Source organism: Pristis pectinata, chromosome 11 (genome assembly GCF_009764475.1).
Source record: "Pristis pectinata isolate sPriPec2 chromosome 11, sPriPec2.1.pri, whole genome shotgun sequence".
Lineage (NCBI taxonomy): Eukaryota > Metazoa > Chordata > Chondrichthyes > Rhinopristiformes > Pristidae > Pristis > Pristis pectinata.
The window spans coordinates 3000675-3500906 of NC_067415.1; the positions used below are offsets into that span (position 1 = coordinate 3000675).

Sequence of the window (500232 nt, forward strand, 5' to 3'; positions counted from 1 at the left end):
TGGTGATATCTGACAGACAGACTGACTTTAAGTGAGCAGGCAAATTATAATGTTTTTGACCTGTGTCTCCTCTGGCAAGTTGTTGCCATGACTACCTGCAGCTGTTGCCATGGACACCAAAGCTGGATGCTACACTGAAGGAAAAAGATCAGGAATGTGATTAAGAGATGCAGAACTCTGACAGTTTGTGGCTCAGTTGTGGAAAGATCAACTTACTTGAAACCCCATGGCCTGAAGGCTTTGAGGTGGAGGGGAGGCCCATCCCGGGTGGGGAGCAGACTCTCCAGAGGACTACCAGCTCCTTGGGAACTAGCCCAGGTTGCCCATGTCACCACCAGGAGGGAGTCATACAGCATGGAAACAGGCCCTTCAGCCCAACTTGTCCATTGCCAACCATGTGCTGTCCTGAGCTAGTCTCATCTGGTAAATTTACCAGATTGGTTTATTATTGTCACATGTACTGAGGTACAGTGAAAAACTTCTTACATACAGTTCATACAGATCAATTCATTGCAGCAGTGCATTGAGGTAGTACAGGGTAAAGCAATAACAGAATGCAGAATAAAATGTTATAGTACAGAGAAAATCCCTGCATTTGGCACATATCCCTCTAAACCTCTCTTGTCCATGAACTTGTCCAAATGGCTTAAACATTTTAATTGTACCCACCTCTGCCACTTCCTCTGGCAACTCATTCCATATACCCACCACCCCATGTGAAAAAGTTGTCTCAGGTTCACTTTAAATCTTTCCCCTCTCACCTTAAACCTGTTGGTCACCTAGATAGCGAAGAGCTTTTTTGTTTGGGTGCCACCTATACAGGTCATTGAGGCAGTACAAAAGGAAAATAGAGGTAGTACCAAAAGAAATACAAACACTTACAGTTAGAGAAAGTGCAGCACAGGCAGACAGCAAGGGACACGATGCAGTAGATTAGGAGATCAAGAGTTCATTCTTTAGTATATGAGAGGTCTGTACAAGAGTCTGATAACAGTGGGATAGAAGCTGTGAGCCTGGTGGTTTGTGCTCTCAAGCTTTTGTATCTTCTGCCCAATTGAAGGGGCAGTGGTGGGGAAGAAGAGTATGACCAGGGTCATTGGCCAGGATGGGTCCTTACGTTGGCCACTTTCCCAAGGCAGCAAGTGTAGACAGAGTCCATGGAGGGGAGGCTGGTTTCTGATGCACTGGGCTGTGTCCACAACTCTGAAAATTCTTGTGGTCCTGGGCAGAGCAGTTGCTGTACCAAGCTGTGATGCATCCAGATAGGATGCTTTCTGTGGTGCATCTGTAAAAATTGGTGGATCATCAGGGATATGCTGAATTTCCTTAGCCTTCTGAGGAAGTAGAGGTGCTGGTGTCCTCTAGCTTTAGACTCCCCTACCCTGCGGAAAGGACTGTGACCTTATCTACACCCCTCGTGATTTTATAAACCTCCACAATGTCACCCCTAAGAAAAACCACCCAGGTCTTTAAAGGAGAAATTGTCTGTGACCTTTCCTCCTTATTTGTTGAATTAATTAAAAAACTGGCAAAGGATTTAAATTACTAATAAAAAGCTAATCTTTTGGTGTAGAGGTGGGCCTACCAGGGGTATGGCAAACCATGGATGGACAGGTGGAAAAGGTGAGCTAGGTTTACAATGTCCCAAAATATAGGGTGGGTAGTGAAAGTCAGCCATACCCAGGGTCAGGAGGGGAAAAGGTTGTCAGAGAGGGTGGGTACCTGTGGATGACAAAAGTTGCTTCCCCCTTCCTAGGGGTGAGGGGGAGCTACCCCTCCTGATCTTTTCTGGAGGTTCAGATGTTCCAAGTCCTGTTCAGAATCCACCAGCCTTCTGAAATCTCTCCAACCCTTTGTCCTCAAATGTAACTGCCCTCCAATGGCATCTGGGCCATATTTCCTTATTACATAGAGGAAGGCCATTTGGCCCATTAAGTCAATGCCAGCTCTCAGAACATTCCCTCTAATTTTCCTTGTAACCTTCATTTCTGTCAACTCCCCCCCCCCCCCCCCCCACACACACAGGGGGCAATTTACAGCAGCCAATTAACCTACCAACCTGCATGTCTTTGGGATGGGGGAAGGAACCCCACACACTCACAGGGAGAATGTGCAAACTCTTCCTGGGAAGTCGGTTTAAACCTGGGTCACTGGAGCTGAGGCAGCAGCTCTGCCCATTTGCTGACTTTTAGGTGTGGCCTTTTAACCTCCTCCACCCCATCCTCCCTCACCATGTCATTGGGACCAGGTGGTGCTGACTGTTCACTGAACCCTCTCAGATGGGTCCACAGTTGCTCCCAAAGATCCTGGACCTTGCTACCTGGGAAGCAATGTTCCATCCTGGGATCATGTATTTGGGCTTGCTCCATCATCATGGCTAACCTGTCTCAGCACTAACCCTGTGTCCATTGATTCCCTTTGCAGACGACACCAAGATTGGAGGAGTTGTGAATAGTGTAGAAGCCTGGCGACGGATACAGTGTGATATAGATCAGCCACAGATGTGGGCAGAGAAATGGCAGATGGAGTTTAACCTGGATAAATGTGAGATGTTGTACCTTGGTGGGACTAATGTCAAGAGGCTGTACACTCAAGGCCAAGACCCTTAACAGTGTTGAAGAGCAGAGAGACCTTGGGGTGCATTCATGACTCACTGAAAGTAGCTACACAGGTAGATAGGGTGGTTAAGGCAGCTTAATAAATACAAGCATTCTATAATCAGGGTATTGAGTACAGGAGTCAAGTTATGATGCATCTCTGTAGAACTCTGGTAAGGCTGCAGTTAGAGTATTGTGTGCAATTCTGGTCACCTCACTACAAGGAGGATGTCGAGGCTTTAGAGGGTACAGGAGGTTTACCAGGATGCTGTCTGGATTAGAGGGCATGAGCTATCAGGAGAGGCTGGACAAACTTGGGCTCTTCTTTCTGGAGCAGCAGAGGCTGAGGGGTGATCTGTTAGAAGTGTATAAAATCATGAGGAGCGTAGATAGGGTGGACAAGCAATATCTTTTTCCCATTGAGTGATCCAATACCAGAGGGCATGCTTTTAAGGTGAGGGGGTAGGTTCAGAATGGATGTGAGGGGTATGTGTTTTTTTTTTACTGAGAGAGTGGTGGATGCCTGGAATGTGTTGCCTGATAGGGTGGTGGAGGCAAATTTATTGGGGACTTAAGAGGGGCTTGGATGGGCACATGAGGGGAAAAGGGGGATATGGGCATTCTGTAGGTAGGAGGGATTAGCTATGTCAGCACATTGTGGGCTGAAGGGCCTGTTCTGTGCTGTATGGTTCTATATCCAAACATCTATTGATCTTAGCTTGAACATCCTCAATGACTGAACCTCTACAGCCTCAGAGATTCACTCTGCTCTTGGTGAAGAACTTTCTCCTCATCCATTTCCTTTTTAATTAGAAGCCATGAAATCTAACTCCTGATTAACATTGGAAAAGCTCAAGTGAAAGAACCAGCAGGAAATGAAAAGCTATATGCTGGAAATCTGAACTAAAATTAGAAAGTAATAGAAACACTCAGCAGGTCAGGCAGCATCTGTGGAGGGAGAAACAGTTAATGTTTCAGGTCAGTGGACCCTGATTGACAGCCATTGACTGTCCTCCTCTTCACAGATGCTGCCTGACCTGCTGAGTGTTTCCAATACTGTCTGTGGTAGTAACACAAGTAGGAGTTCAGGTTATGTAGGTCTGGCAGGTGTTAGCACAGATATCTTGCTGAGCAGAGGCCTGAATGTTTACTTCAGACATGTTGAACATAAAACACTAAAGATGGATACTGCAATCACTCAGTGCTTCATACCCTCATATCTATTGATACACTATCTGGAGTCAGAGTCACAGAAACAGGCCCTTCAGCCCAACAAGTCCATGTCAAGTGTTGCCCAGTGAGCTAGTCCCATCTGCCCCATAGCCCTCTAAACTTCTTATCCATGCATGTATTGAGATGCTTAAATATTCCTAACATGCCCTCCTCAACCACTTTCTGGCAGCTCATTCCAAATACACACCACCCTTTGTGTGAAGAAGCTGCCCCTAATGTCCCTTTTAAATCTCTCACCTCTGATCCTAAACCTATGCCATCTTTTGAAGCTCCCCCTCCCTGGGGGAAAGGCTACTTCACCTTGTCTGTGCCCCTCATGATCTTATACACCTGTCAGGTCACCCCTCAATCTCCTATGTTCCAGGGAATAAAGTCCTCGTCTACACAACCTCTCCTTGTAACTCAGGCCCCCAAGTCTAGGCAGCATCCTGGTAAAGATGGTCCTTGTGGTGTGTGGCACCATTAACATGGAGGATGGACTCAGCACTGAGTTAGAACTGGGTATCCACCATGTACTATGGACCATCAGCAGAAGTGTACCCACATCATAATGTGTGACATTGTGGCCCAGAACATCCCTCCCTGTACTGTTACTATCAAACCAGGGATTCAACACTGGTTCCAATGAGTGCAGAGGATATGCTGGGAGTGCATCCAGGTTTACCTAAACATATCAGTGAAGCCACATCACAGGACTACATGTGGGGTAAACAGCAAAAACAGGACACTAGGCAGAGCTGAGCATTCTCACAACCAACAGATCAGTTGAAAGTTCTGTAACCCTACCACAGTTGTGAATGGTGCTGCACGGTGAAACGACTGATAGGGAGGTTGGCCGGGTTCAGTCTATTGCTTGGAATGTAGGAGAATGAGGAGCAACCTTACTGAAGTGTTTAAAATTATACATGCACAGACAAGGTGGACAGTAACAGTCTTTTCTCCAGGGTAGGGGAGTCCAAAACTAGAGGGCATAGGTTTAGGGTGAGATGAGAAAGATTTAAAAGTGAACCGAGGAGCAACTCCCCCCCCACCCCCCGAGGGTGGTGAGTACATGGAACAAGCTGCAGGAGGAAGTGGGTGGGGCAGGTACAACTATCATTTAAGCAGCACTGATCAGTACATGGAGGGGTGGGGCTTGGAGGGATATGGGCTGAACATAGGAAATTGGGACAGCTGGGTGGGCACAGCAGTCAGCATGGACTGCTTGGGCTGAAGGGGCTGAAGGGCCTGTATCTGGGCTGTATTGCTCTATGACCATAAAGAGGAGTTTCTCAGTACATAGAACACAACAGCACAGTACAGGCCCTTCAGCCCACAATGTTGTGCTGACATTTTATCCTGTTCTAAGATTATCTAACCCTTCCTCCCACAGCCACATGAATGATGGAGAACTAAGTCACTTAAGTGTCCTTAATGTATCTGCCCCCCAAACCTCTGCCAGCAGTGCATTCTACAAACCCACCACTGTTAAAAAAACTTACCTCTGACATTTCCCCCCCCCCCCCCCATATGTTCCTCCAATCACCTTAAAATTATCCCCTCTCGTGTTAGCCATTTTCACCCTGGGAAAGTCAGTCTGTCTACTCAACCTATGCCTCTTATCATCTTGTACACCTCTATCAAGTCACCTCCCATCATCCTCCTCTCCAAAGAGAAGAGCCCTAGCTCGCTCAACCTATCCTCATAAGATATTCTCCAATCCAGGCAGCATCCTGGTAAATCTCCTCTGCACCCTCTCCAAAGCTTCCACATCCTTTCTATAAATGAGGTGACCAGAACTGAACACAATACTCCAAGTGTGGTCTGACCAGAGTTCCATAGAACCATACAGCACAAAACAGGCCCTTCAGCCCACCATGTTGTGCCAGCCATCAAACCACCCTCATAGTACCTAACCCCTTCCTCCTGCATATCCCCCCATCCCACACTCCTCCAAATGCCTATCCAACAAGCTCTTGAACCTTTCCAATATATCTGCCTCCACCACCACCCCAGGCAGTGCATTCCATGCACCAACCACTCTGGGTGGAAAACCTTCCCCGACATCTCCCCTGAACCTCCCACCCATAACCTTAAAGCCATGCCCTCTCATCTTGAGCATTGGTGCCCTGGGAAGGAGGCGCTAACTGTCTACCCTATCTATTCCTCTCAATATTTTATATACCTCTATCATGTCTCCTCTCATCCTCCTCCTTTCCAGTGAAAAAAGCCCCAGCACCTTAAGCCTCTCCTCATTCAATACTCTCCAATCCAGGCAGCATCCTGGTAAATCTCCTCTGCACCTTCTCCAACACCTCCTCATCCTTCCTATGAGGCGACCAGAACTGAACACGGTACTCCAAGTGTGGCCTAACTAGAGTTTTGTAAAGCTGCATCATCACCTCATGGCTCTTAAACTCAATCCCACGAGTTATGAAAGCCAACATCCCATTGGCCTTCTTAACTGCTCTTTCCACCTGAGGCAACTTTCAAGGAACTGTGAATATGAACCCCCAGATCCCTCTGCTCCTCCACACTGCCAAGTACCTTGCCGTTTACCCTGTACTCTGCCCTGGAGTTTGTCCTTCCAAAGTGTACCACCTCACACTTCTCCGGCTTGAACTCCATCTGCCACTTGTCAGCCCAGCTTTGCATCCTATCAATATCCCTCTGTAAGCTCCGACAGCCCTCCACACTATCCACAACACCCCGATCTTAGTGTCATCTGCAAACTTACTAACCCAGCCCTCCACCCCCTCATCCAAGTCATCTATAAATATCACAAAAAGTAGAGGTCCCAGAACCAATCCCTGCAGGACACCAGTAGTCACAGCCCTCCAATCCAAGGGCACTCCTTCCAGCATGACCCTCTGCTTTCTACATGCAAGCCAATTCCTAATCCACACAGCCAAGCTTCCTTGGATCCCTTGGCCTCTGACCTTCTGAAGCCTACCATGAGGAACCTTATCAAACACCTTACTAAAATCCATATAATGCAACATTACCTCAGCTCTTGAACTCAATACCCCAAGTAATGAAGGTCAACACACCATACACCTTCTATCCTCACAACCCTATCAACCTGCACAGCAATCTTGAGGGATCTATGGATCTAGACCCCAAGATTCCCCCTGTTCCTCCACACTGCTAAGAGTCCTGCCATTAACCTTGTATTCTGCCTTCAAATTCAATCTTCCAAAGTGTATCACTTCACACTTATCTGGGTTGAACTCCATCTGCCACTTCAGCCCAGCTCTGCATCCTATCAATGTCCTATTGTAACTTACAGCAACCTCCTACACTATCCCCAACACCAACCTTTGTGCCATCTGCAAACTTACTAACCCACTCTTACACATCCTCATCCAAGTCAGTTATTTTAAAAAAGTAAAGAGCAGGGATCCCAGAACAAATCCCTGCAGAACACCACTGGTCACTGACCTCCAGGCAGAATATGCTCCACCTACAACCACTGTCTTCCATGGGCAAGCCAATTCTGAATCCACACTGCCAAGTTTCCCTGCATCCTGACTTTCTGAATGAGCCTTCAATGAGGAACCTTATCAAACACCTTACTAAAATCCATGTATACACATACACTGCTCTACTTTCAATGTGCTTTGTCACATCCTCAGAATTCAATCAGGCTCGTGAACCACAACCTGCCCCTCACAAAGCTATGCTGACTGTCTCTAATCAGCCTACGCTTCTCCAAATGCCCATAAATCCTGTCTAAGATCTTCTCCAGTACTTTGCCCACCACTGAAGTAAGACTCACTGGACTGTAATTCCCAGGGTTATCCCTACTCCTTTTCTTAAAGATAGGAACAGGATTTGCCACCCTCCAATCATCTGGCATTACTCCTGTGGCCAGTGAGGATACAAAGATCATTGCTAAAGGTGCAGCAATCTCTTACCTCACTTCCCATAATAACCTTGGGGATATCCCATCTGGCCCTGGTTAATTTCCTAATGATTTCCAGAAGTTCCAGCACATCCTCCTTCCTCACATCGACATGTCCGAGCACATCAGCCTGTTGAACACCATCCTCAAACGTTGAGGTGTCTCTGGTGAATGCCAAAGAGAAGTATTCATTAAGGACCTCCCCTACCTGACTCCAGGCACATTTCCTCCTCTATCCCTGATTGGTCCTACCTTCACTCTAGTCATCCTCCTATTCTTCCATGTGTAGAATGCCTTGGGGTTTCCCTTAATCCGACTCTCATGCCCCCTTCCAGCTCTCCTAAATCCATTCTTGAACTCCCTCCTGGCTACTTTGTAACTCTTCAGAGCCCTGTCTGATCCAGGTTTTCTAAACCTCAGGTAAGCTTCTTTCTTCCTCATTAAGGAATGTTCTGCACATCTTGTCAACTACGGTTCCTTCACTCTACCATCCTTACCCTGCCTCAATGAGATAAACCTACCCAGAACCCCATGCAAGTATTCCCTAAACAACCTCCACATTTGTTGTGTACTGCCCCAAGAACATGTGTTCCAAATTTACACTCCCAAGTTCCTGCTTAATAGCAGGATAATTCCCCCTCCCACAATTAAACACTTCCCCATATCACCTACTCCCATCCCTCTAAGGCTACGGCAGAGGTCAAGGAATTATGGTCACCGTCTGCAAAATACTCTCCCACAGATATGAAGCCTGATCAGGCTTATTGCCTAGTACCAGGCCCAGTATGGTCTCTCCCCTAGTTGGCCTGTCCACATACTGTGTCAGGAATCCTTTCTGGACACACTTAGCAAACTGCCTCATCTATCCCCCTCACACTGAGGAGCTAATCAATATTAGGGAAGTTGAAATCACCCATGACAACAACCCTGTTATTTTTGCACCTCTGCAAAATCTGCCTCCCAATCTGCTCCTCAGCAACTCTGCTACTATTGGGGGTGGGGGGGGGGGGTGGTTCTGTCTATGGAATACTCTCAATAGTGATCGTTCCCTTCCTGTGACTTCCACCTACACTGACTCAGTGGACGATCCCTCCAGGACATCCTCCCTTTCGACAGCAGTGATACTGTCCCTGATCAACAAAGCCACTCCCCCACTTCTTACTTCCATCCTTGTCCTCTTCAAAACATCTAAACCCTGGAATATCCAGCAACCATTCCTGCCCTTGTGACAGCTGCATCTCTAATGGCCACCACGTCATAGTTCCATGTACTGACCCATGCTCCAAGTTCATCAGCCTTGTTCCTATACTTCTCACATTAAAGTAGACACTTCAGCCCATCCAACTGACTGCAATTTTGCCCTTTCAACTGCCTATCCTTCCTCACAGTCTCTCTACATCTACTTGTACAGTAAATGCACCAACCTCTGACCTATCACACTAGTTCCCATCCCTTTGGGAAACTAGTTTAAACCCTCCCCAACAGCACCAGCAAATCTGCCTGCAAGAATATTAGTCCCCCTCCAGTTCAGGTGTAACCTGTCCCTTTTGTACAGGTCATACCTTCCCCAGAAGAGATCCCAATGATCCAAAAATCTGAAACCCTGCCCCCTGCACTAACTCCTCAGGCACACATTCATCTGCCAAATCATCCTATTCTTACCCTCACTGGCACATGGCACAGGCAGCACTTCAGAGATTACTACCCTCAAGGTCCTACTTTTCAGCTTCCTACCTAGCTCCCTATATTCCCTCTTCAGGACCTCATCTCTTTTCATACTATGTCATTGGTACCAATATGTCCAACAACCTCTCACTGTTCACCCTCCCCCTTCAGAATGCATGGGCTCAATCTGAGATGTCCCTGACCCTGGCACCAGGGAGGCAACATACCATCTAGGAGTCTCTTTCACATCCACAGAATCTCCTGTCTGCCCCCCCTACTACAGAATCACCTGTCACTACCACTCTCCTCTTCTCCACCACACAACCAGGCTCAGAGACCTGGTCACTGCAGCTTTTCCCTGGAAGGTCATCCCTCCCCCACAGTATCCAAAGCAGTATACCTGTTATTTAGGGGGTATGGCCACAGGGGTACTCTGCACTATCTGCCTATTCTCTATCCTTCTCCTAGCACCCAGCTACCTGCCTCCTTGTAGCTCTTATCTATGAGCTCCTCAGTATCCCATAGGAGGGGAAGGTCATCCAGCTGCAGGTCCAGTTCCCTAACACAGTCTGTAAGGAGTTGCAGCTGGAGACACCTTGTGCAAGTGCAGTTATCAGGGAGACTGGATGTCTCCCAGAACCCCCACATCTCACAAGCTGAACACACCACTGACCCTGGAGACATTCTCACTACTCTGTCCTGGCACTGAAGGAAAAATCAAAGCAAGAAAGAAACTTACCTTCAGTCTTCACTCACCCCTCTCTTACAATAGTTGCTTCACTTAAACCTACCTTCCTTTTATTTGCTGCTTTAATTAGCCAATCAGCTATTAACAATTTGCAAATGTGCCTCATTTAGACTTCTGCAAGGTGAAACTCACAGCAGAGGCACAGAGACTTGCCTTTTTTCAAAGCTCCTGCTCCAACTCCTGACTCTGCAAGGTGAAACTCCCAACCTCAACAACGATGGGGGCCACCAGCAAAAGTGATGACGGTGTTGTCAACAATGCTTGAAAGTGGTACCTGATCACCGATAACCCGCTCACAGATGCCCAGTCTGGGTTTCACCAGGACCACTGGGCTCTAGTCCTCATCACGCCCTTGGTCCAAATGTGGTCTCAAGAGCTGAATCCTGGAGGTGAGGTGAGAGTGACTGGTCTCCACGCTGAGGCAGAATTTGTCCGAATGTGGCATCAAGGAGCAGTGGGAAACCTGGTCAACAAGCATCAAAGGGAAGCCACTCCGGTGGTTGGAGTCGAACCTCACGCAAGGGAAGATGGTTGTGGTTGTTGGCGGTCAACAACAGATCACTGGAACCAGCTGCCAGAGGAAGTGGTTGAGGTAGGTACAATGACAACATTTAAAAGACATTTGGACAGCTCCGTGGACAGGAAAGGTAGGGAGGGTAATGGGCAGAACGGGAGCACCTGGAGGGTGGGAGAGGGGAGCCCACGCGTTCACAGGGAGAACGTGCAAACTCCACACAGACAGCACCCAAGGTCAGAATCGAACTTGGGTCTCTGGAACTGTGAGGCAATGGCACTACCTGCTGCACCGGTTGAGCGTTGTCATCTGAAGAGCGCCTCGAGTCACAGAGCTGTACAGCACAGAAACAGGCCCTTCGGCCCAACTCATCCATGCCGACCGTGATGCCTACCTACTCTAATCCCACCTGCCTGCATTAGGCCCGTATCCCTCTGCTCCTTTCCTTTCCAAGGACTTCTCCAAATGCTTTTTAAACATTGTAATTGTGTCGGCATCCACCGTCTCATCTGGCAGCTCATTCTAGATACCCGCCACCCCCCGTTTGAGAAACCTACCCCTCAGATCTCCTTAACATTTCTCCCCTCTCACCTTAAACCTGTGTCCTCTGGTGAAAAGACTCTAACCATCTATCCTATCTCTGGCCCTCAATCTTATAAACCTCCATAAGGACACCCCTCAGCCTTGTACGTTCCAATGAGAACAATCCCAACCTATCCAATCTCTCCTTATAACTCCAGCCCTCCATTCCAGGCAACATCCTGGTGAATCTCCTCTGCACTCTCTCAATTCCTACCTCATCCTTCCTGTAATGTGGTGACCAGAACTGTGCACAGTGCTCCAAGTGCAGTCTATTCACTGGAGACACCAGAGAATGCAGATGCTGGAATTTGGAGCAACAAGCAATCTCAAGTCAAGTTTATTGTCAGATGCACAAGTCCATGTGTGCACAGGTGAAATGAAAAAACTTACTTGCAGCAGCATCACAGGCACACATCATCACGTAAGCAGCATTCACAAGAAAAACATAAATTATACACAATATTTACAAGAAAGAACACAATTAGAGAAAAAAAAGAGTCCATTTTAGTGCAAAGTGATCAAAGTGGTCCCAGTGTTACTAAACTGTAGTGATTAGGGTTTTGCTGGTTGATTCAAGAACCGAATGGTTGAAGGGAAGTAGCTGTTCCTGAACCTGGTGGTGTGGGACTTCAGGCTTCTGTACCTCCTGCCCGATGGGAGCTGTGAGAAGATGGCATGGCCCGGATGGTGGGGATATTTGAAGATGGATGTTGTCTTCTTGAGGCAGCGCCTCCTGTAGATAATCCCGATGGTGGGGAGGGATGTGCCTGAGATGTATTGGGCAGAGTCCACTACTCTCTGCAGCTTCTTACGTTCCTGTGCATTCGAATTGCCGTCCCAGACCGTGATGCAACCAGTCAGGATACTTTCAACAGTACATCTGAACATCTGTGGTACTCAGCGGGTCAGGCGGGGAAAGGAACTGTCAAGATTTCAGATTGAAACCCATCCTTATTGTTTTGTAGAGCTAAAACGTGACATCCCAACTTTCATACTCAATGCCTCAGCCTTTGAAGAAAAAAGTGCCGAATGCTTCCTTCACTGCCCTGTGCAGCTGTGTGTCCTTTGTCAGGGAGCTGTGGACTTGCACCCAAGGTCCCTCTGTACGTCAGCGCTCCTCAGCTCCCTGCCATTTGCTGCATAAACCGGACAGAATTTGATGTTCCAAAAATGCATTAACTCACACTTGTTTCCATTAAATTACATTTGCCACAGGCAGTGGTCTTGGTAAATTGGTTTATTATTGTCACATGTACCAAGGTACAGTGAAAAACTTTGTTTTGCATGCCATCTATACAGATCATTTCATCACATCAGTGCATTGAGGTAGTACAAGGGAAAACAATAACAGAGTGCAGAATAAAGTGTTACAGTTATTGAGAAAGTGCAATGCAGACAGACAATAAGGTGCAAGGTCATAACAAGGTAAGATATAAGATATTTATTTGTCACATGTACATCGAAACACACAGTGAAATACGTCTTTTTGCATTGCTAAGAATGTGCTGGGGGCAGCCCGCAGTTGTCGCCGTGCTTCTGGTGTGAAAGATAGCTGGGAACGCAAGGGTTAACGACTGGCAGTGTAAGTGTTAATAGTATGCTTCAGTATGGTTCTCACTGTGAAAGGATTCTCAAGGTAAAGAATGATCTCATTATGATGTGATTTAGTTAAGTCTAGTTTTACTAGCAGGTGCAAGTGGGAAGAAGTTTTTTTTAACTTATATCTTGTTATGTTCAAAACTTTATGTAAACAATTGCCTGTGTAAGAGTAGTTTCTCACCTAGCTTTCCCACGAAAAAGGGTATAAAAATACGCTGTAGCCAAGCCGCCTTTGAGTGGGTTTTGGTTTAGAGTTAGAGTTACATGGTTTACTCTGTCTCTTTGTTTTCCCACTCCCGCTAGCGAAAGCTAATAAAGCATTTATCGTAAGTTCTCTGGTTCTGCTGTTGTCTGATTCTTTCCAGAAGCGCGCGTCGGCTTTGACACTGGCGCCAATATAGCCTGCCCACAACTCCTAACCTGTACGTCTTTGGAATGTGGGAGGAAACCGGAGCACCCGGAGGAAAACCACGCAGACTCGGGGAGAATGTACAAACTCCTTACAGACAGCGGCCGGAATTGAACCGGGGTCGCAGAGAAAGTGCAGTGCAGGCAGGCAATAAGGTGCAAGGGCCATAATGAGGTAGATTGTGAGAGTCCGTCTTATTGTACCAGGGAACCATTCAATAGTCATATAACAGCGGGATAGAAGCTGTCCGTGAGCCTGGTGGTACGTGCTTTCAGGCTTTTGTATCTTCTGTCCGATGGGAGGGGGGAGAAGAGAGAATGGGGTGGGTGGGGTCTTTGATTATGCTGGCTGCTTTACCAAGGCAGTGAGAAGTGTAGACAGAGTCCATGGAGGGGAGGCTGGTTTCTGTGATGTGCTGAGCTGTGTCCACAACTCTCTGCAGTTTCTTGCCGTCATGGGTAGAGCAGTTACCATACCAAGCCGTGATGTATCCAGATAGGATGCTTTCTATGGTGTATCCAGAAAAATTGGTGAGGGTCCAAGGGGACGTGCCAAATTTCTTTAGGCTCCTGAGGAAGTAGCCCGCACTTGGCATCTGCTTTGGCGAACAAGCCTACAAAGGAATCTTTCAAGTCCTTTTCAGCACCCCTCAAGGGTACTGCAGAGAATTGAATGCTTCTCTAGAGCAGGGTCACTGTAATAATGCAGGAATTGTGGCAGCAAATGTGTGCACAGCAAGATCCCACCAGCAGTGAGGTGAGTTTTGATGTAATCGGTTTGGAGGTAACGTAGATTGAGGAAATGGCCATGATGCTGTGGAGCCGATCGCTGCGGGACATTTCCATAAGACCATAGGAGCAGAATTAGGCCATTCGGCCCATCAAGTCTTCTCCGCCATTCAATCATGGCTGATTTTTTTTCAACCCCATTCTCTCACCTTCTCCCCGTAACCCTTAACCCCCTTACCAATGAAGAACTTATCAATCTCTGTCTTAAATACATCCAGTGACACGGCCTTCACAGCCCTCTGTGGCAACAATTCCACAGATTCACCACCGTCTGGCTGGAGAAATTCCTCCTCATCTCAGTTCTAAAGGGACGTCCCTTTATTCTGAGGCTGTGACCTCGGATCCTGGACTCTCCCACTGATGGAAACATCCTCTCCACGTCCGCTCTGAAATCGGTTGAGTGGGGACCCGAACCGCCAACCTTTGGTGCCGCCTTGTGGGATGGAACCCCAGGGGCAGAAACCTCAGCAGGCCCACATGCCTTTGTGAGGAGTGGGTCACAGAATTCCAAAGACCCTGCACTGTCACATGTACACAAACACACGTACAAAACCTCACGTGCACATGTATGAACACACGCTTTCTCGCATGTAGAAAAACACAGACACCTGCTCAGAGACATGTTTGTAGCAGCTCTCTCTCACACACACACACACACACACACACACACACACACACACACACACACACACACACACACACACATATGTGTGTATACTTACATGCATGTGCATACACATGATAAAAACCACAGGCATAGTATACACATGCATAAGTATACACACACATTACACATATTGTACACACATCACACACACCATACACCTGATGGCTGGTCCCAGACCAGCCGTTGGTTCTGGCAGGGTTTACACGTTATAACGGGCTACAGAATGAAGTCGGACAGCATCACCAACAACAGCACATCCCTTCCTGATGAGCTCAACGCATCTATTCACGTTTAGAGTGGAAGGGAAGTGGTTTGTCACCACCCACCCAGACAGCATCCAATGCATCTGAACCCGTGGTCACCATTGAGGACATAAGATCAGTCTTCCGGAGATTGAACCTGAGGAAAGAATCTGGCCTGGATGGTGTCCTTGGCCGTGTCCTCAGATATTGTGCTGATCAGCTGGCGGAGGTATTTGCAGACATATTTAGCCTCTTTGTCCTTCAATCTGAGGTTCCCACCTGCTTTAAGAAGACCACTGTCATCCCGGTACCAAAGATAAACAAGGTAACGTGCCTTAAGGACTACCGACCGGTGACTCTGACATCCACCATCATGAAGTGCTTCGAGAGGCTGGTCATGGCACACATCAACTCCAGCCTCCCGGAAAACCTCGACCCGCTGCAATTTGCCGACTGCCAGAACAGATCTACAGTGGATGCCACCTCCCTGGCCCTGCACTCATCTCTGGAGCACCTGGACAGTAAAGACGCCTATGTTAGTATTGTTTATTGACTGCAGCTCCACCTTCGATACGATAATTCCAAGCAAACTCATCTCCGAGACCTGGGATTCAACACCTCCCTCTGCAACTGGATCCTTGACTTTCTGACCAACAGACCGCAATCAGTGAGGACAGGTAGCAACACCTCCAGCACGATTATTCTCAGCACTGGTGCCGCACAAGGTTGCGTCCTAGGCCCCCAACTCTTCTCCCTGTACACTTATGACTGTGTGCCCAGGTTCTGCTCTAACTCCATCTACAAGTTTGCAGATGATACCACTGTAGTGGGCCGTATCTCAAATAACGATGAGTCAGAGTACAGGAAGGAGATAGAGAGCTTAGTGGAATGGCGTCATGAGAACAACCTTTCCCTCAATGTCAGCAAAACAAGAGCTGGTCATTGACTTCAGGAAAGGGGGTGGTGTACATGCACCTGTCTACATCGATGGTGCTGAGGTCGAGAGGGTTGAGACCTTCAAGTTTTCTGGAGTGAACATCACCAATAGCCTGTCCTGGTCCAACCACGTAGACCCCACGGCCATGAAAGCTCACCAGCGCCTCTACTTTCTTAGGAGGCTAAAGAAATTTGGCATTTCCCCTTTGACACTCACCAACTTTTATCAATGCGCCATAGAAAGTATCGTATGGCTTGGTACGGCAACTGCTCTGCCCAGGACTGCAAGAAACTGCAGAGAGTTGTGGACACAGCCCAGCACATCAAGGACACCAGCCTCCCCTCCATGGACTCTGTCTATTACCTCTCGCTGCCTTGGTGAAGCAGCCAACATAATCAAAGACCCCACCCACCCAGGTCATTCTCTCTTCTCTCCTCTTCCATCAGGCAGAAGCTACAGAAGCCTGAGGGCACGTACCACCAGGCTCAAGGACAGCTTCTATCCCACGGTGATAGGACCATTGAACGCTTCCCTTATACAATGAGATGGACCCTCGACCTCACAATCTACCTTGTTTGACCTTGCACCTTATTGTCCACCTGCAATGCACTTCCCTGTAGCTGTGACACTTTACTCTGTATTCTGTTATTGTTTTTACCCTGTACTACCTCAATGCACTGTGTAATGAACTGATTTGTATGAACAGTATGCAAGACAAGTTTTTCACTGTACCTCGGTACAAGTGACAATAATAAACCAATTCCAATACATTTCACACACCACAGCCATGGTACACATACATGCACAATTATACACTCATGGAACATACACATGTACAAAAACATATTACACACACCTGTACCACACACACACACACACACACACACAATTACATACATAAACACACATCACAGACACTTACGTAGACATGCACATGCATACACAAACACACACAGAGACACACACAGACATACACAAACACATATATACACACACAAATGCACAACCACACACACCACACACACATACACAGACAGACAGACAGACAGACACACACACACACACACACACACACACACACACACAGGCAAACACACACAAACACCACAGACACAGAGAGAGACAGGCAGACATACACACGTATACACATACACACACCAACATCAGCCCTCCCCACCCCCCTGCCCCTGCGTGATCTCACTGATCTGAGTCTCTGAGGCAGCGTTGGGATTGATTGTTAATTGGAGCTGGAGGTGCCCAGCAGGGGTGGCTTCTTTCAGCGTTCACCAGCGAGGAGCAGACCTGCCTCTAACTCTGCCTGTTCCTCCCCCGAGCCGTGAATCGTCGAAGGAGCATGCCTCCTGGTAAGGTTCACACCCTCGGAGCCTACTGAAAGCATGATCCCCATCGGACCGGGATGGGGCAGGTAATCCGACACTCTCGCCTGTGCCGAGATTCTCAGATCCACCTTCTCCACAACGGGTAAGGCTTCCTCGTCCTCCCTTTACAGCCATGTTAACAATGCGGTCAAGAGGCAGAGTGGTTTAAAACTCAGAGTCGCAGAGATGGGCTCAGCAGTCCACGGGAGGAATTGAAAAGCATGCTCGAAATTAATCCTCTGGCTCCCATTAACGGGCTCTTTATTTAACCTGGGCAAACTTCTGATTTGTCCACAGATTAAATATCAGTTGTGCCAAGCACTGGAAGGACTGAGGGAGTCAGAGGAGATTTACGCTGCTTTGTAGCAGATTTCTTCACAACCAGAACCTGCCTCTTCTTAATTATTTCAAAGAAAATCCACCATTAATCACATTCCTGACTGTGTTTCATTGGACGTGCCGGTGAATGGGACACATTATAATCGTGAAATCTCCATTTCTGTACTAAATATCCTGTCTCTCAAGGGTCAAATCCACACGATGGGATTTCTCTGAGGGATAATCAGACCCTAGGAATGGTTCTGATGGAAGGTGTCACAACAGGAGCCCTGTCACAGTGGATGCACTTGGCAAAGAGAACAGCTGTTGTCAAACTCTTTTGTTTCTGAAATATTGATTTTATTTTCTGCCATGGATATTTCTGTTAATCTGTCTGAGAAATAGGACAGGCAGAGGCAGCATGGGTTAGATTAAATCTCCCTCCGTACTCACCCTTCACGAACTGCCAGGGTAGAAACTGTGGGTTAGAGGCAGAGCAAGTCTACCTCCGCACTGCCCCAACTCCCACTCTCAGGGTAGGGACAGCATGAATTAGTACAGAGTAAAGCTCCTACTAAACTGTCCTGTCACACACTCCCGAGATTAGACACAGAGTGAAGCTCCCTCTACACTGTCCTGTCACACACTCTCGGGGTCAGACCCAGAGTGAAACTCCCTCCACACTGTCCCATCACACACTCCCGGGGTCAGACACAGGGTGAAGCTCCCTCCACACTGTCCCATCACACACTCCCGGGGTCAGACACAGAGTGAAGCTCCCTCCGCACCGTCCCATCACACACTCCCGGGGTCAGACACAGAGTGAAGCTCCCTCCACACCGTCCCATCACACACTCCTGGGGTCGGACACAGGGTGAAGCTCCCTCCACACCGTCCCATCACACACTCCCGGGGTCAGACACAGAGTGAAGCTCCCTCTGCACCGTCCCGTCACACACTCCCAGAGTTAGTCACGGAGTTAAGTAACTCTCGCAAGTTGTAATATAAAGGGGCTAAGCTGTGAAGGGCAAGTCAGACTTTCTACGTTGGGCTGAGATCAGTTACAGGACGTGAGCAGGGTGGACTCTGGTGTTGTGAAACAGATTCTACGTCTCGAAGGACAAGGACTCTGAACACAGTCTCAGGAATAAATGATTTATTTACAAAGCTGAACGCAGGGAAAGGGTAATGGGAATGACATACACTCGCGCACCAGTTATAGCGAGCGTGGGTAAATCACAATAAGGGTAAAATACACACACCATAGAACCATAGAACCATACAGCACAAAACAGGCCCTTCAGCCCACCATGTTGTGCCGTCCATCAAACCACCCTCACACTATCTAACCCTTTCCTCCCACATGTCCCTCTATCTCACATTCTGCCATGTGCCTATCCAACAAGCTCTTGAACCTGTCCAATGTATCTGCCTCCACCACCACCCCAGGCAGTGCATTCCATGCACCAACCACTCTCTGGGTGAAAAACCTCCGTCTGACATCTCCCCTGAACCTCCCACCCATAACCTTAAAACCATGCCCTCTCGTCTTGAGCATTGGTGCCCTGGGAAGGAGGCGCTGACTGTCTACTCTATTCCTCTCAATATTTTATATACCTCTATCATGTCTCCCCTCATCCTCCTCCTTTCCAGTGAATAAAGCCCTAGCACCTTAAGCCTCTCCTCATATTCAATACTCTCCAATCCAGGCAGCATCCTGGTAAATCTCCTCTGCACCCTCTCCAACGCCTCCACATCCTTCCTATAATGAGGTGACCAGAACTGAACACAGTACTCTAAGTGTGGCCTAACTAGAGTTTTGTAAAGCTGCATCATAACCTCGCGGCTCTTAAACTCAATCCCGCGACTTATGAAAGCCAACATCCCATTGGCCTTCTTAACTGCTCTTTCCACCTGTGAGGCAACTTTCAGTGAACTGTGAATATGAACCCTCAGATCCCTCTGCTCCTCCACACTGCCAAGTACCTTGCCATTCACCCAGTACTCTGCCCTGGAGTTTGTCCTTCCAAAGTGTACCACCTCACACTTCTCCGGATTGAACTCCATCTGCCACTTGTCAGCCCAGATCTGCATCCTATCAATATCCCTCTGTAAGCTCCGACAGCCCCCCACACTATCCACAACACTGCCTATCTTAGTGTCATCCGCAAACTTACTAACCCAGCCCTCCACCCCCTCATCTAAGTCATCTATAAATATCACAAAAAGTAGAGGTCCCAGAACCGATCCCTGCGGGACACCACTAGTCACTGCCTTCCAATCCGAGGGCACACCTTCCACCACAACCCTCTGCTTTCTACATGCAAGCCAATTCCTAATCCTCACAGTCAAGCTTCCATGGATTCCTTGGCCTCTGACCTTCTGAAGAAGCCTACCATGAGGAACCTTATCAAATGCCTTACTAAAATCCATATAGACCACATCCACCGCACTACCCTCATCAATCTTCCTGGTCACCTCCTCAAAGAACTCTATCAGGCTTGTGAGGCAAGATCTTCCCTTCACAAAGCCATGCTGGCTGTCCCTAATCAGTCCATGATTCTCTAGGTGTTCATAGATCCTATCCCTTAGAATCCTTTCTAACAGCTTACCCACCACAGATGTAAGGCTCACCGGTCTGTAATTCCCTGGACTATCCCTACTACCTTTTTTGAACAAGGGGACAACATTCGCCACCCTCCAATCCTCCGGCACCATCCCTGTGGACAACGAGGACTCAAAGATCCTTATCAGCGGTTCAACAATCTCCTCTCTCACCTCTCGAAGCAGCCTGGGGAAAATCCCGTCAGGCCCCGGAGATTTATCTGTCTTGATATTATTTAACAACTTCAACACATCCTCTCTCTTGATATCAACAACCTCAAGAACATTACCCCTACCAGCACTCCCTTCCGCGTCATCAAGTCCCCTCTCCCTGGTGAATACCGAAGAGAAGTACTCATTGAGAACTTCTCCCACTTCCGCCGCCTCCAGGCACATTCTCCCACCTTTGTCTTTAATTGGCCCTACCTTTACCCTAGCCATCCTCCTACCCTTCATGTAGGTGAAAAAGGCCTTGGGATTTTCCTGAACCCTACTAGCCAAAGCCTTTTCATGTCCCCTTCTAGCTCTCCTCAGCCCTTTCTTCAGTTCCTTCCTCGCTACTCTATTCCTCACGGGCCCTGTCTGAACCTTGTTGCTTGTACCTTATGTATGCTACCTTCTTCTCCCTAACTAGTTGTTCCACCTCTCTCGTCACCCACGGTTCCTTCACCCTGCCATTCCTTCTCTGCCTCCCCGGGACATATTTATCCCTAACATCCTGCATAAGATCCCTGAATCACATCTCCATGGTACATTTCCTTTCAAAAAGGACATCCCACTTTACCCTCCCAAGTTCTCTCATAGTTCGCCCTTCCCCAATTAAATATCTTCTTGTCCTCTCTGCACCTGTCCCTGTCCATGACAATTTTAAAGGTTATGGAGCAATGGTCACTGTTCCCCAAATGCTCACCCACCAATAGATCCTTCACCTGTCCCGGTTCATTTCCTAAAACTAGATCTAACATGACATTCCCTCTAGTCGGCCTGTCGACATAACTGCGTCAGGAATCCCTCCTGGACACATTTAACAAATTCTGTCCCACCTAAACCTTTGGCACTAAGCAGGTTCCAGTCTATATTTGGGAAGTTAAAGTCTCCCATTATAACAACCCTGTTATTTCTGCTTCTCTCCAAACACTGCCTGCCAATCTGCTCCTCTCCATCTCTACTGCTACCGGGGGGCCTATAGATACTCCTAGTAGAGTAACTGCTCCTTTCTTGTTCCTTAATTCCACCCATACGGACTCTAGAGATGATCCTTCTACAACATCCATCCTCTCCACAGCCGTAACAGTGTCCCTGACCAGTATCGCCACCCCTCCTCCCCCCTTCCCAATCCCTCTTAAAAAAACGAAAACCAGGAATATTCAATATCCACTGCTCTCCTGACGTCAGCCACATCTCAGTAATAGCCACAATATCATAGTCCCCCATACTTATCCAAGCCCTCAGTTCATCTCCCTTATTCCTGACACTTCTTGCATTTAAGTAAACACACTTCAGTCCATCTACCTTACTACTTTTATAGCCTGTATTCTGCTTCTCCTTCCCCAAAGACTCTCTACCTGTTTGATCTAACTTTTCCCCATCCCCTTCTTCCTCTGACCTACTCCTCCGGTTCCCTTCCCCCTCACAAACTAGTTTAAACCCTCCCGAACCAGCCTAGCAAATCTCGCCGCAAGGATATTGGCCCCCTTCTGGTTCGGGTGTAACGTCCTCTCTGTACGCGTCCCACCTTCCCGAGAAGAGATCCCAATGATCCAGAAATCTAAAACCCTCCCTCCTGCACCGGCTTCTCAGCAACGCATTTATCTGCCACCTCCTCCTATTCCTACCTTCACTATCACGTGGCATCGGCAGCAATCCCGAGATTGCTACCCTTGAGGTCCTGTTCCTCAGTCTTCCGCCTAGCTCCCTGAACTCGCTCTTCAGGACCTCATCCCCCTTCCTACCTATGTCGTTGGTGCCAACATGGACCACAACTTCTGCCTGCTCTCCCTCCCGCTCGAGAATCCTGTGGACCCGATCAGTGACATCCCGGACCCTGGCACCTGGGAGGCAACATACCATCCGGGATTCATGCTCACTGCCACAGAACCTCCTGTCTGTTTCCCTGACTATCGAGTCCCCTATCACTACCGCATGTCTCTTTCCCACACTTCCCTTCTGAGCAGCAGTACCAGTCCCAGTGCCAGAGGCCTGGTAACTGCAGCTAGGCCCCTGCAGGTCATCCCCCTCAACAGCTTCCAAGGCAGAAAACCTGTTACTGAGGGGAACAGCCTCCGGGGCTCTCTGTCCTGTCTGCCTGCCTGACTTCTTCTTCCTCTTCCCTCCCCTGACAGTCACCATTCTATCTGCATCATGAACCTCAGATGTACCTGCTGTAAGGGGGGTGACTGTCACCTGATGGACCGTGTCTACATATCTCTCTCCCTCCCTTATGCTGCACAGTGTTTGTAGCTGCGACTCCAGTTCATCAACTCTGAGCTGAAGTTCGTCCAGCCTCAAGCACTTACTGCAGATGTGGCCATCGTGGACCGCAGCAAGGTCCACGAGTTCCCACATCAAACAGCTGCAGCACACCACCATGTCCTCCATCTGACTACCTTGTTTTTTTTTCTCCCCTGGTTAAACCCACCTACAAATCTACTATAGACAACAGGTAAACCTTACCTTTACCTACTTACCAGCTGCTTACCCTCCTTGCCCCTTCACGCCGAAGCCCCTTGAGCCAAAGCCTGACAACTCTGTTGCCTCTTACTCAGCTGCCCGCTCTATAGGCTGTTTGCTTTTTTAAGCTGCCCACGCCGAACCTGCACAGTCCAGCCCCCACTCGACTAGTTAGAAAAAACTTTTAAAACACTTGCTAAAGAAAGTTATAAAAATCTAACCCTTACACTTAAAACCCTAACAAAAACTAAACCTTACACTTAAAACCCTAATAAAAGTGATAAACAGAAAAAATTTAGCTGCTCCGAAGTCCTCCAAACTGAAGCCCTCAAGTCCTCCGAAGGGAACTACGCACACACAATGAACTGCGTACAGTCAATGAAGGAAAAGCAATACGATACCCGCCACCCCTTGACTCAGTGCAGGCATGGCTCTACGCTACCGGGAATACCAACTAGAACGCTCCTAAGCCTATTGACGGTGCACACCTTACCGATGATCTCCCCAGCGCCTTTCCACAGTTCCTTGGCCTGGGACAAAGCAGGGTGAATCCCTCGGAGCAATCAAAGAGAACCAACCAGGCACATGTGGCACTTTTTATAGTGTTGGAGGGCTGGGGGGTCCAGCCCAGTTAGTTCAAAAACGCCAATGGCCTGGCGCCAGCAGGGGCTGACTGATCACAAAGGCCAATGGCCCGAAGCTTAAAGGGACCAATGGTCAGGTGTGCACTGATGGGTGGAGTGGAGCCAAACCTTGATTGACAGTAGTGTGTCTTTCGACCAGGTAGTGCGCAGTGCTATCACGTGACAGCCGCAGCCCTCCACAATACACCTGGGAGTGTGGGACTGGGGAGCTGAGCCAGGATTGTGCAAGTTAATCTTTACTTCAGCTGTGTCAGTGACACTTACAAGGGACTTTGTACTGCACCAGGGGAGCTGTTCAGTCACTGCCCCAGAACTGAAGCCCTGCCCTGTCCCGTACACGTATCCAGCTTCGCCGCTATGTGCACCAGCTCAGTGCGGGCTACTTTCAAATTGTTCCCCTCCTCCCCATCCCTGGGGTAGATAAGTTCTCTTGTGATTTAGCTGACGGCGGGGTTCCTTCTATCAGCTTATTGTGTGCCCTCTGACGTGGAGGGGTGATGCACAATGGAAACTATCAGAAACCCGCCAGGAGCAAATATGATTCTCAAAGGTACTTGCGGTGATAGAACGGGCACAGAGAGACCCGGGTTCGATCCCGACCTCCCGGCGCTGTCCGCGTGTGGAGTTTGCACGTTCTCCCTGTGACCGCGTGGGTTTCCCCCAGGTGCTCCAGTTTCCTCCCACGTCCCAGAGACGTGCGGGGTTGGTGGTTTAATTGTCCGCTGTAAATTGCCCCCTAGTGTGTGGGTGAGGGGTAGAATCCGGTGGCAGTTGATGGGAAAGTGGGGAGAATAAAATGGGATTGGAGTAAATGGGGGTTGATGGACTCGATGGGCCAGTTTCTGTGTTCTATGGCTCTGACTCTCGAATATTGAACAGTACAGCACAGGAACAGGCCCTTCGGCCCACCATGTCTGTGCTGACCATGATGCCAATTTAAACTAATCCCATCTGCCTGCACATTGTCCATATCGCTCCACTCCCTGCCTGTTCATGTGTCTGTCTAACAGCCTCTTAAACACCTCTATCGTATCTGTTTCCTCCACCTCCCCCTCCATGGCAGGCTGTTCCAGGCACCCGCCACTCTCTGTGTAAAAAGACCTGACTCAAAGATCTCCTTTAAACTTTCCCCCTTCACCTTACATGCATGTCCTCTAGTACTTGACACTTCTACCCTGGGGAAAAGATTCTGTCTGCCCTATCTATGCCCCTCGTAATTTTATAAACTTCTATCAGGTCTCCCCTCAGCCTCCAACACTCCAGAGGAAGCAAGCCAAGTTTGTCCGACCTCTCCTCATAGCTAACAGCACCACGTTTGGGTTCGGGGGTCTCTGTGGAGGGAGGAAGTGGGTTAACCTTCCGACAAAATGTCATCGGCCAGCAATGTTAACCCTGTTTCTCTCTTCTCAGATGCTGCCTGACCTGTTGCGCAGTCTCCGTTTGTATTTCTAGACCCCGCAGGTCTTTAGGATGTGAGTGTCACCAGAATCCTCTGTTGTGACTGACCTGAATGTAGATCAGCTGTGAACTGATTGGGGGCAGGACAGGTTGGAGAGGGATAGAATCTCCTCCTGATCCTTACCTCCCCGAGAGGGGGAAAAGTTGTCACCCACGCAGAGCAGAGGCAGAAATAACCCTTGCATTTGGTTCTATTGCAGAGCTGCGCTGACAAGTGGCAGATGGAGTTCAATCCGGAGAAGTGTGAGGTGGTACACTTTGGAAGGACAAACTCCAGGGCAGAGTACAGGGTAAACGGCAAGGTACTTGGCAGTGTGGAGGAGCAGAGGGATCTGGGGGTTCATATTCGCAGTTCGTTGGAAGTTGCCTCACAGGTGGAAAGAGCAGTTAAGAAGGCCAATGGGATGTTGGCTTTCATAAGTCGCGGGATTGAGTTTAAAAGCCGCGAGGTGATGATGCAGCTTTACAAAACTCTAGTTAGGCCACACTTAGAGTACTGTGTTCAGTTCTGTTCACCTCATTATAGGAAGGATGTGGAGGCATTGGAGAGGGTGCAGAGGAGATTTTCCAGGATGCTGCCTGGATTGGAGGGTATTGAATATGAGGAGAGGCTTAAGGTGCTAGGGCTTTATTCACTGGAAAGAAGGAGGATGAGAGGAGACATGATAGAGGTATATAAAATATTGAGAGGAATAGATAGAGTAGACAGTCAGCGCCTCCTTCCCAGGGCACCAATGCTCAAGACGAGAGGTCATGGCTTTAAGGTTATGGTTGGGAGGTTCAGGGGAGATGTCAGAGGGAGGTTTTTCACCCAAAGAGTGGTTGGTGCATGGAATGCACTGCCTGGGGTGGTGGTGGAGGCAGATACATTGAACAGGTTCAAGAGCTTGTTGGATAGGCATATGGAGGAACGTGAGATAGAGGGATATGCGGGAGGAAGGGGTTAGGTAGTGTGAGGGTGGTCTGATGGATGGCACGACACGGTGGGCCGAAGGGCCTGTTTTGTGCTGTATGGTTCTATGGTAAAAGAATCTCAAAAAACATCATTACTGTTATTTTGTGCAGTCATAGTTACAACGGGCACACGGTGCAGTGCTTAAGGACCTGGACACACAGTCAAAGTCCTGAAGCACTTAGACCAAGACTTCAGTTCCACTCCCACCGTGACAAGACTATAGTTGGAAGTTCAGGAGTCTTTTGTAAATCAGCCTGGTCTGCAACGGTGAGTGTGGAGGCAGCAGAATTGTCACCCCACTACAGGAAGGATGTGGAGGCTTTGGAGAGGGTGCAGAAGAGATTCACCAAGACACTGCCTGGATCAGAGGGCATGAGCTATAAGGAGAGGTCGGACAAACTTGGGTTGTTTTAGATTAGATTTCTTTATGAGTCACATGTACATCGAAACACACAGTGAAATGCATCTTTTGCGTAGAGTGTTCTGGGGGCAGCCCGCAAGTGTCGCCACGCTTCCGGCGCCAACATAGCATGCCCACAACTTCCTTGGAATGTGGGAGGAAACCAGAGTACCCAGAGGAAACCCATGCGGGCACAGGGAGAGCGTACAAACGCAATACAGACAGTGGTTGGAATTGAACCCGGGTCGCTGGCACTGTAATAGTGTTACACGAACCGCTACACTATGACGGAGGCTGAGGGAAGACCTGATAGAGGTTTATAAAATTATGAGGGGCACAGGTAGGGTAGACATTCAGAGCCTTTTTCCCAGAGTAGAAATGTTAAGTACTAGAAGGCATGGATTTAAGGTGAGAGGGGGAAAGTTTTTTACACAGAGAGCGGTCAGTGCCTGGAACGGGCTGCCAGGGGTGGGGGTGGAGGCAGATATGATAAAGGGGTTTAAGAGGCTCTTAGATTAGCACATGGATGTGCAGATACTGGAGGGATATGGACATCGGGTGGGTAGAAGGGATTAGTTGAGTTAGGCATTCAATTACTAGTTTAATTAGTTTGGTACAACATCACTCCTGTGCGGTACTGTTCTATGTTCTTGGTTCTATATTCTATGTTGTTGGAATGCATCCATACCACGGAGGGAGATCCACTGTCCTTACCTGGCCTGTCCCTGACTCCAGACAAACACCAATGCAGTTTCCTCTTCCTCAGCCCAGGGGCAACTAAGCACAGGCAACAGATTGCCACCTCCCCGCAAACAAGTGGATTTTCCAAAAAGCAGCCAGCCTGCACACAGCAAGATCCCATAGTGTGATAGTGACCAGATATTCCAATGATATTGCTCTTTGAGCTGATTTCGCGGGACGTCAGAGAACTGGTGGTTTTACCCCACACCCTGTGAGCGGCATGTTCTGCCTTTCCCTCAGCACCGCAGGGGGGAGCTGGCTTCGAACTTTTGTGCTTGGGCCATGACGTGCTGGCTGGAAGGCCACAGAGTTGCAGAATGTTCCATATGGTGGCAGAGGTTATCCGGAATTGTGATTCTGGCTCAGTTTCCAGCATTGGAAACTGTCCACTTCCCTCCACAGATGCTGCCTGACCCGTTGAGTTCCTCCAGCACCTTTGTGTGTGGAGCAGTCTTCAGTTGAGCGTGTGGACGAGAATCCCTGGACAAGATAAACCTTTCCTGGAGCGACTGACTTTCCACATGTCTCATCTCCCTTTCCTTTAGCCGGAGAGCCCTTTATCTCCGGGCACTGGGACTGTTGAGGAATTGTATCCCAGAGTAAAAGAGGTGAGGTTAACTTCTCCCTCTCCCTCTCCCTCCTGACTGTGTCCTGCCCAATCCTGGGCAACCGTTCCAAAAGCTCAGAGCCTCCATTTCCAAGAGAGCTGGGGGTGGGGGGAATCCAAGGAAAATCCAGAGCCTTGGTGAACCTCGGAACGTTTGCGTTGGAAGTAGGAGAGGATGTGTGGGCCGGGCTGGGTGGTGGGTGACGCGGCTGTCTCACCGAGGTGGCTGGGCCTTGTTGTGACCTAATTGTGATGTCACACGGTGTCGTCTCAACCACCTGTTACTCTGTGCAGAAGATAGACAACCAGTGGAAGACGGCTGTGCCTGCTATGGCCAGGTAGGGCCTGATGCTTCTCCTTCCTATCCCGTCCTGTGCTCAAGGCCAGAGGTTCAATCCCCGGACCCAGAGCTTTGAGACAAGGGTTAGCCAGGAGGGGATGGGTTTTGTGGACCGACCCTCACCCCTCACGTCAGCTCCAGACCAAACCGACTGAGCCTTCTCTGCCTGTTGTCTGTTCTCTGCCTGTTGTCTGTTCTCTGCCTGTTGTCTGTTCTCTGCCTGTTGTCTGTTCTCTGCCTGTTGCTTGAAAGAATGGTGGTGGATTCGGATTTGGATTCGGATTTGAATTTGGATTCACATTCAGATTCTGAATCAGTTTCAGATTCAGATTATTGTCACATATACCAAAGTTCAATGCAATTCCTTGCTCGCGTGAAACCCACAAAGTAAACATAATAAGTGCTATCCATGGCAGTAATAATTACGTCTGTACTGGATCAGATAGACGAACCACCTTGCTGACAGCTGACAACAGAATCCTGAGAATCCAAAGATATCGCAGATGCGGGAAATCTGAAAAAAAACAGAACATGCTGGTAACACTCGGCAGGTCAGGTAGTGTCTGTAGGGAGAGAAGCAGTCAATGTGTCAGGTCCTGGGCCATTCATCCAGGACCTGACATGTGAATGGTTTCTCTTTCCACACATGTGGTCTGATCTGCTGTGTGTGACCACAGAGCCCGAACATGTTGTTGAGTACAGTGTGTTTGGTCCACTCTCTGATTCAGTAATTGGTTTATTATTGTTACATGTACCGAGATATTGTGGGGCAAAGGGTCTGTTCCTGTGCTTTACTGGTCTATGTGTCTGTATGTATCTCTGTAACCAACCCTCTCCTGCCCCTACACCCCTCCCTGTCTCTGTAACCCCCTCTGGCCCCTACACCCCTCCCTGTCTCTGTAAACCCCTCCAGCCCCTACACCCCTCCCTGTCTCTAACCCCCTCCGGCTCCTACACCCCTCCCTATCTCTGTAACCTCCTCTGGTGCCTGTGATCCTACAATTGGTATTGGTAATTGGTTTATTGTTGTCACATGTACCAAAGTACAGTGAAAAACTTTGTTCTGCATACCAGCCATACAGATTATTTCATCACATCAGTACATTGAGGTAGTACAAGGGTAAACAATAACAGAATGCAGAATAAAGTGTTACAGCTACAGAGGAAGTGCAGTGCAGGCAGACAATAAGGTGCAAGGTCATATCAAGGTAGATTGTGAGGTCAAGAGTCCATCCTATCGTACTAGGGACCCATTTAATAGTCTTATAACAGTGGGATAGAAGCTGTCCTTGAGCCTGGTGGTACATGCTTTCAGGCTTTTGTATCTTCTGCCTGATGGGAAGGGGGAGAAGAGAGAATGTCCAGGGTGGGTGGGGTCTTTGGTTACGTTGGCTGCTTTACCGAGGCAGTGAGAAGTGTAGACAGAGTTCATGGAGGGGAGGCTGGTTTCCGTAATGCGCTGAGCTGTGTCCACAACTCTCTGCAGTTTCTTGTGGCCTCGAGCAGAGCAGTTGCCATACCAAGCTGTGGTGCATCCGGATAGGATGATTTCTATGGTGCATCGATAAAAGTTGGTGGTACTGAGGGATCACTGCACTGTAAGGCATAACCTTTTCCAAGTCTTTACACAAGTCACCACCTCCCCACTGAGCTGGAAGTGAATCCAGATGCCCTCAGTCTTAAAGACTCATCTGAAAAACAGCACCTCTGGTTCTTGATTCCCCAACCCTGGGAAAAAGACTGCGCATTTACACTATCGAAGCCCCTCATGATTTTATACACCTCTGTAAGATCACCCCTCAGTCTCCAACGCTTCAGTGAATAAAGACCTAGCCCGATAACGCAGTCCCTCAAGTCCTGGCAACATCCTGGTAGATTTTTTCTGCACTCGTTGCAGCTCAATGGCATCTTTCCTATAGCCGGGCGACCAGAATTGAACACGATATTCCAAATGCAGTCTTGCAAACTGTCAGATAACATCCTAACTTCTGTACTTAGTGCCCTGACTGATGAAGGCCAGTGCGCCAAACATCTTCTCCTATCTGTCTGCTATCTTCACACTCCCCCCCCACATTCACCACACTCCATACGTTATTTTCCTTTTCGTCTCTGTCTGCCTCCATCTATCATCCATCTGCCACTGTCTCCCAACTCCACCCCTGCTCCCCTCCCCTCCCTGGCACTCCCTGCCTGTCACACTACAGCCCTCCTCAGTCCACCGAACACCTCCGAGTCCTTTCTCGCCTCTCTCTCTCTCCTCTTTATACCAGCCACCTCCCCTCTCCGCTCTCTGTCCTGACGCGGGATCTCGACCCGAAACGTCGACAATTCCTTCCCACCCCCCCCCCCCCCCCCGACCCCACAGATGCTGCTCGACCCACTGAGTTCCTCCAGCAGATGGTTTGTTGTGCAACTGTCATGCCGATTGTTTGGAGAAATCCATGAAAGGGTTCTGGAATAAGAGGTAATATCCAATGGGAGAATGGGGACTTGGTTGAAACATGTCAGACCCTGAGAGGTCTCGGTAGCCGGATGTGGAAGGGGTGGAAGAGTCTACAACGTGGTGCTCACTGTTGTCATGGTGTTGAAAGGTGCCTCCACCACCACCCCAGGCAGTGCTCTCTGGGTGAAAAACCTCCCTCTGACATCTCCCCTGAACCTCCCACCCATAACCTTAAAGCCATGACCTCTCGTCTTAAGCATTGGTGCCCTGGGAAGGAGGCGCTGACTGTCTACTCTATCTATTCATCTCAATATTTTATATACCTCTATCATGTCTCCTCTCATCCTCCTCCTTTCCAGTGAATAAAGCCCTAGCACCTTAAGCCTCTCCTCATATTCAATACCCTCCAATCCAGGCAGCATCCTGGTAAATCTCCTCTGCACCCTCTCCAATGCCTCCACATCCTTCCTATAATGAGGCGAACAGAACTGAACACAGTACTCTAAGTGTGGCCTAACTAGAGTTTTGTAAAGCTGCATCATAACCTCGCGGCTCTTAAACTCAATCCCGCGACTTATGAAAGCCAACATCCCATTGGCCTTCTTAACTGCTCTTTCCACCTGTGAGGCAACTTTCAATGAACTGTGAATATGAACCCCCAGATCCCTCTGCTCCTCCACACTGCCAAGTACCTTGCCGTTTACCCAGTACTCTGCCCTGGAGTTTGTCCTTCCAAAGTGTACCACCTCACACTTCTCCGGATTGAACTCCATCTGCCACTTGTCAGCCCAGCTCTGCATCCTCTCAATATCCCTCTGTAAGCTCCGACAGCCCTCCACACTATCCACAACACCGCCTATCTTAGTGTCGTCCGCAAACTTACTAACCCAGCCCTCCACCCCCTCATCTAAGTCATCTATAAATATCACAAAAAGTAGAGGTTCCAGAACCGATCCCTGCGGGACACCACTAGTCACTGCCCTCCAATCCGAGGGCACTCCTTCCACCACAACCCTCTGCTTTCTACATGCACGCCAATTCCTAATCCACACAGCCAAGCTTCCTTGGATCCCTCGGCCTCTGACCTTCTGAAGAAGCCTACCATGAGGAACCTTATCAAATGCCTTACTAAAATCCATGTAAACCACATCCACCACACTGCCCTCATCAATCTTCCTGGTCACCTCCTCAAAGAACTCTATCAGGCTTGTGAGGCAAGATCTTCCCTTCACAAAGCCATGCTGGCTGTCCCTAATCAGTCCATGATTCTCTAGGTGTTCATAAATCCTATCCCTTAGAATCCTTTCTAACAGCTTACCCACCACAGACGTGAGACTCACCGGTCTATAATTCCCTGGCCTATCCCTATTACCTTTTTTGAACAAGGGCACCACATTCGCAATCCTCCAATCCTCCGGCACCACCCCCGTAGACAACGAGGACTCAAAGATCCTTACCAGCGGTTCAGCAATCTCCTCCCTAGCCTCTCGAAGCAGCCTGGGGAAAATCCCGTCAGGCCCCGGAGATTTTTCTGTCTTAATATTATTTAACAACTTCAACACATCCTCTCTCTTGATATCAACAACCTCGAGAACATTACCCCTACCAGCACTCCCTTCCGCATCATCAAGACCCCTCTCCCTGGTGAATACCGAAGAGAAGTACTCATTGAGAACTTCTCCCACTTCCGCCGCCTCCAGGCAAATTCTCCCACCTTTGTCCTTAATCGGACCTACCTTCACCCTAGCCATCCTCCTACCCTTCACGTACTTGAAAAAGGCCTTGGGATTTTCCTGAACCCTACTTGCCAAAGCCTTTTCATGTCCCCTTCTAGCTCTCCTCAGCCCTTTCTTAAGTTCCTTCCTCGCTACCCTATATTCCTCACGGGCCCTGTCTGAACCTTGCTGCTTATACCTCACGTATGCTACCTTCTTCTCCCTAACAAGTCGTTCCACCTCTCTCGTCACCCACGGTTCCTTCACCCTGCCATTCCTTCTCTGCCTCACCAGCACATATTTATCCCTAACATCCTGCATAAGATCCCTGAACATCGACCACATCCCCATGGTACATTTTCCTTCAAAAAGGACATCCCAATTTACACTCCCAAGTTCTCTCCTTATAGCCTCGTAGTTAGCCCTTCCCCAATTGAAAAACCTCTTGTCCTCTCTGCACCTGTCCCTGTCCATGACAATTTTAAAGGTTATGGAGCAATGGTCACTGTCCCCCAAATGCTCACCCACTGATAGATCCTTCACCTGTCCCGGTTCAGTTCCTAAAACTAGATCTAACATGGCATTCCCTCTAGTTGGCCCATCAACATACTGCGTCAGGAATCCCTCCTGGACACATTTAACAAATTCTGTCCCATCTAAACCTTTGGCACTAAGCAGGTTCCAGTCTATATTTGGGAAGTTAAAGTCTCCCATTATAACAACCCTGTTATTTCTGCTTCTCTCCAAACACTGCCTGCCAATCTGCTCCTCTCCATCTCTACTGCTACCGGGGGGCCTATAGAATACTCCTAGTAGAGTAACTGCTCCTTTCTTGTTCCTTAATTCCACCCATACGGACTCTAGAGATGATCCTTCTACAACATCCATCTTTTCCACAGCCGTAACAGTGTCCCTGACCAGTATCGCCACCCCTCCTCCTCTTCTCCCCCCTTCCCAATCCCTCTTAAAACACCGAAAACCAGGAATATTCAATATCCACTCCTCTCCTGACGTCAGCCACATCTCAGTAATAGCCACGATATCAGAGTCCCCCATACTTATCCAAGCCCTCAGTTCATCTCCCTTATTCCTGACACTTCTTGCATTTAAGTAAACACACTTCAGTCCATCTACCTTACTACTTTTACAGCCTGTATTCTGCTTCTCCTTCCCCAAAGCCTCTCTACCTGTTTGATCTAACTTTTCCCCATCCCCTTCTTCCTCTGACCTACTCCTCCGGTTCCCTTCCCCCTCACAAACTAGTTTAAACCCTCCTGTACCACTCTAGCAAATCTCGCCGCAAGGATATTGGCCCCCTTCTGGTTCGGGTGTAACCCATCCTCTCTGTACAGGTCCCACCTTCCTGAGAAGAGATCCCAATGATCCAGAAATCTAAAACCCTCCCTCCTGCACCGGCTTCTCAGCAACGCATTTATCTGCCACCTCCTCCTATTCCTACCTTCACTATCACGTGGCACCGGCAGCAATCCCGAGATTGCTACCCTTGAGGTCCTGTTCCTCAATTTTCTGCCTAGCTCCCTGAACTCACTCTTCAGGACCTCATCCCCCTTCCTACCTATGTCGTTGGTGCCAACATGGACCACAACTTCTGGCTGCTCTCCCTCCCACTCAAGAATTCTGTGGACCCGATCAGTGACATCCCGGACCCTGGCACCTGGGAGGCAACATACCATCCGGGATTCATGCTCACTGCCACAGAACCTCCTGTCTGTTTCCCTGACTATCGAGTCCCCTATCACTACCGCATGTCTCTTTCCCACCCTTCCCTTCTGAGCAGCAGTACCAGTCCCAGTGCCAGAGACCTGGTAACTGCAGCTAGGCCCCTGCAGGTCATCCCCCTCAACAGCTTCCAAGGCAGAAAACTTGTTACTGAGGGGAACAGCCTCCGGGGCTCTCTGTCCTGTCTGCCTGCCTGACTTCTTCTTCCTCTTCCCTCCCCTGACAGTCACCATTATATCTGCCTCCTGAACCTCAGATGTACCTACCCTAAGGGGGGTGACTGTCACCTGATGCACCGTGTCTACATATCTCTCTCCCTCCCTTATGCTGCGCAGTGTTTGTAGCTGCGACTCCAGCTCATCAACTCTGAGCCGAAGTTCGTCCAGCCTCAAGCACTTACTGCAGATGTGGCCATCGTGGACCACAGCAAGGTCCACGAGTTCCCACATCAAACAGCTGCAGCACACCACCATGTCCTCCGTCTGACTACCTTTCTTTTTTCCCTAGTTAGTCCCACCTACAAATCTATAATGAACAAAAGATAAACCTTGCCTTTACCTACTTACCAGCTACTTACCCTCCTTGCCCCTTCACGCTGAAGCCCCTTGAGCCAAAGCCCAGAACACTCTGCTGCCACTCACTCCGCTGTCCGCTCCGACGCTGCCCGCTCTCTGGGCTGTTTCCTTTTTAAGCTGCCCGCGCCACGCCTGCGCAGTCCAGCCCCCACTCGACTACTTAAAAAACTTATTAAAAAATCTAAACCTTACACTAAAAACCCTAACAAAAACTAACCCTTACACCCAAAAACCCTAATAAAAGTGATAAACAGAGAAAACACTTAGCTGCTCCGAAGCCCTCCGAACCGAAGCCCGAGTCCTCCGAAGTTTTTTTTCTCTCCTTTTTAAGCTGCCCGCGCCGCGCCTGCGCAGTCCAGCCCCCGCTCGACTACTTAAAAAACTTATTAAAAAATCTAAACCTTATCCTGAGCCCTGAGTTATTTGGTCACTGGTGTGGGTCAAGGCTTGAGTTCGTGTCCCTCTGCATTCAAGTTAGTGCTGGCTCCCACCAAGCGGCCTCATTACTGAACACTGCCTTCCTGCAGCGTCACCTCTCGAAATGCGCGGCTAATCTCGAAAACCAACCGTTGTGAGGGTAAAGTTTGTTACCAGTGGAAAACTTGTGTCCCCCTTGCTGCAACGCTGGGACTTGGCATTCATCATTAACCCCAGCTATAGATGACTGGATGTTAACTGCCTCGCTTTGTTCGATATACTGAAGGTTGCGTTTGTATAATTAATGAGGAACTATGGGTATTCAGAGAATTAAATGTTGCCCGTAGCGCTGATCTTTAAACCCTCTCCCTCTGTGCTGTGACTGGGATATTTCACTCACCCCGCCGTACAGGGAGGGCATGAGTATCAGTTCTTGCTTCACACCGTTACTCAGGCACTTACTGCCGGTGGGGGACTGTAGGGGTGTCACACTCCCAGAGGTGCTGCTTTTCAGATGAGGCTTTAAGACTGAGGGCATCTGGGTTCACTTCCAGCTCAGTGGGGAGGTGGTGACTTGGTTAAAGACATGAAAAAGGTTATGTCTTATAGTGCAGTTCTCCTTCAGTACCACCCCTCCCACAGTGTGACCCCCCCTCAGTACTGCCCCCCACAGTGTGACCCTCCCTCAGTACTGCCCCTCCCACCCCCCACAGTGTGACCCTCCCTCAGTACCACCCTTCCCACAGTGTGGCCCTCCCTCAGCACCGTCCCTCCCACGTGTGACCTTCCCTCAGTACGACCCCTCCCACAGTGTGACCCTCCCTCAGTACTGCCCCTCCCACCCCCCACAGTGTGACCCTCCCTCAGTACCACCCTTCCCACAGTGTGGCCCTCCCTCAGCACCGTCCCTCCCACGTGTGACCTTCCCTCAGTACGACCCCTCCCACAGTGTGACCCTCCCTCAGTACTGCCCCTCCCACCCCCCACGGTGTGACCCTCCCTCAGTACCACCCTTCCCACAGTGTGGCCCTCCCTCAGCACCGTCCCTCCCACGTGTGACCTTCCCTCAGTACGACCCCTCCCACAGTGCAGCATTTAAGGTGAGAGGGGAAGAGTCCAAAGGAGATGCATGGGGCAAGTATTTCACACAGAGGGTGGTGGGTGCCTGGAACAGGCTGCCAGGGGTGGGGGTGGGGGCAGATACGAAGATATGCAGGGAATGGAGGAATGTGGATCACGTGCAGACAGAAGAGATTCGGCATCATGTACGGCACAGACACTGTGGGCTGAAGGGCCTGTTCCTGTGCTGTACTTGTGGAGGGAGAAACAGAATCTTGAGTCTGGGACCCTTTGGTCAAAACTGGGAAAGGGAGAAAATCAGTTAGTTTCCCCAGCAGAGAACGTTGGGGAGGGCTGGGCAGAAGAACGGGAATATCTGCGATAGGGTGAGACTAAGTGGGCTGATGAGGGAATTTAGAGACAGGTTATGCTTCTTTGAATATCTGTTGTTCCTGTTTGTTTTGTTTGTCACTCAGAATTCTCTCCTTCAGCCTCTCTGCTGCTCCATCACTCTTCCCACACGCCGCTCCTTCTAACCTCCCACTGGTCCCTTTCCTGAGCCCTGCAGTCTGAGATTAGTTGGTCTCGCTCCTGAGGTGGGCTTGTTCTGGTGAAGGAGGGAGTTTTGTGCTGCAGTATGCTGTCAGACCACAGGAGGGCAGCAAGACTCCAACCCCGGTCCCCAGGAATGACACTGGTGAAATAAACCTTCATTGTCAGACCCAGCTCTGTGTGTGTGCGTGTGCGCGTGTGTGTGTGCGTGCATTTGCGTGTGCGTGTGTGCGTGTGTGTGCATGCGTGTGTGCGTGTGTGTGTGTGCGTGTGTGTGTGTGCGTGCGTGTGTGTGTGTGCGTGTGTGTGTGCGTGCGCGTGTGTGTGCGTGTGTGTGTGCGTGTGTGTGTGTGCGTGCGTGTGTGTGTGTGCGTGTGTGTGTGCATGCGTGTGTGCGTGTGCGTGTGTGTGCGTGCGCGTGTGTGTGCGTGTGTGTGTGCGTGTGTGTGTGTGCGTGTGTGTGTTTTCATGTATGTGTGTATTTGTGCACGTTTATGTTTGTCTGAATGTCTGAATGTGTGAGTGTTTGTGTGTGTGTTGGTATGTATGTGTGTGTTTGTATGTGTGTGTGTGTTGTGTGTGTGTGTTTGTTTGCGTGCATGTCTGTGTCATGTGTGTGTTTGTATGTGTGTGTTTGTGTGTGTGTGTCTGTGTCATGTGTGTGTGTTTGTATGTGTGTATTTGTATGTGTGTGTGTGTGTGTGTGTGTGTGTGTGTTGTGTGTGTGTGTGTATCTGAGCTGTGAGTTAATCACCTTTGTCCATGCCCCTACACCCCGGGGTGTAAGAACTGAGCCAATTATTGACCAGTTCACACTCCCCTTGAACATCACTGATGAACCAACAGTGAGGCTTCACACTGAGACCAAGGTCCCAGTCGATGAACTTCTCGAGCCCACCTCTCTGTCTGTCTCCACCTATCACCTACAGCCTCTATCCCTCCCTGACCTACACACTACTATACACTGGCAATCTCTCCCCTCCCCTCTCAGTCCTGATGCAGAGTCTCAACCTGAAAAGTCAGCACACCTTTTGTCTCCACAGATGCTGCTTGCCCTGCTGAGTTCTTCCAGTGTTCTGTTTTTCTAGTTTTAGACTCCCCTACCCTGGGGAAAAGACCGTGACCATCCACCTTATCGATGCCCCTTGTGATTTTATAAACCTCTATAAGGTCACCCCTCAGCCTCCTTCACCGCAGGGAAAACAGTCCCAGCCTATCCAGCCTCTCCTTATAATTCAAGCCCTCCAGTCCCGGCAACATCCTTGTGAATCGTTTCTGCGCCTTCTCCAGCTTAATCACATCCTTCCTATCGCTGGGCGACCAGAACTTCACACGATATTCCACCGAGGTCTCACCAACGTCTTGTACAGTTGTAACATGACATTCCCAACTCCTGCACTCAATGCCCCATGTGATGAAGGTAAACTTCTCAAACATCTTCACCACCCTGTCTAATGTGCTGCCACTTTCAGGGAATCATGTACAAGAGCCTGGAAGCACGTACCACCAGGCTCAAGGACAGCTTCTAACCCACTGTTATAAGACTATTGAATGGTTCTCTAGTACGATAAGATGGACTCTTGACCTCACAATCTACCTCATCGTGGCCTTGCACCTTATTGTCTGCCTGCACTGCACTTTCTCTGTAACTGTAACACTTTATTCTGCATTCTGTTATTGTTTTCCCCTGTACTACCTCAATGCACTGATGTGATGAAATGATCTGTATGGATGGCGTGCAAAACAAAGTTTTTCACTGTTCCTGGGTACATGTGACAATAATAAACCAATTTACCATTTCGCACGCACAAAACCATGCTAACTACCAGCTTCTGACATCATTCCCACACTCCTCCTCTCTCCCGACCCATCGCCCCTCCTCACCTGGATCCACCTATCATCTGCCAGCTCTTGCTCCACCCCTTCCCCTCGGCCGCCTCCCCTCCACTCTTTCAGTCCTGATGAAGGGTCTCGACCCAAAATGTCGACTGTCCGTTTCCCTCCACAGATGCTGCCCGACCCGCTGAGTTCCTCCAGCATCTTGTGTGTGTGGCTCCAGATTTCCAACGTCTGCAGTCTCCTGTGTCTCCACGTCGCTGACCAGTCCTTGCCTGTCCATTAGTGCTGCTGGCATTTGTCAGCCCGTTGTCTGAATGTTGCTTTGCTTTTGCTGTGTGCTGAGCAGGTGCACTGTATCCAAGTGCGCCTGTTCCTCCCCAGCACATAGAACATAGAACAGTACAGCACAGAACAGGCCCTTCGGCCCACAATGTTGTGCCAACATAGCTAATCCCTCCTACCTACAGAATGCCCATGTCCCTCCATTTTCTTCTTATTCATGTGCCCATCCAAGCCCCCATTAAAAGCCCCCAATGAATTTGCCTCCACCACCCTGTCAGGCGATGCATTCCAGGCATCCACCATAGAACCATAGAACACTACAGCACAGAAAACAGGCCATTCGGCCTGTCTAGTCTGTGCCGAAACTTTATTCCGCTAGTCCCACTGACCTGCACCCAGTCCATAACCCTCCAGACCTCTCCCGTCCATGTACCTATCCAATTTATTCTTAGAACTTAAGAGTGAGCCCGCATTTACCACATCAGATGCAGCTTGTTCCACACTCCCACCACTCTTTGAGTAAAGAAGTTCCCCCTAATGTTCTCCCTAAACCTTTCCCTTTTCACCATAAAGCCATGTCCTCTCGTACTTATCTCTCCTAGGTGGAAAGAGCCTACTTGCGTTTGCTCTGTCTGTACCCCTCATAATTCTGTAAACCTCTATCAAATCTCCCCTCATTCTTCTACGCTCCAAGGAATAAAGTCCTAACCTGTTCAATCTTTCCCTGTAACTCAACTCCTGAAGACCCGGCAACATTCTAGTAAATCTCCTCTACACTCTTTCAATCTTACTGATATCCTTCCTATAGTTAGGTGACCAGAACTGCACACAATACTCCAAATCTGGCCTCACTGTTGTCTTATACAACCTCACCATAACATCCCAACTCCTATACTCAATACTTTGATTTAGGAATGCCAGGATGCCAAAAGCCTTCTTTACAACCCTGTCTACCTGTGACGCCACTTTCAGGGAATTTTGTATCTGAACTCCCAGATCCCTTTGTTCCTCTGCACTCCTCAGTGCCCTACCATTTACTGTGTATGTCCTACTTTGATTTGTCTCTGACCACTCTCTGAGCAAAAAACGTGCCCCTCTGTTCTGAACCTACCCCCTCTCACCTTAAATGCATGCCCTCTGGTATTGGATCTTTCAATACTGGGAAAAAGATATTGCTTGTCCACCCTATCTATGCCCCTCATCATTTTGTACACCTCCAACAGATCTCCCCTCAGCACATCCGTTATTGGCCATTCACCCTGTCCACCCAGGATATGTCCTCTTCTCGTTACTACTATCAGGGAGGTATTGGTATTGATCTTTATTTTCACTTGTACCAAAGTATAGTGAAAAACTTGTCTTGCATACCGATCGTACAGGTCAATTCATTACACAGTGCAGTTACATTGAGTTAGTACAGAGTGCATTGATGTAGTACAGGTAAAACAATAACAGTACAGAGTAAAGTGTCACAGCTACAGAGAAAGTGCAGTGCAATAAGGTGCAAGGTCACAACAAGGTAGATCGTGAGGTCAGAGTCCATCTCATCGTATAAGGGAACCATTCAATAGTCTTATCACAGTGGGGTAGAAGCTGTCCTTAAGTCTGGTGGTACGTGCCCTCAGGCTCCTGTATCTTCTACCTGATGGAAGAGGAGAGAAGAGAGGATGTCCCGGGTGGGTGGGGTCTTTGATTATGCTGGCTGCCTCACCAAGACAACGAGAGGTAAAGACAGAGTCCAAGGAGGGGAGACTGGTGTCTGTGATGCACTGGGGTGTGTCCACAACTCTCTGCAGTTTCTTGCGGTCCTGGGCAGAGCAGTTGCCGTACCAAGCCGTGATACATCCAAATAGGATGCTTTCTATGGTGCATCGGTAAAAGTTGGTGAGTGTCAAAGGGGACAAACCGAATTTCTTTAGCCTCCTGAGGAAGTAGAGGCGCTGGTGAGCTGGAGGCTGAAGACCCACACTCAACGATTCAGGAACAGCTTCTTCCCCTCCGCCATCAGATTTCTGAATGGTCCGTGAACCCATGGACACTCCCTCGTTATTCCTCTTTTGCACTATTTATTTATCTTTGTAGCTTAGAGTAATTTTATGTCCTGCACGGTACTGCTGCCACAAAACAACACACTTCACGACATGTCAATGATAATAAACCTGACTGATTTGTCATCACAAGGCCCTGCCTCTGCACTACTGTGATTGGTCACTTGTCACATCTTCAGCAGCAGCCTTTGGTAAACTGAAAGCTGATTGGATGATTCAAACACCCATTTTTCCCCCATTTCTGACAAATTTTCTAAGATTTAGGGAAACCTTTCATGGATCCTGTAACATTTTTCTCTTTTATTTTCTTTGCCTTATTAGTTGGTGGTAGCAGTTTCTAGGGTCAAGTGTTTATCTCCCTGGGACCAGACTGGAGAGGCGATGACCCTCCAGAGGCAGCAACGTCCAACACTGTGACTTTACACCTCATTCACACTTCCTCTTCCCTCTTCTTTAAGTAAAAACAATGATTTACACGCAGGTAAATTTATCAAATCAGTTCTACATAGAACACAGAACAGTACAGCACAGGAATAGGTCCCTCTGCCCACAATGTCTGTGCCAAACTCATTACACTAGTAATAAGATCTTTATCAGTCACATGTACATCGAAACACACAGTGAAATGCATCTTTTTGCGTAGAGTGTTCTGGGGGCAGCCCACAAGTGTCGCCACGCTTCCGGCACCAACATAGCATGCCCACAACTTCTTAACCTGTACATCTTTGGAATGTGGGAGGAAACCAGAGCACCCGGAGGAAACCCACGCAGACACGGGGAGAACGTACAACCTCCTTACAGACAGCGGCCGGAATTGAACCTGGGTCGCTGGTGCTGTAATAGCGTTATGCTAACCACTACACTACCGTGCCTGTTAAACACCTAACTAAGCTAATCCATTCTGCCTGCACAAGGTCCATACCCCTCTGTTCTCCGCACATTCATGTGCCTATTAAGAGCCTCCTAAACACCTCTATTGTATCTGCCTCCACCACCACCCCTGGCAGCGCATTCCAGGCACCCACCACTCTCTGTGTAAAAAAAAACTTGCCTCGCACATCTCCTTTGAACTTTCCGCCTCTCACCTTAACTGCATGCCCTCTGGTATTTGACATTTCAACCCTGGGAAAAAGATACCGACTGTCTACTCTATCTATGTCCCCCATAAACCTCTATCAGGTCTCCCCTCAGCCTCTGCCGCTCCAGAGAAAACAACCCAAGTTTATCCAACCTCTCCTTTTAGCTCATGCCCTCTAATGTCGATAAAATGTGGATGTCACAGAAAATGCCAGCGTTTATTGATCATCACTAATAACTTCTGAGCTGAGGAGGCAGTGAGGGATCAACCACATTAGTGGGTCTGGAGTCACGTACAGGTCAGACCATGTAAGGAGGGCAGATATCCTCCCTGTATAGGTCCTGTAATTAGTCATCACTGGGTAGACTGTTAAGAAAAGTTTGATACTTAATTATTAAGCGAAGGGTTAGCACAGTGGTGCAGCAGGTAGTGCTGCTGCCTCGCTGCTTCAGAGACCCAGGTTCGATCCTGACCTCGGGCACTGCCTGTGTGTGGAGCTTGCACGTTCTCCCTGTGACTGCGTGGATTTCCCCCGGGGTGCTACTGATTCCTCCCACATCCCAACGACGTGCAGGGTCGGTTGGTTAACTGTGCACTGTAAATTGCCCCCGGTGTGTGGGTGAGGGGTAGAATCAGGGGGGAGCTGATGGGAATCTGGGGAGAATAAGTTGCAGGGGAGTGTGAGTGGGACAGAGCGGATTGCTCTCGATCTTACAGAGGTGTATGAAATCCTGAGGGGCATCGATAGGGTTGGGGAATCAAGAACTAGAGGGCACAGGTTTAAGGTGAGAGGGAAGAGATTTAGTAGGAAGCTGAGGGGCAAATTTTTTACATAAAGTGTGGTATGTTTGTGGAACGAGCTGCCAGAGGAAGTGGTTGAGGCAGGTGCATTAACAACATTTAAAACACAGTTGGACAGGTCCATGGATAGGAAAGGTTTAGAGGGCATATGGGCCAAACGCAGGCAAATGGGACTAGCTTAGATGGGCATCTTGGTCGGCATGGACCAGTTGGGCCCTAGGGCCTGTTTCCGTGCTGTATGACTCTATGACTCTAACTATGACTGTGTCAGTATTTACAGGGGGTCCCGGGGAGTGTGTCAGTATTTACAGGCGGGTCCCAAGGAGCGTATCAGTATTTACAGGGGGATCCGGGGAGTGTGTCAGTATTTACAGGGGGTCCCGGGGAGTGTGTCAGTATTTACAGGGGGTCCTGGGGAGTGTGTCAGTATTTACAGGGGGTCCCGGGGAGTGTGTCAGTATTTACAGGGGGTCCCGGGGAGTGTGTCAGTATTTACAGGGGGTCCCGGGGAGTGTGTCAGTATTTACAGGGGTCCCGGGGAGTGTGTCAGTATTTACAGGGGGTCCCGGGGAGTGTGTCAGTATTTACAGGGGGTCCTGGGGAGTGTGTCGGTATTTACAGGAGGTCCCAGGGAGTGTGTCAGTGTTTCTGTCCGGGGAGTGTGTTTACCAGCAGTGTGACAACATTCACAGTAATATTGCACCAGATCCAACTTCCCCAAAGCCTGTCCCGACAGCTGCTGAGGCGTTTGGTGGAGGTGGGTCTGGTGTCCGTGCCACTAACGTTGCCCAACCACTTCCCTGTCACTGCAGCCTCAACGTCCACACTGACAGCCCCCCCACTCCTGGGAAAGAGCTGCCAGTTTTGTCTGGGTACAGCACTGAAGGACCCCTGTCACCTCCCATCCCTTGGGCAGGTTGGAGGGAGAGAGAACACTCGGGGTGCTCCGGTTTCCTCCCACATCCCAAGGATGCGCAAGGGTTAATTGGCTGGTGTAAATTGCCCCCGGTGTGTGGGTGAGGGATTTGGTGGGAATGTGGGGAGGATAAGTTGCAGGGGAGTGTGAGAGGGACAGAGGGGATTGCTCTTGATCTTACAGAGGGGTACGAAATCAGGAGGGGCATAGACTGCTATTGGGATTGGTTTATTATTGTCACTTGTACCGAGGAACAGTGAAAAACTTGTCTTACAAACCGATCGTACAGGTCAATTCATTACACAGTGCAGTTACGTTGAGTTAGTACAGAGTGTATTGAGGTAGTACAGGTAAAAACAATAACAGTACAGAGTAAAGTGTCACAGCTGCAGAGAAAGTGCAGTGCAATAAGGTGCAAGGTCACAACAAGGTAGATCGTGAGGTCAGAGTCCATCTCATCGTATAAGGGAACCGTTCAGTAGGCACGGTAGCGTAGCGGTTAGCGCGATGCTATTACAGCGCCAGTGATCGGGGTTCGATTCCCGTCGCTGTCTGTAAAGAGTTTGTATGTTCTCCCGTGTCTGCGTGGGTTTCCTCCGGGTGCTCCAGTTTCGTCCCACATTGCAAAGACGTCTGGGTAGGTTAATATAGGTTTAAAATGGGCAGCGCGGGCTCGTTGGGCCGGAAGGGCCTGTTACCACACTGTAAATAAAATTTTTTTTAAAATTTAATTTATTACAGTGGGGTAGAAGCTGTCCTTAAGTCTGGTGGTACATGCCCTCAGGCTCCTGTATCTCCTACCCCATGGGAGAGGAGAGAAAAGAGAATGTCCCGGGTGGGTGGGGTCTTTGATTATGCTGGCTGCTTCACCAAGACAACGAAAGGTAAAGACAAAGAGTCCAAGGAGGGGAGGCTGGTGTCTGTGATGCGCTGGGCTGTGTCCACAACTCTCTGCAGCTTCTTGCGGTCCTGGGCAGAGCAGTTGCCGTACCAAGCCGTGATGCATCCAGATAGGATAGGGTGAATGCACACAGTCTTTTTCCCAGGGTTGGGGAATCAAGAACTGGAGGGCACAGGTTTAAGGTGAGAGGGGAGAGATTTAATAGGAACCTGAGGGGTAGCATTTTTACACAAAGTGTGGTATGTATGCGGAGTGAGCTGGAAGTGGTTGAGGCAGGTACAGCAACAACTTTTTAAAAGACAGTTGGACAGGTGTGTGGATAGGGTCACACCAAACCTGGATAGTTTGGCAAGGAGCTTCTTGACAAATGTTCTGCTAACGTTGGTCACACAGGTGAGACTTGATCTCTGTATTTGCTTTTAAGGGAGGACAGACTGAGTCACTGTACAGGGGTTAATTGGGGTCAGATGGGCAAAGGTGAAAGGTCGTGCCCTGGGGTGTTTACCCCTGAGTTCACAATATCAGAGGGAACTGACCCGCACAGAGCAGATGTGGAGAGGATGTTTCCATCAGTGGGAGAGTCCAGGACCCAAGGGCACAGCCTCAGAATAAAGGGACGTCCCTTTAGAACTGAGGTGAGGAGGAATTTCTTCAGCCAGAGGGTGGTGAATCTGTGGAACTCGTTGCCTCAGAGAGCCGTGGAGGCCAAGTCATTGGGTGTATTTAAGGCAAAGATTGATAGGCTCTTGATTGGTAAGGGGATCAAGGGTTAATGGGGGAATGGGGTTGAAATAAGTAGCCATCACTGAATGGCAGAGCAGACTCGATGGGCCAACTGTCCTGCTCCTATATCTTATGGTCTTATGGAACCATAGAAAGCATCCTATCTGGATGCATCACGGCTTGGGATGGCAACTGCTCTGCCCAGGACCGCAAGGAACTGCAGAGAGTTGTGGCCACAACCCAGCACATCACGGACACCAGCCTCCTCTCCATGGACTCTGTCTACAGTTCCCACTACCTTGGTGAAGCATCAAAGACCCCACCCACCCTGGACATTCTCTCTTCTCCCCCCTCCCATTGGGCAGAAGATACAAAAGCTTGAAAGCACGTACCACCAGGCTCAAGGACAGCTTCTATCCCACTGTTGTAAGACACTTGAACAGACCTCTCCTACGCTAAAGATGAACTCTTGATCTCTCAATCAACTTCGTCGTGGCCCTTGCACCTTATTGTCTGCCTGCACTGCACTTTCTCTGTAACTGGAACACTCTATTCTGCATTCTGTTTTTATTTCCTTTTGTACGACCTCGATGTACTGATGTGTGGAATGATCTGTCTGGATGGCGCGCAGACAAAAGCTCTTCACCGTATCTCGGTACGTGTGACATTAATAAATCAGTTTCCAATTACCACCCTTACAGTCCTGCCCCATTCTACAAAATCACAGCTGGTCCTCAAACTGGACCCTACTCTCCTGACATCCCTCCATTCCCCAGAATACCAGGACACAGCCCCTTGACAGGAGAACATTCAAAGAAGTGTCTGGAAGCATGGTTTCATTGCTGGAGCGGTCAGTCTGTGGACAGGCCCCAACAGGGGTCAAGGAGGACTGGGAGTGTGGTGTTTAAATGGAAATTCAGAAAACAGAGCGAAGGCAATAATATTTTCAATCCTGTATGCAGATAATTTGAGGTGTGATGTCGGTTATGTGTAGTATCCTTCTACAGAGAGTAGGAGACATCCCAGAGCTCTGCCCATTGGTAGAACGCCTTGCCCTAGATTGGTAGAGACTTGTCAACAGTAACTGAGCAGTGGGAATCAACAACAATGCTCACTTCACTTAAGTTCATTTTCTGAACCTGGGTACCACTGGTAGGATCAGCATTTATTGCCCATCCCCAACTGCCCCTTGAGAAGATGGTGGTGAGCTGCCTGCTGGTACTACCACTGTTGCTCTGGTGGTTTCCCCATAAGAATTATTGTGTCGCCCCATTATAGGAAGGATGTGGAGGCTTTGGAGAGGGTGCAGAAGAGGTTCACCAGGATGCTGCCTGGATTAGAGGGCATGAGCTATAAGGAGAGGTTGGGCAAACTTGGGTTGTTTTCTCTGGAGCGTCGGAGGCTGAGGGGAGACTGGATAGAAGTTTACAAAATTATGAGAGGTAGCGATAGGGTAGACCGTCTGAGTCTGTTTCCCAGGGCAGAAAAGTCAATTACCAGAGGACGTTCTTTTAAGGTGAGAGGGGGAAAGTTTAAGAGATGCGTGGGGCAAGTTTTCACACAGAGAGTGGTGGGTGCCTGGAACGGGCTGCCAGGGGTGGTGGTGGAGGCAGATACAATAGTGGCATTTAAAAGGCTGTTAGACACATGAATATGCGGGGAATGGAAGCATGTGGATCTTGTGCAGGCAGAAGGGATTTAGTTTACACTGTCCACACTTTTCACTGCCTCGTTAAAGCAGCCAATATAATCAAAGACCCCTCCCACCCCGGTCATTCTCTCTTCTCCCCCCTCCCATCGGGCAGAAGATACAAAAGCCTGAAAGCACGTACCACCAGGCTCAAGGGCAGCTTCTATCCTGCTATTGTAAGACTCTTGAACAGTTCCCTGGTACGATAAGATGGACTCTTGACCTCACAATCTACCTTGTCATGGCCTTGCACCTTATTGTCTGCCTGCACTGCACTTTCTCTGTAACTGTAACACTTTATTCTGTATTCTGTTATAGTTTTCCCTTGTACTACCTCAATGCACTGATGTGCTGAAATGATCTGTCTGGATGGCATGCAAAACAAAGTTTTTCACTGTTCCTCGGTACATGTGACAATAATAAACCAATTACCAATTTGTGTTGGAGAGGGTCCAGAGGAGGTTTACAAGAATGATCCTGGGGGTGAAAGGGTTAATGTATGAGGAGTGTTTGATGGTTCTGGGCCTGTACTCACTGGAGTTTAGAAGGATGAGGCGGGGATCTCATTGAAACCTACAGAATATTGAAAGGCCTGGATAGAGTGGATGTGGAGAGGATGTTTCCAGTAGTGGGAGAGTCTAGGACCAGAGGGCACAGCCTCAGAATAAAAGGACGTCCCTTTAGAACAGAGATGAGGAGGAATTTCTTTAGCCAGAGGGTGGTGAATCTGTGGAATGTGTTGCCACAGACGGCTGTGGAGGCCAAGTCACTGGGTGCATTTAAAGTGCAGGTTGATAGGTTCTTGATTAGTGAGGGTGTCAAAGGTTACGGGGAGAAGGCAGGAGAATGAGGTTGAGAAGGAAAAATAAATCAGCCATGATCGAATGGCAGAGCAGACTCAAAGGGCCGAATGGCCTAATTCTGCTCCTATGCCTTATGGTCTTATGATCTTAGTTTAATTTGGCATCGTGTTCGGCACACACATGGTGGGTTGAAGGGCCTGTTCCTGTACTGTACTGTTCCATGTTCTACATTCTGATGATGTTGGTCCAACAATTTAATAACATCACATAACTCCACATGCCTGTCTACCTGCGGTAACCTTTCACCTTGTTGCTTAATAAGAATCTATCTGTCTGCTTCCAATGCTCTTCGAGGGAGTTCTGAAGACTCACCTCACTCTGGGAGAAAACATTTCACACATCCCTGTCTGAAATGAACAACCCTCTATCTTTGAACAGACTCCTTAGTTTGAGATTTTCCCATGAAGAGATACATCCTCAAAGTCAAAGTCGTTTATTGTCAGATGCACAAGTCCATGTGTGCACAGGTGCAATGAAAAACTTACTTGCAGCAGCATCACAGGCACAGAGCATCAGATAAGCAGCATTCACAGGGAAAGCATAAATTAAGCGCAAGTCCCTTTTAGTGCAAAGTGGTCATAGTGTTGTTAAACTGTTGTGATCAGGGTTGTGCCGGTTGGTTCAAGAACCGAATGGTTGAAGGGAAGTAGCTGTTCCTGAACTTGGTGGTGTGGGGACTTCAGGCTTCTGTACCTCCTGCCCGATGGGAGCTGCGAGAAGATGGCATGGCCCGGATGGTGGGGAATCTTTGCTGATAGATGTTGCCTTCTTGAGGCAGCACCTCCTGTAGATACTCCCGATGGTGGGGAGGGATGTGCCTGTGATGTATTGGGCAGAGTCCACTACTCTCTGCAGTTTCTTGCGTTCCTGCACATTTGAATTGCCGTACCAGACCGTGATGCAACCAGTCAGGTTACTTGCAACAGTACATCTGTAGAAGTTTGTTAGAGTGTTCGGTGAAAAGCTGAACCTCCTTAACCTTCTAAGAAAGTAAAGACGCTGGCACGCCTTCCTTGTGATTGCATCTGTGTGCTGGGATCAGGTCATCCCCCCGCAACGAACGTGTAAAGACCCCTTCACATCTTGTACTTTCTCAATCAAGTCCTATCTCCTATCTAGTGGATACAAGCCCAGTCTGTCTAACATTCTCTCAAACTCCCCTCATGGAAAGCTTGGGGAGAAATTGCTGTGGCCCTGACAGAGATTTTTGTATCTTTCTTCGCCACAGTTGTGGTGCTGGAAGACTGGAGGGTGGCTGATGTTGTGTCTTTATTTGGAAAGGGCTACAAGGACAAGCCAGGGAACTAGAGGCCAAAGAACCTGGCAGTGGTGGGAAAGCTGCTGGAGTGGATTCTGAGAGACAGGATCTATTTGCATTTTGAATGTACGAGGCTGAGGGGTGACCTTTTACTGGTTTGTAAAACCATGAGGGGCACAGATAAGGTGGATGGTCTCAGTTTTTTTCCCAGGGTAGGAGAGTCTAAGAGTAGAGGGCATGCATTTTAGATGAGAGGGGGTGAGTTCAAAGGAGATGTGTAGGGCAGGTTTCTTTACACAGAGGGTGGTGGGTGCCAGGAATGTGCTGCCAGGGGTGGGGGTGGAGGCAGATACGATAGAGGCAGTTATGAGACTCTTAGGCACGTGAATGTGCAGAGGATGGAGGGATATGGACATTGGGTGGGCAGAAGGGATTAGTTTAGTTGGCCACTTAATTACTAGTTTAATTAGTTCGGCACAACATTGTGGGCCGAAGGGCCTGTTCCTGTGCTGTTCTATGCTTTAAGTTCTCAATGGGACAAGCTCAAGTAGACAACTTGGCCGGCACAGATAAGTTGGGCTGAAGGGCCTGTTGCTGTGCTGTATAAGCTCCATGACTCTGAAAGACAACCCACCCATTCCAGATGTTTGTCTGGTGAACCTTCTCTGAACTGCTTCAGGCACACAGTGACCTGGCATCTGCGGCTTTGTCCACGATGTGTTGGAGCCACTCTCCTGTTTGGAATCTGGGTCTTTATTTACAAAGGACTTCCCGTCCTGGCTGAGTCTTTCCGTTCTCGAAGCTGGGGTGGAATCAGTGGGCATTAGGACCTATCAGACTCCCAGACACTCTGGAGCTGGCTTTTAGAATATTTATTCCATTTTTGTGGCTTTTTATAAATTTCCTTGACAGCCAAAAGCTGGTGGCTGCTTCCTCACACCCGCCCCACACCATCGCTGGGGGCCGAGCAGGTGTGGACTGATAGTTCTGCCCCCTCCCCCTGTCCTCACCCCTCCATCCTCCCATTAATATGTAAAGTGCAGTCTCACTGGGGAGCTGGGAAACTGTGTGTGTGTGTGTGTGTGTGTGTGTGTGTGAGTGTGTGTGTGTGTGTGTGTGTGTGTGTGTGTGCGTGCGCGTGTGTGTGTGAGAGAGAGAGGAAGAGAGAGAGAGAGGGAGAGAGAGGGAGAGAGAGAGCGCGGGTGTGTGTGTGTGTTGAGTTGCAGAACAAGGGGCAGGCAGAGGCTGAAGCAGTGCAGAGCAGCAGCAGTATGCAAGCATGGTTCTAATACTGCATCACATCCTCATTGCACTCTTTCAATCTTTCAGGCGAGGACAGCAAGGCACGGTGAAACCAGAGAGTGAGCCAGCTCAGTCTGTTGCTGTCCAGGTAAGCAGTGCGGTGGCTTCCAGTCTTATTGTGTACAGCCAGGATGGTTTCGAATTGGGTGTGTGTTTGAGTTGTGTGTGTGTTTTCAGGTCTGTGTGTGTGTGTGTGTGTGTTCGTGTGTGTGTGTGTTCGTGTGTGTGTGTGTTCGTGTGTGTGTGTGTGTGTGTTCAGGTCTGTGTGTGTGCGTGTGCCTGTCTGAGTGTCTCTGTGTATATGTCTTTGTGTGTGTGTGTCGATCTATTTATGTGTGTGTCATTATATTTGTGTGTGTGTGTCTGTATATGTATGTGTGTGTGTATGTACACATGTGTATGTGTAAATCTGTGTGTGTGTGTACGTGTGCCTGTGTGTGTGTCTCTGTGTGCCTGTGCGTGTATATCTGTGTGTGTGTGTGAGTCTCTGTGTGTGTGTGTGTCTATGATTATGTGTGTGTGTTTGTATGTCTGTGCATTCCTGTGTGTGTGTGTATGTATGTGTGTATCTGTTTCTGTGAGTGTATCTGTCTGTGTGCCTGTGTGTGTGTATCTGTGTCTGTGTGTGTATCTGTGTATGTGTGTATGTATCTGTGTGTGTCTGTGTGTGGGGGTTGTGTGTGTGCCTGTGTTTGTGGGGTGTGTGTGTCTGCTTCTGTGTGTGTGTCTATGTGTGTATATGTGTGTGTGTCTGTGTGTGTGTGTCTATGTGTGTTTGTACCTATGTGTATGCATGTGGGTGTCTGTGCCTATGTGTGTGTGTATGCACGTGTGTGTGTGTCTGTATGTGTGTGTATGCATGTGTGTGTATATCTGCGCTCGTGTGTGTGTCTATGTATGTGTGTGTTTGCGTCTGTGTGTGTGGATGTCTGTGTGTGAGTGAGTGTGTGTGTGTGTGTGTGTGTGAGAGTGTGTGTGTGTGTGAGTGAGTGTGTGTGTGTGTGTGTGTGTGTGTGTGTGTGTGTGTGTGTGTGCGTGCTGCACAGGGGAAGGCAGCAGGGGCCAGTGAAGCCCGGTTAGCGGTGTGGGAGACTCCCACCCACCCCTGTGTCTGCAGTCCTGGGGTGTGGGCTTTGGGACAGGAGACAACAGAGGGTAATTGAGGTTGAGGCAGTGCACACGGGGTTAACCCTTCGCTGGCCCAGAGTGCTGCCACTGCTGGCCTTGTATACCCTGCCCCTGCCACCCCCTCTCCCCTCGCCACAGCCCTCTGTTTATGGGGTCACTGTCTGTAACAATCCTTCAACCAACACCCCCCCCGTAGCCCCCCAGCCTCTCTCTCCCTCCCACCCTCACTCCCCATGCTCCTCTCACCCCTCCTCCACCTCATTTTCCACCTCCTTCCTCCCTCCTCTTCGTTCCCCCCCCCCCCCACCTCTCCTGACCCCTGTCCTCCCCGCTGGGTACGATCCCGTGAATCCGAGCTGGCTCCTGGGAATGCAGCCAGTTGGAATAAATTGGGTTGGGGGGGCGGTGGGGGTGTGGATGAGAGTTTGGAAGGGGGGGGTGAAGTCCCCCCACACCCCCATGACCCTCCCCACTCTGCAGCCAAGAGAGTGGTGAAGCCAGTGTTGGTGAGTCTCACACAGTCGATTGGCTGTCTCCTTGCTCTGTCTCTGTGGACGCTCCCTAACATGTAATGGCTCCCCTCCCCCCAAATGTTCCCATGGGGGTTTGGGTCACCAGTTTCCCCCAGAGTTGGAGGAGGCCAGGAAGTTCAGGTGTCTATTTGCCTCCAGTGGACATGTCCACCCCTGAGCCCGGACTTGGCAGGGCAGCTGATTGGACCAACTAACGAGAAGCCCCAGAGGCCTGTTTACCAAACTCAAACCACCTCCTCCCCCTCACTGTGGTTCCCCCGCTCTTGTGCCTCTGGGGCACATTGGGTCATAGAGTCATACAGCACGGAAACTGGCCCTTCGGCCCGACTGGTCCGTGCCGACCAAGATGCCCATCTAGGCCAGTCCCATTTGCCCACATTTGGCCCATAAACCTTTCCTGTCCATGTACCTGTCCAAGTACCTTTCATATGTTGTTAGTGTACCTGCCTCAACCACTTCCTCTGACAGCTCGTTCCATGCACTGACCACCCTCTGGGTGAAAAGTTGCCCCTCAGGTTCCTCTCCCCTCTCATCTTAAACCCGTGCCCTCTAGTTCGTGATTCCCCAACCCTGGGGAAAAACACTGTGCAGACTGACCCTGCCGATGCCCCTCATGATTTTATACACTGACAGACTGATCATAGTGTAACCTCACCCCAGCCCAGCTCTCTGGAGCTCCACACACTCCCTGACCTTCCCTAACAGCTCTGCAAGAGGATTGGAGAGTGAGTGCGTGGGTCAATTTCCCACCAGATGGAAGGGGTTAAAGTGAAGGGAGGGGGTCAGGTTAGTCAAGGGGCAAGAACCTAGATAGAATGAAGAAGCAGTGAAGCCTCCATCCAGTACAGATGGAGGCCAGAGCCCAGAGGTGGATGGAGAGGGATGGTGCCTTGGCCATGATGAACATATCCTACTGCCAAATGCTGCTGCACACTACTGTATTTAACTGTAGCTGCCACAGATTGGCCCACATCTGGGAGATATCTTCTGCTTTGGGAATCTGCCATAACCCTCTGTTCAATCTATGCGCTGTCCGTACCTACGTGTCTGTGATGCTGCTGCAAGCAAGTTTTTCATTGTACCTGCACCTCGCCATACTTGTGCATTTGACAATAAACTCATTTTGAAGCTCTCAGGGTTTCCTCTTCCTCTTCTTCCAGTTCAAGTGCCCTCAGCTCCATCTGCCGATCCCCCCTCCTCACCTGGATCCACCTATCACCTGCCAGCTCTTGCCCCAAACCTTCCCCCTCACCTCTTTATACCAGCTATCTCCCCTCTACCCTTTCGGTCCAGTTGAAGGGTCTCGACCCAAAACATCGACTGTCCATTTCGCCCGACCCGCTGAGTTCCTCCAGTAGTTTGGTTTTTGTTTTGCTTCAGGTTCCAGCATCTGCATTCTCTGATGCATCTGCCTTCATCAGAAATGGTTCTCTTGCACAGAGAGGCAGCTATAGGGAGGTCTCACTACCACTGTGCAGGCTTCTGGCGAGGTCTCAGCTGGAGAACTGCAGACAGTTTTGGCAAGGTTTCCACGGGAACGCTTGGGGATAATTCCATGCCCAGATGTGGACAGCCATAGCAGCTCCAGTTCGACTCTTGGGGAGCCTCCAGAGGCTCTTGGGGAACGGAGAGGAGGTCACAGTGTGAGGGACCCCGATGTGGGGAGACTGAATGACTAGAGTTCTTGCCTCTTGGCCACAGAGTAATCAAAGTCTGCTGAACTTACAGATGGGATATGAGTGGAAATTGTTTGCACTGTGTCTGTGTGAGGAGGAAGAGTAAGGATTGCTTGCTGATTGTTCAGTGGGGTAAGGGTTACTGTGTAATTCTATGCTATTGCTGTTTATTCAGGGTATGGATTACTTAATGTGTCATTGTACAGATTCACTGTCTATTCAGGATGAGGGTTACGCACTGTGTGACTGTGCAGTCACTGTTTAATCAGCAGGGTAAAAACTGCTTGCTGTGTAATTGTACAGAGTCACTGCTTATTCAAGCTATGAGTTATTGTGTAACAAAACAGAGCTGGTGCTTGGTTCAGTGGGGTAAGGGTTAACAGAGGATTGACAGCTTTATTGCAAGTTTTATCCATATCCACTAGCATACCATTGGCTCTGCGAAGACCATGTTACTGCGATCAGCAGTAAACGGATCGATTGCACATAGATTAAGGCCGTGATAAAGCAGAGATTGCATTGGATTCTGGGGAGATTTTATTCCTCTGAAGAAAATTATTTCTTGCTGATTGCTGCTGTTTGCTGCTATTTATTCTGTAATCATCCGATCCCATGCTAAAGAGATCAACTCCAACCAGCCAGCTTTGATTAATGTTCCATTTTGTTGTTTGACTGGGCCCTGACTGCTCCCTGTGCATCCTCTGCTGGGAAGACACGGTCTCCTGAATCACCAGTTAATCTGTCTCAGGATCTCATGCTCTGGAATATCAGAGTCATCAGAGTCATACAGCAAGAAAACAGGCCCTTCAGCCCAACTAGTCCATGCCGACCAAGGTTCTCACCTAAGCTAGTCCCATTTGCCCGCATTTGGCTCATATCCTGTTAAACCTTTCCTATCCATGTACCTGTCCAAGTGCCTTTTAAATGTTGTTAATGTACCTGCCTCAACCACTTCCTCTGGCAGCTCGTTCCATATACTGACCACTCTCAGGGTGAAAAAGTTACTCCTCAGTTTCCTACTAAATCTCTCCCCTCTCACCTGAAACCTGTGCCCTCTAGTTCTTGATTCCCCAACCCTGGGAAAAAGGCTGTGTGCATTCACCCTACCTATGCCCTACCCTATTCCGGCCACTGTCTGTAAGGAGTTTGTACGTTCTCCCCGTGTCTGTGTGGGTTTCCTCCGGGTGCTCCGGTTTCCTCCCACATTCCAAAGACGTACGGGTTAGGAAGTTGTGGGCACGCTATGTTGGCGTCGGAGGTGTGGCGACACTTGCGGGCTGCCCCCAGAACACTCTACGCAAAAGATGCATTTCACTGTGTGTTTCGATGTACATGTGACTAATAAAGAAATCTTATCTTATCTTATGCCCCTCATGATTTTATACACCTCTATAAGATCACCCCTCGTTCTCCCATGCTCCAACGGAAAAAGTCCCAACCTGCTCAACTTCTCTCCATAACTCAGTCCCTCGAGTCCCGGCAACATCCTCGTAAATCTCCTCTGCACTCTTTCCAGCTCAATGGCATCTTTCCTATAGCAACGCCTTGTACAACTACAACAGAACATTCCAACTTAGAAACTCAATGCCCTGACTGATGAAGGCCAGCGTGCCAAAATCCTTCTTCACCACAGTGTCTACCTGTGACGCCACTTTCAGGGAACGATGTACTTGTACTCCTAGGTCCCTCCGTTCTACAACACTCCCCAGTGCAGTATTCCACTCAGCCTGAAGTAGTTGGTAATCTGAGTCTTAACTGCCTCCTTAGTTCAGGGGCAGTTATGGATGGGCAATAAATGCTGTCATTGCTCATGACATCTATTTCTGGTGAAGGACTAAACTAAATATCTTGTGCCCAGGGTTTTGGTTTAGATCACAAGATCACAAGACAAAGGAGCAGAAGTAGGTCATTCGGCCTGTCGAGTCTGCTCTGCTACCTCACCATGAGCTAAACAATTCTCCCATCTAGCCCCAGTTCCCGGCCTTTTCCCCATATCCCTTGATACCTTGACTAATTAGGTACCTATCAATCCCCTCCTTAAACACCCCCAATGATCGGACCTCCACAGCTGTATGTGGCAACAAATTCCATAAATCCACGACCCTCTGGCTAAAGAAATTTCTCCTCATTTCTGTTCTAAACAGGTACCCTCTAATTCTAAGACTGTGCCCTCTAGTCCTGGACTCACCCACCAAGGGAAACAACTTAGCCACATCTACTCTGTCCAGTCCTTTCAATATTTGAAATGTTTCTATGAGGTCCCCTCTCATTCTTCTGTACTCCAATGAATACAATCTAATCGCGCATCGTACGTAAGCCCTTTCATTCTGGCAAATTAGATATTTGGTGGCAAATGTCAGAAAACATCCAATGACCCACACTGTCAGGGATGTGTTGTCCTATTAGTCCTGTTGGTTTTACAGCCCTGGAGTCTAAACATGTTCACAGTTAAGGGCTTGTGTCCAAGTGATGTTATACAAGGATCCTTAGGCAATGATTCCTGCTGATTTTTATAGATGCACCATAAAAAGCATCCAACCCAGCTGCATCATGGCTTGGTACTGCAACTGCTCTGCCCAAGAATGGAAGAAATTACAGAATTGTGAACACAGCCCAGTCCGTCACACAAACCAGCCTCCCCTCCATGGACTCTGTCTACGTTTCCCGTTGCCTCGGGAAAGTAGCCGACATAATCAAGGACCCCTCCCACCCCAGTCATTCTCTCTTCTCCCCCCTCCCATCGGGCAGAAGGCACAAAAGCTTGAGAGCACGTACCACCAGGCTCAAGGACAGCTTCTGTCCCGCTGTTATCAGACTCTTGAACGGACCTCTCATATGCTAGAAGATGAACTCTTGATCTCCCAATGGCCCTTGCACTTTATCTGTTAACCTGCACTGCACTTTCTCTGTAACTGTAACACTCTATTCTGCATTCTGTTTCCTTTCTACTACCTTGATGTAGTTATGTATGGCATGATCAGTCTGGATGCACACAAAAGCTTTTTACTGTACCTCAGTACATGTGACAATAATAAACCAAGACCAATACCAAGACCAAGTGGAAGAGTAGGCTGTGAGGAGGACACTACATTGGGGTATTGATGGATTAATTTAGTGGACAGGTGGAGTATAATTAAGGGAAATGTGGACTTCTCTACTCCGGCAGGAAGCAAAGGAAAACAGTATGTTGTTCAAGTGGCAAGAGACTGTGGAATGTACTGTACCTGGGGAAATGTGTGTCACGTACGTGGAGCACAGAGAGAGCTGGTATGAAGGTGTGGTACATAATTGGGAAGGCAGATGATATGTTGGCCCCAGCTGCAAGAGGGTGAAGTATGGACATAGGGAAGTCTTGCCAGAAATATACAGGGTACTGGGGAGACCATATCTAGATAGTGTGAGCATGTGGAGGGGAATACCTGTAGTGGGGGCAGTTGAGAGAAGGTTCACTGGATAGATTCCAGGATGGAGGGGCTTATATATGAGGAGCAAGTGAGGCTTATGATCATTGGAATTTAGAATGAAATGTGATCGTTGAAACGTATCAAAAAGCAAAGGATGCAATTGTAGAGCGTGGGGATGCAGAAGGGATTGATCAGAACGGAGACACAAGAGACTGCAGATGCTGGAATCTGGAGCAACACGCAATCTGCCGGGGGAGCTCAGCGGGTCAGGCAGCGTCTGTGGTGGGGAAAGGAATTATCGGCGTTTCCTTTCCTCCCACAGATGTTGCTCGACCCGCTGAGTTCCTCCAGCAGATGGTTTGTCACTTCATCAGAATGTTGCCTGGGATGTAACATATAAGTTATAAGGAAAGATTGTTTTCCTTGGAGCAGAGGAGGCTGAGTGGGGAACCAGATGGAGGTGTACGGAAGTACAAGAGGCCCAGATAGGGTAGATCGTGGGAAACGTTTCCCCCTGGCAGAGGTGTCTAAGACTAGACGGTACGACTTGAGGAGTAAGAGGGGTTCCGAGGAGGAATTTTTTCTCCCAGAGGGGGGGTTGGAATCTGGAAGGCACTCCCTGAGGGGGTGGTGGAGGCAGAGACTCCCACAACATTTAAGAAGCCTCAAGACAAACACTTGAATCACCAAGGCAGAGAAGTCTACGGACCAAATGCGGGTCACTAGGATTAGTATAGATGGGTACATGATGGCTGGCATGGACGTGGTGGGCCAAAGGGCCTGTTTCTGCGCTATGTGGCTCTATGACTATATATTGGTATTGGTTTATTATTGTCACTTGTACCGAGGTCCAGTGAAAAACTTGTCTTGCATACCGATCGTACAGGTCAATTCATTACACAGTGCAGTTACATTGAGTCAGTATAGAGTGCATTGAGGTAGTACAGGTAAAAACAATACGGTACAGAGTAAAGTGTCACAGCTACAGAGAAAGTGCAGTGCAATAAGATGCAAGGTCACAGCAAGGTAGGTCGTGAGGTCATAGTCCATCTCATTGTATAAGGAAACCGTTCAATAGTCTTATCACAGTGGGGTAGAAGCTGTCTGGTGGTACGTGCCCTCAGGCTCCTGTATCTTCTACCCGATGGAAGAGGAGGGGTTCTAAGGGGGGTTGATGAGAGAATGACTCCCCAGGGAGTATCTGGAACTAGGGGGCATAGTCTCAGAACGAGGAGATATTCATTTAAGATGGGGATGAGGAGGAATCTTTTCTCGGAGAAAAATAAATCTTTGGAATTATTCACCCTCGAGGAGGCTTTTGGCAGGCTGGCCTTCACCAGTCAGGGCATTGAATATAAATGTTTGGAGGTCATGGTGCAGTTGTACGGGACGCTGGTGAGGCCACACTTGGAGTACTGTGTTCAGTTTTGGTCGCCCTGCCGTAGAGAAGACGTGATTAAACTGGAAAGAGTGCAGAAAAGATTTATGAGGACGTTGCCAGGACGTGAGGGACTAAGTTACAGAGAGAGGTTGGACAGATTAGCACTTTACTCCTTGGAGTGTAGGAGACTGAGGGGTGACCTTATAGAGGTGTATAACATCATGAGGGGCATCGATAGGGTGAATGCAGAGTCTCTTTCCCAGAGCTGGGGAATCAAGAACTAGAGGGCATAGGTTTAAGGTGAGGGGGAAAGATTTAATAGGAACTTGAGGGGCAACATTTTTACACAAACGGTGGTATGTATGTGGAACGAGCTGCCAGAGGAAGTGGTTGAGGCAGGTATTATAACAACATTTACGACACTTGGACAGTTACATGGATAGGAAAGGTTCAGAGGGTTATGGGCCAAACACGGGAAAATGGGACTAGCTTGGATGGGGCATCTTGGTCAGCATGGACCACTTGGGCCGAAGGGCCTGTTTCCGTGCTGTATGACTCTATGAGAGCAGTTGGTGATTGATGATGCCAGCGATGGAGACTGAGAGGTGTTTGGTCTGAGAGGGAGCCGAGGGTCATGGGGAACAGGCAGGAAAGTGGACCTGAGGTCGAGATCGAATCACTCATGATCTGGTTGAATGGTGCTGCTATAAATTGCAAAATAAATAAACAATGCAAAAAAAAATGAATAATGAGATAGTGTTCATGGGTTCATGGGCAGTTCAGAAATCTGATGGCGGCAGGGAAGAAGTTGTTCCTGAATCATTGAGTGTGGGTCTTCAGGCTCCTGTATCTCGTCCCTGAGTAGTAACGAGAAGAGGACATGTCCCGGGTGGTGAGGGTCCTTAGTGACGGATGCCGCCTTCTTGAGGCACTGCCTCTTGAAGGCGTCCTCGATGGTGGGGAGGGTTGTGCCTGTGATGGAGCTGGCTGAGTCTACAACCCTCCGCAGCATCTTGCGATCCTGTGCATTGGAGCCTCCACATCAGGCGGTGATGCAACCAGTCAGAATGCTCTCCACTGTACATCTGTAGAAATTTGCAAAAGTCTTTGGCGACACACCGAATCTCCTCAAACTCCTAACGAAGTAGAGTTGCTGGCGTGTCTTCTTTGTGATTGCGTCAATGTGTGAGGTAGATTGGGAAATCAAGAATTCACCTTTTAGTGTATGAGAGGTCCGTTCAAGAGTCTGATAACAGTGGGATAGAAGCTGTCCTTGAGCCTGGTGGTACGTGCTCTCAAGCTTTTGTATCTTCTGCCTGATGGGAGGGGGGAGAAGAGAGAATGTCCAGGGTGGGTGGGGTCTTGATTATGTTAACTGCTTTACTGAGGCAGTGGGAAGTGAAGACAGAGTCCATGGAGGGGAGGCTGGTTTCCGTGATGGAGGCTGAGAGGCGATATGATGGAGATTATATATCAGAAGAGGTGTAGATGTAGTAGATAGCCAGAGTCTGTTTTCCATGGTGGGGGTGTCTAAAACTAGAGGTCATAGGTTTAAGGTGAGAGGGAGGAGGTTTAAAGAGGAGCTGAGGGGAAAATGTTTCACACACAGTAGCTGGTGTCTGGAATGAGCTGCCAGAGGAGATGGTGGAGGCAGGAACAGGAAAAACATTTAAGATGCATCTGGGATGAGCAGGGCACAGAGGGAGACGGAATTACTGTAGGCTTTGGATTTGTATGGATCGGCATGATAGTCAGCATAGATGCAGTGGGCCGAAGGGCCTGTTCCTGTGCTGTACAACTCTATGACTCTATATCGTCTCTCTCTTGCCTGAGACAGGAGGAATGTATGTTTGTCCCATTCCGGGAATTGGGACCAACAAATCCAGGATCAGGACGTCCTGTTCTGTTGGAGGAGCTGTATTGCAAGAACAATTAAACTAATGTGGTTGAAATCTCATGACCGCTCTTTTGATGTAAAGCAGATAAATTCACTCTGGTGAATTCTCTCAGTCAACGTCACCAACTCTGCTGTTTCCCACATTGCAGAATATGTGGCTGTGTTTCCTACATTACAACAGTGTCTATGGTTTAGAAAACACATCATGGAATTGTGAAAGGGGTGCTGTGCTCAGGAAGGGGCTCTGATCTGTGTCTAACCAACTTTCCCTGTTCTGGAAGTGTGTGTAACAGGAGTTCTTGATGGGACAGTGTAGAGGGAGCTTCACCCTGTGTCTGACGCCAGGAGTGTGTGATGGGATGGTGTAGAGGGAGCTTCACCCTGTGTCTGACGCCAGGAGTGTGTGATGGGATGGTGTAGAGGGAGCTTCACCCTGTGTCTGACGCCAGGAGTGTGTGATGGGACGGTGTAGAGGGAGCTTCACCCTGTGTCTGAAGCCAGGAGTGTGTGATGGGATGGTGTAGAGGGATCTTCACCCTGTGTCTGACGCCAGGAGTGTGTGATGGGATGGTGTAGAGGGAGCTTCACTCTGTGTCTGACCCCGGGAGTGTGTGATGGGATGGTGTAGAGGGATCTTCACCCTGTGTCTGACCTCGGGAGTGTGTGATGGGATAGTGTAGAGGGAGCTTCACCCTGTGTCTGACGCCAGGAGTGTGTGATGGGACGGTGTAGAGGGAGCTTCACCCTGTGTCTGACGCCAGGAGTGTGTGATGGGACGGTGTAGAGGGAGCTTCATCCTGTGTCTGACCCTGGGAGTGTGTGATGGGATGGTGTAGAGGGAGCTTTACCCTGTGTCTGACCCCGGGAGTGTGTGATGGGATGGTGTAGAGGGAGCTTCATCCTGTGTCTGACCCTGGGAGTGTGTGATGGGATGGTGTAGAGGGAGCTTTACCCTGTGTCTGACCCCGGGAGTGTGTGATGGGATGGTGTAGAGGGAGCTTCACCCTGTGTCTGACCCCGGGAGTGTGTGATGGGATGGTGTAGAGGGAGCTTCACCCTGTGTCTGACCCCGGGAGTGTGTGATGGGATGGTGTAGAGGGAGCTTTACCCTGTGTCTGACCCCGGGAGTGTGTGATGGGATGGTGTAGAGGGAGCTTCACCCTGTGTCTGACCCCGGGAGTGTGTGATGGGATGGTGTAGAGGGAGCTTCACCCTGTGTCTGACCTGTGCTGTCCCCAGCCTGGGAGAATCTGAGTATTTTGAAATGACTGGGTTGATGCGAATCCCCCTGGAAGCTGAGGGGGATGGGGAACAGCCGACAGTGTCCTACCGGTGACAGCACGTCTTGACGGGGTGTGACCTCTCTGCTGTGAGCAATTTGGAAAGTGCTGGTTTGGACAAGGACCTTGTTATTAACAACAGGTAACAAGTGCAATATTTACACATCCAAATGACAGGAAACAAAACATGCAATAAGGATATGAGAACAAACAGTGGTGTGGAGTGAAGTGTCTCTTCAAACTGCTTGAGTGAGATAAGGACACAAGGCTGTTCATTTCATCAAACTATCTGCAAGGCGTGTGTGCATCATGTTCAATGCTTCCTTACCCATTCACTCCCAGTGTCACCCATCTCCAATTGTCCTTGAGAAGGTGGGGGTGAGCCCCCTTCTTGACCCGCTGCAGTCCTTCTGGTGAAGGGGCTCCCACGGTGCTGTTGGGGAGGGAGTTCCAGGATTTAGACCCAGTGACGGTGAAGGAACGGCGAGATATTTCCAAGTCGGGACGGTGTGTGACTGGGAGGGGAACCTGCAGGTGGTGGTGTTCCCCTGTACCCACTGCCCTTGTCCTTCTGGGTGGGAGAGGAGGTGGGTTTGGGAGGTGCTGTCGGAGTAGCCTGGGTGAGTAACCGCAGTGCGTTGTGTAGACGGTGCACACTGCAGCCCCTGTGCGCCGGTGGTGGAGGGAGGGGGTGTTTAGGATGGTGGGTGGGGTGCTGATCGGGCGGGCTGCTTTGTCCTGGGTGGTGTCGATCTTCCTGGGACTTGTTGGATCCGCACTCACCCAGGCAGCTGACTTGTGCCTTCCAGATGGCGGAGAGGCTTCGAACGTCAGGAGATGAGTCACTGCTCTTTGTAATCAGGCCCAGAAATTGTCCATCTGGATCCAGATGTGCACCCTGAACCCACTGACCTCACTTCCTCCTGGTCAGGTGGTCCAGTTCCATCTTCATCTGAAAATTCCACCGTTGTATTGCCTCTCCCCGTCTCTGTAACCCCCTCAAGCCCCTACACCCCTCCCCGTCTCTGTAACCCCCTCAAGCCCCTACACCCCTCCCTGACTCTGTAACCTCCTCTGGCCCCTACACCCCTCCCTGACTCTGTAACCCCCTCTGGCCCCTACACCCCTCCCTGACTCTGTAACCCCCTCTGGCCCCTACACCCCTCCCCGTCTCTGTAACCCCCTCTGGCCCATACACCCCTCCCTGACTCTGTAACCCCCTCCGGCCCCTACACCCCTCCCCGTCTCTGTAACCCCCTCTGACCCCAACACCCCTCCCTGACTCTGTAACCCCCTCTGACCCCTACACCCCTCCCTGACTCTGTAACCCCCTCCGGCCCTTACACCCCTCCCTGACTCTGTAACCCCCTCAAGCCCCTACACCCCTCCCTGACTCTGTAACCCCCTCAAGCCCCTACACCCCTCCCTGACTCTGTAACCCCCTCCAGCCCCTGCACCCCACCCTATCTGTAACCCCTTCCAGCCACTACACCCCTCCCTATTTCTGTAACCCCCTCCGGCCCCTACACCCCTCCCTGTCTCTGTAACCCCCTCCGGCCCTTACACCCCTCCCTGTCTCTGTAACCCCCTCCGGCCCCTACACCCCTCCCTGTCTCTGTAACCCCCTCTGACCCCAACACCCCTCCCTGTCTCTGTAACCCCCTCTGGCCCCTACACCCCTCCCTGTCTCTGTAACCCCCTCCGGCCCGTACACCCCTCCCCATCTCTGTAACCCCCTCCGGCCCCTACACCCCTCCCCGTCTCTGTAACCCCCTCCGGCCCTTACACCCCTCCCTGTCTCTGTAACCCCCTCCGGCCCCTACACCCCTCCCTGTCTCTGTAACCCCCTCTGGCCCTTACACCCCTCCCTGACTCTGTAACCCCCTCCAGCCCCTGCACCCCACCCTATCTGTAACCCCTTCCAGCCACTACACCCCTCCCTATTTCTGTAACCCCCTCCGGCCTCTACACCCCTCCCTGTCTCTGTAACCCCCTCCGGCCCCTACACCCCTCCCCGTCTCTGTAACCCCCTCCGGCCCCTACATCCTTTCCCTACTGTGTATTCTCCCAGTCCCTACATCCCACGATCCCACTTTAACCTTCCCTGGACCCTACAGCCTTCACAACCACTGGAGAATTTTGAAGATTCACCACACTCATGGTGAAGAAATTTCTCCTCATCTCCGTCCTGACTGGCCTTCCCCTCAGTTTGAGACACCAGAGACTACAGAGGCTGGAATCTGGAGCAACACACAAAGCGCTGGATGAAGGCAGTGGGTCGAACAACATGTGTGGAGGTCGGCTATGCATTTCCCTCCACGGATGCTGACTGACCCGCTAAATTCCTCCAGCAGTTTGTGTGTTGCATCATTTTGAGATGCTGATCCCTGGTTCAGAGCACTCCAGTCAGGGGAAACGTCATCTCCACATCTCCCCAGTCAAGCCCCATAAGAAATTTGTACGTTTCAACAAAATCACCTCTGATTCTTCTGAACTTTGGAGAGTGCAGGTGCAGTCTGCATAATCTCTCTTCATAAGACAAACCCCCCAACCCAAGAATCCATCTGGTGAACCTTCACTGCACTTGCTTCACCACAAGTACGTGCTTCCTTCTGTAGGGTGACCAGACCTGTACACCTCCCCAGGGGTCGATAGAATTTCAGCAAAATGTCTCTTACACTCAAATCCTCTCACAATAGAACATAGATCAGTACAGGAACAGACCTTCCGGCCCACAGTCTCTATGTAAACCCAGATGATGCCAATTTAAACCGAACCTATCTGCCTACACATGGTCCACATCCCTCCATTTCCTGCCTGTTCATGTGCCTGACTAAAAGCCTCTCAAACGCCACTATCGTACCTGCCTCCACCCCCACTCCAGCCACCCATCACGCTCTGTGTAAAAAAACCTGCCCTGCACATCTCCTTTAAACTTCCTCTCTCTCACAAACCTACACCCTCTAGTATTTGACATTTCCACCTTTGGAAAAAGACTCTATCTACCCTGTCTATGCCTCAGTAGAGATTAATGTGTGGTTTCCCTTCTGAAACTGCCTGCAACATGTTAATTTTCAATGATTCATTTGGAAAGGACTCTCAGTTCCTCTGATCACCAACACTTTGCAAATTCCCAACTTCGCAATTACTCCACTTTTCTATCCTTCCGTCACAGTGGCTGACCGTTCCACATTGGTTTGGTCTTCCAAGTCGTCTTTCACTCGTTCAGTCTGAAGCCTCTCTGCATCTAATCACAGCCCCACAGCCACCCAGCATGTGTCTTCAGCAGACTTGGCTATATTACACTTGGTTCCCCCATCTGAATAATCAGAACAGAACTGATCTCCGTCACACCCCAGTGGTCACATCCAATGAGGGTGGCCCGTTTATTCCCACTCTCTATCTTCTGTCTGTTAATCAGTCCCATTGGTCCCTCCATAATTATTTCCTCAATAATCTGATCCCTTTCAACTTCTCACCCACCCCCACACCTGTTCTCCATTTCTGGAGGCTTTCTGCATCCTCTTCCATGAAGAGAAATGCAAAATACTTGTTTAATTTCTCTGCCATTTTTTGGGACTGGAGGGCTTGAGTTAAGAGGAGAGACTGGACAGGCCGGGACTGTTTCCCCTGGAGCGAAGGAGGCTGAGGGGTGACTAGAGGTTTATAAAATCATGAATGGTGTAGATAGTGGATGGTCACGGTCTTTTCCCCCAGGGTAGGGGAGTCCAAGACTAGAGGGCATGGATAAGGTGAATGGTCACTGCCTTTTCCCCAGGGTAGGGGACTCTAAAACTGGAGGGCATAGATGAGAGGGGAAAGACTTAAAGGGCATCTGAGGCGGAATGTTTCCCACCCAGAGGGTGGTGGGTACATGGAATGAGCTGCCAGAGGATGTGTCAGATGATTACAATGTTTAAAAGACAGGTACATGGATAGGAGAGGTTGAGGGGGATATGGGCCAAATGCAGGCAAATGGGACTGGCTCAGTTCGGCAACTTGGTCAGCATGGACGAGTTGGGCCGAAGGGCCTGTTTCTGTGCTGTATAACTCTATTTCCTCATCAGTGGGGCAAATCATGATACTCTACAGAATAAATAAGAGGTAACTGGAGATCGTTTACACATACATGGATATGGATCAGGTGCAGGCAGAAGGGATTATTTTAATTTGGCATCGTGCTCGGCACAGACATGGTGGGCCGAAAGGCCTGTGCTGTGCTGTGCTGTGCTGTTCTGTGTTCTATGTTCTATACAGCCGCTAATCTGGGACGTACTGTCCAAACAGGGTGGTGGAAACAGGAACTTCCCAAAGGGAACCAGAGGAATATTTGGAGGGGAAATTTGGCAGTGCCCTGGGACAGGAGCAGCAAGATTGGTATTGGTGTCGGTATTGGTTTATTATTGTCACTTGTACCGAGGTACAGTGAAAAACTTGTCTTGCGTACCGATTGTACAGGTCAATTCATTACATAGTGCAGTTACGGGACTAATGCAGTCCCTGTGTCAAATCTGGCCAAATTGTGTCGTATGTTCTGTGTGAGAACTTTACATTGGTAAATTGGTTTGTTATTGTCACATGTACCAAGGTATAGTGAAAAACTTAGTTTTGCATGCCATCCATACAGATCATTTCATCACATCAGTACATTGAGGTAGTACAAGGGAAAACAATGACAGAATGCAGAATAAAGTGTTACAGTTACAGAGAAAGTGCAGTGCAGGCAGACAATAAGGTGTAAGGTCATAATGAGGTAGATTGTGAGGTCAAGAGTCCATCTTATCGTACTGGGGAACTGTTCAATGCTCTTATAACAGCAGGATAGAAGCTGTCCTTGAGCCTGGTGGTACGTGCTCTCAGGCTTTTGTATCTTCTGCACAATGGGAGAGGGGAGAAGAGAGAATGTTCGATAATTAAAGGCATAGATAGGGTAGACAGTTAGAATCTTTTTCCCAGGGTAGAAATGTCAAGGACATGCATTTAAGGTGAGAGGGGGAAAGTTTAAAGGAGGTGTGTGGGGCAAGTTTCTACAGAGAGTGCCTGGAACAGGGTTGGTGGCATCTTTGATTATGTTGGGTGCTTTACCGAGGCAGCGGGACGTGGAGACAGAGTCCATGGAGCGGATGCTGGTTTTCGTGACGTGCAGAGCTGTGATGTGAAGGTTGCTTCACCTTGTAGTCAAGGAGTGTTCAGAGCTGTAGGCAGCGAGGAGGGTTACATATTCTCCAGCTGACTTCCCTGTTACTGTGGGGTGCCTACACTCAGGATTTCTCAGTAAAAACAGCCACTGCTACTGTTCGCCTCTCAGTCTCCCTCTCTCTTTACAGCACACTCTGCGCTGCTCCCTAATTAATAGCTTCCTCCTCCACATGCTTGTTGCAATGAATAAGTATCAGATAAAACAAGGCAATGTGCTGTAATTCAATCTCTCACCTACCATTGCAAGCACACACTGTGCTGGCACATTCGGTTTTCTTTCTCAGTAACAGGGAGGGAAAACTGAGGTTAATTCTCTTCCAAACCGCTAGCACATGCATAGTGGGCTGAAGGGCCTTCAGGGCTGGAATGCTGCACCCCTGTAAATCCTTCCCCTCTCATCTTAAACCCATGCCCTCTAGTTTCAGATGCCACTACCCTCGGGAAAAGATTGTGACCATCCACCTTATCGATGCTCCTCATGATTTAATAAGCCTCATAGCATCACCCCTCACCCTCTTACACTCCAGGGACAAACGTCTTAGCCTACGGAATATAAGAGCTGGGACATCATGCTGCCATTTTGCAAAACGCTGGTTGGACCACACATGGAGCACTGCGTGCAGTTCTGGTCACCACACTGTAGGAAGGTTGTGATTCCACTGGAGAAAGTGCAGAGGGGATTCACGAGGACGTTGCCTGGATTGGAGCGTTTGTCAGGAGAAATTGGGCAGCCTGGGCTTGTTTTCCCTGGAGCGAAGGAGGCTGAGGGGTGACCCGATAGAGGGGCACAAAATTATGAGGTGGTTAGAACCGTGACATGCCCTCTTCTCGTTCCTACCATTGGGGAGGAGGTACAGGAGCCTGAAGACCCACACTCAACGATTTAGGAACAGCTTCTTTCCTTCTGCCCTCTGAACAGTCCATGAACCCATGAACACTACCTCGTTATTCCTTTTTTATTGCACTATTTATTTATTTTTGTAATTTATGGTGATTTATGTCTTTGCACTGTACTGCTGCCACAAAACAAATTTCACGTCATCTAAGCCAGTGATAATAAATCTGATTCTGATAGGGTAGACGGTCAGAATCCTTTTCCTCTGGTGGAATCTAAAACCAGAGGACATTGGTAAAAGAGGCAAGAGATTTAGAAGTGATCTGAGGGGGGATTTTTCCCCCAGAGGGTGGTTAGTATCTAGAACACACTGCCTGAGGGGGTGGTGGAGGTAGAGAATCTCACAGCATGTAAGAAGTAACTAGACAAGTACTTGAATCACCAAGATATAGAAGACTACAGACCTAATACGGGTAAATGGGGCTAGTATAGATAATTACAACAGCTGGCATGAATAGTGTTGTGAAAGGTTGTTCTTGTAACAACATGGGGCTGAGTTCACTCCGGTTACACCACATTGTGGGGGTGGATTACAAATGAACAGGGTGTGAGGCTTGAGTATTTGCAGAGCTTGCCTGAACTTGAGTTCTCCTTCATGTTAAGACAAGTTATTGCAAGCTCCTTGAGTTAATGGCATCTTGTTTTGAATCCTTGAGAAGGTGGGGAAGGAGCCACCTTCTTGAACTGCTGCAGTCCTTCTGATGAAGGTGCTGTTGGGGAGGGAGTTCCAGGATTTTGACCCAGTGATGGTGAAGGAATGGCGAGATATTTCCAAGTCAGGGTGGTGTGGGGCTTGGAGGGCAACTTCCAGGGCGTGGTGATCCCTGTGCTTTTGCTGCCGCTGGCCCTGTAGCTTAACCACAAGGCTGCCATACCCCATGCAGCCTGAACATAGCAGAACATCTTCATGGGCTTCTCAGGATCTCCCAGGGACATAGCTCAGGTAACAAACACTTAGTCAGAGTAGTCGGTTTTAAGGATCATCTCAGAGGTGGGAATTCTCAGTTTAGGGACAGAATTCTGAACCTCGGGGTCCAGGCAGCTAAAGACATGGCGGCCAGGGGTGCAGGGATGATTGGGAGACCGGAATTGGAAGAGATCCGGGAAGGTTTTGTTGCCCATTAAACGACAGCACTGAGGTTTGGGTGAGGGAACCGTGTTTGGGGGAAGACGTTGTTGAAAGCCAATGTCTGTAAGGAGTCGTGAAGTTTTCTGTATAAGGTGCATCCTGCCCCCACCCAACCTTGGGAAGGAGGTGCACGGAATATTCGGCGAGATATGGTAATTGTATTTGCTGGCAGCTGCAATGAGTCATACTGCGGATCGCAGTGGTTTTATGTTTGAAGGAGCTGGAATGATGCACCAGGCAGCTGTCGAACAGGAGTAAATTATGTACAATAAACACCTTGTAAAGCAAATACAGAGATTGAGTCTCACGTGTGTGACCAACGTTATCGAAACATTTGTTGAGAAACTCTTTGCTTGAGGCAGCAAAATGCAGAGTTGGGGAGACAAGGAGGAGTGGGACATTCAGCTCCTTGAGGACCTTTTCCTATCCCATGGAGGGCAGATTTAACCGAGGAGTGTAAATCTGCAATCGGAATTGGAATTGGTTTATTATTGTCACTTGTACCGAGGTACAGTGAAAAACTTGTCTTGCACACCAATTGTATATTCATTACACAGTGCATTGAGGTAGTACAAGGTAAAACAAGAATGTAGAATATAGTGTCACAGCTACAGAGAAAGTGCAGTGCAGGCAGTCAATAAGGTGCAAGGTCATAACAAGGTAGATTGTGAGGTCAAGAGTCCATCTTATCGGACTAGGGGACCGTTCAATAGTCTTATAACAGCAGGATAGAAGCTGTCCTTGAGCCTGGTGGTACGTGCTTTCAGGCTTTTGTATCTTCTGCCCGATGGGAGGGGGGAGAAGAGAGAATGTCCGGGTTGGGTGGGGTCTTTGATTATGTTGGCTGCTGAGGCTGAAACAGGTGGTATTGCCCTAAGCAAGATCAACATGCAGAGGTCACTGACTTGGAGGGGGAGATGAGGAGGACCTTTGCTCCCAGGGTTGGTGTGACCCTGCTCCAGTTCTCTCTCCCTCCAACCTGCCCAAGGGATGGGAGGCGACGGGGGCCCCTCAGTGTGGTGCCCAGACAAAACTGGCAGCTCTTTCCCAGGACTGGGGCGGCTGTCAGTATGGACACTGAGGCTGCGGTAACAGGGAAGTGGTTGGGCAACGTTAGTGGCATGGACACCAGACCCACCTCCACCGAACGCCTCGGCAGCTGTCGGGACAGGCTTTGGGGAAGTTGGATCTGGTGCAATATTACTGGGAATGTTGTCACACTGCTGGTAAACACACTCCCCGGACAGAAACACTGACACACTCCCTGGGACCCCCTGTAAATACTGACACACTCCTTGGGACCCCTGTAAATACTGACACACTCCCTGGGACCGCCTTTATATACTGACACACTCCCCGGGACCCGCTGTAAATACTGACACACTCCCTGGGACCCCCTGTAAATACTGACACACTCCCTGGGACCCCCTGTAAATACTGACACACTCCCTGGGACCCCCTGTAAATACTGACACACTCCCCGGGACCCCCTGTAAACACTGACACACTCCCAGGGACCCCCTTTAAGTACTGACACCCTCCCTGCAGACTCTGACACACTTGCAGTGGGCTCTGGGAGTGCATGTCCACAGTTTCCTGTCTGCACAGGGTGTGTGGATAAGGTGGTGAAGGCAGCACGGGCAGACTTACCTTTATCAATCAAGACACGGAGCGCAGGGGCCAGGAGGCTGTGTGGGGACAGTGGAAGCCAGTTTCCAGACCACAGCTGGAGCACCAGGGATGGTTCTGTTCACCACACTGCAGGAGGGGAGTGACTGCACGGGAGGGAGAGTGAGGGTTACTTGTCAGGCCTACTTATCATGAGGAGGGACTGTCTGGGCTGCAGTTGTGTCCTGTGGAACAGAGAGACTGAGGGGGGATTTAATTTGTCCACATTTTGGGTCGATACCCTCGAGATTTGGGAGTTCCTTCAGAACACGGTCTGCAGCAACTGGGGCCCCGCTGGGTTTAAAGAGAGTGCAGGAACCAGGGCTAGAACATCAAAGCAAGGCAGCTTCTTCACACAAAGGGTGGTGCGTATTTGGAATGAGCTGCCAGAAATAGTGGTTGAGGTGGACACGTTAGCTACATCTAGATAAGTCCATGAGTTGGAGAGGTTTAAAGGGGAATAGGCCAAATGTAGGCGGATGGGACTAGCTCGCTGGGCAACAGTCGGTATGGATTAGTTGGGCTGAATGGCCTGTTTCCATGCTGTATGACCCTGACTCTACGTAAGGCTGAGGATTTATAAGGCATTGGTCAGACCACATTTGGAATATTGTGAGCGATTTTGGGCTCCGTATCTAAGGAAGGATGTGCTGGCCCTGGAGAGGGTCCAGAGGAGGTTCACAAGAACGATCCCAGGAATGAAAGGGTTAACGTATGAGGAGTGTTTGATGTCTCTGGGCCTGTACTTGATGTTCGGAAGGATGAGGGGGGATCTCATTGAAAGGCCTAGATAGAGTGGACATGGAGAGGATGTTTCCATCAGTGGGAGAGTCCAGGATCCGAGGGCACAGCCTTGGAATAAAGGAACATCTCTTTAGAACTGAGATGAGGAGGAATTTCTTCAGCCAGAGGGTGGTGAATCTGTGGAATTCATTACCACAGACGCCTGTGGAGGCCAAGTCATTGGGTGTATTTAAGGCAGAGATTAATAGATTCTTGATTGGTGAGGAGGTAAAGGGTTACGGGGAGAAGGCAGGAGAATGTGGTTAAAAATGATCAGCCAAGATCGATGGGCTGAATGGCCTAATTCTGCTCCTATATCTTATTGCCTTATGGCCCTGATAAGTCGAATAGGAGTGCCATCAGATTGCAGATGATTGGAGATTTAATCTGTACCTTCCCTAAAACATGGAGACCAAAATTGAACCCAGTGGTCCAAGTGCGGTCTCACCAGCGCCCTGTAAACTTGCATCAACACCTCCCTACTGTTATATGCATATCTTCCACTCACGTTCCTCGTTACCCATGGTATCTACAGGCCAACCCTTTGCATTTTATCTATGCTACAGTGGACCTCCTACGTTAGCTGTGTTCTAGAGTGTTTCACCATTCCTTTTCCAATACTTCTTGATTCCAGATCAACCTTCACTGATGTTTGTGAGGCGAGGCCACACTTCCCCAATTACAAATTCCTGCTCCCACTTGCAGCTCTGCTTCAGTCGGTCAGGGGTTCAGATCCCACCCCAGGCGCTGTAGGGTGGTACTGAGGCCGAATGCCCTCGGGTGGTGGGAGAGATCCCCACGGCCCCTGGTGCCCTGGCCACTATTTGTTCCCCACCCTGGTGTTAATAGAAAGCAGATCTCGTGGACGTGCATGCTTGCGGGATCTTGCCGTGCGAAAATTGGCTGCTGTGTTTCCTCCATCACAAGCCCCACAGCCACCCAGCAAGTGTCATCAGCAGACTTGGATATATTACACTTGGTTCCCACTATCTGAATAATCAATGGGGTGCGATATCGCCAGGGCGTTCCCTTGGTGGGATCTTGCTGTGCGCCATAGAGCTACGACGTCAGCAGATGTGGCCCACTGGGAGGGGCTGCAAGAGGTGAGGTAGAAGGTAAAGTCCCCACCACCCTCCTCAACCCCACCGCCCCCCATCATATTTGACTGCCATTCCTTCCTGGGGCAACTCAAACACCCATCCATGGGACCCCTTCATCCACCCTTGTAACACTGCAGGTGGGGAGGGGAAGGGAGAGGGACCAGACATGATTAGCTGTTGAAGGAGATGTAGAATGCAGTGTTTAACCAGAGGAGTGTGGCTGAAGCACAGTGTGACCAAGTGTTTAATCATGTCATTGGAGTGTTGCCATGGAAACTTTGGTCTCCTTCCAATAGCTTCACCGTCGCTCTTGCCTTCCTTTCCCAGAGGAACATGGAACAGCCCAGGAACAGGCCCTTCGGCCCACCATGCCTGTGCTGACCATGCTGCCAAATTAAACTAAACCCCACCTGCCTGCACGTGATCCACGTTCCTCCGTTCCCTGCCTGTTCATGTGCCTGCCCAGGGTGTGGTGGAGACCATCTATCTGCCTCCACCACCACCCCTGGCAGCCTGTTCCAGGCACCCACCACTCTCTGTGTAAACATTGCCACAAATCTCCTTTAAACGTCCCCCCTCTCACTTTAAAGCTATGCCCTCTAGTATTTGACATTTCTTCCCTGGGTAAAAGACACTGACGGTCTACCCTATCTATGCCGCTCATAATTTTATAGACTTCTATCAGGTCTCCCCTCAGCCTCCGATGCTCCAGAGGAAACAACCCAAGTTTGTCCAACCTCTCCTTATAGCTCATATCCTCTAATCCAGGCAGCATCCTGGTGAACCTCCTCTGCACCCTCTCCAAAGCCTCCACACCCTTCCTGTAATGGGGTGACCAGAACAGCGCACAATACTCCAGGTGCGGCTGAACCAAAGTTTTGTACAGAGACACAAGAGATTTTGCAGACGCTGGAATCTGGAGCAACGCACACAAAATACTGGAGGAACTCAGCAGGTCAGGCAGCATCTATGGAGGGAAATAAACAGACGACTGTCCTGAAACATCGACTGTTAATTTCCCTCCATAGATGCTGCCTGTCCTGATGAGTTCCTCCAGCATTTTACGTGTTGCGCCAAAGTTTTGTACAGACTTGCAGTTATATACTTCATGTCACTGCCACAGGACTTTCCAAAGCTAGTGAGGTGTTTCTTTCATTGAGCTGTCACTAATGCATTGAATGTGAAGCTGTGAACTTCCACACAGCAACAAGCCACAAGCAGCACCATGGGAGACACCAGATCATCTGTCTCAGGGAATGCTGGCTGGAGTATGTTATCACCCAGTTCCTCAAGGTAGTGCTGTGGGGTCTCTGAGAGACAAGTGGATTAGTGTCTCATCTGAAGGGCACCACTTCTGACAATGAGCACTCCTTCTGTCTGCTTCTTCCAGCACCCCAGGGTGACTTAAAGAGTCATACAGCACAGAAACAGGCCCTTCAGCCCAACTCGTCCATGCCGACCGTGTCGCCCAGCGAGCTAGTCCCGACCGCCTGCGTCTGGCCCAAAGACCTCGAAACCTCTCCTATCCAGATGGCTTTTAAATATGCCCACCTCAACCACAATTTCTGGCAGCTCATTCCAAATACGCACCACCCTTTGTGTGAAGAAGCTGCCCCTGATGTCCCTTTTAAATCTCTCGCCTCTGATCTTAAACCTATGCCCTCTTGTTTTTAACAGCCCCTCCCTGGGAAAAAGACTGTGTGCTTTCACCCTGTCTGTGCCCCTCATGATCTTATACACCTCTATCAGGTCACCCCTCAATCTCCTACGTCCCAGGGAATAAAGTCCTAGTCTACACAACCTCTCCTTGTAACTCAGGCCCCCAAGTCCAGGCAACATCCTGATAAATCTTTTCTGCACTTTTTCTAGTTTAATAACATCTTTCCTATAACAGGGTGACCAGAACTGTACACAATCCTCCAAGTTATATAACTGCAACATAACTTCTCCAACTCCTAGACTCAGTGCCCTGACTGATGAAGGCCAGTGTGCCAAATGCCTTCTTCACCACCTTATCTACTTGTGCCGCTTTCAGCGAACTGTGCACTTGCACTCCTAGGTCTCTCTGTTCCCTCTTGACTTGTTTCCTCTCTTGTTCAGTGGGGCTTTGATAAGTTCTGAGGTAGGTGGGACTGGCAGGTACCACAGATGGGGCAGGATGTCAAGTCAAGTCGAGTTTATTGTCACATGCACAAGTCCATGTGTGCACAGGTGCAGTGAAGGACTGGAACCATGTCTAGGACTCCCCCATTCCTTTGCAAGAGGGTTGGAGGTCTCCGTCATTGAGGATATTCAAGCGTGAAACTGAATGGGAATCAAGGAACTGGGGGATTGGACGGAAAGTGCTGATGTATCATCCGAACCTATTATTGGGGTAGGTCTGAGGGGCTGAATGGCCTACTAGAGGGTTGGAGAGTCAAGGGTATAGGTTTAAAGTGAGAGGGGAGAGATTTAATAGGGACCTGAGGGGTAATTTCTTCACCCGGGGGTGGTCCGTAAATGGAACGAGCTGCCAGAGGAAGTGGTTGAGGCAGGTACATTAACAACATTTAAAAGGCACTTGGACAGGTCCGTGGACAGGAAAGGTTTAGAGGGATATGGGCCAAACGTGGGCAAATGGGACTGGCTTGGATGGGAATCTTGGTCAACATGAATGAGTTGGGCTGAAGGGCCTGTTTCCATGCTGTATGACTCCATGACTTAAGATCCTGATGGGACATGACACAGTATATGTTGAGCTGTCTCCACCGGCAGGAGAGTCACGAATGAAGGGACGTAGTTACAAAATATTGAGAAGTGCACAGGAACAGCTTCTCGCAGAGGGTGTGAATCTCTGAAATTCTCTAACCCCGAGGGTGGTGGAGGTTAGGTCACTGGGGGGAGAAAAAAAGGAGGTAGAAAGGTTTTTGAAAGATCAGGAATTGAGGGAGGTAGGAGCAGGCACAAAAGGGGAGACAAGGCCTGGGGTCGATCAGCCATGATCATATTGAATGACAGGGCAGGCTTGAGGTGTGAGTGGCCTACTCCTGCTCCTACTGTCTTGTGTTCCTTATATTCTAAGAAGACCAGAGCAGAGAGAATTGAGGAAGATTTCAAATACACCCAGATAAAGTGGCAAAGGGAGTCAAATAAAGTTACGACTTTATAAACCACTGGTGAGACTGCACCTGGAGAACTGTATGCGGTTCTGGTCACCACACTACAGGAAGGAGGTGACTGCACTGGAGAGGGTGCAGAGGAGATTCCCCAGGAGGTTGCCTGGGGTAGAGTGTTTCAGTGACGAGGAGAGGCCAGAGAGGCTGGGTCTGTTCTCCCTGGAGCTGAGGAGGCTGAGGTGGCACCTGAGAGAGGTGTGCAAAGTTATGAGGGGGTTAGATAAGGTGGAAAGCAAGGTACTTCTCCCCATGACAAGAGACATATAAAATCAAAGGACATAAATGTAAGGTGGGGGGTGAAAGATTTAAAAGGGATCTGAGGAAGAGTTTTTTAACTGGGGGGGGGGGGGAGGAGGGGAGGGGTTGGACTCTGGATCGCACTGCCTGAGGGGATGGTGGAGGCAGAGACTCTCACAGCGTTTAAGAAGTATCTGGATGAGCACTTGAATCACCAGGGCAGGGAAGGCCACAGACCAAGTAAGTGCCGGCAAATGGGTTGAGTGTAGTTGATGTACCTTGATGCTCAGCATGGACATAGTGGGCTGAGGGGCCTGTTTCTGGGCTGCATGACCCTATAATTCTGTGAAGAGCAGTGACGGGGGTTCGAGGAATGGATATTTTACAGCAGTTGATTTTTGACCCATTTGTGCATGGCTCAGTGGTAGGGGAAAAGCTGCTGATTTACAAATGGAAGTTTCTTGGTAAATTGGTTTATTGTTGTCAGATGTACCGAGGTACAGTGAAAAACTTTGTTTTGCATGCCGTCCATACAGATCATTTCATCACATCAGTGCATTGAGGTAGTACAAGGGAAAATAATACAGGATGCAAAATAAAGTGTTACAGTTACAGAGAAAGTGCAGGCAGACAATAAGGTGCAAGGTCATATAATGAGGTAGTTTGTGAGGTCAAGAGTCCATCTTATCATACTAGGGGACTGTTCAATAGTCTTATAACAGCAGGATAGAAGCTGTCCTTGAGCCTGGTGGTACGTGCCTTCAGGCTTTTGTATCTTCTGCCCGATGGGAGGGGGGAGAAGAGAGAATGTCCGGGGTGGGTGGGGTCTTTGATTATGTTGGCTGCTTTACCGAGGCAGCGAGAAAAATAGACAGAGTCCATGGAGGGAAGGCTGGCTTCTGTGATGTGCTGAGCTGTCTCCACAACTCTCTGCAGTTTCTTGCACTCTCAGGCAGAGCAGTTGCTGTACCAAGCCGTGATGCATCCGGATAGGATGCTTTCTATGGTGCGTCTACAAAAGTTGGTGAGGGTCAAAATTGCTTTAGCCTCCTGAAAAAGTAGAGGCACTGGTGAGCTTTCTTGGCCATAAGGGGAACATCTGCACAATAGTGATCGCAACATAATGAGGCATGAGTTAGGTGACGAACCAAGTAAAAATTTGGGGATAAAATGGTTAATAGGAGCTTGGGAAAATAAAGCAGAAAACTCTGCTGATCTTTAAACTGATAATTACAACAGAAATCAATACAATCCTGAGGAGATTTATTCTACTGAAGAGTTTGAATAAAGTGGCCAGTAATGACACATCATGAATGAAAAGAGAAATAAGGGGCAAGCTGAAATTGGAAAAAAGCCAAAATCCTGGCACAGAGCCAGTTCTGAGGGTGCAGGAAGAATATGGAAAGATTAGGAAAGGTTTAAAAAAATTAACATAGCAAAAGAACTAAAAATTCAAGGAATCATTGAGCCATAGTGCGGTATAGCATGGAGTCAGGCTGTTCAGCCCATCAAGTCAGCACCAGCCATCAACCACCCATTTATACTAATCCTTCATAAAACCTAATTTTCATTCTCCCCACATTCTCATCGACTCCCCCCAGATTCCACCCCTCACCCACACACTTGGGGGTAATTTACAGCGGTCAATTAACCCACCGACCCTGCACGTCCTTGGGACGTGGAAGAAAAATGGAGCACCCTGGGGGGAAACCCACGCGGTCACAGGGAGAACATGCAAACTCCACACAGACAGCACCGGAGGTCGGGATCGAACCCAGGTCGCTGCAGCTGTGAGGCAGTGGGTCTAATAAATAACAAAATTAGAAAAAGAGGGCAGAGGTCACAAGTAATAAACTCGGTGCAATGACAGAAATCCATTTGGAATATTAAATGATGACTCTCCCTCATTATTTTTGAAGGAGATGAGCTTATTGCAGACTGGATCGCAAGAGGTGAAAGCAGACATAAAGAAGCAGTTATTTAAGGTAGAAAGAGGAGGGGTTAATTCAAAAATTAATTAAATTTGAGAAGAATGAAAGTGTTTCCAGCACAGTGAGTGATTGAGGTGCATTGTACACATATCATCAAGGGGAAGTTGGATTAATGCTCCAAGGAGATAGGAATGGAAGGTTTTCTTTAATTCATTCACTGCAGGCATCACGGTTTAGCATTTATTGCCCATCCCTAACCATCCCCCTGAGAAGGTGGGGGTGAGCCCCCTTCTTGACCCGCTGCAGTCCTTCTGGTGAAGGGGCTCCCACGGTGCTGTTGGAGAGGGAGTTCCAGGATTTAGACCCAGTGACGGTGAAGGAACGGCGAGATATTTCCAAGTCGGGATGGTGTGTGACTGGGAGGGGAACCTGCAGGTGGTGGTGTTCCCCTGCACCCGCTGCCCTTGTCCTTGTGGGTGGGAGAGGAGGTGGGTTTGGGAGGTGCTGTCGGAGTAGCCTGGGTGAGTAACCGCAGTGCGTTGTGTAGACGGTGCACACTGCAGCCCCTTTGCATCGGTGGTGGAGGGAGGGGGTGTTTGGGGGGGGGGGGGTGGATGGGGTGCCGATCGAGCGGGCTGCTTTGTCCTGGATGGGGTTGAGCTTCTTGGGACTTGTTGTAGCCGCACTCACCCAGGAAAGTGGGGCGTGTTCTGTCACACTCCTGACTTGTAGATGGGGGAAAGACCTTGGGGTGTCAGGAGGTGAGTTGCTCACGCAGGAACCCCAGCCTCTGACCTGTTCCTATAGCCACAGGATTTATGTGATTGGTCAAGTTGATGTTCGGATCAATGCTGACCCCCTGAATGTTGTGGGGTTTCAGCGGTTACAAGACTTTTGAGTATCATGGCGCTGTGGATGGACTCTCATTGGAGGTGGTCATTGCCTGGTACTTTGGTGGTACAACTGTTACTTGCCACCTCTCAGCCCATGCCCGAATGTTGCCCAGGTCTATGCTGCTACAGACAGGGGCTGCTTCACTTGCAGAAGGAGTCATGAATGGAGTTGAATGTCTTGTCATCATCGGTGAACATCCCCACCTCCTACCTTCTGACGAAGAGGGAGAAAGAGAGAGAGAGAGAGAGAAAGAGCAATAGACAGAGAGAGCTCAAGTGGTCCACAGGTACATGCTGCAACACTCTGGAAGGTTCCAGAAGGAGGCCCAGGCATCCAAAGGCAGACAGAGGGTGAAGCAGATAATGGAACCAGTGCAGTGGGGAGTAACACCTCTGTAACACCTCTCACTGCTTCAGGGTATCCCAAAGCTCCTCATACCCAATGACCTGGTTCTGAGGTGTGGTCTCGTTGTGGTGTTGACAATGCAGAAGACAATTTTACCAAGTATTACATTGCAGTGACAGCCAATGCACCTCCCTCTCACTCTCTCTATCTCTCCTACTCTCTCAACCAGTTTTATCAGCATCAATGTCTCCCAATCATTATTTCTCTTATCTCCAACTCTTTCTCTCTCTGTCTGTCTCTCTTTCTCTCTGTCTCTCACTTTCTATCTTTCTCTATATCTCTCTATCTCCCACCTTCTCTCTCTTTCTCTCTCTGTCTCTATCTCTCGGTCTTTCTCCCTCTGTCTGTCACGGCCTCGGTTTCTCACTGTCCATCTCTCCATACCTCTCACTCTCTATCCTCGTCCCTTCTCAATCTGCCTGCCTTGTAGCCTCTCTGTCTCTCACCTGCTGTCTGGCTGACTCTCTGTCTGCCCATCTTTCTGTCTGTCTACTTCCCTCTTTCGATGTTTCTCGGCACCACCTTCCCCCCCCCCCCCACTTTCTCACTCTCTCTTTTCCCTCTCTCTCTGTCACTCCCTCCATCTTCCCTCACTCCCCCCTCTCCCTGCCTCACCCTCTCTCTCTCAACTCTCCCTCCCTCCCTCCTTCTCTTCCTGCCCTCTCTGTCTCTGTCACAATCACGGCCCCAACCACCGACTCCCCCTTCTTCCCTACACCCCCATGTTAACGTATGTGGAACAAACATCTATAATTATGGACTATTGTAGGAGATATTGCAGATGTTGTTGCCAAGGGCAACGGCGTCTCCCACTGATCCAATGTGCGTGGGGAGGGGTCAGCCAAACCAGTCCATAGTTGCCGTCCCACAACGCCAACCCAGGCAGCAAGGTCTGGAATAAGGCTCTCTCCTCAGTTCCATCAGACCTACACAGGAAGGACAGGACCACAAAAGGTCAGGATACATGAAGCAGCGCAGTGGCACAGCAGGTCGAGCCGCTGCCTCACAGCTCCAGAGACCTGGGTTCGATCCCGACCTCCGGCGCTGTCTGTGTGAGGAGTCTGCACGCTCTCCCTGTGACCGCGTGGGTTTCCCCCGGGTGCTCCGGTTCCCTCCTGCGTCCCAAAGACGTGCGGGGTCGGTGGGTTAATTGGCCGCTGTAAATTGCCCCCTAGTGTGTGGGTGAGGGGTAGAATCTGGAGGGAGGGGGAGTTGCTGGGAACGTAGGGAGAATAAAATGGGATTAGCGTAAATGGGAGGTTAATAGTTGCCACTGGAGTATCTGAAGAGAGACACAAGAGACTGCAGACGCTGGAATCTGGAGCAACACACAAACAGCTGGAGGAACTTAGCGGGTCGGGCAGCATCTGGAGAGGGGGAAATGAACAGTCGACATTTCGGGTCGGGACCCTTTATCTGGACTGAAAGATAGAGGGGAGAGAGCCGGTATTCAAAGGTGAGGGAAGGGGTAGGGCAAGAGCTGGCAGGTGATGGGTGGATCCAGGTGAGGAGGGGTGACGGGCAGATGGAGGATGGGGGAGCGGGAGTAGCGACAGAGGCTGGGAGGTGAGGGGTGGAGGTGACGGAGGGCTGCAGATGGTGGGATCTGATAGGAGAGGAAGGTGGAGCTTGGAGCCAAATAAGGGAGGTGGGGAGGGCAGATGGGAACAGTGGGGGGGGGGGGACCCAGTGGGAGGGGTGTGTGGGTGGGGGAGGGGAAAAATCAGGGTGATGGGGCTGGGGTGGGTGTGGGAGGAACTGGGTAGATCAGGAGGAGAGAGAAAAGGGACAGAGGGGGAGCAGGTGACCTGAAATTGGAAATCTGTAAAGCTCTGAGAAAAGAGTGGGGAAGGGGACTGGTTGGAGACTCTTTCAAGGAGCTTGCATGAATACTATGGGCTGAATGGCCTGCCCTTGCTCCTGTCACATTGTCCTACTGCTAGAGCCGTGGACCAATGATAATGGGACTGAGCAAAGCAAGCTGGACATGGACAATGGACGTGGGCGGGGGGTGGGACTGGGTGGGGGTGGGCGAAGGGGTGGAACTGGGTGGGGGTGGGCAGGGATGAGTGGGGGTGGTGAAGAGGATTTCCCTGAAGGAGACAACTTTCTACTCCGGGAAAGGACATTGCCCTCACCTGCACCCAAGGGTGCCCCGACCTCCCACCACCTCCAACCCAGGCCATGTCTCATTGGCCAGAAACCACCTCAAGGCAGCCAGTAATGAGCCACTTATTGGAAATGGCAGACAATGTTTGCACAGCAAGATCCAACATTTAGGCTTGTGGCAAAAGTAAAGAGAAAACAGACTCTACTTAGGGAGGTTAGAAGAAGGAGATATGATCCTATTGAACCAAAATTCTGACAGAGTGGATGCAGGGAGATGTTACCCCTGGCCGGGCTGTCCAGAACCAGAGGTCACTGTCTCAGAATAAGGGGTTAGCTGTTCAACACTGAGATGAGGAAAAGTGTCTTCCCTCAGTGGGCGGTGGACCTCTGGAATTCTCTCCCCTGGAGGCTGTTGGGGTTCAGTCACTGAGGATGTTGAAGACAGGTTGATAGGGAATTGGATATGAAAGCAATCGAGAGATATGTTGTGAGGCAGAAAGGTGGCATGAGGGAGGGGATTTCATTGAACAAGCATTGAGGGCCAAATGGCCTACTTCTGCTCCCCTTTCCGATGTTCTTGTTGTCTGTTCTGATAAGGACCAAATCTGCTGGTGGAGGGAAAAGTTTCCCAGGATTCTGGAGAGAACTCTCCATCAGCCCATCACAATGGTGGCCAAGAGATCTTCAGCGCCCATTGTAGAGGTCAAAGGAGTCCTGAATGTAATATTTCATCGAAAGGTGGACCCTCCCGCAGTGCGGCGCTCCCTCACTACTGCCCCTCTCACAGTACGGTGCTTTCTCAGTATTACCCCTCCCACAGTGTGACCCTCCCTCAGTACTGACCCTCTCACAGTTCAGTGTTCTATCATACTGTATTAGCCAAGATTATCAGATTTTTTTTTTGCTTTTTGTTTTTTTTGTTTAATTTCACATTGAATATGCTGAATGTAATCATTTCTGGAGTCTCTGGAGCTGAAGTCAAACTTGGAGCAAATCTGATTGTTGACATTCAGACACAATGTTGGTGATATTTCACTGAACAAGCGGCTCCTCGGTTCACACCCTGTCCTGAGGCAGGACTGCAGTTGTCAGTCAGGACCTGCAGCTGAAGCCCTGGAGAGGGTCACATCAGCCCAGGACTGATCAGACCCACAAGTTCCGTGGCTGGATCACACTGTGCACAACAGACGAATGTACCCAGACCAGTGGCTCCGGAGCTGGGAGTGTCAGTGAGAGAGGGAGCGAGGGAGAGAGGGAAGAGAGGAAACGAGGACAATAGAGAGAGGGTGGGGTTGGAGGGGGTTACAGAGGCAGGAAGGAGTGTAGGGGCCGGAGGGGGTTACAGAGATGGGGAGGGGTGTAGGGGCCAGAGGGGGTTACAGAGATGGGGAGGGGTGTAGGGGCCGGAGGGGGTTACAGAGACGGGGAGGGGTGTAGGGGCCAGAGGGGGTTACAGAGACGGGGAGGGGTTTAGGGGCCAGAGGGGGTTACAGAGACGGGGAGGGGTGTAGGGGCCAGAGGAGGTTACACAAGGGTGTAGGGACTGGATGGGACACTTGTCCGATGGCTACCATTATCTCTGGATCGGGAATGACCTGTGTAATTTAGAATGCGCTAACCTTCAGCAGAGTTTGCCTCTGATCGGTGACATTTTCTCGATAATGCACAAGGAGAAAGTGATGGGTTTTGCCGTCTGCTTTCTCATCCCCTCTCTTCCTGTCATCTTCGATTGCTGGGCTCCGGCTTCAGCCAGACTGACGGACTGGACAGGTTGACAGAGCCCGCCAGGTTGTGCGAATAATCAAACTCATTTCCAGCAAGTATAAAATGTGTTGTTAAAAAAAACAAGTGCAAAAATAACCTTGATGACCAATCAGGGAGAAACTGTCTCAATTCTTACTTGTTCATTTTTGGGATAGAGTTGTCCAGCATGGAGACAGGCCCTTCGGCCCAACCGGTCCATGCTGACCAAGATTCCCATCTAAGCCAGTCCCATTTGCCTGTGTTTGGCCCATATCCCTCTAATCCGTTCCTATCCATGGACCTGTCCAAGTGTCTTTTAAAAGATGTTAATATACCTGCCTCACCCACTTCCTCTGGTATATGCACCACCCACTGGGTGAAGAAGTTGCCCCTCAGGTTCCCATTAATCCTCTCCCCTCGCAACTTAAACCTGTGCCCTCTTGATTGCCCAAGCCTGTGAAAAGGACTGGGGGCGTTCACCCCATCTGCGTTTCTCATGATTTTATACATTGTGTGGGACGTGGGCAATACTGGCTTCTGTGGCCCATCCCTGATTCTGGTGATCCCCGGTTCCAGAGACCCCCTCCTGATGCAGGGTCCTGACCTGAAACATTGAGCATCCCTTTCCCTCCACAGGTGCTGAGTTCTTCCAGCATTTTATGTTTTGTTCCATCCCAGTTTATTGGTCCTTGTCAATTGGAATTGAAAATTGCTCCAGCAAGTGTTTGCACTGTTAGTTGCTGGGGAGAGTTGGCAGCTGGGGCATCTTCATGGCTTCCAGAGGTCCAATGGCTGCAGTGGACTGGCTAACAGCAAGCCCTGGTGTCAATCACTGTCACCATGGTGACAGTTCTCCATTAACTGGAGAAACCGCCTACTCCGATACAAATTTCATCCAAAATGGTGATGGTCATTGGATCTTCCTTTGCAAGGTATTCAAGAGGCTGTTAGATAGGCACATGAATATGCAGGGAATGGAGGGATATGAGACAGTGTAGAGGGAGCTTCACTCTGTGTCTGACCCTGGGAGAGTGTGATGGGACAGTGTAGAGGGAGCTTCACTCTGTATTTGACCCCGGGAGTGTGTGACGGGACGGTGTAGAGGGAGCTTCACTGTGTCTGACCCTGGGAGTGTGTGATGGGACAGTGTAGAGGGAACTTCACCCTGTGTCTGACCCCGGGAGTGTGTGATGGGACGGTGTAGAGGGAGCTTCACTGTGTCTGACCCCGGGAGTGTGTGTTGGGACGGTGTAGAGGGAGCTTCACCCTGTGTCTGACCCCAGGAGTGTGTGATGGGACGGTGTAGAGGGAGCTTCACTGTGTCTGACCCCGGGAGTGTGTGTTGGGACGGTGTAAAGGGAGCTTCACTCTGTGTCTGACCCCGGAAGTGTGTGATGGGACAGTGTAGAGGGAGCTTCACCCTGTGTCTGCCCCCATGGTAAGTGCCCACAGACCCCACAGATCCCCTCCCTCTCACTCACCGCTGCATGAAGTGCTGCATTGGGATCCGGGACTGGAAGCTTTCAGTTTCGATTTGCTTTTATGGGTTGAAGAAAATTGAAATAAGATGTTTATTTGTGAAATTCAATGCTGTTTCCAAGGCAACAGACCAGCTGTTACTCAGTGCTCTCTTCAATGTTCAGTGGGTTCTGACTCGGTAGCTGAGTTGGAGGTCTTTGTCGATGCTGGGTAGGGAAAGAGCCTTGTGTCCCTCTGGTTCCCAGTACCTCGGCTTGTGGGTCTGGGTCATCTGTCATCACCGACTCCCCCCACCCACTGAATCCCCTCCCACAGCCCACAGACACTCTCCCCCATCACCGACTCCCCCCACCCACTGAATCCCCTCCCACAGCCCACGGACACTCTCCCCCATCACCGACTCCCCCCACCCACTGAATCCCCTCCCACAGCCCACAGACATTCTTCCCCCATCACTGACTCCCCCCACCCCCTGAATCTCCTCCCACAGCCCACGGAACACTCTCCCCCATCACCGACTCTACAACAACAGTCTTGGGAAATGTAACCAAACTCACAATGTATTGATAATTGGTTTATTATTGTCACAAGTACCAAGACACAGTGAAAGACTATTGTCTGCGTGCCATCCAGACAGATCATTCCATACATCAGTACACTGAGATAGTATAAAAGGAAAAAGAAAACAGAATGCAGAATATAGTGTGACCGTTACAGAGAAAGTGCAGTGCAGGCAGACAATAAGGTGGAAGGTCATAACAAGGTAGATTGTGAGGTCAAGAGTCCATTGTATCGTACTAGGGAACCATTCAATTGTCTTATAACAGCGGGATAGAAGCTGTCCTTGAGCCTGGTGGTACGTGCTTTCAGGCTTTTGTATCTTCTGCCCAATGGGAGGGGGAAGAAGAGAGAATGTCCGGGGTGGGCGGGGTCTTCGGTTACGTTGGCTACTTTCCCAAGGCAACGGGAAGTGTAGACAGAGTCCATGGAGGGGAGGCTGGTTTCCGTGATGTGCTGAGCTGTGTCCACAACTCTCTGTAATTTCTTGTGGTCCCGGGCAGAGCAGTTGCCGTACCAAACCGTGATGCATCCGGACAGGATTCTTTCTCTGGTGCATTGATAAAAACTGGGAAGAATCATTGGGGAGGTAGAGAGGTTAGTGTGCTTCCTTGGCCATAGTGCCCACGTGGCAGTTCCTCCTTCAAGAGTTATTGGAGGTCTTTTAGAGGCTGTTAGTTGCCCAGTGCAGGGAGAGTCTGTGGGCAATTAATGCTTCAGTGTCAGTGGCCACAGGAAAGGAGGATGGGTGTCAGGCACATGGAGCCCAATATCCCCAGGACATGGCTCACCTAACTGCTGAAATGCCTCCCCTCTACCATGCCTTCGGGCAGCTCCTTGCGGAGCACCCTCTTGTCTCAACATCTCTGGCCAGCTGGAGAGTGACTTCCAGAGACAGTTGTGTGGCAGAGAGGTAGTTGATAGAGGCTGGTATCTAGAAGGTGTCCCTTGGACTGCTGGTGTCTAGCACAAGTCCATTGGAATGCTGGAATCTAGAACGTGTTTCTTGGAATGATGTTATCTAGAATCTGTCCCTTGGCATACTAGTAGCCAGAACATGTCTCCTGGAATGTTGGTATCTGGAACATGTCTCTTGGAATGCTGGTATCTAAAACGTGTCTCTTGGAATGCTGGTATCTAGAACCTGCCCCTTAGAATTATGTTGTCTAGAACCCGTTCCTTGGAATGCTGATATCTGGAACCTGTCACTTGGAATGCTGGTACCTTGAACATATCCCATGGAATGCTGGTATCTAGAATGTGTCCTTTGGAATGCTGATATCTAAGATAAGATCAGATATTTATTTATTAGTCACATGTACATCGAAACACAGTGAAATGCGTCTTTTTGCGTCACTGAGAATGTGCTGGGGGGCAGCCTGCAAGTGTCGCCACACTTCCGGCGCCAACACAGCATGCCTGCAGCTCCTAACCCATACGTCTTTGGAATGTGGGAGGAAACTGGAGCACCCGGAGGAAACCCACGCAGACACGGGGAGAACATACAAACTTCTTACAGACAGCAGCGGCAATTGAACCCCGGTTGCTGGCACTGTCATCGCGTTATGCTAACCGCTACACTACCGTGTCCCCTAGAATGCTGGTATCTAGAATGTGTCCTATGGAATGTTGGTGCCTGGAACGTGTCCCTTGGAATGTTTTATTGAGCAAATAGTGATCAGATATCCACAGGAATAAAACGGGTTCAGGTTTAGGTTTGGGTTGTGGTAACCATTGCCCTGTGTATTCTGGGAATCAGTCCGGAACACTGTCACACATTTCCCTCCCTTGTCTCCAAAGAGTGCAGGAGACAGCCACTCAACCTCTCCTGCATTCATTAAACCCACAGCTGTCCACTTCCCTCACAATCCCACATCCTTCGGTTTCTATAGTGCAACCTTCCATCAGTCTCACCCCTGAGTACTCTTCATGGCTGTGCTATCCCAAGGGAGAATATTCCAAGGATTCACTCTCCTTCCTAAACGGCCAAACCTTATCCTAAATCCATACCCCTTTGTTCTACACCTCTGGTCTGGCCTCTGAATTTTATAGGCTGTGAGCCTTTGATTCTGTTCTAAGGAAGCAGCGTTGTCCAGCTGGGTTAATTATGAATCTGAGGATGAGTACCTTCCACTGGAAGTCGTCCTGCGATTTTGCTCTTACATAATCTCCAATTCGCACCACAACTGCCTCCAAAGGGTTAACCCAAGAGATTAAATAAGGGGAGACAGATTGTTCCCGGGGTATTGGCTCACAGGCAAGTTGAAAGGCAGCGTCAAATTAAAATGTCAGAACGCATTAAATGCTGGTTGTGTGGAGTGTCAGAGGCTGTGTCTCCTGGTGGGGACCAGCAGGGGATAGGACAGATTTTATGCAAAATCTCAGCTCATTAACACTCTTGATATTAACTTCCTGCGTAAAATCAGGGACGCTCCTGCCTAATCACTGACGAGATGCGATTGCTCCATACCCAGCCCCTCTTGTGGTTTCCTTCACCTGTGAGGTAATGTGCGGAGACCTCCATTGCCAAGAGACCACCTTGCATTTCTCTGACACCTGTCTCCTCCAACAAGCCTGACAGGCTTCACTGTCGGGACAGCAAGACCCAAATAAAACAGTGACCAAATAATCGGATTTAGTGAACTTTTCTTCAGAGTGACAGGTTCATACAGCATGGAAACAGGCCCTTCGGCCCAACTGGTCCATGCCGACCAAGATGCCCATCTAAGCTAGACCCATTTGCCCGCATTTGGCCCATATCCCTCTAAACCTGTCCTATCCATTAACCTATCCAAGTGTCTTTTAAATGTTGTTAATGTACCTGCCTCAACCACTTCCTCTGGCAGCTCGTTCCATATACCCACCACCCTCTGTGTAAAAACAAAGTTACCCCTCAGGTTCCGATTAAATCTCTCCCCTCTCACCTTAATCCTGTGCCCTCTAGTTCTTGATTCCCCAACCCTGGGGATAAGGTGAAGGGATTTCCCATTTGTCAGGACACTGGGGAGGATCCCTCTTCCTCTCCTTCCAGAAATACGTGCATGGGATTTTTCCCTGAGAGGGAAGTGTTGGTTTAATGTCTGTTCCCCAAAGACAAGGAACGTTTTGCAACCGCTGCCTCAGGACTGCAAGGCCAGTTTGGGTTGAGGCTCAACAGTGGGATTGGAACACACGGAGTAACGACACAGAGACTGGTGCCACCCACCCTAGCTCCTGATCACACAGCACCTTCCTTTCAAAATTCCTTTACTTGCTTCCTCATCCCTCGATAACGCTGGTGCTGGAGGAGTGCATCTCAATATTTACATAGATCCACGGCAGAGTGTTGGTATTTACAGAAGGCCCCAGGAGTGTGTCAGTATTTACAGGGGGTCCTGGGGAGTGTGTCAGTATTTACAGGGGGTCCTGGGGAATGTGTCAGTGTTTACAGGGGGTCCGAAGAGTGTGTCATATTTACAGAAGGTCGTGGGGAATGTGTCAGTGTTTACATGGGGTCCTGGGGAGTGTGTCAGTATTTACAGGCAGTTCTGGGGAGTGTGTCAGTATTTACAGGGGTCCCAGGGAGTGTGTCAGGATTTACAGGGGGTCCCAGGGAGTGTGTCAGGATTTACAGGGGTCCCAGGGAGTGTGTCAGGATTTACAGGGGTCCCAGGGAGTGTGTCAGGATTTACAGGGGGTCCTGGGGAATGTGTCAGTATTTACAGGGGGTCCTGGGGAGTGTGTCGGTATGTTCAAGTATCCAGGGCAGATGGTGAAGATGAGGGGGTGGAGGCTGGGAGCAGAATCTACTGCACAGAGCAGAGTGGACAAATGACCTTTTACTGGAGTCACAGAGTTGTACAGCACAGAAACAGGCTCTTCAGCCCTTCACACTCTGCTGACCTTTTTGCCCATCTACACTGAACACATTTGCCCTCATTAGGTCTGTGTGCTTCTATGCCTTGTCTATTTAAGTGTCTGTCTAAATGTCTCATAAACACTCCTTGGACTCTGTCTTTATCCCCTCGCTGTCTTGGTGAAGCAGCCAGCATAATCAAAGACCCCACCCACCCAGGTCATTCTCTCTTCTCTCCTCTTCCATCAGGTAGGAGATACAGGAGCCTGAGGGCACGTACCGCCAGATTTAAGGACAGCTTCTACCCCACTGTGATAAGACTATTGAACGGTTCCCTTATACAATGAGATGGACTCTGACCTCACGATCTACCTTGTTGTGACCTTGCACCTTATTGCACTGCACTTTCTCTGTAGCTGTGACACTTTACTCTGTACTGTTACTGTTTTTACCTGTACTACATCAATGCACTCTGTACTAACTCAATGTAACTGCACTGTGTAATGAATTGACCTGTACGATTGGTATGTAAGACAAGTTTTTCACTGTACCTCGGTACAATTGACAATAATAAACCAATACCAATACCAACATTGCGATTGTATTTGATTCCACCAGCTCCTCTGGCAGCAAGTTCCAGATATCAACCACTCGTTGTGGTAAATTGGTAAATTAAATTGGTAAATTGGTTTATTATTGTCACATGTACCGAGGTACAGTGAAAAACTTGTCTTGCATACTGATCGTACGGGTCAATTCATTACACAGTGCATTGAGGTAGTACAGGGTAAAGCAATAACAGAATGCAGAATAAAATGTTACAGAGAAAGTGCGGTGCAGACAGACTATAAGGTGCAAGGTCATAATGAGGTAGATTATAAAGCCAAGATCTATCTTATCGTACTAGGGGACTGTTCAATAGTCTTATAACAGCAGGATAGAAGCTGTCCTTGAGCCTGGTGGTACGTGCTTTCAAGCTTTTGTATCTTCTGCCCGATGGGAGGGGGGAGAAGAGAGAATGTCCGGGGTAGGTGGGGTCTTTGATTATTTTGGCTGCTTTACCGAGGCAGCAAGAAGTGTAGACTGTGTCCATGGAGGGGAGGCTGGTTTCCGTGATGTGCTGAGCTGTGTCCACAACTCTCTGCAGTTTCTTGCTGTCTTGGGCAGAGCAGTTGCCGTCCCAAGCCGTGATGCATCCGGATAGGATGCTTTCTATCAATAAAAATTGTTGAGTGTCAAAGGGGACATGTTAAATTTCTTTAGCCTCCTGAGGAAGTAGAGATGCTGGTGAGCTTTCTTGGCTGTGGCGCCTACGTGGTTGGGCCAGGACAGGCTATTAGTGTTTATAATTGGCTATTGTGTAAAAGGCTAACCCTTCAGATCCCCTTTAAAACTCCTTTCTCTCATCTTAAACATCTGCAATTGGAGATTTGAGGGGATAAAGTGCACCAGCAGTTTTGGAATTGGCTGGGGTTTTAACCCCTACAATGGGAAGGGGTTAACAAAGTGGAAGGTCCTGCGTTCCCTCCTGGGGGAGCCACAGGGCTAGCGTTCCCCCGGTGGGGACATGCTTTCTGATAGTGTGTGTTAATATTCTAGAACATTGAACAACATGCAGACTCAAGTGCAGGGAGAGAGGCAGAGATCACCACTGTAAAGAACGCGAAGACCTGCCCCAGCAAAGGGAAAGCGAGGAGAGGCAACAAGGACAGGCAGAGAGGCAAGCAGAGCTTCATGGAGAGCCAGTGCAGTTGTGAGCAGGGAAGAGGCCAGGAAGTACAGAAACAAGTGAAGAGCAAGAAGCAGCAGAACTTGCAAAGTACCTGTGCAATTTCCACACACTCCTATAATGCTCAAGAGGTGAGGTTCGAGGGTGGTTGGGTTGGGAGGGCAGGGGACTGGTGGGAGCTTTGGAGTAATTGAATGGACTAGCCACACAGGGAGTGATGAGTGGGACTGAGTCTGGTGACTTGTGGCATTGTTACAGTCCAGAAGCAGGCAATTCAGCCCATGCTGGCTCCTGATAGAACAATCCCTATCAGTCCTGTTCCCAGCTCTTTTGCCACAGCCTTGTAGGGAATTTTCCTTTCAGTTTAAGTGCTGATCCAAACCCTTACAGATGATATTCCCATCCTTAAACCCTACAGCAAATCCCTGCATAGGATTGTATCTTTTTCAAAAAATTTAACTGCAAGTCCTCTGGTCCTTGAACCACCCATGTTATGGGAACAGGTTCCTTTTTTGGTAAATTGGTAATTGGTTTATTATTGTCACATGTACTGAGGTACAGTGAACAACTTTGTTTTGCATGCCATCCACACAGATCATTTCATCACAACAGTGCGTTGAGGTAGTACAAGGTTAAACAATAAGTGAATCCTGATGCAAGTTTTTGACTCAAATTGTCGACAGTTCCTTACCTCCCCACAGATACTGCTCGACCCTCTGAGTTCCTCCAGCAGATTGTTTGTTGCCACACATTCCTCCCACCAGTTCCCCTCCCCACCTCCCTCCCTTTATTCCAGGCCCCACCTTCCTCTCCTATCAGATTGCATCATCTTCAGCCCTTTGTCACCTCCACCTGTCGCCTGGTCACCTCCCAGCTTCTGATGTCATTCTCACTCCCTCCCTCCCTCATCTGCCTTTCACCACCCCCCCCCCATCTGCTTATCACCCCCCCCTCACCTGGATCCACCTATCGCTTGCTCACTCTTATAGAGTCATAGAGTTGTACAGCACAGAAAAAGGCCCTTTGGCCCATACATGTCCATGCCGACGAAGTGTTCTTGTCTCACCCCTTCCCCTCTCCTCTTCATCCCGGCTATCTCCCCTCCATCTCATCCACATGAAGGGTCTCGACCCAAAATGTTGACTGTCCATTTCCATCCTAGATGCTGCCTGACCCGCTGAGTTCCTCCAGCGTTTTGTACGTTACTCCAAATTCCAGAACTGCAGTCTCTTGTGTCTCTGTCATTTGTTTTAGCTCAGTTACGTTTTTTAAAATTCCAACTGAAAACTTGCCTGGAGCAAAACCCGTCTCAGAGAAAACGTTCTGGAAAAAAAGATGCAAAAGGACAATACACAAAGGTGATCAGGGATCTGGGAGATTTAGTCAGCTCCGGCTGAAAAGCAATTTAAAGGAAAGCTTCGAAATTACAGAATGAGTTGATTTGGTAAAAAAAAGTTCTTTCATCCCTGGGGGGTGGAAGCCCTCAGTGTATGGTCGTCACAAGAAATCCGCTCTGGAATTCAGGAGAAGCTTATCCAAAGGGAATAAGTGTTCTTCCCACATGGGAGTTGAAGAAGTCGGAGGGAAGCTTAAATTACACAGGGTGGAGGTTGGGAGAGCAAGATATAGTGAAATACTTGACTGAAAATGAGCAAGAGGACTCTGCTTCTACATTACATATAATTCACTGGAACACAAGGCTTAACGTATAAGGAACATTTGATGTCTCTGGGCCTGTACTTGATGGAGTTCAAAAGAATGAGAGACTATCTCATTGTAACCTACCAGATACTGAAAGGTGTGGATGTGGAGAGGCTTGGTAAAATAGTAAATTTAAATTGGTGAATTGGTTTATTATTGTCACATGTACCGAGGTACAGTGAAAAACTTTGTTTTGCATGCCATCCATATAGATCATTTCATCGCATCAGTGCATTGAGGCAGTACAAGGGAAAACAATAACAGTGCAGAATGAAGTGTTGCAGTTACAGAGAAAGTGCAGTGCAGGCAGACAATAAGGTACAAGGTCATAATGAAGTAGTTTGTGAGGTCAAGAGTCCATTTTATCATACAAGGGAACCATTCAATCGTCTTATAACAGTGGGATAGAAGCTGTCCCTGACCCTGGTGGTACATCCTTTCAGGCTTTTGTATCTTCTGCCCGATGGGAGGGGGGAGAAGAGAGAATGTCCAGGGTGGGTGGGGTCTTTGATTATGTTGGCTGCTTTACCGAGGCAGTGAGAAGTGTAGACAGAGTCCATGGAGGGGAGGCTGGTTTCTGTGATGTGCTGAGCTGTGTCACAACTCTCTGCAGTTTCTTGTGGTCCAGGCGGAGCAGTTGCCATGCCAAGCCGTGATGCATCCAGATAGGATGCTTTCTATGGTGCATCGATAAAAATTGGTGAGTGTCAAAGGGGACATGCGAAATTTCTTTTACCTCCTGAGGAAGTAGAGGCACTGGTGAGCTTTCTTGGCTGTGGTGTCTACATGGTTGGACCAGGACAGGTTATCCATCTAATGGATATTTCCATCAGTAGGAAGGTCTGGGATCCAAGGGCACAGCCTCAGAATAAAGGGATGTCCCTTTAGAACTGAGATGAGGAGGAATTTCTTCAGCCAGAGAGTGGTGAATCTGTAGAATTCATTGCCACAGAGGGCTGTGGAGGCCAAGTCATTGGGCGTATTTAAAGCAGAGATTGACAGGTTTTGGATTGGTAAGGGGGATAAAGGTTACAGGGAGAGGGCAGGAGAATGGGGTTGAAAAAAATCAACCATGATTGAATGGTGGAGCAGACTCAATGGGCCGAATGGCCTAATTCTGCTCCTATATCTTATGGTCTTATAATAGGATCACTTGATCCCTTCAACCTGCCCCAGTCAACATTCAATGGTTGATCTGCCCCAGGCCTCATCTCTTCTGGGCCTGGTCAAAGTCAAAGTTGAGTTTATTGCCATATACACAAGTCCATGTGTGCACAGGTGCAATGAAAAACTTACTTGCAGCAGCATCACAGGCACAGAGCATCAGATAAGCAGCATGCACAAGTAAAACATAAATTACCATGAATTATACACAATTTTACAAGAAAGAACAAAAAATGACGTCCATTATATTGCAAAGTGGTTGAAGTGGTCATGGTGTTGCTGTACTGAGGCAGTGATTAGGGTTGTGCAGGTTGGTTCAAGAACCGAATGGTTGAAGGGAAGTAGCTGTTCCCGAACCTGGTGGTGTGGGACTTCAGGCTTCTGTACCTCCTGCCCGATGGGAGCTGCGAGAAGAGGACAAGGCCCGGTTGGATGGCATGGTCTGAACAAGGATCATTGACCCGAACTGTTTACTCTGTTTCTCTCTCCCCAGACACTGTCTGACCTGCTGTTCCCAGTGTTCCCAGCATTTTCTGTTTTTATTTCAGATTTCCAGTATCTGCGGTTTTGGTTTTTTATTTCCAGCAATCGGTCATTGTCGAAAATATTCAAACCCAGAAAAGTGTGAAGTGATACACTTTGGAAGATCGAATTTGAAGGCAGAATACAAGGTTAATGGCAGGACTCTTAGCAGTGTGGAGGAACAGAGGGATTTTGGGGTCCACATCCATAGATCCCTCAAAGTTGCCACACAGGTTGATAGGGTTGTTAAAAAGGCGTATGGAGTGTTGGCCTTCATTAGTTGGGGTATTGAGTTCAAGAGCTGTGATGTGATGTTGCAACTCTATAGAACTCTGGTTAGACCACACTTGGAATATTGTGTTCAGTTCTGGTCGCCTCATTATAGGAAGGATGTGGAAGCTTTAGAGAGGGTGCAGAGGAGATTTACCAGGATGCTGCCTGGATTGGAGAGCATGTCTTATGAGGATAGGTTGAGCAAGCTGGGGCTTTTCTCTTTGGAGAGGAGGATGAGAGGTGACTTGATAGAGGTGTACAAGATAGTAACAGACATAGATTGGGTGGACAGTCAGAGACTTTTTCCCAGGGTGAAAATGGCTAACAAGAGGGGACATAATTTAAGGTGTTTGGAGGAAGATATCAAGGGGATGTCAGGGGTAACTTTTTTACACAGAGAGTGGTGGGTGTGTGGAACGCACTGCCTGCAAAGGTTGTGGGGGCAGATACATTAGGGACATTTAAGAGACTCTTAGATAGACACATGAATGATAGAGAAATGGAGGGCTATGTGGGAGGGAAGGGCCTGTACTGTGCTGTAATTTTCTATGATCTATGTTCTATGTTGTTTTTTAATGGTGATAGGGTGATAATTGGAGCAGATGTCACTCAGTGTTGGAATGTTGTGTGTGAGGAAGGAAGGGTGGGGATTGGCCTTCAGACAAGGGTACCCAGTGTGGGATCAATGGGACATTGACATTTGTGGAGCCGATCGTTGGTTGACAGATAGAGTGCTCTCAGCAACATTGGCAGGCAGCCAGACTAACTCACAACACACACTGTGGATTGATTCCATCAGAGAGATGCTCAGTGCTCTGAAGCTGAGTGCACACATTAATGAAGGAGAGATCAGAGTTGCTTGGCAACCGTGAGGGTAGACTGCACCAGCCCAGGGCTAGAACCTCAGTGGAGAGCAAGGAAATATCCACCACGGTAAGGTCCTGGTTTGTGTTGCAGAACAGGGGGACCTAGGAGTACATGGTTCCCTGAAAGTGGCATCGCAGGTAGACAGGGTGGTGAAGACGGCTTTTGGCATGCTGGCCTTCAGCAGTCAGGGCACTCAGTATAGAAGTTGGGACGTTATGTTGCAGTTGTTCCAGACATTGGCAAGGCCTCATTTGGAATACTGTGTTCAGTTTTGGTCGTCCTGATGAGTGCAGAGGAGATTTATGAGGATGTTGCTGGAACTCGAAGGACTGAGTTATGGAGAGGTTGAGCAGGTTGGGACTTCACTCATTGGAACGTAGGAGAATGAGGGTTGAGCTTACAGAGGTGTATAAAATCATGAGGGGCATAGATAGGGTGGATTCGCACAGTCTTTTTCCCAGGGTTGGGGAATCAGGAATTAGAAGGCATAGATTTAAGGTGAGAGGGGAGAGATTTAATAGGAACCTGAGGGGCAACATTTTCACGCAGAGGGTGGTCCGTACATGGAACGAGCTGCCACAGGAAGTGGTTGAGGCAGGTACTTTAACATTTAAAAGGCACTTGGACAGGTACATGGATAGAAAAGGTTTAGAGGGACATGGGCCAAATGCAGACAAATGTGATGAGCTTGGATGGGAATCTTGGTTGGCATGGACCATTTGGGACGAAGGGCCTGTTTCCATGCTGTATGACTCTATGACACTCGGAATGAGTTTGGGACATGGTTGCTTGCAGTTGAGGAGCGGGGAATGGTGTAAGGAGGGTGAGGTCTCAAGAACGAGCACCAAAGATTGGCCAAACCCCTTCCACCATCTACAAGGCACAAGTCAGGAGTGTGACGGAACACGCCCCACCTGCCTGGGTGAGTACAGGTTCAACAACCCTCAAGGAGTTCAACACCATCCAGGACAAAGTATTGGGACTCTAACCACTACTACAGGGGCTGCAGTGTGCACCGTCTACACAACGCACTGCAGTTACTCACCCAGGCTACTCTGACAGCACCTCCCAAACCCACTTCCTCTCCCACCCAGAAGGACAAGGGCAGCGGGTGCAGGGGAACACCACCACCTGCAGGTTCCCCTCCCAGTCACACACCGTCCCGACTTGGAAATATCTCGCCGTTCCTTCACCGTCACTGGGTCTGAATCCTGGAACTACCTCCCCAACAGCACCGTGGGAGCCCCTTCACCAGAAGGACTGCAGTGGGTCAAGAAGGGGGCTCACCCCCACCTTCTTGGGGGTGGTTAGGGATGGGCAATAAATGCTGGTCTTGCCTGTGATGCCAAGATCTCATATGTCACCACATGACTATCAACCTTCAGCACCTGACCTTAAACCTGCAGCTGCTGTCTTGCTGATGCCCCAGATGTTGAGTAGTGCTACGTTCAGTGATGCTCCAGCATTGGGTGGAGCTGGGGCCTTGTGGCCTGTCCCACCTCCTGGGTGAAACGAATTGATTGGAGATCTCCCATAAAAGCATAAGACATAGGAGCAGGATAAGGCCATTCAGCCCATCTGGTCTGCTCTGCCATTTAATCATGGCTGATTTTTTTCAACCCACATTCTCCTGCTTTCACCTGTAACCTTTAACCCCCTTACCAATCAAGGACCTATCAATCTCTGCCTTAAATACACCAATGACTTGGCCTCCACAGCCGTCTGTGGCAACGAATTCCACAGATTCACCACCCTCTGTCTGAAGAAATTCCTCCTCATCTCGGCTGTAAAGTGACATCCCTTTATTCTGAGGCTGTGCCCTCAGATCCCAGACTCTCCCACTGATGGAAACATCGTCTCCACAACCACTCTATCCAGGCCTTTCAATATTCGGTAGGTTTCAATGAGATCCCCCCTCATCCTTCTGAACTCCATCGAGTCCAGGCCCAGAACCATCAAATGCTCCTCATACGTTAACCCTTTCATTCCCGGATCATTCTTGAGAACCTCCTCTGGACCTCTCCAGGGCCAGCACATCCTTCCTTAGATACGGGGCCCAAAATTCCTCACAATATTCCAAATGTGGTCTGACTACCACCTTATAAAGCCTCAGCATGACATCCTTCCTTTTATATTCTAGTCCTCTCGAAATGAATGCTAACATTGCATTTGCCTTCCTTACCACCGACTACTCCCACCTGCTGTTGCCACCCATCGGATAGGCTACTGCCTCACCCAACTCCAAGGCCATCTCCCTGTTGCCTGACATTAGCGAGCTTGGCACAGGACCAGATACTCTGGGACCTCTCACTCACCAGCTGCTCGCTGTAGACAACTCTACTCATTGACCCGATCACCGCATCAAACAGAATCATATAGTCATAGAGAGGAATATAACACGTAGAACAGTGCAGCACAGGAACAGGCCCTTCGGCCCACAATCTCTGTGCCAACCACGATGCCAATTAAACTAGGCCTTTGCTGCACATGATCCATGTCCTTCCATTCCCTGCATGTTCATGTGTCTATTGAAATGTGTCTTAAACACCACTATCATGTCTGCATCTACCACCTGTGTTCCAGGCACCAACCACCGACGGCACAGAAACAGGACCTTCGGCCCATTGAGTCTGTGCCAACCCTCCACCATCCATTTATACCAATCCTACAATAATCCCATTTCATTCTCCCCATGTTCCCATCAACTCCCCCCAGGTTCTACACTCACCCACATACCGGGGGCAATTTACTGTGGACAATTAACCCACCGACCCGCAAGTCTTTGGGAGGTGGGAGGAAACCGGAGCATCCAGGGGGAAACCCATGCGGTTACAGGGAGAACTTGCAAACTCCACACAGACAGCGCCGGAGGTCGGGATCGAACCAGGGTCTCTGGAGCCGTGAGGCAGCGGCTCTGCCCGCTGCGCCACTGTGACAACAGTGGGAGCCTATTGATCAGCAGTCATATGGCTAACTGTCACCATTAGAAGTATCGATGTTACTAAGCACACTCCTGACGCCAGAACAACATTGTGTTGAAAATCCTTTGGATAATGGGAGATGAGACATCTTGTTAACGCTTCTCTCGCAGATGACCTGGACTGGCCTGGGTGTATTCTACAGTGCATGTGTCTCCAGTGTTACTTGGGAAACTGGGGATACAGCTCTGTTGGAATAACAACCAGTGCCAAAACCTACAGCTCACTCAACCTTGGAGTCCCTTGGCATGAAATCTGAAGGAAGGACTCGTCATTGGTGACCTTTGTCCACTGGGGAAATGGAGAGACAGGAAGCAGGAGTGTGTTTCTCACTACTTCAGGGTGTTCGAAAGGCATCACATGTTCTGATGTGTCCATTGTGCCTGTAAGGTTGATGGGAACAGGATCAATTATGGACCTTCAACAGGGATCTGCTCCTGAGGGAGTATGATTTACAGGGCTATGAGGACGGCGTGGGCATTGGGACCGATAGGATCTGTCTAGTAGGAGTTGGTGTTGACTTCATGGGTCAAACCTCCTCATGTACGGCAACCCTTTGATTCTGTGAAATTCAGTAAATTGATAGTGCAGTTCTGGTTGCCCCGTTACAGGAAGTATTGGAATTGATTTATTATTGTCACATGTACCGAGGTACAGTGAAAAACTTGTCTTGCAAACTGTTCATTCAGACCAATTTATCACGTCAATGCATTGAGGTAGCACAAGGTCAAACAATAACAGAATACAGAATAAAGTGTTACAGTTACAGAGAAAGTGCAGTGCAGGCAGACAATAAGGTGCAAGGTCATAACGAGGTAGATTGTGAGGTCAAGAGTCCATCTTATCATACTTGGGAACCGTTCAATAGTCTTATAACAGAAGCTGTGGAGGCTTTGGAGAGGGTGCAGAAGAGGTTTATCAGGATGTCATCTGGATTGGAGAGATTTAGCTATAAGGAGAAGTTGGACAAACTTGGGTTGCTTTCTCTGGAGCATCAGAGGCTGAGGGGAGACCTGATAGAGGTTTATAAAATTATGAGAGGCAGAGATAGGGTAGACAGAGTGTTTTTCCCAGGGTAGAAATGTCAAACACTAGCGGGCATAGATTAAGGTGAGAAGGGGAAAGTTTAAAGGAGATATACGAGATAAGTTTTGCGTGTCATCCAGACAGAGCATTCCGTAACATTAGTACATTGAGGTAGGAAAAAGAAAAACAGAATATAGTGTTACAGTTACAGAGAAAGTACAGTGCAGGCAGACAAATAAAGGTCAAGGGCCACGACAATGTATGTTGGGAGATCAAGAGTTAATCTTTTAGTGTACAAGATGTCCATTCAAGAGTCTAATAACAGTGGGATAGAAGTTGTCCTTGAGCCTGGCGGTACGATTTCTCAGGCTTTTGTATCTTCTGCCCGGTGGGAGAGGGGAGAAGAGAGAATGTCCAGGGTGGGTGGGGTCTTTGATTAGATTACGATAGTAGAACCCTACAAAATTCTAAGAGGGGTGGACAGACGATGCAGGAAAGATGTTCCCCTTAGCCCGGAAGTCCAGGATCAGGGGTCACACTCTAAGGATAAGATATGGGCCATTTGGCGTAGGGTAGATCGGAAGAAACGTTTCCCAGTGGCAGAGACTGTAAGCCTATAGAGCGTGGGTTCAAGGTAAGAGGCTCAGAGGGGATCTGAGGAAGAATTCTATCACCCAGAGGGCAGTTGGAATCTGGAACGCACTGCCTGAGAGGGTGGTGGAGGCAGAGATTTTCATAAGAAGCATCAGGCTGAGGACTGAAGATATGGCAGGCTATGGGCAAAGAGCTGGTAAGTGGGAATAGTACAGGTATTTGATGATCAGCATGGATATAATGGGTGTATGACTGTACACCACAAGTCTAAAACTGAGATGAGAAGAAATTTCTTCTCCCAGATGATAACCTGTGGAATTCTATACCACAGAATGATTACAAATATTCAGAAAGGACATTCTTCTCAGGACTAGAGGGATCAAGGGATATGGGGACTGGGAACCGAATTGGTATTGGTATTGGTTTATTATTGTCACGTACTGAGGTACAGTGAAAAACTTGTCTTGCATACCGTTCGTACAGATCAATTCATTACACAGTGCATCGAGGTAGTAAATTTAAAAGAGTAGAACAACTATAGGAAAGGTAATGAGTAGATCTGCAGAGAGCAGCTTGCAACGAGTTGCCACGCTCCGGAATTGGATGGTCACCCATGATCTTATTGAATGGCCTTCTCCTGCTCCTATTTTCCATGCTTCTATCTTTCGCCACATGTGCATGGCAAGGTCCCACCGACAGCGATGTGACAATGCTGTGGTGATGCAGTTAGTTGAGGGGTAAACATTGTCCCTGGGACAAGGGATTGAAGAATCAGCAGTGAGATGAGGGAGCAGAGAGGGGGCCCCCCAAACCTCAGAGGGGAGAATGTCGTCTATGGGACGGTCTGAGGCAGCTGTGCTCTGGTGGCCTGGCTGAGGAGGCGATGGCTGTGATTTACTCTGCAAGTGAAGCTATTATGCTTAATGAAGCCTGATTAACGCAAGCAAATAGCTTCACTCATCACAGCTCTGTGCACAGGCACGGTGGGCAGGCAGGCTATCAGTGATTGCGAAAGGTTAACGAGGTCTCTAAATGCTGCAATTTGTCACGCACAAGGCTGGTACATTGCAGTCTCACACTGAGTTAGCCGGGGCTGCATTAGTAAAGGTAGGCATGGTAACCGCTAGCTACTGTCCCAAGGGGAGGGATATTGCAGAGGGTTTTGTTTGACGGAAAAGAAGGAAGATTACTTATCTTGCTCTGTACAGAACCACAGAGTGGTTCAGGCAGTTCAGCCCTTCAATCCATGCTAGGTCTTTGGAAAAGCTCTCTTCTCCCCTGCACACTTCCCTTCCAAGAATTTATTTCGTTTTGTTGGTTCTCCGAGGCATCCTGGATCGCAGCCCAGTGAAACGTTCTCCTCCTCACCCCTCTGGGAGATCCTCTTCACTCCGTGTTCTCGGGGCAGCCTGCCTACTCCCACTGGGAACCACTCTCCACGGATTTACTCCCTCAAGACCCTCCACTTTAAACACCTCTTTTTTTCCTTGGAGCGACAGAGGATGAGGGGTGACCATAAGATGATGAGAGGCATTGATCGTGTGGATAGTCAGGGGCTTTTTCCCAGGGCTGAAATGGTTGCCACAAGAGGACACAGGTTTAAGGTGCTGGGGAGTAGGTACAGAGGAGATGTCTGGGGTAAGTTTTTTACTCAGAGAGTGGTGAGTGTGTGGAATGGGCTGCCGGCAACGGTGGTGGAGGAGGATACGATAGGGTCTTTTAAGAAACTTTTGGACAGGTACATGGAGCTGAGAAAATTAGAGGGCTATGGGTAAGCCTAGTAATTTCTAAGGTAGGGACATGTTCGTGACAACTTTGTGGGCCGAAGGGTCTGTATTGTGCTGTAGGTTTTCTATGTTTCTATGTCTCCCCTCAACCGTCTTAGTCCAGCACCTCCCACAAATGGCACCCTTCTTCCCTGGGACGCTCTCTTGTAGACACACCCCTTCCATGCTTGGACCTCTGATGTTGTGTCAGAGAGTTGTACAGCTGAGAAACAGGCCCTCCAGCCCAACTCGTCCATGCCGACCAAGATGTCAATCTGAGTTCATCCCATATGTCCATGTTTGACCAATATCCCTCTGAACTTCTCCTATCCATAAGACCATAAAATATAGAAGCAGAATTAGGCCATTCAGCCCATCGAGTCTGCTCCATCATTCAATCATGGCTGATTTTTTTTCAACCCCATTCTCCTGCCTTCTCCCTGTAATCCTTAACCTCCTTACTGATCAAGAGCCCATCAATCTCTGCCTTAAACACACCCAGTGACTTGGCCTCCACAGCCGTCTGTGGCAATGAATTCCACAGATTCACCGCCCTCTGGCTGAAGAAATTCCTCCTCATCTCAGTTCTAAAGGGACGTCCCTTTATTCTGAGGCTGTGCCCTCGGATCCCGGACTCTCCCACTGATGGAAACATACTCTCCATGTCCACTCTATGCAGGTCTTTCAGTATCCTGCAGGTTTCAATGAGATCCCCCCTCATCCTTCTGAACTCCATCGAGTACAGGCCCAGAGGTATCAAACGCTCCTCGTATGTTAATCCTTTCATTCCCGGGATCATTCTTGTGAACCTCCTCTGGACCCTCTCCAGGGCCAGCACATCCTTCCTTAGATACAGGGCCCAAAATTGCTCACAATATTCCAAATGCGGTCTGACCAACGTCTTATGAAGCCGATCCATGTACCTGTCTAAATATCTTTCAAACGTTGTAATTGTACCCGCCTCTACCACTTCCTCTGGCAGCTCATTCCACACACCCACCACCCCCTGTGCGAAGACTTGCCCCTCAGATCCCTTTTAAATCTGTCTGCTTTCACCTAAAACCTGTGCCCTCTAGTTTTGGACTCAGGGTAGTGACTGTTAGGTGGGAAGGGAGAGACCCCGGTTACCAACCCCTCCACCACACCCCCTCCCCTCTCCCTCTCCCTGCATCCTCTTACAAACCATCCCCAAATTTCTCTGCCATTGGCTGTGTTTCCTAGTCTCACTCTCCAAGCCTCTCTTTTCTTTGGAGACCCAGGAGACTGCAGATGCTGGAATCTGGAGCAACACACAATCTGCAGGAGGAACTCAGCGGGTCGAGCAGCATCTGTGGGGGGGAAAGTAATTGTCGACGTTTCGGGTTGAAACCCTGCATCAGGGCAGCGTTTCCCTTCTGCCTTCAGGTGGTTCACATCCCTCCATTCCCTGCATGTCACGTGTCTTGATGCAGGGTCTCGACCTGAAATGTCGACAGTTCCTCTCCCCCCACAGACGCTGCTCGACCCGCTGAGTTCCTCCAGCAGATTGTTTGTTTGCTGCAGCTTCCAACATCCTGCGTCTCCAGGTCTCCCCACACCTCTTCGCCTGTCTCTCTTCCCCTTTGATCTCCTCCTCTAATATGTCCCAGCGAGGCTTAAGTCTCGGATTTTGTTTGAAAACCCACTGTGAAATGCCTTGGGCTGATTTCAGGTACCAATTGACATTACAGTAATTTACAGTGCTTTCTCCGCACTCTGATTCCCTGGACAATTATTAGAGAAGTTTAACGTGGTAATGTTGCTGTGGCAACGGCCTCGTGATTGCTGTAGCTTTAATATATTTTTATCTGCACAGCATGCATCACCCGCTCTGCTGCTTCTCCCTCGTGTTTATCCCTGCTTCCACTGAAAGCAACCTCAGCTGCTTGCTTGAACCTAGAACGTAGAACATAGAACAGTACAGCACGGGAACAGGGCCTTCGGCCCACAATGTCTGCACTGAACACAATGCCGAATTAAACTAAATCCCTTCTGCCTGCACATGATCCATATCCCTCCAATCCCTGCATATTCATGTGTCTGTCTAAAAGCCACGATCGTATCTGCCTCCACCACCACCCCCAGCAGCCCTTCCAGGCACCCACCGCGCTCTGTGTAAAAAAACTTGCCCCGCACATCTCCTTTAAACTTTCTCCTCTCTGACCTTAAATGCATGCCCTCCAGTATTTGATATTTCTACCCTGGGGACATGATTCTGACTGTCTATATATATGCCTCTAATAAGCAGACATTCTCTCTTCTCCCCCCCTCCCATCGGACAGAAGATACAAAAGGCCTAAAAGCACGTACCACCAGGCTCAAGGACAGCTTCTATCCCGCTGCTATAAGACTATTGAACGGTCCTCTAGTACGATAAGATGGAGTCTTGACTTCACAATCTACCTCGTTATGATCTTGCACCTTATTGTCTGCCTGCACTGCACTTTCTCTGTAACTGTGACACTACATTCTACATTCCGTTACTGTTTTCCCTTGTACTACCTCGATGTGCCAATGTGGTGAAATGATTTTGTATGGATTGGCATGCAGAACAAAGTTTTTCACTGTACCTCGGTACATGTGAAAAAATAATAAACCAATTTACCAATTTTATAGCCTCCCCCTGAATCCTGGTTCTCCCCACCTTACTCCATGAGTATAAATCCCTGTTGGATTTCTTGCAGAAATCCCACAACACTCCCACAACTGCTCCCACAACAGCAATGTGCATTGATGTAGCACCATATATCTCATGAAATATCCCAGTAAAATTTACAGGGATGTTACCAAACCCTCCTTGTTAAGTAGCTCAGTGGCAAAGCTCCGAGAAACACTGCCTCACAGCTCCAGTGACTCAAGTTTGATGCCAACCTCGAGTGCTGTCTGTGTGGAGTTTGCACGTTCCCACTGTGATCACGTGGGTTCTCTCTGGGTGCTCCCACATCCTAACGAGGTGCTGTTTGGTTGGGGAATTGATCCTAATGTTGGCATGTGTTGGAAGGGTTGGGGGTAGAGGGAAGGGAGTTGATGATATAAATCTTTTATTAGTCACATGTACATTGAAACACAGTGAAATGCACCTTTTGCGTAGTGTTCTAGGGGCAGCCTGCTAGTGTCGCCACACTTCCGGTGCCAACATAGCATGCCCACAACTTCCTAACCTGTATGTCTTTGGAATGTGGGGGGAAACCGGAGCACCCGGAGGAAACCCACACAGACACGGGAGAATGTACAAAACTCCTTACAGACAGCAGCGGGAATTGAAGGCGGGTTGCTGGGCGCTGTAATAGCGTTACGCTAACCACTACACTACCATGCCTGCCCTAGCATGTGAGAGAGAATGAGTTGCAGAGAAATGTAGGGGGATGGGATTAATGAGAGCTGGAAAAGATGGGCTGAAGGGCCTCATTCTACATTCAATGAGAATTTAAGTTTTGAGAAGTTAAATCAGGGCAGGACTTACACAGTAAATGTTAGGGCCCTGGGGAGTGTTGTAGAACAGAGAGACCTCGGGGTGCAGATACATAGTTCCCTGAAAGTGGCGACACAGGTAGACAGGGTGGTGAAGAAGGCGTTCGGCACACTGGCCTTCATCGGTCAGGGCACTGAGTACAGGAGTTGGGACGTCATGTCACAGCTGTACAAGATGTTGGTGAGACCACACTTGGAGTACTGCATGCAGTTCTGGTCACCCAGCTATAGGGAGGGTATCAATGAGCTGGAAAGGGTGAAAAAGCATTCACAGTGACATTGCCAGGACTGGAGGGTTTGAGTTATAAGGAGAGACTGGACAGGCTGGGAATGTTTTCCCTGGAGCGAAGGAGGCTGAGGGGTGACCTTACAGAGGTTTATAAAACCATGAGGGGCATTGATAAGGTGGATGGTCAAGGTCTTTTCCCCAGGGTAGGGGAGTCTAAAACTAGAGGGTATAGGTTTAAGGTGAGAGGGGAAAGATTTGAAGGGAACACGAGGGGCAACCTTTTCATACAAGAGGGTGGTCAGTATAAGGAACGAGCTGCCAGAGGAAGTGGCAGAAGTGGGTACAATTACAGTAAAAAGATATTTGGACAGGTACATGGATAGGAAACCATGTTTAGAACCAAATGTACGCAAATCTCGGGTAGGCAACTTGCTCAGCATGCTCAAGTTGGGCTGAAGGGCCTGTTTCCATGCTGTCTAACTCTCTAAGTGTCAGGGGAACAGGGAAGCAATGAGCTGGGAATGGGACTCATAGGATGGCAGGCTGAAAGCCAGTATGTGCCCCTTCTGCATGGTTTCCTTCTGCATCATAAATTCCCAGTGGAGAAGAGAGATTACGTCAGAGTGGACGGGCTGTGGACTGTTTCACTTGTCATGGAAAGCCCCAGAGTGCTTAGTTCTTGATGTTAATCTCTCCCGGTGGAGGTGAGTGGTAGCACCTGCTGAAATGAGCTCAGGTATCATCAGCTTCGAAGTAGTTCTTGGAAGAGGGAGAGGCAAAAACTGGTTCCTCAGGTTCCTCTGAATGGTTGGGGACTAATCAAACCTGAACTGTTGTTCTCTCTGTCATTTAGTGACACACTAATCCTTTTAGCAAGAACTCAGAGGTGTTTCCTGTGTCACTTTTCTGGGCTCCTGGCACCAGACAGCAGCCAAAACCTTTCACAGCGAGTGCGCATTGATGTAACGTGGGAACCTGGGGAGCCATTTTAAGCACAGCAAGATCCCAAAAGTAGCCATAAGACCATAAGATAGAGCAGCAGAATTAGGCCAGTCTGCCCACCATTCAATCATGGCTGATTTTTTTCTCAACCCCATTCTCCTGCTTCCTCCCCATAACCCTTGGCTCCATTACCAATGAAGAACCTATCAATCTCTTCCTTAATGACTTGGGGTCCACAGCCCTCCGTGGAAACAAATTCCACAGATCTACCACCCTCTGGTTGAAGAAATTCCTCCTCATCTCTGTTTTAATGGGACGTCCCTTTATTCTGAGCCTGTGCCTTCTGATCCTGGACTCTCCCACTGATGGAAACATCCTCTCCACGTCCACTCTATTCAGATCTTTCAGTATTCGGTAGGTTTCAATAAGATCCCCCCTCATCTTGCTGAACTCCAGTGAGTACAGACCCAGAGACACCAAATGCTCCTCATCTGTTAACCCTTTCATTCCCGGGATCCCTCTCAGCTGAGCCAGACACCAATGATGAAATATCTGGTGTGTTGGAGCAGAAATCTCTGGTGTGTTGGGCCAACCTTCAGCTGCCTGGCTGTTTAAAAACCGAGGCCTCCTGCACATTATGGAGGTATGGACTGCTTACAGTCGCCACTCAACGCACCCAGCCACAAACATCCCCCAAATCCACTGGTAGGATGAACAAAGCAAAGCCAGTGCACTTTCCCAGCCCAATGTCATGGAGTTATACAGCACAGAAACAGGCCCTTCGGCCCATCTCATTCATGCCGACCAAGGTGCTAGGCCCGTTTGTCTGCGTTTGGCCCAAATCACTGGAAATCTTTCCTATCCATCTACCTGTCCAAATGTCTTTTCATCACTGTAATTGTCCCCACCTCTACCACTTCCTCTGGCAGCTCGTTCCATGTACCCACCACCCTCTGCGTGAAAAAATTGCCCCTCAGGTCTCCTTTAAAAGTTCCCCTCTCACCTTAAAGCTGTGCCCTCCAGTTTTAGACTCCCTACCCTGGGAAAAAGTCTGTGACCATCCACGTCATCTATGCCCCTCATGATTTTATAAACCCCTATAAGGTCACCCCTCAGCCTCCTTCGCTCCAGGGAAAACATTCCCAGCCTGTCCAGTCTCTCCTTATAACTCGAGCACTCCAGTCCTGGTAAACATCCGCGTGAATCTGTTCTGCACCCTCTCCAGCTTAATGACACCCTTCTATAGCTGGGCGACCAGAACCGCATGCAGTACTCCAGGTGTGGTCTAACCAATGTCTTGTACAGCTGCAACTTCACGTCCCAACTCTTGGACTCAGTGTCGCAGTATTTGTGGCCCTAATAACACTCAGGGGCTACCCTGGGTGGGCCACATCAACCCCAAGCTCTCTCACAGCAAGCAATAATTACCAGAGGAAAAAATTATCATTTTTACCTGTACTACCTCAATTCACTCTGTACTAACCCAATGTAACTGCACTGTGTAATGAATTGACCTGTACGATCGGTATGCAAGACAACTTTTTCACTGTACCTCGGTACAAGTGACAATAATGAGCCAATATCAATACCAATATCTCCTGCAGCCTCATAGAGATACAGCACGGACACTTTGGCCCATCAAGTCCATGCTGACCATCAACCACCTATTTGCTCTAATACTATTCAAATCCCATTTTACTTTCATCAACCCCCCCTCCCCTCAGATTCTACCCCTCACCCACTCACTAGGGGGGCTATATACAACAGCCAATTAACCCACTGACCCTGCACATCTTTGGAATGTGGGAGGAAACTGGAGCACCTGGGGGAAACCCACATGGTCACAGGGAGAACATGCAAACTCCACACACACACACACACACACACACACACCACACACACACACCACACACACACACACACACAGAGACAGCGCCCGAGGTCGGGATCGAACCCGGGTCACTGGAGCTGGGAGGCAGCAGCTCTACAAGCTGCTGCGCTGACTCCTTGGAAGATATGTGATATCTCCACTGATTTGTTGAAACCCCTGGCCTGTGAATGCTCAAAGAGGCGCAGAGGCTGCTGGAAGGCGCTGAGCTCCTCGGGAGCTTGTGGAGACCAACCATTCACTGTGGGAGGAGCTCACAGCAATGTGGTCAATTTGGGAAACAAGCAAACTGCTGGAGCAACTCGGCAGGTCGAGCAGCGTCTGTGGGGAGAGAAGAATTGTCGACGTTTCAGGTCGAGACCCTGCATCAGGATTGAGAGTGGATAGAGGAGATGGCAGTGGATAGTGGGCAGGCACAGTAGTGTAGCGGTTAGCGTAACGCTGCTACAGCGCCAGCGACCTGGATTCAATTCTGGTCTGTAAGGAGTTTGTATGTTCTCCCCGTGTCTGTGTGGGTTTCCTCTGGGTGCTCCGGTTTCCTCCCACAGTCCAAAGACGTACGGGTTAGGAAGTTGTGGGCATGCTATGTTGGTGCTGGAAGCGTGGCGACACTTGCGGGCTGCCCCCAGAACACTCTACGCAAAAGATGCATTTCACTGTGTGTTTCGATATACATGTGACTAATAAAGATATCTTATCTTGGAGGAGAGGGGAGCGGTGAGACAGGGGACGGAGAAAGGGTGAAGGATTATGGGCAGATCGAGCCAAGTAATTGGTAATTGGTTTATTATTGTCACAAGTACCGAGATACAGTGAGAAGCTTTTGTTTTGCATGCCATCCAGACTGATCCTTCCCTACAGAAATACATGGAGGTAGTACAAAAGGAAATATAGTGTTGCAGTTACAGAGAAAGTACAGTACAGGCAGACAAATAAAGTGCAAGGGCCATGACGAGGTAGATTGGGAGATCAAGAGTTCATCTTTATCATGATATCTCTGATAATCTCTGATGTCTCTGATCAGGTCCACAGGATTCTTGGGCAGGAGGGAGAATAGCCAGAAGTCGTGGTTCATGTTGGTAGCAATGACATAGGTTGAAAGAGGAATGAGGTCCTGAAAAGTGAGTTTAGGGAGCTAGGCAGAAGGCTGAAGAAAAGGACCTCAAGGGTAGCAATCTCGGGATTGCTGCCAGTGTCACGCGATAGGGTCTTAGATTTTTGGATCATTAGGATCTCTTGTGGGGAAGGTGGGACCTGTACAGAGAGGACGGGTTACACCCGAACCTGAGGGGGGCCAATATCCTTGCAGCCAGGTTTGCTGGGGTGGTTCAGGAGGGTTTAAATTAGTTTGCGAGGGGGATGGGAACTGGAGGAGTAGGTCAGAGGAAGAAGGGGATGGGGAAAAGTCAGATCTGACAGGTAGAGAGGCTTTGAGGAAGAGAAGCTGAGTACAGGCTATAAAAGTAGGAAGGCAGATGGGCTAAAGTGCATTTACTTAAATGCAAGAAGCATCAGGAATAAGGGAGATGAACTGAGAGCTTGGATAAATACTTGGGGCTACAATATTGTGGCTATCACAGAGACATGGCTGACATCAGGGCAGGAATGGATATTGAATATTCCCAGTTTTCAGTGTTTTAAAAGGGATAGGGAGGGGGGAGAAGAGGAGGAGGGGTGGTGATACTGGTCAGGGACACTGTTACAGCTGCAGAAAGGGTGGATAATGTAGAAGGATCCTCTCTAGAGTCAATATGGGTGGAAGTTAGGAACAAGAAAGGAGTAGTTACTCTACTAGCAGTATTCTATAGGCCCCCTGGTAGCAGTAGGGATACTGAGAAGAAGATTGGGAGGCAGAATTTGGAAAGATGTGAAAGTAACAGGGTTCAACTTCCAAATATTGGGAAATAGTGGGAGACTTCAACTTCCCAAATATTGATTGGCACCTGCTTAGTGCCAAAGGTTAGATGGGGCGGAGTTTGTTAAGTGTGTCCAGGACGGATTCCTGACACAGTATGTTGACAGGCCAACTAGAGGGAATGCCATATTAGATCTAGTTTTAGGTAATGAACTGAGTCAGGTGACAGATCTATCGGTGGGTGAGCATTTAGGGGACAGTGACCACTGCTCCATAACCTTTAGCATTGTCATGGACAGGGATAGGAGCAAAGAGGACGGGAAGATATTTAATTGGGGAAAGGCGAATTATGAGGCTATAAGGAGAGAACTTAGGAGTGTAAATTGGGGTGACATTTTTGAGCGGAAATGTACTATAGAGATGTGGTCGATGATCAGGGATCTCTTGCAGGATGTTAGAGATAAATTTGTCCCAGTGAGGCAGAGAAGGAATGGCAGGGTGAAGGAACCGTGGGTGACGAGAGAGGTGGAACAACTAGTTAGGAAGAAGGCAGCATACATAAGGTGTAAGCAGCAAGGATCAGACAGGGCTTGTGAGGAATATAAAGGAGGGAACTTAAGAAGGGGCTGAGGAGAGAGCGAGAAGGGGACATGAAAAGGCTTTGGCAAGTAGGGTTAAGGAGAATCCAAAGGCTCTTTACTCTTATGTGAAGGGCAGAAGGATGGCTAGAGTAAAGGTAGGTCCGATTAAAGACAAAGGTGGGAGGATGTGCCTGGAAGCTGTGGAAGTGGGTGAGGTTCTCAATGAATACTTCTCTTCAGTATTCACCAAGGAGAGGGGTCTTGATGGCGCTGAGGACAGTGTAGGTGAGGGTAATGTTCTAGAGTATGTAGATATTAAGAGAGAGGATGTGTTGGAGCTGTTAGAAAATATTAGGACAGATATGTCCCCGGGGCCTGACGGAATATTCCCCAGGCTGCTTCGTGAGGCGAGGGAAGAGGTTGCTGAACCATTGGTTAGGATCTTTGAGTCCTCGTTGTCCACGGGGATGGTATCAGAAGATTGAAGGGTGGCGAATGTTGTCCCCTTACTCAAAAAAGGTAGTAGGGATAGTCCAGGGAATTACAGACCAGTGAGACTTACGTCTGTGGTGGTCAAGCTGTTGGAAAGGATTCTTAGAGATAGGATCTATGATCATTTAGAGAATCATGGACTAATCAGGGACAGCCAGTGCGGATTTGTGAAGGGAAGATCTTGCCTCACAAGCCTGATAGGGTCCTTTGAGGAGGTGACCAGGAAGATTGATGAGGGTAGTGCAGTAGATGTGGTCTACATGGATTTTAGTAAGGCGTTTGACAATGTTCCGCATGGTAGGCTTTTCAGAAGGTCAGAGGCCAATGGATCCAGGGAGGCTTGGCTGTGTGGATTCAGAATTGGCTTGCCTGTAGAAAGCAGAGGGTTGTGGTGGAGGGAGTGCATTCGGATTGGAGGGCTGTGACTAGTGGTGTCCCACAGGGATCAGTTCTGGGACCTCTACTTTTTGTGATATTTATTAATGACTTAGAGGGGGTGGAAGGGTGGGTTAGCAAGTTTGCAGATGACACAAAGATTGGTGGTGCTGTGGATAGTGTGGAGGGCTGTCAAAACTTGCAGAGGGATATTGATAGGATGCAGAGCTGGGCTGAGAAGTGGCAGATGGAGTTCAATCCGGAGAAGTGTGAGGTGGTACACTTTGGAAGGATAAACTCCAAGGCAGAGTACAAGGTAAATGGCAGGATTCTGGGCACTGTAGAGGAGCAGAGGGATCGGGGGGTTCAGCTCCACAGATCACTGAAAGTTGCCACACAAGTGGATAGGGTAGTTAGGAAAGCTTATGGGATGTTAGCTTTCATAAGTCGTGGGATCGAGTTTAAGAGCTACGAAGTAATGATGTAGCTTTACAAAACTCTGGTTAGGCCACACTTAGAGTACCGTGTCCAGTTCTGGTCGCCTCATTATAGGAAGGATGTGGAGGTGTTGGAAAGGGTGCAGAGGAGATTTACCAGGATGCTGCCTGGATTAGAGAGTATGGATTATGAGGAGAGACTAAAGGAGCCAGGGCTTTACTCATTGGAGAGGAGGATGAGGGGAGACATGATAGAGGTGTACAAAATATTGAGAGGAATAGATAGAGTGGACAGCCAGCGCCTCTTTCCCAGGGCGCCAATGCTCAATACAAGAGGACACAGCTTTAAGGTAATGGGTGGGAAGTTCAAGGGAGACATCAGAGGGAGGTTTTTCACCAACCCAGAGAGTGGTTGGTGCATGGAATGTGCTGCCTGGGGTGGTGGTGGAGGCTGATACGTTGGGCAAGTTCAAGAGATTGTTAGATAAGCATATGGAGGAATTTAAGATAGAGGGATATGTGGGAGGAAGGGGTTAGATAGTCTTAGGAGTGGTTTGAAGGTCGGCACAACATGGTGGGCCGAAGGGCCTGTATTGTGCCGTATTGTTCTATGGTTCTATGGTTCCATACAAAAGATCGGTTCAAGAGTCTTATAACAGCGGGATAGAAGCTGTCCTTGAGCCTGGTGGTACGTGTTCTCAAGCTTTTGTAAATTAAATTGATAAATTGGTTTATTATTGTCACATGTACCGAGGTACAGTGAAAAACTTTGTTTTGCATGCCATCCATACAGATCATTTCATCACATCTGTGCATTGAGGTAGTGCAAGGGAAAACAATAACAGAATGCAGAATAAAGTGTTACAGTTACAGAGAAAGTGCAGTGCAGGCAGACAATAAGGTGCAAGGTCATAATGAGGTAGATTGTGAGGTCAAGGGTCCATTTTATCGTACCAGGGGACTGTTCGGTACACGGTAGTGTAGCGGTTAGCATAACACTATTACAGCGCCAGCGACCCCGGTTCAATTCCGGCCGCTGTCTGTAAGGAGTCTGTACGTTCTCCCCGAGTCTGCGTGGTTTTCCTCCGGGTGCTCTGGTTTCCTCCCACATTCCAAAGACGTACGGGTTAGGAAGTTGTGGGCGTGCTATGTTGGTGCCGGAAGCGTGGCGACACTTGCGGGCTGCCCCCAGAACACTCTACGCAAAAAGATGCATTTCACTGTGTGTTTCGATGTACATGTGACTAATAAAGAAATCTTATCTTATCAATAGTCTTATAACAGCGGGATGGAAGCTGTGCTTGATCTTCTGCCTGATGTTGTTGGGGTGGAGTTGGGGGACAGAGGCAGGTGGGAGATGGGTCGAAGGAAAAGAAAAGGTGAATGGGGTCAGATGGAGGGGCGGAGGTGAGGGTGGAGACAGAGGGTGGAGGGAGATGAGCAGGAACACAAAGGCTGCCTGTGCTGGCACCTGATGTGGAAGGAAGGAAACAATGTGAAGCAGGAGGAAGAGGTGAAGGGCAGGTGGGGGCAGGGATACAGCGGGTGAAGTGTGTGGGGTAGGTGAATGGAACGGGGGGAGGGTGGGGGGAGTGGGTGATGGGGGGAGTTGGAGGAGCTTTCGGGGAAATGGAAGGACTGGAACTGAATCAGAAGGTGAGAGAGAGAGAGGGAGACACAGGACCTAAGTGTTGACTGGAAGCGGAAAATTCAATGTAAACAACTTACCTGCCCAGTCAAGCTCTTCCTGGCCCAGTGGAGGCCAGCCGTCCCCCGTCCCCACGGGCTACTGAGAAGACAATAACACTTTAATGATCATTGAGTTAAGGCAACATTTCAGCTCCAAGACTCCAGCAAAAAAACTCCTGCTATTAAAAGTCCCGCTCCACAGTTCCAGTCCTGACCTCCGGCGCTGTCTGTGTGGAGTTTGCACGTTCTCCCTGTGACCGCGTGGGCTTCCCCCAGGTCCTCCAGTTTCAGACAACATAGAACATAGAACATTACAGCACAGTACAGGCCCTTCGGCCCACTATGTTGTGCCGACATTTTATCCTGCTCGAAGATCTATCTAACCCTTCCCTCCCACATAGCCCTCCATTTCTCTATCATTCATGTGTCTATCTAAGAGTCTCTTAAATGTCCCTAATGTATCTGCCCCCACAACCTCTGCCGGCAGTGTGTTCCACGCACCCACCACTCTCTGTGTAAAAAAAACTTACCCCTGATATCCCCCTTATACCTTCCTCCAATCACCTTAAAAATATGCCCTCTCGTGTTAGTCATTGTTGCCCCAGGAAAAAGTCTCTGACTGTCCACTCGATCTATGCCTCTTATCATCTTGTACACCTCTATCAGGTCACCTCTCATCCTCCTCCTCTCCAAAGAGAAAAGCCCCAGCTCGCTCAACCTATCCTCATAAGACACGGTCTCCAATCCAGGCAGCATCCTGGTAAATCTCCTCTGCACCCTCTCTAAAGCTTCGACATCCTTCCTATAATGAGGTGACCAGAACTGAACACAATACTCCAAGTGTGGTCTGACCAGAGTTGTATAGAGCTGCAACATTGCCTCGTGGCTCTTGAACTCAATACCCTGACTAATGAAGGCCAACACACCACAGGCCTTCTTAACAACCGTATCGACCTGCGCAGCAACCTTGAGGGATCTATGGACGTGGGCTCCAAGGTCCCTCTGTTCCTCCACACTGCTAAGAGTCCTGCCATTAACCTTGTATTCTGCCTTCAAATTCGATCTTCCAAAGTGTATCACTTCACACTATTCCGGGGTGAAATCCATCTGCCACTTCTCCGCCCAGGTGTGCATCCTATCAATCACGTGAGGGGTGGGTGGGTTAATTGGCTGCTGTAAATTGCCCCCAGGTGTGTGGGTGAGGGGTAGAATCTGGGGTGACTTGAAGGGAATATAGGTTACAGGGAAAGTAGTGGGTGAGAGGGATAGGATTGTAAGTCAGGCTGAATGGTCTCCTTTGTGATGAAATTCGTTCTACAGGGCAGGCAAGAGCAAATGACATAGAACATAGAACAGTACAGCACAGTACAGGCCCTTCGGCCCACAATGTTATGCTGACCCATGTAAACCTACTCCATGATCAGTCTAACCCTTCCCTCCTACACAGCCCATAACCCTCCATTTTTCTTGCATCCATATACCTATCTAAGAGTTTTTAAATGTCCCTGTTGTATCAGCCTCCACCAGCACCCCTGGCAGTGTGTTCCAGACACCCACCACTTGTTCCAGATTGCAGGGACCCACCACTGACAATGTGGCACACCCTCATCACTGTCTGGTTATTGTTGTCACGTTCAGGCGCAGTCGATCTCAGCCTTATAGGGTGAGACTGTCCTGGAATATTGTGCACAACACCAGTACAGCACACCATGGAGACACAAGGAGGTGCAGATGCTGGAATCTGGAGCAACAAACAATCTGCTGGAGATGCACAAGATGTAACATATTCCCCCTGGGTCCACAACCCAACGGCATAAACGTTGAATTCTCCAACTCCCCGTAACCTGCTCTCCCTCTATTCCTTATCTCTCTCCTCCTGATCTGCCCAGTTCCTCCTACACTCACCCCAGCCCCCATCACCCACACACCCCTCCCACTGGGTCTCCTCCCCCCCCCCACTGCTCCCACCTGCCCTCCCCACCTCCTTTGTTTGGTTCCAAGCTCTACCCTCCTCCCCTTTCAGATCCCACCATCTGCAGCCCTGTGTCACCTCCACCTCTCACCTCCCAGCCTCTGTCACTACCTCCACTCCCCCCCTCCTCCAGCTACCACCCCTCTCACCTGAATCCATCTATCACCTACCACCCCTTCCCCTCACCTCCTTATACTGGCTACCTCCCCTGTATCTTTCAGTTCAGATGAAGGGCCTCGACCCGAAATGTCGACAGTCCATTTCTCTCCACTGACCTGCTGAGTTCTTCCAGCATCTTGTGTGTTGCTACAACAAAGAAGGAGGCCATTCAGCCCACTAAATCTGTGCCAGCTCTGAGTATTCCCATCAATCCCATTTCCCTGTGACCTACTCTCTCTTACGTGCCCACCAACTTCCCTCTCATTCTCCTCCCACTGGCTTATGCTGGGTTTAACATATGGTAACTAATTAACCTATCGACCTGCACGTCTTTGGGATGTGGGAGGAAACCGGAGCACCCGGGGGGAACCCACGCGGTCACAGGGAGAAGGTGCAAACTGAGGATTGGACATGACTCCTTGCACAATGTGCCCAGAGGGAGTGTGACAGATGTCCTGCAGACTGATTCCTAGCTTGGGACGTTTACTCCATGGGGAGAGGTTAAGCAGACAGGACCTGTACCCTTCATAGTTTAGAAGAATGAGAGGTGACCTCACTAAACCATACAAAATTCTTCCATCCCTCGTCAGGGTGGATGCAGAGATAGTGTTTCCCCTAGCTGTGGTGTCAGTCTCAAACTGAAGGGGCTGTCTGTTCAGGACAGAGGTGAGAAAAAGTGTCTTCAACCCAGAGGGTGGTGGATTTCTGGATCTCTCCACTCCAGAGACTGTGGAGACTCGGCCACTGAGTACATTCAAGACAGAAGTCAAGAGATTTTTGGACATTAAGAGAAGCTAGAAATGTGGGGTTAGTGCAGGGAAGTGTTACTGAGGGAGAACAGCAAACATAGAACATAAAACAGTACAGTACAGGAACAGGCCCTTCGGCCCACCATGTCTGTGCCGACCATGATGCTGAATTAAACTTAATCCCTTCTGCCTGCACATGATCCATCTCCCTCCATTCCCTGGATGTTCGTGTGTCTATCAAACAGCTTCTTAAACACCCCTATCATATCTGCCTTCACCACCACCCCTGGCAGCGCATTCCAGGCACCCACCACTCTGTAAAAACTTGCCCCGCACATCTCCTTTAAACTTTCCCCCTCTCACCTTAAATGCATGCCCTCTAGTATTTGACGTTTCGACCCTGGGTAAAAGACTAACTGTCCACCCTATTGATGCCTCTCATAATTTTATAAACTTCTATCAGGTCTCCCTTCAGCCTCTGATGCAAGTTTGTCCAACCTCTCCTTGTAGCTCATGCCCTCTAATCCAGGCAGCATCCTGGTGAACCTCTTCTGCACCCTCTCCGAAGCATCCACATCCTTCCTGTAATGGGGACGACCAGGACCATACACAGTACTCCAAGTGCGGTCTAACCAAAGTTTTATACAAGCTGCAACATGGCTTCCTGACTCTTATACTCAATGCCCCAACCAATGAAGGCAAGCATGCTATACGCCTTTTTTACCAACCGATCTACTTGCGTTGCTACTTTCAGGGAGCTATGGACTTGGACCCCCAGATCCCTCTGTACGATAAATGCTGTGAAGGGTCCTGCCATTACCTGTATACTTTCCCCTTACATTTGACCTCCCAAAGTGCAACACCTCACATTCGTCCGGACTATACTCCGTCTGCCACTTCTCCTCCCATATCTATAACTGATCTATATCCTGCTGTATCCTCCGACAGCCCTCTACACTGTCCACAGCTCCACCAACCTTTGTGTCGTCTGCAAAATTACTAACCCAGCCAAGGGTCAGCCATGATCTTATTGAACGGTACAGCAGACAAGAGGGGCCAAATGGCCTACTCCTTCTTATGTTGTGACTGGGATTTGAATCAATCACCTTTTTGGTTTAGTGGGAAGTGTTTGGCCAAAAGATAACTCCGAGATGAAAATGATGACGATCCTTGGCAGTTTTGGCAGTTTCCCGCAGGAAGTCACAGCCCTGAAACACTAAATCCAGATTCCTCTCCACTTCAGAGGCTACCTGACCTGCTGATCGTTTCCAGAAACCCCTGACTTTATTCTGGATTCCCAACATCTGCAATATTTTGCCTTCGGAAGCTTAACAGGTGATTGTGTCGTCTGCAGAATTGGCAATAACGACCTCGACTTACGTGGTGTCTTCAACGTAAAAAAGACGTTTCGCAGGAGTGCTGCCAAACTGCGCGTGATTGGAGCCATACACCTGGGCAGGGGGATGGGCAGTGGATACAGCAGTCTGCTTTAAGGAGGTTTTGACGGGAAGGGAGGGAGGTTTGTGGAGGGAATTCTGGAGCTCGGGACCCAGGCATGGCCGCCAGTGTAGGAACAATGGAAATCAAGGAACATCCAGGGGCCGGAATTGGAGGTTCCTAAATCCCACTAGGATTGTAGCCAGCATTTGAGGCTGATGAAACTGGGAAATTGGGTGCACAGTGTGGGAAGGTGTAGGGATGGTCAGGAGCGGTCGGTGAGTTAATTGGTCAGGGTGTGAACACAGAGATAGAGCTACAGAATCATGCAGCATGGGAACAGGCCATTCGGCCCACCATATCCATGCTGATCAGTGGGCACCCATTCCCATTCATCCCATCATCCGGCATTTGGCCTGACGCCTTCTGTGCCTGGGCGATTCAAGTTCTCGTCCAGACACCTCTTGAACAATGCGAAGGTGTGTGATTCAGGAGGGATTTGAGGATGAGGAAGAGAAATTCAAAGGCTGGTAGTGTTTGATGAGAACAGGGTGTAGTTGGTGACTTGTTATATCTTCCTACAACATGGAAGGTGGACATTCAGCTCATCGAGTCCATGCTATTTGTCGGAGGAACCCCATCACTCACATTCCCCCACTTATTTCCCTCTAGATTATTCTCCCCACATGCTCATCAACTCCCCCCAGATTCAACCCCTCACCCACACACACTAGGGGGCAACTTACAGCGGCCAATTAACCCTCCGAGCCCGCACGCCGTTGGGATGTGGGACGAAACTGGAGCATCCGGGGGAAACGCATGCGGTCACGGGGAGAACGTGCAAACTCCATTTACATCCAAAGCCTCATGGAAATCTGGGATCGTTCTCCCAGATGCTTTACACTCCTGACTTGCGCTCACACTGACAGAGATCTCAGCTATTGTTCCAGTGATGGGAGTTCAAATCCCACCAGCGTATCTGGGAATTTAAATTTAAACAATTAAATAATAATATCATGAACCGTGACCATGAAAGGATTGTCATTAGAAGCTCATCTGGCTCATTAATGTCTTCAGGGAAGGCAATCTCTCATCCTTACCCTGTCTGGTGTGTCTGTGATTCCAAACCTGCTTGTCACAGAGAGGTACAGCATGGAAACAGGCCCTTCAGCCCACTGAGTCTATTCCGACCATCCACCACACACTTACACCAATCCTACACCAATCCCACTTTACTCTCCCCACAATCCCATCAACACCCCCAGATTCTATACCTCACCCATACACTGGGGGCAATTTACAGCAGCCAATTAACCCACCAACCCCATGCGTCGTTGGGATGTGATAGGAAACCGGAGCACCCAGGGGAAACCCATGCAGACACGGGGAGAACGTGCAAACTCCACACACGGACAGCGCCGGATGTCGGGCTCGAACCCGGGTCTTTGGACCTGTGAGGCAGTGTCACTACCTGCTGTACCACTGCGTCCTCTGAAATTTTCTCGCATACCAGCTGGATAAAGGAACCATCAGGGGTGAACAATAAATCTGGGCTCTGCCAGTGACAGTCCGTCTCAAATAGACTGATTACCAAACCTCAGCATCATTGGGAACTCCAATTTCCACTTCTATAAGGTTGGTAGACCCCAACCCTACCTCAGCAGTCTGGATAAAATTGTCTCCCTCATTGAAAGAGGTCCCCGATGTCGAGATGGAGTCCCTCATTCAGATAAGTCCACGATGAAGAGAAATCTGATGGTGGAGGGGAAGAAGCTGTTCCTGAATCGTTGAGTGTGGGTCTTCAGGCTCCTGTACCTCCTCCCCGATGGTAGTAACGAGAAGAGGGCATGTCCCAGGTGGTGAGGGTCCTCAGTGATAGATGTCGCCTTCTTGATAAGCTAAGGTAACATAAGATTTCTTTATTAGTCACATGTACATCGAAACACACAGTGAAATAGGTCTTTTTGCGTAGTGTTCTGGGGGCAGCCCACAAGTGTCGCCACGCTTCCAGCGCCAACATAGCACGCCCACAACTTCCTAACCTACACGTCTTTGGAATGTGGGTGGAAACCAGAGCACCTGGAGGAAACCCACGCAGACACGGGGAGAACGTACAAACTCCTTACAGACAGTGGCCGGATTTGAACCCAGGTCACTGGCGCTGTAAAGCGTTACGCTAACCACTACACTACCATGCCTGCCTCTTGAAGGTGTCCTTGACAGTGGGGAGGGTTGTGCCCCTGCTGGAGCTGGCTGAGTCTACAACCCTCTGCAGCCTCTTGCGATCCTGTGCATTGGAGCCTCCATACCAGGTGGTGATGCAACCAGTCAGAATGGTCTCCACCGTACATCTGTAGAAATTTGTAAGATTCACCAAGATATTGCCTGGGATGGAGCAATTTAGTGATGAGGAGAGACTGGAGAGTCTGGGTCTGTTCTCCCTGGAGCGGAGGGGGTTAAGAGGGGACATGACTAAGGTGTATAAGATTATGAGAGCTACAGATAGGGTACACTGCAGGAAACTTTTTCCCATAGCTGAGGTAGAACATAGAACATAGAACAGCACAGGAACAGGCCCTTCAGCCCACAATGTTGTGCTAAACTAAACTAATATTGGTATTGGTTTATTATTGTCACTTGTACCGAGGTACAGTGAAAAACTTGTCTTGCATACCGATCGTACAGGTCAATTCATTACACAGTGCGGTTACATTGGGTTAGGAGAGAGTGCATTGAGGTAGTACAAGTAAAAACAATAACAGTACAGAATAAAGTGTCACAGCTACAGAGAAAGTGCAGTGCCTAACACCTATTAAACCCCTAACTAAACTAATCCTTTCTGCCTACACAATGTCCATAACCCTCCATTCTCTGCACATCTACGTGCCTATCTAAGAGCCTCTCAAACGCCTCCGTTGTATCTGCCTCCACCACCACCCCTGGCAGCACACTCCAGGCGCCCACCGCTCTCTGTAATTGATGCCCCTAGCAGTGCTTTTAGTTGAAGAGGGAGTTCATCAAGGTGAATGAGAGTCAGTCAGATGGGAAGTACAGGACTACAGGACAGGTGGATAAAACCAGAGGACACAGATTTAGGGTCAGGGGTAAGAGGTTTAGAGGGGAACTGAGGGGGACCTTTTCCACCCAGAGTGATGAGGACCTGGAACGCGCTGGCGGAGAGACCGGTGGAAGCAGAGTCACTGACAGCATTTAAGAAATGTCTCGATGCGCACTTGAACCGTCCAGGTATGGAAGGCCACGGGCCGAGTGCAGGAAGAGAGGATGAATACGGATGGGTGCCCACTGGTCAGCATGGATATAGTGGGCCAAATGGCCTGTGTAGATGGACTCTTGACCTCACTCGTCGTGGCCCTTTGCACCTTATTGTCTGCCGGCACTGCACTTTCTCTGAAACTGTGACACTTTATTCTGCATTCTGTTATTGTTTTTCCTTGTACTACCACGATGCACTGATGTGATGAAATGATCTGTATGGATGGCATGCAAAACAAAGTTTTTCACTGTACCTTGGTACATGTGACAAGAATAAACCAATTTACCAATTTACCAGGCTGTATGACTTGACGACTTGCTCTGCGGGGAGACTTGTCTTCATCAATCCACTCACTGCTGACAACTTCTCTCTGTCACTGAAGCAATCTCGAGAGTTATTCTCATCCTCCCGACCTCCAGCTCACTGATTTACTTCCCGCAGTGTAATTGGTTTTCGTGACCCTCCGACAGGGCATCCTGGGTGGAGACTGCAATGGCCAGAGACGTCGCTCACCATCGATTTCTCAGGGAAAATAATGGTCTGGCTTTAATCAACGGGAACGTTAAGGAAGGTCACCCCAGAGGCATGTGAAGGACACATTCCCTGATTAAAACCACATCACTGTTGAACCAGCTGTCCCAATCCAACAACACAACTCGTGTATTTATATAACACCGGTAGCAGGGTGAAGATTTGTACAGGGGGTTGGCCATTCAACCTGACACCAATACAGTTAAGAACGGCTGGATTTATTGTTCCACACAGAGTTAGTACACACTACTATTAGAGCTGGAGTTATCAACAGTGATATTTAGCCAGTCAAGTCCAGGCAGCCGAGATCGCTGAAGGCACAACTGTCAGTGGTAGACCGATGGCAATCAGCTATGCAGCAGAGACCAGAGTTACTGGCTGTAGGGGATTAGCGGGGATAGGCGGAGAATGACCGAGGAACTCCGTGTCTACGCCCTGTCCCTGCCCTGGGATGAGACAATGTAGAAGGAGGTTTACCCTGCGTCTAACATGCGCTCTCCCTGCTGTGGAGTGGTTAATGAGACCGTGTAGAGAGAGCTTTATCTTGTATCTAGCCCATTTTTTAATTTCAATATATATTCATAAAATGATCTATGAAGATAAAAAGTTCAGTTCAATATTTTCAAAACAAGTCATGTCATTTCATTACATCAACACATCATCAGTTATCACCCATTTACAATGTTAAGGCAAGTAGTCCATAGTTTTAACTATAACTAAGTTATCAAGCTCCATCATGGGCAAAACTCTCCCCGCCATCGAGGACATCTTCAAGAAGGAGGCATCCATCACTGAGGACCCTCACCATCCAGGACATGCCCTCTTCTCGTTCTTATGATCGGGGAGGGGGTACAGGAGCCTGTTTTGTCACTTAACATTCTGGCTAGTTGTATCTTCAAAGAATCATCCCTCAACACTGTAACAAAAGAAGTACTGTATATTTTGGGTGTCAGGAGTTTAGGCTCAGAATTCCTCTGACCAGCCCCCAGTATACGAATATTCAAAGTGGTTCTGCTAGCTGGGATGTGCCCCCATTGTAAATATATAATTCTGCAAGTCACCTGTCTACATTCAAAAAGTTAAAGTTAGGTAGGTAATTATACCCATTGAAACTGTAGTTAATGGTTTATTGCAGGGTCGACCAGAAACATTCATCATTTCTTTCCCCCCACAGATGCTGCCTGATTCGCTGAGTCCTTCCAGCACCTTGTTTTTTGCTCCTGATTCCAGCGTCTGCAATGTCTCATCTAGATTCTCCAGAATAGCTGCTGTGTTGCCCTTTTATATCTCCCAGCTACAGCTGCCGTGTGACTCAGTTCATCAGTCACAACAGACTGTTTCTCTCTCCACAGATGCTGCCTGACCTGATGAGTGTTTTCAGCATTTTCTTACTTTTATTGATGATTTTAACTAATTTGTCTGGCGGGACAGTGCAGAAGGAGCTTTAAGGTCAAAGTCGAGTTTATTGTCACATGCACAAGTACGTGTGTGCACAGGTGCAGTGAAAAACTTACTTGCAGCAGCAGACACACTGTTTCCTCTGGGTGCTTCGGTTTCCTCTCACATTCCAAAGACGTACGGGTTAGGAAGTTGTGGGCATGCTATGTTGGCGCCGGAAGCGTGGCAACACTTGCGGGCTGCCCCCAGAACAGTCTACGCAAAAGACGCATTTCACTGTGTGTTTCGATGTACACGTGACTAATAAAGATATCTTATCTTATCTCATCTCATCACAGGCACAGAGCATCAGATAAGCAGCATTCACAAGAAAAACATAAATTAAACATAAATTATACACAATGTTTACAAGTACAATTAGAACAAAAAAACAAAGTCCATTTTAGAGCAAAGTGATCAAAGTGGTCCCAGTGTTGCTGTCCTGAGGCAGTGATTAGGGTTGTGCAGGTTGGTTCAAGAACCAAATGGTTGAAGGGAAGTAGCTGTTCCTGAACCTGGTGGTGTGGGACTTCAGGCTCCTGTACCTCCTGCCTGATGGGAGCTGCGAAAAGATGGCACGGCCCGGGTGGTGGGGATCTTTGATGATGGATGTTGCCTTCTTGAGGCAGCACCTCCTGTAGATACTCCCGATGGTGGGGAGAGCATTTCTCAGTTTCTCGGTTGCTTGTGTGAACCATGAACACGCACACAACTTTCTCCTGTGCCATGACGTTAGTGTAAAATGTTGATTTATCTTCTCTTTCATTTTCCAGGAATCACTTCTCCATCTCGCCTCTGTTATCGATACTATCTCCCTACGAGCTGTCATCAGCGATGCGCTATCAACGGTCATCCCAAAAGTGGTAGGTTCCAAAGACGTTTCTCCCTCTGAACCCCACCTCTCTGTTATTCCCCACACCAACGTACATCACCGTTCTCTCACCGTCACTGGGTCTAAACCCTGGAACTCCCTCCCCAACAGCACCATGGGAGCACCTTCACCAGAAGGACTGCAGCGGGTCAAGAAGGGGGCTCACCCCCACCTTCTCAAGGGGGTAATTAAGGATGGGTGATAAATGCAGGTTTGCCAGTGACAGAACTTATAGACGAATAAGCTCGATCAAAGATTCTGTTTGGTTTCCTAAACTACTTCATGTAAGCAAAGAAAGCAGATAATATCCCTTGGCCATAGAACTTCTATGGACATCTGAAATCCATGAACTTCTAGATCTTGGTGACAAAAGCAATGGGCAGGACCAAAGTGACCAACCAATGCCTCACATGGAGGTCACTGGCAGTTTGTGAAGGGGAACTCTTAAAAATAGAGAAATTGTAGGATGGCATGGTGCAGGGTTGGAGAGCACTTTTGAATGGGCAGCACAGATGGGCTGAAAGGCCTCCTTCTGCACTGACAGGACCTAGAAAGCAATAAAATCTCTGGTGATGTTGGTGTGACGTCGGTGACCTCTTTTATTCTCTCCCTCCCTCGCAGGAGAGTATCTACATCTACCTTCTGGATGTCAAGTCGAGCAAGCTGCTGTGTGACAACCCCCCGCACGAGATGTCCAAGGAGGGGAGGCTGAGGTACATGCCCGTGGGGCAGAGGGGGATCCCAGAGCCTGCTGTCAGGGGACGGTGACGGTGTCAGGCTCAAGGTGTGTCGTTGGAGAGCAGGTTATGGGGAAATTCATTGGACACACTCAGAGGAGGAGATTCAGAGGGAATACGTGAGAAGTGGTTGCAGTGGTGGTAGGTCAGTAAGGGGCACACATTGAAAACACATGATAAAAAGACCAGAGGCACACACAGAGATACACACTCGTGTGCAGGCAGACACATGCATGTAAATGTGCACGCACACACACACACACACACACACGCACAAACACACACATGTATACACACAGGTGCACACAGAAATACGCACACAGCTGCATGCATACACGTGCAAATGCACAGGCAGACAAATGTACACACACAAACACAAACGCACAGAGATGCACACAGATGAAGGGTGGAAATGTCGACTGTCCATTTCCCTCACAGATGCTGCCCGACCCGCTGAGTTCCTCCAGCAGATTGTGTGTTGCTCCAGGTTCCAGCATCTGCCGTCTCTGGTGTCTCCAGATGCACACACAGACACACGTACACACACAGATGCACACATGCACTCAACACACCAATGCACACACAAACACATGTACACACAGACACAGACACACAGACACAGACACACAGACACACACAAACATACGCATACAGACACACACATACACACACACAGACACACACACATATATATACACACACAGACACACACAGACATAGAGACACAGACACACACACAGACACACACATACAGACATACACAGACACACACACACACTTACACACAGAGACACAAACAGACACACACACAGATTCACACACATACACACACATACACACAGACACACACATACACACGCAGACACACACACATACACACAGAGACACACACAGGCACACACACACACACATACACACGCAGGCACACACACATACACACACACAGACACACACAGATTCACACACAGACACATGCAGAGACACACACACACAAACACACAGACACAGACACACACATACAGACACACACAGTCACAGACACACACTTACACACAGAGACACACTTACACACAGAGACACACGCAGACACACACACAGATTCACACACAGACATACAGACAGACAGACAGACACACACACACACACACACACACACAGACTTGCAGACCCACAAACATGTCCGAATGCACACACATTGATATGTCACTTTTCACAAGGTGCAGGTCCAGCTATGGCTGGTGATTGCAGAGACGGGTTGAGGTGTCACTGAAATTTGCCTGTGATGAACTGGTGGTTCTGAAGCAGTGGAGTGGTGAGGGAGGGGAGAGGGAGAGGAGAGGTGAGGGAGGGGAGAGGTGAGGAACATTGTTGACAGATCTACAACGCCTGACATTTTACATCCAGCCTGTTCCGGTCTGTCCTCTCATACAGGTTCAATGCAATAAGCAACAACTTGTGGGAAGGGAGATTAGATCCTTCCTTTTAATTAAACAGAGACCTGCTCTTGTGATATATCTGCACCCAGCGATCTGTCTCAGCGAGAGACAGAGCAGGATGCCATTAAATTAAATAACTTTCCCAGCACTTTACGAGTTGGGGAAGTTGGCAACAATTTAACCTTCATTTTCAGTGAGTATGACATGAATTGATAAGCATCTCCTCCCCTTTGCTGGGAGAGAGGCGGCCATCCATCTTCCCCGACTTACTGCCTCCAGCTGGCTCCTGTCTCTTTCTCATTAACACTTGCCTCTGTCCTGGGGCTGAGATTGCCTCTCAGTGTCAAAGTGGACACCAGAGTTTCGCACTTTCACACCCACCAACGTACCCAACATTAACCTGAGGAGTGACCTAGTAAATTGGTAAATCGGTTTATTGTTGCCACGTGTTCTGAGGTACAGTGAAAAGCTTGTCTTGCATACTGTTCATACAGAAAACAATAACAGAATGTGGAATAAATTGTTGCAGTTACAGAGAAAGTGCAGCGCAGGCAGACAATAAGGTGCAAGGTCATAACGAGGTAGATTGTGAGGTCAAGAGTCCATTTTATTGTACTAGGGGACCGTTCAGTAGTCGTAGAAGCTTGTAAAATTATGCCAGGCATTGACAGTCTTTTTCCCAGGGTATAAACAAAATTTAAAAAGTACTTGGACAGGTACATGGATAGGAAAGGTCTAGAGGGATATGGGCCAAACACGGGCAAATGGGACTAGCTGAGATGGGCGTCTTGGTCGGCATGGACCAGCTGGGCCGAAGGGCCTGTTTCCGTGCTGTATGACACTATGGACCAGTAATTCAGACATCCTTGAGACATCTCACCACCAAAGCTGGGGCAATGTCAATAATTCCGAGCCACTTAAGTGTTGGAGGCACTGCCTGTTGTTGTTCAGGGAAGGAGATCTGCCTGGTCTGGAGTCCATGTGAGCTGACCCCAGTGTGAAGAGTTCTAACCAGAGGGACACAACTCAGTCCTGGGGCAGTGAACGCTGGCCTGGCCCCAGAGCTTGTGAAGCAACTAAGGACCTCTGTTGTTTGCAATGCAGAAGGAGGCCAATCAGCCCGTGGGGTCCATGCCAGCTCCTAACTCCACAGTCTTGTTGGATCCATTCTCCCTTACTTGCTTCCCTGTAGCGCTGAACCTTATATTCTGTTGGGATGGCTCAGCAAAAGGCCGAGGACTGATCTGAGTATAAAATGATGAGAGGCATAGAAAGGGTAGATAGAGTTGTTTTTTCCCACGGTAGGAGTATCAAAATGAAAAGGCCACAGGTTTAAGGTGAGAGAAAGGAGTTTCAAAGGCAGACACAGGAGACTGCAGATGTTGGAATCTGGAGCAACACGCAAAATGCTGGAGGAACTCAGCGGGTCGGGCAGCATCTGTGGAGGGAAATGGACAGTCGACGTTTCAAGTCGAGACCTTTCTTCAGGACTGAAAGAGTAGAGGGGAGGTAGCCGGTATAAAAAGACGAGGGGAAGGGGTAGGGCAAGAGCTGGCAGGTGATGGGTGGATCCAGGTGAGGAGGGGTGACGGGCAGATGGAGGAGGGGGGAGTGGAGATAGTGACAGAGGCTGGGAGGTGAGGGGTGGAGGTGACAGAGGGCTGCAGATGGTGGGATCTGATAGGAGAAGAAGGTGGAGCTTGGAACCAAATAAGGGAGGTGGGGTGGATCATCTGCACCCCTCCTCAACTGGATCCACCTACTGAGTGCCAGTTTTGAAGGGGATCTAAGGGGTACGTTTTTTACACAGAGAGTAGTTGTTATCTGGAACGCACTGCCAGAGGAATCAAGTACAATCACTGTATTTATGAGGCTTTTAGACAGCCACTTAAACAGGCAAGGCATAGAATTGGTAAATTGGTTTATTATTGTCACTTGTACTGAGGGACAGTGAAAAACTTGTCTTACATACTGATTGTACAGATCAATTCATTACGCAGTGCATTGAGGTAGTACAGGGTAAAGCAATAACAGAATGCAGAATAAAGTGTTACAGTTACAGAGAAAGTGCAGTGCAGGTAGACAATAAGGTGTAAGGTCATAACGAGGTAGATTGTGAGGTCAAGACTCCATCTTATCGTACTAGGGAACCATTCAATAGTTTTATAACAGCGGGATAGAAGCTGTCCTTGAGCCTGGTGGTACGTGCTTTCAGGCTTTTGTATCTTCTGCCCGATGGGAGGGGGGAGAAAAGAGAATGTCTGGGGTGGGTGGGGTCTTTGATTATGTTGGCTGTTTTACTGAGGCAGTGAGAAGTGTAGACAGAGTCCATGGAGGGGAGTCTGGTTTCTGTGATGTGCTGGGCTGTGTCCACAACTCTCTGCAGTTTCTTGCAGTCACAGGCAGAGCAGTTGCCGTGCCAAGCCGTGATGCATCCGGAGAGGATGCTTTCTATGATGCATCGGTAAAAATTGGTGAGTGTCAAAGGGGGCATGCCAAAGGACATAGAAGGATACGGTTGTAATGTGGGCAAATGAGATTAAGTGCAGATAGGCAAAATAGCGGGCATGGACATGGTGGGCCGAAGGGCCTGTTTCTGTGCTGTACAATTCTATGATATAAAATGAGGCCATTCAGCCCATCAAATCTATGCGGGATGTCAGAGCAACGCCATCCATCGTATTCCCCTACATATCCCTGTGAATGCCCTCTCACTCACACCCAGCAAACTTTCATTCTTTCCTGTCATTAGCTGACACTGAAGGGTAATCTTCAGTGGCTGCTGTGAATGGGGGTCACCGGGAGAACGTGCAAACTCCATGCAGACAGCACCGGAGGCCGGGATCGAACCCGGACCTTCGGTGCTGCCAGGCAGCAGCTCTACCTACCGTCAAGTCAAGTTTATTGTCATGTGCCCCAGTACGGTGAGGTACAAGTACAGTGAGAAACTTGCAGCAGCATCACAGGCACGTGGGTACAGACAGCACAGAATATAAACTGTACGTAGATTATACAAGACAGTGAAGAGAGAGAGTGTGTTAAAAACAAGACCTTAGTACAAATAAAAAGACACATTCAGAGGCAAGTCCATGGTAGAGCAAGAGGTAGTCTGTAGTGTTCCATTGCTGAGGTAGGGTTAGGGTTGTGCAGGTCGGTTCAAGAACCTGATGGTTGTAGGAAAGTAGCTGTTCCCGAACCTGGTGGTGTGGGAATTCAGGCTTCTGTACCTCCTGCTCAATGGTAGCAGCGAGAAGAAGGCATGACCGGGATGATGGGGGTCCTTGATGATAGATGCCACCTTCTCGAGGCAGCGCCTCCCGTAGATGCTGTCAATGCTGTACAGGTCTACAGTTCGCAGGGGAACGCAGTGAAGTGGAGTGAGTTAAAATGCAGCTGCAGCCAACCCCCATCGCTGGCGCAACTGAGACAGTGAAGATATCCGTGTTAAATGGAGTGTTAAATTGAGTTTATTTCTGATACAGAAGCTGATTCATTCTAGGCAAATACTTTTGTGTTCCAGCTGGACTAACTTACAAAGTCAATGTTTTAAGAATATAAATCTCCTTCCTTCCTACCAGCCAAGCCACAGAGACACAGCTTCCTGCTCACTGCTCCGCATCCAGACTCCTCTCAACTGGGTGGCTTCTGAGTTCCTCCAGCAGATCATGTGTTACTCCAGATTCCGGCGTCTGCAGTCTCTGGTGTCTCTCTGCAACAAAAAACAAGAGGCCCCTCACCGGGACTGGACCTACCTGATGCAGGGTCTCAACCTGAAACGTCAACTGTACGTTTCCTCCCACAGATGCTGCCTGACCCGCTGAGTTCCTCCAGTATCTTGTTTCTGCTCCAGGTTCCAGCATCTGCAGTCTCCTGTGTCTCTCTGGCTGCCTTACAGTTCAGTCCCCAATGGTGACCCTGAACTTCCAGTTGCCTGTCACTTTGTTGTACAGAGGGATCTTGCGTTCCAAGTCCATAGCTCACGGAAAGTGGCCGCACAAGTTGACAGGGTGGTAAAGAAGGCGTACGGCATGCTTGCCTTTATTAGTCGAGGCACTGAGTTCAAGAGTCAAGGAGTTATGTTGCAGCTTTATAAAACCCTGGTTAGGCCGTATCTGGAGTATTGCATTCACTTCTGGTCGCCCCATTATAGAAAGGATGTAGGGGCTTTGGAGAGGGTGCAGAAGAGGTTCACCAGGATGCTGCCTGGATTAAGAGGGCATAAGCTATAAGCAGAGGTTGGACAAACTTGGGTTGTTTTCTCTGGAGCGTCGGAGGCTGAGGGGAGACCTGATAGAAGTTTATAAGATTATGAGAGGCAGCGATAGACAGCTGGTAACTTTTTCCTAGGGTCGAAATGTCTAATACTAGGTTCTATGTTCTACGATAGGACATGAATTTAAGGTGAGAGGGGGTAAGTTCAAAGGAGATATGTGGGGCAAGTTTTAGTGGGTGCCTGGAATGTGCTGCCAGGGGTGGGGGTGGAGGCAGATACAATAGTGGCATTTGAGAGGCTCTTAGATAGGCACATGAATGTGCAGAGACTGGAGGGATATGGATGTGTAGGCAGAAGGGACTTAGGCTTTTAATTACTAGTTTATTTTATTTCAGCACAGCATCATAGGCTGAAGGGCCTGTTCCTGTCCTGTACTGTTCTGTATTCTATGTTCCATTTTAATGTTCTGTTCCCCATCCCTCTCTGACCCCACCCTGCAGAAGTGTTCTTGTGAGGTTCAGTGGAAGGGAATAGTACTGCAGATGCTGCAAAGCTGAAATAAAATCAGAGACCATTGGAAGGAGCACCAGGTCAAGCAGCGTCTGTGGAGAGGGAAACAGATTTCATGTTTCAGGTCCTTCATCAGAACTGCTCAATTCAGGGACATTCGGAGTAGGATGAGGCCATTCAGCCCTTCGAGCCTGCTCTATCACTCATCAAGATCTTGTACCTTAGTACCAGTTTCCTGCACATAACTCAGCTCCCTCGATCCCCTTCACTGGTTTTCTATTCAATCAAGGGGTGTGGGCTTCACAGGCTGAACCGGCATTTAATTGCCCATCCCTAGTTGCCCCTGAGAAAGTGGGGGTGAGCTGCCTTCTCGAACCACTGCAGTCCTTGAGGTGTGGGTGTACCCCCAGTGCTCTTGGGGAGGGAGTTCCAGGACTTTAACCCAGTGACGGTGAAGGAACAGTGAGATACTTCCAAGTCAGGATGGTGTGTGACTTGGGGGCAACTCCCAGGGGGTAGTGTTCCCCGTGCATTTGCCGCCCTTGTCCTTCTAGCCGGTAGAGGTGGTGGGTTTGGAAGGTGCTGTCTGAGGAGTCTTGGTGAGTTGCTGCAGTGCCTCCTGTAGATGGTACACACTGCTGGCCCTGTGTGTCGGTGGTGGAGTGAGTGAATGGTGTTGGATGGGGTGTTTATCGAGCGGGCTGCTATGTCCTGTATAGTGTCGAGCTTCTTGAGTGTTGTTGAAGCTGTGCTCACCCAGGCAAGTGGAGGGTGATCCACCACACTCCTGACTTGAGTCCTGTAGATGGTGGACAGGCTTTTGGGAGTGAGGAGGTGAGTTACTCATTGCAGGGTTCCCAGCCTCTGATCTGCCCTTGTGGCCACATTGTGTGTGTGGCTACTGCAGTTCAGTTTCTGGTCAATGGGAACCTCCAGGATATTGGTGGTGGGGGAGTCTGTGATGATAATGTTGTTGAATGTCAGGGGGTGAGGGCTGGATTTTCCCTTGTTGAATGTCATCATCGCCTAGCACGTGTGGCGTGAACGTTACTTACCAGCTATCAGCCCAGGCCCGGCTATTGTCTAAGTCTTGCTGCATTTGGATGTGGACTGCTTCATTATCTGAGGAGTCACGAATGGTGCTGAACATTGTGTGATCATCAGTGACCATCCCCACTTCTGACCTTATGGTCAAAGGCAGGTCATTGATGAAGCAGTCCAGAATCTATTGATTGCTGATTTGAATGATCTCAGTGACTGAGACTCCATAATTTTCCAGGATAAAGAATTCCAACACTGGATGGAGGAACTTCTCCCCATCTCAGTCCTAAATGGCCCACCACTGATGCTGAGACGATCACTCAGTTAGCCCCCACTCCCTATAGACACATGAGAAGGCACAGGGTCAATACTGCTTAATAATGTTTCCTGGATAATCTTGTAAACCAAGACTGAAGAGAATCTAAGGAAATATACAGGATGTGTTCTGCCTGTTTTGCGATCCTTTTATGATTACAGTCAGTTTTAGCTCATTAACAGCTAATAAATTATTTTTCCTGAAAGAAATTAATAAAATTATGAGAGGCATAGATAGACAGTCAGAGTCTTTTCCCAGGGTGGAAGGTGTCAAGTACTAGAGGACGTGTATTTAAGGTGAGAGGGAGAATGTTTAAAGGAGATGTGAGGGGCAAGTTTTTTTTTACACAACGCTTGTCCGTCAAATGGAGATTGACGTCAAAGGCAGATGCAGTTCAACCCAGATAAGTGTGAAGTGGTTCATTTTGGTAGGTCAAATATGATGGCAGATTATAGTATTAATGGTAAGACTCTTGGCAGTGCGGAGGATCAGAGGGATCTTGGGGTCCGAGTCCATAGGACGCTCAAAGTAGCTGCGCAGGTTGACTCTGTAGTTAAGAATGCATATGGTGTATTGTCCTTCATCAATCGGGGAATTGAATTTAGGAGCGAAGAGGTAATGTTGCAGCTATATAGGACCCTGGTCAGACCCCACTTGGAGTACTGTGCTCATTTCTGGTCACCTCATTACAGGAAGGATGTGGAAGCCATAGAGAGGGTGCAGAGGAGATTTACAAGGATGTTGCCTGGATTGGGGAGCATGCCTTATGAAAGCAGGTTGATGGAACTCGGCCTTTTCTCCTTGGAGCAACAGAGGATGAGGGGGGGACCTGATAGAGGTGTATAAGGTGATGAGAGGCATTGATCGTGTGGATAGTCAGAGGCTTTTCCCCAGGGCTGAAATGGTGGCCACAAGAGGACACAAGTTTAAGGTGCTGGGTAGTAGGTACAGAGGAGATGTCAGGGGTAAGTTTTTTACTCAGAGAGTGGTGAGTGTGTGGAACGGGCTGCCGGCAACTGTGGTGGAGGCGGATACGATAGGGTCTTTTAAGAAACTTTTGGATAGGTACATGGAGCTGAGAAAATTAGAGGGCTATGGGTAAGCCTAGTAATTTCTAAGGTAGGGACATGTTCAGCACAGCTTTGTGGGCCAAAGGGCCTGTATGTACTGTAGGTTTTCTATGTTTCTATGTCAATCAACGCATATAGAACAGTCATTGTCCTCTGAACGGTCATTACTTCACCTGAAAGTGGCAGCACAGGTCGATAGGGATGTGGCTTGCTGGTCTTCATAGGTTGGGACATAGAATGTCAAAGTTGGGACATTACGTTGCAACTTTACAAAACATTGGTTAGGCCGCACTTGGTGCACCGCGTGCTGTTCTGGTCGCCCCACTACAGGAAGAGTGTCGGTGCACTGGAGAGAGTGCAGAGGGGATTCACCAGGATGCTAAGCAACAAATAAAATGCTGGAGGAACTCAGTGGGTCAGGCAGCATCTGTGGAGGGAAATGGGCGTTTTGGGTCGAGACCCTTTATCTGGACTGAAAGGTAGAGGGGAGATAGCCGGTATAAAGAGGTGAGGAGGAGGGCTGAAGCAAGAGCTGGTAAATTGGTGAAGTAAATTGGTTTATTATTGTCACATGTACTGAGGTACAGTGAAAAACTTGTCTTGCATACCATTCATACAGATCATTTCATCACTGTGCATTGAGGAGGTACAAGGGAAAACAATAACAGAATGCAGAATAAAGTGTTACAGTTACAGAGAAAGTGCAGTGCAGGCAGACAATAAGGTGGAAGGTCATAACAAGGTAGATTGTGAGGTCAAGAGTCCATCTTATCATACCGGGGATCATTCAATAGTCTTGCAACAGCAGGATAGAAGCTGTCCTTGAGCCTGGTGGTACGTGCTTTCAGGCTTTTGTATCTTCTGCCCGATGGGAGGGGGGGAGAAGAGAGAATGTCCCGGGTGGGTGGGTGGATCCAGGTGAGGAGGGGTGATGGGCAGATGGAGGAGGGAAGAATGGAAAGGGTGACAGGGGAGGGGGGGAGATGGTTGTTGAGGCAAAGGTTGGATCAGTCATGTGACAGGGTGGAGAAGGCGTACGGCACGCTTGCCTTCATCGGTCAGGGCACTGCGTACAAGAGTTGGGACATCATGTGACAACTGTACAAGATGTTGCTGAGACCACAATTGGAGTATTGTGTGCAGTTCTGGTCGCCCAGCTATAGGAAGGATCTCGTTAAGCTAGAGGGGGTGCAGAGGAGTCACGAGGATGTTGCCGGGACTGGAGGGCTTGAGTTATCAGGAGAGACTGGACAGGCTGGGACTGTTTCTCCTGGAGTAAAGAAGGCTGAGGGGTGACCTTATAGAGGTTTATAAAATCATGAGGGGCACAGATAAGGTGGGTGTTCATAGTCTTTTTCCCAGGGTAGAGGAGTGTAAAACTAGAGGGTATAGGTTTAAGGTGAGAGGGGGAAGATTAAAAGGGGACCTGAGGGGTAAGTTTTTCACACAGAGGGTTGTGGGTGTGTGGAATGAGCTGCCAGAGGAAGTGGTAGAGGCGGGGACAGTTATAATGTTTTAAAGACACTTGGACAGGATGGATGGGAAAGGTTCAGAGGGATATGGGCCAAATGTGTTCAGTTCTGGTCGCCTCATTATAGGAAGGATGTGGAAGCTTTAGAGAGGGTGCAGAGGAGATTTACCAGGATGTTGCCTGGATTGGAGAGCATGTCTTATGAGGATAGGTTGAGTGAGCTCGGGCTTTTCTCTTTGGAGAGAAGGAGGATGAGAGGTGATTTGATAGAGGTGTACAAGATGATAAGAGGCATAGATCGAGTGGACAGTCAGTGACTTTTTCCCAGGGCGACAATGGCTAACACGAGGGGACATAATTTTAAGGTGATTGGAAGAAGGTATAAGGGGGATGTCAGGATTAAGTTTTTTACACAGAGAGTGGTGGGTGCGTGGAACGCACTGCTGGCAGAGGTTGTGGGGGCAGATACATTAGGGACATTTAAGAGACTCTTAGATAGACACATGAATGATAGAGAAATGGGGGGATCTGTGGGAGGGAAGGGTTAGATAGGTCTTAGAGCAGGATAAAATGTCAGCACAACATTGTGGGCTGAAGGGCCTGCACTGTTCTATGTTCCATGTAAGTGCAGGAAAATGGGACCAGCTCAGGTAGGCAACTTGGTCAGCATGGATGAGTTGGGCCGAAGGGCCTGTTCCGTGCTGTATGACTCTATGATCACTTTGAATGGTGGGGCAGGTTTGAGAAGTGAGTGGCACACTCCTGCCCCTGTATCTCACGTTGTTTTGTTCTGTCGATTTACTTTTGAAAAATAAGGAATAAAGTTCAATTGATTGAAGGAAATGCTTTTGACCCTTGCCTGAGAAACTCAAAGCTTTGCCTTTGTGTATCAGCGATGTGGAAGGATAATCTTGGTTTGTTTGACTGTCTCCCTCTTTAATTGCCTTTAAATTATATGGCTCAATTCACTCTGTCAACTCTTGCCCTGGATGCAATTAGCTTTCACTCCTCCGCCTTCACTTCTGTTGTTATATCTTTCAAACCCTGCTTTTATGTTGGAATATCATTGTTGTGGAACCATCAGTTTAGAGTGTCAGTTCACAGGCTTACAATGGTTTACGTTCCATTGAACTGTCTCACTGAAAGGAATACTTTCTTTCAATGGTTTTGGGAGTGAGAGTGTGTATCTGTGCAAATGTGTGTGTGCAGGAGTGCACAGGGAGTGTGCAAGTGTGTATAAAAATGTGCAAAATTTTGTGTGTGTGTGTCTGTATGCATGTTTTTAAATGTGCATTTGTATAAAATATGAGGTAAAAACAGAAAATGCTGGAAGTACTCAGCACGTCAGGCAGCGTCTGTGGAGAGAGAAACAGAATCAATGTTTCAGGTCGAAGGTCATTCATAAGAAGTGAACAAGGGAGAAATTGGTAAAGCAGCCAACATAATCAAAGACCCCATCCACCCCGGACATTCTCTCTTCTCCCCCCTCCCATCACTTTGTGTCTGACCCCGGAAGTGTGTGATGAGACGGTGCAGAGGGAGCTTCACTCTATGTCTGACCCTGGGAGTGTGTGACGGGACAGTGTAGAGGGAGCTTCATTCTGTGTCTGACCCTGGGAGTGTGTGATGATAAGATAAGATAAGATTTCTTTATTAGTCACATGTACATCGAAACACAAAGTGAAATGCATCTTTTGTGTAGAGTGTTCTGGGGGCAGCCCGCAAGTGTCGCCACGCTTCCAGCACCAACGTAGCATGCCCACAACTTCCTAACCCGTACGTCTTTGGAATGTGGGAGGAAACCAGAGCACCCGGAGGAAACCCACACAGACACAGGGAGAACACACAAACTCCAGGTGTAGAGGGAGCTTCACTCTGTGTCTGACCCTGGGAGTGTGTGATGGGACAGTGTAGAGGGAGCTTCACTCTGTGTCTGACCCTGAGAATGTGTGGTGGGACAGTGTAGAGGGAGCTTCATGTTGTCCTTAGCTGGGGACTGTTGGGGCTCAGTATGTATAATGAAAACAGTGCATTTTGAGAACTGATCTTTATGATGAACTAATTATTCCTGTCAGACAACAAACATTAGAACGGAGTTGACCTGTGACGAAGGAACTGACGACATTTTGTCAAGTTTGCAGACGATACCAAGATAGGTGGAGGGGGCAGGTAGCGTCACGGAGGCAGGGAGTCTGCAGAAGGACTTGGACAGGTTGGGAGAATGGGCAAAGTGGCAGATGGAACACAGTGTAGGGAAGTGTGGGGTGAGGCACTTTGGTAGAAAGAATAAAGGTTTAGACAATTTTTGAAATGGGGGGAGAATTCAGAAATCAGAGCTGCAAAGGGACTTGGGAGTCCTAGTGCAGGATTCCCTAAAGGTTAACTTGCAGGTTGAGTCGGTAGTAAAGAGGCAAATGCAATGTTAACATTCATTTTGAGAGGACTAGAATATAAAAGCAAGGATGTACTGCTGAAGCTTTATAAAGTGTTGGTCAGACTACACTATTATGAGCAATTATAGGCCTCGTATCCAAGGAAAGATGTGCTGGTCCTGGAGAGGGACAAGAGGAGGTTGACAATAATGATCCTGGGAATGAAAGGGTTAACGTATGAGGAGCGTTTGATGGCTCTGGGCCTGTACTCGATGGAGTTCAGAAGGATGAGGGGGGAATCTCATTGAAACCTACCGGATACCGAAAGGCCTGGATAGAGTGGATGTGGAGAGCATGTTTCCATCAGTAGGAGAGTCCGGGATCCGAGGGCACAGCCTCAGAATAAAGGGACGTCCCTTTAGAACTGAGATGAGGAGGAATTTCTTCATCCAGAGGGTGGTGAATCTGTGGAATTCCTTGTCACAGACGGCTGTGGAGGCCAAGTCATAGGGTGTATTTAAGGCAGGGATTGATAGGCTCTTGATTGGGAAGGGGGGTTAAAGGTTACAGGTGAAAGCGGGAGAATGAGGTTGAAAAAAAATCAGCCATGATTAAATGGCAAAGCAGACCAGACGGGCCAAATGGCGTAATTCTGCTGCTATATCTCACGGTCTTATAGTCAATAAGACTGTGGCGGATTCAGTCCCTGGTCTGAGCAGCCAATGAGTCAAAGTCAAAGTCGAGTTTATTGTCATATGCAGATGTACATGTGTGCACAGGCGCCATGAAAAACTTGCAGCAGCATCACAGGCACAGAGCATCAGATAAGCAGCATTCATGAGAAAAATATAAATTAAACATAAATTATACACAATTTTTACAAGAAAGAACACAATTGGAACCAAAAATTAAACAAAGTCCATTGTAGTGCAAAGTGGTCTGAGTGTTGATGCACTGAGGTAGTGATTAGGGTTGTACCGGTTAGTTCAAGAACCGAATGGTTGAAGGGAAGGAACTGTTCCTGAACCCGGTGGTGTGGGACTTCAGGCTTCTGTACCTCCTGTCTGATGGGAGCTGCGAGAAGATGGCACGGCCCGGATGGTGGGGGTCTCCGAAGATGGATGTTCAATGACCACCTGAGCAGAGAGGGTCGGAAAACGTTCACAGCCGCGACACAGAGAACCTTCTCCCTGTCTCTGTCCTGCATGGACAGACACTGTCCCAAGTTGGGATACCTCCCACCCCACACCCAGTCTGGTACTGCGGAGGTATTTCATCCTGCCTTCGTTATCTCCTGTTACCTGTGAGTGTTTGTAATGCAGTCGGTTGTCTGACCACGTCACGGGAGAAAGAACCTAGTTGTCACTACTGCACCAAAATCCATCAATGTATCGTCGCAGGTAGACAGGGTGGTGAAGAAGGCTTTTTGCATGCTGGCCTTCATCAGTCACGGCAGAGTACTGAAGTTGGGACGTTATGTTGCAGTTGGACAAGATGTTGGTGAGGCCACATTTGGAATATTGTGTTCAGTTTTGGTCGCCCCGCTATAAGAACGATGCCATTAAGCTGGAAAGAGCGCAGAGATTTACGAGGATCTACTGCCATGTTGAGGCCAGGTGCAGGTTGGAGGAACAACAACTCACATTCCGCCTTGGGGGTCTCCAACCTGACGGCCTCAACATCGATTTCTCGAACTTCCGGTAACCCCCCCCCCCTTGTTTTCCTTCTGTGCCCCCCCCCTCCTTTGTCTTCCCTTATTCCTGGGGCTCCCTTCCCCCACCTTGATGACCTGCCCATCTCCTCTCCTCCCCTCCCCCATCCTTTATTCCATGGCCCACTGCCGTCTCCTACCGGATTCCTCCTCCTTCAGCTCTTGGCCTCTTCTACCTATCACCTCTCAGCTTATTACATCTGCCCCCCCTCCCCCCCCACCCACCTACCTTCCCCCTCTCACCTGGACTCACCTGTCCCCTGCCTGCGTGCGCTCCTCCCCCTCCCCCCACCTTCTTATTCCGGCTTCTGCCCCCTTCCTCTCCAGTCCTGATGAAGGGTCTCGGCCTGAAACGTCGACTGTCTATTTCCCTCCACGGATGCTGCCCGACCTGCTGAGTCCCTCCAGCGTTCTGTGTGTGTTGCTCCGGATTCCAGCATCTGTAGAATCTCTTGTGTCTCAGATTTACGAGGATGTTGCTGGGACTCAAGGGACTGAGTCATGGGACTTGTTTCAGTGGAGCGTAGGAGAATGAGGGGTGACCTTATAGAGGTGTATAAAATCATGAGGGGCATAGAGAGGGTGAATGCACACAGTCTTTTTCCCAGGGTTGGGGAATCAAGAACTAGAGGGCACAGGTTTAAGGTGAGAGGGGAGAGATTTAATAGGAACCTGAGGGGCAACTTTTTCACCCAGAGAGAGGTCAGTATATGGAACGAGCTGCCAGAGGAAGTGGTTGAGGCAGGTACATTAACAACATTGGACAGGTACATGGATAGGAAAGTTTTAGAGGGATATGGGCCAAATGTGTGCAAATGAGACGAGCTTAGGTGGGAATCTTGGTTGGCATGAACCATCTGGGCCGAAGGGCCTGTTTCATGCTGTATGACTCTAAGACTCTAATGTCAGAGACCATAAGACCATGGAAAATAGGAGCTGGATGAGGCCATTCAGCCCCTTGAACTTGCACTGCTAGTCATCAACATCTACCTCAGAGACACAGGAGACTGCAGATGCTGGAATCTGGAGCAACAAACAATCTGCTGTAGGGACCCAGCGGGTCAGGCAGCATTGTGGGTGGGTGGGGGGGGGGCAAATGAATTGCCCACGCTTCAGGTCAAAACTCTGCATCGGGTCGATCCTGTCCTGATGCAAGGTTGTGACCTGAAACGTCAACAATTCCTTTTCCCCAACATCTGCCTCAGCACCAGTTTCCTGCATCCATACCCCTTGTATCGCTTAACATCCATCATTTGCTCAGTGACTGAGCCTCCACTGGAGCAGAGAATTCTAAAGATTCAGCACTCTCTGGAGGAGACATTCCTTCTGATCCCCGATCCTGGACACCTCAGCCAGGGGAAGCACCCAGCCTGTTGAGCCCCCTGAGAATTTTGCAAGTTCCGTTGAGATCTCTCATTTTCCGAAGCACGAGAGAGTGCAGTCGCAATCTACTCAATCTCTCTCGTACAGCCAACCCACCATCCCTGGAGCTATTCAGGTGAACGTTAGCTGCACTCTCTCTGTGGTAGGTACATCTTTATATAGAACATAGAAAACTTACAGCACAATACAGGCCCTTTGGCCCACAAAGCTGTGCTGAACATATCCCTACCTTAGGGATTACTAGGCTTACCCATAGCCCTCTATTTTTCTCAGCTCCATGTACCTATCCAAAAGTTTCTTAAAAGACCCTATCGTATCTGCCTTCACCACCGTTGCCGGCAGCCCATTCCACACACTCACCACTCTCTGAGTAAAAAACTTACCCCTGACATCTCCTCTGTACCTACTCCCCAGCACCTTAAACCTGTGTCCTCTTGTGGCAACCATTTCAGCCATGGGAAAAAGCCCCTGACTATCCACACGATCAACGCCTCTCATCATCTTATGGTCACCCCTCATCCTCTGTCGCTCCAAGGAGAAAAGGCCGAGTTCATAAGGCATGCTCCCCAATCCAGGCAACATCCTTGTAAATCTCCTCTGCACCCTCTCTATGGCTTCCACATCCTTCCTGTAGTGAGGCAACCAGAACTGAGCACAGTACTCCAAGTGGGGTCTGACCAAGGTCCTATACAGCTGCAACATTACCTCTCGGCTCCTAGATTCAATTCCACGATTGATGAAGGACGATGTACCATATGCCTTCTTAACCACAGGGTCAACCTGCGCAGCCGCTTTGAGCGTCCTGTGGACTCTGACCCCAAGATCCCTCAAGATTTCTTTAGAGAAGGAAACAAAAACTGTGAAGATACTGCAGGTGCCATCTCACCAAGATCCTAAGTAATTCCAAAAGACGTCTTGTACTTAAATCCTCTCATTAATAACAGAAATTTGCCTTCATAATTGCTTGCCACACCTGCATGTTTGCTTCTAGTGAGAGGTGTACAAGGGCTCCCAGGTCTCTGAACATTGACATCATCTGATGTCTCACCAGTTAGAAGATACTCTACCTTCTTGTTCTGTGAACTAGGGTGACCAGCTTCACGTCTTCCCACACCATATCCTATCTGCTACCGTCTTCACTCATCTGAAAGCAGTCGCAAAAAAATCCAAGAAACTTGAGGGAAAAAAAGGCATTTAGCACGCTGGCCTTCATCAGTCAGGGCACTGAGTATGGGAATTGGGACATTATGTTGCAGTTGTATAAGTCACTGGTGAGGCCACACTTGGAGAACTGTGTACAGTTTTGGTTGCCCTGTTATAGGAAAGACAAGGTTAAACTGGAAAGAGTGCAAAGAAGATTTACGAGGATGTTGCCAGGACTGGAGGGCCTGAGTTACAGGCAGAGGTTGGCCAGGCTGGGACTTTATTCCTTGGAACGTAGGAGAACGAGGGGTGATCTTGTAGAAGTGTTTAAAATTATGAGAGGCACAGATAAGGTGGACGGTAACAGTCTTTTCCCCAGGGTAGGGGAGCCCAAAACCAGGGGGCATAGGTTTAAGGTGAGAGGGGGAAGATTTAAAAGGGACCTGAGGGGCAACGTTTTCACACAGAGGGTGGTGAGTATATGGAACGGGCTGCCAGAGGAAGTGGCTGAGGCAGGTACAATGGTATCACTTAAGAAGCACTTGGATTGGTACATGCAGGGGTGGGGCCTGGACGGAAATTGGGACTAGCTAAGTGGGAACCGAGGTCGGCATGGACTGGTTGGGCCGAAGGGCCTGACTCTATGACTTCCCAGCTCTTCTTCCAACAAGGTCTGGGTCTGCACTTGACGTATCATCGGCGAGAAAGCATTTGCAGCTGTGTGGAACACCCTCAGCGCTGCTCTGGGAGTGTTCTTGTAGGCAGTTGGGTTTGAACCCGCTCTCAAAATACAGGGAGTGGGATAGAGATGGACAGAGGGAAGGAGAGAGTGAAGGAGAGGGAGAACTGAGAGAACAATAGAGAGAGAGAAGTCTAAGGGAGGGATAGGGAGAGGGTATTGGTGTTGGTTTATTATTGTCTCTAGTACTGAGGTCCAGTGAAAAACTTGACTTGCCTACCGATCGTACGGGTCAATTCATTACACAGTGCATTGAGGTAGTACAGGGTAAAACAACAACAAAATGCAGAGTAAAGTGTCACAGCTACAGGGAAGTGCAGTGCACGTAGACAATAAGGTGCGAGGTCATAACAAAGTAGATCGTTAGGTCAAGGGAAGGGAGGGACAGTGATGGAGAGAGGGAGAGACAGTGGGAGAGTCAGAGCGAGAGGGAGGAAGAGAGAGGGAGCTGAGAGACCATTAGGGGGAGAGGAGAGGAAGAGAGAGAGAAAGTGAGAGAGGGAGAGGGAGTGTGGGGAGCAATAGGGAGAAGGAGTGTGGGAGGGAGAGGGGCAGGGGGAAGGAGAGAGGGTGTCCTGCTCACGGATGGGCCTTGGGTTCAGGCTGGGAGGCTCTGGGCTGTGATCTCTGCTCCTTGCCCACACAGGGAGGCTGTCATCACCAAGCAACGCATCAAATGCAACGGGCTGCACAAGACGGACATTCAGGTGCCGAGGATGAGTCACCTGGTGGCTCCTCTACCAAACGACAAGCAAAGTGAGTGGTCGCAACATCCCAACCCCCGTCAGTGTCCCCCATCCACCCCCTTCCTACTCCCTGTCTCTGTAACCCCCTCCAGCCCCTACACCCCTCCCTGTCTCTCTAACCCCCTCCAGCCCCTACACCCCTCCCTGTCTCTGTAACCCCCTCCGGCCCCTACACCCGTCCCTGTCTCTGTAATCCCCTCCGGCCCCTACACCCCTCCCTGTCTCTCTAACCCCCTCCGGCCCCTACACCCCTCCCTATCTCTGTAACCCCCTCTGGCCCCTACACCCCTCCCTGTCTCCGTGACCCCCCTCTGGCCCCCTGCACCCTTCCCCATCTCTGCAACCCCCCCCCCGTAACTCCCTGCACCCCTCTTTCTCTCTATAACCCCTCCAGCTCTGTAACTCCTTCATTTGCAGCATCTTGATCATCCACAACTCCACACCTCCTGTCACCGGCAACCGTGTCCTCAACTGCCAGGGCTCAGGAATTCCCTCCCTAGACCTCTCCGCCCTTCGACCGAGCTTCTGTACATCTGTCCCATTGTGTCCTCATGTAGTCCATGACAACCAGTGTTCCTGTGAAACTCCTTGTGACGTGTTGCTAATTAGATGTGATGATCTATGGAAAACTTGTTGGTATTAATCAGGTATTGAGTGTGGGACCACTAAATTTCCTTTGAATTCTTCCCTTTCTTCCACAGTAATGATTCTCCCAGTTATAGACACTGACATGGGAAGAGTAATCGGCGTGATTTTGGTAAGAAAACATCTTCTTTTTCTTCTGCAGGTTCCTTGTCTCCAATAGTCTGAAAAGCCTCACAGAGAGAGAGGGAGAAGGGGGATGGAGGGAGGGGGAGAGTGGAGACTGGAAACTATTGACCAGGACGAGGGAAAATACTGGGAAATAGTAACAGAGCACTTGGAAAATACAAATGGGATTGGAAAGAGTTAACAGGGATTTCTGCAAGGCAAATCACATTTGACAAATCTGTTAGAGATTGGAGCTGGCAGAATTTGTAAGGGGGAACCGGAGGGTGTGGTGTCCTTGGACTTCAGGAAGGCCTTTGATAAGGTGCCACACAGGAGATAAGTAAACGTGGCATTGGGGGTGATATACTGGTGAGGACTGTGGGTTGTTAATGTGCAGGACACAGAGAGGAGGAATAAATGGATCATTCTCAGGTGTGGATACTGTGACTAGTGGGAGAGACGTCAATGAGTGTTGGGGGTCCAGTTGTTCATGATCCAGATCAATGAGTTGGAAGAGGGGAACAAGTGACGTGGTGATGGAGAGGGATACAAGCAGGAAAGGATGGCCCTGGGAGTCTCGGCATTGACCAGGTTTGGTCAGCACTGAGGTTTACCAAAGCACTGCCTGGATTAGAGGGCATGAGCTATAAGGAGTTACAACAGTACAAGATGTTGGTGAGACTGCACCTGGAGTACTGTGTGCAGTTCTGGTCTCATGCTATAGCAAGGATGTGATTAAGCTAGAGAGGGGGCAGGACAGATTCACAAGGATGTTGCTGGGACTGGAGGGCTGGAGTTTATCAGGGAAAGACTGGATAGGTAGGGACTGTTTCCCCTGGAGTGTAGGAATCTCCCTGGAGTGGATTAGATAGACCGACACTTGTCTTCCTTCCGCCAGGTTTACTGTGGGCTCCTGAACGATGTTGACGAACCATGCCTTCACATTCTGGAGAGACACGTGAGTGGAATGAAGGCATTTCTCAAATTCCCAAGTCTTGATTCCCGATCCAGCTCCTACTCCCCTACTTTGCAGGCTGGTTCACTGTGTTTCTTCGCTAGGGTCAACTTTAACTCTGGACTGACACAGTACTGTGGGAGGGGCAGTACTGAGGGAGTGTCTCACTGTGGGAGAGGCAGTACTGAGGGAGGGTCACACTGTGGGAGGGGCAGTACTGAGGGAGGGTCACACTGTGGGAGGGGCAGTACTGTCGGGGGGTACTGAGGGAGGGTCACACTGTGGGAGGTGGGGTACTGAGGGAGTGCCGCGCTGTAAGAGGGGTAGTACTGAAGACATCCTGAACCATCATAGATGCAGTCCTACTAGTAAAATATTAAGCTCAGTCTCTCACAGAATAAGAGACCCAACATTGATTGTTGCTGGCTAGACCAGGGGAATTCTTCCCAATGTCCCCTCAAATATTTTTCCCTTAATCCATGTCACTATAATACAGTAATTGTGACCATTTGTCATATTCCTCTTTGTGTGACCTCTCTGTGCACACATTGACTGCCATGATTCAGAAATCCAAACTGGGCCTGAAGGTCTTTGGGACGTTAGGGCCTATTGCTTCGAGGCTGTGGCGTCCACCTGGAGAGGAAGCTCGTGCCCCAGTCTGTATCCACGGTTTCCTCCCACATCCCAAATACGTGCAGGTTGGGGGGGGGGGGTTAATTAGCCGCTGTAAATTGCCCCCCTAGTGTGTGGGTGAGGGGCAGATGATGGGAATGTGGGGAGAATAATATCAGATTGGTATTAATGGGTAGTTGATAGTCAGCAGGGATTCGGTGGGCCAAAGAGCCTGTTTCAATGCTGTATGACTCGACAAGCAGACAAGACCTCAGTTCAGCATTCCCACAGTGCAGTTCTCCCACTGCCCTGCACTGGAATATCCACCAGTGTTGTCCCGACTGAAGATAATTCAACAAACGAGAGTCCCAACTACATAAGTCTTTGCATGAAGGGTTTTCAGTGGGGTTCACACCCACAGACTTGGTGTGCAGACCGGGGAGAGACACCCTGTCAGTTGTGGCTTGACACGTACCCTACAGACTGAAGGTTCTGACGGGGAGACGGGACTGTGAGAGGGGTCCCTGGTGTGTGTCGGGCTGCACACTCTGATCACTGACTTCCTCCATCTCCGTGGCAGATTTGTGCATCCTGCAAGCGAGTCCAGGCCCTCCTCAATCCCTTAAGTTGGAGTCGCTTCAATATAGACCAGGCCCCAGTGCAGAGACAGAGATCCCGGGAGTCTTCGACGAACTGGACCGTAAAGTTCTTCAGTTGTGTGTACGTTCTGTGTGGCCCAGAATCTTCTCTAGTTACCTGGTATCTGCCCTGGGACTGTAGCGGGAACTTCACCCTGTGTCTGACCCCGAGAGTGTGTGATGGGACAGTGTGGGAGGGAGCTTCATCCTGTGTCTGACCCTGGGAGTGTGTGATGGGACGGTGTAGAGCCTTGAAAGTGATTTTTTTATCTTTGCTATTCATAAGAGAAGTCCCAGAGCCCACATTGTTTCTCTATTTAAGGGGAATAGAGACAAACTAGAAAATTATTGGCCGGTGAGCCTTACATCAGATGTAGGGAAATTATTGGAGAAGATTCCTAGTGATACGATTTACTTGCATAGACTTATTAGAGATAGTCAGCATGGCTTTGTGCATGAGGTCATATCTTACAAACTCGATTGAGTTTTTTGAGGAGGTGACAAAGGTGATTGATGAGGGGAGGGCACTGGATGTCCACATGGACTTTAGTAAAGCTTTCGACAAGGTCCCGCATAGTAGGCTGATCTAGAAGATTAAGGCCCATGTGATCTACGGAGACTTGGAAATTGGATTCAGAATTGGCTTGACCATAGAAGTCAGAGGTTAGTGGTGGAAGGGTGTTATTCTGACTAGAGATCTGTGACCAGTGGTGTTACAAAGGGATTGGTTCTGGGACCTCTGTCTTTTGTGATGCATAGAGATAATTTTTAAGGAAGTGTATGTGGGCTATTTAGTAATTTGCAGGTGACAGGAGTGTTAGCAGAGTTGTGGAGGAAGGTTGTCAAAGGATACAGCAGGTTAAAGATCAGTTGGAAATATGGACCGAGAAATGGCCGATGGAGTTTAATCCGGACAAGTGTGAGAAGTTGTGATTTAGGATGTCAAATGTCAGAGGAAAATAAACAGTAAATGGCAGGACCCTGAGGAGCATTGATGTAAAGAAGGATCTTGGGGTCTTAGTCCATAGCTGCCTGAAAGTGGCAGCACAAGTAGATAGGGTGGTAAAGAAGACACATGGAATACTTGCCTTTATTGGTTGGGGCATCGAGTATAAAAGTTGGGAAGTCATGTTGCAGCAGTTTAAAACTTGGGTTGGACCACACTTGGAGTATTGCGTGCAGTTCTGGTCGCCCCATTACAGGAAGGATGTGAAGGCTTTGAAGAGGGTGCAGAAGAACTTCACCAGGATGCTGCCTAGATTAGAGGGTATGAGCTATAAGGAGAGGTTGGACAAACTTGGGCTGTTTTCTCTGGAGCGGTGGAGGCTGAGGGGAAACATGATAGAGGTTTATAAAATTATGAGAGAGTAGACAGTCAGAGTCTGTTCCCCAGGGTGGAAATGTCAAATACTAGAGGGCACAGCTTTAAAGTGAGAGGATGAAAGATTAAAGGAGATGTGCGGGGCAAGTTTTTTACACAGAGTGGTGGGTGCCTGGAACGGGCCGCCAGGGGTGGGTGGTGGAGGCAGGTGTGACGACAATGTGTAAGAAGCATTTAGACAGGCACATGGACAGGCAGGGAGTGGTGAGAAATGGACCACGTGCAGCCAGACAGAAATGGTTTAAATTGGCATCATGGTCAGCACAGACACGGTGGGCTGAAGGGCCTGTTCCTGTGCTGTCCTGTTCTACGCTGAGATTGCTAATGGGGAAACACTGTCAAACTGAAGGTGGAGTTGGATGGGGGAGAATGGAATCTTTACTCTGGTTGATGACGTATTAGCAATGAAATCTGATTCTCATGCATCTGGTCATGGCTTCACACGGCATGTCATGGTATTGGTATTGGTTTACTATTATCACTTGTACCGGGGTACAGTGAAAAACTTGTCTTGCATACTGATCATACAGGTCAATTCATTACACAGTGCAGTTACATTGGGTCAGTACAGAGTGCATTGAGGTAGTACAGGTAAAAACAATAACAGTACAGAGTAAAGTGTCACAGCTACAGAGAAAGTGCAGTGCAATAAGGTGCAAGGTCACAACGAGGTAGATCGTGAGATCAGAGTCCATCTCATCGTATAAGGGAACCATTCAATAGTCTTATCACAGTGGGGTAGAAGCTGTCCTTAAGTCTGGTGGTACGTGCCCTCAGGCTCCTGTATCTTGTACCCGATGGAAGAGGAGAGAAGAGAGAATGTCCCGGGTGGGTGGGGTCTTTGATTATGCTGGCTGCTTCACCAAGACAACCAGAGATAAAGAAAGAGTCCAAGGAGGGGAGGCTGGTTTCCGTGATGCGCTGGGCTGTGTCCACAACTCTCTGCAGTTTCTTGTGGTCCTGGGCAGAGCAGTTGCCGTACCAAGCCGTGATACATCCAGATAGGATGCTTTCTATGGTGCATCAGTAAAAGTTGGTGAGAGTCAAAGGGGACAAACTGAATTTCTTTAGCCTCCTGAGGAAGTAGAGGCGCTGGTGAGCTTTCTTGCCCGTGGCTTCTACGTGATTTGACCAGGACAGGCTGTTTGTGATCTTCACTCCCAGGAACTTGAAGCTCTCGACCCTCTCGACCTCAGCACCATTGATGTACACAGGTGCATGTACACCGCCCCCCTTTCCTGAAGTCAATGACCAGCTCTTTTGTTGACATTGAGGGAAAGGTTGTTGTCATGATACCATGTCACTAAGCTCTCTATCTCCTTCCTGTACTCCGACTCATCGCTGTTTGAGATACGGCCTACAACGGTGGGATCATCTGCAAACCTGTAGATGGAGTTAGAGCAGAATCGGCCACACAGTCCTGGGCAGGCAGCACCTTCGGTGGAAGGTTGAAGCGGAGAGGAATTAAGAACGTCCTGGAATAACTTCCTGTCATTTCACTTTCTGCAGGTGAACTGTACGATCTTGATGCCACTGCTCTTCAGCTGAAGATTGTTCAGTATGTAAGTCTTCTGTTTGCTCCTTTTGATCACAAACTATTCCATGTGGGTTTTTGTGTTTGCCGGTGATGTTACTGTTGGTGAATTGGAGGGGGGGTCCAAATTGGGGGACATGTCATATGATTCTGAACTACTTGTAGAACCCCCCCAGGGTTTGTCACACATGATGAAAAACACGACGATGCTGGAGGAACTCAGCAGGCCAGGCAGCATCCGTGGAGAAAAGCAGGCGGTCAACGTTTTGGGTCAGGACCAAAGATAGGAAAAGAGGAAGGCCATTTATAGGAGGGAAAAAACAGCAGTGATAGGTGGACAGGAGAGGGGAGGGCGGGGTGGGCACAGGGTGGTGATAGGTAGATGCAGGTAAGAGATGGTGATGGGCAGGTGCGGGGGAGGAGGGGAGAGCAGATCCACCGGGGGATGGGTCACAGGTAAGGAGAGAGGGGGAGAAAAAAGGGCTAGAAAGGGAAGAAGAGAAGAAGGATGGTGGGGGGGGGGGGGGGTGGGGATTACCCAAAGTGGGAGAATTCAGTGTTCATGCCGTTAGGCTGCAAGGTTCCCAGATGGAAAATGAGGGGCTGTTCCTCCAGTTTGTGCTTGGAATTCTCCTGGCAGTGGAGGAGGCTGAGGACTGACATATGAGTCACACTTGACTCTCTACCTCAGCACCACGTTATGCACTAAGCCGTATTCCTTGACTTCCTTAATTTCCAATATCTATCGATCTCTGTTTTGAATGGGTGACTGAGCTCCACTGCCTCTGCAGTAGAGAATTCTCGCTGCCTCGGGAAAGCAGCCGACATAATCAAAGACCCTGCACCCCCCCCCCCCCCACCCCCTTCAGGCAGAAGATACAAAAGCTTGAGAACACATACCACCAGGCTCAAGGACAGCTTCTATCTCGCTGATATCAGATTCTTGAATGGACCTCTTGTACGATAAAGATGAACTCTTGATCTCCCAATCTACCTCGTTATGACCTTGCACTTTATTGTCTGCCTGCACTGCACTTTCTCTGTAACTGTAACACTTTATTCTGAATTCTGCTACTTGCTTTTCCCTTGTACTATCTTGATGTACTTAGGTATGGAATGATCTGTCTGGATGGCACACAAACAGAAGCTTTTCACTGTATCTCGGTACATGTGACAATAATAAACCAATCACCAATGACCAGATTCAACACCCTCTGGTGAACAAATTATTCCCCATCTCCGTCCCAACCCCTTACTTTGAGACTGTGACCCCTGGTTCTAGACACCCAGCAAGGGGAAATATCATCTCCACATCCATCCCACTGTTATCAGGCTCTTGAATGGACCTCTTTTAGAATAAAGATGACCTCTTGATCTCTCAATCTACCTCGTCATGACCCTTGCACTTTATTTGTCTACCTGTACTGCAACTTTTGAGACAACTTTCAAACAACTAAGCAAAGGTACTTGGCAGTGTGGAGGAGCAGAGGGATCTGGGGGTTCATATTCACAGTTCATTGAAAGTTGCCTCACAGGTGGAAAGAGCAGTTAAGAAGGCCAATGGGATGTTGGCTTTCATAAATCGCAGGATTGAGTTTAAGAGCCGCGAGGTGATGATGCAGCTTTACAAAACTCTATTTGGGCCACACTTAGAGCACTGTGTTCAGTTCTGGTCGCCTCATTATAGGAAGGATGTGGAGGCGTTGGAGAGGGTGCAGAGGAGATTTACCAGGATGCTGCCTGGATTAGAGAGTATGGAATATGAGGAGAGGCTTAATGTGCTGGGGCTTTATTCACTGGAAAGGAGGAGGATGAGAGGAGACATGATAGAGGTATAATAAAATATTGAGAGGATAGATAAAGTAGACAGTCAGCGCCTCCTTCCCAGGGCACCAATGCTCAAGACGAGAGGTCATGGCTTTAAGGTTATGGGTGGGAGGTTCAGGGGAGATGTCAGGGGGAGGTTTTCACCCAGAGAGTAGTTGGTGCATGGAATGCACTGCCTGGGGTGGTGGTGGAGGCAGATACATTGGACAGGTTCAGAGTTTGTTGGATAGGCATATGGAGGAGTGTGGGATGGGGGGATATGCCGGAGGAAGGGGTTAGATAGTGTGAGGGTGGTTTGATGGACGGCACAACATGGTGGGCCGAAGGGCCTGTTTTGTGCTGTATGGTTCTATGGTTCTATGGTTCAAATAACAACATTTAAAAGACAGTTGTACAGGTACGTGGATTGGATAGGTTGAGAAGGTTGTGGGTCAAACATTGGCAAATGGGACTAGCTTGGATGCGGCGTCTTGGTTGGCATGGACCAGTTGGGCCGAAGGGCCTGTTTCTGTGCTGTGTGACTCTCTGACTCTATGACCTACCCTCTCAAGTTTAGTAAGACTTTTATATACTTCAATAAGATCACCTCTTAATCTTCTAAACTTCTCTGAGTCCCAGGCCCAGTCTCCTTGAACACACAAGAGACGACAGATGCTGGAAATTTGGAGCAAAACACAAGCTGCTGGAGGAACTCAGCGGGTCAGGCAGCGTCTGTGGAGGGAAATGGACAGTTGAAATTTTGGCTCAGGAACCTTCATCTTTTGGCCCGAAACGTCGATTGTCCATTTCCCTCCATAGGTGTTGCCTGACCCATTGAGTTCCTCCAGCGCTTTGTGTGTTGCTCCAGTCTGCTTGGCCTCTCGTCACTGGACAAACAACCCCCACACCCCACCTAAGAATCAGTTTGGTGAAGCTTCACTGCATTCCCTCTCTGGCCAGTCTATCCTTCCTGAGTTGGGGAGACCAGGCCTGTACACAATATTCCAGGTGCCTTCTCAACAGACCCTAAGTAACTGGTGCAAGATGTCTCCACACTTCCCAACACATCCTTCTGCATTAATGTGTTGTTCGTCCTGTAATTGCTTGTTGAATCCATGTGTTGACTTTCACGTAGAAAGGGTGTTTTCATCAGTGGGAGAGTCCAGGATCCAAGGGCACAGCCTCAGAATAAAGGGACGTCCCTTTAGAACTGAGATGAGGAGGAATTTCTTCAGCCAGAGGGTGGTGAATCTGTGGAATTCGTTGCCACAGACGGCTGTGGAGGCCAAGTCATTGGGTGTATTTAAGGCAGAGATTGATAGATTCTTGATCGGTAAGGAGGTTAAGGGTTACGGGGAGAAGGCAGGAGAATGGGGTTGAGAAAAATCAGCCATGATTGAATAGTGGAGCAGACTCGATGGGCTGAATGGCCTTAATCTGCTCCTATATCTTATGGTCTTATAGTGCAAGGAAACTCATCCCTCTGAACATCTTCGTCTTTCAATGTCTTCGAAAAACACTCCACCCGTCGATATTTTTTCCCATTTTTGAACTTCTCGGTGGTGAAAGTTCCAATAGGAATAAATAGAACATAGAACAGTACAGCACAGGAACAGGCCCTTCGGCCCACCATGTTGGTGATGAACATGATGCCAATCCAAACTATCCCCTCTGCTGCACATGGTCCACATCCTTCCACTCCCTGCCTGTTCATGTGCCTGTCTAAATGCTCTTAAATGCTGCAATTATTTCCCAAACAACACAGCGGGAGCACCTTCACCAGGAGGACTGCATAAGATAAGATAAGATATTGAATTTAGGAGCCAAGAGGTAATGTTGCAGCTGTATAGGACCCTGGTCAGACCCCACTTGGAGTACTGTGCTCAGTTCTGGTCACCTCACTACAGGAAGGATGTGGAAGCCATAGAGATGGTGCAGAGGAGATTTACAAGGATGTTGCCTGGATTGGGAGCATGTCTTATGAAAGCAGGTTGAGTGAACTCAGCCTTTTCTCCTTGGAGCGACGGAGGATGAGGGGGGACCTGATAGAGGTGTATAAGATGATGAGAGGCATTGATCGTGTGGATGGTCAGAGGCTTTTTCCCAGGGCTGAAATGGTGGCCACAAGAGGACACAGGTTTAAGGTGCTGGGGAGTAGGTACTGAGGAGATGTCAGACGTAAGTTTTTTACTCAGAGAGTGTGAGTGCGTGGAATGGGCTGGCCGGCAACGGTGGTCTTTTGGAGACTTTGAGACAGGTACATGGAGCTTAGAAAAATAGAAGGCTATGGGTAAGCCTAGTAATTTCTAAGGTAGGGACATGTTCAGCACAACTTTGTGGGCCAAAGGGCCTGTATTGTGCTGTAGGTTTTCTATGTTTCTATATCTTTATTAGTCACTACAGTGGTTTACTAGTTACTGCAGTGGGTCAAGAAGGCTGCTCACCCCCACCTTCTCAGGGGGCTGTTAGGGATGGGCAATAAATGCTGATCTTCCTAGTGATGTGCAGATCCAGGAAGTAAATTAAGGTGATTTAAGAAGGGCAGCCCAATGGCGCAGCTAGTAGAGCAGCTGCTTCACAGCTCCAGAGACCCGGGTTCGATCCCGACCTCGGGCGCGGTCTGTGTGGAGTTTGCACCTTCTCCCTGTAACTGCGTGGGTTCCCCTGGGTGCTCCGGTTTCCTCCCACATCCTAAAAACATGCGGGGTTGGTGGGTTAATCGGCCACTGTAAATTGCCCCCAGTGTGTGCGTGAGGGGTAGAATCTGGGAGGAGTTGATGGGAATGTGGGGAGAATTAAAAAAAATGGATTAACGTAGGATTAGTCTAAATGGGTGGTTGCTGGTCGGCACAGCCTTGGTGGGCCGAAGGGCCTGTTTCCTTGCTGTATCTCTCCATGGATCTATGATTTCGACGACAGGAAGCTTGAATTATTGGAGAAACAGGGGGTCTTTTCAATGGAATGAGCTGAAACCCTGTTCTGAAGCAGGGTTTAGGGAGGAAAGTTGTATCATTAAACTGGAAAGACTGCAGTAAAGGTTTACAATGTTGCCAGGACTCGAGGCCTGAACTATAGGGAGAGATTGGGCAGGCTAGGGACTTTATTTCTTGGAGTGTAGGAGACTGAGAGGTGACCTTATATAGGTGTATAAAATCATGAGGGGGCATCGATAGGGTGAATGCACTCAGTCTTTTTCCCAAGGTTGGGAAGTCAAGAACCAGAGGGCATAGGTTTAAGGTGAGAGGGAGAGACTTAATGGGAAACTTGAGTGCCAACTTTTTTACACAAAGGGTGGTCCTGTATGTGGAACGAGCTGCTAGAGGAATTGGTTGAGGCAGATTTTAGGGCAGTTGGACAGGTACATGGATAGGAAAGGTTTAGAACGTTACGGACCAAGACACTGCAAATAGGACTAGCTTGGATGGGCATCTTGGCCAGCAATGGGACCAGTTGGGCAGAAGGTCCTGTTTGCATGCTGTATGACTCTATGACCCTATGAACCAGTGGATTGCGGCACCAGGTATTAGGACACTAATCTATGACATTGCTGTGTTGGATGTTGTGTATATGGACTCACGTGTTTCTGCTTCCTTTCCAGTTACAACGGAGACCCAGTCAATGTGTTGTTGCATGCTGGTTGTAGCAGAAGGCGACACTCATCTCTTCTGCCAGGTCAGTGAGGATTTGGGAGCTCGGCATTGTCACCCAGCGCTCTCGATGGTTTCAAATCTGACGGACGTGAAAATACCGTTCACCTGTGTACCAGCTGTGCCTCAGAGGGCAGTGGGTTCTCACCTCTGGCTCAGACAGACCATCGGTTTGGATCTCACTTCAAGGGTACTGGGGACAACTTTGATTGGGCTTAAAACGGAGATGTCACTTGCTGAATGACATAAGAAAGTATTAGGACAACTGACCAAACTCTTGATCAATGATGTGTTGAGGAGCCACTGTACTGTTCTATGTTCTATGTTAAAGAACAGGTGCTCTCTGTGCAAAAAAAACTTGCCTCGTAAATCTTTCAACTTGCCCTCTCTCACCTGAAAAACTATGCCCTTAATTAAATTAAAACATGACCATCCCTGTCCAGATTAAAACATGACCATCCCTGTCCAGGACACACTTCAGCCCCTGTGGTCCCTACTGGTCCCAGAAGGTCTCCAAGGAGCCAGCGGACCATGTGCTCCCTCTCCACAGGGACACCCAGGTACGGATGTATCCTCAGAAGGGGGGCAGGCAGGCAGTTCTGTGGAGGCCCTGATGGTCCACTGCCTCGACCTGTGAATTGCCACCCTGGGCAAACTCAGGAACAAACCTAAACACAAGAAACTCTGCAGATGTTGGATGTATCTGGAACAATACGCAAAAAGTGTTGGAGGAACTCAGCAGGTCAGGCAGCATCTGTGGAGGGAAATAAACAGTCGACACTTATTGTTTACTTACAGGAGGTGCAGCCTCCTGTACATCGGTGAGAGCCGACGCAGATTGGGTGACCTCTTCGTCGAGCACCTTCGCTCCGTCCGCCGCGACAGCCGGGACTTCCCGGTGGCCACCCACTCCAATCCCACATCCCACTCCCACACTGACATGTCTATCCACGGCCTCCTCTACCGCCACGTCGAGGCCAGGCGCAGGTTGGAGGAACAACACCTCACATTCCGCCTTGGGACTCTCCAACCTGATGGTCTCAACATCGATTTCTCGAACTTCCAGTAACCCCTCCCCTTGTTTTCCTTCCCCCACCCCCTCCTTTGTCTTCCCTTATTCCTGGGGCTCCCTTCCCCTGCCTTGATGACCTGCCCATCTCCTCTCCTCCCCTCCCCCATCCTTTATTCCATGGTCCACTGCCCTCTCCAACCAGATTCCTCCTTCTTCAGCCCTTGGCCTCTTCTACCCATCACCTCTCAGCTTACTGCATCTTCTCAACCCCTCCTCCACCCACCTACCTTCCCCCTCTCACCTGGACTCACCTGTCCCCTGCCTGCGTGCGCTCCTCCCCCTCCCCCCACCTTCTTATTCTGGCTTCTGTCCTCTTCCTCTCCAGTCCTAATGAAGGGTCTCGGCCTGAAATGTCGACTGTTTATTTCCCTCCGTGGATGCTGCCTGACCTGCTGAGTTCCTCCAGCACTTTGTGTGTGTTGCTCAGGAACAAACTTAGAAGGAGGTCTCCTGACAAAGAGTGCAAAGAAGATTTATGGGAATGTTAGCAGGATTCCAGGGCCTGAGTTATAGGGAGAAGTTGGACAGGCTAGGACTTGGAGCGTAGGAGACTGAGGGGTGCCCTCTCAAAGGTGTATGAAATCAACAGGGGCATCGATAGGGTGAATGCACACAGTCTTTTCCCCAAAGAAACGGAATCAAGAAACTAGAGGGCATGAGGTGAGAGGGGAGAAATTTAAAAGGGACCTGAGGGTAACTTCTTCACACAGAGGGTGATAGGTAAATGAAACGAGCTGCCAGAGGAAGTGGTTAAGGCAGGTACAATTACAACTTTTAAGAGACAAGTTGGACAGGTACATGGATAGGAAGGGTTGACAGGGATATGAGCCAAACGCAGGCAAATGGACTAGCTTAGATGGGAATCTTGGTAAGCATGGACCAGTTGGGACCAAAGGGCCTGTTTCTGTGCTGTATGACTCTATGACTTGCTCCCTCCTCTGCATCAGGAGTGTGTGATGGGGCGGTATAGAAGGAGCTTCACTCTGTGTGTAATCTGTGTTCTCTCTGCCCTGGGAGTGTGTGATTAAATCTACAATCCTGGAAAGACCTGTTCTCCACAGCAACTGCTTCAGCTGTAGAAGTAACATGACCTCTGCTCAGTTGCTAAGGCAACGTCCATCCCAGTTACAAGGTTAATTCATAATGAATCCTTCGTGTCCTACTGAAGTACTCGTGAGGTTGATTAGAAAAAGTTCTAATCAGAGTTGACCGGAGTACTTTGTTAAATCCTTCGGAGGAAGGCACACTTCATTCACTCTGAGAGCTCTCCAGTAAATACAGTCAATAAAGCTCTTTGGATAAAGTGCTTCCTCATTCCACAGAGAGCCAATTCTTTCACTGGAAGCCATTATCTCAATGGAAACAAGCTATGTGGCGTCGAACAAGCCTTTGTTTTGTTTGAGATGAGGTCTCTGCTGTTAAGCTGCCATTGTTAACTGTACAGTAATGTAGCGGTTAGCATAATGCTATTACAGCGCCACGACCCGGGTTCAATTCCCGCCACTGTCTGTAAGGAGTTTGTACATTCTTCTCGTGTCTGCGTGGGTTTCCTCCGGTGCTCCGGTTTCCTCCCACATTCCAAAGACGTACGGGTTAGGAAGTTGTGGGCATGCTATGTTGGCACCGGAAGCGTGGCGACACTTGAGGGCTGCCCCCAGAACACCCTACGCAAAAGATGCATTTCACTGTGTGTTTTGATGTACATGTGACTATAAGATATCTTATCTTATCTTACTTAATATTACCCCTCCTGGCCTGGGTCCCACTGTCTGAAAGGACAGTGGCTGTAGATTCAAATGGCACCCTTGGTGGGAACTTGGCAAAGGGTGATCAGTGGGGGGTGGGGGAGAGACTAATTTGGGAATTCGTTCACAGAGCAAGCACAGGCATAGTCGGATGAACTGCCTCCTTCTGTGTTGTATGGTAGTGTCCTATCATAGAGTCATAAATGGCCCTTCGGCCCACTATGTCCCATGTTGTGGACACAGCCCAGCGCATCACAGACCCAGCCTCCCCTCTTTGGACTCTGTTCTTTACCTCTCGTTGTCTTGATGTAGCAGCCAGCATAATCAAGACCCCACCCACCTGGGACATTCTCTCTTCTCTCCTCTTCCATCAGGTAGAAGATAAAAGAGTCGGAGGGCACGTACCACCAGACTTAAGGACAGCTTCTACCCCACTGTGATAAGACTATTGAGACGGTTCCCTTATACAATGAGATGGACTATGACCTCACATCTACCTTGTTGTGACCTTGCACCTTATTGTACTGCACTTTCCTCTGTAGCTGTGACACTTTACTCTGTACTGTTACTGTTCTTACCTGTACTACCTCAATGCACCCTGTACTAACTCAATGTAACTGCACTGTGTAATGAATTGACCCGTACGATCGGTACACAAGACAAGTTTTTCACTGTACCTCGGTACAAGTGACAATAATAAAACCAATACCAATTCTCAATGCCAACCATTGTACTTATCAGTGCTAATCCCATTTAGCCACACTTGACCCATAACCTTCTATGCTTAACCATTCAAGTGCTCACCCGGGTACTTCCTAAACCTTGTGAGTCATATATAGAGGTTATAAAGAATGGAATCAGGCCCTTTGGCCCAACCTGTCCCTGCCAACCAAGATGTCTATCTGAGCTAGTCCCATTTGCCTGCATTTGGCCCATATCCCTCTGAACCATTCCTATCCATGGACCTGTCCAAGTGTCTTTCAAACCTTATAAGATTTCTTTATTAGTCACATGTATATCGAAACACACAGTGAAATACATCTTTTTGCGCAGTGTTCTGGGGGCAGCCCACAGTGTCCGCCACCTTCCGCTGCCACATAGCACACCCACAACTTCCCAACCCGCACATCTTTGAATGTGGGAGGAAACCAGATCACCCAGAGGAACCCACGCAGACACGGGGAAAACATACAAACTCCTTACAGACAGTGGACGTATTGAAACCGGGTCGCTGATGCTGTAAAGTGTTACGCTAACTGATACACTACCTTGCAATTGTACCCATCTCTACCACGTCCTCTGGCAGCTCGTTCCATATACACACCAGAGTCTCTGCCTCCACTACCCTCTCAGGTAGTGCATTCTAGACTCTGACTAACCACCCTCGGGGTCAAAAATTTATTCAAATCCTTTCTAAAGCCCTTACCCTAAACCTATGCCTTCTGGTTTTAGATGCATAGCTATGGGAACTTTAGAGAGGGTGCAGAGCAGATTTACCAGGATGTTGCCTGGATTGGAGAGCATGTCTTATGAGGATAGGTTGAGTGAGCTGGGGCTTTTGTCTTTGGAGACAAGGATGAGAGGTGTCTTGAAAGAGGTGTACAAGATGATAAGAGGCATAGATCGAGTGGATAGTCAGTGACTTTTTCCCAGTGCAACAATGGCTAACATGAGGGGACATAATTTTAAGGTGATTGGAAGAAGGTAAAAGGGGGATGTCAGAGATAAGTTTTTTACACAGAGAGTGGTGGGTGCGTGGAACGCACTGCCGCAGAGGTGGTGGGGGCGGATACATTAGAGACATTTAAGAGACTCTTAGATAGACAGATGAATGATAAAGAAATGGGGGGCTATGTGGGAGGGAAAGGTTGGGTAGATCTTAGAGCAGGATAAAATGCCGGTACAGCATTGTGGGCCAAAGGGCCTGTACTGTGCTGTCGTGTTCTATATTCCATGTTTCTAACAGGTTTCCAATTACCTACCCTCTCTGTCCTTCTCATAACTTCATATACCTCCATTATGTCCTCCCTCAACCTCCTCTGCTCCAGGGTAAACAGACCCAGCCCACCTCGTCTCTCCTTGAAACTGAACCCGCTCCATCCAGGCAATGTCCTGGTGAATCTCCAGTGCAACCACCTCTCTCCTATAGTGCGGTGACCAGACCTGCACACAGTGTTCCAGCTGTGGCCCGAACCAACATTTTATAAACTTCTATTTCCCTGCTCATTATATTCCGTGCCCAGCTAATGAAAGCAAGTATCCCGTACACCTCCACCTCATCTACCAGCGCTGCCACCTTCAGGGATCTCTGGAATTGTACACAGAGTTCTCTCTGTTCTTCAATATCCCAAGGCCCTACCATTCTTGTGTATGTCCTACTGTTACTAGTGCACTTAATCAGGATTAAATTCAATCTGTCATTACTTTGTCCAATTTACCAAACGATAAATGTCCCCCTGTAGTTTTCTGACACTCTCCTCACTATCAACAACACCACCCAATTTTCATATCATCTACAAACTAATCATATAACTTATGACATTTAAGATCATTGATGTTTTTTAACAACAGTAAAGGTCCCAGTGACCATTCCATGCACTGTGTAATGAATTGAATCTGTACAAACAGGTATGCAAGACAAGTTTTTCACTGTACCTCAGTACAGTGGAGCACCACTGGTCATGGGAGGCTTTCAATCACAGAAACAACCCCACCATCACCCTCTTGTCTCCTATTACCAAGCCAATTTTGGGTTCAACTCGCCCTGGATCCCATGGGCTCCAATCTTTTGGATCAGTGTCCCATGTGGGACCCTGTCAAAGGCCTTATGTAAGACTGCATGCATTATATCAACCACACTGTCCTCACCTATACGCAGTGTTATTTCTGAAAAAGTCAGTCAAGTTGGTCAGACAGGATCGCCCCAACAAAGCCATGCTATCTTTGATTGATCCCTGCCTTTCCAAATACAGATTAATCCTGTCCCTCAGAACTTTTTCCAATAACTTCCCCAGCGTTGACGTCAGACGCACGCCTGTAATTTCCACACTTATTCCTGCTGTCCTTGTTAAATAAAGGCAGCATGTTTGTTGTCCTCCAGTCATCTAGCACCTCACCTGTGGCCAGCGAAGGTTTAAATAAAATGCCCCCAGCACATTCTCAGTAACGCAAAAAGATGCATTTCACTGTGTATTTCGATGTACATGTGACCAATAAAGAAATACCTTCTCTTATATCTCAACCAGCCCTGGGGATATGTACATCTTTAGGCCCACTAAGACATCTAATATCTCCACCTTTTAATGATAACCTGTTCCAGAATTTCACCGCGCTTTCTGAATTCTCCAACAATGTCCTTTTCCTCAGTGAATACCGAAGAGAAATATTCGTTTGACACCTCACCAATGTCCTTTGACATCACACACAGATAACACTTGGTTCCTAATGGGTCATACACTTTCAAAGTCAAAGTTGAGTTTATTGTCAGATGCACAAGTCCATGTGTGCACAGGTGCAATGAAAAACTCACTTGCAGCAGCATCACAGGCACAGAGCATCAGATAAGCAGCATTCACAAGAAAAACATAAATTAAACATAAATTGTACACAATTTTTACAAGAAAGAACACAATTAGAACAAAAAAAAAGTCCATTGTAGTGCAAAGTGGTCCCAGTGTGGCTGCACTGAGGTAGTGATTAGGGTTGTGCCAGTGGGTTCAAGAACCGTATAGTTGAAGGGAAGCAGCTGTTCCTGAACCTGGTGGTGTGGGGACTTCAGGCTTCTGTACCTCCTGCTCGATGGGAGCTGTGAGAAGCTCTACAGGTCCACTCATAATCAAAGACCCCACCCACCCGGGACATTCTCTCTTCTCTCCTCTTCCATCGGGTACAAGATACAGGAGCCTGAGGGCACGTACCACCAGACATAAGGACAGCTTCTACCCCACTGTGATAAGACTATTAAATGGTTTCCTTATACGATAAGATGGACTCTGACCTCACGATCTACATTGTTGTGAGCTTGCACCTTATTGCACTGCACTTTCTCTGTAGCTGTGACACTTTATTCTGTACTGTTATTGTTTTTACCTGTACTACATCAATGCACTCTGTACTAACTCAATGTAACTGCACTGTGTAATGAATTGATCTGTACGATCGGTATGCAAGACAAGTTTTTCACTGTACCTCGGTACAAGTGACAATAATAAACCGATACCAATACTAATACCAAGATGGCATGGCCTGGATGGTGGGGATCTTTGATGATGGATGTTTGCTTTTTGAGGCAGTGCCTCATGTATGTACTACCGATGGTGAGGAGGTTACCCTGGTTACCCACCTGCCCTGAATACATTTATAAATGCATTGGTATTTTCCTTCACCCTATAAACCCGTGATATTTTGTGCCCCCTCTTTGCCCTCCTTGTTTCTTTTGTAGGTATCCCCCTACACTCTCTAGACTCCTGCAGTGTATCCAGAGGCTGACGCACAGCAGAAAAGCTGCAATTGATCCACGACTACCATTCACTTTTACAGTCTAGGTTCCCAGCATCAGTTGTGTCACTCCAGTGCCCTCACCTCTCAGTCTGAATGCCAGGAAATAGCAACAGGAGTATGCTGCTCGGCCCCTCCAACTGGCCCCACCATGCAATACGATCATGGCTGAATGGAGACCATGAGATATGGGAGAAGAATTAAGCCATTCAGTCCATCGAGTCATGACTGAACATGGAAACCCAAGAGACTGCAGATGTTGGCATCTGGAGCAACAAGCAGTCTGCTGGAGGAACTCAGTGGGTCGGGCAGCATCGGTGCGGGGAATTGGACAATTGATGTTCAGGGTTGAGGCTGATCTGTCCCAGGCCTCGGTTTGCTCTTCTGTGCCAGTTCTCCATTGCCCTCAGTTCCCTGTATCTCCCTCCTCTTTAAATACCTCCAGTGATCTAACCTCCACAACCCTCCAGGGCAGAGAATTCCAGATTCCCCACCCTCGGTGTGAAGAAATTTCGACACACCTCAGTTTGAAATGACCAGCCCCTTATCTTGCAATTATGTCCCCTCAGTCGAGAATCTCCCACTAGTGGAAACCTCTACCCTTTCAAGTTCCCTCAGGGTCTAAAACCTTTCAATAAGATCGCCCCCTCGTTCTTCTACTCTCCAAAGGCTATAGCTCCAACTACATTCACTGTCCATGATGGGACAACCTCTCAGCCTGAGAATTAGCCCAATGAATCTCTTTCAGATTGTCTCTAATGATAGTGTGTTCTTACTTAAGTAAGAGGACTGTTCTGAAGGAAAGTTTTAATTGTGCTCTGATTTGTTTTCACCCACAGGTGGTTGGAGACAAGGTCCTGGAGGAGGAGATTATCTTCCCGGTGAGTTCCCAAAGGACTAACACATGAACCATGAAATCTTCTGTTTGTGTCTCCTCTAAAACATAGATCGGCAGATCCAGGGAGGCAGGTGGTTCCATTCACACTGAGTCCAAGTGTTCTGGGATCAGTCTTGCTCCTGAGGCTTGAGTGCAAAATACAAGCTGGTGGTGCATGTTTAGTGGTGAGGGAGCACCGTACTGAGGGAGGGTCACTGTGGGGGGGGGTGGTACTGAGGGAGGGTCACACTGAGGGAGGGTCACACTGTGGGAGGGGCAGTACTGAGGGACCACGCACTGTGGGGGAGGCAGTACTGAGGGAGGGTCACACTGTGCGAAGGGTGGTACTGAATGCGGCAGCGGGCGGCCTAGGGTACTGACAGGTCGGCCTGCCTGCCCGTCTTCCGCGCTTACGTGTGCGCGCGGGTGTGTTTAGAGAGGGAGCACGCGGTTTCCGCGGGCACCCTAGCTGAGTTCCGCGCTCGGTGGGCCCCTCAGGGGATCGCGTGTGTCGTGGATGGTACGAACGCGATTCTTATTTGAAGTGTCGCGTTAACGGGTGTAGCGTCGCGTGTGTATTTCGTTAGTATTAGTTTGCATTCTCTACCGTAGTATGTCGTTGCATAGTTTCTTCTTTTCTGTATTAGATGTAGTGTATTGACACTGGTTGTCTTTTGTAGTGCTTTTAGTGAATAAATGTTTATTATTAAAAAAAAGGGGTAGTACTGAGGGAGGGTCACACTGTGGGGGGGACGGTAGTGAGGGAGAACTGCACTGTGGCAGGGGCAGTACACTGTCAGAGTTGCCTTTTTTTACCTGGGATTGTGAACCGTGGACCTGCATTCCTCCCACGTTGGAGTAAAATAACAGAGCAGGTGTACCCCAGTGCTGATGACAATGGTCTTCAGATATCATACTTATTCTGCACCTAATCTTGCAATTATTTTCACAGCCTGATATCACAGAAGTAAAGCTTCAGAGCCACATATGTACTTTGCTTGTAAAATCTGCAGATACATATCATGTAACACTTCCACAAAGTTGTCATTCACTGTACATGCTGGAACTTTCCTCTCAAGCACAAGGCTCACATTACGTCAGCATAACATCAATTTTACTTTTAAATAATCATGTACAGTTCTGGTCGCCCCATTACAGGAAGGATGTGGAGGCTTTGGAGAGGGTGCAGAAGAGGTTCACTAGGACGCTGCCTGGATTAGAGGGTATGAGCTATAAGGAGAGGTTGAACAGACTCGGGTTGTTTTCTCTGGAGCGTCGGAGGCTGAGGGGAGACCTGATAGAGGTTTATAAAATTATGAGAGGCATAGATAGGGTAGACAGTCAGAATCTGTTTCCCAGGGTAGAAATATCAAGTGGTAGAGGACATGCATTTAAGGTGAGAGGGGAAACAACACAAAACACTGGAGAACTCAATGGGTCAGGCAGCATCTGCAGAGGGAAATGGACAGTCGATGTTTCCACCACCACCCCTGTGTTGGTGGTGGAAGCAGATATGATAGTGGACTTTAAGAGGCTTTTAGATAGACACATGAATATCCAGGCAATGGAGGGATATGGATCATGTGCAGGCAGAAGGGATTTAGTTTAATTCGGCATTGTGTTCGGCATTGACACCGTGGGCCGAAGGGCCTGTTTCTGTGCTGTACTGTTCTATAACCTCTATAATTTGCAAGAAAATACAGTCCAAGACAGTCCACATGGGTCCCAGCCCTCAGTGTCCTGTAGCATGAGGACCCTACTCTCTGACCTTTCCCTATAGACCCTTTGTGGTGACCTCACTGTGTACTCCTGCACCTTGGAATGTGCCAGTCAGCAGCATTTGATGTGGACATCTTGCACCCATGAGTTCAGGCAGACCAAAGTTAGCCTTTCACTGAGTTGATGATCTTGCAGCAGCCGTCGATGTTTGTCTCAGTGTGTGTACACCCTGTGGAGTACAGAGTGCTGTGCTATGAGGACAAATCTCAATAAAGACCATTGCATCCCTTTCCAAACCTTGGCAAACACACAGTCCACAAATGGGATTGGTGACTGGTTTATTGTTGTCACATGTACTGAAATGCAGTGAAATGCTTTTGTCTGCGTGCCATCCAGACAGATCATTCCTTATGTAAGTTCATCGAGGTAGTAAAGGGGAAACAGAATGCAGAATCTAGTGTTACAGTTACAGAGAAAGTACAGTGCAGGCAGACAAATAAAATGCAAGGGCCACAACGAGGTAGATTGAGAGATCAAGAGTTCATCTTTATTGTAGAAGAGGTCCATTCGAGAGCCCGATAACAGCGGGATAGAAGCTGTCCTTCAGCCTGGTGGTACGTGTTCTCAGGGTTTTGTATCTTCTGCACGATGGGAGGAGGGAGAAGGGAGAATGACCGGGGTGGGAGGGGTGAAGAGAATTGAGAGCTTCAATTTCCTTGGAATGAACATCACCAATAGCTTGTCCTGGTTCAACCACATAGACACCAAGGGCAAGAAAGCTCACCAGCGCCTCTACTTCCTCAGGAGGCTAAAGAAATTTGGCACGTCCTCGTTGACCCTCACCAATTTTTATCAATGCACCATAGAAAGTATCCTATCCAGATACATCACAGCCAAGATCAAGGACAGCTTCTATCCCACTGTTAAAAGACTATTAAACGGTCCCCTTGAGCGATAAGATGGACTCTTGATCTCACAATCTACCTTGTCATGGCCTTGCACCTTATTGTCTGCCTGCACTGCACTTTCTCTGTAACTGTAACACTTTATTGTGCATTCTGTTATTGTTTTCCCCTGTACTACCTCAATGCACTGATGTGATGAAATGATCTGTATGGATGGCATGCGAAACAAAGGTTTTCACTGTTCCTTGGAACATGTGACAATAATAAACCAATTTACTTTACCAAGAGGTCTGTTCAAGAGGTTTTTGTATCTTCTGCCAAAGGGGAGGGGGGAGAAGAGAGAATGTCCGGGGTGGGTGGGGTCTTTGATTATACTGGCTGCTTTACCGAGGCAGCGAGAAGTGTGGACAGAGTCCATGGAGGGGAGGCTGGTGTCTGTGATGCGCTGAGCTGTGTCCACAACTCTCTGCAGTTTCTTGCAGTCCCAGGCAGAGCAGTTGCCGTACCAAGCCGTGATGCATCTGGAGAGGATGCTTTCTATGGTGCATTGATTTTATTCATATTTTAATCCTTTACTGCAACCAATCTAGACCCACCATTGATTGGCTGCATGGAACCACCCCACCCTTTATTCTTATGGCTTCTGATTTGCTGAAACAGCATTTTGATGCAGATGGTCAACCAATCAAATCTCACTTCCTCACACAAAGTGGAAGCAACAGAGCCAAAGGGGCTTGTATTTATACGGTATAGCACCCTGGTTTTGATAAACTGTCCAAAAAAAAGTGTCTCATAGAAAGCACTGTCAAATAAAATATGATCTCATGCCTCAGAAGGAGAATTTCTGACAGGCAATCAGACTCTTAGAAAAAAACCATAGATGGTGGAAATCTGAAATAAAAACAGATAATGCTGGAAACACTCAGCAAGTCAGGCAGCGTCTGTGGAGAGAGAAACTAAGGGTCAAGACCCTTCATCAGAAGTGGCAAAGAGAGCAAAGAGGTTAGTTTTCAGCAGCAGAGAAGCTGTTGGGGGTAATGGGTGGGCACAGGGAATATCTCTGGTAGGGGGAGACCAATTGACTTAATGAGGCTGCTCTGATGAAAGATCCCAGATCTGAAATGTTAATTGCGCCCGGGGGAAACCCACGCGATTGCAGGGAGAACATGCAAACTCCACATAGACAGCACCGGAGGTCTGGATCGGGCCTAGGTCGCTGGAGCTGTGAGGCAGTTGCTCTACCCATTGAGCCGCAGTGTTTGATGCTGCAGGTTCTTTAACTAACGTTGTGAAATACATCTTGCTGTTGGGGCTACAACAAACGGAATTAGACAGATAAAGAGATACAGCAGGGAAACTGGCCCTTCAGCCCGCTGAGTCTGTACTGACTATCAATTACCCATTTACACCGATCCTACATTAATCTAATTTTTTTATTCTTCCCCACATTCCTATCAACTCCCTCCAGATTCTACCCCTCACCCATGCACAAGGGACAATTTACAGCGGCCAATTAACCCACTGACCCCCGCATGTCTTTAGGATGTGGGAGGAAACCGGAGCACCCCGGGGGAAACCAAAAGGGAGATCGTGCAAACTCCATACAGACAGCACTGGAGGTCAGGTCTCATGAATTGTGAGGCAGCTGTGTCAGTCTGCCGCCAATTATTGAACTCAATGTTAAAGAGTGTCGATAAGGAGTGAGGCCCGGCACTACAGGGTGTGGGGGGAGGTCGGAGCTTCCATGGCCACTGTCTTCTCACTGTCTAATGTTGTCTCCCTCTCTTGATTCACAGCTGGAGTTTGCACATCTGGAGCAGTCTGAGGGCAACAATAAAGCCCTGACCTTGAACGACATCAGTGCGGTGAGTACTTGTCAGCCCTGCTCCCAGTAACAGTGCATCATAGGGCTCTTCAAGTTTATTGTCATCTGCACAAGTCCATGTGTGCACAGCTGCAATGAAAAACTTACTTGCAGCAGCATCACAGGCACAGAGCATCAGATACACAAGAAAAACACAGATTATACAAGAAAGAACACAATTGGGACAAAAAAAAATGTCCATTACAGTGCAAAGTGGTCCCGGTGTTGCTGTACTGAGGCAGTGATTAGGGTTGTGCCCGTTGGTTCAAGAACCGAATCGTTGAAGGGAATTAGCTGTTCCTGAACCTGGTGGTGTGGGAACTTCAGGCTTCTGTACCTCCTGCCCGACGGGAGCTGCAAGAAGATGGCACGGCCCGGATGGTGGGGATCTTTGATGATGGATGTTGCCTTCTTGAGGCAGCGCCTGCTGTGGATGCTCCCAATGGTGGGGAGGGATGTGCCCGTGATGTATTGGCCAGAGTCCACTACTCTCTGCAGCTTCTTGCGTTCTGGAGCATTTGAATTGCCGTCCCAGTTTGTGACGCAACGTTGAGTTTATTGCCACGTGCTCAAGTACGGTGAGGTACAGGTACAATGAGAAACTTGCTTGCAGCAGCATCACAGGCACAGGGGTACAGACAACACACAGAGTATAAATTATACATAAATCATACAAGACAGCGAAGAGAGAGAGAAAAAAAGACTGCAAATACAAGACATTACTGCAAAAACACAATCAGAGACAAGTCCACTGCAGTGCAAGAGGTGGTCAGTAGTGCTCTGTTGCTGAGGTAGGGTTAGAGGTGTGCAGGTCAGTTCAAGAACCTGATGGTTGTAGGAAATTAGCTGCTCCTGAACCAGGTTTCAAGCTTCTGTACCTCCTGCTCGATGGTAGCTGCGAGAAGAGGCATGACTTGGATGGTGGGGATCCTTGATGACAGATGCCGCCTTCTTGAGGCAGTCCCTCCAGTAGATGCCTTGGGCAGGTATTGTTCTTAAAATCTGTTCAGTCCTGGAAATTAGACATCACTGTCAAGACCAGCATTTATTGCCGATCTCTAACTGCCCTCTTGAGAAGGTGGGGTGAGCTGACTTCTTGACCCACTGCTGTCCTTCTGGTGAAGGGGCTCCCACGGTGCTGTTGGGGAGGGAGTTTCAGGATTTAGACCCAGTGATGGTGAAGGAATGATGATATTTTTCCAAGTCGGGATGGTGTGTGATTGGGAGGGGATCCTGCAGGTGGTGGTGTTCCCCTTGACCTTCTTGGTGGTAGATGCTGCAGGTTCAGGAAGTGTTCTTGGATGATTCTTTCCTATTAAAGGTTTGGGGATCAGAGCTGGCAAATGAAGTTAAGGTTCAAATCTGCAATGATCCAACTGAATGGCAAAACCAATTCTTAATGAGGCTAAATGACTTTCCCTATTTTGGCAAAGATGAAGGGACTTCTTACCCCTCCCTCGTGTCCTTGGCTCAATATTTATCCTGATAATGAATAACAAAACTAATTAAAAATTAGATCATCTGGGCTTTGCTTAATTTTTGTGGGATCTTGCTGTAGGCAACTTGGCTGTCCAACTTCCTTCAGTAGTTGCAACAAGCAAGATGCTGGAGGAACTCAACGGGTTAGGCAGCATCTGTGGAGGCAAATAGCCAGTCGAGACCCTTTATCTGATCTGGAAGAGTAGAGGGGAGATAGCTGGGATATAGAGGTGAACGAAGGGGGGGGGCAAGAACTGGCCAGCAATAGGTGGATCCAGGTGAGGGGGGTGATAGGGAGAGTGGGAGTAGCGACAGAGGCCGGGACGTGAGGGGCGGAGGTGACACAGGGCTGCAGATGGTGGGATCTGATAAGAGAGGAAGGTGGATCATGGAACCAAATTAAGGCTGGTCGGCCTCCAGCAGGTTAGGAGATGCCTCACTGGTTGAGAAAGGCACCAATTCTTTTTCTCACTGCAGCTACAGGTTTTGGGCTCCTTATCTAAGAAGGGAATCACTTGGGCATGAGGGAGTGTGGTGAATGTTCACCAGGCCGGTTCCTGAGATGGTGGGTTTACCGTATGATGAGGCACTGGGAAGACGAGACCTGTATTCTGTAGAGTTGAGAGAAATGAAAAGCTATCTCATTGAAACTTGCAAAATTCCTGCAGAGCTTGACAGGCCGGATGCTGGGAAGAATCTTCCCCTGGCTGAGGAATCTTGAGCCAGGGATCACAGTCTCAGACTTAGGGGTTGGACATGATGGCAAAGTTGAGGAGAAATATTTTCACTTGGAGGGGGATGATCCTTTAGATTCCTTTGGATTCAGTCACTGACTGAGTTTGATAAATTATTCAACGTTGAGGGGATCAGGGGTATGGTGATAGTGTTACAAAGTGGTGCTGAGGCGGCAGACCAGTCATTGGTCATTGGTTTATTATTGTCACATGTACCGAGATACAGTAAAAAGCTTTTGTGTGCGTGCCTTACAGACAGATTATTCCATACATAAGTACATCAAGGTAGTAAAAAGAAAATAGAGTGCAGAATAAAGTGTTACAGTTACAGAGAAAGTGCAGGGCAGGCAGACAATAAGGTGCAAGGTCATAACGAGGTAGACTGAGAGATCAAGAGTTCATCGTTTAGTGTATAAGAGGTCTGTTCAGAGTCTGATAACAACAGGATAGAAGCTGTCCTTGAGCCTGGTAGTACGTGCTTTCAGGCTTTTGTATCTTCCGTCTGATAGGAGGGGGAGAAGAGAGAATGTCTGGGTGGGTGGGGTCTTTGATTATGTCGGCTGCTTTACTGAGGCAGTGGGAAGTGTAGACAGAGTCCATGGTGGGGGGGGTGGGGCTGGTTTGCATGATGGACTGAGCTGCGTTGTGATCTTGCTGAGTGTTGGAGCAGGTTCGAGGGGCCGAATGGCCTGCTCCTGTCCCTTACGTTCTCATATTTGTTTCCTGTCGTGTTTCAGGAACAACACACGAAGCTGAACAGCATCCTGGGGTTTGAGGTTCGCACCATGTTATGTGTTCCTGTCATCTGTCGGGCCACAGATCAAGTCGTCGCCTTAGGATGTGCGTTTAACAAGCGAGCCGGCAACTAGTGAGTGCAGCATTGCAAACCGTACACATTGAATCGTTTATCAGGGCAGTGACCAATCAAAGTGCAGCGGTTGCTCTCTCAGGCAGTAGAGCTTAGAGTACGGAGATTATGTTCAAACCTTGGTGCATTCAATTGGGGCAATGAGCCTTGTGGTCTTCCAATCAGGCACTCAGAATCAGAATCAGAACCAGGTTTATTATCATTGACTTATATGTCGTGAAATTTATTGTTTTGCGGCAATAGTACAGTGCAAGACATAAAATTACTAAAATTACAAAATAAATAAATAGTGCGAAAAAAAAGGAACAATGAGGTAGTGTTCATGGGTTCATGGACCGTTCAGAAATCTGATGGCAGGGGGGAAGAAGCTGTTCCTGAATCATTGAGTGTGGGTCTTCAGGCTCCTGTACCACCCCCGATGGTAGTAACGAGAAGAGGGTATGTCCCGGATGGTGAGGGTCCTCAGTGATGGATGCTGTCTTCTTGAGATTGCCAAAAGGAGTTACTTAAGACTGTCCAAGAACTCACTCTCTGGCTGAGATTTTGGGCAGGGCGTTTTAAGGCGCTGTGTAGAGTTGAACTTTAGGTCACTGCCAGTCCCAGCCCTGCAGTCACTCGCTCCTCAGCCCTGAAGGTTGTTCCTAGTCCCAGCCAGGGTCATCAGTTCTCTGTGTCACTCCCCTGCCCAACCCTTGGTTATAGCACCATTGATTGCTCCCACTGGCCAGCCCTTCTTCCCTTGGCCAGAGATCTCTCATTTCCCAGCCCACAGTCAGTAGCTCTACAGAGTGAACTGGGGGTACAAGTCCATCGTTCTTTGAAAGTGGTGACACAAGTAGACAGGGTGGTGAAGAAGGCATTTGGCGCACAGGCCTTCATCGGTCAGGGCACTGAGAACAATAGTTGGGACTTCAAGTTACAGCTGTACGAGTCATTGGTAAGGCCACACTTGGAGTACTATGCGCAGTTCTGGTCACCCAGCTACAGGAAGGATCTCATTAAGCTAGAGAGGATGCAGGAAAGATTCACACGGATGTTACTGGGACTGGAGGGCTTGAATTATAAGGAGAGGCTAGATAGGCTGGGAGCACTTCTCCTGGAGTGAGGGAGGCTGAGGGGTGACCTTATAGAGGTTTATAAAATCATGAGGAGCATCGATAACGTGGATGGTCACAGTCTTTTTCCAGGAGTAGGGGAGTCTAAAACTGGAGGGCGTAGATTTAAGGTGAGAGGGGAAAAATATAAAGGGAGCTGTGGGGCAACATTTTCACACAGAGGATGGTGGGTGTGTGGAACAAGCTGCCAGAGGAAGTGGTTGAGGCAGGTACAATTACAGTGTTTAAAGGACACCTGGACAGGTACATGGATGGGAAAGGTTTAGAGGGATATGGGCCAAACGCGGGCAAATGGGACACGCCCAGGTAGGCAACTTGGTTGGCATGGATGAGTTGGGCTGAAGGGCCTGTTCCTCTGCTGTGTAACTCTGTGAGTCGATGACTTTTGGTCAGTTGTACTTAGTCTGTGGCTCTGCAGCTCACTCTTTCTCGAAGGGACATTGTGCTCCAGGTGGAGGAGGGGTTCTGCCTCCGCTCCCTCAGCATTCCTACCTCTCCCTCCCCCCACTCCTCCCCCATTCTTGGGGTGAAAGTCCTTCCCCTCAGCCCCCCCTTCTAATCTCCCCGGGTGTTTCAGATGTCCGACTCCTCTCACATGGAATTTGTCTGAGAGTAACAGAGGGACCCAGCTGGGAATGGGATGGTCAAGTTGTTCTCCAACCTTCCCTGCTCTGGTCAGCAGCTGGGGGTTAGTACTGGGAGGAAAGGACTGGGTGAAAGCTCACTGAAGGAGTTAAGGAAATACCCAATGTGAATTTGTTTCGGTGAGGGTCATATAGATAAATTGGTAAATTGATTTATTGTTGTCACATGTACCGAGGTACAGTGAAAAACTTGTTTTGCATGCCATCCATACAGATCATCACATCAGTGCATTGAGGTAGTTCAAGGGAAAACAATACAGGATGCAGAATAAAGTGTTACAGTTACAGAGGAAGTGCAGTGCAGGCAGACAATAAGGTGCAAGGTCATAACGAGGTAGATTGTGAGGTCAAGAGTCCATCATATCGTACAAGGGGACCGTTCAATAGTCTTATAACAGCAGGATAGAAGCTGTCCTTGAGCCTGGTGGTATGTGCTTTCAGGCTTTTCTATCTTCTGCCTGATGGGAGGGGAGAGAAGAGAGAATGTCAGGGGTGGGTGGGGTCTTTGATTATGTTGGCTGCTTTACCAAGGCAGGGGGAAGTGTAGACAGAGGGGAGGTTGGTTTCCGTGATGCGCTGAGCTGTGTCCACAACTCTCTGCAGTTTCTTGCAGTCACGGGCAGAGCAGTTGCCGTACCAAGCCGGGCTTGCTGTAGTACATGAATAAAAATTGGTGAGGGTGAAAGGGGACATAGAGGCTCTTTAACAGTCAAGAATCAACCAATCAGGTAATTAAGAGTCTTCTCCAATTGAAATTAGCCATTATAAGGATGAATGTGTTGGCATCCAATGGTGTGGGATTAGGGGCGGGATATTGTGTGGATGGATGGATTGACATCCAATGATGGGAGCTAAAGGTGGGAAATTTTGAGGACAAATGTGTTGGCATCCAATGTTGGGGTGTGTGGATGGGATATTATGAAGATAGATTTGTTGGCATCCAATGGTGGGAAAATAGGGTTGGGATATTCTGAGGATAGATGTGTTAGTATCCAATGGTGGGAGGATGGGGGCGGGATATTGTGAAGATGGATGTGTTGGCATCCAATGGTGGGAGAGTAGGGGCAGGGCTGTTCTTGGCTTTATCTGCTATCTATTGTATGTTTATTGGCGGGGCAGTTATCTTGTGATTACAACCTCTGGGGATCTCAGCTTCCATGGCAACAAGGAAACTGATTTATTTTTAAAAGGTTGGTTGAATTCCTGATGGCAATATTATTTCACATGGACTTTGAGTGGAATGTAATTGATTGAACTAAATGTCCCTGGGCTTTGCTGTATCGTTTCGCTGTACATAACCCACTCCCACTTCTACTGTGCAGTCTGTCTCACCGTGCAACACACAGGCATATACATACCTGCACACACATCACATACTGACATACACACACACAAGCACAGTCATGCGTGTGTGCACAGACACACACACACAAACACAAGCACAGTCACACGTGTGTGCACAGACACACACAAACAAAAATACAAGCACAGTCTCTCTCTCTCTCTCTCACACACACACCACACACACACACACCCACACCCACACCCACACCCACACCCATACACCAGACCATATTCCAACAATCCGTGGAGCTCTATCACCGTCGCCAATCGCCCGATCTGACACTGTAACTGAGTCGACTTTGGGAGGTTTCTGACGAGGCGTTTACCTTGCTGACTTCCCCCTGTGAGTTTAAGTGCTGGGCATATGGGGGGGTGTATGTGGGGGTTTGTTGGGTGAGGGCACAGCGTCACCAGCGACGAGTGTGGGGGAGGATGAGGCAGGTCCAATGTACGCCTTCCCTTACTCAGACTCTGATATTCACTCCATTCTGCTTGCTGCACAAGTCGAAAGATTTTCTTTTCTGAGTTTTCTCGGGATCAGGTGTGAACATTGAAAGTAAAAAAAAGACCTTGATTCCAGACAGCCGAGGCACATGGGAGGAGACGGGAAGGTCGTCAATCCGGTTTGTTTGGGCATCTCACTTTCACTTTTGTTTTTATTTGTTTTTATCCCAGAATCTGGGTATTGCTGGCAAGACCAGCATTTATGGCCCCTCCTTAATTACCCCCTGAGGAGGTGGGGGTGAGCCCCCTTCTTGACCTGCTGCAGTCCTTCTGGTGAAGGTGCTCCTGCGGTGCTGTTGGTATTGGTATTGGTTTATTATTGTCACTTGTACTGAGGTACAGTGAAAGACTTGTCTTGCATACTGATCGTACAGGTCAATTGATTACACAGTGCAGTTACATTGAGTTAGTACAGAGTGCATTGAGGTAGTACAGGTAAAAACAATAACAGTACAGAGTAAAGTGTCACAGCTACAGAAAAAGTGCAGTGCAATAAGGTGCAAGGTCACAACAAGGTAGATCGTGAGGTCATAGTCCATCTCCTTGTATAAGGGAACCGTTCAATAGTCTTATCACAGTGGGGTAGGAGCTGTCCTTAAGCCTGGTGGTACGTGCCCTCTTCTACCCGATGGAAGAGGAGAGAAGAGAGAATGTCCCAGGTGGGTGAAGTCTTTGATTATGCTGGCTGCTTCACCAAGACAGTGAGAGGTAAAGACAGAGTCCAAGGAGGGGAGGCTGGTGTCTGCGATGCGCCGGGCTGTGTCCACAACTCTCTGCAGTTTCTTGCGGTCCTTGGGGAGGGAATTCCAGGATTTAGACCCAGTGACGGTGAAGGAACGGCGAGATGTTTCCAAGTCAGGACAGTGTGTGACCGGGAGGGGAACCTGCAGGTGGTGGTGTTCCCCAAATCCCAAATCACATCCCAAAGACGTGCGGGTTGGTGGGTTAATTGGCCGCTGTGAATTTCTCCCATTGTGTAGGTGAGGGGTAGAATCTGGGGGAAGTTGATGGGAATGTGGGGAGACACAAAAAGTTCTGCAGATGCTGGAATCTGGAGCAATACACAAAAAGTGCTGGAGGAACTCAGCAGGTCAGGCAGCATCCGTGGAGGGAAGTAAACAGTCGACGTCTTGGGCCGAGACCCTTCATCAGGACTGGAAAGGAAGAGGGCAGAAGCCAGAATAAGAAGGGGGGGGAAGGGGAGGAGCACACGCAGGCAGGGGACAGGTGAGTCCAGGTGGGGGGGGAAGGTAGGTGGGGGGGGGGGGGAGAAGATGTAATAAGCTGAGAGGTGATGGGTAGATGAGGCCAAGGGCTGAAGGAGGAGGAATCTGGTTGGAGAGGGCAGTGGGCCATGCAATAAAGGATGGGGGAGGGGAGGAGAGGAGATGGGCAGGTCATCAAGGTGGGGGAAGGGAGCCACAGGAATAAGGGAAGACAGAGGGGGGAGAGACAAAGGGGAGGGGTTACCAGAAGTTAGAGAAATCAATGTTGAGGCCATCAGGTTGGAGACTCCCAAGGCGGAATATGAGGTGTTGTTCCTCCAACCTGTGTCGGGCCTCGATGTGGCAGCAGAGGAGGCCACGGATAGACATGTCAGTGTGGGAGGGGGATGTGGTGGCCACTGGGAGGTCCTGGCTGTCGTAGTTTACAGGGATAAGCTGTAAGCCAGCCTAGTCTGTGAGCCAGCATACACTCAATGGGTTGAATGGCCTCCATCTATGTTGCAAGGATGTGTGGATCTCTCCTTCTTACCCTTTTACCATTGACGCTCTTTTTGCTTACGTCTTGCTGCTGCTCAGGTTACCCTTAGAACTGGGGGCAGGTAGTCGAGGCAAGTCAAGTTTACTGTTATGTGCCCCAGTACGGTGAGGTACAGGGACAATGAAACACTTGCTTGCAGCAGCATCACAGACATGTAGGTACAGACAACACACAGAACATAAATTATACATAAGCTGTAGAAGACAGGGAAGAGAAAAAAGAGACTGTGTAAAACAAGATATTAGTTCAAAAGACACAATCAGAGACAGGTCATCCTGTTTTAGGAAAGACATGGTTACGCTGGAAAGGGTGCAGAGAAGGTTTACGAGGATGTTGCCAGGACTCGAGGGCCTGAGTTATAGGGAGAGGTTGAACAGGCTGGGTCTTTATTCCTTGGAATGTAGGAGACTGAGGGGCGACCTTATAGATGTGTTTAAAATTATGAGAAGCACAGATAAGGTGGATGGTAACAGTCTTTTCCCCAGGGTAGGGGAGTCCAAAACTAGAGGGCATAGGTTTAAGGTGAGAGCGGAAAGATTTAAAAGGGACCTGAGGGGCATCTTTTTCACACAGAGGGTGGTGAGTATATGGAATGAGCTGCCAGACGATGTGGTTGAGGCAGGTATAATATTGGTATTGGTTTATTATTGTCACTTGTACTGAGGTACAATGAAAACCTTGTCTTGCATACCGATCGTACAGGTCAATTCATTACACAGTGCATTGAGGTAGTACAGGGTAAAAACAATAGCAGAATATAGAGTGAAGTGTCACAGCTACAGGGAAGTGCAGTTAAGGTAGACAATAAGGTACAAGGTCACAACAAAGTAGATTGTGATGTCAAGAGTCCATCTCATCGTATAAGGGAACCGTTCAATAGTCTTATCACAGTGTGATAGAAGCTGTCCTTGAGCCTGGTGGTATATGCCCTCAGGCTCCCGTATCTTCTGCCTGATGGGAAAGAAGAGAGAATGACCCGGGTGGGTGGGGTCTTTGATTATGCTGGCTGCTTCACCAAGGCAGCAAGACGTAAAGACAGAGTCCATGAGAGAAGGCTGATTTCCATGATGTACTGGGCTGCGTCCACAACTCTTTGCAGTTTCTTGCGGTCCTGGGCAGAGCAGTTGCCATACCAAGCCGTGATGCATCCAGATAGGATGCTTTCTATGGTGCATTGATAAAAGTTGGTGAGTGTCAAAGGGGACATGCCAAATTTCTTTATCCTCCTGAGGAAGTAATGGCACTGGTGAGCTTTCTCGGCCATGGTGTCTACGTGGTTGAACCAGGACAGGCTATCGGTGATGTTCACTCCAGTAGTATCATTCAAGAAGCACTTGGATAGGTACATGCCGGGGAGGGGCTTTGAGGGATATGGGCCAAACGCAGGAAATTGGGGCTAGCTGGGTGGGCACCGTGGTCGGCTTGGACTAGTTGGGCCGAAGGGCCTGTATCCGTGTTGTATTGCTCTATGATCCTATGACTCTAGGTCCATGGTAGTGCAAGAGGTGGTCCGTAGTGTTCCATTGCTGAAGTAGGGTTAGGGTTGTTCAAGGACCTGATGGTTGTAGGAAAGTAGCTGTTCCTGAACCTGGTGGTGTGGGACTTCAGGCTTCTGTGCCTCCTGCCTGACAGTAGCAGCAAGAAGAGGGCACGGCCCAGATGGTGGGCATCCTTGATGGTAGATGCCACCTTCTTGAGGCAGCACCTCTGTGGACGCTGTTGCGTTCGTGGTGGGGAGGGCTGTTCCCGTGAGGGACTGGGCTGTGCGTACAGGGTTTAGCCAAGAATTAAATCCCATTGCAGAGGAACAGTCTCTCAGTGAAGGACGCGCTTGCTTTGTGACCACGATCTGGTGGCTGTCAACAGCTGATTGCTCAGAGGTGCTGTCTGTCGGGGGTGTTGTTTAATGAAGGCCCCGTCTGCTCTCACAGGTGGAGGTAAAAATTCCCTCATCATCCTTCCAAATTGGCAGAGGGGAACTGATGATGAAGTTCTCACACCGACATTCACACCTTACCATGCTGACGTCATCAATCCTACGCTGCAGTGCACCAGAGAGAGTGCAGGGGGATTCAGCAGGATGTTTCCTGGATCAGCGGATTTTAGTTACAGGGAGAGATTGGACAGGCTGGGCTTGTTTTCCCTGGAGCAAAGAGGGTTGAGGGGGTGACCTGATGGAGGTGTATAAAATTAAAAGAGGCATAGATGGGGTAGGTAATCAATTTTTTTCCCCATGATAGGGGTATCAAAAACAAGAGGGCATAGAGGTAAAAGTTCTAAGGGGATCTGAGGGGTAAGTTTTTTTACACAGAGAGGGGTTGATATCTGGAACGAGCTGCCGGAGGAAGCAATGGAATCAGATACAGTCACCGTGTTTGAGAGATGTTTAGACAAACACTTAAATAGGCAGGGCATAGAAGGTTATCGACCTAATATGGGTAAATGGGATTAGTAGATGGGCAAAAAGGTTGGCATGGACAAGGTGGGCCAAAGGGCCTGTTTCTGTGCTGTACAACTCTGTGACTCTACAGCACGGACTACTCTCCAGTAAGGGTGTCAGGGGCTTTGAGACGTTCAAAAAGGGATGTGGAAGACGCTATATAAAGGCAAGTCTTCCATTAACCCTTCCCGAACTCTGGATTCTGCACCATTAGATAAGATTTCTTTATTAGTCATACGTACATCAAAACACACAGTGAAATGCATCTTTTGCGTAGAGTGTTCTGGGGGCAGCCCGCAAGTGTCGCCGCGCTTCCAGTGCCAACATAGCACGCCCACAACTTCCTAACCCGTACGTCTTTGGAATGTGGGAGGAAACCGGGGCACCCAGAGGAAACCCACGCAGACACGGGGAGAACGTACAAACTCCTTACAGACAGTGGCTGGAATTGAACCCGGGTCGCTGGCGCTGTAATAGCGTTACGCTAACTGCTACACTACTCTGCCAGCCTTAGTTAACATGTTAACCAGCTGAACCAGTCAGTAATCATCACTGTGTGGTGGGAGTACTGAGGCCTGTTCCTGTTTGATCCCCTGAGTCCAGGATCAGTCAGGGGTGGGGAGGAGGGGTAAGGTGTTCTGGGACAATCAGTAGATGGTCTCACAGAGATGGAGGCTCATTGTTGCATGGCTGCTGGCTGGATGGGAGTTGGATGGGGGTGTGGTGTTCAAGGCCACCACGGGTGTGTGAAGATCACCGTAACCAGCACAGGACCGTGTTCTCTCTCTGCCCACAGTTACACGGAGGTGGACGAGCAGACGATTCGGCACTGCTTCCGTTACACGGCTACTGTCCTCACCAGCACCATGTCGGTGCAGAAGAGCAGAAGCTGAAGATCGAATGTCAGGTGATGTGTGGCGCATCTGGCTAAATCCAGACGATGCACCTCCCCTCGCCCAGAACGCCGCCAATTGCCCCAACACCCCAATCCAATCCACCCAACACTTCCCAATCCAATCCACCCAACCCTCCCCAATCCAATCCACCCAACCCTCCCCAATCCAATCCACCCAACACTCCCCAATTCCAATCACCCAACCCTCCCCAATCCAAACCAACCAAACCCAACCCTCCCCAATCCAATCCACCCCAACCCTCCCCAATCCAAACCAACCAAACCCAACCCTCCCCAATCCAAACCAACCAAACCCAACCCTCCCCAATCCAAACCAACCAAACCCAACCCTCCCCAATCCAGTCGCCCTGACATTCCCAATCCAATCATCCATCAACACCCCCAATCTCACATCCTATGACCCCCAACCCCCTCTCACCACTCCTAATCCCCCACCACCCCAATCCTCCATCTCACCACCCCAATCCCCATCCCATCACTCCCAACCACCCTTTCCACCACCCCAACCCCCTATCCCACCAACCCCAATCTTCATCCCACCACTCCCGATCCCCCGTTCCAATACCCCAGTCTCCCATCCCAACCAGCCCCAATCCCTCTCCCCAAACACACCAATCCCCATCTCTAACCCCTCCCTCCTTCACCCAAAACCATCCCAATGGCCCAATCCCAACACCGAACTCACAATCCCCATGCCTCAACATCCTTTACACCCGTCCCAATACCCCAAATCCCGTGCCCCAACACTCCCAATATCCCCCTCCCAACACCTGATCTCCCTCCTCCAACACCCCCATTCGAATACCCTCCCCTTCCTATACTCTGACATCCCAGAATCCTCCACACAAACAAACACCCAATCCCCTGTCACGGTGCGAAACTCCTTCAGCACCGTCCTGTCTCAGTAACCCACCCACCCACTCCTGACTGGGAGGGGGAGTGGGCAATGGGACAGGGGTAAACTGAGGGAGGGTTGGGAGGTGGGATTGGCTGGGGTGGTGTTGGGGGAGGTTATTGGGACAGGCATTGGCCATTGGGGGTAACTGGATGGGAGGTGGGTTGTGGAGGAGTTTGTTGGTGGGGGGATTGGCAGAGTGGGGTATGTTGGGATGGGGGAATCAGATGGATGGTATTTCAGTGAGGGGCTTGTGGTTGTGGGTTTAGGACTGGGATTTGCCTGAGGCAAAGTGAGGGGTGTTGGGATAGAGGATGGGGAGGGGTGTTGGGATGGTGGGACTGGGGAGTGTTGGGATGGTGGAGTGGGGAGCGTTGGCATTGGGAGACTGGAGGTGTTGGGATGGTGGGATTGGGGAACGTTGGGATGGTGGGAGTGGGGAGTGTTGGCACTGGGAGACTGGAGGTGTTGGGATGGTGGGATTGGGGAACATTGGGATGGTGGGACTGGGGAGTGTTGGGATGGTGGAGTGGGGACCGTTGGCATTGGGAGACTGGGGGTGTTGGGATAACAGACACAGTGTTGGTACAGGGTGATGGCACCAACATTTAAAAGTCACTCGGACAGGTACATGGACAAGAAAGGTTTAGCAGGAAATGGGCTAAACCCGTGCGAATGGGACTAGCTTAGATGGGCACTTTGGTCAGCATGGACCAGTTGGGCCGAAGGGCCTGTTTCCATGCTGTATAACTCTATGATTGGGACTCCAGTTGTTGGGATAAATGACCGGAAGTGTTGGGATAGGGAACTGGGGGTGTTGGGACAGTGTGATGGAGTGTTAGATAATGGGATTGGGAGGTGTTGGGATTGGGGATTGGGGGGCTTGTTGGGATAGGGGATGGGGATGTTGGGATAGGGGATTGAGAGGGTGTTGGGATAGGAATTTGGGGGTGTTGGAATAGACTGGGGAGTGTTGGGACAATGGGATGGAGTGTTGGTACAGTGGAGTTGGGGGGCATTTGATGGGGACTGTGGAGTGTGGCTCTCGGATAGGGGATTAGGCTGAGCCAACACCCCACCGGCTGAGGGTCACCTTTCGGACAAGAATATTCCCCATGCCCTTCATGCCCAGACAATGTTGCCGATTCTGTAGCTTGATGGTGCTGTGATCTCACTGTCCTCAGTACTGAAAACACTCCGCAGGGCAGGCAGCACCTGTGGAGAGAGGAACGTCAATGTTTCAGCTCAATGACCCTTCCCCAGAACCGTCAGAAGCTTCAGGTTCTGACGAAGGGCCTCAGATTGAAACGTTGACTGTTTGTCTCTCCACAGGCGCTGTCCGACCTGGTGAGTGTTTCCAGCATGTCCTGTTTCCATTGCCAGCAAGGCTCTGATTTTCATTGTCCTCTGTGGCTCTGGAGTAAAAATTGGGAACCTCACAGAGTTTGTAGTCACCATCCACTGTGTCCATCACTGGAATAGTTTCTGTGGGTTTGCGACGGAGTGTGTGAGAGATTCATGTCTGTGCATTGGCAGTGTGTGACTCAACTCACTCCCTATGGGCCAAACGCAGGCAAATGGGACTAGCTTGGATGGGCATCTTGGTCGGCATAGAGGGTCTGTGTCTGTGCTGTATGACTCTGTGACTCGTCCCCTATCACCCCCCTCGCAATCTCCCAAACCCACCCACCAACCCAAGCCTCCATCCCACCCACAGGCCCTTCGGCCCAACTGGTCCATACCAACCAAGATTACCATCTAAACTAGACCCATTTGCCCATGTTTATCCCTCTAAACCTTTCCTATCCATGTACCTGTCCAAGTACCTTTTAATGTACCTGCCTCAACCACTTCCTCTGGCAGCTCATTCCATATATACACCACCCTCTGTGTAAAAAGTTGCCCCTCAGGTTCCTATTAAATCTCTCCCCTCTCACCTCAAACCTGTGTCTTCTCGTTCTTGATTCCCCAACCCTGAGAAAAAGACTGTGTGCATTCACCCTATCTATGCCCCTCATGATTTTATACACCTCTATAAGGTCACCTCTCAGTCTCCTACGCTGTAAGGAATAAAGTCCCAGCCTCTCCCTATGACTCAGTCCCTGGCAGCAACCTCATAAATCTCCTCTGCACTCTTTCCAGTTTAATAACATCTTTCCCATGGCAGGGTGTCCAAAACTGAACACAGTCGTCCAAGTGCGGCCTTGTACAACTGCAACATAAATAGTTTTCTGCTTCTGAAACAGACACACTCTCTCTGAACCCCTCCTGTCCACTGCCCCCACTGCAGAATGACCTAGTGCAGACCCTTACAGTAACTTGTGTTTCCTTGGAGACGGACCCTTCCCCAGTGCCCCCTTCCTCACAGTGCAGTGTGCGGTAGGTCACCTTGAAGTCTGTGTTACGAGAGAGGGATGCACTTCCCTCTCTCACAGTTCAGAGGAGACGTCAGCAGGCGGTCTCACTGATGGAAGTGCCTCTTGCAGAACTGTCACGTCAGGGGGAGCAATTAACATCCGAGATGTCTAGGTTTTCCCCGCAGCTGTGTGCGTACAGCTGGATCCTGGACTGCTCAAATGAACCAGCATCACCGTGAATTTAAAGCCTCTTTCTCCCTTTCGAATCCATCCAGCCCTCTGCAACCACCTCCTTCCACTGCGATCTCTGCACTTCCACAATCCTGGTCTCTCTCGTTTTCCAGTATTTAATTGCCCCAGTCTTCCAACTGTCAGGGCCCCAGATGCCAGAATTCCCTACCGGAACTCCTCAGCCTTTTCCTCTGACCCTACTCCAGACCTTTGTTCAAGAGGTTTTGTTTTCTTGCTCTCATGTCACTGTCTGTAGCTCAGTCAAATTTCGGTAGCCAATGTTCCTATGAAGCAGCTTAGAATGTTTGATTACATTATGGCGCTATAGGCATAAAAGTTGTTGTGTCTATATCTAGATCTGTACCTATCTGCGCATGTCTGTGTGTGTGTCCGTGTCTGTGTGTCCGTCCCCATGTCTGTGTGTGTATGTGTGTCCCAGTGTCTGTGTCTGTGTGTGTGTCCCGTGTCTGTGTGTGTGTCCGTGTCTGTCCCCATGTCTGTGTGTGTATGTGTTGTCCCCGTGTCTGTGTGTGTGTGTCTGTGTGTGAGTGACTCTCGTGTGTGTATGTGTGTGTATGTTTGTTTGTGTGAATGCATATGGGTTTGTGTGTGCAAACAAGCATGCATTTGTGTGCATATGTGTGTGGGAGAGGAGTCTGTGTGTGTGTTTGTGCACGTCAAAGTCAAAGTCAAAGACGAGTTTATTGTCATCTGCACAAGTCCATGTGTGCACAGGTGCAAAGAAAAACTTACTTGCAGCAGCATCACAGGCACAGAGCATCAGATAAGCAGCATTCACAAGAAAAACAAATTAAACATAAATTATACACAATTTTTTTCAAGAAAGAATAGAATTAGAACAAAAAGAGTCCATTTTAGTGCAAAGTGGTCATAGTGTTGCTGTACTGTAGTGATTAGGGTTGTGCAGGTTGGTTCAAGAACCAAGTGGTTGAAGGGAAGTAGCTGTTCCTGAACCTGGTGGTGTGGGGACTTCAGGCTTTTTTGTGTGTTTATGTCTGCATATGTGTGTGAGTGCATGTATGTCTTCATGTGTGTATGGGCGCACGCACTTGTGTGTGTGCGTGTGTGTGAGTGTACGTGCCTGTGCGTTTGTGTGGAGACCACAAACAGTGATGTCACTCTGTGCCTGATCCTTGAGGAAGGGCCTTGCCTTGACCCAGGACTGGGAGAGTTGGGGGACAATGAGTGGACGTTGAGAAGAGAACTGGTGGTGACGTTACCCCATTAACTGCTGACCGATCGCCACTCCGGACACCCACCTTCAGTTACCATTTTAGGATGGAGCTAACCTCTCTCCCTCTCTCTCTCTCTCTCTCTTTCTGTCTACAGGCTCTACTTCAAGTTGCCAAGAACCTGTTCACACACTTAGGTAAGTAAATCTGTCCACTGTCCTTTCGAAGGAAACCCAAATTTGCCGCAGTGATCTCAAACAGCAGACAGAACATGCTGAGGAATGTGCTCCGCTCTGCAGAGACGGAGGCGGATTGGACGGGAGTGGGAGCTGGTTTGGAGGAGGGAGTCGTACACAGAATGGGTTGTGGCTCTGCAGTCCTTGCCCTGCTTGTGTCAAACCTGCTGCCTATATATCCATGTGGACAAACCCCCTCCCTTCAATCCCCAGCTCAGGGGGATGAATTCCACGGGTTAATTAGAGTCAAAGAGCAATACAGCACGGATACAGGCCCTTCGGCCCAACCAGTCCATGCCAACCATGGTGTCCTCCCAGCCAGTACCAATTTCCTGTGTTTGACCCATACCCCTCCATGCCCCTCCCTTCTCCCCTCCATGTACCTATCCAGGTGCTTCTTAAATGATACTATTGTACCTGCCTCACCCACATCCTCTGGCAGCTCGTTCCATATACTCACCACCCTCTGTGTGAAAAAGTTGTCCCTCAGGTCCCTTTTAAATCTTTCCCCTCTTACCCTAAACCCATGCCCCCTAGTTTTGGACTCCCCTACCCTGGGGAAAAGACTGTTACCATCCACCTTATCTGTGCCTCTCATAATTTTAAATCCTTCTCTAAGGTTGCCCCTCATTCTCCTACGTTCCAAGGAATAAAGACCTACCTGGTCCTGGCTGCAGGAGGGATTTAAGTAGACAGCACCTGTACTCCTTAGATGAGAGGTGATTTCACTGAAACACATAAAACTCTCAGGGGGCTTGGAATGGTAGATGTGGGAATGATGTTTTGCCTGATTGGGCTGTCTAAACTAGGGGTTCCAGTCTTAGAATAAGGGGCCAGCTGTTCAGAACTGAGATGGGAGAAATGTCCTCACCCAGAGGCAGGTGAATCTCTGGAATTCTCTGCCCAAGAGGCTGTGCAGGCTTGGTCACTGAGTACATTCAAGATAGAGAATCTAGATCTTTACACATCAAGGGATATAGGGTCATAGTTACAGAAATAGTTACATAGAACAGTACAGCACAGGAAAAGGCCCTTCGGCCCACAATGTCTGTGATGAACATGATGGCAAATTGAACTAGTCCCATCTGCCTGCACATGGTCCATCTCCCTCCACTCCCTGCCTGTTCATGTGTCTGTCTAAATGCCTCTTAAACGCCACAATCGTATCTGCCTCCACCACCGCCCCTGGCAGCCACCACTCTCTGTGTAAAAAAAAACTTGCTCTGCAGATCTCCTTTAAACTTTTCCCCTCTCACCGTAAAGCTGTGCCCTCTAGTATTTGACATTTCTACCCTGGGAAAAGACTCTGACGGTCTACCCTATCTATGCCTCTCATAATTTTATAAACTTCTATCCAATCTCCCCTCAGCCTCTGACACTCCAGAGAAAACAACCCAAGTTTGTCCAACCTCTCCTCATAGCTCGTACCCTCTAATCCAGGCAGCACCTTGGTGAACCTCTTCTGCACCCTCTCCAAAGCCTCCACATCCTTCCTGTAATGGGGCGACCAGAACTGCACACAATACTCCAAGCGCAGCCTAACCAAAGTTTTATACAGCTGCAACATGACTTCCTGACTTTTATACTCAATGCCCCGGCCGATGAAGGCACGCGTGCCGTACGCCTTCTTTACCACCCGATCTACTTGTGCAGGAAAAGACCAGTCGTGAACAGTAAATGATGGTGCAGGTACAAGGGGCTGAATGGTCAACTCTTGCTCCTATTTCTTATCTTCTTATTCATGACCATGTCACAGAGTCATACAGCATGGAAACAGGCCCTTCAGCCCAACTCATCCGTGCCGACCATTTGCTAGTCCCATTTGCCCGTGTTTGGCCCATATCCCTCTAAACCTTTCCTATCCATGTACCTATCCAAGTGTCTTTTAAATGTTGTTAATGTACCTGCCTCACCCACTTCCCCGGGAGCTCGTTCCATATACTCACCACCCTCTGGGTGAAAAGTTGCCCCTTGCATTCCTATTAAATATCTCCCCTCTCATCTTAAACTTGTGCCCTTTAGTTCTCGATTCCTCAACCCTGGGAAACAGACTGTGCGCATTGACCCTGTCAATGTCCCTCATGATTCCATAGACTGTCATTAGGAGATGTTCCAATATCTAGTTCAACAACAATCTGTTGGAGGAACAGCGGGTCGAGCAGCATCTATGGAGGGAAATGAACAGTCGACGTTTCAGGCCGAGACCCTTCATCAGGACTGGAAAGGAAGACGGCCGAAGCCAGAGCAGCAGAGATCACAGAGGGGGAGCAGTGACCGAGGGTTTCACAGAATTCCCATCGAAGAGGGGAGGAAAACATCTTCAGGGTAGGCATACCTCGAAGAGAACGCAGTAGAGCAGCAAAATGGAGACACAAGAGAGACTGCAGATGCTGGAAATCTGGAGCAAGGATAGAGGCTCTGAGATAGACAGATGAATGTGCAGAGAATGGACCATTTGCAGGCAGAGTGGATTAGGTGTCATTACCTTAATTAGTTTGACACAACATCTTGGGCCAAAGGGCCTGTTCCTGTGCTGTACTGTTCTGTGTTCTATGTTGTCTGCTCCTCTATTGATGGCACGCACGGCAGCCACAGAGCCCCCGTGGGGGTTTGGGCACTTGTGATCCACCCTTGGGTCCACCACCTCGCCCTCCCGGAGAGTGTGCTGGCCTCTGTTTTGGTGTCTATGGAATCGCTGGCTGCTTGTTGGTGCTGCAATGTATTGTGTTTGTCAGCTCCTTATTGTCTAGTTTGTACTGCTCCTGATATCCTGCACTGTAGCTGTCAAAAGACAGAGGAAATTGGATTTAGTATTCATGTTATGCTAATACCATACCATGCCAGCAGGAACGTTGCCTTCAACTGATTGTTATTGAATGCATTGCCTGTTCCTCGAATTACACATCAAACCAGCTGCAGGGAACCTTCCAAAGAATTGGCCTTAAAGGCACAGTCCAGGCGATCACCTGGAAGGGTATGAATCCAGAGGAGTGTTGCGGAACAGAGGGACCTAGGAGTATAAGTACATGGTACCCTGATAGTGGCGTCAGGGGTAGACAGGGTGGTGGAGAAAGTGTTTGGCATGCTGGCCTTCATCAGTCACGGCACTGAGTGTAGGAGACACAAGGGACTGCAGATGCTGGAGTCTGGATGATCACACACAAAGGCACAGGAGGAACTCAGCGGGTCAGGCAGCGTCTGTGGAGGGAGATGGACAGTTGACGTTTCGGGTCGGGACCCTTCATCTGTGTGTGCATCTCCAAAGCAGCCCAATCGATCGGCACCCCATCCACTCCCCTAAACACCCCCTCCCTCCACCACCGGCAAACAGGGGCTGCAGAATGGGTGAGTAGCTGCAGTACTACACAGGCTACTCCAACAGCACCTCCCAAACCCACCTCCTCTCCCACCCAAGCTCAGCAGTGCCTCTACTTCCTCAGAAGGCTAAAGAAATTCGGCATATTCTGAGACGTTGACCATCCATTTCCCTCCCTAGATGCTGCCTGATCCACTGGGTTCCTCCAGTGTTGCACTGGGTAAAGGAGTTGGGGTGTTGTGTTGCAGTTGTACGTTGGTGAGGCCGCACAAGGAGTAGTGTGTACAGTTTGGTCACCCCGTTGTAGGAAACACACAGTGAAATGCATCTTTTTGTGTAGAGTGTTCTGGGGGCAGCCCGCAATTGTCGCCATGTTTCTGGCGCCAATATATCGTGCCCACAACTTCCTAACCCGTACGTCTTTGGAATGTGGGATGAAACCGGAGCACCCGGAGGAAACCCACGCAGACACGGGGAGAACATACAAACTCCTTACAGACAGTGGCCGGAATTGAACCTGGGTCGCTGGCGCTGTAATAGTGTTACACTAACCGCTACACTACCGTGCCTGCCTTCTATACTACCATGCTTGAGGAAGTAGTTGAGGCAGGTACATTAACAACATTTAAAAGACACTTGGACAGGTACATGGATAGGAAAGGTTTTGAAGAATGTGGGTCAAACACGGGCAAATGGGACTAGCTTAGATGGGCATCTTGGTCAGTATGGATAAGTTGGGCCGAAGGGCCTGTTTCTATGACTCTCTGGTTCCAGCTTCAAGTATTGGATTCTGCTGGTCTCTTTGGACATGGCTGCAGAATTGTTTGTGAGATTAGCTGTGGGAGTTTTACGGGGTCACTGTCCATAGGATGTTGTCCTGGCTTACACAGGGAGGCAGGGAACCGCTTGTGGGACTGCTCAGTGCTCTGGCTGCAGGAAAAGCTCAGAGACGGTAACTACAGTGAGCGAGTTCATCTCTTCAAATCACTGCGTGGCATTGACAACTCGGTCACCTGCTCCAACCCAGCAATCTTTTCACAACTCAGGGTTGCCGCATCGATAGAGTCATAGAGGGATACACACAGCAACACCGAGTCCACACCGACCATCAACCCTCTCTCCTGATTCTCAGCAACAACCCCAGATTCTACCCCTCACCCACACACTTGGGGCAATTTACAGCATCCAATTAACCCCCCAATCCGCATGTCTTTGGGATGTGGGAGGAAACCGGAGCACCCGGGGGGAACCCACACGGTCACCGGTAGAACGTGCACAGAGAGTGCCGGAGGTCGGGATTGAATCTGGGTCACTGGAGCTGTGAGGTAGTGGCTCTACTAGTTTATAACCCTGGTCCACTTTGTGACTCTCAGCTCACTGCAGTCCTTTCCAACTTCAAGTCAGGAGTATAACGGAACACTCCCTACTTGCCTGGGTGAGTGTGGCTCCAAAACTCTCGAGACGTTCAACACCATCCAGGACAAAGCAGCCCGCTCGATCGGCACCCCATCCACCCCCCTAAACACACCCTCCCTCCACCACTGGCGCACAGGGGCTGCAGTGTGCACCGTTTACACAACGCACTGCAGTTACTCACCCAGGCTACTCCGACAGCACCTCCCAAACCCACCTCCTCTCCCACCCAGAAGGACAAGGGCAGTGGGTACAGGGGAACACCACCACCTGCAGGTTCCCCTCCCGGTCACACACCGTCCCGACTGGGAAATATCTCGCCGTTCCTTCACTGTCACTGGGTCTAAATCCTGGAACTCCCTCCCCAACAGCACTGTGGGAGCCCCTTCACCAGAAGGACTGCAGCGGGTCAATATATATCTAATACTAGAGGACATGCACTTAAGGTGAGAGGGGGGATGTTTAAAGGAGATGTGTGGGGCAAGTTTTTTTACACATAGAGCAGTGGGTGCCCGGAACAGGCTGCCAGGGGTGGGGGTGGAGGCAGATACAATAGTGGGGTTTAAGAGGCTGTTAGATCGGCAAATGAATATGCAGAAAATGGACAGATTGCAGGCAGAAGGGAATAGTTGAGTTTGTTGTCATGTGCACAAGTACACGTATGGACAAATGCAGTGAAAAACTTACTTGCAGCAGCATCACAGGCACAGAGCATCAGATAAGCAGCATTCACAAGAAAAACATAAGCATAATTTTTACAAGAAAGAACACAATTAGAACAAAAAAACATGTCTATTTTTCTGCAAAGTGATCAAAGTGGTCCCAGTGTTGCTGTCCTGAGGCAGTGATTAGGGTTGTGCCCGTTGGTTCAAGAACCGAATGGTTGAAGGGAAGTAGCTGTTCCTGAACCTGGTGGTGTGGGACTTCAGGCTTCTGTACCTCCTGCCCGATGGGAGCTGCGAGAAGATGGCATGGCCCGGGTGATGGGACCTTTGATGTTTCCGCAACTTGTTCCTGTGCTGTACTGTTCTATGTTCTATATTAAGAAGCCAGCTGACCTGCACCTTCTCAGGGGCAATGAAGGATGGGCAATAAATGCAGGTCTTTCCAATAATGCCCAGATTTTGTAAAATAGAAATTAACGTCTTCTGCATGTGGAGCTGCTTCTCCACATTCAAGTGGATTGGCAACACGGAGTGAATTGAGAACCATTGCAGTTTCCAAGTGACCAGCTGTTTTGACTTTTGCAGATAACGTTACAGTGCTCCTTCAAGAAATCATTCAGGAAGCACGGAACCTTACCAATGCGGAGAGGTGAGTCTCATGGATGTGTGGGTACTGGGGGGTTTGTGTGGTTCAGTGACACCTCTCTTGTCTCAGCAAGAAGACTTGGCAGCTTCAAGCTCCAATCCAGAGATCAGAGCACAGTCGTACAGAGGGAGTGCCACACTGTCAGAGGTGCCGTGTCTCAGGTCGGACATTAACAGACACAGATGTAAAGAAGTACAGGGGAGTCTCCCAGAGTCTCCACAATACAACATCACTGACAAAGGCTACTGAGAATTGGAATTGGAATCGGTTTATAATTGTCACATGCACTGAGGTACAGTGAAAAACTTATCTTGAATACCATTCATACAGATCAATTCATTGCATAGTACATCGAGGTAGTACAAGGTAAAACAAAACAGAATGCAGAATAAAGTGTCACAGCTACAGAGAAAGTGCAGTGCAGACAGACAATAAGGCCATGACAAGGTAGATTATGAGGTCGAGTCCATCTTATTGTACTAGGGGACCGTTCAATAGTCTTATAACAGCAGGATAGAAGCTGTCCTTGACCCTGGTGGTATGTGCTTTCAGGCTTTTGTATCTTCTGCCCAATGGGAGGAGGGAGAAGAGAGAATATCCGGGGTGGGTGGGGTCTTTGATTATGCTGGCTGCTTTACCGAGGCAGCAAGAAGTGTAGACAGAGTCCATGGAGGGGAGGCTGGTTTCCGTGACGTGCTGAGCTGTGTCCACAACTCTCTGCAGTTTCCTGCGGTCTTGGGCAAATCAGTTGCCGTACCAAGCCGTGATGCATCCGGATAGGATGCTTTCTATGGTGCATCAATAAAAATTGGTGAGTATCAAAGGGGGCATGCCAAATTTCTTTAGCCTCCTGAGGAAATAAGGTTTATGATGTTTGCTCTGTGCCACACACGGTGTCTTACAAACATTCCATTGGCTGTGAAGCAGTTGGGGATGTTAAAGGTGCTATAGAAATGCAGACTTTCTTTGGATACTGAAAGGCTTAACCCCTCATCTTGGGTCAAGTTTGATGTTAAAAGTTCTAATTTCTTAAACTTGTGTCCCGACTCTGCAACTTCTGAGTCTAACACGGGGTAGGATCTGGAGGCAGGCAGCCAATCCAAGCCCAGGAGGCAGGTTGGCAATTTCAATCTGTCAATGAGGCTGAGAGCCATTGGAAACCTCTGAGCCGAAGGGAAGCCACATCACCTTCGGGGTGAAGGTAAATGCCTTCACGATGCTGCTGTTGGGGAAGAGGAGCTAGAGTGCATCTCCACACCCCTCCCTCCACCCCAAACTCCCACCTGAGACCCCGACCCTTCCCACCTTTGAAAGGTTCCCGGGTTTGATGATTGGACCAGCCCAGGATGAGAGCTCTCTCTCTACCCCAGGTCGGGGATTTTATGGCCGGTAGGGATTGCAGTGCCTCTTCTTCTGAGCTTCAAGGTGCTTTGCATTCCAATGAAAAGTCAAAGTCAAAGTCAAGTTTATTGTCATGAGCACAAGTCCATGTGTGCACAGGTGCAATGAAAAACTTACTTGCAGCAGCATCACAGGCACACAGCATCAGATAAGCAGCCTGCACAAGAAAAACATTAATTAAACATAAATTATACACAATTTTACAAGAAAGAACACAATTAGAACAAAAAAAAGTTTGTTTTAGTGCAAAGACAGCTTCTACCCCACTGTGATAAGACTATTGAACGGTTCCCTTATACAATGAGATGGACTCTGACCTCACGATCTATCTTGTTTTGACCTCGCACCTTATTGCACTGCACTTTCTCTGTAGCTGTGACACTTTACTCTGTACTGTTACTGTTTTTACCTGCATTACCTCAATGCACTCTGTACTAACTCAATGTAACTGCACTGTGTAATGAATTGACCTGTACAATCGGTTTGTAAGACAAGCTTTTCACTGTACCTCGGTACAAGTGACAATAACAGACCAATACCAATACCAAGTGGTCATAGTGCTGCTAAACTGTAGTGATGAGTGTTGTGCCGGTTGGTTCAAGAGCAGAATGGTTGAAGGGGAAGCAGATGTCTCCCTCAGGCTTGCAGAACAGGGACCACCTCTGAGGATCTAAAACTCCATGGCAAGATCATGCTGTTGGTATTGGTATTGGTTTATTATTGTCACTTGTACCGAGGTACAGTGAAAAACTTGTCTTGCGTACCAATCGTACAGATCAATTCATTACACAGTGCAGTTACATTGAGTTAGTACAGAGTGCATTGAGGTAGTACAGGTAAAAACAATAACAGCCAGGAAAGAATTTAGCTTGTCTTTCTGTTACAACAGCTTCATCAAGCCCTTTTTCACAAGGGAGTCTGTTAGGAACCCCAAGTAGCGTAAAATCATCAGGCAATTCAGTCCAATTGCCACAAGAGTTTCAAAGTTTCACCGAACCGGATGTGATGAATGACGGTTACAGGCATTCCCAGCAGCCCGTGACCAGAGAAGCAAATAAGGGAGAAACAATTGACCAAGAAAGGACTATAATTAATGTTAGTCCTATTGTGGGGCTCCCACCTGCATCATCTGGACCTCCCCAAACAATAAATATTGAAAACTCAAAGCACTCTGAGGACGCTTGTGATTACGGGACCCCTGATACTACTGTCAGGACGTCAAATGGATTGCCAGGATATAAAAGGGTTCAAGCTTCAGTTATGGAGGAAGAGACAATAAAAGAAAACAAAATGAAAAGGAACTAAAAGATATAAACGTGGACCTGGCAGACCAAAAGGAAATAAAAACAACAGTACAGAGTAAAGTGTCACAGCTACAGAGAATGTATTGGGTTATCGAGCACTGCAGGCGAAGGGTGGACTTGTCTTGGTGTGGGTTACGACATCAGCATGTGGAGACTGTTGGGAAAACTTTCTTTGACAACATGAAGCTGAGAATATGGCGGAAGTTCTGGAGAGGAATTAGGGACAGAAGCTCAGACCACAGAAAATTCAAAAACTCCCGCCAGCCCACTCCCCCCCTCCAACCTACACAATCCACCCCATCAGCATCAGGTTCTGGGGTCTCTCCTCATGCAGTAAATCTTGTAACACCCCTAACCCCAGCCTACAAGGCTAAGAACTCACCCACCCAATTGAGGGAGCCCCTGGCGCACCCTTCGTTTCTTGACTTCTGCTTCCCTCCGTTCCTTGCTCACGTTGGTAAGATGGTTCGCTCTCTGACCTCGGGCCGAGTTTCTCAACCCCCACCAAGACACATCCACCCTTCGCCTGCAGTGCTTGTTAACTCTTTACTAGATCCCCCAACGCCACATCTGGAATCCCAGTCTTGCCTTCAGAGCAGTCTGTGGTTTGAGGTCTGGGTAACTTCCTCCAGCCACATAATCCCCCAACATCTCAAGGTCACCATAATTCCAGTTGCTTTGACTGGTGGCCGTACCTTCAGCGGTTGGCTCCAAGTTCAGGATGCACCCCCCAAACCTCTCTACCCCTCTCTCTCCTCCTTTACAATGCTCATTGAAGCCACCCCTTTGCTCACCTGTCCGGATAACTCCAAACATCTTACGGTCTCAGATTTAATTTGATAACAGCCACGAGAGGCAAATTGGGATGGTTTTACTCATATTGTAGGCATAAAATGGGTAAAACTTGTGATTCAAGGCGCCCATATGAAGACAAGTTGTGGTTACTGCAGTGTCCTCAACAGGGATCTTTTCTAAAGAGGGAGCCTCTCACCATACAGGACCTCTCTTAAAGAGAGGTGCTTCCCATCGTCTTATTAAAGAGGGAGACTTTCCCTGTACTCAAACCCTGTAAAGGAAGACTCTCTTTCCCCATCATGGACGTCTCCATCAGACCCCCTTTTTAAAAAGATCTCTTCCCTTAAAGAGGGAATCTCTCCCGATCAAATTATATTATAGGGAGTCTCTGCCCATCAGGGACCCATTTCAAAGGGAGTCTCTCCCCATGGCTACACCTTTTAAAAAGGCTCTCTCCCCATTGGTTACACCTTTTGAGTGAGTCTTTCCCCATTGGCTTATACCTTTCAAAGAGAGTCTCATCCCATTGGCTATACCTTTCAAAGAGACTTTTTTCTCATTGGCTACACCTTTTAAAGAGGGTTTCCCATTGGGTAGACATTTTAAAGAGAGTTTCTTCCCATTGGTTACACCTTTTAAAGAGGGTTTCCCATTGGGTAGACATTTTAAAGAGAGTTTCTTCCCATTGGCTACACCTTTTAAAGCGGGTTTCCCATTGGGTAGACATTTTAAAGAGAGTTTCTTCCCATTGGCTACACCTTTTAAAGCGGGTTTCCCATTGGGTAGACATTTTAAAGAGAGTTTCTTCCCATTGGCTACACCTTTTAAAGAGGGTTTCCCATTGGGTAGACATTTTAAAGAGAGTTTCTTCCCATTGGCTACACCTTTTAAAGCGGGTTTCCCATTGGGTAGACATTTCAAAGAGAGTTTCTTCCCATTGGCTACACCTTTTAAAGAAGGTTTCCCATTGGGTAGACATTTTAAAGAGAGTTTCTTCCCATTGGCTACACCTTTTAAAGCGGGTTTCCCATTGGGTAGACATTTTAAAGAGAGTTTCTTCCCATTGGCTACACCTTTTAAAGCGGGTTTCCCATTGGGTAGACATTTTAAAGAGAGTTTCTTCCCATTGGCTACACCTTTTAAAGAGGGTTTCCCATTGGGTAGACATTTTAAAGAGAGTTTCTTCCCATTGGCTACACCTTTTAAAGCGGGTTTCCCATTGGGTAGACATTTCAAAGAGAGTTTCTTCCCATTGGCTACACCTTTTAAAGAAGGTTTCCCATTGGGTAGACATTTTAAAGAGAGTTTCTTCCCATTGGCTACACCTTTTAAAGCGGGTTTCCCATTGGGTAGACATTTCAAAGAGAGTTTCTTCCCATTGGCTACACCTTTTAAAGAGGGTTTCCCATTGGATAGACATTTTAAAGAGAGTTTCTTCCCATTGGCTACACCTTTTAAAGAGGGTTTCCCATTGGGTAGACATTTTAAAGAGAGTTTCTTCCCATTGGCTACACCTTTTAAAGCGGGTTTCCCATTGGGTAGACATTTTAAAGAGAGTTTCTTCCCATTGCCTCCACCTGTTACATCAGGGAATCACTCCTCTGCATCTGTCAGTGATGGTAAGCTTGTTATCTCTTTCTCTCTGCTGCTCTCCCACAGCTGTTCTGTGTTTCTGTTGGAGCAGAACAACAAAGAACTGGTTGCAAAGGTGTTCGATGGAGGATTTGTAACTGATGAGGTGAGGGGTTTCTCTGCTGAAACTGATGATGTCTGTGCGGTGTGTGTAACTGGGGCTGGGGACACCGAGGCTGTGGGGGGGAGAGTCTGTCCACACCACGTGGTGCAGTTCCACGGTAATGAGGAGGGATGATGTAAATTGAATAGCACAGGAAGAGGGAGACCTCGGGGGTTAGTTGATGCCGCAATAGGTTAGTAAATTAAATTGGTTTATTGTTGTCACATGTACCGAGGTACAGTGAAAGACTTTGTTTTGCACGCCACCCATACATTTCACTACAACAGTGCATTGAGGCAGTACAAGGGAAAACGATAACAGAATGCAGAATAAAGTGTTACAGTTACAGAGAAAATGCAGTGCAGGCAGACAATAAGGTGCAAAGCCATAACGAGGTAGATTGTGAGGTCAAGAGTCCATCTTATTGTACTAGAGGACCATTCAATAGTCTTATAACAGCGGGGTAGAAGCTGTCCTTGAGCCTGGTGGTACGTGCTTTCAGGCTTTTGTATCTTCTGCCTGATGGGAGGGGGGAGAAGAGAGAATGTCCGGGGTGGGAGGGGTCTTTGCTTATGCTGGCTGCTTTACCGAGGCAGCGAGAAGTGTAGACAGAGTCCATGGAGGGGAGTCTGGTTTCCGTGACGTGCTGAGCTGTGTCCACAACTCTCTGCAGTTTCTTGCGTCACGGGTAGAGCAGTTGCCGTACCAAGCCAGGATGCATCCGGATCGGATACTTTCTATGGTACATCTGTAAAAATTGGTGAGGATCAAAGGGGACATGCCAAATTTCTTTAGCCAAATTAGTTGGGATCCTTACAATATTCACAGAGTTATACAGTACAGCAACAGGCCCTTCAGCCCAACTCATCCATGCCGACTAAGTTGCCCATCCAAGCTGGTCCCATTTGTCTGCGTTTGTCCCATATCCACCCTCTTTGTGAACCCGGGTCACTGGCGCTGTAGTAGCGTTACGCTAACCGCTACACTACCGTGCCTGCCTGCTATCCCTGCCATCTCTTCTATCCACACTCAATCCTGATGCAGGGTCTCGACTTGAAACGTCGACAATTCTTCTCCCCCCACAGATGCTGCCCGACCCGCTGAGTTGCTGCAGCAGTTTGCCTGTTTCCCCAAGTTGACCACATTACTGTGATCTCCTCCCACAGTGAATGGTCGGTCTCCACAAGCTCCAGAGGAGCTCAGCGCCTTCCAGTAGCTTCTGCGCCCCAGCTCCTGTGCTCAATATTCTGACTGATGAAGGCAAGTGATTCAAAAGCCTTCTTCACCATCACTTTGTCCATAGACTTCTCCACCTTGACAATTCAAGTGCTCATCCAGATACTTCTCTGCCTCCACCACCCCCTCAGGCACTGTGTTCCCTCCGGGGGGAAAATATTCCTCCTAAGATTCTATCCAAACCTTATCCTAAATCTAAGGCCTCTAGTGTTGGACATTTACGTTAAGGGAAGATAATGTATTTTTGGCCTCCAGTATCTCCGAATGAATGAGAGGAGACACTAAGTCACGGTTTCAGAGGTGGTGGCTGATGAAACATAGAACATTACAGCACAGTACAGGCCCTTCGGCCCACAGTGTTGTGCTGACATTTTATCCTGCTCTAATATCTTTTTAACTCTTCCCTCCCATACAGCCCTCCATTTCTCTATCATTCATGTGTCTATCTAAGCGTCTCTTAAATGTCCCTGATGTATCTGCCTCCACAACCTCTGCCGGCAGTGCGTTCCACGCACCCACTACTCTCTGTGTGTAAAACAAAAACAACTTACCTCTGACATCCCCCTTGTACCTTCCTCCAATCACCTTAAAATTATGTCCCCTCGTTTTAGCCATTGTCGCCCTGGGGAAAATGTCCCTGACTGTCCACTTGATCTATGTCTCTTATCATCTTGTACACCTCTATCCAGTCACCTCTCGTCCTCCTTGTCTCCAAAGAGAAAAGCCCTAGTTCACTCAACCTCTCCTCCTAAGACATGCTGTCCAATCCAGGCAGCATCCTGGTAAATCTCCTCTGCACCTTCTCTAAAGCTTCCACATCCTTCCTATAATGAGGCAACCTGAACTGAACACAATACTCCAAGTGTGGTCTGACCAGAGTTCTATAGAGCTGCAACATTACCTCACGGCTCTTGAACTCAATACCCCGACAAATGAAGGCCAACACACCATACACCTTCTTAACAACCCTATTGACCTGTGCGGCAACCTTGAGGGATCTATGGACGTGGACACCAAGATCCCTCTGTTCCTCCACACTGCTAAGAGTCCTGCCATTAACCTTGTATTCTGCCTTCAAATTCGATCTTCCATAATGAATCACTTCACACTTATCTGGGTTGAAATCCATTTGCCACTTCTCAGCCCAGCTCTGCATCCTATCAATGTCCTATTGTAATCTACATCAACCTTCTACACTATCCACAACACCACCGACCTTCGTGTCATCAGCAAACTTACTATGAAAGTTTCCGACTAACTAATCTCAGGTTGATGTAGGTGGACAGGATCAGTGAGGACTTTAGACAGGGTAAGCAGAGGGACTGATCCCACTAGCGAACGGTTCTGGGACAAGGAGTCATGGATTCAAAGTGAATGGGAAGAAAATCCGTTTGTGCAGAGAGGGTGGTTATCTGGGACTTGCTGTCTCTAGGGGTGGGAAAACAGTCAATCAGGGGTTACTGAATGGACACGTGAGGGAAAAATAACTTGCAGAGCTACGGGGAACGAGAGATGGAATGGGACTGTTCAATGAGGAGGCAGCAGGAATTCAATGAACAGAACGTTCTCCCTCTGCGCTGAAACAAGCGATAACTAACGATGTATCTATGAATATTGATATCAATGGTATGCTTGCCTTCATTGGCTGAGGCGTTGAGTATACAGGTTGTGGTGGTCGTGTTGCAGTTGTACAAAATGTTGGTGAGACCGCACTTGAAGCATTGTGTGCAAATCTGGTCACCACACTGTAGGAAGGATGTGATTAAGCTGGAGAGAGTACAGGAAAGATTCACCAGGATGTTGCCGGGACTGGAGGGCTGGGGTTATAGGGAGTGATTGGACAGGCTGCGTCTGTTTTGGGGAAGGGTCATTGGGGCTTCTGATTTACCTTGGGTTAGGGCCTTGCAGAGCATTTTCTGAGATGGCAGTACCCCCAATCTCATTGAAGGGTGGAACAGGCTCGAGGGGCTGAATGTACTCCCCCTGACTGAGTAATCTCTAAATTGATCAAGCTGGTAAGTTGAAGAAAAGTGATCACTAAATTCTGCCTGATACCAATAAAATCCAAGCGGTTGGCACGGGGCAGTGGGTTAGGTAGGTGTGGAAGATTATCCATCTCCCTCTCTCTCACCCTCCCCTTCCACCCCTGTTGTTCTCCCCCCCTTCCCTCTTGCCTCTGTCTGTCTGCCCTCCTTCCCGTCAGTTCTCCCATTTTGTCTCTCCCTCCTTGGACTCCCACGCGTCCCTCTTCTCTCTCCCTTCCTCTCCCCTCCCTCCCTATCTCTCCCTGCTACCGTCCCCTCTCTCTCTCCTTCTCCCTCCTGCCCCTTCCCTCACCCTCACCCTACTCCTTCCTATCCTCTTCTGTCTCTCCTCCCCCCTCCATCGCACATACCCTCCACTTTCTCACTCTTCCCCTTTCCCTCCTACCCTCCCTCGCTCTCTCTCCACCTCCCTCTGTCCCTCACCTCACCCTTCCTCTCTACCCTTCATCCTACTCACACCATCTCCCCCTGCCCTCCTCTCCCTCCAGCCCTCGCCCTCCTCTTCCCCCCTCCCTCCAGCCCTCCCCCCTCTGCCCTTCCATCTCATCCACCCCAGACTGACGCTGCTCTGTCCGTGCCACCACAGTCCGCAGAGTTCCGGATGCCGGCCGACCAAGGTATCGCTGGTCACGTGGCAACCACCGGCGAGATCCTCAACATCAAGGATGCCTACTCCCACCCGCTGTTCTACCGGGGCGTCGACGACACCACCGGCTTCCGCACCAGGAACATCCTTTGCTTCCCCATCATCGATGAGAACAACCGTGAGTATCGGCCGCGGACAATCCCCGGGCGTCATGTGGCGCGGTGGTCAGGGTACCAGACTGGTAATCCGGAGACCTGAGTTCCAATCCCACCACAGCAGATGTCGAATTAATTCATGGAGCTATACAGGGTAGAAACAGGCCCCTTTGGCCTATCGTGTCCATGCCGACCCTGATGCCTATCTACGCTAATCGTCACTCCCTTGATGAAGAAGGATCTCCTGATCTTAAGTGGCAAACCCCGTATCCCCAGGCCGTGAGTGGTGGTTCCGGACTCTCCAGCCATCGGGGATGTAGAGCCACACAGAACGGAAACAGGTCCTTTGGCCCAACTCGTCCATGCTGACCATTGAGCCCACGAAGCTAGTCCCATTTTCCCATGTTTGGCCCATATCTCTAAACCTTTCCTATTCATGTACCTGTTCAAATATCTTTTAAATGTTGTTAATGTACCTGCCTCAACCACTTTCTCTGGCAGCTCGTTCCATACACAGATCACCGTCTGGGTGAAGAAGGTGCCCCTCAGGTCCCCTTTTAAATCTTTTCCCTCTCACCGTAGACCTATGCCCTCTCGTTCTTGATTCCCAAGCTTGGGAAAGAGACTGTGTGCATTTACCCTGTCTATGCCCCTCATGATCTCACATACCTCTATAAGGTCACCCCTCGGTCTCCTACACTCTGAGGAATAAAGTCCTAGCCTGCCCAACCTCTCTCTGTAACTCAGGCTCTTGAGTCCTGGCAGAATCCTTGCATTTGCCTGAATTTGGCCCATATACCTTGAACCTTAGATGGTCATTTTCCCAGGGTGGAAATGTCAAATGCTGGAGGGCATAGATTTACGGCGGAAGTTGGGGGGGGATTTGCAAGGAAATCTATGAGGCAAGTTTTTCCACAGAGAGCGGTGGGTGCCTGGAACGGGCTGCTGGGGGTGGTGGTGGGGGCAGATACAACACCAATGTTTAAGAGGCATTTCAACGGGCACACAAACAGGTTGGAAGTGGAGGGATCATGTGCAGGCAGATGTGCAGTTTAAATTGGTATCATGGTCGGCACAGAGATTGTGGGCCAATGGGCCTGTCCCTGTGCTGTACTGTTCTGTGTTCTATGTTGTCCTGTTGTTGTTACCTAGGGTTCCCTCAGGAAAGGCATGTGGAGTCCAGATGAAGGGTCTCAGCCCAAAACATCAGCTGTCCATTCCCCCCCACAGATGCTGCCTGAACCTGCTGAGTTCCTCCAGCAGATTGTGTGTTGCTCCAGATTCCAGCATCTGTCGTCTCTGGGGTCTCCATAGGGTGGATACTGAGATCAGGAAGTTGACGTCTTAATGGAAGAGCTTTGAGGTTTCTCTGCCCCAGGGGCTCTCATCCGTTCAAAATAGAGATGGATAGATTTTTGGACATTAAGGGAATCAAAGGATTAAAGTCAAAGTTGAGTTTATTGTCATCTGCACGTCCATATGTGCACAGGTGCAGTGAAAAACTTACTTGCAGCAGCATCACAGGCACAAAGGATTAGAGACACAACATTCACAAGAAAAACATAAAATAAACATTAATTATACAAGAAAGAATACAATTAGAACAAAAGAAAAGTCCATTGTAGTGCAAAGTGGTCCTAGTGTTGCTGTACTGAGGTAGTGATTAGGGTTGTGCTGGTCGGTTCAAGAACCGAATGGTTGAAGGGAAGTAGCTGTTCCTGAACCTGGTGGTGTGGGACTTCAGGCTTCTGTACCTCCTGCCCGACGGTAGCTGCGAGAAGATGGCATGGCCCAGATACTCCTGGTGGTGGGGAGGGCTGTGCCTGCGAAGTATCGGGCAGAGTCCACTACTCTCGGCAGCTTCCTGTGCATTCGAATTGCCATCCCAGACTGTGATGCAACCAGTTGGGACACTTTCAACAGTACATCTGTAGAAGATGTTTAGAGTGTTTGGTGACAAGCCGAACCTCCTCAACCTCCTAAGCAAGTAGTGGGTACAGCAAGAAATGGGGCTGTGGTAGAAGATCCGTCATGATCTTGGTGAATGGTGGAGCAGGACTGAGGGGCCGAATGTCCTCCTTCCTGCAACCTCATTGTTTCCTCCCTTCGTCCTCCTCTCAGTCTGATTCTGCTCCCTCTCCCGCAGAGATCGTGGGTGTGGCCGAACTGTGTAACAAGGTGAACGGGCCGTGGTTCACCAAGTTCGACGAGGACTTGGCTCTGGCCTTCTCCATCTACTGCGGCATCAGTATTGCTCATGTGAGTACGTGGGGAGGGGTGTGGATGAGGGGAGGGGTGCGGTGGGCTCTTCCTACAGCCCCACCCCAGGTCAGCACTGAAGGACAGTTGGGCAGACAGTACTGGGAGGGGGAGGTCAGGCAGGGGTGTGTGGGATTCGGTTGGGGGGGGGGGTGGGGGGTGATGGGAAGAGTGGGGAGGAAGAGGGTGGTACCAGCGTGAGATATTGGACCGGGGGAGGAGGGGGTGGGGGGAGCGAATTTGGGCAGGGTTGGGCAGGGAGCTTAGATGGGGAAGGGAGGGAGTTGACGGGGGAGAGATGTTGGGGAAGGGGAGGGCTGTGGGGGGGGAGGTCAATGTTGTGCAGGGGAGGAGAGGGAGGGGGAGAGATTTGGATGCTGGAGGAGGAGGGAGAATGTGGGTGAGAGATGTTTGGTAGGGAAGGGAGTAGGTATGGGAGAGGAGGAGAGAGCGTTGGGGAGGGACTTTGGACGGAGGTGGGGGAAGAGAGTGTTGGGGAGAGCTGTTGTACCATCATAAGGACACACCGGATCAAACACTGCCCATGAAATGCCCCCAAGCTTACCCAGCTGTCAAACACTTAGAACTTGGAATGCTTCCAGAACATAGAACAGTACGGCACAAGAACAGGCCCCTCGGCCCATCACGTCTGTGTCGAACACGATGCCAAATGAAACTAATCCCATCTGCCCGCACATGGTCCATCTCCCTCCATTCCCTGCCTGTCCATGTGTCTGTCTAAATGCCTCTTAAACATTGCTATCGTATCTGCCTCCACCACCACCCCTGGCAGCCCGTTCCAGGCACCCACCACTCTCTGTGTTTCAAAAAAAAACCTTTGCCTTACAATTTCCTTTAGACTTTCCCCCGTCACCTTAAATGCATGTCCTCCAGTATTTGACATTTCCACCCTGGGAGAAATGATTCTATCTATGCCTAGGTTTTACAAACTTCTATCAGGTCTCCCATCAGCCTCTGCCGCTCCAGAGAAAACAACCCAAGTTTGTCCAACATAGCTCATGCCCTCTAATCCAGGCAGCATCCTGGCGAACCTCTTCTACACCCTCTCCAAAGCCTCCACATCCTTCCTGTAATGGGGCGACCAGAACTACACACAATACTTCAAATCCAGCCTAACCAAAGTTTTATACACCTGCAACATGACTTCCTGACTTTTATACTCGATGTCTGATTCATCAAAACCCAAATTTCAGGGGATGAACTCTGGTGACTACACTCGGTCTGGCCAGTATTTGACTCCAGACCCGCCCCGTGTGGTTAACTCCTAACTGCCTCCTCTGTTCAGGGGCAATTAGGGATGGGCCATAAATGCTGGCATTGCAGTGATGTCTGCTCCCATGAAGGAATGGAGGGAGCAGGACAGAGGGATCCATTGGAAAACGTTTCCAAAGAGCCGGCACAAGCGCTTCTTCTCGTGTATTAGAGTTGGGCATCACTGGTAAGGTCAGCATTTATTACCCATCCGCAAATGCCCCTTGAGAGCATAGAACCATAGAACCATAGAGCACAAGACAGGCCTTTCGGCCCACCATGTTGTGCCGTCCATCAAACCACCCTCACACTATCTAACCCTTTCCTCCCGCATGTCCCTCTATCTCACATTCTGCCATATGCCTATCCAACAAGCTCCTGAACTTGTCCAATGTATCTGCCTCCACCACCGCCCCAGGCAGCGCATTCCATGCACCAACCACTCTCTGGGTGAAAAACCTCCCCCTGACATCTCCCCTGACCCTCCCACCCATAACCTTAAAGCAATGCCCTCTTGTCTTGAGCATTGGTGCCCTGGGAAGGAGGCGCTGACTGTCTACTCTATCTATTCCTCTCAATATTTTATATACCTCTATCATGTCTCCTCTCGTCCTCCTCCTTTCCAGTGAATAAAGCCCTAGCACATTAAGCCTCTCCTCATATTCCATACTCTCTAATCCAGGCAGCATCCTGGTAAATCTCCTCTGCACCCTCTCCAACGCCTCCACATCCTTCCTATAATGAGGCGAACAGAACTGAACACAGTACTCTAAGTGTGGTCTAACTAGAGTTTTGTAAAGCTGCATTATCACTTCGCGGCTCTTAAACTCAATCCCATGATTTATGAAAGCTAACATCCCATAGGCCTTCTTAACTGCTCTTTCCACCTGTGAGGCAACTTTCAGTGAACTGTGAATATGAACCCCCAGATCCCTCTGCTCCTCTACACTGCCAAGTACCTTGCCACTTACTCTGTACTCTGCCCTGAAGTTTGTCCTTCACACTTCTCCGGATTGAACTCCATCTGCCACTTGTCAGCCCAGATCTGCATCCTATCAATATCCCTCTGTAAGCTCCGACAGCCCTCTACACTATCCACAACACTGCCAATCTTAGTGTCGTCCGCAAACTTACTAACCCAGCCCTCCACCCCCTCATCTAAGTCATCTATAAATATCACAAAAAGTAGAGGTCCCAGAACCGATCCCTGCGGAACACCACTAGTCACTGCCTTCCAATCCGAGGGCACTCCTTCCACCACAACCCTCTGCTTTCTACAGACAAGTGAATTCCTAATCCACACAGCCAAGCTTCCCTGGATCCCTTGGCCTCTGACCTTCTGAAGAAGCCTACCATGAGGAACCTTATCAAACGCCTTACTAAAATCCATGTAAACCACATCCACCGCACTACCCTCATCAATCTTCCTGGTCACCTCCTCAAAGAACTGTATCAGGCTTGTGAGGCAAGATCTTCCCTTCACAAAGCCATGCTGGCTGTCCCTAATCAGTCCATGATTCTCTAGGTGTTCATAGATCCTATCCCTTAGAATGCTTTCTAACAGCTTACCCACCACAGACTTGAGACTCATCGGTCTATAATTCCCTGGACTATCCCTCCTACCTTTTTTGAACAAGGGGACAACAGTCGCCACCCTCCAATCCTCCGGAACCACCCCCGTGGACAACGAGGACTCAAAGATCCTTATCAGCGGTTCAACAATCTCCTCCCTCGCCTCTCGAAGCAGCCTGGGGAAAATCCCGTCACGCCCTGGAGATTTATCTGTCTTGATATTATTTAGCAACTTCAACACATCCTCTCTCTTGATATCTACAACCTCAAGAACATTACCCCTACCAGCACTCCCTTCCGCGTCATCAAGACCCCTCTCCCTGGTGAATACCAAAGAGAAGTACTCATTGAGAACTTCTCCCACTTCTGCCGCCTCCAGGCAAATTCTCCCACCTTTGTCTTTAATCGGACCTACCTTGACCCTAGCCATCCTCCTACCCTTCACGTATGTGAGAAAGGCCTTGGGATTTTCCTTAACCCTACTAGCCAAAGCCTTTTCATGTCCCCTTCTAGCTCTCCTCAGCCCTTTCTTAAGTTCCTTCCTCGCTACTCAATTCCTCAAGGGCCCTGTCTGAACCTTGCTGCTTGTACCTTATGTATGCTACCTTCTTCTCCCTAACTAGTTGTTCCACCTCTCTCATCACCCATGGTTCCTTCACCCTGCCATTCCTTCTCTGCCTCACCGGGACATATTTATCCCTAACATCCTGCCTAAGATCCCTGAGCATCGACCACATCTCCATGGTACATTTCCCTTCAAAAAGGACATCCCAATTTACACTCCAAGTTCTCTCCTTATAGCCTCATAGTTCGCCCTTCCCCAATTAAATATCTTCTTGTCCTCTCTGCACCTGTCCCTGTCCATGACAATTTTAAAGGTTATGGAGCAATGGTCACTGTTCCCCAAATGCTCACCCACCAATAGATCCTTCACCTGTCCCGGTTCAGTTCCTAAAACTAGATCTAGCATGGCATTCCCTCTAGTCGGCCTGTCGACATACTGCATCAGGAAGTCCTCCTGGAATCATTTAACAAATTCCGTCCCATCTGAACCTTTGGCACTAAGCAGGTTCCAGTCTATATTTGGGAAGTTGAAGTCTCCCATTATAACAACCCTGTTATTTTTGCTTCTCTCCAAACACTGCCTGCCAATCTGCTCCTCTATATCTCTACTGCTACTGGGGGGCCTATAGAATACTCCTAGTAGAGTAACTGCTCCTTTCTTGTTCCTTAATTCCACCTATACGGACTCTAGAGATGATCCTTCTACAACATCCATCCTTTCCACAGCTGTAACAGTGTCCCTGACCAGTATCGCCACCCCTCCTCCTCTTCTCCCCCCCTTCCCAATCCCTTTTAAAACACTGAAAACCAGGAATATTCAATATCCACTCCTCTCCTGACGTCAGCCACATCTCAGTACTAGCCACGATATCAGAGTCCCCCATACTTATCCAAGCCCTCAGTTCATACCCCTTATTCCTGACACTTCTTGCATTTAAGTAAACACACTTCAGTCCATCTACCTTACTACTTTTATAGCCTGTATTCTGCTTCTCCTTCCCCAAAGCCTCTCTACCTGTTTGATCTGACTTTTCCCCATCCCCTTCTTCCTCTGACCTACTCCTCCGGTTCCCTTCCCCCTCACAAACTAGTTTAAACCCTCCCAAACCACCCTAGCAAATCTCGCCGCAAGGATATTGGCCCCCTTCTGGTTCGGGTGTAACCCATCCTCTCTGTACGGGTCCCACCTTCCCGAGAAGAGATCCCAATGATCCAGAAATCTAAAACCCTCCCTCCTGCACCAACTTCTCAGCCACACATTTATCTGCCACCACCTCCTGTTCCTACCTTCACTATCGCGTGGCACTGGCAGCAATCCCGAGATTGCTACCCTTGAGGTCCTGTTCCTCAGTCTTCTGCCTAGCTCCCTGAACTCGCTCTTCAGGACCTCATCCCCCTTCCTACCTATGTCGTTGGTGCCAACATGGACCACAACTTCTGGCTGCTCTCCCTCCCGCTCAAGAATCCCGTGGACCTGATCAGTGACATCCCGGACCTTGGCACCTGGGAGGCAACATACCATCCGGGATTCATGCTCACTGCCACAGAACCTCCTGTCTGTTTCCCTGACTATCGAGTCCCCTATCACTACAGCATGTCTCTTTCCCACCCTTCCCTTCTGAGCAGCAGTACCAGTCCCAATCTCTCATCTCATCAGGAATAGACCCTTCAGCCCACCATGTGGTGCCAAACTAATTAAGCTAATGATGCCTAATTAAACGAATCCCTTCTGCCTGCACATAAGATATCTTTATTAGTCACATGTACATCAAAACACACAGTGAAATGCATCTTTTGCGTACAGTGTTCTGGGGGCAGCCCGCAAGTGTTGCCACGCTTCCGGCGCCAACGTAGCACGCCCACAACTTCCTAACCTGTACGTCTTTGGAATATGGGAGGAAACCGGAGCACCCGGAGGAAACCCACGCAGACACGGGGAGAACGTACAAACTCCTTACAGACAGCGGCCGGAATCGAACCCGGGTCGCTGGCGCTGTAATGGCGTTACGCTAACCGCTACACCACTGTGCTGTATCCATGGTCCATATCCCTCCATTCTCTGCTTATCTCAGAGCCTCTTAGGTGCCTCTATCGTATCTGCTCCACCACCACCACACCTGGCAGCACATTCCAGGTACCCGTCACCCTGTGTAAAAAAAAACTTGCCCCGCACGTTTCCTTTTGAACTTTTCCCCCCCTCACCTTAAATTAAGGTGTGGAGAGAAGGTGGGGGTGAGCCCCCTTCTTGACCCGCTGCAGTCCTTCTGGTGAAGGGGCTCCCACGGTGCTGTTGGGGAGGGAGTTCCAGGATTTAGACCCAGTGACGGTGAAGGAACGGCGAGATATTTCCAAGTCGGGACGGTGTGTGACCAGGAGGGGAACCTGCAGGTGGTGGTGTTCCCCTGTACCCACTGCCCTTGTCCTACTGGGTGGGAGAGGAGGTGGGTTTGGGAGGTGCTGATGGAGTAGCCTGGGTGAGTAACTGCAGTGCGTTGTGTAGACGGTGAGTACAGAGGTTTGAATGGCTTCGTTGTACGTTATACGGGTCCACGCTTAGATGTGACAGAAGCTTGGTTAGTGTTGGACCATTTGGCAGTGAGTGAAGTAACAGAGGGTAAGAAATCAAAGAATAAATGGCCAACATTCAATTGCATTTAACTGGCAACCAGGACGATACTGTTGGATGTACTGACGTCTTTTTTCCTCTTCCCAGTCACTGCTGTACAAGAAGGTTCACGAAGCCCAGTACAGAAGTCACCTGGCCAATGAGATGATGATGTACCACATGAAGGTGAGACAATCAAAATCCTGCAGAAGCTGGAAATCTGAAATAAAATCAGAGAATGCCGATAATAACCCCCAGGTCAAGCAGCAGGTGTGAGGAGAGGTAGTACAAAAAGAAACAGAATGCAGAATAGAGTGTTGTAGCTACAGAGAAAGTGCAGTGCAGGTAGACAAAATAAAGTGCAAGGTCCACAACGAGGTAGACTGGGAGATCAAGAGTTCATCTTTAACGTATGAGAGGTCCGTTCAAGAGTCTGGTAACAGCGGGATAGAAGCTGTCCTTGAATCTGGTGGTATGTGCTCTCAAGCTTCTTCCCAATAGAAGGGAGAAGAGAGAATGTTCGGGGTGGGAGGGGTCTTTGATTATGCTGGCTGCTTTCCTGAGGCAGTGGGAAGTGTGGACAGTCGGTGGAGGGAAGGCTGGATTTCATGATAGACTGGGCTGTGTCCACAACTCCCTGCAGTTTCTTGCAGTCCCGGGCAAAGCAGTTGCCATACCAAGCCGTGATGCATCCAGATAGGATGCTTCCTGTGGTGCATATGTAAAAATTGGTGAGGGTCATCGAATTTCCTTAGCCTTCTGAGGAAGTAGAGGTGTCGGTGTGTTACCTTGGTTGTAACATCTATGTAGCTGGACCAGGACAAATTGTTGGTGATGTTTACACCTACAGCCATCTCCACCTCAGCACCACTGATACAGACAGGAGAGGGATGTAAAACAGCAGATGTTGCATCTCTATTGGTGAAATGGAAAGATATTGTGAGATGGGTGTGTTTGGTGGGGATGGGAGAGCGGACCAGGGAGCTGTAGATAGAAACGGTCCCTTTGGAATGGTGGAGGAAAGGAGGGGAGATGTGTTTGGCAGTGGCATCTTGTTGGAGGTGGTGGAATTTTGAGGGGTTGCCCGACATGGTGGACCACAGAGCTCAGGACGAATGGGTGAATGGGTTCCAAATAAAATCCTGCAGATGTTGGAACTCTGAAATAAAGTGTGGAAACACTCAGCAGATCAGACAGGTTCTGTGGAGAAGGTACAGTTTCAGGTCAATGACGTCTGAACAGAATGGGTTGTATAGAATTTGGGGTGGAGTTTTGGGGGTGTGATGAGACTGGCTAAGTTAGATTGGTGCTGGAGGTGGAAGGGACCCAGTAAATTGGGCAGAAAGGTTTGAGAGACTGGATGGGCTGTATAAAACTTTGGTTGGGCCACACTTGGGAGTACTGTGTGCAATTCTGGTTGCCCCATTACAGGAAGGATGTGGAGGCTTTGGAGAGGGTGCAGAAGAGGCTTACCAGATGCTGCCTGGACCATAGGGTATGAGATACAAGACAAAGTTGGACAAACTTGGGTTGTTTTCTCTGGAGTGTCAGAGACTGAGGGGAGACCTGATAGAAGTTCATTAGATTATGAGAGGCATAGATAGAGTAGACAGAGCCTTTTTCTCAGGGTAGAAATGTCAAGTACTAGAGGACATGCAGGTAAAGTGATAAGGGGAAAGTTTAAAGGAGATGTGCGAGGCAGGATTTTTACAGAGAGAGTGGTGGGTGCCTGGAGCGCTCTGCTGGGGGTGGGTTGTGGAAGCGGATACGATAGTGGCCTTTAAGAGATGGTTAGACACAGAAATATGGAGGGATATGGATCATGTGCAGGCAGAAGGGATTTAGTTTAATTCAGCATTGTGTTCAGTACAGACTTGGTGGGCCGAAGGGCCTGTTCCTGTGCTGTACTGTTCTATGTAACTGGGCTTTTCCTCTTTCTGTGGTTTGAATACAGGTCACAAACGACGAGGTTATGAAACTCTTGCGGTATGGCATTCAACCGGTGGTCGAAATCAGTCCTGACTTTGCCAAGTTCACCTTCACTCCACGCTCTGTCCCTGAGGAAAACACCACCATGGTAAGTCCTCTGTAAGGGGCTGAGTCCCGCTGTGGCACAGTGATTACATTACCTTACTGGTATTCCAGAGGCCTGGTACACAGGGTGGTGAAGAAGGCATTTGGCACACTTGCCTTCATTGGTCAGGGCACTGAGTATGGGGGTTGGGACATCGTGTTGCAGCTGTATAGGATGTTGGTGAGACCACACTTGCAGTGTTGTGAGCAGTTCTGGTCACCCCACTGTAGGAAGGACGTCATTAAGCTGGAGAGGGGCAGAAAACTTTCACGAGAATGTTACCTGGACTGGAGGGCGTGTGTTATAAGGAGAGGCTGGATAGGCTGGGACTGTTTTCCCTGGAGCGAAGGAGGCTGAGGGGTGACCTTATAGAGGTTTATAAAATCATGAGGGGCATCGATAAGGTGGATGGTCACAGTCTAGGGGTAGGGGAGTCTAAAACTAGAGGGCATAGGTTTAAGGAGAGAGGGGAAAGATTAAGGGGACCCGAGGGGCAAATTTTTCACACAGGGTAGTAGGGAAATGGAACAAGCTGTCAGAGAAAGTGGTAGCCGCGGGTACAATTTCAACGTTTAAAGGCCATGTGGATAGGAAAGGTTTAGAAGGATGTGGGCCAAACATGGGCAAATGGGACTCGCTCACGTAGGCACGTTGGTCGGCACGGACGAGTTGGGCCAAAGGGCCTGTTTCTGTGCTGTATAACTCTATGACTTTGTTACTAACAATTCAGAGACGTGAGTTCAAATCTCACCACAGCAACAGTAGTAATTACAAAAAAGAACCAGTGATTTGTAAGGAATACAAAATTAAAAATCTTTCGGCTTCATTATTATCCTTCAGTGGAGGGAATCTGCCATCTTTACCTAGTCTGGTCTGCATATAACCCTCCGAAACGGCCCAGCAAACCCCTCAGTCCAGGGGCAATTGGAGATGGTATTTGGTATTGGGTTATTATTGTCACTTGTACTGCGGTACAGTGAAAAACTTGTCTTGCATACCAATCGTACAGGTCAATTCATTACACAGTGCATTGAGGTAGTACAAGGGAAAACAATAACAGAATGCAGAATAAGGTGTTACAGTTAGAGAGAAAGTGCAGTGCAGGCAGACAATAAGGTGCAATGGCCATAACAAGGTAGATTGTGAGGTCAAGAGTCCATTTTATCGTACTAGGGGACCGTTCAATAGTCTTATAACAGCAGGATAGAAGCTGTCCTTGAGCCTGGTGGTACGTGCTTTCAGGCTTTTGTATCTTCTGCCCGATGGGAGGGGGGAGAAGATAGAATATCTTGGGTGGGTGGGTAAGATCCTAAGGGGGTTTGACAGGGTCAATATTGAGATGTTTCTACCAGTGAGAGTGTCTCAAACAAGGGATATAGCTGCAAAATAAGTGGCTGGCTGTGTAAAACTGAAGTGTGCTGAAATCTCTTCTCTCAGAGGATGGTGAATCTCTGGAATTTTCTGTCCCTGAGGGAGGTGGAGGCCGGATCCTTGGATATATTTAAGGTGGAGGTCGATGAAGATGAGATCTTTATTAGTCACATGTACATCGAAACACACAGTGAAGCGCATCTTTTGCGTAGAGTGTTCTGGGGGCAGCCCGCAAGTGTCACCACGCTTCCTGCGCCAACATAGCATGCCCACAACTTCCTAACCCGTACGTCTTTGCAATGTGAGAGGAAACCGGAGCACCCAGAGGAAACCCAGAGGTGTACAAGGTGATAAGAGGCATAGATCGAGTGGACGATCAGAGACTTTTTCCCAGGGCGACAACGGCTAACACGAGGGGACATAATTTTAAGGTGACTGGAGGAAGATATAAGGGGGATGTCAGGGGTAAGTTTTTTATACAGAGAGTGGTGGGTGCGTGGAACGCACTGCCTGCAAAGGTTGTGGGGGCAGATACATTAGGGACATTTAAGAGACTCTTAGATAGACACATGAATGATAGAGAAATGGGGGGCTATGTGGGAGGGAAGGGTTAGATAGATCTTAGAGCAGGATAAAATGACGGCACAACATTGTGGGCGGAAGGGCCTGTACTGTGCTGTAATGTTCTAACGTACAAACTCCTTACAAACAGTGACGTGAATTGAACCTGGGTCGCTGGTGCTGTAATGGCGTTACGCTAACCGTTATACTACCATGCCTTTGAAAGATTGAGGAACTGAGGGCTCTGGGGAACTGGCACAGAGAGGGGTTGAGGCCAGGGTAGATCAGCCATGATCATATTAATTAGCAGGGCATGCTCGAGGGGCCGAGTGGCCTCCTCCTGCTCCTGTCCTCCTGTGTTCCTGTGTTTTGGGGCCAAAAGTGCTTCAGCAAACGGGGAGATGATTTAGCTCAAAAGACTTCAGGTGGAGAAGATACAGAATGGAACTAGTGGAGGAAAAGCTGAGGCTGGTTAGGATGCTGTATGAATAATCCTCTCCATGTTTTGTAATGGATCTGATGGACCATTGCATGTTTTGCAATAAATCCATCCCAAATTTCCCAACATACCTACACAATGTTTTGTTAAAGATTCCACTCCAGTAAATGAGAATCAAAAAAGAGCTGCAGCTATCGGAAGCCTGAAATAAAACAGAAAATGCTGGAAACGCTCAGCAGGTCGGGCAGCATCTGTGAAAAGGAAAACCGAGTTAATGTTTCAGATTATTTGTCAGTTTCCAACACCTTCTGCTATAATCCACTCCATGTTTTGCAATAAATCTACCCCACATTTTAATGGAGTCATGCTATTAATCTATTACATGTTTTGTAATTAATTCACACTAAGTTTTAGAACCGTTCGATTCCACATGAAGCGCTGTAGATGTCCTGTTCCTGTGGACAACACCTCAACTCACGGGAGTTTAGCTGTGTGAAATGTGTCATGGGTTTATAGGTGCCCCCCAGATGTTGAGAAGATGTTTTCTCCAGCTGCAGGTCCTGGAGCCAGCGGACATGATCTCCGGTGGAGATGTGGAGGAATTCCTTTGGAATTCCCTATCTCAGAGGAAGCTTGGGTCACGGATGCATTCAGAGCAGAGAGTCTGGAGACCGAGTGAATCCAGGGATTGGGCAGGGAAGTGGGATCAGCCCTGAGTGGTCAAGGAGCCAATTGCCTTCCTGTTCCCTGTCCTTAACTCAACTGGGTGGTATAGAACGTGCACGGCACGCTTGCCTTCATTAGTTGAGGCACTGAGTTCAAGAGTCAGGAAGTCACGTTGCAGCTTTATGAAACTCTGGTTAGGCCGCATCTGGAGTATTGCATTCAGTTCTGGTCGCCCCATTACAGGAAGGACTTGGAGGCTTTGGAGAGGGTGCAGAAGAGGTTCACCAGGATGCTGCCTGGATTAGAGGGTATGAGCTATAAGGAGAGGTTGGGCAAACTTGGGTTGTTTTCTCTGGAGCGTCGGAGGCTGAGGGGAGACCTGATAGAGGTTTATAAGATTATGAGATGCATAGATAGAGGAGACAGACAGTATCTTTTCCCCAGGGTTGCAATGTCCAATACTAGAGGACATGCATTTAAGGTGAGAGGGGGTAAGTTCAAAGGAGATGTAAGGGGTTAGTTTTTTTACACAGAGTGGTGGGTGCCTGGAATGTGCTGCCGGGGTGGGGGTGGAGGCAGATACGACAGACGCGTTTAAGAGGTTCTTAAATGGACACATGAATGTGCAGAGACTGGAGGGATATGGACCATGTGCAGGCAGAAGGGATTAGGTGTCTTTCGCTTAATTCCTTCAGCACATGGGTGAAGGGGCCTGTTCCTGTCTTAGATCATAAGATATAGGAGCAGAATTAGGCCATTCGGCCCATCGGGCCTACTCTGCCATTCCATCATGGCTGATTTTTATTTTAACCCCAGTCTCCCACCTTCTCCCCGTGACCCTTCACCCCTTCATCAATCAAGAACCTACCAATCTCTGCCTTAAACACACCCAGTGACTTGGCCTCCACAGCCGCCTGTGGCAACGAATTCCACAGATTCACCACCCTCTGGCTGAAGAAATTCCACCCCATCTCAGTTCTAAAGGGACGTCCCTTTATTCTGAGGCTGTGCCCTCGGATCCTGGACTCTCCCACTGATGGAAACATCCTCTCCACGTCCACTCTATCCAGGCCTTTCAGTATCCAGTAGGTTTCAATGAGATTCCCCTCCCTCATCCTTTTGAACTACAGACCCAGAGACATCAAACGCGCCTCATACGTTAACCCTTTCATTCCCGGGATCATTCTTGTGAACCTCTTCTGGACCCTCTCCAATGCCAGCACATCCTTCCTTAGATACAGGGCCCAAAATTGTTCACAATATTCCAAATGCGGTCTGACTGATGCTTTATAAAGCCTCAGTCATACATCCTTGCTTTTATAATCTAGTCCTCTCGAAATGAATGCTAACATTGCATTTGCCTTCCTTACTACCAACTCAACCTGCAAGTTAACCATGAAGGAAGTCTGCACTCAGACTCCCAAGTCCCTTTGCACCTCTGATTTCTGAATTCACTCCCCATTTGGAAAACAGTATGCACCCTTACTGTTCTAGATGTACATTTTATGATCTAATGCTCCCTCCTGCAAATGTTCACAGCTAATAATTTGGACCCTTCCCTTCTCATTCCAGGCAGTCCTGAGTATGGCTCAAGATATGGGATTCACCACCAACTATAAGATTGACTTGAAGACGCTGGCGAGGTAGGTCTCTCTCTGAGCCACGGGACGCCAGTCAGGACACGTCTGGCTACTGGTTATCCTGGCTGGATTGTTCATTTGTTCCCTCTTGATAACTTGACCATCGCCAGCAGGAAGACTGCAGAATTTTCCCCTGGGAGGGGAACTGCGGTGCACATTCCGGTCACTGTTTAGTTTAAGAAGGCACGTGTGAATCTCCCTCTCACTAGCTCAGAATCTGGGCACAGGGAGGTTGTCCTCAACTTGGGGTTTGTGGATCAGGCACAGGAGGAGGACACACGGGTCTCGGCTCTGTCCTAATCACCCACCGAGCTGTGTGTTCACCCTCCACGGCGCTGGGGGAGGGAAGAGAATTCTGGAGATTCACCAGCCTCAGGAAGAAGATACTCCACTTCGTCTTAGTCCCTGATTCAGTGCCTTGGTTCCAATCTCCCAGCCTCCCAGTGTACCCCCTTCCCACCCTTCTCGGAATCTATCTCATAGAACGGTATAGGAACAGGCCCTTCAGCCCACAATGTCTGTGCCAACCATGGTGCCAATTCAAACTAATCTCATCTGCCTGCACATGGCCCATATCTCTCCATTCTCTGCCTGTTCATGTGCTTGTCTAAATGCCTCTTAATCGTTGCTATTGTATCTGTTTCCATCACCCGCCCTGGCAGCTTGTTCCAGGCACCCACCATTCACGGGGTATTGAGTTCAAGAGCCAAGAGGTAATGTTGCAGCTCTATAGAACTCTGGTTAGATCACACATGGAGTATTGTGTTCAGTTCTGGTCACCTCATTATAGGAAGGATGTGGAAGCTTTAGAGAGGGTGCAGAGGAGATTTACCAGGATGCTGCCTGGATTGGAGAGCATGTCTTATGAGGATAGGTTGAGTGAGCTGGGGCTTTTCTCTTTGGAGAGGAGGAGGATGAGAGGTGACTTGATAGAGGTGTACAAGATGATAAGAGGCATAGATCGAGTGGACAGTCAGAGACTTTTTCCCAGGGCGACAATGGCTAACACGAGGGGGCATAATTTTAAGGTGATTGGAGGAAGGTATAAGGGGGATGTCAGGGGTACGTCTTTTACACAGAGAGTGGTGGGTGCTTGGAACGCACTGCCGGCAGAGATTGTGGGGGCAGATACATTAGGGACATTTAAGAGACTCTCAGATAGCCACGTGAATGATAGAGAAATGGAGGGCTATGTGGGAGGGAAGGGTTAGATAGATCTTAGAGCAGGATAAAATGTCGGCACAACATTGTGGGCTGAAGGGCCTGTACTGTGTTGTAATGTTCTATGTTCTCTGTGTTGTAAAAAAAAACTTGCCTTGTAAATCTCTTTAAACTTTCTCCAGCTCACCTTAAAGCTATGTCCCCTAGTATTTCACGTTTTCACCCTGGGGAAAAATATTCCGGCACCTGCAGTCTCTTGTGTCTCCTGGGGGAAAAGGTCCTGACTGTCTACCCTATCTATGCCTCTCATGATTTTATAAACCTCTATCAGGTCTCCCCTCAGCCTCCGACGCTCCAGAGAAAACAACCCAAGTTTGTCCAACCTCTCCTTATAGGTAATACTCTGCAATCCAGGCAACATCCTGGTAAATCTCCTCTGCACCCTGTCCAAAGCCTCCACATCCTTCCTGTAAGGGGGCGATGAGAACTGCAGACAACACTCCAAGTGTGGCCCAACCAAAGTTCTCAATGGGATCACCTCCCATTCTGTAAACACCTGTGAGTGAACTCCTAGTTTGCCGAGCCAGTCCCCGGAAGACAACTGGTTCATCTTTGGAATCCACCTGTTCTCTGCTCCATATCCAACGCAGACACAACCTTCTGTCGAAATGCAGGCCAAAACTCTGCACAGCGCTCCAGCTATAGTCCAACCAATGGTCTGCTGACTTCCTGAAGAGAGCCATTGAGACAGCTTTTCATTGACTGTAAGCCCCTAATAATGTTCAGGTTCATTGTCATGGGCACACGTACCCAGGGTAGAAGTACCATGAAAATTAGCTTCTTTCAGCGCAGTATGTTACAAACATAAATTACATAAACTTAAATTAACATAAATTATACATGATTTAACACGACAAAATAAGTAAAACTAAACATAATCACATTAATGCAAGTTGAGGGAAATACAGTCCGAGGTAGAATTGGGGTTTTTCAGGTCAGTTCAGGAACCTGACGGTAGTGGGGAAGAAGCTGTTGTTGAACCTTGAGGTGTGGGTCTTCTCCTGTATCTCCTGCCTAATGGCAGCATCGAGAAGAGGGCACGGCCCAGATGGTGGGGGGTCCCCGATGATGGATGTCACCATCCTGAGACATCATCTGATGTAGGTGTCCTCTGGTGGGGAGAGCTGTACCTGTGATGGAACTGGCTGAGTCCACCGCTCTCTGTAGCCTCTTGCGTTCCTGTGCACTGGAGTCCCCACACCAGGCAGAATGCTTTCCGCCGTACATCTGGAGAAGTTTGTCAGAGTTTTCGATGATGTGACGAATCTCCTTAAACCTCTAAGAAAGTAGAACCGATGACGTGCCTTCTTCATGATTGCACCTATGTGCTGGGCCCAGGATGAGATGTTGACGCTCAGGAACTTGAAGCTGCTCACCCTCTCCAACGCAGACCCTTCAATGACGACTGGTGCTAGTTCACCTGCCTTCTCCTTCCGAAAGTCCACAATCAGTTCAAGCCCCTGAAAGTCAGGCATAAGATACAAATCCTCCTCTCCTTATGCAATAGACCCCTCACCCCAAGGACTGAATCCAGCTACATATTCCTTGACACCCACCTCCAACAAAGACCAGTCAACTCCAGTGTTGACTGTTTTAATTGATAACCCCTGTTCCTCGGCCAGCAATTCCAAATTTCCCCTGTGGCTCAGTGGGTTATGCTCTTGCCTCACAATCAGAAGATTGTGGGTTCACGACTTGCCCTGGAGATTTGGGTGTGATGCTTCAGTGCAGTCTGTGGACGCTGCCTCAAACCTGGGCCTTGTCTGGACATTGGCATGGTGTGGAGTCTGCACGCTCTCCCTGGGGGTTCACCCCACGTGCTCTCTGGTTTCCTCCTACATAGAGTAGACAGCCAGTATCTTTTTCCCAGGGTGGAAATGTCTAATACCAGAGGGCACGCATTTAAGGTGAGAGGGAGAAAGTTCAAAGGAGATGTGTGGGGCAAGTTTTTTTACACAGAGAGTGGTGGATGCCTGGAATGTGCAGCCAGGGGTGGGGGTGGAGGCAGATACGACAGAGGTGTTTGAGAGGCTCATAAACAGGCACATGGATGTGCAGAGAACGGAGGCATATGGACCATGTCCAGGCAGAAGTGATTAATTTAATCAGGTGCCATTAGGATTGGCCCTTGGTTTCTCAGAGAATTGGTTGGTGGGGGGTGGGTGGAAAGGGGAGAGTTAATGGGCATGTGAGAGAGAAATAAGTGGGAGAAAGTGATTGCCGGTATAGACTCAATGGGCGGAATGGCCTCCTGTGTTGTAAGGGGGATATGAAATTACAATGCAGGGGCCAGTATCAGAGTGTCTTTTGTGCATCTCTGTCAGTAAGTCCAGCTGTCCGTCACAGGGTGCGGCAGCTCTTGATTGGCTGCTCTGGGACGAGGGGGAGGAGGGCATTGGTCAGGGAGGGGGGTGGGGGGAGATCCGTAGACCCTCGCTGATGGCCGTGTCTCGACAGGTTCTGCATGATGGTGCGGAGGGGTTACCGAGACCCTCCCTACCACAACTGGATGCACGCCTTCTCCGTCACCCACTTCTGTTACCTCCTCTACAAGAACCTGCCGCTGCTAGACTATCTGCTGTAAGTAGCTTGAGGTAGGGAGGGTAACAGGGTGGGGGAGGCCGCAGCTGCAGGGACACAGCGAGGAGAGCTGCGGCGAGGGTTCGATCCCGGCCTCTGGTGCTGTCTGCGTGTGGAGTCTGCACGTTCTCCCTGTGACTGCGTGGGTTTCCCCCGGGTGCTCCGGTTTCCTCCCACATTCCAACGATGTGCTGGGTCGATGGGCCAATTAGCCACTGTAATTTGCCCCCCCTACTATGTAGGTGAGGGGTAGATTTCTGGGAATATGGGGAGAATAAAATGGGATTGGTAATTGGTTTATTATTGGCACATGTACGGAGATACAGTGAGCAGCTTTTGTTTGCGTGCCGTCCAGACAGATCAGTCCCTACAAAAGCACATAGAGGTAGTTAAAAGGAAAACAGAATGCAGAATAAGGTGTTCCAGTTACCGAGGAAGTGCAGTACAGGCAGACAATAAGGTGCAAGGGCCACGACAAGGTAGATTGTGAGGTCAAGTGTTCACCTTGTTGTACAAGAGGTCCATTCAAGAGTCTGACAACAGCGGGATAGAAGCTGTCCCTGAGCCTGGTGGTACGTGCTTTCAGGCTTTTGTATCTTCTGCCCGATGGGAGGGGGGAGAAGAGAGAATGACCGGGGTGGGAGGGGTCCTTGATTATGTTGGCTGCTTTCCCGAGGCATCGAGAAGTGTAGACAGTCCATGGAGGGATTGGTGTAGGATTGATGTAAATGGTTCAGCCCCGATTCTGTGGGCCGAAGGGCCTGATTACCTGCTCCTTGCCTCCGTGAGGCAGCAGGATGGAAGGGGAGGCTGGAATTGGGAGGAATCGTGGTGGGACGGGGCAGAGGAGAGAGGGTCAACTGGGATTGGGAGGGAGGGCAGCAAAGGCAAGAGTGGCCACTGGGAGTGTGGGTGAGGCAATGGAGAGTGAGGAGGACCTCTTGGAGGAAGGAATTGGGATGTTAGTGGGATGGGCAGGAAGAGGCAGTGACAACATCTGCCAAGGGTTGGGGAAGGAAAAGTCGGTCCCAATGAGTGAACGGGAAGGGGTGGGGTCCGCTGGAATGCTGTTGAGTGAGGATGGGATGGTCTGGATCACTGGTCCGGAACCTATGGTGAGGTGCGCCTGGTACAACATCTGGGATGTCCTGACAGGGAATGTTCTGAGACCCCCTTCTGCTGGTTCCTGCCGATCACACCCGCTGTCTTTCCTTTCCGTTCTCAGTGACCTTGAGATCCTCGCTTTGTTTGTCTCCTGTATGTGCCATGACCTGGATCACCGTGGGACCAACAACTCCTTTCAAGTGGCATCGGTGAGCACTGGCACAGGGTTGGTACCACGGTGGGGCTCACCCCAGCAGGAACCCCTGTCTCCCCCCCCCCCCCAGCCCGGGGAGGCACCGTCACAGGGAGGTTGCAGCACCCAGTGTCTTGAAGACATTACCAATGGCCTGGGTCCAATGGGTTCCCCGTGGCAACCGAGTCTCCCAGTAGATGCAGAGCAAGATCCCACAAACAGCAAGTGAGACAAAGGACTAGACAATTCACCTGGTGGTGGGTAAGGTCTCCTGTTGTGCTGCAGAACCTTTAGGGTGTATCTCCTTTTTCAAAGGAGGTCTCCTCGGTGATTACAACATTGCAATATTATGTAACTTCAGTATTCTGCAATTCCTACTATTTACAGTCAACAAATTACCACATGGTCAGCCTTATCCAGAACATACTTTGTGTTCTGAACACACCCTGTGGCGCCCACCGGTCCTGGAAAGCCCCCAGTGTATCCATGGATACTGCCTGCTCTTTCTCCAGGGACACAGGGATGTGGACGTAACCCCGGAACAGGGGCGGGCACTCGGCTCGGGCAGAAACCTCGAATGTACACCATGTGCACCGTCTACACAACGCACTGCGGTTACTCACCCAGGCTACTCTGACAGCACCTCCCAAACCCACTTCCTCTCCCACCCAGAAGGACAAGGGCAGTGGGTACAGGGGAACACCACCACCTGCAGGTTCCCCTCAAAGCCACACACCGACCCGACTTGGAAATATCTCGCCGTTCCTTCACCGTCACTGGGTCAAAATCCTGGAACACCCTCCCCAACAGCACCGTGGGAGCCCCTTCACCAGAAGGACTGCAGCGGGTCAAGAAGGGGACTCACCCCTACCTTCTCAGGGGGCAGCTAGGGATGGGCAATAAATGCTGAACCTTGCCAGCGATGCCCAGATAACTAATAATTGGACTTGTTTTATTACTGTCACTTGTACCGAGGTACAGTGAAAAACTTGTCTTGCATACCGATCGTACAGATCAATTCATTACACAGTGCATTGAGGTAATAGAATAGGAAAACAGAATGCAGAATAAAGTGTTACAGTTACAGAGAAAGTGCAGTGCAGGCAGACAATAAGGTGCAAGGCCATAACAAGGTAAATTGTGAGGTCAAGAGTCCATCTTATTGCACTTGGGAACCGTTCAATAGTCTAATAATGATGATCTAGTTATTAATCTCAAATAATGAATAATTTTTTAAAAACATGCAAGGGGTTTCCCAATCGAGTTAGTAAACAGTTCTGAGGATTGAATAGTTGGGATTTGTAGGAAGCTACCTCTTTAATCTGAATGTGTCTTATCTCACTCAACAGAAGTCGGTGTTGGCTGCATTGTACAGCTCGGAAGGATCAGTGATGGAGGTAATGAAAGGTGTTCTATCTCTCTGTTTCTACTCTCTCTAACTGGGACAGAATCGCCTTCCCCAGCTGGGAAGCCCGGGATTAGGCCGGGAATGGGAGAGAACCAGGTCAAGAGGTTAAGACTGAAACCATTGTGAACCCTTGGACATGATCTCAAATTCTCCAAAAGCAAACTGCTGGAGGAACTCAGTGGGTCAGGCAGCATTGTTGGTTGGAAAGGGATGATGGACATTTCGGGGCGAGACCCTGCATCAGGGCTGAGAGGGGAGATGGTCGGTATACAGAGGTGAGGGGGAGGGGTGAGGCAGGGGCTGGCAGGTGAGAGGTGGAACCAGGTGAGGTGGGGGATGATGGGCAGGTGGGACAGGGCTGGTGGGGGGAGGGATGTAAACAATGAACAGAGAGACAAACCCTGGGCGGACAGGTGGGAGTGGGAAGGGAACATGGGGGTGGGGAGGGTAAGGGGGGGGGTTGGTGAGTGGATCACCTGAAGTTGGAGAATTCACTGTTCATGCCATTGGGTTGTAGACTCCCCAGGGGTAATATGAGATGTAAGTTGGTTTATTATTGTCACTTGTACCGAGGTACAGTGAAAAACTTGTCTTGCATACTGATCGTACAGATCAATTAATTACAATGGTGCATCGAGGTAGTACAAGGGAAAACAATGACAGAATGCAGAATAAAGTGTTACAGTCACAGAGAAAGTGCAGTGCAGGCAGACAATAAGGTGCAAGGCCATAACGAGGTAGATTGTGAGGTCAAGAGTCCGTTTTATTGTACAAGGGAACTGTTCAATAGTCTTATAACAGCGGGATAGAAGCTGTCCTTGAGCCTGGTGGTACGTGCTTTCAGGCTTTTGTATCTTCTACCCGATGGGAGGGGGGAGAAGAGAGAATGTCCAGGGTGGGTGGGGTCTTCGATTATGTTTTTAAGATAAGATTTTTAAGATATCTTTAATTGTCGCATGTACATCGAAACACACAGTGAGATGCATCTTTTGCATAGTGTTCTGGGGGCAGCCCGCAAGTGTCGCCACGCTTCCGGCGCCAGCATAGCATGCCCACAACTTCCTAACCCGTACGTCTTTGGAATGTGGGAGGAAACCGGAGCACCCGGATGAAACCCACACAGACACGGGGAGAACGTACAAACTCCTGACAGACGGCGGCAGGAATTGAACCCAGGTCACTGGCGCTGTAATAGCATTACGCTAACCGCTACACTAGGGTACCTGTTGACTGCTTTCCTGAGGCAGCAGGAAGTGTAGACAGAGTCCATGGAGGAGAGGCTGGTGTCCGTGATGCGCTGAGCTGTGTCCACAACTCTCTGCAGTTTCTTACGGTCCTGAGCAGAGCAGTTGCTGTACCAAGCCGGGGTGCATCGGGATAGGATGCTTTCTATGGTACAAGGATAAAAATTGATGAGAGTCGACAGGGACGTGACAAATATTGTTCCCCTAGCTTGCCTTGGGCCTTACCCTGGCAGTGGGGAAAGCCGAGGATGGACGGGTTGGTGTGGGAATGGGAAGGGGAGCTGAGATGGCATGTGACCGGGAGCTCAGGACGGTCACTGCAGACGGAGCATCAGTGCTCTGCGGAACGGTCGCCCAGTCTGCACTTGGTCTCGCCCATGTAGAGGAGGCCACAGACCGGGGGCACCGGGTGCAGGAGGGGAGGTCGGAGGAGGATCTGCCGCACCTGGGAAGAGCTGTTGAGGTTCCTGGATGGTGGTGAGGGGGGGGGGGGGGGTGAAGGGGCAGGTGTCGCACCTCCTGCGGTTGCAGGGGCAAGCGCCAGGGGTCAGGGAGGAGTGGGTGGGAATGGACGAGCAAGTGAGGAGTCACGGAGGGAGTGGTCCCAGCGGAAAGGGGTGGGGAGGGGATTATGTGGCTGGTGGTGGAATCCCGTTAGAGATGGTGGAGGTGACCATCCCTCTCACCTCTTTATACTGGCTATTCCACACCAACCCCCCCCCCCCCACACACACACACTCTCAGTCCTGATGCAGGGTCTCAACCCGAAACGTCAACCAACCCCCTGCCTCCACAGGACTCGAGGGACTGAGTTATGGAGAGAGGTTGAGCAGGCTGGGAATGTGGGAGACTGAGGGGTGATCTTAGAGGCGTATAAAATCATGAGGGGCATAGATAGGGTGAATGGTCACAGTATTTTTCCCAGGGTTGGGAAATCAAGAACTAGAGGGCATGGGTTTAAGGTGAGAGGGGAGAGATTTAATAGGAACCTGAGGGGCAACTTTCTCACCCAGAGGGTGGTCAGTGTATGGAACAAGCTGCCAGAGGAAGTGGTTGAGGCAGGGACATTAACAACATTTAAAAGACATTTGGACAGGTACATGGATGGGAAACACAGGTAAATGGGACTGGCTTAGATGGGCATCTTGGTTGGCATGGACCAGTTGGGCTGAAGGGCCTGTTTCCGGGCTGTAGGACTCTGTGACCCTCTGAGTTGCCCCAGCAGTTCAATTTTTGCTCCAGCTTCCATCCTCTGGAGTCTCTTGTATCTCCAGCTCAGATTCTGCACACCGGCCCCTCCCACTCCACACTGTCACTTCCAAACGTCAGCCCACAGCGGGAGCAGCAGCTTAACCGCGCGGTGGGGGGGGGGGGGGGGGGGGGGGGGGGCGGGGGTGGGGGGAGGCTGTTGTATCCTGGCCAATACTGCCATCCTGTGACCTTGTTGGGAACTGCAGGAGTCTGGGACGTGAATGCGCTCATGGGTGCATCAGGCTCTGTAGTTGGATTTTCACTGGGCTGGGAGGGGGAGTATAGGGGACCATCCCTGTGTCAACCTAGCACTACCTTATGTTTGTTCTTCATCAAGAGACAAACTTTGCGTGGGTTTAACATCTGAACATTTTATTAACCAACACGGAGTGGCTTGCGTTCCCCCTCTTTTTACAGCCACTTCCTCTTCTCTCGTGTGACCCCTTGCATTGCCTACTGGGAACTGTAGTTCTTTATTATAACACACAATAACACATCTTTCCCCCTTTAAAGAAAAACAAACACAATACTTTGTCCTTATAAACCTGCCAAGAACCCTTGTCCACTCAGCAGCTTTCAATCAGTCTCTGAGGTGGTTTAATGGTCCTTTTTGGTCTGGGACTTGCTTTCGCAGGTGTGTTGCATTTGCTGCGTTACCGTTGGTGTTTTCCTGGGAACTCTCAGCCTCTCACCTGAATCTCTCTCGGCGAATCCGGTGACTGCTGCACTTCAGGAACAATGTGCTCCCTCGCCATGCCGGCCAGCCTTTTCTCCGTCTTTTTACAGCTTTTCTTTCGTACTCACTGAGTCTCTCGATTGCACTCAGTATTCATCTGCTCTCCCTGTTCAGACCTCACACCAACTTCTGACACCACGTTATGTTTGTTCTTCATCAAGAGACAAACTTCGTGTGGGTTTAACATCTGAACATTTTATTAACCAACACCAGCCTGGCTTGCTTTCCCTCCCTTTTTACAGCCACTTCCTCTTCTCTCGTGTGACCCCTTGCATTGCCTACTGGGAACTGTAGTTCTTTATTATAACTATATAATAACACATAGGGGACCATTCCTGTGTCAACCTAACACCCTCCACCCCCCGCCAACCCATAGATAATTCAATCCTTCCATTATTTGGGAGGTAAAACATAAGGGAAAAATACACAGTTAACGGCATTAATGCTCAAGAGCGTTGATGTACAGAAGACTGTCGGGGTCCGAGTCCATAGTGTGTGGAATGGGCTGCCAGAAACGGTGGTGGAGGCTGATACGATAGGGTCTTTCAAGAGACTGTTAGATAGGTACATGGAGCTGAGTAAAATAGAGGGCTATGGGTAAGCCTAGTAATTTCTAGGGACATGTTCGGCACAGCTTTGTGGGCCGAAGGGCCTGAATTGTGCTGTAGTTTTTCTATGTTCTATGAAAGTGGCTGCTCAAGTAGATAGGGTGGCCAAGAAGGGGTATGACATGCTTGCCTTCATCGGTCAGAGCACTGAGGTGTAAGGAAGTCACGTTGCAGCTGTATAAAACTTTGGTTAGGCCGCACTTGGACAATTGTGTGCAGTTCTGGTTGCCCCATTACAGGAAGGATGTGGAGGCTTTGGAGAGGGTGCAGAAGAGGTTCACCAGGATGCTGCCTGGATTAGAGGGTATGAGCTATAAGGAGAGGTTGGACAAACTTGGGTTGTTTTCTCTGCAGTGTCAGAGGCTGAGGGGAGACCTGATAGAAGTTTATAAAATTATCAGAGGCACAGATAGGGTAGACAGTCAGTCTTTTTCCCAGGGTAGAAATGTCAAGTACAAGAGGGCATGCAGTTAAGGTGAGAGGGGGAAAGTTTAAAGGAAATGTGCGGGGCAAGTTTTTTACTCAGAGAGTGGTGGGTGCCTGGAACGGGCTGCCAGGGGTGGTGGTGGAGGCAGATACGATAGAGGGGTTTTATGGGGCTGTTGGATAGACACATGAATATGGAGGGATGTGGATCACGTGCAGGTAGAAGCGATTTAGTTTAATCCAGCATCGTGTTTAGCACAGACATGGTGGGCCGAAGGGTCTCTTCCTGTGCTGTACTGATCTGTGTTGTGTTGCTGGACCTGTGTCCAGTCCTCCAGTGACCATCCAGCTCTCCAACCCTCGTAACACAATTACAGTTGGACTCTGCAACAGGATATCGACAGGTTGGGTCAGTTGGTGAAAAGTTGTCAAGTGGAGTTTAATGTGGGGAAGTGTGAGGTCATGATCTTCGGTGAGAGGAATCCAAAGGTGGGCTGTCATCTAAATGGAGAGAGACCGGGAGAGTGAAGTTCAGAAGGATCTGGGTGTTCTGGTGCACGAATCACACAACGTGCATTAACTTGCAGGTGCAGCAGGCATTTAGGAAGGGAAGTGATACTTGACCATTATTTCAGAAGGGTTGGAGCTTGGAAATAGGGAAGTGTTGTTGCGTTTGAGACCACACCTGGGGCACAGGGCATGGTTTTACAGCAGCAACAAAAATTTCTTCTGGCCAAACAGTTTGAAGGCTGGGTAAACGTAATGGGGCCCAAATCAACCCACCCACTGATAGAATGGGTGAACAGGATCCAAGGGCCGAATGGCCTCTCTGTTCCTTGGGAGCTGGAGACATCCGGAGCAGTGTCAGCCATAGGGGAATGGGACCGAGGGCTGGCATGGACTCGGTGGGCCGAAGGGCCTCCTTCGGTGTCGGAAAGGGGGAAAGCCAGTGTGGGAAGAGGGTGCGAGTTAGGACGTTGTGTCGACCAGTGGGGAGTGGTGCGGTGGGGGAGGTGGTTTGAGGGGTCCACTGAATGGTCCAGCTCATTCACGAGGTTCACCTTCTTTCTCCCCACAGAGGCACCACTTTGCTCAGGCCATTGCCATTCTAAACAGTGAGGGCTGCAACATCTTTGAGTCGTTCTCTCGGAAGGTGAGTGTAGTCGGTAACTGGTTTATTATTGTCAAATGTACCGAGGTACAGTGAAAAACTTCGTGTTGCCTGCCATCCATACAGATCATTTCATCGCATCGAGGGAGTACAAGTGAAGAGCAATAACAGAATGCAAGATATAAAAGATTTCTTTATTAGTCACATGTACATCGAAACACACAGTGAAATGCATCTTTTGCGGAGAGTGTTCTGGGGGCAGCCCTCAAGTGTCACCGCGCTTCCGGCGCCAACATAGCACGCCCACAACTTCCTAACCCGTATGTCTTTGGAATGTGGGAGGAAACCGGAGCACCCGGAGGAAACCCACGCAGTCACAGGGAGAACGTACAAACTCCTTACAGACAGCGGCCGGAATTGAACCCGGGTCGCTGGCGCTGTAATAGCGTTATGCTAACCGCTACACTACCATGCCTGCCCTATCGTGTTACAGTTACAAAGTACAATGCAGGCAGACAATAAGGTGCAAGGGCCATGATGAGGTAGACTGAGAGATCAAGAATTCAAGGTCGTAGAGTCATACAGCACGGAAACAGGCCCTTCGGCCCAACTCATCCATGCTGACCAAGATGCCCATCTAAGCTAGTCCCATTTGGCCCATATCCCTCTAAACCTTTCCTATCCATGTACCTGTCAAAGTGTCTTTTAAATATTGTTAATGTACCTGTCTCAACCACTTCCTCTGGCAGCTTGGTCCATACACCCACCACCCTCTGTGTGAAGAAGTTGCCCCTCAGGTTCCAATTAAATCTCCCCCCCCCCCCCCCCCCCCACCCTTAAACCTGTGCCCTCTAGTTCTTGATTCCCCAACCCTGGGAAAAAGACTGTGTGCGTTCACCCTATCTCTGCCGCTCATGATTTTATACACCTCTATAAGGTCACCCCTCGTTCTCCTACACTCCAATGAATGAAGTCCTAATGTGCTCAACTTCTCTCCATAACTCAGTCCCTCGAGTCCCGGCAACATCATCGTAAATCTCCTCTGCACTCTTTCCAGCTCAATGGCATCTTTCCTATAGCAGGGTGACCAAAACTGAACACAATATTCCAAATGCTGCCTCACCAGGGTCTGTACAACTGCACCATAACGTCCCAACTCCTGTACTCGATGATCTGACCGGTAAAGGCCACCCTGCCAAAATCTGCCTTCACTGGTCCGTGCTGACCATCAGACACCCAGTTACACCAGTCCCATTTTATTCTCCCCACGTTCCCATCAACTCCCCCCAGTCTCTACCCCTCACCCACACACTGGGGGCAATTTACAGCAGCCAATTAACCCACCGACCCACACGTCATTGGGATGTGGGAGGAAACTGGAGCACCCGGGGGGAATCCAACTGTCACAGGGAGAACATGCAAACTCCACACAATCAGCACCAGAGGTCTAACTCTCCTAGTGTCTGTCCCATCCTTATCCTACCCCTGTCTGTCCCATCCCAGTGTCCGTCCCTTTGGTATTGGTTTATTATTGTCACTTGTACCGAGGTACAGTGAAAAACTTGTCTTACAAACTGATCGTACAGATCAATTCATTACACAGTGCAGTTACATTGAGTTAGTACAGAGTGCATTGAGGTAGTACAGGTTAAAAACAATAACAGTACAGAGTAAAGTGTCACAGCTACAGAGAAAGTGCAGTGCAATAAGGTGCAAGGTCACAACAAGGTAGATCATGAAGTCAGAGTCCATCTCATTGTATAAGGGAACCGTTCAATAGTCTCATCACAGTGGGGTAGAAGCTGTCCTTAAGCCTACCCCTGTCCTATCCCAGGGTCCGTCCCATCCTTATCCTACCCCTGTCCATCCCATCCCATCCCATCCCAGTGTCCGTCCTATCCCAGCGACTTCGTGCTGAGAGCTCCTAATCGCTTCTGTTCCTCTGCACAGGACTACCAGAAAATGCTGGACTTGATACGGGAGATTATCCTGGCGACCGACATGGCTCACCACATCGAGATCTTTCCCGAACTGCAGGAAATGGTTAAAGGTACTGGGCTCGTCCACCTATCGCTGTATCCATCACCTCTCAGGCTAACGGAAGCTCACCCCAAGCCTGAGGTTCAGAAGGTCCTGGTTATAACCGGCCACTTCCACCCACTGCCCGGTCCAGGGATATTTTCCAATGGCCTGGACCTGTGCCCTTCAACATTGAAGGGAAATGGGTGTCAGGGGCAGGTCTGACACTTTTTTTTGTAATATAAACATTTATTAGCTAAAAGCACTACAAAAGAACAACCAGTGTAAAAAATACTACAACCAATACAGAAAAGAGAAGAAAACAAACTAAGCACCTACATAACTACCGCAATAACGCTAACACCCGTTGAACGCACACGCAACACTTCAGAGAAGAATCGCATTCTCACCGTCTACGACAGGCGCTATCCCCTAAGGGGCCCATCGAGTGCAGAACTCACCCAGGGTGCCTGCGGATACCGCATGCTCCCTTGCAGGTCTGACACTGACACCCTGCCCTCAGTGTCCTTGAACTGTCCCAATGAACCACCGAGTGGTTTGTTGGATTATGATGTGAGGCTGACTTGGCCAGTTTAATGGTAAACACTTTACTAGTGAGTCACCAGACAGCTAAGTCAGCAAACCCGACTCCCTAAAAGGATGTCTTTCTTTGTCCAACTTTCCAAACTTTCCACCCCAAGACTAGATTTTATTGCAGATTTATTGAATTAACTGAATCTTAATTCCCCAGTTGCTTTGGTGGGATTTGAACTCCTGTCTGTGGGTTAATAGAACATGGAACATAGGACACAGCACAGGAACAGGCCCTTCGGCCCACAATGTCTGCACTGAACATGATGCCAAATTAACCTAACAGCCTCTTAACACCACTATTGTATCTGCTTCCACCACCAGCCCTGGTAGCCTGTTCTAGGCACCCACCACTCTCTGTGCAAAAACACTTGCCCCACACATCTCCTTTAAACTTTCCCTCTCACCTTAAATGCATGTCCTCTAGTTTTTGATATTTCTATCCTGGGGAGAAAATTCTGACTGTCTACCCTATCTGTGCCTCTGATAATTTTATAAACCTCTATCAGGTCTCCCCTCAGCCTCCAACACTTCAGAGAAAACAACCCAAGTTTGTCCAACCTCCCCTTATCGCTCATGCCCTCTAATCCAGGCAGCATCCTGGTGAACCTCTTCTGCACCCTCTCCAAAGGCTCCACATCCCTCCTGTAACAGGGTGACCAGAACTGAACAGAACACTCCAAGTGCAGCTGCTAGTTCAGGCCTCTGAACCACTGGCCTGGTAGAGTAGCCACCAGTATATTCTCCTCCTTTGTAGAACAGCACAGCACAGAACAGGCCCTTCGGCCCACAATGTTGTGCCGACATAGCTAATCCCTCCTACCTACAGAATGCCCACATCCCTCCATTTTCCTCTCATTCATGTGCCCATCCAAGCCTCTCTTAAAAGCCCCCAATGAACTTGCCTCCCCACCCTATCAGGCAACGCATTCCAGGCATCCACCACTCTCTGAGTAAAAAAAAAAGTACCCCTCACGTCTGTTCTGAACCTACCCCCTCTCAACTTAAATGCATGCCCTCTGGTATTGGATCGCTCAATTATGGGAAAAAGACATTGCTTGTCCACCCTATCTATGCCCCTCATAATTTGATACACTTCCAACAGATCACCCCTCAGCCTCCACCGCTCCAGAGAAAAGAGCCCAAGTTTGTCCAGCCTCTCCTGATAGCACATGCCCTCTAATCCAGGCAGCGTCCTGGTAAACCTCCTCTGCACCCTCTCTAAAGCCTCGACATCCTTCCTAAAGTGAGGTGACCAGAATTGCATGCATTACTCTATATGTGGCCTAACCAGACTTCTATAGAGATGCATCGTAACTTCTTGACTCCTGTACTCAGTACCCCGATTAATAAATGCAAGCATTCCATAAGCCGCCTTAACCACCCTGTCTACCTGTGTAGCCACTTTCAATGAGCCATGGCCACACCCCAATGTCTCTCTGCTCTTCAACACTGTTAAGGGTCTTGCCCTTCAGAATGTACTGCCTCTTGACGTTAGTCCCACCAAGGTGAAACACCTCGCATTTATCCAGGTTAAACTCCATCTGCCATTTCTCTGCCCACATCTGCAGCTGATCTATATCACACTGTATCCGTCGCCAGTCTTCTACACTATTCACAACTCCACCATTGTCGTCTGTGTGTAGCATCTGGCCTTATGAGTATGGTACTGAGGGAGTGCTGCACCGCCAGAGATACTGTCCTTTGGTTGAGGTGTTAAACCCACAAATCAGTCTCCCCACTCAGTGAGGCAGAAAAGAAATGATCCTGCTTCAAAGAAGTGGCAAGTTCTGAGAGCCATACAGCATGGAAAGAGGCCCTTCAGCTCAACTCGTCTATACCCATCACATTACCTCTCTAAACTAGTCCCATTTGTTTGCATTTGGCCCATTGCCCTCTAAACCTTTCCTGTCCAAATGTTTCTCAAGCACTGTGATTGTACCTTGGCAGCTCGTTCCATACACCCAACACCCTCTGTGTGAAAACATTGCCCCTCAGATCCCCTTTAAATCTTCCCCCTCTCACCTTAAACCTATGCCCTCTAATTTTAGACTCCCCTACCCCGGGGAAAGGACAGTGACCATCCACCTTATCTACACACTTCTCATTTTATAAACCTCCATAAGGTTCACCCCTCAGCCTCTTTTGCTCCAGGAAAACAGTCCCAGCCTATCCAGTTTCTCCGTATCACTCAAGCCCTCCAGTCCCGGCAACATCCTTGTGAAACTTTTCTGCAATCTCCCTAGCTTAATGAAATCCCATTTGACCCCACCCAGACAGGATATTGGTCTTTGGTTTGCGGGATCTTGCTTTTTTTGGCTGTGTTTTTTTTCAATCAAAAAATAGATTGGCTGTTGCTTTTTCCACAACACACCAGTGTTCACGTCTCAAGGGCTGGAAAAAAACAGGAGTCTTTTCCTTTCGATGGAAATTAATGGAATTTTGGGAATCACCCACCCAAACGCTTCCCATCCCACTGGCCTGCCTGAAGTCAAAGTCAAAGTCGAGTTTATTGTCAGATGCACAAGTCCATGTGTGCACAGGTGCAATGAAAAACTCACTTGCAGCAGCATCACAGGCACAGAGCGTCAGATAAGCAGCGTTCACAAGAAAAACATAAACATAAATTATACACAATTTTTACAAGAAAGAACACAATTAGAACAAAAAAAGTCCATTTTAGTGCAAAGTGGTCACAGTGTTGTAAACTGTAGTGATTAGGGTTGTGCCGGTTGCTTCAAGAACCGAATGGTTGAAGGGAAGTAGCTGTTCCTGAACCTGGTGGTGTGGGACTTCAGGCTTCTGTACCTCCTGCCCAATGGGGGCTGCGAGAAGATGGCACGGCCCGGATGGTGGGGATCTTTGATGATGGATGTTGCCGCCTTGAGGCAGCGCCTCCTGTAGATACTCCCGATGGTGGGGAGGGATGTGCCCGTGATGTATTGGGCAGAGTCCACTACTCTCTGCAGCTTCTTACGTTCCTGCGCATTCAAATTGCCGTCCCAGACCGTGATGCAACCAGTCAGGATACTTCCAGCAGTACATCTGTAGGTCTGCCCCATTCCCACCCACTCCCTCCTGGTTTGAAGCAGGATATTTTTACAAACCTCTTGTGTTTCGCGGCAGCTTACGATAAAGAGAACTATAACCACCACAATCTCCTCCTGTACCTGATGATGACAACCTGTGACCTCAATGACCAGACCAAAGGATGGAAGACCACTATAAAAACAGCGGTGAGTGACCTCGGAGGTGAGTCTGGGGCAACACCGTCCATTCAGCAGCAACGGCATCACTGACTTGCATTTACATAGCACCTTCCATGAAGTACTGCATGGTAGGCTTCCATTGACAAGGTCCCACATGGTAGGCTGTTCCGGAAGATTAGATCACATGGGATCCAGGGCGAGCTAGCCAATTGGATACAAAACTCCACCCCTTATTTTTCTTCCCCTCCCCCCCCCTTTGTCTTCCCATATTCCTGTGGCTCCCTCCCCCGCCTCGATGACCTGCCCATCTCCTCTCCTCCCCTCCCCCATCCTTTATTCCCCTCTCCTACCGGATTCCTGCTCCTTCAGCCCTTGGCCTCTTCTACCCATCACCTCTCAGCTTATTACATCTTCTTCCCCCCCCCCCACCCACCTACCTTCCCCCTCTCACCTGGACTCACCTGTCCCCTGCCTGCGTGTGCTCCTCCCCCTCCCCCCACCTTCTTATTCTGGCTTCTGCCCTCTTCCTCTCCAGTCCTGATGAAGGATCTCGGCCCGAAATGTCGACTGTTTATTTCCCTCCACGGATGCTGCCTGACCTGCTGAGTCCCTCCAGCACTTAAGGTTGAAGATACATATACATCGAAACACACAGTGAAATGCATCTTTCTGCGCAGTGTTCTGGGGGGCAACCCGCAAGTGTCGCCACGCTTCCGGCGCCAACATAATATGCCCACAACTTCCTAACCCGTACGTCTTTTGGAATGTGGGAGGAAACCGGAGCACCTGGAAGAAACCCACACAGACACGGGGAGAACGTACAAACTCCTTACAGACAGCGGCCGGATTTGAACCCGGGTCGCTGGCGCTGTAAAGCGTTACGCTAACCGCTACACTACCGTGCCTGTCTTTTGTGTATTGCTCCAGATTCCAGCATCTGCAGAATCTCTTGTGTCTCTGGATACAAAATTGGCTTGGTGGTAGGAGTCCAAAGAGTAGAGGGTAGTTTTTCAGACTGGAGGCCTGTGACCAGTGGTGTGCCACAGGGATCGGTGCTGGGTCCCCTGTTGCTAGTAATAATTTGGATGAAAATGTAGGTGGCAGGGTTAGTAAGTCTGCAGAAGCCACCAAGATCGGTGGTATCATGAACAGTGAGGAAGGTGATCTTAGATTACAACGGGATCTTGATGAACTGGGTCAGTGGGCAGAGGAACGGCAGATGGTGTTCAATTCATGCGAGGTGTTGCAGTTTGGTAAGACAAACCAGGGCAGGACTTGCACAGTAAATGATGGGGCCCAGGGGAGTGTTGTAGAACAGAGGGAGCCAGGGGTGCAGGGACATGTTGCCTTGAAAGTGGTGACACAGGTAGACAGGGTGGTGAAGGTTTTTGGCCGACTGGCCTTTATTGGTCAGGATATTGAGTACAGGAGTTGGGACGTCATGTTACAACTGTACAAGATGTTGGTAAGGCCACATTGGTATTGGTATTGGTTTATTATTGTCACTTGTACTGAGGTACAGTGAAAAACTTGTCTTGCATACCGATCGTACAGATCAATTCATTACACCTTGCAGTTACATTGAGTTAGTACAGAGTGCATTGATATAGTACAGGTAAAAACAATAACAGTACAGAGTAAAGTGTCACAGCTACAGAGAAAGTGCAGTGCAATAAGGTGCAAGGTCACAACAAGGTAGATCGTGAGGTCAGAGTCCATCTCATTGTATAAGGGAACTGTTCAATAGTTTTATCACAGTGGGGTAGAAGCTGTCCTTAAGTCTGGTGCCTTCAGGCTCCTGTATCTTCTACCGGACGGAGTACAGTGTACAGTTCTGGTCACCCTGCTGTAGGAAGGATGTCATTAAACTGGAAAGGGTGCAAATAAGATTTATGAAGGTGTTACTGGGACTGGAGGGCTTGAGTTGTAAGGAGAGGCCGGATAGGCTGGGACTGTTTTCCCTGAAGCATAGGAGGCTGAGGGGCTTAAATGCTGCCTTCTAGTCCTTGAGAATCTAATGAAAATATCTTCTTTCTATTTCCCCTCTCTGAACCAATTCTGATCTCCCACACCTCTCTGCTCCAAGGAGAACAACCCCAGTTTCTCTAGTCCAAACTTGGAGCTGAATTCCTTTGTTTCTTGAACTATTTCCACGAAATGTCTCAGATGATGCAATTGCACCACTTCCTCTGGCAGCTTGTTCAATATACCCACCAGCCTCTGTGTGGAAAAAGTTGTCTCTCACGTCCTGTTCTCCCCTCTCACCTGAAACCTCTGCCCTCTAGTTTTAGAACCCCCCCCCCCACCCTGGGTAAAAGGACTGTGACCATCCACCTATCTATGCCCCTCATTTTCGAAACACCTGTGAGGTCACCTCTCAGCTTCCTTCGCTCCAGTATATCCAACTAACCCAACAACCTGCACGTCTTTGGGATGTGGGAGGAAACCGGAACACCCGGGGGAAACTCACGCGGTCACAAGGAGAAGGTGCAAACTCCACACAGACAGCGCCAGAGGCCAGGATCGAACCTGGGTCTCTGGAGCTGTGAGGCAGCGGCTCTACCTGCTGTACACTGTGCTGCTCAGATATACAATACGTGAGAAATGGCTCAGTGAACATATTGTGGTGTTGCTAACGCTCCAATATATACTCCAATAATACTTGTTGTTTACCCTCCTTCCTTGGAGTCCCCTCAAATTATCCTTTTCTTTTTCCCTAGGAGCTGATTTATAAGGAATTCTTTTCACAAGGAGATTTGGTGAGTCAACATTGGAAAATGTTAATTTTTCCTCTCAGGTTGGTTAATTGGTTTATTATTGTCACTTGTACCGAGGTACAGTGAAAAATACCCTTCATACAGATCATTTCATTACCCAGTGCATCGAGGTAGTACAAAGTAAAACAATAACAGAATGCAGAATAAAGTGTTACAGTTACAGAGAAAGTGCAGAGCAGGCAGACAATAAGGTGCAAGACCATAACGAGGTAGATTGTGAGGTCAAAAGTCCATCTCAACGTATAAGGGAACCTTTCAATAGTCTTATCACCGTGGGATAGAAGCTGTCCTTGAGCCTGGTGGTACGTGCCCTCAGGCTCCCGTATCTTCTGCCCAATGGGAGAGGGGAGAATAGAGAATGTCCGGGGTGGGTGGGGTCTTTGATTATGTTGGCTGCTTTACCGAGGCAGTGAGAAGTGTAGACAGAGTCCATGGAGGGGAGGCTGGTTTCTGTGATGCGCTGGGCTGTGTCCACAACTCTCTGCAGTTTCTTGTGGTCACAGGCAGAGCAGTTGCCGTACCAAGCCGCGATGCATCCAGATAGGATGCTTTCTATGGTGCATTGATAAAAATTGGTGAGGTCAAAGGGGTAATCAAGTGTTTAGTGTTTTTTTTGTAGTCCTGATGTTCAGATTGGGAAATGCTTTGTCAAGTCAGGTTTATTGTCATGTGCACAAGTACGGTGAGGTACAGGTACAATGAAAAACTTGTAGCAGCATCACAGGCACGTAGGTACAGACATAAATTGTATATAAACCAGGCAACTATTGAGACTCGTTCGAACTACACCGGGATATGGTGAGAATTATGAATCTTGAAGCAGGAATTTTCATTAAATCCAGCACTTATATGCAATTGTGTAGTCTTGTAAAACAGACCAAGAGTTATCTGGAGGTATTAGTCGGCAGGACGCATCAGTGCGGTTAGTCCAGGCAGCCAAAGCTCGGTTCAATAGTCTGACCTCAAGAATCATCTCAAAAAAACGGGAGAGGTGGAGAGGTTTCAGGAGACCTTGAGGGACTGAGTTATAGGGAGAGGTTGGGCAGGCTAGGACTTTATTCCTTGAAGTGTAGGAGACTGAGGGGTGACCTTATAGAGGTGTATAAAGTCATGAGGGGCATGGATAGGGTGAATGCGTTCAGTCTTTTTCCCAGGGTTGGGGAATCAAAAACTAGAGGGCACAGGTTTAAGGTGAGAGGGGAGAGATTTAATAGGAACTTGAGGGGCAACTTCTTCACACAGAGGGTGGTCCGTATGTGGAACGAGCTGCCAGAGGAAGTGGTTGAGGCAGGTACAATAGCAACATTTAAAAGGCACTTGGACAGGTACATGGATAGGAAAAGTTTTGAGGGATATGGGCCAAACGCAGGCAAATGGACTGGCTTAGATGGGAATCTTATTCAGCATGGACGAGTTGGACCGAAGGGCCTGTTTCTGTGCTGTATGACTCTATGACTCCAGATCTGAGGCCTGTGCATGTGGACAGATGTGGAACTGATGTCAGCCAAGCGCCACGGTGATGGGTGAACAGTGGGAGTTAAGGAACAGGGCAGCAGAGTTCGGGATGAGCTAGGTTTGTGGAGCACGGAGTGGCGGGATGCAGTTGACAGAGGCACGGATGAAGGTCTCTGCAGTGGATAAGCCAAGGATACCTTGGGTCAAACTTGGGTTGTTTTCCCTGGAGCGTCGGAGGCTGAGGGGAGACCTGATAGAGGTTTCTAAAATTACGAGCGGCACAGATAGAGTAGACAGTCAAGAGTCTTTTTCCCAGGGTGAAAATGTCAAATACTAAAGGGCATGCATTTAATATGAGAGGGGGGAAAGTTTAAAGATGTGCGGGGCACGTTTTTTCCACACAGGTGCCTGGAACGGGCTGCTGGGGATGGTGGTGGGAGCAGGTACGATAAGAGGCTTTAGATAGACACATGAATGTGCAGGGAGTGGAGGGATGTGGATCACGTGCAGGCAGAAGAGATTTAGTTTAATTCGGCATCATGTTCGGCACAGACATGGTGGGCGGAAGGGCCTGTTCCTGTGCTGTGCTGTTCTGTTCTATGGTGTCAACGCCATGGGAGGTGAAATAGGTGGGTGTGGGAAAGGCCTGACTCTGTGGTCAGTGCTTCCTCTCGCAGTCGAATAGCAACAAGAGCAGTCGGGCCAAGACTGTGCTCCTGATTCCACATGGACCTCTGACCTCTTCCTTTCATGTCCTGTTTGCAGGAGAAGGCAATGGGGAACCATCCCCTTGAGATGATGGATCGAGAGAAGGCGTATGTTCCCGATCTCCAGATCAACTTCATGGAACATATTTGCATGCCAACTTACAAGTAAGATCATCCATCCTCTCCCGCAGCAGGTCACCATTAACCAGCGTCAGCGGTTGGTCAACAGCGAGACTTCCGTGCCCCACCCCACCACCAATGGCAGAACTGAGGTCAAATGATGGGCACATTGGCTGCTTTTGGTCACTCTCCAAAGAGGAGACAGATGGGAGTCTAAGGCACCAGAACTCCTCAACCCATGTCCCTTGACAACCACTCCCTGAACACCAGATATAATTCAGGCAGAGGGATCTTGGCTCCCTGAAAGAGGCAACACAAGTGGTAAAGAAGTCGTATGGCATACAGTGGGCCGAACGCGGGCAACTGGGACTGGCAGGGAGTATGCTGTGGTCAGCATGGACCAGTAGGGCCGAAGGGCCTGCCTCCGTGCTGTATTACTCTATGACTTTATGACTTGCCTTCATCGGTCGGGGCATTGAGTATAAAGGTCGGGAAGTCACATTGCAGCTGTGCAAAACTGGTCAGGCCGCACTTGGAGTATTGTGTGTAGTTCTGGTCGCCTCATCACAGGAAGGATGTGGAGACTTTGGAGAGGGTGCAGAAGAGGTTCACCAGGACACTGCCTGGATTGGAGGGGCATGAGCTACAAGGAGAGGTTGGACAGACGGGTTGTTTTCTCTGGAGCGTCGGAGGCTGAGGGAAGACTTGATAGAAGTTTATAAAATTATGACAGGCAGAGATAGGGTAGACAATCAGAGTCTGTTTTTCCCCAGGGTGGGAATGTCAAATACTAGAGGGCATCACTTCAAGGTGAGAGGGGGGAAAAGTTTAAAGAAGAATTGTGGGGCAGAGAGTGGTGGTGCCTGGAACAGGAGCAGGTGGAAGCAGATACAACAGCAACACTTGAGAGGCACATGAAGAGGCAGGGAGTGGAGGGGTACAGACCATGTGCAGGCAGACGGCATTGGTTTAATTTGGCATCGTTCGGCACAGACATGGTGGGCCGAAGGGCCTGTTCCTGTGCTGTACCGTGTTCTAAATAAGGACAGACTTTAAAATGAATTGGAGCCGTAAGTCTGATCCCAGCTTCCCAGTTTGGTCTTCCGAGTGTGACTGCCTCTTCCTCAGCATCTTTCAAACAAATGGATCTTTTGCCTGGATGCTCTATTCAAAGGCAAAATGGGCTTGTACTGAAGGGATTGAGGCAGTGGGCCAGGTACAGATGGCAGTTAGCAGTGAGGCAGATAAACCCAGGTGAGGTGAAGAATAAACACAATTGGCCCGCTGCCCACAAACTGACACCCTGGGGAATGGGATGCCGAGGTTGGGAGAGATGGGAGTGAGGTGGGGTGGGGGGAGTGTGGTGGGAGATGGAGTTAGCAGAGTTGGAGGAGAGGTGGAAAATAGAAATGGAAGGAATCAAAAGAGAAAATCCTGATAATACCAAACAGGTCGGGCAGTACCTGCAGGAAGAGAAACAGGGTAAACATATCAGGTTGAGGACCCTGCTCCGGAACCCAGTTCTGACGAAAGGTTTCAGATTGAAACGTTAACTCTGCTCCTCTTCCCCAGACGCTGCCTGACCCGCTGAGTATTTCCAGCATTTTTTGGTTTTTTGTTTCAGATTTCCAGCAAAGATGTGTTTTTTTTTTAATTTTTCTTTAGGGATGAGAGGAATAAAAACTGTAAATGCTAGAAACACTCAGCAGGGGTCAGTCTGCATCTGTGGGGTGAGAAGCAGGTTGGAGATGTTTCGTCAGAACAGGGAAGGAGATCAGTTAGCTGCAGGGTGGGTGGGGAGGGGGATGTCTCTGATAGGGTAAAACCAGGGTGACCATGGGGATCATGGGGACCATGGCACCAGTGACCCGGGTTCAAATCCGGCCACTGTCTGTAAGGAGTTTGTACGTTCTCCCTGTGTCTGCGTGGGTTTCCTCCGGGTGCTCCGGTTTCCTCCCACATTCCAAAGACGTACGGGTTAGGAAGTTGTGGGCATGCTATGTTGGCGCCGGAAGCGTGGCGACACATGCGGGCTGCCCCCCAAAAACCACTACGCAAAAGATGTATTTCATTGTGTGTTTCGATGTACATGTGACTAATAAAGATCTGATCTTATCTTAAATACATGATCTGGTCAGTGAGTGAATGAGAGCAGGTAGAAAGTGAGAACGTGAACGAAAGAATCTAAAAGTTGTGAAATGCAGTGCAGGAGCACCTGCCCGACAGGTTAGGCTTATTTGGAGTATTGTGTACAGTTCTGGTTCGCCCATTACAGGAAGGATGTGGGGACGGTGCAGAAAAGGTTCACCAGGATGCTGCCTGGATTAGAGATCATGAGCTACAGTATAAGGAGAAGTTGGATAGAATTGGATTGATTTCTCTGGAGAGGCGGAGGCTGAGGGGAAATCTGATAGAAGTTTATAAAATTACGAGAGGCATGGATAGGGTAGACAGTCAGAGTCCATTTCCCAGGGTGGAAATGTCAAATGCTAGAGGTCATGGCTTTAAAGTGAGAGGGGGAAAGTTTAAAGGGGATTTATGAGGCAAGTATTTTTTACACAGAGAGGGGTGGGTGCCTGGAACGGGCTGCCAGGACTGGTGGAGGCAGATACAATAGTGGCGTTTAAGAGCCAATTAGACAGGCAGGGAATGGAGGGATATGGATCATGTGCAGGCAGATGGGATTAGTTTAAATTGGTATCATGGTTGGCACAGACAATGTGGGCTGACAGAATTAGTTTGGTTTATTATTGTCACATGAACTAATGTACAGTGAAAAACTTGTCTTGCATACCGTTCGTACAGATCGATTCATTATACGGTGCACTGAGGTAGTACAGGGTAAAACAATAACAGAATGCAGAATGAAGTGTTACAGTTACAGAGAGAGTGCAGTGCAGGTAGACAATAAGGTGCAAGGTCATAACGAAGTAGATTGTGAGGTCAAAAGTCCACTTTATCATAAAAGGCAACTGTTCAATAGTCTTATAACAGCAGGATGGAAGCTGTCCTTGAACCTGGTGGTACGTTCTTTCAGGCTTTTGTATCTTCTGCTCAATGGTATTGGTTTATTATTCTCACTTGTACCGAGGTACAGTGAAAAACATGTCTTGCATACCGTTCATACAGATCAATTCATTACACAGTGCATTGAGGTAGTACAGGGTAAAAACAATAACAGAGTACAGAGTAAAGTGTCACAGCTACAGGGAAGTGCATTGCAGATAGACAATAAGGTGTAAGATCATAACAAGGTAGATCGTGAGGTCAAGAGTCCATCTCATCGTATAAGGCAACCATTCAATAGTCTTATAACAGTGGGATAGAAGCTGTCCTTGAGCCTGGTGGTACGTGCTTTCAGGCTTTTGTATCTTCTGCTTGATGGGAGAGGGGAGGAGAGACAATGACCTGGGTGGGTGGGGTCTTTGATTATGTTGGCTGCTTCAGCAAGGCAGTGAGAAGTGTAGACAGAGTCCATGGAGGGGAGGCTGTTTTCTGTAATGTGCTGAGCTGTGTCCACAACTCTCTGCAGTTTCTTACGGTCCCAGGTAGAGCAGTTGCCGTACCAAGCCATGATGCATCCAGATAGGATGCTTTCTATGGCGCATTGATAAAAATTGGTGAATGTCAAAGGGGACATGCCAAATTTCTTTAGCCTCCTGAGGAAGTAGAGGCGCTGGTGAGCTTTCTTGGCTGTGGCGTCAACGTGGTTGGACCAGTACAGGCTATTGGTGATGTTCACTCCTAGGAACCTGAAGTTCTCAACCCTCTCAACCTCGGCACTGTTGATGTAGCCAGGAGTGGGGCTGAGGTTTATGCACCGAGATACAGTGAAAAGCTTTTGTCTGCATGCCATCCAGACAGATCATTCCAAACATAAGTACATCGAGGTAGTATAATAAGAAGAAAAGATAGGGTGCAGAATCAGATAAATCACTACGTTTAGGAGACAGTTAGACCCATGCTTACATCAACAAGGCACAGAAGGATATGTGGGCAAATGTGATTGGCATAGATGGGCAACAAGGTCAGCAGGGCTGTGATGGGCTGAAGGGCCTACTGTGCAGTACATCTCTGTGACTTTCTCTTCTCTCTCTAGGCTTCTGATGGATATCCTCCCGCAGGCGGAACCTCTTTACCAGCAAGTAAAAGAGAATCGAGATCAATGGATTAAAGTGTCCCCTAAATTCACCTTCACAGGGCTTCCAAGCAACAGTACTTTGGACTTTCTCAGTGAGAATGAAGACTCCCAATTGACCTCAGCAGACACATCCTCGACGACCAAGCTCCCAGTGGTCAGAGAAACCACTTCTAATCAATAATAATTATTTTTATTGCAGTTTAAACGAACAGAACAAAAAAATACAAAAAAAATTCATTGAAGCATCTGAAATCTGCAAACATTGGTATCCTTAAATGTGATTTTTATAGGGCCTGATTATTAATTGTCACTGGCATTCTCTCTCACACATTTTCCTTTTGCCGGACTTCTTTTGACTTTCTATTCGGCATAGTTCACAAGATATATCCCAGGCAATGCAGGGTTTTATCGAACAGAATTATCAGTGAGTTAAGTTTCGGCTTGGTGAGAAGGGGGATAAATTTGGAGAAGGGAACGACAGTGAGGCTGGAAGGTTTTGGGAGGGAGTTCGGAGATCAGGGACCGGGCTGCTGGTGGAGTGACGGGAGGCAAGGATTGGAGGAGTGCGGGGATTCTGGAGGGGAGGGAGGTGGGGGGTGACACCCAAACAGGAGGCCTCATTTTAAAATCAAGGTGTTTCTGGACACAGAAAGTATGGGATCACTGGAGCAAACTGGGAAGAAGACTCGTTGTGGGGGTAGGAGCCGGGGTTTGGGATGAGCTGGCGGTTACAGAGAGCTAACCAAATTGAGTTAAAATGGTCACCCAGGGGAAATTAGCCTGACCCACCTCCCCACCTTTGCCACTTCTCCCTCTCCACTGGGTCAAGGATATTCAGGAGCAGATTCCCATTGGGAATCCTGGGATGAGAGGGTTGTTCCACCAAGAGAGACTGAATAATTTGGACCTGTATTCTTTGGAGTTTGGAAGAGAGAAATGACCTTATTCAAACATATAAGATCCTAAGGGGGGTTTGACAGAGTAGATGTTGGTAGGGGTGTTAGTATAAGAGTAAGGAAATCATGCTGTAGCTGTATAAAACTTTAGTCAGACCGCACTTGGAGTATTGTGTGCGGTTCTGGTCGCCCCATTACAGGAAGGATGCGGAGGCTTTGAAAGAGTGTAGAAGAGGTTCACCAGGATGCTGCCTGGATTATAAGGAAAGGTTGGACAAACTTGAGTTGTTCTCCATACAGCGTTCAAGGTTGAGGGGAGACCTGATAGAGGTTTTTAAAATTATGAGAGGCATAGATAGGGTAGACAGTCAGAATCTTTTCCCCAGAGTAGAAATGTCAAACACCAAAGGACATGCTTTTAAGGTTAGAGGGGGGAAAGTTTAAAGACAATGTGACAGGCAAGTTTCTTTTACACAGAGAGTAGTGGATGCCTGGAAGGCCGTGCCAGGGGTAGCGGTGGAAGCAGGCAGTTTGGTGGAGTTTAAGAGGCTTTTAGACAGACACATGAATATGAAGGGAATGGAGGGATGTGGATGATACACAGGAGGAGGACATTTAGTATAAATTGGCATCAAGATCGGTACAACATCGTGGGCCGAATGGCCTGTGCAATGCTGTACTGTTCTATGTTCTCACTGGGGAAGAGCCTTGCATAAGGGGACATAACTACAAGATAAAGGGCAGTCATTTAAAACTGACGTATGTAGAAATATCTTCTTGCAGAAGGTGATGGATCTCTGGAATTCTTTGCCCCTGGGGGTGATGGAAGCTGGATCATTAGAAGTGTTTTAAGAGGAGGGGTAGATCGAGGAATTGAGTGTTATGGAGAAATGGCATAGAAGGGAGTTGAGGCCAGCATAGATGAGCTGTGATCATATGAAATGGTAGGGCAGGCTTGAGGGACCTGGGGACCTACTCCTACTCCTACTCCTATTTTCTTGTGTTCGTTGGTGATGGACATTTGGGTTTGCATGATAATTTGACAGCTCCTAGTCACTTGTTAATCAGGTGATATCCCAACCCTGGGTAATGGTGTGTACAGTCACATCCACAGGTGGGGTAGTCAAATTCGCCACAAGAAGGATGGGCAACCAGGGTGCTGAGGTAGACCAGGGCACCATGTGGGGGCTTTGGGGGTATTTAGGTTGAGATTGCTTTACCTCTACCGAGGTTGTGGCTGCTCCTTGTCTGTGTCTCCACAATTATTTATGAGGGGCATAGACAGGGTGAAAGGGCACAGTCTTTTTCCCAGCGAGGGGCTGCTAAAAACAAGGGGGCATAGGTTTAAGATCAGAGGCGAGAGATTTAAAAGGGACATCAGGGGTAGCTTCTTCTCACAGAGGGTAGTGCGTAATTGGATGAGCTGCCAGAAGTAGTGGTTGAGGCGGGCACATTAGCAACATTTAAAATTCATCTAGATAAGTCCATGGATAGGAGGGGTTTAGAGGGCCATGGGCCAAACGCAGGCAGATGGGACTAGCTCACTGGGCAAGACAGTCGGCATGGACGAGTTGGGCCGGAGGGCCTGTTTCCATGCTGTAAGACTACTCCAGGTCCTTGCCAACCTCCTCCAGCCTCTGATTCCTTGCCCCGGGTATGTATCACTGGGCGAGATTCTCCTCTCAGCATTCCCACTGACGTTATTGTCACTGTGTGGCACACAGCCCACCTCACCCAGTTCCCAGAGAGGCGGATCGCTCCTTCCCACTGAAACGCGGCGCACAGACACAATCACAGCATTTGTGATCTCGATGGAATGGTCTGCCCATCATCCAACCCTTGGCCGTGGTTACTGTGATGACGTAGAGTGTGTGTGCATCTTTCTGATTAGGATTAAAGACATCTGCGTCCTGATAAATTTCCATCTGCTCTTGTTAAACAGGAAATAAATTCCACTGAGTTGCTTCACAGTCCTGGAGAGGAAAAGGTTTGTTTTCCATTGGGCCTGGGTGTCATTGGGAAGGCCAGCATTTATTGCCTGTCCCTAATTGCCCCTTGAAGAGGTGGAGGTGAGCTGCCTTCTTGACCTGCTGCAGTCCTTCTGGTGAAGGGGCTCCCACGGTGCTGTTGGGGAGGGAGTTCCAGGATTTAGACCCAGTGACGGTGAAGGAACGGCGAGATATTTCCAAGTCGGGACGGTGTGTGACCGGGAGGGGAACCTGCAGGTGGTGGTGTTCCCCTGCACCCGCTGCCCTTGTCCTTCTGGGTGGGAGAGGAGGTGGGTTTGGGAGGTGCTGTCGGAGTAGCCTGGGTGAGTAACTGCAGTGCGTTGTGTAGACGGTGCACACTGCAGCCCCTGTGCGCCGGTGGTGGAGGGAGGGGGTGTTTGGGGGGGTGGATGGGGTGTCAAGTCAAGTGGGTTATTTTGTTCTGAGTGGTGCAGAGCTTCTTGAAAGCTGGAGCCGCATTCACCCAGGCAAGTGGAGAGGGTCCATCACACTCCCGACTTGTGCCTTGTAGACGGTAGAGAGACCTTGGGGTGTCAGGTGGTGAGTCATTCACTGCAGAATCTCCAGCTTCTCTTGTAACCACGGTATTTTTGTGGCCAGTTTTATAGAGACGGCACCTGTTCACGTGTCACACCAGCCTTCCTTCAGTGGGCTTTTGTGCTTTAGAAAGTCCAGTCGCGGTAAGAGCTTCCCTCTTGCTTTTCCATTGTCTGTGGCTGAGTAACATTGACAGGACGCGAGAGCTGTTCCAAACAAACTCTGTTCCCGGTACAGAAACAAGTGAAGCCACTCGCCCCTCCTAACCAGCGTCACCCACGCGGTAACAAAGGCACTGAGAGACAGCAAGCAGAGTGCTGGTGGCTTCCTGCAAGACATCCTGTAGAGTGCACATCACTGTGGAATAAGAGCCATTGCCATGGGACATGTCTAAGCTTATCTACATATCACTCGGCACAATCCGGGTAGTCTGATTATTGTAAATATTAAACATTTATGTTTCTCAATAAATTATGTTTTTGTGTTCTCTATCCTCTCGTTCGTGCTTCTGTTACTGAGAACCCCCAAATTATTGAAAATCAAAACGCTGCAGACGCTGGAAGTCTGAAATAAAAACAGAGTCGGAAACACTCAGTGGGTCAGGCAGCATCTGCGGAGAGAGAAACAGGATTAACGTCTGAGTCATGAGATGCTTCATCAGATGCTGATGACCTGCTGAATGTTTCCTACCTCAATGCTCTATTCCTGCTCGAACCCCGTATCTCTCAATTCCCTTAGTATCCAAACATCTATCTACTCTTGTCTTGGATACTCACTGACTGAGTCTTCATGGGATAGAGCATTCCAAAGATTCACCCCTCTCTGAGTAAAGGAATATCTCCTCATGCAACACACAAGATGCTGGAGGAACTTGGCGGGTCAGGCAGCATCTGTGGAGGGAAATGGATAAAGACAAGGTCAAGTTTATTGCCATCTGCACAAGTCCATGTGTGTACAGGTGCAAAGAAAAACTTACTTGCAGCAGCATCACAGGCACATAGGATCAGATAAGCAGCATTCACAAGAAAAGCATAAATTAGACATAAATTATACACATTTTTTTACAAGAAAGAACACAATTAGAACAAAAAAATGTTTATTTTAGTGGATAGTGTTGCCATACTGAGGTAGTGATTAGGGTTGTGCAGGTTGGTTCAAGAACTGAATGGTTGAAGGGAAGCAGCTGTTCCTGAACCAGGTGGTGTGGGACTTCAGGCTTCTGTACCTCCTGCCCGATGGGAACTGTGAGAAGATGGCAATGCACGCAGTCAATGTTTCGGGTCGAGACCCTTCACCTGGTCCAGAAGGTTAAGACACATAGGATCCAAGGCAAGCTGACTAATTGGATCCAAAATTGGCCTTGTGACAGGCAGCAGAGGCTGGTAGTGGAAGGATGCTTTTCTGAGAGGAAGCCTGTGACCAGTGATGTACCTCAGTGATCGGTGCTGGGACCTTTGCTGTTTGTGATATATACTTATGACTTGGATTTGAGTGCAGGAGATATGATCAGTAAGTTTGCAGATGACAGGAAAATTGGTGGTTTTGTGGACAATGAGAAACGTTGCCTCAGGCTAAAGCGGGATACAGATCAGATGGAAAGTTGGGCATTTTGGGAAGTCAAATAGGGGTAGGACATACACAGAATATGGTAAGGCACTAAGGAATGTTGGTGAACAGAGGGACCTTGGGGTTCAAGTCCATGGTTCCCTGAAAGTGGCAACACAGGTAGATTGGATGGTGAAGAAGGCATGAGGCATGCTTGTCTTCATAGATTGGAGCATAGAATGTAAAAGTTGGGACATTATGTTACAACTTCACAAAATACTGGTTAGGTAACACTTGCAAGACTGTGTGCAGTTCTGATTGTTGCATTATGGGAAAGATGTGGTTGCCCTGGAGAGGTTGCGGAGGAGGTTCACCAGGATGTTGCCTGGATCGGAGGGTTCAGTCATGGGGAGAGATTGGACAGGCCAGGCTTGTTTTCCCTGGATAAGACGAGACAAGATCTTTATTAGTCACATGTACATTGAAACGCACAGTGAAATGCATCTTTTGTGTAGTGTTCTGGGGGTAGCTTGCAAGTGTCACCACGCTTCCGGCACCAACATAGCATGCCCACAACTTCCTAACCCATACGTCTTTGGAATGTGGGAGGAAACCGGAGCACCCGGAGGAAACCCACACAGACACGGGGAGAACGTACAAACTCCTTACAGTGGCCGGAATTGAACCCGGGTCGCTGGCGCTGTAATAGCGTTATGCTAACTGCTACACTACCGTGCCTGCCCGATAAGATATCTTTATTAGTCACATTTACATCGAAACTCACAGTGAAATGGAGCTTTCTCGTCGAATGTTCTGGGGCAGCCCGCAAGTGTCGCCACGTTTCCGGCGCCAATAGAGCATGAGGGGGGACCTGATAGAGGTAGATAAAGTTCTAAGAGGCACAGATAGGGGAGATAGGCAGAATCTTTTTTATCATGGTAGGGGTATCAAAAACAAGAGGGCACAGGGTTAAGGTGAGAGGAGTTTTAAAGGGGATCTGAGGGGTTAGTGTTTTACACAGAGAGAGGTTGATATCTGGAACGCACTGCCAGAGGAGGTGGTGATATCAGATACACTTACTGTGTTAAGAAGCATTTAGGCAGACACTTAAATAGACAAGGTATAGAAGGATACGGTCCTAGTGCCAGCTCATGGGATTAGTGTAGATGGGCAAAAAGGTTGTCATGGATGTGGTGGGCTGAAGGGCCTGTTTCTGGGCTGTCCCACTATGACTCTAATCAGCCTTGAGTGGCAGGTAAGATTTGAGGGTTTGAATGTCCTCTTAGTCCAATTTAACTTTCATAATAACTTTACTAGCAACCAGCATGGATGTGATGAGCCAAATGGCCTCACGGTAGTGTAGCGGTTAGCATAACACTTCACAGCGCCAGCGACCCGGGTTCAATTCCAGCCACTGTCTGTCAGGAGTTTGCACGTTCTCCCCGTGTGTCTGCGCGGGTTTCCTCCGGGTGCTCCGGTTTCCTCCCACATTCCAAAGACGTACGGGTTAGGAAGTTGTGGGCATACCATGTTGGCGCCAGAAGTGTGGTGACACTTGCGGGCTGCCCCCAGAATACTCAACGCAAAGGATGCATTTCACTGTGTGTTTCGATGTACATGTGACTAATAAAGAAATCTTATCTTATCTTTTGTAATCTAACAATTGTATGATCCTATGAAATTAACCTCTGATGGAAGCAAACACCTCCTATTGTTAGTTCTGTATTTCAATCCCTCTGAATCATTTCTGATCCAGTTTCAAAAAACGTAGCACTCGTGCTTCTGAGCCGCAGGCCGGGGGTTCAGTTCCTGCTTCCGGAACCTCCACACTAAAAGCTAGGCTGACAGTGCAGTGCTGCAGGAGTGCTGCACTGCCAACAGTGCCCACCCATCTTTCAGAGGAGACACTTACCGTAGGCAGTTGACCTGAAACATTGACTGTCTCTCCACAGATGCTGCCTCACCTTCAGAGTATTTCCGTATCCATATATTTTCTTACTGTGTAGAAAGAGACCATTCAGCCCATCGGGTCTATGCCAGCTCACAGAGCAATTCCATTCCACAACTAATTTTCCCTGTAATCTATTTTCCCCACATTTCCATCAGTGGTGGGTGCCTGGAAGACACTGTTGGGGGGGAGGGGGGGAATGTTTAAGAGCACATGAACAGGTAGGGAATGGAGGGATAGTGACTACATGCAGGCAGATGGGATTAGTTGGGATTGGTCTCATGGGTTGCACATATATCAAAATCAGAATCACCAAACACTCTTACAACTTTCTACGGATGTACAGTGAAGAGCATCCTGACTGGTTGCATCACAGCCTGGTACGGAGGCTCCAATGCACAGGATCGCAAGAGGCTGCAGAGGGTTGTAGACTCAGCCAGCTCCATCACGGGCACAACCCTCCCCACCGTCGAGGAAATCTTCAAGAGGCGGTGCCTCAAGAAGGCGGCATCCATCACTGAGGACCCTCACCATCCGGGACATGCCCTCTTCTCATTACTACTACCAGGGAGGAGGTACAGGAGCCTGAAGACCCACACTCAACGATTCAGGAACAGCTTCTTCCCCTCCGCCATCAGATTTCTGAACGGTCCATGAACCCATGAACACTACCTTGTCATTCATTATTTATTTATTTTTGTAACTTATAGATTTTTATATCTTTGCACAGTACTGCTGCTGCAAAACAACAAACTTCATGTCATATTAAGTCAGTGATAATAAATCCGATTCTGATTCTGACAGCGCCCAAGGCCAGGATCAAACCCGTGTCGCTGGAGCTATGAGGCAGCAACTTGCAGTCCCAACCGGTTTTGATTACAACGCTCCTGCTCCTGTTTTCGGTGGTCACCCCCCCCCACCACCACCACCACCACCACCACCACCACCACCACCACCACCACCACCACCACCACCACCACCACCACCACCACCACCACCACCACCACCCCCCGCCCGCCTGCTGCTGGACAGGAGTCACTTGCAAATAAAGGGCTGGAGGAACACCAAGGGTTAACCGCCCGATTTTTTTTCAGGACGTCACTCCAGACCGAACCAACCTGCAGGTGAAGCGGGCACTCTGCAATGCAGTGTGCAGCACCTCCCCCCCACCCCGCACCACCGCCCCTCCAGACCCTGTTCATGATCTGCATTTAGCACGGTGCATGTGGTAAATTCGGTTCCTATCAGCGGTTAAGCTGCGTTGCATGGGTGCAGGGGAGAGGGGTATTCCCCCGGGCTCGGCGTGACGCGCTCGGGGATTCCCTCCCCCCCCGCGCCGTGACGTCAGCCGCACTGTAACAAACCCACTGTTGCCAATTCCGCCTGTCACTTGAAGCCATGGCGGTGGGAGCTCCCGGTTGCTGGCGAGCGAACATCTCCTGGCAGCTCCGGGAGAGGGACCGCAACCAGAAGCAGCGTTTCCAGGCCATCATCATCTCCTGTGAGGCTCTGCTCTTTGTTGACCCTGGGCGGGCGAGGGAGGGGAGAGAGTCCACACGTCAGTGTAGTTGTAGATTAAACTCATCAGACTACTTTCCACAGAGTTACCTTGGTGTGGGCAGGGCGGTGTTGTTTTTTAAACCTTTTATTCGTCTGTGCATTTTACCTTTGGCTTTGCGTTCACCAGTTGTGCAGAGCCACGAAGGGGATTTTTGCACAGACACGTCAGATGTCGTGTGCAGGGGCTGTGTGGAGTGAGTGTTGTTGGTCTTGGGTGGTTGGAAGTTTCGGTCGATGCTGCAGAGTTGTGCCGAGGGAGCGCCGCGGGGGTTGGGGAAGTGGTGGTGAGGGAGCGCCGCAGGGACAGGGAGGTCGTAGTGAGGGAGTCAAGTCAAGTTTATTGTCACAAGTACGGTGAGGTACAGGTACAATGAGAAACTTGCAGTAGCATCACAGGTAGGTACAGACAGCACACAGAATATAAATTACACAAGACAATAAAGAAAAAAGTGTGCAAAAACAAGACAATAGTGCAAAAGAAAATGACACGGGCAACACAGGTAGTGCAAGAGGTGGTCTGTAGTGTTCTGTTGCTGAGATAGGGTTGGGGTTGTGCAGGTCAGTTCAAGAACCTGATGGTTGTAGGAAAGTAGCTGTTCCTGAACCTGGTGGTGTGGGACTTCAGGCTTCTGTACCTCCTGTCCGATGGTAGCTGCGAGAAGATGGCATGGCCCGGATGGTGGGGATCTTTGCTGATAGATGCTGCCTTCTTGAGGCAGCACATCCTGTAGTTGCTGTCAGTGTCCCCAGCGAGGTGGTGCTGAGGGAGTGCCGCACTGTGGGAGGGGTGGTGCGCTGTTGACATGTTCTTTACATTGGATGTTAACCAGATCACCAGTCCCTGAACTAGCATCACTGCACCAGAAGATCCGGTCAGTGCCATGTCACTTCTGCAGGAGCTTGCTGTGCGCAAATCGGCTGCGGGTTTCGTGCAGCTGCAGCGGCAGGGTCCTGAGGTGGTGAATCGACTGGTGGAAGCTGCACAGTCCCCCGTTCAAGTCTGGAACCAGTAGAACTAATCCTGAGCAATGAGCTGTTGTACCCCAGTGCTCTGGTACTGGGTACCAGCTCAGCCCCTGCAGCCCAGGGCTGGTGCCCTGTCTGCTGTACACACGGAGAGGCCCAGCACGACTGTGGACCTGACATTCCTCACACGGAGCTGCTGATTGCAGTCACACCACGGTGGCTGCTGAGAACAGCAAGCCCGACTTTGACATGTCAAAGCTGTGTGCCAAATGCCAGAGCTGCTCTTTCAACCCCTCCTCTCCCACCGTCCAGGGTCCCACCCAGTCCAAGTGAGGCAGTCATTTATTCACGCCTCTTCCAATGTCGTGTCCCACTTGTATTCATCCTCTGTACTGGGGGCAGGTGAGGGAGAAGCAGGAGGTGGCCATTCAGCCCCTCTTTCCTGCTCTGCTATTCAATACAGTAGGACATAGAACAGTACAGCACAGGAACAGGCCCTTCGGCCCACAATGTTGTGCCAAACTAGTTAAGCTAGTAATTAAGTGCCTAACTAAACTAATCCCTTCTGCCTACACAATCTCCATATCCCTCCATTCTCTGCACATTCATGTGTCTATCTAAAAGCCTGTTAAAAGCCACTGTTGTACCTGCTTCCACTACTACCCTTGACAGCCCTTTCCAGGCACCCACCACTGTGTTTATAAATAAAAACTTGCCCTGCACATCTCCCTTAAACTTTCCCCCTCTCAACTTAAATGCACGTCCTCTAGTACTTGACATTTCTACCCTGGGAAAAAGATTCTGACTGCCTACCCATCTATGATCGAGGCTGATCTACCTCAGTACCACTTCCCTGCACAATCCCCATATTCCCAGATTCCCTTAGTGTCCAGAAATCCATGGATTCTGTCTTGAATATCCTCTCACTGAGCCTCCACAGCCCTCTTGAGACGTGGGCCAAATGCAGTCAAATGGGACCAGCTTAGATGAGCACCTTGGTCGGCATGGACCAATTGGGCTGAAGAGCTGCATGATTCCATGACTGGAATTCTAAAGGTTTACAACCCTCTGGGTAAAGAAATTTCTTCTCATCTCTGTCCCTTATACTAAGACTATGACCCCCAGGTAGGGGAATCATTCTCTCTGTCTAGTACCCAGTTAATCCTAGTGAAAATTTGTGTTTCAATGGGAATGCATTTTGCTCTTCTGAACTTTACATCAACTGCATATTGGAAGTTCTCGCTATGGGGCGTTCTGCTCCCTTTCCCAGGGTGATGCTGGGCCCTGTAGGCTCCATCTGTAATCCCTCTTGCCTTCCTCTGTTACTCAAACCTTTGTTCTTGCTTTTTCTCCCTCTGCATCTTGGCATGAAGTTCTGGAAACACCCAGCACATGGGACAGTATCCACAGAGAGGGAAGCAGTCAATGAGTCAGGCCAATGACCTTTCATTGGGACTGGGAGAAATTGGGGATAAAAGTCAATGGCCTGAAATATCGGCTTGATTGTCTCAGCACAGACACAGTATGACCTGCTGAGGATTTCCTGGAATTTCTAATTCTATTTCTCGTGTCAAATTACTTTCCAAAGAAATATCAACCTTTTTTTTTGACACTGGTAAATTGTTGGTATTTATTATTGTCACATGTACTGAGGTACAGTGAAAAAGTTTGTTTTGCATGCCATCCATACAGATCATTTCACCACGTCAGTGCATTGAGGTAGTACAAGGGAAAACAATAACAGAATGCAGAATAAAGTGTTACAGTTACAGAGAAAGTGCAGGCAGACAATAAGGTGCAAGGCCATGGCGAGGTAGATTGTGAGGTCAAGAGTCCGTCTTATCGTACTGGGGACCATTCAATACTCTTATAACAGTGGGATAGAAGCTGTCCTTGAACTGATTTTTGGAGGTTGTTGGTATTGAAGCTTGATGTGCATTACCATGGACTTGTTTCTAATTGCTGCATTAATGTCATGTTTTACACATTTTTTTTCACTCTTGTATAATTCATATTCCGTGTGTTGTCTGTACCTACGTGCCCGTGATGCTGCTGCAAGCAAGTTTTTCATTGTACCTGTACCTCACTGTACTGGGGCACATCCATCATCAAAGATCCCCACCATCCGGGCTGTGCCATCTTCTCACAGCTCCCATCGGGTAGGAGGTACAGAAGCCTGAAGTACCCACACCAGCAGGTTTAGGAACAGCTACTTCCCTTCAACCATTTGGTTCTTGAACCAATTGGCACAACCCTAATGTCACGAACCAGCAACAAAAGAAACACACTGAGCATGATTCAGTGTTAAAAACTATTTTATTAATTACTACTTATGATAATACGTAAAATAAAAGTAAAAATGTTAGTATGTTAGAATTCAAAAAATGTTAAACCTCGAACGTTAACCCCAAAACTAAACTCTTTGTGTGTGTGTGTGTGTGTGTGTGTGTGTGTGTGTGTGTGTGTGTGTGTGTGTGTGTGTGTGTGTGTGTGTGTGTGTGTGTGTGTGTGTGTGTGTGTGGCAAAGTCCAAAACTCCCAGTTCCGGAATGGTTCTTAAAGTTCAGTTCCGCAAGCCATAAGGTGAAACATGAGCAAGGGCTTCTTCAACAACCACCGTTGTCAGAAGATAAGACGTAGATGTAGAGAACATAAGAGTACATACGAAATCCAAATGTTCCACGATGGAACCCAAACGACACTCCAGTGTTTACTCGGTAGTGACTTCCTCACCCCGAAAAGCATCCGAATCGTGGTCGTCCACACACAAATACCTGTTTCCTTCTACAGGTCAGCAACAAAGTGAACTCCACCGGATTACTTCCAACTTCCATACATGGGTTTCAGTGGCAAACACAGTTATTGTTTCTCATCCATCGATAGCGAACACTAGCAGGCTGGTGTCTCTCTCCCTTCTCTCTCTCTCTCTCTCCTCCTCCTTCTTCTTCTTCTTACTTCTTCAACAACGTCATTATGTCCTTTATCTTCTATTGACGTAAGCACGCCCCACACACACATACACACACACTCTCTATCTTAAAGGGACTTTCACTGAGTCCATAACACTAACCACTAGAGTTTAGCAAAAGTCTGACCACTTTGTACTGAAATGGGCTTTTTTATTTCTTTCTTCCTTGTAAAAATTGTGTATAATTTACGTTTAATGCATGTTTTTCTTGTGAATGCTGCTTATCTGATGCTCTGTGCCTGTGATGCTGCTGCAAGTAAGTTTTTCATTGCACCTGTGCACACATGGACTTGTGCATCTGACAATAAACTCAACTTTGACTTTGACATGCCAATAAACTTGACTTCAACTTCATAATTAGTTTGACCATGTCTCCCTAATGAGAAGTACTAGGTTTGAGGACGGGGTCGGAATGAGACGGCATAAAGCAGTTTTGACTTGCCTCTCTGCTTTCGTTTCTACCCGGGTATGAAACCATATCATCTCAAACTGGTGGAATGTGGGCCAAACAAGTTAGACCGTGTTTTCTATCATTGCATCTCATCGCAAAATAGTTCAAGTGCTAAAATTCCACAACAGAAACAAAATTCAGTTAATGATCTGAGTTATTTAAGAAAACTAGTCATTATTAACAAAACTACCGGATTGTTATAAACCCATCTGATTCACCGATATGAAAAAAGAACAGGCACTGGAGGAACTCAGCGGGTCGGGCAGCACCTGCGGAGGGAAATGGACAGTTGACGTTCTGGGTTGAGACCCTTCACCTGGGCTGAAAGGTAGAGGGGAGATGGCCGGTATAAGAAGGTGAGGGGGAGCAAGAGCTGGCAGGTGACAGGTGGATCCAGGTGAGGAGGAGTGACGGGCAGATGGAGGAGGGGAGAGTGGAGATAGTGACAGAGGCCGGGAGGTGGAGGTGACACAGGGCTGCAGATGGTGGGATCTGATAGGAGAGGAGGGTGGAGTATGTAATAAAGTGAACGGGGTGGGGGGAGGGGACCCAGTGGGAGGGGTGTGTGGGCGATGGGCAGGGAGTGGGAGGAGGAGGAGGAGAAAGAAATGAGGGGACGGGGGCTGAGGTGGGTGTAGGAAGAACTGGGTAGATCAGGGGGAGAGAGGAAAAGGGGACAAACTAGATGACTGGTACCTCTTATTCCACTTGGGTTGTCTACAACCTGATGGCGTGAACACCTGGTAACCTGCTCCCCCTCTGTCCCCTTTCTCTCTCCTCCTGATCTACCCACGTTACAGGAGGGATGTGGAGGGTGCAGAAGAGGTTCACCAGGATGCTGCCTGGATCAGAGGGTATGAGCTACAATGAGAGGTTGGACAAACTTGGGTTGTTTTCTCTGGAGAGTTGGAGGTTGAGGGGAGACCTGATAGAAGTTTATAAAATTATGAGAGGCAGAGATAGGAGTCTTTTTCCCAGGATGGAAATGTCACATTCTAGGGGGGTATACATTTAAGGTGAGAGGGGTAAGCTTAAAGGGGATGTGCAGGGCAAGTTTTTTTCCCATGGATAGTGGTGGATGCCTGGAACGTTTCTGTTAGAGGTGGTAGTGGAAGCAGATACGATAGCGGCATTTACTACCACAGTGCACTGCATAATGAATTGATCTGTACAAATGGTATGCAAGACAAGTTTTTCACTGTACCTTGATAAATGTGAATAATAAACCAATTCCAATTAGTTTAAGTTGGCATAATGGTCAGCACAGACATGGTGGGCCGAAGGGCCTGTTCCTGTGCTGTACTGTTCCATGTTCTATTTTCTGCTTTGAATTTTACCACTCGCCCTGGGATGTCCTATTGGTCTCCCTGAAGCACAGCAGAACCAAATGATTCCATTAAATAGACCCACTGCATGTAATCAGACCACCTGGTCCATGTTGGAGTCTGTGCTCATTTCAACCCCCTTCCACCCCTCTCCAATTCACTCTGCTACAGTGGACCACTGTAGTGCAGTGGACAGAGCCGCTGCCTCACAGCACCAGAGACATGGGATCGATCCCGACCTCCGGCGCTGTCTGTGTGTGGAGTTTGCACGTTCTCCCTGTGACCGCGTGGCTTTTCTCCCACTTCTCAAAGGTTTGTGGGCTGGTGGGTTAATTGGCTGCTGTAAATTGCCCCCAGTGTGAGGGTGAGGGGTAGAATCTGGGGGGAGTTGATGGGAATGTGGGGAGAATGAAATGGAATTGATGACGCACGAAAATGCACACCTCCAGGATCAAGGACAGCTACGCTGCTGTTATCAGACTCTTGAACGGACCCCTTGTATGATAAGCTCTAGAACTCCCAATCTACCCCATCGTGGCCTTGCACCTTATTGTCTGCCTGCACTGGACTTTCTCTGTAACTGTAATCTGTACCGAGATAAATACAGATTACCGAGTAATGTAGGATTAGTGTAAATGGGTGGGTGTGGGCCAGCACAGACAGGGTGGGCTGAAGGGCCTGTTTCCTTGCTGTATCTATGACCAAATGCAAATTGGCCAACAGCTGAATTTCATGAGGCGACAGACTCTACAGGAGATGGTCACAAGCATGAGAAGTGCTTTGTTGTGTTGTTATTGTTTCCTGACATGTATTTTTAGATAATCTACAAATAACACTGAAAAATTGACTGATAATCAGATGGCTTCATCGACAGCTTATCTCCATGACAACCCTAGTCTTGCCCCATCAGATATATTCTCCTTGTTCCATCCGTCCTTTCCCCAATCCCTCTGCCACTTAATACTAAGTTTTTTTTTCTCTAGATCCCCAGGGCTCAAACAGTCGCAGAGCACGGAAACAGGCCCTTTGGCCCAACTAGCCCATGCTGACCAAGATGCCCATCTAAGCCAGTCCCATTTACCTGCATTTGGCCCATATCCCTCTAAACCTTTCCCATCTGTGTACCTGTCTGAGTGTTGTTGTTAATGTACCGTGGTGGGCCTCGGGGCATGTTTCTCTGCTGTATGACACTATGACTGTAACGTAGTGAAAGGAAGCTACCAGGTTTGCAATGCAAGCTCCCACGAACGCCAGGGTGATTCTGACCAGGTAATCTGTCCAGTGATTGGTAAATTGGTTTATTATTGTCACATGTACCAAGCTACATTTTAAAAAAAAACTTTGTTTTGTATGCCATCCATACAGATCATTTCATCACATCAATGCATTGAGGTAGAACAAGGGAAAACAATAACAGAATGCAGAATAAAGTGTCACAGTTACAGAGAAAGTGCAGTGCAGGCAGACAATAAGGTGCAAGGCCATAATGAGGTAGATTGTGAGGTCAAGAGTCTATCTTATTGCAATAGGGGACCGTTCAATAGTCTTATAACAGCGGGATAGAAGCTGTCCTTGAGCCTGGTGGTACGTGCTTTCAGGCTTTTGTATCTTCTGCCCGATGGGAGGGGGGAGAAGAGAGAATGTCCGGGGTGGGTGGGGTCTTTGATTGTGCTGGCTGCTTTACCGAGGCAGCAAGAAGTGCAGACAGAGTCTGTGGAGGGGAGGTTGGTTTCCGTGATGTGCTGATTCGAGGGATAAACATTGGCCCCGGAACTCGCCATAGCTGTGAGATGACTGATGTCCCAACTTCGGGGCTTTGAGCCTTGGCTGATGGTGTTTTTTTTTGTTCTATTTCATTAATAGACAACCAGCTCCTGGAGAAATCAGACTTCCTTCAACACTGGTGGGGCAAACGTAATCCCTATTTTCCCTATGTTTCCAGGTACATTGGCCGACCTATTTTTCTGTGTTGAAGATGTATGGTGACTAAAATGTAACATGAGGTGGGGTGCAGCACAGTGGTGCAGTGGGTAAAGCTGCTGCCTCACAGCTCCGGAGACCGAGGTTCAATCCTGACCTCCGGCGCTGTCTGTGTGTGGGGTTTGCACGCTCTCCCTGTGACCGTGTGGGTTTCCCCCCACATCCCAAAGATGTGTGGGGTCAGTGGGTTAATTGGCTGCTGTGAATTGCCCCCCAATGAGTGGGTGAGGGGTAGAATCTGGGGGAGTTGATAAGAATGTGGGGAGAATAAAATGGGTTTACTCTAGGATTGGTGTAAATTGCTGGTTGATGGTCAGCACGGACTCGGTGGGCCAAAGGGCCTGTTTCTGTGCTGTATCTCTCTGTGACCCTATGAGATGGTTTCACCCAGAGCCAGGTCAGTCTTGCTGACCTTGACAACAACAACTTGGATCTGTAGCAAAAAACAAACTGCTGGAGGAACTCAGCGGGTCAGGCAGCATCTGTGGAGGCAGAGGGATGGTTGGTGTTTCGGGGTCAAGACCCTGCATCAGGACTGAGAGGGGAGAGGGGCAGGTACAAAGAGGTGAGAGGGAGGGGTGAGACAAGGACTGGTACATGATGGGTGGAAGCAGGTGAGGTGGGGGATGATGGGCAGATGTAGCCAGGAGGAGATAGAGGCCGAGGTCACAGAAGGGTTTGAATTCTATAATCACGGTGTGGGTCCAGGGTTTGACAGTGAACACAAGTGTTGGAGACTTGGTTTGAGTTGGGGCATTCACAGGGGACCTTTCTCTGTGAATGGTATATTGGAGGAGAATGTGCAAGGGAAAGGACCTCCTATTTTTGTCTCTCTGCCTCTCTTTCCCAAGAAGTGTGAGGTGAAGCATATTGGGAAGTCAAGGAGGGGTAGGACGTATACACTAAAGGGAAGGGCACTAAGGAATGTTGGTGAACAGAGAGACCTTGGGATCCAAGTCCATGGTTCCCTGAAAGTTCAACACAGGTCAATAGGGTGGTGAAGAAGGCATCTGGCATTCTTTCCTTCATGGGTTAGGGCGCTGAATATAAGAGTTGGGACATTACGTTGCAACTTTTCAAAACACTGGTGAGACCACACTTGGAGGACTGTGTGCAGTTCTGGTCACCACGCTATAGGAAGGATGTGGTTGCACTGGAGAGAGTGCAGAGGAGATTCACCAGGACGTTGCCTGGATTGGAGGACCTTATTTATGGGAGAGGTTGTTTAGGCTGGGCTTGTTTTCCCTGGAGCGAAGGAGGTTGAGGGGTGACCTGATTGAAGTGTATAATTTCGTAAGAGGCATAGATAGGGTAGGTAGAATCTTCTTCCCATTGTCGGGGTGTCAAAAACAAGAGGACGCAGGTTTATGGTGAGAGGAAGGAATTGTAAAGGAGATCTGAGGGGTAAGTTTTTTTTAACACGGAGAGGGGTTGATATCTGGAATGTGCTGCCAGAGGAGGTATTGGAATTGGTTTATTATTGTCACTTGTACAGTGAAAAATTTGTCTTGCATACTGTTTGTACAGATCAATTCATTACACAGTGCATTGAGGTCGTACAGGGTAAAAACAATAACAGAATGCAGAGTAAAGTGTCACAGCTACAGGGAAGTGCATTGCAGGCAGACAATAAGGTGCAAGGTCACAATGAGGTAGGTTGTGAGGACAAGAGTCCATCTTATCGTACTAGGGGACCGTTCAACAGTCTTATAACAGCAGGATAGAAGCTGTCCTTGAGCCTGGTGGTACGTGCTTACATGCCTTGTATCTTCTGCCCGTTTGGAAGGGGGGAGAAGAGAGAATGTCCGGGGTGGGAGGGGTTTTTGATTATGTTGGCTGCTTTACCGAGGCAGCGAGAAGTATAGACAGAGGCTGGTTTCCGTGATGTGCTGGGCTGTGTCCACAACTCTGCAGTTTCTTGCGATCCCGAGCAGAGCAGTTGCCGTCCCAAGCCGTGATGTATCTGGATAGGATGCTTTCTATGGTGCATTGAGGGTCAAGGAGGACATGCTGAATTTCTTTAGCCTCCTGAGGAAGTAGAGGCTTCTTTCCCCCCATTCCTGTTATCCATGACAATGTGACTCTTGCCTTGGGTCAGAAGGTTACGGGTTTAAGACCTACACTGGAGACCGGAGCACCAAAATGCAGGCTGTTGCCTCCGGCACCCTCGGCAGGAGTGCCGCAGTGTTGGCGGTGCCAAGTGTTGATGAGGCATTACTCCAGGACCTCGTCTGCTCTGTCAGTGGGCATAAAGGATCTCGGGGCTGCTGTCTGAGTGTAGAATCGTGGAGGGGAGCGTCCTGGGGCCATGTTTATTACTGGGCCAATATCATTGAGGTTATCACCCTGATGTTTGTGGGATCTTGCTGTGCAAGTCGTCTCCTGCATTTGCTGCGTTGTGACAGACGGGCTGTCTGGGAGGAGCTCTGGGACCGCCCTGAGGTGGTGCGTGGTGCTACAGAAATGCAGGTTGGTCTCTGTTTCACTGCGGCACCATTTTGCATTGCTGCAGAGAATTGATGGGGGCAGGGGAGACGGGTGGGGGGGGGGGGGAGGGAAAACTGAGACCGGGGGGGGTAAATGTGTGGGGGGGACCTCAGATCCAGAGGGGAGGGAGCTGGAAGCTGGGAAGTGGGAGGGGAGGAGACAGGAGGGAGAGGAAGGCAGCCAGCGTTTGGTTTGTTGGGAGGTCGGATTCGGGTTGGGAATGCCTCGGATCTCATGCAGTTTCCCCGGTTTTTCTCTCAGTCCCTCTCCTGAACCCGAGACAAGAGAATCACAGCAGCAACGTTACCGGGAGGAAATCTCAAAGCTGCAGCTCATCAACGGCGAGGTGAGTCTGTGATGGAGGCTGGACCTTCCCTCATTTGTGCCCCCTCCCACTTCCCTCCTTCCTTCCTCCCCCTCATCCTTTCATTTCTCCCTCCATCCAGCTCTCTGCCGCCTCCATTTTCCCTGTTCATCCAAACTCTAATGCTCACTCGCTCTGTCAGCTTGTAATCCGATGTTCTTTATCCATTGATCCCACCATCCACACCCACCCCCCCCGTCTGCCCCCCTCCTCCTCTCCCCATCCACCTTTTCTTCGGCACCTGGAATCCTTTCCACACATGCCTACTCACCAATAGCGCACACACTCACAATTCCTGAGACCCATTCAGTGGAATCAGTTGTCACGTACAGTGTAAACCAGCCTGTCTTCAGAACGTTGCTTTGAGGAAAAGTTATTCAACACTTGCACCTTCTTTCCAGTTGCTTCTTTAAGGAGGAACTTCATGTGAAATTAAATCCAAGCTCTTAGAAACCATCAACTTATTTTAAATCCCTGGGCTTCAAGTAAATGTTTAGCTCATGGTAAAAACTATTAAAAGTTGATTAGAGCTGAAAGCTTAAATCTTTCTCAAGATTTCAATGAATCCTCTAACTGGTGGGAACAGCCTGCAGTTCCCACCTTCCAACTGAAATCCCAATTACAATAAATGAAGCTACAATTACCACCGTATTGCAGAGAGAGCAACTCCTGCATTGAAACATTGGCAGTTTGTCCAGTGACAACACAGGGTCCAAATTCTGAGATGCATTTGCAAAATAGGCTTCTGTGCACCCCTAACATTTGCTGTAATTGGTTTATTATTGTCACATATACCGAGATGCAGTGAAAAACATTGTTTTGCATGCCATCCATACAGATCATTCCATACATAAGTACATCAAGGTAGGACAAAAGGAAAACTGAATGCAGAATAAAGTGTTACAGAGAAAAGTGCAGTGCAGGTAGACAATAAGATGCAAGGGCCATGATGGAGTAGATTGACCGATCAAGAGTTCATCTTTATCGTATAAGACATCTGTTCTAGAGTCTGATTATAGCAGGAGAGGAGCTGTCCTTAAGCCTGGTGGTACGTGCTCTCAAACTTTTTCTATCTTCCTACCAATGGGAGATGGGAGAAGGGAGAATGTCTGGGGTGGGAGGGGTCTTATGTTGGCTGCTTTACCGAGACAGCGAGAAGTATAGACAGGGCGGTTTCCGTGATGGACTGAGCTGTGTATGCAGCTCTCTGCAATTCCTTGTGGTCCCGGGCAGAGCAGTTGCTGTACCAAGCCGTGATGCATTCGGATAGGATGCTTTCTATGGTGCATCTGTAAAAGTTGGTGAGGGTCATCAGGGGACATGCTGAATTTCCTTTGCCTTCTGAGGAAGTAGAGGCACTGGTGTGCTTTCTTGGCCATATCATCTACATGGTTGGACCAGGACAGGTTATTGGTGATGTTTACACCTAGGCCTCAGTTATACTGCCCCCGAATCCCTGACCCTTGCTGCCTGTCTCTCCTCTATGTCCAACTATTCCGAAGGTCTCCTAGGTTTGCCTCGCAAATTCTGAGGAGTGTGGAGAGAGTGTGAACTCTTGTGGGAGAATCTAGGACCAAGGGTCACTGTTCAAAACTAAGGGAGGTCATCTAATGCAGAGTTGAGGGGTGTGAGTCTTTGAACCTCTGAGGTCAGTGGAAGCAGAATCTGTGAATAGTTTTCAGGTGAGGGAGCTCAATTCCCGATCAGTGAGGGGTGAAAGGTCAACGGGTGGAGTTTGGCCATGAATGGTAGAACAGGTTTGAGGGGCGGAGAGGCCTACTCCTGCTCCTAATTAGTATGTTCGTATTTTTCTATCTCTGTAGACCTCAGGACATCTGGATCCCTGCTGCCAAGTCCCTCGTCCTGTGCCCTCTGACCTACACTGGTTCCTGGTCCAGAAATGTCTTGTGTTGTAAAACTCTCGTCCTGGTTTTCAAACCCCCTCCGTGTCTTGCTCTCTCTCACCGTTTGGCCCATTGAGTCAATGCAATCCCTTCAGTCCCATTCCCCCAGATTTACCAGGATGTTGCCAGGACTCGAAGGCCTGAGCTACGGGAGAGGTTGGACAGGCTGGGACTTTATTCTTTGGAATGTAGGAGACTGAGGGGTGACCATATAGAGGTGTATAAAATCATGAGAGGCATAGATAGGGTGGATGTCACGGTCTTTTTCCCCCAAGGTTGGGGAATCAAGAACTAGAGGGCATAGGTTCAATTAGATAAGTTAGATTTAGGGTGAGAGGGGAGAGATTTAACAGGGACCTGAGGGGCAACTTTTTCACCCAGAGGGTGGGCAGTGTGCGGAACGAGCTGCCAGAGGGAGTGGTTGAGGCAGGTACATTAACAACATTTGAAAGACAGTTGGGACAGGCAGATGGATGGGAAAGGTTTAGAGGGATATGGGCCAAATGCAGGTGAATGGGACTAGCTTAGATGGGCATCTTGGTCAGTATGGGTGAGTTGGGCTGAAGAGCTTGTTTCCGTGCTGTATGACACTATGGCTTCCTTCTCTGTAACCCATCAACTTTTCCCAGATTCTACCCCTCACCCACACACTAGGAGGAATTTACAGTGGCCAATTAACCCACCGACCTGCGTGTCATTGGGATGTGGGAGGAAACTGGAGCCCCTGGGGGGAAACCCACGCGGTCACAGGGAGAATGTGCAAACTCCATACAGAGAGTGCCGGAGGTCGGGATCCAACCAGGGTCTCTGGGGCTGTAAGGTAGTGGCTCTAACCACTGGATGTCCCACCACAAAGGACTTCTCTCCCCAAAGTGTTCCCGAGGCTGGGCATCATTTGGAAGGTTGGAGGTGGAGGCTGACCGATACCTGTGAATGTTGATGTCCTCTCCCAGGACACTAGCTCCCTGGTTGGCAAACATCATTAACACGTTGGACAAATTCCCATGTCTGACCTCGGACTCCCGAAACACGCTCAATTCCAAGCTTGATCATAGGAAGTACTAACTCAATGTAATTGAACTGTGTAATGAATTGACCTGTACGATCGGTTTGTAAGACGAGCTTTTCACTGTACCTCGGTACAAGTGACAATAATAAACCAATATCAATACCAATACCAAGTGATTATGAGCCAGAGAGAGAGAAGGTCTCGAGGATGGGCTGGGAACCTTGGTGGAAAATTGCAACAACCCAACTACTCCGTGGGATTTGAAGGTCCAAGGACCTGCAGATGCTGAAAAAACCTGAAATTAAAAAAAATAGGAAATGCTGGTCAGGCAGTATCCAGAGAGGGAGAGAAATGAGAGTTAGTCCTTTGGGTTGAACTGGAAATATGAAAAAACATTTGGGATGCTGGGAGAGGGATTGTTGGTGCCAAGGGAATGTTCCTGGTGGGATGAGGCCAGGATTTCCATGGAGATAAGTCATTTACAAAGCTGTTTAATGAGCACTGTTAGAGAAAGAGAAAAGAAAAAGAAATGTAAAGGCTGTGAAATGCAGGTAAATTGGTTTATTCTTGTCACATGTACCAAGGTACAGTCAAAAACTTGTCTTGCACACTATTCATACAGATCAATTCATTACATCAGTGCATTGAGGCAGTACAAGGGAAAACAATAACAGAATGCAGAATAAAGTTTTACAGTTCCAGAGAAAGTGCAGTGCAGGCAGACAGTAAGGTGCAAGGCCATAACAAGGTAGATTGTGAGGTCAAGAGTCCATCTCATCGTACTAGGGGACCATTCAATAGTCTTATAACAGCGGGATAGAAGCTGTCCTTGAGCCTGGATGAACGTGCTTTCAGGCTTTTGTATCTTCTGCCCGATGGGAGGGGAGGGAGAAGAGAGAATGTCCAGGGTGGGTGGGGTCTTTGATTATGCTGGCTGCTTTACCGAGGCAGCGAGAAGTGTAGACAGAGTCCATGGAGGGGAGGCTGGTTTCCGTGATGCGCTGAGCTGTGTCCACAACTCTCTGCAGTTGTTTGTGGTCTCGGGCAGAGCAGTTGCTATACCAATGCCCAGCAGGTCAGTCAGTGTCTGTGGAGAGAGAAACGAGTTAATATTTACAGATGCAGCAATCGACTCCTGGGAATCTCTGGCCCAGGGACTGCTCAAAGTGGAGAAGGAGCCTTGGGGCTGGGATTGAGAACCTCGAGTCCACGCATTGGGTGTCTGACGTGAATGGTGGAAGGAACACACCACCTTGCAAACTACCCAGCCACTTGTCCCATCGACTACCTTCTGGCCCATCTGCACTTCTCGCTGCCTTTGTAAAGCAGCCAGAATAATCAAAGACCCCACCCACCCCAGACATTCTCTCTTCTCCCCCCCTCCCATCGGGCAGAAGATACAAAAACCTGAAAGCAAGTATCACCAGGCTCAAGGACAGCTTCTATCCTACTGTTATAAGACTATTGAATGGTCCCCAGTTCGACAAGATGGACTCTTGACCTCACAATCTACCTTGGGAGAGTTTACCGTTATAGACTCGTAGAGCAATACAGCAATAGATACAGGCCCTTTGGCCCAACCAGTCCACGCCAACCACGGCGCCCACCCAGCTAGTCCCAATTTCCTGCGTTCGGCCCATATCCCTCCAAGCCCCGCCCCTCCATGTACCTATCCAAGTGCTTCTTCAATGATACCATTGTACCTGCCTCACCCACTTCCTCTGGCAGCTCGTTCCATATACCCACCACCCTCTGCGTGAAAAAGTTGCCCCTCAGGTCCCTTTTAAATCCTTCCCCTCTCACCCTAAACCTATGCCCCCTAGTTTTGGACTCCCCTACCCTGGGGAAAGACTGTTACTGCCCACCTTATCTGTGCCTCTCATAATTTTAAGACCATAAGACAGGGGAGCAGAATTAGGCCATTCTGCCCCTTGAGTCTGCTCCGTCATTCTATCATGGCTTATTTGTCTTTTCTCTCAACCCCATTCTCCTGCCTTCTCCCTGTAACCTTCGACACCCTTACTAATCAAGAACCTATCAATCTCTGCCTTAAATACACCCAGTGACTTGGCCTCCACAGCCGTCTGTGACAATGAATTCCACAGATTCATCGCCGTCTGGCTAAAGAAATTCCTCCTTATTTCTGTTCTAAAGGGACGCCCTTTTATTCTGAGGCCCTGCCCTCTGGTCCTAGACTCTCCCACTGATGGAAATGTCCTCTCCATGTCCACTCTATCCAGGCCTTTCAATATTCAGTAGGTTTCAATTCTTCTAAACTCCAGTGAGTACAGGCCCAGAACCATCAAACGCTCCTCGTATGTTAACCCTTTCATTCCTGGGATTGTAAACCTCCTCTGGACCCTCTGGAATTAAACATTTCTATAAGGTTGCTCTTCATTCTCCCAAGTTCCATTAGCCAATCTCCTTGCATTAGCCAGTTCCTTACCCACAAAACTATATTGGAAGAAAATCATCCTCGATCCCGAGGGACTGCCTGAGGAGGAGAATGTTGGCTGAGGGACAGCCAACAAACAAAGAACTCAGCGGGTCGGGCAACATCTGTGGAGGGAAATGGACAGTCGACGTTTTGGGTCGAGACCCTTCATCTAGACTAAAAGAATAGAAGGGAGATAACTGGGTGGGGTGGAGCAAGAGCTGGCAGGTGATGGGTGGATCCAGGTGAGGAGGGTTGATGGGCGGATGGAGGAGGGGAGGGTGGAGATAGTGACAGAGGCTGGGAGGTGAGGGGTGGAGGTGACACAGGGCTGCAGATGGTGGAGTCTGACAGGAGACGAAGGTGGGGCATGGAGCCAAATAAGGGAGACAGAGGCCATTACAGATCTGCTACATCGAACTGAAGAATAATCAAAGCTCCCCACATGTCCCCATTTAAAAACAAACCTGAGTCGCATTCCATCAGTGATATCAGGTACACAGGAACAACTTTTAAAAGACAAGTTTGGGCAGGTACATGGATAGGAAAGGTTCAGAGGGATATGGTCCAAATGCTGGCAAGTGGGACCAGCTAGGATGGGGCATCTTAGTCAGCATAGACCTGAAGGGCCTGTTTCCGTGCTGTATGACTCTCTGTCCTCTTTGTCCCATATATCCCTCCCTCACCATCTCTGCCTTTAAAAACTAATGTTTTCTTTTTTTCTCATAAATAGTCTTGGACCTGAAACATTAACTTTTTTTCTATCACCTCAGATGTTGCCTGACCTGCTGAGTATGTCCAGCATCTTCTGTTTGTTATTGTTTCAGTTTTCCATTCTTTGCAGGGATCCTCAATCTGAATTTAACAAAATCCAAATACTGCTTGGCACTTAGGAATTTGGGCCGGGTTGTCTTCAACCACATTTCATTTCCTTCCTTATTTAAGTATCTAGTTTCTCTGTAACCTCATCTCAGCTGCTTACCTTGTGACTTGCGGACAAGATCACTCATTCCCACTGAGCACCAACATCATTCCTCACCGCTAACAAAAAAAAACCCCAACATCTATTTTTTCTATCGAGATGGATGCCCTCAGCAGGCATCCAGCTATAGGAAAGATGTTATTAAACTAGAAAGAATGCAGAATGGACTTACGTGGATGTTGCCAGGACTCGAGGGACTGAGTTATAGGGAGGGGTTGGGCAGGCTAGGACTTATTTCCTTGGAGCGTAGGAGACTGAGGGGTGACCTTATAGAGGCGTATAAAATCAGGAGGGGCATAGATAGGGTGAATGCACACAGTCTTTCTCCCAGGGTTGGGGACTCCAGAACTAGAGGGCACAGGTTTAAGGTGAGAGGGGAGAGATTTAATCGGAACCTGAGGGGCAACTTTTTTTTACACACAAGTGTAGTCAGTGTATGTGGAACGAGCTGCCGGAGAAAGTGGTTGAGGCAGGTACAGTAACAACTTTCAAAAGACAGTTGGACAGGTACATGGATAGGAAAGGTTTGGAGGGATATAGGGCAAATTAGAATCAGGTTAATATGCTGTGAAATTTGCTGTTTTACAGCAGTACAGTGCAAGACATAAATTACAAAATAAATAAATAGTGCAAAAAAAATAATGAGGTAATGTTCATGGGTTCATGGACTGTTCAGAAATCTGATGGCGGAGGGGAAGAAGCTGATCCTGAATCATTGAGTGTGGGTCTTCAGGCTCCTGTACCTCCTCCCCGACGGTAGGGAATAGCTTGGATGGGCATCTTGGTCGGCATGAACCAGTTGGGCCAAAGGGCCAGTTTCCGTGCTGTATGACTCTGACACAGTTTATCCACAAAATATTTAATCTGCCTTGTCCCTTCCCATTCAACTCAAGTACATTGTCACAGGCACAAGTCTGGTGAGGCACAGGTACAATGAAAAACTCGCAGCAGCATCACAGGCACGTAGGTACAGACAACGCACAGAACGTAAATTATACAAGACAGTGAAGGAAAAAACTGCATACAGAACATCAGTGCAAAAAGCACAATTGGAAACAAAAAGGAGACACCAGAGACTGCAGATGCTGGAACCTGGAGCAACACATGAGATGCTGGAGGAACTCAGAGGGTCAGGCAGCATCTGGGGGAGGGGGGTGGAGGTGGGTGGACATTTGGGAAACAAGTCAGTGGTAGTGCAAGAGGTGGTCAGCAGTGATCTGTTGTTGATTTAGCCTAACTCTACGTCAAAAATCTTTTTGCACCCTGTGCTGTCAGTTTTGTTTCATTAGAAAACCTGGATATATTATCCTTGGTCCCTGATCCAGATCATTGATATAGACTGCACATTTCTCTGTGGCAACAGAATATGATCTGTTGCTTTTCATCCTCTCGTTTTCAGACCATTAACTGATCTTTAATCCACAGTAGTACGATGCACCCACCATGCAATGTACTCCTAGTCCTACAATATACCCTGTGCTCCAGTTTTGTTTAATAATCTCTTGTGTGACACTATATCGAAGGCCTCTGAAAGTTGACCACTTCCTCTGGTTCCCCTTCTCCATCTGCTGTTCGGAACCTCAAATGAAACCTTCATAAACCATGTCGATTCTGCCCAATCATATTACTAATTTCTAAGTTGGCACTTCCTTAATTATAGAAACATAGAAAGCCTACAGCACAATTCAGGCCCTTCAGCACACAAAGCTGTGCCGAACATGTCCCTACCCTAGAAATTACTAGGCTTACTGATAGCCCTCTATTTTCCTAAGCTCCATGTACCTATCCAAAAGTCTTTTAAAAGACCCTATCGTATCCGCCTCTACCACCGTTGCCGGCAGCCCATTCCATGCACCCACCACTCTCTGAGTAAAAAACTTATCCCTGACATCTCCTCTGTACCTACTCCCCAGCACCTTAAACCTGTGTCGTCTTGTGGTCCTTAATTATAGATTTCAGCATTTTCTGGTTTTCAGGTTAACCAGTCTGTAGTTTCCTGTTTGACTCTGTTAAGTAATTTGCTTCTTTCCAATCTGACTGTCAGAACATCCACTGCTTCCACAGCCACTTTGCTCTAATGTAGATACAAGATGTGTCTTGTAGAAGGACGGATGATGTCAGTATCTTGGTGAGCCTGGTGAGGTTTTGATCAGTCATTATCCACAATTCTCAACACTTCTGCCTGTCAAACCGGTGGAAGTAAGCGTTTGAACTTGAATGAGAAACACGATGATGCCGGAGGAACTCAGCAGGCCCGGCAGCATCCGTGGAGAAAAGCAGGCAGTCAACATTTCAGGTCAGGACCCTTGTTCAGGACTGAAGATAGGAAAAGGGGAAGCCTAATATATAGGAGGGAAAAGCAGAGCAGTGATAGGTGGACAAAAGAGGGGAGGCGGGGTGGGCACCATGTGATGATGTGATGCACCAGGTGATCTTGTGAGGTGGTGATGGGTAGATAGTGATGGGCAGGTGTGTGGGAGGAGGGGAGAGCAGATCCACTGGGGGATGGGTCAAAGGTAAGAAGAGAGGGGAAAAAAAGGGCTAGGAAAGGGAAGAAGGGAAGAAGCATGGTGGTGGGGGGGGGGTGTTCTGGGGAAGGGGGGTGGGGATTACTTAAAGTGGGAGAATTCAATGTTCATGCCGTTAGGCTGCAAGGTTCCAAGCCGGAAAATGAGGCGCTGTTCCTCCAGTTTGTGCTTGGAATTCTCCTGGCAATGGAGGAGGCCGAGGACTGACATATCAGTGTTAGTGTGGGAGGGGGAGCTGAAGTGACTGGCAATGGGGAGATGCAGGTCGCGGTTACGGACAGAGCGCAGGTGTTCTGCGAAACGGTCACCGAGTCTGCGTTTGGTCTCACCAATGTAGAGGTGGCCTTCAGTCCTGAAGAAGGGTCCTGACCCGAACCGTTGACCACCTGCTTCTCTCCATGGATGCTGCCTGGCCTGCTGAGTTCCTCCAGCATCATCGTGTTTTTCATCTTGATTCCAGCATCTGCAGTCCTTTGTTTCTCTAATCATTTGGACTTTCTCTTCCAATGTCGAGCTCTGAATTCTCCTTTGAGGCTTAAATATTAGAGTCATAAATTCATACAGCACAGAAACAGGCCCTTCGGCCCATCGAGTCTGTGCCAACCATCAACCACCCATTTACACTAATCCCACTTTATTCTCCCCACATTCCCATCAACTCTCCCCCAGATTCTACCCCTCACCCACACACGAGGGGCAATTAATCCACCAACCTGCACGTCTTTGCAGTGTGGGAGGAAACCCAGGCAATCAGAGGGCGAACATGCAAACTGTGGATCGAATCCATTCCCAGCAACTTTTCCAGGGCAAGAATTCCAGATTGCACTGAAGATGAGGAATGTGTCTGTATATTCAGCCTGAGATCCTGAACATTTGACTCCCGCTGAGAGCTCAGCAGAGGCAACGGGGTCTCAAGCCACTCATCAGATCAAAACATCACCATAGATTCACAGGATGCTTGCAGTGCAGAAGGAGGCCATTCAGCCCATTGAGTCTGTACGAGCTCTGTGCAAACTTTCCTTTCTGATACTTACCCAGCTCCTTTATGAAACCTTCCTCCTGTGTCATTTAGGTTCTTTGGCCAATGACCTTCATGCTACATCCCCTGGTCATTGACTCCTCCACCAATGGAAATATTTGAGTCACACAGCGCAAAAAAACAGGCATTTTGGCCCATTGAGTTCTGAACTGATCTTCGAACACCCATTTATGCCAATCCCATTTTGTTATCTCATTCCCATCAGCTCCCCCCTGATTCTACCCCTCACCCACACACTAGGGGCAATTTACAGTGGGCAATTAACTCCCACCGACCCTCACGTCTGTGTGGGAGGAAACTGGGGCACCGGGGGGGGAAACCCATGAGGTGACAGGGAGAACGTACAAACTCCACACAGACAGCACTGAAGGTCAGGATCGAACCTGGGTCACTGGAGCTGTGGGCAGCGGCTCTGCCAGCTGTGCTACCATCATGATCATAAATCCCTCTGTCAGCCCCCTTCACTACCTCCTTTGTTCCCAGGAGAACAACCCCCGCTTGTCAGATCCATCCACAGAACTAACGTCCCTCACCCCTGGAATCGTTTTGGGAAATCTCTACTGCACCCTCTCCAAAGTGTCACATCTTCCCCAAAGTGTGGCCCACAATGGATACGGTCCTCCCGCCGTGGTCCGCTCCGGACGCAGCCCCCCAGCCGTTGCGCAACCAGGGTTTACGAAGGTTCACCCTAACTTGTGTGCCTCTGTTGATGAAGCCCAGGGTCCTGTGTGCTGTTTAACCACAGTCTCAACCTGCCTGAGCACTTCCAACCAACTCTGCACAGATACTCCCAGATCTCCCTGTTCTCGCTCACCGTCCAGAACCACACCTCCTGGTTTACACTGCCTCCTGGTTCATCCTCCCTGCCAAAAGATACCACTTCTCTCTGCACTAAATTTCACCTGCCGCCTCTCTGCCCACTCCACCAGCCCCTCCACTTCTCCATGAAACCTGTTACAGACCACCACACCTCCAAGTTTTGGGATCACCTGCAGACGTGGAAATTGTGCCCAAGTCATTATGGTACATTAAGCAAAGTAGAGACCCCAGTACCAACCCTGGGGAGCTCCACTCTACACCTCCCTCAAGGGAAACAACCTCTCCCTGTACGTTTTGTTCCCGTCACCGAGCTCATTTTCTGTCTCTGCCCCTACAGCCCCTTTCACTGCAGGAGTTTCAGTTCTACGGCAACTTGTCAAATGCCTTCTGACACTAGGTCACCTTAAATTGGTAAGTTGGTTTATTATTGTCACATGTACTGAGGTACAGTGAAAAACTTTGTTTTACATGCCATCCATACAGATCATTTCATCACATCAATGCAATGAGGTAGTACAGGGGAAAACAATAACAGAATGCAGAATAAAGTGTTACAGTTACAGAGAAAGTGCAGTGCAGGCAGACAATATGGTGCAAGGTCATAACGAGGTAGATTGTGAGGTCAAGATTCCATCTTATCGTACTAGGGAACTGTTCAATAGTCTTATAACAGTGGGATAGAAGCTGTCCTTGAGCCTGGTGGTACGTGCTTTCCGGCTTTTGTATCTTCTGCCCGATGGGAGGGGGGGAGAAGGGAGAATGTCCGGGGTGGGTGGGGTCTTTGATTATGTTGGCTGCTTTACCGAGGCAGCAAGAAGTGTAGACAGAGTCCGTGGAGGGGAGACTGGTTTCTGTGATGTGCTGGGCTGTGTCCACAACTCTCTGTAGTTGCTTGCGGTCATGGGCAGAGCAGTTGCCGTGCCAAGCCGTGATTAGGTTAGGTTATCTAACCTCCTCCATTCCATAGGGGATCAATCAATGTTATCAATGTGTTTAATTACAAAGCTACTGAAGAGAAGTGCCCATATGCTTGGTTAAAGAAGGAGTCTTAGAGTCATGCAGCATGCAAACAGGCCCTTTGGCCCAACTTGTCCATTCCGACCACGTTGTCTACCTGAGCTAGTCCCATTTGCCTGCACTTGACCCTTATCCCTCTAAACCTTTCCTACCCATGTTCCTGTCTAAATGTCTTTTAAATATTGTAACAGTACCTGCCTTGATGACTTTCTCTGGTAGCTCGTTCCATATACCCACCATCCTCTGTGAGAAAGTTGCCCCTCAGGTTCTTTTTAAATCTTATAGATTCATACTGCACGGACACAGGCCCTTCGGCCCAACTGGTCCATGCTGATCAAGGTGCCCCGGGCAAGCTAGTCCCATTTGCCAGCGTTGGTCCCATAACCTTCTTTCTTTCTTTTTCAATCTTTTTATTATTTTCAGATTAATACAGAATAATACATACAACATCGGTAATTATACACGTGATACAGAGAGATCGGGAGGACAATCATGAGATATACAGTCATAAAGAATAAAAAAAGATATATTCTAAACCCCACGGTTTCTTAGTAAATGAATATATTACAAAAAAAATCAAAACGAGAAAGAAGAAGATTTATTATATTAAAAAAACCCAAATTGAAAAAAGTTATAAGTGATAAAACAAAACAAACTAGAAATAAATTTCAGAAGAACACAAAACTGGACTGATATTTCTCGATGGACAAAGAGCATCATTATGTCGTCAACTCCGATCCTCTACGTTCAAAGATTATTGAAAAGGGATCTATATCATATGAAAATATTGAATGAATGGACTCCAAACTTCCTCAAATTTAAGCGAGGAATCCACAGTGCCACTCCTAATTTTTTCTAAGTCTAAACATGATATAGTTTGAGAAAACCGTTGAAAAGTGGTGGGAGGCATTGGATCCTTCCATTTAAACAAAATGGATCGCTTGGCCATTAATGTAACAAAGGCAATCACACGACAAGCAGCAGCAGATAAGTGGCCAGATTCCATCATTGGTAGCACAAAGATTGCAGTGATTGGGTGAGGTTGTAAATCAGTATTCAGTACAGTTGAAATAATATTAAAAATATCTTTCCAATATTTTTCCAGAACAGGACAGGACCAAAACATATGTGTCAGGGAAGCCACCTCCGAATTACATCTATCACAGATAGGATTTATATGGTGCCCGTAACCTTCTAAACTTTTCCCATCCATGTACCTGGCCAACTGGCTTTTAAAAGCTGTTATTGTACCTGTAAAATAAAAATAAATCTTTATTTTTAACATAATTTTTAATAAACCGAGAAATAAATGGAGGGCTATGTGGGAGGGAAGGGTTAGATGGATATTAGAGCAGGATAAAATGTTGGCACAACATTGTGGGCTGAAGGGCCTGTACTGTGCTGTAATGTTCGATGTTCTGAATCTTTCCCCCTCACCTTAAATCTATGTCCTCTAGTTTTAGACTCCCCGACTGTTGGAAAAACACTGTGACCATCCATGTTATCTATGCCTCTCATTATTTTATAAACCTCTAAGGTCACTCTTCGGCCTCCTTTGCTCCAGGGATAACAGTCCCTCTCCTTATAACTCAAGCCCTCCAGTCTCGGTAACATCTGCGTGAAATCTTTTCTGCAACCCTCTCCAGCTTAATGACATCCTTCCTATAGCTGGGCGACCAGAACTGCACACAACACTCCAAGTGTGGTGTCACCAACGTCTTGTACAGTTGCTACGTGACGTCCCACATGCATGGCCAGTGATTGCAAGCACGCTGAATACCTTTATCACCAGGGAGAGAGGGGGGCCGGGGGGGGGGGTGGTGGGGTGGAGGGGAGAGAGAAGTTTTGGGAGGGAGCTCCAGAGCCTGGGGCCCAGGCAGATGAAGGCATCAGCAGTGGATCGATTAAACGTTGGGACAGGGTACACCAGAGGCCAGAGTTGGCGGAGAGAGAGATACAGGGTTAGAGGTGGTTTTGGAAGTAGGGACAGGGTCATAGAGTCATATAGCACAGGCCCTTTGGCCCACACTGTCCACCTATACTAATCACATTTACCCACATTAGGTCTGTAGCCTTCAAAGCCTTGGCAATTTATGTCCTTGTCCGGATAGTACTTGTGTTGTGAGAGTCTCTGCCTCCACCACCCCCTCAGGCAGTGCGTTCCAGATTCCAACCCCTCCACCCCATGGAAAAAAATCCCCCTCAGATCCCCTCCTCCCTCTCAACTTATACCTACCTATGCTTTTTTGTCTTAAATACCCAACCTTGGGAAGATGATTCTAACTATCTAACGAACGATCTATTCGTGACTGCAAGAAACTGCGGAGAGTTGTGGACACAGCTCAGCGCATCACGGAAACCAGCCTCCTCTCCATGGACTCTGTCTATACTTCTCGCTGCCTCGGTAAAGCAGCCAGCATAATCAAAGACCCCACCCACCCCGGGCATTCTCTCTTCTCCCCTCTCCCATCAGGCAGAAGACACACGTACCACCAGGCTCAAGGACAGCTTCTATCCCACTGTTATAAGACAATTGAACAGTCCCCTAGTACGATAAGATGGAACCTTGACCTCACAATCTACCTTGTTATGACGTTGCACCTTATTGTCTGCCTGCACTGCACTTTCTCTGCAGTTGTAACACTTTATTCTGCATTCGGTTATTGTTTTCCCCTGTACTACCTCAATGCACTGATGTGATGAAATGATCTGTATGGATGGCATGCAAAACAAAGTTTTTCACTGTACCTCGGTACAGGTGACAATAATAAACCAATTTATCTACCCTCTCATAATTTTGCAGTTCAAATTTTGTATTATAAATTTGAAAAGGATGATGAAAATTTTAAAATGGAGTTGTTTCTTACATGGAGTCCTTGTCGGTTGGTGTGGGAGGGAAGGAAGGGAAAGAATCTGATATATTACCACTGACTTATATAATGTGAAATTTGTTGTTTTGCAGCAGCAGTACAGTGCAGACATAAAAATGACTATAAATTACAAAGATAAATAAATCGTGCAAAAAAAAAAGGAATAACGAGGTAGTGTTCATGGGTTCACGGATCGTTCAGAAATCTGATGGCGGAGGGGAAGAAGCTGTTCCTGAATCATTGAGTGTGGGTCTTCAGGCTCCTGTACCTCCTCCCTGATGGTAGTAACGAGAAGAGGGCATGTCCCGGATGGTGAGGGTCTTAGTGATGGATGCCACCTTCCTGAGGCACCGCCTCTTAAAGATGTCCTCGATGGTGGGGAGAGTTGTGCCCGTGATGGAGCTGGCTGAGTCTACAACCCTCTGCAGCCTCTTGCGATCCTGTGCATTGGAGCCTCCATACCAGGCAGTGATGCCACCAGTCAGAATGCTCTCCACCGTACATCTATAGAAATTTGTAAGGATCTTTGGTGACATACCAAACCTCTTTAAGCTCCTAACAAAGCAGAGCCACTGGTGTGCTTTCTTTGCGAGTAAAGAACCAGATATCTCATTCTAGGGGAAAGAGGGGAGGGGAGGGGGGAGGGGGAATGCAAACTGGCAAACAAACGTAGGGCAGCTCAGTTGACGGTGAGGTGATGAGGGAGGTGATAGCTGCCGTGGGGAGATGGATTGGTTGATTCTGGAGGTAGCAGAGGGATAAGCGAGACTCTCGGCCTGATTCTTCCAACCCCTCCTCCTTGCCCGAGGAGGGTTCCTCATCAATGGGTCTAGACAGAGGTGGTCACTGACTGCAATTGGCCACAGGACGAGCCCATTCAATCTACTGAGCCTACTAACCCATGGAATTTGCCCATGACCAAATTCTCTCACACAAAGTGCAGTGGATGTTGACCCTAAATCAGCGATTAATAGACTTTTGCTACTGAGATATGGAACCAACGTTCCTTCGTTGAGGGACATTGGTTCTGTGGTTGGACGAGGGTTGTTCTCCTGGCAACAGAGGAGGTTGTGAGGGGGTCTGATAATTGATTTATTATTGTCACAGAGGTACAGTGAAAAGCTTTTGTTTGCGTGCCATCCAGACAGATCATTCCATACCCAAGTACATTGAAGTAGTACAAGGAAAAACAGTAACAGAATGCAGAATAAAGTGTTACAGTTACAGAGAAAGTGCAGCGCAGGCAGACAATAAGGTGCAAGGGCCATGACGAGGTAGACAGTGTGATCAGGAGTTCTTTATCGTACAAGAGGTCTGTTCAAGAGTCTGACAACAGTGGGATAGAAGCTGTCCTTGAGCCTGGTGGTACGTGCTTTCAGGCTTTTGTATCTTCTGCCTGATGGGAGGGGGGAGAAGAGAGAATGTCCGGGGTGGCAGGGGTCCTTGATTACGTTGGCTGCTTTCCTGAGGCAGCAGGAGGTGTAAACAGAGAGTGATTTAAAATCAGGAAGGGTACAGACAATAAGAACATAAGAAATAGGAGCAAGAGTCGGCCATCTGGCCCGGCGAGCCTGCTCCGCTATTCAATAAGATCATGGCTGATCTGGCCATGGACTCAGGTCCACCTACCTGCCTTTCCCCCATAACCCTTAATTCCCCAAATATGCAAAAATCTATCTAACTGTGTCTTAAATATATTTAATGAGGTAGCCTCTACTGCTTCCCTGGGCAGAGAATTCCACAGATTCACTACTCCCTGGGAAAAGCAGTTTCTCCTGGTCACCGTCCTAAATCTATTCGCCCAAATCTTGAGGCTATGTCCCCTAGTTCTAGTCTCACCTCCCAGTGGAAACAATCTTCCTGCCTCTGTCTTATCGATCCCTTTGGATGGAGAGATTGTTCCCATCGGTGGAGAGGTCCAGGACTAGGGGACAGAGAATGACAGATCAGAAGAACCCAAAGTGACAGGAGGAGAAGGGTCGGGGTGTGGAGTCCACAGCCAGGGGAGAAGAGGGTGCAGATTTAATTGTAGCATTCAAAAGAAACTTCAGTTGAAATTGGTTTATTATTGCCCACTTGGCCTCATCTGGTAATTGGTTTATTATTGTCACATGTACCAAGGTACAGTGAAAAACTTATCTTGCATACTGTCCATACAGATCAATTCATCACATCAGTACATCGAGGTAGTACAAGGAAAAACAATAACAGAATGCAGAATGTAGTGTTACAGTGAAAGTGCAGTACTGGGAGATAATTAGGTGCAAAGTCATAATGAGGTAGATTGAGAGGTCAAGAGTCCATTTTATCATACCAGAGAACTGTTCTTTTAACAGCGGGGTGGAAGCTGATTGAGCCTGGTGTATTGATTTATTATTGTCACTTGTACCGAGGTACAGTGAAAAACTTGTCTTGCATACTGGTCGTACAGGTCAATTCATTACACAGTGCAGTTACATTGAGTTAGTACAGAGTGCATTGATGGAGTACAGGTAAAAACAATAACAGTACAGAATAAAGTGTCACAGCTACAGAGAGAGTGCAGTGCAATAAGGTGCAAGGTCACAACAAGGTAGATTATGAGGTCAGAGTCCATCTCATTGTATAAGGGAACCGTTCAATAGTCTTACCACAGAGAGGTAGAAGCTGTCCTTGAGCCTGGTGATATGTGCCCTCAAACTCTTGTATCTTCTACCTGATGGGAGAGGAGAGAAGAGAGAATGACCCAGGTGGGTGGGGTCTTTGATTATGCTGGCGGCTTCACCAAGACAGTGAGAGGTAAAGACAGAGTCCAAGGAGGGGAGGCTGGTGTCTGTGATGTGCAGGGCTGTGTCCACAACTCTCTGCAGTTTCTTGTGGTCCTGGGCGGAGCAGTTGCCGTACCAAGCCGTGACGCATCCAGATAGTCCATGGAGGGGAGTTTGGTTTCATAGAACACTACAGCACAGTCCCTTCGGCCTACAATATTGTGCTGACATTTTATCCTGCTCCAAGATATATCTAACCCTTCCCTCCCACATAGTCCTTCATTTCTCTCTCATTCATGTGTCTATCTAAGAGTCTCTTAAATGTCCCTAATGTATCTGCCCCCACAACCTCTGCCGGCAGTGCGTTCCACACACCCACCACTCTGTGTAAAAAAACTTACCCCTGAAATCCCCCTTATACCTTCCTCCAATCAGCTTAAAATTATGTCCCCTCGTGTTAGCCATTGTCGCCCTGGGAAAAAGTCTCTGTCTGTCCACTCGATCTATGCCTCATCACCTTGTACACCTCTATCAAGTCACCTCTCATCCTCCTCCTCCTCCTCTCCAATGAGAAAAGCCCCAGCTCACTCAACCTATCCTCCTAAGACATGCTCTCTAATCCAGGCAGCATCTTGGTAAATCTCCTCTGCACCCTCGCTAAAGCTTCCACATCCTTCCTATACACATTCATCTGCCAAATCATCCTATTCTTACCCTCACTGGCACATGACACAGGCAGCAATCCAGAGATTACTACCCTTGAGGTCCTGCTTTTCAGCTTCCTACGTAGCTCCCTATATTCCCTCTTCAGGACCTCATCTCTTTTCCTACCTATGTCACTGGTACCAATGTGTACCACGACCTCTGGCTGTTCACCCTCCCCCTTCAGAATGCTGTGGACCCGATCCGAGACGTCCCTGACCCTGGCACCCGGGAGGCAACAACCCATCCGGGAGTCTCTTTCACATCCACAGAATCTCCTGTCTGCCCCCCCCCCCCCCCGATACTATGGAATCACCTGTCACTATTGCTCTCCTCTTCTCCCCCCTTCCCTTCTGCACCACCTGACCAGGCTCAGTGCCAGAGACTTGGTCACTGCAGCTTTCTCCTGGTAGGTCGTTCCCCCCAAAACAGTATCCAAAGCGGTATACCCGTTATTGAGGGGAACAGCCACAGGGGAACTCTGCACTACCTGCCTATTCTCCATCCTTCTCCTGACAGTCACGCAGCTACCTGCCTCCTGCAGCCTCGGAGTGACTGCCTCCCTCTAGCTCTTGTCTATGTATTCCTCAGTATCCCGTAGGAGCCAAAGGTCATCCAGCTGCAGCTCCAGTTCCCTAACTTGGTCTGTAAGGAGCTGCAGCTGGATGCATCTTGTGCAGATGTGGTTATCAGGGAAGACTGGAGGTCTCCCAGAACTCCCACATCTCACAGGTTGAACACACCACTGACCTGGAGCCATTCTCACTACTCTGGCCTGGCATTAAAGGGAACACCAAAGCAAAGAAGGGATCTTTCCTCCTGCCATCACACTTTCCACTCTAACACTGGCCACTCTGTTTATCCCAGCCTTCCCTTTATCTGCTGCTGTTAATAAGCCAATCAACTGGTAACAATTTGCAAATTGCAAGATAAAACTCACAAGCTCAGGCACAGAGACTCACCTCTTTTCAAAGGTCCCACTCCAAATCTGGCTCCAACTCCCGACTCTGCAAGGTGAGACTTGTGCTGGGCTGCGTCCACACCTCTCTGCAGTTTCTTGCAGTCCCGGGCAGAGCAGTTGCCGTACCAAGCCGTGACGCGTTGGGATAGGATGCTTTCTCTGGTGCAAATAAAGTGCAAGGGCCAAGAAGCCTGCCTCACTCCGTGTACTACAGGTGCCACTGTAACGTTCACTGTATTTCCCTCAGCTTGCCCAGGAGGTGTTTGAACTAAACAAAGATGACAGACGCAAGGAGGTGGAACTGCAAGCGACCCAGAACAGGTAGGCTCACATCCGGGGACACTTGGGCAATCTGGGAGCTGGCCGGAATCAGTGTACAAGGGACATAGGATAGCAGAGGTCTGGAAGCAACATGTGCTCCTAAGGTGAAATCTGGCCCCTGTGCATTTTATTTGCTTTTATTTTGGAAGACGGTCATTTACATATTGACAATATTCGCATCATTCTGAATTTATTTTTTCAGGATCAGGTTTATTATCACTGACTTAGATGACGTGAAATGTGTTGTTTTGTGGGAGCAGTACAGTGCAAAGACATAAAATTACTGTAAATTACAAAAATAGATAAATAGTGCAGAAATAAAAGCAATAAGGAGGTAGTGTTCATGGGTTCATGGACCGTTCAGACATCTGATGGTGGAGGAGAAGAAGGGTGGGTTAGTAAGTTTGCGGATGACACGAAGGTTGGGGGTGTTGTGGATAATTTGGAGGGCTGTCAGAGGTTACAGGGGGACATAGATAGGATGCAGAGTTGGGCTAAGAAGTGGCAGATGCCGTTCAACCCAGATAAGTGTGAAGTGGTTCATTTTGGTAGGTCAAATATGTTGGCGGAATATAGTCTTAATAGTAGGACTCTTGGCAGTGTGGAGGATCAGAGGGATCTTGGGGTCCGAGTCCGTAGGATGCTCAAAGAGGCTGCACAGGTTGACTCTGTGGTTAAGAAGGCATATGGTGTATTGTCCTTCATCAATCGGGGAATTGAATTTAGGAGCCGTGAGATATTGTTGCAGCTATATAGGTCCCTGGTCAGACCCCACTTAGAGTATTGTGCTCGATTCTGGTCGCCTCACTACAGGAAGGATGTGGAAGCCATAGAGAGGGTGCAGAGGAGATTTACAAGGATGCTGCCTGCGATGCGGAGCATGCCATATGAAAGCAGGTTGAGGGAACTCGGCCTTTTCTCCTGGGAGAGACGGAGGATGAGGGGGGACCTGATTGAGGTGTATAAGATGATGAGAGGTATTGATAGGGTAAGTAGTCAGAGGCTTTTCCTCAGGGCTGAATTGATGGCCACAAAATTGATGGCCACAAAATTGATGGCCACAAGAGGACATAGGTTTAAGGTGCTGGGGAGTAGGTACAGAGGAGATGTCAGGGGTAAGTTTTTTACTCAGAGAGTGGTGAGTGTGTGGAATGGGCTGCTGGCAACGGCGGTGGAGGCGGATACGTTAGGGTCTTTGAAGAGACTGTTAGATCGGTATATGGAGCTGAGTAAAATAGAGGGCTATGGGTAAGCCTAGTAATTACTAGGGTAGGGACATGTTCGGCACAGCTTTGTGGGCCGAAGGGCCTGAATTGTGCTGTACTTGTTCTAAGCTGTTCCTGAATTGTTGAGTGTGGGTCTTCAGTGCTGGGGAAGGGAGGCAGCCAGTGCAGAGGGGGTGGAGGGAAGGAGCCAGTGGCCTCTTGCGCCCCTCTGTTCTCCGGGACAGTCAGGTGCACTGGGTGGGGGTTGGGACTTGCCCAGGGTCGGTGTGGGAGTTTCAGTGGGTAGTGGGGAGCCGGTGAGCTGTCTTTGTCCCACCCCTGTCCCACCCAGGCTGGCTGAGCTGCTGGACAGACTGGGCGAGCTGGAGGCGGAGCGGCAGGAGCTGAGGACGCGAGTGGCGGACCTGGAGCAGGCGAACCGGACGGTGAAGGAGGAGTACGACGCCCTGCAGCTCCAGCACCAGGAGCAGTGGCAGCAGCTTCGCACGCGGGAGCTCGAGACGTCCGAGCTGATACACAACCTGCTGCACCTCAAGGCTCAGGAAGCCCAGGACCTGAACAACAGGATCGAGAAGCCACTGAGGTAATGATCAGCGCAACTCCCTCCACGGGTGGGTGGGGAGGGATGGGGCACAACCGGGGGAGAGGGTCTGATCCTCAAACAGCGGTCTCTGTGCTCAACTTCGAGCAGGGAATGGATGGCAGAGTGAAGCTCCCTCCGTACCGTCCCATCACACACTCCCGGGGTCAGACACAGAGTGAAGCTCCCTCTACACCGTCCCGTCACACACTCCCGGGGTCAGATGCAGAGTGAAGGTCCCTCCGTACCGTCCCATCACGCGCTCCTGGGGTCAGACACAGAGTGAAGCTCCCTCCGTACCGTCCCATCACACACTCCCGGGGTCAGACACAGGGTGAAGCTCCCTCCGTACTGTCCCATCACACACTCCCGGGGTCAGACACAGGGTGAAGCTCCCTCTACACTGTCCCATCACACACTCCCAGGGTCAGACACAGGGTGAAGCTCCCTCTACACTGTCCCATCATACAGCTGTGTTACTTTGGGGACATGTGATGGATCTTGCATTGAATCCCTGCTCCAGCGGTGAGCAGTGTTGATGACTTTGTGCATCTTCCTCCCAGGGCTGAGCAGAGGAGCCTACAGAAGGATCTGGCTATTGCTTCAAGCATGCCAATCTCGGCCAAGACGTGAGTGAGAAGTGTTTTCTGTTGGGGGGAGTGGGGATCGAGGAGCAGGGTGGGTTCTTGTGATATTGGACGAGGACATTCAGCCGAACTGGTCAACGCTGACCCTTTGTTTTAGTGTTTTCATTCAATACAGAAGGTAGTTCGGCCCATCAGTTGTATGCTCGCTCACAGAGCAATCCCATCCCCCACTAATTCTCCCTGAAAGATTCTACCTCTCTCCCACCCACCGTGAGCTTCTACAGATGTGCTACAGAAAGTACCCTGACAAGTTGCATCTCAGCCTGGTACAGCGACGGCTCTGGACCGACAGAGAGAGCGGCAAACACAGCCCAGTCCGTCACAGGCTCGTCACTTCCTTCCACCCAGTCCATCTTCACTGTGCGTTGCTTCAGGAAGGCTAACGGTATTGTCAGGGACACCTGCCCCCCCGGCTGTTCCCCTTCCTCTCTTCTACCTTCTGGGAGAAGATACAGGAGCTCGAAAGCCCGGACATCCAGAATCAAGAACAGCTTCTTCCCCGCTGCTGAACCCATCACCTCTCTCACGTCCCCTTCCCGGTGGAGCTGCCACGATCTCGGACCCTTAACTCCACCTCTTCCGTTATTGTCACTCTAGCATTTGTTTTTGCACTGCCTCAGTTTGTACGACGATACTTTGCACCATTCTGTTGTTTTGCACTTGTTGCTGTGTTCTTGTTGTACTTATAGTTTACTCTGTGGGCTTCACATGAGCAAGGAATTTTATTGCACCCTGGTGTATATGACAGTAAATTAATTTGAATCTGGGGGGCAATTCACAGCAACCAATTAACCCACTGATCCCCTGGGGTCTTTGATTATGCTGGCCGCTTCACCAAGGCAGCGAGAGGTAAAGACAGAGTCCATGAAGGGGAGGCTGGTTTCCGTGACACGCTGGGCTGTGTCCACTGCTCTCTGCGGTTTCTTGCGGTCCTGGGCAGAGCAGTTGCCGTACCAAGCCGTGATGCCATTTACTTTTCAGGAAATGTAGCACCCATTTGTGTAACCCCTTGTAGTTTAACCCTTTAAGTCCAGAGAACGTTCTTTGCGTTGTGTGGTCCTGAGTCTTCATGACATTAACTCTGAAATTCTGTTTTCAGGGAGACAGTTCACCAGGGACTTGTTGTCCCGCCGCAGGAAGTGGGGCAAAAAGGAGACAGGAGCTTCAAATTACGCTGGGGTACCAGGTAAACAACAGCCCACCGGTGTAGTTATGACAGAACTCGTTCTGGTTCCATCCTTGGGGAAGTCCTAATGGGGAATTATTCTGAAATTGCTCTGGGTTTGGGTCAGGGGACTGGAGTCGGGGGGGTGTGGTGGGGATCGAGGGGGAGCAGTTGACTTGGATGTCGTTTGGGATCGCGCATAGGTGAGATCGCCCCTGTCCCGTTGATGTCAACTGGTGTGAAAGGAGGGTCCTGCCTCAAGAAGGTTTGGGTACACCCACTGAAGGACATGGAGTCCCAGCATGAAACATTCTGCTTCTCAGACCTGCTCCTATTTGATTAGTCCTTGGCTGATCTTCCACCTCGGTGTCCCATTGCTGCACCACCCCCGTGTCCCTTGGACCCCTTATAAATCTATCGATCGCTGTCCTGAATGTACACGGTGACTGAGCCTCCTGGGCAGAGAACTCCAAAGATTCACCCCCATCTGGATGAAGAAACTTCTCCTTGTCTCTTTCCAGAACCGCTTACTGAGAGCATTCACCCTCTCTATGGCCCTCATGATCTTATACACCTCTTTAAGATCACCCTTCATTCCCCTAGGCTCCAAGGAAAGAAGTCCCAGCCTGGCCAACCTCTCCCTGTAACTCAGTCCCTCAAGTCCTGGCAACATCCTTGTGAATCATTTCTGCACTCGTTCCAGTTTAATGGCATCTTTCCTATAGCAGGGCGACCAGAACTGAACACAAGTGTGGCCTCACCAGCGTCCTGTACGACCGCGTCGTGACCTCCCAACTTTTATACTCAGTGCCCTGACTGATGAAGGCCAGTGTGCCAAAAGCCTTCTTCACCACTCTGTCTACCTTTGCCCAAGTCCTCTTTGACCAACTGACCCTTGCTCACCAAGACCACTAATATTTAGCCTCACACTTTGCCTTTAATTTCAGGTCGGGCTCCTTCGGTCTTCCAGACCAGCCCAAGTTTCTCCAGTCCTTCAAAGGCTTCTTTAGGTAAGTGATGTTTTGCCTGTAGGTTCTGGACAACACAATGGCCATTCATGGAAGTGTCTGTGTTACAGTGAGGTGGATCTGGTGGAGACCAGATCGCTCCTCTGCTGGTGGGAGGTCAAGAGGAGGTCCATTTGTGGCGTGCCTCAAGATATGATCTTGTCCAACCCGTAGGTAGCAGAGTGGCACAGTCAGCAGAGTCGCTGCCTCCCAGCTCCAGAGTCCCGTGTTCGATCTCGACCTCCTACACTGTCTGTGTGTGGAATTTGCACGTTCTCCTTGAGACCGCGTGGGTTTTCCCCTGGGTGCTCCACGTCCCAATGGCGTGCGGAGTCGGTGGGTTAATTGGCCGCTGTGAATTGCCCCTATTGTAGGTGAGGGGTGGAATCTGGGGTGGGGGGGGGGGGAACGGAGTTGATGGGGATGTGGGGAGAGTAAAATGGGATTAGAGCAAAATAAGAAGCTGCTGGAGGAACTCAGCTGGTCGAATGGCATCTGCGCAGTTGATGTTTCGGGCCGAGACCCTGCTTCAGGACTGAGGGGAGATGGCCGGTATAAAGAGGAGAGGGAGGTTTCAAGCAATAGGCGTGTCCAGGTGAGGAGGTGACGGGTAGCTGGACTGGGGAGGGAGAGGGTGGAGGTAGTGAATATAATGGGATTAGTGTAAGTGTGTGGTTGATGGCTGGCAGGAGCATGATGGGCCGAAGGGCCAATTTCTAACCTGCTGTATTTAATCTGAAAGCACCACACTTGACCCTCATCCCACCTTTCATGATTTCCCCTCCTTGGCTTTCTCCCGAAGCTTGGATTCACCTTGGGGTATTAAATGTGTTCCCCACACACCGCCAGGCCATTCTGTCCATCTGCCCTGTGCTCTTGTTTCTCCCCTGCACCATCATAATCAAAGACCCCACCCACCCGGGTCATTCTCTCTTCTCTCCTCTTCCATCGGGTAGAAGATACAGGAGCCTGAGGGCACGTACCACCAGACTTAAGGACAGCTTCTACCCCACTGTGATAAGACTATTGAATGGTTCCCCTATACAATGAGATGGACTATGACCTCACGATCTACCTTGTTGTGACCTTGTACTTTATTGCACTGCACTTTCTCTGTAGCTGTGACACTTTACTCTGTACTGTTATTGTTTTTACCTGTACTACCTCAATGCACTCTGTACTAACTCAATGTAACTGCACTGTGTAATAAATTGACCTGTACGATCAGTATGCAAGACAAGTTTTTCACTGTACCTCGGTACAAGTGACAATAATAAACCAATACCGATACCAATCCCTCTCCCACACCCCTCACTCTCCGGTAAAGGAGTTTCTCCAGAATTCCCAGCTGGATTTCTCCTGGATCTCCTGTATTTGTGAGCCAGTTAGAAATAGCTTCTGTGCCTGTCTACGAGCCAGGATTTGTGTTCTGCAGACCTCTCTTTGGTCACCCGTCAGCCTTATTGAGAGAGATCCAATCCCTTCAGTCTTTCTGACCTTTATTCTTACCTTCTTCAGCACTCAAGGACAGCTTCTTTCCTGCTGTTATCAGACCCTTGAACAGACATCTTACACGGTAAAGATGACAATCGACCTTGTCGTAACCCTTGCACCTTATTGTCTGCCTGCACTGCACTTTCTCTGTAACTGTAACACTATATTCTAGCATATCTAAGTTTGCTGATGACACTAAATTGAGTGGCAAAGCAAACTGTGCAGAGGATGCGCAGAGTCTGCAGAGAGATGTAGATCGGTTAAGTGAGTGGGCAAGGGTCTGGCAGACGGAGTACAATGTTGGTAAATGTGAGGTCATCCACTTTGGAAGGAAAAATAGAAGATCAGATTATTATTTAATGGTGAAAGATTGCAGCATGCTGTTGTGCAGAGGGACTTGGGAGTCCTTGTGCATGAATCGCAAAAGGTTGGTTTACATGTACAACAGGTTATCAAGAAGGCAAATGGAACGTTGGCCTTCATTGCTGGAGGGATTGAATTTAAGAGCAGGGAGGTTATGCTGCAACTGTACAGGGTACTGGTGAGGCCTCACCTGGAGTACTGCGTGCAGTTCTGGTCTCCTTACTTGAGGAAAGATGTACTGGCTTTGGGGGCGGTGCAGAGGAGGTTCACCAGGTTGATTGCGGAGATGAGGGGGTTAGCCTATGAGGAGAGATTGAGTTGCCTGGGACTATACTCGCTGGAGTTCAGAAGAATGAGAGGAGATCTTATAGAAATATATAAAATTATGAAAGGGATAGATAAGATAGAGGCAGGAAGGTTGTTTCCACTAGTAGGTGAGACTAGAACTAGGGGACATAGCCTCAATATTCGGGGGAATAGATTTAGGACGGAGATGAGGAGAAACTGCTTTTCCCACAGAGCAGTGAGTTTGTGGAATCCTCTGCCCAGGGAAGCAGTGGAGGCTACCCCATTAAATATATTTAAGACACAGTCAGATAGATTTTTGCATAGTAGGGGAATTAAGGGTTCTGGGGAAAAGGCAGGTAGGTGGATCTGAGTCCACGGCCAGATCAGCCATGATTTATTGAATGGCGGAGCAGGCTCGACGGGCCAGATGGCCGACTCCTGCTCCTATTTCTTATGTTCTTAGGTTCTTATTCTGCATTCGCTCTTTCTTTTTACTACCTCGATGGACTTATGTACAGAATGATCTGTCTGGATGCTATGCAAACAAAAGCTTTTCACTGCATCTCAGTACATGTGACAATAATAAACCAATACCAAGTATATCCTTCTCACCGTGATCTGGGTGTGATCTGACCAGGATTTGATACAAATTTAATTGATTTTTTTCTGCTCTTGAATTGCATCACTCCAGAAATTTAACTGCTACTTTCTCTCTTCTGACTTTGTGACTAGCTTCCTTTCCACTGGCAGGTTACGTGGTTCTACAAGGCACCGACCCACATCGTCTGTTTACTGTCTGGTAGCCTTTTGAAAATCCAAGTATATCTCTCCTTGAGTCTAAAACAAGAGAACACAGGTTCAAGGTGAGAGAGAGGAGGTTTAAGGGAGATCTGAGGGGTAAATTTTTCGCACAAAGAGTAGTTGGTGTCTGGAATGAGCTGCCAGAGGAGGTGGTGGAGGCAGGAACAGGAACAACATTTAAGAGGCACCTGGACAGGTGAGTGAGTAGGGCAGAGAGGGAGCAAGAAACCAACTACTGGACAAACTCAGCGGATCAGGCAGCATCTCTGGAGGGAAATGGACAGTTGACGTTTCGAGACAGAACCCTTCATTTGGACTAGTCCAGAGTCCTGTTATAGAGTCATACAGTCAGAGAGCAAGGAAGCAGGCCCTTCGGCTCAACTGGTCCATGCCGACCAAGGTGCCCATCAAGCTATAGTCCCATTTGCCTGTGTTTGGCCCATGTCCCTCCGAACCTTTCCTATCCATGTACCTGTCCAAATGTTGTTATTGTACCCTGCCTCAACCACTTCCTCTGGCAGCTTGCTCCATACACCCACCACCCTCTATGTGAAGAAGATGTCCCTCAGGTTCCTTTTAAATCTCTCCCCTCTCACCTTGAATCTATGCCCCCTATTTTTAGTTCCCCTTCCCTGGGGAAAAAGACTGTGTCTCCTTGACCCTCATGATTGTTTACACCTCTATAAGGTCCCCCCTCAGTCTCCTACGTTCCAAGGAATAAAGTCCTAGCCTGGCCAACCTCTCCCTATAACTCAGACCCTCGAGTCCTGGCAGCATCCTCGTAAATCTCCTCTGCGCTCTTTCCAGTTTAATGATGCCTTTCTGTGGTAGTCAGTCCACGCTGTAATAAAGTAGACAACAGCAGAACCAAGGAGCGTACAATAAGCGCTTTATTATTTAACACTAACGGGAGTGAGGGATACAGAGAAAGAGTAAACAGTGTAACCCGAGCTCTGTACTGATCCCCACTCAAAGATTTACACGTTTGTGTCCCTCCTTTTATACTTAATCTAAAGATGCCTACGTGCAGAGTTGCACGTACTTGGGCAGTTGCTTACAGCAAACTTTTAGCAAAACAAGATATGCCTTAAGCACTCCCAAGCACCTGCACATCTTGCAGTCATAACTATAGTCAGGCCATGGTTGAAGTAATAACAGCTGTACGTTATTAACCCTTACATATCCAGTTCCTATAACAGGGTGACCAAAACCATACACAATGCTCTGGGTGCGACCTCACCAATGTCTTGTACAGCTGTAACATGACATCCTAACTCCTGTACTCAATGCCCTGACTGATGAAGGCCAGCGTGCCAAATGCCTGCTTCACCACCCTGTCTACCTGTGATGCCACTTTCAGCGAACTATGTACTTGTACCCTGATGCAGCGTTTCAGCCCGAAACGTCGACCGTCCCTTTCTCCCCACAGATGCTGCCTGACCCGCTGAGTTCCTCCAGCAGTTTGTTTTTTGCTTTAGATTCCAGCATCTGCGGCCTCTTTTGTCTCCAGGACACAGAGGGTTATGGAATTAATGCAGACAAGTGGGATTAGAACAGGCAGGCATAGTGGTCGGCATAGACACGATGGGCTGAAGGGCCTGTTTCTATGCTGGATAACTCTATGACTTCGAACACATCACCTTTATCTGTTCTCTTTGTATCCTATCCAAGTTTGGTCAACCGGGACCTTCTCCTGAAAGCTGTGCTGACTAGCATTTAGAGTCATAGAATTATAGGGTCATACAGCTTGGAAGTAGGCCCTTTGACCCAACTTGTCCATGCCAACTGTGTTGCCCAGTGAGCTAGTCCCATCTGCCCGTGTTTGGCCCATGGCCCTCTAAACCTCTCCTATCCATGTACTTGTCTAGCTGGCTTTTAAACGTTGCTAATGTGCCCGCCTCAACCACTATTTCTGGCAGCTCATTCCAAATACGCACCACCCTTTGCGTGAAGAAGCTGCCCCTGATGTCCCTTTCAAATCTCTTGTCTCCGATTTTAAACCTACGCCCTCTTGTTTTCAGCTCACCCTCCCTGGGAAAAAGACTGTGTGCTTTCACCCCGTCAATGCCCCCTCATGATCTTATACACCTCTATCAGGTCACCCCTCAATCTCCTACGTTCCAGGGAATAAAGTCCTAGTCTACACAACCGCTCCTTGTAACTCAGGCCCCCAAGTCCAGGCAACATCCTGGTAACTTGTTTCTGCACTCTTTCTAGTTTAATAACATCTTTCCTTTCACAGGGTGACCAAAATTGTACACAACTTTGTGGCCTCACCAACGTCTTATATAACTGCAACATAACTTCCCGACTCCTAGACTCAGTTCCCTGACCGATTAAGGCCAGCGTGCCAAATGCCTTCTTCACCACCCTGTCTACCTGTAATGCCACTTTAAGCGAACTGTACACTTGGACTGCTACGTCCCCTTACAACACTCCACAGGGGCATACCATTCACTGTATAAGTCCTACCCTGGTTTGATCTCCCAAAATGGAGGGGAGGCTGGTTTTCATGATGTGCTGAGCTGTGTCCATAACTCTCTGCAGTTTCTTGTGGTTATGGGCAGAGCAGTTGCCGTACCAAGCTGTGATGCATCCAGATAGGATGCTTTCTATGGTGCATCAATAAAAATTGGTGAGGGTCAATAGGGACGTTCCAAATTTCTTTAACATCCTGAGGAAGTAGAAGCACTGGTGAGCTTTCTTGGCCATGGTGTCTATGTGATTGGATCAGGACAGGCTATTGGTGATGTTCACTCCTAGGAACTTGAAGCTCTCAACCATTGGTTGGAGATATTGTTCTTAAGGAGGTCGGAAAGGTGAAGGTAAGGTGGAGTGGTTTATAGATTCCCACAGAGGCTCCACACTGATCCTTCAGATTGCACTTAGGGTACAAGTCTATAGTCCCCTAAAAGTCATGACACAGATAGGGCAGTGAAGAAGATAGGGTGGTGAATTTGGCATGCTGGCCATCATTGGTCACTGTGGTCAGGGCAGTGAGTACAGGAGTTGGGACGTTATGTTACAACTGTACAAGGCATTGGTGAGGCCGCACTTAGAGTAGCGTGTGCAGTTCTGGTCGCCCAGCTATAGGAAGGATGTGATTAAGCTGGAAAGGGTGCAAAAAAGATTCACACGGATGTAACTGGGAGGGTTTTAGGAGAGCCTGGATAGGCTGGGACTGTATTCCCTGAGGCGTAGGAGGCTGAGGGGTGACCTTATGGAGGTTTATAAAATCATGAGGGGCATCGATAAGGTGGATGGTCACGGTCTTTTCCCCAGGGTAGGGGAGTCCAAAACAAGAGGCCACAGGTTTAAGGTGAGAGGGGAAAAATTTAAAAGGGACCTGAGTGGCAAGTTTTTTCACCCAGAGGGTGGTGGGTGTATGGAACGAGCTGCCAGAGGAAGTGGTAGAGGCGGGGACAATTATAACGTTTAATAGGTACTTGGACAGGTACATGGATAGGAAGGTTTAGAGGGATATGGGCCAAACGCGGGCAAACGGGACTGGTGTGGATGGGCATCTTTGTCAGCATGGACGAGTTAGGCCGAAGGGCCTGATTCCCTGCTGTGTGACCCTGTGACTCCAGGAATCAGTCAGTGTGAGAAGAATGGGTTCAGGAAGTGGCAAAGTAAGTCCACTTGCAGGGGAGCTTCAAACTGGCTGGATTTTGACTGACGCTGCCCCCTCCCAGTTCTGATTCACTGTGGGCATCTGAACCCCTCCATCCAGGTCACAGTGGGGACAGATAGACAGACAGTCTGGCCCGAGCACTGGACAGCTGGATCAGAGGCCCACCCTGTCCATAAGGGGTGCAGACTGTCGAACGGGGCTCCATCCCATGCAGACAGACCACAGGTGTCCCAGGTTTAGCCTGAGCATGGACAGACGGGCAGATGGGGCGCCGTCAGTGCTGACGACTCTCTTTCCCCACTCAGGATGCGCTCCAGTGCCTCCTGCAGTGAAATCGACTTTGGCTACTCCAGTGTCTTCTACATCTCCAGGGTTCCCGTCCGTGTCCGGCACAGTGTGGTGAGTGGGTGGGGCCAGAGGAAGGTGGGTGGGGCTAGTGGCAGGTGGGTGGGTCCATGGGGTTAGTGGGCTGGGCCAGTGTGGCGAGTAGGCGGGGCCATTGTGTGAGTGGGTGGGCGGGGCTATGGGGCGAGTGGCCGGGGCATTTGTGGCGGGTGGGTCCAGGTGAGTGGGCAGGGGTCAGTGTGGTGAGTGGCTGGGGCCAATGGGGTAAGTGGGCAGGACCAGAAGTGGGAGGAAGGGGCAGACGGTGAATGGGAGGGGCAATGGGGCGAGTGGGTGGGGCCAGGAGTGGACTGGGGTCAGTACGGCGACGGGTGATATGGTGGGAGGTACTGAGGGAAGGTCACACTGTGGGAGGTGCATTTTATTTCGTTAATTCCAAGTATTTCATTTTCTTTCTGCTCATTAAACCAGTCGGCACATGACGGGGAGGTTAACGCTGTCAAATTCTCCCCAAATTCCAAGTTCCTGGCCACGGGAGGCAGCGACACGAAGGTGAAGTTGTGGGACGTTGTCGGAGGTGAGGTTCAAGGGGTCTCTGATCACCCGGCACCCACGGCAGCTTCAAACCCACAATGGGAGAAGTAAATAAAACAGCAGGTTCCAGCAGCCCATGTCCGTGTCCGTGTGCATGCGTGCATGTTTGTGTGCGTGCATGCATTTCAGTCTGCGTGCGTGCGTGTGTGCGTGTGTGTGTGTGTGTGTGTGTGTGTGTTTGTCTGTGTGCATCTGTATGTTGTGGGCATGTCTGTGTGCATACGTTTTTGTGTGCGTGCGTGTTTGTGAGTTTTTGTCTGCATGCAGCCGTGTTTGTCCATGTGCATGTTTGTGTGCGTGTTTGTGTGTGTGTGCATGCGTGTTTGTATGCATGTGTGTGTTGTGCTTTCTGCTGGAATTAGGGAGGTTAGACGTTCTCTGATGGAGCAGCTGATGCCTGAGAGTGGGGCTGTGTTCAGGGGTCCCTCCCTGACTCCCTCTCCTCCTCCCACACTCCAAAAGCCCCGAGTCTTCGCTCCAAGGTGACCTGAAGTGGTGGTCACTGGCTGGTCTTCAGCAACCCTCCTGGGACGGGCTGTCAGGAGCTTTGGAGAGATGGCAAGTTGTGTTGGAATGGGGTCTGGTCAACACCAGAAGGGCTTTGTCTGCAGCTCATCCCACCCTCCCCTCTCCCCCATCAGGTACCCTTCAGAATAGGAAGACCCTGGAGGGAAGCAACGATGGGGTGACCAGCATCGACTTCGACTCATCGGTGAGTGAGGGGTTTCAATGGGGTGGATAAAGATCAGACTGGGGGGTAGAACTGTGGACAGGTAGCTCCCCAAGCTCCGAGCCAGCACATTGGCTCAGTTAAACGAGCAGCTTGGGTCTACAGGCAAGTACTCAAGTGAGTGTTGGGTGGGAGTTCACACAGTGACATCCCAGCACTGGACACTGCCAGGTTGTGAGGAGGAACGAGAACTGAAACTTTAAGGGGAGGACTCGGGGATGTTTTGGAGAAATGGATTACTTCTTTAGGAGGCTAAAGGAATTTGGCATTGTCCCATTAACCCTTGACAATTTTTATTGATGCACCACCTATCTGGATGCATCGCTGCTTGGTATGGTACCTGCTCTGCCCAGGACCGCAAGAAACTGCAGAGTTGTGGACACAGCCCAGCGCATCACGGAAACCAGCCTCCCCTCCATGGACTCTGTCTACACTTCTCGCTGCCTTGGGAAAGCAGCCAACCTAATCAAAGACCCCACCCACCCCGGACATTCTCCCTTCTCCCCTCTCCCATCGGGCAGAAGATACAAAAACCTGAAAGCACGTACCACCAGGCTCAAGGGCAGCTTCTATCCCGCTGTTATAAGACTATTGAATGGTCTCCTAGTACGATAAGATGGACTCTTGACCTCACAATCTACCTCATCATGGCCCTTGCACCTTATCGTCTGCCTGCGCTGCACTTTCTCTGTAACTGTAACACTTTATTCTGCATTCTGTTATTGTTTTCCCTTGTACTCCCTCAATGTACTGATGTGATGAAATGATCTGTATGGATGGCATGCAAAACAAAGCTCTTCACTGTACCTCAGTACATGTGGCAATGATAAACCAATTTACCAAGGCAAATTTACAGGATCTCTAAGGATTAAATGACCGAGGGCTCCACGGTGTGGCCCTGAGGCACAGCTGGTATAGTCGCTGCTTCACAGCTCCGGCAACCCAGGTTCAATCCTGACCTCCACTGCTGTCGCTGTGGAGTTTGCACGTTCTCCCTGTGACTGTGTGAGTTCCCCCGGGTGTTATACAGTCATACAGCATGGAAACAGGCCATTCAGCCCACTATATCCATGCCGACCAGTGGGCACCCATCCAAACTGATCCCACCTTCCAGCACTTGGTCTGTAGCCTTCTATACTGGGGCGAATCAAGTGCTTGCATAGGCACTCCTTAAATGATAATTGGTTTATCACTGTCACATGTACCAAGATACAGTGAAAAGCTTTTGTTTCCGTGCCATCCATAAAGATCATTCCATACAGAAGTAGTAAAAAGGAAAACATAATGCAGAATAAAGTGTTACAGTTACAGAAAAAGTGCAGTGCAGGCAGACAATAAGGTGCAAGGGCCACGACGAGGTAGATTGTGAGATCAAGAGTCCACCTTCATCGTACAAGAGGTCCATTCGAGAATCTTATAACAGCAGGATAGAAGCTGTCCTTGAGCCTGGTGGTACGTGCTTTCAGGCTTTTGTACCTTTTGCCTGATGGGAGGGGGGAGAAGAGAGAATGTCCCGGGTGCAAGGGGTCCTTAATTAGAACCATAGAACAATACAGCACAATACAGGCCCTTCGGCCCACCATGTTGTGCTGACCTTTAAACCTCGCTTAAGACTATCTAACCCCTTCCTCCCACATATCCCTCTATTTTAAATTCCTCCATGTGCTTATCTAACAATTTCTTGAACTTGACCAGTGTACCTGCCTCCACCACTACCTCAGGCAGCACATTCCATGCACCAACCACTCTCTGGGTAAAAAAACCTCCTTCTGACATCTCCCTTGAACTTCCCACCCATTACCTTAAAGCCATGCCCTCTTGTATTGAGCATTGGTGTCCTGGGAAAGAGGCGCTGGCTGTCCACTCTATCTATTCCTCTTAATATTTTGTATACCTCTATCATGTCTCCTCTCATCCTCCTCCTCTCCAATGAGTAAAGCCCTAGCACCCTTAGTCTCTCCTCATAATGCATACTCTCCAACCCAGGCAGCATCCTGGTAAATCTCCTCTGCACCCTTTCCAACGCCTCCATATCCTTCCTATAATGAGGTGACCAGAACTGGACACAGTACTCCAAGTGTGGTCTAACCAGAGTTTTGTAGAGCTGCATCATTACCTCGCGGCTTTTAAACTCGATCCCCCGACTTATGAAAGCTAACATCCCATAAGTTTTCTTAACTACCCTATCCACCTGTGAGGCAACTTTCAGTGATCTGTGGATATGAACCCCCAGATCCCTCTGCTCCTCCACACTGCCCAGAATCCTGCCATTAATCTTGTACTCCGCCCTGGAGTTTGTCCTTCCAAAGTGTACCACCTCACACTTCTCCGGATTGAACTCCATCTGCCATTTGTCAGCCCAGCTCTGCATCCTATCAATATCCCTCTGCAATCTCCTACAGTCCTCCACACTATCCACAACACCGCCGATCTTTGTGTCATCTCCAAAGTTGCTAACCCACCCTTCCACCCCCTCATCTATGTCATTAATAAATATCACGAAAAGTAGAGGTCCCAGAACTGATCCCTGTGGGACACCACTAGTCACAGCCCTCCAATCCGAATGCACTCCCTCCACCACAACCCTCTGCTTTCTACAGGCAAGCCAATTCTGAATCCACTCGTCCCTGGATCCCTTGGTCTCTGACCTTCTGAAGAAGCCTACCATGTGGAACCTTGTCAAATGCCTTACTAAAATCCATGTAGACCACATCCACTGCACTACCCTCATCAATCTTCCTGGTCACCTCCTCAAAGAATCCTATCAGGCTAGTGAAGCAAGATCTTCCCTTCACAAACCCATGCTGGCTGTCCCTCATCAGTCCATGATTCTCTAAATGCTCATAGATCCTATCTCTAAGAATCCTTTCCAACAGCTTGCCCACCACAGACGTAAGGCTCACTGGTCTGTAATTCCCTGGACTATCCCTACTACCTGTTTTGAATAAGGGGACAACATTTGCCACCCTCCAATCATCTGGTACCATCCCCATGGACAACGAGGACTCAAAGATCCTAACCAATGGTTCAGCAATCTCCTCCCTCACCTCGCGGAGCAGCCTGGGGAATATTCCGTCAGGCCCCGGGGACTCATCTGTCCTAATATTTTCTAACAGCTCCAACACGTCCTCGATACCTACATGCTCTAGAACATTCACCTTACCAACACTGTCCTCTGTGTCATCAAGGCCCCTCTCCTTGGTGAATACTGAAGAGAAGTATTCACTGAGAACCTCACCCACCACCACAGCTTCCAGGCACACCTTCCCACCTTTGTCTCTAATTGGTCCTACCTTCACTCTCGTCATCCTTCTGCTCTTCACGTACGTGAAAAAAGCCTTGGGATTTTCCTTAACCCTACTCGCCAAGGCCTTTTCATGTCCCCTTCCTGCTCTCCTCAGCCCCTTCTTAAGTTCCTTTCTTGCTACTCTTTATTCCTCACGAGCCCTTTCTGATCCTTGCTGCTTACACCTTATGTATGCTGCCTTCTTCCTCCTAACTAGTTGTTCCACCTCTCTCATCACCCACGGTTCCTTCACCCTGCCATTCCTTCCCTGCCTCACCGGGACAAATTTATCCCTAACATCCTGCAAGAGATCCCTGAACAACGACCATAGGACATTTCCCTTCAAAAGTGTCATCCCAATTTACACTCCCAAGTTCTAGCCTTATAGCCTCATAATTTGCCCTTTCCCAATTAAATATCTTCCCATCCTCTTTGCTCCTATCTTTGTCCATGACAATGCTAAAGGTTAGGGAGCAGTGGTCACTGTCCCCCAAATGCTCACCCACCGAGAGATCTGTCACCTGGCCCAATCAATTACCTAATACTAGATCTAATATGGCATTCCCTCTAGTCGGCCTGTCAACATACTGTGACAGGAATCCATCCTGTACACACTTAACAAACTCTGCCCTGTCCAAACCTTTGGCACTAAGCAGGTGCCAATCAATATTTGGGAAGTTGAAGTCTCCCATGATAACAACCCTGTTATTCTTGCACCTTTCCAAAATCTGCCTCCCAATCTGCTCGGTATCCCTGTTGCTACCTGCTGGTTATGTTGGCTGTTTCCCCAAGGCAGTGGGAGACGGTGTAGACGGAGTCAATGGAGGGCAGGCTGGTTTCTGTGGGGTGGACTCGGGTTTGGTTATAGTGCTGGAGGTGCTGTTTGTTAATGTCCTCACGATCGTCTCCTTCCTTGTAGGGTCAGCAACTCCTGGCGGGATCGTACGATAACTCAGCACGCCTGTGGAGCCTGAGGGACTGTGAGCTAAAGGTGAGAGGGATGCAGTCCAAATGAGATGTGTGCGAGGAAAGTTTACTTACACAGAGAGTGGTGGGTGCCTGGGGCAGTGGTGGAGGCAGATACAACAGCAACGTTTAAGAGGCATTTAGACAGACACATGAACAGGCAGGGACTGGAGAGAGATGGACCATGTGCAGGCAGAGGGGATTAGTTTGGATTGGCATCATGGTTGGCACAGACATGGTGGGCCGAAGGGCCTGTTCCTGTGCTGTACTGGTTACTGTACAAGCCATTGTGTCCGTTTAGTCCATACTAGCTCTATGTCAGAACAATCCAGCCAGTCCCACTCCCCCACCCTCTCCCTACAGCCCTGCACATTCTCTACTTTTAGGTACTGATCCGGCTCCCTTTTGAACGCTACCATTGAATCTGTCCCCACTGTGCATTCCCCACCCCAACCATTCCAGGGGGTGGGGAGGAGGGGTGCAGCGGAGGGAGCTTTCCTTGTCTCGTGTTTTCTCAAATTTACCTTGGACACTTGTCCACGTTTGGCCCATATCCCTCTAAACCTTTCCGCACAGTAGTGTAGCGGTTAGTGTAACGCTTTACAGCGCCAGTGACCCGGGTTCAATTCTGGCCGCTGTTTGTATGTTCTCCCCGTGTCTGTGTGGGTTTCCTCCGGGTGCTCCGGTTTCCTCCCACATTCCAAAGACGTACGGGTTAGGAAGTTGTGGGCATGCTGTGTTGGCACTGGAAGTGTGGTGACACTTGCGGGCTGCCCCCAGAACACTCTACACAAAGGATGCATTTCACTGTGTGTTTCGATGTACATGTGACTAATAAAGATATCTTGTCCAAGTATCTTTAAATGTTGTTAAATGCCTCACCCACTTCCTCTGGCAGCTCATTCCACATACACACCACTCTCTGTGTAAAAACATTACCCCTCAATTTCCTATTAAATCTCTCCCCTCTCACAAACCTGTGCCCTCTAGTTCTTGATTCCCTAACCCTGGGAAAAAGACTGAGTGCATTCACCCTATCAGTGCCCCTCACGATTTTATACACCTCTATAAAATCACCTCTCAGTCTCCTACGCTCCAAGGAATAAAGTCCTAGCCTGTCCAACCTCTCGCTGTAGCTCAGTCCCTCAAGTCCTGGCAACATCCTTGTAAATCTCTTCTGCGCTCTTTCTAGTTTAATAACATCTTTCGTGTAGCAGGGCGACCAAAACTGAACATAGTACTCCAAGTGCGGTCTCACCAGTGTCTTGTATAATCTCACCAAAACCTCCCAACTAATATATATTCAACACCCTGACCTGTGAAGGCCAGTGTGCCAAAAGCCTTCTTCACCACCCTGTCTCCCTGTGACCCCACTGTCAGTGAACCATGTACCTGAAGGGGTTTTTTGTTAGATCAGTGAGTCAATTCTCCAGACACTCCTGTGGGACCTTCAGTCCCAGACTTTGGAGGGTTTAGTTGTATTTTGGATTTTATTCTTTTTGTGTTAACAATTTACTTTTCTCTTGTGTGTCACACTCAGCACACGCTGTCAGGTCACAGTGCAAAGGTCACAGCTGCAAAGTTCAAGTTCTATTTCCAAGAGGTGGTGACGGGAAGCCACGATAGGATGATCAAAACCTGGGACCTCAACAAACTGGCCTGTGAGTGAGTCACGGAGTCGTACAGCACGGAAACAGGCCCTTCGGCCCAACTCATTCATGCCGAACAAGGTGCCTTCTTGGGACCCCACCCACCCCGGACATTCTCTCTTCTCCCCCCTTTCCCATCGGGCAGAAGATGCAAAAGCCTGAAAGCACGTACCACCAGGCTCAAGGACAGCTTCTATCCCGTTGTTATAAGACTATTGAATGGTTTCCTAGTATGTTAAGATGGATTCCTGACCTCGTTATGGCCTTGCACCTTCTTGTCTGCCTGCACTGCACTTTCTCTGTAACTGGAACCCTTTATTCTGCATTCTGTTATTGTTTTCCCTTGTACTACCTCAGCGCACTGTGTAATGAATTGATCTGTAAAGTGGGTATGTAAGACAAGTTTTTCACTGTACCTCAGTACAAGTGACAATAATAAACCAATTCAATTCAATTCAATTCAGACCGACCCCAGCTTCCATCGATCTAATACATGTGATAATAGGAAACCAATTTACCGATTTTTAGTCCCATTCGCCTGCATTTGACCAATATCCCTCTAAACCTTTCCTGTCCATGTACCTGTCTAAATGCCTATTAAACACTGTAATTGTACCTGCCTCTACCACTTCCTCTGGCAGCTTGTTCCATATACCACCACCCTCTGTGTGGAAAAAGTTGTCCCTCAAGTTCCCATTAAATTTCTCCCCTCTCACCTTAACCCTGTGCCCTCTAGTTTTAGACTCCCCTACCCTGGGGAAAGGACTGTGATCATTCACCTTATCGATGCTCCTCATGATTTTATAAACCTCCATAAGGCCTCGTTTGCTCCAGGGAAAACAGTCCCAGCCTATCCAGTCTCCTTATAACTCAAGGCAACATCCTTGTGAATCTCTAGTGCACCCTCTCTAGATTAAGGACGTCCTTCCTATAGCTGGTCGGCCAGAACTGCACACAGTGTTTGAAGTGCATTCTCACCAACATCTTGTACACTTGTAACATGACGGCCCAACTCTTATACTTGCTGCTGTGACAATAACAGAATGCAGAATATAGTGTTACAGTTACAGATAAAGTGCAGTGCAGGTAGACAAATAAGGTGTGAGGGGCATGACAAGGTAGATGTGAGATCAAGGGTTCATCCTTATCATATGAGAGGTCCATTCAAGAGTCTGAGCACTTTGGGATAGAAGCTGTCCTTGAGCCTCGTGGTACATGTTCTCAAGCTTTTGTACCTTCTGTCCGATGGGAGGAGGGAAAAGAGAGAATGTCCAGAGTCCAGAGGGGTCCTTGATTATGTCAGCTGTTTTTCCAAGGCAGAGGGAAGTGCTGACGGAGTCAGTGGAGGAGAGGCTGGTTTCCGTGTTGGACAGCGTAGAATCCTCGGATGGGGATGGGAATCCATGCAGAAAGACAGAGGGAAGCAAAGCAGAGGTCAGAGCAAAAGTTAGACAAGGGAAAAGTAAGAGTGGAGTACAGAAAAGTCAAATGCAAAGGACACAAAGGTTACTGGATTCTAAAAGGACAATGAGTGTAAGGGCACTTTATCTGAATGCCCATAGTATTCAAAACAAGCTCAGTGAACTTGTGGCACAAATCAGTACAAAGGGGTATGATTTAGTGGCCATTACAGAAACGTGGTTGTAGGGTGGAGATAATTGGGAATTAAATATCCAAGGGTATCAGGTGATACAGAAGGATAGGCAGGGAGGTAAGGGAGGTGGGGTAGCGCTCTTAATTAAGGATGAGATCAGGGTGATAGTGACAGACGATATAAAATCTAAGGGGCAGAATGTTGAGTCCATCTGGGTACAGATTAGGAATAGTAAAGGGAAAAAAAAATCACTGGTGGGAGTTGTCTATAGGCCACCGAATAATAACTTTACAGCGGCACAGGCAATAAACCAAGAAATATCTGATGCATGGAAGAATGGAACACCAGTTGTCACGGGGGACTTTAACTCCCACATAGATTGGGTTAATCAAGTTGGTCGAGGCAGTCTGAGGAGGACTTCGTCGAATGCATCTGTGATAGCTTTCTTGAACAGCATGTTAGTGAACCTACAAAAGAAAATGCTATCTTAGATCTGGTCCTGTGCAATGAGACGGGTAAAATTAACGACCTTGTAGTTAGGGATCCTCTTGGAAAGAGTGATCATAGTATGAGTGAATTTCTCATACAAATGGAGGGTGCAATAGTTTGATCTAAAACCGGTGTGTATTATGCCTAAACAGGGGAGACTACAACGGGATGAGGGAGGAGTTGGCTAATGTAGGCTGGGAACACAGACTCTATGGTGGGACAGCTGAGGAACAGTGGAAGACTTTCAAAGAGATTTTTCACAGTGCTCAACCAAAGTATATTCCAGTTAAAAGCAAGGCCAGTAAGGGTGGGGAGAGCCAGCCCTGGATAACTAAGGAAATAAAAGAAGGCATCAAGCTAAAAGCTCATGCATACAAAGTCACCAAGAGTAGTGGGAAACTGGAAGATTGGGAAAACTTTAAAAAGCAAAAAGAACCACCAAGCAAGTAATAAGGAAAGGGAAGATATATTATGAAAGTAAACTAGCACAAAATATAAAAACAGATAGTAAAAGATTTTATAATTATATAAAGCAGAAAAGGGCAGCTAAAGTGAATATAGGTGCGTTGGAAGATGAGAAGGAGGAATTAATATTGGGTAATGTGGAAATGGCTGAGGCCTTGAATGACTATTTTGTGTCGGTCTTCACGGTTGAGGACACGTCTAACATGCCAAAGAGAGATGTTTGGATGTGATGGGAGGTGAGGACCTTGATACAATCACTGTCACTAAAGAGGTAGTGATGAGCAAACTAGTGGGCCTAAAGGTAGACAAATCCCCTGGTCCCGATAGGATGCATCCCAGGGCACTGAAAGAAATGGCGGAAGTTATGGTGGAGGCGTTAGTGATAATTTAACAAAATTCTCTGGACTCTGGGCAGGTCCCGGACGATCGGAAGAAAGTGAATGTCCTGCCACTGTTTATAAAAGGATGTAGGCAAAAGGCAGGTAACCATAGGCCAGTTAGCTTAACGTCTGTAGTCGGGAAAATGCTTGAAGCTATCATTAAGGAGGAAATAGCGAGGCGTCTGGATAGAAGTGGTTCCATCAGGCAGACACAGCATGGATTCAGGAAGGACAGGTCCGGTTTGACAAACTTACTGGAGCTCCTTGAGGATACAATGAGCGCAGTGGATAGAGGGGAACAGGTGGATGTTGTATACTTGGATTTCCAGAAGACGTTCGATAAGGTGCCGCATAAAAGGCTTGTCCATAAGATAAGGATGCATGGAGTTGGGGGTAAGGTAATAGCATGGATAGAGGATTGGTTAACCAATAGAAGGCAGATAGTTGGGATAAATGGGTGTTTCTCTGGTTGGCAATCAGTGGTGAGCGGGGTGCCACAGGGGTTCGGTGCTGGGCCCACAACTGTTCATGATATACATTATCGTTTTGGAAGAGGGAACTGAGTGCAGCGGATCTAAGTTTGCTGATGACACTAAATTGAGTGGCAAAGCAAATTGTGCAGAGGATGCGCAGAGTCTGCAGAGAGATATAGATGGGTTAAGTGAGTGGGCAAGGGTCTGGCAGATGGAGTACAATGTTGGTAAATGCAAGGTCATCCACTTTGGAAGGAAAATTAGAAGATTAGATTATTATTTAAAAGGTGAAAGATTGCAGCATGCTGTTGTGCAGAGGGACTTAGGAGTCCTTGTGCATGAATCGCAAAAGGTTGGTTTGCAGATGCAACAGGTTAACAAGAAGGCAAATGGAACGTTGGCCTTCATTGCTGGAGGGATTGAATTTAAGAGCAGGGAGGTTGTGCTGCAACTGTACAGGGTACCGGTGAGGCCACACCTGGAGTACTGCGTGCAGTTCTGGTCCCCTTACTTGAGGAAAGATATACTGGCTTTTGAGGCGGTGCAGAGGAGGTTCACCAGGTTGATTCTGGAGATGAGGGGGTTAGCCTATGAGGAGAGATTGAGTCATCTGGGACTATACTCACTGGAATTCAGAAGAATGAGGGGGGGATCTTAGAGAAACATATAAAATTATGAAAGGGATAGATAAGATAGAGTCAGGAAGGTTGTTTCCACTGGGAGGTGAGACTAGAACTAGGGGACATAGCCTCAAGATTCGGGGGAGTAGATTTAGGACAGAGATGAGGAGAAACTGCTTTTCCCAGAGGGTAGTGAATCTGTGGAACTCTCTGCCCAGGGAAGCAGTAGAGGCTGCCTCATTAAATATATTTAAGGCACAGTTAGATTTTTGCATAGTAGGAGAATTAAGGGTTCTGGGGAAAAGGCAGGGAGGTGGATCTGAATCCATGGCCAGATCAGCCATGATCTTATTGAATGGCGGAGCAGGCTCGATGGGCCAGATGGCCTCCTCCTGCTCCTATTTCTTATGTTCTGATGTTAATTATGTTATGTATAGATCATCCAATCCAATTGATATCACTGCAGTGCTAATGAGTTCCAACCCTTGAAATGAGTTGATTGATTACTTCACCAGGTTATCTGTAACTCGGGGGAGGTTATCGCCTTGACCGAGGATTATCTAATGAGTGTACCTGTTTGCCTCTTTGTACCAGGTGTGAAATCTCTGCCTGTCCCATCTCGATGTAGTGACATCGTTTGTTCTGATTACTGCATCATCAGTGGCCACTTCGACAAGAAAGTCCGACTGTGGGACAGCAGGTAGGGGTTTTGTGGGAGACCCTCGGCAGGAGGAGGGGATATTCTGCTGGGTCAACGTTTGCCAAATCCCAATGTGGTTCAACGTCCAACAATGAGACACCAGCTTGAATTCCTGCGACATCTTTCACAACCTCACTGGGCCCCCAGAACGCTTTGTAGCCAATGAACTTGGACTTTCCCGAGTCTGGTCACTCCACGGTGTGCACAGCAAGATCCCACAGACATAATGTCCAGACCAGCAGCTTTCTGTGATTGATCAAGGGATGTGGTTGCAAGGCACAGGGAGAACTTCACTGCTCTTCCTGCAAACTTTGCTGTGGGATTTGTTGACCTGTTGTCTGGGAAGGTGCTGCTCTGCCTTGGAGGTGTTGGCAATTGTCTCAGAGGCAATAGGTGTTGGTCTTGCCTAAATAAGGTGTTTGCTTGAGATAAGGTGGATGGTTGCAGGGTCGGGGAGTCTAAAACTAGAGGGCTTAGATTTAAGGTGAGGGGGTAAAACTTAAGAGGGGACCTGAGGTGCAACCTTTTCACCCAGAGAGTGGTGGGTGTGTGGAACAAGCTGCCAGAGGAAGTGGTAGAGGCGAGTACAATTACAGCCTTTACAAGAGATTTGGACAGGTACATGGATAGGAAAGGTTTAGAGGGATATGGGCCAAACACAGGCAAATGGGACGAGCTTAGGTAGACATCTTGGTCAGCATGGACAAGTTGGGTGGAAGGGCCTGTTTCCATGCTATATAATTCTATGACTCTTATCCTCCTGCATAAAGGTATTCCTTAATGCCTTGGACTGAGCTTTTGACCACCTGCCCCAACATCTCCTGATCTGGTCTGGAGTCAAGTGCTTGTAACTGGGTGGGTCGTCCTCTGAGGAACGTTTAGACAGGCTGGGCTTGTATCTGGTGGGTTTAGAAGGGAGAGGAGGGTTGAAGCAAATAAGATCCTGAGTGGTCTGTGACAGGGTGGGTCTGGTGAGGATGTTCCCTCCTGTGGGAAAATCTAGAACACAGGGTCACGCATTAAGATGGGAAGTCGTTCATTTCAGACGGAGATGTGGAGAACTTTTTTTCTGAGGGTGATGAGCCTCAAATGGTGGTGGAAGCAGAGTCCTTGAATATTTTTAAACCAGAGGGAGATGGATTCTTGATAAGAGGAACAGTTACTGCAGGCAGGTAGGACTGCTGGAGATACAGATGCAGGAATCTGGAGCAAAACACAAACTGCTGGAGGAACTCCACACACAAAATGCTGGAGGAACTCAGCAGGCTGGGCAGCATCTGTGGAAGGAAGTAAAGAGTTGACGTTTCAGGTTGAGACTCTTCATCAGGATTCTAGCATCTGCAGAATCTCTTGTGTCTTCATTTTGCTGGAGGAACTCAGCGGGTCAGGCAGCATCTGTGAGGGGGAAAGAAAGTGGAACTGGTTTTTATTGTCACTCGTACCGAGGTACAGTGAAAAGCTTGTCCTGCATACCGATCGTACAGGTCAATTCATTATGAGTGCATCGAGGTAGTACAGGGGAAAACAATAACAGAATTCAGAATAAAGTGTTATAGTTACAGAGAAAGTGCAGTGCAGGCAGACAACAAGGTGCAAAGTCACAACGAGGTAGATTATGAGGTCAAGAGTCCATCTTATCGTACTAGGGTATTGTTCAATAGTCTGATAACAGCTGTGCTTGAGCCGGGTGGTACGTGCTTTCAGGCTTTTGTATCTTCTGCCCGATGGGAGGGGGGAGAAGAGAGAATGTCTGGGGTGGGTGGGACGGTTGACGTTTCAGGTCGAGACCCTGCATCAGGACCGGGAGTGTAGAGGGGAGGTAGCCGGTATAAAGAGGTGAGGGGGCGGGGTGAGGCAGCAGATGGCAAGCGATTGGTGGGTCCAGGTGAGGAGGGGTAGATTGGCAGATGGAGTCAGGTGGGGGAGGGAAGGGTGGAGAGCGCGACAGAGGCTGGGAGGTGATAGCTGGAGGCGGAAAGGGCTGCAGATGATGGAATCTGGTAGGAAAGGAAGGTGATGAGAGTGGAACCAGATAAGAGAGGGATGGTGGGCGGGTGGGAACAGTCGGGGGGTGGGGGGGGGTGGAGGGGATTGGGGACCCAGTGGGTTGAGTGTGTGGGTGATGGGCAGTCGGATCCAGGTTGGGGAGGGGAAAGAAATTGGGTAACGGGGCTAGTGGGGGTTGTGGAAAGAGCCCGGAAGCTTAGGAGACTGAGAGGTGATGTTATAGAGGAGTATAACCTCGCCTGGGGCTAGATAGGGTGACAGTCATAGAGTTGTACAGCATGGAGAAAGGCCCTTCAGCCCATCGTGTCCATGCCGACCAAGATGTCCATTCAAGCTAATCCCGTTTCCCAGCACTTGGCCCGTATCCTGCTAAACTCTTGTCATCCATGTACCTGTCCACATACTTCTTAAGTGTATCTGATGTACCTGCCTCACCCACTTCCTCTAGCAGCTGGTTCCATATATCTACCATCCACTGTGTTCAAAAAAAAAAGTTGCCCCTCAGATACTTATTAAACTTTTCACCTCTCACCTTAAAACTATTGTCCTCTAGTTTTTGATTCCCCAACCCTGTATAAAAGACCGCTCACCCTATCTATGCCCCTCATGATTTTACACAACTCCCTGAGATCACCCCTCAGTCTCCTACTCACGCTCCAGGGAGTAAAGGCCCAGCCCATCCAACCTCTCCCTATAACTCAGTCCCTCGAGTCCTGGCAACATCCTCATAAATCACGCAGTCTTTTTCCCAGGGTTGGGGAATCAAGAACTAGAGGACAAAGGTTTAAGGTGAGAGGGGGGAGATTTAATAGGAACCTGAGGGGCAACTTTTCACCCAGAGGGTGGTCAGTATTAGCTGCCAGAGGAAGGGGATGAGGCAAATACAGTACAACATTTAAAAGACAGTTGGACAGGTACATGGATAGGAAAGGTCCAGACCTCTCCCATCCATGTATCTATCCAATTTATTCTTAAAACTTAAGATGTGGTAAATGCGTGCTCACTCTTAAGTTTTAAGAATAAATTGGATAGATACATGGACGGGAGATGTCTGGAGGGTTATGGACTGGGTGCAGGTTAATGGGACTAGTGGAATAAAGTTTCAACACAGACTAGAAGGGCCGAATGGCCTGTTTTCTGTGCTGTAGTGTTCTATGGTTCTATGGATATGGGCCAAACACGGGCAAATGGGATTAGCTTGGATGGGCATCTGGGTAGGCATGGACCAGTTGGGCCAAAGGGCCTGTTTCCATGGTGTTTGACTCTATAAGAAGTGGAATCAGATCATCCATGTTCTTATTGAATGGGACAGCGGCAGACTCGAGGGACTGAGTGGCCTACTCCTGCTGGTACTAGGTATGTTCATGTTGTTGGTTGCTTCTCCTCAGGTCAGGAAGCCAGACTGATGTGATCGCTCTGCAGGAGAAGGTGACGTCCTTGGACATCAACCAGGACCGGACGCAGTTGCTTAGCTGCTCTCGGGATGACCTGCTGAGTGTGATGGACTTGCGGATGAACAAGGTCAGGAAGGAGCTCAGGTAGGAGAGTCCTGGGACCTCCCCGTAGGATCAGGGTCAGTCTGTGTCCGTGATTGGGTTGGGAGTTGACCAGGGTCTTGGAAAACGTGCGGAGGGAGTTAGCCAGAAAGGATGACATTTTCCTTTCTTTCAGTCGGTTTGGTTCCATGGTCAGGGAGGTCTGTCTCAATCCACCTGACAAGGGCAGACTGGCCTCTACCTTGCAGAGGCTCGGCAACAGCTCTTGGACACCTCCTCGTACCTACCCCTTGGACCAGGATCCCACCAATGATCATCAGGCCACTGTCTCCTACACCACCACCGACCTCATCATGTCTGGAGATCTCCCCTCCACAGCTCCAACCTGTTCATTCCCCAACCCCCCCACTGCCCGTTTCTATCTCCTACCCAAGATCCACAAACAGGACTGCCCCGGTAGGCCGATAGTTCCTGCCTGCTCCTGCCCCACTGATCTCCTCATACCCCGACCCTACCCTGTTCCCCTCTTGTCCAGTCCCCTCTCACCTACGTCCAGGACACCTCGCGCGCTCTCCACCATTTTAAGAACTTCCAATTCCCTGGCCCCCACCACGTCACCTTCACCATGGGCATCCAGTCCCTGTACACGTCCACTCCCCATCGGGAAGTTTCTGCGGCTCTCCATTTCTTTCTAGAACATAGATCCAACCATTTCACCTCTACTAACACTTCCCTCCGTCTAGTGGAACTTGTGCTTACCCTGAAAAACTTCACTTTTGATTCCAAATCGAAGGTGTTGCCACGGGCACTAGCGATGCCTGTCTTTTCGTTGGCTGTGTGGAGCAGTTTATCTTCCAAACCTACCCTGGCACCAATCCCCAAATCTTTCTCTACTGTGTTGACGACTGCATTGGTGCTGCTTCCTGCACCCGTGCAGAACTCATCAATTTCATTAACTTCGCTAGCAACTTACACCCCACCCTCAAGTTTTTCAAGGCCTAGATGAAGGGTCTCAACCCGAAACATCAAGTGTCCGTTCCCCTCCACAGAGGCTGCCTGACCCGCTGAGTTCATCCAGCAGCTCATTTCTTGATTGGGATACCAGCATCTGCAGTCTCTTCAGAATCAGATGTATTATCACTGACTTGCGTGACGTGAAATCTGTTGAAATTTGTTGCAAGACATAAAGTTACTATAAATTACCAAAATAAATAAACAGTGCAAAAAAAGGAGTAACGAGGTGGTGTCCATGGGTTCATGGACCGTTCAGAAATCTGATGGCGGAGGGGAAGAAGCTGTTCCTGAATCATTGAGTGCGGGTCTTTAGGCTCCTGTACCTCCTCCCCGATGGTAGTAACGAGAAGAGGGCATGTCCTGGATGGTGAGGGTCCTCAGTGATGGATGCCGCCTTCTTGAGGCACCGCCTCTTGAAGATGTCCTCGATGGTGGGGAGGGTTGTGCCCGTGATGGAGCTGGCTGAGTCTACAACCCTCTGCAGCCTCTTGTGATCCTGTGTATTGGAGCCTCCATATCAGGCAGTGATGCAACCAGTCAGAATGCTCTCCACTGTACATCTGTAGAAATTTGCAAGAGTCTTTGGTGACGTACTGAATCTCCTCAAACTCCTCCTGAAGTAGCCTTCTTCGTTATTGCATCAAGTAGCATGCCTTCTTCATTATTGCATCAATGTGTTGGGCCCAGGATAGCTCCTCCGAGATGTTGACGCCCAGGAACTTGAAGATACATGTGTCTCAACCTTGTGTCTCAATCTTTCTTTCCAGGTCAGAAGGGTTCAAGTGTGGAGCTGATTGGACCAAAGCGATCTTCAGGTGAGTGAATCTTGATGGCATACCACTAACAGCACTGGGAGGGTTGAGTGTGGCTGAATTTTAGAACAACCACACTAAACTTCAGTTGGATCCCAACCAGAGATGTTCCAACCTGAAGCACAGAATTCTTGCTGTTCCAAAGGGGCAGAGAAGTAGGACTGGGATGTTCCCAAATGTTAAATTATGAGGGAGACTAAAGAAAGTTTGGAAATAAAGGTTTTGGATCCGTGGAGCTACCCCTTTGAGACATTGCAAACCATTTTCCAACCAATTAAGAAGTCTTCCAAGTGACTCCTCTGTAGTGTTGGATGTATGGCAACTAACTTCTGCATTGGTTTATTATAGAACATAGAACATTACAACACAGTACAGGCCCTTCGGCCCACAGTGTTGTGCTGACATTTTATCCTGCTCGAAGATCTATCTAACCCTTCCCTCCCACATAGCCCCCCCCCATTTCTCTATCATTCATGTGGCTATCTAAGAGTCTCTTAAATGAACCTAATGTATCAGCCCCCACCACCTCTGCCAGTCAACTATTGCAATAATAATTGGTTTATATCGTCACATGTACGGAAATAAAGTGAAAAGCTTTTGTTTGCGTGCCATCCGGACAGATCATCCCACACATAAGTACATCAAGATAGTAAAAAGGAAAACAGAATGCAGAATAAAGTGTTACAGTTATAGAGAAAGTGCAGTGCAGGTAGACAATAAGGTGCAAGGGCCATGATGAGGTAGAGAGGGAGATCAAGAGTCCATCTTATCGTACTAGGGGACCGTTCAATAGTCTTATAACAGCGGGATAGAAGCTGTCCTTGAGCCTGGTGGTACGTGCTTTCAGGCTTTTGTATCTTCTGCCCGATGGGAGAGGGGAGAAGAGAGAACGTCTGGGGTGGGGGGGGCCTTTGGTTATGTTGGCAGTGAGAAGCGTAGACAGAGTCCATGAAAGGAAGGCTGGTTTGTGTGATGTGCTGGGCTGTGTCCACAGCTCTCTGCAGTTTCTTGCGGTCTTGGGCAGAGCAGTTGCACAGCAAGATCTCACAAGCAATAACTGATGATGAGCTGTTTATCTGCATTGCTGCTGATGGTTGTCCCTGAAATACTTGCCCTCAGCATTGGAGGGGAGTCCCTTGTCTTTTGGTATTTATCCTTTAGGGAAATACTTATAAGATAAGATATCTTTATTAGTCACATGTACATCGAAACACACAGTGAAATGCATCTTTGCGTGGAATTTTCTGGGGGTAGCTGGCAAGTGTCGCCACGCTTCCAGCGCCAACATAGCATGCCCATAACTTCCTAACCTGTACATCTTTGGAATGTGGGAGGAAACCAGAGCACTGGGAGGAAACCCAGGCAGACACAGGGAGAACGTACAAACTCCTTACAGAAGTGGCCGGAATTGAACCCGGGTCGCTGGCGCTGTAAAGCTTTACGCTAACTGCTACACTACCGTGCCTGCCCATTTTGCTGCCATTTTGTTGATTCTCGGATCTGACTGTGCACAATTCTGCTGATATATTTCCCATTATATAACTAGCAACAAGTTCATTGGATGTGGAATTCCCTGATGCAACCCTGTCTTTCTCCTTGAGAATCATCCATCCATCTTTTTGGGAAGTTAAGGTATGGGGTGAGTGGGTGATTCTATCCTGCAGTGAGATTTTCCACAGTTCCGTGGCTTGATGATGCCAAGGAATGACGTTCCAGAGAAGGATGCTTCCCAATCAAGATGCTTCCAAGCCAGAGAGTTAGTGGTGTCGTTAATAGTGAGGAAGATAGTTGTGGGCTACAGGGGTACTGATCAGTTGGTAAAATGGGCAGAATGGTGGCAGATGGATGTTGGTCCTGATATGTGGAAGGTGAAGTGCTTTGGGAGGGCTAATAAGGGACAGAACACACACCATGAATGGTAGGGCCTTGGGAATAGAGGGAGCTTGGTGTAGAAGTCCAAGGATCCCTGAAGGTGGCAGCACTGGTGGATAGGGTGAAGAAGGCATACGTTATACTTGCCTTCATTAGCTGGGATATGGAATATCAGAGCACTGAGATAATGTTACAACTTTATAAAGCACTGGTCAGACCACAGCTGGAGTACTGTGTGTAGTTCTAGTCACCGCTCTGTAGGAAGGAGGTGACTGCAGGGGAGAGGGTGCAGAGGAGATTTGCCAGGATGTTGCCTGAGATGAAAGGTTTGTTTCCATCGGAGGCTGAGAAGGGACTTGACAGAGGCATAACGATATTATGAGAGGCATGTATAGAGAAGATAGTAGGAAGTGTTTCCCCATGACAGACATCTCTAACCTTGACAACAGAGGTTTAGAGTAAGGCGAAAATGGTCTAACAGGGACCAGAGGACAAATATCACCCAGAAAGTGGTTGGAATCTGGAACGCACTCTCTGAGGGGGTGGTGGAGGCAGAGACTCTCACAGCATTTAAGAAATATCTAGTCTGGAAGTTGAATCACCAAGGCAGAGATGCTGTGGACCAAGTGCTGGTGAATGGGAATGGGAACGGTGTAGATGGGTTACGGCAGTTAGATTGGTGTCGATGGTCAGAATCAGAATCAGGTTTATTATCACTGACTTGTAGGACGTGAAATTTTGTGGCAGCAGTACAGTGTGAAGACATTAAAAATCTATAAATTACAGAGATAAATAAATAGTGCAAAAAAAAGGAATAATGAGGTAGTGTTCATGGGTTCACGGACCGTTCAGAAATCTGATGGCAGAGGGGAAGAAGCTGTTCCTGAATCGTTGAGTGTGGGCATGGACAAGATGGGCCAAAGGGTTTGGCCTTGTCACATGCCAATTCTCCACCATCACACTCAGTCATCTGCATGGACATCTGGAGCTCCCGGTTGCAGCCATTTTAATTCTCCTCCCCGTTCCCACACCGACCTGTCGGTCCTCAGCCTCCACCGCTGCCAGGGTGAGGCTAAGGACAAACTAGACGAACAGCCCCTCATGTTCCCCCTGGGCTGTCTCCAACCCGACGGCATGGACATTGAATTCTCCAACTTCTGGTAACCTGCTCCCCCTCTGTCCCTTTTCTCGCTCCTCCTGATCGACCCAGTTCCTCCCACACCCACCCCAGCCCCCATCACCCTGATTTTTCCCCTCCCCCACCCACACCATCTGCCCGTCACCCACACACCCCTCCCACTGGGTCCCCTCCCCCCCACTGTTCCCATCTGCCCTCCCCACCTCCCTTATTTGGTTCCATGATCCACCTTCCTCTCCTATCAGATCCCACCATCTGCAGCCCTCCGTCACCTCCACCCCTCACCTCCCGGCCTCTGTCACTATCTCCACTCCCCCCTCCTCCATCTGCCCGTCACCCCTCCTCACCTGGATCCACCCATCACCTGCCAGATCTTGCTCTGCCCCTTCCCCTCACCTCTTTATACCGGCTATCTCCCCTCTACCCTTTCAGTCCAGATGAAGGGGCTTGACGCGAAACTTCAACTGTCCATTTCCCTCCACAGACGCTGCCCGACCCGCTGAGTTCCTCCAGCAGATTGTGTGTTGCTCCAGATTCCAGCATCTGCCGACTCCTGTGTCTCCACTTTTAATCTGGTTCATTATTAATCACAACAGGCTGATCTGGCCGAGGACTCAGATCCACCTCCCTGCCTTTTCCCCAGAACCCTTAATTCCCCTACTATGCAAAAATCTATCTGACTGTGTCTTATATGTATTTAATGAGGTAGCCTCCACTGCTTCCCTGGGCAGAGAATTCCACAGACTCACTACTCTCTGGGAAAAGTAGTTTCTCCTCATCTCCATCCTAAGTCTATTCCCCCAAATCTTGAGGCTATGTCCCCTAGTTCAACATCACCTACCAGTGGAAACAACCTTCCTACCTCTATCTTCTCTATCCCTTTCAGAATTTTATATGTTTCTATAAGATCCCCCCTCATTCTTCTGAATTCCATCGAGTATAGTCCCAAGTGACTCAATTTCTCCTCATAGGCTAACCCCCTCACCTCCGGAATCAACCTGGTGAACCTCCTCTGCACCGCCTCCAAAGCCAGTATATCTTTCCTCAAGTAAGGAGACCAGAATTGCACGCAGTACTCCAGGTGCGGCCTCACCAGTACCCTGTACAGTTGCAGCATAACCTCCCTGCTCTTAAATTCAATCCCTCCAGCAATGAAGGCCAACGTTCCATTTGCCTTCTTGATAACCTAAAAGGACACAGTTTCAAAATTAGAGGTCAGTAACTTAAAACTGAATCAGAATCAGGTTTATTATCACTGACACATGACGTGAAATGTGTTGTTTTGCAGCAGCAGTACAGTGCAAGACATAAAAATCTATAAATTACAAAAATAAGGAAATAGTGCAAAAGAGGAATAACGAGGTAGTGTTCATGGGTTCATGGACCGTTCAGAAATCAGATGGCGGAGGGGAAGAAGCTGTTCCTGAATCGTTGAGTGTGGGTCTTCAGGTTCCTGTACCTCCTCCCTGATGGTAGTAATGAGAAGAGGGCATGTCCTGGGTGGTGAGGGTCCTTAGTGATGGAAGCCGCCTTCTTGAGGCACCGCCTCTTGAAGAACTGGGTGCGCAGAGATGTCTTTTCACGGAGCATGGGCACTCTCTGGAATTCTCTGCTGCAGAGACGTGTGGAGGCTGGATCATTCAAAGTATTGAAATTGGAGGTTGATAAATGTTTAGAAGACTTGGGATTGAGGGCAATGGGGAACTGGCACAGAAGATCAGATCGGTTTAGTTTATTGTCATCTGCATGAAATTCCTTGCTCGCATAAAGCCCACAGAGTAAACAGAGTACACAGTAATAATAAAATACAATAAATACAGTGATGAGTGCAAGACAACAGAATGGTGCAAAGCATTGTCGTGCAAAGCATTGTCGTGCAAACTGAGGCAGTGCAGAAAGAAATGCAAGAGTGACAATAACAGATTAAGAGTAGACTTGAGAGTCCAAGGTCGTGGCAGCATCACCGGGAAAGGGATGTGAGAGAGGTGATTAGTTCAGGAGTCTGACAGCAGTGGGGAAAAAGCTGTTCTTGAGTCTGGATGTCCAGGCTTTCAAGCTCTCAGAAGGTAGAAGAGGGAATGGCCAGGGTGGTAGGCTTCCATGACAGTACTTTTCACCTTCCTGCAATGCACCCTGAAGATGGACTGGATGGAAGGAAGTCATGAGTTGAGCAACACACAATCTGCTGGAGGAACTCAGCGGGTCAAGCAGCATCCGTGGGGGGGGAAGGGAATTGCTGACATTTTGGGTCGAAGCCCTGTAGATGCTCGGCCCGCTGAGTTCCTCCAGCAGGTTTTCTATTGCTCCAGATTCCACCTTCTTGCAGTCTCCTGGTTCTCCAGTGATGAGTCGACCCCTGGAGCAGATCAGCCATGATCGTATTGAAGAGTGGGGCAGTTTTGAGGGGCCGAGCGGCCTTCTCCTGCTCCCCAATTCCCTGTGTTTTTGTTGGGATTTATCCAGCCGTCGGATGCTGGTCCAGGGAACTGAACTGCAGTGCCTTGGGGGTTGCCCGACCAGGATCCGCCGACATTCCTGTCCCCATTCTGCTTCCTCAGCCCTGACGGGAACTACGCCGTGGCTGGATCCTCGGATGGGACGCTCCACGTCTGGGATGTCCTCACGGGGGACGTGAAGGCTTCACTCTCCGGAGAGCACAGGTCGGTGCAGGGGGCGTGGTGGGACACAGTCACAGATTGGTAGTAATGAAGCTATTCATCCCATTGAGACTGTACCAACTCCACATGAGGACAATCCAGCCTGTCCCACTTCCCCACCTTCTCCCCACAGTCCCACAAACTCTTTCCTTTCAGATACTGATCAAGCTCCCTTTGGAACACTACCATTGAATCTGCCCCCACTCCTCTCCCCAGCTGTGGATTCCACATCCCAAACCCTCATCGGGGATAAACCTTTCCCTCCTGATGGTTCTTTTGCTGTCTCCTAATCCTTGACTCATCGCCCAATGGGGACAGTCTCTCTGCCACCACCAAAGAGATCCTACCACCGGGCACATCTCCCCCTCACCCCCTCTCTCTGCTTTCTGCAGGGACCGTGCTCTGCGCGATTCCCTTGTCCACTCGTCCCTCCCCACTGATAGCCGCCCCCGGCACTTATCCCTGCAACCGCACCAAGTGCTACACCTGTCCCTACACCTCCTCCCTCATCACCATTCAGGGTCCCAGACAATCCTTCCAGGTGAGGCAGCACTTCACCTGTGAGTCATTTATTGAGGGTGTCATTTATTGCATCCAGTGCTCCCGGTGCGGCCTCCTGTACATCGGTGAGACCTGACGCAGTTTGGGCGACCGCTTCGTCGAGCGCCTTCGCTCCATCCGCTGCAACAGCCGGGACCTCCCGGTGGCCACCCACTTCAATTCCACATCCCACTCCCACAATGACACGTCTATCCACGGCCTCCTCTACTGCCACGTTGAGGCCAGACGCAGGTTGGAAGAACAACACCTCATATTCTGCCTTGGGAGTCTCCAACCTGATGGCCTCAACATCGATTTCTCTAATTTCTGGTAACCCCTCCCCTTCTTTTTCTCCCCCCTCTGTCTTCCCTTATGGGCTCCCTTCCCCCACCTTGATGACCTGCCCATCTCCTCTCCTCCCCTCCCCCATCCATTATTCCATGGTCCACTGCCCTCTCCTACCGGATTCCTCCTTCTTCAGCCCTTTGCCTCTTTTACCTATCACCTCTCAGCTTATTACATCTTCTCCCACCCCCCCCCCCCACCCACCTACCTTCCCCCTCTCACCTGGACCCACCCATCACCTGAACTCACCTGTCCCCTGCCAGCCTGTGCTCCTTCCCCTCCCCCCACCTTCTTATTCTGGCTTCTGCCCTCTTCCTTTCCAGTCCTGATGAAGGGTCTCGGCCTGAAACATCGACTGTTTATTTACCTCCACGGATGCTGCCTGACCTGCTGAGTTCCTCCAGCGTCGTGTGTGTGTTGCTCCAGATGCCAGCATCTGCAGAATCTCTTGTGTCTCCATCTGTACCCTTCCTGATTTCAAATCCCTCTGTCAGACCGCCCCCCCTCCCCACAACAATCCCAGCTTCTCCAGTCTGTCCACAGAAAACATGTCCCTCACCCCCGGAATCGTTTTGGGAAAGCTCTTCTACACCCTCTCCAAAGTGTCACGTCTTCCCCAAGGTGTGGCCCACAACTGGATATGGTCCTCCAGCTGTGGCCCACAATTGGACACGGTCCAGCTGTGGCCTGCAACTTGACACAGTCCTCCAGCTGTGGCACATAACTGGACGTGGTCCTCCAGCTGTGCCCCGCATCTGGACACGGTCCTCCAGCTGTGCCCCGCTACTGGGCACGGTCCTCCAGCTGTGCCCCGCTACTGGGCACGGTCCTCCAGCTGTGCCCCGCAACTGGGCACGGTCCTCCAGCTGTGCCCCGCAACTGGGTACGGTCCTCCAGCTGTGGCCTACAAGTGGACACGGTCCTCCAGCTGTGGCCCAACCAGGGTTTAATAAAGGTTCATCGTGACTTCCTTTGGGATGTGGGAGGAAACTGGAGCACCCCGGGGGAAACCCACGCGGTCACAGGGAGAACATGCAAACTCCATACACAGAGAGTGCCAGAGGTCAGGATCGAACCTGGGTCTTTGCGACCTGGTGGTGGGGGTGGCTGGAAAGGGGAGGGGTCTGTGATTGGATTCACTGATCCTTGGTACCCTCGCACCCTCGAAGTCTTCCTCTCCCCCCTCAGAAACTAATGCGTTCTCTCTTTCTCCCGCTCCCCCAGATCCTCCATTAACGCCGTTTCCTGGTCCCAGTCTGGAGAATACCTGGTCAGTGTGGACAGAGGAAGGGTGGCCAACCTCTGGACTGACTACTGACACATCTGCAGGATGATGTCTGACTAACATCATCAGTTCATTACCTCTGGGCAAGAGTCTGCTCTGTGTCCCTCCTTGTAGCATTTTAACTGGGCAATGGAACATTACACGTTACAGTCAGTGTCCCACCCCTGGGAGGTGCAGGAGCAGAGACTTGGCCACGTGAGGAGACAGTGCAATGGGCGACTTTGTTACTGGTGGATCGGAGCCAAGGACATAAGGGATAAACCAAACCCAAACTTCCATCGGCTTGGCAGTAATTTGGAAGGGAAGTGAGTGGGAGGGAGTAAGTTTGGAGTGTTGAGTGTGAACAGGCAGCAGGTCACAGGAAGGTGTGCAGAACATAGAGGAATTGGCGCAACAGCTGGATCTGTTCCGAGAACAGAGATGCAGGAAACACTCAGCTGGTCAGGAAACATCTGCAGGCGGGGAGAGGACTGTTGGCGACAAGTCAATAGGTCCTCAGCTGGACTTGGAGGAAGGATTGAAGCAATCGATTGGCCGTCGGGACTGAGAGTCAGCGGAAATGCGATTGGACGCTATTCCAAGCTCCATCACCGGGAGGGATGACAAGGCAGGCAGAGAAAAAGATTCAAGGACATGCTTAAAGCTTACTTGAAGAAATACAACGTCCCCACTGAATCCTGGAATACCAAAGTGGAAGAGGAGGATTTGGGACAGGATTGAGAACCTCAACTCTCTGTGTGGGGAGCATGTAGATGGAACAGAGCAACTTACAAACGACACAGCCAAAACATCCCATGGAAGAGTTTGAGAGCCTCACAGTGGGCTGATTATCCATCTTGGAACTGACAAGACTGGAGTGGAAACAAGTCATCCTTGATCCTGAGAGACTGCCCAAGAAGGTTGGATCTGACTTCTGCAAAGTACTGCACATTATATGCACTTTAACATCATCAATTGCCGGTATAGGGTCAATTTCATTTTAAAAAGGGGTGAGATGTTGTCTTGCCCCAACACTGTGCCAAACTGTGGTCAAGTCAGGGCAGTTCTGTTCACCACACAGGAAGGATGTCCGTAAGCTAGGAAGGGTGCAGAAGAGATTCACAAAGATGTTGCTGGGACTGGAGGCTTAAGTTATAAGGAGAGACTGGATAGGGTGGGGCTGGTTTCCCTGGAGCGAAGGAGGCTGGTAGAGGTTTATAAAAGGATGAGGGGTAATAGATAGGGTGAGTGGTCACGGTCTTTTTCCCAGGGTAGGGGAGTCTAAAACTAGAGGGCAATAGGTTTGAAGGGAAAGATTTAATTGGAACTTGAGGGGCAACTTTTTCATGCAGAGGGTGGTGGGTATATGGAACGAACTGCCAGAGGAAGTGGTCAAGGTGGGTACAGTTACGACACTTAAAAGACACTTGGACAGGTCCATGGATAGGAAAGGTTTGGAGGGATTATGGGCCAAATGCAGGGAAATATGTTCAGGCAATACATCTGAACGAGACCTTGAGGAGGAACTGGAGAGGGTACAGAGGAGATTCACCATAATGCTGCCTGGGATGGACTGTGTACGAGGAGAGACTGGAGACACTGGGCTTGTTTTCCTTGGAGCGGAGAAGGCTGAGAGGCGGATCTGATGGAGGTATACAAATTTTTGAGGAGGGTAGGTAGGGTGGAAAGTCAGAATCTTTTTACCATGACAGAGACATGTAAATTCAAAGGGAATAAATTTCTGAGGAGTAAGGGGGTTAGAGGGGATCTGGGGAGCTTTTTCCATCTCACCCTGACTATGAGAAGAGTAAGGCAGGAGTCAGGGGAGAGAGAAGTCTACAAGTGCACGTTCACTCTGATACCTGGTACACTGAAACAATGATTACATGTGTCAGGCTAAAAGGCACTAAATTCATCGAGAAAATTTCTTGTTGTTGTTTCCATTAAATTTCATTATTTTGTTTTGTATTTTTGTTAAATAAATTAATTGAATTGAACTATTCTGTGACTGATGTCCCCACCTAAGTCTATGTTCACTCTATTCTTCACTTCACACTGATTTCATCCAAAATTGAGATTGTCGCTCGCCCTCTCTTCCGGAGTGACTTCTTGCTTCAGTCAGTTCCTTCCTTATTCCTTGCTGAGCACTGTTTGACCTTGGTATTGGGATTGGTATTGGTTTATTATCATCACTTGTACCGAGGTCCAGTGAAAAACTTGCCTTGCATACCGATCGTACAGGTCAATTCATTACACAGTGCAGTTACATTGAGTTAGTACAGAGTGTATTGAGGTAGTACGGGTAAAAACAATAACAGTACAGAGTAAAGTGTCACAGCAACAGAGAAAGTGCAGTGCAATAAGGTGCAAGGTCACAACAACATAAATCATGGGGTCAGAGTCCATCTCATTGTATAAGGGAACTGTTCAATAGTCTTATCACCGTGGGATAGGAGCTGTCCTTAAGCCTGGTGGTACGTGCCCTCAGGCTCCTGTATCTTGTACCCGATGGAAGAGGAGAGAAGAGAGAATGTCCCGGGTGGGTGGGGTCTTTGATTATGCTGGCTGCTTCACCAAGACAACGAAAGGTAAAGACAGAGTCCAAGGAGGGGAGGCTGGTGTCCGTGATGCACTGGGCTGCGTCCATAACTCTCTGCGGTTTCTTGCTGTCCTGGGCAGAGCAGTTGCCGTACCAAGCCGTGATACATCCGGATAGGATGCTTTCTGTGGTGCATCGGTAAAAGTTGGTTACAGTCAAAGGGGACAAACCGAATTTCTTTAGCCTCCTGTGATCAGTTTGAAGATGAGTTGGTGTGTGGAAGAGGAGCACACTGGAACACGGTGACATAAATATGTTAGTTACTCAGAAGGTGGTTGGTTGGAAGTAAGGAAAAGAACGGTGGGCCATTGTGTGGTTGACAAACACTAATGGTCTGTCTCTCCTGAAAATGGTCCCTTCTATCACCTCAATAGTTATTTCTTAGTGCTTTGGTATCTCGATATTTATTGCCCGTTGCTAATTGCCCCTGAGAAGGTGGGGGTGAGTTACCTTCTTGACCCGCTGCAGTCCTTCTGGTGAAGGGGCTCCCACAGTGCTGTTGGGGAGGGAGTTCCAGGATTTAGACCCAGTGACGGTGAAGGAACGGCGAGATATTTCCAAGTCGGGACGGTGTGTGACTGGGAGGGGAACCTGCAGGTGGTGGTGTTCCCCTGTACCCACTGCCCTTGTCCTTCTGGGTGGGAGAGGAGGTGGGTTTGGGAGGTGCTGTCGGAGTAGCCTGGGTGAGTAACTGCAGTGTGTTGTGTAGACGGTGCACACTGCAGCCCCTGTGCGCCGGTGGTGGAGGGAGGGGGTGTTTAGGGGGGTGGGTGGGGTGTGGATCGAGCGGGCTGCTTTGTCCTGGATGGTATTAAGCTTCTTGAGGGTTATTGGAGCCACACTCACCCAGGCAGGTGGGGAGGGTCCGTCACACTCCCGACTTGTGCCTTGTAGACAGTGGAGAGACCTTGGGGTGTCAGGAGGTGAGTCATTCACCGCAGGAACCCCAGCCTCTGACCTGCTCTTGTAGTCGACAGTTCCCCTGAGGCCTCCAGAACATAGTGACCCCAGTGCAAATGGCATCTCGAATCCCTTAAAGCTGGGCGGCAAGTGGAGCAGCGGGTAGTGCCGCTGCCTCTCAGATCCCGAGACCCAGGTTCAATCCCAACCTCCGGTGCTGTCTGTGTGGAGTTTGCACGTTCTCCCTGTGACCACGTGGGTTTCCCCCCGGATGCTCCAGTTTCCTCCCACATCCCAAAGGCATAAGACCATAAGATATAGGAGCAGAATTAGGCCATTCAGCCCATCGAGTCTGCTGCACCATTCAATCACGGCTGATTTTTAATTTCAACCCCATTCTCCCACCTTCTCCCTGTAACCCTTAACCCCCTCACCGATCAAGAACCCATCAATCTCTGCCTTAAACACACCCAATGACTTGGCTTCCACGGTGGCAACGAATTCCACAGATTCACCAGAAATTCCTCCTCATCTCAGCTTTAAAGGGACGTCCCTTTATTCTGAGGCTGTGCCCTTGGTTCCTGGACTCTCCCAGGTCTAGGATCCGAGGGCACAGCCTCAGAATGTGGGTCGGTGGGTTAATTGGCCACTGTAAATTGCCCCCAGTGTGTGGGTGAGGGGTAGAATCTGGGGGGAGTTGATGGGAGTGTGGAGAGAATGTAGGGTTGATTGGCCTCATTGTATGCAAATACTCCAAAAAATAACCTGCTGATCCTGCCCCACCTCCCCCAACCTCTCTAAATATCCCCACAACTTACGTAGGATGTATGGCCGAAAAAAAAGCCATTTGGTCCAACACATCCATGCTGGTTTGAAGCTCCACCTGAGCCTCCTCCCCGGTTTCACCTCAATCTTTCAGTGTGACCCTCTATTCCCTTCCCCCCTCAGACGCCTGTCCAGCCTTCCCTTAAATGCCTCAACACCGTCCATCCCCACCGCTCCCTGTGGGAGTGAGCTCGACGCGCCCATCCCTCGCTGACTCCAGAATCACTGGAGAACAAACTGCTGGAGGAACTCAGCGGTCGAGCAGCATCTGTGGAGGCAATGGGATGGTCGATGTTTATTGTCAAGACCTTTCATCAGGAATGAGAGTGTAGAAGAGAGAGAGGGATGAGAGCCAAGTTCAAGTTCCAAGTTCATCTTTATCATCACAGGTATACATACCCAGGGTATAAGTGTCAAGAAAATTAGCTTTTTGCAGCAACAGTACATGACAAACATGTCAAACATGTTAACGCAGTCTGCATTCTGTTATGGCCTTGCACCTTATTGTCTGCCTGCACTGCACTTTCTCTGTAACTGTGACACTTTATTCTGCATTCTGTTATTGTTTTCCCTTGTACTACCTCTGTGCACTGATGAATTGATCTGTACGAATGGTGTGCAAGACAAGCTTTTCACTGTACCTCGGCATACGTGACAATAATAAGCCAGTTCCAATTCCAATAAACTTAAATTACTATAGATTATACATAACTTACACAACAAAATAAACATAGAACATAGAAAACCTACAGCACAATTCAGGCCCTTTGGCCCACAAAGCTTTGCCAAACATGTCCCTACCCTAGAAATTACTATGCTTACCCATAGCCCTCTATTTTACTCAGCTCCATGTACTGATCTAACAGTCTCTTAAAAGACCCTATCGTATTTTTAAGGTGCAGCAGAATTTAACTAAAAAGGTAATTTGGGAAGAAAAAATGAGGTACGAAGGCAAGATAGCCAGGAATATTAAGGAGGATAGCAAAAGCTTTTTTAGGTATGTGAAGGGAAAGAAGTTAGTTAGGAACAACGTTGGGCCCTTGAAGACCAAATCGGGTGAAATTATTACGGGAAACAGGGAGATGGCAGTCGAATTTAAGAAGTACTTTGGATCTGTCTTCACGGGGCAAGACGTAAGAAATCTCCCAGAGGTAAGGATGGACAAAAGGCAGAGGGTGAAAGAGGAACTGAAGTGGATTGACATTAGGAAAGAAATGGTGATGGGTAGACTAATGGGTCTGAAGACTGACAAATCCCCAGGTCCAGATGGTCTGCATCCCAGGGTACTAAAGGAGGTGGTTCTAGAAATTGTGGACGCATTGGTGATCATTTTCCAATGTTCCTTAGATTCGGGGTCAGTTCCTGAGGATTGGAGAATGGCTAATGTTATCCCACTTTTTAAGAAAGGAGGGAGGGAGAAAACGAGGAACTATCATCCAGTTCGCCTAACATCTGTGGTGGGGAAGATGCTAGAGTCCATTATCAAGGATGAAATAGCGGCATATTTGGATGGCAGTGATAGGATTGGGTCGAGTTAACATGGATTTGCCAAGGGCAAATCATGCTTGACTAATCTACTGGAGCTTTTTGAGGATGTAACCAGGAAAATAGACGAGGGAGATTCAGTGGATGTTGTATACCTCGACTTTCAGAAGGCATTTGATAAAGTGCCGCACAGGAGATTGGTGGGTAAAATTAGGGCTCATGGAATTGGGGGGTGGGTATTAACATGGATAGAAAACTGGTTGGCGGATAGGAAACAAAGGGTAGGGGTGAATGGATGTTTCTCAGAATGGCAGGCCGTGACTAGTGGGGTGCCACAGGGCTCGGTGCTGGGACCACAGCTGTTTACGATTTATGTTGATGATTTAGATGAAGGCATTGTGAATAACATTAGCAAGTTTGCTGATGATACAAAGTTGGGTGGCAGTGCGACATGTGTAGAGGAAGTTAGGAGAATTCAAGGTGATTTGGATAGGTTGGGTAAGTGGGCAGATACTTGGCAGATGAAGTTTAATGTGGATAAGTGTGAGGTTCTCCACTTTGGGAGCAGGAACAGGAAGGCGGATTATTATCTGAATGGTGTGGGGTTAGGTAAGGGGGAAATACAAAGGGATCTAGGACTCCTTGTTCATCAGTCACTGAAAGTGAATGAGCAAGTGCAGCAGGCAGTGATGAAGGCTAATGGAATGTCGGCCTGTATTACAAGGGGAATTGAGTACAAAAGCAAAGAGATTCTTTTGCATTTGTACAGGGCCCTGGTGAGACCACTCCTGGAGCATTGTGTCCAGTTTTGGTCTCCAGGGTTAAGGAAGGATATCCTGGTTATAGAGGGCGTGCAGCGTAGGTTTACGAGGTTAATTCCGGGGATGTCGGGACTGTCTTATGCTGAGAGGTTGGAGAGACTGGGATTGTACACGCTGGAATTGAGAAGATTGAGAGGGGATCTGATTGAAACATACAGGATTATTAAGGGATTGGACAAGATAGAGACAGGAAATATGTTCCAGATGTTGGGGAAGTCCAGGACCAGGGGGCATGATTTAAGAATAAGGGCTAGGCCATTTAGGACAGAGGTGAGGAAAAACTTCTTCTCCCAGAGGGTTGTGAGTTTGTGGAATGCACTGCCTCAGAGGGCAGTGGAGGCCAATTCTCTGGGCACTTTCAAGAAGGAGCTAGATAGGCTTCTTATAGATAGGGGAATCAAGGGATATGGGGACAAGGCAGGAACAGGATATTGATTGTTGAGGATCAGCCATGATCTCAAAATGGCGGTGCAGACTTGAAGGGCCGAATGGTCTACTTCTGCTCCTATTGCCTATTGTCTATTGTCTATTGTATCCGCCTCCACCACCGTTGCCGGCAGCCCATTCCACGCACTCACCACTCCCTGAGTAAAAAACTTACCCCTGACATCTCCTCTGTACCTACTCCCCAGCACCTTAAACCTATGTCCTCTTGTGGCCATCAATTTAGCCCTGGGGAAAAGCCTCTATCTACCCTATCAATACCTCTCATCATCTTATACACCTCTATCAGGTCCCCCCTCATCCTCTGTCTCTCCAAGAAGAAAAGGCCGAGTTCCCTCAACTTTCTTTCATAAGGCACGCTCCGCATTCCAGGCAGCATCCTTGTAGATCTCCTCTGTACCCTCTCTATGGCTTCCACATCTTTCTTGTAGTGAGGCGACCAGAACTGAGCACAATACTCCAAGTGGGGTCTGACCAGGGACCTATATAGCTGCAACAATACCTCTCGGCTCTTAAATTCAATTCCTCGATTGATGAAGGACAATACACCATATGCCTTCTTAACCACAGAGTCAACCTGCGCAGCCGCTTTGAGCGTCCTATGGACTCGGACCCCAAGATCCCTCTGATCCTCCACACTGCCAAGAGTCCTACCATTAATACTATATTCCGCCAACATATTTGACCTACCAAAATGAACCACTTCACACTTATCTGGGTTGAACTGCATCTGCCACTTCTCAGCCCAATTCTGCATCCTATCTATGTCCCTCTGTAACCTCTGACAGCCCTCCAAACTATCCACAACACCACCAACCTTCATGTCATCCGCAAACTTACTAACCCACCCCTCCACTTCCTCATCCAGGTCATTTATAAGAATCACAAAGAGTAAGGGTCCCGGTACAGATCCCTGACGTACACCACTGGTCACCGACCTCCACTCAGAATACGACCCTTCAACAACCACTCTTTGCCTTCTGTGGGCCAGCCAGTTCTGGATCCACACTGCAATGTCCCCTTGGATCCCATGTCTCCTCACCTTCTCCGTAAGCCTCGCATGGGGTACCTTATCAAACACCTTGCTGAAATCCATATACACTACATCTACTGCTCTCCCTTCATCAATGTGCTTAGTCGCATCCTCAAAAAATTCAATCAGGCTCGTAAGGCAGGACCTGCCCTTAACAAAACCATGCTGACTATTCCTAATCATATTATACCTCTCCAAATGTTCATAAATCCTGCCTCTCAGGATCTTCTCCATCAGCTTACCAACCACTGAGGTAAGACTCACCGATCTATAATTTCCTGGGCTATCCCTACTCCCCTTCTTGAATAAGGGAACAACACCCGCAACCCTCCAACCTTCTGGAACCTCTCCCATCTCCATGGATGACACAAAGATCATCGTCAGAGGCTCCGCGATCTCCTCCCTCGCCTCCCACACAAACCTGGGGTACATCTCATCCGGTCCCGGTGATTTATCTATCTTGATGCTTTCCAAAGGTTTCAGCACCACCTCTTTTCTAATATCTACATTCTCAAGCTTTTCAGGCCGCTGCAAGTCCCCACTACAATCCCCCAGATCTTTTCCATGGTGAATACTGATGTAAAGTATTCATTAAGTACCTGTGCTATTTCTTCCAGATCCATACACACTTTCCCACTGCTGCATTTGATAGGCCCTATCCTTTCACATCTCATCCTCTTACTCTTCACATACTTGTAGAACGCCTTGGGGTTTTCCTTAATCCTGCCCGCCGAGGCCTTCTCATATCCCCTTCTGGCTCTCCTAATCTCTTTCTTAAGTTCCTTCCTTTTAGCCTTGTACTCCTCCAGATCTCTAACATTACCTGGCTCTCTGTACCTTTTGTATGCTTTTCTTTTCCTTTTGACTAGATTTATTATAGCCTTCGTACACCACGGTTCCTGTATCCTGTCATGACTCCCCTGTCTCATCGGAACATGTCTATGCAGAGCTCCACACAAATATCCCCTGAATATTTGCTGCATACCTTCTGTACTTTTCCCAGAGAACGTCAGTTCCCAATTTAATCTTCCAATTTCCTGCCTGAGAGCCTCATAATTCCCTTTACTCCAAGTAAACGCCTTTCTAGCCTGTTTGTTCCTATCCCTCTCCAGTGCTAACGTAAAGGAGATAGAATTATGATCACTATTACCAAAATGTTCACCCACTGAGAGATCTGACACCTGACCAGGTTCATTACCCAATATCAAATCAAGCACAGCCTCTCCTCTTGTAGATCTATCTACATACTGTGTCAAGAACCCTTCCTGAACACACCTAACAAACTCCACGCCATCTAAACCCTTCACTGTCTGGAGATGCCAATCGATGTTTGGGAAATTAAAATCCCCCATCACAACAACTCTGTTATTCTCACACCTTTCCAGGATCTGCTTCCCTATCTGCTCCTCAATAACCCTGTCACTATTGGGCGGCCTATAAAAAACACCCAGCACCGTTATCGACCCCTTCCAGTTCCTAACCTCCACCCATAGAGACTCCATAGACAATCCCTCCACAACGTCTACCTTTTCCGCAGCCGTGACACTATCTCTAATCAACAGTGCCGCTCCCCCACCTCTCTTGCCTCCCTCCCTGTCCTTCCTGAAACATCTAAAACCCGGCACTTGAATCAACCATTCCAGCCCTGGAGCCATCCAAGTCTCCGTAATGGCCACCACATCATAGCTCCAAGTATCGATCCAAGCTCTAAGCTCATCTGCCTTGTTCACAACACTCTTTGCATTAAAATAGACACATCTCAAGCCTGTCTGAACACATCCCTTCTCTATCAGCTGCCTATGGTACTTACTCCTGGCCTCCTCTATTTGAGAGCCAAGCACCTCTTCCCCAGTCTCTCCAGTATGGATCCCACCCCACAACAATTCTAGTTTAAACTCTCCCCTGGGAGTCAAGTGCAACACATCCTCTTTGAACAGGTCATATCTGCCCCAAAAGAGGCCCCAGTGATCTAGAAAACTGAATCCCTGCTCCTTACTCCAACATAACGACATAATCGACTACATAACGACAGTATTGCAAGTTGAGAGAGAGAAAAAGAACTGTCGTCGAAGGTCGTGTTAGGGTTCTTCAGGCCAATTCAAGTAGGGAAGGAGCTGTTGATTGCGGAGAACGGGAGAACACACACCAGTTCTCATTGAGGGGTCAGCGGTGGAAAGGGTGAGTAGCTTCAAGTTCCTGGGTGTCAACATCTCAGAGGGTCTATCCTGGGCCAAGCATGTAGATGAAACCATGAAGAAGGTGTGCCACTGTCTCTACTTTCTTCGAAGTTTAAGGAAATTCGGAGGGTCGTCGAAGACTCTGAAAAACTTCGACAGATGACTGGTTGCATCACGGCCTGATATGGGAACTCCAATGCACAGAATTGCATGAGGCTAGAGATGAATGGACTCAGCCAGTTCCATCATGGGTACAGCTCCCCCGACCACTGAGGAACATCTACAAGAGGTGATGTCTCAGGAAGGCGACGTCCGTCATCAGAGACCCCCACCATCTGGGGCATGTTCCCCTTCTCGATGCTGCCATCAGGCAAGAGGTACAGGAGCCTGAAGACCCACACCTCAAGGTTCAGATATTGATAGGTGGAACCAGGTAAGTGAGGATGATGGGTGGATGGAGGTGGGAAGGGGAGGGGTTGTTTAGAGACGAGAGGCTGGAGGGTGAGAGGTGGAACAGGAGGTGTGTCTGGTGTTGTTAACCATTTGCTCCCCTCTTTGTTCTGGTGAACAATCTCCAGCAAAGCTCAGTCAGAAGCCCACCACTGACTCAAGCGCAACAGTTAAGTACATGCAACGTGAGTTCAAAGCCTCCTGTGGCATCAGCAATAAAGACCGGTTCATGGGCAGGCGAAATGGATAGAAGCAGGGAGAGGGGGAGAGGATGGACTGAGTGGGAATTAGATGGCAGATCAAAAACAGACAGAAATGACAAAAAGAAGTGTGTTTCTCGGAAACAGTTGGCAAATGTCAGGTGAGAGACTGAGACAGTGACTCCCACCTGTGCTGTGCATTGAACGCAGTGAAGTGTCCCCATGGTTTTATAAACAGTGACCACTTAATGTTGGAGAGATGATCTAAAGTTTGGTCAGTGACAGAGTCACAGAGTAACGCAGCACGGAAACAGGCCCTCCTGCCCAATTTGTTCATGCTGACCTGTAACCCCTACTGTCCCCACACCCTCCCTGTGTCTGTAACCCTGTCCGGCCCCTACACCCCTCCCCGTCTCTGTAACCCCGTCCAGCCCCTACACCCCTCCCTGTCTCTGTAACCCCCTCCGGCCCCTATACCCCTCCCTGTCTCTGTAACCCCCTCTGGCCCCCATACCCCTCCCCCTCTCTGTAACCCCCTCTGGCCCCCACACCCCTCCCCGTCTCTGTAAACCCCCTCTGGCCCCCACACCCCTCCCCGTCTCTGTAACCCCCTCTGGCCCCCACACCCCTCCCCGTCTCTGTAACCCCCTCCGGCCCCTACACCCCTCCCTGTCCCTGTAACTCCCTCTGACCCCCACGCCCCTCCCCGTCTCTGTAACCCCCTCTGGCCCCCACACCCCTCCCCGTCTCTGTAACCCCCTCTGGCCCCTACACCCCTCCCCGTCCCTGTAACTCCCTCTGACCCCTACACCCCTCCCCGTCCCTGTAACCCCCTCTGGCCCCTACACCCCTCCCCGTCTCTGTAAACCCCCTCTGGCCCCTACACCCCTCCCCGTCTCTGTAAACCCCCTCTGGGCCCCACACCCCTCCCTGTCCCTGTAACCCCCTCGGCCGCTACATCCCTCCCCGTCTCTGTAACCCCCTCCAGCCCCTACACCCCTCCCTGTCCCTGTAACAGGTTCCCTTCTCTCCAACTCCATCTGACCGAGATTTTATCACTTGGCCTGATGTTTGTTCCCTGGGATGATTCACCGTGCGACATGCCTGTGTCACTGTCTGACTCTCCCGCATGTCTGAGTAACTCTTAACATTTTGCTTCAATCAGATGTGTGTGTGTATCACTATGCACTCTATTTTTGCTGCTAATCTCTCCCCATCAGCCTTTGTATTCAAACGCCAGGTATTTGTGACATTGTGAGCTGTGCACCCCACCTTATCAAGCTGCCCGGCTCCGAGTCAGAGGGAGGAGGAGAGGGAGTTGGGGGCGCGGCTTGAAGCAGAGCGAAGCGTGGCTCTGTGTTCAGGAGCGAGAAGGGAGCAGAGCAGAGGGGTTCAGTCTGTGTGTGTGTCTCTCTCTCTACCGACTGCCAACAATGGGGAAGGAATAGGAAACTCGTTGCAAGTAGCAGAATTTAACGTAGAGGGAGAGGGTGTGTGTCAGCAAAAAAAAAAGGAATTTGCAAAGAGGGGGTGGGCAAAATTGTGTGTGTGTGAGAGAGAGAGAGCAAAACCATCGCCCAGTGAAATATTCCGCCCAGCTCCTGGGAGCTCAGGGGGAAAATGAGCGACAGGGGGACGAGGTAAGTGAGGCTTCCATCTCTTGTGGTGTGTGTGTGTGTGTGTGTGTGTGTGGGGGGGGGGGGGCCCTGGCTGGGATTTCTTTGTGGATTGCGGTGGAGGGGGGGGGGGTGATTGAGGGTGCTGCATTGGTGCACAGTGGGCTTGGCTGGGTGCGGCGGTGGAAGGGGGGTGTCCGTCCCCTCCGGCTCCAGGGGGATGGTGCAGTAGGTGACAGGGGCGGTGGGACCCGATCCGGCGGGCGTTGGGGAGGCGAGACTGCCTCCGGCTTGCTCGGCCTCTCCTTGTCTTCAGTCGGGATGTGTGGCCGGTGGGGTGGGGAGGGTCAGCCCAGGGTGGGAGAGCCGGGCTTCGGGGAACTCGAGTCATGGAGCGGAGATGAGGGAGCGCCTGGCTGTGGGAGGGGCGTGACTGAGGGAGCGTCACTGTGGGAGGGTCAGTACTGAGGGAGGGTCACACTGTGGGAGGGTCACACTGTGGGAGGGTCAGTACTGAGGGAGGGTCAGTACTGTGGGAGGGGAGGTACTGAGGGAGGGTCACACTGTGGGAGGGGAGGTACTGAGGGAGGGTCAGTACTGAGGGAGGGTCACACTGTGGGAGGGGAGGTACTGAGGGAGGGTCAGTACTGAGGGAGGGTCACACTGTGGGAGGGGAGGTACTGAGGGAGGGTCAGTACTGAGGGAGGGTCACACTTTGGGGAGGTGGTACTGAGGGAGCACCTCGCTGTGGGGGGGGGCATAACTGAGGGAGTGTCACACTGTGGGAGGGGTGGTACTGAGGGAGCGCCTGGCTGTGGGAGGGGTGGTGAGGAGGGTGTCACACTGTGGGAAGGGCAGTACTGAGGGACCGTCACTATGGGAGGGTGGGGGTGACGGTACTGAGCGAGTGCTGTGCCGTGGGAGGGGCTGTCTCACGTGAACATGAGGAATCCTTTGACACCATTTTCTGGAGGGGGAGAGCCCTATCCATTCTCCTGGGTAGTGTCCTCCCTCAGTCAAGGTGATCAAAGCGGATTATCATTTTATCATCACCCTGCTGTTTGTGGGATCTTGCTGTGTGCTTCCTGCCTTCCAACAGTGGCTACGGTCCACTAGCAACATGATCTGTGCTGCCTGTCTCCCAGCAACTGTTGGCTGCTCCTCATCTCTCCAGCACCCCCATTGCTATTCCTATATTTCCGACTCCCAGGAGTTTTTTGTAGACCTCCAAGCCCCATGCCATCCCGAGTTGGAAATATATCGCCATTCCTTCACCGTCACTGGGTCAAGATCCTGGAACTGCTTCCCTGACAATATTGTAGACCATAAGACATAGGAGCAGAATTAGGCCGTTCGGCCCATCGAGTCTGCTCCACCAGTCGATCATGGCTGATTTATTTTTCCCTCTCAACCCCATTCTCCTGCCTTCTCCCTGTAACCTTTGACGCCCTTACTAATCGAGTTTGTGGGTGTGTCCACAGCTCTGGGATTGCAGTGGTTCAAGAAGGCAGCTCACCACCACCTTTTCAAGGGCAACTAGGGATGGGCAATTAAATGCTGGCTCAGTCTGGGAAGCCCACTTCCCTTGAATAAAACAAAACACAACTTCCTGCGGTGTCTTCTGATTGAGGCCCAGGAGGAGGTCATTTGGTATTGGTATTGGTTTATTATTGTCATTTGTACCGAGGTACAGTGAAAAACTTGTCTTACAAACCGATCGTACAGGTCAATTCATTACACAGTGCAGTTACATTGGGTTAGTACAGAGTGCATTGATGTAGTACAGGTAAAAACAATAACAGTACAGAGTAAAGTGTCACAGCTACAGAGAAAGTGCAGTGCAGTAAGGTGCGAGGTCACAACAAGGTAGATCGTGAGGTCAGAGTCCATCTCATCGTATAAGGGAACCGTTCAGTAGTCTTATCACAGTGGGGTTTAACCCTTGGACCCAGTCATAGAGATCACACCAGGTCTGTATGGTAACCCCAGGAACCCCCTGTGGCTCAGACGAACTAGGAACACCATTTAACAATGTCAGATCTTATTGTAACCCCAACTCTACGTTCCTGCCTACCACCCATAACCTTTCACCCTCTACTTATCAAGAATCAATCTCCCCCGCCTTAAAAATATTCAAGGGCATTTCTTCCACTGTCTCTGTCTGAAATGAGGACCGTTTATTTTTACAGAAGGACCCTCATTCCAGACTCTCCCACAAGGGGAGACATCCTCTCCACACCCACCCTGTCGAAACCACTCGGCATTTGACATGTTTCAGTCGGGCCCAACCTCTGGCTTTTCCGGAGGATACGAGCCCAGCTTTTCCTCGCGACCACAACCTGCCCCTCCCAGGTCCCTGAGTGTCTGCACTCCAGGTTCCACAAACTGTCATGCCCTCAGCATGAAAATCTTGACCCAGGTTCTGAAGCTGTTATGGGGGAGGGGGAGGGTGCCCATCGCTGACTGTGTTCAGTGGGTCCTCGGCACTCCCACCAGCCCTTGTAGAGGACCAGATCCCATCCACCATCTCAAAGGCCTGGCTCAGTTATCAATGAACCCCCCCATTTCCCCCCTGCTTCCACCCCTCCTCTTCCCCCATTCCCCCCGCTCTCTCTTCCCCCCCCTCCCCTTGTACATCCCCTCCCTCCCACCTCTCGCACCCCCCACCTCCTCTCCCCTCATCCCTTCCCCCTCCCCGCCCCTCTCTCACCCCTATCAATTCCTTTCAAAATCTTAACCCTCTCAGCCCAATCCACTTTCAAAGCCTCCACGTTCTGGGAATCCCTGCAAACTCCTCCCCCAGTTTTCCTCATGCATCCCAGCTGATATTCCTGATCGACCACCGGACGCAGCCGGGAACGGTGTCCGTTGGGTGGATGGTTGCAGAAGGATTTTGAACACATGGCCTTGCCCAAGGATGGAAGTGGGTTTGCAGAACAAATGCCAAGAAAGAGAATCGGATAAATTATAGGAATGTAAAAACCCAGTGGAATCCAGGAAGAATGGGGATCAAAATCCTGCAGATGTTGGATATCTGAAACAAAAACAGAAGATGCTGGAAATACTCAGCAGGTCAGGCAGCATCTCTGGAGAGAGAAACAGAGTCAACTTTTCAGGTTGGAGGCCCTTTGCCAGTTCTGAATCCACAGATGCTGCCTGACCAAAGGGCAGGAGAAGTTGGGGCTGTAGTTCTTACAACAGGGAAGGTGAAAGGGTCGTTTGGTAGGGGCGCTCGTAAGTAAAAAGAGCTTTCAAAAGGGTAAACGCAGAGAGAATGGGTGACCAGGGGACATGGATTGTAGGGGGCCAACTATCCACAGATCCAGAGGGGAGAGGAGGAGAGCAGTTATCCGCAGAGAGTCGCTCTGATTTGGGAGCAGATTCAACTGGAGACACAAGAGTCTGCAGATGCTGGGATCTGGAGCTCAGATAGACACCTTGATCAGCATGAACAAGTTGAGCGGAAGGGCCTGTTTCCATGCTGTATGACTCTCCCAAACTTGATGTTTTGGGTTGGTTAATTCGACAGTGTGAATTCGATCCAAAACATTGACCATCCCTCTGCCTCCACAGATGCTGCCTGACCTGCTGAGCTCCTCCAGCAGTTTTTTTGTACTCCAGATTTGACAGGAATTTTCCAAAGGAAATTTGGGATATATTGGAAAGAAGTGAGTCATGGAGTTATATAGCATGGAAACAGGCCCTTCGGCCCAACTGGTCCATGCTGACCAAGACTTCCATCTAAGCTCGTCCCATTTGCCCGCGTTTGGCCCATATCCCTCTAAACCTTTCCTATCCATGGACCTGTCCAAGTGTTTTTTAAACTATGTAACTGTGCCCACCTCTACCACTTCCTCTGGCAGCTCGTTCCATATACCCACCACCCTGTGTATGGCAAAATTTGCTCCTCGGGTCCCTTTGAAATCTTTCCCCTCTCACCTTAAACCTATGCCCTCTAGTTTTAAACTCCTCTACCCTAGGGAAAAGATGTGACCTTACCTATTCTCCTCATAATTTTCTCAACCTCTATAATTACAAATCGACGCTCCAGGGAAAACAGTCCCAGCCTATCCAACCTCTCCTTATAACTCAAGCCCTCCAGTCCCGGTAGTGTCCTCGTGAATCTTTCCTGTACTCTTTCCAGCTTAATGACATCCTTGCTATAGCCGGGCAACCAGAACTGCACACAGTACTCCAAGTGTGGTCTCACCAATGTCTTGCACAACTGCAAGAATTTTCAGGGCTGTGGGCATTGTCGGTAATTCGAGATGAACAGATAAAATGGGCTGAATGGCCTTCTTGTCTTCTGGACAGTCTTTGATTCAGGCTGTTAAGTTGGTGTAGATCTTACACAACGATCAGCTGGGAAATACCTACTGAGTCCGCAGTCAATCCCGTCTGGGTGGAGTGTTGTTGATCGGACAAGAAGTTGGGTATGTTGGAGCCAAATTCTTTTTTGTTGTTTTAGTGTGACGTTTGGTGAATAACCAGCTGAGATATTCCCATCTGTGGTTTAGTCTAAGTCAAACAAGTCCGTTGTTGGCAGAGTGCCTTGTGCTGAGTACAATTGCGCAGAAACCATCTGTTCCACATAAATGGACATCTGTGCAGGGAGGATGTCTCAGTGGAAGGAGGGGGTCGCGAGGAAGGGCGGATATATCCTGCCTGTTTAACCTGAAGTTAGAATGCTCAGCAGGTCAGGCAGCGTCGCAGGAGGGAGAAACGGATAACGCTTTTCAGGTCATGGGTGGCTGGTAGACCTGGTGCCTGGCAGTGCCACAGACCCCTGACCCCCGACCCCCGGTGCTGTCTGTGTGTGGGGTTTGCACGTTCTCCTTGTGGGTTTCATAGAACACTACAGCACAGTACAGGCCCTTCGGCCCACAATGTTGTGCCGACATTTTATCCTGCTCTAAGATCTAGCTTACCCTTCCCTCCCACATAGCCCCCCATTTTCCTGTCATTCATGTGTCTGTCTAAAGGTCTCTTAAATGTCCCTAATGTATCTGCCCCCACAACCTCTGCAGGCAGTGCGTTCCACACACCCACCACTCTGTGTAAAAAAAAAACTTACCCCTGACATCCCCCTTATACCTTCCTCCAATCACCTTAAAATTATGTCCCCTCATGTTAGCCATTGTCGCCCTGGGAAAAAGTCTCTGACTGTCCACTCGATCTATGCCTCTTATCATCTTGTACACCTCTATCAAGTCACCTCTCATCCTCCTTCTCTCCAAAGAGAAAAGCCCTAGCTCGCTCAACCTATCCTCATAAGACATGCTCTCCAATCCAGGCAACATCCTGGTAAATCTCCTCTGCACCCTCTCTAAAGCTTCCACATCCTTCCTATAATGAGGCGACCTGAACTGAACACAATATTCCAAGTGTGGTCTGACCAGAGTTCTATAGAGCTGCAACATCACCTGGCGGCTCTTGAACTCAATACCCCGACTAATGAAGGCCAACACCATACGCCTTCTTAACAACCCTATCAATTTGCGCAGCAACCTTGAGGGATCTATGGACGTGAACACCAAGATCCCTCTGTTCCTCTTCACTGCTAAGAGTCCTGCCATTAACCTTGTATTCTGCCTTCAAATTCGATCTCCCAAAGTGTATCACTTCGCACTTATCCGGGTTGAACTCCATCTGCCACTTCTCAGCCCAGGTCTGCATTCTATCAATATCCTGTTGTAATCTACAGCAGCCTTTTACACTATCCACAACACCACCATCCGGTTTCCTCCCAGATCCCAACGAGGTGCAGGGTCGATGGGTTAACTGGCCACTGTAAATTACCCTCCTAGTGTGTGGGTGAGGAGTAGAATCTGGGGGGGGGGGGGGGAAGTTGATGGGAATGTGGGGAGAATAATTATGGGTTTAATGGAGGATTAACGCAAATGGGCGTTTGATGGGTCGGCACAGACATGGTGGGCCGAAGGGCCTGTTTCCCTGCTGTGTGACTCCATGACTCTTTGGTTGGATGACCTTCCCTGAGGTCAAAGGTCAAGCAGAGAAAGTGTGTGTGGGTGGTGTGTTGTAGTGGGACAGGGAGGGGGGGTACGGAAGGAAAGGGATTGTCCGAGATAGGACGGAACCAGGAGATGTTGAACGATACGTGGGTTGGTGACATAACGAAACAAAGGTTGGCTCTGGAGGAGGCATAAATGGAAAATGCCGATGTCCCAGAAACGAGAGTTGCGGGTCTGATCCAGTTGTTATTCCTTTGTTTTGTCTTGTTGGTTGGTTTAATCATTCTTTGGTCGCTCGTATTCAGTTTCACTTTGTTCTGATCCCCTCTCAAGTCTGGGGTGGACTTGACTGGCCAACCAGCTGCCTTCAATGAAACAGAGAATCGGAATTGGTTTATTATTGTCACATGTACTGAGGTACAGTGAAAAACTTGTCTTGCATACCGTTCATACAGATCAATTCATTGCACAGTGCATTGAGATGGTACAGGGTAAAACGATAACAGAATGCAGAATAAAGTGTCACAGTTACAGAGAAAGTGCAGCGCAGGCAGACAATAAGGTGCAAGGGCCATGACGAGGTAGATTGTGAGGTCAAGAGTCCATCTCGTCGTATGAGGGAATCGTACGATAGTCTTATCACAGTGGGATAGAAGCTGTCCTTGAGCCTGGTGGTACGTGCCCTCAGTCTCCTGTATCTTCTGCCCGATAGGAGGGGGGAGAAGAGAGAATGACCTGGGTGGGTGGTGTCTTTGATTACGCTGGCTGCTTCACCAAGGCAGCAAAAGATATAGGCAGAGTCCATGGAGGGGAGGCTGGTTTCCGTGATGTGCTGAGCTGTGTTCACAGCTCTCTGCAGTTTCTTGCCATCACGGGCAGAGCAGTTGCCATACCAAGCCGTGATGCATCCAGATAGGATGCTTTCTATGGTGCCTCAGTAAAAGTTAGTGAGTGTCAATGGGAATATGCCAAATTTCTTTAGCCTCCTGAGGAAGTAGAGGGGCTTTCTTGGCCGTGGCATCTACGTGCTTGGACCAGAACAGGCTATTGCTGATGTTCACTCCTAGGAACTTGAAGATCTCAACCCTCTCAACCTCAGCATCGTGTGTGCATGTACCACCCCCCCCCCCCCCTTCCTGAAGTCAATGACCAGTTTTGTTTTGCTGACATTGAGGGAAAGGTTGTCATGACACCATTCCACTAAGCTCTCTCTCCTTCCTGTACTCCTACTTCACCACCCTATTGACTTGTGTTGCCACTTTCAGGGAACTATGGAATTGAACCCTGAGGTCTCTCTGTTCATTAACCTTGCTTTGTGCCCTACCATTTACGGTATATGTCCTAGCATAATTGATGTCCCAAAGTGCATCACATCACACTTATCAGGATGAAATTCCATCTGACAACACCCTGCCTAACTTTCCATCTGATCTATATCCCACTGTAGCCTTGGACAACCTCACTATCGAGAACACTGCCAACGTTGTGTGTCATCCACACACTTAGTAATCATTACTTCCTAAAGAGGTTGTCAGACGAACTAGCTGTCTGCTGATGCTGAAAGCTGCGGTGATGTCACGGTTCCAGTATGGATCTTGTGCTCCGAATTCGGTGCTTTCGCTCATTGCTCTCGGAGTGGGGACATCAGAGAAATTTACTCCATGGAGAACTCTACTGGATACTGAAAGGCCTGGACAGAGTGGACGTGGAGAGGATGTTTCCATCAGTGGGAGAGTCCAGGATCCAAGGGCACAGCCTCAGAATAAAGGGACGTCCCTTTAGAACTGAGATGAAGAGGAATTTCTTCAGCCAGAAGCTGGTGAACCTGTGGAATTCATTGCCACAGATGGCTGTGGAGGCCAAGTCATTGGGTGTGTTTAAGGCAGAGATTGGTAGGTTCTTGATCAGTAAGGGGGTTAAGCGTTATGGGGAGAAGGCAGGAGAACGGGCTTGAGAAAGGAAAATCAGCCATGATTGAATGGTGGAGTAGACTTGATGGGCCAAATGGTCTTATATTTTATGGTCTTATGAAGAATGAAATTCCCCAGGATTGGGATTGGTTTATTATTGTCACGTGTACTGAGATACAATGAAAAACTTTGTTTATCATGTGATCCATACTGATCATTTCAAAATATAGTGCATTGAGGTAGTACAAGGGAAAACAATAACAGAATGCAGAATAAAGTGTCACAGCTACAGAGAAAGTGCAGTGCAGGCAGACAATAAGGTACAAGGTCATAACGAGGTAGATTGTGAGGTCAAGAGTTCATTTTAACGTACAAGAGGTCCATTCAATAGTCTTATAACAGCGGGATAGAAGCTGTCCTTGAGCCTGGTGGTACGTGCTTTCAGGCTTTTGTATCTTCTGCCCGATGGGAGGGGGGAGAAGAGAGAATGTCTGGGGTGGGTGGGGTCTTTGATTATGTTGGCTGCTTTACTGAGGCAGCGAGAAGTGTAGACAGAGGCCATGGAGGGGAGGCTGGTTTCTGTGATAGACTGATGTTGCCTGGGATGGAGTTTTACAGTGATGAGGAAAATCTGGAGATGTGGGATCTGTTTTCTTTGGAGCAGAGGAGGCTGAGGGAGGACCAGATGGAGCTGTACAAGATTATGAGGGGAATAGATAGGGTAGAAAGTAGGAAGGATGAACTCTAGATCTCTCAATCTACTCATTATGGCCTTGCACCTTATTGTCTGCCTGCACTGCACTTTCTCTGTAACTGTAACACTTTATTCTGCATTCTGTTTCCTTTTTACTACCTCGATGTACTTGTGTTTGGATTGATCTGTCTGGATGGCATGCAGACAAAAGCTTCTCACTGTATCTCGGTGCACATGAGAATAATATACCGAAGTCAAAGTTGAGTTTACTGTCATATGCAAAAGTCCATGTGTGCACAGGTGCAATGAAAAACTTACCTGCAGCAGCATCACAGGCACAGAGCATCAGATAAGCAGCACTCAGAAGAAAAAAACAAATTAAATATAAATTATACACAATTTCTAACAAGCGAGAATGCATTAGAACAAAAAAAACCCCAAAATCCATTGTAGTGCAGAGTGCTCAAAGTGGTCCCAGTGTTGCTGTACTGAGGCAGTCATTAGGATTGTGCTGGTTGGTTCAAGAACCAAATGGTTGAAGGGAAGTAGCTGTTCCTGAACCTGGCGGTGTGGGACTTCAGGCTTCTGTACCTCCTGCCCAATGGTAGCTGCGAGAAGATGGCATGGCCCGGATGGTGGGGATCTTTGATGATGGATGTTGCCTTCTTGAGGCAGCACCTCCTGTAGGTACTCCCGATGGTGGGGAGGGATGTGCCCGTGATGTATTGGGCAGCGTCCACTACTTTCTGCAGCTTCTCACGTTCCTGCGCATTTGAATTGCCGTCCCAGACCGTGATGCAACCAGTCAGGATGCTTTCAATTTACATCTGTAGAAGTTTGTTAGAGTGTTCGGTGACAAGCTGAACCTCCTCCACCCTGATAGCAACTGGAGAGCACGGATTTAGGGTAAGGGGTAGGTGGTTTAGAGGGGATCTGAGGAAGAACCTTTTCACGTAGGATCTGCCTGAGGGGTGGTGGAGGCAGAGACTCTCACAACGTTTAAGAAGTACCTCGACAAGCACTTGAATCAGGGCTGGTAAAGGGGATTAGTGTAGATGGGGACTTGATGGTCAACATGGACAAGGTGGGCTGGAGGGCCTGTTTCTGTGCTGAATGACTCTATGACCACTCTGCCCATCGACTCTGTACTAGGAGTGTTGTCACTGACCTTGCTTTGTCACCATTGCTGCAGCCACCGGGAGTGGATAAGAGTTCCCATAGAGTCCTACAGCACGGAAACAGGCCCTTCGGCCCAACTGGTCCATGCCGACCAAGATTCCCATCTAAGCTAGTCCCATCTGCCCACGTTAGGCCCATATCCCTCTAAACCTTTCCTATCCATGTACCTGTCCAAGTACCTTTTAAATGTTGTTAATGTACCTGCCTCAACCACTTCCCCTGGCAGCTCGTTCCATACACGCATCACCCTCTGGGTGAAAAAGTTGCCCCTCAGGTTCCTATTAAATCTCTCCCCTCTCATCTTAAACTGATGTCCAGCCCTGGGAAAGAGACTGTGTGCATTCACCCTATCTATGCCCCTTGTGATTTTATACACCTCTATAAGGTCACCCCTCAGTCTCCTACGCTCCAAGGAATAAAGTCCCAGCCTGCTCAACCTCTCTCCATAACTCAGTCCGTCGAGTCCCGGCAACATCCTCGTAAATCTCCTCTGCACTCTTTCCAGCTCAATGGCATCTTTCCTATAGCCGGGTGACCGAAACTGAACACAATGTTCCAAGTGCGGCCTCACCAACATCGTGTACATCACACCTTACTACAGTTTATCAGGGATCTTCATCTTCCCCTATTCTGCAATTTTGTAAACTAACACAACAAAAGACTTATGTCACTGTCATCTTTGTTTCCAGGGCAACCAGACAGGCTGCCTGGATATGGTTGGCAGATCTCCCTCCTTAAAGGACACTATTGAATCCATTAAACTGCTCGGCTCTACACTCACTCGTACTGAGACCAGCTCTTCATTCCCAGGGTTTTGTTGGAAATTTCAAGCAGTCATGTTGGGATCTTATATCTCCTGTTTCTCAAATTTCCTCATGATATATAAGGAGGCCATTCAGCCCCTCAAGTCTATGCTGGTTCTTGGAGCAATCCCATATAAATATAATCCCATTCCTCCACATACTTACCCACACCCTATTCTCTCTCATGCGCCCATCAACTACCCCCTGACTCTCCCACCACCTACCTACACTTGGGGGAATTTACAGTGGTTGGTCCATCCTGTTCTCTGGATCACTTGACCCACTGATGTTGAACTACCAGTAGATGAGGCCACTGTTAGTTGGTAAGAGGTTCCTCCTCGGCCAATTGATTTTTGTCCTTTGTTTTTTTTTGGGAGAGTAGATGCTGATTGTACAATCTGGGAAATTGCTAAGGAAGTTTGTGTTACTGCACATCCTTGTAATAGTTCCATCGACTGGGATAATGACCGTTAATGAGTTTGCCTTCACTCCCTGAAAGGATTGAACCTTTTCCAAGTCTTCTGCAGACTCTGTTTGACTGGAAGGATCTTGCTGTTGGCAGCAGAAGTTCATTGAGATGCAGGGGAAGGAGTTCCACAACACCGAGTTCGATTGTGTGATTGTACTCTCAGCCAATGCAGACTGAGACATTTCTCCCCGTAGTTCCTCTTTGAAGTAGCTCTCTAATCCCACGGAGCAGCTAAACCAACTGGGGTTGTCTCCCCACAGTGACATCAAGGTATTCTGGTGAACTGACAGGGTGATTGGAGAGGAATCATTTTTAAAAATTGGAGCTAATCCCTCTGTAGTCTCCGAGATCTCTGAGTCACAGTCGTAGAATCATAGAGAGATGTACAACACAGAAACAGACCCTTCGGCCCACCGAGGCCATGCCAACCATCAACCACTCATTGATGCCAAATTTACATGAATGCCATTTTGTTTATCCTCCCCACGTTCCCATTGCCCCCCCCAGATTCTACCCCTCACCCGCACACTGGGGGCAATTTACAGCAGCCAATTAGCCCTCCAACCTGCACCCCTTTGGGATGTGGGAGGAAACCGGAACACCCGGGGGAAACCCAACAGTCACAGGGAGAACACACAGAGGTCAGGATTGAACCCCTGTCGCTGGAGCTTTGAGACAGTGGTTCAACCAGCTGTGGCACTGGTAATTGGTTTGTTATTGTCACATGTGCCAAGGTACATGAAAACCATTTGTCTGCGTGCCATCCAGACAGATCGTTCCATACATAAGTACATCGAGGTAGTGAAAAGGAAAACGAAATGGAGAATGCAGTGATACAAGAGACTGCAGACGCTGGAATCTGCAGCAACACACAAAGTGCTGGAGGAACTCAGCGGATCAGGCAGCATCTGTGGAGGGAAATGAATAGTCGACGTTTCGGGCCGAGACCCTTCCTCAGGACTGGAAAGGAAGAGGGCAGAAGCCGGAATAAGAGGGGAAGGGGTGGAGCACGAGCTGGTGGGTGATAGGTGAAGGGGGGTGGTAGGTGGGTGGGTGGGGGAGGAGGGGGAACTGGGAACGACGTGAGAAGCTGGGAGGTGATGGGTGGAAGAGGCAAAGGGCTGAAGAAGAGGGAATCTAATAGGAGAGGGCAGTGGATCATGGAATAAAGGGAAGGAGGTGTGAGTGATGGGCAGGTCGTGAGAGCGGGGGTGGGGGGAAAGAGAAGGGGTAAAGGGGCCAGAGGGATAAGAGAGAACGTAAAGGGGGGGGGGTGGGGAAAGGGGGAGTTGTTACTGGAAGTTAGAGAAGAGTGTTGCAGTTACAGAGAAAGATCAGTGCAGGCAGACAATAAGGTGTGAGGGCCATAACGAGGTAGATAGGGAGATCAAGAGTTCATCTTTAGTGTGTAAGAGGTTCGTTCAAGAGTCTTATAACAGTGGGATAGAAGCTGTCCTTGAGCCTGGTGGTGCGTGCTTTCAAGCTTTTGTATCTTCTTCCGGATGGAAGGGAGCAGAAGAGAGAATGTCCGGGGTGGGAGGGGTCTTTGATTATGTTGGCTGCTTTCCCGAGGCAGCGGGAAGTGTAGACAGAGTCCATGGAGGGGAGGCTGGTGTCCGTGATGTGCTGAGCTGTGTCCACAAATCTCTGTAGTTTCTTGCAGTCTTGGGCAGAGCAGTTGCCTACCAAGCCGTGATGCATCTGGATAGGATGCTTTCTGTGCTGCATTGATAAAAATTGGTGAGGGTTATCGGGGACATGCCAAATTTCTTTAGCCATTTGAGGAAGTAGAGGTGCTGGTGAGCTTTCTTGGCCATATTGTCAACATGGTTGGACCAGGACAAATTGGTGATATTTGTATTTCTCTTCAACCCCCCCCCCCCCCACCCCCCAGATTCTACCCCTCACCCACACACTGGGGGCAATTTACAGCGGCCAATTACCTACCAACCTGCATGTCTTTGGGATGTGGGAGGAAACCGGAGCACCTGGGGGAAACCCACAGGCTCACAGGGAGAACGTGCAAAATCCATACATAGACAGCACCGGAGGTCGGGATCGAACCCGGGTCTCTATTTCTGTGAGGCAGTGGCTCTACCAGGTGCGCCACTCTGCTGCCCAGTTCTGTTCTGACCTCTGAGCTCTAACCACACTTTGCCCCTCACTTCCTCTCCCATCTTCCCACTATGTCATAGCCCCCTTTATCGCAACTGTGGACTTGCCTTCTTAATGCCTTCCCCCTCCCTCCTATTCCCTGATCAGTCACACCCACACTTGATCTTAATCAAACTTCTATTCCCCTCTACCCTGACATATCCATTTCCTTGACATGAGTAACATTTCCCACTTTTGTTGGGCAGTGTAACTGTCCGAGTAGAGGCTTATCATGGGAAGTGGGACATCTTAGGAGTCTTGCATTCCTCGTTTACTTTGCTGAATCCCAGCCTCTGGTGACTGTCAAAGTGTTGGTACCCCTGGCCTTGACTATAGATATTTTCAAGTTCCTGACATTAAGATTGTGAGCTGGCTGGTTGTATCACAGTCTGGTATGGCATCTTGAATGTGCAGGAATGTAAGAAGCTGCAGAGAGTAGTGGACTCAGCCCAATACATCATGGGTATTGGTTTATTATTATCACTTGTACCGAGGTACAGTGGAAAAACTTGTCTTGCATACCTGCTGCCTCAAGAAGGCAACATCCAACATCAAAGATCCCCACCATCTGGGCTGTGCCATCTTCTCGCAGCTACCATCGGGCAGGAGGTACAGAAGCCTGAAGTCCCACACCACCAGGTTCAGGAACAGCTACTTCCCTTCAACCATTCGGTTCTTGAACCAACCTGCACAACCCTAATCACTACCTCAGTATGGCAACACTAGGACCACTTTACACTACAATGGACTTTGTTTTGTTCTAATTGTGTTCTTTCTTGTAAACAAAAATTGTGTTTAATCTGTGTTTTTCCTGTGAATGTTGTGTATGTGATGCTCTGTGCCTGTGATGCTGCTGCAAGTAAGTTTTTCATTGCACCTGTGCACACATGGACTTGTGCAGATGACAATAAACTCGACTTTGACTTTAACTGGCAAGGAGATACTATAATGGCAAGCAGCGTTCCTGGGGTCCAAGTCCATAGCTCCCTGAAAGTGGCTGCACAGGTTGATAGGGTGGTAAAGAAGGCGTACGGCACACTTGCCTTTATTAGTCAAGGCACTGACTTCAAGAGTCAGGAGGTCAAGTTGCAGCTTCATAAAACTCTGGTTAGGCCGCATCTGGAGTATTGCATTCAGTTCTGGTCGCCCCATTACAGGAAGGACTTGGAGGCTTTGGAGAGGGTGCAGAAGAAGTTCACCAGGATGCTGCCTGGATTAGAGGGCAGGTGCTATAAAGAGAGGCTGGACAAATTAGCTCTGTTTACTCTGGAGCGGTGGAGGCTGAGGGGAGACCTGATAGAGGTTTATAAAATTCTGAGACGAACAGATAGAGTAGACAGCCGGTCTCTCTTTCCCAGGGTCAAAATGTCTAATAGTAGAGGGCAGCATTTAAGATGAGAGGGGGACAGTTCGAAGGAGATGTGTGGGGCAAGTTTTTTTGACACAGAGAATGGTGGGTGCCTGGAACGTGCTGCCAGGGGTGGTGGTGGAGGCAGATACGATTATAATGTTTAATAGGAATTTAGGCAGGTACTTGGATAGGAAAGGAGCAGAGGGATATGGGGCTAATGCAGGCACATGGGATGATCATTGATAGGTATCAGTGTCGGTATGGATAGGGTGGGCCAAAGGGACCTCTTTCTGTGCTGTAGAATTCTCTGATTCGATAATTTTAGTGCTGACATTGTCAAATTGTTCTGGGAGGATTACTTGGCTCCTGGAAATGGATTTCAATCGTCAGCAACAGAGTTGTTGCCAAGGGAAACCACGAGGCTTTCTTGACTTGAAGAGGCCGTGCTGAATACAAATCATGAAAATGGGCAGGAGCCTCAAAGATTTTTGTTGGAATATCCTTTGGCAAATGTGTTTATTTTCTTTGGGACGTGAGCTGCCTCTTCTCCAAGGAAACTCTTTCTTTTCTCTTCATTAGTGTGGGATGATCTTTTGTGCAGATTAATCTCTGGACCACTGGAAGGGGAGGAGGGACACATGTGGATTACCGTCACTTAAACTGGAGACACGATGTTTGGTTCCCTCGGCTAAATTATTGATCGAGATCGTGTATGGTTTTCGAAGTGGATGACTTTTGCTGTCACCAGTACATCCTTGCTGTGGTTGGGAGGCCAGATGTGTGTGCAGTTAATAAGGTGGGGTCTCAGCTGGGCAACATTCGGCAATTATTCAGCAATTCCCAAGACGGGATGTCCCAGGAGTACTTCACAGCCAATGACGTGATTCCCCTGTTGAAGTCAGGCTAGCTAATTCCAAGATGCTAAACCTCCTCAGTGATGACATAGAGTCATGCAGCACAGCAACAGGCCCTTCAGCCCACCACGTCCTTGCCCCCCCCCCCCCGTACCTATCTACACTAATCCCATTCTGCCCAAAGCCTTCTATACCTTGGCGATTCAAGTACTTCACAAAATGCTGGAGGAACTCAGCAGGTCAGGCAGCGTCTATGGAGGGAGATAAACAGTTGATGTTTTGGGTCGAGGCCTTTCGATGCTGCTTGAGTTGCTGAGTTTCTCCAGCATTTTGTGTGTGTTGCTCCAAATTCCAACATCTGCAGAATCTCTTGTGATTCAAGTACTTGTCTAGTTGCTTCTTAGATGTTGTCAGTGTCTCTGCCTCCTCCACCACCCCCTCGAGTAGTGTGTTCCAGATTCCAAGCACCCTCTGGCGGACAAAATTCCCCATCAGGTCCTCTGCAACCTCTCACCTTACACCTAGGCCCTCATCTTTGACATCCCCACCATGGGACAAAAGATTTTTACATGCTACTTCATCTATCCCCTGCATTATTTTATATATCTCTATCAGGTTACTCCTCTGCTCCAGGGAAAATAAACCCAGCCTATCCATCCTGTCCCTGGAGATGAAATGCTCCATCCCAGGCAACACCCTGGTGAATATCCTCTGCACACTCTCCAATGCAAACACATCCTTCCAATAGTGTGGTGACCAGAACTGTACACAGTACTTCAGCTAAGGCCTGACCAGTGTCTTATAAAGTTGTAACATGACATCTCTGCTGTTATATTCTAAGTCAGCTGGCTATGGGGCAAATATTAGCCAGGGCACGGAGTGTGGTCCTGGGGTATTCTGTACGCACCTGAGAGGGCAGACACGGGCTCGAGGTGATACAGGAGCACAGTGGCTGAGTTACTGGGCTGGTATACAGTGACTTGGACAATTGATCCAGAGATGTATGTTCGAATACCACTGTGACTACAAAGGAACTTAAATAATTGGTAAATTGGTTTATTATTGTCACATGTACTGAGGTACAGTGAAAAACTTTGTTCTGCATACCATCCATACAGATCAATTCATTACACAGTGCATTGAGGTAGTATAAGGGAAAACAATAACAGAATGCAAAATAAAGTGTTGCAGTTACAGAGAAAGTGCAGTGCAGGCAGACAATAAGGTGCAAGGTCATAACAAGGGCAAGAATCCATTTTAACATACTAGGGGACCATTTAATAGTCTTATAACAGCGGGATAGAAGCTGTCCTTGAGCCTGGTGGTACGTGCTTTCAGGCTTTTGTATCTTCTGCCCGATGGGAGGGGGGAGAAGAGAGAATGTCCGGGGTGGGTGCAGTCTTTGATTATGTTGGATGCTTCACCAAGGCAGCAGGAAGTATAGACAGAGTCCACAGAGGGGAGGCTGGTTTCTCTGATGTATTGGGCTGTGTCCATAACTCTCTACAGTTTCTTGTGGTCTTGGGCAGAGCAGTTGGAGTCATAGAGCCATACAGCATGGAAACAGGCCCTTAGGCCCAACTCGTCCATGCTGACTGTGTTCCCCAGTGAGCTTGTCCCACATGCCCTGGTATGGCAGTTGCTGTACCAAGTCGTGATGCATCCGGATAGGATGCTTCCTATGGTGCATTGATAGAAATTGGTGAAGGTCAATGAGGATATGCCAAATTTCTTTCACCTCCTAAGTAGAGATGCTGGCCGTGACGTCTGTGTGGTTGGACCAGGACAGGCTATTGGTGATGTTTACACCGAGGAACTTGAAGCTCTCAACCCTCTCCGCCTCAGCACCATTGATGTAGACAGGAGCGTGTGCACCGACCCCCTTTCCTGAAGCCAACGACCAGCTCTTTTGTTTTGCTGACATTGAGGGAAAAGTTGTTGTCATGACACCATGTCACTAAGCTCTCTATCTCCTCCCTGTATTCCCAATTAAATTAATCCCAAATAAAATATTTATGCTCAGCAATGGTGAACTTGTTGGAGAAGCCCTCGTGTTCACTGTTGTCTTCCCGAAGGGGAAATGTCTTGGCCTTACCCAGTCCAGACCGTATGTGACTCCAGACCCACCAGTGTGGTTGACTTGTGCCTCCCCAGTTTAGAGGCAGCCAGGAATGGGCAAGGATGTTACCGTTGACACAATGCTGGGAGGCACTGTGGGAGGATGCAGAGAGATTTTGGGGGAGATATAGACAGGCTAAGTGAATTAGCTATTAGTCATAGAATTGTACAGCATAGAAACAGGCCCTTCACCCACGGTGTCTATGCCTACCATCGTGCCTATCAGTACTTAACCCCTTGCCTTCATTAATTCCATCTCCCTCTGTGCCCTGCTCATTCGAATACCTGTCCAGATGCCTCTTAAATGTCGTTCCTGTTCCTGCCTCCACCACCTCCTCTGGCAGCTCATTCCAGACACCAACTACAGTGTGTGAAACATTTACCCCTCAGATCCCCTTTAAACCTCCTCAGCTTAAGCCTGTGCCATCATGTTTTAGACAGTCCCACCATGGGAAACAGACTCTGGCTATCTACCCTACCTACGCCTCTCATAATTTTATATACCTTCATCAGAATCAGGTTTATTATCACTGACGTGTGTCGTGAAATTTGTTATTTTGAAGCAGCAGTACAGTGCAAGACAGAAATTACTATAAGTTATGAAAATAAATATTGCAGATAGTGGCACAGTAGTGTAGCGGTTAGCGTAACGCTATTACAGTGGCAGCGACCCGGGTTCAATTCCAGCCGCTGTCTCTAAGGAGTCTGTACGTTCTCCCTGTGTCTGTGTGGGTTTCCTCTGGGTGCTCCGGTTTCCTCCCACATTCCAAAGACGTGCGGGTTAGGAAGTTGTGGGCGTGCTATGTTGGCGCCGGAAGCGTGGCGACACTTGCAGGCTGCCCCCAGAACACTCTACGCAAAAAGATGCATTTCACTGTGTGTTTCGATGTACATGTCACTAATAAAAATATCTTGTCTAAAAGAGGAATAATGAGGTAGTGTTCATGGGTTCATGGACCGTTCAGAAATCTGATGGTGGAGGGGAAGAAGCTGTTCCTGAATCATTGAGTGTGGGTCTTCAGGCTCCTGTACCACCTCCCCAATCATGTCACCTGTCGGCCTCCTTCACTTCAGGGAAAACAGACCCGGCCTATCTAATCTCTCCTGATAACTCAAGCCATGCAATCCAGTCAACATTCCTTGTGGATCTTTTCTGCACTCTTTCCAGCTTAATCACAGCTTCCCTATAGTGTGGTAACCAGAACTGCCCACAAAGAGATGGCTGATACAATATAATGTGGAAAGAATTCGAGAAATTGAAAAGAGCTGGTGTTCAGAGACTTAGGAGTCCTTGTACTCGAATCACTGAAGCTTAATGTGCAAGTTCAGCAGGTAATTAGGAAGCTAAATGATATGTTGGCCTTGCAAAAAGATTTGAGTGCAAGAATGAGAGATCTTATTGCAATTATATAGGGCCCCGTTGAGACTGCACTCAGAGTATTGCACACAGGTCTGGTCTCCTTCCTAAGGAAGGATATACTTGCAATAGGGGATGTGCAGTGAAGGTCTCCATTATGGTTAGCTATTCACAGTTTAGATTAATAATGTGGTTGAGGAGATCACATGTCATCCCTCCAAGAATGCCTGATGATGCTAAACTAACTGGAAATCTGGAGCAAAGAACAAACTGCTGGAGGAACTCAGTGGGTCAGGCAGCATCTGTGGAGGCAGAGGGATGGTCAATATTTCAAGTTGAAACCCTGCATCGAAGAGTCACAGGGTCATACAGCACGGAAACAGTCCCTTCTGCCCAACTGGTCCATGCTGACCAAGATTCCCATCTAAGCCAGTCCCATTTGCCTGTGTTTGGCGCATATCCCTCTAAACCTTTCCTATCCATGTACCTGTCCAAGTATCTTTTAAATGTTGTTAATGTACTTGCCTCAACCTCGTTCCACGTACTGACCACTCTCAGGGTGAAAAAGTTGCCCCTCAGGTTCCTATTAAGTCTCTCCCCTCTCACCCTAAATTGAGGGTATAGAGGATGTAAGGAGGCTTCAAGGGGGCGTGAGCTTCAGGGAGATACTCTAATTCTTGGAGTATTGTGTACAGTTTTGGTTATGCTGTTACAGTAAAGATGTCATTAAGTTGGAAAGAGCACAGAGAAGATTTACAAGAATGTTGCCAGGTCGAGGCCTGAATTATAGGGAGAGGTTGGACAGGCTGGGTCTTTATTCTTTGGAGTGTAGGACAATGAGGGGTGGGTGAATACACTCAGTCTTTTCTCCCAGGGAAAGGGAACCTAAAACTAGGGGGCAAAGGTTTAAAGTGAGAGGGGAAAGATTAAAAAGGGACCTGAGGGGCAACTTCTTCACGCAGAGGATGATGGAACGAGCTGCCAGAGGAAGTGGTTGAGGCAGGTATAGTAATGACGTTTAAAAGACATTTGGATAAGGACATGGACAGGAAAGGGTTAGAGGGATACGGGCCAAGTGTGAAAAAAATAGGACTAGCTTAAGTGGTCACCTTGGTCGGCATGGTCCAGTTGGGCCGAAGGGCCTGCTTCCATGCTGTATGACTCTATGAGTGAGTGGATGAGAAAAGTTTGTGCCAGAATATAAGGCCATCCACGTTGGAGCACGGTACTTGTTTAGTGGTGAGAGATCAGGTAGTGTTGATATTCAAAGGGACCTGCTTCACAAAGAAGGCACGCCAGTGGCTCTACTTCGTTGGGAGTTTGAGATTTGGTATGTCACCAAAGACTCCTACAAATTTCTGCAGATGTACAGTGGAGAGCATTCTGACTGGTTGCATCACAGCCTGGTATGGAGGCTCCAATGCACAGGATCACAAGAGGCTGCAGGGGGTTGTAGACTCAGCCAGCTCCATCACAGGCACAACCCTCCCCACCATCGAGGACATCTTCAAGGCACAGTGCCTCAACAAGGCGGCATCCATCACTGAGGACCTTCACCATCCAGGACATGCCCTCTTCTCGTTACTACCATCGGGGGGGAGGTATAGGAGCCTGAAGACCCACACTCAATGATTCAGGAACAGCTTCTTCCCCTCCACTGTCAGATTCCTGAATGGTCCATGAACCCGTGAACACCACCTCATTATTCCTTTTTTTTGCACTATTTATTTATCTTATAATTTATGGTAATTTATGTCTTTGCACTGTACTGCTGCCGCAAAACAACAAATTTCACATCATTTGAGTCAGTGATAATAAATCTGATTTAGATTTGTCCTTGCACACGTCTCTGAAGGCCAACATGCTTAATACAGCAGGTCAGTGGGAGTGCAAGTGCTCAGTTCGCATTTTATTACAAGGAGTTATGAGTGTAGGATGATGTTTATAGAGTCATAGAGTTGTATAGCACAGAAACAGGCCTTTCAGCCCATCTCATCCATGCCCACCTTTGGCACTACTACACTGGTCCCATTTGCCTGCATTAAGTCTCTATGCCTTGTCTATTGAAGTGGCTATAGAAATATCTCTTAAACAAAGCGATTGTATCTGACTCCACCACCTCCTCTGGCAGTGAGTTCCGGATATCAACCACTGTATAGAAAATGTTCCCCTCAGAACCCCTTTCAAACCCCTTCCTCTCACCTTAAACATTTGCCTTTGTTTTTGACACCCTAACCCTGGGAAAAAGACTCTATGCTTCTCATAACTTTATACATCTCTGTCAGATCCGGGTGCTCTGGTTTCCTCCCACGTTCTAAAGACGTACGGGTTAGGAAGTTGTGGGCATGCTATGTTGGCGCCGGAAGCGTGGCGACACTTGCCGGCTGCCCCCAGAACACTCTATGCAAAAGATGCATTTCACTGTGTGTTTCGATGTACATGTGACTAATAAAGAGATCTTATGTAAACCTGGCCTATCCAATCTCTCCCCATAACTAAAGCCCTCCCAATCACTAGAAATGTCAGAGAGCAATACAGCACGGATAGAGGCCCTTCGGCCCAACCAGTCCATGCTGACCACAGTGCCCACCCAGCTAGTCCCAATTTCCTGCGTTCAGCCCATATCCCTCCAGGCCCCGCCCCTCCATGTACCTATCCAAGTGCTTCTTAAATGATACTGTTGTACCTGCCTCACCCACTTCCTCTGGCAGCTCATTCCATATACTCACCACCCCCTGGCTGAAGAAGTTACCCCTCAGGGTCCCTTTTAAATCTTTCCTCTCTAACCTTAGCCTATGCCCCCCTAGTTTTGGACTCCCCTACCCTGGGGAAAAGACTGTTACAATCCACCATATCTACATCTTTCTACAGTTAGGAATTGGAATTGGTTTATTATTGTCAAACGTACCAAGGTACATGAAAAGCTTCTGTTTGTGTGCCATCCAGACAGATCATTCCATACACAAGTACATCGAGGTAGTAAAAGGGAAAACCAGAATGCAGAATATAGTGTCACAGTTACAGAGAAAGTGCAGAGCAGGGAGACAATAAAGTGCAAGGGCCACGATGAGGTAGGTTAGGAGATCAAGAGTTCAGAACCAGATTTATTATCACTGACTTGTATGTCATGAAATGTGTTGTTTTGCGGTAGGAGTATAGTGCAAGACATAAAAATTACTATAAATTACAAAATATATAGTGCAAAAAAAAGGAATAACGAGGTAGTGTTCATGGTTTCAAGGACCGTTCAGAAATCTGATGGTGGAGAGGTTCCTAAGTCATTGAGTGTGGGTCTTCAGGCTCCTGTACCTCCTCCCCGATGGTAGTAATGAGAAGAGGGCATGTCCTGGTGGATCCTCAGTGATGGATGCTGCCTTCTCGAGGCACCGTCTCTTGAAGATGTCCTCGACGGTGGGCAGGGTTGTGCCAGTGATGGAGCTGGCTGAGCCTACATCCCTCTGCAGCCTCTTGTGATCCTGTGCATTGGAGCCTCCATACCAGGCTGTGATGCAACCAGTCAGAATGTTCTCCACCGTACATCTGTAGAAATTTGCAAGAACCTTTGGTGACGTACTGAATCTCCTCAAGCTCCTAATGAAGAAGAGCCGCTGGTGTGCCTTCTTCATGATTGTATCTATGTTTTGGGGCCAGGATAGATCCTCACAATTGTTGACGCCCAGGAACTTGAAGCTGCTCACCCTTGTGGTGAGATATTTTGTAGATAAGGAGATGACATCAGGCAGAAGATACAGGAGCCTGAGGGCAATTGCCACCAGGCTCAAGGACAGCTTCTATCCTACTGTGATGAGACTATTGAATGGTTCCCTTATATGATGAGATGGACTCTTGGCCTCACAATCTACCATGTTATGACCTTGCACCTTATTGTTTACCTGCAATGCACTTCCCTGTAGCTGTGACACTTCACTCTGTATTCTGTTAATGTTTTTACCCTGGACTACCTCAATGCACTGTGTAATGAATTGACCTGTACGATCGGTATGCAAGTCAAGTTTTTCACTGTACCTCGGTACAAGTGACAATAATAAACCAACACCAATATCTTGTAGATAAAGAGATCAACACTCTGCATGATATTTCAGGTGCAATGTTACCAAGGCCCTGTATAATTGCAGTGAGAGGCCCAGTTTAATTGAGAGGGAATCCCTCTTAGCTATTGTTAATTTTTGCATCAAATTATGGAGAGATCCCTCTGTGTCTGTCTGTGTTTGCAGACTCTCCTGAGGATATGAGTCAATATTTTCAATGACTTCCCAGGAGTGGGTCAATAATTACAGGGACTTCATCTCAATGTTTTATCGATATCCCAGAGGTGCCCTCTCTGAGATGGTAGCTATTTTTTCAGGGATTCTACAGTTGTATTGTGTCAATATGTAGAGAGAGTTCTGGATTCCTTGTTCCATTTGCAAGGAATACCTTGATGGATCCAGTCACGGAATTGTATCGACACTCGCAGGCTCCCCAGTTCATGGAAATGCTCAGGAACTTTATCTCGGGGGTGAATACTTCCACCAGGGATTTCCATGCTGCATCCTACCCACTACTTCCAGGGATTTCCCTTCACCACTGTATCAACACTTCCTGGGATCTCCAGAGTGTCACCACTTGCAGGGAATGTCCATTTGGAGTGCAAACTCTGGGAAATCTCCCTTGGAAATGTAATCACGTTTCCATATTTGCAAGACCAGCATTTATTGGCCATCCCTAACCGCCCCTTGATAACATGGGGATGAGCTGCCTTCTTGATCTGTTGCAAACCTTGTAATAGACGTTCATAAGATTATGAGTGGCACAGATAGACAGCCGGTATCTTTTTCCTAGGGTTGAAATGTATAATGCTGGAGGGAATGCACTTGAGGTGAGAGGGAGAAAGTTTAAAGGAGATGTGCGGGGCAGGTTTTTTTACACAGAGAGTGGTGGGTGCCTGAAACAGGTTGCCGGGGTAGGGGGAGAGGTGGAAGCAGATACAATAGAGGCATTTAAGAAGCTCTTAGACAGGCACATGAATGTGCAGGGAGTGGAGGGATGTGGATCATTGTGTAGGCAGAAGGGACTAGTGCCATTAGCTTAATTATTTTGGCACAACATCGTCGACCTGTTGCCGCCCTGTATTCTCTGCTTTGTGTTCTGGTGAAGGGGCTCCCATGGTGCTGTTGGGGAGGGAGTTCCAGGATTCAGACCCAGTGACGGTGAAGGAACGGCGAGATATTTCCAAGTCGGGACGGTGTGTGACTGGGAGGGGAACCTGCAGGTGGTGGTGTTCCCCTGCACCCGCTGCCCTTGTCCTTCTGGGTGGGAGAGGAGGTGGGTTTGGGAGGTGCTGTCGGAGTAGCCTGGGTGAGTAACCGCAGTGCGTTGTGTAGACGGTGCACACTGCAGCCCCTGTGCGCCGGTGGTGGAGGGAGGGGGTGTTTAGGGTGGGTGGGTGGGGTGTGGATCGGGCGGGCTGCTTTGTCCTGGATGGAGTCGAGCTTCTCGAGAGTTGTTGGCGCCGCACTCACCCAGGCAGGTGGGGAGTGTTCTGACACACTCCTGACTTGTGCCTCGTAGACGGTGGAGAGACCTTGGGGTGTCAGGAGGTGAGTCATTCAACAGGGGCCCCAGCCTCAGACCTGCTCTTGTAGCCGTGGAGAGTTTCTGGTCAATGGTGACTCCCAGGACGTTAATATCAGGGGACTGTGACGGTATCCCACTGAATGTCAAGGGCAGGTTGCTGAACTCTCTCTTGTTGAGTAGAAACACCAGAGACTGCAGATACTAGGTTCTGGAGCAACAACCAGTCTGCTGGAGGATCTCAGAGGGCTGAGCAGCATTGGTGGGGGGGGGAAGAGAAATTCCTTTTGACCCCAGAGATGCTGCTTGACCTGCCGAGTTCCTCCAGCAGACTTTGTTGCTCTCTTTTGTTGAAGACTCCACCGTCCTGGTGATTCATAGAGACATATAGCACGGAAACAGGCCCTTCGGCCTGACTTGTCCATGCTGACTGTGTTGCCCAGCGAGCTAGTCCCATCTGCCCGCATTTGGCCCATGGCCCTCTAAACCTCTCCTATCCATGGACTTATCTAGATGGCTTTCAAACGTTGCTAATGTGCCCGCCTCAACCACTATTTCTGGCAGCTCATTCCAAATACGCACCACCCTTTGTGTGAAGAAGCTGCCCCTGATGTCCCTTTTAAATCTCTCGCCTCTGATCTTAAACCTATGCCCTCTTGTTTTTAGCAGCCCCTCCCTGGGAAAAAGACTGTGCCCTTTCACCCTGTCTGTGCCGCTCATGATCTTATACACCTCCATCAGGTCACCCCTCAATCTCCTATGTTCCAGGGAATAAAATCCTAGTCTACACAACCTCTCCTTGTAACTCAGGCCCCCAAGTCCAGGCAACATCCTGATAAATCTTTTCTGCACTTTTTCTAGTTTAATAACATCTTTCCTATAACAGGGTGACCAGAACTGTACACAGTACTCCAAGTGCGGCCTCACCAACGTCTTATATAACCACAGCATAACTTCCCAACTCCTAGACTCAGTGCCCTGACTGATGAAGGCCAGTGTGCCAAATGCCTTCTTCACCACAGTATTGGTATTGGTTTATTATTGTCACTTGTACTGAGGTACAGTGAAAAACTTGTTTTGCATACCGATCGTACAGATCAATTCATTACACAGTGCAGTTACACAGTGCAAAAGGTTTACCTTTTGTTCATTATAGATTTGTAGGTGGGACTAACTAGGGAAAAAAGAAAGGTAGTCAGACGGAGGACATGGTGGTGTGCTGCAGCTGTTTGATGTGGGAACTCGTGGACCTTGCTGCGGTCCACGATGGCCACATCTGCAGTAAGCGCTTGAGGCTGGACGAACTTCGGCTCAGAGTTGATGAGCTGGAGTCGCAGCTACAAACACTGTGCAGCATAAGGGAGGGAGAGAGATATGTAGACACGGTGCATCAGGTGACAGTCACCCCCCTTAGGGTAGGTACATCTGAGGTTCATGATGCAGATAGAATGGTGACTGTCAGGGGAGGGAAGAGGAAGAAGAAGTCAGGCAGGCAGACAGGACAGAGAGCCCCGGAGGCTGTTCCCCTCAGTAACAAGTTTTCTGCCTTGGAAGCTGTTGAGGGGGATGACCTGCAGGGGCCTAGCTGCAGTTACCAGGTCTCTGGCACTGGGACTGGTACTGCTGCTCAGAAGGGAAGGGTGGGAAAGAGACATGCTGTAGTGATAGGGGACTCGATAGTCAGGGAAACAGACAGGAGGTTCTGTGGCAGTGAGCATGAATCCTGGATGGTATGTTGCCTCCCAGGTGCCAGGGTCCGGGATGTCACTGATCGGGTCCACAGAATTCTTGAGCGGGAGGGAGAGCAGCCAGAAGTTGTGGTCCATATTGGCACCAACGACATAGGTAGGAAGGGGGATGAGGTCCTGAAGAGTGAGTTCAGGGAGCTAGGCAGAAAATTGAGGAACAGGACCTCAAGGGTAGCAATCTCGGGATTGCTGCCGGTGCCACGTGATAGTGAAGGTAGGAATAGGAGGAGGTGGCAGATAAATGCATTGCTGAGAAGCCGGTGCAGGAGGGAGGGTTTTAGATTTCTGGATCATTGGGATCTCTTCTCGGGAAGGTGGGACGCGTACAGAGAGGACGGGTTACACCCGAACCAGAAGGGGGCCAATATCCTTGCGGCGAGATTTGCTAGGGTGGTTCGGGAGGGTTTAAACTAGTTTGTGAGGGGGAAGGGAACCGGAGGAGTAGGTCAGAGGAAGAAGGGGATGGGGAAAAGGTAGAGAGGCTTTGGGGAAGGAGAAGCAGAATACAGGCTGTAAAAGTAGTAAGGTAGATGGACTGAAGTGTGTTTACTTAAATGCAAGAAGTGTCAGGAATAAGGGGGATGAACTGAGGGCTTGGATAAGTATGGGGGACTATGATATCGTGGCTATTACTGAGACGTGGCTGACGTCAGGAGAGGAGTGGATATTGAATATTCCTGGTTTTCGGTGTTTTAAGAGGGATTGGGAAGGGGGGAGAAGAGGGGGAGGGGTGGCGATACTGGTCAGGCTGTGGAAAAGATGGATGTTGTAGAAGGATCATCTCTAGAGTCCGTATGGGTGGAATTAAGGAACAAGAAAGGAGCAGTTACTCTACTAAGAGTATTCTATAGGCCCCCTGGTAGCAGTAGAGATGGAGAGGAGCAGATTGGCAGGCAGTGTTTGGAGAGAAGCAGAAATAACAGGGTTGTTATAATGGGAGACTTCAACTTCCCAAATATAGACTGGAACCTGCTTAGTGCCAAAGGTTTAGATGGGACAGAATTTGTTAAATGTGTCCAGGAGGGATTCCTGACACAGTATGTTGACAGACCGACTAGAGGGAATGCCATGTTAGATCTAGTTTTAGGAAATGAACCGGGACAGGTGAAGGATCTATTGGTGGGTGAGCATTTGGGGGACAGTGACCATTGCTCCATAACCTTTAAAATTGTCATGGACAGGGACAGGTGCAGAGAGGACAAGAGGTTTTTCAACTGGGGAAGGGCTAACTACGAGGCTATAAGGAGAGAACTTGGGAGTGTAAATTGGGATGTCCTTTTTGAAGGAAAATGTACCATGGGGATGTGGTCGATGTTCAGGGATCTTATGCAGGATGTTAGGGATAAATATGTCCCGGTGAGGCAGAGAAGGAATGGCAGGGTGAAGGAACCGTGGGTGACGAGAGAGGTGGAACGACTTGTTAGGGAGAAGAAGGTAGCATACGTGAGGTATAAGCAGCAAGGTTCAGACAGGGCCCGTGAGGAATATAGGGTAGCAAGGAAGGAACTTAAAGGGCTGAGGAGAGCTAGAAGGGGACATGAAAAGGCTTTGGCTAGTAGGGTTAAGGAAAATCCCAAGGCCTTTTTCACATACGTGAAGGGTAGGAGGATGGCTAGGGTGAAGGTAGGTCCGATTAAGGACAAAGGTGGGAGAATTTGCCTGGAGGCGGTGGAAGTGGGAGAAGTTCTCAATGAGTACTTCTCTTCAGTATTCACCAGGGAGAGGGGTCTTGATGATGCGGAAGGGAGTGCTGGTAGGGGTAATGTTCTCGAGGTTGTAGATATCAAGAGAGAGGATGTGTTGAAGTTGTTAAATAATATTAAGATAGATAAATCTCTGGGGCCTGACGGGATTTTCCCCAGGCTGCTTTGAGAGGCTAGGGAGGAGATTGCTGAACCGCTGGTAAGGATCTTAGAGTCCTCGTTGTCTACGGGGGTGGTGCCGGAGGACTGGAGGGTTGCGAATGTTGTCCCCTTGTTCAAAAAAGGCAATAGGGATAGGCCAGGGAATTATAGACCGGTGAGTCTCACGTCTGTGGTGGGTAAGCTGTTAGAAAGGATTCTAAGGGATAGGATTTATGAACACCTAGAGAATCATGGACTGATTAGGGACAGCCAGCATGGCTTTGTGAAGGGAAGATCTTGCCTCACAAGCCTGATAGAGTTCTTTGAGGAGGTGACCAGGAAGATTGATGAGGGCAGTGTGGTGGATGTGGTTTACATGGATTTTATTAAGGCATTTGATAAGATTCCTCATGGTAGGCTTCTTCAGAAGGTCAGAGGCCAAGGGATCCAAGGAAGCTTGGCTGTGAGGATTAGAAATTGGCTTGCATGTAGAAAGCAGAGGGTTGTGGTGGAAGGAGTGCCCTCGGATTGGAAGACAGTGACTAGTGGTGTCCCGCAGGGATCGGTTCTGGGACCTCTACTTTTTGTGATATTTATAGTTGAATTAGATGAGGGGGTGGAGGGCTGGGTTAGTAAGTTTGCAGACGACACAAAGATAGGTGGTGTTGTGGATAGTGTGGGGGGCTGTCGGAGCTTACAGAAGGATATTGATAGGATGCAGAGCTGCGCTGACAAGTGGCAGATGGAGTTCAATCCGGAGAAGTGTGAGGTGGTACACTTTGGAAGGACAAACTCCAGGGCAGAGTACAGGGTAAACGGCAAGGTACTTGGCAGTGTGGAGGAGCAGAGGGATCTGGGGGTTCATATTCACAGTTCACTGAAAGTTGCCTCACAGGTGGAAAGAGCAGTTACGAAGGCCAATGGGATGTTGGCTTTCATAAGTCGCGGGATTGAGTTTAAGAGCCGCGAGGTGATGATGCAGCTTTACAAAACTCTAGTTAGGCCACACTTAGAGTACTGTGTTCAGTTCTGTTCGCCTCATTATAGGAAGGAGAGGGTGCAGAGGAGATTTACCAGGATGCTGCCTGGATTAGAGAGTATTGAATATGAGGAGAGGCTTAAGGTGCTAGGGCTTTATTCACTGGAAAGGAGGAGGATGAGAGGAGACATGATAGAGGTATATAAAATATTGAGAGGGATAGATAGAGTAGACAGTCAGCGCCTCCTTCCCAGGGCACCAGTGCTCAAGACAAGAGGTCATGGCTTTAAGGTTATGGGTGGGAGGTTCAAGGGAGATGTCAGAGGGAGGTTTTTCACCCAGAGAGTGGTTGGTGCTTGGAATGCACTGCCTGGGGTGGTGGTGGAGGCAGATACATTGAACAAGTTCAAGAGCTTGTTGGATAGGCATATGGAGGAATGTGAGATAGAGGGATATGCGGGAGGAAAGGGTTAGGTAGTGTGAGGGTGGTGTGATGGACGGCACAACATGGTGGGCCGAAGGGCCTGTTTTGTGCTGTATGGTTCTATGGTTTCTATGGTTTACATTGGGTTAGTACAGAGTGCATTGACGTAGTGCAGGTAAAAACAATAACAGTACAGAGTAAAGTGTCACAGCTACAGAGAAAGTGCAGTGCAATAAGGTGCGAGGTCACAACAAGGTAGATCGTGAAGTCAGAGTCCATCTTATCATCTAAGGGAACCGTTCAGTAGTCTTATCACAGTGGGGTAGATATCTACCTGTGACACTGCTTTCAGCGAACTATGCACTTGCACTCCGAGGTCCCTCTGTTCCACAACACAACCCTAGGACCTCAGGATAAGTCTCACTCTGGTCTGATCTCCCAAAATGCAATACCTCCACATGTATCTGGATTGAAAGCCTCTTGCCAATCCTCAGCCCACATACCCAGCTGATCAATATTCCCCTGTAATTTTTCACAAACTTCTACACTGCCTACACCACCTATTTTAGTATCATTTGCAAACTTGCTAACCATGCCTTGTACATCCACAACCAAATCATTTATGTAACGGTTGTGAGAGGCTGTAGTTATTTGCTGTTCTTTCTAACGTACATATATTTCAGGCTAGGCTTTCATTTGGGAATGAGAACCGACTAACAGTTCAGCAGAGAACACTCGGGCGATGACTCTTTGGATGGATTAGAATATCAAAGTGATTTTTGTCATTAATCTCCACCTCTGTCAGTGTCAGCTGCTGACTCGAGCCAAGTGTTGGCATGACAACGGCTAATCAAAGTGGAGAACTCGGAGGGAGACTGCGCTCTCTCTCCCCACAGAATATTCCAGAGCCTTGCCTTAATTTTAATCGACAGTAACAATTACAAAAAAAAAAGGTTTGAATCGGTTTGAATTCTCACCGGAGATGAGACCACAGAATGAGGCACAACAGCCGGCAGACAAACAGAGCAACAAACAAATTGCTGGAGAAACTCAGCGGGTCAGGCAGCGACTGTGGAGGCAGAGGGATGGTCAATGTTTCGGGCTGAGACCCTGCATCAGGACTGAGAGGGAAGAGGGCCAGTATAGAACATAGAACACTACAGCACGGTACAGGCCCTTCAGCCCACAATGTTGTGCCGACATTTTATCCTGCTCTAAGATCTATCTAACCCTTCCCTCCCACATAGCTCCCCATTTCTCTATCATTCATGTCTAAGAGTCTCTTAAATGTCAAAGGGGAGTCTTAAAGTGAAGAGGTAGGGGCTGGTAGGTGATAGGTGGAATCAGGAGAGGGAGGAGATAGGAAGGGTGAACCAAGGGGGAGGAAACCCTGCGAGGTGCGTGTGTGGCTGATGGGCAGGTGTCTGCGTAACAAGGGGCGGTGGGGAGGGAGGGATATAAGCGGTGAACAGAAGGAGAGAGACACTGGGTGGATCAGTGGGAGTGGGGAAGGAACACACGGGGGGGGGAGTGGGTTACCTGAACAATTCAGTGATCACAAATTAGAGCTGTGGACACAGCCCAGCGCATCACGGACACCAGCCTCCCCTCTTTGGACTCTGCCTTTACCTCTCGCTGTCTTGGTGAAGCAGCCAGCATAATCAAAGACCCCACCCACTCGGGACATTCTCTCTTCTCTCCTCTTCCATCGGGTAGAAGATACAGGAGCCGGAGGGCACGTACCACCAGGCTTAAGGACAGCTTCTTCCCCACTGTGATAAGACTATTGAATGGTTCCCTTATACAATGAGATGGACTCTGACCTCACGATCTACCTTCTTGTGACCTCGCACCTTATTGCACTGCACTTTCTCTGTAGCTGTGACACTTTACTCTGTACTGTTATTGTTTTTACCTGTACTACATCAATGCACTCTGTACTAACTCAATGTAACTGCACTGTGTAATGAATTGACCTGTACGATCAGTTTGTAAGACAAGCTTTTCACCGTACCTTGGTACAAGTGACAATAATAAAGCAATACCAATACATTTACAGCACAAAAGGAGACAATTTAGCCCATCCTACACTAGTGAACCCCATAACCCCACCCTCTCTCCACAACCCTGCCCATCCTTTTGTTTCAGATAACCATTTAAACACCACATTTGCAGCTGTCCCAACTCCTCCCTGCTGGTCATGAGTTCCAGATCGTGCCGTGGGTAGTGCTGCTGCCTCCGACGACCCGGATTCGAACCTGACCTCGGGTGCTGCCTGTGGGCAGTTGGGGCCAAATGGGAGAGGGGATCCGGTGGGTGAAATGTGCGGGTAGTAGGTGGAGGGAACCTGAACTGGGCGGCGGACGTAAATGGGTGTAGAGGGAGCTTCACTCTGTGTCTGACCCCGGGAGTGTGTGATGGGACGGTGTAGAGGGAGCTTCACTCTGTGTCTGACCCCGGGAGTGTGTGATGGGACGGTGTGGAGGGAGCTTCACTCTGTGTCTGACCCCGGGAGTGTGTGATGGGACGGTGTAGAGGGAGCTTCACCCTGTGTCTGACCCCGGGAGTGTGTGATGGGACGGTGTGGAGGGAGCCCAGAGTCTTCCTCCCTTGGTTCACCTTTTCTGTCCCCTCTCCCCGTCTACCTGGACTCATCACCCTCCTCCACTCGGTTCCACGTGCTCATCACCCACACACCTATCTCCCTTGGCTCACCTTTCCTATCCTGGCCTCATCTGTTCATCATCTCCCTCCTCACCTGGTTCTACCTCTCACCTACCAGTCCCTGCCTCACCCCTCCCCCTCACCTATATAGCATCCTTCTCCCTGGTGCTCTCTGTCCTGATGCAGGGTCCCGACCTGAAACGTCAACCGTCTCTTTGCTACTCAACTCCTTGAGTTCCTCCAGCAGTTGGTTTATTGCCTTGTTCAACACTGGCAGCACCTTCATCTCTTGCAGGATGGAGAAGTAAATTAAGCAGGTTAATGGGAAGCAGCTTTGATGTGTTCAATAGCTGCTACGTGTGGCGCATTTCATGTGGCGAGCTGCAATTCCGACTCCGTCAGTTGTGATGAAGATTTTACAGCCTATGAGCTCTCCCCCCAACCATTAACACCCTGGCTATGATTTCCTGCGTGTGTTTAGGAAGCTATAATGAGCTCTGTGCTGAAGTGAGACTATCAGGAGAATTGAAAGGCAAGATGCAAATCTGGATAAAGCTCGGCAAAAACAATCTACTGGAGGAACTCAGTGGGTGGGGCAGCATCTGTGGGGGGAGAGGAATTGTCGATGTTTCGGGTTGAGACAATGCATCAGGACTGGGAGCAGAGAGAGGAGGTATCTCTCCCCCTCCAGCCCCCCCAGTCAGGTATCTTAAGCTCCCCCCTCCCCTCTCCTGGTTCCTCTACCAACTACCCACACACTTCACCCACCGGATCTCCTCCCCCATCTGGTGCCACCTGTCCTGCACCTCTCCCCTGATGGTTCCCGTCATCCCCTTCCTTACTGATCAGGTCCCAGCACTGATAAGCTTTGTGTTCCTGCTCATTGGAATTGGAATTGATTTATTATTGTCACATATACTGAGGTACAGTGAAAAACTTGTCTTGCATACCGTTTGTACAGATCAATTCATTACACAGAGCACTGAGGTAGTACAAAAATACAGAATAAAGTGTTACAGTTACAGAGAAAAGTGCAGCGCAGGCAGACAGTAAGGTGCAAGGGCCATGACGAGGTAGATTGTGAGGTCAAGAGTCCATCTTATCGTACATGGAGACCGTTCAATAGTCTTATAACAGCGGGATAGAAGCTGTCCTTGACCCTGGTGGTATGTGCTTTCAGGCTTTTGTACCTTCTGCTGGACGGTACGTGGGAGAAGAAAGAATGTCCGGGGTGGGTGGGGTCTTTGATTCTGCTCGACCCGCTGAGTTCCTCCAGCAGATTGTTTGTTGCTGCAGATTCAAACATCTGCAGTCCCTTGTGTGACCAGTTGTAAATTCCTGATGACTTTGGGGATCAACTCTAGGGGGCTGTGAAATTACACTGAGGGCATCGGTGCTATCTCCGCTCTAATTTTACAACCCCAATGCCATCCGGCATGTCCAAATTAAGACCAATCATCACAGTGTGCGGGGCAATGTTTATCACTGAGCGAGTATCTCTGTGGCAAGTTCATCAACCAGGAATACTCAGCAGGTGAGGGTATATCTGTGGAGAGAGAAACCGAATTAATATTTCTGAAATGGAACATGTGGCAGCTTTAAGACCATAAGATATAGGAGCAGAATGAGGCCATTCAGCCCATCGAGTCTGCTCCACCATTCAATCATGGCTGATTTTTTTCAACCCTTTTCTCTTGTCTTCTCCCCGTAACCCTTAACCCCCTTACCAATCAAGAACCCATTGATCTCTGCCTTAAATACACCCAATGACTTGGCCTCCACAGCCCTCTGTGGCAACAATTCCATAGATTCACCACCCTCTGGCTGAAAAAATTCCTCTTCATGGACCTGTCCAAGTACCTTTTAAATGTTAATGTACCTGCCTCAACCACAGAAGGTACTTGGACAGGTCCATGGATAGGAAAGGTTTAGAGGGATATTGGCCAAGCGCAGGCAAATGGGACGAGCTTAGACGGGCATCTTGGTCGGCATGGACCAGTAGGCCCGAAGGGCCTGTTTCCTTGCTGTATAACTCTATGACCTGGTGGGATCTCTGTTGTTTCCTCATTACTCTTGAACTTGGACACCAGTTCTGGTCACCTTCAGAAGGATGGGAGACCCTGGAGAGGGAGTGGCAGAGATTTATCCGAATGATTCCAGGGATGAGGGATTTCAGCTCCGCAGTTGGACCACAGGAGCCGAGATGGTTCACCTCGGGGTGGAGGAGATCTGATGGGGGTGGGCAGGATCATGGATCAGAGGGCATGGGTTTAAGGTGAAGAGTAAGAGGTTTCAAGGTCCCACACCTCTGCTCTCACCCCCTCTCCTCCGGGATGGAACAAGGATGAAGTTCCCCTGATCCTCACCTCTCGTCCCACCAGCCTCCACATTTAACAGATCAATCCTCGCTGTTCCTGCCACCTTCAGAGGGGTTCCACCACCAGACACACCTTCCCCTCTCCTCCCCTCTCACCATTTCACAGGGACCATTCCCTTCCTGACTCCTTGCTCCACTTCTGTCCCCACCCCCCCCCCACCCCCATCCTTACACCCAGTTTCCCTTGCAACTGCAGGTGATGCAGTACCCCCTTTCCCACCATCCGGGGACCCAAACAGAGTTTCCAGGCGAAGCAGATTCACTTGCACCTCTTCCAGCCTGATGCACTGTATTCAGTGTTCACACTGTGGCCTCCTCTGCACCGGAGATATCAAACACACATTGGGTGACTGTTTAGCAGAGCACCTTCGTTCAGTCTGCAGGGGTGCCCCTGAGCTTCCCGTTCCCTGCCTCTCTTCATTCCCCATCCCAGTCCCAGTCTGACCCATCAGTCCTGTACTGTTACAATGAGGCTCAATGCAAGCATGAGGAACAGCACCTCATCTTCTTTCTGGGCACTTTGCAGTCTTCTGGACTCAATATCTACAACGTCAGGCAAATTGGTGCCTTGGTCTGTATCAGTTGTCCAACTGGGATATTGGCTCAGTTTGTATTTCCTTTTTTTTTCCCTCTGGGAGTGGAGGATATCCCAGCTTGAGAACACGTACCACCAGGCTCAAGGACAGCTTCTCTCCCACTGCTATTAGACTCTTGAATGCTAAAGATGGACTCTTGACCTCACAATCTACCTCGTCGTGGCCCTTGCACCTTATTGTCTGCCTGCGCTGCACTTTCTCTGTAACTGTAACACTTTATTCTGCATTCTGTTGTTGTTTTCCCTTGTACTACCTCAATGTACTGATGTGATGAAATGATCTGTATGGATGGCATGCAAAACAAAGTTTTTCAGTACATGAGGATAGGTTGAGTGAGCTAGGGTTTTTTCTCTTTGGAGAGGAGGAGGATGAGAGGTGACTTGATAGAGGTGGACAAGATGATAAGAGGCATAGATCGAGGGGACAGTCAGAGACTTTTTCCCAGGGCGACAATGGCTAACACGAGGGGACATAATTTTAAGGTGATTGGAGGAAGGTATAAGGGGGATGTCAGGGGTAAGTTTTTTTACACAGAGTGGTGGGTGCATGGAATGCACTGCCTGCAGAGGTTGTGGGGGCAGATGTATTAGGGACATTTAAGAGACTCTTAGACAGACACATGAATGATAGAGAAATGGAGGACTATGTGGGAGGGAAGGGTTAGATAGATCATAGAGCAGGATAAAATGTCAGCACAACATTGTGGGCCGAAGGGCCTGTACTGTGCTGTAGTGTTCTATGTGACAATAATAAACCAATTACATGTAGACCAGATTGAGTAAGAACAGTAATATCCATCCTCAGTGGGAACCAGGTGAGTTTTAAGATTAAGATTTCTTTATTAGTCACATGTACATCGAAACACACAGTGAAATGCATCTTTTACGTAGAGTGTTCTGGGGGCAGCCCGCAAGTGTTGCCACGCTTCCGGTGCCAACATAGCACCCCCACAACTTCCTAACCCGTATGTCTTTGGAATATGGGAGGAAACCAGAGCACCCGGAGGAAACCCACGCAGACACGGGGAGAACGTACAAACTCCTTACAGACAGCGGCCGGAATTGAACCCAGGCACTGGCGCTGTAAAGTGTTACGCTAACCGCTACATTATGACAATTAGCTGTATATTCACCATCTCATTCCAAATTCATTTGCAAATTTAATTCTGCAGTGGGATTTGAATTTGTATCTTTGGATTGTTAGCCTGGACTGGTGGATTTTAATTCTAACAGTGCAAGCTCTGTGCAATCAGTATAGAAATGTAAAATCTTCCTGAAATGGTTTTGCTGTTTACTAACCATCATTACTTTGCCTCTCTCCCTTGTTGCTTTACAGAGTTTTTAAAAAGTCAAGCCCAAATGGAAAGGTAAGGTCACCCATTTTAACCAGTGATGCAGCGGGTAGTGCTGCTGTCTCAGCGCTCCAGAGACCTGGGTTCAACCCTGACCTCAGGTGCTGTCTGTGTGGAGTTTGCACGTTCTCCCTGTGACTGTGTGTGGGTTTCCCCCTAGTGCTTCAGCTTCCTCCCACATCCCAAAGATGTGCGGGTCAGTGGGTTATTTGGCCGCTCTAAATTGCCCCTGATGTGTAGGTGAGTGGTAGACTCTGGGCGGAGTTGATCAGAAATACAAATATCATCAACAATTTGTCCTGGTCCTGCCACTTTGCTGCTATGGCCAAGAAAGCTCACCAGTGCCTCTACTTCCTCAGAAGGTTAAAGAAATTTGACATGTCCCCGTTCACCCTCACCAACTTTTACCAATGCACCACAGAAAGCATCCCATCCAGATGTATCACGGCTTGGTACAGAAACTGCTCTGCCCAAGACCACAAGAAACTGCAGAGAGTTGTGGACACAGCCCAGTCTGTCACACAAACCAGCCTCCCCTGATTTCCTCCCAGATCCCACAGATATGCAGGTTGATAGGTTAATTGGCCGCTGTAAATTGCCCCGGTGTGTGGGTGGGGGGTAGAATCTGGGGGGAGTTGATGGGAACATGAGAGAAAGTTACAGGGAAATTAGTGGGGAATTGCTCTGTGAGCTAGCAAAGACATGATGGGTTGAATGGCCTCCTCCTATAAGGAAATATTAGATATATGACCTTACTGGTGACAATTCCTCCCAGAACACAGCAGGTAAGTGAGACTGGCTTAGATGACTAGCACCACCAAGATGGGCTGAATGGTCTCAATCTACACTTCTGAATCAAAGACTTGTGTTAATATATCACAGCCTCAACATAGAACATAGAACAGTACGGCACAGAACAGGCCCTTCGGCCCACAATGTTGTGCCGACATAGCTAATCCCTCCACCTACAGAATGCCCATATCCCTTCATTTTCCTCTCATTCATGTGCCCATCCAATAAAAGCCCCCAATGAGTTTGCCCCCACCACCCGATCAGGCAACGCAGTCCAGGCATCCACCACTCTCTCAGTAAAAAACGTACCCCTCACGTCTGTTCTCAACCGACCCCCTCTCACCTTAAGTGCATCATGTTAAGAATTTAATGGTATTTCACGGAGGTGTTACCAAAGAAAATCTGGTACTATGAACATCAGGAGATACAAGAATAGAGGTGATTGAAGCCTTGGGCAGAGGATTTCAGGAGTGTCTTAAAGGTGGGAGAGAGGTTTGGGGAGGGAATTTGAGAGCTCAGGGCCCAGGCAGCTGTAGGCAGGCCCACCAGTGTGAAAGGGGCCAGAACTGAAGGACGGCAGTGCCCTTGAGAGGGTTGTAAGGCTGAAGGAGTATGCAGAGAGAGGAAAGTTTCAGCCTATGGAAGGACTTGAGAACTCTAAACTCTTGGTGTCGCTGAACTGTAGGTCAGTGATCATCTGGCTAATGGGGAACAGGACTGGTAGAACACGTCACAGCAAGTTCACACGGAGCAGGAACAAGACCAGCCATGTACTGTATTTCCTAAAACTCTCCTTCATTTCACTCCTGGAGGGTGAGAGTGTGTTTCATTAACAAGTGCCTCGATGTGTGCCTGCACTAAGGTATTTTTATCGAACGACAACAGAATAATACTTATTCTGCAACTCTGTGGAGCACTGTATAAAAAGTGTTAATTGGATCCACGGGGAGAGATCCCTGACAGTCCAGTTCACTGATTCGAGAGACAATTAGAGTTGTTACAAGATGAAAAGCACTCTGATGCTGGAGGAACTTGGCAGGCTAGGCAGCATCCGTGGAGAAAAGCAGGCGGTCACAGGGAAAACGTGCAAACTCCACCCAGACAGCGCCGGAGATCGGGATTGAACCCGGGTGCTCCGGTCTCCTCCCAAATCCCAAAGACGTGCAGGTCGGTGGGTTAATTGGCCACTGTAAATTGCCCCTGGTGTGTGGGTGAGGGGTAGAATCTGGGGGGAGTTGATGGGAGTGTGGGGAGAATAAAATGGGATTAGTGTAAATGGGTGGTTGACGGTTGGCATGGAATCGATGGGCTGAAGGGCCAGTTTCCATCCATTTATTCCATGAATGTAATGTTTTCCCTCTCTTGCTGTTTCCCAGCTCACCGTCTACCTGGGGAAGAGGGACTTTGTTGACCATGTGGACTTTGTGGAGCCCGTGGGTGAGTCGGTCTGTGCCACACCCGGCGATCTGTGCGGTTTTACACTAACATTGTGGGAGCTGAACCTGCCCGCTGGATGATTCACCAATCACACTGACCCAAGAAGGCAGTTTGTGCTCCTTCAGGACCAACCCACCCCCCTCAACAGTGTGACCCTCCCTCAGTACTACCCCTCCCAAAGTGTGACCCTCCCTCAGTACTGCCCCTCCCAAAGTGTGACCCTCCCTCAGTACTGCCCCTTTTTTTAATAATAAACGTTTATTCACTAAAAGCACTACAAAAGACAACCAGTGTCAATACACTGCATCTAATACAGAAAAAAAGAAACTACGCAATGACATACTACGGTAGAGAATGCAAACTAATACTAACGAAACACACGCGACGCTACACCCGTTAACGTGACATGCGACACTTCAAATAAGAATCGCGTTCGTATCGTCCACCACACACGCGATCCCCTGAGGGGCCCACCGAGCGTGGAACTCGGCTAGGGTGCCCGCAGAAACCGCGTGCTCCCTCTCTAAACGCACCCGCGCGCGCATGTAAGCGTGGAAGACGGGCAGGCAGGCCGACCTGCCGGTACCCTCGGCCGCCCGCCGCCGCGTCCCGTGGATGGCCAGCTTGGCCAGGGCCAGCAGGAGACCCACCAGGAGATCCGCCGCGCGCCCCTCCCCGCGCCGCACTGGGTGCCCGTAGACCAACAGTGCCGGGCTGAAGTGCAACCAGAACTTCAGCAGCAGCTCCTGCAGATACTCGAAGAGGGGCTGCAACCTCTCGCACTCCGCATACGCGTGGTACACCGTCTCCTCCCGGCCGCAGAAGTGACAGGCGGCTCAGTACCGCCCCTCCCACAGTGTGACCCTCCCTCAGCACCCATTGTGACGAATACTCTCTCTGCTCCCACAGACGGGGTGGTGTTAGTGGATCCAGAGTACCTCAAGGAGCGGAAAGGTAAACATGTCACTGGGAGAGAAACAGGAGGGGAAACCAGTAAACGTGGATTTCCAGGAACGTGAGGCTCTTGGACCAGTCAGAGTGGGGGAGAGTGTCCGTGGGAGGGGATTCAGTGGGTGAGGGGAGAGTGGATGACGGGGGAGAGTGTCGGTGGGCTGTGGGAGGGGATTCAGTGGGTGGGGAGAGTCGGTGATGGGGGAGAGTGTCGGTGGGCTGTGGGAGGGGATTCAGTGGGTGGGGGGAGTCGGTGATGGGGGAGAGTGTCGGTGGGCTGTGGGAGGGGATTCAGTGGGTGGGGGGAGAGAGGGTGATGGGGGAGAGTGTCGGTGGGATTGGGGAAGGTCTATCGCACTGGCTGGTGAGCCCCTCTCATCGTCAGATTATCCACGTCATTTTCCTTCCTGTCTCCCAGTGTTCGTGACCTTGACCTGTGCCTTCCGATATGGCCGAGAGGATCTGGACGTGTTGGGACTGACCTTCCGGAAGGACCTCTTTGTCGCCAATGTCCAAGCCTTCCCACCAGTAGCAGAGGAGAAGAAACCCCTCACCCGCCTCCAGGACCGTCTGATGAAGAAACTGGGAGAACATGGTTACCCCTTCATATTCGAGGTTAGACCTTCCGCTCTCTCCGGCAAGGCCACAGCATTTATTGCCCATCCCTAACTGCCCCTTGAGAAGGTGGGGGTGAGCCCCCTTCTTGACCCGCTGCAGTCCTTCTGGTGAAGGGGCTCCCACGTTGCTGTTGGGGAGGGAGTTCCAGGATTTAGACCCAGTGACGGTGAAGGAACGGCGAGATATTTCCAAGTCGGGACGGTGTGTGACTGGGAGGGGAACCTGCAGGTGGTGGTGTTTCCCTGCACCCACTGCCATCGGTGGGAGAGGTGGTGGGTTTGGGAGGTGCTGGGATTGAACTATATGGAGCCATAAATACCATGGGCAGAATTTATTCATGAGATGAATCAGGAGTGATTTCTGTAGGTTATTAAAGAACAACGTGTTCCATTTCAGCTGTTCCCTTGAAGCATTATAAAATTATGTCTGACACTGAGCTACTGAAGATATTGGAGTAGGTTATCAAAGAGGTTGGTTTTAAGGAGGAGAGGGAGGTGGAGCGGTTTAGGGAAGAAATTCTGGAGTCCGGGTCGCAGGCAGTAGAAGTCACGGCCGCCAGTGGTGTAGCCATGGGAATCGACGATTGTCAGGAGGCTGGAATTGGAGATCTTGGAGGGTTGTGGAGCTGAAGTGGGTATTGAAAGTCTATACTTCCCACTGCCTGGGGAAAGCAGCCAACACAATCAAGGACTCCTCCCACCCTGGTCATTCTCTCTTCTCCCCCCTCCCATCGGGCAGAAGATACAAAAGCCTGAAAGCACGTACCACCAGGCTCAAGGACAGCTTCTATCCCGCTGTTGTAAGACTATTGAACGGTCCCATAGTACGATAAAGATAAACTTTTGACCTCACAATCTACCTCGTCATGGCTCTTGGACCTTATTGTCTGCCTGAACTGTACTCTCTGTAAATGTAACTACATTCTGCATTCCGTTTTCCTTTTGTACTACCTCAATGTACTGATGTTTGGAATGATCTGTCTGGATGGCACGCAGACAAAAGCTTTTCACTGTATATCTATGCACGTGATACCGATAATTGGTCATTGGTTTATTACTGTCATGTTTACTGAGATACAGTGAAAAGCTTCTGTCTGTGTGCCATCCAGACAGATCATTCCACATAAGTACATCGAGATACAAAAGGAAATCAGAATGCAGAATGTAGTGTTACAGTCACAGAGAAAGTGCAGTGCAGGCAGACAATAAGGTGCAAGGGCCACAACAAGGTAGAATGGGAGACCAAGAGTTCATCTTTATTGTACAAGAAGCTGTCCTTGAGCCTGGTGGTACGTGTTCTCAAACTTTTGTATCTTCTGTCTGATGGGAGGGGAGAGGACAGAGAATGACCGGGGTGGGAGGGGTCCTTGATTATGTTGGCTGCTTTCCTGAGGCAACGGGAAGTGTAGACAGAGTCCATGGAGGGGAGGCTGGTTTTTGTGATGGACTGGGCTGTGTCCACAACTCTCTGCAGTTGCATCTGATGCATCTGGATAGGATGCTTTCTGTGGTGCACTTGTAAAAATTGGTGAGGGTCATCGGGAACATGCCGAATTTCTATGTGGCTGGACCAGGACAAATTGTTGGTGATATTTACACCAAGGAGCTTGAAGCATCAACCATCTCCACCTCAGCACCACCGATACAGACAGGGGCGTGTACTCCACCATGCTTCCTGAAGTCAGTGACCAGCTCTGTTGATCTGCTGACATTGAGGGAAAGGTTGTTGTCTTGACACCATGTCACTGGGCCCTTCTGCACTCCGTCTCCTTGTAGTTTGAGATCCAGCCCACTATGGTGGTGTTGTCTGTGAGCCTGTAGATTGAGTTAGAGCAGAATCTGGTTGCGCAGTTGAGAGTTGGAGGGGGTTTTGAAAACAAGGCCAAGAAGGCATGGATTTGAGACGTGGATTGGTGAGGGTCAAGAAATATGTTGAAGGGAAATCGATTCCGCCATCTTGTCAAGACAAGACTCAGACAATTTCCCAGGTAACTGTGCACTCTGTTGCCTGTGATCAGCGGGTGGTCAGTGGGTACAACGGGAACAGACGTGCTGGCGATGTGTTGGGTGATCTCCTGGTGACCGTGGCTGTGAGTTCCGTGTTCCCAGAGGCTCGGTGAGTGTCACGATGGGTGCTACGCTGAGATAGTAACACTGCTGACCTTCTCTTACAGATCCCTCCCAACCTGCCCTGTTCAGTCACCCTGCAGCCAGGGCCCGAAGACACAGGAAAGGTATAACTTCAGTCCGTGCTGTCTTTCCTATGTCACCTTGTTGTCTGCCTGCACTTTCTCAGTAACTGTAACACTCTATTCTGCATTCTGTTATTGTTTTCCCTTGCACTACCTCAATACACTGTTGTAATGATCTGTATGGATGGCATGCAGAACAAAGTTTTTCACTGTATCTCACTACATGTGACAATAACACCTCCAATCCCCTTTCAACCTCCTCCCTCTCACCGTAAGCCTATGCCCTCTAGTTTTAGACACCTCGTAGAGTCTGTCCTTGCTTCGATGGGCGGGTATCCCTCTTCTTCATTGACACTGCTCCCATCTCACCCACAACCAGTCCAGATGAGGGGTCTCGACCCAAAACGTCGACAGTCCCTTTCCTTCCACAGATGCTGCCTGACCCTCTGAGTTTCTTGCACCGACCCATGACCGCCCTGATTAGTGTTGACTCCAGCCCTGTGCATTTTCTAAATGGTGAGTGATCGGGTGGTGTTGATGTTCAACAGGACATGGGTGTCCTTGTACATAAGGAGGGCAAATGTTATCATAGCCTTTATTACAAGAGCAGCCAGCATAATCAAAGACCCCACTCACCCCAGACATTTTCTCTTCTCCCCCCTCCCATCGGGCAGAAGATCAAAAGCCTGAAAGCACGTACCACCAGGCTCAAGGACAGCTTCTATCCTGCTGTAATAGGACTATTGCGTGGTTCCCTAGTACGATAATATGGAATTCACAATCTGCCTCATCGTGGCCCAAATAGGGAGCCAAAGTGGAGATAGAGTTACGGTGCATCTCCATCACAATCTAATTGAATAATGGAACAGGATTGAAGGGTGAAATAGCCTCCTTCTGTGTCCCAAGAATGCAAGAAAATAGAAGCAGGAACTGGCCCCTCAAGCCGAGCCCTGCTATTCAATCTGCTCATGGCTGATCTGCCCCAGGCCTCAGTTTCCCTCGGTCATTTCCACATTCTCCAACCATTCAGAAGTGTACCTTCCTCCTCTTTAAGTATCTCTGAAGATCCCTCCCCTACAACCCTCCAGAAATCCAGAAACTGCAGAGAGTTGTGGACACAGCTCAGCACGTCACGGAAACCAGCCTCCCCTCCGTGGACTCTGTCTACACTTCCCGTTGCCTTGGTAAAGCAGCCAACATAATCAAAGGCCCCACCCAACCCGGACATTCTCTCTTCTCCCCCCTCCCATTGGGCAGAAGATACAAAAACCTGAAAGCACGCATCACTAGACTCAAGGACAGCTACTACCTCGCTGTTGTAAGACTATTGAACGGTCCCCTAGTACAATAAGGTGGACTCTTGACCTCACAATCCACCTTGTTGTGACCTTGCACCTTATTGTCTGCCTGCACTGCACTTTCTCTGTAACTGTAACAGTTTACTCTGCATTCTGTTATTGCTTTTCCCTTGTACTACCTCAATGCTCTGATGTGATGAAATGATATGTATGGATGGCATGCAGAACAAAGTTTTTCACTGTACCTTCGGACATGTGACAATAATAAACCAATTTACCCAAGAGGATTTGAGTGCAGAACTAAGGCAGTCTTACCACAACTGTACAGGGCCTTGGTGAGACTGCACTTGGAGGATCGTGCACAGCTTTTACATCAGAAAGGATGTATAGAGTCAGAGTCATAGAACAAAGAGGACATAGAGCAACACAGGAACAGGCCCTTCAGCCGATCATGTTGTGCCGAACTAATTCAACTTGTAGTTAAATGCCTAACTAAACTAATCCTTTCTGCCTGCACAATGTCCATATCCCTCCATCTCTGCACATTCATGTGCCTATCTAGGAGCCTCTTAGATATCTCTTATCGTATCTGCCTCCACCACCACCTCTGGCAGCACACTCCAGGCACCCACCGCTCTCTGTGTAAACAGAATCTTGCCCCGCACATCTCCTTTAGACTTACCCCCTCTCACCTTAAGTGCACACCCTTTGGTATTAGACATTTCAACCCTGGGAAAAAGACACCAGATGTCTGCCCTACGTATGAACATAGAACACTACAGCACGGTACAGGCCCTTCGGCCCACAATGTTGTGCCGACATTTTATCCTGCTCTAAGATCTATCTAACCCTTTCCTCCCACATAGCCCTCCATTTCTCTATCATTCATGTGTCTATCTAAGAGTCTCTTAAATGTCCCTAATGTATCTTCTCCCACGACCTCTGCCGGCAGTGCGTTCCACACACCCACCACTCTCTGTGTAAAAGAAACTTACCCCTGACATCCCCCTTATACCTTCCTCCAATCACCTTAAAATTATGCCCCCTTGTGTTAGCCATTGTCGCCCTGGGAAAAAGTCTCTGACTGTCCACTCGATCTATGCCTCTTATCATCTTGTACACCTCTATCAAGTCGCCTCTCATCCTCCTTCTCTCCAAAGAGAAAAGCCCTAGCTCGCTCAACCTATCCTCATAAGACATGCTCTCCAATCCAGGCAGCATCCTGGTAAATCTCCTCTGCACCCTCTCTAAAGCTTCCACATCCTTCCTATAATGAGGCGACCAGAACTGAACACAACACTCCAAGTGTGGTCTGACCAGAGTTCTATAGAGCTGCAACATCACCTCGCAGCTCTTGAACTCAATTTCCTGACTAATGAAGACCAATATTCCATACGCCTTCGTAACAACTCTATTGACCTGCGCGGTAACCTTGAAGGATCTATAGACGTGGACCCCAAGATCCCTCTGTTCCTCCACACTGCTAAGAGTCCTGCCATTAACCTTGTAATCTGCCTTCAATATTATGTAGTCATAGAGGAATACAGCACAGAAACAGGCCCTTCAGCCCAACTGGTCCATGCTGACCAAGATGCCCATTTGCCTGTCCCATTTGCCCACATCTGTCATAAAGGGGGTGTAGTGAGGGTTCACCAGACATGATAGAACTGGGAAGGTGGACTTACTGTGTGAGGAGATGTTGAGCAGGCAGGGACTGTAACCTCTAGAGTTTAAAAGAGTGAGGAGAGACAGGATTGATACGGGGCTCAACAGACTGGACGCAGGGTGAAGAGCCTAGGACCGGGGCGGGGGGGGGGGGCTCACTCTGTCAGAGGAAATGTACCAGGATGCTGCCTGGATTAGAGAGTATGGATTATGAGGAGAGACTAAAGGAGCTAGGGCTTTACTCTTTGGAGAGAAGGAGGATGAGAGGAGACATGATAGAGGTGTACAAAATATTAAGAGGAATAGATAGAGTAGACAGCCAGTGCCTCTTTCCCAGGGCACCAATGCTCAATACAAGAGGGCATGGCTTTAAAGTAATGGGTGGGAAGTTCAAGGGAGATATCAGAGGGAGATTTTTTACCCAGAGAGTGGTTGGGGCATGGAATGCGCTGCCTGGGGTGGTGGTGGAGGCTGATACATTGGTCAAGTTCAAGAGATTGTTAGATAAGCATATGGAGGAATTTAAGATAGAGGGATTTGTGGGAGGAAGGGGTTAGATAGTCTTAGGAGTGGTTTGAAGGTCGGCACAACATGGTGGGCCGAAGGGCCTGTATTGTGCTGTATTGTTCTATGGTTCTATCATGTCGGAATAAGGTGTTGCTGTTTATGACGGAGATGAGGAGATACTTGTCCATGCAGGAGGTGATGAATCTTTGGCGGTCCCTCCCCCATGGATGCTCAGTCACTGAGTTCATTCAGAACTTATTTGAGGATGTTAAGGGAGTGGAGGTGATGGGGATAGCGCAGGGAGTGGTGCTGAGGTAGGGGATCTGCCATGGTGGAGCAGGCTCAAGGGGCAGAATGGCCTGCTCCTGCTCCCAATTCTTAATTTCATAAATTCATTGGCTCTCTCTCGCTCTCATTATCCCCTCAAGGCCTGTGGAGTCGATTTTGAGGTGAAAACCTTCTGTTCAGACAACCTGGAGGAACGAATCCACAAACGGTAGGAGTCATTTCATAGTGTCATACAGCACAGAAACAGGCCCTTTGGCCCAACTCGTCCACGCTGACCAGGATGCCCATCTAAGCTCGTCCCATTTGCCTGCATTTTTAAAATATTTATATTTATTTATTAGTCACATGTACATCAAAACACACTGTGAAATGCGTTTTTTTTGTGTTACTGAGACTGTGCTGGGGGGCAGCCCGCAAGTGTCGCCACGCTTCCAGCGCCAGCATAGCATGCCCACAACTTCCTAACCCGTACGTCTTTGGAATGTGGGAGGAAACCGGAGCACCCGGAGGAAACCCAGGCAGACACAGGGAGAAGGAACGTACAAACTCCTTACAGACAGCGGCAGGAATTGAACCCAGGTCGCTGGCGCTGTAATAGCGTTACGCAAACCGCTACACTACCGTGCCGCCCCATATCCCTCTTAAACCTTTCCTATCTGTGTACCTGTCCCAAATGTCGTTTAACGTTGTAATTGTACCCGCCTCTACCACTTCCTCTGGCAGCTCGTTCCATACACCCACCACCCTCTGTGTGAAAACCTTGCCCCTCAGGTCCCCTTTAAATCTTTCCCCTCTCACCTTAAACCTGTGCCCTCTAGTTTTAGACTCCCCTACCCTGGGGAAAAGGACTGACTGTCCACCTGTTGACCCTTACCTTGGCCATCTAACTTAGGTTCAGATTCAAAATCAGGTTCATTATCACTGATATATGTTGTGGTTTGTTGTTTTGTGGCAGCAGTACAGTGCAAGACATAAAGACATGAAAATTGCTATAAGTTTCAAAAATAAATAAATAATGCGAGAGGAATAACGAGGTAGTGTTCACGAGTTCATGGACCGTTCAGACATCCGATGGCGGAGGGGAAGAAGCTGTTCCTGAATCGTTGAATGTGGGTCTTCAGGCTCCTGTACCTCCTCCCCAATGGTAGTAATATGAAGATTTTATGCCTCAGGGTGGTGAGGGTCCTTAATGACGGATGCTGCCTTCTTGAGGCACCGCCTGTTGAAGATGTCCTCGATGGTAGGGAGGGTGTGCCTGTGATGGAGCTGGCTGAGTCTACAATCCTCTGCAGCCTCTTGCGATCCTGTGCATTGGAGCCTCCATACCAGGCAGTGATAAACCAGTCAGAATGCTCTCCACCGTACATCCATAGAAATTTGCAAGGGTCTTTGGTGACATACCAAATCTCCTCAAACTCCTAACGAAGTAGAGCCGCTGGCATGCCTTCTTCATGATTGCATCAATGTGTTGGGCCCGGGATAGACCCTCTGAGATGTTGACGCCCAGGAACTTGAAGCTGCTCACCCTTTCCACAGCTGACCCTACATCAATGACCACACAAATCCTGATTAATTCAGACTAGCAATTTTACTGTGTCATCTTTATTATATCAAATGCAAATATCCACGTAAGTTATGTTGACCCTGGATCAACAATTCCTGAATTCTATTGTACCTTTTGGACCAGTACTCACCCAAACTACTTCTCCCACTTACAGCACCGAAATAGGGGATCTCCCATTGGCCAAACGATTGATCCTCCTCCTCCCTGCCCCGGCACGGGGGTCTTCCTTGCGATAGTTGGTCTCCCCGGAGTCCTCGCTCGTTAGTCTCCTGAGTTCTTCCTGCCCTACCTCTGAAAACCTTCATTATGATTCTTACTGCCTATCGGTTCTGCACCATTATACTTCGATTCTGTTGGTTCTGAATCTTCGGGCCATCGTGTCTCCACCCCTCATTGGCTCTGGCCCAAGGCCACAGGTGGACCCCCTCACCACTCTCCTCCCAGACAAGGACGTAGTTCAAGTCAGAAACTGGGCTCAAGCCATTCCTCTTATAAACCCATGTTGATTCTCCTGCCTTATCAAAGAGAATCCCACAAATAGCTCTTTATTTGGTAATGATCTCTGATTAGCAGGTTATCGGTAGGTCCTTCGTTATGTCCACGAGATTACTTCAATGCAGAAGGAGTTGATTCAGAAGATAAGATACAGTATCTTTATTAGTCACATGTATATCAAAACACACAGTGAAATGCACCTTTTGCGTAGAGTGTTCTGGGGGCAGCCCACAAGTGTCGCCACGCTTCCGGCGCCAACATAGCACGCCCACAACTTCCTAACCCATACGTCTTTGGAATGTGGGAGGAAACCAGAGCAGACCACGGGGAGAACGTGCAAACTCCTCACAGACAGCGACCGGAATTGAACCTGGGTTGCTGGCGCTGTAATAGCTTTACGCTAACTGCTACACCACCGTAGCCTTTAACCTTCTCCCTCTCACCTTACACCCGTGCCCTCTAGTTTTAGACACCCCTACCATGGGAAACAGACTCTGGCTATCTGCCTTATCTATGCCTCTCATATTTTTATCTACCTCTCTCAGGTCCCCCCTCAGCCTCCTTCACTCTAGGGAAAACAGTCCCAGCCTGTCCAGACTCTCCTCATAACTAAAATCTTCTAATCCAGGCAACATCTTGGTGAATCTCCTCTGCACTCTTTCCAATGCATCCACATCCTTCCTATAGTGTGGTGACCAGAACTGCAAACTCAGCCAGCATAATCAAAGACCCCTCCCATCCCGGAAATTCTCTCTGCTCCCCCACTCCCAATGGGCAGAAGATACAAAAGCCTGAAAGCACGTAGCACCAGGCTCAGGAACAGCTTCTATCCCACTGTTATAAGACTATTGAATGGTTCCCTAGTACGATAAGATGGTATCTTGACCTCTCAATCCACCTCATTGTGGCCCTTGCACCTTATTGTCTGCCTGCACTGCACTTTCTCTGTAACTGTAACAGTATACTGTACTGCTGCTGATAAACACCAAACTTCACGTCATATAAGTCAGTGACAATAAATCTGATTCTGCATTCTGTTATTGTTTTACTACTTTGATGTACTGATGTGGTGAAATGATCTGCATGGATGGCATGCAAAAGTTTTTCACTGTACGTTGGGACATGTGACAATAATAAACTAATTACCAGTGTGGTCTAACCAGTGTTATCCTGAGTATTCCTGGAAGGAGAAAGAACTCCCAATCCCACTGGATTATTGATCCTTCTTGCCCCTCTCGAGGTGAGGATCTTGTTGTTCAGGGAGCTGGGTAACTGCGGCTGAATGTATGACAAGATTGTGATGCCTTTGTGTACCTCTGTGACAGGAACTCAGTGAGGCTGGTGATACGCAAAGTACAGTACGCGCCGGAAAAGCCCGGACCCCAACCCATGGCCGAGACCACCCGCCAGTTCCTCATGTCCGACAAGCCCCTCCACCTAGAGGCATCAGCTGGACAAGGAGGTGAGGGGTGGACGGGGTGTTGGGTGTGAGATTGTCAGGATGCCTGGGGACGGTTTTTGTCCTTAGAAAACCACCAAAGCCCCCAATTAGATCCCAGCTTGTCACCCACTCCCAGGGATCTGTTATACTCTCCATAAACCCCTCGAACCCCTGGATTAGATCCCAGCCTGTAGATCAGTCCCAAGGATCTGTTATTCTGTATATAAACCCTCCCTGAACCGCTGGATTAGATCCCAGCCTGTCACCCACTCCTGGATATTTGTCATTCTATAGATATTGATATAAACCTTAATTAGATTCCATCCTGTAACTCACTCCCAAGTATCTATTATATATTTATAAACCCACAAACCCCTGGATTAGACCCCAGCCTGTAACTCACACCCGGGGATCCGTTATTCCGTATATAAACCCCATGAAACCCTTGATTAAATTCCAGCCTGTAACTCCCACCCTGGTATCCATTATTCTACACATAAACCCATGAATCTTACAACAGAACTCTGCCTGTAACTCACTTCCAGTGTCTGTTATTCTATACAGGATTCCCCGAACACCTCAATTAGATCCCAGTCTGAAACTCACTCCTGGGTGTAGGTTATTCTATATATAAACCCCCGAGCCCCTGGATTAGACTCCAACTTTCAACTTACTCCCAAGTATCTGTTATTGCAGACATAAACCCTGAAACCCCTGGGTGTATGTTCACCTCTGGGTGTATGTTATTCCATACATAATTCCTCCGAACTCCTGCTTTAGATCCAAGCCTGTAACTTGGATCTAAGAGAGAGGAAAAAAAAACTGGGAGAATTCCACTGCCAGGAGAATTCCAGGCACAAACTGGAGGAACAGCACCTCATTTTCCGTCTTGGAACCTTGCAGCCTAACGGCATGAACGTTGAATTCTCCCACTTTAAGTCATCCCCAAAACTGCCCCACAACCCCCCAACCGCGCCTCTTTTTTTCTTCCCTTTCCTAGCCTCTCTTTTTTCTACCCCCCCGCCCCCTTTTCTCTCTCCTTACCTGTGACCCATCCCCTGGTGGATCTGCTCTCCCCTCCTCCCCCACACCTGCCCATCACCATCTCTTACCTGCATCTACCTATCACCACCCTGTGCCCACCCCACCTCCCCTCTTTTGTCCACCTATCACTGCTCTGCTTTTCCCTCCTATATATCGGGCTTCCCCTTTCCCTATCTTCAGTCCTGAAGAAGGGTCCTGACCCGAAACGTTGACCGCCTGCTTTTCTCCACGGATGCTGCCTGGCCTGCTGAGTTCCTCCAGCATCGTCATGTTTTTTGTCTAGATTCCAGCATCTGCAGTCCTTTATTTCTCCTGTTGATGTGTTATTCCATAGGTAAACCCCTGAAGCTCCCTTTAACTCACTCTGGGGTTTCACTCTGCAGAATCTATTTGCTTTGAACATATCAATGCAGAATGCTGCGGAATTTCCTGGCCGTGACACTGGAGAAACAATCATTGAGTTGGTTTTGGAAACTCTTCTCCCCATTGGCTGGCAAAGCCCTCCGTCTCACCCCATTGGCTGTCAAAGCCATCTGTCTCACCCCATTGGTTGGCCAAGCCATCTGTCTCATCCCATTGGCTGTCAAAGCCATCTGTCTCACCCCATTGGTTGCCAAAGCCATCTGTCTCACCCCATTGGTTGCCAAAGCCATCTGTCCTCACCCATTGGCCGTCAACACCGTATTTCTCACCCCATTGGCCGCCAAAGCTGTCCGCCTCCAGGACTGAGACTTTTGGTAATTTTGTTCTTTCAGATTTATTATCACGGAGAGCCAATAAATGTAAATGTCCACGTGACAAACAACACAAACAAAACCGTCAAGAAACTAAAGATCGCAGGTAGGAGCCCGTGCAGGTGTTTTATCACCTTCCAGATGTTTAGGGGTGGGGTATATTGTGGGGGTCCAGATGTTTATAGTGAGGCTGGCCGCAGGAGGTGCTGTCCAGATGTTTAGGGGTGGAGCAACACACACAAAGTGCTGGAGGGACTCAGCAGGTCGGGCAGCATCCGTGGAGGGAAATAAACAGTCGACGTTTCGGGCCGAGACCCTTCGTCAGGACTGGAGAGGAAGATGGCAGAAGCCAGAATAAGGTGGGGGGAGGAGGAGAAGAAGCACAGGCTGGCAGGTGAGAGGTGAGTCCAGGTGAGAGGGGGGAAGGTAGGTGGGGGGGGGGTAGAGGGTTGAAAGGGAATGAGCTGATTAGCGGAAGAGGCAAAGGGCTGAAGAAGGAGGAATCTGGTAGGAGAGGGCAATGTACCAATGACTACCACATTGAGGCCAGGCGCAGGTTGGAGGAACAACACCTCACATTCCGCCTTGGGAGTCTCCAACCTGACGGCCTCAACATCGATTTCTCGAACTTCCGGTAACCCCACGCCTTTCCTCCCCCCCTCTTTGTTTTCCCTCATTCCTTTGGCCCCCTTCACCCCTTCCCTTTCCCCTCCCCTGCCCTCATGTCCTGCCCATCTATTCCTCACCTCCTTCCCTTTATTCCACGGTCCACTGCCCCCTCCCACTGGATTCCTCCTTCAGCCCTTTGCCTCTTCTACCGATCACCTCACTCTCTTCCCCCCCTCCCCCACCCACCTACCTTCCCCCTCTCACCTGGACTCGCCTGTCCCCTGCCTGCGTGGGCTCCTCCCTCTCCCCCACCCCCACCTTCTTATTCCGGCTTCTGCCCTCTTCCTTTCCAGTCCTGATGAAGGGTCTCGGCCCAAAACGTCGACTGTTTATTTCCCTCCACAGATGCTGCCCGACCTGCTGAGTTCCTCCAGCACTTTTTGTGTGTTGCTCCAGATGCCAGTGTCTGCAGAGTCTCTTGTGTCTCTCTTTAGGGGTGGGACCGGTTCAAAGGTTGCTGCCCAGATGGAGAGGCTTGGGGCAGAGAAGGTACCGTTGTCAGTGGGCAGAACCCAAGTGTGTGGCCCAGGTGTGGAGGGGCGGGGCCCTGGGTGTGGAGGGGATGGACCGAGGTGTGGAGGGGCGGGGTCTGTGTGTGGAGAGGCGGACCTGGAGTGTGGAGGGTGGGGCCCAGGTGTGGAGGGAAGGGACCGAGGTGTGGAGGGGTGGGGCCCGGGTGTGGAGGGGTGAGGTCTGTGTGTGGAGGGGCGGGGCCGAGGTGTGGCGGGGCGGGGCCCTGGGTGTGGAGAGGCGGGCCTGGAGTGTGGAGGGTGGGGCCCAGGTGTGGAGAGGAGGGACCGAGGTGTGGAGGGGCGGGGCCCGGGTGTGGAGGGGTGGGGTCCGGGTGTGGAGGGGTGGGGTCTGAGTGTGGAGGGTGGGGCCCAGGTGTGGAGGGGAGGGACCGAGGTGTGGAGGGGCGGGGCCCGGGTGTGGAGGGGTGGGGTATGTGTGTGGAGGGGCGGGGCCGAGGTGTGGAGGGGTGAGGTCTGTGTGTGGAGGGGCGGGGCCTGTGTGTGGAGGGGCGGGGCCTGTGTGTGGAGGGGCGGGGCTGATGTGTGGAGGGGCGGGGTCTGTGTGTGGAGGGGCGGGGTCTGTGTGTGGAGGGGCGGGGCCGAGGTGTGGAGGGGCGGGGCCTGGGTGTGGCCTGTGGTCAATCGATGGGAGGTCCACCTGTAGCTGCCAGATTTGGGTGTTTGGGGGCTAATTCTGTTTAGGGGGTGGGCTCAGTCCGGGCAGGGCAAAGGTGAAGCGCGAGGGGCGAGGGGTGAAGGGCGGGGGCGTACACCAAAGGTGAGGGGTGACAGGAGGGAGCAAGGGTAGAGGATGAGGGGGGAGAGGGGTGAGGAGAGAGGGAGAGGATGGGTGAGGGAGAAGGTAAGGGATGAGGGACAAGGGGAGAGGGTGAGGTGAGGGCAGGGCATGAGGGGCGAGGTGAGGGGTGAGGGGAGAGGGTGAGGTGAGGGGTGGGGGAGAGGGGCGAGGGGAGTGAGGGGTTGGGGGCAAGGGGTGAGGGACGAGGGCAGAGGGAGGGGTGAGGGGCGAGGGGAGAAGATGTGCCATCTCATCTTGAAGCCTCTTCAACGAGCCTCTTGTTTTGCAGTCCGTCAGTATCGCCGATATCTGCCTGCTTCACACGGCCAGTACAAGTGCCCTGTGGCCACAGCTGAAGCTGAGTGAGTAACTCTCACCCCTCACCGTCTACCCCCTCACCCTCTACCCCCTCACCCTCTACCCCCTCACCCTCTACCCCCTCACTCCTCACCCCCTCACTCCTCACCCCTTCACCCTCTACCCCCTCACCCTCTACCCCCTCACTACCCCCTCACCCCCTTACCCCCCCCACCACTCACCACCACCACACCCTCACCCCCCACCCCCACCCCTCACCCCCTCACCCCCCCCACCCCTCACCCCCTCACCCCCCCTCACTCTCTCACCCCCCTCCACCCCTGAATATGGATCATGAGCAGCAGAAGAGATTTAGCTGACAGCAACAAACAAGGTGCAGGGTTTCGACCTGAAACGCCGACAGTTCCTTCCCCCCCCCACAGATGCTGCTCGACCCGCCGAGTTCCTCCAGCACCTTCTTGTTCCAGATTCCGGCATCTGCAGTCTCCTGTGTCGCCAGAGATTTGGTATAATTTGGCACAGACATTGTGGGCTGAAGGGCCTGTTCCTGTGCTGTCCTGTTCTATGTGTCCTGAGTGTCGGCCGCCTCCTCCGATACTGCCCAGTTACAGGCGAGTTTCTCCTGGTCTACGTGAACTTGACCTTCCCTTCTCCACTTGCAGCGACATCGTAGCCCCCAGTTCCACCTTCTGCAAAGTGTACACCTTGACGCCTTACCTGGCCAACAACCGAGAGAAGCGTGGCCTTGCGCTGGATGGCAAGCTCAAACATGAAGACACCAACCTGGCCTCCAGCACCTTGTAAGCCCCTCGCAGTTCATTCATCGCGCTGCTGCGTGTTTGCACGGATAATCGGGCGAATAGGATGGTGCAGTGGGTAGAGCCATGGCCTCACAATGTCAGAGACCAGTGTTCGATCCCGACCTTGGGCGCTGTCTGTGGGCTCTCCCCGTGTCAGTGTGGGTTTCCCCCGGGTGCTCCGGTCTCCTCCCACATCGCAAAGGCGTGTGGGGTCAGTGGGTTAATTGGCCGCTGTAAATCGTATGTAGATGATTAGATATCTTTATTAGTCACATGTACATTGAAACACACAGTGAAATACATCTTTTGCGTAGAGTGTTCTGGGGGCAGCCCACAGGCGTCGCCACACTTCCGGCACCAACATAGCATGCCCACAACTTCCTAACCCGGACGTCTTTGGAATGTGGGAGAAAACCGGAGCATCCGGAGGAAACCCACACAGACACGGGGAGAATGTACAAACTCCTTACAGACAGCGGCTGGAATTGAACCCGGGTTGCTGATGCTGTAATAGCGTTACGCTAACCGCTACATGAGAGAGAATCCAGGGGAGTAGGATTTTGGGGAGAATACACATGATTAATGTTGGATGAGTGTCAAAGTCGAGTTTATTGTCAGATGCACAAGTCCATGTGTGCACAGGTGCAATGAAAAACTTACTTGCAGCAGCATCACAGGCACACAGCATCAGATAAGCAGCTTTCACAAGAAAAAAATATAAATTAAACATAATTTTTTACAAGAAAGAACCAATTAGAACAAAAGAAAAGCAAAGTCTATTGTATTGCAAAATGGTCCCAGTGTTGCTGTACTGAGTTAGTGATTAGGGTTGTGCCGGTTGGTTCAAGAACCGAATGGTTGAAGGGAAGTAGCTGTTCCTGAACCTGGTGGTGTGGGACTTCAGGCTTCTGTACCTCCTGCCCGATGGGAGCTGCGAGAAGATGGCACGGCCCGGATGGTGGGGATCCTTGATGATGGATGTTGCCTTCTTGGGTAGTTGATAGTCGGCATGGACTTAGTGGGTGAAAGGGTCTCTCTCTCTCTCTCTCTCTCTCTCTCTCTCTCTCTCTCTCTCTCTCGCTCTCTTTCTCTCTCGCGCTCTCTCTCTCTCTCTCTCTCCCAGCAAACATTTCATTGCAACCAAGAGGCTTGTCCATGCATTACATTAATTTTGAAGGCAGTCAATGTATAATTTGTTGGAGTGTTTAATGTCGAAACAGGTAATTATAGTGCAGGGAGGGTGCAGGCTGGGCCAGTGATGGAAAGCTAAAGAAATGGGTCATCTGCCAACGTCACCCCCAAAACATGATGCCAGCTGGGTCGGTGTTGGTAGTCGGTTTGGTGACTTGCTGGTTGAATGGGAATCCAGATGTGGGAATTCTGCTTCTCCTGATAAGTAAAAATGATCAAAGTCAAAGTCGAGTTTATTGTCATCTGCACAAGTCCATGTGCACACAGGTGCAATGAAAAACTTGCAGCAGCATCACAGGCACATAGCATCAGAGACACAACATTCACAAGAAAAACATTAAAAAAAAGATTATATTGTAGCAGCTAGCTACACACTACGAAATGAAGACACAGAGTCGCTGGTTTCGAGGTCAGAAGTCGAATGCCGACCGGGGCGCGGTGCGCCCTTAATAGCCGAAAACTTCCTGCGCTGACGTCACGCGCGGGTCACCTGACTTTCCCACGCGCTGGCTTTCCCAGCCCAACGCTGGGGAAGAAGGAGGGCCCCGCGCCATCTTGGATCGGGGTCTCCGACGACGTCGCGATGTCGGGAGCCGGTTCGATGCTGGTGCGGTGAGTCACTACAATATAATCATGTCATATGATGGAACACTCCCCACTTCCCTGGGTGAGTGCGGCTACAACAAATCCCAGGAAGCTCGGCACCATCCAGGACAAAGCAGCCCGCTCGATTGGCACCCCGCCAAAACACTCCCTCCCTCCACCACCGGCGCACAGGGGCTGCAGTGTGCACCGTCTACACAACGCACTGCGGTTACTCACCCAGGCTACTCCGACAGCACCTCCCAAACCCACCTCCTCTCCCACCTAGAAGGACAAGGGCAGCGAGTGCAGGGGAACACCACCACCTGCAGGTTCCCCTCCCCAGTCACACACCGTCCCGACTTGGAAATATCTAGTTGTTCCTTCACCGTCACTGGGTCTGAATCCTGGAACTCCCTCCCCAACAGCACCGTGGGAGCCCCTTCACCAGAAGGACTGCAGCGGGTCAAGGAGGGGGCTCACCCCCACCTTCTCAGGGGGGAATTAGGGATGGGCAACAAATGTGTTGAAAGTTCTGGCAATATTCACAGGGAGGGAGTGGCCCTGGTGTTGTCAGAGATCCCTCAGTATGGACCCCTCTGCTAGATTCTGCAAACACCCCATGGAAGATGCCAGTTTTCAGTAAAGTTCAGGGACTCGCTCTCTCCTGGTTCTTGTGTGAAACCATACAGGCTGTTGTGACGGAGAGCCGCCTTCAGCTACCAGTGCAAACGGTTGTTTCCACAATCCTCCTCCAAAGTACTGGATGTGTGGGAAGGATGTGGAGGCGTTGGCGAAGGTGCAGAGGAGGTTCACCAGGACCCTGCCTGGTTTGGAGGACGTGTGCTATGAGGAGAGGCTGGACAAGCAGGGGCTATTTTCTCTGGAGTGGCAGAGGCTGAGGGGAGATTTGATAGGTTTATAAAATTATGAGAGGCATAGATAGACAGGTTGTGTCTTTTTCCCAGGGTAGAGATGTCTAGGACTAGAGGGCATGCATTTAAGGTGGAGGGGGAAGTACGAAGGAGGTGTGCAGGGCAAAGTTTTTTAATATAGGGAGTGATGGGGGCTTGGAATGTGCTGCCAGAGGGTGGTATTGGTATTGGAATTGGTTATTATTGTCACATGTACCGAGGTACAGTGAAAAACTTGTCTTGCATACTGTTCATACAGATCAATTCATTACACAGTGCAGATACATTGAGTTAGTACAGAGTGCATTGAGGTAGTACAGGTAAAAACAATAACAGTACAGAGTAAAGTGTCACAGCTACAGAGAAAGTGCAGTGCAGGTAGACAATAAGGAACAAGGTCACAACAAGGTGGATCGTGAGGTCAAAAGTCCATCTCATCATATAAGGGAACCGTTCAATAGTCTTATCACCATGGGATAGAAGCTGTCCTTGAGCCTGGTGGTACGTGCCCTCAGGCTCCTGTATCATCTGCCTGATGGGAGAGGAGAGAAGAGAGAATGATCCGGGTGGGTGGGGTCTTTGATTATACTGGCTGCCTCACCAAGGCAGCGAGAGGTAAAGACAGGTGGTGGAGGCAGATATGATAGAGGAGTTTGAGACTCTGAGAGAGGCACAGGAATATGCAGAGAAGGGAGGGACATGGTGAATTTATTGGTATTGGTTTATTATTGTCACTTGTACCGAGGTACAGTGAAAAACTTGTCTTGCATACCGATCGTACAGGTCAATTCATCACACAGTGCAGTTACATTGAGTTAGTACAGAGTGCATTGAGGTAGTACAGGTAAAAACAATAACATTACAGAGTAAAGTGTCGCAGCTACAGAGAAAGTGCAGTGCAATAAGGTGCAAGGTCACAACAAGGTAGATCGTGAGGTCAGAGTTCATCTCATTGTATAAGGGAACCATTCAATAGTCTTATCACAGTGGGGTAGAAGCTGTCCTTAAGTCTGGTGGTACGTGCCCTCAGGCTCCTGTATCTTCTACCTGATGGAAGAGGAGAGAAGAGAGAATGACCTGGGTGGGTGGGGTCTTTGATTATGCTGGCTGCTTCACCGAGACAGCAAGAGGTAAAGACAGAGTCCAAGGAGGGGAGGCTGGTGTCCATGATGCACTGGGCTGTGTCCACAGCTCTCTGCAGTTTCTTGCAGTCCTGGGCAGAGCAGTTTCCGTGTGTGGGGAAGAGGGGCATAGATTAATTAGGAGTTGTTGGAATTGGTTTATTATTGTCACTTGTACCGAGGTACAGTGAAAAACTTGTCCTGCACACTGTTCATACAGATCAATTCTTTACAGAGTGCATTGAGGTAGTACAAGGGAAAACAGTAACAGAATGCAGAGTAAAGTGTCACAGCTACAGGGAAAGTGCAGTGCAGGCAAACAATTGGTTTAATTAGTTCAGCACAACATCGTGGGCCTAAGGGTCTGTCCTGTGCTGCACTGTTCTGTGTTCTATGTAATTAGCACTGGGTTTCCCAAGGTGGTGAGGCGCTATAGAAATGCTAGTCTTCCTCTTTATCTTCCAGGCTTCGGGATGGAGCCAATAAGGAGATCCTGGGCATCATTGTGTCCTATAAAGTCAAGGTGAAGCTGGTGGTTTCGCGAGGAGGGTGAGTTTGAGCTTTGTGAGGTTGGGGGCAATGGTAAACGGTAGCCATTGTCCCATTGCCCCTTGGGCAGATGGGTTGGTTACCAGAGAGTCAATGATTGCCTGATCCTGATAGAGTATGCTGAGCAGGCTCCCTCTGGGTGAGGTAGTGGGAGGTCCCCCCTCATGGAGAGGGGGGACACTGTGTCCCTCTACGGGACACTGGTACAGAGATCCCCTGTCCCATCAGTAGACAATAGCCCAAAGAACCCTTGTCCCATCACTGAACAAAGGCCCAAAGAACCCTTGACCCATCCTGGAACAGTCCTAGAGGCACACTGTCCCATCACTGAACAGTCCCAGAGAAACCCCTGTCCCAACACTGAACAAAGGCCCAGAATTTCCCTATCCCATCACTGGACACTGGTCCAGAGTTCCCCCGTCCCATCACTAGATACTGATACAGAGATCCCCTGTCCCATCAGTAGACAATGGTCCAGAAAACCATGTTCTCCCCACCAGACACTGTCCCAGAGGATTCCATGTCCCACCACTGGACATTGAGTTTTGGCAATCCTCAGTCCCATCACATCCCACTGGCCCAGAGATCCCTTGGCCACAGGCATCCACAGCTCTGTGGTGCAGGGAAGTCTACCTTAGAGTGAAATGCTTCCTGGGCGACCCCTTATCCAGAGACTCGGAGGCAGGAGCTGCTATGACTGACTGATCTTCGGTGGGAGGGGTTCCCGGAGGCAGTATCGGAGCGGTGTTTTGCACTCCCTGTCTGTATTGACCCTGATGGTGATTTGTTGATCGAATTTCTCTCTCGCTCTTTGTTTTCTCACGCCAGCATCTTGGGAGACCTTGCCACAAGGTAAACAGCGATGCTTTTAACAGTCACAGCCAAACACCATGAGACATTTCACTTCATTGTGCATGTTCCATCCCAGTGCATCCCCCTCCTTGTCAGTGCATGCAGTGCAATGTAGAGACACAGTGACCGGAGATAAAATGCCATCATCTCATTGACAGCAGATGGGTTCTACAGTGGGAGGTGTGAGGTCCATCCCGCTCACAGATATATCCCGCATCCCCAAGAGACTGCCCACAGTGGTGGTTTCACGAGCTGCTCTCCAGCACAACCCAACACTTGGAACCCCTACAGGAAAGACTTTTTCCTTAAAGTATTATTTCTTTCTTGGAATATGGGCCAGCATTTACTGTCCATCCCTAATTGCCCCTTGAGAAGGTGGGGGTGAGCCCCCTTCTTGACCCGCTGCAGTCCTTCTGGTGAAGGTGCTCCCGCGGTGCTGTTGGGGAGGGAGTTCCAGGATTTAGACCCAGTGACGGTGAAGGAACGGCGAGATATTTCCAAGTCGGGACGGTGTGTGACTGGGAGGGGAACCTGCAGGTGGTGGTGTTCCCCTGTACCCACTGCCCTTGTCCTTGTGGGTGGGAGAGGAGGTGGGTTTGGGAGGTGCTGTCGGAGTAGCCTGGGTGAGTAACTGCAGTGCGTTGTGTAGATGGTGCACACTGTAGACCCTGTGTGCTGGTGGTGGAGGGAGGGGGTGTTTAGGGGGGTGGATGGGCTGCTTTGTCCTGGATGGGGTCAAGTTCCTCAAGTGGAGAGGGTCCATCACACTCTTGACTTGTGACTTGGAAAGACCTTGAGGTGTCAGGAAGTCGATCACTCGCCACAGGATCCCCAATCTCAGACCTCCTCTTGTCGCCGTGGTATTTATCCAGTTGGGTTTCTGGTCAATGGTGACCCCCAGGATATCAATGGTGGGGGGTGCTGATGGTAATGCCACTGAATGTCAAGGGGAGGTGCTTAGACTGTCTTATTGGAGATGCTCATTGCCTGGCGCTCTTTGTTACCTTTCACCGTCTCCCACGCCTGAATGTTGTCTGGGGCTTTGCTGCATTCATCAACCATTCCATCAACTCATTTCGTTCAAAACAGGGATGGATTTTTGGACATTAAGGGAATCGAGGGATACGGGGATAGAACAGGAGAATGGCGCTGAGGTAGAAGGTCACGAGATGCCAAATGGTCTCATCTTGTTATATTACTGATGTTCCCGGGGGAGCAGTGTGCTGGTGTGGGAGGGGTAACTATTGGCCAGGACACTGTGACGTGGCCTTAGGGGAATTGGTTTATTGGTTTATTACTGTCACGCGAACCGAGATACAGTGAAAAGCTTTTGTTTTGCGTGCCATCCAGGCAGATCATTCCGTACATCTGCCTTCAAGGCAGTAAAAAAGAAAACAGATTGCAGAATATAGTGTTATAGTTGCAGTGCAGGCAGACAACTGAAGTGCAAGGGCCACAATGAAGTAGACTGGGAGATCAAGAGTTCATCTTTTAGTGTACGAGAGGTCCATTCAAGAGTCTGATACTGAAGTCAAGAGTCAAGTGGGATAGAAGCTGTCCTTGAGCCTGGTGGTACATGTTCTCAAGTTCCTACTTGAGAGACATCTCCACCTACAGTGTAGCACTCTTCCAGTACTGTACTGGACCACCAGCGGAGATATTTGTGCTCATGCCTTTGGAAGGGACTTGACTTGGAAAGCAACAGTTGCAGGCCATTCGGCCCATCAAGCATGCACTGGCCTTTAAAAGTGTCTTCATTTGTTCCCATTCCTTGCTCTTCACCTCCTTCAAGGATTTATTCCTGAACCAGGCTGACTCAGGGTTGTCACTAGACTGTGACCACCCTGGTTCCAGTTGATACCTGTTACCCAACCTAGTCCCTGATGCTGTTGATCCAGAACCCTCATGCACTCTTGGTCAGTATCTGCACAGGCAGTCGGTCGGTGTCAAGGCCAGTTCCTGCACAGACAGTTATGAGGAGCCTTTAGAAAAGAGGAGAAGCAATAGGCCGCAAGGCCTCTCACGCCTGTCGATACGATCATTTCTCTGCCTTTCTTTCTCACTGTCTCTCATTCTGTCTCTGTGTGCTATTTTCCTAAGTTGTGCTCTCTCTCGTCCCACTCTTTCTGTCTCTCTCCTTCTGTTTGCATCCCTCTCTGCCTCTTTCATTTTCTTTGTTTTCCACTCTACCCCTCTGTCTCCTGTCTTTCCGCTCTATCTTTATAGAGTCACGTGGCACGGAAGCAGGACCTTTGGCCCAACTTGTCCAATCCGACCGAGCTGCCTTCCTGAGCGTCTTCAATTGTTCCATTCCCTTTACTCTAAACCTTTCCTGTCCATGTACCTGTCCAAATGCCTTTTAAACACTGTAATTGTCCCCACCTCCACCACTTCCTCTGGCAGCTCGTTCCATATACCCACCACCCTCTGTGTGGAAAAGTTGCCCCTCAGGTCCCCTTTAAATCTTTCCCCTCTCACCTTAACCCTATTCTGTCTAATTTTAGACTCCCCTATCCTGGAAGAAAGACTGACCATTCACCCTGTCGATGCCCCTCGTGATTTTATAAACCTCCATAAGGTCACCCTTCAGCCTCCTACGATCCAGGGAATAAAGTCCCAGCCTGTCCAGTCTCTCCTTATAACTCGAGCCCTCCAGTCCTGGTAACATCCTGGTGAATCTTTTCTGTGCCCTCTAGCATGATGACATCTCCTTATAGCTGGGCGACCAGAACTGTGCACAATACTCCAAGTGCGGTATCACCATTGACTTGTACAGTGTGAAGTTTCTCTATCCTTTTTAAAATCTTTCTTTCTTTCCCCCTTTCTCTTATTTTCTCCATTTTTCTCTGTCTCTTTTCCTTTCTCGCTCTCTCTTCGGAGGGGGCACTTTGTCAGTACCACACAGAGAGACCCCCCTCCCCACCCCACCACCCATCTGGAAGGGAGGGAGGTGGAGGGTTTATAAACACAGCAGCCTAAATGATCTGCCTCTACGCCTTTCAGTGACGTGGTTGTCGAGCTCCCTTTCACCCTAATGCACGCAAAACCAGAGGAGGAGACACTTCACAGAGAAGGTAAGAGATGCGAGGACTGGAGGAGGAAACGGTTATTTGTAAATAAAAGTTGAAAAAAATTCCAGAGCATGAAGCAAAGATTGACAGAACATAAAACAGCACAGCACAGGGACAGCCCCTTTGGCCCATTATATCTGTGCTGGCCATGATAAAATTGGTAAATTGGTTTATTCTTATCACATGTACTGAGGTACCGTGAAAAACTTGTCTTGCTTACCGTTCATGTAGATCAATTCATTACACAGTACATTGAGGTAGTACAGGGTAAAACAGTAGCAGAATGCAGAGTAACATGTCACAGTTACAGAGAAAGTGCAGTGCAGACAGACAATGAGGTGCAAGGCCATAATGAGGTAGATTGTGTGGTCAAGGCTCTATCTTATCGTACTGGGGACTGTTCAATAGTTTTATAACAGTGGGATAGAAGCTGTCCTTGAGCCTGGTGGTACGTGCTTTCAGGGTTTTGTACCTTAGGAGGGGGGAGAAAGAATGTCCTGGGTGGGTGGGGTCTTTGATTATGTTGGCTGCTTTACTGAGGCAGTGAGAAGTGTAGACAGAGTCCGTGGAGGGGAGGCTGGTTTCCGTGATGTGCTGAGCTGTGTCTACAACTCTCTGCAATTTCTTGTGGTCACGGGCAGAGCAGTTGCTGTACCAAGCTGGGATGCATCCGGATAGGATACTTTCTGTTGTGCATCGATAGAAATTGGTGAGGGTCAAAGGGGACATGCCAAATTTCTTTAGCCTCCTGAGGAAGTAGAGCTGCTTGATGCCAATTGTGAGAGGCACAGATCAGGTAGATCATTAGGGTCATTTCCCCGGGGTGGAAATGTCAATCACTGGATGGCTTATCTTTAAGGTGAGGGGGGGGGGAGTTTAAAGGAGATGTGCGGGGCAAGTTTTCTTACACAGAGAGTGGTGGGTGTCTGGAACAGGCTGCCAGAGGATGTGGTGGAAACAGATACGATAATGGCTTTCAGATAAGACACATGAACAGGCAGGGAATGGAAGGATACAGACCATGTGCTGGCAGATGGGATCAGTTAGATTGGCATCGTGGTCAGCACAGACATGGTGGGCTGAAGGGCCTGTTCCTGTGCTGTTCTGTGTTCTAATTGTGGAAGTTAAAACTGATTGATTAAAGTTAAACCCAACCGGTTCCTCAACACAATCCTCTCACCACTCCCCCCCCCCCCACCCCGAGTCACTCGACTCAAAAAAAAGCAATACTAATGTTACCCGAAGTTGGGGGGGGGGGGCTAGCAGATGAGGGGAGGAGAGTGTGGAGAGGGGAGTGTGTGGGGGAAAGAGGTGGAGGGAAGGGATCTGGGGAGGAATGAAGGGGCATGTTGGGTCCATGATGATGGGAAAACTGGGTGGGAGAGGGGTGTGGAGTTGGGGAAGGGCAGATGAGTGAGGGCCATTGGTACTGATGTGAAGGGAGGGAGAGAGGGTAGGAGAGCTGATGTTTGGGGGTGGGGTGAAATGTAATGGGAAAAGACAGGGAGAGTTGGGGACGAGGGCATGAAGTGGGAGGAGAGGTCAGGCTGGCAGAGAACTGTGACTGTGTTATTCTGAAGTAATCCAATAACCGAGAATCAAGCCGAACTGGACTCCTGCCGTGGACTCTTTCTGATCTGTGACTCTTCTTTACAGCTACAGAGAGCGAGGCTCCCATCGACACCAATCTGATCGAGTTTGACACCAAGTAAGGTTCAGATCCTGTTCTTTGACCCTCTTCGCCTCTCTGAATCTGCCTTTGTCTCTGTCGTTTCCCTGACTCCTGGCTGGGTAACAGGAGACAGAGGGTGACGATGGAGGGGGCTGCTTTTGTGATTGGAAGCCTGTGACCAGTGGTGTACTACAGGGGTCAGTGTTTGGACCCCAGCTGTTTATATACATTAACAGCTCAGAGGAATAGAGTCACAGATCTGTACAGCACAGAAACAGGCCCTTCGGCCCACTTTATCCATGCCAACCATTGTGCCTATCTACACTAATCCCATTTGCCTGCGTTTGGCCCACATCCCTCTAAACCCTTCCTAACCACGTACCTGTCCAAGTGCCTTTCAAATGCTGTAATTGGACCTGCTTTTACCACCTCCTCTGGCAGCTCATTCCAGATATTCTGTGTGAAAAGTTACTCCTCAGATCTTCTTTAGTTAATGGCAGGATTCTGGGCAGTGTGGAGGAGCAGAGGGATCTGGGGATCCATATCCACAGATCCCTGAAAGTTGCCTCACAGGTGGATAGGGTAGTTAAGAAAGCTTATGGGGCATTAGCTTTCCTAAGTCGTGGGATCGAGTTTAAGAGCTGCGAGGTAATGATGCAGCTCTACAAAACTCTGGTTAGACCACACTTGGAGTACTGTGTCCAGTTCTGGTTGCCTCATTATAGGAAGGATGTGGAAGCGTTGGAAAGGGTGCAGAGGAGATTTACCAGGATGCTGCCTGGTTTAGAGAGTATGCATTATGAGGAGAGAGTAAGGGAGCTCGGGCTTTAGAGAGAAGGAGGATGAGGGGAGACATGATAGAGGTGTACAAAATATTAAGAGGAATAAGCCAGCGCCTCTTTCCCAGGGTACCAATGCTCAATACAAGAGGGCATGGCTTTAAAGTAATGGGTGGGAAGTTCAAGGGAGAAATCAGAAGAAGGTTTTTTTTACCCAGAGAGTGGTTGGGGCACGGAATGCGCTGCCTGGGGCGGTGGTGGAGGCAGGTCCATTGGTCAAATTCAAGAGATTGCTAGATAAGCATATGGAGGAATTTAAAATAGAGGGATATGCGGTAGGAAGGGGTTAGATAGTCTTAGGTGAGGTTTAAAGGTCGGCACAACATTGTGGGCCGAAGGGCCTGTATTGTGCTGTACTGTTCTGTATTCTATGTTCTAAATTTCTTCCCTCTCACTCTCTAGTTCCAGACCTCCTGCCACAGGAAAAAGACTCTGTCTAGCCTCTGCCCCTCGTTATTTTATAAACCTCTATAAGGTCACCCCTCAGGTTCCAGTAAGAATAAACCCAGTGTGTCCAATCCCTCCTTATAACCGCAGCCCTCCATTCCAGGCAATGTCCTAGTGAATCTTTTATGCACCCTCTCTAATTCTACCACATCATTCCTGCAGTGTGGCAGCCAGAACTGTGTGATTGGTAAATTTGCAGATGAGATGAAAATTGGCAGTGTTGGTGTTGCTGATAGTGAGGGGGATAATCTTTCAGGGTGTTATTGATCAGATAGAACACTGGGCAGAGAATGGCAGGAGGAATTTAATTGGTAATTGGTTTATTATTGTCACTTACAGTGAAAATCTTTTGATTTCATGGCATCCAGATAGATCATTCCATACGCAAGTGTATTGAGGTAGTACAAAGGGAAAACAGAAAGCAGAATATCATATTACAGTAACAGAAAGTGCAGTGCAGGCAGACAGTAAGGTGCAAGGGCCACAACGAGGTAGATCGGGAAAGAATTCATCTTTGAGCACATGAGCGGTCCGTCCAAGAGTCCGATAACGGCGGGATAGAAGCTGTCCTTGAGCCTGGTGGTACATGTTCTCAAGCTTTTCTATCTTCTGCCCGATGGGAAGAGGTGGGAGGGGTCTTTGATTATGTTGGCTGCTTTCCCGAGGCAATGGGAAGTGTAGATGGGGAGGCTAGTTTGCGTGACGCACTGAGCTGTATTCACAACTTGTAATCTTCGGCAGAGCAGTTTCCAAACCAAGCTGTGGTACATCCGGATAGGATGCTCTCTGTGGTGCGTCTGTAAAAATTGGTGAGGGTCATCGGGGACATGTTGAATTTCCTTATCCGATCTTTAATTCTAACAAGTTGATGCACTTTTGGGGGACATACACAGTAGAGCCCTCAGGAGTATTGAGGACAAAGTGACTTTGGGTATACAAGTCTTGGCTTGTTAATGGGAGTCAGAGAGCGGTGGTGGAGATCTTCCTTTTTGATTGGAAGCCGGTGACCAGTGGCGTATCACAGTGCACCATATATGATTGGTCAGTTTGTGGAGGTGTAGGTAGTGAGGAGGACTGCCTTAGGGTACAGTGTGAGATAGATCAAATGGAAAGTTGAGTGGAGCAAGGCAAATGGGATTTAATTCTGACAAAGTTTTTAAAATTACGAGAGGCAGTCAGAGTCTTTTTTCCAGGGTCGAAATGTCAAACACTAGAGGACATGCTTTTAAGGTTAGAGGGGGGGGATGTTTAAAGGCGATGTGAGGAGCAAGGTTTTTATGCAGAGAGTGGTAGGTGCCCAGAATGGGTTACCAGGAGTAGTAGTGGAAGCAGTTTGGCAGAGTTTAAAGAGGCTTTTAGATAGAAACGTGAATTTGAAGGGAATGGAGGGACGTGGATGATACACAGGAAGAGGTCATTTAGTATAAATTGGCATCAAGATCAGCACAACATCATGGGCCGAATTGGTATTGGTTTATTATTGTCACATGTATTGAAGTACAGTGAAAAACTTGTCTTGCATACCGTTCGTACAGGTCAGTTCATTACACAATGCATTGAGGTAGTGCACGGTAACAACAATAACAGAATACAGAGTAAAGTGTCACAGCTACAGGGAAGTGCATTCCAGGTAGACAATAAGGTGCAAGGTCACAACAAGGTAGATTGTGAGGTCAAGAGTCCATCTCATCGTATAAGGGAACCGTTCAATCGTCTTATCACCGTGGGATAGAAGCTGTCCTTGAGCCTGGTGGTACGTGCCCTCAGGCTCCTGTATCTTCTGCCAATGGGAGAGGGGAGAAGAGAGAATGACCCGGGTGGGTGGGGCTGTCCAGTGCTGTAATGTTCTATGTTCTAAGTGCAAAGTAATGCATTTTGGAAGGTCAGATACACAGGAATGGTAGGGCCCCAGAGAGTGTGGATGAATAGAGGGACCTGGAGGTACAAGTTCATAGTTCCCCAAAAGGAGGCAGCTAAGGTAGGTAGGCTGGTGAGGAAGGTGTATGGGATGCTGGCCTTTATCAGCCGTGGCACAGAATACACAAACAGTGAGCACGTCACAACTTTATAAAACACTGGTTAGATCACACTTGGAGTATTGCAAGTTCTAGTCACCACTCTATAGCAAGGATGCGACTGGGCTGGAGAGGGTGCAGAGGACATTCACCAGGGGGTTGCCTGGGATGGAGCGTTTCAGTTACAAGGACAGACTGGCAAGGCTGGGTTTTGTTCTCGCTGGAGCAGAAGATGGGTGATGAACCAGGTGAGGACGTGCAGTTCACTCTCCGAGAGGGCAGTGGAGGCATAGATAGTCATGGTCTTTTTCCCAGGGTGTGGGAGTCAGGGAGTGGAAGACATAGGTTTAAGAAAAGAGGTGAAAGATGAAAGATTTAAAGGGGACCTGAGGGGCAACTTTTTCACACAGGGGGTGGTGGGTGTGTGGAACGAGCTGCCAGAGGAAGTGGTTGAGGCGGATAGAATTACAATGTTTAAAAGACATTTGGACAGATACGTGGATAGGTAAATTTTAAAGGGATTTGGGCCAAATGCGGGCAAATGGGACTAGTTTGAATGGGACATCTTGGTCGGCATGGACCAGTTGGGCTGAAGGGCCTGTTTCCATGCTGTTTGACTCTATGACTCTATCATGGAATATACACTGTACATTGATGAAATGACCACAAAACAGTTTATTGCTATTATCATGTTCAGCACAGACATTGTGGGCTGAAGGGCCTGTTCCTGTGCTGTACTGTTCTATATTCTACATATCATTATTATCTTGGAAAATGCTTTCAAAATGTGTGGGAGAACTTGCATAAATTCAGATTTCCCTAAGTTAGGTGATCCATAACTTGGGGAGCCCTGTACTGGGAAAACTCAGAAGGTCAGGCAGCGTCTGTGGAAGGAGAAACAGTCAATGTTTCAGGTCTGGGACCCTTCATCAGAGCTGAGAGAGAAGTGAGTCTCTGTAGCAGAGGATGGGGAGGGCGATAGGTGGAGCATGGAATTTCTCTGATAGGGTGGGCAGTTCAGATATGGTTGAGCCTTGTGTAATGTGTTGCTAATGTGGATAAATTTGTATATAGTCTCACTATGTTGGCAACACAGTAGTCAGACAAAGAAGCTTAACCACATTCTCAACGCTCAATTCATTCATCCTATCAGAGACATCCCCAATGTTCTGCCCATCACACTCCACCCCTTCTAACTTCTTTCTCTCTCTGTTCTGATGAAGGGTTCCAGACCTGAAACATTGACTGTTTCTCACTCCACAGATGCTGCCTGACCTGCTGAGTGTTCCAGCATTTTCTGTTTTTACATTCAGGAAGTATTTGGAATAATATTAGAAGGATTGGAACCTGCAGGGCTGTTGACTGGGAGGTGGGATCTGTCCAAATAACTTTTCCTGGGCAGTCTGGAGAGGAAGGTCTGGGTGGTCTCGTTCTGTGCCGTGGGTGTCTGAGATTCAATGCTCACTGTTCTCTGCCATACGCAGCGACGATGATATTGTCTTCGAGGACTTTGCTCGCCAGAGGTTGAAGGGCCTGAAAGACGAGAACGATGAAAATGAAGACGGAGCGAATTCACCGCAACACAACGACCGATGAAATGCCCTGGCCTCGCATCGCAGTCGCTCCCGCTACACGAAAAGCTGCCGGTGTTTGTAGTTTCCTCTTCCTTGTAATATTAAAAAAAAGTACTCTGGATAATTTTGAGCCTAGAACTCTTGGGCTGTGAACAGAAGACTGGTGCAGGAGTGATACTGGTTCCTTCACAGCCTCTTCAGCCTTTGGTAGGTGTCAGTGCCCCCACCGGGGACACCGTTCTCCAGGTTTCCCAATCCATCCAGGAATTTCTAGGACAATGCTGGGAGCTAAACAAAAAAAAATGGAATTCCAAAACACTGCAGACGCTGGAAGCTTGATACTGCTGGAGACACTCAGTGGGCCAGGCAGTATTATTGGAGAGAGAAGCAGTTAACATTCTGTCAGACCTGTTGAGTGCTTCCTGCATTTGCTGTGGTTATTTTGTAACACCTGGGAGTGTAGGACATAATGGGCTTTGGTAAATTGCATTGTTTCTTAGATGTTAATAGGAGGTGGGGCATGGGGTGGGGGTTGGGGGGGAATCCCAAGGAGTTGGTGAAACTAGAGATCCCAACAGATCCCAATCCAACACATCTACATATTCCAAGTCATTCCAATCCAACCCATCCCAACACATTGCGACTCACTCTAATCCCATCTAACGTATTCCTATTGAGCCCAACCCAGTTCAGATAAACCAATCAATCCCAAAACTAGTCCAATTCAACCCACCCTACCCATCCCAATCAACCCCACCCAACAAATCCCATTTCAATCCAGAGAAGACACCGGAGATTGCAGATGCTGGAATCTGGAACAATAAACAAACAGCTGGAGGAATTCAGCGGGTCAAGCAGCATGTGTTGGGGGTAAAGGGATTATCGACATTTTGGGTCAAAACCCCACACCAAGACCTGATCAATCCTGATGCAGGGTTTTGACCCAAAACGTAGGCAACCCCTTTCCCCCCCACAGATGCTGCTCGACCCGCTGAGTTCCTCCAGCAGAGTGTTGCTCCCATTTCAATCCGGTTCAACTCATCCCATCCAACCTATCCCACTTCAACCCAACTCAATTCAACGTGATCTAACCCGGCTCTCATCAGTAATGCTAATTGATCTGAAAATTGTTGAAATCTTCAGCCCCTATGCACCGCAATTCAAAATCAGCTGGTGATGAACAGGGCATCTGTTAACATTGGGGAGAATGTGATAATTGAATGTAATAACAGCTTCTTCCATTACAAGCAGCCAACGTCAAATCTTTAGGAACAACACATGTCGCTGGGTTTCCACCTTGAACTGGACACATTCCTGGACGTTACCACATAATTAAAATCGCAACTTTTTTTTAAAAGAAAGCTTTATTCTGTATTTAACCATTGCAGTTCCAGGCCAGAAGTGTGTAATGAGACAGTGCAGAGGGAGCTTCACTCTGTGTCTGGCCCCGGGAGTGTGTGATGGGACAGTGTGGAGAGAGCTTCACCCTGTGTCTGACCCCGGGAGTGAGTGATGGGACGGTGTGGAGGGATCTTCACTGTGTGTCTGACCCCGGGAGCGTGTGATGGGACAGTGTAGAGGGAGCTTCACTCTGTGTATAACCCTGGGAGTGTGTGATGGGATGGTGTAGAGGAAGCTTTGCTCTGTGTTTAACCCATGCTCTCCTTACCCTGGGAGTGTTTGACGGGAGAGTGTGGAGAGTTTACGTTTGTACATTGATACTAGATGCAAAGACGTTGAAAATCTTACCATTTCCTCAGCGATCAACATTAATGAGCACAATTGCAAAACCACATTTTAACCTGGACTTTAAACCAGGGAACTTGGGACCACTCTGTACCAGTCCAATATCATCCTCAATAGAGTGCCATCTTTGTCATTTTGTGACAAGCTTCCTGTTTACTGCAGCACTGAGCTTGCTGTTCTGTACTGGCATGCCTATGCCTGTCGAGTTTCAACTGTTTAGAAGTGGCAAAAGGCTGTGCCCAGAGCGAGATTTATGCTGGTTCTACATTCCATTGCGGTGCTGGGGGGATGGGAGGGATCGTCCCCTGCGCAGAGGTACCCAACAGCTCGTGTCTCCCCTCCAAGGCCATCTTGCATGACTCGAGTTACACAAGTGACTTCCCGTACCCGAGGGGGATCTGGGGAAATCCACTCAGTGGGAGGGTCTGGGTCCATCGAACTACACGAGCTCGATTCCCTCACCCCACACTCACGGAGCACCAAAGAACGGTGCAGTGTGGGAGGCCCTTCGGCCCTTGAGTCTGTGATGGCCTCTTCTCAGACAAATCTATTTGGTTCCCATTATCCTGTTCTTTCTTCACATCCCTACAATTTCCCTTAATTATCCGATTGTCACTGGAGTCCGCTGTCGGATCTGCTTCCACCACCCAACTAGGGAGAGTGTTCCAAACCCAACCAATCCGTGCAAAGAGAAAGGGCTTTCCTCATCTCCCCCTGGCCTTGCCACCGCTGGAAGGCTTCCATTAACACTGTGTAAACACCTCTATTAAATCACATCTTCGCCTTCTCTGCTGTGAAGAGAACAAATCCAGTTCTCCGGTATCCCACCTGAAGCTGGACACCCAATGTCGGCTTGGGATCAGGAATGACTCCTGAGTGGCAAAGCAGCCAATCAGAGGTCAGTCAATGGGGAAGGGCACTCTGATTGGATAGTGCTACATTGTGCCATCTTGGTCCGTTTCCACTGTTTATAAGTGGCAAAAGGCTGTGCCAAGAGACAGATTTGTGATCAGTCTACATTCAAATGGGGTTAGCTGAGGCAGTCCACCAACGTGACGAGAGGGACTTAGAAAAAAGGGGAGATTATTCTTCCCCTCAGTTCCATCACCCGATCAGATGATGGCTAACTGTGTTAAGAGAAGGACGTGAAGAATACTGTGGAGAACTTCCAGCCCCCTGTGTACACTGCCCTGCAAGCATGCATTCCTGACTGAGCCCCTACCCAGCTGGTGATCAATGCAATCCAACAGGGACCAACTGATTGTATCAACTAAAGGATTAATGACTGTGCTTAAACGACTGTATCCATCACTAGTGTGTGAGACTCCTTTATCAGTAATTGCTATAATGACTTCCCTTTTATCAATGGAATAAAAGGCCTTGTTTTTTTAACATTTATTTTGCAGACAGAGTTTCCGTGATTCCTGTTTGACAATAGGCTCTGTATTAGTATCGACGGACTCCCAATGACAGGCGCTGTTGGTCAATGGGAAATGTACTTTGGGCATGTTGTTATTTCTGTGGACTGGATGGGATTCTGTCCTATTGTCTGATGTCTCCTCTCTGTCTCTCCGTGGTCTCAATTGAACTGTGATGTACAAAACCCACTTTGAAGTATAAATAAATGATGATAGTTTACCTTTTAAGACTATCTTCATTTGGTCTGGGAGTGCTGCTGTAACTCTGTCTCTCCCTTCACAGGATGTTTGTTAAGTGTCCCATCATAGAGGGCAAGAGTAGCACCGTAATCGTACACGTCACGCAACATGCACATGCCTTTAACATGCTTAATGTCGGAGGGTCAGTCCACATCTGTCCTGACATGTGCAGCTGAATTGTTTCAATGTTGGTGTTGATGAAGTGAAGGATCAAAAAAGACCTTTTCATCTTCATCTTGATAGTGAGGACAAATGGGAAAGATTGGGTGGAGATTTCCAGTCTGAGGAAACTAAATGACACAAAATTAACCAGCCATTTCCACGTGTACCAATATCATTGAGCACAGGAGCTGGGACGTCATGTTACAGCTGTACATTGGTAAGCCCACATTTGGAGGACTGCTTTTTGGCCCAACAAGTCCACGCCACCCACTTAAACCCGTGTTAACCTGCCCGCATGTCTTTGGAATGTGGGAGGAAACCGGAGCACCTGGAGGAAACCCACGCAGACACAGGGAGAACGTACAAACCCCTTACAGACAGTGACGGGAATTGAACCCAGGTCGCTGGTGCTGTAATAGCGTTACGTTAACTGCTACACTACCGTGCCTGCCCTGTTACAGAAAGGATGTCATTAAACTGGAGAAAGTGCAGAAAACATTTACGATGATGTTACCGAGATTGGAGGGCTTGAGGTATAAGGAGAGGCTGGATAGGCTGGGACTTTATTTCCTGTAGTGTAGGAGACTGAGGGATGACCTTATAGAGGTTTATAAAATAATGAGGGGCATAGATAGGGTGAATGCGCACAGTCTTTTTCCCAGGGTAGGGGAGTCTGAAACAGGACATAGGTTTAAGGTGAGAGGGGAAAGATTTAAAAAGGACCTGAGGGGCAACTTTTTCATACAGAGGGTGGTGAGTATATGGAACCAGCTGCCAGAGGAAGTGGTAGAGGTGGGTACAATGACAAGGTTTTACAGACATTTGGACAGGTACATGGATAGGAAAGGTTTAAAGGGATAATGCACCAAACACAGGCAAATGGGACTAGCTCAGGTATGCAACTTGGTCAGCGTGGACGAGTTGGGCCAAAGGGCCTGTTTCTGTGCTGTATAACTCTGTGACTCTAGTGAGCACAACTGTTAAATCTGGGCTGGGAGGTATAGAACATGTCACCCTCCTGAACCAGCTGAATATAACCCTCCTCCACCATTTTACAAGCCTCCCATGTAGCACAGCACTCTTCTAGAATTGGTAATCTTGAATGGCTTTTAATGATAATAAATTCAGTCACCCGTATTCAGGGAGATAAGGTGATGGATTTGTGTTCGCTCTACATTTCACGGGGTTAACAGGATGGAAAAGGCTGTCTATGGATCATGTTCTAATATGATGGCTCATTGTGACAAGGAACTGGAGTGATTACAGGACACTGACAATCAGTCTTGTCCCACGGACACTCTCTCCCATCACCGTCTTCCCCCCACCCACCTACTGAATCCCCACCCACAGCCCACCGACATTTTCTCCATCACCCACTCCCCCCACCTCCTGAATCCCCTCCCACAGCCCACGGACACTCTCCCCTGTCACTGACTCTCCCCCCACCCAATGAATCCCCTCCCACAGCCCACGGACACTCTTCCCCCATCACCGTCTCTCCCCCCCACCCACTGAATCCCCACCCACAACCTATAGACACTCTCCCCATCTCCAGTCTATGTTTTGCAATTCATTTTCTCTACATCTTGAAATCACTTCCACGTTTTGAGATTTATCTACTCTCTGTCCTTCCAGGTGTAGCAGCGATTCACTTGCATTTCTTCCAATCGAGTGTACTATATTCAGTGTCTACAATGTGGTCTCCTCTGGAGTAACCAAACCCAGATTGGGTGATTGCTCTGAGGGGTGACACCGAGCTTTGGGTTGCCACACCTTCATAGAGTTACACAGCACAGAAACAGGCCTTTCAGCCCAACTCATCCATGCCAACCAAGTAGCCCACCTGAGATAGTCCCATTGGTCCCACATCACTCTGAACCTTTCCTGGGCAGTGTGGAGGAGCAGAGGGATCTGGGGGTTCATATCCACAGATCCCTGAAAGTTGCCTCACAGGTGGATAGGGTAGTTAAGAAAGCTTATGGGATGTTAGGGACGAGTTTAAGAGCCACGAGGTAATGATGCAGCTCTACAAAACTCTGGTTGGACCACACTTAGAATACTGTGTCCAGTTCTGGTCGCCTCATTATAGGAAGGATGTGGAAGCGTTGGAAAGGGTGCAGAGGAGATTTACCAGGATGCTGCCTGGATTAGAGAGTATGCATTATGAGGAGAGACTCAGGGAGCTAGAGATTTAGAGAGAAGGAGGATGAGAGGAGACATGATAGAGGTGTACAAAATATTAAGAGGAATAGATAGACAGCCAGTGCCTCTTTCCCAGGGCACCAATGCTCAATACAAGAGGGCATGGCTTTAAAGTAATGGGTGGGAAGTTCAAGGGAGATATCAGAGGGAGGTTTTTTACCCAGAGGGTGGTTGGGGCATGGAATGTGCTGCCTGGGGTGGTGGTGGAGGCAGGTACATTGGTCAAATTCAAGAGATTACTAGATAAGCATATGGAGGAATTTAAAATAGAGGGATATGTTGGGAGGAAGGGGTTGGTCTTAGGCGAGGTTTAAAGGTCAGCACAACATTGTGGGCCGAAGGGCCTGTATTGTACTGTACTGTTCTATGTTCTATCCATGAATCCGTTCAAAACATCTTTTAACCTTTGTGTTTGTACCGCCTCTACTACTTCCATCAACCCACCACCCGCCACTTTAACTCTCCATCCCACTCCGACCTTTCGGTCTGTGGGCTCCTATGCTGTCACAATGAGGCCGAATGCAAGCTCAAAGATCAACCTATAAGAGGCATCTGGACAGGTATTTGAATGAGCAGGGCATTGACGGACATGGAATGAATGCAGGCAAGTGCGATTCCTATCGATAGACACGATGGTCAGCAGAGACGTGCTGGGCTGAAGGGCCTGTTCCTATGCTGTACATCTCTATCTCTCCTCATCTTCTGGAGGCAGCCTCCTGGACTCGATATCGAATTCTACAACTTTTGGTGACGTTTCCTCCCCCGGCTGCCTCGGTTTTACGTTTCATCCCCCTCCTCCTCTCGGACCGCCGGAGTTAAAGGACCGGTTGCCTGGACAACGTCGGTCCGCACCCTTCCGTCGGCACGGAACGGATGTGCGGGGAATGGCCGGTCACTCTCAAACCGGTCCAGCATGGATTCGATGGGCCGAATGGTCTCCCTTGCAGCTGTGATGCTGTTCACTGCCCTCGCCTTCCCCTCTGCAACCTAAAACAGGTTGAATTCCCAATTTTCCCCCGTCTGGGGAGGAGTTTTCGCCGAAAACATTGATGCTGCTTCACCCTCCACCGACGCTGCCCGACCTGCCGAGTATTCCCGGCCTGACGGGGAGGGGGCGGGTTCTGGAGGGTCACGTTGCCGGGCAACCCGGTGCCGGGCAACCCGGTGCCGGAGGCGAAGGCGGGGCTTCAGCCAGACACTGCCGCGCATGCGCCGCGTCACCCGTGCCGGAGGTAGAGGACTTTCCCCGCCGCGGCGCACTCTGGGAGATTCTACCGCCATTGGGACCCTCCGTGCGGAGAGAAAGACCCCTCGTTCCTACCGGTCAGTTTAGACCAGCAGCAGTCCGACGATTCTCAGGCGGCTGATTTTATCCGGATGCTCCTCTGATATCAATCAATGTGCTATCTTTTTGTTGTTGTTATTTCCCCGTTTCGCCCGTTCCTGGACGCGTTCTTATCGGCGGAGTGTGAAGGGTCTCGACCCGAGACGTCCATTTCCCTCCACAGATGCTGCCCGACCCGCTGAGTTCCTCCAGCGCCTTTTGTGTGTTGCCGTCTCGCCGGCCTCGCTGTTGCCGTAGTAACTGGCCATGACCCCGGACCTTTATTTCTACAGTATTTCCGCTACCGGGTGAACATTTATTTTGGGACGACAGTGGGAAGGTGGAGGTTGTCCAAGTGCCGGTGAGTGAAATGTCCGCGGGGTGGGTGGGAGCGGCAGAAACCGCCCTCTGACCTGTCCTCCCCAGCCCCTGACCTACAGGCTGTGCCTTAGCCTCGACCCACCCTTCCACTGCTAAACCAGGTGAATCTGAACCTCAGCCTGAACCCTCACCTCCACATTTACGATACATTCGGCCCATTGCGTGCATGCTAGTTCGCAGGAGAGCAGTCCTCTGGACCTCACAATCTACCTTATCATGGTAGATTGCACCTTATTGTCTGCCTGCACTGCACTTTCTCTTTAACTGTAACGCTTTATTCTTCATCCTGTTATTGTTTTCCCTTGTACTACCTCAACGTACTGATGTGATGAAATGATCTGTATGGATGGCATGCAAAACAAAGTTTTTCACTGTACCTCGGTACATGTGACAGTAATAAACCAATTTAATTTAATTACTTTACCATCAGTCCTACTCCCCCTCTACTTATTTCTCTGTAGCCCTGGCTATACCCACCAACTCCCCTTTTGATAATTGGTTTATTGTTGTCACATGTACCGAGATACAGTGAAAGGCTTTTATCTGTGTGCTATCCAGACGGATCATTCCAAACATAAGTACGTTGAGTTAGTAAAAAGAAAATAACAATGCAGAATAAAGTGTTACAGTTACAGAGAAAGTGCAGTGCAGGCAGACAATAAGGTGCAGGGTCAGAACGAGGGAGATCGTGAGGTCAGGAGTTCATCTTTAACGTAAGAGGTCTGTTTAATAGTCTTATAACAGTGGGATAGAAGCACTGAGGTAGTAGAAAATAATAACAATGCAGAATAAAGTGTTACAGTTACAGAGAAAGAGAAAGTGCAGTGCAGGCAGACAAATAAAGTAGTTCTGTTATTCAAGCTTATAAGGTCCTCAGCTGGATTTGACAGGGTAGACATTGCTCTCACTGCCACCCTTCGAGACCCAACAGGGACAGGGTCCCCCTGTCCTCTCATTTCATCCCACCAGCCTACGTATCCAACACATCATTCTCTGCCACTTCCGCCATCTCCAATGGGACCCCACCACCAAGCACGTCTTCCCTTCCCCACCCCTTTCTGCCCTTTGCAGGGACCACTCTCTCCACGACTCCCTAGTTCACTCCTCCCCACCTCCCACCCATCCCACTCCCACCCCGGGGACTTTCCACTGCCCCTGCCATAGGTGCAACACCTGCCCCTACACCACCTCCATCCAGGGACCCAAACAGTCCTTTCTAGTGAGACAGAGATTCACCTGCACCTCCCTTAATATCATCTACTGCGTCTGGTGCTCCAAGTGTGGCCACCTCTACATCGGTGAGACCAAACGCAGACTAGGTGACCGTTTCACAGAACACCCGCGCTCTGTCCGTAACCGCGATCTGCATCTCCCCGTTGCCAGTCACTTCAACTCCCCCTCCCACACTATCACTGATATGTCAGTCCTCGGCCTCCTCCACTGCCAGGAGAATTCCAGGCGCAAACTGGAGGAACAGCACCTCATTTTCCATCTTGGAACCTTGCAGCCTAACGGCATGAACACTGAATTCTCCCACTTTAAGTCATCCCCAAAACTGCCCCACAACCCCCCAACCGCGCCTCTTCTTTTCTTCCCTTTCTCAGCCTCTCTCTCTTTTTTCTACCCCCTTTTCTCTCTCCTTACCTGTGACCCATCCCCCGGTGGATCTGCTCTCGCCTCCTCCCCCACACCTGCCCATCACCATCTCTTACCTGCATCTACCTATCACCACCTTGTGCCCACCCCACCTCCCCTCTTTTGTCCACCTATCACTGCTCTGCTTTTCCCTCCTATATATTGGGCTTCCCCTTTTCCTATCTTCAATCCTGAAGAAGGGTCCTGACCCGAAACGTTGACCGCCTGCTTTTCTCCACGGATGCTGCCTGGCCTGCTGAGTTCCTCCAACATCATCATGCTTTTCATCTAGATGTTGAGACATTTCCATTTGTGGGAGAGTCACAAAAAGGGAGAGATAGTTGCAAAGTAAGGGGCTGATCATTGAAAACAGAGATGTGTAGAGATTTTTGGTATTGGTTTATTATTGTCACTTGTACCGAGGTACAGTGAAAAACTTGTCTTGCATACTGATCGTACAGGTCAATTCATTACACAGTGCATTGAGTTAGTACAGAGTGCATTGATGTAGTACAGGTAAAAACAATAACAGTACAGAGTAAAGTGTCACAGCTACAGAGAAAGTGCAGTGCAATGGGGTGCAAGGTCACAACAAAGTTGATCGTGAGGTCAGAGTCCATCTCGTTGTATAAGGGAACTGTTACTGGGTTCTGACTGTACAGGAACACCATCTGCTGTCTGTAGAGGCTCCCCCCACCCTTTCTACAGCAGCCAATTACCCCCACTCCCCGACCCAGAGGGGGGATTGGTGAGCTGTTGCTGACGGACGTCTCTCCATTGCAGGGCTGGGCTGGGATGTCGGCCCACGGTGGGGGCAGACGTCGGTTGGCGGGCGAGGAGGAGGAAGAGGACCCGGTGGACAGGATGATCTCGCAGACCGGCTGCACCCGCTTCCACCACGCAGTGCAGGACTGCATGGCAGAGCACCAGGACTGGCGCCGGTGCCAGGAGGCTGTGCGGGAGTTCAAGCGGTGCATGGAGGAGCACCAGAGGGAGCGGGGTTCCCCGGGGGTCCGACGTCAGCCCAACCCGGCCACCACCTGACCACCGGCAGCCCACGGAATCCACGCAGGAACCAGCCAGGACCTCGTCTGAGGCGGCTCGGAGTGAGAGGCCCTTTGGCCTATCTCAAACCACCTGCTCCTCGGCCCCACTGCCAGCTGTGTAATGGGACGCAGTTCAGAATTGGGTGGAGCTGTTGCTGGAAGACTTTCCCCGTTGCTTTCTGGAGAACGTAAAGGGAAAATAAATACACTTTTATAGCGATTTTCACGTCTCTTTCAGGATATCTCAAATGTAGTCAAGTCGAATTTATTGTACGGTGAGGTAAAGGTACCGTGAAAAACTTCTCTTGCACACCGTTCATACAGATCAATTCATTACACAGTGCAGTTACTTTGACTTAGTACAGAGTGCATTGATGTAGTACAGGTTAAAAACAATAACAGTACAGAGTAAAGTGTCACAGCTACAGAGAAAGTGCATTGCAGGTAGACAATAAGGTGCAAGGTCACAACAAGGTAGATTGTGAGGTCAAGCGTCCATCTCATTGTATTAGGGAAATGTTCATTGGTCTTATCACTGGGATAGAAGCTGTCCTTGAGCCTGGTGGTATGTGCCCTCAGCCTTCTGTATCTTCTGCCTGACGGGAGAGGAGAGAAGAGAGAATGACCCGGGTTGGTGGGGTCTTTCATTACGCTGGCTGCTTCACCAAGACAGTGAGAGGTAAAGACAGTCCATGGAGGGGAGGCTGGTTTCCGTGATGTGCTGAGCTGTTTCCACAACTCTCCACAGTTTCTTGTGGTCCCAGGCAGGGCGGTTGCCGTACCAAGCCGTGATGCATCCAGATAGGATGCTTTCTGTGGTGTATTGATAAAAGTTGGTGAGTGTCAAAGGGGACATAACTTCTGCATCACAGTGTAGAAAAAAAGCTGTGCAAAACAAGGTCTTATTGCAAAAGAAAACACAATCAGAGACAAGTCCACGGCAGTGCAAGAGGTTAGCCGTAGTGTTCCGTTGCTGAGGTAGGGTTAGGGGTGTGCAGGTTGGTTCAAGAAACTGATGACTGCAGGAAAGTAGCTGTTCCTGAACCTGGTGGTGTGGACATCGGGGCAGGAGGAGGCCATTTAGTCCCTTGGTCCTGTTCCATCTTTCAACAAGATCCCAACTGAATAAACCAGTGTTTTTTAGACTGGAGGGATGTAATGAGGCATTGCATATAAGAGTTGACAAGTCATGTCGCAGCTGTATAAAACTTTGGTTCAGCTTCATTTGGAGTATTAGACCTTAAGATATAGGAGCAGAACTCTGCCATTCGGCCCATCGATTCTGCTACACCATTCAATCATGGCTGATTTTTTTGTGTGGAGACATTGTGTTCAGTTCTGGTCGCCCTATTACAGGAAGGATGTGAAGGGTTTGGAGAGGGTGCAGAAGAGGTTCACCAGGATGCTGCCTGCATTAGAGAGTATTAGCTATATGGAAAGGTTGGACAAACTTGAGTTGTTTTCTCTGGAGCGGCAGATGCTGAGGGGAGACCTGATAGAAGTGAATAAAATTATGAGAGGGTAGACAGTCAGTCTTTTTCCCAGGGTGGAAATGTCAAATACTAGAGGGCGCAGCTTTAAGATGAGAGGGGGGATGTTTAAAGGAGATGTGTGGGGCAAGATTTTTTACACAGAGAGCGGTGGGTGCCTGGAACGGGCTGCCAGGGGTGGTGGTGGAGGCAGATACAAGAGTGGTGTTGGGGTATGGATCATGTGCAGGCAGAAGGGATTAGCTTAATTTGGCATCATGGTCAGGACAACATTGTGGGCCGAAGGGCCTGTTCCTGTGTTGTACTGTTCTATATTCTAACTAGTGGAGGACCCCAGGGATCACTTCTTGGCCGTCAATGTATTAATAACCTGGTGAAGGTGAGGTATCTAAGTCTCTCAACTAAACGAAAGGAGGAGGAAGGACATGTTGTGATGAGGGTATTGTGACTGTAACAGGACATCGGCAGGTTGAGCGAGTGGGTTAAAACTTGGCAAGTGGAGTTGAAGGTGGGGAAGTGTGAGGTCACACACTTCGATAAGGGGAATGAGAAGGCGGATTGTTATCTGAATGGAGGGAGACAACAACGGAGCAAAGTGCAGAGGGATCTTGTGTTCTCGTGCATGAATCACACAAGGTTAGCAGGCAAGTGGATAGGAAGGCAAATTGACCTTTATTTCAGGAGGGTTGGAGCTTGGAAATAGGGAAGTGTTGTTCCCGTTGTGCAGAACGTTGGTGAGACCACACCTGGGGCACAGGACACGGTTTCCTTCCCCTTTGTTAACAAAGGATAGACTGGCACTGGATCAGTCTGGGAGAGGTGCATTAGCTAACTCCTGGAATTAGAGGGTTGTCCCATCACAAGCGGCAATAGAAATTAGACCTGTATCCTTTGGAGGTTGGAAGAATGAGGGGTGATCAAAGTCAAGGTTGAGTTTATTGTCAGATGCACAAGTCCATGTGTGCTCAGGTGCAATGAAAAACTTACCTGCAGCAGCATCACAGGCACAGAGCATCAGATAAGCAGCATTCACAAGAAAAACATCAATTATACGCAATTCTTACAAGAAAGAACACAATTCGAACAAAAAAAAGTCCATTTTAGTTCAAAGTGGTCCCAGTGTTGCTAAACTGTAGTGATTAGTGTTGTGCTGGTTGGTTCAAGAACCGAATAGACAATAGACAATAGGAGCAGAAGTAGACCATTCGGCCCTTCAAGTCTGCACCGCCATTTTGAGATCATGGCTGATCCTTAACAATCAATATCCTGTTCCTGCCTTGTCCCCGTATCCCTTGATTCCCCTATCTATAAGAAACCTATCTAGCTCCTTCTTGAAAGTGCCCAGAGAATTGGCCTCCGCTGCCCTCTGAGGCAGTGCTTTCCACAAATTCACAACCCTCTGGGAGAAGAAGTTTTTCCTCACCTCTGTCCTAAATGGCCTAGCCCTTATTCTTAAATCATGCCCCCTGGTCCTGGACTTCCCCAACATCTGGAACATATTTCCTGTCTCTATCTTGTCCAATCCCTTAATAATCCTGTATGTTTCAATCAGATCCCCTCTCAATCTTCTCAATTCCAGCGTGTACAATCCCAGTCTCTCCAACCTCTCAGCATAAGACAGTCCCGACATCCCCGGAATTAACCTCGTAAACCTACGCTGCACGCCCTCTATAGCCAGGATATCCTTCCTTAACCCTGGAGACCAAAACTGGACACAATGCTCCAGGAGTGGTCTCACCAGGGACCTGTACAAATGCAAAAGAATCTCTTTGCTTTTGTACTCAATTCCCCTTGTAATACAGGCCAACATTCCATTAGCCTTCATCACTGCCTGCTGCACTTGCTCGTTCACTTTCAGTGACTGATGAACAAGGAGTCCTAGATCCCTTTGTATTTCCCCCTTACCTAACCCCACACCATTCAGATAATAATCCGCCTTCCTGTTCCTGCTCCCAAAGTGGAGAACCTCACACTTATCCACATTAAACTTCATCTGCCAAGTATCTGCCCACTTACCCAACCTATCCAAATCACCTTGAATTCTCCTAACTTCCTCTACACATGTCGCACTGCCACCATGGTTGAAGGGAAGTAGCTGTTCCTGAACCTGGTGGTGTGGGACTTCAGGCTTCTGTACCTCCTGCCCGATGGGAGCTGTGAGAAGATGGCACGGCCCGGATGGTGGGGATCTCTGATGATGGATGTTGCCTTCTTGAGGCAGCGCCTGCTGTAGATGCTCCCGATGGTGGGGATCTTTGATGATGGATGTTGCCTTCTTGAGGCAGCGCCTGCTGTAGATGCTCCCAATGGTGGGGAGGGATGTGCCCGTGATGTATTGGGCAGAGTCCACTACTCTCTGCAGCTTCTTACACTCCTGCACATTCGAATTGCCGTCCCAGACCGTGATGCAACCAGTCAGGACACTTTCAACAGTTCATCTGTAGAAGTTCGTTAAGAGTGTTCGGTGACAAGCCGAACCTCCTTAACCTCCTAAGAATGTAAAGACACTAGCGCGCCTTCCTTGTGATTGCATCTGTGTGCTGGGCCCAGGTCAGGTCGTTCGATATGTTAACGCCCAGGAATTTAAAGCTGCTGACTCTCTCCACTGCCGATTCCCCCAATGTAGACCGGCGCCTGTTCGCCCTCCTTCCCCATTGTAACTGTACCCACCTCTACCACTTCCTCTGGCAGCTCGTTCCACATTCCCACCACCATCTTTGCAACAAACCTGCCCCTCACTCTACCTCCACTCAACTTGCACTCTATGACTCTTAAACTCAGCAAGTCGGGCAGCATCTGTGGAAAGGGACACAGTATTTTCTGATCTTGTTTCAGATTTCTGGCATCTGCAGGTCTTTTTTTAATTTTCACCCTGGTTTGTCTGCCTGGATTTTGTGTTCGGCTATGGGTGGTGGGATTTGAAACCACACCCTCCTTCCTCAGAGCTGAGAGTGTGGACCCATGTGTGCTTGTTACAGGGGTTGCTTCCACCAAGAACCAAAACCAGCTCCAGTGACCCAGGTCCGATCCTGACCTCCGATGCTGTCTGCGTGTGGAGTTTGCACGTCCTCCCTGTGACTGCGTGGGTTTCCCTCGGATGCTCCGGTTTCCTCCCACATCCCAAAGACGTGTGGGTCGGTGGGTTAATTGGTTGCTGTAAATTGCCCCCGGCCATAGACTGTTATACAGCACGGAAACAGGCCCTTCAGCCCAACTTATCCATGCCGACCAAGGTGTCCACCAAGCTAGTCCCACTTGCCCATGTTTGGCCCATATACCTCTAAACCTTTCCTATCTGTGTACCTTCCAAAATGTCTCTTAGTGTTTTCATTCTGTGACTTTTCCATTCTGTGCCCTGACCTATGAAGACAAACATGCCACACGCCTTCTTCACCACCCTATCAAATGGTGTTGAACTTTCAGGGAACTATGGACTCATAAGCAAGGTCTCTTTGTTCACCAACATTCCTTAGTGCCCTACCTTTTACTGGTTATGCCCTACCTTATTTGAACTGTCAAAATACATCACTTCACACCTTGTCGAGATTAAATTCCATCCGCCATCGCTCCGCCTAACTTTCCATCTGACCTGTAATCCTGCTGTAGCCTCGGACAACCTTCCTCCCTGTCCACGACAGCACCGACATCCGTGTTACCTGCAGACTCCCTGCATTCACATCCAAGGCATTGACGTAGAGTCAGAGTCATACGGCACGGAAACAGGCCCTTCCGCCCAACTCGTCCATGCCGACCAAGATTCCCATCTAAGCCGGTCCCATTTGCCCGCGTTTGGCCCATATCCCTCAAAAACTTTCTTATACGTGTACCGGTCCAAATGACTTTTAAATGTTGATAATGTAGCTGTCTTAACCACTTCCTCTGGCAGCTCGTTCCACATACGGACCACCCTCAGGGTGAAGAAGTTGCCCCTCAAGTTCCTATTAAATCTCTCCCCTCTCACCTTAAACATATGCCCTCTAGTTCTTGATTTCCCAACCCTGGGAAAAAGACTGTGTGCATTCACCCTATCGATGCTCCTGATGATTTTGTACACCTCAGTAAGGTCACACCTCAGTCTCCTACGCTCCCAGGAATAACGTCCCAGCCTGCCCAACCTCTCCCTATAACTCATTCCCTCGAGTTCTGGCAGGATCCTTGTAATCTTTTCTGCACTCTTTCCAGTTTAATGATGCTTTTAATCAAATTTCAATGAAATTTGTCCCTGGTGTGTAGATTAATAGCACAAAGAAACAATTGGAGTTGCTGGGCATGGGAGAGAGGTTGAGTTGTAAGGGAAGAGGATTGATGGCATCGGTCCTCTGCATTGCTGGCATAGAACACTACAGCACAGTACAGGCCCTTTGGCCCACGATGTTGTGCCGTCATTTTATCCTGCTCTAAGATCTATCTATCCCTTCCCTCCCACATAGCCCTCCATTTCTCTATCATTCATGTGGCTATTTAAGAGTCTCTTAAATGTCCCTGATGTATCTGCCCCCACAACCTCTGCCGGCAGTGTGTTCCACGCACCCACACTCTCTGTGTAAAAAAACAACTTACCTCTGACATCCCCTTTATATCTTCCTCCAATCACCTTAAAATTATGTCCCCTCATGTTAGCCATTGTTGCCCTGGGCAAAAGTCTCTCACTGTCCACTCGATCTATGCCTCTTATCATCTTGTACACCTCTATCAAGTCACCTCTCATCCTCCTCCTCTCCAAAGAGAAAAGCCCCAGCTCGCTCAACCTATCCTCATAAGACATGCTCTCCAATCCAGGCAGCATCCTGGTAAATCTCCTCTGCACCCTCTCTAAAGCTTCTGCATGCTTCCTATGATGAGGCGACCAGAACAGGACACAATACTCCAAGTATGGTCTGGTCAGAGTTCTATAGAGCTGTAACATTACCTCGCAGCTCTTGAACTCAATACCCTGACTAATGAAGGCCCATACACCATACGCCTTCTTAACAACCCTATTGACCTGCATGGCAACCTTGAGGGATCTATGGACGTGGACCCCAAGATCCCTCTGTTCCTGTACTCCACCCTGATGCTCCCCCACATGGCATGGACTTGATGGGCTGAATGTCCTCCCATGTCCTGAGTTGATGCTGGGAAACGTGAAGTGTTGGTCAGGAGAATACGAAGTGATGTAAGAGAGGGCACGATTCTGAAACTGGGGTGTAAGTTTGTTCTGGTGGAGGGCTGGAATGAGTTATAGATCCCTGAGGAACAAATAGTTTGTTGTGGGGAGAGATTGCAGCAAACACACAGGCTGTGTTTGAGGACGGCCCCTCGGAGACGGGATTGAACAGAGGTGCAGTGTAAGAGAGTTGCCACCAGGTGGTGGTCACGGGCAGGGAACCCAGATGCTCGCTGACAATCGATGGGCTTCTCCACCCAAATGCAATCATTCATTGGTGCAATGTGGACAGTCGGGTTTCCAGTGAGGATCTGGCTGTTTCAAGGTCGGAGGCAGGGTGGAGCTCTGTAAATCACAGAAACTGAAACGGAAACACTTAGCTTGTCAGGCAGCACCTGTGGAGAGAGAAAAACAGTGAAAGATTTAGGTCGGAGACCCTTCCATTTACATCGGAGATTTTCACAGAGCGGTACAGCACAGATACAGGCCCTTCGGCCCATCTTGTCCATGCTGACCTTTTTGCCCATCTACACTAATCCTATTTGCCTGCATTAGGACCGTATCCTTCTATACCTTGCCTACTTAAGTGTCTGTCTAAATCTCTCTTAAATGTAGTGACTGTGTCTGATTCCACTGCCTCCTTTGGCAGCGAGTTCCAGATAACAACCCCTCTCTGTGTAAAAATACTTAACTGCCCGCTCCCCTTTAATTCTCCTACCTCTCACCTTAAACCTGTGCCCTCATGTTTCTTATACCCCTACCATGGGAAAGAGATTTGATTATTTACCCTATATACATATCTCATAATCTTATACACTTCAATCAGGTCCCCCCTCAGCCTCCTTCGCTCCAGGGAACACAAGCCCAGTCTGTCCAATCTCTCCCTACAACCAAAGTCCTCCAATCCAGGCAACATCCTGGTGAATCCCCTCTGCACCTTCTCCAGTGCAACCACATCCTTCCTATAGTGTGGTGACCAGAGGTGCACACAGTGCTCCAAGTGCGGTCTCACCAGTGTTTGGTAAAGTTGAAACATAATGTCCCAACCCAGCGCATCACGGACATTAGCCTCCCCTCTTTGGACTCTGTCTTTACCTCTCGCTGCCTTGGTGAAGCAGCCAGCATAATCAAAGATCCCACCCACCCAGGTCATTCTCTCTTCTCTCTTCCATCGGGTAGAAGATACAGGAGCCTGAGGGCACGTACCACCAGACTCAAGGACAGCTTCTACCCCACTGTGCTAGGACTATTGAATGGTTCTCTTATACGATAAGATGGACTCTGACCTCACGATCTACCTTGTTGTGACTTTGCACCTTATTGCACTGCACTTTCTCTGTAGCTGTGACACTTTATTCTGTACTGTTATTGTTTTTACCTGTACTACATCAATGCACTCTGTACTAACTCAATGTAACTGCACTGTGTAATGAATTGACCTGTACGATCGGTATGCAAGACAAGTTTTTCACTGTACCTCGGTACAAATGGCAATAATAAACCAATACCAATGCCATTCTGTGCACTGACCTATGAAGGCAAGTATGCCACACGCCTTCTTCACCACCCTATCGACCTGTGCTGCTGCTTTCAGGGAGCTATGGACTCATATCCCAAGGTCTCTCTGTTCACCAACATTCCTCAGTGCCCTACCCTACCTTACTTGACCTGCCAAAGTACACCACTTCACACCTTGTTGAGATTAAATTCCATCCGCCAACACTCCGCCTAACTTTCCATCTGATCCATATCCTGCTGGTGCCTCGGAAAACCTTCCTCTGTGTCCACAACAGCACCAACATCCATGTGATCTGCAGAGCCCCTGCATTCACATCCAAGTCACTGACATAGAGTCGGAGTCACACTGCACAGAAACAGGCCCTTCGGCCCAACTTGTCTGTGCCAACCAATATGTCTACCTAAACCAGTCCCATTTGCCTGCATTTGGCCCATATTCCTCGAAACCTTTCCTATCCAAATGTCTCTTAAAGGTTGTAATTGTACCCGCCTCTACCACTATCTCTGGCAGCTTGTTCCATATACCCACCACCCTCTGTGTGAAAAAGTTGCCCCTCAGGTCCCCTTTAAATCTTTCCCCTCTCACCTTAAACCTGTGCCCCCTAGTTTTGGACTATCCTACCCCGGGAAAAAAACTGTGACCATCTATGCCTTTCATGATTTATAAACCTCTATAACGTCACCCCCTCAGCCTCCTTCGCTCCAGGGAAAACAGTTCCAGCCTATCCAGTCTCTCCTTATAACTCACGGCCTCCAGTTGCTGGTAACATTGTGCATGTCAGCAAAACAAACAAGCTGGTCATTGACTTCAGTAAAGGGGACAGTGCACATGCACCTATCTACATCAATGGTGCTGAGGTCGAGAGGGTTGAGAGCTTCAAGTTCCTTGGAGTGAACATCACCAACAGCCTGTCCTGTTCCAACCACCTAAACGCCACGGCCAAGAAAGCTCACCAGTGCCTCTACTTCCTCAGGAGGCTAAAGAAGTTTGGCATGTCCCCTTTGACACTCACCAACTTTTATCGATGCACCATAGAAAGCGTCTGATCTGGATGCATCATGGCTTGGTGTGGCAACTGCTCTGCCCGGTTCCGTAAGAAACTGCAGAGAGTTGTGGACACAGCCCAGCACATCACAGAAACCAGCCCCCCCTTCATGGACTCTGTCTATACCTCTCGCTGCCTCAGTGAAGCAGCCAGCATAATCAAAGGCCCCACCCACCCCGGGCATTCTCTCTTCTCCCCTCTACCATCAGGCAGAAGATACAGGAGCCTAAGGGCACGTACCACCTGGCTCAAGGACAGCTTCTATCCCACTGTAATAAGACCATTGACTGGTTCCCCTAACGATGAGATGGATTCTTGACCTCACAATCTACCTTGTTATGACTTTGCACCTTATTGTCCACCTGCACTGCACTTTCTCTGTAACTGTAACACTTTATTCTGCATTCTGTTATTGTTTTCCCTTGTACTACCTCAATGCACTGTGTAATGAATTGAGCTGTACGATCGGTATGCAAGACAAGTTTTTCACTGGTACCTCGGTACGAGTGACAATAATAAACTAATACCAATACATCCTTGTGAATCTCTTTTGCACCCTTTCCAGCTTAATGGCAGCCTTCCTGTATCACAAACAACAAGGTTCCCAGCACCAATCCCTGTGGTACACCACTGGTCACAGACTTCCAATCAGAAAAGCATCCTTCTACAACCACCCTCTGCCTCCTATCACCGACCCAATTTTGGATCCAATTATCCAGCTCACCTTGGATTCCCTGTGCCTTAATCTTCTCGTCCAACCCACCCTTATCTAAGGAAGTGAAGCTAGGCAGGTGGCAGACACTTAAGTGGGGAGCACTTTGAGAACACTGATCACAATTCAGTAAATTTCAAGGTAGTTATGGAAAGTGATAAGGTTGGTCCTCATTAAGGTTCTAACGCAGGGGAAGGCTGAGTTGATTAGGAGGTGATGATTGTGGGTAAAACAACATCAGACATGTGGGAAGACCTTTAGAAGTGAGACCGTAAGAGTTCAGCTCCAGCGTGTTCTGGTGAAAGATAAAGATAGCAAGATTAGAGAACATTGCCAAAGGATATTGAAGGACCTTGTCAAAAAGCCCTACTGAAGTCCATGTAAATAACGGCTACCACCCTTCATCAATCTTCTTAGTTACGTCCTCAAAAAATTCAATCAAATTAGTAAGACAGCAAAAGGCCACGCTGACGATCCCTACTCACCCCCTGCTGTTCCAAGCGTACATAAATCATGGCCCTTGGAATTTTCTCCAATAATTTCCTGACCACTGACGTAAGGCTCACTGCCTGCAGTTACCTGGCTTATCTCTGCCATCCTTCCCAAATAAAGACTGCAAAATGCAAAAGTCTCCATCAGGGCCCCACCTATCTCCTCCCATCCATCCCATAGCATCCTGGGAGAGATCTCATCTGACCCTGGGGATTTATCCACCCTGTTGCGTTCCATTACGTCTCACTCCCCCTCCTCCTTAGCACTAACATTCTCCAGACTATCAACGTACCTCTTCCCGAACTCACTCTCTTCCATGTCCTTCTCCTTGGTGAACAGAGATGAGACGTATTCATTTAGGACCTTGCCCACGATACTCCTATGGTCCCTACAGGGACCCACTCTCTCCCCGGCCACCTTGGTTTTCCTTAATCTTGTCTGCTAAGGATATTTCACAGCCTCTTTTTACTCTCCTAATTTCTTTCTTAAGTTCTTTCCTATCACCCGATATTCCTCAAGACACTCACTCAATTGAAGTTGGTGTCATACACTTCCTTTTTTTATTGAAACCTTCAATATTCTTTGGCACTGATCTTGCCATCTTTATATTTCACCTTCACCGGAATATAGAATCATAGAACAGTACAGCACAATACAGGCCCTTCAGCCCACAATGTTGTGCTGACCATTAAACCTCGCCTAAGACTATTTAACCCCTTCCTCCCACATATCCCCCTATTTTAACTTCCTCCATATGCTTATAGAACCAAAACCATAGAACCATACAGCACAAAACAGGCCCTTCGGCCCACCGTGTCGTACCGTCCATCAGACCACCCTCACACTACCTAACCCCTTCCTCCTGCATATCCCTCTATCTCACGTTCCTCCTAGCAATCTAGCAATTGATAGCAATCTTTTGAATTTGACCAATGTACCTGCCTCCACCACCACCCCAGGCAGCGCATTCCATGCCCCAACCAGGCTCTGGGTAAAAAACCTTCCTCTGATATCTCCCTTGAACTTCCCACCCATTACTTTAAAGCCATGCCCTCTTGTATTGAGCATTGGTGCCCTGGGAAAGAGGTGCTGGCTGTCTGCTCTATCTATTCCTCTTAATATTTTGTACACCTCTATCATGTCTCCTCTCATCCTCCTTCTCTCCAAAGAGTAAAGCCTTTACTTAGTCTCTCCTCATAATGCATACTCTGTAAACCAGGCAGCATCCTGGTAAATCTCCTCTGTACCCTTTCCAACGCTTCCACATCCTTCCTATAATGAGGCGACCAGAACTGGACACAGTAAGCAGCGTTTCGCAAGGAAAACATAAATTAAACATAAATTATACATCACTTTTACAAGAAAGAACACAATTAGAACCAAGAAAACAAAGTCCATTTCAGTGCAGAGTGCTCAAAGTGGTCCCAGTGTTGCTGTACTGAGGCAGTGATTAGGGTTCTGCAGGTTGGCTCAAGAACCGAATGGTTGAAGGGAAGTAGCTGTTCCTGAACCTGGTGGTGTGGGACTTCAGGCTTCTGTACCTCCTGCCCAATGGTAGCTGCGAGAAGATGGCACGGCCCAGATGGTGGGGATCTTTGAAGATGGATGTTGCCTTCTCGAGGCAGCGCCTCCTGTAGATACTCCCGATGGTGGGGAGGGATGTGCCTGTGATGTATTGGGCAGAGTCCACTACTCTCTGCAGCTTCTTATGTTCCTGCACATTCGAATTGCCGTCCCAGACCGTGATGCAACCAGTCAGGACACTTTCAACAGTACATCTGTAGAAGTTTGTTAGAGCATTTGGTGACAAGCCGAACCTCCTTAACCTCCTAAGAAGGTAAAGATGCTGGCGCACCATCTTTCCATGATAAGGTCAGAAGTGGGGATGTTCACTGATGATTCACAATGTTCAATTCCATTCATAAATGAAGCAAGTCAGCACCTTCCAAACACACCACCTCCACCAACCAAGAAGGTCAAGGGGCAGTGGGTGCAGGGGCACACCACCACCTGCAGGTTCCCCTCCCAGTCACACACCATCCCGATTTGAAAATATCTCGCCGTTCCTTCACCGTCACTGGGTCTAAATCCTGGAACTCCCTCTCCAACAGCACCATGGGAGCCCCTTCACCAGAAGGACTGCTGCGGCAACTCGCTCCCACCTTCTGCAGGGCAATTAGGGATGGTCAATAAATGTTGGCCCTGCTAATGACACACAAAACACAATGAAAAATTGACTGTAATTTCCTTTGAAGGATCATCTCTAGAGTCCGTATGGGTGGAATTAAGGAACAAGAAAGGAGCAGTTACTCTACTAGGAGTATTCTATAGGCCCCCCGGTAGCAGTAGAGATATAGAGGAGCAGATTGGCAGGCAGTGTTTGGAGAGAAGCAGAAATAACAGGGTTGTTATAATGGGAGACTTCAACTTCCCAAATATAGACTGGAACCTGCTTAGTGCCAAAGGTTTGGATGGGACGGAATTTGTTAAGTGTGTCCAGGAGGGATTCCTGACGCAGTATGTCGACAGGCCGACTAGAGGGAATGCCATGTTAGATCTAGTTTTAGGAAATGAACCGGGACAGGTGAAGGATCTATTGGTGGGTGAGCATTTGGGGGACAGTGACCATTGCTCCATAACCTTTAAAATTGTCATGTACAGGGACAGGTGCAGAGAGGACAAGAGGTTTTTCAACTGGGGAAGGGCTAACTACGAGGCTATAAGGAGAGAACTTGGGAGTGTAAATTGGGATGTCCTTTTTGAAGGAAAATGTACCATGGGGATGTGGTCGATATTCAGGGATCTTATGCAGGATGTTAGGGATAAATATGTGCCGGTGAGGCAGAGAAGGAATGGCAGGGTGAAGGAACCGTGGGTGACGAGAGAGGTGGAACGACTTGTTAGGGAGAAGAAGGTAGCATACGTGAGGTATAAGCAGCAAGGTTCAGACAGAGCCCGTGAGGAATATAGGGTAGCGAGGAAGGAACTTAAGAAAGGGCTGAGGAGAGCTAGAAGGGGACATGAAAAGGCTTTGGCTAGTAGGGTTAAGGAAAATCCCAAGGCCTTTTTCAAGTACGTGAAGGGTAGGAGGATGGCTAGGGTGAAGGTAGGTCCAATTAAGGACAAAGGTGGGAGAATTTGCCTGGAGGCGGCGGAAGTGGGAGAAGTTCTCAATGAGTACTCCTCTTCAGTATTCACCAGGGAGAGGGGTCTTGATGACGTGGAAGGGAGTGCTGGTAGGGGTAATGTTCTCGAGGTTGTTGATATCAAGAGAGAGGATGTGTTGAAGTTGTTAAATAATATTAAGACAGAAAAATCTCCGGGGCCTGACGGGATTTTCCCCAGGCTGCTTCGAGAGGCTAGGGAGGAGATTGCTGAACCGCTGGTGAGGATCTTTGAGTCCTCGTTGTCTACGGGGGTGGTGCCGGAGGATTGGAGGGTTGCGAATGTTGTCCCCTTGTTCAAAAAAGGTAATAGGGATAGGCCAGGGAATTATAGACCGGTGAGTCTCACATCTGTGGTGGGTAAGCTGTTAGAAAGCATTCTAAGGGATAGGATTTATGAACACCTTGAGAATCATGGACTGATTAGGGACAGCCAGCATGGCTTTGTGAAGGGAAGATCTTGCCTCACAAGCCTGATAGAGTTCTTTGATGAGGTGACCAGGGAGATTGATGAGGGCAGTGTGGTGGATGTGGTTTACATGGATTTTAGTAAGGCATTTGATAGGGTTCCACATGGTAGGCTTCTTCAGAAGGTCAGAGGCCGAGGGATCCAAGGAAGCTTGGCTGTGTGGATTAGGAATTGGCTTGCATGTAGAAAGCAGAGGGTTGTGGTGGAAGGAGTGCCCTCGGATTGGAAGGCAGTGACTAGTGGTGTCCCGCAGGGATCGGTTCTGGGACCTCTACTTTTTGTGATATTTATAGATGACTTAGATGAGGGGGTGGAGGGCTGGGTTAGTAAGTTTGCGGACGACACTAAGATAGGCGGTGTTGTGGATAGTGTGGGGGGCTGTCGGAGCTTACAGAGGGATATTGATAGGATGCAGATCTGGGCTGACAAGTGGCAGATGGAGTTCAATCCAGAGAAGTGTGAGGTGGTACACTTTGGAAGGACAAACTCCAGGGCAGAGTACAGGGTAAACGGCAAGGTACTTGGCAGTGTGGAGGAGCAGAGGGATCTGGGGGTTCATATTCACAGTTCATTGAAAGTTGCCTCACAGGTGGAAAGAGCAGTTACGAAGGCCAATGGGATGTTGGCTTTCATAAGTCGCGGGATTGAGTTTAAGAGCTGCGAGGTTATGATGCAGCTTTACAAAACTCTAGTTAGGCCACACTTAGAGTACTGTGTTCGTTTCTGGTCGCCTCATTATAGGAAGGATGTGGAGGCGTTGGAGAGGGTGCAGAGGAGATTTACCAGGATGCTGCCTGGATTGGAGAGTATTGAATATGAGGAGAGACTTAAGGTGCTAGGGCTTTATTCACTGGAAAGGAGGAGGATGAGAGGAGACATGATAGAGGTATATAAAATATTGAGAGGAATAGATAGAGTAGACAGTCAGCGCTTCCTTCCCAGGGCACCAATGCTCAAGACGAGAGGTCATGGCTTTAAGGTTATGGGTGGGAGGTTCAGGGGAGATGTCAGAGGGAGGTTTTTCACCCAGAGAGTGGTTGGTGCATGGAATACACTGCCTGGGGTGGTGGTGGAGGCAGATACATTGAACAGGTTCAAGAGCTTGTTGGATAGGCATATGGAGGAACGTGAGATAGAGGGATATGCGGGAGGAAGGGGTTAGGTAGTGTGAGGGTGGTCTGATGGACGGCACAACACGGTGGGCTGAAGGGCCTGTTTTGTGCTGAATGGTTCTATGGTTCTGGAGTGGAACTTGAACTCTGATCTGTGGTTGAGTAGTCCAGAGATAAGGAAGTTCAAGTCAAGTTCAAGTTTATTGTCATATTGGCAAACAACCCAGAGTATAAACGCCATGAAAATTAGCTCTTTGCAGCACAGTACATTACAAACATAGATTAACATAAATTATACATAACTCACAACAAAACAAACAAGATAAAACATAACGACATTAGTGCAAGTTAATGGAGAGAAAAACGAAACATAGTCTAAGGTTTTGGAAAGGAAAGGTAAGTACGAGAATATTATATTGTTCCGTTGGGAGCTGGCTGCAAAAAGTTGCCACTCTCGGGCTCCCTCACGTAGATGAGGAACACTGTTGTTGCATTACAATATCCAACAGCCAATCACCTTGCTCAGTTCCGGTTAGTTCATTGGGCCCCTGGGACTGTCCAATTCTGTTGACAACAGAACCATTCACAGAGAGAGTTGTGGACACAGCTCATCAGTATCACCAATAGCCTGTCCTGGTCCAGCCACATAGATGCCATGGCCAAAAAAGCTCATCAGTGCCTCTACTTCCTCAGAAGGCTAAGAAAATTCGGCATATCCTTGTTGACCCTCACCAATTTTTATCGATGTGCCATAGAAAGCATCCTATCCAGGTGCATCACGGCTTGGTACGGCAACTGCTCTGCCCGGAACCGCAAGAAACTGCAGAAAGTTGTGGACACAGCCCAGCGCATCACAGAAACCAGACTCCCCTCCATGGACTTTGTCTACACTTCCCACTGCCTCGAGAAAGCAGCCAACGTAATCAAGGATCCCACTCACCCCGGACACTCTCTCTTCTCCCCCCTCCTATCAGGTAGGAGATACAGAAGCCTGAAAGCAGGTACCACCAGGCTCAAGGACAGCTTCTATCCTGCTGTTACAAGACTATTGAACGGTCCCCTAGTACGATAAGATGAATTCTTGACTTCACAGTCTACCTCGTCATGGCCTTGCACCTTATTGTCTGCCTGCACTGCACTTTCTCTGTAACTGTTGTTATGGACTCAGTGAAAGTCCCTTTAAGATAGAGAGTGTGTGTGTATGTGTGTGTGGGGCGTGCTTACGTCAATAGAAGATAAAGGAGGTAATGACGTTGTTGAAGAAGAAGAAGAAGGAGAGAGAGAGAGAGAGAAGGGAGAGAGACACCAGCCTGCTTGTTTTCTCTATCGATGGATGAGAAACAATAACTGTGTTTGCCACTGAAATCCATGTATGGAAGTTGGAAGTAATCCGGTGGAGTTCACTTTGTTGCTGACCTGTAGAAGGAAACAGGTATTTGTGTGTGGACGACCACGGTTCGGATGCTTTTCGGGGTGAGGAAGTCACTACCGAGTAAACACTGAAGTGTCGTTTGGGTTCCATCGTGGAACATTTGGATTTCGTATGTACTCTCTCTATGTTTCTCTACATCTACATCTTATCTTCAGACAACGGTGGTTGTTGAAGAAGCCCTTGCTCATGTTTCACCTTATGGTTTGCAGAACTGAACTTTAAGAACCATTCAGGAACTGGGAGTTTTGGACTTTGTCACACACACACACGACGAGTTTAGTTTTGGGGTTAACGTTCGAGGTTTAACATTTTTGAATTCTAACATACTAACATTTTTAACTTTTATTTTACGTATTATCATAAGTAGTGATTAATAAAATAGTTTTTAACACTGAATCATGCTCAGTGTGTTTCTTTTGTTGCTGGTTCGTGACAAAATTGGGGGCTCGTCCGGGATAGTTCCCAAGGTTAACGAGTGTCGTCTGGGATTGTACCCCAGATTGACGAGATTTGTTCGGGATTCAATCCAAAGATTTTTGAGGGAGGTCTGATAAATTCTTTTTAATTGGCTTGTGTGTGTGGAAACCAGCAGCAATGGATATTAAGGCATTTTTGGAGTCACCAACCCAAAAGGGATTGGAGGTGGCGAAAAAGGATGATTTGATAAAGATTGCTACAAGGCTAAACCTTACAGAAGTAAAGCAGTCTATGAGAAAGGCAGATATTCAGAGACTGATAGCTGGCCATTATGTGGAAAAGAAGGTGTTTGAGAAGGAAGTGTTAAAACAGTTTCCTGGCAGTGAAATAGCAATTTCTGAGGCACAGGTGCAGCTGGCAAAGATAGAGGCTGAACGACAGCAAACCCAGTTAAAGATAGAGGCTGAACGAGAACAAAAGAAATTAGAGGCCGAACAAGAGGAAAAGAGATTAGAGGCTGAACGAGAGCAAAATAAATTAGAGGCCGAACAAAAGATAACTCAGATGAAGTTAGAGGCTGAACGGGAACGAGAGATAACTCGGATGAAGTTAGAGGCTGAACGGGAACGGGAACTAATTCGGTTAAAGTTTGAGGCAGAGGAGAAGGAAAAACAGAGGCAGCATGAGTTACAAATGAAGCGTAGGAGTTCGGAATCTGATTCTGATGATGGTTTTTCAGCCAGCAGGGAGGTTCGATTAGTCCCTCCGTTTGAAGAAGATCAGGTTGATCAGTATTTCCAACATTTTGAAAAGGTTGCTGTGAGTTCAAACTGGCCAAGGAAAGGATGGGCTCTTATGGTACAGAGTGTGATTAAAGGTAAAGCTCAAAAAGCTTATTCTGCTTTGTCTGTTGAGGATGCAGCTGATTATACCAAGGTAAAACAAGCTATTTTGAAGGCCTATGAATTGGTCCCTGAGGCTTATAGACAAAAATTCAGAGACTTGAGGAAATCTGCAGATCAGACTTATATGGAATTTGCCAATGGAAAGAGAATATGTTTTGAACGATGGTGCCTGGCTAAAAATGTAGATGGGGATTACGATAAATTGACAGAATTGATACTGGTGGAAGACTTTAAAAGATGTGTTCCAGCTGAATTAACAACATATTTAAATGAAAAGGCAGTGGAAACTTTACAAGCAGATGATTATGTTTTAACCCATAAATCCAAATGGGGACAACCTAAAACCTTTCAAAAGAGTTACAAGGACAATCCAGGTAAACCGGAGATTAAATTGGGAGGTAATCAAAAAGGAAAAGATGAAAAGAAGCCAGGGCTGGAGAAACCTGTTGAGCGTACTTGTTATTACTGTAGGAAACCTGGCCACGTGATATCTAATTGTGCCCTTTTGAAGAAAAAGAAGGAAGCTGGGCCCAATGCTTGCTTTCAGGCAATTAAAAATCAAAAAGGTTTAGGAGATGCTGTTAAAGATCAGTCCTTGCAAGAGGGAAAAGCGGAAAAGTTGGAGGAGGTGAGAAAAGAATTCCGTTCGTATGTATCAGAGGGTTTTGTTTCACTGAATGATGAGTCACCCCAGGTGCCAGTGAAAATTCTTAGAGATACTGGGGCTAGTCAATCTCTCTTGCTGGACAGTGTTTTAAATTTTGGTGAAGAAAGTGACACTGGTGAAGTAAATCTAGTACGAGGCGTTACAGGTGAGACCATGTCTGTCCCTTTTCACAGGGTGATTTTAAAGTCAAAGTTCGTAGAAGGACCAGTCGAGATAGGGATAAGACCTAGTTTGCCAGTGGAAGGAGTTTCTTTGTTATTGGGAAATGACCTTGCAGATGGAGAAAGTGATCCTGTGGTACGGTTAACGACCAAACCAAGGATTGATGAGTCTGAGGATGATCCAGATGTTTACCCATCATGTGCGGTGACTCGAGCTAGAGCTAGAGAATTAGCCAAGACAGACAGTCCGGTGCAGTCTGATGTGGTTCCTTGTGACAGTCCTAAACAGGAAGAAAATTTTGATGCCTTATCTGAGACTTTTCTGTCTTCACTGGAGGATCAACATCCTTACAGTGAGCCTGAATTTAAAGATTTGTCTTTGTCGAGGAAGGAGTTTATGGTGGAACAGACAAAGGACCCTGAGTTGACAGAATTGAAAGAAAAAGCACTCTCATGTGAGGAGATTGAAAAAGTGCCAATTGGATACTATGTCAAAAATGGAGTGTTAATGAGGAAATGGAGACCTCCTCATGTTCCTGTTACTGAGGAATGGGAAGTTATTCATCAGGTTGTTGTTCCAAAAGTTTATAGGGATGAGATTTTAAACCTGGCCCATAGTATGCCTTTGGGTGGTCATTTTGGTGTGGATAAAACTGTAGGGAAGATCTTGAAACAATTCTATTGGCCTGGTTTGAGAAAAGATGTGGTGATGTTTTGTCAAACCTGCCACACATGTCAGATGGTAGGTAAACCAAATCAAAAACCCCCTGTGGCTCCTTTGAAACCAATTCCTGCTTTTGGTGAACCCTTTTCGAAGGTGATTGTGGACTGTGTTGGCCCATTACCAAAGTCTAAGACTGGAAATCAGTATTTGTTAACCATCATGTGTGCCACTTCTAGATTTCCAGAGGCAATACCCCTTAGAAATATTAAGGCCAAGACGGTGTCAAAGGCTCTTGTAAAATTTTTTACCTTGTTTGGTTTGCCAAAAGAAATCCAATCTGATCAAGATAGTAATTTTATGTCAAAAATTTTTCAACAAATAGTCTATGAGCTGGGAGCAAAGCAGATTGTATCATCTGCATATCACCCAGAATCTCAAGGAGCTCTGGAGAGATTTCATTCTACTCTCAAAAATATGCTGAAGACTTATTGCTTTGAAAACACCAAGGATTGGGACGAAGGTATCCATTTACTTTTGTTTGCCGTTAGAGAATCGATCCAGGAGTCAATAGGATTTAGTCCGTTTGAGCTTGTGTTTGGACATAGGGTGAGAGGACCTTTGGAGTTGTTAAGAGAGCAATGGGTTAATGAGGAAGTTCACTTGAGTCTGTTGGACTATGTCCAAAAATTTAAAACTCGGTTGGAGAGAGTTTGCCAGCTAGCGAGAGAGAATTTGAAAACAAGCCAGATAAGAATGAAGACATATTTTGATAGACGTGCTCGGCCTAGGACATTCGCAGTGGGGCAAAAGGTGTTGGTATTTTTCCCTAGCCAAAATAATCCCTTGCAAGCTCGTTTTTCTGGACCCTATGTTATTGAATCTCGAGTGACTGATCTAACATATATAATCAAAACACCAGATAGACGCAAGAAAACACAACTCTGTCACGTAAACATGCTAAAACCTTATTATGAGAGGGATTCAGTTGTGGCCTTGGTGGATGGTGAAAAGGTTGTTTCTAGAATGCCTGATGTTGATGTTGAGGAAGGCCAATTTAGACCAAATATTGTTCCCTCGAAACTAAAAAACCAAAATATCATGGAGAACCTTGAAACGAAGTTGGACCATTTACAAGTTTCACAAAAACAACAGATGAGAGAATTAATTTTAAAATTTAAAAATCTGTTCCCAGATGTTCCAAACAGAACATCGATAATTACCCATGATGTTGATGTTGGGGATGCAAAACCAATCAAACAACACCCATATCGAATGAATGTGGAAAAAAGTAAACTTGTTGATCAGAAAATAAAATACATGTTGGAAAATGATATTATTAGACATTCTACTTCAAATTGGAGTTCGCCCTGTGTTATTGTACCTAAACCTGATGGAACTGTTAGATTTTGCACAGATTACAGGAAAGTGAATGCTGTAACAAAGTCAGATGCTTACCCTATTCCTAGAGTGGATGATTGCATAGACAGAGTGGGAAAGGCAAAATTTCTTACAAAGATTGACCTATTAAAAGGGTACTGGTGTGTTCCATTAACAGATAGAGGAAGGGAAATTTCAGCCTTTGTAACCCCTTCTGGATTGTATGAATACAATGTTTTGCCATTTGGAATGAAAAATGCTCCGGCAACATTTCAAAGAATGATTAATTCAGTGATTCATGGGTTAAAACATACAGATGCCTACATTGACGACTTAGTGACTGGGAATGATACATGGGAGGATCACATCTCTGCGTTAGAAAGGTTGTTTGAAAGACTTTCCGAGGCTAACCTTACAGTTAACTTGGCTAAAAGTGAATTTGGCCATGCCACTGTGACGTATCTTGGTTATGTTGTAGGTCAAGGCAAGCAAGCTCCTGTTCAGGCAAAAGTTCAAGCAATATCTGAGTTCCCTATTCCCACAGGTACGAGGACTGTTAGAAGATTTTTGGGAATGGTTGGATATTATCGAAAATTTTGTAAAAATTTTGCTGATATTGCTCTTCCCCTAACTAATCTTCAGAAGAAGAGAGTAAAGTTTGTTTGGACAGATTCTTGTCAAGAAGCATTTGAGAAGCTGAAAGCCATTTTATGCTACCATCCTGTGCTCAGAACACCTGACTTTGAAAAGCCATTTTCATTAGCAGTAGATGCCAGTGATGAAGCTGCAGGAGCTGTGTTGTTGCAGAAGGGTGACCTTGATGATATTGACCATCCTGTAGCTTACTTTTCAAAGAAATTTAATGAGCATCAAAAGAATTATTCTACCATAGAGAAAGAATTACTGTCGCTTGTTTTAGCCTTGCAACATTTCAGTGTATATGTTTGCACCGCTCAGAAACCATTGACTGTGTATACAGATCATAACCCATTGGTGTTTCTGAGCCGAGTCAAAAACAAGAACAGAAGGCTGTTAAACTGGAGTTTAATTTTGCAAGAGTTTGATCTCATGATAACTCACATTAAAGGCAAAGATAATGTGATTGCTGATTGTCTTTCCCGATGTTAAATGGGAAACATGTATCTGTACTAATCTGATAGTCTGTAGTTGTGTAGCATGATAATTATTAACATTACTAACTGTATGCGCGGTTAAAATTTTCTTGGGAAAATTTTTTTTTTAGGTGGGAGGTGTTATGGACTCAGTGAAAGTCCCTTTAAGATAGAGAGTGTGTGTGTATGTGTGTGTGGGGCGTGCTTACGTCAATAGAAGATAAAGGACGTAATGACGTTGTTGAAGAAGAAGAAGAAGGAGAGAGAGAGAAGGGAGAGAGACACCAGCCTGCTTGTTTTCTCTACCGATGGATGAGAAACAATAACTGTGTTTACCACTGAAATCCATGTATGGAAGTTGGAAGTAATCCGGTGGAGTTCACTTTGTTGCTGACCTGTAGAAAGAAACAGGTATTTGTGTGTGGACGACCACGGTTCGGATGCTTTTCGGGGTGAGGAAGTCACTACCGAGTAAACACTGAAGTGTCGTTTGGGTTCCATCGTGGAACATTTGGATTTCGTATGTACTCTCTCTATGTTTTTCTACATCTACATCTTATCTTCAGACAACGGTGGTTGTTGAAGAAGCCCTTGCTCATGTTTCACCTTATGGCTTGCGGAACTGAACTTTAAGAACCATTCCGGAACTGGGAGTTTTGGACTTTGTCACACACACACACACACGAAGAGTTTAGTTTTGGGGTTAACGTTCGAGGTTTAACATTTTTGAATTCTAACATACTAACATTTTTAACTTTTATTTTACGTATTATCATAAGTAGTGATTAATAAAATAGTTTTTAACACTGAATCATGCTCAGTGTGTTTCTTTTGTTGCTGGTTCGTGACACTGTAACACTTTATTCTGCGTTCTGTTATTGTTTTCCCCTGTACTACCTCAATGCACTGTTGTGATGAAATGATCTGTATGGATGGCATGCAAAACAAGGTTTTTTCACTGTACCTCAGTACACAATAATAAACCCATTTTCCAATTTAGTTATACATTTACATTCAAACTTGTGGTCCTGATTCTGAGCTGTGGATCAGTTGAGGCAGAGGTGAGCTTTAAACAAATGGAACAAAAGCTCCTTCTGTTCCTAGAGGGAAGCAAAACAACCCAAGAGGTTTTGCAGGAAGTTCACCCAAGTGGTACATTGGCACAATGAGGTAGAGCTGCTGCAGCTCAGGGACCCGGGTTCGATCCCAACCTCTGGCACTGTCTGCGTGGAGTTTACACGTTCTCTCTTTGACCGCGCGGGTTTCCCCCCGGGTGCTCCAGTTTCCTCCCACATCCGAGGGTTGGTAGATTAATTGGCCACTGTAAATTGACCCACGAGCGTGGGTGAGGGGTAGGATCCGGGGGGTGCTAAAGGGAATGTGGGGAGAATAAAATGGGATTGGTGTCTGATTAGCTTACTGTTGACATGGACGATGGGCTATAGGTCATGTTTCTGTGCTGCATTACTCTACGATTATGAAAATCTGACACTGGAACCAAATCTTGGCCCGAGGGGATGGCTTTAAGAAAGATCTTAACAGAGGAGAGAGGGACAAAAGAGTCCAAGGCACGGCCGCTACAGGTGAGATAATTAAATGCAGGGATGGTTACGGGGCAGAACTGGAGAAATCTTGAGAGGATTACAGGTCTCTCAGGCGCTCTGGAGATAGGGAGGGGTTTAACGATGAGACATTGCTGGACTGACCCCAGTGCAGTTATGGAGGGAGTTGGTACATGAGCAGGATTTGGACATCAGACCTATGGAATAGATTAAATTCACAGAGTAACGACAGGAATTCTTGGAATGACAGGTCCCGGATATGGAAAATTGACCGTCTCCCTCTCCGCAGATGTCACCTGAACTATATCACATTCGCAGAGGCGGCAAGACTTTGTTCAATATTTACGTTTATGCTCCGGTTTCCTCCCACATCCCACAGACATGCTGGTTGGTAGGTTAATTGGCTGCTCTAAATTGCCCCTGGTGTGTTGGTGAGGGGTAGAATCTGGGGGAGTTGATGGGGATGTGGGGAGAGTAAAATGGGATTGGTGCAGGATTGGTGTAAATGGGTGGTTGATTGGTCAGCACAGACTCAGTGGGCCAAAGGGCCTGCTTTTGTGCTGTATTTGTCAATGACTGACTGGAAACAGCTTCTGGCAGCATGCCACAGAGATAGAGATAGAGCATAGAACAGTACAGCACAGGAACAGGCCCTTCGGCTCACCATGTCTGTGCCAACCACAAAACTAACTCCATCTGCCTCTACACGGTCTCTGTCCCTCCAATCCCTGCCCGTTCGTGTGCAGGTACGCAGAGAGAGAAGGGCGAATGTGCCTGTGATCCAGCTTCTCAACATACCTTCAATAAAACATGCGTCGTTTTGTTTAAGGATCGTCACACTTCTGGGATCAGCCAATCTCTTACCTACATTGCCCTCTGTGCCTTTGCCAATGCTTGTTCTGACGTAATCTTTGCCAGATTCCCACAGTCATTGTACTATAAATGTAAATATTGAACAAAGTCTTGCAGATTCTCAGCAAGTGAAACAGGTCGGCCAACATCTGCAGAGACAGAGAGAGGGAGAGAGAGAGAGTGTGGGTCAATTTCCTGTATCTGAGACCTGTCATTCCAAGAATTTCCTGTCATAACTCTGTGAATTTCATCCATTGCAAAACTCTGACGTCCAAATCCTGCTTGTGTATCACCCCCTGTGTACCTGCACTGGGGTCAGTCCAGCAATGCCTCATTGTTAAACCTCTCCCTATCTCCAGAGCCTCAGTCAGACCTGTAACCCTCTTGAGATTTCTCTGATTCTGTCCTGGCATTTAATCATCTGGCTGTCCCTCCAATTGTTTGGGATCTCTTTGCCTCTCTCTCCTCCTTTAAGATCATAGATTAATCCAGCACGGAAACAGGCCCTTCAGCCCAACTTGTCCACACCGACCAAGGTATCCACCTGATCTAGTCCCATTCACCTGCGTTTGGCCCTTATCCCTCTAAACCTTTCCTATCGATGTATATTAAATGTCTTTTAAATGTCGTTATTGTACCCACCTCAACCATTTTTTCCGGCAGCTTGTTCCATATACCCACCACACTCTGTGTGAAGAAGTTGCCCTTCAGGTCCCTTTTAAATCTTTCCCCTCTCGCCTTAAACCTATGCCCTCTAGTTTTTGGTTCCCTTTCCCTGGGAAAAAGACTGTGTGCATTCACCCTCTCTATGCTCATCACAATTTTAGACACCTCTATAAGGTCACCCGTTATTCTCCTATGCTCCAAGGAATAAAGTCCTAGCCTGCCCAACCACTCCCTATAACTCAGGCCCTCGAGTCCTGGCAACATTCTTGTAAATCTTCTCTGCACTCTTTCACATAGCCGGCCATGCTGATCTTTAAGGGTACCAAAGTGGGCAATCAGGGTGATCCCAAACCAGAAACCAGGGATGAACCGGGAGATCCACTTCCTACTAAAGTCCAGGACTGCAGCATTCAAATCAGGTGACCCTGACCTTTACAAGAAATCGAGATACAATCTCTGTGAAGCTATCAAGGATGCCAGGAGGCAGTACCAGTCCAAAATCAAGTCCCAGACCAGCTGTCGGTTCTGGCAGGGCTTACATGCTATAACAGGCTACAAAATGAAGTCAGACAGCATCGCCAACAATACCACATCCCTTCCTGATGAGCTTAATGCATCCTATGCACTTTTTGAACAGCAGGGGAGTGGTTTGTCACCACCCACCCTGACAGCCTCCAATACATCTGAACCCATGGTCACCGTCAAGGGGCGGGGGAGGTGTGGAGTTGGGAGACAGAGGTAGCTGGGTGATAGGTGGATACAGGCAAGGGATGAAAAAGGCAGATGGAGCCAGGAGGGGGTAAGGGGAGGATGAAGGTGGAGACGGGGGCAGGAGGGGGATAAACAGAAACACAAAGGGCTCCCAGTGCTGGATCTGGTAAGTGAGGAAGGTGATAGTAGGAACTGTTAGGGGAGTTTTCTTTACACACAGGGAACGAGCCTGGAATGAGCTGCCAGAGGAAGTGGTCGAGATGGGTACAATTGCAACATTTAATAGAAACATAGAAAACCTAACGGCATGAACATTGAATTCTCCCACTTTAGGTAATCCCCACCCCCCTTCCCCACACCCCCCCCCCCCACCACGCTTCTTCTCTTCTTCCCTTTCTCAGACTCTTTTTCTACCTTTTTCCCCTCCCTCCTTACCTTTGACCCATCCCCTGGTGGATCTGCTCTCCCCTCCTCCCCCGCACCTGCCCATCACCATCTCTTACCTGCATCTACCTCTCACCACCCTGTGCCCACCCCACCTCCCCTCTCCTGTCCACCTATCACTGCTCTGCTTTTCCCTCCTATATATCGGGCTTCCCCTTTTCCTATCTTCAGTCCTGAAGAAGGGTCCTGACCCAAACCGTTGACCGCCTGCTTTTCTCCACGGATGCTGCCTGGCCTGCTGAGTTCCATAGCATCGTCATGTTGTTCCTCCAGTTTGCATTGGGCCTCACGCTGGCAGTGAGGGAGGCTGAGGATGGACAGGTTGGTGTGGGAATGGGAAGGGGAGTTGAACTGTGGTGTGACAGGGAGGCTCTGGACGACCGATCTTGTGTCTCAGTGGGTCAAGCAGCATCTGTGAAGAGAAAAGGAATTAGTCGACATTCTTGTCCTGATGGGGGCTCTCGACACGAAACATTCACATGCCCTTTAGAACCCTAGAACAATACAGCACAGAAAACAGGCCATTCAGCCCTTCTAGTCTGTGCTGAAACTTTATTCCACTAGTCCCATTGACCTGCACCCAGTCCATAACCCTCCAGACCTCTCCCGTCCATGTATCTATCCAATTTATTCTTAAAACTTAAGAGTGAGCCCACATTTACCACGTCAGATGGCAGCTCGTTCCACACTCCCACCACTCTCTGAGTGAAGAAGTTCCCCCTAATGTTCCCCCTAAATCTTTCCCCTTTCACCCTAAAGCCATGTCCTCTCGTACTTATCTCTCCTAATCTAGGTGGAAAGAGCCTACTTGCATTTACTCTGTCTATGCCCCTCATAATTTTGTAAACCTCTATTAAATCTCCACTCATTCTTCTACGCTCCAAGGAATGAAGTCCTAACCTGTTCAATCTTTCCCTGTAACTCAACTCCTGAAGACCCAGCAACATTCTAGTAAATCTCCTCTGCACTTTGCGTCCGCAGATGCTGCCTGACCCGCTCAGAGCTCTTCCAGCCTCAAACTTCTTGTCCCTAATAAATCCAGCTGGGAATTCTGGAGAAACCCCTTTCCTCCAGGGGAACAGTGTGAGTGTGGGGCTCGGTCCCAGAGGGAGAGGCGGAGGGGAACAGCAGAGAGACAGGTTTAAGGGGGAGCCAGGAGAAGGAGGGAGATGGAGTGGGGGGAGATAGAGCCATCAAGTCACCGAGCACAGAAGCAGACCCTTCGGCCCAACTGGTTCATGACGACCTAGATGCTCATCCAAGCCAGTCCTATATGCCAGCGTTTGGCCCAGATCCCTTTAAACCCTTCCTATCCATGTACCTGTCGAACTGTCTTTTAAAAGTTGTTATTGTACTTGCCTCGACCACTTCCTCTGGCAGCTCATTCCACACCCACACCACCCTCTGAGCAAAAAAAGTTGCCCCTCAAGTTCCTCTTAAATCTGAGACACAAGAGATTCTGCAGATGCTGGAATCTGGAGCAACACACACAAAGTGCTGGAGGAACTCAGCAGGTCAGGCAGCATCCGTGGAGGGAAATAAACAGTTGACGTTTCGGGCCGAGACCCTTCATCAGGACTGGAAGGGAAGCCGGAATAAAAGGGTGGGGGAGGAGCACGGGATGGTGGGTGACAGGTGATTCCAGGTGAGGGGGGAAGGTAGGTCCTCCCTCAGCATTTTGTGTTTATTCCTCCTCAGTCTTTCCCCTCTCACCTTAAACCTACGCCCTCTAGTTCTTGATTCCCCAACCCTGGGAAAAAGACCGAGTGCATTCACCCTATCTATGCCCCTCATGATTTTATACACCTCTATAGGATCACCTCTCAGTCTCTACGCTCCAAGGAATGAAGTCCAACCTCTCCCTATAACTCAGTCCCTCAGTTCTGGTCGCCTCATCAGTTCTGGTCACCTCGTTATAGGAAGGATGTGGAAGCGTTGGAAAGAGTGCAGAGGAGATTTACTAGGACGCTGCCTGGTTTAGAGAGTATGCATTATGAGGAGAGAGTAAGGGAGCTAGGGCTTTACTCTTTGGAGAGGAGGAGGATGAGAGCAGACATGATAGAGGTGTACAAAATATTAAGAGGAATAGATAAGGTGAACAGCCAGTGCCTCTTTCCCAGGACACCAATGCACAATACAAGAGAGCATGGCTTTAAAGTAATGGGTGGGAAGTTCAAGGGAGATATCAGAGGAAGGTTTTTTACCCAGAGAGTGGTTGGGGCATGGAACATGCTGTCTGGGGTGGTGGTGGAGGCAGGTACATTGGTCATATTCAAGAGATTACTAGATAAGCATATGGAGGAATTTGAAATAGAGGGATATGTGGGAGGAAAGGGTTAGACAGTCTTAGGTGAGGTTTAAAAGTCGGCACAACATTGTGGGCCGAAGGGCCTGTGTTGTGCTGTACTGTTCTATGATTCTATGTTCTATGTTCAAGTCCTGCCAACATCCTTGTAAATCTTTTCTGCACCCTTTCCAGTTTAATAGCATCTTTCCTGCAGCAGGGCGACCAGAACTGAACACTGTAGAGTGGTGCAGATGGGGCAACCAGCACAGGACAGAGAGGCCGAATGGTCTGTCTCTGCGGTGTCAGATTGTGATTTACCAGCAGTCTCTCAGATGTTCCTCTGATGAAATCTGTAGGACCTGCATCAGGGGAATTGTGAATCAATTGAAAAGGAAACGGAGTAGTTCTGATGTGTGGCTCTGGGGAAGAGATGGGGACTCAGCCGCAGTCACTGTAACAGCAGCGCACTGGGGAGCCGGCAAAGGAAAGCGTCCCGTCCTTGGACACAGCAATTTGGGAACTTGGGAATCCTTTCTGTGGTGCGAGGTGAGGGGGTTTGGGGAGGGGGTTGGTTGGGGTGGGGTGTGGATCCGGATGGAAGGAGCTGGAACTGGGGAGTGAAATGGATCGATCAGGCGTTTGAGAAGCTCCGTTAGACGGCTGCAGTTGGGCTGTGAGGAGGCTCGGGTGATCTCGCCGTATTGTGAGTCGCTCCCCCGGACGTCTGGAGGATGTGTCACCCGTGGGATGGGCAGCGAGGTATCCTCGGACCCCGGAGGCTGTGTCTGACTCTCGCCCTCCTCGCTGTGGTGATGTCTTGCCCTGGAGTCTTCCCATGCCCTTCAGGGTGCCGGTGCACAGACGGGTCGGGGTGGGTGGAGTGCAGGGTCTCCAACTTGACCCAGATGCCGCGGGGGATCCCCCCTCTCACCCAGAGGTTGATCGTGGCTGGGAACACCATACCGGTGCTGGGGGAGGCAGCTGTCGTTGGAAACGGCTCAGAACTTCTTCTGCTGGACACCCTGGACCTCCAGGGTAACTGCATCCGAAGGATTGCACCCGGCGCCTTTGAAGGCTTGTCCAACCTCAAGACCTTGAACCTCAGCGAGAACGCCCTGGGCTCCATCGCCAGCGACGCTTTTCGTGATCTCTCCCTCCTACACACCTTGTGCATGAACCGCGCCCTCCACCAACTGCCCGCGGAGCAGCTCTGGACAGCTTTGGACCCCAGACACCTCCCCAACCTCACCCAGATCCAACTGGTTGGGAACCAGCTGAGAAACCTCCCTGAAGATCTGCCCACCAGCCCCAAGTGGGAGATGTTGGACCTCAGGGACAACCTGTTGGGTAGGGTTGGGGAAAGGACCACAAGCTGGCTGCAGCAACACCCCAGCCTCAAAGTTTACTTGTCCTCCAACCCGTTTGTGTGTGACTGCCAGCTGTGGCCCATGTACCTGTGGCTGAAGAACACCTCCCAGGTTGGTGACAAGAAGAAGATGACCTGCCACTGCCCACAGCCTTTGAATGGGACCCTCCTCACCCAGTTGACAGCTGAAGACTTCAAATGCCCGGAAGCCGACGCAGCCTCCTACGTCTTCCTGGGGATCGTCTTGGCTCTCATTGGAGCCACCTTCCTCATGGTCCTCTACCTCAACAGGAAAGGCATCAAGCGATGGGCCAGCAACTTCCGTGAAGCTTGCCGTGATCAGATGGAGGGCTACGAGTACAGATACGAGCACGACTCTGAGCCTGGGGTGGCCAGTGTCTCAGCTGTGGTCTAGCCCGCTGATGCCAGCGATGTTCCCCCTTGCCCTACCCAGTACGGCTTCCAAGTGCATTGCGGTCACTAAAGGAAAGTTGAATCAGAATGACAGCTACAAACTTTATGCTTGTGCTAAGGTAGAACTTTGCACCTTTCTTCTCTATAGAAGTAGGAACATCCAATGCAACCCTTCAGCTGCAGTGTCGCTGGACTATTATGCACTGTAGTCTCTCTATACCCTCTGCTTGCCCCCATGTAGACAACATCATAAGCACGTTGCACAACCTTTGTCTTGTCTTAGTCAAAATAACCATACAATCTCCTCTGTGTTCTGTTAGCACCTCCCATCATTTTAAGCATGTTGTACGATCTGTTCAGTTTGTGTTAACAACACGGTAAGAACACTGTAAGACTTGTCGGTTTGTTAGTACCACAGTAACCACACTGTAAGATCACCATTTCTTGCCTATTAAGATTGAAAGCACAATCTCAGCTGGCTTTAGCAACATCGTAAGCATGCCATAAGGTACCTATTTGGATTTTATAAACAGTATGGCGAAAGCACAGTGAGGCAGTGTTAACAATATTGTAAAGCATGCTATAAGATCTTCATTTACATCGTAAAACACTAAAACGTTGTTCTGCATTGCATTAGCACCATCCTAAACACACTGGAATATCCCAATGTGCTTTGTGTTGGCATCATAGTTCTCTGTAAGATCAGTTTACCTTTTGTTACAACATATTCAGTGCTCTATAAGGTAAATTGTTAAATTGGTAAATTGGTTTATTATTGTCACATGTACCGAGGTCCAGTGAACAACTTTGTTTTGCATGCTGTCCATACAGATCATTTCATCACATCAGTGCATTGAGGTAGTACAAGGGAAAACAATAACAGAATGCAGAATAAAGTGTCACAGCTACAGAGAAAGTGCAGTGCAGGCAGACAATAAGGTGCAAGGTCATAACGAGGTAGATTGTGAGGTCAAGAGTCCATCTTATCTTACCAGGGGTCCGTTCAATGGTCTTATAACAGCGGGGTAGAAGCTGTCCCTGAGCCTGGTGGTACGTGCTTTCAGGCTTTTGTATCTTCTGCCCGATGGAAGGGGGGAGAAGAGAGAATGTCCTGGGTGGGTGGGATCCTTGATTATGTTGGCTGCTTTACTGGGGCAGCAGGACAGAGTCCATGGAGGGGAGGTTGATTTCCCCAATGTTCTGAGCTGTGTGTACAACCCTCAGTGCTCTGTACTAGGTACTAACAACCATTGCCAAAACATTGCACATTACCCACTTAGCTGTTGTAAAACGTCATTGTGTGCAGTGCTGGCACCCAGACTGAGTCCTCCCCAAGATCCTTAGCGTGGTATCGGATTCCCCCAGGAAAGAAGTGATGTCTTGAACGGGACAGATCCCATGGGATATGTGTGTGAGACTGACGGCTGCTATGTCATTGCTGTGTCCATCACTAGGTAGGGAGTCACACCTTGAAGGACCCTCCCTGTGTGAGACACTAGTGGACAGTTGGTAGATTGACTACCTCACAGCTCCAGAGACCCGGGTTCAATCCTGACCTCCGGCGCTGTCTGTGAGGAGTTTGCACGTTCTCCCTGTGACCATGTGGGTCTCCCCTGGGTTCACCTTTTACCTCCCACAGGTGTGCAGGTTAGTAGGTCAATTGCCCACTGCAAGTTGCTCCTCATGTATAGGCGAGAGGTAGAATCTGGGGTGGAGTGGGGGTTGGTGGGAATGTGGGGAGAATTAAATGGGATTAGTGTTAATGGATCCTTGATGTTGGCAAGAACTTGATGGGCTGAAGGGCCTGTTTCTATGCTATATGAGTCACAGTCATACAGAATGGAAACAGGCCCTTCGGCCCAACTGGTCCATGCTGACCAAGACACCCATCTAAGCTAGTCATTTGTCCACATTTGGCCCATATCCCTCTAAACCTTTCCTATCCATGTTCCTGTCCAAGTGCCTTTTAAATGTTGTAAATATACCTGCTCAACCACTTCCTCTGGCAGCTCGTTCCATGTACTGACCACCATCTGGGTGAAAAAGATGCCCCTCGGGTTCCTATTAAATCTCTCCCCTCTCACCATAAACCTGTGCCCTCTAGTTCTTGATTTCCTTTCCCTGGGAAAAAGACTGAGCGCATTCACCCTATCTATGTCCCCCATGATTTTATACGCCTTGATAAGGTTACCTCTCAGTCACCTACGCTCCAATGAATAAAGTCCTAACCTGCTCAACCTCTCTCCAATACTCAGTCCCCTGAGTCCCGGCAGCATCCTCATAAATCTTCTCTGCAGCTTAATGGCACCTTTCCTATAGCAGGGCGGCCAAAACTGAACACAATATTCCAAGTGTGGCCTCACCTGGATCTGAGGGGAGTTGATGGGAATGTGGGGAAAATAAAAGTTGGATTAGTTTAGGATTGATGTGACTGGGTGCTTGAAGGACACATGGACTTGGTGGGCTGAAGGGCCTGTATCTGTGTGCCATGGTTCTATGATTGTACCTTCCTAAATACTGCTTTGGTACTGCCAAGCTTCACAGTGAAGCTTACAAAACTATTCCAGGGCTCAACAGACTGAATGCAGGGAGGGTATCTCCTTTGGCTGAGAACCTCTTCTGCACCCTCTCCAAAGCCTCCACATCCTTCCTGTAATGGGGCAACCAGAACTGCACCCAGGACCTAACCAACCTGCCCAAGGACAAGGGGTCTGAGTCTCAGAATAGGAGATGAGGAGAAATTTCTGCACCATGCAATGAATTCTCTCCCCTGAGGGCTGTGGATGCTCAGTCACTGAGTTCATTCCAAACTGAGAACAATAGATTTCTGGATATTAAGGGAATGGGGATAATGCAGGAAAGGTGCAGATCTAGAAGATCAGCTTGATCGTATCGAGTAGTGTCACAGGCTCAAAGGGCTGGATGGCCTACTCCTGCTCCTAATTCTTATTGGTATTGGTATTGATATTGGTTTATTATTGTCACTTGTACCGAGGTACAGAGAAAAACTTGTCTTGCATACCAATCGTACAGGTCAATTCATTACACAGTGCAGTTACATTGAGTTAGTACAGGGTGCATTGATGTAGTACAGGTAAAAACAGTAACAGTCCAGAGTAAAGTGTCACAGCTACAGAGAAAGTGCAGTGCAATAAGGTGCAAGGTCACAACAAGGTAGATTGTGAGATCAGAGTCCATCTCATCATATAAGGGAACCGTTCAATAATCTTATCACAGTGGGGTAGAAGCTGTCCTTAAGTCTGGTGGTACGTGCCCTCCGGCTCCTGTATCTTGTACCCGATGGAAGAGGAGAGAAGAGAGAATGTCCCAGGTGGGTGGGGTCTTTGATTATGCTGGCTGCTTCACCAAGACAACGAGAGGTAAAGACAGTCCAAGGAGGGGAGGCTGGTATCCGTGATGCACTGGGCTGTGTCCACAACTCTCTGCAGTTTCTTGCGGTCCTGGGCAGAACAGTTGCTGTACCAAGCCGTGATACATCCAGATAGGATACTTCCTATGGTGCATTGGTAAAAGTTGGTGAGAGTCAAAGGGGACAACCCCAATTTCTTTAGCCTTCTGAGGAAGTAGAGGCGCTGGTGAGCTTTCTTGGCCGTGGCATCTATGTTCTTACTCTCAATTACGTTCTTACTCTCACATCCCGGAGGTACTGTGTCAGAGAAGGTGGACTGAGATAAAACAGAATCTTAATCAACCTCTTGGAGTTTAGAAGAGTGAGGGGTGACCTTATGCAAACCTAAAAGACTTTGAGGGGTTTGACACGGTGGATGTTGCGATGTTTCCACAAGTGGGAGTTTCACAAACAAAAGGACATAGCTTCAAAGTAAGGGGGACGGTCATTTAAAGCAGAGGTGTGTAGAAAGGGTCTCAGAGGATAGTAAATCTCTTGAACTCTCTGCCTGCAAGAGGGAAGGAGGCCAGATCATTAGGTGTAGGGCATGCTTGCCTTCATCGGTCGGGGTCTTGAGTATAAGAGTCAGGAAGGAAGTCATGTGGCAGCTGTATAAAAATTTGGTTTGACTGCACTTGGAGTATTGTGTGCAGTTCTGGTCGCCCCGTTACAGGAAGGATGTGGAGGCTTTGGAGAGGGTGCAGAAGAGGTTCACCAGGATGCTGCCTGGATTAGAGGGTATGTGCTATAAGGAGAGGTTGGACAAACTTGGGTTGTTTTCTCTGGAGCATCAGAAGCTGAGGGGAGACCTGATGGAGGTTTATAAAGTTATGAGAGGCACAGATAGGATAGACAGTCAGGGTCTTTTCCTCAGGGTAGAAATGTCAAATACTAGAGGGCACGCATTTAAGGTGAGAGGGGGAAAGTTTAAAGGAGATGTGAGGGGCAAATTTTTACACAGAGAGTGGTGGGTGCCTGGAACGGGCTGCCAGAGGATCGCAGATAAGATATCTTTATTAGTCACATGTACATCGAAATACACAGTGAAATGCGTAGAGTGTCCTGGGGGCAGCCTGCAAGTGTCGCCATGCTTCCGGCGCCAACATAGCATGCCCACAACTTCCTAACCTGTACGTCTTTGGAACGTGGGAGGAAACCGGAGCACCCAGAGGAAACCCACGCAGACACGGGGAGAATGTACAAACTCCTTACAGACAGCGGCCGGAATTGAACCTGGGTCGCTGGCGCTGTAAAGTGTTACGCTAACTGCTGCACTACCTATTGGTTTATTATTGTCACTTGTACCGAGGTACAGTGAAAAACTTTTCTTTTGATAGTGATACAATAGTGGTGTTTAAGAGGCAGTTAGACAAACACGTGAACATGCAGGGGATGGAGGGATATGGATCATGTGCAGACAGATAGGTTTAGTTTAAATTGGCATTTTGATTGGCACAGACATCATGGGCTGAAGGGCCTGTTCCTGTGCTGTACTGTTCTATGTTCTATTAGATTTACTTGAGGTAAATATTTGAAAGATCGAGGAATTGAGGATGATGGGGAACTGGCACAGAAGAGGAGTTGAGGCCATCATTAGATCATCTGTGATCATGTTGAGTGGTGGGACAGGTTTGAGGGGCCGAGTGGTCTCCTCCTGCTCCTATTTTCCTGTGTTCCTGTGTTTAGTGGCAGAACAAATTTGAGGGAATGCTTAAGTCTGGGGCCAGAAAACTAATTCAGCATTAGTCAAAATGAACTGACTGCCTCTGGCAAGAATTGAGGAACACCTACAATCAAGGCTGTCATCAATGATGCCTGATCTGCAGAAAGCAGTTATACATCAGACAGTTCTGCAGCAAGGATCAGCTATCATTCACACTGTTCTAGCAGCTAATCTAAACTTCAAGACCCTCAGAGTGCCAAAAGCAATTGCAAGATGCACTCAGCATCATTCTTCACCCCAGCCCATAAATCTTCAATGTGTATCATTGGCAGTGTGTCAGACTAATGGCAGAATATCAATTCACTCATCTTCATCTTGCTTGTGGGAGACCAAATCTCCCTCCACAACCTACACAGGACAGAATGCATTAGAGGGATCCTCACAGCTTAGAAGCAGGCCATTTGGCCCAATCAGTTCATGCTGATGTTCTAGCTCCCCTCGAGACTCCTCCCAGAGTCATAAGAGTCATTGAGTTATACAGCACAGAAAACGGCCATTTGGCCCAACTGATCCATGCCGACCAAGGTGCCTTTCTGAGGTAGTTCCATTTACCTCCACTCTGAACCTCTCCTATCCATGTACCTGTCCAAATGCTGTTACTGTACCTGCTTCAACCACTTTCTCTGGCAGGTCCTTCTTCATTTCAGTCTATAAAACGGAGAACAGTAAAGCTCAGGAACAGGCCCTTCGGCCCACAAGGGTTGTGCTGACCACGATCATTATGATAATCCCATCTGCCCCCACATCATCCGCATCCCTCCACTCCCTGCCTGTTCACGTGTCTATCTAAACCCCACTGTTCACCATCGTATCTGCTGCCAGCACCACCCTTGGCAGCCCGTTCCAGGCACCCACCAATACTTACCCCACACATCTCCTTTAAACTTTCCCCCCTCACCTTAAATGCATGCCCTCTAGTATTTGACTTTTCTATCCTGGGGAAAAGACTGACTGTCTACCCTATCAATGCCTCTCATAATTTTATAAACTTCTATCAGGTCTCCCCTCAGCCTCCGATGCCTGGGAGAAAACAACCCAAGTTTGTACAACCTCTCCTTATAGCTAATACTCTAATCCAGGCATGGTAGTGTAGCGGTTAGCGTAATGCTATTACAGTGGCAGCAACCCGGGTTCAATTCCCGCCGCTGTCTGTAAGGAGTTTGTACATTCTGCCCGTGTCTGCGTGGGTTTCCTCCGGGTGCTCCAGATTCCTCCCACATTTCAAAGACGTACGGGTTAGGAAGTTGTGGACATGCTATGTTGGCGCCAGAAGCGTGGCAACACTTGCGGGCTGACCCCAGCACACTTGACACAAAAGATATATTTCACTGAGTGTTTCGATGTACATGTGACTAATAAAGATGTCTTATCTTATCTAGGCAGCATCCTGGTGAACTGGTGAACCTCTTCTGCACCCTCTCCAAAACCTCCACATCCTTCCTGTAATGGGGCAACCAGAACAGCACACAATTCTCCAAGTGCGGTCTAACCAAAGTTTTATACAGCTACAACGTGACTTCCTGAATTTTATACTCAATGTCCAGACTGACAAAGGCAAGCATGCCATATGCCTGATGATCTAGCCTCCACCAGTCTTGGGGCCAGAGAATTCCAGAGATTCTCTGGAACTCACATTCCTACTTGGAAGCCTGTCTCCTGAAATGCATCAACCCATCCAACCCACCCACTCTCCCGTAAATGGCAAATTATTACTCATACTTACATTTCAAACTGCTGTGGTGGGAGTTAAACCTGGGTCTCTGGTTTGTGAACCTATGCTCTGGGTTACTAGTGCAGCAGTTCAACCAGTATACCTCTTGTAGGGGCAAGATAAGATAAGATTTCTTTATTACTCACATGTACATCTAAACACACAATGAAATACATCCTTTTGCGTAGAGTGTTCTGGGGGCAGCCCGCAAGTGTCGCCACGCTTCCGGCGCCAACATAGCATGCCCACAACTTCCTAACCCGTACGTCTTTAGAATGTGGGAGGAAACCCACGCAGACACGGGGAGAACGTACAAGCTCCTTACAGACAGCGGCCGGAATTAAGCCTGGGTCGCTGGCGCTGTAATAGCGTTACGCTAACCGCTACGCTGCTGTGCCTGCTTGACAGGCATCTGAGTGGGAAGGTGTGGGGGTGGGGGGGGGGGTCACACTGATAGGTTTAGATGGGGAAAGAGGGGAGGGTGGCTGGTGAGGAGCATAAACACCAGCATGGACTGGTTGGGCAGTATGGCCTGTTTCTAGGTGAGAATAGCCCCGATGGATGTTGGCCTGTGTACGTTGTTGGGGGTTTGGATGGCCTCCCATTGACGGGCTTGAGTGAATTGATATTTTGTCTTTGGATACACAAGAGACTGCAGATGCTGGAATCTGGGGAACACACAAGATGCTGGGTCTTTATTCCTTGAAACGTAGGAGAATGGTATTGGTATTGGTATTGGTATTGTTTATTATTGTCACTTGTACCGAGGTACAGTGAAAAACTTGTCTTGCATACCGATCGTACAGATCAATTCATTACACAGTGCAGTTACATTGAGTTAGTACAGAGTGCATTGAGGTAGTACAGGTAAAAACAGTAACAGTGCAGAGTAAAGTGTCACAGCTACAGAGAAAGTGCAGTGCAATAAGGTGCAAGGTCACAACAAGGTAGCTGCCAGAGGAAGTGGGTGAGGCAGGTTCAACAGTGTCATTTAAGAAGCACTTGGATGGCAGTGGAGGCCAGATTATTGGAGGCGTTTAAGGAGGAGAGAGATGTCTAATTAGTCAAGGTATCAAGGGATATGGGGATAAGGCTGGAAATTGTGGTTAGAATAATTTTTCTTTGCTCATGGAGCAGACTCCCCCCCCCATTTCTCATTTCTTTTTTCTTTTTCCCCTTTTCTTAGGAGCAGACTCGATGGGCCGAATGGCCTACTTCTGTCCCCTTGTCTTGTGATCTTGTGACCTTGTGAGGTACATGGAGGGGCGGGGCTTGGAGGGATATGGGCCGAATGCAGGAAATTGGGACTAGCTGGGTGGGAACCTTGGTCAGCATGGACTGGTTGGGCCGAAGGGCTTGTATCGCAGCTGTTTTGTGCTATGACTCTATGCTGGAGGATCTCAGTGGGTTGAACAGCATCTCTGGGGGCGGGGGGGCGGAGGGACAGTCGAGACCCTTCATCTGGACATTAGTTGGCACAATGCCAGTGGTTCCACTCCCTGTGGAAGCGAGCTTCACACTCTCAGCGCTCTCCTGAATTCCCTGGTAGGGTTCTGGGTGACCATCTTATACTTGACGGCCTCTACGTCCTCTCCTCCACATTCTCCCTCAAAACCTTCTGTCATTTTACAGACCTCCATATGTCACCTCTCACTGCCTGTTCTGAAGAGTGACCCAGTCTGTCTATTTATCCCTCACTGGTCACCCTGCTGTAGGAAAGATGCCACTAAGCTGGAAAGAGTGCGGAGGGGATTTATGTGGATATTGCCAGGACCCAAGCGACTGAGTTATGGAGAGAGGTTGGACAGGCTAGGACTGTATTCATTGGAGCGTAGGTGACTGTGGGGTAATATTATCAGGGTGTATAAAATCGTGAGGGGCATAGATAGGGTGAACGGTTGGGGAATCAAGAACTAGAAGGGCATAGGTTTAAGGTGAGAGGGGAAAGATTTAATAGTAACCTGAGGGGCAACTCCTTTACCCAGAGGGCCGTCCGTATGTGGAACGAGCTGCCAGAGGAAGTGGTTGAGGCAGGTAAATTAACAACATTTAAAAGGCACTTGGACAGGTACATGGATAGGAAAGGTTTTGAGGGATATGGGCCAAATATGGGACTAGCTTGGATGGCCATCTTGGTCAGCATGAACCGGTTGGGCCGAAGAGCCTGTTTCCGTGCTGTATGATGCTGAATAAAATGTGCCTTGGTATTTCTTGCCTCACCTCTGGAGATCTCTGCGCTCTCCCCAGAGCCACTCCTGCCTTTGGCCACTGTTAGAAGCATTGAGACACAGATTCCTTGGATTATCTGGAGGTCCCTGGAGGAGCATCTAAAATTATCTGGATTTTACTGCCTTTGAGCTCAAGATACTCACTGGCAGACATCCAAATTGTCTTAGAAAAGCGTTTGCCTTTGTGGTCAGCACATTACCGGAAAGTCGTGACGAGGAGGTCACAGAGGAGATTTACAAAGAGCTTGCCAGGATTGTAGCTACCAGGAAAAATTATTTAGGCTGCAGTTCTTTTCTCTGGAACAGGGCAGGCTGGAGGGAGATGCACAGGACTGCAAGGGGCCTTGATGGAGTAGATAGGAAAGGCTAATTTCCCTTAGCAGTGAGGTCAAAAACCAGGGGATAGAGTAATTGGTGGAAGAATTTGAGCAGGAGAAACAGTGAGTCACAGAGTCATACAGCACGGAAACAGGCCCTTCGGCCCAACTGGTCCATGCTGACCAAGACTCCCATCGAAGCTGGTCCCATTTGCCCACCTTTGGCCCATATCCCTCTAAACCTTTCCTATCCATGTACCTGTCCAAGTTGAGCATCATAATCGTACCCACCTCCACCACTTCCTTTGGCAGCTCGTTCCATATACCCACCACCCTCTGTGTGAAGAAGTTGTCCTTCTGGCTCCCTTTAAATCCTTCCCCTCTCACCTTAAACCTACCCAGTTTTGGACTCCCCTACCCTGGGAAAAAAACTTTGACTATCCATCTTATCGATGCCCCTCATGATTTTATAAACCTCTGTAGGGTCACCCCTCAGCCTCCTTCGCCCCAGGGAGAGCAGTCCCAGTCTCTCCTTATAAATCAAACCCTCCAGTCTTGGTAAAATCCTCATGAATCTTTCCTGCCTCCTTTCCAGCTTAAAGACATCCTTCCTGTAGCTGTGCAACCAGAACCAGAATGCTCAGGCCCTCGAGTCTTGGCAACATTCTCATAAACCTCTTTCCAGCTTAATGGTATCTTTCTTATAAGAGGGTGACCAACCCTGCACACAATACTCCAAGAGCAACCTCACTAACGTCTGGTACAGCTGACCTCCCAATTCCTGTACTCAGTGTCCTGACCGATGAAGGCCAGTGTGTCAAACACCTTCACCACCCTGTCTACATGTGTTGTTGCTTTCAGGGAACTATGTACCTGTATCCCTTGATTTCTCAGTTCTATGATGCTCTCCAAGGTCTTACTGCTTAGTTCATGGGCAATTAGGGATGGGTGACAAATTCTAACCTTTCAAATACCCTCTTGCGTCCTTAAAGTTAAATAAGTAGGGAAGCAAATGATCCACAGGAACAGGGTCTGGCCGCTCAGAGAGGTGCCCAATCTGTGGAATATCTTGATTATTGTATACACTGTCTACACTTCTTGCTGCCTCAGTAAAGCAGCCAGCATAATCAAAGACCCCACCCACCCCGGACATTCTCTCTTCTCCCTCCCCTCCCATCGGGCGGAAGATACAAAAGCCTGAAAGCACGTACCACCAGGCTCAAGGACAGCTTCTATCCCGCTATTATAAGACTATTGAATGGTTTCCCAGTACGATAAGATGGACTCTTGACCTCACAACCTACCTCATTATGGCCTTGCACCTTGTTGTCTGCCTGCACTGCACTTTCTCTGTAACTATAACACTTTATTCTGCATTCTGTTATTGTTTTCCCTTGTACTGCCTCGATGTACTGATGTGATGAAATGATCCGTATGGGTGGCATGCAAAACAGTTTTTCACTGTACCTCAGTACATGTGACAGTAATAAACCAATTTACCAATTTATTTATTGTTAATTGTTCAGAGGATGCGAAGCCTTCTGGTAATTTATTGCCAGACCTAATTGCCTCTGAGTGGGGAACAGTTAAGAATTCACCTCATTCACCAATTCACAGGGCTTCTAAAGATTAAACATCCTCAATGACTGAGCAACTGACATCAAGAAAGATGTTAAATTATGCAGCAAGGCAACAGGCCCTTCAGCCCACAGAGTCCGTGCTATCCATCAACCACCCATTTACACCAATCCCATATTAATCCCATTTTATTCTCCCCACAACCCCATCAGCTCCCCCCAGATTCTACCACACTGGGAACAATTTGCAGTGGCCAATTATAGAAATGTTTAAAATTATGAGAGGCATAGATAAGGTGGACGATAACTGTCTTTTCCGCAGGGGAGGGGAGTCCAAAACTAGAGGGTATAGGTTTAGGGTGAGAGGGGAAAGAGAGGCAATTTTTTCACGCAGAGGGTGGTGAGTATATGGAACGAGCTGCCAGAGGAAGTGGGTGAGGCAGGTACAACAGTATAATTTAAGAAGCACTTGGATAGGTACATGGAGGGGTGGGGCTTGGAGGGATATGGGCCGAACACAGGAAATTGGGACTAGCTGGGTGGGCACCGTGGTTGGCATGGACTGGTGGGGCCGAAGGGCCGGTATCTGTGCTGTATTGCTCTATGACTCTATAATTAACCCACTGACCTGCACATCATTGGGATGTGGGAGGAAACCGGAGCACCCAGGGGAATCCACAGCCAGGATTGTGCACACATGTGCCTGATCAGCTTGGACCAGCAGTGGGCCTTTGGCAGAGCATCAAACATCCATGATGGACATGCTTTCCGAAATGGGCTTTAGGGAGGAATCAGTTATTGGAAACAACTGCTCTACATGTACAGCATTCCCATAGTCCAAATTCCAGGGTGGGAAGCAGAACATTCCCCGGAAAATTTGGACTCAGGCAAGACACATCTCCCTCTTGTTGTGTTGTTGTGTTATAGTGTGCCTTTTTCTGAATCCATGCAAGTATCAGTGGTGGGAGCTGTTGTCAACGGTTCTACTTACTCACTGATGGAGACACGAGAGACAGAGGATGCTGGAAATCTGGAGCAACACACAAAGGCGCTGGAGGAACCCAGCAGGTCAGGCAGCATCTATGGAGGGAAGTGAAGGGTGTCGACCCGAAACGTCGACCATCCATTCCCTTCCATAGATGCTGCCTGACCCGCTGAGTTCCTCCAGCTTACTCACTGGTGCCCAGTTTGGATTTCACTGGGACCATTGAACTCCAGACCTGATCACAGACTTGATCCAAACACGGACCAGAGAGGTGAATTCCTTGAGGAGGTGAGAGTGACTACCCTCGACATCAAGGCATGTACTCCTTCAACCTTCAACCATTCGGTTCTTGAACCAACCGGCAAAACCCTAATCACCACAGTTTAGCAACACTATGATCTCTTTGATCACTTTGCACTAAAGTGAACTTTTTTTTTGTTCTAATTGTGTTCTTTAGAACATAGAACATAGAACAGTACAGCACAGAACAGGCCCTTCGGCCCACAATGTTGTGCCGACATAGCTAATCCCTCCTACCTACAGAATGCCCACATCCCTCCATTTTCTTCTCATCCAAGCCTCTCTTAAAAGCCCCCAATGAGTTTGCCTCCACCACCCTATCAGGCAACGCATTCCAGGCATCCACCACTCTCTCAGTAAAAAACTCACCCCTCACATCTCTTCTGAACCTACCCCCTCTCACCTTAAATGCATGCCCACTGGTATTGGATCGCTCAATAATGGGAAAAAGATATTGCTTGTCCACCCTATCTATGCCCCTCATCATTTTATAGACTTCCAACAGATCGCCCCTCATCATTTTATATACTTCCAACAGATCGCCCCTCAGCCTCTGCCACTCCAGAGAGAAGAGCCCAAGTTTGTCCAGCCTCTCCTGACAGCACATGCCCTCTAATCCAGGCAGCATCCTGGTAAAACTTCTCGGCGCCCTCTCTAAATCCTCGACATTCTTCCTGTAGTGAGGTGACCAGAAAGTTTTCTTGCAAAAATTGTGTGTAATTTATGTTTAATTGATGTTTTTCTTGTGAATGCTCCTTATCTGATGCTCTGTGCCTGTGATGCTGCTGCAAGTAAGATTTTCACTGCACCTGTGCACACATGGACTTGTGCATCTGACAATAAACTTGACTTTGACTTTGACCAAATGTGGCTTCAAGGAGCCCTGGGCAAGCTGAGGTCAATGGGCATCAAAGGGGAGACACTCCAGTGGTTGAAGTCAGACCTCGTTCCGTGGTTGTGCTGCTGCTCAGTTCTGCTCCAGGACACTTCTGCAGGACTTCCTCGGTGTCCTAACCCCAACCATCTTCACTGTTTCGTCAATGATCTTCCTTCCACTGTAAAGTCGGAACTGGGATGTTCGTTGATGATTGCACAATGTTCAGTTTCAAAGCTCCCCAGCAAGTGAAGCAGCCCACGCCTGCATGGAGCAAGACCTGGGGAACATTCAGACGTGGCTGATAAATGGTCAGTAACACTTGGGCCACAGAAGTGTCAGGCATTGACATCTCCAACAACAGAAAGTCTAACCACCACCGTTGGCATTCAGTAGCATCACCCAGACCCCACCATCAATATCCTTGGGTTACCATTGACGAATCATCAGTGGACCAACCACATAAACACCGTGAGCAAGTCAGAGGCTGGGGATCCTGCAGTGAATGACTCACTTCCAGATACCTCAAGGTCTCTCCACTATCTACAAGGCACAAGTCAGGAATGTGACGGACCCTCTCCACCTGCCTGGGTGAGTGTGGCTCCAATAACCCTCAAGAAGCTCTGCACCATCCAGGACAAAGCAGCCCGCTCGATCGGCACCCCATCCACCCCCCTAAACACCCCCTCCCTCCACCACCGGCACACAGGGGCTGCGGTGTGCACCGTCTACACAACGCACTGCAGTTACTCACCCAGGCTACTCTGACAGCACCTCCCAAACCCACCTCCTCTCCCACCCAGAAGGGCAAGGGCAGCGAGTGCAGGGGAACACCACCACCTGCAGGTTCCCCTCCCAGTCACACACCGTCCCGACTTGGAAATATCTCGCCGTTCCTTCACCGTCACTGGGTCTAAATCCTGGAACTCCCTCCCCAACAGCACCGTGGGAGCCCCTTCACCAGAAGGACTGCAGCGGGTCAAGGAGGGGGCTCACCCCCACCTTCTCAGGGGGGCAGTTAGGGAGGGGCAATAAATGCTGAACCTTGCCGCTGACACCCACTTCATGGCAATGAATAAGACCAGGTATAGGAGCAGAATTAGGCCATTTGGCCCATTGAGTCTGCTCTGCCATTCAATCATGGCTGATTTTTTCAACCCCATTCTCCTGCCTTCTCCCTGTAACCCTTAACCCCCTCACCAATCAAGAACCTATCAATCTCTGCCTTAAATAGGCTCAATGACTTGGCCTCCACAGCCGTCTGAGGCAATGAATTCCACAGATTCACTGCCCTCTGGCTGAAGAAATTCCTCCTCACCTCAGTTCTAAAGGGACGTCCCTTTATTCTGAGGCTGTGCCCTTGGATCCTGGACTCTCCCACTGATGGAAACATCCTCTCCACGTCCACTCTATTCAGGCCTTTCAGTATCTGGTAGATTTCATTGAGATCCCTCCCTCATCCTTCTGAGCTCCATCGAGTACAGGCCCAGAGACATCAAACACTCATACGTTAACCCTTTCATTCCTGGGATCATTCTTGTGAACCTCCTCTGGACCCTCTCCAGGGCCAGCACATCCTTCCTTAGATACGGGGCCCAAAAAGCTCACAATATTCCAAATGCGGTCTGACTGATGCTTTATAAAGTGAATAAAAAAGAGTACTGTTGATCCACTGGTCTGGTCTCACCCATAAGGTCCTTGTGGCGCTATTTAGAAGGAGATGCAACAAGAGGTGGGTAGGGACACTGAGATCAGAGCCTCCCCATGCACACAGTACATGGTGTGTCTTGCTGGGACACAGTCTGATGAGATGTGTGACCTCAGGGAGGTGGGGGGCTCGGGGAGAGTTAATCACAGCGAAGCCAGGCTGTAATCCTTGGCATCAGGGGCCTGTTGCGGTGTGATAGATATCCCCGAATGGCAGCAGTGATGAGTCTCTGCAAGGTCACACTGAACAATCAAGTAGTTTATTGATGACTGCTGCGGTCCTGGCTCGTGGTTAGCTGTCAAGAAGTAACTGGAAATATCCGGATGGCAGTAAATGTTTCATTGGGATCTATAGAAAGAGACCACAGAATCAGGAGGCAGTGAACAGGCAGTGACAGCCCCAGTGACTAGTGACAGATCCAGTGACCAGTGACTAGTAACAGCCCCAGTGACTTTACAGACCCAGTGACCAGTCACTAATGACAGACACAGTGACCAGTAACAGACACAGTGACCAGTGACTAGTGACAACCCCAGCAACTTTATAGACCCAGTGACCAGTGACAGCATGTGACTAGTGAATGACCTAATGACCAGTGACTAGTGACCAGCGACAGCCCCAGTGACCAGTGACTAGTGACAAGTGACAGCCCAGGTGACCAGTGATAAGTGACAGCCCCAATGATATTACAGACCCAGTGACCAGTGACTAGTGACCAGTGACCAATGACCAGTGACCAGTGACAGTCCCAGTGACCAGTGACTAGTGATCAGTGACAGACCTAGTGATTAGTGACAAGTCACAAGTCAGTTTAACTCATTATTCCAGGTGTGAGACTGTGGGCCTTCAGTATAGACTGCTGATAATTAACCGGTAATGGTTTAACTGTTGATGGTTTAACCAGAAACAGTTTAACTGGTAACAACTTAACTGGTGACTGTTTGACCAACGACAGTTTCACTGGTGATAGTTTAAGTGGTGACAGTTTTACCACTGATATTTTAACTGGTGAATGTTTAACCAGTAATGGTTTAACTAGAGACAGTTTATTCAGTGTCATTTTAACTAGTGATAGTGTTACTGGTAACAGTTGAAGCAATGACAGTTTAACTGTTTTTATTTTAACCAGTGACTTCTTAACCAATGACAGATCAACTGATGAAAATTTAACAGTGACAGATTAACTGTTCACAATTTAACCAGTGATAGTTTAATTGGTGATAGTTTAACCAGTGGCTGCTTAACCAGTGATGAATTAACTGGTGCTGGTTTAACCAGAGTTAGTTTAACAAGTGGCTGTTTTACCAGCGATGGATTAACTGGTGACAGGTCAAGTGATGGTAGTTTATCCAGTGATAGTTTGGGGTGGTGAAGAATCCCTGAGACAGTGAGTGTTGGTCAGGGTTCCCACTGTCGGTCACCGGGTGGCACCTGCCCTGGTTGAACGGTTGTGAGTTCAGGTCCCCACAATGGAGGCTGAGCTCAAGACTTGGTGCAGTGCTGAGGGAGGGCCACACTGCCAGAGGTTCTGCCTTCCAATAAGCTGGTAATTTTAGCTCTGAGCCCTCCTCCCTGATCAGGATGGGCTGACTGACCTAACTCTCCTCCTATGTGTTAAATTAAATTGGTGAATTGGTTTATTATTGTCACATTTACTGAGGTACAGTGACAAACTTTGTTTTGTATGCCATCCATACAGATCATCACATCAGTGCATTGAGGTAGTACAGGGTAAAACAATAACAGAATGCAGAATAAAGTGTTACAGTTACAGAGAAAGTGCAGAGCAGGCAGACAATAAGGTGCAAGGTCATAACGAGGTAGATTGTGAGGTCAAGAGTCCATTTTATCGTACCAGGGAACCGTTCAACAGTCTGATAACAGCAGGATAGAAGCTGTCCTTGAGCCTGGTGGTACGTGTTTTCAGGCTTTTGTATCTTCTGACCAATGGGAGGGGGGAGAAGAGAGAATTTCCGGGGTGGGTGAGGGCTTTGATTATGCCGGCTGCTTTACCGATGTAGCGAGATTAATCCTCATGACTTTATGGAATGTTGAAGCAGCTTGAGGAATTGAGGCCTCTGCTTCCAATTGGCACATTTGTAAGTGTGTGCTCTCTGTCACACGAGGTTCCTTGTTTTCCTGCATTAGTGATCCCGGGAATGAAAGATTTGACCTATGAGGAGAATTTGATGTCTCTGGGCCTGTACTCGATGGAGTTCAGAAGGATGAGGGGGGATCTCATTTAAACCTACTGAATACTGAAAGGCCTGGATAGCGTGGACGTGGAGAGGATGTTGCCATCAGTGGGAGAGTCCAGGATCCAAGGGCACAGCCTCAAAATAAACAGACGTCCCTTTAGAACTGAGATGAGGAGGAATTTCTTCAGCCAGAGGGTGGTGAATCTGTGGAATTCGTTGCCACAGACGGCTGTGGAGGCCAAGTCACTGGGTGTGTTTAAGGCAGAGATTGACGGGTTTTGATTGGTAAGGGGGTTAAGGGTTATGGAGAGAAGGTGGGAGTTCAGGGTTGAGAAAAAAAATCAGCCATGATGGAATGGTGGAGCAGACTCGATGGGCCGAATGGCCTAATTCTGTCCTTATGGTCTAAGTAATCCCCGTTACCTTTATGTTATGTAATTGTAAAATCAACGCCACATACTCGTGACTCCAGGTTCCCTCTTGCTAAGATCGATCTCCCTCTACCTTGAAAACATCCAGAGACTCTGCCTCCCCTGCCCTTTGAAGGGAAGATTTACGTAGAACATAGAACACTACAGCACAGTACAGGCCCTTCGGCCCACAATGTTGTGCCGACATTTTATTCTGCTCTAAGATCTAGCTAACCCTTCCCTCCCACATAGCCCCCCATTTTTCTATCATTCATGTGTCTATCTAAGAGTCTCTTAAATGTCCCTAATGTATCAGCCCCCACAACCTCTGCTGGCAGTGCGTTCCACGCACCCACCGCTCTGTGTAAAAAACTTACCCCTGACATCCCCCTTATACCTTTCTCCAATCAGCTTAAAATTATGTCCCCTCGTGTTAGCCATTGTCGCCCTGGGAAAAAGTCTCTGACTGTCCACTCGATCTATGCCTCTTATCATCTTGTATCAAGTCACCTCTCATCCTCCTCCTCTCCAAAGAGAAAAGCCCTAGCTCACTCAACCTATGGATTTTATTGATCCACTGGAACATTGGGCAGACCAATGGCAAATGGAATTTAATCATGACAAGTGCAAGTTGACGCTTTTCAAAGATTTCTTTATTAGTCACATGTACATCGAAACACACAGTGAAATGCATCTTTTGCATAGAGTGTTCTGGGGGCAGCCCGCAAGTGTCACCACGCTTCTGGCGCCAACATAGCATGCGCACAACTTCCTAACCCGTACGTCTTTGGAAAGTGGGAGGAAACCGGAGCACCCGGAGGAAACCCACGCAGACACGGGGAGAACGTACAAAATCCTTACAGACAGCGGCTGGAATTGAACCCGGGTCGCTGGTGCTGTAATAGCGTTACACGATCTGCTACACTACCATGCCTGCCTTTTACACTAACATGCCGCCCAGTTTCTGGGGATATATACGGTGAATGATAGAATCCTCGGGAGCCTTGAGCACAAAGGGACCTTGAATGTACAAGCCTTGGCCTGGTGGTAGAAGCCAGAGGGTGGTGGAGAAGGTTTGCCCTTCTGATTGGAACAACCAGAACTGTACCCTGTGCTCCAAATGCGCTCTGAGCAATATTTAGTCCAGCTGCAACGTCACGGAGCTCTGAGCAACATTTCTGTCTCGCGTTGAAGGAAAATGCCCAGCTCTTGTTACCTGTAAATCTAAGCTGCCCAGACAATTACACCCATTACTCAGACATGGTCTTCTGACAGCCCACTGGATCAATAGACACACAGTGACCTTGCAGCCTTCTGGAGAGAGACCAGAGATCCAATTTCCTTGACAGACCCGGCTGAAGTTACAAGACTAGAAGCTTCCTGTTCTGGGGAGGTTAGAGTTGGCGTCATTGAGTCATACAGCACAGGAACAGGCTCTTCGGCCCACCAGGTCCATGCTGACTGTCAAGTACCCATCTGTGCTCATCCCATTTGGTCTGTGGCCTTCTATACCTTGGTGATTGAAGTGGTCATCCAGATACTTCTTAAGTGTTGTGGGAGTCTCTGTCTCCACCACCCCCTCAGGTAATGTGTTCCAGATTCCAACCGTCCTCCCCCCACCGGTGAAAAAAAATCTTCCTCAGATCTCCTCTAAACTTCTTACCCTAACCCTAAACTTGTGCCCTCTAGTTTTAGACACCTCTGCAATGGGGAAATGTTTCCTAGTCTCTACCCTCTCTGTCCCCCTCGTAGTTTTGTACACCTCCATTTTGTCCTCCCTCAGCCCCCTCCACTCCAGGGAGAACAGACCCAGCCTCGCTGGTCTCTCCTCGTAACTAAAGCGCTCCATCTGAGGCAACATCCTGGGGAATCTCCTCTGCACCCTCTCCAGCGCAGTCACCTCCTTCCTGTAGTGTGGTGACTAGAACTGCACACAGTGCTCCAGCCATGGCCTGACTGATGTTTTATAAAAGTTGTATTATATATTCTATGCACCAGCTAAGAGAAATATCCCGAAAGACTTCTTCACCTTATCTACACTGCTGCCAACTTTAGGGATCCTTGGACACTGAGGTCCCCCTGTTCCTCCAAGATCCCAGGGCCCTACCATGGGAGAATGGATCAGCTCACGATAGAATGGAGGAGCAGACTCGATGGGCCGAACGGCCGACTTGTGCTCCGTTGTCTTATGGTCTTATGGTCTACCATCCATTGTGTAGGCCCCACCCTTATTCATCCTCCCAAAGTGCATCACCACACACTCATCAGGATTAAATTCCACCTGCAACCTCTCTCCCCATTTTACCAGCTGATCAACAACATTCTTTAGCCGATCTATCGACAGCAACACCAATTTTTGTGTCAACAGTGAAATTACTATTTAAAGTCGCAGAGTGGTACAGCACAGAAACAGGCCCTTTGGCCCACCCTGTCCATGCTGACCTTTTTACGCATCTACACCAATCCCATTTGCCTGCGTTAGGACCATATCCTTAAGTCTAAATGCCTCTTAGACACAGTGACTGTACCTGAGTCTACCACCTCCTCTTGCACTGAGTTCCAGATACCACCCACTCTCTGTGTAAAAGAACTTACCCCACAGGTACCCTTTAAACCTCCTTCCTCTCACCTTAAACCTGTGCCCTCTTGTTTTTGATACCCCTACCCTGGGAAAAAGATTCTGACTATTTACCCTATCTATGCCTTTTACATCTCTATCAGATCACCCCTCGGCCTCCTTCACTCCAGGGTACACAAGACTCCAGGGTCTCCAACACTTCTTTATAGCTCCTACGTTCAAATCCAAATTGTTATAGTATATAACAGACTGTGAAGGTCCCAACACACATCTGAGCCCCAGTCTGGAGAAGGACAGTGTGTTTTGGGATGTGCAATGGAATATCATGCTTTTGTGATTGGTCTTCTACTTTTTAAATTGGTAAATTGGTTTATTATTGACGTGTACGGTGAAAGACTTGTCTTGCATACCGTCCACACAGATCAATACATTACACAGTGCGTTGAGGTAGTACAGGGCAAAACAATAATAGAATGTGGAATAAAGTTACAGAGAAAGTGCAGTGAAGGTCGACAATAAAGTCTACTTCCCAATCTATAAAGAGATTTCAAGATCAGATGATCATATCCACAATCCCCTCAGTGCAGTCCTGAAGTGATTTAATATAAACCAACTTAAATTCAGGAGACACAAGAGACTGCAGATGCTGGAACCTGGAGCAACACACAAAGCGCTGGAGGAACTCAGCATCTGTGGAGGGAAATGGGCAGGCACAGTAGTGCAGCAGTTAGCGTTAACACTATTACAGCGCTAGCGACCTGGGTTCAATTCCCGCCGCTGTCTGTAAGGAGTTTGTACGTTCTCCCCGTGTCTGCATGGGTTTCCTCCGGGTGCTCCGGTTTCCTCCCACATTCCAAAGATGTAGGGGTTAGGAAGTTGTGGGCATGCTATGTTGGCGCCGGAAGTGTGGTGACACTTGCGGGCTACCCCCAGAACACTCTACACAAAAGATGCATTTCACTGTGTGTTTCGATGTACATGTGACTAATAAAGATATCTTAAATGGGCAATCATCTCGACCTGATAAATCGACTGTCCATTTCCCTCCACAGATGCTGCCTGACCTGCTGAGTCCCTCCAGCACTTTGTGGGTGTTGCTCCAACTTGAATTCATTCTGATCATTAGCAGATTAACTTCTTCGATTTCACGCAAACAGCGTCAAACAAAATCCATCGCCAAATCAAGGAAGATCAGGACGGCAAATCGGGGAGATTGAATTTAAGGAGAATCTTTTTAAGGAGGACAAAGATGGGAGGGAGACGTCTGGAGAGGGAATTCTAGAGTTTGGGATCCAGGCAGATGAAGGAACGGCTGCCAGCGTAAGGTGGCTACGTGTGGGATAAGCAAGGATGGACATGGATGGTTAAGGAGGATACAGAGGCAGGAACAAGGAGCAGAATGGGAAAAGCAAGACCTGTTCTGTGTTGATGTGACACGGTTGCTGTGTCATCTGCTAATCCAATCGTTATGGATTGGAGAATGAGGCAAATTCAGGTTAGTTTACTGTCATACACACCAGGGTGGAAAGAAATTCCTTGTTCGCATGAAGCTCACAGAGTAAATAGTATACACGGTGGTAACAAAACAATCAATACAGAGTCAGACAGGTTCATTATCACTGACTTATGTCGTGAGATGTGTTGTTTTGCGGCAGCAGTACATAAAATTAATATAAATTGCAAAATAAATAGTGCAAAAAAAAGGAATAATGAGGTAGTGTTCATGGGTTCATGGACCGTTCAGAAATCTGATGGCGGAGGGGAAGAAGCTGTTCCTGAATCGTTAAGTGTGGGTCTTCAGGCTCCTGTACCTCCTCCCCGATGGTAGTAACGAGAAGAGGGCATGTCCCGGATGGTGAGGGTCCTCAGTGATGGATGCCGCCTTCTTGAGGCACCGCCTCTTGAAGATGTCCTGGACGGTGGGGAGGGTTGTGCCCGTGATGGAGCTGACTGAGTCTACAACCCTCTGCAGCCTCTTGAGATCCTGTGCGTTGGAGCCTCCGTAACAGGCGGTGACGCAACCAGACAGGATGTTCTCTACCGTACATCCATAAAAACTTACAAGAGCCTTTGGTGACGTACAGAGTTTCCTCAAATGGAATGGTGAAAAGTATCGTAGTGCACACTGAGGCAGTTCAAAAAGAAACGCTGAAGTGACAATAATAGAAGGGGTGGAGTTAAGAGCCCGAGATCGCGGCAGCACCACGGGGAAGGGGATGTGACAGAGGGGATTGGGAAGCTGTTCTTGAGGCCACGTCTCAGGAGGGCAAGTGACGAGGGCATCGAGGGTGGACAACTCATCTTCTCGTTCTGCTTCCCCCTGTGCCCTGCGGAAGAGCAGCGAGAGGGCTTGAGCAGATGCTGCCTGCGGGTCTCTCTCGGTGGGGAAGCAGCTCTGTGTCCGTGTCACACCCACTGACAAAAAACAGCTCCGCAGATGAACTTGAAACACGTCTTAATTGCAGAAATAAGAAAACATTCGGAGACAGTAATTTGATCAAATGGTTTCCAAATTGACTTATGTTCAGACTCAGCTGGTGTTTGCTTCAACAAATTCTTGGTGCTCTGTGGAGTCCTGTGTCTCTGCATCACTTGCTGGTCGATTATTGTCTCTAATTCTATTCCCACTGACACTTTCTTTTGCAGCTTAATAACCTCGAACAGGATTAACCATGCGATGGACCCAGGTGATTACATTATGTCTGAATTTAAATTTTGGAACGTATTTCCTGACATTAAGGAACAACAGGACCCAGGGATTACTGCAGGAAAGTGTGGTAACAGGATATCCATGTTTTGACTGAATAACAGACAGACCCAAGGGCTGAACATCCAACCCACTGAAGTTCTGCGTTGACCCACTTACAGTGTAATCGTTCCTCGTCTGACCACACTGTGGGAGGGGTGGTACTGGGGGAGGGTCACACTGTGGGAGGGGTGGTACTGGGGGAGGGTCACACTGTGGGAGGGGTGGTACTGAGGGAGGGTCACATGTGGGAGGGGTGGTATTGAGGGAGGGTCACACTGTGGGAGGGGTGGTACTGAGGGAGGGCCACACTGTGGGAGGGGTGATACTGGGGAAGGGTCACACTGGGGAGGGGTGGTACTGGGGGAGGGTCACATGTGGGAGGGGTGGTACTGAGGGAGGGCCACACTGTGGGAGGGGTGATACTGGGGGAGGGTCACACTGTGGGAGGGGTGGTACTGAGGGAGGGTCACATGTGGGAGGGGTGGTACTGAGGGAGGGCCACACTGTGGGAGGGGTGATACTGGAGACTCGAACAGCAAATTTTGAGTGATTTTATCCTCGGTAGGTCTGCATTTGTATGCATCTGGGGATAACCTGGTGCAACCTGTTGCTGTGGGCACTGTGTGACCATGTGGTGTGACAGTCTGCCAGTGTCGGTAAGTCCAGCTCACCCTGGTGGAGACTCAACCTCGCCGCCAGCTTCTCCCTTCCAACCTCTGGCGGAGACAGTCACAGCTGGATCGCTTCACAAAGAAAAAATCCCCTGTTCCTTAAAATCCAACCTCTTGACCTGACGCATTTTGCAATCATGAACACAGAACATAGAACATTGCAGCACCGTGCAGCCCACAATGTTGTGCCAACATTTTATCCTGCTCTAAGATCAATCTAACCATTCCCTCCCACATACCCCTCCATTTTCCTATCATCCATGTACCTATCTAAAATTGCCTTCAATGTCCCTAATGTATCTGCCCCCACAACCTCTGCCGGCAGTGCGTTCCACGCACCCACCACTCTCTGTGTAAAAAACTTACCCCTGACATCCCCCTTATACCTTCTCCAATCACCTTAAAATTATGCCCCCTTGTGTTAGCCTTTGTCACCCTGGGAAAATGTCTCTGACTGTCCGCTCGATCTATGCCTCTTATCATCTTGTACACCTCTATCAAGTGTCACCTCTCATACTCCTCCTCTCCAAAGAGAAAAGCCCTAGCTCGCTCAACCTATCCTCATAAGACATGCTCTCCAATCCAGGCAGCATCCTGGTAAATCTCCTCTGCACCTTCTCTAAAGCTTCCACATCCTTCCTATAATGAGGTGCCCAGAACTGAACACAATATTCCAAGTGTGGTCTAACCAGCGTATTATAGAGTTGTAACATTACCTTGTGGCTTTTGAACTCAATCCCATAACTAATGAAGGCCAACGCACTATACACCTTTTAACAACCCTATCAACTTGTGTAACAACTTTGAAGGATCTATGGATGTGGACCCCAAGATCCCTCTGTTCCTCCACACTGCTAAGAATCCTGCCATTAACCTTGTATTCTGCCTTCAAATTCGACCTTCCAAAGTGAATCATTTAGCGCTTTTCTGGGTCGAACGCCATCTGCCACTTCTCAGCCCAGCTTTGCATCCTCTCAGTGTCCTGTTGTAACCCTCAACAATCTTCTACACTATCCACAACACCACCAACCTTCATATTATCTGCAAACTTACTAACCCACCCTTCCACTTCCTCATCCAAGTCATTTATAAAAGTCACAAAGAGCAGGGGTCCCAGAACAGATCACTGCAGAATCCCGCTGCTCACCAACCTCCAGGCAGAATACGCTCCATCTACCACCACCTCCTGCCTTCTATGGGTGAGCCAATTGTGAATCCACAAAGCCGAGTTTCCCTGGATCCCATGCCTCCAAACTCTGAATGATCCTATCATGGGGAACCTTATCAAATGCCTTACTGATGTCCATATACACCACATCCACTGCTCTACCTTCATCAATGTGCTTTTTCACATCCTCAAAGAATTCAATCAGGCTCATGAGGCATGACCTGCCCCTCACAAAGCCATGCTGACTATCCCTAATCAGCCTCTGCTTCTCCAAAAGCTCATAAATCCTGTCTCTAAGAATCTTCTCCAGTAAATTGCCCACCACTGAAGTAAGACTCACTGGTCTGTAATTCCCAGGGTTATCCCCACTCCCTTTCTTAAACAAACGAACAACATTTGCCACCCTCCAATCATCTGGCACTGTTCCTGTGGCCAGTGAGGACACAACGATTGTCGCCAAAGGCTCAGAAATCTCTTCCCTCACTTCCAGTAGTATCCTGGGATATATCCTGTCCGGCCAAGGGACTTCTCTATCCTAATGTTTTTGAAAAGTTCCAGCACATCTACCTTCTTAACATCGACATGTTCTAGCTTATCAGCCTGTTTTACGCTGTCCTCACAAATGTCAAGGTCTCTCTCTCTGGTGAATACTGAAGCAAAGTATTCATTGAGGACCTCCCCTACCTCTTCCGACTCCAGGCACATGTTTCCTCCTCTATCCCTGATCAGTCCTACCGTCACTCTAGTCATCCAGCTGTTCTTCACGTACGAGTAGAACGCCTTGGGTTTTCCTTAATACTACTCGCCAAGGCCTTCTCATGCCCCCTTCCAGCTCTCCTAAGTCCATTTTTAAACTCCCTTCTGGCTACCTTGTAATTCTCCAGAGCCGTCTGATCCTTGCTTTCCAAACCTTAGGTTAACTTCTTTCTTCCTCTTGACAAGATATTCCACATCTCTTGTCAACCAGTTTCTTTACTCTACTATCCTTACCCTGCCTCAATGGGACAAACCTATCCAGAACCCCATGCCAGTACTCCCTAAACAACTCCACATTTCTATTGTGCATTTCCCTGAGTACATCTGTTCCCAATTTACACTCCCAAGTTCCTGCATAATAGCATCATGATTCTCCCTCCCCCAATTAAAGACTTTCCCATATTGTCTGCTCTTATCCCTCTCCAAGGCTATGGTAAAGGTCAGGGAGTTGTGGTCACTGTCTCCAAAATGTTCACCCACTGAGAGATCTGACACCCAACCAGATTCATTGCCTACTACCAGATCCAGAATGGCCTCTTCTCTCATCGATTTGTCCACATACTGTATCAGGAATGCCTCCTGGACACACCTAACAAATTCTGCCCCATCCAAACCTTTTGCACTAAGGAGATGCCAATCAGTATTAGAATATAAAGAAATGAAAGGACTTTCACTGAAATGATCCTGACTGGTTGCATCAGGGCCTGGTACAGTGATTCCAACGCATCAGAACGCAGGAGACTGCAGAAGGTAGTGGGCACAGTCCGGTCCATCACGGGCAGAGCTCTTTCCAACACTGACAGCATCTACAGGAGGCGCTGCCTCAAGAAGGCAGCATCTATTGTCAAGGATCCTCACTATCGGGATCATGCCCTCTTCTGTTACCTCTTGTAACTTTTACCCCCTGAGTTCCTCCAGCATCTTGTTTGTTGCTCCAGTATCTGCAACTGCTAGTGTCCCCTTCGACCTACCTGTCTGAAGAATCTCGCCCATCTCCAACAAACAACCTCTTCACCTCCCTCGCTCCAAGGAAAACAACTCTGGCTTCTCCAGTTCAACCCTGATGCTGAAATCGCCTCAACCCCCGGGACCATTCCGAGAAATGTCTCTCACTCTCTCTCTTGGATTTTTTCCATTCCCTCCAACGTACAGTGACCAAACTTGGATCCGATACCACAGCTGCTGTCTGAACATTGAAAGAGATGTCAGCTGTTGAAGGTGTAATTGAGCAGCAAAAGACACCGGAACAAGTCCAATCTTTGTGGTTTAACTTGGGAGTAATTCCATTGCTGCTTATGTGAAAAACTTAACCCTGTTCTGTCAAACTGACCACACATGTTGGAAATTTGGTGGGAACATTTGGATGCATTGGCAGTGATGATGACACATTCACAATGCTGCTCATCAGCCAGGAGTGCTGACATCAATAAATCACTTGGAAATTGTCCTGTGTTCGCTGTGTCCTTAATGCACTCGTCAACTTTGTTTGAACCAAGTGTGCTCATATCAACTCAAGCATCAATTCCATCCCATTGAATCGTTTTTGGCACTTACACAACACTCCATCAGTACCACCCCTCCCACAGTGTGACACTCCCTCAGCACGACACTCCCTCAGCACTGCCCCTTTTTTTTTACAATCAGGACGTCTACATTACATATTCCATACGCACTACAAATGGACTACCATCACAGACCACAAAAAGAACAGAATTCTCCTGAACATCTAGGTTAACGCAACAGCTCTAGGTGGAAGCAGCAAAGGGCTGTAGATAGTGGAATCTCTTAGGGGAGGAAGGTGGATCACGGAACCAAATGAGGGAGGTGGGGAGGGCAGATGAGAACAGCGGGGGGGGAGGGGACTCAGTGGGAGGGGTGTGCGGGTGACGGGCAGATGGTGTGGGTGGGGGAGGGGGAAGAAACAGGGTGATGGGGAATGGGGAAGGAAGTGCTGTTGGGTTTGCTTTGGAGGGCCTGGATAAAGCGGAAGGAAAGAGAAAAAGGCTGGTTACCTGAAATGCATTGAAATGAGAAGAATTTAACGGATCACTGTTTTAAATGGGTGACCCGTTATCTTTAAACAGTGACCTCCAAGTTCTAGATTCGCCCACAAGAGGAAACATCCTCCCCACATCCAACCTGTCGAGATGCCTCACGATCTGGTGCGTCTCATTCTAGACTGCCCCCAACCCGAATCTTTTCGAACAGGACAAGCTGCCCATTTTATGCTGCAGTCTAGTGAACATTCTCCGAACCCCTTCCAACGCCTTAACGTCCTTCCTTAAATAATGACGGCTATACTGTGAACAACACTCCAGATGTGGTCTGACTGATGTTGTCTTTTCTGTTTTCAATTCCCTTCACTGTTTCAATATGTGAAGTATCGCAGGAAAGTAGAACAATGCAAGATTTCACCAACAGGAACAAGGTAATGATCAGTTCATTTTGTTTCGTTGTGATATTAGCTATTGCGATAAAGGCTCACCCTCGTTTGAAGTCAATGGAGTTCAGAAGGATGAGGGGGGGTATCTCATTGAAACCCACGGAATATGAAAGGCCTGGACAGAGTGGACGTGGAGAGGATGTTTCCGTCAGTGGGAGAGTCCAGGATCTGAGGGCACAGCCTCAGAATAAAGAGACATCCCTTTAGAACTGAGATGAGGAGGAATTTCTTCAGCCAGAGGGTGGTGAATATCAGAATCAGGTTTATTATCACTGAGGTGACGTGAAATCTGTTGTTTTGCGGCAGCAGTACAGTGCAAAGACATACAATTACAAGGAAGGATGTGGAGGTGTTGGAAAGGGTGCAGAGGAGATTTACCAGGATGCTGCCTGGATTAGAGAGTATGGATTATGAGGAGAGACTAGGGGAGCTAGGGCTTTACTCTTTGGAGAGAAGGACGATGAGGGGAGACATGATAGAGGTGTACAAAATATTAAGAGGAATAGATAGAGTGGACAGCCAGCGCCTCTTTCCCAGGGCACCAATGCTCAATACAAGAGGGCATGGCTTTAAAGTAATAGGTGGGAAGTTCAAGGGAGATATCGGAGGGAGGTTTTTCACTTGGAGAGTGGTTGGGGCGTGGAATGCGCTGCCTGGGGTGGTGGTGGAGGCAGGTACATTGGTCAAATTCAAGAGATTGCTAGATAAGCATATGGAGGAATTTAAAATAGAGGGATATGTGGGAGGAAGGGGTTAGATAGCCTTAAGCAAGGTTTAAAGGTCGGCACAACATCATGGGCCGAAGGGCCTGTATTGTGCTCTATTGTTCTGTGGTTCTATGACTATAAATTACAAAAATAAATAAATAGTGCAAAAAAGAGGAACAACGAGGCAGTGTTGATGGTACTGGTTTATTATTGTCACTTGTACCGAGGTACAGTGAAAAACTTGTCTTGCATACCGATCGTACAGGTCAATTCATTACACAATGCAGTTACATTGAGTTAGTACAGAGTGCATTGAGGTAGTGCAGGTAAAAACAATGACAGTACAGAGTAAAGTGTCACAGCTACAGAGAAAGTGCAGTGCAATAAGGTGCAAGGTCACAACAAGGTAGATCGTGAGGTCAGAGTCCATCTCATTGTATAAGGGAACCATTCAATAGTCTTATCACAGAGGGGTAGAAGCTGTCCTTAAGTCTGGTGGTACGTGCCCTCAGGGTCCCGTATCTTCTACCAGATGGGAGAGGAGAGAAGAGAGAATGACCCGGGTGGGTGGGGTCTTTGATTATGCTGGGTTCATGGACCATTCAGAAATCTGATGGCGGAGGGGAAGAAGCTGTGCCTGAATTGAATCTGTGGAATTCGTTGCCACAGAGGGCTGTGGAAGCCAAGTCATTGGGTGTATTTAAGGCAGAGATCGATAGGTTGTTGATCGGTAAGGGGTTTAAGGGTTATGGGGAGAAGGCAGCAGAATAAGATTGAAAATAAATCAGCCATGGTTGAATGTCAGAGCAGATTCGATGGGCTGAATGGCCTAATTCTGTTCCTATATCTTATGGTCTTATGAAGTAAATATTCCTGCTGGACCTGTGTTTACCAGTGAAGAGGCATTGTGAAACTGATTAGTCAGCAGCTGACTGTTCCAACTAATAGTGCCAGCTAGTCATCCCTCAACAACTCAAGGTCAATTCCTGCGAAGCATTAATCAGATTGCCTCAGGAGTGCAGAGCATTCTTGGGATTATAATAAAGATCTTGCAAAATTGTCTATGAAAATAATAATCTGCATTGACGTAGCACCTACAAGATAGAATCAGGTTACCCTGAAGCACAGGCTGACGAGGGGCCACACTGTCAGGAGATAACCAAAAGATTGGTCAGAGAGGTTTTAAGGAGGGGGTTGTGGGAGGGGTGGTGCAGACGGAGGGTCACACTGTGGGAGGGGCAGTACTGAGGGTCCTGGCCGGTCTGCCTGCCTGCCTGTCTTCTGCGCTTACGTGTGCACGTGGGTGTCTTTGGAGAGGGAGCACGCGGTCTCCGCAGGCACCCTGGCTGAGTTCCACGCTCAGTGGGCTCCTCAAGAGATAGCGTGCGCTGTGGACGATACCAATACGATTTTGATATGAAATATTGAGTGTTGCGGTACCGGGCGTAGTGACGTATGTGTGCTTTCACGGTGTCAGTTTACAATAATCTCTGAAGTTATGTAGTTGATTAGATGATCCTTTCTGTATTAGATAATACATTTGATATTTGTAGTCTTTTGTAGTGCTTTTAACTAATAAATGTTTTGTACAAAAAAAAGGGGTAGTACTGAAGGAGGGTCACACTGTGGGAGGGGCAGTACGGAGGTTTATATTAATAAGTCCAGTTCAGGTCAATATCGATCCTTCAGTCCAGCTGACCAATCCCTGTGGGAGCTTGCTCTGTGTAAATTGGCAGGAGCACTCCCTGCATTAGACACTGAATGTCTTGGAGCTTCCAAGGTAATCCTGAGGCTGGGAACGGCACTTTCAAAATGCAAGTCTGTTTGCTCCTGTTGTCCATTCTAATGACTTGCAAGTTGTGATGGTCAGTTGGTTTGTTCTGGTCACATGTGCTGAGATACGGTGAAAAGCTTTTGTTTTACATGCCATCCAGACAGATCTTGGCATGCATCGCGGTAGTAGAAATGGAAACAGTGCAGAATATAGTATTGCACTTACAGAGAAAGTACAGTGCAGGGAGACAGATAAAGTGCGAGGGCCACGACAAGGTAGGTTGGGATGTCAAGTGTTCAAGAGTTCATCTTTTAGTGTAGGAGAGGTCCATTCAAGAGTCTGTTAACAGCGGGATAGAAGCTGTCCTTGAACCTGGTGGTAGGTGTGCTCTAGCTTTTGTAACCTCTGCCTGATGCGAGAGGGAAGAAGAGAGAATGTCTAGGGTTGGAGGGGTCTTTGATTATGCTGGCTGCTTTCCCGAAGCAGCGAGAAGTGTAGACAGAGTCAGTTGATTTGTGTGATAGACTGGGCTGTGTTCACAACTCTCTGTGATTTCTTGCGGTCCCGGACAGAGCAGTTGCATACCAAGTTGTGATGCATTAGGATAGAATGCTTTCTATGACGCATCTGTAAAAATCCATAATTTTCTGCATTACTATTGTGGTGAAGATTGTAGACATGCTAATGTCAGCAGCGAATAAGTGAAAGAACCACATCAAGGAGAGAGTTGAATCAGTGTCTTCCAACCTGATTAGCCAAACATCTCAACTGAAATTAATGATGAATGACTTATTTTATTTATTTTTTATATAACATTTCACCGCAGATATTTGCCTCAGCTTAAAATAAGATGTGGCCAAGAACTCTGTCTCTTGTTACTTTTATGTTTCTGTACCCCCATCTCCAACTCTCAGATTTTTGTTTCTCTTGCCCATTAACTGGTTCTTAAAGAGTTAAATTCTCTCCCTGTGAATTGAGCAATTTAACCATTGTCTCTGGTTAGAATGCAACTCGAAGGAACCACACAGATACCCAGGATAGTCCAGTTCTCACACACCTGAGCCAATTACCCAGGTGGTTGGGCCTCAGGGCTGTGCAGAAGGAGTTGTATTAACTTGTTGTTGGGACATGGGTGTCACTGGCAAGGTTCAGCATTTATTGCCCATCCCGGACTGCACCTTGGGAAAGTGGGGGTGAGCTCCTTTCTTGACCCGCTGCAGTCCTTCTGGTGAAGGGGCTCCCACGGTGCTGTTGGGGAGGGAGTTCCAGGATTTAGACCCAGTGACGGTGAAGGAACGGCGAGATATTTCCAAGTCGGGACGGTGTGTGACTGGGAGGGGAACCTGCAGGTGGTGGTGTTCCCCTGTACCCACTGCCCTTGTCCTACTGGGTGGGAGAGGAGGTGGGTTTGGGAGGTGCTGTCGGAGTAGCCTGGGTGAGTAACTGCAGTGCGTTGTGTAGACGGTGCACACTGCAGCCCCTGTGCGCCGGTGGTGGAGGGAGGGGGTGTTTGGGGGGGTGGATGGATGCTGATTGAGCGGGCTGCTATGTCCTGGATGGTATCGAGCTTCTCGAGAGTGTCGGAGCCACACTCACCCAGGCGAGGGGACAGGGTAAGGCCATAAGACCTTAAGATATAGGAGCAGAATTAGGCCATTTGGCCCATCGAGTTTGCTCCTACATTAAATCATGGTTGATTTTTTTTTGATCCTTTTCTCCTACCTTCTCCCCGTAACCTTTAAGTCCCATACCAACCAAGAACCTAGCAAAATCTGCCTTAAATACATCCAATGACTTGGCCTCCACAGCCATCTGTGGCAACGAATTCCACAGATTCACCGCCCTCTAGCTGAAGAAATTCCTCCTCATCTCAGTTCTGAAGGGACATCCCTTTATTCTGAGGCTGTGCCCTCGGATCCTGGACTCTCCCACTGATGGAAACACCCTCTCCACAACCACTCTATCCAAGCCTTTCAGTATCCAATAGGTTTCAATGAGATTGTGTCCAGTTCTGGTCACCTCATTATAGGAAGGATGTGGAAGCTTTAGAGAGGGTGCAGAGGAGATTTACCAGGATGTTGCCTGGATTGGAGAGCATGTCTCTTGAGGATAGGTTGAGCGAGCTAGGGCTTTTCTCTTTGGAGAGAAGGAGGATGAGAGGGGACTTGATAGAGGTGAACAAGATGATAAGAGGCATAGATCGAGTGGACAGTCAGAGACTTTTTCCCAGGGTGACAATGGCTAACACGAGGGGACATAATTTTAAGGTGATTGGAGGAAGATATAAGGGGGATGTCAGGGGTAAGTTATTTTACACAGAGAGTGGTGGGTGTGTGGAACACACTGCTGGCAGAGGTTGTGGGGGCAGATATATTAGGGACAATTAAATTAGACTCTAAGATACATGAATGATAGAGAAATGGGGGTCTATGTGGGAGGGAAGGGTTAGATCGATCTTGGAGCAGGATAAAATGTCGGCACAATGTTGTGGGCCGAAGGGCCTGCACCGTGCTGCAATGTTCCATGTTCTATGTTCATCCTTCTGAACTGCATTGAGTACAGGCCCAGGGACATCAAACACTCCTCATACGTTAACCCTTTCATTCCTGTTCCCTGCTGACTTGAGGATCATGGAGAGCCTTTTCCCCCACAGACGCTGCCCGACCCGCTGAGTTCCTCCAGCAGATTGTGTGTTGCTCCAGATTCCAGCATCTGCCGTCTCTTGGGTCTCCAGTCACTGGACCCAGCTACTATCCTTTTGTGGTACATGCACTAGAACACTCATTTCCCTCTGTCCTTGGACACACGGACGACTGCAGATGCTGGAACCTGGGGCAACAAACAACCTCCTGGGAGAACTCAGAACTCAGCGAGTCACAGGTACTGATGTAGGGTTTTGACCTGGAACGTCAACAATTCCTACTCTCCCCCACCACCCCTCCCCCCCCCCCCCCCCCCACCCCCACAGATGCTGCCCGACCCGCTGAGTTCCTCCAGCAGAATGTTTACTGCTCCCTCTGCCCCCCACTCGTTTACGGTCTCTCTCCGTCTGGATCATCTTCTGCCTTTAGCTTCTGAAGTGTATGACCTCACCATCCCACATTCGGATTGTAAAACCTCTTCCAACTCCATTTGCCAAGTCTTAGCTCACTCTTTCAACCTCTTGCAGAATAACAATATCCTCATCCAAACATGCCTTCCCAATGATATCAGCAAATTTAGATCGGAATCAGAATCAGATGTATTATCACTGAGGTATGACAAGAATTTGTTGTGTTGCGGCAGCAGTACAGTGCAAAACATAAAAATTACAATAAATTACAAAATTAAATAAATAGTGCAGAAAAAAGGGATAACGAGGTGGTGTTCATGGGTTCATGGACCGTTCAGAAATCTGACGGCGGAGGGGAAGAAGCTGTTCCTGAATCGTTGAGTGCGGGTCTTCAGGCTCCTGTACCTCCTCCCCGATGGTAGTAACACAAAGGAGGGCATTTCCCTCACTTACCATTTATCACTTGCCTCAGCCCTCACTCTCACCTCTTTTTACTGGCTCTCTGCCCTCTGCTCTTTCAGACTAGATGAAGGGTCTCAACCTGAAACCTCAACCATCCCCTTCCCCCCACAGATGCTGCTCGACCCGCTGAGTTCCTCTAGTACGTTGTGTGTTGCTCCAGCTTCCAGCATCTGTATCTATTTTGTCTCCAGACGTCAGTATTTCCTTGTTTATCAAGGGGTCACATTTGCTACCTTCCAATCTACAGGAACAATCCCAGGATCCATGGAAGACTGGGAAGATGATACCACTGTCTTCACTGCCACTCCTTTTAAAATGGCAGGATGTGGATAATTGACTCCCTGGGATTTATCAATGTTCAGGCTGGCCAATGTGTCTAGTACTTTGTTGCTAATTCCAAGTTTTTCAACTACATTATTTACACTGGTTCTCCAGAGTTTCTGGAAGGTCTTTTTCAAAGAAGGAAGACACAAAATGTTAGCTTAATTCCTCTGGCATTTTCTTGCAACCCCTTATAAGTTCTGAGTTCCGATGTGCTGGAGAGAGCGCAGAGGAGAGAGTCAGTAGGTCGAGTCAGTGGACAGAGTCAGCAGCTTTAAATTCTTTATCAGATGACCTCTCCTGGACCCAGCACATAGACACAATCACAAGGAAAGCACGCCAGCGACTTCACTTTCTTAGGAGGCTAAGGAGGTTCGGTGTTTCACCGAACACTCTAACAAACTTCTACAGATGTATCGTTGAAAGTATCCTGACTAGTATCTTATGTTAGGGGACAGTTCAATAGTCTTATAAAAGTGGGATAAAAGCTGTTATTGAGGCTGGTGGTACATGCTTTCAAGCGTTTTTCTGTTCTGCTTGATAGGAGGGGGGAGAAGAGAGAATGTTCGAGGTGGGTGGGGTCTTTGATTATGTTGGCTGCTTTCCCGAAGCAGCGAGAAGTGTAGACAGAGTCCATGGAGGGGAGGCAGGTTTCTGTGATGTACTGAGCTGTGTCCACAACTCTCTGCAGTTTCTTGCAGTCCCGGGCAGAACAGTTGCCATACTGTAATGCATCCGGAAAGGATGCTTTCTATGGTGCATCGATAAAAATTGGTGAGGGTCAAAGGGTACATGCCAAAGTTCTTTAGTCTCTTGAGGAAGTAGAGACGCTGGTGAGCTTTCTTGACCGTGCTGTCTACGTGGTTGGACCAGGGCAGGCAACTGGTGATGTTCACTCCTAGGAACTTGAATCTTTCAACCCTCTTGACCTCAGCACCATTGATGTGCACAGGTGCATGTACACAGCCCCCTTTCCTGAAGTCAATGACCAGCTCTTTTGTTTTGCTGACGCTGAGGGAAAGGTTGTTGTCATGACACCATGTCACTAAGCTTGAGATACGGTCCACCGTGGCGGTATCATCTGCAAACTTGTAGCTGGAGTTAAAACAGAATCTGGCCACACTGTCATGAGTGTATAAGGAGTAGAGGGCTGAGGACACAGCCTTGTGGGGCACCAGTGTTGAGAATAATCGTGTCGGAAGTGTTGCTGGCTATCCTCACTGATTGCAGTCTGTTGGTCAGGGGGTCAAGGACCCAGTTGGTGACGGAGGCAGATACAATTATAACATTTGGAAGAATCAGAATTAGATTTGTTATCAATGACAAATGATGTGAAATTTGTTGTTTTGCGCCAGCAAAGACATAAAAATCCATAAATTACAAAAATAAATAAATAGTGCAAAAACAAAAGGAATAACGAGGTAGTGTTCATGGGTTCATGGATCGTTCAGAAATCTGATGGCAAAGGGGAAGAAGCTGTTCTGTTAAGTGTGGGTCTTCAGGTTCCTGTACCTCCTCCCCGATGGTAGTAACGAGAAAAGGACATGTCCCAGGGGGTGAGGGTCTTCAATGATGGATGCCACCTTTGGATGGGTACTCGGATACGAAAGGAGTAGAGGGATATGTGCCTGATGTAGGCAAATGGGATTACCACAGGTGGACACCAGGGTCAGTATGGACGAGTCCTAGAGGCAAGCAGCATGGAAACAGGACATTGGATCCATCACATCCGTGCCCAACTAGTGGGCACCCATCTGCACTAATCCTACCTCCCAGCCCTTAGCCCAAACCCTCGATGCCTAAACAATTCCAATGCTCAAGTAAAGACTTCCTAAATGTTGTCTGTGATCCAGTTTCAACCATTCTGTCAGGTAGGTAGGCTGCAGGGGCCCGTCTCTGTCCTGTAAGTTTGTAGGATTCTTACCCTGTCCATTCTGTGTGTGACTCCAGATATACCCATGAGCTCAACTCTCAAACCTGGATGCTGACTTTGCCAGGATGCTGCTTGGATTAGAGGGCATGTGTTATAGGGAGAGGTTGGACAGACTTAGGTTGTTCTTCCTGGAGCGGTGGAAGCTGAGCACCTGATAGAGGTTTATAGGATTATGAGAGGCACAGATAGAGGTATCTTTTCCCCAGGGTTGAAAAGTCTGAAACTAGAGGGCATGCATTTAAGGTGAGAGGGGGTAAGTCCAAGGGAGATGTGCGGGACAAGTTTTTTTATGTAGAGAGTGGTGGGTGCCTGGAACGATCGAGGATATCTTCAAGAGGAGATGCTGCTCCGGTAGGTTTAAACTAGATTTGCAGGGGGAGGGGAAGCAGAGTGTTAGAGAAGAAAGTGAGGAGGAAAATGATCGTGTGAGGTCTGCAGATATGGACAGAAATCGAAGGTTTGTACATGATAATAATGTTCTCAGGTGCATCTATTTCAATGCAAGGAGTATCGTAGGTAAGGCGGATGAGTTTAGGGTGTGGATTGGCACGTGGGATTACGATGTTGTTGTTATTAGTGAGACATGGTTGCAGGAGGGGCAGGACTGGCAGCTTAATGTTCCGGACTTCCGTTGTTTCAGACGTGATAGAGGGGAAGGGATGAAAGGGGGAGGAGTGGCATTACTGGTCAGGGAACAGATCACGGCTGTGCGTAGACAGGACAGCCCAGAGGGCTCGTCTACGGAGGCCATATGGGTGGAGCTGAGGAACAGGAAAGGTGTGGCCACACTAATAGGGTTGTATTATAGACCGCCCAACAGTCGGAGAGAATTGGAGGAACAAATCTGTAGGGAGCTAGCAGACCGATGTAAGAAACAGAAAGTTGTAATAGTAGGGGATTTTAACTTTCCACATACTGACTGGGACTCCCACACTGCGAAAGGGCTGGATGGCTTGGAATTTGTCAAATGTGTTCAGGAAAGTTTTCTAAATCAATATATAGAGGTACCAACGAGAGAGAATGCAATACTTGATCTCCTATTAGGGAACCGGGCAGGTCAGGTGACAGAAGTATGTGTAGGTGAGCATTTTGGGTCCAGTGACCATAATGCAATTAGTTTCAAGATTATTATAGATAAGGATAGGTCTGGTCCTCGAGTGGAGGTTCTAAATTGGAGAAAGGCCCATTTTGTGGAAATGAGAAAGGATCTAGGTAGGGTGGATTGGGATAAGTTATTTTCTGGCAAGGATGTGCTCAGTAAATGGAAAGCCTTCAAAGACAAAATTTTGAGAGTGTAGAGTTTGTATGTTCCTGTCAGGATTAAAGGCAAGGGTAACAAGCAAAGGAAACCTTGGTTTTCAAGGGATATTGGTGAGCTGGTTAAGAAAAAGAGAGAGGTGTATAGCAGGTATAGACAACTAGGAACGGATGAGGTACTTGAAGAGTATAGGAAATGTAAGAAAATACTAAAAAAGGAAATCAGGAAGGCAAAAAGAAGACATGAGGCTGCTTTGGCAGATAATGTGAAGGTAAACCCGAAGGGTTTCTGCAGGTATATTAAGAGCAAAAGGATAGTAAGAGACAGAATTGGTCCCCTTGAAGATCAGAGTGGTCGTATATGTGTGGAGCCTCAGGAGATGGAGGAGGTCTTAAACAGTTTTTTTGCATCAGTATTTACTCAGGAAACTGGCATCGTAGATATGGAAGGAAGGGTAACAAGCACTGGTGTCATGGAACATATAGAGATTAAAAAGGAGGTACTTGATGCTTTACAGCGAATAAAAGTAGATAAATCCCCAGGGCCTGACAAGATATTTCCTTGGACCTTGAGAGAGACTAGTGCAGAAATTGCAGGGGCCCTGGCAGATATATTAAAATGTCCCTAGCCACGGGTGCGGTGCCAGAGGACTGGAGGATAGCTCATGTTGTTCCATTGTTTAAGAAAGGCTCGAAGAGTAAACCAGGTAATTACAGGCCAGTGAGCCTGACATCAGTAGTGGGTAAATTATTGGAAGGTGTTCTGAGAGATAGGACATATAAGTATTTGGACAGCCAAGGGTTGATTAAGGATAGTCAGCATGGCTTTGTGCGTGGTAGATCATGTTTAATGAATCTTGTGGAGTTTTTTGAGGAGGTCACTAAGAAAGTAGATAAAGGTAAGGCTGTGGATGTTGTCTACATGGACTTTAGTAAGGCCTTTGACAAGGTCCCACATGGGAGATTAGTTCAGAAGGTTCAGTCAATGGGTATCCATGGAAAGGTTGTAAACTGGATTCAAAATTGGCTGAGTGGGAGAAGACAGAGAGTGGTTGTGGATGGTTGTTTCTCAGATTGGAGGCCTGTGACTAGTGGTGTGCCTCAGGGATCTGTGTTGGGGCCATTGTTGTTTGTTGTATATATCAATGATCTAGACGATAATGTGGTAAATTGGATCAGTAAGTTTGCGGATGACACTATGATCGGAGGTGTTGTGGACAGTGAGGAAGGATTTCAAAGCTTGCAGAGGGATCTGGACCCAATGGAAAAATGGTCCAGAAAATGGCAGATGGACTTTAATGCAGACAAGTGTGAGGTGTTGCATTTTGGAAGGACAAATCAAAGTAGGACATACACAGTAAATGGTAGGGCACTGAGGAGTGCGGAGGGACAAAGGGATCTGGGAGTTCAGATACAAAATTCCTTGAAAGTAGAGTCACAGGTAGACAGGGTTGTAAAAAAGGCTTTTGGCATCCTGGCATTTATAAATCAAAGTATTGAGTATAGGAGTTGGAATGTTTTGGTGAGGTTGTACAAGTCATTGGTGAGACCAAATTTAGAATATTGCGTGCAGTTCTGGTCGCCGAACTACAGGAAGGATGTCAGTAAGATTGAAAGAGTGCAGAGGAGATTTACAGGAATGTTGCCGGGTCTTCAGGAGTTGAGTTATAAGGAAAGATTGAGCATGTTAGGACTTTATTCCTTGGAGCGGAGAAGAATGAGGGGAGATATGATAGAGATTTATAAGATGATGAGGGGCATAGACAGGGTTAATGCGAGTAGGCTTTCTGCCTAGATTAGGAGAGATAAGTACGAGAGGACATGGCTTTAGGGTGAAGGGGGAAAGGTTTAGGGGGAACATTAGAGGGAACTTCTTCACTCAAAGAGTGGTGGGAGTGTGGAATGGGCTGCCATCTGGTGTGGTAAATGCGGGATCGCTCCTAACTTTTAAGAGTAAATTGGATAGATACATGGACGAGGGAGGTCTGGAGGGGTATGGGCTGGGGGCAGGTAAATGGGACTAGCAGAATAATGTTTCGGCACAGACTAGAAGGGCCAAATGGCCTGTTTTTTGTGCTGTAGTTTTCTATGGTTCTATGGTTCTAGGAGGTGCCTCAAGAAGGCGGCATCCGTCACTGAGGACCCTCACCATCTGGCACATGCCCTCTTCTCGTTACTACCATCAAGGAGGAGGTACAGGAGCCTGAAGACCCGCACTCAATGACTCAGGAACAGCTTCTTCCCCTCCGCCATCAGATTTCTGTTCCATTAAATACGAAAACCCCAATTTATAGGCAATTACCTTTAAGATTGGTAACTGACTATTTTATGTATTTAGGTGTTAAAATTACCAAGAAACATAAGGACTTATTTAAAGCTAATCTATTGCCTTTAATTGACCATGTTAAACAATTATTTGCCAGGTGGTCCCCACTGTCTCTATCATTGGTCAGCTGAATTAATGCGGTTAAGGTGAATATTTTACCAAAATTTTTTATATTTATTTCAAGTGATTCCAACTTTTGTCCCGAAATCTTTTTTTGACACTATTGATTCTAAAATTCTTTCATATATTTGGCAGAATAAAAACCCAAGGTTAAGTAAGAAATATTTACAGATTCCTGAACGGTCCATGAACCCATGAACACCACCTCGTTACTCCTCTTTTGCACTATTTATTTATTTTTGTAATTTGTAGTAATTTTTATGTCTTTATGTCCTGCACTGTACTGCTGCCGCAAAACAACAAGTTTCATGACATATGTCAGTGATAATAAACCTGATTCTGAAATTTGACAGAAGCCTTTAAGAGGCTATTAAATAGGAACATGAATGTGCAGAGAATGGAAGGAGATGGACATTGTGTAGGCAGAAGGGATTAGTTTAGTTAGGGGTTTAATTAGTTTGGCACAACATGGTGGGCCGAAGGTCCTGTTCCTGTCTTGTTCTATGTTCTATGTTGTACGTTCTATGCCATCCAGCAAACACCCAGTTCCAAACAACTGGTGATGGGTAATAAATGCCAGCCTTGCTAAAAATGTCTCTACATACTGAAATATGAATAAATAGAAAGAAACCTACTGTGTTTGCAAAGCATATGGTGTGTCGGGGTATTGAGTTCAAGAGCCGCAAGGTAATGTTGCAGCTCTATAGAACTCTGGTCAGACCACACTTGGAGTATTGTGTTCAGTTCTGGTCGCCTCATTACAGGAAGGATGTGGAAGCTTTAGAGAGGGTGCAGAGGAGATTTACCAGGATGCTGCCTGGATTGGAAAGCATATTTTACGAGGATAGGTTGAGTGAGCTAGGGTTTTTCTCTTTGGAGAGAAGGAGGATGAGAGGTGACTTGATAGAGGTGTAAAAGAGGTGGCAGGCACAGTAGTGATGCGGTTAGCATAACGCTATTACAGCGCCAGCGACCCAGGTTCAATTCTGGCCACTGTCTGTAAGGAGTTTGTACATTCTTCTCGTGTCTGTGTGGGTTTCCTCCGGGTGCTCCGGTTTCCACCCACATTCCAAAGAGGTACGGGTTAGGGAGTTGTGGGCATGCTATGTTGGCACTGGAAGTGTGGTGACACTTGCGGGCTGCCCCCAGAACACTCTACACAAAAGATGCATTTCACTGTGTGTTTCGATGTACATGTGACTAATAAAGATCTTATCTAATCTTACAATATGATAAGAGGCATAGATCGAGTGGACAGTCAGAGACTTTTTCCTAGGGCGACAATGGCTAACACGAGGGGACATCATTTTAAGGTGACTGGAGGAAGGTATAAGGGGGATGTCAGGGGTAATTTTTTTATACAGAGAGTAGTGGGTGTGTGGAACGCACCACCGACAGAGTTTGTGGGGGCTGATATATTAGGGATATATAAGAGACTCTTAGATAGCCACATGAATGATAGAGAAATGGGGGGCTATGTGGGAGTGAAGGGTTAGATAAATCTTAGAGCAGGATAAAATGTCAACTCAACATTGTGGGCTGAAGGGCCTGTACTGTGCTGTAATGTTCTATGTTCTATGTTCCAACTTTTCAGTTCAGATTCCCAGCATTGCCTATTGTTTGATTTTGATTTAATTCTCAAGAAACCTCCTGTATAATTAATTTGCTTTCCATTGTTATTTGCGACTGAAGTTTAGAATCACAAGAACACTTCCGAAGTATTTCACAAGAAGCTGAAACCATTCTGCTTATGGACTCTCTGAGATCAACTGCCAAATCCAAGTTTCTTTTGAATATTTGCCATCGAAGGTTGTTTAGAGAAAAATGAGTGTGTAAATATTTGCCAAAGCAAATATAAAGCTCTGAACTTGGCTGCAAAGAAGTAAAAGCTCACATTTCCTGTTTTTGTGGTATGAGGGACAATTAAGGAAGAAGTTTGTTTTCTCAGTAGGGCCAAGGAATCTGAGTTTGCAAAACTATGGCAGGAAGATTAACAGAGACGTCATTAAATGCTCCTGGATCCCTTTATATTGTCCTCTGAAAACCTGAAAGCACGTACCACCAGACTCAAGGACAGCTTCTATCCCACTGTTATAGGACTATTGAACAGTCCCCTTGTACAATAAGATGGACTCCTGACCTCACAATCTACCTCGTCATGGCTGTTGCACCTTATTGTCTGCCTGCACTGCACTTTCTCTGTAACTGTAACACTATATTCTGCATTCTGCTGGAGGAACTCAACAGGTCAGGCAGCATCTATGGAGGGAAATAAACAGTCGACATTATGGGCCAGTCCTGATGAAGGGTCTTGACCTGAAACGTCGACTGTTTATTTCCCTCCACGGATGCTGCCTGACCTGCTGAGTCCCTCCAACACTTTGTGTGTGTTGCTCCAGATTCCAGCATCTGCAGAATCTCCGGTATCTCCACTCTGCATTCTGTTATTGTTTTTCCTTGTACTACCTTATACGGTGTATTGTCTTTCATCAATCGTGGAATTGAATTTAGGAGCCGAGAGGTAATGTTGCAGCTATATAGGTCCCTGGTCAGACCCCACTTGGAGTACTGTGCTCAGTTCTGGTGGCCTCACTACAGGAAGGATGTGGAAGCCATAGAGAGGTTGCAGAGGAGATTTACAAGGATGCTGCTTGGAATGCGGTGCATGCCTTATGAAAACAGGTTGAGGGAACTCAGCCTTTACTCCTTGGAGCGACGGAGGATGAGGGGGGACCTGACAGAGGTGTATAAGATGATGAGAGTCATTGATCAGGTAGATAGTCAAAGGCTTTTCCCCAGGGCTGAAATGGTGGCCACAAGAGGACACAGGTTTAAGGTGCTGGGGAGTAGGTATAGAGGAGATGTCAGGGGTAAGTTTTTTACTCAGAGAGTGGTGAGTGTGTGGAATGGGCTGCCGGCAACGGTGGTGGAGGCGGATACGATAGGGTCTTTTAAGAGACTGTTGGATAGGTACATGGAGCTGAGAAAAATAGAGGGCTATGGGTAAACCTAGTAATTTCTAAGATAGGGATGTGTTCGGCACAGCTTTGTGGGTCGAAGGGCCTGAATTGTGCTGTAGGTTTTCTATGTTTCTATGTTTCTACCTCAATGCACTGTCGTGATGAAGTGATCTGAATGGATGGCATGTAAAAACTTTTCACTGTATCTCGGTACATGTGACAATAATAAACCAAATTACAAAATTACCAATTTTTACCTCTCTCTATCTTGCTTCTTGAAACCGACCTCATTGACAGAGTTTTTGGACTTCTGGCCAATTATCTCCTGACGTGACTCTTAAGAAGGTCTCCGTCAATCATCCTGACATATGATGCTTCATTAAATAAAGGTGACAGCACAGGAGGATAAGGTGATGAAAAAGGTGCTCAGAATACTTGCCTTCATTATATGAGGCGCAGAATTACAGGGAGTGGTGATGCTCCAACGTTGGTTAGATCGCAGCTGGAGCACTGTGTGCAGTTCTGGTCACCACACGATAGAAAGGAGGTGACTGCACTGGAAAGGGTGCAGAGGATATTGTCTGGGATGGAGTGTTTCAGTTATAATAGACAGGCTGTGTTTGTTTTCCTTGGAGCAGGGGATGCTGAGGGAGGACTCATTATGAGAAATTATGAAAAATTATGAGAGGCATTGATAGGACAGGTAGTGAGAAACACTTCCTCATAGCAGAGGTTTCTTAAACCAGAGGGGAGAGGTTTAGAGTAAGGAGTAAGAGGTTTAGAGGGGATAAAATAAGATATCTTTATTAGTCACATGTACATCAAAACACAGTGAAATGCACCTTTTGCATAGAGTGTGCTGGGGGCAGCCCGCAAGTGTCGCCACGCTTCCAGCGCCAAGATAGCATGCCCACAACTTCCTAACCCGTACGTCTTTGGAACGTGGGAGGAAACCGGAGCACCCGGAGGAAACCCACGCAGACACGGGGAGAACGTACAAACTCCTTACAGACAGCGGCTGGAATTGAACCCGGGTCGCTGGCGCTGTAAAGCGTTACGCTAACCGCTACACTACCGTACCATGACTGAGAAAGTACTCTTTCTCCCAGAAAGTGATTGGAATCTGCAATGCACTACTTGAGGGGGTGGTGAAAGCAGAGACTCCCACAACATTTAAGAAGTGTCCAGATGAGCACTTGAATCACCAAGGGAGAGAAGGGTACTGACCCAATGCTGGTAAATAGGATGAGTGCAGATGGGTACTTGATGGGCAGCATGGACGGGGTGGGCTGAAGGGCCTGTCTTTGTGCCTGATGACCCTATGACGCTTGTCATGCTGAAGACTATTGGCTCTCCAGGGAAAATGTTAAAATTCAGGGAATTGGTGGGGACGGGTCCAGCCAGGAGTCAGGATTCTTATATCAAAAATGAGAAGGCACAGGTTTAAGGTGAGAGGAAGGGGATCTGAGGGGTAAGTTGTTTTTTAACACAAGGATTGGTTGATATCTGGGACCTGCTGCCAGAGGAGGTGGTACAATCCAATACAGTCACTATATTTAAGAGGCATTTAGAGAGACATTTAAATAGGCAAGGCATTAAAAGATACCTGTTGAACCTGCCTGCTAACCTTTTGTGATTCATGTACTAGAACACCTCAATCTCTCTAAACTTCACTTATTTGCAGTCTAAGATAAGACAAGATTTCTTTATTAGTCACATGTACATCAAAACACACAGTGAAATTCATCTTTTGCGTAGAGTGTTCTGGGGGGCAGCCCGCAAGTGTCGCCACGCTTCCAGCGCCAACATAGTATGCCCACAACTTCCTAACCCGTACGTCTTTGGAACGTGGGAGGAAACCGGAGCACCTGGAGGAAACCCACGCAGACACGGGGAGAACGTACAAACTCCTTACAGACAGTGGCCAGAATTGAACCCGGGTCGCTGGTGCTGTAAAGCGTTACGCTAACCGCTACACTACTTTCCCCATTTAGATAATAATCTGCCTTTTGGTTCCTCTTCCTGAAGTACATGACCTCATACCTGCCCGCCTTAAACTCCATTTGCCAGTTTTTTTGTCCAATCATTCAACCTCAGGGATTGTTCAAAGGAGAAAGGGGCATTCAAGAAGCTCTTAGATAGGCACAAGAATTTGAGGGAAATGGTAGGATATGGACATTGTGCAGGCAGAAAGGATTAGTTCAGCTGGGCATTTTATTACTAATGTAATTGGTTCGGCACAACATTGTGGGCCGAAGGGCCTGTTCCTGTGCTGTACTGTTCGATGTTCTATGAGATGTGCGGGGCAAGTTTTTTTACGCAGAGGGTGGTGGGTGCCTGGAATGTGCTGCCAGAGGTGGTGGTGGAGGCAGAGAGCATAGAAGTGTTTAAGAGACTCTTAGATAGGCACGTGAATACGCAGAGAAGGGAGGGATATGCTCAATGTGCGGGGAAGAGGGATTAGATTAATTAGGAGTCATTAGTTTAATTAGTTCAGCACAACATCGTGGGCTGAAGCACCTGTCCTGTGCTGTATTGTTCCATGTTGTTCTCAGGGGAACAATATCTGTGACAGGAGTTCTTGAACAAGGGAGTCACATTAGCTGTTTTCCAATGCACCCTGCTGGAGTTCAGCCAGTTTTAAAAACCTCAACCAATGTGTCCATTGTCTCCACAGTCGTTTTCTTTAAAATCGCTGGGTGCATGTCATCAGTTCCTGGAGACTTGTCTGCCTTTAGCCCCATGAATTTCTCGAGTGAACATCACCAACAGCCTGTCCTGGTCAAATCACGTAGAAGCCACGGCCAAGAAAGCTCACCAGCGCCTCTACTTCCTCAAGAGGCTAAAGAAATTTGGTTTGTCCCCTTTGACTGTCACCAACTTTTACCGATGCACCGTAGAAAGCATCCTATCTGGATGTATCACGGCTTGGTACGGCAACTGCTCTGCCCAGGACCGCAAGAAACTGCAGAGAGTTGTGGACACAGCCCAGCGCATTACGGACACCAACCTCCCCTCCTTGGACTCTGTCTTTACCTCTCGCTGTCTTGGTGAAGCAGCCAGCATAATCAAAGACCCCACCCACCCGGGATATTCTCTCTTCTCTCCTCTTCCATCAGGTAGAAGATACAGGAGCCTGAAGGCACATACCCCAAACTTAAGGACAGCTTCTACCCCACTGTGATCAGACTATTGAACAGTTCCCTTATACAATGAGATGGACTCTGACCTCACGATCTACCTTGTTGTGACCTTGCGCCTTATTGCACTGCACTTTCTCTGTAGCTGTGACACTTTACTCTGTACTGTTATTGTTTTTACCTGTACTACTTCAATGCACTCTGTACTAACTCAATGTAACTGCACTGTGTAATGAATTGACCTGTACGATCGGTTTGTAAGACAAGCTTTTCACTGTACAAGTGACAATAATAAACCAATAAAAAAGTACCAATAATACTTTATCACTGGTGAGTGGGATTTCTACATGTTTCTCCCCGTTATTTGAAATTAGCCCCCCTGATATCTTGGGGATATTTGCTGTGCCCTCCAGACTGAAGACTGATGCAAACAAAAACTGACAACGTATCTGCCATTTCTTTGTTTCTTGTTATTAAGTCACCAACCTCCTTCCCTAGAGGTCCCACGCCAACCTTAGCCACCTTTTCTTACTTAGATCCTGCTTTAATATTAGAGAAACAAAGGACTGCAGATACTGGAATCTAGATGAAAAACACCACGATGCTGGAGGAACTCAGCAGGCCAGGCAGCATCCGTGGAGAAAAGCAGGCGGTCAACGTTTCGGGTCAGGACCCTTCTTCAGGACTGAAGATAGGAAAAGCCCTCCTATATATCGGGCTTCCCCTTTTCCTATCTTCAGTCCTGAAGAAGGGTCCTGACCCGAAACGTTGACCGCTTGCTTTTCTCCATGGATGCTGCCTGGCCTGCTGAGTTCCTCCAGCATCATCGTGTTTTTCATCTGTTTTAATAATATAAGAATTTTCTCTCAAAATTAATGTTCTATGAGCTTTATAATCTTTCGTTGCTGGATCCTAAAAACTTTCCAGTCCTTTGGCCTAACCACCAGCCCTTGCCACTTTGTATGACCAACTTTTCAATTTAATTCCTTCGTTAACCACAGATTGTGATAGTTTCTCCTGGAATCCTTCTTTCCAATTGGGATATTGAGCATTATGGAGCAGCTGTTAGAATCTTTGCCATTGTTCATCTGCTGACCCTTAGCTTATTTTCCCAGTCCACCTTCAAAACTCTATCTTAACACTGTTATAATTGCCCTTAATTAAGTTGAAGTGGTTTTAGTTCAATGGTGTTCGCCCTCAAGCTGCATCTGGATTGTGTTATATTGTGATTCCTACCTCCTTAGGGACTTTAACCACAAGATCTCTTATTACTTTTTCTTGGTTACGCATAACTAAATCTAAAATAAGCCATTCCTGGAAAGGTTCTGTAACATTCTGTTCTAAGGAGCGATCCCTGATTCATTCGTCTTCTACGAATAACTTGCCAGTTTTGTTTGTTGCGTTTCTCTTGCCCCGTGTTTTTAGCCCCACATTTACTTCTGCTTTTACTTCTGTTGGACTGCAGAGAGTGGAGCTGCAGTGGTTGTATAACTGGAATAAGGCCGACTGCGTAACCTGGTGAAAAACATGATGATGCTGGAGGAACTCAGCAGGCCAGGCAGCATCCGTGGAGGAAAGCAGGCGGTCAACGTTTCAGGTCAGGACCCTTCCTCAGGACTGAAGATAGGAAAAGGGGAAGACCAATATACAGGAGGGGAAAAGCAGAGCAGTGATAGGTGGACAAAAGAGGGGAGGCGGGGTGGGCACAGGGTGGTGATAGGTAGATGCAGGTAAGAGATAGTGATCGGCAGGTGTGGGGGAGGAGGGGAGAGCAGATCCACCAGGGGATGGGTCAAAGGTATTGGTATTGGTTTAATAGAACATAGAACATTACAGCACAGTACAGGCCCTTCGGCCCACAATGTTGTGCCGACATTTTATCCTGCTCTAAGATCTATCTAACCCTTCCCTCCCACAGAGCCCCCTATTTTTCTATCAATCATGTGTCTATTATTGTCACTTGTACTGAGGTACAGTGAAAAACTTGTCTACAGATCAATTCATTACACAGTGCAGTTACATTGAGTTAGTACAGAGTGCATTGAATTAGTACAGGTAAAAACTATAACAGTACAGAGTAAAGTGTCACAGGTAAGGAGGAAAAAAGGGGTAGAAAAAAGGGAGATCGGCTAGGAAAGGGAAGAGGGGGTGTGGGGGGTGATTGAGGGGATTGCTTAAGGTGGGAGTATTCAATGTTCATCTGGTGCGATGAGTTTAAATTTCACTGCGGCAACTGGAATAGAAAAAACTTTCTAAGTAGGGATGGTCATAAACTCATTGCATTGTTATAAAAACACATCAGGTTTAGAGTCATAGAGTTGTACAGCACAGAAACAGGCCATTCAGCCCGCCGTGTCTATGCCGACCATCGTGCCTATCTGTACTAATCCCCCTTGCCTGCATTAATTCCGTCTCCCTCTGTGCCCTGCTCATTCAAATACCTGTCCAGATCCCTCTTAAATGTTGTTACTGTTCCTGCCTCCACCACCTCCTCTGGCAGCTCATTCCAGGCACCAACTTCTCTCCGTGCAAAACATTTACCCCTCAGATCCCTTTTAAACCTCCTCCCTCTCAACGACCCCTGCCCTCGACTATCTACCCTATCTATATATGTCACCCCTCAGCCTCTTCCGCTCCAGGAAAAACAGTCCCAGCCTATCCAATCTCTCCTTATAGCTCAAGCCCTCCAGACCCGGCAACATCCTTGTGAATCTTTCCTGCCCCCTCTCTAGCTTAATCACAGTGCTCCAAGTGCAGCCTAATCGGTGGTTTGTGAAGTTGCAACGTGACATCCCAACTCTTATGTCCTGTGCCCTGATCGATGAAGGTAAGCACGCCACACACCTTCTTCACCACACTCTCGACCTGTGTTGCCAAGTAAGGACTGACAATTAAGGAGCTTCCATCCTGCTGTTGTCAGACTGTTGAACAGTCCCCTAGTATAATAAGATGGACTCTTGACCTCACAATCTACCCCATCATGACCCTTGCACCCTATTGTCTGCCTGCACTGCACTTTCTCTGTACCTGTTACACTTTATTCTGAATTCTGTTATTATTTTCCCTTGTACTACCTGAATGTACTGATGTGATGAAATGATCCGTATGGATGGCATTCAACACAAGGTTTTTGTGCTTTAACTCTATCTACAAGTTTGCAGATGATACCAACGTAGTGGGCCGTATCCGAAATAGCAGTGTGGAGGAACAGAGGGACCTTGGGGTCCACATCCATAGATCCCTCAAGGTTGCTGTGCAGGTCAATGGAGTTGTTAAGAAGGTGTATGGTGTGTTGGCCTTCATTAGTAGGGGGATTGAGTTCAAGAGCCGCCAGGTAATGTTGCAGCTCTATGGAACTCTGGTTAGATCACACTTGGAGTATTGTGTTCAGTTCTGATCGCCTCATTATAGGAAGGATGTGGAAGTTTTAGAGAGGGTGCAGAGGAGATTTACTAGGATGTTGCTTGGATTGGAGAGCGTGTCTTATGAGGATAGGATGAGCTAGCTAGGGCTTTTCTCTTTGGAGAGGAGGAGTATGAGAGGTGACTTGATAGAGGTGTACAAGATGATAAGAGGCATAGATCGAGTGGACAGTCAGAGACTTTTTCCCAGGGCGACAATGGCTAACATGAGGGGACATAATTTTAAGGTGATTGGAGGAAGGTATAAGGGGGATGTCAGGGGTAATTTTTTTACACAGAGAGTGGTGGGTGCGTGGAACGCACTGCCGGCAGAGGTTGTGGGGGCAGATACATTAGGGACATTTAAGAGACTCTAAGATAGCCACATGAATGATAGAGAAATGGAGGGCTATGTGGGAGGGAAGGGTTAGATTGATCTTAGAGCAGGATAAAATGTCAGCAAAATATTGTGGGCCGAAGGGCCTGTACTGTGCTGTAATATTCTTCCTGTGTTCTGCAGGAAGGAGATAGAGAGCTTAGTGACATGGTGTCATGACAACAACCTTTCTCTCAATGTCAGCACAGGACAGGAAAGGGGGCGGTGTACATGCACCTGTCCACATCAATGGTGCTGAGGTCAACAGGGTTGAGAGCTTCAAGTTCCTAGAAGTGAACATCACCAATATCCTGTCCTGGTTCAACCATGTAGATGCCATGGCCAAGAAAGCTCATCAGTGCATCTACTTCCTCAGGAGGCTGAAGAAATTTGGCATGTCCCTATTGACCCTCTAATTTTTTTGATGCGCCATAAAAAGCATCTTATCTGGTTGGATTACGGCTTGGTATGGTAACTGCTCTGCCCAGGACCATAAGAAACTGCAGATAGTTGTGGGCACAGCTCAGCACATCACAGAAACCAACCTCCCCTCCATGGACTCTGTCTATACCTCTTGCTGCCTTAGTAAAGCAGCCAACACAATCAAAGACCCCACCCACCCGGGTCATTCTCTCTTCTCTCCTCTCCCGTCAGGCAGAAGATACAGGAGTCTGAGGGCAAGTACCACCGGGCTCAAGGAAAGTTTCTATCCCACAGTGATAAGACTATTGAACGCTTCCCTTATACAATGAGATGGACTTGTTTGACCTTGCACCTTATTGTCTATCTGCAATGTTATTCCCTGTAGCTGTGACACTTTACTCTGTATTCTGTTATTGTTTTTACCCTGTACTACCCCATGCACTCTGTACTACCTTGATGTACTGTGTAATGAATTGATCTGTACGATCGGTATGCAAGACAAGTTTTTCACTGTACCTCGGTACAAGTGACAATAATAAACCCATTTACCAATTTATCAATGCCAGCAATGCCCATATCTTGCAAATGAATAAACAATAGAACCATGGAATGTTTTGAACAAGGAGCACGAGGCGGATTCATGATAAGCAGTTGCCGATGATGAAGTCAGCACTCTCTCTTTCACCAATCTTGCACTGCAGTTCCTTCGAACCAACGACAGTGTTGTAACAGGAAGGAAGTCAGGCTTCAGGAAGGTGCTGAGATAGGGAGATGGGTTTCCTAGCAGCTGACACGAGATTGTGGTCAGAAGATGAGTGTCTTACAGCTGGCTGGACTCTTGCCCGTTTGTGACCTTGAACAACCCTCCCTAGAAGAGTATAACCAGCCTGTCCCGTGTCTCCCAGACAGGGGAGACATGCTTCAGCCCGAGACACCAACTTAGCCACCCCAGATCAAATACATCACCACTACATACATATATAAATGCACACGTCCAGACTTGGGAAAGGCTTCTTCCTCACTGCTGTCAGACTCCTGAACCAATCACCTCTTTCACATCCCCTTCCTGGTGGTGCGGCCATGTTCTCAGACTCTTAACTCTCCCTCTCTCGCACTACAACCTTTGCACAATTCTGCTGTTTTGTGCTCATTGCTGTATTTATCGTTGTATTTATTATTTACCATGTACACTGATTAGAAACATAGAAAACCTACAGCACAATTCAGGCCCTTCAGCCCACAAAGCTGTGCCGAACATGTCCCTATCTTAGAAATTACTAGGCTTACCCATAGCCCTCTATTTTTCTCAGCTTCATGTACCTATCCAAAGGTCTCTGAAAAGACCCTATCGTATCTGCCTCCACCACCGTTGCCGGCAGCCCATTCCACACACTCACCACTCTCTGAGTAAAAAACTTACTCCTGACATCTCCTCTATATCTACTCCCCAGCACCTTAAACCTGGGTCCTCTTGTGGCCACCATTTCAGCCCTGGGAAAAAGCCTCTGACTATCCACACGATCAATGCCTCTCATCATCTTATACACCTCTATCAGGTCCCCCCCATCCTCCGTCGCTCTGTGAGCTTCATGCAAACAAGGAATTTCATTGCACCCTGTTGTATGTGAAAGTAAACTAAACTGTTATCACAGTATATTTATTATTTTACTTGTTCATTTTTGTGATCTGGCCATTGCTGGCTAAACCAGCATTTATTGCCTGCCCCCCTTGAGAAGGTGGGGGTGAGCCCCCTTCTTGACCCACTGCAGTCCTTCTGGTGAAGGGGCTCCCACTGTGCTGTTGGGGAGGGAGTTCCAGGATTTAGACCCAGTGATGGTGAAGGAACGGCGAGATATTTCCAAGTCGGGACGGTGTGTGACTGGGAGGGGAACCTGCAGGTGGTGGTGTTCCCCTGCACCCACTGCCCTTGTCCTACTGGGTGGGAGAGGAGGCGGGTTCGGGTGGTGCTGTTGGAGTAGCCTGGGTGAGTAACTGCAGTGGGTTGTGTAGACGGTGCACACTGCAGTCACTGTCTGCCGGTGGTGGAGGGAGGGGGTGTCTAGCGGGGTGGATGGGGTGCCGATCGAGTGGGCTGCTTTATCCTGATGGAGGTTCTTGAGAGTTGGAGCCACACTCACCCAGGAAAGTGGGGCGTGTTCCGTCACACCTGAACCTTGTAGATGGTGGAAAGGCCTTGGGGTGTCAGGATGTGAGTCACTCACCACAGGGTCCCCAGCCTCTGACCTGCTCTTGTAACCATGGTATTTATCCAGTTGAGTTTCTGGTCAGTGGTGACTCCCAGGATATCAGTGATGGGGGACACAGAGTCATAGAATCACAGCGCCATACAGCACGGAAGCAGGCCCTTCAGCCCAACTCCTCCATGCTAACTAAGTTGCCTACCTGAGCCAGTCCCAGTTGTCTGCGTTTGGCCCATATCCCTCTAAACCTTTCCTATCCATGTACCTGTCCAAATTGAGCATTGTAATTGTCCCCGCCTCTTTCATTTCCTCTGGCAGCTCGTTCCATATACCCACCACCCTTTGGGTGAAAAACTTGCCCCTCAGGTCCCCTTTAAATCTTTCCCCTCTCACCTTAAACCTGTGGCTTCTAGTTTTATAAGATATCTTTATCAGTCACATGTACATCGAAACACACAGTGAAATACATCTTTTGCGTAGAGTGTTCTGGGGACAGCCCGCAAGTGTCGCCACGCTTCCGGCACCAACATAGCATGCCCACAACTTCCTAACCCATACATCTTTTGGGATGTAGGAGGAAACTGGAGCACCCGGAGGAAACCCACACAGACACGGGGAGAACGTACAAACTCCATATAGATAGCGGCCGGAATTGAACCCCTACCTTGGGAAAAGACCGTCCACCTTATCAATCCCCTTCGTGATTTCATTAACCTCTATAAGGTCACCCCTCACCCTCCTTCACTCCAGGGGAAACAGCCTCAGCCTGTCCAGACTCTCCTTATTACTCAAGCCCTCCAGTCCCATCATCATCCTTGTGAGAATGTGGAGAGGACCAAATGGGATCAGTGTTGAATTACAGTAAAAGGTAGTTGAAAAGGTAGCATGAACTCAGTGGGCTGAAGGGCCTGTTTCCGTGCTATATCTTGCTGTGATTCAGGAACCAGGACACGTAGATCCCTTTGTAGCAACGAACTATCTGTTGGAGGAACTTAGCAGGTCGAGCAGCATCTGTGGAGGGAAAGGAATTGTTGATGTTTTGGGTTGACGATTCCTTTCCTCCCACAGCGGATGCTGCTTGACCCGCTGAGCTCCTCCAGCAGGTTGTTTATGGCTCCAGGTTCCAGCATCTGCAGTCTCCTGTGACTCCAGATCACTCTGTACTTTGCTCAACTGCAATCTGTCTCTATTTGGATAATGGAAAGTGGGTCTTTGGATGTCCCTACCTTTGATTCCTCTGGCTGAAGTCATAAGATTCATAGAGCAATACAGCACAGATACAGGCCCTTTAGCCCAACCAGTCCATGCCGACCATGGTGCCCACCCAGCTAGTCCCAATTTCCTGCATTCGGCCCATATCCGTCCAAGCCCCACCCCTCCATGTACCTATCCAAGTGCTTCTTAAATGATACTGTTGTACCTGCCTCACCCACTTCCTCTGGCAGCTCGTTCCATATACTCACCACCCTCTGTGTGAAAAAGTTGCCCCTCAGGTCCCTTTTAAATCTTTCCCCTCTCACCCTAAACCTATGCCCCCTAGTTTTGGACTCCCCTACCCTGGGGAAAAGACTGTTACCGTCCACCTTATCTGTGCCTCTCATTATTTTAAACATTTCTATAAAGTTGCCCCTCATTCTCCTATGTTCCAAGGAATAAAAACCCAGCCTGGACAACATCTCCCTATAACTCAGGCCCTCGAGTCCTGGCAACATCCTCGTAAATCTTCTCTGTGCTCTTTCAGTTTAACAAGTATGACAGGGCGACCAAAACTGTACACGGTACTCCAAATACGGCCTCACCAATGACTTATACAACTGCAACATAATGTCCCAGCTCCTATACTCAATGCCCTGACTGATGAAGGCCAGCATGCTAAACGCCTTTTTCATCATCCTGTCTACCTGTGACGCCGCTTTCAACGAGCTATGCACTTGGACTGCTTGGTCCCTCTGCTCCATTACACTCCCTGGTGACCTACCATTCACAGTACAAGTCCTACACTGGTTTGACTTTCCAAAATGCATCACCTCACACCTATTTATATTGAAATCCATTTGCCACTCCTCGGCCCACTTCCCGAACTGATCAAGATCCCCCTGTAATCTACAATAATGTTCTTCACTATCAACAGCTCCTCCTAATTTTGTGCCATCCACAAACCGGTGGCGTGGAACTTCAGGCTTCCGTACCTCCTGCCCAGCAGTAGCAGCGAGAAGAGGGCATGGCCCAGAAGGCCATGAATAGTGTTACAGACTAGGTTACTACTGGTGAATGTCCCTTTAAGAGAGGTCCCGGGATCGAATCCAAAGGTTGACGAGAGTGGTCCGGGATTCGATGGCGTACGAGATTCGTCCGGGATCGATCCCAAGATTGATGAGGGTGGTCTGAAATTGAACTCAAGACTGGTACTAGAGGTCTGGGTTTCAACGAATTGGGATCTTAGTGGACGACTGATTGTGGTCAGTCTGATAAAATTCTTTTTAATTGGTTTGTGTGTGTGGAAACCAGCAACAGTGGATACGTTTTTGAAAAAACCCACCCCTGGAGGATTGTAGGGGATGAGGAAGCCTGATTTGGTGAAAATTGCTGCAGAGCTACATCTTGAGGCAGTAACGCGACTTATGAGAAAGGCAAATATTCAGAGACTGATAGCTGGCCATTATGTGGAGAAGAAGGTGTTTGAGGAGGAGGTGTTAAAACAGTTTCCTGGCAGTGAACCAGCGATTTCTGAGGCCCAGGTGCAGCTGGCAAAGATAGAGGCTGAACGGGAACAAATTCAGCTGAAGTTTGAGGCTGAGGCAGAACAAAGGAAACTAGAGCTGGAACAAACTCGGCTGAAGGTAGAGGCTGAGTTAGAAATGAAGAAGGTGGAGGCTGAGGAAAGGAAGAGACAGAGGCGGCATGAGTTAGCAATGAATTGAGGGAGTTCTGAATCTGATTCTGATTCTGATGATGGTTTCATAGCCAGTAAGGAGGTTCGATTACTCCCTCCTTTTGAGGAAGATCAGGTTGATCAGTATTTCCAACATTTTGAAAAGGTTGCTGTGAGTTCAAACTGGCCAAAGGAAGGATGGGCTCTTATGTTACAGAGTGTAATTAAAGGTAAAGCTCAACAAGCTTATTCTGCTTTGTCTGTTGGGGATGCAGCTGATTATACAAAGGTAAAACAAGCTGTGTTGAAAGCTTACGAATTAGTACCCGAAGCTTACAGGCAAAAATTTAGAGATCTGAAGAAGTCCGCAGATCAGACACATATGGAATTTGGCAATGGAAAGAGAATATGTTTTGAACGATGGTACATGGCTAAAAATGTAGATGGGAATTTTGATAAATTGAAAGAATTGATTCTAGTGGAACACTTTAAGAGATGTGTCCCAGCTGAAATAACAACATATCTAAATGAAAAGGCAGTGGAAACTTTGCAAGAAACTGCTAGGTTGGCAGATGATTATGCTTTAACCCATAAATCCAAATGGGGACAAACTAAAACCTTTCAAAATAGTTATAAGGACAATCCAGGTAAAGCGGAGATTAAATTGGGAAGTAATCAAAAAGGGAAGGATGAAAAGAAGCCAGGGCTGGAGAAACCTGTTGAGCGTACTTGTTATTACTGTAAGAAACCTGGTCATGTGATAGCTAATTGTTCCCTTTTGAAGAAAAGGAAGGAGGCTGTGCCAAATGCTTGTTCTCAAGTAGTTAAACCTGAAAATCAAAAAGGTTTAGGGGATGTTGTTAAAGATCAAACCTTGCCAGAGGTAAAGGCTGAAAAGTTGGATGAGGTGAGGAAGGAATTCCGTTTTTATGTATCAGAGGGTTTTGTTTCACTGAATGATGGGTCACCCCAGGTGCCAGTGAAAATCCTTAGCGATACTGGGGCTTGCCAATCTCTCTTGCTGGAGGGTGTTTTAAATTTTGGTGAAGAAGCTGACACCGGTGAGGTAAATCTAGTGCAAAGTGTTACAGGTGACACCATGTCTGTCCCTTTGCACAAGGTGATTTTAAAGTCAAAGTTCGTAGAAGGACCCGTTGAGATAGGGATACGACCTAATTTACCAGTGGAAGGAGTTTCTTTGTTATTAGGGAATGACCTTGCAGATGGAGAATCTGTCCCTGTGGTACAGTTAACGACCAAACCAAGGGTTGATGAGTCTGAGAATGATCCAGATGTTTACACATCCTGTGTGGTGACTCGAGCTAGAGCTAAAGAATTAGCCAAGGCCGATAGTCCTGTGCAGCCTGAAGTTGTTCCCTGTGACAGCCCTAAACAGGAGGCAGATTATGATGACTTGTCTGAGAGTTTTCTCTCTTCACTGGAGGATCAAAATCCTTGTATTGGACCTGAATATAAAGATTTGTCTCTGTCCAGGAAAGAATTTATAGAGGAACAGACTAAAGACCCTGAGCTTACAGAATTGAGAGAAAAAGCACTCTCATGTGGTGAGATTGAGAAAGTGCCAATTGGATATTATGTCAAAAATGGAGTGTTAATGAGGAAATGGAGACCTCCTTATGTCCCTGTTAATGAGGAATGGGAAGTTATTCACTAGGTTGTGGTTCCTAAAGTTTATAGGAATGAGATTTTGAACCTGGCCCATAGTATGCCTTTAGGTGGCCGTTTTGGTGTGAATAAAACTGTAAGAAAGATTTTGAAACAATTCTATTGGCCTGGTTTGAGCAAAAATGTGGTGACGTTTTGTCGAACTTGTCACACATGTCAGATGGTAGGTAACCCAAATCAAGGACCCCCTGTGGCTCCTTTGAAGCCTATTTCTGCTTTTGGTGAACCCTTTTCAAAGGTGATTATGGACTGTGTTGGCCCATTGCCAAAGCTTAAAGCTGGGAATCAGTATTTGTTGACCATCATGTATGCAACTTCTAGATTTCCAGAGGCAATACCACTTAGAAATATTAAGGCCAAGACTGTGTCAAAGGCTCTTTTAAAATTTTTTGCTTTGGTTGGTTTGCCGAAAGAAATCCAATCTGATCAGGGCAGTAATTTTATGTCTGGTTTATTTCAGCAATTAATCTATGAGCTGGGAGCAAAGCAGATTGTATCATCTGCCTATCACTCAGAATCTCAGGGTGATCTGGAGAGATTTCATTCTACTCTCAAAAATATGCTGAAGACGTATTGCTTTGAAAACACAAAGAATTGGGATGAAGGTGTTCAATTGCTTTTGTTTGCAGTGAGAGAATCAATACAGGAGTCCTTAGGATTTAGTCCGTTTGAACTTGTGTTTGGACATCGGGTCAGAGGACCTTTAGAATTGTTAAGAGAACAATGGGTTAATGAGGAAGTGCATTTGAGTTTGTTGGACTATGTCCAAAAATTTAAAACTCGGTTGTGTAGCAGTTGAATGAACACAAGACACTAGTCGTAGAGTTTCAGAACAGAAGTGTTTATTTTCCCGCCTTGCGCTGGCCTTTTAAGAGAGCCTGTTCCTGCCCACTCAAAACGGCAAGGACGTATACGCCACGTCATCAAACCTTTCCCGCGCGCGGGTTCTCCCTGTCGCTCGGGGAAGACGAAGGCCCACCATCATCTCGAGCCTCGTCACTTCAACGATGCTCTACCCTACCGCCCAGCCAGTTCGTTTGCTTGGATGGCGAGTCGCTACAGTTGGAAAGAGTTTGTCAGCTGGCGAGAGAGAATTTGAAAACCAGCCAGACGAGCACGAAGGCATGTTTTGATAAATATGCTCGGCCACGGTCACTTATGGTAGGGCAAAAGATGTTGATATTTTTCCCTAGTCAAAACAACCCATTGCAAGCTCGTTTTACCGGACCATATGTTGTTGAATCCAAGTTAAATGATTTGACCTATGTAATCAAAACACCTGATAGACACAAGAAAACACAACTCTGCCATGTAAACATGCTTAAGACTTATTATGAGAGAAGTTCAGTTGTGGCCATGGTGGATGACGTGAATATTGATATTGGGTCAATTTAGACCAAATATTGTCTCATCGAAACTGAAAAACCAAAATATCCTGGAGAACCTTGAAACAAAGTTGGACCATTTACAAGTTTCATAAAAACAACAGATGAGACAGTTAATTTTAAAATTTAAAAATCTGTTCCCGGATGTTCCAAACAGAACGTCGATAATTACTCATGATGTCAACATTGGGGAAGCAAAGCCAATTAAACAACACCCATATCGAATGAATGTGGAAAAGAGTAAACTTGTTGACCAAGAGATTGAATAAATGTTAGAGAATGATATTGTTAGACGTTCCGCTTCAAACTGGAGTTTGCCCTGTGTTATTGTGCCTAAGCCTGATGGAACTGTTAGATCTTGCACAGATTACAGGAAAGTGAATGCTGTAACGAAGTCAGATGCTTACCCTATCCCTAGGGTGGATGATTGCATAGACAGTGGGAAAGGCTAAATTTCTTACAAAGATTGACCCATTAAAAGGGTACTGGTGTGTTCCATTAACAGGTAGAAAAAGGGAGATTTCTGCCTTTGTAACCCCTTCTGGATTGTAGGAATACAATGTTTTGCCATTTGGAATGAAAAATGCTCTGACAACATTTCAAAGAATGATTAATTTGGTGATTCAGGGGTTAAAACATACAGATGCCTACATTGATGACTTAGTGACAAGGAATGATCCGTGGGAGGATCACATCTCTGCATTAGAAAAGTTGTTTGAAAGACTTTCCAAAGCCAACTTTACAGTTAACTTGGCTAAAAGTGAGTTTGGCCATGCCACTGTGATGTATCTTGGTTATGTTGTAGGTCAAGGCAAGTTAACTCCTGTTCAGGCAAAAGTTCAAGCAATATCTGAGTTCCCCGTTCCCAAGGGTCTGAGGACTGTTTGAAGATTTTTGGGAATGGTTGGATATTATCGTAAATTTGGCAAAAATTTTGCTGATGTTGCTCTTCCCTTAACTAATCTTCTGAAGAAGGGAGTGAATTTTGTTTGGACAGATCCTTGTCAAGAAGCATTTGAGAAGCTGAAAGCCATTTTATGCCACCATCCTGTGCTCATATCACCTGACGTTGAAAAGCCATTTTCATTAGCAGTAGATGCCAGTGATGAAGCTGCAGGAGCTCAAAAACCGATATCTCATTTTAGATTCGGTTGGAGAGGATGACCTGATAGAGGAAGACCTCAGCAACCGGAACCTTGGCACCGTGCTTGGTATCGTGGTCCAGCGGAGGAAGCGAAATGCAGTGGTTATTGGGGATTCTATAGTAAGGGGTACGGATAGCAGATTCTGCGATACCGACAATGAGTCTCGGATGGTGTGTTGCCTCCCTGGTGCCAGGGTACGGGATATCACAGACCGGGTCCAGAATATTCTGAGGGGAGAGGGTGAGCAGCCAGAAGTCTTGGTACATGTAGGTACCAATGACATAGGTAGAAAAAGAGAAGAGGTCCTGAAGGAGGAATACAAGGCATTAGGGAGAAGGTTGAGAGGTAGGACCTCAAGGGTAGTAATCTCAGGATTACTACCTGTGCCACATGTCAATGATAGGAAGAATAGAAAGCTCTGGCAGATGAATGCGTGGCTGAGTGACTGGTGCAGGGGGCAGGGCTTCAGATTTTTGGATAATCGGGACCTTTTTTGGGGGAGGCATGACCTATTCGCTAAGGATGGGTTGCACCTAAACTCCAAAGGTTCCACTATCTTGGCGGGAATGTTTAATTTAGCTGTAGGGGAGGGTTTAAACTGATCTGGCAGGGGGATGGAAACTAGGATGTTAGGTTACAAGATGCTAAGGTAAAGGAGAGAGTTTATAGAAACAAGTCCAATGAGGATGGCAAGAAGGACAGGCAGGTGAGAAGTCAGGATAATTTGCTGAATAATAGAAGTACAGCAACTCAGGATGTTAAGATACAGAATGTTAGGATAGCGGATGAGGTATATAGGAACATGTCTAAGGTAGTATGTAGTGAAGATGGTAAGAAGGATAGACAGGTGGAAAGCCAGGATAATCTGCTGAACAATAGAAGTACAACAAAATCAATAGCAGATACCGGACTAAACATACTATATTTAAATGCACGTAGCATTAGGAATAAAGTAGATGACCTAGTGGCACAACTACAGGTTAATAAATACGACATTGTGGCAATCACCGAGTCATGGCTTTACGATGGATGTGATTGGGAACTGAATGTCCAGGGGTACACAGTGTATAGGAAGGATAGGCGGGTAGGCAGAGGGGGAGGTGTGGCCATGATGGTTAGTAGTGATATAAAATCAATAGAAAGGAAGGATATTGGGTCAGAGGAGGTGGAATCCTTGTGGGTGGAGCTAAGGAATAGCAAGGGTAAAAGGACAATAGTAGCAGTCATATATAGGCCCCCTAATAGCAGTCAGCAAGTGGACGATAAGTTGCAGTTTGAGATAGAAAAAGCATGCCAGAGTGACAATGTGAAGATAATTATGGGGGATTTTAACATGAAGGTGGACTGGGAAATCCAGAATGGCCGTAGTACTCAGGAGAGGGAGTTTGTGGAATGTCTAAGGGATGTTTTTCTAGAGCAACTTGTTGAAGAGCCCACCAGGGGATCGGCTATTTTGGATTGGGTGCTGTGTACTGAACCGGAGGTGATTAGGGAACTAAAGGTAAAGGAACCACTGGGAACCAGTGTTCACAATATGATTGAGTTCAGTTTCAAGTTTGAGAAGGAGAAGCTGGTAACTGGTGTATCGATATTTCAGTGGAACAAAGGAAATTACAATGGTATGAGAGAGGAGTTGGCCCTAATTGATTGGAAGAGTAAGCTGGCTGGAGGGACGGCAGAGGAGAAATGGAAGGAATTTCTACAGGAAATAAGGAAATTGCAGGATAGATATATTCCAAGAAAAAAGGTTTTGAATGGAAAAAAGGCACAAATGTGGAGGTGAAGGCTAAAATAAGAGCAAAAGGGGCGGTGTACAAAGAAGCAAAAATTAGTGGGAAAACAGAAGACTGGGAAGCTTTTAAAAACCTGCAGAGAGAAACTAAGAAGGTCATTAGGAAAGAAAAGATGAATTATGAAAGGAAGTTGGCGGATAACATTCGAAAGGATACTAAGAGTTTTTTAAAATACATAAGGTGTAAAAGAGAGACACGGGTTGATATAGGACCAATTGATAACGGTGCAGGAGATATTATAATGGACGATAGAGCGATGGCAGAGGAATTGAATGAATATTTTGCATCGGTCTTCACCGTGGAGGACATCAGCAATGTGTCGGTTAGTCAGGAGTCTCACGAAATGGAACTGAGTTCAGTTAAGATTACTAGGGAGAAAGTGCTAGGAAAAGTAAATGGGCTAAAGACTGATAAGTCTCCCAGACCGGATGAGGTGTATCCCCGGGTTCTGAAGGAGGTGGCTTTAGAGATAGCGGAGGCATTGGCGATAATTTTCCAGAAATCGATAGATTCCGGCGTGGTTCCGGAGGACTGGAGGGTCGCAAATGTAGTTCCATTGTATAAGAAAGGTGGGAGGCAGCATAAAGGAAATTACAGACCTATTAGTCTGACGTCAGTGGTGGGAAAATTATTGGAATCTATCCTCAAGGAATACCTAGAGGTGCAAGGCAAGATAGGTCCGAGCCAACATGGTTTTGTGAAGGGAAGATCCTGCCTGACCAACCTATTGGAGTTTTTTGAAGAAATCACAGGTAGGGTGGATAAGGGAGAGGCGGTAGATGTTGTGTATTTAGACTTTCAAAAGGCCTTTGATAAGGTGCCTCACAAGAGACTGATTAATAAGATGAGAGGTCATGGAATTACGGGTAGGATAACAGAATGGGTGGAGCATTGGCTGGTTGACAGGAAGCAAAGAGTGGAAATAAAAGGATCTCGTTCTGGTTGGCTACCGGTTACTAGTGGTGTGTCGCAGGGGTCGGTGTTGGGACCGCTCCTTTTTACCTTGTACATTAATGATTTGGATGATGGAATAAATGGTTTTGTGGCTAAGTTTGCAGATGACACCAAGATGGGGGGAGGAGTAGGGAGTATTAAAGAGATAGGAAGGTTGCAGAGGGACCTAGACAGTTTAGGAGAATGGGCAAGGAAATGGCAGATGAGATTCAATGTAGAGAAATATGCAGTTGTACACTTCGGAAGCAGAAATCAGCGGGCAGATTATTATCTAGGAGGAAAGAAAATCCAAAGCACGGAAGTACAAAGGGACTTGGGGGTACTCGTGCAGGATACCTTAAAGGTTAACCACCAGGTCGGATCGGTGGTAAAGAAAGCGAATGCTATGTTGGTATTCATTTCAAGAGGTATAG

General features: G+C 48.6%; 5 protein-coding genes and 1 long non-coding RNA gene across 7 annotated transcripts; all 6 read left to right on the forward strand.

The window, feature by feature from the left end:
- The first annotated feature begins 49971 nt into the window (after positions 1 to 49971).
- Positions 49972 to 244377, forward strand: LOC127576113 (cGMP-dependent 3',5'-cyclic phosphodiesterase). The gene is given in 31 exon segments (XM_052026499.1): positions 49972 to 50270; positions 90201 to 90461; positions 123531 to 123620; positions 124250 to 124341; positions 142417 to 142526; positions 143218 to 143273; positions 144165 to 144224; positions 145414 to 145549; positions 153791 to 153864; positions 161993 to 162034; positions 166451 to 166519; positions 169469 to 169599; positions 178207 to 178286; positions 178289 to 178317; positions 183160 to 183199; positions 189218 to 189281; positions 194438 to 194516; positions 198381 to 198558; positions 200682 to 200794; positions 206916 to 206993; positions 208762 to 208884; positions 213491 to 213561; positions 217237 to 217359; positions 218585 to 218672; positions 220006 to 220053; positions 225408 to 225482; positions 227391 to 227490; positions 231177 to 231286; positions 233980 to 234018; positions 236257 to 236363; positions 240418 to 244377. Coding segments are annotated over 31 exon segments (3000 nt in total). The 5' UTR covers positions 49972 to 50159; the 3' UTR covers positions 240641 to 244377.
- Positions 244378 to 248772: 4395 nt separating this feature from the next.
- LOC127575709 (autophagy-related protein 16-1-like) lies at positions 248773 to 317315 on the forward strand. Its single transcript, XM_052025694.1, has 18 exons — positions 248773 to 248895; positions 256527 to 256605; positions 259392 to 259476; positions 278754 to 278827; positions 280385 to 280636; positions 281197 to 281262; positions 282380 to 282466; positions 283393 to 283455; positions 290338 to 290431; positions 290849 to 290954; positions 291613 to 291683; positions 295907 to 295978; positions 297494 to 297614; positions 302218 to 302323; positions 305719 to 305868; positions 307608 to 307655; positions 313221 to 313322; positions 315429 to 317315. Exons 1-18 carry the CDS (start codon positions 248793 to 248795, stop codon positions 315520 to 315522), a joined length of 1773 nt encoding a protein of 590 aa, XP_051881654.1. The 5' UTR covers positions 248773 to 248792; the 3' UTR covers positions 315523 to 317315.
- Positions 317316 to 327791: 10476 nt separating this feature from the next.
- LOC127575725 (beta-arrestin-1-like) lies at positions 327792 to 398249 on the forward strand. Its single transcript, XM_052025725.1, is given in 17 exon segments — positions 327792 to 328042; positions 364421 to 364451; positions 366605 to 366665; positions 367575 to 367619; positions 368035 to 368231; positions 370408 to 370467; positions 374324 to 374391; positions 377568 to 377691; positions 377693 to 377704; positions 379483 to 379567; positions 381731 to 381803; positions 382422 to 382559; positions 386833 to 386916; positions 387745 to 387768; positions 390772 to 390842; positions 392496 to 392547; positions 397297 to 398249. Coding segments are annotated over 17 exon segments (1257 nt in total). The 5' UTR covers positions 327792 to 328022; the 3' UTR covers positions 397409 to 398249.
- Positions 398250 to 404734: 6485 nt separating this feature from the next.
- LOC127575724 (cytochrome c oxidase assembly factor 4 homolog, mitochondrial) lies at positions 404735 to 407760 on the forward strand. Its single transcript, XM_052025724.1, has 2 exons — positions 404735 to 404839; positions 407278 to 407760. Exon 2 carries the CDS (start codon positions 407290 to 407292, stop codon positions 407536 to 407538), a length of 249 nt encoding a protein of 82 aa, XP_051881684.1. The 5' UTR covers positions 404735 to 404839; positions 407278 to 407289; the 3' UTR covers positions 407539 to 407760.
- Positions 407761 to 436843: 29083 nt separating this feature from the next.
- On the forward strand, positions 436844 to 438474 carry waif2 (Wnt-activated inhibitory factor 2). Its single transcript, XM_052025717.1, has one exon. It carries the CDS (start codon positions 436852 to 436854, stop codon positions 437725 to 437727), a length of 876 nt encoding a protein of 291 aa, XP_051881677.1. The 5' UTR covers positions 436844 to 436851; the 3' UTR covers positions 437728 to 438474.
- Positions 438475 to 465090: 26616 nt separating this feature from the next.
- LOC127575727 (uncharacterized) lies at positions 465091 to 488306 on the forward strand. Of its 2 annotated transcripts, XR_007957121.1 has the most exons (4): positions 465091 to 465250; positions 465470 to 465516; positions 485049 to 485180; positions 488015 to 488306. It is a non-coding gene; the product is annotated as an uncharacterized LOC127575727 (long non-coding RNA). The 2 variants fall into 2 exon arrangements; XR_007957120.1 differs by having other exon boundaries at positions 465091 to 465516.
- Positions 488307 to 500232: the final 11926 nt, after the last annotated feature.

Coding starts and splice junctions, on each gene's coding strand:
- LOC127575709 (XM_052025694.1), top strand. CDS start 248,793: ATGGCGGTGGGAGCTCCCGGTTGCTGGCGAGCGAACATCTCCTGGCAG. Junction 248,896..256,526: donor CCAGGCCATCATCATCTCCT/GTGAGGCTCTGC, acceptor TTTCATTAATAG/ACAACCAGCTCCTGGAGAAA. Junction 278,828..280,384: donor CTGCAAGCGACCCAGAACAG/GTAGGCTCACAT, acceptor TGTCCCACCCAG/GCTGGCTGAGCTGCTGGACA.
- LOC127575724 (XM_052025724.1), top strand. CDS start 407,290: ATGTCGGCCCACGGTGGGGGCAGACGTCGGTTGGCGGGCGAGGAGGAG.
- waif2 (XM_052025717.1), top strand. CDS start 436,852: ATGCCGCGGGGGATCCCCCCTCTCACCCAGAGGTTGATCGTGGCTGGG.